This window comes from Rissa tridactyla, chromosome 1 (genome assembly GCF_028500815.1).
Source record: "Rissa tridactyla isolate bRisTri1 chromosome 1, bRisTri1.patW.cur.20221130, whole genome shotgun sequence".
Taxonomy (NCBI): domain Eukaryota; kingdom Metazoa; phylum Chordata; class Aves; order Charadriiformes; family Laridae; genus Rissa; species Rissa tridactyla.
The window spans coordinates 147,870,382-148,389,879 of record NC_071466.1 but is presented as its reverse complement, the minus strand read 5'-3'; the positions used below and the strand labels follow the sequence as shown (position 1 = coordinate 148,389,879).

Genomic DNA, 519,498 nt, shown 5'->3' with positions numbered 1-519,498 from the left:
CATTGGACTTAAAACATTTTTGATCAGATTGCTCTAAATACCTCTGAAACCAGAGTTACTATATATAAACTTACTATGCCTTGTGATACGAATTTATCCCACATTAAAATACTCCCATATTTAATCTAATTTGTTTATAAAAAGACATCACTTATGCAAATAAGGATAACTTCAGAAATAATATTTGATTTAACTTTTAACTGTTATTTATATTAAAAGAGTATTTAAATGCCTCGATCGTGCCAATGTCACTAAGAGTGAGTATCTGTTCCAAAAAGCTTCCAGACTGAGTATGATTTTTGTCACTATGACAATGCTTATTCAGAAATCTAGACAGAAGAAGGAAGATAAAGATTTATTACAGAAATGTTTATCCTGCTTATAACAGTATTGGATATTCTCACAAATTCCCAAGAAGAAACTGTACTTGTACCAGTACCATGCATCTTGGACCATGCATCCATCTTATGGGAAGCCACACCCTAACGAATTAATGTAATGATACAGAAATACTTGCAATTACATACACAGGCCTCTCAAATTAAAAATTAATAAGTGAAATACAATTTGGCTTCTTGAGCAAGGACACATAGCATCAGAAAAATAATTTTCCACCCGTGAGGGGAATAAAATTGTAACAAGTTATAATTTGGTCCTAGGTGGGAGAAGCAGTAAGCCCCTGGAGACAGAATGAAGTCTGCCCAGAGAGACGAGGTGGAGTTAATAGTAGAGCACTGGCGTCCAACAGAGAAGAGCTGCAAACTGAGGTACCGTCCTTATTCCGAGTAGGATCACATTTATCAAATGCACAGTGAGATCAATGAGTATACAGTTCCTGCCGATGCTCACGTTGCTCCTGAGAAAGGTTAGGGACAGTCATGGGGTACTTCTGCACGTGCTGTTCAGACAGGCCATTGCTGCCTTTCCTCATCCCAGTGCAGATGCTCCCACAAATCAGGCTGCAGGGGAATGAATGTCTGTGGTTACAGCCCGCTGCTCCCCAAGATAGGGATTTTTCCATAAGGCACATTCCACATTGTGTGGCCTGGACATGTGCTGTCACTTGACAGAGGAGGGAACATCTGACTCTCAGGAGAGATGGTGGCCAAAAGCAGGGTGCTGTTGTTAGACCAATTTAACTGGCCTCCCTGAAGGGTACTTGTAAAAGAGCACAGCCTCAAAAAAACATTAGGGTCACAGCTTCTCTGAACCCCTGTTCCAGTGTTGGACCAACCTCATGATAAAGCATTTTTTTGTTATATCAAGTCAGAATTTCTCATGTTCCAACTCATGCCCGTTTTCTCTTATCCTTCCACAGTGTACCTCTAGGACGCTTGAACCATCTTCAGTACATCCTCCCATTAGCTGGTTGTAGACAACAATTGTATATGTCCCCTTTGTCTTTTCTTTTTAGGGCTGAACAGCTCTCACCCTCTCCTCATACATCCTGTCCCATTAAACAACCTGGTGCCCCTTTGCTGGACTTGCCTCGGTATGTCAGTGTCTTTCTTGTACTGGGGAGCCCTTAACTGGAGATAGTACTAAAGGTACAGTCTCACAAGTGATGAACAGAGGGGAGGTCCTCAGATAGCCCATCATTACTGAGCAGATTGCTTCCAGGTTTATGAAGAATCTCCGTTGAAATTACATCTACATGCCACTGAAAGCAAACAGATAACCTCTCCTTTGTTTTCACTACTACTAGGATAGCAAGCCACACAGACTAGAGAAGAGGGAATTAACTGTATTACAATGCAGAGGGGTAAAAAGCTTGTGAAGGATAAAAGAGGGGTGACTAGGGACAAGAAGTTAAAAAAATGGGACTTGGAAAAGGGCTGAAGGCAAACAGATTCTGTAGCCAACAGACTTACCCAGGGCTCCCGAATATTATCCTGGTTTTTGCATGTAGCTCAACTCTGAATTTATTCTACTTTTGCATGTAGCTCTGAAATTCAGTGCCATGCTACAACCTCCTAGCTTATGGATAGCTCTCCATATGTCAATTTGCTATCACCTTTTGCTTTGTTTACTGAAGTGACAGACATTTGTACCGTGTAGCTAAATGATCCACTCTTGTGCATGAAAGAAAAAATTATGTCAGTTCAGATTTCAGAATACTTGGTTTTCTCAGTTTGCTCTTTGAAAATTATGTTTAAATTTTCTATTTAAAGAACAATATATTGAAAGCGAAGCACCAAGATGCTTACTTTTAAGTATTCATGCTTTCTGATACATTCTTTAACTGCCCAATCATACATTAGTTATTTTCAGCTTGGTTGTCTGGTGTGTTAGTTAGTTTTGCATAAGAGTTCTGTTTCATTCATTACCTTGTTTCATTCCCTAGAATAAATTTGGGGTACAATTTAAATTTTCTCCTTTTTTCACATAGAGCATGTTAAGATAAAAGAAGCCAAACTTTATTTTGAGGTGGGCTATTTTTAAAATAGATTAAACAGAGTGCTATTGCTGTATAGAATGCAAAACAGAATGGTACAATTTCGCAGCCCTGACTTCATCAGCAGACTATCAGCCCCAATTCACTAGACATAACTGTTCATCTTATGTCTTTGCAAAAGTACTTGAAAGGCCACTGCAAATCCTAATTTCTGTCATCAATTAATTGAAAAATTCTGGATGCAAAAGAAAGGCAGTTAAACCACTAGACTTTCAGTGACTTACAGTCTCAGCTTTTCAGTTACTGGATGTTTGTTCTCAGTCTCAAGAAGATGGACTATGTTTCAGGAAATCGATTCTGTTCTCATTTAAGCCGAAGTACCCTGCTTTTGCTTCATATCCTCCTCTTTCTTCAAAAAGATTTATTACAAAAGATGTAGAAATTCTAATGAGGTTCCCTGAAAATTTAGATTCCCTGAAGGCAAACTCTGCAGTGTAAAGCCTCACTCTTGCCATGTCTTATCACATGAATCCCTAAAAGCTGCTGCAGGTCTCCACTGGGATCTGTATTAGACCACACAGGATTGTGACCTAACCACAAAGAGAAATCTCTGCTGTACTGACTGCTGCTTTGGCTAAACCAGGAAAATCTATATTTCCTCTAGCGATTAAAATCAAAAGCATGTTAAAACTGAAACATCTAATCTACATTGTATTAAAATCTGACATAAACTTCATAGGTTGTTAGATCATGTACCAGAGCAGAGGAGCAATAACTTACCTCTTCTTCTCTTTTAAACAGATCAGCTAAGTAAAAGGAATTAATCACCACAATGCTCTTATTACTTCCAAATATCACAGAATCACAGAAAGGTAGGGGTTGGAAGGGTCCTCTGGAGATCATCTAGATCAACTCCCCTGCTAAAGCAGGTTCACCTAGAGCAGGTTGGACAGGAACACGTCCAGGTGGGTTTTGAATGTCTCCAGAGAAGGAGACTCCACACTATGGGCAGCCTGTTCCGGTGCTCCATCACCATCAAAGTAAAGAAATTTTTCCTTTTGTTTAGAGAGAACTCCTGTGTTCCAGTTTGTGGCCGTTGCCGCTTGTCCTGGCGCTCGGTGCCACTGCAAGGAGTCTGGCCCCATCCTCTTAAGACCCGCCCTTTAGATATTTATAAGCATGGATGAGATCCCCTGCTCAGTCTTCTCTTCTCCAGGCTAAACAGACCCACATCTCTCAGCCTTTCCTCATAAGAGAGGTGCTCCAGTCCCCTGATCGTCTTCGTAGCCCTCTGCTGGACTCTCTCCAGTAGTTCCGTTTCTTTCTTGAAATGGAGAGCCCACTAGGGGCTCTACCTCACTAGGGCAGAGTAGAGGCAGAGGATAACCTCCTTTTGACCTGCTGGCCACGCTCTTTTTAATGCGTCCCAGGATACCACTGGCCTTCTTGGCCATAAGGGCACATTGCTGCCTCATGGTCAACTTGTCTACCAAGTCTCCCAGGTCCTTCTCCACAGAGCTGCTTTCCACTTCACTGTCCACTCATCTAGCCATTCTTCCTAAGCTTACTTATGAGGATGTTATGGGAGACAGTGCAAAAAGCCTTGCTAAAGACAACATCCACTGCTCTCCCCTCATCTACCTATCCAGTCATACTATCATAGAAGGCTATCAGATTGGTCAAGCATGATTTCCCCTTGGTGCATCCATGTTGACCACTCCTGGTAATCTTGTTTTCCTCCACATGCTTAGAGATGGCATCCAGAATGAGCTGTTCCATCATCTTTCCAGTGATGGAGGAGACGCTGACTGACCTGTAGTTTCCTGGGTACATCGAGGGGTACAGATGGAAGGAAACAGAGATTAAATTGCACACTTTCCACAGCATAGCACCCTCTGGGCAAAAACTATCACAAAGAAACCCAGGGTACAGTCATTCACCAGGCCCTACTATCTGCACTGCTGTGAAACTCACTCCGAACTGATCAGTAAGCTGGATGCGTTCACTTTGGCGTACCACTCCTGCTTTGCCATCTCCTAAAAGGGGAAGAAAATGCATGAACTCTAACCTCTCTGCTGCTATTTCTCTGCTGAGAAAGCAAGCAGGGAATAGTGAGTGCTAACAGAACCTGTTGATGTGATTTGATGCTATACAGAAGGTACTGCTGAAAAGCCTCCACTTGTGTTTGGGGAAAGGCCAGTAGCAATCAGGGCTCAGAAGTTTTAAAGTAAGAATATATTAAAAGCAATTATTCTAATTGTAGATTACCTTCACAAACTGAAAACGTGACCTTTATTTCATCTGCTCTTTTGTGATTAAGGATTGCTTATGCTCCTGTTGTTTGTGCAAGCAGAAAGCCACCTTCCCTCAAAATCTTAAACAAGTGCTTGTAAGAAGTTGAATAACTGACATAATTAATTCTCGTTCTCCCTTGGGACTAGAATATTGCAATTTGAATTACTTTGGCCTTGTGAGCCAGAAAGTACAGGGCTGTGTGGGGAAATCCTTAGAAATCTCCAGAATGCCGTCTCAATTTTTTTTGCTTGTAGATAGCTGGGAAACAAGAGTTTTTGTCTTTAACACGACCTGAATAATTAAATCATGGTTTTGAACTAAAGGCTGAAATGTTGGTACCCATGCTTATTTTGGGATGAGCATTGGGAAGGAAGAAATTTAATCATTCCAACAGATGATACCCCAGAAGTCAATACTTTGTTATTGAATTTCAGCCAGTGACTAAACCTTTTGAACTACAGCCTTAAAAATATTGTATACTCACTTATTATGGACAGTCACGTATCAAATAATAACAAGAATAATTGATTTCCTGTCCTTAAGGTCACCAAAGGCCATCTAAAATTTATGAATGTCTTTCATCAACTTTTCAATTTGTCGATTCCCAGGGGTTCTTATCCGGAGTATTTTATCTAGCACTACTGTCAGTGGTGAATGAGTCTCCAGTATTCATAAGGCAGGTGACATCACGCTGTTTTGAAAACTGAACAGAACATTGAAACAGAGCCCTAATCTTAGTCATTTTTGTCTTCCCACCCCCTTTTACAGGATCTCTGTGTTCTGAATCACAGTAGGTTTAGCTTGCAGATCTTTGCTCACCAACAATAGTTCAAAATGCAGTTTCACTTTGAGATCTAAACACAGAGGAAATCCAAAATAAAGTTAATCGAAAAAACCAAAATTAGTTATATGAATTATCCCCTTTCGAGTTCAAACACTATTTATGGCCCAGCAATTGTTCACTCACATCTGGTTTTCTTGAAAAACTTGCCTTTATTCCAGTCTTTGTTGAGAGATCCCCAGATGTTTTGTAATGTTGTGATATATTTACCTGTTTGAAGTCTTGTTTGTTGTGATTAGTCATCAAGAACTCACTTGTTGAGAAACATGCTCTGTTTCCCCTATGTCCCTGCCTAGATGATCATAATTCATATGATCATAAGGATCATTTCTGCTTGAGAGAAGCTATCTCAATTTTTTTCTGATGTAAATCACATTTATGTTGAATTCAGACATCTTAGAAGTATTCTAGTTCTCTTCCCTGTGTCTTTCTGTCTCAGTCAGATTGTATCCTAGTAAATTTATTGTCTTTTCTAACTTCTTTATGGAGTCTCATATTTATTTAATATGGGGATCTCTCAGTTTTTCAGGGAAATAAGGCTGGATGTTTGTATGCATTGATTCTTTTGTACCATCAACCCTCACCATATAATACTGTACTAGATGCAATTGCTGTTCTGTATTCTCTCTTTCACTTCCCTAATTAATGGGAGATTGTACTAAAGTTTATAACTAATCATATTGTTCACTCAGTTTTACATCAGGAATGGTTTGTCTGCTGCCTTATATCACCAGACAGAAGTGCACGGGACTTCTAAAATAGACAGTCCAGGGATGCACTGCTGGCTGATTTCCCCAAGCAGGAAGAATAACACGTCTAACCCAGAACGCCCTCAGCCATCACTTTCATTTGGACAAACATTCGTCAACAAACCCCAAACAGTTCAACATCCAATGGCTACTTTGCTGTTACCCACAGACTCCTGCTAGAGTCTCCCAGGCCCCAATAGCTCTTCACCAATTCTACTACCACCATCTCTCCAGATGAAGCAGTTGACTTCATGGAATTGATTTCTTTGAATAAGTTCTGTCATCCTTAACAGAAATTGTATCCTATGATCTGATTGATCAGAAAACTCACCCACAGGGTCCAAGCTTCTGTTCTTAAAGCCATCTCAAAAAACGGCTGTTGCCAGGCAAGTTTTTGTCAGAAAGTTTAATATCTGTTTAACAGGGTGTTAAGGGTAACACACATTTTAATATTCCTATTTAATCCTATATAATATATGATATATAATATACATTACAATATATTATATAATACATAATCCTAAATTCTATTTACTGTAATCAATATTAATATTGAATATTCTGTTAATATTTAATATTTTAAATTCCAAGCTATTTTTTCATATTTTTGAGTCTTTAACATAGATGAAGCAGATCAATCTGATTGCTCTCTCATAGACAAATTCTATATAACATTGAGGGATGAAAAGCTATTCTATTTTTCTGTGTTACCTCAGCAAATTTATATAGAAATACTTTACATTTTTTAACAGAGATGATAGTATAAGAATTACAAATATTTTCCTGGAACTAAATTTACAGTGATAGCTTTCTGAGATACAAAGAAAATTAATGTAAGCTGATGGATACGATGGGATGTGGAACATTATGTGTTTTGCCTCATGGCTGCAGTCTCTAGGGCTGCTAGCAGTACTTCACTGACGAAAATAATATATATATATATTGAAAATTGTCTTTGGATAGACAGCTACAAGACAGCACTGCATCAGGAACTGTGAAACAAATGTTATGGGACTGATTTGGGATTGAAGAGTGCTGGCAAGCCAATTTGCAAACACAGATGTGTGGGCAGACATATTGTATGTATCCTGAACAGTTCTGCGATGCCATTCTGTACAGAATTATTCTGGGTATAAGTATTTGACAGAGCAGTAAAGCACCAGTGAAATTGATGCCTAAAATTAGGTAATATGATTCTTTTTTGAAGGTGGCTGGCAAAAAAAAAAATTGGTTTGCTGAATAGTTTGCCTCCAATTTGTTAGAAAGTGCTTGGCAATAGTTACCTGCATAATCAATATGTGTACTAAAATATGCTGTTCCCTTATATGCTATCCCCTTGTCAATACAGTTTAGGATTTTTTAACGACAGTATTTTGTTTGTGCTTTGTAACACCCTGAGACTTATTTTACAATGCTGCATACTCTCACAATCAAAGTAACCACAAATTCTGCCTCAAAACCATTCTAATTCAGCTGGCATTTCTGCTCAACAGACTCATTATTTATCACAATTCATGTAGGTTTACCTGCATATATGAAAAATGGCAAAAAGTAAGGAAACATGGTTTATATCCACCAAAAGTTTCTAATCAAATTTTTAGATATCAAAGTTTAAACCGCAATAGCTATTGTTGACTTCAGGTTGATTTGCACCACCACAGAAGGGTGAGAGGACACATTGTGCATCAGTTTAACAAACAGCAGATCAGATTAATTACAATGATGTCATCAGCATGAAAGAGACCAAAATTTAGTCTTATGTCTAATACACAAATTTGAACAGGTGACGATAAATCTACTATATTGTATTAGGAATTGGGACCTTATCTATCAGAAAAAAAAAAAGCTCCTCACTTTTCTGTTTTTTAACAAAAGGGCAATGTTTTCTGCAGCAATTTACCTAGTTATAAATCCACAGTAAGCACCAAAAACAGATCATAAAATTTTGCTAGCATTTGGTACATGTGGTGTTTCATCTTGTTTTGTTTATTAGTTGGTATATCTGTGTTGAACTTTGGAGACCCAAACCTTTTCACGTCCTATGGTAGCCAAGGAAATAAAAAAAAAGGACTCCATAAATTTCAGCTATGACACAAATCATTCCTTTTCAGAATAGCTGACTGCCAAGGTTATGGTAATATCTATCAGTTCAATCTCTTCTGAAAGGTACTGATGGAGAATGATTTAAATCTTGATTTTAAATCACATGCTGTCCCATAAATGCTGTATTTGTGTGGTGGGGAACTTACATGTCTATGGGACTTCTCTGCATAACACTGCATCCTATCAATCCTTGAATTTGATTGATGATGAGCATAGTCTGCTCTCAGGTAGTCATATAAAATCCCACTGACTTCCAAATTTGGCACAGAATGTACTGAAATTTTTGAAAAGACACATAAAATTAGTTTCCCATTATTTTTATGTCTGTGAATTAATGTGCATTGAGCAGACAAGTTCGTACTTTAAAGTGGACTCCATGGACAGCATAATAAATGGAGGATCTGGATTTGCAAATATTTCCTAAATTACTTGTTGATTTCTTTTTGATGTGTTCTGCTCCACGAGTTTTGTGCATGCATAGTTTGTAAAAAAAGCCATGTATTGATATTAGATTAGAAATCAGTACCTTTCTGTAATCCTTAAACATGAGTTACTATTTTAAATATGTGGTTATTCAGTTTGTTCCATGTGATACAGATAAATCTTGCTCCAATAACCAACATTTTTCCTTTTTTTCCACACCACACCTCCCATATAAGACCTAATGAGATCACAACTTTGCGTCCATGGAACCTGAGGGCAGAAGGGCAGAAGGCAGAGGGCAGCAACAAGCAATTTGTTCAGTACAAAAACTTGTTTCGTTCTTTATATGAAAATTAAGGTTAGCTAAAAAATATTGATGCAGTATTTAACATTGCATAAACCATTATTATGGGCATTCTGTATGTTTTGCAAAACATTAAAAAATTTCTTATTTAATCAACACTATCACGATGTATAAAACTAATCATGCTATATAAAATTGCAGAGCATCTTACAAATACTGTCATTTTGAGTAGATATTTGTGGAGAGTTTAGCAAGTGTAAACATGAGGTTTTTGTTTAAGTTTGACCTCTCCTCTGTTTTTCCTACGTCATGTGTTGGTTTTATACACTTTGTCTTTTATTGCTCTTAGCTGTGTTTCTGATGATAGCGTCAAATCTGAGGACTATTTAAGTTGTTTCAGCTTAAATGCATAAAGTAAATAATTCCCAGTTATGTAATTATTGTCACTCCGAATAGCTGTGTCTTTGTGATTTGCTTTATAACTACTGTCACTTTCCAGTGACTACCAGGCATTCAAATACCAGTAGTCTGGCTGAGAGCCATCATTAGCAAATCAAAGCAGATGTATTTGTATATTTTTTTCTTCTCAGTCCTCAGCATTCTCTGTACTGCTGCCACCTTAGCTTTTGACTCCTGACAAACTGTTAGTCTGCCTAGTAGCAGAAATTGTTTAGGCTCAACACTGAGTTTTCTTAGCAATTACTTTCCTCATATTAGAGGCAGAACAATGGTGTCCACAGTGGGCGCCTTCGAGAATGCCCAGTGTCAAAGCTGTGATTCAATGAATTTGTCTGAGCTACGTTCTGGAGAGGCTGCCCTCCTTCCTGTTCCCTGGGTTTCTCCCTGTGCCCAGGAGCCTTCCTCTCCCAGGTGCTGTCTCATCCTCAAGTGAGAAACCATAGAGGATTTGCCCTCACCAAATACCACTGTTTCCCACTAGAATATAGTTGCAGGCAGTTAGATTTCTTTGACTATTACAGGCAATTTTCTTAAAAAACCCTATTTTTAGCTTGTTTAGGAAGAATCTTCAACAAGGAAACACTATGATTAAGAGTCGTTGAAGTGAGATGTGTGAGATGTGATCTAAAAACTACTTCACCAGAGACTTGAGGAAATGACCCACATACCTTGGGCCACAGCTCTCTGTCTGATGCGTGAGGAAGGAACAGTCTCTTTCTTTTGCCCTTTTGTCAGCTGTGTAGACTGTAAGCCCCTTGAGATGCAGGTGGTGCTTTGCAAAGCATAGGTCCTCATTTCAATTGGAGAACCTTCGGGACTGAATTCATTACAAAGGTCAGGAAGAATAGGAATAAACATTAAGCAAATTAAACATTGCAGAAGTGTCAATCACTGAAAAGGTGAAAGATTTCTAATAGCCAAATCTCACTGAAGAAATGAGGGGAAGAGTATGTTTCTGTGCAATCGTACCTACTTATTAACTCAATAATAATCATATCTTCGGCTAGTGAACAAAAAACTCAAACACAATTTAGGGCATGATTTCACAGAAGATAAAAATGTGCAATAAAACCGTAGATTTCTTTTTGTTTAATTTTTTTTTCTAGTTCTGTTGTCCCCAGCTGCCCTCAACAAATAGTGTCCAAAATTGAAGTGTCTTATTCTGCAATATGGAATAAGATTCTATATAAAGTGAGACAGAGTGGAAGAATCTGGACCTTTAGTAATTGAGGTGGTACTTATTTGTTTAAAAAGGCCGAATAAACCAATTTCAGTATGCATTTTGGGAGAGGAAGGGAAAAGATGGTGATAAATAGGTAAAGAAAAAAAATAATCCGGTAGGAAGAAAGGAGATGAAAATAGGAAGGACCAAAAAAGTCAAGGTCAGAAAGGCAGTAAATAAGTGACTCTGCAGAATGACAACTTTTAATATGATTTGTTGTTTGGTTTGGCTACTTAAAGTCTCCGTTTTACACAACGCCTTGTGCACTGTATCCTGTCCTGTAAACCCAAGTAGAACAGGTAGCTCTGTTGTATTTAAAAGCTACCACATTCAAAATGGCTGTGAAGAGCCAAGATCTCTTGACCACAAATTTGTAGCCAAAATTTATAAACTTAAATAGCATACAATATTTATTGAATTTTGCCAGCACGGAAAATATTGTCTCAATCATATTTTAAAAGGCATTTAGAAAGCATTTATGAAAAGTTAATGCATTATATATACTTAGGTCTTTTAGCCATTAAATGTGCCATTTCACAATATAAATGCTTTGCTTCTGAGTCCCACAAAAATGCCTTTTCAAATGGACAATAAAATTGTAGATGAAATATTTTTATTAGAGATTTGAGTATTGTAAAATTAACTGCTACAACTACATTGGCAACTTAAGGGGTTTGGAAAGCACACTAAAACACTCTTAACCTGCACTAATTGCATGTCCTGTTTCTTCTACTATTCTACCCTAGCCTATCTTATCAGGGTATAAATTAAAACACTTAGCAATTATCTGTGGCGGCATACTACAACATTCTTTTGAGCAGAGTATAAAAGAGAGAAGACTAAAATAATAGTGTGTAACGCTTGATATCTAAGTAGTGCTGCGTAAATAATAACTCTTTCGAACAGCTTCCTGACACAGTATACATCTCAACTTCTTTTCCACATGTATGAGCAGCAGGCAAAGCTCAAAGCCAGTCATTTAAAACTTCAAGCTTTGAGGAAGGGCGACGCAATATCTGATGCAAGTGTTCAGTAAACAGAGATGCGCATTAGGACTCTGTGTTAGGAGCATCCCTGCCTCATGGAATACTTGAATGGGTGTTGAGGTATATCTCAGCTATTGTACCACCCACAACACTTGCTGTTCACGCTTTAGGGCTGGCAAAATTGAAACACTGAAACTTAAACTACTCAGTGTCTCCAGCGGATCAAGCCAAGGAGAAACACACCATGTCCTTGATGACTATGGTTTTGATCTTAGCGAGTCTTTAAATAACTGCTCTGAGAGGCTGAAGGAGGTGATCACTGTTGTTTTGTTTAGGGAAAAAAAATGTAGACAAAACCCAAAATATTATTCATATAGAAATGTTCTTGTTGATATTTGTCATTTGGTGTTTGGCTTTCTCAGCAAATTCTCCAGAAAAAAAATTGTGCGGTGCAATGTAATATGTATATACTCTGCCTATATAAAGCTATACACAAATCTAGGCATCTAGGTACGTAATTGATATTATGCAAAATACACCTTCCTTTCTCTCCAGTCTGCAACCACTTTGCCTGAGGTCAGTTCCAGTGTATTACTTAAACGCTGAATTATGAGTGATCGAGAGTGCTCCTGCAGACAGCATAATATTTCCCTAAGTGGTTTGTTGAAATTAACGTTGAAACTGGACTTTTGTAGCAGTGAATCAGACTTACAGAAAATGAATCCCTTGCTTTTAACAGGCATGTGATTACGATAAATACACATCACACAGTAGAAGTAACTGAGCAACTGTAACTGGTAGGCTGGGAGAATCCCATTTTCCGTTCATGACATTTGTAACTGAATTGAACTATTTTTATGTTTTGATAGATGAATATGATAGAAAGATTAACCTTGAAATTCAAAATAGGCAGGTCGAGTCATCCAATATTGTGTTTGTCTGTGGCAAGGAATACAAAGCGCACAGAACAGACCAGGCTCAGCAGAAAGAGCAGGAACTTAAATGATATGGTGTTGGGACTTTATTCTTTCAGCTGTGTAACAGGCTACAATGTAACAGTGATAGGATATCCTCCAGCTGTCCTGGAAAACAGGAATAGAGGAGTTTATTATATGGTGAGCGCATAATAGTGAATGTGTCATTCATGCTGCTATTGGTTTCCTCTGCTCACAGAACACTGTAACGTACTTCTGGATAGACTAACGATACAAATAACTTGCTCTCTGTTGTGAGCTACTAGGAAAGTAATGGCTACTGTGGATTCTTCATACAGATTTTACGCTCTAACAAAGCATGCATTATCTTTGTTTATAAGAAACGAGCACTGATAGCCACAATGAACATGCCTAATAACTTAGATGTATATTTCAAAATAGTACCCAAGTGCCCTATTCACTGCCTGATTGGGGGAAGCAAGAGGATTCCCAACTCATATCTAGTGTACTGCTTAAAAAATGATGCTTTGTTGTTTCGTATGCAGTTCATTTGAAGAAGAAGCAAGAAGAATGCTTACTTGGCAGAGATACAGCACATCCTAACTAAATTACCTCCATTATTATTGGCGTTATTAATAAAATGACATTTTTGCAGTTACCTCAGTATTTGCCCGGGAATATCATGCAATTACTACAATTTGCCACTGTGAACAAACTATATGCTGGTTAAATAGGTTCAGCAGACAGGAAATGGAGGTGTCTGTTAGAAAAGGCTGTTTTTTTGCCAGTAATCTCAGAGGTCAAAGTAAAGTAAAAAAAAAAAAAAATTATCATTACACAGTTCAGAAAGGGTATTAAGTTAAAGACAAGGAGGAAAGAGAGAAACTATAGCAACAGTCCTGTTGGAAATGAGTATGGCCTAGTAAAAAACCCATGGGAAATTAATAAACAAATGTTCCTGAGACAGAAAGTCCCATCTTGCCCCTGGCAAGTCCATTTTGTCTTTATAAATAGCATCCAAAGGATGTGGGTCATACATAGCAGTCTAGTTAAGCAGTCTCTAATTCCAGGCATCTAGAATTTGGTCACATCAGAGTGTGAATTAAGATTCATTGTAAGGATTTCAGTGACTCCGCTGGAGCAAGAGTACTGAAGAACAACAAGACAATAGTTCTCCCCTGTCAAATTTACTTGTGAGTGAAGAATAGACCTGGGTCTTTCTTGGGTTGTTGGCCATTCATTACTTTAAATATGCCTATTCAATAGAAATTCCAAAATTAAGTCTCCAAGGAAGACTAATGGGGGAGGGAACAGTACACTTTTATTTCCTGTCATAAATTGTGCAGAAGGGAGGCCACAGCCTGGGATTAAAAACGATCTTGAGATGTTGCTTTGAGTCACAAGAAGAAAAAAATACCAAATTAATGAAATTTACTTCAATTGTGATGTTCTCTGGAGTGTTCTTTCAGGTAGCTCAACAAGTAATTTTAGTATAGTCCTTACGTGAGCTGTGGAATGGTAGTAAAAAAATAACTGCTTCAGTAGAGTTCAAAGGAGCAAATAGGTACAACATTTTTCTCCATCAGACTTTGTTTTCTTCCAGAGATTGCTTTTAGAGAGATAAACAAAGTTATCATATTCTAAACCACTGCTGTCAAACGTTTTTTCCCCGAAAAAATACTTAATTAGATGTTTAGATAACAAAGCTTGGTAAATTCTCACAGTACTGTCAGCATTCATTTACAGGAATGTTAACTATGTCACATCATCTGCGGTCTTTATTTTGGAACAGCACTAATGCTGGAAATCAAGCTCCCTAGCGAGCAGCTCAAGAACACAAAAACTGTCTTTTAGAAGAGACAACAAACTTCCATCTGCTTTCAGATGATCAGTGAGCTCTCCCTAAAGGCAGAATGGCGAGTGAAGTGTTCCGAGATGGCCAGTGCATAAGCAGTGGCAGAAGAAATCAACCTCTCCAGGTCTTCAGACAAACGCCCTACAGTTTCCCATTTAAAGGACTAAGACATATTAGTGGCAGCCAACATAATTCAGAGGCAAGGAGATAGGTGAAAAGAGTGTCTGACAGTACTTTTGTGAGACTATGTGGCTTGAATAATGGAGCACAGGTTTTATAGTTCTTACAATGATAAGAGCTTGTCGCAACATTTTTTGTAGCAGAGTATCTTTTCATCACTCCACGCTTCGGCATACGCTGTTTTCTGTAGAGTGGGCTATACTAAAATTGTCAGTGTTAAGTGTAACTTATTCTGTGATTGTTCCTGACACTGCTGTACCAGTCTATTCTCTACTGGTCTAGCACCACAACTTTCAATGGGCTCTTACAACGTTCTCTTAACAGCCATCAACAAGAGCCAGTTGATAGATAGAAAGGCTGGGTAGAAAGCCAGTGAAATATCCGTTAGACTGGGTATGTGCTACATAACTGATGCTATGGTGATTTTCTTAAAGGTTTCCAGTAAGATGATAAACAGTATCTCAGATTCCAGCTAACAGAAAAGAACAGTATTTTGCCAATTTTATGTCATGCGTGATGGTTATATCCAGGCCTTTTTGTTGCTCGTTAATTAATCATGCTTTGCCTGTCCAAAACTTAAAAAAAAATAGAGTATTAACTGTCATACTTTTCATATAGAATAAACTAAACAGACAGTCTTGGTCTCTGCAGCTTTCTTTATCTTCTACTGTTTACCTGAAGTGGTGATCAGCATTCTAAGTCAGGCAAATCATTAATTTTCTCACAGAAAATATGGATCAGGCCTTTCGACGAGCAGATGAAACAAGCTGATTGTTGCCAGCCTTGATGAATTTTGCTTAATTGGACCTGGCAAATGCACAACAAACAACATTGTGATGTGGACTTAATATAGCACCTACTCTTTTAAAAGATTGTCTGTAGTGCAATTGGCATAGCATACAAAAAGTTCTGCTCTCTACGTTTAAAGAGCTGCAATCATTTATTCTTGAGATTCACAAAGAAATTCAATGGGTTTTTTTTCTGGGGGAAAAAAGAAAAACCACCACAACCAAACCAAAATCCACAACTCAAACTAAGTTTCTATTTACCCTTTTCAGTCTGTTAACAAGTACAGAGTCTCTGGGAACAATCTGTTCTGGAGTGATGACCCTGCGTATAACCTCAATTAACTATTAGAAACCAGAAGAGCCTTTTGGGGCCAACAGTTATTTAAGAACTCTAACACTTAGACGAAAGATGTAGATGATGTTGTTTGTTTCATTATAAAGTTACAGTACCGAGGTCCTATTCTACTGGTCCGTACCAACCCAACAGGATACGGCCTCTGTCTTATGATTTACCGTTTCAAAAAGACAAAATGACATGAGTGCTAGATTATGTGAGCCATACAAGCACTCGACCTGATGCCAAACCAGGAATTAATCTCCCAGTTTCTTCAGTCCTAGAGTCCTGTATTGACTCCAAGACCGCCCACTCTTTGCAGCATAACAAAATAGAGACCACAGAGAACCATAGGAAGGAACTGCTGGCAAAGACCTTTTAGATCATGTCAATTCTGTACAGGAATAATTATGTCTTCCTTTTTTTCTATTGTTTTTGTATTTATAAAGCTGTAATGTCTTTGAGCCTCTTGGATGATTGCAGTTAAAAGGGGCAAGCATTTCTGAACTGATAATATGCTTAGTATTTTCTTGTATCATACATTCAAAGATAAATGACATTTCAATATATTAAAACTTAAAAGTTCTCTGATTGTCAGATTGTGTGGTATTTTCAACTGATGCAGCTTCATTGACTTCTCTGAAATTTGGCCATTTTACACGAGCAGAACATTTGGTCCCACAACCACAGCACAACTATTCCAGGATAGGGTGAATACAGAGACCCTTATTTTGTGTTGGTGATGTCACACATCCCTTCTCTGAGTGATTCTGGAACTTCAGGCTTAAAGATTTAAAAACGTTGTCAGTTCCTTTGTCTTGCCCACTGTCACATCCTTGCACTACTATGTCCAAGTCCTAGATTATTTTCTGGTAATCTTTCCCCAAATAGTTGCTAACAACTGCAGATAACAACCAATAATAACACTAATCTACTTTGACCGGAAGCACACCTATTAAGTAATTTGCTGGAAATGAGAAGAAAACATCGTGGCCTAAGGAAGGCAGGTAGTCTCCCCCTGAAAATGCTAGAATCGCAGGTGCCCAATATGGTACTAACACTCCCTTCATACAAGCTTCGGGATAGGTAAGATGATTACAAGAGGCCAGACACAGAGAAATTTTATTTAAATATGTATTTTGAAATTTTTTTTAGCTCTTTCAAGAACTTCTGCTTGTAAAGTTGAAGAAAATATGGTCATCTTCATTAGGTTTGGGAAATCCTGGCCAATCTGGATGGATTCTGGGCTTCAGGATGAAGGAATTATGTGAACCAGATAGTTATAGCTACTGTTTTAGGTGAAAAATCCTTGGTAAAAGGACTTTGTAAGAGCTGATCTGTTTTTTTAGGGGATTTTTAAGGAAGAAAGCAAGGATTCCCTTGGTATTTTTGGTTGTTTTGTTGGGATTTTTTTGTGTTTGGGGTTTTTTTTCTGTTTGTTTGGTGGTTTTTTTTTGTGGGAGGGAGTCTGTGTTCTGCTCACCCCTTGTAAAAGAACTGGGATTCTGCATGGGTTTGCTGTGATCTGATTCACCAGCTCTGGTCAGAGCTTTGGGTAGATATGGTCTCCAGAGAGTAGATTAATGGGAATAGCTAATGGGAAACCAGATTCACAAGAAAAAGTGGTAGCAGACAGCACGTCCATCAAGATCAGCAGCCCAGAGCAGCAACTTCACTGGCACTTCCACTTTGTAGTGAATGCTGACCACTGGGGGTGGACAGCAGCATTCCCAAACCTGGATCCCTGCTACTCCCTGCCCTTTGGAGAACAGATTCTTCTGCTTATGAGTTGGTTTCACCCACAACTAGACACTAGTGAGTATGTAAGGTACTGCTGAGGATGGCTAGCGGTTGGTTATTTTGCCCTCTCTCATTCTATTCCGAGGAGTGATGTTCTTGCACTTTTTGGGTTGTTTGGTTTTCCAAGTTGTTCTTACTGAGTTTCCCTTTCATCACTTCTCCCTAATAATGTTCTGCTTCTGTAAACCAGTTTAACCCACGGCTTGCAAATGGAGATTCGCAAGCACTTGTTACTGAGAACACGGATGATATAATTCATATTCGTGAAGGACTGAAATGTGCTTTTATGTTTTGTTTCATATTGTTTTCAGTACTTTTCCAGTGAACCTGGCCATTGTTTTTGTTAGTCAGTGCCTGTCAAAAAGGTTACGGCAGTTTGCAAAAATCTGGCTACCACTTTACAGGATGTAGATAGCTGGATTAGTGAATGTGGGATTCGCTGTACAATAAGCACCTTTGTTTAGGGCTTTCGCAAAGTCTGGAAGCGCTGGCATTGTGCCTGGTCCAATGTAGCTGTTAGACTCTTTTCATTGACTTTAATTGGAGCTGGATTAGGGCCTAATCATTAAAAAAATCTTCATCCTGCAGCGAGCAATGGTCACATTTGACCTCAAAATTTCAACAAGAGGCATTGGTAGGGGAAAACTAGAACATAAAAGATAGAAAAATAATATTTTCCTGACAAACAATAAATGATAGATAACTATATGTAGTACAGTGACCATATGCCTCAAATTTGTCTTGAACTCCCCAAATTTTTTTCCTATGCAAGATCTGTCCATTTTTTATTTTTGGCAGCTACCAGGGCACAGTGGAAGAGAAGGCTGTTTGTCTGCCTTTAGCTGGTGTGGGATTTGCTGTTGGCAAGCACAGATGACAAACGCTTTGGTTCTGGGACCAAATGTCTTTGCCATTGTTTTTATTAGACTGTGGGATGTTTTGCCTGATATGAGGCAAGATATTTTTGACAACTTACTGCAGTGTAATAAATGAACAAAATATCAGAGAAAAACTTGTTTTATGTGTATGTGTGTATAGTTTTACATATAAAAGTATGATACATTAGTTTCTGAGTGTTTTTAGAAAATATTTTACAGTTCACAAAGACAATGCCGTGTCACTGTTATAGATCTGCAGTGACTGTCCATCTGTGTCTCTCACTCTTTGCCTTCAATTTCTTTATATTGTCTATGAGCTGCAGATGAGAGGTCCCATGCTTCATGCCCTGTGCAAGTCCAAATGGAGCATGTGAAGTGTAATGGAAGAGCAGCTGAATGGAGCCAGAAAGATGAGTGAAGCAGGAAACTCTAAATGCTGTAATAATAGTATTGTTATAATGAATTTCTGTATCTTTAGTATATTTTTATTTTTAGGGAAGAAATTTTTTGACAATACTGTTAGGGAGGTGTGTTTTGTTTTGCTTTTTGTAATGTATTATATGAGTTTTTACTTCTTGTTGCATTTGAAACATCTCCTATTTGGGAGGCACAAGAAAAATAATCTCTATTATTTCTATTATATCTACCGATGTGAGATATGAGATCAATGACATATGGTGAAAAGGTCATGTTAACTTACCAATGCCAGTAACCTGTAGTTACACATCTTATGAAATGAGCCTCTTTTTGCTGTGTTAAAAACCTAAATAATATTCTGATAACACTTTCATTAAAGAAAAAAGGTTTTTTATCAGCTTTTGATCATGTTTCTTCTCAAGCATTGAAGATTTTTATTGCTGGTATACAAATGCTGGTTGTTTTTTTTTTCCTCCTCTCACCATGAGAGCATTGTTATTTGCATGCAGTCAAATGTGGCAGACAATTGGAGAAACTTCAACGTGGGAACAATATTGTTCAGCCTGGCAACTTGTACGTAAAACAGTTCATTCAGTGTTCTGATAGCAAGAAGTGGAAGTTGTTTCAAAGAAAATCTCTCTCTCTCTCTTTTTTTGTTTTGTGTTTTCCTTCTCTCCAAGGCAAATAATTTCAAGCTAATCTCTTTGATTCACATGCTGATGGACAAACGTGTCAAAACTGCTGGAAGCGAATGCTGTAGGGCATGAGTTTTAAGAGGCTCTTGATACATTTATGTACTTATAAGTTTTCTATTTTTATTCATGGCGAGCATACTTCACCACCCCTGTCACACCACCTCCAGAGACTGAATTGAACTTTTCCCCTTTAATGGTTTTATCTTCTGAAATATCTGTAAAGCCTATTGGTTTGTTCTTTTTTTAAATCCCTACTGGATGCATAACTACACATTCAGTTTAATTCACTATGACTACAGCACGTCTTTGCCATCCTCAAAATTGTCTACTCTTGGTTATACCAGATAAAACTCCTTTGCTGTTTGAATAATGGAAACAAAATTTTGATGTCTGTGCTCCTCTGCCTTCTTCACTTTTGTTGGTTTTCTTTACTGTTGTGTTTAGTAGCAGTTAAACACATTCAAAACATGCCCTTGCTGTTTTCATGCTCTCGCTTCATGTGATTTTTATTTTATGTGCAATGAAACTACCTGGATGATAAAGACTTTGCAATTCAGGCCACATTTTAGATGCCAAAATAAAAAGTGAATGACTAAATCCCTTGTCCGTATTTGGGGGGTGGGTAGGTGAAGTGACCTGATTATCATATTTCTCTGAAGAGTATGTTAGAATATATAGGATTTATTTTAAGATTTGAGGTGACAAAAATTCCTGTAGGCTTCAAGGAAAGTTGGTCAAATACTAAGCATCTAAAGCTAGGAAAAGGTCGGGGGGGTGAAGAGTCCTTTAGGGGAAAGAAAATCATATACAACATTGTGGAAATGGGGAAGAAAGATTGTTTGAAGGAAACTTCAGGCAGTAAATAATAGAAAGAAAGGCTGTGGGACAAAAAAAGTCGAGAAAATCATAGCCATTTCTCACCTTAGAGCCTAGGTGTTTCTCTTAGCTAACAAAAAAGCCTTGGAGAAGGAAGGGATTAAACAGTTGGGCAAATGTTGTGCAGTAAAGTCTCAAGCCCTGCTCAGAGCTGGGCTTTTTTACAGAGCTCTCAAAGCCAAGAGTAGAAAAATTAAGAAAGTGAGTGCCAGGAATCATCAAGCTGTGGCAGACAGGGATGGAAAGCACAGCCCTACAGAAAATAGTTTTTCAGGGAATGGGGAACTTGTGGGCTACCGAGGGAAAAAAACAGTTCAGGCCCACAGAAGACATCCAAAAAAGAGACGAACAGAAGATCAGTCACAAGGAAATTAATTCACCTAAGTAAAAATGTCAGAAGAGAACATTGTTTTAATTATTTTGAGCAGAGAAGCAGAGTAACTGCAGGAATGTTCTAGGCTTTGAAGTGCTTTTGTACATTTTTCATAAAAGGACCTACAAATTCTGAATGGATGTTCATCCGAACTGTGAAGTGTGCCTCTGTCGCTTCCCTCTTGTTTTGGGAATACTTCAATGTTAACAGTTTCTGCTGTTCCTCCATCACCTCATTTCTTCGTAATCTGTTTGCCATGCAGATGCTAAGGACAGCAAACTGATTCCCAGGATTAATGGGACTTGATAGCAATGTAATAAATGCCAACGGGAAGCATCCCTCCTGTTTGCTGTACAGCTTTGACTTTCTGCTATGTACGTGGAAGGCCATACATTCTGATATAAGAGCAATTTCTTTATGGATCATTTAGTGCTATGTTCATAAAGGCATTGCTAGACCTTTAACTTTTAAAATCGGGGAAGACAGGGGAATTTAAGGTAATAAATCTGCCATGTACTATAATATGCATTACCCTTCCCACAGTTATATAACTTCCCTCCAAACATAAATTTTAGCCACTTATGCACCCATCAGGGTGTGGGCTGGATTGGTTTCTCCAAGCTAATATGAAGACCATCATATAATCAATTCCTCTTTTCCATTCACCATTCACAATGAAATTCAGATAGAGAACCCTTGTTCTGTTGATGTAATTATTTCATGTGACAGCAGAGGCTTCTTGCTTTGTTTGCTAACCAAAGTAAAATAAACAGATTTTCCATATGGAAATCTGCAGTATTAATCAAGTTTACTATAGAACTCTGTAAACACGTGCCTATTTCTTCTCTGAAAATGGCTGAGCCTATCATCTTGCTTCTAGTGCCTATTCGAAAGTCACGCCGACTTCAAAGAATTAGTACCATTGCCTCTTAAAAACTTTCACAGTGCAGAAAGCCAGTAGAAAATATATCCAACTATATTTTCAAAGGGGTATTTTGAAACCAGCCTCTAGTTTTGCATGCCTAGTGAGCTATGTGAATATCCCAAAATCTGCACGCACAAACAGGACAGGTGTCAGCAAACTGTGAAGCAAACTGCCACATCAGTGTACACAAAATAATGTCTTGAATGATGGAACCTGCTTTATTTTTCTCCTGTAGCTCCCTCTTACAGCCATTACGGTCATCTCTGAGCCCTTTGCAATCTTCCCAAAGCGAGCTTCAGGCTTCTTGATTTTTGCTTCATCGCAAGGCCGGGAGCTAGGGCTGGAGCTGCACTGCTGCTGCCACGGGAGGGAAAATAAGGTGAGGGGACAGTACAGAACTGAGATGAGGGGTACCCTGGGGCACCAGGCATCCTGCTGCTGGCTGCTGGGGCCACCTGCAGCCCTGGCCACAGCTGTGACCCTCAGCCTCCCCCGGCAGCAGCAGGAAGCAGCCTGGCGTGTGCTCTGATATAGCACCAAGCAGAGAGCAGGGCGATGACCTTCGGAGAGCCCCTGGCAGCCGTGTGCTGCACGCAGAGCCAGTGCCGCCGTCTTCCTCCAGCTGACAAATGGGACTGCGTGATTATTTGACATCCCTCGATGTCCAGTCGAGCAACAGCATCGCTAAGTCTTGCTGCTTAATAGGTAGCTTTTGGCAGGTCTTCAGTCCAGATGACAGTCACAGCAGTGAATTTTTCCAGTAACTGTATCCAGATGTTAGCTTTTTAAAGCTTTCTTAGTCTTCCTTTTTAATGTTTCTGTTCATTTCCACTGTTGGCTCTGCTGACAACCGCAGTGCTGCTGGCTTCCTAGCACAAGGACTGCAGTATTACTGTGGTAGTACTTTGTCTTTCTGAATGTCCTCCTGCTTTCAGTCATAGAGGATGAATGCGTGCTCTGTCTTGCTGAGGTCAAATTCATAAATTCTTCAGGAGCAGAAGAGTGTAAGACCCTTTCAGGGCTATCAAAGGGCAGTTACTGACACTCCCCCCTCCCCTCGATGCTTCTCCTGTAACTGATGTTTGTCATTACAATAAAAGGTAGAACACATTCCTGTAGCTATTCTAATTGCAAACCACAGTTTAAATATTGAGAAGTCGGTGACTTCAAGAAGTGTGCAGTGCAACAATTGCTTTCAGACTAGTATTTAGCTGCCCAGAAACATGTTATAATGCATCTTTTCTCTCAATCCACAGATTTTACTCGTCTGCTCTCCAGTTCTTCGCTAGCTGTCAATAACATATAATTTCCCCCTTCCTCTGCCACCTTGAATTTTTAGCTGCAGCCACCTCGAATTTTCAGTGGCTGCAAAGTTGTAAATGTAGAGGTGGGAGGTCATGTCAGGGAAGAATAAGCAGTGGTTCTTCAAACACTGTGGGAGGGTGAGAGGGACTACATAGAAAATACTAATTTTTCCCTTTTCCTTTTCAAAATGCCCAAGTTGTGGGTATGTAAATGTACAGTGTGGTGCTATTGTGAATTGTGTTGGAATAAGATGATTCAGCATGTCCTTTAGTACCCAGTTGCTATGGCTAAAAATAAGAGCCTTGTTTCTTTAAATTAGACTGTTCTATATTTGCTACAAGAGAAGTCCTCTAAAGGTGAGGAAGCTAGGAACCTGATAACTGCACGCGCTGTTATTGGATCCCACTGAGAAGCGATCAGGTGTTCCCTATAAAGAACTAAAAGAGACATTTCAGGGAAGGAATATTTTTTTTTTCTTTTTAGAAGATTCTGAAACTAGGGAACTAAATGCAAAGCATTTGTTCGAATAGGACAAACCGATGCGGATATATTACACAGCTGAGTTAAGGACTAGCAGGGGCAAGACAATGAACAAAATTTCTGTTTTGTTTTGCAGCACCTAGTTGGTATTTTTAGCATACATTTTGAGCACCATTTAAACTGCTGATCTATTACAATCATTTGCTGTGTGCAAAGTAAAAAAAATTTTAAGCTACTACATTCAATTCGCATATAAGTCATTTATATATGGCAGTGCTATCTCTCTAGCTGCTAGCTATAGGTAAGCATTATCTTTTTGACAGAAAATGTTGTGACAGAATGAGTCCTTGACTGATGTTCTGATTGCAGGCCACATCAGTAATAATAAATACACAAAACTCTCTTGCAGGTGTTTTCTCATGAGTGTTCAAATATCTTTAAGTGCTTTGATTCTTCCCATGTTTGGATTTTACATAGTTGATTTTTTGGGTTTCAGAAAAGTAAAAGTGCTTTTTAAAGTGTAAGGTCCTGCACCTGGGTCACAGCAATCCCAAGCACAAATACAGGTCAGGCAGAGAGTGGACTGAGAGCGGCCCTGAGGAGAAGGACTTCGGGGTGCTGGTGGATGAGAAACTCAATGTGAGCCGGCAATGTGTGCTCTCAGCCCAGAAAGCCAACCACATCATGGGCTGCATTAAAAGAAGTGTGGCCAGCAGGTCAAGGGAGGTGATTCTGCCCCTCTGCTCTACCCTGGTGAGATCCCACCTGGAGTACTGCATCCAGCTCTGGAGTCCTCAGCACAAGAAGGACATAGACCTGTTGGAATGGGTCCAGCGGAGGGCCACGAAGATAATCAGAGGGCTGGAGCACCTCTGCTATGAGGACAGGCTGAGAGAGTTGGGGTTGTTCAGCCTGGAGCAGAGGAGGCTCCGGGGAGACCTTATAGCAGCCTTCCAGTACCTGAAGGGGGCCTACAGGAAAGGTAGGGAGGGACTCTTTATCAGGGAGTGTAATGATAGGTAGCAGTTTTAAACTGAAAGAGGGGAGATTTAGATCAGATGTTAGGAAGAAATTCTTTCCTGTGAGGGTGGTGAGACACTGGAACAGGTTGCCCAGGGAAGTAGTGGATGCCCCATCCCTGGAAGTGTTCAAGGCCAGGCTGGATGGGGCTTTGAGCAGCCTGGTCTAGTGGGAGGTGTCCCTGCCCAAGGCAGAGGGGTTGGAACTAGATGGTCTTTAAGGTCCCTTCCAACCCGAACCATTCTGTGATTCTATGATTCTATAAAAAGATGTGTAATGTACAGTACTGTGTCTTGGTATTACTTAGGGAACTTCAAATTCCAGTTAGCAGTTAGCAAATGTGTATGGGTGATTTCTCTCAAACAGTGAAGGTTTTTGAGAACCAATGCTAAGTTCTGCTCGTGAATTCTGCTGGTTATAATATTTTGAAAAACACGAAATTACTAACCAAGGTTTGGGCAGAGAAAATTCTACGTGAAAATTTGAACTTTTGTGTAGGAAATGTATGAAACTCTGCCTAATCCTATTCCTTTTTTTCTGCCTGATTATTCTGTTTTATCAAAAAAAAAAAAAAGGATTTTCCAGTAGTTCATGCTTCCATCATCTAAAAACCGGACCCTGAAAACGTAATGGCAGAATCTATGCATTTCTCCTGTTTGCTGTGGTATTCTCGCATTCTATCACAGGCTAGAAAATGCTTTAATAAATGAGAGGCTTGATTGATTATACAGTCAGTATTCAATGACAAGGCAATAGCTAGAGGATAAAGCATCTTGCTGGTGAAGCTGATGGAGCTTTAAACTTTTACCTAAATTCACAAAGCCAACAGCTAATTGAAATGGTACAGTTCACTTACATAAATCTTTGATACACATGGTATATTTTATCACAAATCACAATAGAAATTCAGAATTGTATCATTCTGTGTAAATATAACAGTCTTGTGATCTCTGATAGAAAAGACTCTACAACAGCGTGCTGTAAAGTGAACAGCCATAGTGGGGGATATCAGATAGGCAGACTGTAATTACTAAAATTTTACCAACAACACATCACCTGTACTTTTATTAAAATAGTCTGTGAATCCTTTTGAAGGAACAAACAAACAGCTTCCCCTTCATCCTAAAAACATGATTAAGGATGTGGAGGTGGTAGCATTGGCAAGAAACAATATTTATTTTTGTTGGTAACTTCCAACATATCCTGGCAAACGGTTGACTAAGGATACTGTTTAATGGTTCAATGCTAAATCACAGAAAAAAATGCTGTGCTGCTGTGGCTTCTGGAAATGTAGTGGGTTCTGTATGTGGTGATCCAAGCACAGCCCTCAGAAGGGATGAGTTATGATGAAAAGAGCAGGATTGAAGTCAGGATTATGACTGGAAACAGAATGATGAGCCACCATAAATAACACACAATTAACAGAGTCTGACTCGCGGATGCTTTGGAGCAGGTTTTGTAAAATCTAATTACTTTAGCCTGTACCTCATCCTTATCTTTATTCCTAATACCAGATCATAGAACGTGATCCTCTCCTCCAGCAAAGGGAATTTCTGCCAGCAATGGCTTTCTCCCCAGTCTCATTGTTTATCTTGCGTATAACACTAAACATAGTTCCTAGATGGTACAGTCCTAACCCCTAACACCAATTTTAACCCTTATCATACTTCATAGCCCATGGATATTTACAGGGCCTATAACTAAACACTAAAGGTATTTAGTGCTGCTGCACTTAGCATTCTCTGCTGTACCTTCTCAAAAGCTACTCCTAGAAATCCTAGCCCTAGCCACGTCTCTGCACCAGGACCTCTCTAAACACTCCAGGAGCACTGCATTGCATTGCGATGGTTAGAGTCCTATAGTAATCTATTCCCCACTATAGCTAAGGAAAAGCCACTTGCCCTTACCCGCACAGGTTCTCACGCTTGCCTTACCTTCTTTGAACTCTGCACCACTTCAGTAACTCTTTCTCTGTAACCCTACAGGGTTCTCTTAATCGTGGATGAAGAATTATTCACTGTGATATGAATAAAACCGGAATTAGGGGTAGGTTTAGGAAATTGAGAGGCCGAAGACTTGTGACCATTTCTGAATGCAACTAAGTCCAACACCTCTTGCAGTAAGGAAACTGCAATTTCTTGTTGCCAGGAAGTCTTAAAGTTAATTCTGATAGGGTTCCTGTTGGTTTACGTTGGACTATTAGCACAAAGCTAAGTGAATCCTGTCAGTCAGGTGTACCTGAAATAAAGATTTTAAGACTGGGCCAGTTATGTGCTTAAGAAAATAGAGCCAGATTTCAATAGCTCTTCCCTTATGAGAAGGGAAGCTGATAGTTTCTACCTTATGCTCCATCAGTTTAGCTACAGAAGCACATGCTGATCATCACAATAGATACTCGCTTGTCTTCCCTCCAATTTCTTTCTCTATAGCAGGATAATGACAGAGGGAGATACGTTTGTAAATGTAGGAGATCAAAGCATTTGTTATATGATGAATTATTGTTACACCCAAGAGACAAATGAAGACATTTGTACCAGAAAGTAATTATAGCTCTATTGTAAGCACCTTAACTTCTAATATCTAGCCAGTTATATAAGTTTTTGGGTCCGCTGGAGAGGAACTTTGACAAAGACACTTAACCTCCAGTTCTCTCACCTCTCATGTAATTTCTAGTTCAACATAGAAATGGAAAAGGGTTGACACAGGGAGCAGCTCCTTATGTGATGGGCAAGAGGCTGCTTCCTGGGAGAGAGGGCACTGAACCTATCTGGTTGGAAAGGGTTGTCTTCTCCTGACTAATATTCTTTGGGCAATATGGCCTCATTCTTTCATTTCCGGTGGAGGAAGATGATGGCAGTTTAAATTCTGAATTGCTGTGGCACTCACTGAGCTGGCTGGCGTCAAGCCTGACCTAGCTACATGTGGGCATAGGCAAAGGAGATGTCTACCACCTCCTGTCAACAGCCTCCCAAAGCAACTGCCTATGTCTTGTGCCAGTTCTACTAACAGGTCATTTGTCTGTTTAAAAAAATAAAAAATAATAACAAACTCCACCCCCCCAACATTCTGTGAAGGACATGTTTGCATTTAAGTTATTTCTGTGGTACTCAGAGAGCTAGTTGGCTTGTGTGTAGTTAATATGAGTCATTTAATCCAAAAATAGGATTTGCACACACATTTAGTAGATCTGCTAACAGCCCACATTAGTTCTGCACTCAGTCGTGCTTGCAGCAATGCCTTCTGGGTGCATATCCCTGCTTTCTTGAAATCCATTTTGGTCTTTCCTATTTTCCACTTGTTCATATCTCATCTTTTTCTGTTCTGCTGATTAAAGAGATGTGTTCAGTCACAGACTTCAGCTTTCATATCAAGGTGGCAGGGAAAGGTCACTGTTTCTAGATTTTCTGATATATACCGATTGTTCTTCTGTGATACCTTTGTATTGTAACAGGGAAATTAAATTAAAGAACACCTATGAAATTCTACTTCCTTGGAGTACTAGAAAAATAGGATTTAATAGTCCAAAAGCTTCTTTGAAAAGCTGCAGGTAAGTGTACCTGTGATAAATCAGTCCAGATACAACAAGTCATGCAAAATATAATCACTTGGAAGACCAGAAACCCAACTGCACTTCTATATATTTCATAATCTTTAAACAGAACACAGGAGCTGTCCCCAAATAGTGTATTTTGAAACAGACAAGGTTTTGATGCCCTTGTATTGTTTTAGTAGATATAATTGATTCAAACCTAGTAGTCAGGAATCACAGCATATAAAATAGTATCTGAATCAAAAATGCTGAACTGCTGGTGATTTAAAATGTCATCTGGGTTTTTCTAGATGGGGACATCTTGTTTTCCAATTGATAGAGAAGTCTGGGGCAGTTAGGGATTTTTGCATCATTGCTTTTTTTAAAACAAAAACAAAAATGAAGAAACAACCCACCTGTTCTTGAAATGTTACATTTGTGGTGTTCTGTTGTCACAGCAATCAGAACTGTTCAGTTTCCAAATAAAAGGTGCACACTTGGGATCAGACCTATACAGATCAAGAAAGCAACAAACTGTGTTTGCTGTGTCGTAGGATACGGAGATCCTTTGGCTCACACAGAAAACTTGAGCCCTGATCCATTATTGGAAACCATTAGCATAAATACTCTGCCAGGTCATTGACATCTGCATTATCAAATCCCTTGGTGGGACTAGGTATTCAGCACTTAGATCATGCTATTAGTCTATCAGACAGTAACGAAATAATCAGCAAAAAATGCATGCCTAGGAATTCCTGAGTTGACATAGAAGGGAAAAAAAAAATCAAAACTGTACACAACTCTCTATAGTTCGGTAAATGTTGTATAGTGGATTGCTTTAATGTTCTAAGCACTAAGATTTGACTCACGTTCAGACTGATCCAAAGACTTAAGTGTGAGTAGAGCAGGTCCGGCTTAGCTCATAATGCTCTTTAAGTAGCTAAATTATGCACAGTAACTGCATAACAACAGTAGTTGCCAGAAACCAGCTTCCCTAATTCCATGCTCTAACTTTTGCTGAGTGGATTACATCTCATCTCAGCAAGATTTTTGTATGTTCCTGGATAAGGGCAGTTCTAAGCCATTCATTGAAATTTTCTGGGTTAAACGTACCTTTCTGAAAAGGAGACAGAGGTACAGGAGGCCAGAAATTCCTTAAGTCATCTCTGATGACAAAGAATTTGCCTGAGAAGAAAATTTAGTCAAAAACTCAGAGATAGAGGCTAATGTCTCTTAGGAAAGAGAACTGCAGGGGCAATTTAGACATCTTTAACCTTCGTTCTCTATAAATCTCAAATATTTTTGTTTTAATGCATTATCAGAAGACCATCTATATCATTAGGCCATTGTAGGAATTGTAATTTTTTCATGTGTAGGGAGTTAATCATGACTCCTGCAGGCTGTGAGTGTACGTATGCCTTAAATGATACAACTGCAACACCTAGACGTTGGGGAGGGGTGTTGGGGACGTGAATTTTCTTGTTCTTCTAGCCTGGTACAAATAAAGCCAGCCATAAACTGAGCAGCACATACATCTTGCCTTAAAATCATATTTCGCTACAACTATTTATGGTGTTTGGTCTGATATGTGCTATTGTAGAATGTTTCTGGGAATTAACTGGAGTAGGCATTTTAGTAGAATTAATCTTAACCTAAGTGCCCTAATTTGACAACTTAACAACTGTGGAGCAGGCGATAAGCTTTGCAACTGTCTTTATCCTACTAATTCAGGCCAGTGTTATTAATAAGGTGTGTGAGATTTACAGTAAGACCCTAGGAGATAGATTTAACAACCAGGAAAACTAAATTGTGTTTGCTCTAGGTTGAAGGCAGAGAATACTAGATTTTTTTGGTTTACTTTTCAGTAAGCTACTTTACAAATAACACCGTAAATTTTACACTATGGCTTCAATTACCCAAGGCTTTAGGCACCTGAATAGAATAAGAAATTTGCATGCAGATAAATACATGCAACATTCCTTCAAAACAAAGAAATAAAATGTCTTACAATAAATGAAAATCCAAGATCCTCCATGGGTAAAACGTGTGTCTCATACATATTGTGAGAAATATAAAAGATACAAGGAAAAGGAACAAACTCATAATTCTTACCCAGGAATAAGCATGCAACCATCAATAGCGTCTAACGGTTTTCAGTATTTATGATATTTATATAACACCTTTCCCTCTGCCATTTCAAAGCGCTTTCTTTGTATTAAGTTTCACAGAAGCCTTGTGCAATAATATTGTCCTCATCTAGATGACGGAAATTCAAAGGTAACAGTAACTGACACCTAAAGAGCGAGTGCCACGCTCAGAATACAACTGACTCCTACCTTCTTGCAGCAGCTCTTATATACACTCACTTCTGGAAGTGTGTGTTCAAACATGGGTTTTTTTCACTTTATTCTGAATTGTTTTAAATATATTCTGCTTCTGAAAAAAAAAAACCAACACCTATGATCACCAAGTTTTCTCTGTCAACTCCAGCATGCAGCAGTGTGTCTCTTCCACACCTATATTAGCACACTCTTAAATATACAGGAACATGGGTTTCTATTTGGCAAAGTATGCCAGATACCTGAATACATTTTTAATTTCTTTGGGTTTTGTAACACATGGCATGGTTTATGGCACAATAATTTGGGGTCTTCGTGATCTGTATAGAGATGTCACCACAAGCCCAGTATGAAAGTTGTGATATGATCATTTCCTCTTGGAAAATTCACAGCAAGGTGGAGATACTCAGCATATTGAAAGTATGGCTTTACGCAGTACTCACTGAAGAATGAGCATGCTCCTACAATCCCCTGTGGCATCTAAAATTTCCTTGGAAACCTCTCCGGAAGTTACTCTGAAGTGTTTGCCTAACATGACCCTGGTCTGTTTGCGAGATCGTAGCTCACAAATAAACAAGCTATTGTAGCTTTAGGCATTGATCCTATTACTCCAGTACTTTATAAGAAGGCACTATATAATTAGTCTTGAAATGCTGGGCTAAAGTGCTATTACTATTAATATACCCTACAATGCTGGAAGTAACTATAAAAAATGCTGAAAAATATTAGAGAGAGTACAGAGCACAATTTCACTTACGGATTGTTTTCATGCTTTCTATCAGTAGATCATCTAATTAGCAACTCGTGACATCACCAGACTTTAACCATTTTGGCTGACATTTTCTAGACTATTTGCCACAGGCAGATGTTGCTGTGGCTCACTTTTCCTTTGTAAATAGGAAGCCATAAGGCCATTTAGCTCACAAAAGTGTTAGGAACCAGTTTAATTAATGCTGGTTAGGCACTTAGGTATTGTAATGTAAGTAGAAAAGTCCATGTGGAAATGAAAAAATTTTGTTTTCAAAATGTGCTTTGAATCTCTGTGACGCCCGGGGCTGCACACCGAACCAAATGTTGAAAAATCCTCAGGCATCAAGCACCATCCATTCTGTGCATGACTGAGTCTGGAGTCTACAGAAAAAATTAATGTGTGATCATGTAATTAGACTGTAGAATAATTAATATACACAAGGGAAGGATAACTTCAAATACAGGTAATTTTAATTCCATTTTTTTCCCTGTAGTTAATGATGTGGCCTTTATTTTCTTTCACTGTAGGTTTTCTCTATGTGATACATGGTATAAAGGAAAGCAGAAGTACAGTACTATTAGCTGATTTTATTCCCCTTTATTAAATGTTAATGTAAAATCTGTGACAAAGAATGCAATTGTCCATTTACTATTCTACAACAGTTCAGCCATCTTTCAACCAAAGAGAACTTCTCGGTCACTTAAGCAAAAAAACCAAAAGTCAGAATCTTTCACCTTATCTGCCAGGCTTCTGACTCTCTTAAGTATATGCTTGAACTTTGAAATTCCTAACACTGTGTGCAGAAGTCATGAATTATTTCTAGTTCACCAGGAAGGAGACATCTCTGTGGCAAATACAGCTATGTTAGGTTATTGCCTGACGACACTGTTACACCTTAACTTGTTTTCAACAGAATTAAAATCTGTAGAGTGCTAGGAATTAGTTGTGTTGTGACTGGACTAGAGGATAATCTTTTAGATTCATTATCAGTTATATTAACCTCCCATCTGAAAGTTCCACCCAATCTCAGAACTTTATTTATGAGATGAGAGTGCAATTCAGCTTTCAAGTACCATTCATAGTTTACCTTTCCTAGGATATTACTGCAACATGCAGCTCATCCCACTGAGAAAGCAGAGCCATGAATATGCCTTTGCAGATACAATAAGCAAGCACACACATACAGGTATGTTCGCAGGGAAGTCTGTACCTATATTGATATCAAAAATTAGTACATTTACTTATCTTCTAGTGGGCTTTTGTTCAATGAAATTGCATTGTGAAATGCCCCAGAGGTATGCATTGAGTAAGCAACAAGTATTTGTTGCTTCTCAATCATTAACTCTCATTTTATGCCTCATTCTCAGGCAGTTTCATGCTTCCCTGTATTTCCTAGAGCTCTGATCCTGCTTTTCATGCCCATGCACAAGCCTTGTTAACATTTCTCTTCAAAGGCTGCTGGGACAAAGCATCTGTGCTGATACTATAGTGTAAATTCAACAAACAGGCTTGACAGTAAAAGTAAATGTTCCAGAATACTCAAAGTATTGTCATAATGTCAACAGAATATGTACCACTGTCCTGGGGAAATGGGGGCGGGGGACCCAATTCAACTGGCTCAGAAGTGAAATGCAGAGCATGTAAAAAGATGTTTGTTCATGTGTATAATTGTTACAGGCAAAGATAACTCAATAATTTTAATGATTCCTTTTTTTTTTTTTTCATGATGGCTTTAGATATAGAGAACAGTGATTATGGCTGCTCTCATTTTCCTCATCACCTTTTTCTCTTCTTACAGGACTGGAAATATGACTCCACTGAAGCTGTAATTTCAGCTTCCAGTCCTGGCTAGCTCAGCTCAGAAAAGAACAATTTGGGGTTTACTTTTCATTAAAGACATCAACACATCTCTCAGAAGTCAACAACAAATCTCTCATTGAATTCAGTTATGCAAGATCAGGTTCTAAACTGGAACATTCAGCAGATATACACCAGTAACTAAGAGAAGAATCAGATGACTTAGGCAGACCACTTTGAAGCTCTTATTTTGGTTCCTCTATAGTCAAAAGTAATCACTGTGGTAATTCATGTTTCTGGCTGAGAAAGCATTCATTTAATAGCCTCAAAAATTTTGAAAATGCCCTCTCATAAAAGGTGAAATTTAAGACCTAGAATTTAAGACCTAGTACTATTACAAAAAGAGCAAGTCTTAAAAATTTTGGAGGGATTTACTTTCTAACAAGTGAAAACTTTGATAAACACAATAGTTTTTAAAATTCTGTATCTTTGTTCAATAAATTAATATAATTTTTTTTTACTAAGATTTAACCTTTAACTATGTAGAATCCACAGTATATGGCTCAACCACAAAGTTAAATAAATGCCATACTGTTCTTTTGATATCACATTACAGTTGGACCTGAGAAAACAAATCAGGTTAGCTTCTTTGTCTAATTCCATGTTTTTCATATTAGAAATTGTATATGGCTGGCTAACTTTTTTCTTGAAAGTCAGTCATTTCACAGCAGTGTTTTGAAATATTTATTCTGAGTAGTTGCTAATATTTGAGCTATTTTGGCTGTTACTGTACATAAAGGTTACCTAGAATGATCCTCCTTCTGCTCCTTCTTCTCAATGTTGCATGAGCTTCCTGAACTACAAACTAAAGAATTGCCATAGCATGTCAAAAAGTGAAGTCATTCTTTAAGGATTAAGGTCAGGAAAGTATACGTGCACGTTCATGTTCTTAGTGCGTTTTGCCTCATGATCCTCATCATGTGCGTTATTTGCTTCAGCAGATCTTTACATTTGCGTTTTGCTGCAGACTATAACATCATCTTAAATAAGACCTACAGGATTCTCAAACATAGACATAATCATTGGGAAAATACAACTGATGAGAACTCTCGCAAAAAAAGTAAGATAAATATTGATAGAAAAAGAATTGTGGTATCTGCCAAGCTGTCGTCGTGCTGTTAAATCGGCATTCTGTAATGCCAACCCAATCAATCAGACAAATTTTTCTCTAAATGTAATGCAAGCTCTACACTTCACCCAAGCCTCCTTGAAAATTCTGGCTAAGCTTACGAAAATGAACATGGTTTTAATTTGGGGATTGTTGCAAAATGAACCCTAGTAAGATTCATATTGTTTAGGGATTTATAAGGAAAGAGTGGAACAGAACTGAACAGGATTCAATTTTTATCTAGAGTATGAAAGTAAAAAACTTGGACAATTTCACTTACAGTGGGTGAGATAATCTTTCTTGTGGATTGCTATGGAAGAATACCTCACCAAAAAAGAGACCAAGACTGTTCTCAGCCTCATTTAGAATTACAAATGTTTATTGCCATTATTTATTACCAGGAAATTACTGAAACATTATATGGCCACAGCCTGCGTTAGGACCACAATCTATGTTAGTCCCTGGTGCTGTTGTCCTAGATACATAGTAAGTAATGCATCTCGTCGGACACACTCAATTTTCTGCATCAGGCAGGTATTTAGTAGTTAGAAAGAAACACCAAATTCTTGCAATAAAGTGTCAGATTATTACTTCTTCATGTCACTGAGTCTTTTTTTAACAAAGGTTTATTCCTGTTCTCAGCCATATGACTGGATTTGCAATTAAGGTCTTTGTTTAATTTCCTTAAAACATCATTCCTGTTTATACATCTTCTGCAATTCCATTTTTAAATGTAATTGCTTCTAAATCTCAGAGGATACTAATAGCTGCCTGAACTGATATGTTTTAATACTAAGAACTGTGATTTAAACTACTAAAGCAAAAACTGAACAAAGCAAACTAGACACAATTCTAATCATGTTCTGGCAGATGATTCTTTCTATTTTCTATCTGTACCGCTTATTTTAGCGTCTGAGATTCAGCTGCAGGTTTACAGTTCCATAAGGCTACACTGCCTGTGTTTATAGGGATGATGTGAAAACTTAAACAAGCCATTCCTGCATGAGAAACCACCATTCCTTCACGTTTACTTAGGGTGAGGACACTTTTTGTTGACCCTTACCATTGGAAATCGGATTGCATATTCCTGGTCATGCTTTTCTGCAGTACTCTTCTGACTGGGAACACTATCACTGAGCTTGTAGCTCTGTTCAATCAGAATTTAAGCAATAAATATTTCAATGTCTGCTGTTAGAGTAAAGGACACCTCTGTTGTGCAGATACCCTAAAATGGCAGTGGAAGGCTCTTTCCTCCGTCACTGAGAAGTCCAATTTTCTGTTTTCCTCACAGGTAGAGGGTGGAAATGACAGTCTTTAACTTAAAGAATTCCTGTAATGTGTTTCAGAAGCTGATGGGAATGATTTCTTATTACAGAGAAATAGAGAAATTACATCCTCTCCAGATTTTTTTTTTTTTTTTGCCCATTTTCTTTCTGGCTGAATGAATGTCAGACAGGCGGGAATGAACCTCCTTGATTTAGTGTATGTGCTTATTGTCTCCAGCCACAACATTTCTATAGAGCACAGCTCCTGCTCTACCCATGACACCTATGATTCGTACGGACGTACCAGCATAATCTTCAGAGAATGAATCTTGATACAGGCAAAGATATATCATCAATGCTGCTTTAATAGCAGCATGATCCAACCAATCTTTTCCATACTCCAGCTACGGAAACTTCTAGATTATGAGGAGTTTTAGCAGTGCAATTCATTACATCCTCTGCGCAGTGCCTTGCAGCCAGTAAGCAGAAAATTCGGGGGTTTTATGTCTTATAGAGAGGCCTGATCTTTCTTGATTGTTTTTTTTAACTCCTTTTACTGTTCCATATAAAATACTGTTTGTCATTCTCATATAGATGTATGTGTGTGTATGACATATGATTGAAATTATTTTAATAGGTGTGTTCTTCAAAGTTTCTAATGAAGACATCTGATGCCAGTAACATTTTACCATACAGTAAGTAATTTCAAAAACATTTTGCAAATTGGTTCCACCTGTTCTACCATGAAAACCTTGCAGGTGTCTGAATGATTAGATGAGAAGGCATTTCTGTGGTTTTTACCTTAACCAAATTTCCCTAAACAGTAGTTCCATTTTTTCTCTTTCAAAGAGCATCTTATGCTTACTGAGGAACATAACTATGCCAAACACGAACTGTACATAGAGCAGCTCAAAAGAAAGTGGAGAGGTAGAAATAAACTGGCTGAACGCTCCCTGGTCACAGACTAGAGCAGTCTCAGTTACCCTAATTATGTGTAGTTGCCTATGGCTTGAATGAGTCAACCAGAGATCAGCACTGGAGTACTTCACCAGCTGCCCTTTCCATGAGAAAAATCCTCTTTTTCAGATTCCAAAAAAAAATAGTTTCATCATCTCTTCAGCAGCTGTGAGTTTAGGCAAAGAGTTTGTGCAACAGCTGAGTCACAAGTTCTACTCTTTCTTTCAATACCTTTTCTTTTCTTTACCATTCCTTCCCTTTCAGTCTACAGCTACTTTCAGTCTCATGTCTGTCCTGTCACTGTCTCTTCACTTGTCATCTGAGTTCTTTTCCATGGCATTGCATTTTAATGCTTCCTGCTCTTTCACAAACATATTCCATGCAGACTTTGAGAGAGCTGTCTCTTCCAGTTCCATCACAACAATCTGCTCGCTTCCTTTTTCCTTGAGTGATGCTTTTCTTCTGCATGGTCATTTTCTGATCTACTCTGCCTTGCTGCATCCTGACTGTGCTTTCAGAATACAAATGCGTTTTCCTTGTAGTACTCTTTCTTTTCTTGTTATATTTCCAGGTTGTTCATAGTTTTCCACGCTTGGTGACCTGACTCAGTGATTTACATCACATGCCTATTGTCCAGCAGTCCTTCTAATTATGCCACACTAGAAACTGTGTTATGAAGCCTAGACTAATTAACAACGTTTTGTAAGATGTGCCTACGTAGGCTAAGTGGAGCTGCTCCGGTGAATTGCACCGGTGAAAATTCCCAGGGTGGAGACACCTTCGCCTCCTCCGCATAAGAGCTCAAGCACAAAACTCCGTGACAAATGCTGTGATTCCCAGGTCAATAAGATCCTTCATTAGCCTCACAGGGATGCATTTAAGACATTCCTGGGTTTCCTTTTATTATGTCTACCCTGGAGATTTTGCCCAGGCCAGCTGTAGAGAAGTTAGTTCAACAAAAGAAACAGTCCAGCTGTGACAGAATGGAGTTACATTTAGACCGATTTTCCCACTTGTTAATCACAGCTGCATGGGGTATTTGCAACCAATGGTGTAAACACACCGCTTTCATTTCCAGGACTGATAATCAAGACAGTCATGTAAAATGTTCTAAATCCTGAGTGGGTATAATGACCCGGGTTATATACCCACCTCCCTTTTACATAGATCCATTATTCTCTCCACTGAATTTCACTGAGGTGTTCTAGCCAGTCTTACAGGTTGAGTTAGAAATATGAATTAACAACACTTGCATTAGCAGAGGCTTTGGAAAAGGGAAACAACTAAGAGACAAACAAAGTTTTGCAAAACTGGTGACATATTACACATAATTAGCATGTAACAATGATAACAGTTCTGAAAACCTGCACTAGCTTATGAAATAAGCAATCTAAATTTAGTCTAATTAGTTTACTAGTACTTACAGAGTTGATTTGGGGATTATGGTTGGTAAAGTCTTATTTTCCAGTATGAATAACATTCTGGGTGTAAGAGAAAAATATCTTAAAAAAAACCCCTTCTTTCTTCCTTTTATACTAGCAGAAATAATAAGTTTTTCTGTATGATTTATTTACACAAAAATTACCTTTGATAGGATCCAGTTTAACTTTACATTAAACACCCTTAATAGATCTCAGCATGATGACAGATGAAAATGAAATGAAGTGTGGGTAAAAAAGGGCAAATTAGTAAGTAGTCCATTGGTTTTGAACATCATTCTGAGTACAAGAAAGACATGAACATCTGAAATTCTGTGTTTCTGATGGCATTCATCAGTATCTTCTGTGGTTCATGAGTTGTTATATCTTGAATAGCCAGTGATCCTTTTGGTTTGGACAAAAAATACCCTGTGCATTTACCAGGAAAGCTAAGATACTCTCAGCAGTTTAGGTGTTTCTTCCTCTGCCTTTTTCCTTTTCTGCCTTCGCTTCCAACTCAGTTTTCAGTGTATCTTTTTTCTTACAGACTAGTGTAGAATTACTTGGAAAGTTTAGAAAGAAAACAATTCCTCAATTACCTTTTCTTCTGAGTAACATAGTGCTAGGAATGATGGCCAAAGCATCATTTACATATAGGATAGTTGACCAAAGTGTTGCAGGGTGGGGAAAAAACCCTAACTCAAAACACACAAAAAAAATTGTAACAAAGAAAGAAAAAGTCAGAGAAACAGAAAATATTACAAAAGCATATAGGTTACCTAAATAGTAAATACATCTTTGATGTATCATTTCACTTCAAACCAGTTATATTCTTTCCTTTTCTTAACGGTTTTCTTTTTTCTGTTTGGAAACTCTTCTTTGGTAAATAGACATTGCTATTTTCTGGGTCCCTTTCAGACAGAAAACACTCTCCAATCTTCAATCCGGCCCACTGCTAATTTATTCTGTGGAATACATCTTACTTCCTGTGTTCTAATTCAGCAAGTATACTTTCACAGCAAGTGAAAAAAAAAAAAAACAAAAACCAAATATTTTCATTCTCTCCAGCCTTCTAACTTGAGCTGGGGGTGTTCACAGAGTTGATTTAGCAGTAATTTAAGTGCATTTGAGGTCTTGAGAAAGGCTTCACATTTGTTACAATCTCAAGAGCTGAAGACTGTAAAATCCTTTTCTTTTCCTATAAGCCCATGACTTCAGTAGCAAATGTTGTTTCTTCCTGTACTATACAAATCTGCCTTGTTTGATCAAACCTTAGTCACTCTGTCCCATATCTACAGCCTCTCCCCAAAGCTATAATGCTGATACTTCTCCTTCCAATGACATTTTTCCTCCTGAGGCAGTTCCTTCTTCATGAGAGTGATCAGAGCACTAACATTAGCTTGGGACTTTTTTGAAAAAAAGTGTCATAGTTTCCAGGATAATTACCCCAGAGTGTACCGTATTTCATATGTGACTTAGCATCTGATATGGAGCGAAACTACTCATTTCCTCCACTCTCAGGCTGAGCCACGTGCAAAACACCGTGGGTACCAGAGGGATCATTTCTGTAATCCAAATCAGAACATTTGCTGGCCATACAAGAAGAGAGACACCCAAGGCTTCTGGAAATAGAAATCAGATAGAAATGGATGTTGCCATCAGAAAACTCATTTCATTCTGGTTCCATACCTGGCACCTGCCAGGTACCATGCCAGGTACCATCTTTCTGGGAACCACTTGTGCATGGGTGGAGACCAGCGTCATACATATATCCTGATACAATATGTGGGGAAGCACCAGGGCTGCTGCTCACATACAGCTGGACTGCCCTGTGGCCAGTTGGATCTCACGGGGAGGTAGGAGGAGGCCTAGCACATATCATGCTTCTCCAGCCTCTGCAGTAGCTTGAGCAGCCTAACCTGGAGGGCTGGGCATCGCTGATGCAGCGCATGAAAGGGTTACTGCACATCAGCTATAAATGTGCCACACAGAGGGAACCACTAGCAAATGTCCAACCAGACCAGGATACAACTGCCTTTAAAAAAATACATGGTATTTCAACAGCTGAAGAGCTGGGACATCAGCAACATGAAGGGATACTTGTCTCCATCAGCAGCTCAATCAGCTTTTAGAATTGGTTATTTCCATTTTTGCTTCCCTATTCTCCTCCTTTTCTGACCCATATACCCTTTAATTGTTTGTTATGGGATCATCTTTTGGCCACATGGCTTCTTGTTTGTTTTCCTTGCCTGACTTCCAGAGGGATCTGTCAGATAAGGATTCTTATCTTCAGCCCATAATCTCTTTAAAATCTTTCCTGGTTCATGGCACTATATTCAAAAGAACCTAATAGCTGTATTAGGTTAGTTGGCTTTATTATTTTTATATGGTTATTCATTAACTTCAGATGTGATTTTAAACAACACCATGGGAAAAAAAAAGAAAAGAAAAAAACCCTCATACAAAATTAGACACTTATTCTATTCTATGCAAGTCAAATTCTGCCCTATACCATATGTCTAGAATAATAAGTTTTAAGTACATATCAGACAAAGCCATGAATAGCTCTGTATTTCAGAGTTTGATTGTGATTTTCTGTTATTGCAAACTACTCTATCACTTTTGTTCTGGATAAGAACCAGAAAGACCTGAATATCTACCTGAATATCTACCTGAGTATCTACAGCCAGTTTAGATTCAATTTTATTTGAGATCATAAATCATAGAATCATGGAATCATAGAATTATTTAGGTTGGAAGAGCCCTTTAAGATCATCAAGTCCAACCATTAACCTAGCACTGACAAGTTACCACTAGACCGTGTCCCTCAGCACTACATCTACACATCTTTTATATAGCTCCAGGGATGGTGATTCCACCACTTCCCTGGCAGCCTGCGCCAATGCTTGATAATCCTTTCTGTGAAGAAATTTTGCCTAATATCCAATCTAAATCTCCCCTAGTGCAACTTGAGGCTGTTTCCTCTTGTCCTATCACTTGTTGCTTGGGAGAAGAGACTGACCCCCACCTCGCTACAATCTCCTTGCAGGTAGTTGTAGACAGTGATAAGGTCTCCCCTCAGCCTCCTATTCTCCAGGCTAAACAATACCAGTGCCCTCAGCCGCTCCTCATCAGACTTGTTCTCCAGACCCCTCATCAGCTTTGTTACCCTTCTGTGAACACACTCCAGCACCTTAATGTTTTTCTTGTAGTGAGGGGGCCAAAACCGAACAAGGCCTCACCAGTGTTGAGTACAGGGGGACAATCACTTCCCTGCTCCTGCTGACCACACTATTTGTGATACAAGCCAGGATGCCGTTGGCCTTCTTGTCCACCTGAGCACACTGCTGACTTATATTCAGCTGGCTGTTGACCAACACCCCCAGGTCCTTTTCTGCCAGGCAGCTCTCCAGCCACACTTGCCAAAGCCTGTAGAGTTGTATGGGATCGTTGTGACCCAAGTGCAGGACCCAGCACTTGGCCTTGTTGACCCTCATACCATTGGCCTCGGCCCATTGATCCAGCCTGTCCAGATCCCTCTTTAGAGCCTTTCTACCCTTAAGCAGATCAACACTCCCATCCAACTTGGTGGTGTCTGCAAATTACTGAGGGTGTACTTGATCCCCTCATCCAGATCTTTGATAAAGACATTAAAGAGAACAGGTCCCAGTACTGAGCCCTGGGGAACACCACTTGTGACTGGCCACCAAGTGGATTTCACTCCATTCACCATCACTCTTTAGGCCGGGACATCCGGCCAGTTTTTTACCCGGCAAAGCATATGCCTTTCCAAGCCATGAGCAGCCAGTTTCTCCAAGAGAATGCTGTGGGAAATGGTGTCAAAAGGTTTACTAAAGTCTGTGTAGACAACATCCACAGCCTTTCCCTTGTCCACTAAGCAGGTCACCTTGTCACAGAAGGAGATCAAGTTAGTCAAGCAGGACCTGCCTTTCATAAACCCGTGCTGACTGGGCCTGATCACCTGGTTGTCCTGTATGTGACACATGATGACACTCAATATGATCTGCTTCATAACCTCCCCCAGCACCGAGGTCAGACTGACAGCCCTGTAATTCCCTGAATCCTCCTTGCAGGCTTTCTTGTAGATGGGCATCACATTTGCTAGCCTCTAGTCAGCTTGGACCTCCCTGGTAAACCAGGACTGCTGATCAATCATGGAAAGTGGCTTGGTGAGCACCTCTACCAGCACCCTCAGTACTCTTGAGTGGATACCATCCAGTCCCATAGACTTGTGTGCATCTAAGTGATGTAGCAGGTTGCTAACCATTTCCTCTTGGGTTATGGGGGTTCATTCTGCTCCCTATCCCTGTCGTCCAGCTCAGGGGGCTACGTACCTCAAGAACAACTGGTCTTACTATGTGACTGAGTCAAATAAGGCATTAAGTACCTCAGCTTTTTCCTCATTCTTGGTTACTATGTTTCCCCCTGCATCCATTAAAGGATATAATGGAATAAATATATCTATAATATATAATATTTGTAAAATATATATAACATATTATATATACAATAATATAAAATATATATAATAAAGACATAATAATGACTTTTAGCTTTATGATGACTTGGAAATCACGTCAATATTTAAAAATTGGAGGGGAGGTTGTCCCCTGTGAGTGAGTTCTGCAATTATATGCTCTATCTGTGAGAGGTGGGTTACACTTCCATTTTTCAAGCCAATGTTCTTTCTTGGGAATATTTATGCCTAAATAAGTTAGGCTAAAGCTATAACAATCTTTGCCAATGCACTCCCCTTGCAAAGGGGAAAAAATCCACTCCTGGAAGGCAATAATTTCAGTGCTTTATCATGCCTGGACATAAGTATACAGAACAGTGAATAGTTCAACTTTGTTGCTGCATTAGGCTTGCAAAGATAAACCAAGAACAACAATAAAAATCAAATGTAGGTGTTAGTAGTGCTGTTATTGTCACTGTGCAGTTCAGTAAATCAGAAATATTCAATAGCTTATAAATAGAATTTCATTCTACTTCCACCACTAATAAATAAATAGCTGTTAGTTTGATCAGCAAACCCAATTGTGGGCAAAATACCATAATACAGAGATGCTTGCCAAATGCTGTTTGGACACTGACCATTGTTCATGCAATTGTTCTGACATTTTTTGTTCAATAAGGACTGACACATAGTTATTAAAAACAATCAAATATTTGCCAAGCAACAAACAGAATATACAACGTCAGCATTCCTCTTTGGCATCAGAGGACAGTCAAATATAGTCCTAAAAAACTTCATGTGTCTCTCAGACTGTACTGAAAAATGTGTATACTTTGTCACGTGCCCTTTTTTAGAACATTTTCACAGGCTTGTATCAATGGATGAGGGTACTAGAGAACATGTGATTGCTACTGAGCATCTTTTGAAGATGGGTTTCCAAATGAAACTTCCAAGAACTCCAGACACTCTTGTAGGGAAACAAAGCTAATGAATTAGCTTATTTTACCTTTTATTAACTATAAATTTTAAAAGATAACAGGAGCAACACACTGCCATGTAATGGTAATGATACATGTGCATATGGAGAGATACAGTAAGTTCAGCTTTATTGGGCTCATCACCTTTCCTTCCTTTAAGAATGGGTGATGAAAACGAGAAAAAAGGATTGGAGTAGCTTGATCCAGTGAAGTAATTCTCTACTGCATCAAACCATATTCATAAAAGCTTAAGAACCCTTACATCTCTTTAATAAATAAGCCAATGATGTATATAATGGTACAGTAATAAAAATGCTAATTATTTAATATTGGGAAATAACAGAACTGCTTGCAGTAGCCCCATGTTAATTAGTAGGCTTTTTTTTTTCCAATGCAGTTTTATTTCCATGAATAATACTATGCTGTTTCAACAGAGAACACTTCCAATTTTGGATTTCACAACTCTCTAGGGCACACTAGATAGTGAATCAGTTATGCTCGACATGCAAACATTAAGCAAACAGGAGAGTCATTGAAGTTATTTTGGTGCCTTCTTTTTGATTTATGTGGAGTAATTTCAGCAAAATATCCTATAGGAAGAGTGCAAAACTTTCCTACACATTATGTGCTAAATTAGACTTACTTAGGGAAAATATATATGCCGTGCTCAGTATTACTGTGGGTTATTGATTTGACTTGGGAAACTATGTAAAAGAGTTTATGACTAAAAATGTCTGAAGAAAAGAAAGGAAAATCATTACAGCAGTTGGTATATATTCTCTAAAGTTTTGATTGTGCTTTAATAAAGCTTTATAATACCTCTGTTATGTAGATATTTTTGCCAACACTCTACTACTCTTGAAGCTGTCTTTATTTCCCCTCCAGTAATCTCAGCAATAGGGTCCTTCATAGTGTAAACACAGACTCTAAATTCCTGCACACTTCTGGGAAACTCTCTCCTAAATTGTAAGAAATATTGAAAATTATCACCTCTAGATTAATATCCTGGATTGAGCACTAACATTTTTCTGGTTAATGGCTCAAAACATCAAGTGAAAATCCATCCACATTTAATTTCAGTACTAAATGCAGCATATATTTTTTAATTTTACATTCTGTCTTCACTTTTTTTCTCCGAGATGGTGAATAACAGTTGCAAACTGTTTTGGTCTACTAATATCTGTTTGAATGGAAAGGGGAGAGACAGAGAGAGGAGATCTTGATTGAAACAGAAGAACATTTAAGAAAGTAATGAAGATCTTTAAACAGAGCTATGGCATGCAGCTGTAATGTCTCTCAATGGTAGACCAAATTCACTTGTTTCACTGTAATCTCGCTGACCTTGAAAGACAAACTACGTGATCCAAAACTACATTGTGTAGATTCTGTCCCATTGTGTGATCTGAATAAAAGTAGCCTTTAAAAATGTAATGTTATGGTGCTGTTCTCAAATGATAAATCATAGTGTCAATTATAATTTACTCAGAGAGAGAAAAGATAATATAATTTCAAAAGAATATTACAGGAAAATCTTCCATAACAATCAAGGAATATATGTAGATTATGAGTGACTTCTGGTGGTATTATTATTATTAAAGTTATTATACTTATTATTAAGATTGCCAGACACTATCCGTTACAATACAGGGCTTTTTAATCTGGCAAACTTTTACTGAAAGGGCTAAAATTTGCCGTACTAGATTTCTGCCTCAGTCCAAATGTTAAGTACAGCCTGAGCCACATGATCCAACTGTATCAGTGAATAAGGATAATGAAAACTTTTTTTTTTTTCACATTATGCTCATTGGGAAAGTGAAATGTATTCACGTAACTGTCAGTGAAGGGTAGCTCTGCCATGAGGGAAGATTCACTGGAGGAAGAGGCTGAAAAGTGATGCAGGGAAAGGGAGCTGCAGTGTATTATCTTGACCTGATGTAGCATGGAATCCCAGAGAACATTTAACAGGGACAAGATAAAAGACTTAAGGCAGAGCATGAGGAAGGAAACTCCCCAGCAAGCCCTAAGAGAGGGTCTATGTAACTGGGAGCAGGGTAGTATGGAGTGCATGGGAACAAGGGAGAAACAAGCTGGACAAGAAGCTGGGGGCAATGGACTGGAGGTTGTCCGGGCAAGGAGCCCAGAAGAAGAGCTGGGAAAATGCTGGGCCCAGTTAGGGTTGTTTCTGAGTCTTCTCATTTTTCTGCCATCAGCAGATAAAATACAAAGACAAAGTGATGCATCCTTCTACAGAGCAGCTCTGTGGAAAGTGCTGGAGTGCATTACTGCTTGTTGACTGTGATGCCAGTATTCAGTTAAGCGGAATTCCCTTTTCCCAGGTTATTCAAATAGAAAAAGGGGAGGAGGGCAAATTTCATAGAGTTTCTTTCTCTTCCTTGATGCTCACTTAGGTAGTGCATCCTTCATTCACATATTATGGTCCTTTGTATTCTTGTTCTTCTATTCAGCATTCATGAACGCCGTGGCATCCACGGCTCTAAAACTGTGCTTCTTGTCAGTAAAGCAAACTAATTTCTCCCCAAAAATCTGATAATCTCCATGCATGAATAGAAGCAGAAATAAAGAAATTAGAGAATTAAGGTGGTAGGAAGTAGGTTGCCTAATATGAGGGGCAGAGAGGTTGGAGTCAGTGAGGGTCAGACAGGGACTCAGAGTGGCTCAAAACAGCAGAGAAATCACGAAGAAGTTGAAAGGCCAGAGTGTCAAAGGAAAAGCAAGTCAAAAAAATGGCCAGAGTTATGTGCATGAGTCATCAGAAATGGTATTTGACAGTCCATGCTCAGCATTGCCAGAAGGTGTATTACTATAAAAATGACATCATTGTGCTACTTTCTAAATCTGGTAACATGAAAATATAAACATCTCCTTATGTCCCATTAAAATCAATGGCATTAAAGAAAGATTAATTACATGAACGGAAGAGATTTACTAAGGTGCCCTGGTGGCTAGCTCATACTAAATAGGTGTTCTGCTGTGCTAGACAACTGAGTACCTTATCCTACATGCTCTGTTTCCAAAGCAGGGAGAATCAAGGGCAATCTACAGCCTTTGCAATGGATATTTTAATTGTATTTTCACATTTTCAAGCCCAAATGCCAATCATGCAAATATTTGTTGCATTTCAACTGACTAGATATTTTAAAATGAAATGATTTACACAACGGGAATGTGAATGATTTGCACAAAAGGCTTTGAACAGTTCTTTTCAAAACGTTATAGCCTATTGTACAGAAGTGTACCTTTTTCAAAATGAAATTTTAACACAATGGCTTTCAGCAGCTGCTCTCAAGCCTCTGTGGTGCATTGTATGAACTCTGCCTGCAGTACTTCATGCCTCATTTCCTCTAACTTGACACTGCGTATATTTGTAGAGTAATCAGTGAAAACATATCATCGTTAAAAATGTTTACTGTTCTATTCTAATGGGAATAACAATAAAAGTGTAAGGGCAAAAAGATGTCATTTTTCACAAAAAGCAGCACAACTGCACCCTTCAGAGAGGCCTCACAAGGAACTATGAAAATCATGCTGTTGAGAAACTATTTGGCTTCTTTCAGATTTTCTTACTGCTTCTTTCTTTTTTTCATGTGGTGGATGTTTGCATGAAAACAAGAGGTCAAGTTCTGCTCTCAAATCAGCATAAATTTGAAATTCAACAGAGTTACCGTAAACAAATAGCAGTGTAAGCAAGAGAAATCCCACACTGGCTTTCTGAGTGTGTTTTATGGCCAGTGACCTAGATGTTGGAATGAATTTTTACCCAAACTGCATTGCACTCAGACCTCTGGAATTATTCTGCTTCAGCCTGATTTTTAAAGCAAAACCTCTCATTTTTTTTCTTTTCCTTCCTTCCTTCCTTCCTTCCTTCCTTCCTTCCTTCCTTCCTTCCTTCCTTCCTTCCTTCCTTCCTTCCTTCCTTCCTTCCTTCCTTCTTTCTCTCTTTCTCTCTTTCTTTCTCTCTTTCTTTCTCTTTCTCTCTCTCTTTCTTTCTCTCTTTCTTTCTCTTTCTCTCTTTCTCTCTTCCTCTCTCTCTTTCTCTCTTCCTCTCTCTCTTCTTTTTTTTTCTGCTTAGGATCTAGAGGATGTCCCATTGCTTTGCTATGCCTGGAAGTGTAGAAAATGTGTGCTGCTGCCTCTTTTTGCCCATACATTCTGTCTGGCAGGGGACAAGTCAGATAACATATTTGTGCCTTAGTTTTCTCACCTCAGTAGGAACAACAGACAAGGTTTAACAAAAGCCTTGAGGACCACTTAGTGATATGTGAATAGTGCTTTTTTAGGAAGGGTCTATGGAACTGCAGAATATCATTAGCGGAGCAACAGCAGAATAGGTTCAGTCATTTTTTATCCAAACATCAGAGTAAACAATACAAGTTGGAACAATGCACTGTTTCCAGAATGTGGTTTTAAAGAATGTGTTATGAGATGATGATGTTGTTGCTATGGTTACAGATCCATCTAAAGAAGTGAATGCACTAAATACTATTATGAAAATTATGTAAATATTAAGCAACAATTTAAAAAACAGATGTGTAGGAGTCAATGTTTTTATTTTTGTCATTTTAATTACTCTTAATATTTGTGAAAGCAGCGGGCTACAAGAGCTATCCAGAAAAGGGTATGATGCCTGGTTAGTGCTTGGAAAGCAGATCTCTAGGGAGCATCTAGATGTTCATAGTCACTTTGCAGAGATCCAGTACTCCTCACCACTTCTCTCCATTTGCTGCTGAACTTATTTAATATGCAATGGAAAATCATGCTATAGCAAGAAACGTGAACACAATGTCCTTTGATAAGAATTACATTAAACCCAGGATCTTACACGGCAGGTTACAAAAAGCTTACTCTTTACAGCTTACAGATGAGGATAAGAAGCTCCGCGAGCTTGTATAATGCAAATTGTGGTGTGGGTGGTATTTAATTATCTATTTGACCGTGGTAGCACTTAGGGCCCTTAGTCAGTATAGCCAGACCACATGATATCTTAAGGGGCTTCTACACTGTTAAGTAAGCCAGGTCCCCAGCCTTGGCTGCCGGTTATTCACCGTGCAGGTATGCCAGGGCCTCTCCAGGCTCCTTTCTGACTGAGTAAACTTGTTTCCTCCAGGAGGAAACCAAGGCACAGTTGGCACAGCAGTTTGCTTCAGGGTTAACTCCAGGCAGAAAACACGAAATAGATGGTGCCAAAACAGGTTCCTTCAGCCTGGGACAGACTTCTGACATGATGCCAGCAGGCCATGGGCCGGCAAAGATAAGCACATACCCTCAGGACAGGCTGCAGGGCGAGCAACGCCTGCTTTTGGCTTTGTGCTCTGCAGGCACTGCTCTGGTAGGCCGCAGTGCAGATTTCACTCTTTTTTTTTTTTTTTTTTTTTTTTTTTTCCCCTCCTTCAGATTATCTCACTTTATTATCACTTTGAAAACACAAAATATTCTAGTTATGTCTCAGGGCCGCAGAGCCAGGAATTGCTTCCTGAGGCAGATGAGCTTGACTAACGTAGATGTAGACAGACATACTTTGCGCTTGTCTTGAACACCATGGTGAATGTATTCCCTCCTGTCTGAATACCAAAATTTCAGGAAAAGATGGAGCTATTGTTTATTAACGAACCTTGAATGTTTAGTACGAGCGTTCACTTTCTGTAATCATAAAAGGGACATGCAGCTTATAATGCATACATCAAATACATGACAGGTGGTTGTCTGTCAGAAACTTACATGTTCTCTAAGAGTTTGTACCTAAAAGAGTTGAGCTTTGGGAGAGACTCAGCATATGGTAGTTAAAGAAAAGCTGTTTTTAAAATTGTACTGCCACTATATCTAAATATAATCCTAAAAAGAGAGAGAAAAAAATATCAAAAACCAGAACTGTAATTATGCTTACCAACCTACTTCATTTATCAAAGCACATTATAAAATGAGCAAAGAATTCAACTCAGGGAACCCGTACCACTTTCAATTATCAGCCCTATAAATTACACAACCAGTGAAATGCAATGAGATCACGGACTCTGAACCACTTTATTTTCTTACACATGGGTGAGTGGCTACTGGGCACATCGATTACTCACCAGTGCTGAATAACTAGGGCAATATTGAACTCTATACATGTGGCACCGCTGACAATGGCAGAGAAATGAACCACTGGATACTCTGGAGGTCTGTTCAGCAACAGAAGGCTGGTGTACAGATAAGCAAATGTCTTATGAATATGATAATGAGTTTGCCTTCTAACCCCATCAGCTAAAAACACTGGGGCTAATTTACTTTTCTTTGTCTCTTTAGAAGAGGTGTCATCTCTATAAATTGATATGCAGTCTTTCGAGTGTATGAGGAACAATTTCAATTTCTAATCTATTAAAGGCATCCTCCAAAATTTAGATTGTACCAGTATTGGATGTCTTACATTATTTCAGTCTGTATTTCTTACAGGCTATTCAACTTCATGCTTTCATCATCTACCTAAACAGAGAGGGTAAATGATTTGGCAATATTTATTAAATGAATTTCATAGAAGTTTTAGGAGAAATTATAGAAAATACTGCCTTTAGTTATGCGGTTGATGCAAGCCTGTTAGTCTTCCTGTTTTCTTCCAATATCTTTTACTCTGGTCTTAATTGTACAGTTCTGCTTTGTGAAGTTGTTTTTTCACATACTTTTCTAAATAACTTCTACATTTACAGTGGGAAAGCAGGTAGGAGGAAGGGAAGGAGAAAAAAGGCCATGCAAAGGCCTTTTCTATCCTGTCACTCTGAAGTGTTTTGACTTTTTTTTTTTTTGCTGAACTGCTAAACAGTTTGTATTTCCAGCAATGGTGGCAGTGCTTCTTCCTATGCAGGAATGGAGATGGGCATTGTAGGGCGTATGGGCTCTGCACCAGCCAGCTCCACTGAGTCAGCGGTCAGGGCTTCAGCTGGTACCGACTCAGCAGACAAATCTTTCTCCTCCCCCCAGTAATAAGGACAGTAATTGAGAACTCACAAGTCCATCCTAGGCTTGTCACAACAACTGTGCATCATTCCTAATTTTATGGTGCGCTATAAACTGACAAGCTAGCCTTGTGTTTTTACCTCAAACTTAAAGCTTGTTTCTTTTTATGTACTTGCTTTTACACATAAAGATGGAGATTTTGCTAGTCACACAGCCCGTCTGTGTGAAAATCTGTGTGTGCCAAGCTAAGTTTTTACTAAGGAGAATTTTAAAGCAAAGAGTAGACAGGAAGAGGCAGTTCAATTTAATTAATGTCAGAGTTTGTACAATCCACTGAATGTGTAAAGGACTATCTAATTGCTAGGTATTACTACTAGTCTTGAGTGAGTAATTGATGTTGAATTATCTGTTTGCCAAATGTCATCTCTCTGTTTGTGAACTGTCATTGAAAGAGCGTGATTTTTTTTTCCTGGATTTGTTCAAAACTCCTCTCTGAATAGCTTCTGTCAGTAATTCTTAGCCTGCTGCTTATTCATGAGCAATTCGTTGTTAAGTGTCTGATAGTTGCAATTTGAGCTGTTTTGACTGCCTACTTAGGTATTTGATATACTTCCTTTCAGACATTTGATGACCGTAACTTTGAACTGTGTAGTGTACTCATCCAAGCCAGTATTAAATTTGCTTTCCATGAGTACTGGCTAATATCTGCCTTAATATGAAATGTGGCCCTGTTTTAACATTCATATTGTGGTAGCAACTAGAAGTCAATCAATTTGAGAATACATTATTTTGAGAATGATACAGATATTGAGTAAATGATAGTCCCTGTTCCAAATTATTTACTGTATAGAAGAAAGGAATGATCTGTCTAACGTTCTTGTCTGCAGGAGAATAAATAGACTCTCAGTAAGGTGATGTGAAATTGGAAATGAAAGTGAAATGTTTTTACAAGAAAGCATCCAGACCTATTTATCAAATAGCTACAGATTGCTATATTTCAGCAAAATATCTGTACATATAAAATACACCCTAGCACATTATGCTAACTGGACAAAAACACATGGAAATATATTTAACATTTTCTGAAATTAAGATGTAAATCTGGAATATTAAAGGGATGTGCACTAATTTCTAGAGCATTTGCCTAATCATATCTCAATGCTGCTCCGTGCTGAGAGCGCACCCATGGTTACATCAACTACTATTGTCTGCAAAGCAAAAGTAGTTGAAAATTGTGAACAAGTCTAATTTTAAAAAATATTTAAAAAAAAAATGTTTAAAAAAATTTAATCTCTGAAGTCCCTAAAAATCCAAAAGAAATATCCCTGTGAAGATCACACTTCTTATTAAAGGGTTTTCTTTAAGAAAATAAAACTGTGTAACTGTTTGCTCCTTGCTGATGTCTAAGCAGCTAACAGACAAGGATATTGTGAGAGATCCAAAAGAGCTGGATGCACTAGGTCCCCTTCACTCCAGTTAAACTACGGTTGTTGTAATTAAAAAAAAAAAAAACAGAAATTTTCTGCAGGAGAGGGATTCCTTTTCAAGGAAAAGAAACAATGTTAAAGTGAGGGTTAAAATGACTTTGTCAATGTACTATAGCATGCCTATGGAACAGAACAGTCCCATCAGTCTCAGAGTAGTTGGGGTTGTTTCCTCCTATTGTTTTTCAAAATAGTGCACATTCTTCATCCTTTTTAATTAATCATTCTCTTTTAATCGGAATAATTTCATTTTTCTGTTTCTTGAATTTGAAGTAACAGAGCATTTTGGAAAGTCAGTGTGCTTACCTGATATTGGAAAAGAATACCTTCTGCTCATGCAGAAGGTGCCAGGGAGGTGGAAAGAATAACCTGATATAATTCATCCCTGATGTTATCACGCATCACCTCTACAAAGTATACAAATAATCTGTTCACTGCAGTTCTTTGTACAAAAGAGGCACAGAAGGCAGAAAACCTCTTACTGTATATAACCATGAAAAAAACAGATGCTAGTATCATTGGGAACAAGGAAAAAGTGACTGCTTTAATTTTACTGAGAAAGATTATTTGCAAGGGCAGCCATTTGAATGGAAGAACCAGAAGGACTCTATGATGGCAGAACTTTCAGATTATGGAGGAACTCCACAATTGTGAGTACAGTTTACTCACAGGCAATGGAAATTAAAGATCTTTGGAGTATTTGTGCACGTAAAAATGAGATAAGAATTCTAGCTACTTGGACCTGATCTTGCGCTCTTGGAAATGAGTGGCAAAACACCTACAGACTTCAGCAGAAATAAAACCAGGAGCCGTTGAAAACACATATTGATTCATATTCTACCCTGCTGGATGGCTCATTTTATTCCTCTTGAATAAGAATGTAAAGAAGGCATTTATAAGTATTATGCCATCTGCTTGGAAGAATGAATAGATTTTTCATTTTAAAAATCCATGTCTCTTAAGTATCTGGAGTTTCAAGAAAGTGAAATAATATAAAATACCAAACTAAAAGAGTTCATGGCCTTATTCTGTCATGATTTATATCCAGTGCATGTTACTTGACTTTAGTGGGGTTGCCCAGACATATGTTAGGATAATTACGGGGGGAAGAATCTAATTGTAGTGTACAGTGCTGGTTTAAGCTGACAGATAACAGGTTGTTATGTATAAAACATGTGCGTACATAGAGTAACAACATGTTAAATATCTCATTACATCTTGATAGATAGATAGTGTTGGGAGGATGTAAATTAGAGTACCAATTATTCTGTTGCAGTCATAATGAAGCATTAGCGTCTTTATTCGCATGCATCTATATTTGTGTAGCTAACAATGACTCTCCTTAGGGAAGCAGAATGAATGGCTTGATGTTGACCTCCAAGCTATTGCTCCCGCTTTTAAAATTTTTTGTGTTAAAGATGTCTATGTGTGGGAGGGAGGACACCAGTGACAGTGTAAGAAAACAGAACAGAATGGTATAAGCGGTGTATTTTAGAGTGCTTTATTATATAAGAAAACTAGGGAAGAGGGGACTTCAGGTAAAGGAAAACAAGCTATGGGGAATGACATACAGAACAGTGTTTCAGACAGGAGAAATACCGTAGAGAGCCAGGAAATTGTCATTATATGTAATATCAGTTTCGAACACTGATTCACTGCTCTCTTTAAAAAGGTTTCCTTATGCATTTGCATTCCACAGTTATTTGTCAGTCTAACAAATACAAGAACAAAGATGAAATGTCAGCAAATATATCAAGCTCTTGCCTTCTTCTCTATGTTGTGCTTTCACAAACTGCCAATCCAATCTACCAGTTTTCCAGCTTGAAAGATGTAGCTTATTTCAGATCTTGTAGGAGCAGATATTGCCAGGAGCAGTGAAGGGCTTGTACCATGGCAAAAGCATGTTCAGGTTAGATAGAAGGACCAGATTCACTTTCTAAAATTTCCTTTGAAAGTTGGATGGCTGTTTTCCACAGATTTTAAGACCGTTTTTTTTACCTCTTATCTAAGTAATTATTAAGTCATGCTGATGAATCCCCCTTAATATTGTAACAAATAGCTCAGACAACATTTTGAAAGAGCAGAAAATACTTCATGTCCTCAGAGACATCAGGAGACACGGTCTCACGGGCAGTGACGCCTAGTAAAAGCTGGAAAGTATCTGCAGGAGTGCAATGGTCATCTGTTGGATTTACAACGTGAATGACAGGCCTAGAAGAGAGAAGAAGGGCACAAGAAGAAAGATGAGCAGAGGAATGTCAAGGACAAAAAGGAAACTTTTTCAACAAAATTAACTGAAACACTGGAGGAAGAGCATACACTGTCCACCTAGGTCAGGGTCCCAGACAGGCCGAGGAAGGGCCTGCCCAGAGCCCAGTGACACCCAGCAGGGCCGAGGGCAGAGCCCTGCCCCGGGGAGGACGATCCCCGGCAGCCACACAGGCCAGGGCCTGCCTGCCTGGGGGGCAGCTCTGCCGAAAGGCCCCGGGGCCTGGGGGACGGCAGCTGGGCACCAGCCAGCCCTGCCCCGGCAGCAGAGACGGCCAGCGGCTTCCCAGGCTGTACCAACGGGGACATGGCCAGTAGATCACGGGAACCCCCTCCACTCAGCACTTGTTAGATCATACTAAGATTGCCATGTCCATTTTCAGAACCCCCGTACAAGAAAGTCATTGACAAACTGCTGTGGGTTCAGTGGAGGGCCGCCATGGTGGGTCAGGGGCTGAAGCACCTGCCCTGCAGGGAGAGGCTGAGAGCCTGGAGAAGAGATGGCCTCAAGGGTTCTAACAGTATTGGCTGTGCTCTCTCCATCCTCAGGGGTAGTCAAAATGCAGCTGGACTCAAAACTCAACTCTGAGCAGCTGGTTTGATCCAAAAGCTGACCCTGCTTTGAGCAGGAGGTTGGACAAGATGACTTCCTGGGGTCCCTTCCAACACGAACTATCCTTTGATCCTTTGATTTATGCATCTCCCATTTGGCTAACATTTGAGAAATTCTTATTTTTAAGATTTTATAAACATCCCTACATAATTTGTCGTGCACCTAGAAAACTACAGCAGAGACAATGCAATTCTTCTGACTGAACTTATGCTACATATCTAACGTTTGGGTAGTATATGCTAATTGCTAGCACTCTTTTCTTATGCTGGGAACATTTCAGGGGATACCACATGCCAGAGACTATTCTGAACAGAATTTTGCATGAGATCATCCTGGTTTGGGCAGAAGAAAGCTTGGGCATGTCAGTGCAAATTGGCCACATCACCTGATGCGGGGCCAGGACTCTGGCCTCTGTTACAAACTAGAACAGACTTAGCCTGTTAGGGCCTCACAATGGGATGCCTAGAGGGTCTCCTTTAGTAAAATTTGCTTCTCTGTATTATATAGATATAGAATTCATACCTAAATTATACTAAGTTGCACAAATTCAAGGGCCTACAAATGACTTGCTGCAGCACCTCTGTTCTCTGAACAAGAGGAGAGATTAGGGAGGGTGATGAAATGTCCTCTGAATCCATGGAGTTTCTGGGGGAATCAATTTCCATTCCAGACAGACTTTGTGTGTCTCCTCTGAATCAGTTCCCTCTCAGCTTACCTGCTGCTTATAGAACATGAGGAGTCTAGCTTGGCCGTAATTCTGTGCAGGAAATAAAAACATTTCAGGTCCATCTGTAATACATGCTGAGGGCCTTTCTGAAGTGTCAAGTCTGATATGGTATTGTGGAACCAGTCGTCACATAGAACAGAGGTAGGAGACAATTCTGAAGTACGCGGTGATTTGTGACATTGATAAGGAAGCTAACATCTTGAAAGATTTTGTAGGATGTGCTGAGAATTTCAACAAAACTAAGGCAATAACAGGGATTTCAAGGAAAATAGGACATTCAAATTCCCACCTTGCTTTTTCATTTCTTTTTGAAGTCAGACCTAAAGAGTATATCAATCAAGTATTAAAGACATGAGCACTGGGAAAGGAGACATACATCCTGATGCACTGTTCTCTTTTTTTATTTAAATAACATTTTTTAAATAAAAATATTCGATGTTTAAAATATGTCCAGTGATATACGGAAATTACACTGTAAAATTATTATAATAAAATTTGACACCAATTGGTGTCTCAGAGTTCTTGTATGACATTCAAAGAGGGAGGGTTATAATAAACAGCAAGGTACAACAGAGTGTAATATTACAGATACATTGCACGTTTGCTCCCTTAAACTTGTTTCTTTAATATTCTTTAGTATCATTTTATCTATAATTATCAAGTGGGAGACTTCAAAGAGAGGAGTTTATTACAGTGGATTTGTCTGGTCTTCCTTGGTTATTAAAAGAAATAAAATAAAGGAAATCATAGACAGATCATTAAATACAATAACAAAACAATGGAAAAGATAAAGGGGAAGACATCTGTTTCATGCAGGATTTATATTTAGTGCTGAACAGTGGGGTTTTTTTCCTTGTAGTTCTGCAGATCAGGTCACTGGAAGAGGAAAGGATTACAGGAACATTTGCAGTGGGATACAGTATTATTTAGGTTTGAAACTGATGAATTGTGAAACATTGATGAAAATGAAGAGTGCTACAAATCACTGCTGTTGAACCCTTTTTGATCATGGTGCGAAGCTGACAACTGAAAAGAAACTAGCTACTTTCTAGAAATATATTGCTGCAGTTTGACTTGAAAGCTCTTTTTGTGAGACGCTCCATCTCTTCTGTAAATAGTCATTATTAGAATGGCTTGAGCCAACACTGTTGATTCTGACAATCCTGAAGTTTGTGAAAGTCCATATTTGAAATCAAAACTTCTCTGCCGCTTGGGATCATTTCAAATAATAAATATATAAAGATTTCTTCATGTGTTAATGTTTTACAAATTCAGCTTTAAATTAATGAAGTGCTAGTGTGATCTTATGAAATGCACAGAAATAAATCTACTGTGGAGTAAAACAAAACACTCAATAATATAAGTTTTATTTCAGAGCAGGTTACTCCAAAATAGTTCCATCACTGGTTAGGAATAAAATAGAAAAAAAATTCTTAAACATTTAATCCCTAATCAGTCAATCCCAGCAACAGCCTTCTCACAATCTGCATATTTTGGCATGGGCTACAAATGGAGAATATATTCATTTTAGATACCTCAATGCCTAGATTAAGATAAGGTCATGCAAAAAGAAATTTGTATTTCTGCTCAGAATCCCAACTGTAACAGAATGTAATCAGAAACAGGTCAGGCAGGAGAGGCAGAGAGACTATGCCAAGGATCTGCTTTTTACTCTCCAACTCAGGCCACTCCATCTCTCAGGAGCAGTTGCCATCTCCTTCAACAAAAATTAGTGAGGGTTGATTAGTTATTCTCCAGAATATATACAGTGTAGGGGCCTGCGTGGGTCTTCCATATACCCACAGCAACTCCAAGCTCTCCAGGAGAAACTGGAGACAGTGGTCTTGGTGCAAACATCCTCAAACCCTCCTTTGCTAGCCTCTATCTTCTTGACCAGCCTACAAGAGGGTCCAACTGTTTCTGCATCTCCTCCAGTGTGTCTGTGAAGGTAACATAGCAAAAAAGAAGGATTGGCCCTGAATATCTGAAAGTACTCATGTACGCTGAACTGTGGCCTGTAGTCATTCTTCCTATGGCCAAAGGTTACAGCTGTGTTTGGATGTTGTTTGCAACAATTCCCTTCTTTGCAGACCATATTGCAGGAAGACTGCTTCCAGGAGATCTGGACAGGAGGGGTTCTGTGTGGGCCCACAGGACGAAGGAGGGTGTTGGGCAGCGGGTGCATCTGTAGCCTTCTGTCAGTTGCCAGGGCCAGACTTCTTGACGGAGGTGTACCCATTGAGGCGCGTGTTTGCTATGATTATTCTGTACAGTGAGAGGGCAGTGTCCTCTCTGGGACATTAGCTGGTTCCTCTGCAGATAACATCCCCTGGTGCTGCTGTTTTCTTGCCTCAAGTTGCCATACGAGACTGTCAGCCAAGATAACAGGTCGCCCTTCCCCAAGGCAGAGAGGCTGGTATGAACACGAACAGTTAGGCAGCATGGTTATCACTGGATGTGGTGAAAATTATATGTGACCCAACTAGAAAAAGCAAGATGCAAGCAAGAAGTAATGCTCTTTACCATATGACCAGTACATTGAAGCTAATATATTTAAAAAGAAGTTTCTAAAACACCATCACTCTTCACCCATTATGTACATTAAAAGCTGGCATGTATTTTTAACTTTATTTTGATTAATGACTGAATATGTATCTGGTAAAGTTGTTTTTCATTTGCTCATTGACTACACAAATTTTGCAAGGAGCTTCTGGATCTACTACATCCACTAAAATCTTCTTCAGTAATGCAAACATCCAGCTTTTTGCAGTCATATCAGTGAATTAAATGCTTATAGGATTGATATGGGCAAAGAGCAAAGATATCAAAAAGAAAATATATGTGGACCTCAGAAGTGATCATGTCTATTTAAAATACCACATCTTCAATGGGATATTTGTACAAATTGGAAACGGTGATTAATCTGTTTACGTCTTAGTTTTCTAGTTTAGAAGAGCTTTTGAAATACCCTACATAATTACCCTAATGATTTATTAGTGGATAAGAACAAGGCTTAGAAGAGAAGGTCATACCCACACCCATATATAGCCGGATATGCCAGCTCTGAGGGACCCGATTTCTCATTCAGAAATCACTGATCGCAATCTAAGTACAGTTTGAGAACTGTTGCTATGAGTTAAAGTGACTATTAATCAGACTGGGACTTGAGTCTAACTTGCAAGAAAAAGGTGGTTGGAATATAAGGAGCAAGAGGAAATTTTAGAAAGGAACAGGTGAGAAGGTTGATAACTCCAGTAAATCAGAAGGATGAGCAGGTAATTGTTGCTGGTGAGACACAGAGGATTTAGCAGGAGGTGAGGACCATATGTGCCATCAGACTAATAATACTACAGAATCCATGGGTTTTGGACCAGGTACCTCTTCCTTTTTAGTAAATGAGATTTCCAAGATTACTCATTGATAGGTAATAATCGTGATCAACACAAATACTTTATATATCCTAATATCTTTGCTTTCATAGTATTTTCTATGATATCATACAGATAGAGATTAGAAGTAGAGATGAACAGACAGATACAGATATAGATAGACATGTAGTCTCTATCTATCTAGGTACAGCATATTATCTATGGTAGCCATGCTACATAAAAAAAAAAAAAAAAAAGCTTTGCCAGTGTGACATTTCAAAGGCTTTGATTTTCTTTTTGTAACTAAATTGCCTACAATTTATTTCTATAAGCTTCTACAAAAAAATACTCAGCTTTCTGTCTGACTAAACCTTCCCTTTGTCTGAGATGCTGCAGATCTTCAAACTTTATAAAACAACTGGTAAGCAAACCATTCTAACTTTCCAATTTTTTACAGTGATTTTCCTTGCAACTTCAAGTTTTTTCATCAAGTAGCAGAGACAATATCTAAACTGAGGTACTATAGAGGTACCTGCTGGACAGAAAATACTACAACTGCCTATTGTTAGAAATATTGCTAGAAAAAAGGAGAAGGAACCAGTTGTTTGAAGCCAGTAGTCACAAACAATGCATACTGGTCCATAAAAGCAAAGAGGGGAGTGACCTTAAGAACACAGTGACAGAAGAAAAGGTCACAGGGTCAATGGAGTTTGCCTCAGAGCATCGAGAGGTCCACTGCTCACGATTTGAAAGGGGCAATACATTTAGAATGTTTCCAAAAAAATGGTATATAATTCTGCCAACATCCAGACATGAATTTGGATTCTGCTTACTTTAATAAGGAAGCTCTTGAGTCATGGTGGTGGATACTAACAGAATAATCTGGAGGTATAAACTGTATATTTACCATTTCTGCACATCTTCTCTGGGCATCTGCTGTTAGCTGTGGTCCAGAAAGCACAGCCCCTTGCTGAGAACGGTTGTGGCTCTCCTTACCATCCTAGGTACTTGTCTGATTGATTTTTCAGGTTGAGTTGATAAGAGGAAGCAGATTTAGAGGGTGAGAGGTTAATAGGTGGACATGGGAATGGATTTTTTTAACCGAGAAAAGTACAGTGTTGGTTTCCAAATATTGTGACTCTTTGTATAGCTGTTAGGGAGCCCCCTGATTTATACAAGGTTTCTGACAGATGAAACAGCTACAGCCCTGTTAGTTCAGGACTTGCTGTGTTATGTGAACTGCATCACTGAATCACTTGCTAAGGATGTGAAGGAGCTGGTGTTATGCTAACTAGTATTATCAAGCAATCTAATATTAATTAAAATTGTTTGTTATTATTTCACAGTATTAAATTTTAATTAGAGTGCATAGATCTCTCTCTTGACTACTGTAAAGTTAAATAATTAAATAAATTGCAAATATTAGCTGCTATCTCACTGTATTTTCAGTAACTTCAGCAAGCTTTGAAGTACACCATAGAATGATACCAAAAAACCCTATAATTAAATATAAAGACAATAGTCTTTATGTTAGAGTGAATTCCTCTCCTACATTCTTCGCATTTTAAGCTCGCTTTTGTAATCTATCCTGTTCAATTATTTCTGAGTTCCTAATCAGAGTTACCTATCTCCTGTGATGTATTGAATCACCCAGGAAACTGTCCATTGTTTAACAATTAACCAAGTTCATTTCTACTTCTAGCAATAAACATTCTACTTCTAGCAATAAGCATTAGGATTTCTGAACTGATGTTTGCCTCAGAGCTTTTAAAAATGTAAATTTGTATAGCAAGTCCTATTTTAGCTAACAGAAAATTCAGATTTCTTGCAGATATCCAGACAAAAGAGAAGAAATCACTTCCTTTCACAGGTGTTTCAAAAAAACCCCCAGATATTGCTTAGCCTTAAGGGCTTGTCACTCTAAATCTACTTTAAAAATGAAATAATATTTTATTCAAAATGGAGGATTTATCAACAAACACATGGAAAATTACTGAAAGCTTCCAACTGTGGCAACTTGGCAAAGCAACACATTTTGGCATTTTATTCTCTCTGTACATATGTTTCACTCACTTAAATGTCATTGAGAATTAGGATGCACATTCATCAAGAGAGTCTACCACTTTAGGACCGGATTTGTCATCCTTTACCTAACAAGTAGTCCCATTGGCGGTAGTGGGTGTAATCCTGATTTTGAAACAGTTAAAAGGAGTCAGTAAGCACACATTTTCAATAAGGACTGTGGGTTTATACCACACACTGTATCCTAAGGAAAGAAAGAGTTTCAGTGTAGTAATCTGATGTTGTGGCTCCATCTTGATTTCTTGAGTTTATTTACCTAAATTCCTTTGGAGTTTCACTTGGACCGCCATGTATTTCTCTTTGCTGTTCCCTTAGCCCTAGTAGTTTATACCGTCACCTCTGAGAACCCACTGATTACTTGGGCTTATTTTCAATTATAAGGGGGGGGGGGGGAAGAGAACCACATGCTTTTTTTATCTGGTAAATTTATAGCACTTTAATTAACCCCAAACCAGAAATCTTGCAATTTGCAACTGATGTGCATGCTTTCTGCTGCTAAAAAGCAAAAATAATTTGTCTTTGGCATGATAATGAAAATACTAAAATAATAAACGAATTGATCTTCCCCAAAAAATAATTTTGCTGACTTTTTTCATGAATAGGAATACTTCAGCTCCCCATATTTGAATAGGCCAGCTTGTTCAAAGCCAGGCTCTGTCTGGCTGCTCAGTGCCTTCTCTGTTAGCAAACATTATGCATCAATGTACAGACTGCAACCAGCTACTAAAGACCGACCTACTGCTTAGCTCTGCAGCAGCAGACTGGTCCTTTAATCTATGTGAAATACCGATACGGTGTGAGAGTCTCACATTTAGGAACTGCTTAAATAAAAAATAGGATGCTTCTGACTTTCATTCTGACAGTGGTAAACAAAAATATGACTGCATATGACTTGTATAGACATTGGGCCATATTCTTAGCTGCTGACAATGAACGTGAGTGTAGCATGGTGTTTTAAACGCCCTCAGGAAAACTTAATAATCCAGCTGAAATGCATCAGTTTATATTTGTCAGTCTCCTTCACATCTTTATAATGAAAAGTACTTATGAATCTATGCTAGTACTGTTTATTATGGAAGATAACACAGCATGTGCAAAAACTGAGATTACATTTACAGGCACCCTTTTTTAATGCAAAGAAATATTCTAATTTTTTCAGTATCATCTATCCATCCATTTTAATACACCAAGTTAATAAATGCTTTGTTTTTCCCTCTTTTTTGCAAACAGGTAAATGTAAATAAGTCAGTATTTGCTATTGGATTATCAAGGAAAAAAAACTGAACAGCAACTACAAATGAAGTAATATTCCTTACTCTAGTCAATGCACTTGTACAGATCATTTCCAGTTTTACCTGTGAATGTTTTATCCATGGCCTAGTAAAAGTTTTTTGATGATACAATGGTGTGATGATCACCGGTGTGGTGATCTCTATTCAATGAAAACAACTCACATATAAACTTAGACTGAACTGCTATGCAGGCTAGTCATTATCCACACAGCATAATGTTTTCAGGTAAACAGTAAGTTTCATTGCTTCCATATTTTCGATTCCTCTCCTTCCACAGTGTAAAGCTGACCTAATTGCCAGAAAACACTGAGTGCCTTTCTTTATTTATGAAACTTCAAGGGTAGGTAGAACATCAGAAACAAAAATGTTAAGAACCCAGCAGATTTTGATATTGCAATGTACATGTGGTATGAAGGTAGCTTGAACGCTGTGATCTCAGTTCTGTTCTTTGGTAAACCCAGAGTGAAAAGGTCCTGTAAGAACCAAGAGGAGGGACTCCACATGGTAACACAATACCCAGGGGAACAGAGAACTTCACAAAAACACATATAAAAATATTCCCATAGGGTGATAAATTTGTACTTTCTGATTTCTAGAATTATAATATTGGTGAAACTTTTTCTGAATTGACAGAAACAACTCTGACTTTAAGCTCCTTCTCCTTCAGACGTTACTGTAAGGTAGTATGTGACCTTTTAGGATATTTATGATGTGAACTGAACTACCTTTAAAATTATAATCCTTCAACTGTCAGCACATCCTTGCAAAGTTCAATAGATTCATAAATAATGGAAGTTAATATTCCACTACAATACTTATGTAAATTATAAAGGCAGATATATATGGGCTGGAAATAAAAACACAATACTTTTTTCCATTAGTATTACTTCAGGTTCAGAACAGAAAAAATTGCAAGAGTCATATTCAGAACAAAATTTGTACTCCTGATGCTAGTAACTTATCTCTTTTTTTAGGAAAGTTCATTTGTGCATTTTCCAGTGCGATGATTTAGTCCTTTTGGCACTTACCCAACTTCAAACGTAAAATAAAGCTTTGATTCTGCAGTAACATTTCCAGCCTCCTCTTTATCTCCATTGTATTGCAAATATTTATCCTTTGCTCTCATGCAGCCTCCCACTCAGAACAGTCTGCCAATCTTTTTAAAAGCTTAGGTCAGGAGATTCTTCTCAGCACAGCAAAGCTTTCTTGGAAACATAGGAAAGGTCATACAACAATAAGAGTAGCATCAACATTTTGGCTACAGGCCTTCGTACCTAAACGGTTATGACTACTACCAGCATAATCATTGGTTCAGTAATAGATGCTTATGGTGAGGGCTGTAATTTAACCTTCCAAAACCAGTGGTGATTTTTCTAGGGGAGCTTTGTCTTGATTCAAAAAGGTATTTTTTGCATATATTAGTGAGCACATATTAACATGCTGGTTTTATCCTTTCTTTACAGAGTTGGGAACTGAGGGCCAGGAAGGCTAAGGGTCCCCATCAAATAAAGGATGTGGTTATACAGAAGTAAACATCAGTAACTTCTAAGCACCTGCCCCTCCCTAAACTGTGTTAGGCATACTGGTTGCCAGTATGTTGCAGAGAGAACATGAGGTGTTTGTTGGAACAACTAGTATGCAAAAAATCAGCAGCATGTCTCAAACCAGCACATTTAACAAGCCACAAGCTAGTGCCAAGCAGTAGGAAAACGGTAGTCATCAGTCTTGCCCCTTGGAGGTGCTGGGAAGTAATTTCTTTCTTTCCTTTCAAGAACTACCTTTTTTCTTTTTCTTTTCCTTTTTTTTCCTTTTCTTTTTTTTTTTTCTTCTGAAACATTGCCTGAAGAGAAAGAGGCAGTTTTGGTTCACTTTTCAGTTCATACTGTGGCTTTTCAAGGGAGGCTTTATCTCATAGCTGCTCATCTGCAGTCTTCCCGTAGTTCATGAAGAAGGAGAGAGGATAGAGAGGCAGTTGTCGCTGTCAGCAGATTCGTCCTCTTGCATGATAGAAGACTAAGACAGACAGAAAACATTGTCACCAGAGACGTCTGTTACAGCTGGTGCAGCAGAGAATATAAACCAAAGCTGAAAGAAGGTGTTTGCTGCGCCTGAGAAAAGGCTATACTCAGGTCTTTCCCAGTCAGAAGTGGACAAGCTGTGTTCATCCATACCCAGCCTTGCCCACAACATTTACTCCTCCATTCCTTTACTCAGGAGGGAGCAGTAGCTGGGATTTATCTGCCCCTGATGCAGATCAGGAAGCCAGTCGCTTGGAAGTCAGCAGAGGTTTGCTTAGGAAATACATATATGTCAAGATGGTTTCAGTCTTCACTTGTCACAACACAGTCCTGCTGCACTGCCAAAAATTGGAAGCCAGCAAGTCACACTGGCAAAATGACTTCTCCCTAAACTCTCAAATATGTTGTGAGAACTGTTCAGCTGTTTACAGTTGCCCCGGTATCTTAAATATTGGGCACTCATGTTTTCTTCTGTTGTTATTAAAAGAAGTTGGAAACTCAAGCAAAAGACAGAGAGGTCCAAAGGAAAATAAATGAACATAACTGGATGTAGATTGGAGTAGGTGGAGGAAATCATTTAGCTTTCGTGGCTGGTTTATCAGAGAACAGTATTCAGACTATTTCATCAATGGTTATAGTTAACCTTGGTCTGGGGATGGACTGGTAAGCTTTTAGGGTGTCCAAAATTTTCAGGAATCTTCCTTCAAGAACTAGCTAGACACATGGGGTTTTTAGCTTTTCATTTTAAAACACTCACCATGGATAGTTTTAACTAAGCTTAGAGTAGTCTCAGCATCACTCAGAAAAGCTTTTACACAATGACTTCATTGCTCAGTTACATTCTTGGGCATTGGCTATTTCAGACAAATTACATTTCAAAAAACCAGCCTTTTCCTATACTAGACTCAACTAAGTGCAATTTAAAACTTCTTTAGACTTTAAATATCCAATTTTATGCACAGTGAATATCTCTTCTCCTCTTGACCTTTCACACTATTCAGGCAGCAGCAAGATTCCCTGCTTGAAGATTTTCCAGGAATTGCCATACCTTTTCACCCCCAAGTTTAACTAGTGCCTGTTTACTGCATGTTAAAGAAATTTTCTGCGGTCTGAATTTACTCACCAATCTGGAGCCTGCTTCATGAGCACAACTATTTAAAAATCAAAGTTTTAACATTTGTAAAAAAACCAAGACTGGCAAAATGAAAAAAAAAACAAAAAACAAAAAACAAAAAATAGAACTGGATACATCTGTGTATTTGCCTTCCAAAGTGAATAATAAACCTGGTTAGCCCTGTAATATTTTACCACACAACACTAAAACGATCAGGTTTGTGCTTTTATGCAGGGGATATCCATCTCAGTCTCACAGCTCACATTTGAGAAGATTTACTATTCAAAGAGGTATAACAAAAAATCTGGAAGGTTAATTGTATGTTCATAAGGAACATAAGCAAAAAATGAGGAATACAAAATATCATAAGCCTTTAGTCCAAGTAGAATACAATGCTTTCCTTCCTTTTTGTTAGACTTTTCACTTCTTCATTTACACACTAGTCACTGCGTCAAGTTTGCTACAGGCAGCAAAACAGAAAACCTCTTTGGTGCAACCACAATTTTAAAAAGCTATTGGACTTCCATTAATGCTGAATTATTACCTGTATTTCTTATTACCACAATTTCTAAGAACTGCGCCAAAACAGAGCTTTCTATTTTCTATCTTTGATGTCTTCTAGCAATTTGGACATGAACATATATTTTCATTCTAATTTTTTGGGTGTTCATGACATAGTTTGTGCTCACTCCCTCTGAAAATCTAGTCTTATGGATACATCTGCAATGCTGCAGGTAATGTCCCAGGAATACTCTCAAAGACAAAATTGGCACCTAGCCACAGGAGATGAGATCTAGAGTACTCCCAGGGCCAGCTCTGGAGAGGACTTCCTATAATTATTAGGGAAAACCTTGACATATAGAGGTCATAAATATCCAAAATATCTTCAGCAATATCCAAAACATAAAGCAGTTGCATGCAGTGTGAAAGGGCTCTGGACCTCAAGCTGTCCCATCTACCCTCTGAACTCTGGTTTTCTTTGTAAAAGAGTGCTAATGGCACCTGCCACAAAGACAGATAAGATTCCTCAGTCCTGGGAAAGGCAAGTTTTTTAAGGCGAGCCTCCCAGAAGCACTTTGATGGGACTAGTATAGACACAGGGGGAGTGTCACGAGTTCAAACCATTCCACAATTTACCCAGTAAGTGCGTGCCACGATCTTTCTATACACTTTGTATAATACTGCCTGCCTCCATTGAATCTTGTGAGAGTTAATGATTGTAAGCTTTTTGGAGCTTTAGAAACTTAAAAGCTTCTTTTGGGGGCAGGAGAAGGTAACTTTTATTTCTCTTTGCAGAAGGGAAAACTTAAAATCTTCACTCACTTTTTGAAGGGTGCCTGGATGGATGCATCTCTTGAAGCAGATGTAGTGGAACTAATACATCCTGACTGACTGACATTCAACCCACGACCCTTCTGTGTTAGTTAGCCTAGATTGCCTAAGCCTTTGATTTCACCTAACTCTGGGGATAATTACATGAATTCTGTAAGCTTTTGTTTTACTTTTAACAATTGCTAATGATTTTTTTTTGTTGTTCTTCCAATGTGGCCACAGAGCGTTATATTTGCAGGTTCATTGTATGATAAAAAGATTTGTCAGTCTACCTCGCGCTTTCTTCTATAAGCTTCTGGATGCTTTTTTCTTATCAGCTTCACTGTTTTGTTAGTACCATAAATGTTCTCTCAGTCTCTCTTTCTCTGTCCCTTTGGTCCTTTCCTTCTTTTTTTTCCTTTCTTCTTTCTTTCTCTTTCCTTTCAAAGAAGTAATGCAAGGCATACCATACTGCTTGCTATAATTCATTGTATGTCTGTTATTAAGTACCACTTGCCATAGTTTGTTGTATGCCTGTTGCTAATTAACGCAATGAATACCTTACCGCTTGCCATAATTTGTTATATACCTAACTAATTATTGTGGACCTAGTTAAGACCTGGTTACTAACCTAATAAATGTTTTTATGCAGACCTTGAGATTTGACTCACCTTAGTCCATGCGACTGGGGATTTACAAATCTGAGTCACTTATCCCCCCCTCCTTTCTGAGTGGGACGTGACAGCACATTGTGCTCATTTTTCAAATCCAGACAGCATGAGCACTTTGTTAGGCTTTTCTTAGGTTTTGGTTAGAGTATCTTTAGGTATACAAGAAGGACAAAGAATAACCAAGAATAAAAAAAAAAAAAAAATCATTAAGCGTACACGGAAAGTTTTCCCAGTTTCTTCAACGCTTCTTTTCTCCCTTCCTCCTCTAAAGAAGGATCAGTCAGGAGCCCAATTTTGCTGACAGTTAAAACAAGGCAGAGTGTTCCCTTCCACTTGCTGCTGTGCTTTAGTACAAGAACTATTTCTTTTGTTCTTCTTTACATTCATTCCGCACCATTTTCAGATGCTGTTGAACTGCCATGAAGACTCCGATGCAAACAACAGAATTGCTGTCTCGAGGTGGGCGCTGAACACGTGCTACATAAAGCCTGCCCTGCATGGCCCTAATCACTCCACAATAATTGACTTGTGATTTATATTCTTCTATGAGCTAATTTGAGGGGACAAGTTTAATACGGTCACTGTCCAAAATATTACAGCTCCAGAATATGCATCTGTTCATAGACAGCAATTATAGTGACTTTGATGCACATCTTCAACTTCGCTATTTGTAATCCCACATGGTATATCAAAATCTCCTTTGCAAATGAAAAAACAGGTTCAAAAGTTGCTTTGATGTGAAGACAAAAGGCCTGATTCTTCTTTTGGACTAGTTTAAAGTAAGTCTGTTGGAGACTGCACTTGAATAAGATCAGTCTTAATTTCACACCCATTTTCCATCATTTACTTTTACTCGGTGTCACAATTTAAAATACATTCTTAGGCAAACAGTAGAAACAACAAAAGAAACAACTGCCACAGTTACTTCCCTCAAGAAATTACTTCTGTCTCGACACAACTTTATTAGTTTGCATTAATTTGCTACAATTATTTATTCTTAAGCCCACATATTTAAATATAATTATCTGCTGAGAACCTCACAGTACAATCAACATTAGTCACCAAGAGCTGCTTTTTTTTGGCAATGAATAAGTTACAGAAATTGGTATTTTAAGTGAAGGCAAAGATGACTAAATTAATTTAAACCATTTCATATTAGGAAGAAATTATTCATCCTGCCCAAGCTTATGTAAAAAAGATACTGTTTAGTTTCTCTGCAAATTGACAGATCTTCTGATAATATTTAGAGAAAAAAAGTTAGAAGTAGGGTCTATTCCTCCTGTACTATGGTCGACACAAGACCTCAGTGCTTAATGGGCAAAGTGCTTTCTAAACCAGTGCTATAACTTTGACATGCTTATTACTCCCCATTATTTAGTAACCCCTGAAATGACCTGAGAGTCTGCACTATGGCCACCATTTCACAGCTACAGTTCCCTGCTCGGGAACCTACAATGACTTTGTCCAGCACAAGCCCTGACCTAACACCTTTCCTTTAAAAAGTAAGACTTTTCTGTGCTTTCTGTGGAATCCTCCACCTCACACTTCCCTTACACTATGATTTCCCGGCTCATGACAACACTTCCCTTAAAGACCTGACCTACCACGTATGTCTCCTATCTAGAAGAAAATATATTTTTGTAATTAGAACGAAATAAAATTATAGTAAGGAAAGAAACAGGAAGAAGATCTAAGAAAATATAAGAGAAAAAGTAGAAACTTCCATTAGAGTGTAAGAACCACATATGCAAAGTAAATTGTTCAGCAAGTGAATCAACAGGCACCATCTGTGGATACTGACTTGCTAATCATCTGTAAATGAAAAGAGATAATTCTGCACAAGGACGTGAGAATACAGAATGGCGGGGCGGGGGGGGGGGGGGGGGGGGGGGGGGGTGGTGTCGGGAATTCTTGGTATGTTACCAATTCTTTTGGACCTTCCATAACACATTTGCCTCAGAAAGACGGAGGCCATTTAGGATACGCCTATGGAGTTCACGTGGAAGTCCCATAAAGCAGAGAACCTGCTCTACAAAATTAGGGGATTTTCCAACTGTGCTTCTTTAAGCAAAACCAAAAGAACAACAAAATTGACTTATTATAAAAACAAGCTACAAGCATATGCAAAACCAAACAAGCTGCCACAAAGCTTGAACACTGCCTTTCTTCTTTGCTTACCAAGGCTCACACACTTTCTGTGAAACACCTAGAGATTTTGAATGCCTGAAAACTACAGTCAAAGCAAACCTACCATTACAAAATCAGGTGACAGTCCTGTTTGGTGTGAGTTGGAAAATCCAAAGCTTCCTCTCAGGATGGCCATACATTTAGGCGAACAGAATGTTATTCTTGTCATCTCAAGTTAAAATTTGGGGTTGAGGTTTTTTTTTCCTTTCCAAAAAGAGACAGAACACATTTTTGTAAAATCAACAGCAAACCAGGACAGACTGTAAAAAAATTCCAGAGATTCTCTAGTTTCAGTAACTCAGTGTCATCCAGACTATGAAGTGAAAATATGTAACTGTTAAAACTGTTGCATAACACATCTTCAAACAAAGGAATGTTTTAGAGCAGCTGAAAATGCTAATTGTTTTTTTTTAGTTTAAGCAAAACAAAAAATAAGGAAATACAACTTTAATATTTCTAGCTGAAGTCACAAGGTGTATTTCCCATTCTGTTAAGAAACAAAAGCAAATCTGAGCATAAAATCACTGTTTTCTGTATACCCATACACTCTTAAAAACAAAGAAAATATGGCAAATAAAGGGAAAAAATCATGATAGCTGTAAGCAGCTCAAGTTTAAACCTCAGTGTATCACTGGAAGTGCTTAAATTGTGCAATAGTCTTACCTTGTTCAGCTTTTCTAATTTTGAAATTAGGATCTAGCATTTTAACACCAATCGTATCAGAATGTTTGACTCACGTATTTACAAGATACACTGCAAACAATGTTTAGAAACTGGAAGACAGATATTAGCGGATCACAGCATAATCTAATGCATTTCCTTTCTCTATATCATTATCAACGCAATCCTCCAAGAAGTCTACACATAGTAAAAATTCCTGTATGTCCACTGTGTGGAAATGACATTGCAGACTGTGAAATGCAAGTAAACATTTTTATGAATACCAGTGATGTTTCACACCGAGCGTCTGGTACATGTTAAGCAGCAACCTGTCTTAGGGAATAACCGATGTAAAAGATGGCTATGTAATTAGGGCTAAATTGAGATCAGGTGACTGCTACTTTTTCCCTTTTCTTTTTGCTGAGCTATGCAATAGCTTATAAATATTCAATGTTGATAAAATACCTGAATGAAAGAGATAATGAAGAGTGTGCTACCTCTTAGATAACAAAAAAGTCTTGTTATGACATGCCTGAATATTTTTTTTCGCTGTCAACCTTAGGGAATCTATTGCAAAATCCAGAGAGAACAGGAGCAAATTCTATTAATGCTTAAAATGAAATTAACTAAATTTTCTGTGTGTCTTACAAAACCAGTTATTGTCACTATCAAGCTGAGCAAGAGAGTGCATGTATAGCCTAGTTCCAGCGGCTGAGTAGCAAAATGCGTTTTTCTTTCACACAAGAGAAGGCTTGATTATTTTAAAGTTCTGTATTTCTCAGAAGATAAGTACCTGAATTACAGTCCAGCGGTGCTCTAGGAGTATAACAACACAGTTTCACAAACGAGCTTAACCTTCATTGACTAGCAATAGAGTAACACCAATAAGCAGCTGAGGTTGCCAAGACCGGTTAGGCTCATTATGTTGACGCAGCCTATCGCTTTCTGCTACAGGAAGCTCACTAATGCCAAGGACAGCCGAAACGATGCTTTAGCGTCTAGTGCCATCAGCTTGAAATGGCACTTGTTTACCGACCAGAAAAAATGACTGTATCTTTAATTCGAAAGGAAAAACAGTTTTGAGCTGCTTTGCAGTGTGGGGAGCTTTTACCACATTTGGGCAGGTTTTTAAAAAGGCATAAGAGTCACCAATACCTCGTGTTGGTACATCAGCTAACGTTGCTACCTCTGCCTTATGTTTGAGGCTTTGAGGGACGAGGAAGGACATGGCTGCGACTCACAAGTAGGAATATTTACAGTGATTAACTATTTTTTAAATAATGAATTGTCAGAATTCTGTCTACCCCTAACATTAATGTTACATTAGATGAAGTGCCTTAGTACCCCCATAATTTCACTACTGTATACAACTTGATTAGACAAGGCCCTACATTGAAAGATCTATGGTCTTGTGTTGTATCAAATTACTTCTGTCTGCAAAATTAGAGTACAGTTAGATTTCGGTATGGCTAGTGAAATGATCAGTTGTATTGTTTCTGGATACTAACTACAGCAGGTGTTACTAAAACTTCTTCTAAACTCTACTAAACAGGCTTGGCAGGCCATTTTTATTTTGCTTTCTGTAATGCCTAAGATGTTTGTAATACAGCCAGCCCTCAAGTTTGTAGCTTTGTAAACAGCAGACACAAAAAATGGTGAGGAACATGATGTGGGCAACTTGTTGATTCTAGAAAGAGCGAATGGGAAGAACAAGAGGAAAAATGTATTTAGAGTTAATTAAAAATCATTTACACTTCTAAGTCAAGAATTTGGAAGTCAATTCATCTGTCATTCATCTGCAAATCTTGGGGATTTTTTCCTTCTGAACTAGTAGATAGCATTTTGCTCCCAGAATAGCACCAGATGAAAAATAGAGACATTAAAGAGTAACCTGACAGAAATGAGTCAGTAGTTACGCAATTACATTTGGCCACTGATGGCAATGTGACAGAGGTAAAAAAAGACTGGAGAAGCAAAACACAATTTTTCAAAATGTCTGAAGATGTTAGAGGCTCTATATTATACAGGGCTTTGCACCCCTAAAGCTCATCCAGGGCTCCAGTCTTTCACAAGGATTCTTCATGTCACAAGCGTTTTCTTTGTAAAAAAATTTGCAGCGTAGCTGCAGTCTCACCCTTTGCAGTGAGTCCATGTAACCAGTGCCTGGTCTGCTCGCAGTGAGCACATCGATAAACCAGATAAAAGGCCCTACCTGGGTGGAGATGGGAGGCAGTCATGGGTTTAGCAAGCCGTTCAGCACCTGAGAGGGCTGGTAAACCCGCTCCAGAGGATTGTCAGAAATAGCCACATTTACACCTGAAATTCAAACTCCAAAGGTATTCCAGTAGGGCACTGAAAGCCTTTCAGATTGCATAGTCTCTGGATAGTGTTAGCAGATATCCTAATCCTCCAGTTTTAAAGGTTGGAGAGCCCCTTAGGTATTCAAGCTAACAGGTATCCAACTATCAAGCAAACCTGGGATTGCGCTTATGTTTGCTCTGCTTGTTTACGTTTTTTTAGTTGTCTGGCTGATATACTGGCATCAAATCTTGCTCAATAAAAGCAAACGTGTGTGTTTGTGTGACTGTGAGGGGGCAGTTATTCTAACTACTACTCTTGCCTAGTATGTTGAGTGCAAAGTGCAGTGAGGTGAAATAGGCAAACCCAGGTTACTCCACCTCTGTGAAGGTAGCACATCCAAATAAAGCCGTATATGTGGAGACTTTTGGAGGTTCTGTGTTTGCAGAAATATTACAGACATAAGCTGGTAGTATGTCTGCCAAGATGCTTAGGGCCAATGTGAGGTCTGGCACACACAAACGTTGGGTGTAAGGAGTATTTCCTCTCTGGCAACCGTAAGCTGGAGCAACAAGCAGAGGAGTTATTTACTCCTCCTGCTTTGAGCAAGTCCAAACAAAACTCCCAATTTGTTGAATAGAGTGCAGAAAGTGAAACTAAAATGGAGTTACATGCTTCTCCAGTGAAATACTTATTATTTTCACTGTATGTCCTTATACAAACATCACCCCTAGAAATCGAGCCAATGTAGAACAGAGCAACACTTGTGTCTTGGCCTTCAGTTCTCTGGCCAACATAAAGCAGAAAGTTTTGGTAGTTTTCCAGAATACAAAACGCAATGCAGTGCTCAATATTACGTGTGCTAATAGGCGAAAACTGAGTAGAAACTCAAGTAACCACATGCAGCAGTAACAGCTTTTCTGAGCTGTTTGCTGAGGGTCAGTGTGCCAGGTGCAAGTGTTGAACGTGAACAACTGGGTGAAAAGTCTGGTCTCCCTGGAAAGCAGGAGCACACTACATCTGCACTAACCCTAATTAAAAGACTCGGAGGTGCTACATGCCAGTGACAAAGCCGGACAGCCACACGTAGTTTTATATAATCAGACTGCCGCGCTCTATTTTGCACAAAATAGCCTTCTGTACCGTGGGCTACATGGGAAAGGGGCATGGGAAGACAAGACGGAAAAAACAAGGAGGCCCAGTTAAGGGGCACGGTTTGCTTTATTTTGTCAGTTGGTGGTATTTTACATTTCAGCATCAGGCACGAGCGGCCGAGTCACGCAAGGAGCTGTCAGAGCAATGCAACAGATCTTCAGCTCACTGGAAGCAGCCGTAGCAATTTTGCACTTGTGTGTGGTAAATGTTACTGGTGGATAAATGAAAAAAGGAGCACATTAGGAACCAATGGCAGTAGAAGGTTTTCAATACACTCATGTGTGTGAAACGGGTGTTATAATAGTTTTAGGTGGACAGTTAGGAGTTTGGGGGAAAGGCAAAAATACCCAAACGTGTGCACTTGAACTTTCAGTTTCAATGGGGATATTGTCTGTCTGCATACTGCAGGAGCAAGAATCCTTTGTCTTATTTATCAGCATGAAGTTTTCCTTTTTTTTTTGTGTTTGTTTTCCTATGCAGCGTGGAATGAGAGTCTTAAATTATGATATTAAACCTTTGAAATGGCCTTGAAATCCCAGGGATTCAGCAGTCTGCAGCAGGCAAAATGCATCTGCCAAACTTTCTATTTTTACCTCTTTTAAGCTATTTTAATACCACTTCACTTGGGAAGGAAAACAGAGTCCCTTTTACTGTTAATAATATATTATTCTGTTCTTTTGATCTGTATGTTTTGTTTTCTAATTACCTAAATGTCATGCAGGCCTAATAAAATGGATAAAGAGTATTGATTACACCTCTGTTTTTTGTAGTTAAACCATAGAGTCAAATTAATCTGCATTGTGTATTTAGGAAGATTATCAGTTATTAAAATTGAAAGGAGGCAGGCAATATTAAACTGAAGAGTATTTCAGCAAATGAGTCCATATCTAGTGTATATTCACAAGATTTTCATATGGTTGCCTTCCAAAATAGTAAGCCCTGGAAATTAACGGAAACCTTGAGGAGATGCTGGTTTCATGTTTTACCTGCCTTGCAAATCAGGCAAAAAAAAAGAAAAAAAAAAAAGGTTTATCAAGCTTTCCAGGGTTTTGCTGTTTATTTTAAAAAAAAGAAACAAAAATAAACAAATAAACCACAACAAAAAACCCCAACAACGACAACAAAAAAGCACAACACTCGCAACTGTGGATATATACATATATGCACTTAATTTTCTCAAATGCTGTCTGAGGTAGAATAAGGGAAGGGGAAGACATAGGCGGTCATAATCTTTTATTACTGCATTTCCTATCTAAACACCACCACACGGTTGTGATAATGTGCAAGCAGATGGGGTGAGTCTGGTTGAGGCGTCAGCACTGCTGCCGGTGTCACGGCTGCCCTAGCGCTGCCACGGCCAGGGCACTGTGCCCAAGGACGGAGCCAGAGCACCACAGCCAAGAGCTCCGTGGAGCTGGTGGGCTGGGGAGATCTGGGGTTGAAACACTTTGGTGTGTTGGGGGTGGGTCATGCAGAGGCTTCCCCTCTGGCAGCGGGGCTGGAAGCTCCGGGACACCCCCGGCACCCTGTGGGGACGGGGCAAAGGGAAGAGGGAAGGAATCTGCCTGCGGTGCTCCTCCAAGGGTGGAGTACCCCAACCGAGATAAGTATGTGAACGCTGTGTTAAATGAGGCTAATGCTTTCCTATCACAGGGGGGGAGAGGGAAGATAAACATATTATAGATGTTCACTTACCGCAGCGCTGGCGGCTATATAAGCCAACGATGGCTGCATAGATTAAATGCCAAAAAGCCCTTCAGCAATGATTAGTCTGTGGCTGCACCGACTGCTGCTTCAGCTGTGATCGTAATCACCTCCCTCCGACCGCGTACCACCCCTCGCCTGCTCTTCAGTTTTTTCTCATATTCTGCTTAGCTGTTGCTTTGGAAGAGTTTTACAATGAGCTCTTCAATGTGTTTGTACAGCACATACACAATAGGGCCCACTCCCTGATGGAGCCTCCAGGCGCAAGAAGAGTACAAATGGCAGTAGTAATTGCATACTCCTTGAGCATGCAAGTGTCTCACTGCAGAAAATGTGAGTGATGGCAGGCAAAGAATGACAAAGAATTCAGCTTGTTTTCTGCCTTTCGTTTAAACTTTTCTTTAGTAGTAACATATGCTTCTTTTCCAAGGAATATGACTACTAGTGCATCATTGTCTTCTTGTTTTTCCTTTCACTCTCGTGTTTTCTGATTCTCTAAAATAATCTGAAGGAACATGAAAGTCTTTAATCTTGACAAGAAAAATGTTATAATTCCAGATATAATATTAAATGTATATTTTCAGAGGCAAATAGCACTCTTAACTTTCAGCCTAAGACAGACAGTAGGACATACAACAAAATATTTGCATTGTTCTCATCTTTAATATATGCGATGGTTCTGAGGGAAATCTTCCTTCTGGTCTTAAGGATTTTTAAAATGATACAGGGTACTAGAAAAGGAATTTCTCTTCAGACAAGTTAAAAACTGTAATATTTTTTCTTCAGTTGAGGGACTGTGTCTAGAATCCTTTTAAATATTAGCAAATTCTACATGCTGGAAGGATTGCTTTTTCTAATTGAAAGCAAATGAAAAACAGCAGTAAAGGTCATTTTTTTTCTTCAGGTTTTATTTAAGCAAATAGATAAAAGGGAAAGGTGATTAGGAAACTGTGAAATTTTGTTTCAAACTTACTTTTCAGTTTCCTGACTCAAGCATAAAGACACATCCAGTTGTGCTCCCATTAATATGAAATGCTGCATAAGCGACTCCATTTCCCTTAGCAGACACTGAATCCAGACTCGGGGTACACACAGCAGCACCACTTCCACCGAGTAAACCCACTGAACAAGGCGTTGGAGGGGACCTCTGGAGGTCCCCTATTCCCACCTCCCACTCAAAGCAGGGTCAATTTTGAAAGTAAGTCATGTTGCTGGAGGCCTCGTGCAGCTGAATTTTGAAGGCCTCCAAGGATGGAGACTCCACAGCCTCACTGGGCCCCTGCTTCACTCCTGCATCGTCCTCCGTACACTGGACAATCTGAAACACTATTTTGTTACCTGGCATAAATATCATCAGCTAGCTGGTACACAGGTATGCAAAATCAGTATAACCAACAATTTGAGCAGATAAAGAAAGGTTTGTAGAAGATAACTACTCTCTTTTGTCATATCAATGCTGGGGTTTTTCTTCTGTAAGATTCTTTTTTGTGGTTGGACTATGTTAAACATGAAGAAAAGGGGGAAAAAACGGCCACATTCATGCAATTCATACTCTTTATCATTTATTTCTGAAATTAGTCTTTTCTAAGTAAGTCACCCAAAATAACTTGGTTTTAATCACTGTTGCAATCACATTTCCATTGTAAATATGAATGGGAGTGCTGAAAGGGTAAGAGTCAGGAAGGCCTGAAGGGTATCGCCTTGGGTTTAGGCATCAGAGCAGCTGTATCCTATTCCTGCCTCTTCTGCCTACTCTGTTTGTGAAGTACACCCAAGCTGTTTCATCTCCTCATGCTTTTCACCATTTCTTTTTTCTCTAGGCCCTGAGTCTGCAAAAAACACAGAGAAGAATTGCAAGATTGGTGACTTCTTTGAAAACTCTTTAGGAGGTATTCTCTCTCTCCACAGTTCTCCACAATGACTCTGACAGTACCAAGAATGTCGCTGAACTTCTGGACGTTCTCCCCTGAAACTAAAAATTAAAGATAAAATCACAGGGTTCAAAACTGGTACTTCAAAAAAATCAGATTCTATTCATTAATGCGCACTGCACCCCTCCTATTTCAATGACGATTTTTGTCACATATGTTAAAGTTCATTAATTATCATACTTTGGAATCTTGGCAGGCAGTTTGAAATTAATCACAGAGCCTTTGGAGCTTTGGTTTCAGAGGATTAGTTCATTATACTCCAAAACTGTTGTATAGCTATCATGCTTGTGTTGTTTGACAACAAAAAAAGAGGAGGGGGGGAACATTTAAACATGATTTGTTTTCTTCATTTTTTTTTTTAAACATATTTTCATTGTCAGTCTGCTGTGAAGCCAGGCAGTCAAACATCAAAACATTTCCAACTGCAAAATCCAGGTGTCATGGAAGCTTAACTAACCATATTAGTTGCTTCACGATATATACACATAGAATTAAAATCAAGATTCTGAAAGGTACTACTCTGTTGCTCACCTAATTGATGTGTTACAGATACTTAGAAAAAAAAGAAATCATGCTTCCTACACATGTAGGAATACTGTAAAAAAGTTGGAGGAAAAGAAAACATAGCGAATACTACACAAGATGAGTTTTCCTCTTGTGAGAATGAACTACAGAAAATCCCAGGCTGCCTCTAAAAAACACAGCTGACACTCTTGAAGCGGCTTTATTTAGTGGATTACATCTCCCATTAGCAGTCCAGCTGGATTCTGACATTATTAATTTCTATCTGTAGATTGCAGGTTATATGTTATAAAAAGAAAATCTAACAAAGGAAGTCATCATAGTTGGGGTTATGAAGAGAAGGAGGGAATCATACATAGGTAAAGCTAGTAGGTGAAAGAAAAACTGAGCTGCAAAACTGTATATTTTGTTGTTGCCTTTTGTCTGGTTTGGGGTTTTTAGTTTAAAAATGGAACACAAAGATCCCCCTGAGAACAGTTGTTGTTCTTCTGCTAGAATATCAGATACCTCTGTGCACCTCTTCTTCCTTCTCCCCATCAGCCCTTGTGATCTATGATTCATCCTCCAGGGGAGAAACAGTGGAAAGGGTACAGCAAGGCTTGGTAAATAGTATGGTCTATACCAGAAAAGAGATGCAACGTCAGCAATATATCCAGGAAAAAGACCCTTAGCTAACTCACATTAGCTCTAAAGGAAGTGTATGGCCAGAAGGTGGGAAAATACAGTAGATGCTCTGCCTTCCAGCAGGTCTGCAGGATACCCAGCAGGCAGAGGAGGAGGCCCTGGCTTTTCAGGGCTAGGCACTCAGTTCTGGCTTTGGCTTCTCTCTGCGAGGATTTAAGAGCACCTCTAAGAATTTTCTTTCACACTTTTTACCAAAAAAGCCACAATCCGGCCATTAAATCAAAATTTAAATCACACATTTCCTCCAATCAGGACTGTCCTGGCTTCTAAGCTGCCTTTATTCCTTTATAAACAAACAACAGTGTGATGAATGGAGATATTGTGGCATGGGAATAGAGAGAGGTTGGTATCTGTCCGATGTTAGGCAGATAGATAGAAAATCTAGTGTTCTTTCGGAAGTACCACCCTTGTTTACCTCACAGTGTTGACAGAGTCATCTGCGGGAGAAAGGGCTGCCCCGTTTATTTGAATGAGGCTTTGGAATGCAAAACTTCAGAAAGAAAAATTCCTGTAGACCAAGACAAACTCAATTATTATAAACTTAAGAAAAGTCACTTAGGATATCATAGGATGTCCTAGGAGCATATTTAACACTCAAATCCTTGTCTGGAACAGGTCTCAAGCCAATAGAAGTATGCTGAGTGTCTGGTTCGTGATATTACATTATATTACGTTTTTCATTCCAAAGAATTACAAATTACTTTACAAATTATATACACAGCCTGCCTAACCACTTAAAAGCAATTGCTGGTGGGGACAAGCTCAACTAGTGTCAAGAGCTGGCAGAGGAAACGTAGCTGGTGAAAAACTGAGGCTGTATCTTGAATGACCAAGGTTCAGTTTGCTGCTCTGTGTAGCACTGACAGGTTGACACCTAAAAAGCAGTTATCACTGCACGGTGTGATCCCATAAACAGTGTAGAGGTGACCAGAGAAAATGATGGTTATCATTTTTAAAGTTCCTTTTGTGTATACCTAAAAAAGGAGAAATCTTTACTCAAAATTACCACAGGGTGCATTACTTGGCTTTCAAGAGCTCATGCAAAAAGAAAACATGCCAAGTACCTTGTATGAAACTCAGTATCTGTATCTCAGAATAGTGAATGGCTCAGTGGATCTTGCAAGACTGAAAGTGTCTGGGTACTTTAAACGTGATGCTTAGACGGCTAAACTATCCCCTCTGGGAACTGAGTAAATATTTCAATTCCAATTCAGTTTAAAAATGTCTTACTGGCTTGACAAGCTAGAGGAATGTTGCCAGAGTCTAAGGAAGGTATTCCAAGTGTTTGTCAGGGGCGGATAATCCACTGCACTGCTGTTAACTTCATGTTTCAACATCACAAGGAAGTGCTCTCTTCCAAACCTACTCCTACACTCCCTGGAGCCCACAGGAACAGTCAGGCAGTTCCTCAGCTCTTGCTGTGTGACCAAGATGGACGTTATAAGATGGCTTTAAGGTGACTCTACAGTGAGATACAGGACTCCTGAAACTGAGAAAACTGGAAGATAAAGCAGAGGAGTTCAGTAAACAGGATATAGATTCTAGAGCTGTAAAAGACTATGAAGGAGAAACAGCCTTGGATAAAATCAGCTTCTAGTTTTCTAAAGGGGAGGAAACAATTGAGGGACTGAAATATTGGTGTAATAGTGGAGACTTCTTTCAAATCCATCTGTTGTTGCTCAGGGGAAAAATCAGAATGCTGCACTCTGCGAGAGAAGATCAAGTTGTTTTCTGAGAGAGGGAGGAAAAGGGGGGCTGTGTTTCAGATTTTTTTCTTACTGAACAAAATGTGCTACGGTCACTGTGTCCTGCCCACTCCTACAGGCCAAAAGGGCTCATTCCTCCAGGTGAAGAACTGGAACCTGGTTTTCGCTCTGGCAAAGCCTGCAGCAACTACCACATTTTCTGAAAATACTAATTACAAGCCTCTAGTTAAAATTAAAGATAATGCTAATTCGTCCTTTAAAAACTAGCAGCTTCACGCAAATTGAAAACAGACGTCTGCGTCTTCAGTCAATGCTAGTTTGTGCACTTCGCACAGCCTGTTTTGCCATCTCCCCACAGCCACAACCTCCTAAATCACAGCTCCGCTGCTGATCACAGGGCATGCAGCACAGTTCCCCTCATCACTAGTGCCTTAAACACACCTCTTCTGTGCTAGGGAGCTCTGTAGTTTGGCAGTGACCATTTCTGCCGCTTTATTATCATTTTCTTTAGTGGGGCGCCAACCTCTGATGACTTGAAATTCTGGGCCTGCAGCCAATCCTCTAGGCTTTTGGAAATTTGCTTGTCACCAGTACAAACCTCAGGCCACCACTGTGGACAGGTGACAAATTCTCCTTATTTAAGGTCATAACCAGCTCTCAGCGTATGTGTTTAGTACAGCGTATGCATGTAAATCAAACTGCTCTCACTGAGGATAAACACTGACACTGCTTGAAAATGTTTGATGGTGCGGGGTCAACGATGCAGACAGAACAAACCTTTTCTGAGTTACTTTGTCACTGAAAATCCACAACCCACGCTTTTTTGTTTTAATTATTTTTTGAAGTGCTACGTCGTGTTTAGGTAACGAATTTTAAATGGCTTTACAAAGATTCTTGCTTAACAATATCTGCGGTGCTGCTTCATTATTGTCCATAATACTCCAGTGAATCACAGTACCTGCAGAAAAATGACAACAATTCTGCCTTTGTAGAATATCTACTGCAGGGGAGAAAATAAGCTTAGTGGAAATATAAATAATAGATTCTCATAGTCACAGCTGATCATAAATAAGAAGATATATACAGACCAATATGGTCTAGGGAAACAGGCACATTTCTCTCTAAGACTGACTTGCTGGATGATTTTGAAGGAATCACTTTGTCACTTTTTGGCTTAGTTTCCAAATATGAAATATAAAGTGATAGGATTCTTACCACTCAATGTAAATAAAATTCTTCAAGAATATGAATAAAAATCAGTGCAGAAATACTAACGTATTATTTTGTAGCTACATCCACATTCTGCACATGCAACCAGAGAGTGAAGCTGGATTTTTGCTTTTTTGCACATCTGTGCCACTAGTGGAAGATTTGCAAGACAGATTAGGTCCTTGGGGACGTAAGTGCATTCCTACCGCTCGCGGTGTGTTTGTACAGTTGCAAAGTGGCTTGAACTACTAAGCAGTTCTGCTCATGGGTGTACAAAAAATAACAACCATTATCTTAGCCTCTTAGCTGCATTGGTTCTTCAGTGCTAAGCAAAAGAAAAATTGGACCCGTGATATGAGAAATTGGGAGATACGTGATTCATAAAACACAGAAGGAGTTTACAGCCTTATCAAGATGGGAAGAGACCAGTACTGCCTGAAGAAGCTATTGGCTTCTACCAGCAGAATATTTCTGCTAATTCTGCTTGTTAAGAAACTGTTCTTGAAATAGCAAGAGGCTTCACTTAATTAAATGTTAGCCAGTTCCTGCATAATTTATATTTCACTTTGGTCAAAAGTCATCTGAGAACCCCAAAATACTGTGGCAGAGCTGTGTGCTAAATTCTGCCTTCATTTATACGGCTGCAGATCCACTGAGGTCTACAGAATACTGTGTGATGATTAGGTCCTGTTAAATTCATTTTACATAGAAGATGAAATATTGGAAAGCTGAATAACTTGCCCAAGGTCAGTGACACAACGGGGAGCTGAATTACCAGGAAACAGTGAGTTCTGTTTCCTTGCTGAATTCACTAGACTCATTGAAAATTTAATTTCTGCTCTGCTGACTCATATGGAGGCACATAGGTGTGGCTTCAGTACAGGTCATAAAAGTCTTTCTAGGGACGCTGCTGAATCACATCTTCTTGTTTGGGCCTATTCTGTGTGTACATTCAAAAAGGATTGCCAGGTGTGGTCATGGCAATAGCAGCTGTTCAAACTGAAATATGATGCTGTTCCTGCTGCCATCAAGCACTACAGTTTTTCTATTAGTTAATAAACAGATATTCTCCTTGAAGGTTAACCACAACAACGTCTTTAACTTAAGAAACAATACTTTTCAGTAAAGACAGAAAAACAAAGTTAGAGGTGTATATTTACGCATGCTCTATTAAAACAAATAATTTGAAGGTTTTAATGCACTCTTTAATTTTGAAGTGTACAGCTTTTAAAATATTTTTAGAGCCTGTATGACTCAGGAGAATAGTAACAACGTCTATGTACTTCCTTTTTTTTTCCCCTAGCATCCCAATCCAGCCTGAGGTCATTCTCCTGCCAAGTGTTAGACAGCAAAGGACTTGGCATCAGCTCTCAGTAAGACTTTTACACATGCTTATGCCCAATGACTAGTCCTATCAAAGCTAACAGGAACACTCATATTGTAAAAACTTAAGCATATGTCAAATCCCTAACAGATCAGGGACTACATCAGCACTGGTTGCTGCTGACTAAATACAGGAAAAACGCATAAGTATTAGAAGCAATCTGACAATTTAAAAATAACTTTGCAAATAAAATCTGACTATGTTTTTGTAGTGTTGTAACCCCTTGTAAATAACTGATCCATATCTATAAAAATGAGTGAAATATGTTATTCACAAACAAATGACCTATTCTCAACCATGCTAATAAGAGATGTGTGACTAACTATAGGGTCTATAGGGTTTTCTATCCACACATTAACAATTCCTTTTTTTTTTTTTTTCATCGTGGCACTGAAATTGAATGTTTGAATTAGGAAGGAGAGCTTTAAGACCTTATCTTTTTTCATTAAAGAGAACAAAATTACTCCCGTCTGTAAAATCAGACTTCCACCTGAAAATCAAATGGCAGCTAAATATCCTAAAGGGGATCCTTTTGCTTACTCCAGAGGACAACAGAAATTACTCCCTTTAGAATACCTTACTCTTTTGGGTACTCTCTGAGCATGGTTGTCATCCTGTGCCCCCTTTCCCACATCCACTCTTGGAGTGCAGATGCTGAGTAGCAGCCAGGTTCTTTCCACTCATCATACTTTTCAGGAAGGGAACACATTGCAGAGGCTATGCCACCGGCTTAAAAGAAGTTGCCGGTGAAAGTCTTTGTACGTCTCTGAAGAAGCTGTGTGCATACCATGATTGAAAGCCCCCCGCTAGAGAACATTTTGGGGGAATAAAAGTAGGTTTAAGCAACCTTTCTTCATCCACATCTGGGATGGGCAAAGCTGTGACGTATCTCAGGTGAGGACCAAGAAGGAAGGCCTCGGCTTAGATGTAGCTCCTGCGCAAAGAAGGGAATCCCTCAGCCAGGTATCCCCCAGCTCTTATTCACCCAGCTCTTTGCCCAACAGTCTCACCCAAAGTCACCCCTGGCTTTGAACATGGGCAGCCAAAGCCCTCGGCTTGAGGAGAAGAGGTGACTGGGCCTCTGCACCTTGCTCAGGGACCTGATCGCAAACATGGCAACTTCTGCTTTGAAATTCCTATTCAATCTTATCAGCGTTTTGGATGGAGGTTTTCTCCAAAAGGTTTAGATTTTGGGGTAGCCAATGGCTTAATGAAATTGTACCTCCTTTGTGTTACAGGATGGTTTTGAACATGCTAGGATGAATCTGTGCCCCCTGGGGAACTTCTGTAATTTTCACTTTTGGATTTATACCTAGGAGGCATAGTGCAGATAAATTGATTGAAGTCTGTCATGAGGTTAAGTATAAAATGATGAGGCCAATATTGCAACCTATGTAAGCACGTGAGAGCATTTTGTTTTATACCACTACTCTAGTGTGCAATATGCCTTCATGAAAAGGAATAACTGGCATCCCAACAGTAGTTTTGACTAAGAGCGGGTAGCCACACTTTCTTCTAGACAGGCTGCAGAAAGCATCTGCTTATACTGTCTAGGAAAAAAGAAGTGTGCAACTGCTTTTAGGATTGCAGAGCAGCAGTCTTTGCTGCCTGAATCTCACTGCAGTTGAGAGCAAAATGGCATTTGCTACCAACCTGAAAACAACGTTGGTAAAGGTCATTCTGTGCAAAATTACATTCTTTATAAAGATGACCTATACGTGAAAAAAACACAAAACAGTTAATGAAATGGTAAGCATGCCAGCAAAAGCAAAATCTGAATATGTACTTAAACACATGCTTGGCAGTTGCCATTTTTTTAAATTTCTGTGGTTACTTAGTATTTTGGAGAAAAGGCTGTCATGAGATTAGAACATCCCTTCACAAAGTGTCAGAGTAAACACTGTTTGTAACTCCCAGAGAAAAATCGTCATACTACTAATATGCTTTCAAAATTCAACACTACCAGAAAAAAAAATAATCTTTAAGAACTTTCTACTTTTATATTTCATGAATCAGAAAGGTCACGAGCCCAATTTAAAAAAACATGCCTTGCAGGCATGAAGGGTAAAATGCTGAACATGAGATGTAGTTTATTAGAAAACATTGCTCATCACTTGTCATAGGGATGTATTCTTAACATAATAAAGCAAATCCAGGAGAGATTTGCCACCTGATTTTACCCTCTCTTACTTGACCATTAGATGCTTATTCTTCCATTTCTTATTGGACAATTTTAAAAGCATCTCCTTGTCACTGACATGCTATTCTCCTGACCTTCCCTGCTGAGCTGATCCATTTACTGAACTTGAAGAAGCAGAACTGCCTCCTCTAAGTTACTGAGTACATGTACCAGTGCCAGCAGGAGACAGGCAGGGAAGAACAGTAGGGTTTTAAAGAGGACGGGGAGGAAGTTTGAAGGTGGTAAAGGACAGAAAGGAGAATGTTTAACAAGCTTTTGACATCTAGCAAATTTAAGAGAATGTTATAAAAGTTAATAAAAGGGAAAAAAGAACATTTGGGGATAGAGAAGATAGAGAAGGTTGTTGGGGCCAAGTAGAAAAAGGAATTGGAGACAACAGGCATGACTGGAGATCTGAAGAGAGGTACAAAGAGTAGAGCTGAAGTATTAACAGCTGTGCATTAAAGGTCAAATCCTACAGACTGTATTTAGAGTTTAGTTCTTTCATTTATAATTGCTTAACGTTGATGTAACTATACTGACTTAACTATAGCAACCTTCAACATCTGACCTTTTTTTTTTTTTAATAGAGGCGGTGATTCCTGTTTCAAACCATCAGATCTACTGATACTCTGAATTGGATTTTAGCCATAAGCAGGAAGGCAGGAAGTACAAAAGAGCATTTCTTTTAACAAAAAAAAAACCAAACCAACAAAAAAACCAAAAACAAAACAAAAACAAAACAAAAAAAAACAAACAAAAACAAACACAAAAAAACCCCAAACAAACAAAAACAGAACAAACACAACCAAAAGACATTTAGGGCAAAAGGTATTGGACATCTGTTAATCTTGGTTGCTCTGACTACAGAGAGAGAGAGAGAGAGGGCTGAATCCCTTCATGTATTTCTATCCTGTTAGTTTCATACCATTTTCTCAACACTAGTGTGACAGGGATAGCTGCGCATAACCATTCTTATTCATAGGTGGCAGAGTCTGTAAACACTAATTCCCCCTTACAGACAATGACTAAACGCCACTTTCAGAGAAACTGGAGTAAAATTTCAATAGTTCTACTGGATCAAGGAGGTGATCTGATTCCAATTATTACAAAGGCAGCAGATTGTAGCCTATTGAATATAAAAAAGTAGAAAATTAGCAGCCTAATAAGTAACCAAGCAACAGGCGCAAGACGTTATTGCTATGAAAACCTTAGCTTTACTATTCACTGATTTTTACCCTACGTTTACAGAGCTAAGATGACACTATCCCAGGCTTTTGCCAAGAAAGGTCCTGTGTCACTATCACCTTTTGTGATTTTCACACCAGTCAGCAGCTTTCTCACCAGGACTCCACCAGAGCCCCTTAGTCTTTCCTTTCTTAGCTGCGTAACAGGGCTGAGCTCATTTAACATCTGTCACAGATACCACGCTTACGCTTCTTAGTGCAGTGTAAAGATACCCAAGTTAGCTTCTTTACAGAGCAAATTATTCTGTGCAGAGCACACCAGCAGATGCTGCTTCCAGCACCCTACCTCATCTGTTAGAAGTATCTTGAGCGTCTCAGCTTGGTACTGCACTGTGTCCTGGAGACATATTATGTCTTGCTTAACAACTTACATGAATGCCTTGGTTTCTACTTCCAGTACCTTAATACGGGGTTATTCTGCTTCCTTATGGGAGTGCTGTAGGGGTAAAGTCAGGCATACTACTGAAGTACTCAGAGGGCAAGGTGAAAGAAGCCACACTAACCTCCACTGGTGTCCTTCGGTGGGTGGTGCAAGCTGAGCTGGCCCCTCAGTGAACGCACGCATTCCTCCGGCCTCCTGATGCCCTGGGTGACTTCCTCCCTTTCTTCCAAGCGCAAGTCAAGCAGCGGATCAAACATGGAGAAACAAGAGAAAGAAGGATTTCTCCCTATTCCCAGTCAGATTAATGGCCATTCAAGCATTTTAGAAGAATATGTAAAGTAAGAAAAGAGAGAAATTACTAGGTTGTGAAAGGGCAAGAATGGAGAGTGGCTTAATTAAATTAACTGAGGGGATATTTACACTTCCCATTTCTGAGATTTGCAACTCTGTAGAATAATCTCCCAGAGGAAGTCATGAAAACCTCATCACCGAGCCATTTTAAATGAGTTGGAATAGCTTTACAGTGAGCAACAGTGTGGGGGTTGTGGACTGGCTTATGGTTCCTCTCTCCCTCTTTCTAATCAAGCACACTCCCCTTATATCTCTCTGGCATGAACTGTGGGATAATCCATGTCAAAACATTAATGTATTTGACTTTTAAAACCTGTATAGATACTTATCCCAAGTAAATTAATAAGATTACCAACAGGATTAATGTGCTGTTGTTTGTCATTCTTCTGTTTTCTGTGATCATACAATATGAATGTTAATTTAAAACTTTTGGCTCATTGTTGAAAGCATTTCACGATGTGGATTCCCCATGCACACTGTATCTGTTGAAAGCTGTCCCCATAACTTTGCGTAGTACTAAATATTTCTTCTCTTGTCTAATCCTAGGAAACTTTAGGTGAAAAAAGGCCTTTATGGGTCAAGATCCTTTGTATTCTCTTTGACATTTTTAAGTTAAAAACCTGAGTATTTCAGAGCATTTGACTTGGCAATGCACAGCCCTAGGGACAGAGCCCATCTTGGGTATACCCCAAAAGGGATCCTCTGCAGAAGTGATGAGAACATCTGCATCAGAGGTCACAATTTCCAGTACCTCATTTGGCATTTCTGTGTCTTTAGCAAATGTAGAGCCTTAAATTTGATAATCACATAAATTGTGCACTGTTGTTTTGCCTCTAATACCTGGTGCTGCAATTTTGGAGTAGCTTTTTCAAGCATTTGTTCTCCCATCTACAAACCAGCTGAGAGAAGTAACAAGGTCTAAATATGTAGGCTTTGCATAGTACACAAGTTTACTCACCTCAGACTAGCTAATTCTGTTGCTACTCTGCAGAATTAATTCCACTTTAGCTTACTATGACATTTGTTTACTTTAGTCATAAAAATCCTGATTCTTTAGCAGACAAATGATTAAAAACGAAATGAGAAAGAAGGCTGTAAATGATATTACTAGAAGGAAGACAGTAGTTACTGGACCCACTGAAGTTTTTCCTATTATTTCAATTAGAGACAATGTTATACTTCACTTTCTATTGGAAAATTATGTTTAAATTTTCCATGAAAAACATGTGCTGTATTCCACCCCAGCACTGGCAGTCATTCAGAGATAGATTAAATCATTCATTCCATATATGCTAGTAAATTTAGTCTCCCTTCTGCTAAAGCTGTTATTGACCATGGCTTATTGAAGGACTCATTTTGTAAAAGTCGATTTCTAACTTTTTCCAATGTGACTACTCCTTACAAGAAAATACTTTACTTTTATCTTTCTCTGTCATTTGCACCTTGAATGCAAAAGTTGCTTCCAGCCACACAATGCTGTGGAAAATCAGGCCATCAGCCTTTCCCAAACATAACTGAACATTTATTTTAATCTTGGCTTTTGATGATGATGCAGACGCTATTGTTCAGAGCTTTTTGTTTCATCACAAAGGTCTTATTATAACATGGGCAAAGGTAATCAGGATCCTAGCTGATTACTTTTTGCATTTTCTGTCTTGAACTACAAGAACAGCTCATTAGAACAAGGTTGCAATACAACAAGCGCCAGTCACTCCCCGAGCAGTGGGGCACATTTGTGCAGCTCACACAGCAGTAGCATTTTACATATTTGAACAGTCTGGATAAAAGTGATTTAGCTATTTTAAAATTAAATATTAATTTTGCAAGTGGGTTTCATTATTGCCTTTTCGCAATAAGATAAACTGAGTTTTAAAGATCACTGGCAAAGACAACACAGCTAAATGCCACCAGAAACAAAACTAGAAAAACCTGAGATCTGTGATTTCCTTCTTCTAGCCACCAGCAAAGGAATTTCAAGGGGAATTAGAGAAGTTAAGCACCTAAGTCTTAATGATATTGTCTAGACCATGGGGTAGTTCTGCTTCATGGCATGTTTTGCACTCCTGATGTGCCAGTTACCTCAAACTTTTCCAGAGCACTGCAGCTGTCTCCCAGCCCATCCATCCAGCTCTCATAGGTGCACACCCAGGTCTCATCCTGAAGAGGAATTTGGACATGATTGGATATGCACCTGGACCTGAAATATGGGGACCTTTCATGGAGCCACAGAACCAATACAGACTGTTTAAGTAAATGGGAGTTAAGGCAGTGCCTTAAAAGTTGGGGTTCGTGATTTTTGAATTCTCCTTCCATATTTCTGCATTCTGAATTATGGCTTAGCCAGAGTCAAAAAGTCAGTTTTTCTCATGGAAAAACTGGCGGCTCATGGCCTGGATAAGCATACGATCTGCTGGATCAAGCACTGGCTGGATGGGCAGCCCCAAAGAGTGGTTGTCAATGGACTTAAATCCAGCTGGCGGCCGGTCACAAGTGGTGTCCCTCAGGGCTCAGTGTTGGGACCATTTCTGTTCAACATCTTTATTGATGACCTTGATAAGGACATAGAGTGTATCATCAGCAAGTCTGCAGATGACGCGAAGCTAAGCAGGAGTGTTGATCTACATGAGGATAGGGAGGCTCTACAGAGATACTTGGATAGATTGGACCGATGGGCCAATGCTAACGGTATGAGCTTCAATAAGGCCAAGTGCCGGGTCCTGCACTTGGGCCACAACAACCCCATGCAGCGCTACAGGCTTGGGGAAGTGTGGCTGGAGAGCTGCCTGGCAGAAAAGGACCTGGGGGTTCTAATTCACAGGCGGCTGAACATGAGCCAGCAGTGTGCCCAGGTGGCCAAGAGGGCCAATGGCATCCTGGCTTGTATTAGAAATAGTGTGACCAGCAGAAGGAGGGAGGTGATTGTCCCCCTGTACTCAGCACTGGTGAGGCCACACCTTGAGTATTGTGTCCAGTTCTGGGCACCTCAATACGAGAGAGATATCGAGGTGCTGGAGCGAGTGCAGAGGAGGGCAACGAAGCTGGTGAAGGGCCCGGAGAATAAAACTTATGAGGAGCGATTGAAGGAGCTGGGACTGTTTAGTTTGAGGAAGAGGAGGCTGAGGGGAGACGTCATCATTCTCTACAACTACTTGAAAGGCCATTGTAGAGAGGTTGGTGCTGGTCTCTTCTCACAGGTAATTAGCGATAGAACAAGAGGGAATGGCTTCAAGCTGCAACAGGGTAGGTTTAGGCTGGGCACTAGGAAAAAATTCTTCACAGAAAGAGTGGCCAGACACTGGAATAGGCTGCCCAGGAAGGTGGTGGAGTCACCATCCCTGGATGTGTTTAAGACTCGTTTAGATGTGGTGTTAAGGGATATGGTGTAAGGGAGAACTTTGTAGAGTGGAGATGATGGTTGGACTCAATGATCCCAAGGGTCTTTTCCAACCTAAATGATTCTATGATTCTATGAAAAAGAAGATTTTCTAAAATATGGACAGAATTTTTAATGGTTTTCTTGTGTTCATCCTAATACTCAGCTTTAAACTTATTCCAAGTAGAGTTCAATATTCAAAAACACATTGAGTTCTTATACCAACAATAAATTGATCCTATTTTGTGTTTGACTGGATCAGGATGCATTTTGAATTTCCAAGACATACAGAAGTGTTTGAAAATGTTTACATGCATATTTGAGCCTTGTACAATAACTACCATTATTGCACAAAGACCTCTCTTCACTTTAGTGTGCGAAGAATCAGTTGCGGAACACCACATGGATTGTAAGTGGTAAATTATTACTATCTCCAGGCAAATTTTGCATCTGCCAATTTTTACACTGCAGAAATTGCCCCTTGTATGTAGTTTACAGTCCTCCTACTGGTACTTAAAGATTATTATGTTTGAGAAACTGAATGATTACTTCTTTCTCATGATAATTCATGTTAGTTTTATAGATTTTTATACAGAATATATATACTAATATGTAGGGCTGTAATTCTTCTGTTGCATCCAGTGCAAGCAGAGCACTGTGAAATAAAATGTATATTTACAACCTTTGTTACAATAAAATAAAAGTCTTAAGAAATAGGCTGTTTATACCCATCATGATTTAACAACTAGATTGTCAGTGAGGCCAAACAATACTTTTTTAAAACTAACAGCAGACTTCTTAAGAGCCATCAACAAATGTGTCTTATGAATGATGTCATGTATGAAGAGAAAGTAATGAGACTTGGATATGCTATGTATGTAAAAGGAACCTGAATGGAAAGTACAATCCTTATGCCTTTCTTTTGCTTCTAATGCAAACAGTAGCTGAGTAAATTTAAAAAAAAAAAAAAAAAAAAGTCTGATTAGAATGAAACCTCTGCAGCACACAGACTGAGGCTTTCAGTCACCAAAAAAATGAAAGTAATGAAAATCAGGACGTGAACACTCACTGTGTCAGGCTTTGGGGAAATAATAGCTGTCTTTCAAATTAGAAGGCTTCGCAAAGCCTGTTAGAGAGTGCACAGCAGCAACCCACATATCTCTGCCCTCATGTTAGGGAATCCAAACCACAATTCCACCAGCAGTGCTGCATGCAGGCTTCACAAATATTTGATTATATCTCCTCTAAGAGCCTAACAAAATCTAAATGAATATTTGGGAAGATGACTAATAGCTTTGCATAAATATTCCAAACAAGCCTTCCTAGGTATTTGTATATAGCCACTCAAATTAACCTGCTCTTTTGTGTGTGTCTGTACATCTAGATCAGTGCATTTTCGTTCCTTTTATTGGTTTCATAACATGCATATAGACCCCTGTGCTGGACAAACATGGATTAAACAAAATTACTTACTAAATAAGAATAAGTAATTAATTCATAGCACTGATATCCAGTGAAACATTATACTTTAACGAGTAATTTGTTCACTTTCAGATTTTTTTAATTAGCTGGTCCCTTTATCAAGCTTAGCCCATTACCCAGGGTACTCACTCTACCATTGGCTTAACTTTAAGCTCACATTTCTCATTAAGCATATGGTAGACAGTTTGAGGCCTTAGAACACGCCAGTCTTGGATATATCATTCTCTTCACCCCGTGACAGCAGAAATAGCTGAAAGATCACAAAACCAGCTCCAGTGGAAAAAGCTATTAAATTTTATTAACCAGGGCCCTGAACCAAGAATCATTACTATAACAATGCAAAGTGGAGGTAAAATATCACCTCATCAGTGTGATAGTATTTTACAACCACTTCATACTTATGCAAATGATTGCATATGTGAAAGGCAATAATGAATTAATGGACCAACCACATAGTAGCATCAAGGGTAAAAATACAAATTTATTTAGGATTCACTAGAGTGATAGAGCAAAATTTTAAACTACAGAGATGCTCTTTTTCCCAGAGAAGTTCTTCCTTACATTCACATCACACTTAACAGCTATCATCAAATTCTAATATGACTTCAGATGGATGTGAAAAATGTTATAATACACAAAATTTGTAATGACTACAGGATGTATTTGTTGCTGATGGGATAGGAAGGCAAGACTCCAATGAGTTGACAATCTTTCAAATAAAAGGTTAAATTTCCGTTCATTAGACTGTAGGAAAGGTAGGGTTTTGATGAGAATCTTTCCTGGATGACTGCTAATCTTTTTGTTCCGCACACAGATGCACTGTTGCCTATTGTCATGGTAACAGGCAGCTCTACTCCGCTCTGCTTCTGCCTTTTCTTAGGCTATGGACACCCATGCACTTCTCCCCAGGTATAATCCTGTCATTCTTCCAGTCTTATCCTGAAAGTTTTGCATTGACCCTTGCCTTTCACACTTAAGACACCCCTTCCCCAGGAAGGGACCTTTCTTTGTTCTCAGGGACAGGACACAGTGATGCGAGTTATTTTTTATTGTCCTGCCATGGAAGATACAGGCACCAGCTCATGTTCATGCTCTACCTCACTGTCTGCACAGGTGCAATTGGATCACACTGCTTGGCTCCCAAAACTCAAGCCGACGTTGGAGCACGTATAATATGACATAGGCATGCACGTACTGACTAACACATTACTATAATGAGCAATTTTTTTTTAGTAGCTGGAATAATGCACCAGAAGAAGAAAGATTCAAAATTAGCAGCCACGTTTCAAGCATGTTTAAGCTCATCCAGTCTTTCACTTGCCTCCAAACTCTTCTCGCCTGGCTTTCCGAGCAAAGTGGGGGGACGGACACGAGCACATGTCCCACTAACCAGCCTGCTGGCACCCGCCTGCTGTGGGTCCCTCCCCTGCATTCATTTTGCTATTTGCTCTGGCTCTGCACCTTAAAGACCTTTCTTATATTCAGATAAAAGGACAAATTGCTTCTGCCTAGGTGCGTAGTTCTGCTAAGTAGACAGACCTCTCAGAGGGAAATATTTATCCTGCTCATAATCCAAACACGCCACGCGAGTGACAGCCTTTTCCAAACTATTACAAATCACCCAGGATCACCCCCACGCTTGTCACATATACCTCTTCTCAAAATGGAACCACACACTGGCAGATTTTTCAGGCGGTTCAGTGAAGGGAAAGCGGCCGATAAGAAGCCCCGAGGGCTGTTCTAACCTACACCAACTGGCAACGCTCCCAGAGGGAAAGCGCACCAGCTGGGAAGAGGCGTCTGGGCTCCAGGGAGGAGCCTCAGCCCTCCCTCCTCTGGGAACCAAGACAGGGGACGGAGCAGGACACAGAGACGGGAATGCTCTGACTGCTGAAACCAGTTATCTACACGGAGAACCGCCACCTCGCCAGAACCAGCTACTTTTTTAGCCCCTTTGGATAACTTAAGCAGCATAAAGTCTGGAATAGACAGGAGTATCTGGCAAAATAATATTGACTGAAAACCTTTGCCCTCAGTTCCAGGCCTTTTATTATCATCATTTTTTTCAGTGGTCTGGCAGTGTAAAAAGAATCTGAATTTCTGATGTAAAAAGCGCAGCAGAAAAAGAAACAAAATAAAAGTTGTTTCAGACCCTCCTTACTTTTCATTAAGGAATAAAACAGGGTGAGGAGGATGCTATTTATTTTCCTTTTCTGGCCACCTTTGTAATGAAGAGGCCAACACAGCCAAGAAGCATCTCTTGACTCATTCAGCTAGCATTATTTGTAATTTTTGCTTACCTTGTTTTTTACCTAGGGCAAGCCCGAGTAAAACTTAGGTTAAAATCTGGATGGAGACCTCAGGCTCTGGCCCAGTATGTTTTCTGGTTGCAACTGGAATGAATGAATGTAAGAATGCATATTTAGTGCTACAGGCAATACTTGTCATATTTAATAATAATGTTGTGTCCTTACCTAACACTATTCATTTGAGGCTCTCAAAGCAGTTAATAATTGCAATACTCATATAGTATTGTTATTAATTATTCTTGTGTTTACAGGTACAAGTTGAGATAAGATATAACTGAACACCTTCTCAAAGCCATACATCACAATCTAAATCTGTGGATTCTCAAGAAAAAGATAAGCTTAGCAGTGACCTGGTTTTTACCTCTTCACGATCTAGACAGTTGGCCTTTCACTTGTTATGGCCCATATAATTTGTCCATAATTATTAATAGCAGTGGGAATTCAGAAAAGCTAGGGAGGCTCAAAGGACTTGTTGCCCATGTACAAAGCTAAAACCAATAGTGACGGCCACTGGTGCAGTGGAATGTCAAAGGGAAACTCTTTCTCAACATTGATAACCTTACAAAGCAATTGTAAGTGACATTGGGCTTTAGATGCTGAATAGATAATACGGTACTATAAAAATAATTCTATGAGTAGATTTCACTTTAGTTATATTTTCTACTGTAATCTTTCCTCCCCTGTCTGCCCATAGCCCTTATGTGCTTATACACAGAGCCTTTCTCCATACACAAGGATTCTATTAAATCTTATTTGGAGAAAGTAAACATGCATGAGAAAAGATGCTGGTATTATTCTGCACTATCTCACCCAGCTCTCTGAATGCAAGTACAAAATGCAAGCAGCAATGAATGACAGCTAAGGGCGGGTTTTCTATATAAGAGCGAGCCCATATTTACCCCAAAGCACTTGTATCTCCAGCACGGCACAGTTTCTATGTTAGTGCAGCAACTGGCTCATATATGAAAAGCCTGTAATGCGTGCTGTAGGTGCAGTGACAGCTAATGGCATCAGAAGCAGACAGACAGCAGAACTGTAAAATAAATGAACAATAGGAAAATAACTTAGGATGTCAAGAGTGAGGACTCCAGACTGCTGATGGTGTACATAAGGAAAAGAGAGGCGTATAGAGACAGAAAAAAAAAATATTAGTGTACTGGCCAAGACAGAGGCAGACCTTAGTGTGGAAACTGTTCAGCAAGATAAATAGAAAAAAGGGAAACTTCCCTCCTCTTAAATGCAGCTGTAGAGAAAAGAGCTGTATCCCATACACCCCTTTTATTTTTACTGGTGCTTCACAGAGAGTCACAAGCAGGCTACCCCGTTATATATGATCTTTAATAATCTCACTCACATAAACATGTGCACTAAACCAGAGGATTGATTATAACTTGTTCCCAGATAAAACATGAAGCATTTGGGCCCACAGACTGCAGTCAATTTCCAGACTCTGCAAAGGTGGAGAGAGACCTGAATATTTTTTCTCATTCCTAAATTATTACTGGCTCAAATGTCCTGAATACAGATTAGAAGAATTACCCGATTATATTAACCTAGGGAAAGAGTTGAATAAAAATCCATGATCGTATTTCAGGAAAATAGTCTCCATTAGAGAATAAAATCTCTCTCCCTCTCTCCCTCTCTCGAGTACTTATATCCAGCATGTAGTGTTTTTTATAACCCATTTTGGGGGTACTTGAATCCAACTGAATATTGTCTACTCTATTTGAAAGATTATGAAGTCACCTAGGACTCATCTCCTAGGACAGCAATAAACCAACCCTCCTGCCAGTCATAAACACATAACATGCCTGCATTTAATGTTTGCTCTGTTCCTTTTGAAATGTTAATCATCTCTATGTAAATTCAAGCATACTGAAACTCGGTTCATATTAACTTCGAGTTACCTGATTTAGATACAGTAGGGGACAACCATTTATCGGCCCGTTTTTTAAAGATCAAAGAAGCTTGTCCCTAAAATGCATCCCATAACATGCAAATGAATCTTAATGTCTCTAATTAGATTATAACTTGAGGGTGCTTTCTGCCGTTGAAGTGAAGTGTTACTGTATCACAGGCTTAATACACTCCAAGGATCTGATCTTCTCAGCAAGTCACAACCACACTTCCTACCCCCGTCTATGACTTGCCTACCCTCACTGGTTTTGCTACAAAAAAATTCAAATCTTTTTTCCGACACCTCCTCTTCAGCTCTAACACTGATGACATTGTGGAAACGCTCGGGGAGACAAGAATCCCTCATGATAGGTGTACAAGTTGCTGTGGCTCTGCTGTGCAACATGTTCAGCAACTGCATATGACAAGGTCTAGAGGCTCTACGTACTTGCTGATGAGTAAGAAATTAATTCGCACTTCAAGCTTATTCTCCACTGCTGTATCCTATACAGGGAGATACATATGTCACGGTGGTTATCTTGCTTTAAAATTCCAGTGCTGAAAAACCCTTATCCTTCCACTGAGAGGTAGCAAAGTGAGGTCAACACTACATCATATGCCTGTAAGTGACTCCACCTGCTATGTTTCACAGTAAAATAAGAATTTGCTGTCTCCACGAAGCTTTAAAGCAGGAAACAAAAATACAGGGTAGTCATCGTGTAGGAGAACATTTTGTTTAACTTGGGAAGAAAAGCCTTAGTCACCTAGTGCAAATATATGTATTTAAAAATAAAAAGGCGTGGTTGGCGGCTGGACTAGCACTTCCATTTCCAGAGGGAATACCGCAAACTCCCAAACAGAAGCTACTTGGTAAGCAGGAGGTGAGCACAGAAAACGGGCAGAGATGGCTGAATATTTGTTATAAATGCAGCCCTTCTTCGTGGTCATGAATCATTTCTTAACTGAATCTTATTTCTTCAAGTACACTTGTTGTTGATATGCTACAGGGTATATCTTTAAAGCAACACGGCTAAGAAGCAAATATCATTATGAGTTATGTGCACAGGAAATGGGAGATCTGACCCCGACCCATCTCTCTCTCCTGTCTTATTATATCAAAATATTACACTGTAAGGTTGCTGGGGTTTTTGTCTGTTTGTTTCTGTGTGTTTAGTGGTGGGGATTTACAATTTTTTTAATTGTCATCTCTTAAACTATTCCTCACTAAGTCCTGCTATTTTTATTTGGGCATCTCTAGATTAATATTAAAATCAATATAAATGTTTTCCAACTAATTCGTGGGAATTAAGTGTTTGGATTATCTGGAAACACTGAAGAATATACATAAGGTCACTCTTTTTTTTTTTTTTTTGCACAAACAATGGATGGCTCAAGATCAGAGAAAGAATTTGTATCTAGAAAAATCAGAAAATGGTGCTACTGAATAAGAATTGGGGGGAAAAAAATTAAAAACCTTAGGATGTGTGATTATTTTAAAGAATAGTCAACTCTTGCTCACAGATATTTGGACAAGAAATACTGGGGCTGCACAAATAGCAAAATAAACTCATGATTCCTACTTTTCAGGATGTTTAAAACTCATTAAAATAAAACAAGCTGGGATTCCAGGATCAGGTTTTAGACTCAAATGGGTTGTTTCATTGTGTATTTTTCCAAGTATGGTGGAATATTTGGTTTGCGTGTTCAGCATAGATTTCTAAGAAGAAAAAATGTGCAGAATGGATTTGAGGACTTTCAGCGGCAGTCTACAAGTTTCATGGTGAAATCTGTGATGTGCAAGTGCTACCATTCTTAACTTGAGTATTCAGATAAGCACTGGAGTATTAGTAAAACACAGACCCTTGGTGTAGGATTTGAACACAGATTTTTTTTTTTTAGTGGTTGGACAATATGACAATGGGCATTACAAATGTGATAAGCCTAAGGAGAAGGGTCTTCAGATGGGGCTCCGATGGATCCACTCAGTCCACGGGGACATGGACAAGGACTTGGGCACTGATGAGCTTTAAGAACACTGTCTGCGTTCTGAAGAAGCTAATGAAAGAGTGGCAGCAGAATCTCTAAATGAAATAAAAATTGTGAGTCTAGGAATTAGAGAGAGAAGCAGAAGGCTTTCTAGAGAAACTATGAGGCTCATTTCCTTCATGAGAAGGAGTTGGCAGAGAATTAGAGAGCTGAAGTCTTTGAACAAAGGTGCCCTAATATTTAAGCTGGAATGGTCAGAAGAGGCTGGCTCATAGAAGATCTAATGAAGTGGAGCTTCCCAAAAGGAAACCTTTTTTCCATATGAGTCATGTTTTTGCAAGAGCTGAGAACCTTACAGTGTCAACAGTGTGCAAGGAATGGGAGAGCAGACAGAGGAGACTATGCCTGATCCCTGCATACAGATATGAAAATGTAAAGAGAACCACCAACAAAAATCATAAGCTTATGGTAATAAAGAAATAGATTTACATGTAAAAATTCTAGGTCACTCTTCAACAGCAGCAAATCTCACTGAAGGAACCTTACATGCTCCTTCACCACTAATTTAAACCAAAAATAGAGTTGAGTCATGCCAGATACAGTCAGTATTACAAGATCTACAGGTCTAATCCACTTTCCTGTAATATGGGTTGAATAGCATTTAACCTGTATGCTGCAACTTAGTGTAGGCCCATTTGAGACTGAGCATTTTAACTTCTTGTCTTCCTAAAATCCATCACGCTTGTGTCAAGGTGAAAAATTATAGTGGAAGAGGAGAGCTAAGCTTAATACATAACAAAAATGGGATATAATGAGGAGAAATTTCTTTGCTCTTCTACCGAAACAGATTTACTATGTAATTTTCTCATGAATGACCTTCCATGACTCTACTTGATTAGGACGCAGTTTGCTTTAAAATGCTACGCATGCGCTTCTAACTCTACTTTAAAGCAATGTTGGATCAGAGGTAGCTGAAACAGGCAACAGTCTTTTTTTTCTAATATGTCAGAATAAACATAGAACACTAGGTTTATTATTCTGAGGTTAAACCGCCTTTTGGTTCTAGTGTGGTAAATATTACTGAGATTATTTTTATTCTGGTAGCATCCATAGCTTTTAGTGAGACTGGGCCCTCACTGACCTCATTATGGTTATAGCCTGTGTCCATTTATGTAACTGGTGATGTGTGATGAAGATGAAACATTTGGGTTTTGTCTTCTGGATGTTCACTCAGTCATTTCCAACTGGATTTCTTTGAACCAAACTGAAAAACTTCTCTTGCGGCAAACAGCCCTGAATTTATTACCACTTTTTTTCTCATTTATGCCTTGAAACAAGAAATGTTTGTAGTCACGGGAGCCTGAAGCTTTATTTGTGAATAAATTATTTGTAATATCCTGATTTATTGAGGTGTTTTGGGGCCATTTTCTTCTGCCTGAGTGACAGCGAGAAGGGTCATAGCATCTGCCCAAGGTAGTCTGATTTCACTTCTGGCAACTTGGAGCTATAAGAAGTAACAGGGAGCTCTGACAATATCAGACACTTTCTGAAGACAGACCTTTAATTTTAGGCTTGCATCAAGCATGAAACATTGCAGATAATGCATGAATATCAAAATGTTATGCACCCTTCCACAGAAAGCTGATCTAAATGAGTTTAACGTCTCTTAAACTATTTTGTGTTAGACATCTGGAAACAGCATTTGAAATTCGTTACATTATCCTGGATTAGAAGACATTTGGACATGTAAGTGATCCGGCACAGCTTTAGAAACCTGTCCTAAAATGTCAGGTGAAAACTCCACGCATTGGTCTCCAGTTTGTCTAATCTGGCCACCAACAAACGATTCTGCAATTAGTATCTTTCTCGATAGGGTCACAGACTGGAGACCTGGAACTGGAAAGCAAAAAGAAATAAAATATGTTCCAGTTGGCACTAAAGGCTAGGTTTCCTCTGTAATTTATCGCACTGGGGTTAGTCTGCTTTAGCTTTGATCTGCTGTGTAATTGTTCCTTCTCTATCACACGTGTGCTCCTGGGAGCTTCTGGTTCTTGGTAAGCTTGAAAATCAGGCAATTTATTTTGGTAACTAAGTATGGATATAGGGGTCCAGCTTCAGATACCTATTTTCCTTGCTGATAAATCACTACTGGGCAGCTTCCTGCCAGCAGCACGAATGCCATGAAGGGCTATACTGGAAATTAAGAGCTTTTAGCCAAATCAGGGCTTCACGAGTATCATGTATTGCAATATTGATTTCTATTTCTTTATGGATGAGATTCTCTAAGCATTATTGCCTGCTCTGTATATTTAGAGAAGGAAATAACTACAACATTTCCATTCCAGAAAAACAGCTTTGTGGCCTACTTGCTGCTGAAATCCATTAAGTGACTCTGCAGGGTGGGAAAAGAGGTTGTCTTTTTTCTCTTTAGGTTATATATTTTACAGTTGTGTGATAGAGTATGAGTCTGTGTGGTCAAGGCCATCCACCTGACGGCTGTATCTTTGTCCTACATTTGTTTATATCAGCATCCCTTGTGGATATCAGAAAGCACTTCTTTTCAAAGCACTGAAATTGTAAAAATATGCTATTCTTTCAGAAACACTTTGTCAGTGATAGGAAGGTCATTGCCAAGATGAGCGCGAATCTGGCAGAGGCTTGTTCCTTCGGCTCCACCCAGCTTTGCGCAAGTTTCCAGCAGGCTTTTTAACGGTGCATCTCTGACTGGTTCCAGTCAGCTGGCTGATGCTGAAATTGCTGTTGTTGTAAGGTCAGCAAGAGCCTCAGGTTTTGTTTGTTAGCTTTTTTTCCTTGGTTCTAAGCTCTTTCCTGTTGTGTTATTGTGTAACTGGAGCTCTTGACAAAACATGTATCCCTAAGACCGCACTCTCTGGGAAGTGCTCAGTTTGAGAAGAAAGTTGCCAAGTTGCAGTAACAGCATTTGTATTCTGGGCAAAAATTCGTTTAATGATTTTGGATTCAACCGTGCCACTAAAGGCTTAAAGAGGCACTTTTACAACAGAAACAAACCATACCAAATACTCGCTAAGCTCTTCAAATGTCTGTGTCATTACTAAGACTTTCATTTCCACTGGGACATAATGCTGGGTTGGGTTTGTTTGTATGTTTGCAATGCTTGAAATACGTGACAGGCTTCTGGTTTTCCTCTTCATTTGTTCCTACTTCTTAAACACAGCTGTTAAATGTTACAAAGACACACTGTTTTCTACAGTTGCTGAAGCACACAGTGAATGGACCTTTTTGGTGAGCAAATCAGACTCCATGCATTACCTTCACTTGAGATTCCCTACAGATTTTGGTACTTACAGAATCTATTACAACAAATTTTTAAAAAATTAAAAGTAATTCTTAGGATCCTGATTAAAAGTTATGTATATTAAGGCTTGAAACACTTCTCATTTCCTCTTCAGATTTTCTGGAGTTTTACGTTTTCTTCTATGCCAGACAAGATTGTCTTGTTAGACCTACATATGGCGTACATTTTGTTGAGTACTGTGTTCTCTGTCAACCTTACCAGTCAGACGTTATGTTAGTAATCTGGTCTTCATAAAGATGATTCTTTTTAACAGGCACTGAACTGCACTGAAGAAATGTTTAAGGGATGCGACTGTAAACACAGGGGCTCTAGTTAGCATTGATCCTTCCACAGGAAAGCATTTGCCAAAAACTTCTTGTGTCACTTATTTCTGATAGCATTTTGGCTTTGGTTATCCTAACAAACATCTCATGTGATGAATGAAGCAAGTATCATTCCAAAACCATACTTGTATTAAGTTCTGTGAAGCCTACAGAAGTAATTGGGTTTTTACTTAAAAAGTACTTATCCAATACTTCCTGTCTTGGAAATAACTATACTGCCTTGATACTGAAAAGCAATAAAGAACTATGACACCAAAGGAAATGGCAAATTATCTCAATCTTATTTTATTCCTTTCTTCTAATCCCGTGAAGACCTGTGAAATGCATTCATTTATAGATTCCTATCACCAGTGTAACCAAGCTCTCCTTCTACAGCTAACTCTTTCATTCCTGGCAATCACAGTGAAAGCAGCTGATAATTCCTCATATTTTTCTTGGAACATTTTCTTTCCTTTCTCTAGTTCCTTAGGAACTGGCTATAAACACCTTATATATATATATATATGCAGGACAGCAACATTGCACATGTCCAGAATTGAATCAGGTCTCTTTCAAGTCTGCAACTGAACAGGCTTGGGGGGTTGGTTTTTTCCCAGTGACAACTGCTCCAAAACCAATTTTATCTTTGTTCAACTTACATTCATTCTCCTGTGTTGTGGTTCTAGTGATTCCCTAGGAACTGTCAATCAACATCTAACACAGCTTTACTGGGTGAACATAGAATCTGTAATCTTCTCAGGTATGTGGCTGAAACACTTGTACTCTTTTGGCACAACTGGTCCTTGCACAACCATTGCAGAATCAGTTTGAATTCTCATCCATTTAGATGTATCTTTTGTGTAATATGGTGTTGTCTATCCCACTAGGATGTCCCCCATGGGAATGTGGAAGCGTCTTCTCTTTGGGTGGTTTCTGGTATTTTTAGTTATTTGCATGCCACTGCGATGTGGTTACATACTGTTGCCTTTTCTCCTTTTGTCACCTCTGCTGGATGCAGCCTACAACCATGGCCTCTTCTGCAGTTTATTGTTATTCTTCTCCTTAATGAAGGTGTTCTCGTGTGAGCATTTCCGTGGCACTAATATTATTATACTGGAAATCTGGCTTTCTCTTTTTTCTCTTTTTTTTTTTGTTTGACTTCCTAATGTTAATGGAAATGTTGTATATTCTGCTGGTGGCATAAACAGTGCTGCTGGTTTACATGATCTTTTTACTAGTGGTCAAAAAAATTTAAGCAATTGTTCCCTGGGATAGCTGAACTGGTAAAACATTTCTTTCATGATCATGTAAACAGCACTGAACAACTCATGTTGCTCTTTCTCTGCTTGTTTTTTGTTGCAACAGCCGATCTTTATAGGTGGTGCTAGAAAGAAAATCTGCCTGTCATCAAGCAGGAATCAAGAGGCATGTCCTTCCCCCTGCAAACTTTCTCCTTTCCTTTCAATATTATTAAAAGGACACACAGATGATAACAACTGCATTGTCCCATCTCCTACCACAAACATTAGGACATTTATCTGATACTGTTGTGGCTTCTTTGAATACAGTCTAATACACCCACTAGGGTTTACACAACTTCTCTAGCACGGTGGCCATGTGACAGGGAGCTCCACTGTTGCAGCTTGCTGTGAAACACCAAGAGTCTTCAGGGCCTCTGGCATACTGCTGCTTGCTTCTGTTTTCTATTGAGCAGGGTTGCTTCATTTTTCTGTGCTTTTGCAATCCCCTCTTCAGTTGTCTTTGTTACAGCATCTATTTAAACGCCCTTCCCCCTGCCCTGACTCAGGAATTCTGATTTTCTTTTTCTGTCATTTCCTAAGATTTGGGATTACTTAATTTCTTTCAGTTTCCCAAGAGTTCTCTCGTCTTTCTTTAAAGCTTTTCCCAGTAGCCTGATCTCACAGAGATTTTTTTTGTGTTCTTCCTAATTTGAGAATAGTATCCAATTTTTTCTCACGATGTTTTAGGAATAGTAATGCAGGGTGGCAAAGCTTCAAGAAGCTAATCTCTTCAATTTGCAAGTCTGACATGTACCTTCTTGCCCTCTTTAAAACTCGAAATATTAAAAAGTTACAGTAGAGTTTAAAGTTCTCAGTAGCTTGGTTGATGGAAGGAACGAGAGCATTCTTAAGTAGGATGAGGAAAGCAAAACAGCGTGCTTATCTGGAGAAATAAAGCAGCCGATCTAGACTTACAGAGGACCACAGATCTCAGCTACAGAAAAAGCAAAATGGAAAGCCAGAAGCCAGTTGTAATGGAAATCTTTTAGTACAGGAGTGAGAGAAGAATGGTGTCACATGGACATTAAACATAGAAAACAAGTGGGTAGGTAGAAAAAAGAAGTGATAGACAGAACAGACTGGAGGGAGGGAAGCCACATTCACAGCACCCATCAGGCTCCTCTGGGGACTAGCTGGAGGTGCAGAGTTTTGCGGAAATTATCACAAGAGAGGGCAGGTGCGTAACCAGCGTTGGAGAGGAGATGCAGCCTTCAGGGAAAACAAAGAGAAAAGGTCCTTCTGTCACAGCTTCTACCTGCTTCTGTGCTATGCTGGTCCTCTCTAGAAGGAGCAGAAGTGTAAATGGAGGGAAAGAGAGGTTGAGTTAAAGGGGAATACTGGGAGAGGCAAAGATGATGACGAGGAAGTAGAGTTCCAGGCAGAATGGGCATCAGCCATTTCAGAGGTAGAAAAAGGAAGTTGAAAAAGGGAGGAAAAATGAGAAAGTGAAGCTAGTGGGAGCAGCAGAGCAATGAGGCAGAAAGGAAATAAAGGGAAAGAAAATTGATGTGCTAGGGGAAAGCAGTATTTAAAATACTGAACACACAGAATACAGTGCTATTTTTCTGTAAGATTCTTCTGATGGTAAGGGAATTGACTGGTGAGGTAACCGAAATACAAAGTTTAGGGAACTTGATGCAGGAGACAACAGCAATTCTTAAGTCAAAAAAAACCCAGAAGCTTTAGGGTATTTAATGCCAAACAATTGGGGGACACACAAACACACACACCCACCACCAACAGGGACTGCAGGGATGCTAACTCTAAGTGAATAAATACTTCAAACAAGATATTTTAAATGCGCAAAAATCTGTAGAAAAACATTGAGATGGATATTTGCTCAATAAAGCAAATTTAATTTCAGAAAACTGAAAGCATAAGGATAAAAGGAAAATACTACAAATCAAGCTGGGTTAGCCTTTGGTACAAGCTGGGACAAATGGAAATAACTGGGGGAAAAAAGGAGATGTATTAACAGCAACATTTAACCAGGGAGCTACAGACTGTGCGTGATCCGTGAACTACCAAGTGTCTAATGAAAGATAACCCTGTTTTCAGTGCGTACAACCCTGCCACACAGGGCTGCTGCTTCACCTGGAAAAGAGCACTCCACAAATCAAAAAAAGGCTGAAAACCATTTGAATGACAATAGTATATGAGAATACACAGGGTATGACAGAACAACGCCACCATAAAACCTAATCTACAGACTAGCAACTGAGATTATGCAAGAACTGGCAAGACAAATAACAGTGGGTTTCTGGCTGTAACCGAGTGACCCATTGCCTTAAGAGTATGGAACGTTCTCCAATACAGCAACTATTGTCAGTGATACATGATGCCAGCAACTGGCTTACTGGAGCATTTTTAAATTCTCCTTCACAAATTACTTCCTCTCTATCCATGTTATCCTTTTTTTTTTATTATTAAAGATGCCTTTTTATCACTAATCTAGCATTTTCTTTAACGCAACTTAAAAGCCTTACATGTGAGCACTAGCAGAGGTAAAAACAAAAGATGGCACAGAGAAATAAAGGACTAGAAGAAGCGGTAAGTGGAGAACATTAAGAGGCAGAAACTAAAAAAGTTCAAAAGAGATTAAATTCTCCAGAAATGAAGGGTATGGTTGGAGAGATTCAAGCAAATAACACAATTTTTCTTAAAAAAGGAAGATGAATTAAGGTAACTCTCTTTCTGAGTACTGCAAGACCAGAAGCACCAGATTGCAAATGAGAAATCTTGTGCTACAGAGATTTGAGAAAATATTGCGCTCTTGGAAAGACTGAAATATTTGAGACACAGCAGTTGCATAACTGAAATCAGAAAGGAAAATTTTCAAGACCCTTATAGTGTTTGAAAGTACTGTCAATCGTGTAATTTTGAAAATCAGATCCGTGATCAGAAAACTATAGGGATCAAGAGACCCAAACCACAGAAAAAGCCTTCTAGAAGAACACAGTTTTAGCTTAGTAAAGACTGTGAGAATTAACTTGGCTGCAGAGCAGATCTAGATCTGATCACAAATTTTGAAAAGGAAGCCATCTGATGCTACAGAGCTACGTCACAAAATGAAGAAGCAGAACAAATCTGAAGATTCAGAGGTGAAGTCTAAAAAATGCAGTCACCCAGAGTGAATTTTTAAGAGATAATGGAAGAGACTGATTGGAAGAAAATGCACAGCTATATTGATAAGAAGCAAAAACATTTTGCAAAAGCTTCCCATCTGTAACTACAAGTGTCTTTAAAAGAAATATTCTATACGGGGGGCTCTGTGTGGGAACTGTTCAAATGATACTTATGTTTCAGATGGGATTTGTCTCCTCTGAACAAAACAGTTTACAATACAGGTCTCTACTTCTGCCTGGGGAAGAATCCCATTGTTGTTAGTGGAGCGCTACTCAATGTAGTTGGAACAGTTCAAGATGTGATTCAACTGAGTGGATGGGTATAGGTACCCACATCAGGATAAGAAGAAATGCACCACAGACTATATTGACTATAATGACTACATTGACTACATTGACTATATTGACTAGCCGACCGCTGCTGTAAAAGTGGCCTTGGGAGACACCTTCATTTTCTCAGAAAAATCCAATCCCAGTACCTGAAATACAATGAATATGAGTTGGATGCAATTTTGCAAGTGAAGTTTCAGTAACGTTTTTTTCAGTGATATACCTATCCAGCACAAGTAGGTAAAACTCATGTCATGCAGTGAACAAAATATTCTTACTGTGAGTAAAATATAAATCAGGTGTAAAGGAAACAAATGGGAAAGAACAAAACTCTGTCTTACCTCCTATTGGGAGAGCAGAAACTATGGAAGAACAGGAGTTCGTGAAGATAAAATGAAAAAGATGTGCATAGGAAAGCTGAAATACACGAAAATATAGCAAAATAAGAACAGAATTTCTAATAAACAGACTGGGCCAGAAAGAAAGTGCTAGGATGACAAAAGGTGAGTGGTGTTAACAACATAACAAATGTTGGAACAGATACTAGCTCATATCTAAATATACTCAAGGAAACTTTAGATCAACAAGTTAAGAGGTAGCCTGGAGTTGCCTATGATGCTGAGAAAATTACAGACTAAAAATAGATTACTTTTCTTGTTATTCTGCTGTAACACTATTAAAGAATATCACCGCTACACTGGTAATCTTATGTCTAGTCCATAAAGACTGACATACGTATTATACCAACTGTGGTAATTACAGAAAATGGATCATGATTGGATTATGATGTTAAATGCCTTGCAAAAATAGTATCACTTAGAGCACTTCACGGCCAAGGTATCCACAACATAATGGTTTTATGAAAAATGTCATCAAGATTGCAACAGGGGTGCCTACAAAAATCTCAAGGGTGAAACACGCTATTATTTTGCCTTACTCTGAAAGCAGACTAACAGTTGCTGAAAGTTTAACGGGCATAGCCTAAAGTTCATTATATAGTTGGTAGTATTAAATACAAAGATAGTGCAAATCCTTACTAGCCCCATTAAGGAAAAAAAAAAAAAGGGAAGAGGAGGGGGGAGGAATGCACATGAGAAAAGATCACATAAGTGAAAGCCCTTGCAGCCATAGGGCTCTGTGTTTTACATAATGCAAAACACAGGTGAAGCCCTTCCAGATATTCCACATGAAGTTTCTCCTCATTTGTTCAAGAATTACTGAACAAAGACAATTCTTAGGAGAAACACAGGTCATCTCCTGCTTCTTCCAGAACAGAGAAACCTTCTGCATCTCCTAGAATTTGAAACAGAGCAGGTTTTTGAGGAGCTGGACAGCAGCAATGTAGAGAACTGTGTGAAGAAAAGCACATGCTGAAGTCTACCAGATACTGAAGAGATCTGTGAAACAGAAGAGCCAGTTGAGAGAGAATTTATTTGTATTGTACTGTATATGATATTCTTCTGCATGAGTCAAATGAGAGGGTTATTTGAAAGATGAAATTTCCTAGCTTCAGCCAGCCGTGGCTAACAACTGCTAGTGGGAGAACAAGCAGGATATTGAGATCACTGTATTTTCCTCACAAATTCCTTCCTTTGTAATATTATTTTAAACTAATCCTGGTAATAAATGTGATTTAAAAGTGTAATTTGACTGTCGTGTGAAAAGTCACAGACAACCATTGTTACAGTAGGCTTGAGGGCTTCCTAAACAAGAAGGCTGTGAAATGGTGTGAAAAGGAAGAAAAGAAGGTTCCAGCAAAGCAGCTCTTGATCTTGAGGCCTCAATCTTTTTTGAGATATTGAATATTATACTATCAGTAAAAGAAACCTGAAGGTCCTGATTACGGTATCCATCATTTCAGGCTGGAAGCTCATCATGGTATACGTAACATAGACATGGGGGTTGGAACAAGATGATCTTCATGGTCCCTTCCAACCCAAACCATTCTACGATTCTATGATTCTATGACAGCAAGGTAAAAAAGTCTCTGAAAAGAGACTTGTTACAAAGACTGTTCTCAGTTCAGAATTGCACTGAATGGTCAATATGATTCTGGGAAGATGATGCTGATTCGGAGAGTAATAAGCCCTTTTGCTTTTCTGATGTTGCCTGCCAGGGAAAAGCAATCTCACTCTCTGGCTTTGGAGTTTGTTTTGTATTAGTCTGACAGGATCTTTAAAAGAAATCGGCCTCATATAAGGATTCACTGTCCCAAAGGTAACAAAATTTTCACACAACATAGCTATACCTGGATATCGTTAATTTCAGATTTAAGAAAAGCCTTTAAATGAGCAAAACTGTTCTTTATGTCAAGCACAGATTGCAAAATTTATTAAACTGTAAAACAAATGCTTTGTTTCCGCTGCCTGAGTAAGCGCAGGCTTTAGTTCTGTATCTCATAGCCTGTGAAAACAGTCTGCTAGGATATCTTGTGCTGATGACAGGGAGGCTAATGACCCAACGCTTGTTCAGTCAGACTGATGCTTTACACTAACCCAGAAGAGGACTACTGTGCCACTTGTACCAATGACCCCTAGAAAAACTTGCAGTCTTCAGAGCTACCAAGCAGGAGCCCTGAACTGTTATCAGGCTCTTTAATTAGAGCAAAGGAGAAGCTCCATTGTACCAACAGCGCTGTCTCCAGAGGCTGTGGCAGACAGATTTTTTTCCTCTTTCTTATTTCCTCTGACCTAGGCTAATTGTTTCTTTCATCTACACAGACATACCCAACTCCAGAGAACGTCAATCAGTGTATTTGTTGATTTCTCCCCTTCCTCTGCCATTAAGGAATGTAGCCTAAAAGGAATGGTTCTTCTCTTCCCACACCATATGTTGATCTAGTTATCAAGTGACCTCAGGACGAGTTGGATCAGCTTACTGATCTGATGGGAAATGAATTGAGAGGATTTGTGATTTATTTTCTACTAGATCAGCTCAATTGCTGAATGGGCTGTTGCAGGGCTAGGGACAACAAAAACTCACATTTAGGGATGGGTCAAAAAGGAACGCATCCTCCCGAAGCAGCTCCCTCATGAGAATGTGCAACATAAAACTGCACGCCCAGCAATGGTCTTTTCTTGCAATGTCACGTGTTACGTTGTCTTGCTAGTTAAATAGCATAAAAAATGTAAAGTCACAGACTCTATGACATAACCTCATGCAATTTGATTCATATTGACAGAACACACAGAATCAACTCTGACGAAGAGAATTCTGTGAGGAGGTTTTAGGTGGAGTGTCAGGACTCAGTCCATTCCCTGCTTCAGAGGCTATTGGCTTTGTCAGATGCTATGCTTAGATGTAGTCCCTTTTTCCTTCGCTCACCACATGTTCATTGTCACCTCCTACCTGTTGGGAGAGGTGTGGGTGGATTTCTCTGAGTCTTATTCAATGAATGTTCTCCCAATGCTGGCTTTTAATTAATCTCATTTAAAGGGATTCATTGTTTTGTGGGCAGGGCTCTTTTGCCTCAGGAATTTTAAATATTTTGATTATGAATACATTATTGAGCCAAATTTATTTTTGTTTAAACATCAATAAACTTACTGCTCCCTTAGTACTCCCTGACCCTGAGGGAGTTGCTAGGAAAGCTACTGTCACAGGGAGGTGAAAGAGGAAGGAAAAAAGGTGGAGTCGGAATGGAGAACCATGGGAAAAAGCCCAGCGGAGCCGGGTTTTTACTTTATCCCAAACTCCCGGTGATGGGTGGCTCTGTCTCACACACAGATTAACAACTTGCTCCGCATCCTCCATCCACCTCCCATCAGTGATGGGAGCAGCAGGTAGATCAGGCCATACATGCAGAAAGCAGAGAACAGTTGCATCCATGGCGGTCACCACTTCAACAGTTCGTCTTCAACTCTTCTGGGGAAAAAAAGCTTTGGCCAGATGGGAGCATCCTGACGGATTTCTCCGAGTCTCATAAACCAGATTCACCAGTTTCGCATTTGGAATCATTAGCTCATTTTTACAGCAAAAAAAAAATTATGTGAAAGGTATAATATGTAGTATCTTAAATTACGCATGAAGTTGTTACGGTGATATAAACTGCTTTTAAAAGATATTTTTACTCGCTTTGGTGGTATGGCTTTTTTTAAAAAAAATTATTCTCGAGTCTCTCTTCTAAAAGCACTCAAGCACTTATCTGACTGTAGAAAAGATGTACTCTTATTGAACTTTGTGAAAACTCGATGTGTGATTTGTTTTTATCAAACTTTTAGACTAACTTTGAAGCAAAAGTTTTAACTATGGAATCAATAGCAGCCTTCAGAAAGAAAAAAACTGCCGGCACCAGCCTGTGGAAATGGTGCAGGTGTGGTTTCCCTCACGCTGTCTGTAGTTCATGAGATGTATTCCACAAAATGGTAGAACTCTGGGCTCCCAGAAATCACCGCGAGTTCATGGTGCATGGCATCTTGCAGGATTAGTTCCTGTAAATACAGTCGTAATGTGCTTTCCATGCGTTCCATAACTAACACCGAATTTTATTTGATGACTGCTTAACATAAAATACATAAAAGTCCCTGAACAATGGAGTAGAACCAAGATGTTCCATCACTCCCGGGATGAGCTTCCTATTCATGAGATCAGCAAGTCATGTCACCACCCTATAGCCCAATAATTATCTCTGCAAAGTAATGTGACTTCAAAGGGGGAGGAGGAGCACCTTCTGTACACTCATAGAATAGTCTCAGCTCCAGACTAGCTTATAGCTTGGAGCAAAAGCGCTTTCCTGGGAAGCGAATGACACGGTTTTAAATGCCCTTCATCCTCCAGGCTGAAGAGGTTTTCGGTAGTGTTCCTGGTGGTGACTCTGCCACCAGCCTGTTTGCTGTGAGTTACACAGAAACTAATCTTCTAAGTCCTTCTGAGGTGTGGCCCAAATGCGGCTGATTTATCAGGCCTCTGCGGCACTCAGACGAATGTCTTGCCTGAGAATTCATCCAGGCTCTGACATACTTCAGGTACTGCACTCTTGGTTTTACCAAGATGGCAGGAATTCTAAACACACTGAAAGCAGAGAGAAGGCTGCAAGGTAAGGTACTGGCAAAATTCAGTTGCCTAAGGAGGGCATTTGGCAAAGCACATGCTGGGATTAGGCAGGATTTATGCACCTAAATCCTACCTAAATAACTAATTTATGGATCTGGGCCAATATAAGTCTAGCTGTGTTGCATGTCCTCCTCTGCTAGAGAAGAAAATGGATTCTGCATGGTGAAAGGCATTCGGTGGTCTGGAGATGAAGAACACTCACTCTCTGCTTTAGTCAGGTTGTGCAAGGAGGTATCAGGATACGACCACTGTCGCCTCAGGAGCCCAAAACGCATGCGATTTCCCCCACGCTGTTGCCAGGCAGCTTTCCACAGCCCTTCAGAGCAAGAACCATTATTCACTTTTACTCATCATCCAAGGGCTCTTGGTCTTAGGAGAGAAGAGAACTGTTTATAGAGTAACTTGCGTTTTCTCCAGCCTATCTTCTTTCTAGTAGACTATAAATCTCAGGTGCTGTCGGTGATGAGTGGAAATGCAGGCTATTGTTGAACAGGGAGGAATTCTTATCTTGCATCCAGTTACTTAAAGATAACTTAAGATCTGCCTGCAGGTTGACTGCTCTTCAGGTCTGGAATATCTTGTGTGGTGCAACTGGGTTCTAAGGTTTTGGCTGCATGTGGTGTGGTGGGGACCAAACCACACAGCAACTTGTTATGTCAAATTTTATTTTTCCCCAAGGTGTTCAGGACGGGAGAGAGGACAAAGCTGCTACGCGGAATACCGTCAGCTGTGAATTTCAAATGTTTTTGCGGACACAGGAACACCATCAGGCTTCCCAGCTTTACTCCTCATTCAGAGAGCGGTTTTGTCAGGCGAGATTCTCCTAGAAATATCATGGCCACAACACAGCTTTAGTAATTTACACTTCTCATTTATAACTTAAATAAAAGGTGTGCATAGCTACGTATAAATGCACACGCAAACAGATTATTCATGTGAATAAAAGTACAGACGCACACTTTCATTTTTGCAGACGTGGATTTTACCTGAATTACTACCACCTCCCTGAACACTGAAACCATGTATGCATGTCATACCCTAGATCTCTTTTGGAGGACAGCCACACACTTCAGACGGGGTTGTTTACATGAAGAAAAAAAAAAAATCTCTTTACTCTTGCTTCTGAAGACTACACCTTTATATAAGAAACTGAAAAAAAAAAAAAAAAAGCTTACAGTGGAGGGTATGAGAACAACGTTTACACCCCTGGAGGAAATTCGGCAAAAGTTTTAATTTCCTGCAGGAATGCGCGTCTTCACAGACCCGAAGAGCGACTCCCGGAGGCGGCGGTCGTTGGGGCCGCTGGGACTCGGGGTGCCCGCCGGCAGCCCCGGGCGGAACCCACCCTCTCGACACCCCCCACCCCCCGGCCAGAACCGCCGGACTCATCCCCCCCTGTCCCCTGCGGGATGAAACCGCCTCAGCCCCCCCCAGCTCCTCGGACCGTTACGGGACCGTTCCCGCCCGCGCCGTCCCGCCCAGGCCCCCTCCTTCCAACCGTTGCCCGCCGGGGCCTCCGCACTGCCGTCCCCGGCTGCAGCCCGCCCTTCCCCACCCGTCGGTGGGCCCCTCACCGCCCTTCGGGCAGCCCTCCGCCCCCGCCCAGGGCCGAGCTGTCCGGCGCCCCCCGCCCCCCAACGCCGCGCCCCCGGCCACCGGCGGGGGCTCCCTCCCCCGCCCGCCGGAACCCGCCCCCGCCCCGCCCCAACGGCCGCGCCGGGCGCGCCCCCGCGGGCGGCCACCCAGGGGCGCCGCGCGCGCCCCCGCGGCGGGAGGGGCGGGGCGGGCCCGCGCGGGGCGGGGCGGGGCGGGGCGCTGCGCCCCCTCCCCCTCGCGCTGCGCCCTCCCCCTCCCCAAGGTGTTGGCGGCGGCGGCGGCGGGGACGCGCTCGCTCGCGCCCGCGCCGTCCCCCCCTTCCCCCCCCCCCCTCCCTCCCCGCTCCCCTCGGCTCTCCCCGGCTGCGCTGGTAGCGGCGGCGGCTCGGCCATGGCGGCCCCGGCGGAGCTGAGCGCGGAGCGGCTGCGGGCGCTGCCCGGCAGCTGGAGTTACGGGATCAGCCAGGGCGGCCGCGTCTTCTTCATCAAGTGAGTGGGGGGCCGGCGAGGAGGGGAGCGGGGCTGGGCTGGGCGGGGGGCCGGGAGGGGCGGGCAGGGGGGGAAGGCGGCGGCGGCGGCGGGGCTGCGCCTGCCTGACTGACTCGGTCCGTGTGTCCGTCCCCGCAGCGAGGAGGCGAAGAGCACGACCTGGCTGCACCCGCTCACCGGAGAGGCCGTGATCACCGGGCACCGCCGCAGCGCAGGTAGGACCCCCGGACGAGGGGCGGTGGGGGCCCCCCCGGCCCTTCCCCGGCACGGCCGCCCCCGCCCGGCCAGCGCCGCCCTCCTCCGGCTCCCCGGGGTCTCGCCGAACCCGCCGCCCCCCGCCTGCCCCAGCCCCGGGGCGGGCTCAGCCCCGCCACCCCTTCCCGCTCCCACCGCTCCCCGCGGGCGAGGGCAGCGCCTCCGGCTTCGCCCCGCTGCCCCCGAGCCCCCCGGGCCTGGAAACCACCCGGGTGCCGCCGCCGCCCGAGAGAACTCCTCACGCCGCGCTTCCCGCGCCCCCCTCACTTCTCGCAGTTGCTCGCCCCCGGGGTGAGCAGGAATGACATTAGGGTGCAGCCTTTGCGCGTCCAGCTTGCCATCAGCGTGCTCCGCGTCTCCTTCTTAAGACGCTTTCCTTTGCACCCGTGCTCTCCCTCCGTGTCCGTGTAATTTCTCTTTTCCTCGCTTTCTTTCTGTTGCCTTGCATCACCCTTATAATATTGTACAGTTCCCATTAGAGAATGCCTTATTTCTCTCGTGCTTCTTGCAGGCTGCCCCGGTTATGCTCACCTGCATAGCATCCTTTCTCAGTTCAGCATTAAACCAACTGGTCTTATTTCTGTTTCCAGCAGTACCTAGATATAACCATGATAGGTATACTGGGAATGTAGAGGCTGGTTCCACTAAACGTAGTCACCTAGAAACCCTTTTCCTCCCTTTACTTCCATCTAGGCTGAGAGTGTGGGTGGTTTCTAAGTGACTGAAAGAGGTGGAATAGGTAGAAGGAAAAGGGACTGAAACATGAGGAATAACTTGCAGGGAGGAGGGTGGAATCGGTCGTCTTTGCTACCGCTGTTTGTTCCACTCTGGAGAAGTAGCAGCAGGAGGTGCTGGAGGAGGAGGAGGATTTACAGCAGACACTCTGGAGACCCGGAGCCAAACTCCGACTGCTGGAATTGCACACAGGCTGCATATGCCACTGGGAGGTGGTGGAGTATAGTAATAAGAGCAGTTGTTTTTATGTATGTAATCACTTGGATAATCGCAGGAAAATCTGCAAGTGAATTGGACTATATCAGATTATTTGCTTTTTATGTTTGGTTAATACTTACACATTAAGAAATCAGAAGCAGCCTTTTCGAAGACTGTGGGCAGCCTTTCTGGTTTTTTTTGTGGGTTTTTTTTGAGTTGGGAATAGTTTAAAAAGCACAGTTTTCTGGCTATTAAAACTCCAGCGGTTTGATCTGCAATGAAGGGCTGTTGTTTGTAAGAAGTCATTTAATGCCGGGAAATAGAACTACTGATTGCTATCAGGCTCCTCTTTTCCCTGCTTTCAGTACTCAGATTAATTGAGGAACTGGCCTTCATCTACAGCAGTATGCACGGGGGCTGATGTATGTGAAGTGCTTTGCTTGTTGGACACTAATATTAGCTGAGTATTAATTCCTTTTTTAAACTATCACCAGTGTCTCTGACTGATGGTGATTTCCCAGAAATTTGCGAAGTGTCTCATTTGTTTCTGCCGTTAAGTGCCTTCTAAAGGAAATGCAGTTTGCCTTTGAGTATCTGGAGTATTGTATGTAGTGTAGCAGAGTTGTTATCAGGTAAATTAAACTTGTTTCTGAACATAAGAGCGAGGCACAACCTTGGATATGCTGACCATGACTTGTCAATCAGATACTGAAGTGTCTGCAAAACAGACCTCTTTCTGTAGTTTTCCTCATTCATGTGTACGTTAATGAATCTCTTCGTACATAGATGTAATCAAAGAGATTAATTCTGGGTTTTATATCTTGTTTTTCCCTGACCATTGTTTTGGAACCTAGTCAAAATATGTTCAAAATATGTCTTCTCTTAAGAAACATTTTTTGAGCAAATATTATTCTAAAGCTCCTCATTAAATAATATGGTGAGATATTTACTAGAGAAAGCGGAAAGCTTTGCCTTCCATTAGGAATTGAAGTGCTTTTTATTCCTTGAGATATTCAGCACTGGAAAGGTATTTTTTGCAAAGTTCTTCTAGCAGCCATAAATACTTCTGCTAGAGAGACTTCCTGTTTTCTGTCCTTTGCCCTGTGCTGTTATCGAAAGACACCTTGGTTTTTCTTTTAGAGAAGACAGGAGTAAAGAAAAAAGCCAGCCAGAGCAAATAAGTAAACTGGGGGGAAAAAATAATCACATGATCTGGATATTTTTTTCTTTTAATTAGGAAATGCATTCTTGCTTTTAGAATTCAGTGAGCGTATCCTACATATCAGTTATTGTTTTTATTAACTGGGGCAAACTTTTAAAGGTAATGATGTATCTAGAGTTGCGTGGAGGTGCCCAGCATTTTCAGAGCTTCCATTACAACAGGAAGCTGTTATTGGTGAAAAAAAAAATTGACCATTAGTGGTGGGGTTTTTTTTATATGTGGACTCCTGACTCTCTTAAGAATGATAACAGAGAAGGAAAAGATGTACCCACTTCCTCCACTAGATTTGCATTGAAAATTATTTTCACGTAAAATCAAATAGAGTTGTAAACACTGCAGGAGGACTTGTTAGTCACAACAGTGGTGGAATTATGCTAATATAATGCTAATACTCTTGTGGTGTAGTTGATATCATGCATGTTAAGATACTTGTGACTTGCATGTAACGCAAACTCAGTAAGCTGATTTTTGTTTAGATTTTTTTCCTGTCAGGTAGTTTGATGCTATGGAAGCTCAAGGCAGAAAGATCTGGCAATGACCGTGAGTTCTAGGTCCTGGTCAAAGGAAGGAACATTTTTAAATAAGGGTACACTTAAACCCTTACTGTTATTATTTGAAAATGAGAAATCGAAATCAGATTTTCGTGCATGTAGCTTCACATTACAAATTTTAAACTGAGACAGTGTTGTGAGCCAGTTCTAAAATATTTATTTGTAGACTAAAGCTTTCAATCCGTGGAATGAGACACACAATAGTTTAACTACCTTAGTTTTAGGGAGTAGACCAGTATGGCTAGCATCGTTTCAAAAGTTAATTGGAATGTTTTGCTACTTGTTTTCCAGACTTACCCACAGGTTGGGAGGAAGCTTATACTTTTGAAGGTGCAAGATATTATGTAAAGTAAGTTGAATGTTTATCTGTCACAATACTATAATTTTCAATTAGTTTGTCTAAATGTTGCTGTAATCTTGAGTGTATTCCAAAATGAATTTAAATGTTATGCTGTAAATCTAAAAGGAGTATTCAAGCTTGTCATAGTGTATGTAGTCCTCTGTTTACTGAATTCTGCCCAGCTAAAACAATTTCTTGAGTTTTTGTGTTAATACTTTTAATTAAAGCTGCTTAAGGATTCAGATTCAAATGAAACTTCTGCTGTGACTGACAATCTAGCAACAAATGTCCTTTCAAGTTGAGAATACCTTGAGTTTGTCTGTTTGACACTTGTGTATATACACTGTCGTGCCAGAAATGCTTTCAGAGTGGCAAGATCTTACTTTGTCACTGGGAGAAGAGTCTTGATTCAGCCCTGTTCCCTAGTAATTATGTTGTTTAAAGCCACTTTGAACGTTTAGTGGGGCTGTTTTCTTTGCAGACCTCCTGTTTCTGCTCCTAGCATTGATCCTTGTTACTTTTTTTATTAGTGTTTTAGTATGTTTTGAGAAGCGTGTCCACTGTGGTAGACTTGCTGTATTGTCTCTTTTGAATGAGAGGCATGGAAATAGATCTCTTCTGTAGAAGTCCAGAGGTTGTGTAGATCAGATGTGTACAAACTTCTTATAAACTTTTCCTCTCCAGACAGTCAGACCGTCCTTATCTGAAAAATGTTAAAGTGGCACCTTTGTATATTTGTCCAGTTAATACGCTTGTTTTTCTGTGATTTAGCAATTTTAAGGTTTTTCTCGATTAATTTGGGAGTTTTTACTCACTGTGCTGTGTGTTTGGTTTACCATCTTTAAATGAATAGAGTCATCAGTGGTATAACTTGTATGAGTGAAGGTTACTAATAGTTACAGAGATCATAGGCTGCAGATAGGTTTTTTTGTGTCTTAGTGTTGAGCAAAAGGTAGCTGCTCTGTGTAAATTGCATTGTGGTTGTGAGATGGGTGTTACGTATCTGTTGCAGGGTTTATATTATATAGGAACATGTTTGATTTGATCCTAAGCAAAATAAAAAATATTTACTGAAGGGTAATGCTCTAAAAATCTGGTCAGACCTGGTGCTGGGCTCTCTAGAAAGGATATTCTTATTAATAGGTGACATGTTTGTTTTACTGTTCTATTCTGCCTTCTTGTCATTTATGTTATGCTAGTGTTGTATAGCAATTGACAAGAACTACACCAGACTGAGGACAGGAATGTACTAAGGATGTCACCTCCAGTGTTCTGTTCAGATTATTAAATGAAGATGAGTGAAAATTCAAGAAAGCTGGTTTTGTGTGTGCATATAATATTAAAAGAAATTCTTCTATGCTTTCAGATGGAACTTGTTCTCATAGAGTAAGCCTATAAACAAAGTGTTAGCTATAGTAACTGGAAAATAGCAACTGGAGTTTTCTTGGAATAAAAAAAAGCGTGTGGACAGGTAATGTAGAGTGACTGATGCGCTTATGCACAAACTTACCAAGTGGCAGGTTGTTTGTGTACTCTTGTGTTATAAGATCTTGTGTTCAAGGTGTTATCATAACTGTTAGAATGTACATTAAGCTGATTGTTTTGCTGATACTCAATGCTAAATAGCTCTGTTGATACTTAAAAGTTGTGCTGCATCTTTGAAAACATGTTGCACAAACAACACTTCTCTGTGACTTGATAGGTGTAGGAGGATAGCAGGGGTAGTGCTGTCAAGCCTGCTGAAAGGTTCATATGGTACAACCAGTTTGGCATCCTTAGTTAAATACTAAGTGTTTGTTGTGTAGCCTCTCAGGCTGAATTTAAACTTCTGCCCAATGACAGCTTCTCCTTTTAAAGCTGTCTCGCATTCAGCCCTACCAGTGCTAGAGGCGATGTGAGAGCTAACATAGGCAGGGTGACAACATTGTAATCGCTATCTTGTAATCCTCGGCAGTGTAACTCCGGATGATGTGTTGATTATAATAATTCTAGTTGTCTGACTCTAAACTTCTGTTTCCCACTTCATGAGTGGGAAACAGGCCAGGTTGTTGTGACCTTGTGCCATACAGGCACCCCCACACGTGGATTTTTAACTGCAACCTGCTTGTTTGAATGTTCCAATTCACCAAATATTAATGTCTATTATGTTCATTAGAGCATAACAAAACTATGTTAAAACTAAAAATGTTGAAAACTTGTTCGTGGACAGGTCTGAAATGTATGTTGTTTTTATGTTCTGGTGTGAGTTACAAGGGAGTGAATGTTAATGGCAGGCTATTGATGCATTCAGCCATGTGAAACTTGGCTGTTGGATTTCTGTAACGTGTCCAATAAGAGAGTTAGACAAGAAGGATAGTCAAGTTTCCTGATCGCATAAATTATTTCACCTCACTTCTGAGGCACAGCTTCAAATATGTGGGTTGAATAAAAATATTTAACAACCTTGCTTTATGGTAAGATCTTATGCTAGACTGTGTTTGAAAATAAAAACCTTTTGAAAATTATTCTTATGGTTCTTTAATAATAGGTCTTGGCTGTTCCAAGTGGGCGTGTCGCTGAATCTATTACTGTGCTTTTTCTGGCTTTGATGTAGTAAACACTGTATAATCAAATTGGGATAATGTCGAGGAGATAATCGTCAGCTAAATCTTAACATTCCTTGGACTGGCATTTCAAACTAATGACTCAGGATACAGACTGCATTGAAATGTGATTATTTTTAAAGGACACTATTTTTCTTGGGATGTTTACATTCGTTTTCAGAATAAGTAAATACCAAATGGTGACTATTTCACATACTCTTTTTTTTTTTTTTTTTTTTCTGATGACATTGGGTTTGTTCTAGCTTTAAGAAGATATTCTGAAACAGGGAAAGGTAAGGAGTTGTTTCCATTGCATAAGGTGGTTTTGGTTTTGTATAGGGTTGTGTTAGTAAGTTGATGCTAGCTAGGACTTGGACTCTTTTTTGTGGTTTTTGGATTAGTAGAATTCTGATACTCGTAATGACAGAATCCTTCCCCCACATCCTCCCCATCCCTTGTGAATGCAAATGACAAAAGGTGTTGTTTGTTATTTGGAGTAAAAAAATATGTAATGCCATAATGTATTGTATATGTTCCTATGAGACGTGGTTGGTTACATTGTTAAAGTGTTTCCTTTCTTTAGTAGGGAGAAAGTCTGATTTTGTTTACTTAATGTTGAAAATATGCACAGATAGCCCTTCCTCGTCACCTGATGGGAACTCTGTCAGTAGACTTTTCTGAAACAATGCTTGGTTTGGGTGTAGTATTTATTTATGCAATAACTAAACTTTACCTAGAATATAGGGCTGTATGTATAATCGATGCATTTAAATGTAACCTTTAATTAGTTCATTGTCAGTTAACTATTGAATCTTCTGTATTATGACGTAAAACAAGATATGGGAAAACTCCTCAGTTTGAAAATGCTGAAGAATTTGAGATTTTCTTTTGTTCTGCTTAGAATACTTCACTGGACTAGTTACTTACGCTTTGTGAGTTCATTGAGCTCTGGGAAGTTAAGGGCTTTATCCCCAAAACAGATTTAAGCTGGATAGTATATGGGAAGCTTAAGTTACCTACCTTATTTTTAAGTGCATGAGAAAATGGATCTGTGTGGCAATCTCAGTATGATACTGGGAGACATACTTGGTCATGGGCTTCAGACTCTTCACCTGTTCTAATCAATGAGAATTTTTGACTTGATGTTTTTGGTACTTTGTGATGACTACATAGTCATTTGGCACTAAGGTACTGGTTTTGAGTGCTATAAAATTACGTAAATATGTCTTTCTCCATGTGTGTCTATTTATTCATATGTCTATGCTTAAGAAACAGTTATTGCTGGTTAAAATCACCTGATTATCCCAGCACAGGCATTTGCTTACTTTTCTTGCCTTTTTTCCTTTTTCATTTCAGTAGTTCTGAACATACTTACAATTTTCTATTGATTTTTTTTTTAAAAGGTTTATATTATTTAGGTTATTCATTTACCAAATAAAGTTGTTTTAAAAATCAATCCAAGGATGGTATTTGAGCAATTTTGCGTCAGTCTAACTAGTTTGGCTTCTACAGAAGTACTCTTCAGTAAATAAGCTGTTTGGGTGTTAGAATTTGGTATGTCTTTAACTCTGCCGTAGGACTAATGCTTTTTGGGCAGCTGACTGAAAAAGTTCTTAAAAACTTAAAGTTTTATTTTTAGGGTTTTGTGTTGAAGTTTACCTCTTTCTATATTTATCAGAACAATTTTTGCCTATAGGCGTTGGCAAACCCAGGACAAAGGTGAGATGAATTCACTGTTACATCAAATAGAGGTTTTGTGTGCTTTTATAGAGACTTTTGTCAATACAGGTTTGCTTATTGTAGGCACGTAGCTTGAAAATTGGGAAGCTAAGAAAAACTTATTACATGATTAAAAGGGATAAGATCTTTTTCAGCTTCAAGTTTCTGTTGTTTACAAAAATAAACCTGTGCTCGTTGAGAATTCAGCTTTTGTTTGAACCTATGTCTTTTATGTGCATTCTAAAGATCCTCTCCCATTCAGCTGAGGCTTTCTCCAGAAAAATCAAAGAACAGCTAGTCATGTTTGCAGAGAAGCCTTTTCTTGAAAGGAAAAAATGGAATTTGAAAAAAATAAGAACGGATCAGGCTGTTTTCCTCCAACAGTAAGAATCACAGCATTCCTCCGAGAAATTTAGTTCTTTTCTTGTTACCTGTAACCTCTTATTTTACTAAAATTAAGGACAGAATGTAGTTTATTCTTGGCCTTCATTCGGGTTATTCTTACATGACAACGCCTCTAGGTTAAATAGTGGCATATGGCGAGATAGGTGAACTGGGACATAACGTTACAACAAACTAACCTGTGCTTTTTACCTTTGTAGCGAGCAAAGCTGTTCAGAAAAGAACTCTTTAGGAATGCTTGCAAATTTATTATCTATTTTAACACTTCTTTATTCCACTGAAATATTTCAAGAACAAAAAATACTGCAATGCTGATGCTCTGCGTGGAGGTGGAAGGATTCTAGACATGGGAAGAAACAGGTGTGGGTCAGAGGAGGAGTGGTGGGACTGCATCCAAAAAGCAGACTGGGGAGGGGGGATGCGAGGGGAAGAAGATGGAGGTGGTGGTACCCAAGGAGAAGGTTAAAAGGTGGGAGTAGTTACAGAATGGGGAGGAGTGGAGACTAAACCAGGCAGAAGGAGAGGTGGCAGTGGGAAGTCAGTAAAAGGAGTAGGGGCAGGAGCTGATTTCCTAGGAGTGAACTCGATGGAATTTCTCCCAGAGGGAAGGGTGGCAAAAGTTCACCTTGTGAAAACATGTTGTCTGACTCGTGTGCAGGTCTGGCAGGGCCTATTACCCCTGGCTTACGAACCTGTTTCAAAGTTAGTCTGGCAGGTAGAAGAATATCAAATGTGAATGTCAGGAATTGCTGTGCTTATAAAGTCTCTTTTTGCCTGTGACGTCTGTGGTTGATATTTTGAGCTGTCTCTTTCCTGAAGTGTGTTTCTAAATTGGGTAATACCTTGAATGCTTTAGTTTTACTAAGATAGACTTGAAACCATGAGGGAACTTACTGATTTTTTTCTTTTTTAAACCATTACCACGTTTTTAAACACTGTTAAGAATTAATGGATAATTATTTAAAAATTAAAAAAACCCAAACAACTGTATGTCAGTTATTATGTGAAATGTTGAAATCCATGAGAAAGACATTGAAGACACTCAAGCTTTCTGATGTCTGTTAACAAATTAGTAAGTTAACTTCCCCAGTTTTGGATCCTTGGTTTTGGAAGTGGTAATGTTTCTTCCCTAACTTTGGCCTTAGTTGATAATGGGGTGAATAGTAGCACCTAAAACTAATATATACTTTACGATGTTGTTACTATGAAGTGAATTGTTCTGTGGGCTTTCATTTTCAGTATCCACAATATGTGAAGGGTGGTGAAAAACAAAGAAATGATGATTGGTCATAACTTTTTATGTAGGTGGCTGCTTCATTATCTTATAAATATACTGGTGCATTTTTTTCCCAACCCCTCACCCCTTTGGAAGAAAAGACAACTGAACTGATGTGCACTCTTAAGAATTATTTTGGGACCTGTACTAGTAGTTCCTCTTCCTGTTGTGTCAGGGTGTTGCACGGGTGGTTCTTCTCTTCACTGTCTTTGTACCCTCGTCCTGCAGTACCTGCAACTGAGGGACACTTCTGAAAATGCCCGAACTGGCAGGCAGGTACCTTGTGACCTTTTCCAACAGAGAAGTCTACTTGGTGTAGCCACTATTTGATAGAACTTTTTACGGGTCCAAATTTTACCTGGTGCAAATCGTGTTTTGCTTTTGCGTAAAGGAATTGCACACACACTTTTTTTTCTGTGGTCTGCAAGTGTTTGGTTGTACTGGATCAAAACTAGCGTCTGTTGTGGTGCTACGCTAAGCCTGTTTTTCCGGCATATGTTTATGTTATGCTGGCTCTTATTATAATGAATTACACTTTCATTAAACCTGAGATACACTTTGGTTGGCAGTTGAGAGCGATCTTCAGTACGCTTCTGTATGCGCGTGAGAGAGGGAGAAAGCTCCTGTGAAGCTTGAGGCAAATGCTGGCTGGAAGCAAAGCTCTACAGCCCTGACTGCTGGGATTTCTGCCAACGTGGTGCCTGTATGTGTGTGTTTTTCTGTGTTTCAGTAAGTAAATGCCTGAATTTAAACACTTCCCCCTTTTCTCTCCTTCCCTGCCTTCTTTCTTTTGTATGTGGAAGACAGCTGTTTCTCTCTGTTTACTTCATTTGCTCTTGCATTTGGTTGAAGGGGAGTGATGTTGGCGGGGAAGAAGCTGCGTCAGTAGCCACCTTCAGAAGCAGAAGTTTGGGAATGGGAACTTGATAGCGCAGATACTCCAGTAAACCCTTTGGGAAAGATTCCTACTTCCCAGTACTGGTAGGGAGGTCTGCTTAAATAGTTGGTTGTGAAGTTGCATCTTTCTGCTCCAGATCTATAAAACTTGAGTTGAATACTTGTTTGAAATCTGTGAAGTGGGGAAAAAAAGGCTTTCAGACAGCATTTTGAATGCCTGTGTGGCCTGCGATGGTCACAGAGCTTTATATAAACAATTAGAAAACACTTGCATATTCAGGAGGCTTCAGAAACTTAGTTCTTCACGGCTTTCTCCACAGTTACTTAGTAAGAACAATTATTTGTTAGGAAAGGTACAGTGACAAACATCTTATCCTTTAAAATTAGCTTCCTGTTTTTTTTTCTTCCAGAATCTATTACAAATCATGTTTAGTAGAAACAAATACTTAAAGAACTAATTTTGTGCATTATTAACTGGAAACACTTCAGTGTGTCAGTCCAGGTAGGAGGTGTACTAGTAAGCAAAGGTGTTTGAAAGGAAAATACCCAGTGAAAGTTTGATTTTAAAATGCCATCTTTGCCATCTTTAATTACAGTATTTCATGGAAACTTGTATACTCTTTACTACTCACCAAGTAAGTAGGACTACTGAAACGGTATAAATCCTGCAAAAAATACAGCAGTTGATGCTTTTATTTGAGTGGTACTACTAGCAAAATTTTGTCATTTTATATTTTATTAATTCTCTAATTTTGTGTCAAATAATACAGATTAGGCAGCTGGTCACTGATGTCTAACATTTATCATTTTTGAGAATATCTTTTGGGATGCGTAAAAACAGGTGACGTATCTTTTGAAGTTTTTCAATGAACCTGGTTTTTAAGAAGGACGAAAAGCTTACTTCAAAATGAAATGTTGTAAGCAACAAGAGTAAACAAGTCGTGCTCCCAAGTACCTATGGTGAAGAAAAAAACCTTTTAACAGGTTGAAGAGGATAGCTTGGTTTCTTGATGCAGAGAATAAAGCTGGCCAAGACTGTTGGGCATTTGGTTGGTTGGTTGGTTTTCTATGTTGGCCACACCATTTTGTAAGGCTACTTTCTTTTGTATTTTTCCATGTACAAAAAAAAAAAATCCTCTGGATAAATTTAAAACTACTTGGTTGAACTCTTTGATAAAGTTTGATACAAAAGATTGAAAAAGAAAATTACAAAAATATGTGCTTGAGCAAACAATGTCATAACATCAAATATTTATTTTGACAATTAAATTTAATCAGAATAATGATGCAAGTTAATCCTCATTAGAAATTCATATAATCTGTTCTGATCTTAAATCTTTTATGGTACAATCTCTGTCTTCTATGCTTGATGTGGGTATCAGTTGCGTGCCTGATCTGAAACACTGACACATTTTCAGTTAATAAAGAACACAAATGTTACTAATTTTTTTTTCAGTTAATGAAATTTTAGCTTTTACTAAGTGATCCATCTCCTTTATTGTATCCGCAGAGTTAAAAGCATTTGACATTTGAACCAATACATTTTTAGTTGGCTGAATTGAACACCTAAGAAGAATATCTCTAATAAGTGAATTTTACGAGTGTAGGTCACTAAAGTTGTCTTTGATTGGGCAGAAGGTAGTTATTAAAACTGTTCTACAATGAATTTGAAGGGTTTGGGAGGCTAAATACTTACACTCATCACTGGGAGTCTTGGGCCATCTGTGTATATTTGGTGGTCAGGTAAAAATACTGACTTCAGGTTTCTCATCTCTTTATAGAAACATATCTAGGGACTATACCAGGCTGATGAATCTTGAGACACTGGTATGTTCTGATCTTTGCCATATAGTCTGTGTCCTACTTCTGTCCCTCCTTTTGCTCAACATCAGATAAAAATGAACTGACAATCAGCAAGGCCACTTAATAAACCTTGCTTTGAAATAGTGTGGAGATGAGAATAGAAGAAAGCAGAGTGCGAATTGTGGTAGCACTGCTGGAAAAGGTGCTTTGGCTTTTATATCATTTTGTACTGAGCCTTGTATTTCTTTTTCTGTAGCTCCTGTCTCTCTGATAATTCAGTTACTAAATTAAAGGATTTTTTTCCTGGAGATCAAATTAAAACTTTCCTTGCCACAAATACTGTCTAAGAAAAGTTTTGTTCTTAAAAGCCGATAAACTTTACAATGAAACCATTAAATCTCTGCAATTTTCTAGCTGAATGCAATGCGTAGTACATAATAAACAGCATAAAAGATGAAGTCTTGGAATTATGTAGATAAGTGTCTAATTATGGGTAAAGTGACTTCTGTTTAAATATAAATGAAATGAAGCAGTATCCTTTTGTCCCTCTCACTGCCAGTAGTGGGTTTTTATTTTTAAATATATATGTATGTGTATAATATATATGATACATTGTTCTTTATGCCTGTTTGAAGGACATCCTACTCCATATTTCTTACATGAAACACTTGCATTTTGCTTCACTTGCAAAATATAAAAAGATTTCTAGACATCAGGAAAAATCTGAACTTTTTCCTGAAGTGCTCTTCATTCTTGTATCCTAAGCTAAACACAAAAGAGATTTTGCAACGTGCTTCAGAATTGAGCTCACTATGTTGTGGTTTTTGTTCGGCTTCAGGTGAGAGTGCCAAACCTGTCTAACAAGAAATTCGGGATTTCTGTTGCCTCTGATTGCTCACTTTGTGGTTTAAAACAACAAAAAGTGCTATCGAATTCTGCATTCAATTCAAGCGCCAGTGCTTTATCCTCTTCATTATAATCTTTTGTTTGGGTGCCTGCTGCTTCAAAACATTTTTTGAGCTCAAATATGTAAGTTATGTGAAAATCTTGCAATTTTGTAGATGGAAAAGAACTATGTGAAGTGAAACATAAGTAGAAAAAAAAAATGTGTTGATGAAAGTGGTGATGTCCTATTAGTTTGCAAGTGGAGTTAGTTGTGTTTCACAGCTCTCATGATTGAGCTTGGGCTACCTGAGAGACTGCAGCAGGCTGAGGAGTTGGGATTATTAGCATTTTGGTTTTAAATAAGAGAGGGAGAGGGTCTTTTGCAGTCTTTGTTTAATAATTGAGTTGGTTTTCAATTTTCAGTGATGCTGTTCGTAAGTTGTTAAAGTAGGCAGAAGAGAACTCTAATCTTCTCAAACTTTTAACGAGGATTGAAGGTATTGTCATTTTAGGCAGGTATTGCAATCAACGTTAACTTGTACAAGAACTCATGCATTTCAGTTATTTTATTGCTTTGTTTAAAAGTTGCCTTGTACAATTGGAAAGAGACTTTTTAAAGAAATTATGATAATTTAAGGTTTTTGCTTAATATTTCAAGGAGGTGAAGAAATTAATGTGGAGTTGATTCAGAACTTCTGTCTCATGTACAATTTCACCAGGCCTGGTATATAGGAAATTATGTAGCTGGCAGAGTGAATCTGTAAAGAACAAATGTAATTTTTGACTTGTTTGGAGATTTGGAATAAGCACTTCTAGGAAAAATGGGAGTAGGGGTTTTGGTGACTGACTCTTGTATTCCCATCTAATTCCTTTGTGCGGTAGGTACTTAAATTGTAATGAATGGAGGTGAATACATTTTGGATTTTACTTAACTGCTGGATTCAACAGGGGTCTCTATTATAACTGTGGTGGGAATGGTTAAAAGCAGAGCTTACGGAGGAGTTTCATGGTTTTGTTTTTTTCTGTCCAAATTTGACATAGGTGTGGCAACCACAACAAGAAATCAAATGCAACACAGACAAAGCTGTAGTTGGTAGCTGTTAATTTGTTTCGAGCAGACACAAATATTTCAAGTCTTCTGATTAGTTTATTTTCCTTGAGTTGAAGTAGTTTATTTTTTACTAGTTGAAAAGGCTGTCTGCACTGCTGGTTTGAAAAAAAAAAATAAAATAGGGAGTTATTTATATCAGAAAAACAACTGTCTCCATCTCTTTATCTTTTCAATTCTTTTCTTCTGCTGTTTTGACCTTCTCTTTCTTTTCTTCCTTTTTATTTTATTTCTATATATGTGCCCTGATCACTCACCCTACTCTCTTCACTGTTATTCTGCTTGCTTCTAGCACTAGTAGCTCAAGTAGTGTTAGACATGATCTTCCCCAGTTGGACTGCATGCCAGATTTTCCTAAGGGGAATGTAAATACTCTGAGGTCAGTTCAGTATCAAATGCCTGCAGCCTGAAATGAACTCTGCAGGATCTTCTGCTGTTCAGTCAAAACTAGGACCTGCTTAGGATACCATACTAAATATTCAAGTCAAGGCTTTAAACTATATATTATACTTTACAGATTTTAATTTTTTTTTTTACTTTAAGATTACTTTTCCCCCCTAAACTAAAAGCAAGGGAGTGAGCACTAGGGACAACTCAATATAATCATGGTAATTAACAGATAAGTTTAAAAACCTCTCTCTATATAGCAGTGAATTACTTGATATATTTATTTAAGGTTGTAAGTCCGAGGAAGCAGTGTATGTGTCTGCATGCTCACCTGCGACATATCTGAAACGGCGATATTTAAGCATTGAACTTACGTGCTTTTAATAGCAAATAAAATCTTCAGCCTATCTATTCCATCATGTTTCCCCTCACCTCCTTCTCTCCTCCCTTTCTCCCTGAGAAAGAATGGTGGGAAGAGAGGACTGTGGTGAACGCGTGTGGCAGAGCAAAACCAAATTGCTTTTTGTTACTTTCCTCCTGTACTTCATACAAACCTGCTAGTCATTCTTTTGAGGGAGGAATGCTCAGTGTGTTTCCTTTAGATCAGCGATGCTTTTTAATTGGCCATATGGTAGTTTGAATTACTTGCATCCAAGTGCTGCTAAGGACTTGATGCAGCACTTCTCGTTTTATGTGGAGTGAAAGTATAGATTAACAGTTGAACTTGGGTTTTTCTGCTTTGTAGTACTGTCAGTAGATTGGCCTAGTTCAGGCATATTTGTCTTTCGAACTGTTGCCTATGAAAGATTGGCTCCAATTAGTTTTGCTGAAGGAATCTGTCTAATTGATGAAACACAGAAGAAAATCAACTCCGAATGTTAATGGAGAAGTGGGGGGTCGAATTGTTCTTTGGTGTATTCTGTTGGCCACACCGTGACAAGATCAATTAATTTTCGTTTTTTTCTCCAGGTCTTGAAGATGTCATGATAATGTCACTGTGAAATGACTTGTAGTTGGGGAATTTTTGCTTTCTTTTTATCAAAGCTGTTTTATTTTTGTGGGGAGATAAATAGTGTTGCTGTTATTAGTAGGTCCAAACTGCTTTACAGTGCTTTCGTAATGTTCTTGGTAAAGTTTTACTAACCCATCTGTGGTTTTGTGTGGGAGGCTTTCATGATACTCAGATGAAGAAATACTTTATTATTGAATGCTGTATTTTGATTTTCTTTGTGACTTAAAGTGGGTACTGAAATTAACTGTTAGAGGTATTGATGAAAAAGTACGGTGCTGAACTAAGAATAAAACAGATTTTAAAATGAAAAGCATTTGTAGCTGTCTTGTAAGTAAAGTAGTGGTAAATTCAAATTAACACATTATGAAATGGCTCATTCTGAAGTAAGGATAATTGTATTATGGAGTGTAAAGCCATCTTTGAGGGATGGTACTAAAATACATTTCTTGAACAGTTTTATTAGTACTTAGTTTTGTGCCATCTAAGAGCATTTTTTACTATACTTGAAATTATTTATTTGGGGATCAACTGTACATAGCGTTTCTCTCTAAAAATGAGAAGCATAAACACCTGTGTTCTGGTAGGACAATGCTTAAAATGTTCAAGTAAAACATCAGGTTAATGGCTGTGAAGTAGTAGGAACAGCTAATCTACGAGTTCTGTGATTTCTTTCAAAATAAAGTAAAAAGCTATTTTTGTTACTTAATCAAAAGAATGTGGGGTGGTTTTTTGATGATGTTGTTTATGAGAAGATACAATAGTAATTTCTAATTTCCATGTAATAGTCATTTCTGAGTTCCATTTGAAAATCTTGTGAATTTCATCATCAGGATTACAAGAAGTCTGGTATGTGACTAGTTGTGTAGGATTTGTGGGGTTTGTTTGGTTTTGTTGTTTTACAATGCTTTGCAACAGTGCTGTTGAATTTCTAGAGCCTTAAAGTCAGGGAATAAGGATGTTGTAAATACTAATATGTGCATAACTTCACCATATGGATTGACTCTGTTTTGGCTTCTGGAGCTGCCCGGGTGAATGACATGATGTCCGATCAATTCATCGTTGCATCAGTGCTTTTCTTGGTCTAATTCTGTAACCCCAGGATTTATTTTGGGAAAGATCCAATACTGTTGGCTGAGAAGCCTACAAGAGAATGTAGGCTTGGGTATTTTCTATAAAATAGAACATTGGTCTTTTTTAGAAGCTTCTTTTGAAGTATTTAATGAATCCTCCTGATGAGGTGTGATGATTAAACATAGTTCCCTGTGCATCATTAAAACTTGAAAAGAAAGTGCTGATATTTATTTTTCATTTCGGTAGGAAACGATGGAGGCCTGTTCTTCAAATTCGGTTGCAATCTTCTGTATTCTACAGCTACATTCCCATTAAAACACTGTTTCTTACTGTTGCTGAAGGAAAAATAACTATTCAAGGGCTCTAAGGACAACTGTAGTTTCTTCTGCACCTGACCTGTGTGTCCATTAAATGTACTCTGGGACTGACATTAGGCATTGGAGTGTAGCCTCTGTAGTGTTGTCTCTTGCAAACCACTGGCAGCTCTTATATCTGTATTTAAGTGATTTGGCTATGCCCTCTTCTATGTAGATTAAATATTACTCTTCCTAGTCAGTTCTTGGAATTCTGAAAATGAGTTCCATTGCAACATTGAGAAGCAGACAGCCACAATACCTGTACTCCAGGTGCACTTACAAGTTGCATCGGTTGGGTTTTGTCACTTTAAATAATTTAATCCAAAGCTAGAAGAATTCATTAGCATCCTTAAAAATATGTGGAACTTATTGGCAAATTCTCTTTCTTCGTACATGTTTTTTAATAACTAATGAGTAAAACTAACCTTTTTTTAAGTGGGAGGAAGGTTGAACTGAAAACAGCTAATTGTTTCAAATCCTGATCAGACTGTAGACAGTCAAATTTTGTATCTGAGCAACTACTTGAGTATCATCGTGTAAAAATTAAAGTTACAGGAAATTATATTGCTGTGGAAAAATTAGTTTGCTTTATTCCCAGAGGCACTAATTATTCATTGTTCTAAACTGAAACATGTACTTTTCTGCAAAGGAACCTTGTAAGGAAAACATAATCAAGAGCTACTAAACTTTCTGGTCTTATTTTTAGAGATAAATTGTGCTATTTCATTGGTTGCATTCCAAATTATGTATTGAAATGGTAAAACCAAAAAAAGTTGCTCGACTTAATTTCATATAGTGGTCCATACTTAGCACTCAGTACTCAAAAAAGCTGGGAAGGGAGAAGAATCTAATTTCATAATACGTTTCCATAACTTAGCAACGTGGGTTTCAACTATGTGTTTAAATATTTGATTTTTTTTTTTAATTTGCATCCAAACCCACTGTTCTTGTTGCCTCATTTTTTCAAAGAAGCTCAGCTTTTCATACTTTCAGACCATGTCTTGTACTGCACAAAATATCACAGTAATGCTTGTTATAGAGGTCTCTGGTGATACTGCTTTGGGCTATTTCTGTATATGTTCAGATCCTCGTTCTTTGGTGTTCTGACAGTTCTTTGGGCCACCAGAAATTATACGAGACCATATCTATTCTGTAGGCTGTACTTACATATTTAATAAATTAATATATATTTACTTGCTCAAGAAGTAATAAAGAAGAGTATATAAATATTGTGTGTGGAACAATCTTTGAAGCTGTGATTTTATTTTGGGTAATTAGCTGTACTCATCTTCCAGTGTTACTACTTTATGTTATTATGAATCACCTGGTAGGGTGGGAGTGCCCAGGGTAATAATTTGGGAAAAACTGACTCACAGAAAGCTGAGGAGATGTAAGTCCCAAAAAAAGATAATGGTATCAAGATACTAAGTTAATGTGCATCAGTAACTGTAAGTAACCTATTGAGTAGTAGAAATATTTTGTGAATTATACCAGTAAATAGGTAGGGAGCTAAGTGGGGAGAGGCAGCATGCTTCTGAATTTTCCTGAATTTTCTGAACACTTCTCCAGATAAAAACTTTTCATGGGGAAAAAAAAAAAATCTACAGGGAAGGTTGCTTTGTGCTTTTACAAGTACTTGGGAGTAGGATTGGCATATAGTCCCAGCAGCTGAAGAGAGAATGATTAATACTCTACCTGAAGTTAGGACAGGAGTTTACATAAATTACCATTCTCTTGAGCTTAAAGGAAACAGCTATGTTTTCAAGATATGACCTGTCTGGGCAGTAGATGAACTGAATAGTGTGAATTCATCAAAAGTTTATGTATCTTTATAACCTGTTTTGAGGCAGCTGAAGTGGTTCACGTTAAATATTTCACATGGCTCAGCTCTGCCTTTCGAAGAATCTGGTTTTTTATCTAACCAAAGTTAACTGTCTGCTTGTAGGAGATCTTTTTGCTACAAAGACAGATTAAAGGTTTTCATCATGGTACAAGATTAATAGGTGGAAGAATATGAAGTTAGAGGCCAATTAAAATATTTTCTTGCTTACTCTGTATAAGTAGTTCAGCATTTAAAAAAAATAATTATGATAAGGTCTGTAATCGCATTCTATAGAGAACTTATTTTAGTGAATGTTTTAATGTATTTTTCCTCTCTATATATTTGTTAATTATGACTACTTAGATGACTTTTTTTTTTTTGTATTTGCCTGGGGAGAGGGACTTTCCCGGTGTAAAATAATAACCAGAAAAAGCACATCTGTGTAGTGTTAATACTGGTTCAAGGGTTTTTTTAGATGACTTGTGGAGTTTGTTCTTTAGGTAGTGATTTCAAAATTGAAATTCCTTTCTTTGCAGATTCTACCACTAGTTTCTTTTAAAAAAAAAAAAAGGTAATAATCTGCTTCTTATTTAAGGTAACTAGGAAGAAAATTGCCCTCTCACTCTAAATTTGCCGTGTTGAATACTGAATTCAGCAATAACATGCAGTACAGAGGAGAGTATAAGCTCCATGTTCCTTCAGACTGTCTTTCAAAGATTTCCATGTTGTGAATAGTAGCACAGATTTTGCGAAGTGGGCACTAAAGTTAAGCTATAAGTCTTGTTTCCCAGAAGAAATTAAATAACAGCATTGTTTTGTTCCCTGAGGTGATTTGGACATCTACACAGGCAATCCACAGATGATAGATGCTATTTTATCACTTCAGTCTATGAAGCCACTGAGTCCTACAATTTTAGTGTTGTCTTTCTAAAGCTGTCTAAGTTTGGGGTTGTTTTTTCTTCTTTATTTTCTTCTTTTCTTTTTCTTCTTTTTCTTCTCTTCTCCTTTTGAGCCAATATCTTAATTGAATCTTTTATTTCCCCTTCGTTAAAATAAACTTAGAGCAAATGTCTGTTCATAGAATTAATATTCTTGCAGTTTTAGCAAGGGGGCTCTATATGTGTTTAAAACAAACTTTGCCTGCACCTATATTAATTTGTTGTCTTACTAGCATTCCCAGAAAGTGGTGGCGACTTATCATTAGATGATCAGCATTTCCACTGCAGTGGCAGCATGTATACATAACTAGCATTTTGTTGTTGTGAGCTGTATGACCAGTGCTGAGAGAATCCTAAGCCTTTCAGAAAAGCATTTGTTTAAATTATTTCATTTGGAATATAAAAAGGAGATACTTCTTTTTGATTCTTAGGTGTGCTTTTTTTTTGGTCATGATGCCACTGCTTTTGACTGACCTTTTCATGCAAGGATTTCTGGCTCTTTTTAACAAGATTTCCTGTTTGAAAGGCAGCACTGCCTTCTGAAATTTAATTGACATCTTCATGATGTTAGCCTTATGAATTGACAGAATAGTGTGCCCTCAGGAGATAAAAAATATCATCTATTGATATTCAGATTATATTTTATCACTTTCATTAAGGAAAAAAATGGAAGCTGTGGCGTTGATCCAATGTAGAGAAAACAGAGTTCTTAAAATCAGATTCCAGTTGAAAAAGTCACAGGACTGTAAGGCTTGACATCTGAAATAATATTGTTCCAGTTAAGCTTGTCTGGAAGTGCGCATAGTTTTATGCTAAAGTAGTACTGGTTTAACAGGAAAATGATATAATAGAACTGGAGAAGATACAGAGAAGGCTGACAAGGGTGATCAAAAGTGGAAGCTCTTCATTTGAGGAATGCCTGTGATACTTCACTGACAGCTGATGTGGAGAGTGTAAGTCTATAAAATTATAAATGGTAGAAAGGAGAGTAGAGACCACATTTGCTATATATTCCAATGAAAGAACAAGCAGGAGGAACTGCGAATCAAGAAGAGTTGACCCTCCTGGCTAACATTCAAAAGGTCTGAAAGAAATGCATATGTAATTAAGTGACTGAAAACATCTAGAAAGCATAGCTCAGGATGCTGTGAGCTGGAAGTCTGCATGCATGGAAGATGACTATGTGGTCACGTCTTTCATTAAATACCTCATCTCTGAGGCCTGGAATTGCCAAAGCAAGGTATCATTGTGTGTCTCTCCTGTTCTGATGGGCTCTCCAAGACATTTGCTACTAATCGTGGCTGGGAACACAGCACTGTGTTAGGTGGACTTTTGTTCTGACCTAGTTCAGCTGCTCTTAAGAACAACGCTAATCACCAAGTCATAAATATTCATTTACTAGTAGCAAATGAGAGGAATGTTGTTTTAATTATGGTTATGCAGATTCTTAGGAATGGTCTTGCAGATTATCTCTGACTGGTATCTTATCACTAGAGCTTTGATGGATGCTGTGTGTGCACAAAACATTACTGTATGGGAAGACTTAATACTTTCCCTATACTAATGTATTGGTCTTAACTTGTTTTGAACATAAACTATGTAAACACAGAAATGTTACTGATCTTCCTACTTAAGCTTTACTACATGCAGAGATTTAATGAGGAACATAAAACTGATGAAATCATGAGATACTGTCTGCTAGTTGAGTATTGATTTAGACTGATATAACTGACTTAACTTATTGCATGAAGGGGTTTGTGTGAGTGAGATGGTATCTGGCAAAGAGATTTTAAAGCTGAATCATTTTTCAGATTGTAAATGGAACGTGTTAAACTTATACCTGCTTTCAGAAATCCTGTGAGATCTTCTTAGAGATAGTTGAAGATTAATTTAGATGATACAAGCTTAGGGAGGGTAGAGTGAGATATTTTCAACAGTCTAAATGACAGGCTGATTACTTATTTGCAAAAAAAAAAGAGAAAGAATTATATTCTCTTTTCTCCCTTTCTTCCCAAAAGACATGGCTGTTCTATCATCTAAGCACATGGGCATTTGAAGAATGATTTTTCTTCAGCTCTAAATCAGTACTTGGATTATTAGGAAATAGCTATCCTTTCTATATTACTCTCTCAAGAAATAAATTCTTTGGAAAATACAACAAGTGGGATACAAATATAGTAAAGCTTTAATCATAATTTATACAACTTTTTTCTCTGAAGTTATAGATTTGATTTCTGTTTTTTTATTAGTGAAACTGTAGGAATTTATTTGAGCAATGAATATGTAAGCTTCCTTACATACAGATCTCAATGTTGGTCAACTGTGAAAATTAAAATTTGCTTTCCTGCATGCAGCCCATAATTGATGTCAGGATTCCGAGTTGCAAAGTAACAGGTGTACTCATAAAATCTAAAAGACAATGACTTACCCTACTGCTGCTAATACTAAATCACTGGAGGTTGTATACACAGAACTCCAAAAGGCTTTGGAGTACAAGAACTCTCTATTAGAAGGCTCTGTGAAAGTTTTAGTTTTTAGGAATCAGTATTATCTTGTGTTATGAAAGAAAAGAGAATGCCTGTGTTGGTGTTACTTTTCAGATATTTTGATGAGTGGAAATACAGACTTCCTGACAACTTCCTGACTGACACAAATTACATTTTTTTTGCTGTTAAACTACATCTCATAGAATCATAGAATAGTTTGCGTTGGAAGGGACCCTAAAAGGTCATCTATTCCAACCCCCCTGCAATAAGCAGTGACATCTTCAACTAGATCAGATTGTTCAGAGCCCTGTCCAACCTGATCTTGAATGTCTCCATGGATGGGACATCTGCTGCCTCTCTGGGCAACCTGTTCTAGTGTTTTACCACCCTCATTGTAAAAAACTTCTTCTTTATATCTAGTCTGAATCTGCCCTCTTAGTTTAAAGCCATTACCCCGTGTCCTACTGCAACAGGTCCTGCTAAAAAGTCTGTCCCCATCTTTCTTATAAGACCCCTTCAAGAACTGAAAGGCCACAGTCAGGTCTTCCCACAGCCAGCTCTTCTTCAGTCTGAACAATCCCAACTCTCTCAGCCTGTCCTCACAGGAGACGTGCTCCAGCCCTCTGATCATTTTTGTGGCCCTTCTCTGCACCACTCCCACAGATCCATGTCTTTCCTGGGCTGAGGACTCCAGAGATGGATGCAGTACTTCAGGTGGGGCCTCACCGGGGCGGAATCACCTCCCTTGACCTGCTGGCCACACTTCTTTTGATGCAGCCCAAGATGTGGTTGGCTTTATGGGTTGCAAGCACACATTGCTGGCCCATGTTGAGCTTCTCATCAACCAATACCCTCAAGTCCTTCTCAGTGCGGCCCTCAATCCCTTCATCCCCCAGGCTGTATTGATACTGGGGATTGCCCTGACCTGAATGCATAAAGTTCACATGGGCGCACTTCTTGAGCTTGTCTAGCTCCCTCTGGATGGCATCCGATCCCTCAGGCATGTCAACCGCACCACTCAGCTTGGTGTCATCCGCAAACTTGCTGAGCGTGCATTTGATCCCACCATCTATGACATTGATGAAGATATTAAACAGTACTGGTCCCAGTGTGGACTCCTCAGGGATACCACTTGTCACCGATCTCCATCTGGACATTAAGCCATTGACCACTACCCTCTGGTTGTGACCATCCACCTAATTCCTCATCCACCAAACAGTCCACCTATCAAATGCATATCTCTCTGATTTAGAGAGAAGGACGTTGTGGGGGACTGTGTCAAAGGCCTTACAGAAGTCCAAATAGGTGACATCTGTAGTTCTTCCCTTGTCCGCTGGTGTAGTCACTCTATCGGAGAAGTCCACGAGGTTGGTTAAGCAGAACTTGCCCTTGGTGAAGCCATGCTGGCTGTCTCAGATCATCTCCCTGTCTTCCATGTGCCTTATCATAGCTTTAAGGAGGATCTGTTCCATGATCTTCCCAGACACAGAGGTGAGGCTGACAGGTCGGTAGTTCCCAGGGTCCTCGTTTCTACCCTTTTTAAAACTGGGTGCGATGTTTCTCTTTTTCCAGTTGCCAGGGACTTCACCTGACTGCCATGACTTTTCAATGTTGTGGAGAGTGGCTTGGCAACTACACCAGCCAATTCCCTGAGGGCTCTGGGATGCATCTCGTCAGGTCCCATAGACTTCTGTATGTTCAGATTCCTTAGGTGGTCACAAACCTGATCTTCTCTTAGAGTGGGAGGGACTTTGTTCCCGCAGTCCCCGTCTTGTGATCCATCTACTTGAGAGGTGTGAGAAGAGAGATTGCCACTGAAGACTGTGGCAAAAAAGTTGAGTACCTCAGCTTTCTCCTCGTCCATTGTTACCAGCTTGCTAGTCTTGCTCATCAGGGGTTGGGGGTGTGCTTTCTTTGACCTTCCTTTTCTGTCTGACATACCTGCAGAAGCCCTAATTATTTTCTTTGCATCCCTCACCAAGTTCAGCTCCAGCTGTGCCTTGGCCTTCCTGACCCCATCCCTACACAACTGGGGAGAGTCCCTATACTCTTTCCAGAAGACCTGTCCCTGCCTCCGCTGCCTGTGCATTTCCTTCTTGCCCTTTAGCTCGGCCAGTAGGTCACAACTCAGTCGTGTTGGTGTCTTGCCTTCCGTTCCCAATTTCTTACAGGTGGGAATTGTCCTTAAAGATCTGCCAGCTTTGTGCTGCTCCCTTGTCCCTGAGGGCAATTTCCCAGGGGTCCTATTGACTAACTCTTTGAAGAGCTGGAAGCTTGCTTTCTTAAAATTCAGAGTCCTGACTTCAACATTTGCCAGACCCTCAGGACCGCAAGCTCCACCACAGCATGATCACTGCAGCCCAGGCTGCCTCCAGTCTTGACATCACTGATTAGCTCACTTGCGTTGGCGACCAACAGGTCAAGTGTCACATTCCCTCTGGTAGGGCTGTCTGTTACCTGGCTTAAGAAGTTATCCTAAATGCATTCTAGGAGTCTCCTGGATTGCCTGCAGTTCACAGTGCTACTTTTCCAGCAGATGTTGGGGTGGTTGAAGTCCGTTTGTGAGAATGGACATGTAAACTGTATCAATGGATAGGAATCAATTCCTAAGTTTACTGGATGTGCCTCTGGAATATCTTTATACAAAGAGAATGCTATAAAGAGAATTTAGCTGGTAAAAGCTGCTCAGTGTAACACCACCCGGATTCCTAATCTAGGATTCATTTGCATTTAATTATTTCTCATTTGGGTTGGGAAGAATGAGGTTAGGAATAAGTATATAATAATACTAGGAACCTGGGTTCTCATTTTATGTGGTAAACAAATAAAAGAGAATTGAGTAACAAGAATATTGGGAACTAGTAATCTATAAATCAAATTTGTTCATTTAAACTACTCATCACCAGGAATTAGGTTGTGAAGCATTCTACCAACACTGCCTAAATTTAATCCTACCAGGAATTCAGCCAAGCTTTTCAAAGGCATTTGATGACTTACCCATTTCTGAAGAGAGAGTGAGACAATAACAAAACTAAAGAATAACTGAGTGAGTTTCCAAATCTTGATAAAGATCTTGCCATGCTTTCTCAATTTTCAGGCTCTTCAATTTTGACTGTTTTGTGACTACTACTTTACCCAAGAAGATATGAGTTTAAATCCTGAAAAACAATAGAAGAATTGTTTCTCAGAGAAGTCAGCAACTAGTGTCTTGGCACTGTCTTCAGGTTTTTAAGCCAGGTTGCTGACAGCAAAAGCATTAACAGAACTTTGGGAAAAAAAAAAAAAAAATCTCCAGTCTTCCCAAAGTAAGTCTAAATGGAAAATGGTCTCCACTTGAGAGGGACTACATCTTTCTATGCAATTACTTCAAAATTTTTCTGTATAAAATAACACTTGAAAAATATTTTTACCTGAAAATAGGTTCTATTTTCTTTACAGGTTAATGTGCTCTTGTAATTATGCCTACGTTTTAATCCATGTAATGGCAATTCCACGTCAAAAATGATAAATTACTGGGGTGCAGCTACATTTGTTCCTAGTTTTCATACCCTACAAAAAACCTCTTAAGGCCTAATTCTTGCAAAACTCTTTGTAATAGATGAAGGAATTGGAATACAGGAAATAACAAGAGGAATTATCTTAGAATTTATGTTAAAGGCTTCCATGGTAGTATTTGCTCTCTGCTGCTGTGTGATGTATACTTTTTGAGCAGGCTTGGAGCAATGGTGAATTGAGGCTGCTCTAAGTGCTGACAATATAAAGTATGTAAACAAAAAAAAAACCCAGACAAGTTAGTTCTGTAACAGAAATCTCTGATTGTGCCTGGAATTGTCAGTGGAAGTTGCCATTTGTTAATCATAACCATTTTAAGAGAGTGGGAGTGCTGTGTGAAACAGTTACTTCATGCTTTGTACGTTCTCTCTGAAGCACCCATGAAAGCAGTCACTCTTTCATAACTGTGGTCAAAGAATTGTATAGTATTGATGTAGGTTTGCCAGGTCCAGAGTTAATGGCTCACTCCAAGGAGAAAGGATTTTTCTTTTCAGTGTACCTTGGAACGCTTTCCCAAGATGGGCTCATCTTAGCTTAAATTGATTTGAAACTGTCTAGAAAAGATCAGTTACGCAGATTCCTTTCCCTCTAGTCATGTAGTCCTTCCTCTCTTACGATGGTTTTTGCAATCATGCAGTCGTAGGGCAAGTGAAATCAAACTGAAAATTTGTCTATTGTAGGAATAGTTTTCAGTCATATTTGTGAGCTGACTTGAACCTGTATCGCTTTCAAGAAGTGCCTCTGCAAATACCAGTTCATCAGGCAGTATCTGCTATTTGGAGAAAAGACTTTTATGTTGGCATAGCTCCATCTGTCTTAAGAGGGTTTGTTAATGCTGAAATGATTCTCATGAAAGAGCGTGATACTGCGTGGTACTGCTATATGGGGAAAAATCCGCTATGTATGTTTGCTTATAGTTTTTATTCAGTGTTCTTATGTGCATACTTAAGTAATGCCGGCTCAGTGTTTCCCTACAACTCATTGGTGTTTCTATTTATACTTACAGTTTTCTTTGATTAGCTAAAACAGTAAGTGCTATTTCTAGCATAGAAGGCACATTGAAATAGAGATCTAAAAATATTCTTTGAAGTCGGCTTTTATGGGTGCCTCCAAAATCAGCAGAAGCTTTAGAATCCAGCAAAATTTTTAATACTCTCTATTCAATTGAATAACTTGCCTGTCTGTTCACAGAAACTTGAAAAAAGAATGCTGTAGTGTACAGCTGAAATAGTACATTAAATTAAAATCTAATTAAAATCTAACTGTACTATCAGGAATTGATTAGAATAGTAGAATTAACTGTTCTGGTCTAGCAGCATGTGCTGACATCTTCAGTAACTGTAAGTATTTGAGATGGGTTTAAAATAATAGCTAACAGGTACAAGGTGTTAGGTACGAGTCTTCACTTCTTTTGAACTTTTTAAAGTGACTTTGGGGACAGGGGACGGCTGCTTCCCCTTCGTGTTTTTTCCTGACTGTCGTGTATGTGCACGCGTGTGTATACATGTGAAGCAAGGCTTGAGACTTACATAGTTTTCTGCTAGTTTCTATGTTAAAAATTCAGGTCCTCTCTTAGATTTCTAGATGACAGCTAGAGGACTGTTTAAGTTGACATAAGAAAATGAATGCCAAGCTGATTGAGCAGGTAAAGATTGTTTTTTCAATCTCCAGGTTAATAATTTTATTTTAATCACCAATCCTTAATGAATAACTAGGAGAAAAGGTAGGGGTGTATTTAGATTAAATTATTCATGTTTGAGATCTCTAAAATTCCAGAAACCAGAAAAGAATTGACTTAACATTCCCAATGTTTCTGTGGTAAAGCAGGCAATGAAGGTAGAATATAGAGGAGGGAGGGAAGCACCAAATATAAAATAATGTCAAAAGGAATGTTTACTTTGGCTGCAAATTCCTGGAGGAATTCGAATCCTTAGGTTGTCTTTGTGCTCATTACTATAACTAATTTAAATAACAAAAACAACAAAAGAAGTTGACTTCAGAAGTGCAAGTTCATCACATTAATAAAATAAAGGAAAAGACAATTAATTTATCTGACTTGTTTGTAAACATTTTTTTTCTCCACAGTTTATTCTATGTGTCTATTGGTTTTAAAGGCAGATATTAGATGCCGTATTTGTTCCATCTATTATCACAGCATAGCATTAAAAACGTGGACCTATATGCCTGGAAATAAAAGAAGTATTTCTGACTGAATACCAGGAGTCTTGTCAGTTTTGGCAAGATGACTTCAGGAAATGGTTCTGCCCTGAAAAATATTCTCAGAAATAAGTTTTCAGTGCAGAAACTCTATTGTAGGGAATAGACAGCTGCTGCTGCTAACTTTTTTAGTGCTATTTAACGTAGCACTGACATTTTGTCAGCAATGGTAGGGGCTTTTGCCAGCTCTTTATGCTAAGAAAATGTAAATATCCTTGAGAAGTGCATAATCTGTGATTTACCCCATCTGAATTCTTGCCCAGAGAGGCCATAGGGTCTCTGTCTTTGAAGACTGTCAAAACTTGACTGCACAAGGCTCTAATTAACCTGAACTAGGTTTGAAGCTGGCCCTGCTTGGAGCAGGGGGTTGGGCTAAATGAGCTCCACAGGTACTTTCCAGCCTAAATCATTGGGTGATTTTCATGAATGAAACAGTGGATCTTCCATAAGAAGATAATATCATAGTGGCTTTTTCTCCATGGGCGTCAGCTTTTGGCTGAAATGTGGAAGGAGGAATACTAAGAAAAATGTAACTGCATACGAAGATTTGTTTTCTGAGAAGTGCTTGATACCAGGTTGAGTGGCGATTGGTCTTTTGCTGCTGCTTTTATGTTTACCAATACAGTTGTAATTTACAGAGAGTTGTAAATGTCTCTGAAATCACGCTTTGTTCAGTAACAATGCAAACTGGGTACCTTCGTGGATCCCAGTGCCGAGGAGAGGTGAATTTTCAGTTTGTTCCTCCTGAGCTAAAAAATCAAGACAGACTTTTGAATGCAGAAATTGAAAGTTTTGTCTGCATGTACCAGGCTTTTAGTAAAAGCTGTAGTTTGAGTTTGCAGTATTGCAGTTTTGTATGATGTTAAGAGAATACTTAGTATGTGTTTTGGGGTAGAAGACCTCTTTATATCTGAGTGGATATGATGAAAAGTCAATGAATAATAGTTGAAATATAGATTAATAGTTGAAATATAGATTAATAGTTGAAATATAGATTAATAGTTGATGAGATGGGTTAAGGCACCAATGTGGTTAGCTGAGGAGGAGAAATTTATGGTGCTTTTTTCTTTGTATAGTATTTTTATTGTTTTTACTATGCTCATAGATTTTTTGAAGGCAAGGATCATTTTGACTTTATGTTAGTTTGTATAGTTTGTCTGTAAGCTTTAAGTGCTACAGTAACTATTAATAAAAATCCTCTATACTAGATTGAATTTGGAATTTAGAACTTTTAAACTTGTTGAAAAAAAGTTTTAATAGTCAAGATTATCTCTTCTTATAGGACCCAGACCTGCCTAGGACAAGGCATTTTTCCTGGTCTTGTTGCTTTAACTTGACAACTCAGGAGCAAATTTAACAGCAAACGGAGCTTGATAGTGTTAGCAGCTTTAAATACATCGTTTAAAAACAATGACAGCCAAACAAAAAAATCCAACACTTTGCTTACCTTCTTGAGAGAGCTTTGTGGTACACTTCAAAATAGAGACACACAGAGAAGCTGCAGAGCAGTATTGGCAGTTAGAATCATAGAATGTGTTGGGTTGGAAGGGACCTTTAAAGGTCATCTAGTCCAACCCCCCTGCAGTAAGCAGGGACATCTTCAACTAGATCAGGTTGCTCAGAGTCTCATCAAGCCTGGCCTTGAATGTCTCCAGGAATGGGGCCTCCACCACCTCTCTGGGCAACCTGGCCCAGTGCCTCACCACCCTCATTGTAAAGAACTTCATCCTCATGTCTCATCTAAACCTACCCTGCTCTAGTTTAAAACCATTGCCCCTCCTCCTATCGCTACATGCCCTTGCAAACAGACCCTCCCCATCTTTCCTGTAGGCCCCCTTCAGATCCTGGAAGGCTGCTGTAAGGTCTCATTTCTGTTTTGGTCTCATGAACTGTTAATTGGTACAAGAGAGATGCGTGGGCAGGAAAATCCCTTTTGCTTTTTAAACATTTTCAATACCACAGATGATAATACAGTGTTTCTCAGTTTGGTTTATATTGTTGGTTTGTTGTATTTTTTTCATGTGAATGGATAGCAGAAGATCTCAAATGTTAAAATTTGTGATTTTATGCAAATTTTTTGTACTTAGTCTGTTTTCGTGCTTGTATTTGTGCATGCGTGTCCATGAAGCATTTGGTTCTAAATCATTTAAAATGGAATTGGAGAAGAATGGAGTGTGAGAGCATTTCTGGGTGTTACCAGACAAAATAAGGTTTCTTTTGTGGGGTGTGTGTTTTGTTTGTTGGTGTATTTTGTTTTATTTAGTTTAACAGTAGTTGAATATTTGCTTACAAGTATAAGCATAGATATTTCTGGTTTGCTAGGTGCTATGTATTCTCTAAAACATTGTTAGTCTATTACATAAACACAGAAGGCAGAGTTAAGGGATGATAAATTGTGCTGTATTTCTTTTTTTAACCTCGGTAGCTAATAATACAGCTGGGTTTGAGGATCTCAGCAGGATAATATACGTGAAATAAGTTGCATCAAACAATGCTAAATAAGAGTAGTGCTCCAAGTATGCGTTAACAGTGCAGATGTAAGCTACCATTATGTATTTATTATTTGACTATTTGTTGATACAATGCATTCATACAAATTGTATGTTATGAATTCTCAGGTGTGTATAGGTTTTTTAGGTACTAAACATCTCTCTCCATAACATTATTTTATTATATATATTTATTGATGTGTTTGCTCTTCAGAAACATTTTTTGAGACATTTGTACTGACCTGGATGTAGGCTGGAAAACAGTGCAATCTTATTTTGTGTTACCTTTAGCTTTTATTTATATAGTGTGGTTGGAAATATTACCTGTAAATATGGTAAAAAGAGTCATAACTTCATTAAATTTGGAGATCCTGTTGTTACTACTTGCACTATATGAATTTTTTTGGTGGTTTGAGTCTGTTGCAGTGCTCAGTTAAACCTAGTTTAATTTATATTTCAAATATTATTTAAAAATTGAACTGTTCCCTCTGTTATGTGGGAGTCTAAAGTGGGAAGAAAGGAACAGGGATTTCTGTAGAAAATGTGTGTATTGATGAACTCATCTTTATTTTCTTTGTGTGTTTTTTTTTTTTTTTTTTGTAGAGGATTTTTCATGGAAGTTAGATAACACATGCACTTATTTTGGGGAGTTTCATTTTTTCCATTTTGACAATTTTTTTGTAATTACTGCCTTTTCATGCCAAGAGATTAACTTCCTAATCTTATTTCATAGGTATGTTTTTCCTGAAGAAATGAACTGGGGGGACAAGGTCTGGAATTGTAACATGTAACTCAGTCGTGGCCACTTCTTGGAGTTGAGTGGGTTTTATGCTCTCCCTGTAGACTTCAATTAGTGTAACTTTCCTGTGGCAAATGCAGATCACTTCATAGAAAAATAGCTGTGCCTTTTTATATGGGAGAAAATTGAATAGTAGAGGTACAGCTACTCACTGACATGTTTGTTATCTCATTCTTCTCTCTCTGAGTCTTCCTCTCATGCATGGGGCCCCCTTTCTAATGTATATACACCCTTACTTTGTCTTATAGCTGTTGTCACTAGACAAGGCCATCTGTGTCAGCTTGAGTGAACAGTGAGACTGTTACTAAAGGACTGTTGACTTACATGTTGGTGTCCTTGTCTTCATTGTCAACCAAAGGGAAGCCAAGCTAAAAGATTATTAGGGGGCAGATGTGACCATGGAGAGATTAATTGATATACGCATCTAATGACACTTGAGTACGGTAAGTAATTTCAGGCATGCCCGGTGTGGGTTAGAGCTCAAAGGTGATTAATTCCTACAAAGTTTTTTGAAAATGCATAGAAGGATCTATTCTGTATGGGAAAAATATTATGGAGAGCCTCAAAAACTAATTCCTGGGTTAGATATTAAGAGAATCCACTACTTAATCAAGAAGTCCTTCCTGAGTGAGTTTTCTGGAGCCTAAAGACGACATGTTTGCGTGTTTATTTGTTTGGGTTTTGGTTTGTTTGTTTTTAATCTCTGGCATACTTCTGTACTGGTTCCAGACCAAAACTGCATTACTGCATAGTTCCATGCTGTGTGCTAGTATTTCCAGTTTGATCACTGCTAGAGATTTCCACTGCAGTTTCACATCTTTATGATGTCTTAATGTTCTTAACATTTGCTAGTAGAGCAGAGTGAAGGCTGTCTAATAGACATCTTCTGAAGTGTGGTGTTCACCAGCATTCAGAAAATAGAGCAAGCGTGAACTTCTGGGCACCTCCTAGAGAGAATCTGTGTTGGCAAGATCACTGCAGTTAACTTTAGTTTTTGCTTCTGGAAAAAATTTGGGTACAGAGATGAAAACGTGGTGCAATGAAGAAGAATAGGCAGGAGGAAATTCTAAGTTATTTTTCGGGTACATAGGGTAAAGTTTGACATTTTGGTGCACACAACCCCAGCTGCCTATACCATGGTGGCAGTAGCTGCTCTGAATAGTTAGTGTAGGGGGGAAATAAGTTAATTACCCCTTTCCGCCTCCCAGCCTCCAAAGAAAAAGAAGTTGGAATGATTCTTTTTGAATTGAATAGTTTCATATGGACAAGGCAAACTATTTATAAGAATAACAAAAATACTATAAGCAGCTCATTTACAGAGCAGGATGTTTAGAACCCCTTACCTGTTGAGTGTGCAACTTTTTCACCTGATCAGACGTGTTTCTTTCAGAATCTGAATGAATGTGAATCATGACTGCACTTCTGTCACATTATATGAAAGGCTTTGATCTTGTATCTAACTCATGCTGATTTCTTTGACAGTGGCTTTTGAAGTAAAATCAGTGTACATGTGTTGTGGGATTTGAGGGTGGGTGTTTTTTGCGGTGGGTTGTTTTTGAGTATTCAAATAGTGCTCTCCTATTAGAAATGTTGCTATTTAGGAAAAAACTGCAGGAGTTTAGCAGAGGGCAAGGAACTGCAAATACTACACTTAAAGGCTGCAAATTATACAGGGCTATTGTGGAGGCTTAATGGGCCCAGGATATTACTTCTAGGCAGAGCTTGTAAAATGAGATTATGCACGCCTGTACCTGGTGAGAGTGCTGACCCTGTTCTAAAGGAGCGTTCTAGTTCTAAATGTATTGTTTTGGGTTTGTTTACCTAGAAATTAATCTTATCTTTGCAGTTTGATTGCTTAAGAGGGTAATAACTGCCAGGTACTAGTTCAGAAGTCTGAGAAAGATTGCTTTGAGACCTAGATCGTTTTTTGACTAGTGGAAGCAGAAGAGAAACAGAACTTAAGCTTCTTATTGAAATGATCCAAATATTAAACTGTAGCTCTCACCTTTTCTTTCATAAGGCTCACATAAGTTAGGATGAAGTGCAGCAAACACTTGTATTTTAGACTAATAATATGCTTCAAAGCATAAAGCAAGACTTGCTGGTTTTCATCTGTGGGAGAAAGAGTCCTGTTGTTATGTCTGTTATGGCAATGTGTGAAAGTGTCTATTTTTTGAGCTTCAGAGAGCGATCTTGCAATATTTTCCTCTCTTTACTTTGATTTTAATAATTATATTATTTTTTTTTTGGCCTGAAAGGTGTCTGGAAGTTTAATGAGTGTTCCAAATTAAGAACGAATCCACCCAATGTTTTTCTTAGACATCTATCAAAAATTAACTATCCGGTGTCCAAAACTTCAGTATCTTTCTCATTGGACATCATGAAATAGCAAGTGCTTGTGAAACTTCTTCCATAGGTGCTTAGCATCCCTTTTGATGAGTATTTGATCAAATACAAAAACTTCATCTTTGGGAGTAAGAAAAGTAGTTGGTTTTGTGTGATTCACTTTACCTAAACTCAGCTGAACAATGGAGGACATTCATCAGCAATGTTAGATTTATTGCTTTAAGACCAATATTGTAGCTACTGTAAATTGCGAAATGAATCTGTGGTGAATGTAAGGTTTAGTGAGATTTGTTTGAAGATTATTAGTGTGTTGCACAACGCCATGTACATGTGACTGTAGCTTTCCTGGGCGGTGGTGCAGGTGATGAACTTCTAGTTTACAACAATTTACAACCAGTTTAGGACCTCGTCTTTCAGGTGTATAGCAATGTGTAGTTAAATAGGTAATAGCAATAAAATGCTAGCTTTGCTGTTTGTGTTGCTTTGATTCAAACACAGTGTCTCTTAAGCTTTTTGCTGGTTTGTTCCACTTCTCGCTTAAAACACATGAGTAATGCTGGGGTGGAGGAGTCTTGGCAATTAATTATCTTACCTCAATCTATAAATGGACAAGGACTTGCACAGAAGGAAAAAGTAAACATCCTTTTTGTATACCACTACTTAATTGGAGTGTGTTCTTCCTTGCTAAACTATGAACTTTATGGTTGGTGTGGTCAACAGGAAAAACTTGTTTTAGGCCTTAGGGCAAGTACCTGATGACTGCTATGAAGCTCTTGTGGGGTTTTCTTTTCTTTTTTCTTTTGGGATTATACAAACTTTAATGCTGGTGTTGACTTTTCTGCTTTCTTGAGAAATAATGCATTATGCCAGTGTGAAAGAAGGAATGAGTGAAAATTGTATGACTTAATAAACACGGCTTTATATAACTGGGTTTTATAACTTTTCAAACCAAAATATTTAAATAAATTTGGTTTAGTGGGATTAAAGTTTAATATTTTTGGAAGAAGATACAACAAGGAGATACAAGGAAAATCCCTCAAGGCAGGAAGTAGTTTCATGGAGGTAAGTGTGGTTTGATTTTTTTAACATGGAAAATGGTATATCGCATTGGTACCTACCAGAAAAATGAGGAAGGATAAATGTAATTTATAACGTTACAACTCATAAGTTAAAATAAATAAAACCAGCAACAACAAAATGTAAAACCAAACAACAACAAAAAAAGCAATTGCAGAAGGAATGTTTGACTCAATATAGTTCTTATCAAATTTGTTCAGCTCTAATGATTTTGAGATTTTGGATTCTTTGTCTGGGCGAGGGGGAAGGGTCAAGCATTTTCAAGTGGGAGTATGACTCTTAGAAGATGTGTATTTTGCATTGGCTTGCACTTTGTAGCTGGATGCTTATGTTAGTAATAATGTTGGTGATGCAATACTTTTTCTTCCAGCACATACCACAAAGGATAGTTTGTATGTATCAGTTTGCTTTAGCTCTCTAAAAGTCTAGATGTATGCATGTTAATTAGATCATTCCTAAAAACAAAACAAAACCAACAACAACAACAAAAAACCAAACCAAAACCCAGAAGACCCACCCAACCACCACCCCACCTAACCTATAAAACTGCAGTCTTTGTTTTATGTAGGAGGTTATTTGGGTTTTTTTCTGGTGGGGGAGGATATGGAGATAAAGGTAAAAATTTGCGAATTAAGAATTCAAAAACTATGTATAGCATCGTACATAAATATCAAACTGGTACAATTTTTCACCAATTTTAATGTTTGGGCTGGTGTCAGGCAGTCCTCTTTGTGTGAGGTCCACTGTCCCCATTTAATCGTTCTTAAGGTGTTTCACCTGAAGTGGTTATAATTCACCAGTATCAGTGAAATTAACATTTGAACCATGGCAGATGCAACCTGAAGCACTTCGTGGTTTTCTGAAGGAAGTCTCTAATCTGAATATGGCAGAAAATGAACTACACTAATATGTAACATAAGTAAGTATAAAGAATCAATGTAGGGGGAATAAAGATTGGAAACTTGCAAGATAAAGGAAGCTGAGTTGATCCCTTCATGAGGCTACCTTCAGGTGGACTTCAGCAATACATGGTGGTTTAAGGGGTTACCTCACTTAGTTGTTAAGTTTAAGAGGTTACCTCCCCACGCTTTTACCAAAGATTTTTTTGTGTCATCCTTTTAGGAAAACCAACACAGCAAGAGATGTGTCAGTTATTTATAGCACGACATAAAGAAACTCCATGGCTTACAGTGGTAGCAAGGGATAATTGAATTAAGTAAGAAAAAAATATACTATGAGGGTAATCACATATTGGGAAAGGTTGCCCAGAGAGATGCTGAATCTCCCACCAGGACTCAACAGGACAAGACGCTGAGCAACTTGATCCATGTTGGCCCCGCTCTGAGCGAGGAACTGGTCTAAATGATTTCCAGAGGTCCATTCCGGTCAAAATTATTCTGTGATTTCAAAGTCTGCCTCCTCTGCTGCAGGTGTGGAAACTCCTAGGATTGAGGTGGGGTGAGCAGCTGTTTTTTAACCTGTTTTTAGGTCTTGAATTGCCAGAGTGCATCTCTGAGCTGTCAGGTTATAAATTTCTAGGTATTCTTTGGGGGAGAGTGGGATGTATAGAAGTATATTTGGAAGTCTTCTCATAGCCTCAAGTAACCTAATGGAACTAATATTTCAACTTTTTCCAAGTGCTACTTAAAAAAATAAAAGACGACAGACATCAATTGGGCATATAACATGTGAGGGGATTTTGCTCATTTGTATTTTATCTGTCATAGATATCAACTGGCATCTTAACTAATTAGTTACAGATCCTTATCAACTCTTAATGGTAGTAGCTCTTACACGTGAAAATGCTGAAGCATCTCGCTTTTTCTTCTGGAAAGTGTTAGGGGTATAATTTTGTTTCCGCAGTAATTTCAAGCGTTAAAAATACATTTAAAATCCTGGCAATCTTAAGACTGTCTGGTAGCTGCAATATGCATGTATGTTATGGATATGACTAACAGCCACCTTCTTATCTTCCCATCTACATTAAAGAGAATGTCCTGGAAGTCTTCTGTCTTTCTGTCTGTCAAAAAGTAGTTTATAAATTAAGCCAAAATACGCTCAGAATCCGGCATCTGAGTTTTACTGCACCTTGGGGGCAAGGGGAAGAGCCCTTTTAATTTAAATCCACATCAAAGAGTTCTTTTCACACATTGTCTAGAGCCAGGATGGTCACTGCTTGACATTCATGCTTGAGCCAATGAGTGATTGTTCAAGATTGATTGATCAAGTGATCAAGTGAGTGATTGATCAAGATTTCTGATGGAGTTATAGAAAAAGATAAGATATAGTAGTCATCCTCCTTTGGATTTTTAGTGGCTTTTACACCAAGAAAAGATCTTCTAACATTAGTTGCTTCTGTTTTTTGTGTTGTTTTTTTTTTTTTTTCAGTCATGGTTACACCTTAAGAATCCCTTCTAATAAAGACTATGTTGTCACATCATTGGGAGCATGCATTAATTTGCAATGTTGCCTTCCCTGTCCACTGGGTGATAAAGCTGCCCCCTCTGATGGCTCATTATTGGCCTGTAAGCAGACCTACTGATTGGAAAAGATTACAGAATTGGAATTGTAGACCCTTTAAAACTTTCACTGACTTCTATAACATTTGTTTGCTGGAACAAAACACAACCCTCTGAAAGGCTGTTTGCGATGCTCAGTCCTAGAGCATGCTTTACTGGTTTGTAGGCAGAGAAGAGAAAGAGAGGATGTAGACAAAAAAGAACCATTGGAAGCGTGGTCATCATATTCAACTAAAATATCTCAAGCAAAGCTAAATATCCAGCCTCTTGCTTGCCTCAATCTTTTTGTAAAATAATGTGACGTTTCCCGGTTTTTAAATAGCCTGACTGCTGGTGTGTTTCAATTCAGCTTCCTACAAAAGTGTGAATAAGTTATTCTGTGTGGTTGGTTTACTTCTTAATTTTATTTTGAGAACAGTAAAACTGCCATGCAAGTTTGGCCAGCTCCCTCTGTTGGCAACTTGTGAGATTTCTGTTCTGTGATGGGCTGAGCATCTCTGTAAACTGGAGCACCCTTTCTATGGTGTGTTGCCTGCATGGATTGTTACCTGCAGGAAGTGTAGACCTTCAGCTCTACGCTTTGTCAGCCAGGATGGACCACTGAAGGAAGTCATTAGTGGCTTAAAATTTCCTTCTCCTGTTACTCAGTTTTAGGTGTTCAATCTATAGAACTGATCTGTAGCTGCTGTGAAATATCTGAAAACCAAACCAAACTGAAATGTGTAGTGTTCACAAGTCCGTGGCACCAAAGATTTTGCTTTAAAGATCTGTTCCTATTTGTTTCCTCTACGTGCTACTGTAGGCAGTTACCGTTAAAGGTGCATGTTTTTATATTTCACACAAGGTTTTAAAATATCGTTGTTCCTTACTTATCAGCAGGAAATATATAGTGATTGAAAGAAAATTATAAGTTTCTGATGTATTTCCCTGCTTATTTTCCCCTCTGTTCAAAAATTTGCTTGAATTGAGACTATTCAGGATTTTAAATGATTTGTGAAGTTATGTGCCTTTTTTTTAACTAGTGAATCTTTCCAATTTGGCACAACTTTCAGCTAATTTGGACTTCTTTCCTTTTACAAAAATCTGTTAATCTAACTTATTTCTTAGAAAATGTTGAGAGCCTTCCATTATGCCCTTTTTGTGATCCTTTGCTGCTGCTTTCTGTTCAGAAAATTCCTGGTTTGGAAATGTCAGTGCCAATTAAGGCAGAAAAATAGTAATTCTTAATTTGCTAAACATTTTAGCTTGTTGTCAGTTGAATTTTCATTAAGGCCTACTTTTTTTTTTTCTCTTCCCTAGTTTTGATTGGTGGATGCTACAGGCCTTTCCAGCAAAGATGTCTAGAAAGGATGTATTACAGTTACACAAGTATTATATTAAGCACAGACTATCCAAAATCTATAAATTCTCCGTGGTCTGTGACTGGATATTTTGTTTGAATACTTGATGTAGAAATTGAAAAGTAATCCATTATCTGAAATATATTTAAGTATGTAAAGACTGCTGATATTAGTTTTAACTACATCTTTTTTAGCAAAAGTAACTGTTGTAGCACACTTAGCTGCAAAAACACAGAACAAAAATATGAAATACTAGGAGTTTTCCTTGTGCCATTATAGGACAAAACACTGAAATGTGTAGTTTTTAAAATATGAACTGTTTTCACAAAACAATCTGAATTTTTGTAAAAGAACTTACTTCAAACAAAGGAGATGCACTTAAGTAGAGATACAAAAACAATTCCTGGCAACTCACTTCCTTAAAAGTTTATAATCTGAGCCTCAAAGTACTATGTACTAGCAGAAAGGGATAGCTGAATTATGGCCAAAGAAAAATAGGTCCCTTCAGGTATGAAATGGGCTCCTGGCTTAAGTTATAGCTGTCACACAGTTAAGTATTGATATGAATTTGCAATATCTACTTTATGCTGGATTAAGTAGAGTCACTGAGCTGAAATAAGTTTTAGACCCTGGACATGGACTCTTTGGCCAGTTACGTGTCACTGGGAGACTGTTACAAGCAAGAGGAATACGCAGTTACATCTTGCAGCAAACACATGAAATGTCTGTTTCACAGTAGAACATGTTTACTAATTAACTTGAGCCTTTCAGTTTTGTAAATGAGCAAGCAGTTCTGGTTTCGTTTTTCTCAACGCATAAATTGGACTGAAATAAATCCAGAAGGTAAGCTTCTATGTTATTAGCCCGCTGAAGTTAATCTTGTACTGTATACCTACCATTTTTTTTGTGTTTAAATTTTCCCTTTAAACATTTTGTTTCAGTAACTGTTCTGATATGAGAACAGTACAGTATTTCACGCTCATCAGAAGTCTAAAACATCTATGATAGCTTACAAATAAGCAGATGTGTTTAAAAAAAACCAAAACTGTTTTGCTAACAACTTATTCAGGTACATAATCACAAGAACTGAATCTAAGCTGTACTGTTAACTGGAGATATTTGTGGGGTTTTTTTGCACAGTAACTAGAGCAAATCTTAAACTGCTTAAATGTGAAGATTTTGTTAGGGTACGTACTCACTCATGCAGATCTCTTAAATAACTATTTCTTACTTAAAATATGCAAAATACTTTGAAAATACATCACTATGAATTCTACAAATGTACACTTGTCCTGAAAAAAAATGTTCCTTTAAAAAAAAAAAAAAACAAACCCAAAAGTTTTAGTTTCTACTTCTCTTCTGATCATACTTTTAACATGTACTACGCTCACCTTGTGCAGACTTTTAACATTTTATACTGGAAAATATTTGTAAACGGAGATGTAAAGACATTCTGCAACCAGTTGTAGAACACTTTTTTTTTTTTTTTTAAGTTTGGTTATTCCTGCTAGGTGTTCATTTGTACTCGATATCCTCAGTTATCCTACTATGTTATCCTGTCCTACTGGTTATCCCATTCATGTTCTAAGCTTTTCTGCCATTTCCTTTCTTCTGTGAGCACATTAGCTCCTCTGTGGCCCCCTATGTTTCCATCTGAAAAGGCTGGCAAGAATGTTAATAGTTGTTATGGCAATAAGCAATTCATGAAGGACACCCCCCACCACCACAACCCTCCCAATATTTATTCTTGCCCATAAAACAGAAACACAAGTCTCAACTTTTTGTTAATTTTTTTCTTGGTTTGATTGTTGATTGATGGAGAATCACACTTGAAAATGTCGTTGTTTGAAGGGCTGGACTATCAATGTGTTTAGGTGTTAAAGAAACAACTCTGGTTTGTTATAAATGGAAATTAAGAAGAAGTGGTAAACTTAAAATGCATAGCAACTTCTAGTCGCCATGGTGATTCAACTTGAAGTAATTTTCTTCGATATTAAAATACTTCTTGGGTGTCGTCTTTGCTTTCAAGTAGTCACTATTAAGAAGGAAATGGCTCTGGGGAGAAGTAATGAGAAACTATTTTGGAATATCTAATGTGACAACCAATGAAGAAGTGTCAAGAAAATTCTTTAGTTTTCAAGAATTGTTTGGGGCCTGTTTATTTTGGCAATATATGCTTTCATGACACAACTTCAAAACACTAAAGAATGGCATGTTACTGCAGGCCATGCCCCAGGCCTGTGTAATGAGTCAGTTCTTCAAGAAACAAATATGAAGTTGAGTTTGTCAAAACACTGCGTCAGTAAACTGGATCAGTCTCCACTGTATCCTTTCCCTGTGTGTCAGTCAGCTACTCTGGTTCATGCATGCTTGCTCTTCTCCCCGGTTCTGAGCTGGCAGTCCTTTTATCAGTTATGTTAATGCACCTGTAATTCTTACTTCTATGATAATCAAAAAGATTCTCTGTTTGACTGGACATACAACTTCAGAAAGACTTTAAACTTCTTCCAGAGCTTTTATATCTTGCCTCAATGATTTTCAGTGTCAGAGCTGTTAAGTGTTAGACTTGGGTCCCCCATGTGGAATTGAGCTGCACTACGGCTCCCTGCTTTCCCAGCCGAACTGCTGTTATTTACCTTTTTTTTTTTTTTGCTAACTTGCTCTTCTTGTTTCTAATGATCTCCTTCCATATGTTGTTCTTGAATAAAACCTTTTGATTTTTAACAAAAATAATAAAGAATTCTATCAGTTACTAAACATTGTATCTTGTTCTTGGAAATATTAAGTGCTTGCAAAAGCCTCTGAAGTGTTGCATGACTTTGATACATATAAGTAGTAGTAACCCCAAAATGGTAGTCTAGAAGTTGGCTGTAAATGAATTGGTATTGCATTTCATTTAAAAAGTTTTTAATACTGAGCATTTCTCTCTGACACTTCAGCTGCATGGCATATAAAAATTCTCAAAAAGCGTCTCAATAAATAACTTCAGGAAGTTGTTTTTTCATAAAATACTTTCTATTTTAAAGCAATAACATTTAATTTTGACAAACTTGAGTTAAAATCTACTCCTTTACTGTAGTCTCATGAAGATTGCAGCTGGTGCATTCATTCTGTACAGTGAACAGGCTAATTAACACAAGTTGCATAATATAAACTTCAAATTGCAGCACTGGCTTTTCTAAAGAGCTTGCATCATGTTTATTGAAATGATCAATACTGCGTGAACCAAACATGGTAGTTAACTCAAAATGACCAGGTTTAGATTTAATTTGTACCTCCCTATTTTGACTGCTACTATGTAGCTGCTGAAACTCAAGGTATCTTTGCAGAAAAAAATATTTCAGCTTGTAAGTTAAAGTCTTGCCCCTGTGTTCAGTTAGGGTTAGCGTTTAGTCTGATTATTAGTGAATTATCAGTAGACAAGTGAAATTACTAATACTTCTAGGAGTAAAAGTTGCCTCAGGTTTTTCTTTTTGGTCTTGGAAGCAACGGTGATCTTTCTTTTCTACTTAGTCACTAAAACCATAACCATCTACTACTTAAATATAGCACATAGATGTTTTGAATGCCATTATTTCAGGCTTCGGGCAAAGGCATAACAGGACAGTGATGATCTTAACACTAAAAGATGACCTTTTCAAAGCAGCGTCCCGCAAACTGCTTAGTTGCCTAATGGGCAAAGCTGAAATTAAGGTTACAGCTTTATCTCTGCTTCCAAGTACAATAGAGCAATGGGTGGTTATTTACTCTTGCTAGAAAGCTCTATGCATTCCAGCAAGGTTTTACACAATTTCCTCTCAAAAACTCCAGGAGACCACTCGCACAGCTGGAATGCTATGGGCTGTATACCACTGTCTGGGCGAATGTCTTTTATTAGGTGAAAACATGGCAATAAAAGTTTGCATATTTGACACCTCCATGTTGGGTTATTTGGCTGAGAAATTATTTGGGAAACAATCCGAAAAATAGTCATGAAAACTGCCGTTTAAAGAATGGTTTTTTGACCCTGTCACGTTGCTGCAGTTGGTTGTGATGAGAACCAGAATGTTTATGTTCTGGTTCTCAGTCTATTGCTCTACCAGCTCAGGAGCTCTGTCCTCATTGCAGAGCCAAGAATAAATCACTTCACCTCAGACAACAGGTGAGTTTTTGAAATGTGCCTACAGATTAGTCTTCGTGCCTGTCAGCAGTCAGTACAACTTAAGTTGCTTTTTACTCACTTAAGGTGACGCAACTGAGCAGTACGGTGGACGTAGCTGTTCGGTATGTTAAGCTTGAGATGGTTTGCCTGCCAGCAAATTCTGCTGGAACACTGAAGTTGTTATTGTAAATGGGATAGTGTTTTGAGTTAGAATTCCAAAGGGATTTAATCTTGTAGCTTCAGGCACCTCAAAAATTATTTCAAAAGGGATGCCTGTGCTGACACTTCCACTGTAGTGTAGAGATTTCTGGGCTGGCTTTTAAAGAGGTAGCTTACACACCAAAAGCAGTTAACATGTAGCAAAAGGTAGAACTTGACATGTTTTTTAAGCTTTCTTCACAGTGCCTCAACTCTGCTCACACCTTAAAAACTCCCTCTGCACAATCCCTCACTAGTGATTCCTATGTTTTCATAGTTTGCATAATTTCATCTGTGTTACTTCAAGTACCTTTTATTGTGCCAGCTTTCAGAAGACCGTACACGGCTCTTCTGTGCTGCTGCCGCTGTTGTGGTGAAGCTCATCATTTCAAGCACATTTGACCGCTCTTTCATTCCTTCATTAACAATTTGTCCTTATGTACTACTTCCTGCTCAATTTTAAGTGCTTCTGTATTTTTTTTAACAAGACTGCTCTGTGTTTTGCACTGTAGAACTGTAAATTAAATCATCTCATTCGTGTAGTTTCTTCCATTTAATACCGGATGCTTCCAAAAGGTGCTGTTACTCAAGGAGCTTCTTGTGATGAGAATTTCTCAGTTTGTCTCTTGTTCCTGCTCACCAGCAGGTATCAGTGATGAGAAGCATACCCTAAAACTGTAAGACTTCCAGTTGCTACCGGGGTGACAGCATCTTAGGCAGTAGATTTACTTAAAGAAACATCAGCTAGGATGTTAAATCCCTTGAGTTCACTATAGCAGCTGTCTAGAAACTGTAGATCTCAGTGTCTTAACAGCTGAGTGTGTAATATCCTCATTAGATTGAGTATTCCGTACTAAACTGATTTGCAGTGTTAAGTGCAGTGTGTGATTGTGTTGCTGCTTTAAAAATACACTGAACCTTTTCAGTTCAGGAGGTGAGGAATCTCTTCACATTAGCATCAGAATCGCCATCAGCTTCAGGCTTCTGGTTGCATCTGCTCTTTGGATCCCTGTGGCCCTCTGGTGTAACTTTGTTTAAACAAAAGCCTGTTTCTGCATTGCCTAAACGTGTTCAAACTGGCTGTTGAAGTAAAAATGATGCCTTGAGGAAGTTGCTACCAGTGCCTTTAGGCTGTCATCTTGGATTCGTCCCATATGAAGAAAGACCTTGTAACTGGCTTAAGGTTGGGTGTTGAATATTTTTTTTTTTGTTTTGAGGTCCCACAAAAAAAAAGATGCCAAAGCTTTCTTAATGTCAAAAAAGGGATGGGGGGATGGTGTTTATGAAGGGAATTAGAATTTATTTCTAAAGTTAGTAGTAATCATAATCTCAGAAGTAATTAATCTGTGTGAAATGAGGCAGTTTTGGATATGCTCCAAGAAAGAAGCTACCTTTAAAATGCAGGTTTTTGTTCTAATCTTTATTTTCCTTGCAAGAAATCTGTGGAGATTGTCTGGTTTCGTAGTTATTAATATTAGAGTGGTATCAAGGGGACTGACCCTGCTGTAAAAGGAAGTAAAGTAAGAAGAGACAAATCAATGCAAGAGGTTTCTGAGGCAGAAAGGGATGTCCTAACTTGGAGTAACAAGTTAATGCAGTTGTAGATGTGTGAAGTGGAAAGTAAAGTGAGAAGTCAGCATATGAGAGAGTGGAGAAAACCAGAAGGGAAACAGGAATACACATTCTTTTGTTGGCGTGGCTTTTACAGGACATGTATAATAAATATCTCATATCTAATGTAATATTGGAAGGGGAGACCTGGAAAAGGGAGTCTATAAGTCTGGGAAAGGTCTTTGAAGAATAAAATAGTTGGTTAGTTTGTCTGTAGTAGCCTGAAAGTGTTTCAATAGTCTACTATAGGCTGAACTAATTCGTAGTTTGATTTTTGTTCCAGAATTTCTATTTAGCTCTCTAACCTTGAGATAAAGGATCAACTACAGTGATTTGAGAGGAAGGCCTGGCATTGGCCAGATTTTCTTCTGCACCTGTATGGCTTGTTGAGGTTTCACCAGATTACGTTCGGTCTATTCCTTTATAAATATTGGATCATTTCTTACATGTCTTCATACTTGATGATTGCCTCCATTGATCTCTGTGCATTCTTGTTATGAGAGTTGATCCCTCAAATTGGAACTAATGGCAAAGGCAGGCTTGCCACTGGTACAATCTTGCACTCAACTCATTCTTCTCCCTTTCTATTAGTTTTATTGTCTTCTTTCTCTCACTCCATCACATCTTAGGCAGGAGAAGGGCAGTAAAGACTGCATATGCAGTGGATTGCTTTAATTTCAGTAGGGCCATGCTGTTGTCCTTTGGGGAGACTTTTGAGTCTGCTACCTTGCTGAAGCCACTCCTCTCTAATTCTTAGGAGTGTCCTGGAGATTGGCCTTTCTGGGCAACCTCAGTTACTGTAGAAGTTAATATCTAGTCAACTCATGCTCAAGTCCCATTAAAACCTGTCCTCTTTGAAGTGCTTTTGGAAGCAAAGGCTCTCTGAATGCTTCAGGCAGAGGTTGGTACTACCAGTAAGATTTTTCATGTCCACTTTCGTCCTATTTTCTGGAATGATGGAGCGCACTTACATAAAAATGCAAGCATACATAATTAACTCCTAAAATGTTATACGAAAGAGGAAATAAGCCTTCATTTAAGGAAATTACAATCTTTTGTTAATAGTAATTTGTATATTAATGTATAAATTGATCCCACATTAGCGCACTCTCCATGGGCAAACTATTCTCTTCCTTCTTGTTCCACAATATTTTTATTTTTTTTCTTTTGCAATGCCGATGTATTGGTAAAATGGACAAGTTAGATCAGTACTGATGTTGCTCCTTTGGAAAAATGTTGTACCTAAAAATTAAATCTTGAAAAAACTTGGTTCATTTAGTACTCATTAGAGTTACTTAGTCTGGGATTATCACTGGTTACAGGGGGGAAGTTATTTGCTATGTAAATAAAATATTTAATCAAAATAAGTTCTTACTAAGAAAATACACAGGATGAGTATAAAGATATATAAATTGTAAGATATTAGATCCAGTGATGTTTTGTGATGCCTGCAGTTATGAAGCAATACCTCTGTTTAGAAGTTAAAAGTATGTTTGTCTTTTGGCCATTCGCAACCCACCATTCCCACTAGCATCAAGGTGGTTTGTTTGCGGTTCTCCTACCACTGCTGGTTTCTTCATTCTCAGAAAGGAAGGAACCTCAAAAAAACCCTTCATTTGCCTCTTTCGAGCAAAAATCAGAGCAGTTAACTAAGTGGTGCAGATCAAGTAAATGTTTTGAATGTTCGTACAATAATTGTTACTTTGGAAAGAAACTCTGAAGCAGATTTTTGGGGTTTGTAGGACAGAGTAAGTATTTCTCCATAAAAGGGAAGTTTATTGACAAGTTGTATATATTTTAGTGACACGCTTCTTCGTTTAAAAAAACTGTTGGTGATATTCTAAGACCAACAGGAGATTATCCTGCTGTATACTGTCCAGTGAGCTTTGCTTGTTACAACATCACTTTCAAGCCTATCTGTAATTAATTGACTTCCAAAAGCATCTTGATGTCCTTGTCAGCAGTGCAATAGTTTTATAATAATAACTTGCTAATTCTTATGTCCTTGCTGGAGGACAATCTTGTTAGTATTCTTTCTTGCCAGGAATTGATCATACTGGATAGGGCTTGTAACTGGATCTTAGAGGTTGCTGAACAATTCATTTGTTGTATTGTGACAGTGCTGCATAGGTACATCTTCAGCTGTAGAGCCTTTTATTGGAGATGATGTAAAAATAGAGCAAACTTCCTTTGCATTTAGTAATGTGTGGTGGAAATTCCACTATAAGATTATTGGTTGAAGTATGTAGTAGGTCCTATGGTACATAGCTAATCCTGAGTGCTAGTCAGCTTCTCTTTCTAGAATTTATTGGATACCTGTGTTTATATGTGTATCTGTGATTATACATCACTTGTGTAATATCTGAGGGTCGTAACTGTTTAAACCTTTCCTGGCTTATAAAATCCTTTAAGATTTGTTTTTCTAAGTATGTTTGTAGCTGGGGGAAGGGGGGAGCGGGGGGAGGAGGAATGAAAAAAAAAAAACCAACACCCTAACATTAAAAGCATGGATTGTTCCTGTTGAGGATGAGATGTGCCAGTAATTTCATCACTGCTGGGAGTCTTGGATGGTGAAAGCCAGTTATCCCCAATCCGGTTTTCAGAGCGGCAGTCTGCGTAATGTGAGCAGGGTGAATTAGACCCTTGTTAAAGGCAGTAGTGCATTTCAGAGTATGCAAATTTCTACTTTCTTCACCAGTCATTTCAAATGTACTGTAGAAAGTAGTGAAATGATTGTAAGTTCATGTGTGTACTATATTTAAGCAAGAATAATCACGTGCACTTGTGAAATCACATCCAGTGAGTGCAGACTTTGAGATACCAAAACCAGTGCAAGTCAATTGGAGAGTCAGTTAGGGAACTGTTAGGGAGAGATTACTTAGCCTGCAGAAGAGAAAGCTGAAAGGGAACATAACTCCAGAAACACATTAACAGCTACACCAAAGTGGGAGTAATTGGTTTTCTATGTCTCTGGTAGTTAAGGCAAGTAATAATGGCCTTAAGCTGGCGCTGGGGAAAAACGGTCTAAAAGGAAGAATGTCCCTGTTAGTCTGTCCCATAAAGGCTTATGAAACTACAATGACAGTCTGTATTTGAATACATTCATGACGCTAACGTTACTGCAAATTGTTGTTTTGTTTGTGAAACATGTGATGAAAGCATTAAAATATCTAGCTATAGCCTAGATTTAGTGGCTAAGAATACACTGCACATGAGCATCATTGTTCCAACCGTCAAATTAATATGTCACTTTAGAGTTGTGTTAAACTTTCAAAATCGTTGTTGAGCTTGTTTTTGTTTTTAATGTTGCTCTCTGCATTTTGAAAGACTTTATGAATGCAAATTTCTTTCAGGAGGGATTGTTTCTTTTCTGTTGCATATTGTCTGCTTTTTTAGTCTGTCTTTCCTCATTTTATAGCTGAATATAATCTCTTTGAAGTAAGAGGTTTTATTCTGTGCTTATATGTAAGGTAAGGTACTAGTCCTTAACTAAGATCCTTTGTTTTCCTGTACCGTGTGTAGTGTACAACTCAAATACCACTTGGTTTCTGGGACAAGAAACAGGTCTTCAAAGTAAAAACTGTCATACAGTTGGTAGACTGCATATGTTTGTAATGATATCAGGGTATCAAAGCAGCTGTGTTATATGGTATCGATTCAGTGGTTATTAAAGACTGTAACTAGTATAAGGTAATTTACTGTCTGGCATATTTAGGAATCAGCTTTGCATTGCATGCTGGAGCAAGTGTTTTCAGCATTCTTTGGGGAGCTGAATTTCTGATTTTCCTTTGTTCATCTGGTTACAGAGTTTTTATATGTAAATGCTCCTTCTGCAGGGAAATTAATTTTTATCTTTTGGGAATTAATGCTGTTTTTCTTATAAAGTCATGTATAGTAATGGCTGAGTAGACTGTTCACGAAACAAGTAAAGAGCCTTTTAGTGCTCTTGCCTACCCAAATGTTGCTTTCTGTGATTGTTCTTGGCAAAATTCTTGATGGTGCGCACAGTCACTTCACCTGAATTACAGTATTAACCTTGCTGTGATGTAATGTAGGGATATAAGTCCATGCAGTTTTTTAGCATTATCTGTTATTAGGATGCATCACAGCTTTGCTTTCTTTGGAAGTTTGGTTTGAAGTCTGAAGTGCCGTTAGTAATTAAACTTTGTGCTAGGGTGTGGAAATATTCCTGTTCAGAACAATAGATTTCTCTTTTTTTGCTTGTTTGTTAGTAAACTAGTGAATTGGGAGTGCACGTTTAATGCTATGACATGAATATCAATTTAACATATTATTTTTTAATAGGTGAAGGGGAGAAAAGCCCCACAAGCATCAGTTTTCTCTCATAAGGAATTAGATACTACTTGCAAAATAATGCTAGTGTGTTCCCTAAATGCGTATTCAGGGCTAGGATTTTATTGTAATCTTAAATGTTCTATTTTATTATTACACTGATACCCATGTTCCTATGGTGGAAAAAACATTAAGGCTGCCTTAGGGACATTTGGTCGAAGTGGTGTTATTTTATAGCTCAATCTTAATTGTCCAGTAAGTGGAGGTTATTTTTTTTAATCAGTGGTCATCTAGAGTATAACTTCGAAATGGTTGTACTAGTCAGACCAAAGAGATCTGTATGTGATGAATATTCAGACCTTTAGGAAAAAAATATAATAAAAACAGGGTAACTATGAAGAGTGTGGGTACAGGTAAAAACTGCACCAAAGTGTGTTTTGGTATTTGGTAGTACTTTATTCTGCATACGCATGAGGGTTTTTTTTGCTCTACAGAATAGAATCATAGAACGGTTCAGGTTAGAAGGGACCTTAAAGATCATCTAGTTCCAACCCCCTTGCCATGGGCAGGGACACCTTCCACTTCCCTTACCTTCCAGGGATGGGGCATCCACAGCTTCTCTGGGCAGCCTGTTCAGTGCCTCACCACCCTCACACTTAGCGATAAGGAGATCCAGAATTTTTTTAAAAGTTCCATTTGTTTCTTTTGTTAAACAATCTTGCTTTTCAGTAAAGTTACTATGAACATTACCACTTCTTACATCTTGAGAACGAATGCTTCCTGTGTAGAAGTAATTTTCAGTATCACTTTTTGGTATCATTTCTGAATCCAGCTTTCTGGTTTCAGCTTTTTGGTTTATCTGCACCCCTCTTCATGTGTGTCTGCTCCCTGCTTTCTAAGCTCAAATCCTGCTCAGTTGAACCTCAGCTCGTTTAGACCATTCCATGTTTCTGATTGTCCCCCAACTCCCCTATGGAGTTTTACACATTCAGAGTTGGGGGACAAGACTAGATCTCCATGCCCCGTAGAGTTCAATGGTGATATGGTTGTTTACTGTTATCAGTTCCTCTAACAGGTTTGTCTTTCGACTCCCACTGAGCTGACGCTTTTTGAAACCAGCAGGTAGACCTCCAGACCTTTGCTGAGAGGCAGCACCTCATTCAAGCCTGATCTTTGTCTCTGTGCTTTTCTTTGCTGTAAGAATTGCTTTGCAAGTAACGTCCTCTGTTTCAATTGCTATCTTGTATCTCAGGTACAGGCTATTATGGGTTTTCTTGGCAACTCTCTTCAATTTAATTTTGCCTGTCCTGAATAATTTCGTATCAATTGCAAATTATTCCTATGCTATTCACTTGGTTTTTCAGATAGCTTATGAATATCTTGAGTATAATGGGTTCTTTTATTTTGCATCTTCCTATCCATACATGCAGAAGACTGTTTTGTTTCGTCGCAATTAGGCTTCTTTAAGAGGTCTGAATGAAGGACTTTGTAAAAATGGGATTTTTTTTTTTTTTTTTTTTTTTTTGGGATAAGCATATGGGTCTGATTAGTATGATTCCATTGCAGTGAATGTGCAAGGTGAGGCTTTTCCCTATGGTTGATGTTGACTGTTTCACAGTATACTGTGTATATTCAAATATCTGTTAATTATGTTCTTCATTATAATATCTGATAACTCACCCAATACAGAAGCTAAACTTGAAAAAAGTGGAACACTTTATAGCACGTAGGATCACCATTTGGCATCTTCATTCTTCCGATGAAAAAGTCAGTTTATATGAGAGGTACGCCATTATGTCATACTAATAAATTTTTTCTTATTTCCTTAGAAATATTAAATAAATACTAATTTGACCTGGTGGTGCAGTTCACTTATATCGGCTCTGTAAAATAAATCTCTTGTACTGATACTGCTTTGAGGCAGCTTAAAAATTCTCTTGCTATAAAGAAATACTGTGGCACTTTTAAGAGGAACTTATTTTCTCCAATGAGAAAAATATGACTGGCTCTTTTGCTGTGGTCTTGTCTGTATCGAGTGCTCCGTTCGCATCTTCAGATCAAATCAGTTCTTCAGATTTTGGAAGACTTCTGTCTGTTTGGAGAAAGTTTCTGTTCAATTTTTGTGCCATGTGCCAGAGGCAGTTTTTCTTGGCCTGCCAAATTGTGGCTTTACATTTTTACTTTCTGTACTTGGGCACGAGTTCGACTTTTTGAAAGGTCTTTTTTTCTTGTGGGTTTTTAGTGGCTTTTGTGTTTTAAAGATTGCAACTGGATAACAGTTAGGCTGCTGTGTTTACCCAGCAGCTCCTCCAGCTCCTCTTCCCACCTCCCCGCTTGCTTGCTGGCCAGCTGAAATGGAAAATTCTTGACTTTCTGGTAGATGGCAGTGTTTACTGCCTGTTCTCCTGCCTGCCCCAGTGCTCCACTGGAGGACCTGGATGGCCAGCTTCAGTTCGTACCTGCTCATACAAGAGTAACGCAGTGAAGCAACGGGGAAGAGGGAGGGGAAATTTTTGTCAGGTTTCTTTGGAACTCGGAGTGAGCAATGCCAAGGGCATGATACCGACTCTGGTGATGTGCCTTTCTCTTTTCGGAAGCATTAGCATTGCTTACTCTGAGCACCTTGGCTAGGAGTGTGATTTTCCTTTTACATATACTGATTTGTGTGGTAGCTCTTGGCAGGAGACTGAGTAGCTCAACCTCTGAGTAAGAGGTGACGCTAGTCTGTTGCACAAGTCTAAATACTGACTGCAGTATACATATACTGTAAATACAGTATATAGGAATACTGGCAGTATACATATACCGTAAATACAGTATATAGGAATACTGGATGTTTAATTAAACTCATGCAAAGCTTTGAATTTGAACATAGACTAGGATTCTTCTAGAAAGAACACTGTCATCAGTATTCCCTTGCTTTAATAGCAGACATTATCCAGACTGTTTAAAGTGGGTGGTGTTTTCAGTCTTCCTTTCAAGCTCTCAGAATTTCTTCCTCTTTGCAAACCTGTTACAAGAACACGGTCAATGTCCAGTCTGGTGGTTTATTTTGGCATAAGCTTAGAAGTGGACTGTGAGGACAAACTAGTAATGTGGGAGTGGGTTGTGGAGTAAAATTGAATGGGACACAAATGAGGATGGCCTGGCAAAAGTAGGTGTGTCAGGGGTGAAGAGAATTGCAATATTCTGTGTTTTGGTCCTTCCTGAGAAAATAAGCATGCTTGCCTTCATTGGGTAGCCATGCTTTAAACCAGTTAGTATATGCGAGGGGGAAGAAATGGCAAAATATTTTCAACTGTTGCTTTTTATGTCCTTGAAATAATTGCACGTTAGAGGAGGGAATGAAAATAGTTCATTGCATTTTGGAAGTGCTGACTTTTGTTTTCAAATGAAGTCAAGAAACATAATGAAAATGCAGTTAAAATATATTCATTATGTTCTTCCTGTTAACAAAAACATTTAGATATTTTTTGCCAATCATATTGAAGACACTTTAAAATCATCAGTACGTAGAGGGGAAAATCAGATGTTAAGTTGGCTCCTAAAATTACTGTTTTAATTAGCAGTGATCTGTCATTTTAGAAGTTGTGGACTTGTTTTCTTGATGACCTATCATTTAGTTTCATAGTTGCTTATTGCCAGTAAGTTTTCTGTTTGTGTTCTGTAGCATTATTTCTGGATAAATCATGCTGGGTTGAATTTTGGTGATAACTAAAGCACAGGATTCTTGTTATTCCTGTTTAACGTCTTTGAAATCATTTTCAACAAAATGGCATGAATAGGGTATATCCCCTTATTTCACATCTGAAAATTGCCAGAGACACAAACCAGAATACACCAGAGGGGAGAAGAAAAGTGGTGTGGGGTGTTTTGGTTTTTTGGGTTTGTTTTTTTTTTTTTTTTTAACTATCACCTGACAGATTTGGATAGTTTATTATGGCTCTAGACACAGTGTAAAACATTCAGAAGTAATTATTAAACTTTCTCTCTAAGAAGGTAAAATAGGACCAGCAGGAAGCATATGGTAATGGGCAACTTCATCACAGCTTTGTTAGTCTGGACAAATCACAGTATGTTACTTGGATTTGAATCGCCATGTTCCCATTTCTGTTGCAAAACAAAATTTGTGAACAAGAAACTTGGATTCTATTTTATAATTTATGGCTAATGACGGAACTTGTTTCAAATTGGCAGTGGCAGCAGCAATGTTTCTTACATAAGCTTCTTAAATGACATATGGAAAGCATTCCTAGCTTTTAATTCCTTTTCAAAAGCAGTGTTGAGGAATTAACTGAGATAGGTATTGATCTCTTATAAACGTGACGTGCATGATTAGACACTACTGTTAATTAGTTAAATTAAACAAGTATCTTCTTGCCAGAAGTGTTTTATTTCCTGACACACACATCCCCCAGATTTGTTGAGCTTTTTAGAAAGCTGCTTTTATTTGTTAGAGCAGTGTTTGACTATTTATAGTAGTGGACCCATATGTTGAGATTTGAGAAACCCAGAAATTAGGAATGACTAAATGCTTAGTGACTTTTTTTTTTGTGACAGAACTTAATTCTCTAATCTGGAAAGTTGATCTCAATCCTTAATGGCTCCATGGTATGTTATTTTGCATCATGTATGCAATTGCATTAATAGATGTAGGCAAGTTTTTAAGTATGTGGAAATGTGGACTGCAGTCTTACAACAGAAATTTTCATATTATTTTACTTATCTAAAAGGATAGGTCTAGAGAGTGTGTGAACAGGAATTGAAGTGATACCAAATGAGGGGCAGGGTAGGGCAGGGAGCTAGAATGGGAGCTTAAGCTCTGCAGCTTCTCCCTAAAATCTCCTCAAGAGAGTGAATTTGTAATTCACTGACTGGTAAAAGCATTAGCCTTTATGGAAGAACTTTATAATAGCTGTGCTGCAAATGTTAAATCATGTGTCGCTTTCCTAATGAACATCTTGTAACACGTTGCACTTCCTGTGGGCTATAAATCTACTGGAACTGACCAAATCCTTATGTGTCTTGAAGGCGAAGGTCACTGGTGGTTTAGGAGTATCTCAGTATGAATAAATCAAACCACTGATTCTGAAGGGGAAAGAGAGTGACTTTTGTAATGATAAAAGATTTGATATGTAAAGTAATTCTGTTATTGCTAGAAACAGAAATGTGTGACTCTGTTTAATCCATTCTTGCCCTCTCTTTCCTTCTCCCTCCTCTCTGTCTCACAAGCTTGAGTAGATAGTCCAGAGGAAAGAAAGAAGTATTTTTTCCCTGGAAACGTATCCTGGTTTTCCACACTCTAAAGGCAAACTCTGTTCTTTGTGTGAAAATTTATGTAAGTGTTTTTTCAGTATCTTTGAAACTTTAGATGAAGTCATGGACAAACAAATATAAGAACGTATTTTCTGAATAAATTTACCTTGTGTCCGTTCTACTACTTAAGATTCATGTGGTTACAGTAAGAACTACCTCTGTGGCAACCTTCCTGCTCTTGCTATTTAAGCCGAGAAGAACATATGAGGCTCATTTTAATAAGTGCAGACCATCTTATAATGTAAGCCTTGTCTTTTCAGGAAAAACTAAATGTTTGGATGGGATTTAGTTTTTTGTTTGGGGAGAGTGTTTCGTTTTGGTTTTTTTTAAGCTGCATTTGTATATGAATTTACACTGCAGATCAAGTTACTTGTTTGAGATACTTCTGTGAATGAGTTATGTATGTTCCACATTAAAATATTAATGGAGGATATATTTGACTCCTTGGCACAGGAATAAGATTTCTCAGGTGAAGTGACTTGAGGTTGCAAGAGCCATGCCAAGTACTGCAGTGCCAAAGAAAAGGACTAGCTTATGCGTAATTATTCTCAGATGTACTTCCTACAGTTAATTATTGCATCACACTTACCATCATGAATAAACTTGTGAACAGTCAGTTTTTTCCAGCTCTTAGGGTTATGCTTGTATGAATCACTTATATATCGATTGTTCCGGGATCCTGTAAAGGAGGTTAACACCCGAGTAGAATTACTTGATGTTTTCAAGAGTGAAGAGTAATTGGGAGGCGATTTTTTTAGGATGTTATTGGGACCTGTTGCCACAGTAACCTGCATTCATACGTGAACAGGCACAAATGATCTGTACGTGGTTTGAAAGCAGAAAGTTGCCAGGAGGGGACACCAGCGTAGTAGTCAATTCAGCTTTCCAAAGTTGCTTCTGAACTTTAAAACTTGGGTAAAATATTTGAGGGTTAATGCTCCTTTTGTGTTAATAAAATTGAAAGCTTTGGAGTAAATGCACATTACAGGCAAACATAAATGCCAACACTTCACTTTTAAGCGTCTCTGTTACCAAGGCTTAGAAGAGCAGAAATGCTGTATCTTGTCTTTAAAATAAATATCTATGTTTTAAAATTCATATCCAGAAGGAATAAATTTGATAATCATCAAAGGTAACTTCTGTCTTCAGACTCAACAGGAAATTCAAATACCTGTCAGTCAACTTTCACAAGTCACTTCTCAAGCACACAAAAATCTGAAACAGTTTGTCAAAAGAGATTAAAAAGAAATGGAAAAAAGTAATATGCCACAAAGTAACATTAAGGATTCAAAATGCCCCTGTATCAAAGAAAAACAAGTTTGGCTTGATGTTCTTTAGTATATCATGTTTGAAATGTGAAGTGGTGACAGTAATTTTGAACGATGCTACAATAATGGCACCAAAATGTATGTATTTATAACAAGTTTTTGATAGCATTTCTTTTTTCCATATGCACTCTATGGATGATTCTTATTTATATTGGTTGGCAGTGGAGTACTAGATTATTGCTTAGGGAGATTGGTTTTTACCTCCCATTATAAAACCTAAAGGAAATAGTAATTCTAAAATCTGGGGGCAGATGGGTGATGGATTTCTCTGAATATTAGCCTTAGAGAAAGCTATTAAAAAAAAAAAAAAAAACCACACTAAAAAACCACCCCCACAAACAAACTCTGCAGCTCCTGTGTTTTGTTAACAGCAAGTCTTTAGTATTAAAACAAATAGTAATACAGTAAATAATACTTACTGTAACACAAACTTACTTTCAAGAATTGGTAGTATGTATGTTTATCTTAAATACATTTATTTAAGAACAAATTTTTTAAAACTCATGGCAGAATCAAGTTTTTTAATACTGCTCATGTCATATTTTGATGTTTCGGTCTGATAGGAACCATGGGAGTGTCTGATATAGGCTAATGTAGATTTCTAAAAAACAACACAAGTCTGAACACACCTTGCCTCGGAGAGAGGGAGGGAGGGACAGGATTGCCAGCAAATAACAGGATTTTACTGCGTTAACACGTTATAATTGAAACTTACTTTTTGAAAAACACTTTTTTCTTTGTCTATCAAACTTCCAGTTCTAAACAAGTGACTGAATTTCAGACCCTGTTTTTTTGAGCGGAGAGCGTTTGGGTGTGCAAGGTTTTGAATTTGGGCTGTGTTTTGTGTGTTTGTTTTAACATTGAATGAATTATTCAAAATAGGGGAAAGATGACACTAACTCTTCTTTAGGCACTGCTGTGCAATCATGGGTATCCCAGAACTTCTTGTTGGGCTGCGGTGTGACTTCCAGTGAGATGGAAGCTGCAAGTATATGCCTCAGGAGCTGCCTTCCTGTAGGTGGAAAAGGTTAAAGGCTGTTTATACTTGATTAATAACCCCCAATTAATATTTGGGGTTTATTTCACACTACTGACTCGTTAGTCCTTATAGGTATTGCTGGAAGTAAACGCCTGTAATGCCCTTTGCTAAGGAAATATAACAAAGTCTGATTTTTCACTAGTGGCAGAATGCTGCCAACCTATTGCAGTGTGGCTGGCGTCGCTCTACAATTGAGAGCGCGGTAATGCGTTTTTTTGTAATACTGTAATATCTCAGCATTATAGTCTTAGCAGCTAAGGATTTACTAATAAAGAATATTAATCCATGATTAATGTTGTTTCATAATTATTGTAACAATACTACATTTTTATATATGGAGTAAATTAGATCATTGTTTCAAGGGTTTTCAAACATAATATGCTTGAAGTGCAGCATAGGATATTGTGTGGAAATCTCGTTCTGTGGAACTTGTTTTTAAAGCACTTCAGATCACCGAGGTTTTTTTAGATGGAGGCACTCATGTAATAAAAATGTTAGGCTTCTGTTTGTCTGCAGATGGGTTCCTGAGAGTTTTTTAGCTGGATGTGATGTAGGGTTGGTCTGGTTGGGTTTACTCTGTCAATGGTTGAGTTCTGCGTGTCTGAATGAGTTCTGAACGTTGTGAGTTTTGTCTACAAAATCACTTACTGTAAAACTGCATGTTGCAATGATAAGCTTCTTTTTGTATAATACGTTGTAGTAGAGCTGCTATTGGGAAGAGAAACTTGTAGACAAGTTGAAATAAACTCTCTTTCGTGTTTTCTCCGTTTATGTTGTTGGCACACTGATAGTGTGCCTGGACTCGCACTATACTGCACCAAAATTCTGATTTTCAAATATTGAATTACTACAAGTAATTCAGTCCTTTTTTTTTTATATTTTTCCTTTCTTCATTTTGAGTTAAGACCAACAACAGTTTACCACCTCTCTTTTTTAATTTTTTTTTTTTTATTTGAAGTTATGCAATTGTTTTAGCAGTTTGCTTTGAAATCTTGTCACAGGTGGCTTAAAAGGTGCAAAATCAGCAGCAGGCTTTAAACACAAGGAAATTTCTACTTGTTCTTCTCATCTCCTCAACAGTGGATTAAAGCAATAATGTTCTCATGTAATCAGTGGAGAATGAAGCATTTAACCTTCCTTCTGTTTTTCTGTTTTTCAAGTAGGACATCAGAAAAATTTTTTTCCGTTTTCATGTTCAATACCACTTTATGACTGTTTGCATATCTATGTGTATATATGTAATTTTCTAAGTAATACCTTAGCCTTAAAAAAAAAAACCTGTCAGAGGCTGCTTGAAAGAGAAGTTTAAGTGAAGCTGTGAATTAATTTCCTCTGGCTTGCATTGAAGCCACACGTGTTTGCTATCTTGCTTATTAATTTTGGTTTTTTTGCACTAATAGGGTTTTGGGAGTTTGGTTTCAGCACATAATATACCACACACTTTACCACTCAAATTTCCTGTGATTTTTTTTTTAAGTGTTTTGGATGAGAATGAGTCTTTTACCTATAGTAAGTCAAATCTCCAGTATTTATCTTCCTATTCTTAAAGATACTGTAAATGCCCATTATTCCCATGTCAGTGTGAGTACATCATAATTTTAAAGATGGGTATTTTAAGAAAATATGAATAGCTTGCAAAATATTCTTGACATTTATCTTAACTAAAATTTGACTTTAGGGTTCAAAATTGAAGAGATTTTTTAGTCATGTAAGTCAAATTTAATTCTTGATTTTCTTGTGTTTTGTTTTCTAGCTTATTTCCTGTGAATTGTGTTTGAATGGTATCCTGAGTACAAATTGTATACGTTTTGAAGGATTTGAAATATTGGAGTAATAATGAAACTTTATCCCTGGGCTGTTGGTCTGAAAACGAAAGTCAATTAAAAAAGCATTTGAAGTGTTGCTCCCTCTAGTTTTTATTGAAGCATGTAGGCTTTTTCATATTGAGGAATATAAAGCTCATTAGGTCGGTTAAATTGACTTTAACAAAAGGGAAAGCCATAATATGATGATTTTCATCTGTGCTGGTTTTATTTTAACTGTCACTTTGATTAGATTTGCTTTCAGCAGGTTTAAGGGGTTGGTATCTGACAGTAGGAGTTCTTGGTGAGGATAGCTCTGCTGAATTGGTGGCAGCTTGTACGGAAGGAAAGCCTGTGATACTAGCGGCTAATCCGGCGCTGTGCTGGATCTGGTGATTCGGTTGAGAATAAAATTAAACAGCAACACACTAGCGTGTGAATTTGTTGTCCAAGTATATAAAGTAGTATCCCGGTTTCAGGCATCTATCTGTGGGAACCCCCTAACAAGGACTCTTATATCAAGTATCTGATTGAAAATCATAATTACACATCTGTGTTGTGTAGTAAAGTTAAACTACAAATTAGCTATGGATCATTCAGAGTTTAATTATCCTGTTCACTGGTTTAATAATCTTTCAATGTCTGTGGCTTGAGAATTACTTTCCTCTCCCTTCCACAATCCATGGTACATTTATAGCAATTTCCAGGGAAATAGGGAACAGTCTGTAAGCTCTGGCCTGCTGGAGGAAGATGTTCATATTTGGCAAGCTAGTGTAATTTGAAATGAAAGTCAATTCCATGCCACAAGTTTGGTGGATCATTCCCCATCTTCTTGAAAAGGGTGTTGGAGAAACCAGGGGAATAGAAAAAAACTGTTTGAAGAAATGTGTAAGTTTGATAAAAAGACTAGATTTGTAATAAATTGATACTATAATGCCATTCCTACTGGGCTTTACAGTAGCTGAGAAAAGCAGCCAAATATAGGAGGAGTTATCTCTAGTAGTTTGATACATCCTGTCTTCAAGGTTTCTAACAGAATGTATTTGCAGTTTTTGCAGCACTTGCCAGAAACTGAGATCTGAGATAGCCAGGGGTGAGGATTTTTGGGGTGTTTTTGGGTTTGGTTTGTTGTTTGTTTGTTGGTTTTTTGTTTGGTTTTTTTTTTTTGAGAACCTACACAAGACTTCCCGGCCAACAGCTGTCTGTGACTCAGTGACTTCTAGAGGTAGAGGTGATATCTTTGTATGTAAATGCACGTGATGGGTTTCTGTATTCATTCCTGAACCCACGCAAACTCCCCATGAGTTGTTTTTAGAGGCTAAACGGAGCTCTGTGCTGCAACTGCATGTATGAAGGACTACCACCTTTTTAGTTCTGAATCGCTACCATCTAGTTTCATTTGGTGTGTCCTGCTTTTCGTGTGGGTGCAGTGGTGCATTGTTTGCCATAAAAGGATCTTTATCACGTCCCCAGTCTGAAGTTTATCAATCTATTTTTGTTCCTTACATGTGGAAAGTGCTCTACGCCCGTTAGTCATCCTTGTTGCCATTTTTTGGAACTTCTGTGTTTTTTTTTTTTGTTTTGTATGTGTGTAAGGATTAATCTACACACAAAACTTTCCGTGAATTCTGAGATGACCAGTCTATGAAAAGGTATCTAATACTAAGGTTTTGTTCTGTAGTAGAAATGATCAGCTCAGAGCCCACTACTGAATATGTAAAATACAGGGTTGGGTTTTTTTATTTGCCTTGTGTTGTTACCACTATTAAATATCACTTGCTGTTTTACCGCTTGTGTTCCTAATCTTATATAGTTTCTCTGTAATTCTTCAGTCGGACCCTTGTTGTTGTTATCCTGACTAGCATCTTTGGTATGAGATACTCTCTGGCAACGTTTTCCTTCTGTATTCGTCCCCTTTTTGAAATCAGGATGAAGAGCATATGTGAGCTCAAGCCCTTGCAGGTATTCGTATCCTTTCATTCTTTTGAACCAGTTACCATCTATGTGACAACCTTCCCTCTTACCCTCTGGCAGCCTAGTTTCTTTGGGTGGCTTTGATGAGTGACCTTATTGGATGCTTTTAGGAAAACCAGGGTCACTGTCAGCTGAAAAACCTACTTGTTTTTTATCTGTTGTTGGTTGTGGGGTTGTTGTTTTGGTTTTTTTGGGGGGCAGGGAGTTATTTGGTGTTGGTTTGTTTGATGTTGTTTTTTTTCCCCAAGTTTGTTTATTTACTACTACTAAGTCTGATAGATCTCTGAGGTATGGCTTTCCTTTTCAAATGTTGCGGTGACTCTCCCCCTGCGATAGATTTCACACCTGTTAATTCAGTTATTTAGAATAGTTCTTACTGCTTTGCCTGGTACAAACATGGAGCTTACCTGGTCTGTAGTCCTCTAGCTGACCCTGGAGGCTCTGTAAAACTTGACATAGACCATAGACAAAGACTTGACCATCTGGCTGCTTCACCCTATTGAACCAATACTTTAATTTATTGTACAATCTGCCTTGAGTCAATTAGGTGAACAAGGGTGCCATAAAGGCTTCCCTGACTGTGAAAACAAATAAAGAAAAATAATGTAGCTGAGCTTTCTGCAGTGACCTTACCTTCTATCAGCCCTCTTGGTATTTTCTTTTTATTTTTTTTTTTTAATTTCTTTTTTGGTTGAAAGGCTTCCCGATTCTGATGTTTGAAAGAGGAGCTATATTAGGCTTGAGATACAGGGTCTCTCTCCCCCTCTACACATTTGCAAGTAGTTCCTCAGAGCCTGCAATGTATTTATTTTTTGACTAGCCTGTTTGTGAGTTTTCATTGAACCTAGTATTCTTTTTTTATCCTCCTCTCTTCCACTGCATGTATGTCATTAACTTAATTTTTGCGTATTGAGACACTTGGGACATGAGGCAGAAATCTTAGTGCTTGTTCAGATTGGTTCAGCCAGTGCTTGTGTATGTAATTCTGTATCAGGTACACAGTCAGCGAGTTGTCAGAGCGGCATGTTTTTCTAAATAGTTAACTTAAAATTAATTAAATTATTGTATTTGTTTTAGAAATGTTAATTGATAACTCTACAAAAGCATATTTTTACTTTGGAATTCCTTCCACTAATATAAAGAAGCTTATGGGCACATGTGTGATTGTGATTCAGAATGACTTTAAGAACCTTGCAAAGAGCTTTGGCTGGCTAATAAGTTAGTTTGAGAGGAGAATTCAGATATTTTCCAGGTGGGATCTCAGCCTTTATCAGTTAACTCTGCCTTTATCAGTTAATAAAAGGGATTTGTATTATGTGACAGTTATTCAATAAGGATTTGAAAATTACTATAGGTCTTGTGGCACGAAAGGGCTGCTGAGCTTCAAGGTTTCTTACACAGAATCTTGTATTCGATGGGTTGTTTTATTTGTGTTCTGTATTGTATCCAAAACTGAAGAATATTTTGTGCTGCTTTTCTTGATGCTAAGTAGGGTTGATGCTAGAAGGATGTGTTATCAGCCAACCAGGCCTGTAATGATGTTGCCCTAAAAAAATTTCTTGGACTCTACAATTTTTGCACTATAAGAAATTTGCAGAAAAGTCAATTGCATGGAACGTTAAGAATAAGTATTCAGATTGGATTCCTGAGATTGTCAGCTTTGAGTAGAAGTAAACAAATTTTTATGTGGAATCACTTACTAGATTTTTTTAATGGCAATTCTTGGAATAGACATAAAATAAAAAAGGAGTGGCACTAATGGGTTGAATTTTAGAAACAGTCAAAAATTTGCCTTATCAAATACAGTTCTTTTGTCAGGCTGTTGTTCTTTTGCACATCTTGAATGTGTTTCTAAAGCTAATGACTATTTTTAAAATAAAAGCAAATTTGTGAAGAGAATAATGGATATGGGGGGATTCTGTCCACTCTGAGGATAGATTGTGGGTTGTCTGTGTAGCTAGAGCTTGTCATCAGGATAGGCACGTATGTAGCTTGTATTTATGAAAGGTCGTTGGTTCAGACCTGGTCTTGGTCTCAGACACCCTGTTATATAAATATATATTTATATATAAACTTGGAAAACAACACTACTGATCTGGGCAGCAGTGGCAGTTTTATATGTTCTGGCACATCGTCTGATATAATTTTCCAGATGAATCATCTATGGTCATATATTAAAGACCAACACATAGCCTGGTTTTATAAGCTGTGAACAGCAGATATAAACCTTATTTTTCCATTATACTTATTCAAGAGCACAAACTATTGTATCTGTAACAATTAGTATACCTATATTTAAGAAGGAAATTACAATATAAGTGGTAAAGCGCACACTCATGATTGACTATTCAATCTAATTGTGGGCATATGAAGAGTGAGAGGCTACAGAAGGAGAGGCTTACCAGGGGCTTGCAATAACTTAATAAGGAGTAGAGTACAGGTCTCTTCTCAGCTGATGTAGTAAATCTATTTTGTGGATCCTTTGATGTCTCCCTTGCCCTTTCATGCCCTGTCATGTAATTGTCAAGTCCTCCATCATGAAGCCTTCAAATAAAGAGATGAGATGAGGACGTTTTTTGAGTTAGTGATGCTAATACGCTTTTGGTGGATTGTGCAGGCCCTGCAAGGTACTGAAAACTATCTGATCATTTTAGGTTGTTTGCAGGTGCGCTGAGAGTACTAAACTCTGGTGGAATAAGACACTTGTTTCTCTGAATGTCTGGAGTTTAACTACTTGGATAAACTGTGAAGACATAGATGGTGACAGCAGTAAAACTAATACTGCAGATCATAAATGCCATCTTTCAATGGTGTTTGTATGTCCTAGTTCTGATTTTGGTATTGATCAGTTCCTGATCTCTTTATCCATGCGTGTGCATTAATAAAAATTCAGAAGACTTGTGTATTCCTTTTTCTCAACTATTTTTGTTCCTGATTGTTTGAAGTTACTATTCCTGAGTAATATTCAACATCTATTTAATTTGCTTTCAGTATGGAAGGCACCGAGAGATAGGTTAATAACAGGGAGAAAAGAGAAGTTGGAGAAGGCAAAAAGAATGGGATGGAGAGAAAAGCTGTAAACTGAGACAATATTTTCAAATGAGATGCAAGAATAGTCACAAAAGACCCAGAGAAATACTTACTAGTATAGGAAGACTTAAATAATGGCATATTGGAATAATGTAGCACAGGCAAAACTATGAATAGAAACAAGAATGCAAATGTTATTATGTAAATAAGAGAAAACTGACTCATATTTTGAACTTTAGATATGTAGGTTTTGTCTTGTGGTTGTCTAGACCCAGACAGACGCTTTTTCTTGGTTTTGTTTGAAAAATGTTCTTTCCACTTGAGTAGGTTAGCTGATAGTTAAGATGGAAAAACATAATGGCAAACAGATTTTGAATTGTTACATGTATCTGGAGAATGTAGCTTTATGTCGAAAAGGAATAAATTTTAGATATCTGTGATGGTCTGTGATTTGAAAGAGGCATTTTGAGGTATTATTTATAGTAAATCGAATTCAGGAAAGGTGCTTGTGTGATCATGCCATAACTGAGAAGAGAGCTGAAAGAGCTCGTGCATTAAGAGACATGATTGTGGAATTCTTTTTAGGATGTCAGAAAGTCTTGTGAAACTCAACTGTATACAATTTACTGAAGAATTTATCATATTTAGTTAGAAACGTCAGTTACTTAAGTCAAAGCTTATAATAAAATCCATATAAAGTCTAGTTATAAGACTAAAAGTGAATAATATTACTTTCTGAAATAGTGGTGAGTTTGATATTGAGATTTAAAATGAACCTAAACATTATGCAAAACACCAGTCTTATTAAAATGAGCTGCTTTGCTGGCAAGACAGGTGATCAAAGGTGTTCATGTGTGAACTGTTGCTAAGAAGCTGTTTGAAAGGAGCAAAGATGTCTTAAGTATTCACCACCTGATTTCTTGATAAATGTATCAAAAGAAAAAAACCAACCACCAACACCAGCACCGCCTCAGTCATCGAACACTTTCTGTCGTGTCTTCTAACTGTGTGCTGAGTTTACTGAAATGAATTTTATTCCTGTAGTACTCTCCTAGGGCTCATTAGCTCAGTCTTTATAGCAACATACAGAAGTTTGTGTGCTGTGTGATAACAAGGCTTTGGTTTGGATATCAATGGAGAAACTTTAGAAAAATGTTTCAGCTTCCAGGTCTGAAGTTTGATTTTAATCCAATACCAGCTTTGTCAGGTGCAGAAGAATAATTATTTTCTGGAAGTCCTATGCACAGGGTATATTTTCCTACTTGTGTATTAATTTATTTGTTTTTTTTCTTTCAAGAAATGTTTATTAGGTTGCAAATTGGCAAATTTATAGTCACTTACTATAAAACTTTCTTATGAAATGCAAAAATCTTAAAGATCAAATAGATATCATTTTAAAGGAACCCTTTCAAGTTCAGTGAGAGAATTCTTTGCAAGTAGCATTTTGCATTAGTTTTAGAATCTAAGTATTTTGGTTTTATGTACTATTCATAGCCCGTTTGATTTCATTATTGTAGCTACAATTCGCAGGTCATTAAAAGAATAAAATACAGACTCATCAAAAGAAGGAACAAAAACCGTCTTGAAACTTCCTTAAGCTCCTCTTAAGAAGTTGTGCAGATGTCAAAGATAAGCAGAGGGATTTTTTTCCATGAACATTTGTCTTTTGGGGGAGAATATACCCACAAAAATTTAACTTCAGAGCAGACATTTTGAACTTACAAATTGTTGTCTAGCTCGAAGAAAATTCTCATAATTTGTGCCCAGCTTAATGGGATTTTGGGAAGCAAAAATGAATAAACTTGAAACAAGAAAATGGTGTTTAGTTCAGTTTTAATGGATTTTATTAGCAACTTCTTTTTCCCTTTCATCATCTATATGTGGAAACTGCAAACTACTGATTAGGTAGATAGATATAAATTTCTACAATTAATCTTCAATGGCTATTTTTCTTATCTATTAAACCTGCCTGAATGAAAATGTTTCTCACTTGGGAGGCAACTCTTAATGTTAGCAACATCTTGCATTTCAAAAATGTGTTGTATTTCTCCAGTCTCAATCTCTGCAGAAGTTCAGAGAGCAATAACAGAGCAAATGATGAAAAGTTAGGTGATGAGAGAAGATAAGCTTAGATAAAAATGTGAAATATGATTTAATACTCACTTCCTTTTTCTTTAAAGAGTTCATTAGCTGGCAAGGAAATACTGAAATTTGTACTAAGCAGCAACCTTTTCATTGCCTAGTAGTAGACTCTAGAATTCATTTGAATTTTGCAACCTGGACAGATCTTGTAGCAAGGGTTGTTTTTTGGTATGTATTGGTGTAAGAAAACTTACTACCAAGGTATTATGTGATTAAAAATCAAATGAATGCAGTTAGCGTTACTTCTTTTTTATAGCAATGTAGTATTATGTCTGGAATATGAAATGGGATATTTCAGTTTGTTCACGCAAATCAGGTTTAACTGTGCCATAGCTCTATTGTGCATCTTGTCTTCTGGGTTTATGCCTGGAAGGAATTTCTGAAGTAAAAGTACTTCCTATCACATTGTGTGAGTTCAAAGGCAAAGGGCAAGGATGAATGTTAAAAAAATTATCTTAGCAAATATTTTGTGTTCATGCCAAGAGGATTTTCAAAGCCTAGCAGTGCAATGTGTGAGTCTTAGACTTCAAATCACTATGACTGAAGCTGCAGATTCTGATACTAAATACAAGCATTTTTGCATAAATACGAAAATCTCATTTTTAAGTTGGTTGTAGATATTAGTGAAGTTTAAGAATAATGTCTTGCTTCTCATTGTATTAACCTTTATCCACCGTACTAAAAGCAGAGGATTTGATATGTGCCTTCCAAATAGTAGAGTTTATTCCAAATTCAGTTAAGTATTTCTGCGCTTAGCTGTCGCAGAAACCAGGAGGTGGGCTGTCTTGGGTTTCATATAGCATCTTTTAAAATACAGCCTTTATAAAGTAGCCTGCCTAGTTTTGCTTTCAGCTTGAATAATAAGCAGGAAAGCATTTAAAAAAAAAAAAGAAAAAAAAAAAAAAAACAACAACCAAAAGTGCCTGGGGCGTAGTTTTTGTCTTCCCACAAGAGGGGAAGACGTATTGTATTCGCTTGAAAAAATGAATATACAATAAATATGGAAAGAGGCCTGTGAGACAGAGAAAATCAAAACATAGAAGACCTCTATACTACTCGTGTCTGTCTGTGGGTGAATTAAAAGATGTTAATCACTAAAGGGAAAGGGTTTGAATATCTGTGAGTTTTTTTACATAGGATTTTTGCATGTGAATAACCTGGCTTTTGATATTAAAATAAATTGTTTCATTAAGAAGCTAAACGGTTTCTTTACGTATAAAGAGATTTTTAAGTGGAGGTAGACTGCTTTGCAGCATAAATCACTTGTTAGACAGTTCTCTAGCCTTCCTTCTTGCCTCTCCCACCCCCAAAAAAAAAGCTGCCTAGAAATCACCAGGTAGGATAATTCTTAAATTGATTTGGAGAATGTTTAACAGATTTGTTGTCTTTGATTTGTGAATTGTGCTGCTTGGTGTTCAAATCATATGCTATCCTGAAAAGGTTTTCAGTCTATTACAGTGTCATCATGTAATTATGTTGAAGCATATGATGATAGTGTTTAATCCTTAGGATGCCTTGCCGGGAAGTAGTGCAAATAATTATCTGTGCATCAGTGCAGATTTAAAAAAACAAAACAAAACAAAGCCCACCCCCAAAAAATCAATACTGCTTGGTGCCTGTTTTGCGTATTCCAATTAATGATTTTGGATTTGACTTAAAGTTCTGAAATTGTTTGGAAGTAGGCCATCTCATGCTGAGTTGAAGCATCAGGCCATTTTAAATTAGATACCGAGCATGCTCACATCAAGTACCCACTCTTTTAGATTTTGCAGTGTGTGTCTCTGTTCCCCGTTAGTAGAGCTGTCATTCAGCTGAAGTAGAGGAGAGCACAGCATGCCCTTTTGTCATCTTTCTATCACTGCACGTATGATTTCTCTTGGAACTGGAAACTTGAGATGTGAGACAAGCCTTGCTGTTAGATCACCAGTGTTTTTGGTGAGTTGATATTCATCTCTTTCTAATGTCTTTAGATACCTCAGATAAAACTCAGCTTCATGCTTATCCCTTATTCTCTGATAATGGTATCTATTTGAAATGTCTCTGCCGTCACTCAATTCAGTAAAATTATTCTGGTATGTATGTATTAATTTCTTTACTGAAAAAGAATTGCTTTTTTAACAGGAATGCTAGGCTGTTTCGCTCAGAAGTCAAAAAAATGGGCATATATCTTTTTTTATTCTGACTTCAAATTAGCTAACTATTCTAAATATAGCAACAGTTCCTCGACCATCTCTTCTCAGTCATTTCTCATTTTCTTTATGTTCTTAGTAAATTGGTTTAAAACTAGGTTGTTTTATGTATCTAATATTTTAGAGGGAGCTTGAGTAGTCTTGCAAAAGAGATTTATGTAAGACAATGCTGAAAGATATTTGGTTTCAGTACAAATTGCTAAACGGTGTAATTTAACTGTTGTCATCTGTTAATTTTGCTGATCCTTGTATTTTCTTCTTTAAACAACTAAGAAACAGAAAAAGGCATCTCCTAGTTCTTTGTTGCAATTGAGATAGGTAGGATATAATAGGAATTTCTGAACACATTAATAGTTTTTGTAATAGCTACAGTGAATGTTTGATACGGCTTAACATTTAACTAACTTCTGATTAACTGTGGGGAGGCCGGACTTATGATTCAAAGTATTATCAAAGCTTAGTTCTTGCACTTGACTTAAAAAGCTTATTTTCCTCCAAGAGTATCTGCAAAATATAACTTTTAAATTCTTTAATGTAAACTATTTAATTTATAGCAAAAAGACAGTTAACAGTATATTTCTAAAACATCTAAACTTGGGTTGTAAGAAGCAGTGAGTGAATTGATAAACTCTGACACCACCCACCCCCCAAAAAAAGTTGGTTCCTAATTGCACTTTTCTCCCAGTGAATAAGGATGATTTAAGGTCATGATTTAACTTCATGTGCTTTTTTTAAGGTTTCAGTTGTGACATACTGGAGTTACTTCCTAAAATATAGTTCATCACTGGATTGAGGTTTGAGATCTTAATTATAAAACATTCACATATATTTTTGAGCTGGGGACGGTTGTTTGTTTTTATGAGCAGATACTCTTCATCCTATTGTGATTGTGCAGATATACTTTAAATAGTCTTCTGGATGAAAGATTTGGAGTACAATGGGATAAACTGCCTGTCAGTGAATTCACTGAGCCTAACAAAAGAGATTCTTGCTAAACATAACCCCTGTTATGATTCCGATTGACCTGATTCATAGGAGTAAAATCAATAAACCCGTAAGCTTCATCATTGTCTTGACAGTCCTGGTGTGAAGGAAGAGAGGACGGAGAGTGGTGTGCGTGAATCTTAAGTATTTGAAGATTGGTTTGCTTGACCCCCTGATACAGGGTTCTCAGAGAAATGATCCAAATGGGTGTAATAGTTAAGATTTTTTGTTAAAGCCCGAGGATAATGCATTTAATTGAGGCCTTGCTGTGGCAAAGGGCTGTCATAACCCATCAGAAAACCTGCACTTTGGCTGCCAAAACAGGATTCTAGTGTGCGGCTCTGATAAATGATGAGAGAGAGACAGCGAGGGGTAACTGCAAACCTCTGTTGTGCAAAATATATTACTATGCTGACTTGTTATCTTCAAAGCATGTTATTTCTAATACTAAGTTTTTGCTCTTACAACTAGAATATGTCGTTTGATAATGGTAGTGCCTTCAGGTGCCATGAGCTGTTTGTCTCAGAGATCTGGAAAATGCTACGAAGCCATACAGATTTGCCATAGGACAGTTTCCGGATGAACAGCAAACCTAGAAAACTTAAGACCTTATAGGAAGGGAACAAAGAGGTAGGTAAAGACTTATGTTAGTGGCTGCAGAGCAAGCAATGGGAATGGCAATGTAAGAGGAACAGTGTTATGAAAGGTAAACACGTGCAAAGTTGCATTTAGCTGTTTTGGCAGTGTTCCTTTATCACTATGAGCATTTCAAAATGTGGGATTTTTGGTTTAGGTTGCTGAAGAAGTTTGAACTTAGTTATTAACTAAGAGTAAAAGTATAAAAAGTCAAATTTTATAGATTTTGTAAGGGAACAATTGTTAAACTCGAGGAAAGCAGAAATTTGCAAGTGTTAAACATCTCAAGTTATTTTTATAACCTTGATCTTGTCTATTTTACTCTTCAAAATAATGTTTATCCTTTCCTTTGAAGTAAGTGCTGACTCTGGTTAGTTTTCCAAAACGAGGAATTCTTATAGTTATAAAGGTTAACTTAAGTTTTACAGGCAAGATACTATCTACTCTGCAGTGCTACTCTTGTCTATACCCATTTTATTATGCGTATAAGTCCACTTTTGGTCATGGGTACCATGCAGAAAAATGCGCCTTATGTTTATGATCTCAATGGTGATTGCACATAAATCAGTGAATTTGAGACCTTCGAGAACCTGACACCCTTCTATTACCTTTTGGTTTGCTGTAATTTTATTGTGTTAGTCTTGTTACTTCCTTTAAATATATGTGTGTGTGTGTATATACACACACAAAATATGCAGAGGTGAATTTGTATAAGGGCTGCTGGTTGTATAAGCTTATTCAGAATGTGCTTCAGTTGCACTGAATTGAGGAGTAAAATGCAAAACGATAGTTTTATTCCATTTCAAATAATGTTATGATTCAGTCATTTTACACATGCCAGTCATCAGCAGGATTTTATTTTATTGTGGATCAATATATTGTAAAGTGCAGTAAAATACCAGAATGTAAGGCTTAAGTTTTTATGACTCCACTATGTAGACCTGTCTTTCAGACTTTCAGAAACTGTAGGTCTCTGGAAGGATATTTGAGGTGCCCATTCATGTGACCCACAGTGCGAGGCATGTAATTCACCTTGTTCAGTTATTTTTTGAAGAGGATGAAAAAATGGATTCCGTTTTTCATGTGAATAAAAAGTTACTGACTTGTGTGGCGTTTCCATTAGGAGAGCAGTATACCCCTAAAATGTGGTAATGACTTCAGTCATTTTGAGGAAGCACCGCTGCTGAAATAATGTTTAAATAAAATTTGTGCTGCTTGATTTTTTTTTAAAATACAAAAGTTTATATGGAAATAAGGAAAAAAACATCAGAAAATGATGTGGAAGTTAGGGATGTGGGGTGAAGTGGAGCCTCTTGTATAGATATCATTTAAGCTTCCTACCAACTATTTTTTGAATTATTAAAATCTTCTGGACAGTGAAGGCTCAGTCTTTTTCCATTCACATTGTCTTCTAAATGAAAGATTTTACTACTGCTGACAATTCCGCATACTCAGTTCATGTGCCAGATGGAGAGCCTGTGACAATTTTAGGCTGAAGGTTGTATCTAAAAACCTTGTCAGCATTCTGCATCAAATCTTGACCCATTTTAGACAGTATGCTACAATCCAATACTTTCAAGAGAATAATGCCGTTTTTCAGGGTTTTTTTTTTTTTTAGAGTGGAGGGAGGAGTGGAACTATGTTTCACAAGCATGATCTAAATTTACTCTTCCAAATGAAAAAAAAAAAAACAAACAACCAACCCAACAACTGCACACCAGTACTCATTTAAAATAATTGGATGCAACATCAGCATTGGGTCTGAGATTTTGTGAAAGAAAGCATTATTATTTCTTTCTATATGTATGTAGTATAAGTTGAGAAACAGATTTATTTAAATGAAAACCTAAAATGTTTTAAATTGTTTTATTTTTAAAAAATCTTCAGCTTGTTTGTACCAAAAGAATGGAAATGGCAAGGAGTTGGCTAAGTCCTGGCTGAATGAGCTGAGAGTTGTCTCTACTTTTTCAGTACAATGAGGTTTAAAATAGGTATTAGATACAGTCCTGTGAATTTTGGCAGATTTTAGTCGTGAAATACCAAATCATTGCAATACAATACTGAATAGGTATTTAGTGGAAATGTCCATCAATAAAAATTTAGAAAAAGATTTTATATAAAGCAAGTGTTGAGAGCTTTACTTTTCCTAAAAGACAACCAAGCATAAAACATTCCCTTTTGTAGGTCAGAATTTCCATCCCCTCAAAAAAAAGCACAGGGAAGAGAAAAGGGGAAAAACAAAATGAAAAAAAAGTACAGGAATGTTTCTCAAAATAGTACATAAGTTTTAATTTTTTCCATGTGTTTTCAGCACAGTACAACATCACTTGCCTTATGTATGTACATGCATCCGTGTTTTTAAGAGAATCTGGAATACTATTTTATGCTCCAGAGAACATCAACATTTGAAATGTTTTTAGGATATTCGGTCTTACGCACTCTTCAGTACAGGAGGCAATAACTTAATATTGAAACATCTCAGTGGCTTTAAGAAAACTAGAATTGCATTATGCATTCTTAAAACTAATTGAATTTAGTGGGAGTATATGCCATACAGTAACTTAACTTGTTTGAAAGACAGTCACAAATTTATGCTCTTCCAAAGCACGACCATCGAGAAAAAAGAATGAAAAGTTTAATTTTTATGTACTTATGTATGCAGTTCATATCTTGTGATACATTCTTGTCCAAAAAACCTCAAACACCAAAACGTGTTCTACAGTTTCCCATTTATACAGAAATGATTAATTTAATCAGTATTTCAATATGTAAAGTTTATCCACAAATTTATCTGTCTGTGTTTGTATTTCAGGTGCTCCCTTTGCATCTTTTGCCTTTATATAGAATAATGTGTGCAGTTTTTTTCCAGTGAATTACATAGTCGACATAACCATGTTAGTAGATAATCTCTCATTTACATTAAAATTAACATATGGGAATTAAATAAAGACTTTTTAATCAGTGAAAACATGGTGTTTGATGACAAAACTAAGTAACACTCGTAGTGGAATAACCTTCAAGGTTTTAATAAAACAATATTTGCTATAGCATCTTTTTACAGAGTTCTCTTTTTCGTGTGTGTGTGTTTGGTTTTTTTTTTTTTTTTTTTTTATTAGGCCAAATCAAGTGTGACCTGTGATTAAGTTAAAAACAAAAAATGGCCGTATTGCACTATTTCAAATTGTGCCAATTCTTTATGACAAGGTGTGTTCAGCATATAATGAAGGGAAAAACGTTCTGACAAACAAGAAATGAGAAAAGGTTTTCAGAACAGTCATGAAGAAACAGGAGACCAGTACAATTTTGAACAATTTTACTAAACAGAAATCTGTCTGATATAAGTCATTGTATCTTACCTGGGAAACCTAAAATAGACTTTTTCTTTGTTTTTTACCGTTCTGATAAATAGTATAAAACTTTATTTTTCCTCCTGGAGAAAATAGCCTGAGATACCAAGGTTGGCATATCGTGGCGGAGAAAGAAAAGGCATGACTTAAACAATGCCATTTTCTGTAATGCCATCTGTTTCATCCCACACTGCCCAGTACATTTGTTTTCTCTGTGAGCAAAGAAAAGACAGATATCTTTAGTAGCCCTCACGTTGAGGCTGTCAAAATAAGTACTTTAGTGCTGCTTCTGAAAGTATCTCAAAGTACAGTGTGATTCTAAGTCATAATGTGTTTCCTGAAGAGGCAGCTCCGGTTACCTGTCTGGTAAAGTCTGGCTGCTCCTCAGTGGATCACAGCAAGGCCCATGCGAGGCAGGATCTGCACAGAGGATGAGGGAAAGAGAAGGTGGCATGAATCAAAGAAAATAATTGGGTCATGGGATTTTACCAGATTATTAAAATTATATCCTAAAGCGTATCTTACAGAAACATCTGTAAGATGTAGCTGGTTACACATCAAGAGGGAAAGGAAAACCAGCTACTGAACGGCTTGCTTGAGCCCTTTGGAGTACTCCTGATGCTAAGCAGTTCAGACTTTTCTTAACTGCTTTCTAGACCTAGTGAGTTTGATTTTTTAAAACTGGTACTTGATAGGTTTAGGCTGAATTTAATTTCTAACTGCTTCAATGATCGGAATAGGTTGAGAACATTCCCCACAACCTGCCGTTACAGCATTAGTATCTCACAGTTCAGTTGCATTTAGTTGCTTTAAAGATGGGGAGTATTTTATATCATGATAGTACAGATTGGAAATGGAAGGCTTACTTAACTAAGGTCACATAGAAAGTTCTAATGAAGCAGAAAGTGAAGCCAAAGGGCATATCCCTGATGCAATTAGCTTGATGTTGTGATCCCTGTATGACTGTCAGTGAAATACCTCAGGTACTGAAATACATGTCAGTGCAAATCTGCACCTGCCCCCATAGGAATAAAAGCCACATTGCTCCAGAGAAACTTTTTGCTCATGAGACTGGACTGGTTTTGAGATTTTTAGCTACCAGCTTTGTGTTATCCCATCTAGAAATTCCACATCACTCACAGCCTGTTCTAGTGTCTTAACATGGGACTGCTCTGTAACATGATAAATTTAAGGTCCTTCATCAACTGGGGATCCTGAGCACTAAGGTGGTATTCTCATTGTGTTCTGCAGTGGTTCTCATTTGCAGGATATATTCAGATTGATAATTTGATCCATTGGATGCGATTTTTTTTTATTTCATTAGCATGTCTGTGTTGAAATCAAGTAAGAACAGTTTCGATTTTGTTTTAACAGAGCTATTAAATATATTAATCAGTGTGGGACTTCAACAAAATTAGAGTTATTTAATTTCTTCATTATTTTGTTACGGTGACACATCTATTAGAGCAGCAATGTGTCATCTTCTGACAACCGTGTTGAAGTGATGTTGGGAGATTCTGACTGCAGTGCCCTCCTCCATTTTCATATAAAAATTTCTGCAAACTTCTACTGCAGCTGTGTAAATCTGGGAAAAAAGTCTGAGAACTATATATGAAAGAGTAATAACACAGCAGTCAAGGGAACAGAAGCTAAGAAATGTTGGAGTCACTGCAGTGTGAGTGCATGGGGGTGTGTACATATGTGTATAGATAAGCCTAGCCAGTACTTCACATTAACCACCACTGCCTTGTAGTTTCTCTAACACTTCTAGACTTTTCTATTCCAGAAAGCACTTTAGCTTCCCAGGCTGATTTTTTTTTTTAATTTGCTTGTTCCCTCTATAGTTTTATTTAAAAGGTTAAACAGAAACGGGAGAGCTGTTTTCTTGAAAGATATTAGAAGAAAAATATTCTTAGTAGTTTTAAAATGTTTTTCAGCTGGTTCGCTGCAAAGCTCTGATATCCCTGTAGCATTGAGGAAAAGTTTACAATTTAGAAGACTGGACCCTTTTTCAGTGAAAAACATTCAGTCTGTCTGCAAATAGTGTATACACTTTCTCTTTTTAACTTGTGGGACCTCTTGCACACATCAATAGCATGCTTACTGCTAAAAATCGAGGCATTGTGACTAGTGAATACACTTGCAATTGTCTACAGCTTTCTCTTATGGAATGAACACAGAAGTTTGAAGAATTACAATAACAAGTAATAATAATGAGTAAGACCCTGCTGCTGAATCTGCTGAAGACAGTAGATTCCTTTGCTGAGTCTGTTTACATCACAGCCCTTACTCTGGAGGCAGAAATTATAATTTACAGATGTTACGGTTTAAAGTTACGGACAAGTAACTCTAGCATGTCATCTGTGTTAGAAACAGAACCCAAATACATAGAATAAAGAAGCTTCTAGCTTTTAACTATATGGTCTTTCAAAGTGTGCCAAATTCTTTATGACTCTGGAGATGGTTGCTGGTAATTCTGTTTCTGTCACAATATTAAATTCAAGTTTTCTGACAGGCAGTATTAATTTGTGTAGCCAATAGATGTGGATCATCAGAATTTATTCTGCAAAGAACTGAACTGTTTGGAACATGAGTCTTCATATAATTATTAGAAAAAGGTGTCTTCTCAGTCTTGAGTATTGAATATTTGATATCCCAATTATTTTTGAGTTATCAAAATGACTGAACTAACAGTATTTTGTCTGATGCACCTCGGTGGAATGCACTCATGGAAACCATGCTGGTGAAGGTAAACAGCTGCTGTGCACTGGTATGAACACTTCAAAAATCATTAAAAGAGAGTGGGAGAAAAATTCTTACAAAGCTATTTCTTGCACTGTCATCCTAATCCTCAAGGAAAGGCTGCAGAGTGCATTTGAAAGACAAGCATAGGAATGAAATTCAGAAATGTATTAGATCTTAAAACTCATTAATTGTGTGGGTTTATACCACGTAATTTTCTTGTCCACTTCAGCTAATCCCATCCCATGTTAGCACCTTCTCCTTCAGGGGCAGAAAAAAGGAATTTAATAAAAATTAACAAATCTCACTCTTCTTTGCTGGACTGTAACGCCTTTTCTTCTCAAATAGTCTGATAAACATACCTAATCTCAGTTCAGCATGATGGTTTTCAGGTTGCCTGTATGGGTGGGCACTGCTGCCTTTATTTCAAGCTTAAACCAATAGCTTTTGCTTTGTAAGCTTGTGTTTCCAGCATTGTCAGTAGATGTAACAAAAGATGCTGATCCTTATGTAAACTTTGCCTTGCTGGCTTCAGTGCTGCTTGTAGTAATTCTAATACCAACATTTGACATGATTACTCCGTGCAGATAGCTGACAGAACATACTCTTTCAGTTCATTGGTTGGGTTGGTCAGTTCATTGTTTTGTTCCTCAGAAAAAATATAGGATGTCAAGGCTGGCTAAAACCACTTTATGACAGTTCAAGGGCTTTGACTTAATTGCACATAAGAACCTCCAAGTATGCAAAAATAATGAAGGTTGTTATTTCTTTGTGTTAAAAGTAAAGGGGCGGTCCAGGAATCCTTGGAAATAAGAGGAAAAATACCAACCTAGAAGTTCTTTAGATGCATTTTAAACCATAGAGATTGTAACATCCTTTGGGGCTACACTAACCTATTAGATAAATGTGTAATGTTCACACAAACTCAAAGCTAAGTATATTAAAAGAAGTGCAGCATGTATCTGTTTTTCAATACCTGTGTTGGAGAATTTTTGGATTGCTTAAAACCTCTGGTAAATTTAAGAATTAAGTTTTAAGATACCTTTCTTAAGCTGTACTTACCTGAAGTAGGTTGAATTTGGACCAGTGAGATTTGGTAATTGATTTTCTTCAATACACTGTTCAAAGTCTTGCGTTACTGTTTTAGACCTTCAAATGTGCGTTCAATACCTCACCTCATTCAGTGTGTGAAATAAAAAAGCCCAGGGGTTCTTTCTTGTCATTCCTTAAGGTTACTGAAGATGACTGGTAAGTAGTCACAGGATTTTTCATTTCGAAAGTGACGCAGGATGTCACTTGTCCAATCTCTGGCCCAAAGCAGGGTCAGCTCTCAGCTGCAACCAGGCTGCTGAGGGATTTATCCTGTATGGTCCTGAGAGCCCCCAAAGATGGAAACTCCGCAGAGTTTCCCTGTGTAGCCCCTCTGGGTAACCTGGCCCACCACCTGACTGTCCTGCACGAAGACGTTTTTCCTCATGTCTGCTGTGAACCTCTGTGGTTTCCATCCATGTCTGTTGTCTCTCAAGCTCTGGCCATGCTCCACCGTGAAGAGCTTGGCTTCATTCTCTTGATACTTTCCTTGTAGCTACAGTCAGGCGGCTGTTAGAGCCCCCAAAGCCATCTCTTCCTCAGGCTGAGCCAGCCCAGCTCCCTCAGCCTCTCCTCACCGGGTAGGTGCTCCAGCCCCTGGCCATCTTGGTGGCCCTCTGCTGAACTTGTGACACTTTATCAATCTCTTCTTTCTATTGGGAGCTACAAAACTGGACACAGTCTTCCAGGTATGGTCGAACAAGCGCTGAGCAGATCCCTCCCTTCCCGTGATCTACTGGCCGTGTCCCTGTGATGGCTGCTGGCCGTCTCTGCTGCCGGGGCAGGGCTGGCTGGTGCCCAGCTGCCGCCCCCCAGGCCCCGGGGCCTTTCGGCAGAGCTGCCCCCCAGGCAGGCAGGCCCTGGCCTGTGTGGCTGCCGGGGATCGTCCTCCCCGGGGCAGGGCTCTGCCCTCAGCCCTGCTGGGTGTCACTGGGCTCCGGGCGGCCCCTTCCTCAGCCTGTCTGGGTCCCTCTGGATGGCAGCCCCTGCCCCCAAGTGTATTCAACCATTTCCCCCCCAAACTGGTGTCATCTGCAAACTTGGTCTAATGAAGGCTCCTGTCCTTCTCTTTTCTGTTTCCCATTTGAACTTCAACTTCTACCTATTGCATACTTGAACCCATCTAGCCGACTTGGCCATCTCTTAGCATTAATCCAGCCAGATCATGGTCTCCAGTGAAATCTTTAGTCATCGCACTGGACATAAGCTTTGATGTCATTCCCTGAAATTTATCTGGGTTTGTGCCACCGGCTTGCTTGCTGCTGAGCCTTCCCTGGAGTATGTAGTTTGTAAATTGAAAACAAGTTCGTCAAAGGGTTGCCACAGCAGAGTACCTACAGCGTTGCTTATTAACAACAGCTAACATGCAAATGTTTGCTTAGTTAGAAAACAGTGCACACCACTCTTCATCAAGCTTTTCCTAATTTGTCGATATCCCTGATGGAAGTTTGGAAATGTTACTGTGTTAATGTTAGTGGACCATTCTTCTGTTACACAGTTGCTAAATTTTGTACTTCTATTAAAGGGTTACTACACACCCATTATGATGTTTCCATGGCTGTTGGCTTCCTCCTGTTGATTTCATATTTTTAAGACTCTTAGATTAGAAGTCACTTTTCATAAGTGGTATACAAATTTTACATAGAGGTCAGTTAGTTTTTCAATGAGGGTAAATTGCGTATTAGATGTCACTAATATAAGCCAAAAAGATTTGAAATAACATAATTTTGCAGTCAGTCTTTGAATGTAGAAGACTGCTACTTGTGTGTTTACTGTATCTAAGGTTTATCCTCAAAGCTACACTAAATGTCAGAATTTTTTTAAATGCTCATTGGTTCACCTTTCAGAAAATACTATTGTTCCTACGCTCACTTTTTAAAGAACTTTTTGAAGCTGATGAGAAGGGATGCATCAGAATGCTGATAAGAGCAGGCAAGTGATATCTGTGCGGCAGCAGCCTTCTGTGAGATTTTTTTTAACAGAAGATTGCTACTAATACTTCTATCAAAAGTATTTTTATTTCTAAAGATTTCTATCATAACTTGAGAAAATGGGTGTCAACTTTAGGGTTATACATCAATTTAAAATCTGTTTTCATTAACTACTTCATATTTATCAGTTCCTAAAACTTTTTTGCATAGATATGGGTTGAAGATGAATGTTGATTTAGACTGTTTGTTTATTTTTTGAAGAGAAAAAGTCATCTTTAAATACTAGAAATTATAGGTTCGGAGAACCTTCAAGAACAGTACCGTGATGCTGCTTTAATGTCTTCCTTCTGGATTAATTTCTTTTGCCACTGGAGGGAGCAGAAGATTGTCACAGGCTTCACTGAATGGAATAAGAGCATTTATCTTCTGTTTCAGAAGGTTCAGGTCTTCGTGCTGAGCTGTGAGAGACTGTGGGTCCTTCATGTCTGGCACATGCTTGAAAATCTGTTTTGCAGTGAATAAAATTCCTAGATAATTAGGCTTCATGGTTGCTTTTTTCTGAAGAGTTACACTCTGAATTTGGACTGGATTAAACATCAAGCATATTTTAGAAAAGGAAGGGAAGAAAATATCCTCTACATTATTAGTAGTATGAAGAGTAGATTGTGTCTGGCTTAAGTAGAGTGCTAAAATTCTTCTCCAAAACTTTTGTTGCAGCTGTGCCTGAACACAGGCTCTCTCTCCGCATAAGAGTGCAATCTAAATGACTACATCACTTGGATTGGGATGCAGTTTGCTTTAGTAGAAGATGCTGTAGCTGAGAAATGTATTATTTATTTTTTTTAATTAATAAGTGCATGGCTGTTGCTTTAACCAGACATTTGTCTTAGTCCTGGTCTTCCGGAAGTAAAGCTAAAAATACTCTTTCCTTCCTCTAAAAGCATTGGAAAGGAGGAAACAAATTCATTTTCATGGTTTCTTGCCACTTTAATTGCATAGAATCAAAGGCCATATGCATGTAGGGTACTATAAACATGTTATTCTACAAAGACTAGGAACTCTAAATGCTGACTGTTTATTCCCAAGCTTATTTAAGGTTCTCTGTCAGTGTTTATATGTCACTGTAATTGAGAAGAAGTGTCCCACGGGCTGTTGAGGTCTTGCGTTCCCTGCTAGGGTTGCCGGGCTGGTAATGTTCATGCTGCTTGCAGGTTCTTTTACGTACCTTTAACCTGTTTGATGTTTGGGCCAGAACAAGACGTTCCAGTTGCAAGCCAAGGTTGGGCTTTCCCTTTGGAAAAACTTGTTCCGTCTGTTCTGCCAACAGCAAGCAGTCAAAATTCCTGCTTCAAAAGTCATTAATGTTTTTGTTCGTGGTGCATACAGCTTCAACTAAGCAGAACAACCTTAAAGAAATGCTAGAGCAACACATCAGTGCTTTCAGTCACAGATTTATAGCAATTTTGTAGATACAGCAGAAATAGCAGAAGACAGCCAGTAAGTCCCGGAGCATACCAGCAACCTGGGTTTGGTTGCAGTCAGGACCAGTGATGTCTTTCCTATAGGGTCATTTGTTGTTCCACCTCTTCTTCCCTGTTATGTCAGATATAAGCTGCCTCAAGGCCCTTCCCCTGCACTTTTTTTTTTTTTTTCTTAGTAGGACATTCGGTTATAAGTTATTTTCTGACTGGTGTCTGAAACAGCTATGGATTCTTATTCTAGGAATATAACCACCTGAGGATGCTGACTGAGCTGGCAGATGTCACTGTGAGACTTTTTTATCAGCATGGATAAACATGATGACTTGAAAAAGGCAAACATTACTGTTTTCAAAACAGGAGCAAGAAAGATAATCCAGGGAACTAAATACTGGTCAGCTTCACCTTTTTCCCTGGGAATATTACAGAGCAAATTCTCACAGAAACTATATCTAGGCCTGTGAAGGACTGGAAGGTAACTGGAAACAGCCAGCATGTGTGTATCAAGGAGAAATCTTGCTTGACCAACCTGACTGCCTTCTACGGCGACTTCAAATGAGGGGGAAAACAGTAGAAGCCACTTAGGTTTTAGGAAGGTTTTTGATGTAGTTTTGTGTAGTATCCTTGTCTCCAAACAAGGGGGTATGGATTGGATGAGTGGACTACAAGGTGGGTGAAAAACTGATCGCACCATTGGGCTTAAGGAGTAGCAATAAATAATTTGAAGTTTTAAATGAGTGGCTGTTTACAAGAAGTCTTTCTTGTAGTTAATAATGGGGCTGAAACTCTTTCAACGCTCATCAGCAAGTTGGGCAGTGAGGCAGAATGCACCATCAGCAAGTTCCTGGATAACACCACCCTTGCTGCAGGGCAGGGTGGTCATTCACAGGGACCTCAGCAAACTGGAGGAGCGAGCAGATTGGAACATGCTGAAGTTCAGCAAAAGCAAATGTGCAGGTGGAGGAGCAGCATCCCAGAAAATGGCCTGTGGTTCCTGGTGGGCAGCAAGCTCTTAGTGTTATGCTGTAATGGTGATGAAGGCTAACCACATATTGACCTGCCTTAGCAAAAGCGGTGATTATTCCCCTTAATTCATCACTTTTTGAGACTGTATCGGGAATAATGTGTCCAGTTTTGGTCACATCAGCATGAGAGAGAGAAACCTGAGTGAGTCCAGCACTAGCATGGCTATGGGGCCAGGACGTGACCTACAGGAAGAAGCTGAAGGGGTGTGTTTAACTGGGAGAAGGCAAAAGAAGGGATGTAATTGCAGTCTTGCATTACCTATGTGGGCTTTATAGAGGTGATAGACTCTCCTCATAAGTGCGCAAAGAAAGGGCAAGAGGCAACGCCCATAAATTGCAATAAAGTGTGTTCTAAGAGGTTAATATAAAATTAAATAATAATAGTATTTAAAAAAAAAAGAAAAAAACAAACCACAAAGCTGTTGGGCACAGAGAGGCTATGGACTCATCATTCTTGAAGATTTCTGAAAATCAAGTGGACAAGGGCGTTTGCAACCTGATCTGGTATTGAATTTATCTCTGAGTGTGGGGTTGAACTTGATGACCACCAGGGGTCTTGTCCAACTTACATTTTTGTTGGAGTCTCATTTATATGGAAAATCTTTTTTACTTAAGGTTTTTATATAGCATAGCACTTATCCCGAGACTTTCCATAAGACAGCCTGTTGCATTCATCAGAAGCACATTTCCTAAACCAGATGTCTAAAGGCCTTAGTAATAACATGAATGTAAAGCCCTGTATTCTGGGGAAAATATAGGTAAGGTTGCCAAGTGGTCATCTGTACGTATGTACCCAGAGCAATTTTATTTTGCCCTGCTCCTTTGACCAGGTTATGTTGTTTTGTCTTTATATTGGCTTGACTGAAAAACAAAATAATTTTTCTTACTTGAAAATAGCAAACTAGGTTTACTGGAACAGTCCATAAGTCTCTAGGGGTTCCTATGCTTAACAGTGACAAATTATGACCAGTTTTCATGCTCCGATTTAGATTTTCAGGACCGATCTCGACTATCTTACATTTTTATGATACTAAACTATTTGTTTAAAATTATAGTGCTTCAGTACTGGATGCTATCTCAGTTTGCAGGCCATTCAGAAGTGGAGAGTTAGCTTTTTGCTGTGAAGTAACTATTTTCATTTTTCACTGAAATAAAAAAATGGGAAATAGCAGAAAGGTGGTGTAATTTAATACTAAGTTTTTCTCTCGTTCAAAATTAACCCTTACCTGATGATAAGCTACCATGTCTCGAACATGGTAGTTCTTCTTTCTTCCAGCTGCATTGGTCCTGCTTGTCTTTGCCTTCAAACATCATGTGCTAATGCTTTATCAAATCTTAACTCTGAAATCAGGGCTGGAGACTATTAAAGAATCTCAGATCCTTCTGGAAATAGCACAGCTCTTACAAAGAGAGGCATTAATGCCATGGAACTAACAGGAGATTAATTACTTCTATAAAGCTTATCGTGTGCTAACAAAAAAGGAGGAAAAGACTGCCAACTTAATTTCAAGTAGGGGATCAATTTTGTACGTGAAATGTGCAAGCAAGCGAGAAAGGGAAGCATAGTCTCTAGTATTGACCACTTAATATGTGACTGATGGTAAAACTCTTCAATTTTCCAGTGATTTCTGGATTGTTAATTTTCAGGGTCAACTCTGATACTCCATACCTTTCTGGAAGCACCTCTGCTCAGGTTTTGCACTCCGTACTTTTGCCTTTCTAAGTATGACAGGTAAAATTGTTTCAAAGTAGGTCACTTGCCTTAAGGGTTAGCACTGGTGGATTTTGAAGCCAACCTCTTTCTGACACAGAAAAGTTGTATGATCTCACCTAATTTTAAAACTCTTTATTTCCAATTTACATGCCTTGGAGAACTTTTATCTGTTTGTTCTAGCCTCGAGCATTACTTACCTTTCCTAGTGTTTTATCTGTCCAGATTAGAATCATTTTTATGTAGTGTAGTCCTGTCCTACTTCATACTGCTTGTCCAGGTGAGGCTTATTCCTGTAATCTTCTCTCATAGAGTGGATGGTCATATTGGGAAACCTTTATTTTCGTTCTGGTTTAAAGTAATAGGTATAATTAACTGACATAGGTATGCCACAATTATATTCTGATTCTGCTGTCTTTCAACCTTTCTCAGGTTATGGACTCATTAAAAAAGGGACAAAAAAAAGGTCAGTGGGAATTGCAGACTTCTCCATGTTTTACCATAGAGATAGCCGCAGGACACAGAGGTAGAGATCTCATGTTAGAACCATCTGCGTGCATACAGGATGCCGTTCACGTTCTTGTGTATTTTTTAACAGATATTTTGTTAGTTAAGGGTGCCACCTTATATTTGTACTCCTGAATTTTTTCCACCATTGTTGCTCCTTCCTCTTGGTTATCCATTTCTTTCTGTATGAAACTCATCTGTTTCTCATATTTTATCATATATAGCTCATACGTCTGGTGATGCCCCTCGGCTTTGTCACCAGCATACTTCATTGCATATGCCTTTCTTTTTAGTTTATAATGAAAACACTAATTTTAAGTTAGTTCTCTTAACAGGATTGGAATCTGGCAGTAGTTTTCTATGCATCAGTTGGTTCCTGATTTTGCACTTGGCTTCTTCCCTGCCCCAATGGCAGCCTGTTCCCATGCATTTATTTCTGTGAGTTCATTCTGCCTCCCAGCTCCCATGGTTGATACTGTTGACATTGAAAACCGAGGAAGAATATTACTCAGGTTTTGGTCCCCATCCCGGCTAACTCCCATTTTAAGCCCTTTTTGACTGCATACCAGTTTTGGGTTGTTTGTCATTTTTTTTTTTCTAGTCCTTGTTCTTTCTATCAGAAGAGTGGTTTTAGTGTCTAACTTGAGTCACCATTTCTTTACTTGAAGACCTGTGTGTTCTTTTTGGTTTGTTTTTTATTTATCCTTTCCTTTAAATTTCTCAACTTACTCATGCTGGATCGTTATTAAAAAGTTTTGATTTATTTTGTGAATTTTGAACTTTTTGCGGCAAGATTCTTCTCTTTATAGGTTACAGATAAATTTGCTAATTATAATGTCAAAAAATTTCAGGCCTCTTCTGTACTGGAAGGCTTGCACTGCCCTCGCTCTAGTTGACTGAAGGCAGTGCTTTCCCACACAGTGCCCCCGTTGATTACTAACCAACTCTAGATTACCATACTGTTGGTTCAGGGCTGTTGAAAATCTGTGGGCTGTCATATTTAAAAATGTGTGATGTTTATTTGAAAGTATTCATGAAGTAATCTTTGATGTTTATGACTTTAATAGGAAAGATCTCTGTCTGTACTCTGGTCTAAATTTTGGGATTTGTAGAAGACCCCAGCCATCCCTGCAACTGCAACTCTAGTTTTCACTTTTGCAAAAGTGAGTTTTCCATACCACATAATTTATTCGTGCTGATCATCTCCTTTTTGCTTTATACTTTTAAAGTAGAATGTTAGTCCATGTTTTTTTTCTTTCCTGTATAGGAATTTGCTTCAGTACCTGTGTTACGATCACTCTTTTCCTTTCTCTGGTGTTCTTCACAGTGTGTATAGCTTTGCATGCTGCACTAGTAGTTTTGTTGCATCCATTTCAGTATCAAAGTACCTGATCATAGCACACAAGGGCTATGTTTTTGCTGATTATTATTTTTTTTCTTTTCGTCCAGTTTCCTAGCTTTTTGTTTCCCAATGGAATTAGGCAAGTGCTTTCTGAGGATCTTTAAGAGTCCATTGTGCTTTCAAATACTCCCTGCAAACGGGTCAAGGCATCCAGGATAAGAGAAAGGATAGAGGGGCAAATGTTGGGGCAGAAGGGAGGTCAAGGGAGTGAGAAAGGTGGCCTGGCTGAGGGCCACCATGCAGAGTCAAGAACTTCTCGGCTGGATTAGCTGGAGCCTTGTAGAGAGGTGCCCAGTGCTGTGGTGGTCTGTGCTTGTCTTTGCTCTTCCCCTCCAACTTGGGAAGTGTTTTATGAATATTGCTGCAACAAGAAAAAACTTTGCATGTTGAAGGTAAATCAGAAAAGTGTATTTAGATAACATAGCCAGCATCTGTTCTTTTTCACTTTTTCTGACTGTAACGTTTTGTCTAACCCTGTGATACGCTCTTAAAAATCTTTACTATTAGCTCCTGTTGAAACTTAATCCTATTGTTAAATGTTTTGTCTTCCACCATCTAGAAGTAGAGATTTTATTGGTAGAAGAGAGTCGGTAGTTTGGAGCTGCAGTAGCATTTCAGAAGTATGTGACATCACTCCAGTATCAGCTTTCTCGGAGGCTAGCAATCCTGACAGCTAAGTTGCTTTTTCTCTGGGTCAGGGTTGTGCAGTACTCATTGGGGAACAGCTTCCAAGAGAAGAGGGTTGTACCTCACATCCTTCTGTGTTTTTTGTTGTTTGCCTGTCAAGCTTTTGGTAAAGAATGAATTTCCCCGGAGACGGGTGAGTAATTCTTATACATTTTAACAGCTGTTTTTCTTTAGACATAAACCATTTCCTCCTTCTTTAGAAAAACATTTTTTTCCCTTTTTTTAAATTCAGCATTCAATAATTCACAATATATGCAAAGTAACACACAACAGTTACAGCACTCAAGTTAAGATTTTAAATAGAAACCTAATTTTAGGTAGAAATTAAGTGTTTACTGTTTTAGTACTTATTGTAACTGTGTATAACTTCCAAGATTTTTATTCAGACATGCTTGTCTACTAGATCACATGTCTAAGAGATTGAATGTAGCAGGAATTTGAGCTTTTTTAATTAGCTTGCAACACTGGATGGGAAGTACTCTCCAAATAGACACTTGCAAGTTATGTTATTATAAGATACAGCTCATATGGCAATGTTAATAGATGACCATCTTTCAGATGTTATTTTGGGGGTTGTATATGTGTGTAGGGGGGGACCAAATGGAAAACCAGATGCATTTCTAGTCAGTGTATCTGTATGCGTGTCATCTGCCAAGCTGTATATTTATTTCTATATGAATGTCATATATTGAGCTGCATAAAAATTATTTAGAAAAAAAAATAACAAAACACCACAACCCACAAAACTGTGTCTGGTTGTAACTTAAGTTCAGTAAAATAACTGAAATACACTTTAGTTTCCACTTCATGGTATCTGTTTTCTCATTGCAGAAAAAATTATAAAATACACGCCTCCTTTTCTCCCCCGTAGCACTTAAAGGTCTAATTGTAAAAGTGCTGCAATACTATGACATTCGGAAATCTTGGCAGATTCCGATTTTGAAAGGGTTTTTATTTTAATATGCTGATAATCTTCCATATTAAAGCTAGAAAATTACAGCACACCTGTCTACACAGAGATAATTTGCAAGAGAAGCCCAGGGTTTTGCTGTGTCACTTTGGTTCTGGTTTCTTTTGGTGTTTTCTTTAAGGATTACAAGTCTTGATGGATGAATACATGCAAAAATATCTTATTCATCTGTTTGAAGATTCTGGGGAGTAGTGAAACTCATTTTAGTAAAAGTTAGATATTGATTTCCATCAGGAAATCATTTCCAGACTGAATTTAGATGGTCTGAGTCAGAGCTGTAGGTAGGTACATGGATGTAATACGTTAGCTTTCAGAAGCCTGTGCTTAAGATAATTTCATTAATGCATCGACTGACAATTTTTATGATACAGTAGTGTGGTGATGATATATTGCAGATACAGAATTGATATATTTATGATTTATGTCATTTGGCAGATTACTATTAGCATAAAAGTTCCTTTATATCTCTGACTCTTCATGTAGGTGGCTGGCTTCCAACCCAGAACTAAAAGCAATGAGCTGTGGGAAATGCTTTTTAAATTCTTTTGTCACGAATAGAACTATTTTATATGTCATTATAGTTTCCAAATAAATTTTAATGTTGAATTTAGATAAATTTTAATGTTTCGTTTTAGTGAGATGTTTATAATACCTACTTGGATTATTTTTTTTAAAGCTTGTTAAGTTAAATTTTATTACCAGTTTTATCACTGTTTTTTTTAGTGTAAATTGGGCTTAGCCAAAATAGGGTTTTATAGGCAATTATATCAGACTGTCTTCAAAGATGTTTGAAGTGTATTGTTCTTTTTGATATATGTAAACCCTATTGAATGTACTATTAAATGGAAAAGAATAGAGAAGTTATACACAAAAATGTGATGCTGGTGGCATTTTAGGTTAGGAGTTATGTTAGTTGAATGACACAAATAGCTATTTTCCTGTTCTGTTGACTGGAATTTAGGATTGTGCATAAACTTCTAATTCGCTGCTTTTCTTTACCAAACAAACCCCATGTAACTATACTTTTAAATTAATCAGGATAAGTTGCTTAAATCCTTGCCAGGCAAAAAAAAAGGGGGAGGGGGGGAGTGGAATGAGAGAGGCCGTTCTGAAATGTAGGTCTAAAGATACTTATTACATCAGTTAGCTTTATCACATAATTGTTAATATGAAACTTTCTGGGTTTGTTGGTTAACTGAATAGAGCCAGAATTAGTGTGAGTTTGTGTGGTGTTGGCTGGAATTTTCCAGTTAATTTTTCCTACCTATAGGAGGAACGGTCTTGCTCTTAAGTTTCCCATTCTCTTGCAGGATTAGGTTTTTTTAAAGGAGAAAAGGGTACAGTTTAAATATAAGCAAGTGTTTTTAAAACTTAAAGTATATCTTGATTGAAATGTGGCTACCTAATATAAACTAAAAGAGGAATATATTGATGTATTTAAAGGTATATGTCACCAAGCCAAGTGACTGAAAGAAAATTCTGGCTTTGCTTCTAAATTGAGCTAGTTGTATCAGTCTGCTTACTTTATTGGGAGAGAGGGGGGCAGGAAGGGGGGTTAAATATGTTTCTTCTAGTATTGAAACTCCTATTTAATCTAAATAATATGATCCCTAAAGGAACACAAACGGTGAACATTCAGTGTGATCTGTATTTTCCCTTATCTGTCATTAGAAAAAAATTTCCTTCGTGAATAGAGTGAAAGCTGTCATTTCTGCCAGAATTTTTCAAAAGCTTGAGGTGTGGTGTTTATTTTGGGGGGTGGAGAGAGGAAGGGGTGAATTTCTGATTTTACCTGAGGATTGAAATAGTTTAGAGCAATGATCATTGGACAAATTCTTTACCTCAAATATCTTCTGCCTAATGAGGAAAAGTATGAACAACATTCATCGCGAGGTATTACCACTTGTTCACACTTGCTTTTGGTGAAGCTGATGAATTTATTGCTTGGCCTAACATTTTATTTGATTTGCCTCCTACATTGGTCTGTTTTCATCTTCTTGAATGTTCCTTTTTTGCAAAATACTGAAAATGCTTATTTTGTGAAGACCGTGTTTGCTTCTATAAAACACGTACTATGGGATCAAACTTCTAACTTAGCATTAAATCATTAAAAACTTAGCTATGTAGCAATGCCAATCATTTTCAGGGTTGGAACTATCCAAGAAAAAGAGAAAATAAATTTTTTCTGAAGCTGATCTACCAATATTTAATTTGGCTTGTACATTTTCTGCTCCTTTAAAACGCATTAAGTAGGTTGAATTGTTTGGTCTGGATGTTTTTGCCTCAGTTATCCACCAGGCAAAGAGCATGAAGAGGGAGGAGACCATGGCAAGCTTTTTTGCTGACTTGTAGTTGGCAGAGCATTTTCAGACTCCCTGCCTGAGGCAGCCAGGGAACAGGAGCAAATTGAGTGTTAGCATAGCCTGTAGTCGACGAACATCTGGAAACTTCCCAGCCTAAGGCAATAACACGGCCCAGCTCCCTACACTCATGCACCACAGAAGAGTTATTCAAGTGGCATTTAGTTTTCAACATGCAAGAGTTAATTTTGTACCCATTTTTCATGTGGAATGAGCAATTGTTGGTGAATTGTCCTTCCCCCAACTTCCCCCCCACCCCCCCAACCTTACACTGTTAAAATTCCTGACCTTTGCTTTATGAGACTCAGATGGGATGGAAGGAGAATTAATATTCACAAATAGTAGTTGATTCTACTCAGTGAAGACCTGGGTTGTGGAGTTGCTGTCTTTAAAGTTGGTGTTGCTTTGTGATCTCTCAATTCTTATTGAATGGTCAGTCTTAAACATGATGCAGAAAGGTTTTCAAAAGTTGTGTCTTTAAGTGACATTTTTATTGCAATGTCCACCATTAATGAGTAACATTAGTGTACATACAGCTCTAGACAGTAGCCTGTTTGAGAGGTTTCATTGCTGTGTTGGTCAGAGCAGACTTACACAATAAAAGGAGTTAGAGCTGGTCTGTGGTGCCTGTTCTGTGATCTACGCTGTGCCTGAATCTTTAGTGTGTACCATGAATCTGGGTTTAAAGCAAACAAACAAGTGAACAATGCTCTCTTCTGCCAGGAGGAACAGGGGTCATTTTAGTGTAACATCTAGGGTTTTTTTTTTTTTTGTAACAATGGTAGTGTTCTGCTACTATAGACCTTGATGGCCCTAAATATATTTCAAAACTCTCACACTTCATAGCTAAGAGAGGGGGTACACCCATGTAGATGCTGGATACCCATAAAGAGTGCTAGGAAATTGTGGATACAGGAAGAAAATCATTCTGAAGCAATTTAATGTCAGAAGGTACGTTATATGTAGAACTGTATTGAGTAGCTGGCGATCTATAAAAATTCTGCATAGCATGGTTACTTTATAGGTCTGGAATATCTCTAAAATTTCTGATTCTGGAAATGTTGCATAAGGTGAGAGATACTGTAAAAATATCTTTTTTTACAAATACTATGTTTTATAGTCTTGAAATGTAGCCTAAAATCTGCTATTCTGATAGAATGTGTAATCCAGAAAGAAAAAAAAAAAAAAAAAAAAGAGGGAAGGAGTTTTCACTTCTGGGTTTCGTATGACAGTTCATTGCCTCACAAATCTCTTCCTTATGTTCGTGTTTTCTAGTGGTAAAAGGAGAAATGAGTAATACTCCATATGGTAAACTGCAGATAATTTATCTTCTTGGGTAGGATTTTACTAGTCCTTTAAAATTCTTTCTAAAGCTAGATTCAACATAAGAAAAAATTAAACAAGTTCCTAAAGAAGCTGATAGAAGATAGTGTTCCTACCCAATACAGAGGGTGGTATTGGATTTTCTTTGTCATTTAAAAATTCCACTGAAATGACTTTGACACTGAGTGTGATGTCTGCCATCCAGGTGTGTGTTTGTCCCTGACCTCTTGCTCTGACACAAATGAAAGAAACTGATTTGTCGTTTTTACATAAAGTGTTTCTTTATGAAATGAAGGATTTTTTTCATTACCATATAGTTACAGTCTTAGAAATATCTAGTGCAGATGAACTGCTCCAATATTAAAAGCATCACTTTTTCCAGCTTGAGGATGTAGTTACACCAATGCAAAGGTCAGCTGTTGTCAAAAAGGCCAGTTCCATCTCCCCTCGCTGTGCTGTGAGCCTGCAGGAAGGTTCTTGCCATGACAAATGATTAATTTTCAGTTGGGTGAACCGGATCACTAGGTGACTGCTTGAGCACTGGTGTGCAGGAGCAAAGGGTGGAGCGGACTTGTCATTTTAGAGCAGCTAGCCTTTTTCTCAAAGCCAGTTGTAAGAGGGTAGCCTCAAGCCCTGGCTTCAAGCAAAAGAAGTGGACCTGTACACAGAGCATGCCTCCGCAGACTACAGCTGTCTCAGTCTTTCGGGTGGGCCAGGCACATGCAGTTCCAATGCAGCAGCCACGTATGTACCTGCCTTACTGTGGCACTGAAGGCCGAAGGCGTGCTGCTTCTATCCCAGTTGCAGGTTGTGTGCTGTATTTTGTATGCAACATCAAAATACTTCAATGCTACAGCTGCCCCTGCCTTACATTAATTTCAGTGGTCTCTGGCGGGTGTGAGTCTGCATGCTTCACATCAGAAAATTCTAGCTGTTGGGATTAAAACTCAAGAAGTTGTCACCAATGCTCCTAGCATTTTGTTACTCAATATGTGAGAGAGCAGCCTACCAGAGTTGGCCAAAGATGGCTTGCATGTAGGCTTTGAATGGCATGTCACGGCTCCAGCAGCTTGGAGTCTCACAACAGCTTGAAAAAAACACCTGTGAAAGAAAACAGCTCCCAGCTTCTGGCTCTCACGGAGGTATGAATTTAATGTCAGAAAATGCTGGCAAGGTCATCGGAAGCATCACGTTTGTTCAAGAGGAGGTATCGTCCTGCAGTTTTTTCTGCTGCTGCGGTTAACCTATGGTTGTAATTGGAAGAGACAACCTGGTGTGTGTTTTTTCTGAAGGGGTACATGTTGCTGGGTCAGCAATAATTTTAAATAAAAATTAAGTGTTATTTCAGTTGTATGGTGGGATAAGGATATAGTTGTGAGGGTCAGGATGTAAGACTAAGAAGATAAATTATAATATTTTTTGCCGTGTATGTTTCCTGCGTAGCCATCAAATCTGCTGACAGTTCATTTTGTAAATAAACTGTAGTTGTTCTTTGCATTTATGAAAGAAATGGGTAATGCAGAACAATCTGTGTAGGTGTTGAAGCTGAAGATGTGAAAATACAAGGGGAAGCAGCCAAGAAATACTTTTGTCAAATGGATATTTCCGAACATCTAGAGCCAATGGTTTGATTATACGAGACCAACAGGCATCAAAGTGATTGACAGTCTGCAGATAAGCACTGGGTGGTGGATGTAAACTCTTGATCAGATGGGGTGCTAAAATTTCATCTGGCAAGTTGAATAATGATATAGCCTGTCTAAATGACCTTGTTCTTACGGTACTTATTTTGGCCAATTCATCTTTTAAAATACCTGACTGTATGCATTTAAACACATTCTAAAAAGTAATCTTTTTTTCAATATAGGGCAACCATTTCCTAAAAGAAAATACCTAAAATAATTCATTTGTATTTATCCATCAGAATTATTATTTTTTTTATTTAAAAGGGCTAAATTGCTTTAATCTATAGAGAAAGAATATTGTAGTTACTCTTAATGTATTCCACTTCCTTACCTAATAATGAGTAAGTGTTGCTGAAGTTGTCATAAATTGTTGCTAGTACTTCTGCAGTCTGTCTGAATTGTAGTGTTCACTTATTTTATATGCAAAACTTAGCATTGAGATGGGAAAAAGTAGCTAAAACGCTACATAAAGGAAATAGTACTTAATGTTGTGTTCGGGTTAACTTGCTTTTTTTTGCTATTTGTATGTATGGATTTTATCATTATGATTTTTAGCGTGAATAATCTTTATGTGGAATTATCCTTTTAACTGCTTTTTCTTTTTTGTATTCTTTTTTTAACTAAGTTGGCGGTTTTGAGATCATTTGGGGGAAGGTGTTGGAATGATGTAAAAGATTCTACACGGCTATGAATCTTGAGTATTAGATGACGACATTTGATAGCACTATCATAATGTTACTAACTTTTTCTGTGTGCATTCTGAACTAACAGAAAGATATTCCAGTATCTGGGGCTCCTGCCAGTTGTGATGATGCCTGTAATAACAGATCAAGATAAAGCAAGCCAAAACTGTAGATGACAGAGAGTTCATTTATTTTTTTTTCCTGCAGTTTTTGGTATGAACCTGACTAATCACCTGCTGTCTGACCTTGGACGTTTTCCTTTAGACCACTGCCTCTAAATGCTCCCCCCATTCCAGTCTGTGCCTGGTAACAGAGGGAGGGCGCCAGTCTCCAGTTCGTAGCCATAATTTGTCTCTGCCTGTTTCCATGACATATTTCTCAGCCCTTGTTGCATAAAACTGTGGGCTTCCATTGATGATTTTTTTTTTTTTTTTTTTTATCGTATGAATCAAAGCAAGGAATTAAGACTGTAGACTAATAGCATTAAACAGCATGGAAGATAGATTCAATGCTTCACAGGGCTGTTTTTGCGAATTGCTGACAGGTATTCTTAGCACCAACAATTAGGCGTAGACCGTCACTTAACTCTGACAATCGAGTTAACCTCGCCATAGGAGCATAAGAGCCATGGCGCGGCAGATCAGACAGTGGGTCCATCTGGCCTGGCTTTCTCTCCCTGGTAATGACTTGTGCCGATGTTTAAGAGGAAGGTGTGAGAGGAATTAACATATCGAAATGTGATACTTAAACCCTTCGGTATTTTTTTGTGGTTAATATTATTACGGCGTTTTTTCTGAAAAGCAGTATTTGCTGAAGTGCTGAGGCCTGGCTAAGTTTTAGAAATACTTGAAGCTAACAAGACAAAGAATAGTAGGGAATGATGAATTTAAAACCAGAGAAAAGAGAGGAAATGTGGCTTCTTTGCAGTTACGTCAGTTCTCCAGGGTTCCCACAAGCCTGACTGGCATTCACACCTCTAGATTAAAATGTGTTGTATCTTCTTCAGGATCTCTAATGTGAAATATGAGGAAACGAACATTAAGTTCAAACATGAACATTAAGTATGGATGTTAGAAGAAAACAATATAGATTTTTAAAGGATGGGTGCAGAGAAAATCCTGAGAGAATTTCTGATCCATTTGTGATTTCAGACAAATCCCAAACCAATTTTATTTGTTGCTAATGTTTCAGTATTTTAGAGCCTTCTAAAACAACTTGCTGCCGTTCTTCTAAGGCAAAAATATTGTTATTTTTCTGAAATGATCAGCTCCTGAAGCTGAACCCGAATGGACTCAAACAAGAGAGCTGCGCAGGGCTGAGCTGTGCCCTCGGACCTCGGAGGTGACAGCTGAGACGTTCAGCGTTCCAGTTCAGTGCCATGCTTTATGCCCCGTGTGTCTCTGTACTTGAACTTTACGTCATAAGCAATGAATATGTTTCATAGAGTTTGTACTCTTTTGTCTGAGATGAATGCAGGCCCACACACAGTGTAAGCTTCAATTAATTATCCTCTGGGGTCTGGTGCACATATTTGCATATGCTCTATCAGTGGACCACCAAGATTATTCAATTAAATCCTTACAATGGCTTTAAGAAGGCCAACGATTAAAGTGTTAGTGGTGACTGTTCATTTATAAAATAATTGTTTTTATAAATTTCAGTGTCTACCCTTATTTTCCTGCAAAATAGGATCTATTGTGAGAAAAGCCTGAAATACAGGATGTGTCTGAATTGGTACCATAATGAAAACTGATGCACAAGTGGATGCACCAGCATTTTGGCTGCTTTTTTCTGTCAAATTGTTTAAAGAAATACTTCTAAGCATTTCCCAGATGATAAAGCATTTACTCTGCAGAAGCTTGCCAGACCATCTTCCTCTCTCAGCAGACTGAGGAAATGTCTAGTTACGACCTAGTATATTCTAATACAAGAGCTTGATAAGCATGGCTTTCTTTTAAAAGTTCTACTGGGTTATTAATAGATTGTTATTTAATAAAAATGGCTGTTTACTAGAGGTGTGATTGTGGAAGTATGCCAACTCCTAAGGCATTGGGAAAGGGATCAAGAAATCATTGAAGTCATTTAGGTATCTGAAGTCAGTGTTATGTTGTTACACTTCAGTGTAACCTTGGCTAATATAAAAAAAAAGGGATTTGCTAATGCTGTGATTCATATAATCTTTAAAAAAACCCAAACAAACAAACAAAACTAAATCCAAAACAGACCAATCATAAATACTAGCAGATGGGATAAGGGAAAGATATCCCCAGAAATCTGGCAAAGGTAGAAAATTCTTAAGAGAAATAAGGTGTTTAACTACTACTGTTACTGCATATCAGATTTTGATCCTGATGTGCTTAGCTGGATTTTTGAAGCAATATAGTGTGGTTTCACCAAATGTCTCTTGAAAGTCCGCTGTTGAATTTGAGGTAATAATTTACTGAAATTATATTTTTAACATATATATTTTTATATATTATTGCATTTGTAACTCAATAAAATTAAGCAGCCTTACTTCTGTGCAGTTCTACAGCAGGAGTTTAATTGAACAATTGAATTTTGCTATAACTCCTTCAATTATTCTTTAAAGGATGTCACTGCGATAAGTACCTTGAGACTAAACTAAACAAGATTCTGAGTTATATGATACAGGAGTAAAAAAAAAACAAAAAAAAAAACCAAAAAAACAACGAAGCAAGTCATATCTTTTAACAAACCAGCAAGTAGTCTTGAGTGAAGATAATTGACAGGTGAGATCTAAGGAGACCAACAATCGAAGCAAAGTGAAATGTGAGTTTTGAGAGAATGAGAATCCACAAAATTGGGGTTATTTCAGTAATAGGTAATTGTGTGCTGTTATTCAGGAGTGGAAAGTAGGGAGAGGAAAAAAGCATGACAGTGAAAGCACTGGAATCATTGCACAAAAAGAGTGGAAAGTTGGGAGTTACGTGCACAGTCAATCATTTTGTGGCCCTCTGGTTTGTTAACTGGGAGAGAAGGAGAGGCAGAGACAAGGCTTTTGAGAACTAAATATTGAAAATGGAAGAGTCATGCAACAGATAATGAATGTATATTCATAAGTGTGCTCTTTTGTCTACACCTTAAGCAAAAAAAACCCTGCAACACCCAAACCCCACACAATATGGTGAAAATCTGGGGCAAAACAGATTATTAGTACGAGAACTATAAATAGGGCGTAACTATAGCAATTTACTAAATACCTAGATTTTGTGAAGGGGAATTGGCTGGCTGTTCTCAAGCACTTGTTCTGTATTTGAGAATGATCCAAACTGGTTGAAAAAACTGAGGTGAGTAAGTGCTTGTAGGATTTATTGTTCTTGTTAGCAAATGCACAGTTGCTTCCGAATGAAACACAAAGTTTTCTATTTTTTTCAATGTCCTCTGATGACGGAATCCTTTGAGCTCCCTTTTGAACTTGAAGTGGAGAGGGGGCTGGATTGAGTGACAGGACAGTCAAGGTTTTCGTTGCTTGAGAGGTGCAGAGAGGTGACAGTAATGCAGGCTCTTCAAGCCGAATGAAAATTTTGCAGCATGGCTTTCACTTTTTTCAGAGTATGCTAATTGAAGACGTCTTGTCGTCTTGAAACCAAGTGAGCTTGCAGAGAAGTCTGACCCAAGTCAGACTTCAGTTGGAGATGCTTTTAACAGCAAGATTATTTTTTTGCATAGGCCATATATTAACGTATTTAAATATATATATATACATATGTAGGTATTTAGCTGCTTAATTTGTCTGCATTCGCTTTTCTTGTAGTTACCTTTAGCAATTCTTTTTCAAAACATAATTATTCAAAACCATGTAAAAGTTGGTAAAAGGAACTGTTACTAGAGTATGTCTCTAGATTTCATACAATGAAATGGAAGCACAAGTCAAAATTGCCTTTTGAGTTCATACTTCTAACACTTGCTCAAGAGCACATTTCACTTACGCTTCTGACACTGTAATAAATTTACAAAGGCCAAGGCTTGCAGAAGTGAGCTTAGCGATACATGTTGGAGATAATTTTCTGTCTAGTGAGCTTTAAAAACATTTAAAGTTGTTATGCAGCTGTCAAAGCATTTGCTAAAAGTTCTTACTGAAATTGATGCTTAGCGTTGTGGAGGGTGACTAAGACAACTGAATTCTCTCTAATTTACTTGGTGTGATGAATTGCTCCAGGCAGTTTGGTGCAACTGTGATTGTGCTGTTACGCAGCCTTAAGTGCATTTGTTCCTTCTAAGTTCAAGTCAGGTTTGTTTCCGGTTCTGAAAACCTTTTAACATCGTATGTGTAAGAAAATATCAATTAATTGGTCCTAATTAACTCATTTTAGTGAAACTCAGCAAGTTCATTAGTCTGATAATCTGAGTGGTCTAGCTTCAGCAGCAGAGAGCTTGTTCTTATCAGAACAGCTGCTGACTGTGGCTTTTTGATGCCCACTTCACAAGTTAGTTTTTACTTTTTCCATCCTCTCTAGGAGAGGCTGCAGCATCCCTCCAGCGTCAGGGAAGCGAGCTTTTGGGCAGCAATCGCTGATCAGGCATCTGATGTCACTCTTCAATAGGAAGAGGCGGTAGCGGCCAGATTGGAGCATCCAGTGCTGCTTCTGTTCCACAAGCCACCTGGCTGAACCATGCTACTCCAAATCCCATTTTTCTTTAGGAAACAGATTGTGGGTTTTCACTTCAGAATTGTTACATTACTCTAGTTCTTGGAAGCTTTCCACGTAGTTAACCATTAAGGGATGAGGCTTGGATTTCAGCTGTGAAATACGAGGCTTACAGATTCAAACACCCACCTAACTATTTTCTCAAGCTTATCTCAAACAGCAAACAGTGTATTAGTCATTTCTACTACAGACTAATACTTACAGAATTGAAAAATTTCTTCATCTGCAGTGCTATTATCAAGGGACTATCAAGGGTCTATATTAGAAACTATGCCCAGGGATTAAAATGTATGTAGTGAAATGTTATATAAATTGATGACGCATGGCAAGTACATCTCACAAATTGCCGCGCTTCTGTTCAAAGGCGTGTGGCTTTTGTGGCCTTTACCAAGCCTCAGTGTCTTACAAATTCCCAAATATTTTATCTACAGAGTAAAAGACACCCTCCCACAAAGTTTTGGGAAAAATGAATACACTTTATTTTTCTGAAAAATGCAGTGCTTGATTGGAAAGAACAGTTACTTATTAAAAGCTTCTCAATCTGCAATACAGTATATGCTATTTTATGAAGTATTTAATCCTAGCATTTTGAAAGAGTTTTTAATATTTGCACCTAATTACATAAACTTGCAGTTTTACATTGCAAGTATGTCATGAGAACATGTTAATCATATCTGTTCAAGCGAGAAAATGCTTTGTTTTTACATAAATGTTTTCGTTGGAATATAAATCTGGTTTTAGAATGGTCCCACTGAAAGAAAGGTTTACAGTTTCAGGAGAGTATGTATTATCAATAATAAATGAAAAGCTGGAGTACAGTCAGTTGTATAGAAATTTCCAGGTGTTTTTCCATTACAGCAGCAGCAAGGATACCAAAACTCGCATAACTAACTAAAGAGGGCTTAAAAGGGAAGTCTACAGAATTGACATGTTGCCTGAAAAAATAGACTCATAGTAGACCCAAAAAATGATGTCTGCAGCAACTATAGTTTAGGTGTTGCATTGTCTGCCAAGAAAACCAGTAGAATTTTGTTACGCACCTTCCAAGCGTGTGCACACACAAAGGATTATAAACACTTCGCTCTTAGCAGCATGTGTGATGTTATACAGGTCTGTCAGCGCTTTGCTTTGAAACTTGCTGTCTCTTTACACCCTCTTTTGTTCAGACTCCCTGATGTTAAGTTGCCATACTCATATGTTTTCCAGTGGAGCCGTGCAGCCTGGTTTCCAAAGTTGTTGTTTAAAAAGCTTAATTGAAAAAAGGCTTGTAATTGTAGGGTATGATAGGGCTGACAAAAAAGTGCTTGCATGTGCTATTTTCCGTACAGTGTGCCATTGCAGATTTAGTAAAATAGAAGAGTTGGTATAGCCACAGACCACATCCTTGCTAACAGTTGTGTAGGGACTGCATTTACTTAAATTTTTTCCAAATTCAGACAACTTCTTGTTAGATAACTGTAAGTTACTGCATTTATTTCAATTAGAAATGAGACAGTCTTATGCTAGAAAACAAGCACACAAGGTAAAAAATGCTGATGTGATTTTTTTGTTTTATTTTTTTTTTCCCCTGGTTCAGGAATGAAATGCTTCACAGAAGCAGAGTAAATCTGGCCTAGACTTGCCTTATGTTTGTCTCTAGTTGAAACTTATCTATAAATGTCAGTGCAAAGATTTAACATTAATGTAGAGAATAAAACTTTATTGCTCTGGTAATTTTTGCCTTCTTACCTTATCTGTAATCTTTTAAAATATTTTTGTCATGAAGCATGTATGAAAAATGTATAAAACTGTTTCTTATGTGAAATATCCCTATGTACTCTGAGTAAACATGTGACACATAGGGATTGCATGTTTGCAGAGTAGAAATTAGATTGTCAGACTGTGAATCTTATCTAAGATGTAGAAAAAATGTTAGGAGGCAGATACTTGGTGTAGCATTCTTCTGAAATGTGTTCTTCAGTATTGACTTGTCAAAAGGAACAGTCTTTCTAAATTGAAGATAAAGAGGCGTGTTGAAAGTTGTGTCCTGGTTTATGATTTTGTTTGTATTCTTTCAGCGCAGTAGAACTCAGCCTTTGCTTTGATGGTCACGATGAGAATGAGCAAATGAGGCCTTAGCATTTGGGAACACATAAATAAAGTCTACAAAGAGAGGGCATGAGAGAAGCTTTGAAGTGGCATCTAGTTTTAATTTTAGTGGGAGCAAACCAGATGTGCCTTTGGGAGTTCTGGCCCGGCTCATTTTTTTTGGGAGGAAAGGGAACTCAACCAAATCATACAATGGAGAGACCCCAAACCAACTGTCCCCACCCTACTACTTTGATCTTCTGTGCCACTTCTGAGTAAACTGCTCTGTTCCAGAGGAAAGATGGTCAAACCCTTAATTTTTAATTGTGTGCATCCTCCTGTACAACTGGATTACATTTCTCTCTTTGTTTCCATTTCAACTGGTGTTATCTGAATTTATTCCCTATACAAAAAAAATCCTGGTACTGTTAAAGATTATAGCCATTTCAAAATGGCAAAACTTGATGGAATTTTGATTTTGCTAATTTTGCAGTGGTGTGTGTTAGAACAAAATACTGGTACACGGCACTTTGGGGTCAGCAGTCCTGTAAAACACAAGATAAAATTAAAATAAACAAACAATCCTGCTTATGCAGGACTTCTGTTGGCAAGTGCTGCTCCTGGAATTATGCATTCTGTTGCTATTTACAAATAGAATAATATGTTTGAACGACATATTTGAGGGCTTTTTTTTACTAGTCCTTGGATCATATTTGGCCATCAAAATGATTGCTGTTGACTGTACATTTAGTGAGTAGATTAAAACTACACAACAAGGCTTTTTGAACGTGTCTAGCATTGGTGAAAATAAGTAAAATAATCCTGTCTTCTAAAAAGATTAAGGGTCTCCGGGGATGGAAAGGAGAAAGAGAGAGGATAAGAAGGCAAATAACATGAGTCAGATTCAAGGTTGCTGTCAACTTCTAACCTGAACAGGATAAATCCTTTTGCTCTGAGGGCTTGTCCATGCTAAATGACGCCAAAGCTTGCAGTGTTCAGAGGAAAGGATTGGGAAGTTGTTTAAATATTCTGGAGTAATATGGTGCTGTTAAGTTGGTATCAGTTGTCTTGCACTGAGGTGGCTAAAAATGGAACTTGTCCCTGCGTGAACTGTTTTGGTGTGGTTAGGGTTTTGTTTTATGGGTTGTTTTTTTGTTGTTTATTTACTGCTGGCTTGTTTTGGTTTGGTTTTGATCCTTTTATAGCAGGACATTGTCCCAGGCCACTACTGGAATCAAGAACAGAATATTATCTTGATACTTGCAAGAACTATGTTTTATTTTGCATTGAAATGCTGCTCTCTCATGTCATCTTAGTCAGCTGTGCCTGTTTCTGGAGCTCAACACATCCCAGTGGCAAATATTAATGAGGAATAGTTCATACCACATACCGAATTTGGAGAGTATGCTCATGAATCCTAATAAAATACACAGGTATTTTTTTGCTCTTTGGCTCTAGTGTTTAGGATGCCATTTAATACAACCTAACTATGGATGCTAAAATAGTAAGGGTCAGTTATATCCTTCAGTGTAAGTGCAACAGTGTGTGCACAGTTACCCTGTGCTCTCAAAACATGTTGATATGAAAAATTGATTGGAGAGAGAAGGAAGAGTGTTGTTTCCATATGCCTCTTGGAGGCTGTATCTCTGTATAAGCAAAAAGTTAACACACTGGCTTCTAGCTGCCTGTGTCAGAGTGAATCACTTTTTACCACATAATAAAAGTACAGACACATAAATATGCAGAGTTGAAACTCTGAGTTACACACTGGAGTTTGTATAAAATTGAAATTAGAGTTCTCAGTAAAAAAAACCCTATTTTTGCTTTATTTCCCCTGAGATTTATTGATATGTATTATTCTAGTGTAATAACTGAAATGCTAAGCGTGTGTGTGGACCTGGAAATTCATGGATAACTGAACAACTGTCTAAATCAGATGTTGAAGATTGTGAATATCAAATGGTAGCTTGGTTTTAATGAAGCTGTCTGTAGTGTGCAAGATCGAGTTTAAAACAAATGCCTTAACCTGGTGTTATGTGGGAGGGTTGTGACAATAATTAATTAGCAAGCTACTCTACACCTTATGCAAGTATTTTGAGGAGTCTTGTCAAAATATCAGCTAAGTTAATGCCAAAAATGCAATAATTCAGATGAGTAATGAAAAAGTTTTCAGATGGAAGTATTTAAAATCTATTCATCCAGTTAGACATATTTGCAGTTGTCACACTTCTTGGTTGTAGAAGCTGAATTTCCAGTGTTCGCTCATAAGATTTCACTTGTGACTAAGCTGAAGAAAGAGAAAAGATCATTCTTCGTTTGCCTCGCCTTTTTAGAAGGAAGTGACTATAAAGGTCTCTCAAATGTTAATAAGAAAGTATTGTGTATCCCACAGGAGAGTGTTTCATGTCTACAATATGTTTTTGCCTTTTTTATGGAACGTCAGCTACACCTCTGTACATCTTAACATCAGTGTGAGTGGAAAGGAAAACTGTCCAAAACCATTTTTGATATTTTTGGAATACAGACTTGATGCATGACTCAAGCCTGAAACAAAATGTTCTTGAACAGGTTTGTGTCAGTGCTTCCTCTTCTCTTTCTCCTCTTCTCTTCCCTGTTCCTGCTTTCCCTCCTGGGTTTGCGTGACCGCCCCTTGACGATTGAGTGTGGCCACCTCCGCTGTCAGTGTGAGCCGGGTGCACTCACACAAAAAACATGGGATGCGTCTCCTCTGTAGCGGTCCTGAGTGTTGATGGTTCTTGAGAGGAAGTCCTGATCCATTTATTTCGACAATTCTGGATGTGAGCTGGTAGCCAGCTGTCAAGGTTTAACATGAACGAGATGGCAGCATTTTGGCAAAGCTTGCGGAGTGCCAGCTCATCTCCGTGATCTTTATTTTTTTTTTTCAGTTTGGCGTGAGAGTTTCTGAAATGTCGGTGGTAACAAAAAGAAAGTTTTTGGAAGCGAAGAAAAAGAGGAATCACAAAAACCCCCGCAGGGTGTTTCGACCTTTAATTCTCTTCGATCTGGGCCATTTTCACTTGAAAGGCATCGTAGGATTGTGGCAATTAGGAATGGCACAGGCTACTCAGGTTGTCTCTTTTCTATCCCCTCGTTGTAATGGATGCATTTCTGCAACAGAAGCTTCTTCAGAAGCTAAACTGAGAATTCTGCTGAATTTAGTGTGAAGATAACATACCAGCGTTTGCTAGCTCATGAGTTAAGCTCCATAACATGCCTACCCATTTAGGTATTAGTAGGTTTTTAGAAACCAAGTAATGAAAATGCAAAGAATTGTGCTGTCTTTCTAAACTCGTGCTTTGGGTTTATGCAGATTTATCGAGCTATCCATTGACCATGAAAATAGTGTAAATATTTTATTAGGCTTTTGTTTGGAGGTAACTTTTAATCAATAATGCATCATAATTGCAAAATGTTATGATCCAAAGGAATTTTCAAGAAACCTGGGGAACATTAAGAGAGTCTTGTTAAGTTACTCTTGTTTTAAGAAACGGGAGGGGTAGAGAGTATAACATTTGCAAGATGAACTGTGCTACACAGTTTTGAAAGCTAAGAAGGTTAAATAAATTGGCAATAAAAGAAGTAGGTGTTCAGTATAAAGTGCCATTCAAAACTTTTGTTGTTCTGCACCTCTTGCAACTTAAAGCGCATTTTTTTTGTGTGTCCAGGTTTGTTCTATGTCCAAGAGTATTTTTCAGGGCTGAACTTATGATAAGAAAGGCATAGTATTATATAAGATACCTTACATGAAAAAGATTGTCATCACATATTCTTTGCAAAAGTAAACACTATCAAATGGAATTATTTTCTTCATGATTTACAGTGCTGATTTCAGATACTGGGGTTTTTTTGCATTCTATACTTCTTTGGTTATAAATATTAAAGCGTTAAAAACAAGAGGTGAGTTTGTTTTGAAGCACGTGGCTTATATCCAAACAAAGCATCTCCATTATATACTCATTGCCTTTTCTTAGTCTTATTCCTGCTTGTGTGTTTTTTAATTGCTGAACCAGGTTTAAATTTCGTCAGTGCACCTTTCCGGCTCTCTTTCCTATGTGTCGGGGCCAGAGAGTTCAGAGGGGATGACTGCGCTTCAGCCACCCTCGCCTCTCGTGGTTGCACAGTCTTGCTGCTGTGCCAGCTCCACGCTTTTGGGTGTGAGACCCTGCTGCTTGCATGGAAGCTGGGGGTAGAGAAGCCCTGGTCTTGTGCAGGGACGAGATATAACCGTCAGCTGATGGACGTATCTGGTAGACAGTAAAGGCAACTCCACCTCTTCTCTTCCTTCCCCTCTAGGGCTGGAGGGCTCAAGTCAAACCATTTCCTTCTTGAGTGGCAGCAGCTGGTAGTTGTTGAATTTTGGCAATTTCTCATAAATTGTGGGAGCTGCTGTGATGTAGCAACACCTGCAGTTCAGGGAAACGAGATATTGCAAAGTGAGTGCTTTGCACTGATGAGGGTGAAGCCCTCAGCCGGCAGGCTCCCTGCTACTTGAAGGTATCCCAAGATCGCTGCAGGGGAGTAGCACTTGGAATTAAAAAAATCACCAGCAAAAGAAAGTGGAACTGCGATTGCAACAGTTTTCCAATCACTGAATATTTATCGATATTATCGGAAAATTTTAAACTAGTAACTTCATGTTCTGAGCTAGAAGACAATTGCTTTTACGGTAGTCTCCCCTTACAGAGTATTTGTGTTTAACTTGTCCCTGTCTAGCTGAAATCCTATTTCATATATAAAGACTTAGCTGAAGTGAATAATTGGTGATCATATATGGACTAGGAACACTCTTACTGCTCTCGTTTTTAAATTCAAAACTAGTACCAACCCAGTGCCAATGTTTCCATCTCTTTCCAGAGTATTAATGAAGATTCTTTAATACTTGCTTATCACCCTTTTTGTTAGGTTTTTATACATACATATATGTGTTTGTGTGTATACGCATACATTCTTATATGCTGTAATGAAATATTCGTAATTGTTTTCGCTAGGCTGATAGACTTGGTGTACTGGATTTATACACTTCAGTTGGAAAATAAATATATTGTTACCTAATAATTTTTCTATCTCTCTTCCGCAGTCATAATGAACGAAAAGTAACCTGCAAACATCCAGTAACAGGACAGCCATCACAGGACAACTGTATTTTTGTTGTGAATGAACAGTAAGTGGCATCTGTTTCAGTCCATAAAATACATGTTTTAAAACTTGTTAATATTGAAGTAAGATTCGGTGTTTGCTAATTGCAATACTTAATTTATTTTTTTCCAAATCAGACTAGCATGTATAAAGTTTTTCTTGTTTAACTTTTTTAAAGTCGTATGAAATATTTAATACTAAATACCTTTTAAGATTAAAAAGCATAGCCCAAATTAGTCATATGATAGAAATGCACTATGTTTATGCAGTGTGATTTCTACTTGTCACTTTACTTATTCTGCAGTGTTAGCAACCGACCTATATGTAAAATAATAATCCAATAAACTTCCAAAAAGGCATACATTTTTTAATCACTTGGGGACAATCGTGTGCCTTTCTCACATTTTGCCTGATAGTTTCTCCTCAATTGGTTATTTTCTTGGCCAGTTAGGCCACTTTCTCTGAATCATTGGATAACAACTTGGTTTTGCTGTCTTTGCATTGGTTTTGTAGAATACATGATAATATGATAAGCTATGCATGGAAGTCATATGTGACCTTAAGATACTATATGTGGCTGGGTATTTGGTGTCCTGCTCACCACCAGCAGAACTGCAACATGTGAAATGTCACAAATGTGCGTATTCTCACTGAAGTGGGATAAAGCCATGTGGGGTCTTTGGAGTGCAGTTCTTCCCATTTCCATCTCACGCTCATACCTGTCTTTTTCCCCTCCCACTGACACCTTACGCTAATAGAGAAATCCTATTTTAAAATGTCTTAAAATTCATCTATAATAGATTTAAGTTTTAAACACAGTGGAGGTAACTTTGCAATGAAGTGTGAATTGCTTTCAAATTGAAAAAGTAGGACGCAGGCCGTATTAGGATACATCTAGGGGTGCTTTTTAATAGCAGTCTGCACACACAGCATGTTCTTGTGCTATTATATATTCTATTTTCAGGACTGCTGCAGCAATGACATCTGAAGAAAAGAAGGAGCGACCAATAAGCATGATATGTGAAGCAACTAACTATAATCTGACATCAGATTATGCTGCTCATCCGATGAGCCCTGTGGGCAGAGTAAGTCTTTATGTAGAAATTAAATTAAAATTAAAATCATTCAGTTATTCCACAAGGTGCTAGACAGTGTGATATATTAGTATTCCATGGAAAAAGCGAAACAAAGCATATATATTTTTCAGGACACTTGGCTGCTTTCGTGTTTAATTTGGAAACTGAGGTGTCTGAAACAAATTGTCACCAAAGCTGTAATTTTTATCAGGTATCTCAGATCTTATAACTTGCACATACTTAAATTGTTTACAGAATCTGACCTTTCCGATCAGTGTGAATGAGCAAAATCTTGAGTGCCTGATCAGGCATCTGGGTAAGCATTGTTATGGAAATTGCTCAATTACAAACAATCGGCTATATTTCTCCAGGTAAAATACAGAGAATTTCATATAAGTAGTTACAAGAGAGATGTGAGGTGACCTTATGGTAAAATAAAAAGGCAGATGACATCATTTTCTGTCATTGGACCAGAAGTAGAAGTCCTGGTTTAGTAGGAAAAAAATCCTGGGAAAAGTCGTAGAGATTCCTAGCACACCTGAATTTGTGTCCCATTTTCTTCATTCACCCAACTTCTCAGAGGGTGAAAATAAGTGCCCAGGTGTTTATCGAGGTGAGGGATTGAATTATATCTACTTTAAGTTATTGGATACACCTGATGAGGCTGCTGCATGCATTTTTTCAATTGTTGGACAGTTTTTGTAAAAGCAAAGTACAGTTGCTACGAAATTAAGAATTTCCTTAAGTTTGCTAGGACACCAAAGTAACAACTTTGATCAGTGATGACAGACAAGAGCCCTGTAATCTTTTCTACCCAGCAATTAACATTTAAACAAGGAAAAAAGCCTCATACTTTTGCTGGTCACTGAAAACTTTAACCCTGAGAGGTGCTTTTCATCAGATTAATCCAGCCTGAAAGAGAAAAATAAACTTTGGAATGTGTTTTAACTGTGCAAATTCCTTAATTTCAGAAACTTGAATTAAAATAATTTAATTTCCATGTGTTAGTAAACATTGTAAGATTTATTTAAGTGTGTTTTGGAAACCTTTTTTTGTTGTTTTAAGTGTCTCATCAGGCTGGCAATATCCTTGACCTACATTAGAAAACTATTATTTAATGAGAAAAGTGCCTTAGTCTATCCATGTTGCTGGGGGTAAACAAAAAAAAAGTCACAGACAACTTATAAAGTATATGTATAAGTCCATACAGGAAAGTCAATTTAAAACAAAACAACAACAAAACCAAACAACCAAAACCAGCTAGGCCCTAAAACAACCAAGCAAACAAAAAACCCAAGATACCGTGTTGTTAGAGTTGTAATAGTGATGTAGATTGCAATAGTTACACAGAAAATGAACTAACTAGGAAGCACTCTCAGATTAAACATAGGAAAAAATGACAGTTTAGGAGCACGTGTTCTGCAATCATATTTTTTCACACTCTGCTTTCAAAAGAGAATTTTAAAATGCCCTTTAGCATGTTTATTTCATAGTGTTCTAGGTGGAAACTGGGAGTGCTATGGCCCGGTTATTGTAATTTTGTTACGTTCATTGATTAATGACACTTTAGCTTCATGTGGAAATAACTATATTTTGAAAAAATAGACTTTTGTTCTACTTCTCATTCCTTCTGTCTGTTCTAGTTATTAAAATGCTTTTAAAATATTAATATGATTACTATGACTGTATGTACAATTACTGTACATCAGTTTTCAACTATAAATTTGTCTGAATTACTGCAACGTTTTGTTTTCAGAAGATGAATGTTTGCAAAATAGAGCCACAGCTAATATTAGTCAGTGGTTTCTGGTGGTTATTTAAGGCTAATTAATTGAATGAGTTTTAAAGGTAACTATATAGAAATCACCCACAGGTTGTACCTGGATACAACAACTGATTTTCTTCTTAGTTTTTATTCCTGTCTCCCAACAGTAGAACCTGAAATCCTTAGCTGTCTTATCAAACTTTGAATATAATATGTAGGGGCTCTGTGTATTGCAGTACAGTAAGACAGAGGTAAAATATCGGTGAGGAGAGTAAATTACAGGGCAGAAGAATGCTTCATGTGGTTGCCACACCTATTTTTTAGGTCTTCCTGTTTTCAGAGATAATTCATGAACACACCTGATATTGGCACGTAATGAGGAATGGAAGAAAAGTTTGTGGTACCACTACAGTTTCAGACAGCTGAGGGGTATAGAAATAAGTTCTCCCTTTCATTAATGTTAATTGATCCCAAATAGATACGGAACATGGAAAAGTTTCAATTTTGTGGCAGAAGGACTCACTGGAGTCTAATGGTGCTGCTGCCTAGAGGCTAATACGTGGTGAGACAAAAATCAGTCTCTCCCCAATAAAAGTCTTATTTCTAATCCCACTGTGTATGTTATGCTGGCCAATTAACACACTACAGCTCTGTTAAGTGCTGCTTCTTCCCTGTTAGCTTGAAGTGCTTTTGTAAACTTGAAGCCACTAGCACAGACCTCTGACTGTGAAAAAGATCTACATAAACTTGAGATTGTTACAGAGGTATAAGTTTCCACCCCTCTTTTTAAAATTAAGAAGTTGGTTTCGTAGTTGTCTTCTTTTTTTATTTTTTTTTTCCCCTGCTGTTAAAATCACTACCTAGACAAATATGATTACGTGTCCTGAAATGCATTCAGGGAATCAGCCTTTTAGTGTGTAAAATCAGTCATATTACCAGTCACCCTCCACGGTTCCTCTCCTCTGCTCTTCATTGCTGTCCTGATTATCAGCAGAGTAAGGCTGACAATTTTCTCACAGTAAGTAGAATGGAGTGTTAGCCCAAGACAGCTGCTGCAGAGCTCCTCCTATCTCCATTACAGCTAGGATGTATCACATTTTTTATAGATATTTCATACAGTGCTTAAGCCAGTCCAGCTTTAAATGGCTAATTTAGGTATAGCCATACATGCCTTCTCAGCGTTCAGTTTAGCCAGAAATTTTGGAGTAATAGCCAGAAATTTTGGAGTAATAGTCATGAGATACATTAGCAACCAGCATGGTAAACAGAAGCAGTGTGAAGGGCAGTACTGGTGCTCAGGGCCAAACATCTGTACCATGTTTTCATGGTTTACATTCAGACTAGTCCAGTAGTGCTCCTTGTACATCTTACATTTTAGTCTTATCTGAAATAAATCTGGTTTGCTCTACTATGCAAACCAAAACACAGTGAGAGTGAATGGTTGGGAGATTTGTTTCCAGAGCAACCTCCTGGTCCAAGCTAAAATGGTGAGGCAGAAACCCACTCAGCTCATGGAAAACTGCAACATTGGAAGGCACTGAAATTGCCTATAAAATCTGGAAGGCAGCATCATGTTGGTTTGTGGTTTGGAAGGTAATGTAGGCCTTGAAGACTGGAAGCATATTTTTAAAGAGAAGTTGAAAGTAACAGAGATTTAGATTTCCTGTCTTTGAGTTCACATGGAGAAAATTTCCTTATCAGCAAGGTTCTCAACCCATGTCTTTCAAATATAGATGCAATACGTTTAGAATTAATTCGTTGCTTTTGTACTAGTTCTTAAACTGGGGAAGAAGCCTCACATAAATTCTGTGTCCCTTACCATCTAAGCAGAGAGAAGAGCAGCTTGCAGACTGATGAAGTGTGCAGCCCCAGCTACTGACTGGTCTGTTGGCCAGAGTTCAAAACCCTGCCAGTGTTTGTTTTCTTCAGGTTTGGGAAAGAGTGAATGTCACTGGTTGAACATCCTGGCTTCTTTCTCAGTACTGGAACTGTACAGGGTCCCTCCCGTAGGTTCTGGTTTTGGAGGCATCGCAGTTGCTGGGACCATTCCTTAGAACTGGTCAGATGGTACCAGATGTGACTATAAGCTTGCTGGCTCTATTACCTTCTACACCTTCCAGCAAGTCATTAGTAGTTGGACCCTTTGTTTACTATCCTCCTTTTCTTTTTGCCTGCTCCAGAATCTGGAGCTGTGCAATATGTCCTGTATTTTTAGTGCTGTGGAATAAAAGTATTTGAATCTTCAGTTCTTTTTTTTTTTTCTTCCCCCTTTGTTCCTGTTTCCCCAGTTTGAGATAATTAGATATGTGTGAGAGAGAACATGGGATGGCCAGGGATCCCAGACGTAACAAGAGGAGGAGGTGATCTAAAAAGTTTGAGAACTCATAATTAGTTCATATATACACCTACGGTATTTCAATATCCTAAAATACTCATTGTCTCGAGGCTCAGAATTTGTTGTGAAGAGTTATTCTCTTTATGCAGTGTGTGGTAAAATAATCACGAGTCATCTAAAGTGTTCTCTGTATTAACTGGAATTAGAAAGCACTTGTGATACTCTGTTTAATTAATGGAAGTTTGTATTCACAGTTGGTAAGATGTATAATTAACCCATTAGAACTTTGTGAAGTTGGAGTCAATATGGTTTATTATCGGACCTATCTAAAAGATATCTATGTATTTTATCTGAATTTGTTAGCAGACTTGGCATTAGTAGTACTTGTGGTTGGTTGTGTTTTCAGAAGCATCCTTAATGTGTTCAGTCATTGTACGAGCATAGGAAGTCTGGGAACACTCTTGAGAGGTTTCGAACCTTTAATACCTAATATTAGAGCAGGTATGAGTATTATAAATAACTTCTGATCAAAATCTTGGCACAGGTCTTGTGTGTGATATGCCAGTGTAGTAGCCATACACATTAACCGAGAGGGATGTAAATTTAATTTTATAATGTATTCTGGATTGTTATGGGTTCTCTGTATATTCTTTTTTTACAGCTGAATGTCCTAATTCTCTTGGCTTCTTACAAACTTTTGTCCATTTTGCACTGGTAGAATTTTTCAGATGAAAATATGAAAGGTTTTCTTCTCTTATTTGTAATTAGGTTTTCAATTGCTCGCTCTGTCTTCCTTTCCAAACAGAGTTGAGTCAAATTTCTGTATCTCCAAGGGAAATTAAAAGTACTCTGTTTCTATATTTCCTCCCGATTCTTTCAAAAAAGAAACACAAAACGACTTCATTTCCTTGTGTTATAGGCTCAAGACAAATACACATAGCTTTTGTAATGTTACTCTTTTTTGGCTAAGCTATGTTCTGTTCTTCAGTTAATGGCATCATTGGCAAAAGCTGCACATCATTTTAAATTGCAGTTTTCAGTTTATGATTTTTAACTTACTGTGGAATTCTCTCTGAAGCATGTATAAAACCCAACTCACTTCTCTTAATGCGTGTTGAGAGAATTTCCACAGAGAAACCCCATCCCTAATTTGCAAGAAAACCCAAGTGTTTGTTTAGCCTTCCTCCTTTAGGAACTTTGCATAGCCTTGTAATTAGTCTCAGTAGTAGAGATGGGGAGGCTGAAGCACGGGATTATGTTGTCTCAATTCAAATGGTGGATTTGGAGCAGATCCATGAACACAGCTTAAAAAACTTACTTGAACTTTACTTCATTTGCAGAGTGGGATGCTTTGCTGTATCGCATCGCATGGTCTCCGAGGCACTAATTCTTACGGAATGTAAAACACAAGTAAACGTTCAGCTCATTTAGTTGCAGAACAAACTGGCTAAATGTAGGCTGAAAAGAATGAAGTGTGAATTGGCAAAGCACTGCATGTTTCTTTAAGCCTTTTCCAATTTCTTTTGGTTATTCAAGTAGAAGGAGGATAAAATCTAGAATTGGCTATTTATCCTACTTCTCTTAATCATCTGTGTTCATTGCATCGCCATAAGCTTGTAAAAGGTATAAACAACAGCAGATATAAGCGCTGGAGTTTCAGGGCAAAAGATTCAAAGTAGGCCTTAGAGCAAGCAGGTAAAATAATGAATATTCAAACCAGCTAAGAGATCATGGAGTGGAAGGTTATTGAGAGGGAAGAAAGAATAAAAAAAATTTAGTATATGCTCGGAAAGGGCGAGTTATATTTTGTTGACAACTGAGCAAGTTTTCATGTATTAGGCACCAGTGTTGGAAGCAAGAATGTGTAGAATTTTCTTACCCAGGTGATGTAATTTCTCATAAGTAATAATAGTTCTGTTAGTTTTACTTCTCTTTCTACAGCTGTGTAGGTTAGGCTTTCTCCCTACCTTAGAAGAAGGTCACATATGCATTTGGTTGGTTTCTCTTGTTAAAAAAAAAAAAATCTTTAAGTATTTGTCTTGGGATTTGTCTTTAAATTCTCTGCAGAGGAAAAGAAAGAAATGCTGAATCCAGCAGAACCATCATAATAATTATTTATCTAAAAAAGGAATACAGTTTGTATTCTGCAGTCCCCCAAAGGAACATGTTTAAGAAAAAGATCTTAAAGAAAAGAAAATATGTTATGATTTTTCAACAGATGTTGATGTCATGTTTTCTTTAACCTGTTCAATTCAATTTAGACATCACGATCTTCAAAGAAGGTTCATAATTTCGGAAAGAGATCAAACTCAATAAAGAGAAATCCTAATGCACCAGTTGTCAGACGTGGCTGGCTCTACAAACAGGTACTCTCCTCCTCTTCACCCCCTTCTTTTGGTGGTTTTCCTTTTTTTTTTTTTTTGGTAAGGTGTATGATGTACAAAAGACAACCATTTGCATAAAATACAATGATAGCAATAGCAGAGTGAAGCTATAAACTGTGAGGAACTGACACATAGTATTTTAATTAAGAAGCTACTTATTGGTTAACATTCTGACATGAGTAAGGGAATCAGACAAGTATAGAACATATTTCTCTCTAAAATTACACAAAGGGCATGGGACAAGGATGCCAAGTGGGGAGAGACTTTTTTGGTTTGTTTTGGGGCTGCTAAACTTTTTAGCGTGGAAAAAAAGTCACTCTGTTCCTGAAGTAATTTTTTCTGGATTTTTTAATTAAAAGAGACAATCAATTAACTTGATTGAAATATGAAGTCTGAATTATAGCACAGGTGGTTGTGCACATAAGTATCTGTTACGTAAGTTTTTATTGCCATGCATGTAAATACAAAAATCTCCCCTTATAAGAAACACGTAAGTTTGATGATACTTTGCTGCCTACTTCTGAATAAGTTAGATTTAGGCTTTTCATTCTGAGGTCCTTTGTAGTGAGTTTTAATTGTATGAAAAGATGTGGTTATGTACCTGAACTAACTTACTGGAATGTTCTAAAGATTCTTGCTGGTTTATGTCTCTTGTTTCATGTCAAACCATGGATATTCAGCATATAAAGTAATACAAAGATGTTGCTTCCCTAAAAATTGCACTCTTAATTTGTATTGCCAAGTCCATTTTAGTGTAGAATTGTATTATTTTACTAAGGAAGAAACAGTAGCTATATTTTAAGAGAATCATGATGATTGGAAGGGACGTCTTGATCAGCCAGCACAGCCTCCCCTGCTCAAGCAGGTTCAGCTTAGAGCAGGTTGTCCAGGACTGTGTTCAGTCGGTTTTTGGATATCTTCACAGATGGAAACTGCACCACAACCTGTGCGGGCAGCCTGCGCCTGTGTTTGATTACTCTCACAATAAAAAAGTTTACCTCTGCTCAGGTAGAATTTCATGTTTCTTAATTTGTGCCCATTGCTTCTTGTCCTGTCACTGGGCACCACTGAGAAGAGTTTGGCTCCACCTTCTTTACACTTTTCCATCAGGTACCATCAGGTATTTATACACATTGATAAGATACTTCCTGAACTGCCCTTTCTTGAGACTGAACAGTCCCATCTCCCTCAGCCTCTCTTCATATGAAAGATGCTCCGATCCCTTAATCATCTTTGTGGCCCTTTGCTGGATTCACTCCCATATGTCCATGTCTCTTTTGTACCAGTGAGCTGAGCACTGAACCCAGCACTCCAGCTAGATCTCACTAATGCTGAGTAGAGAGGAAGGATGTCCTCCCTCCATCTGTTGGCAACACTGCTAATGCAGTCCAGGATGCTGTTGGCCGCCTTTGCCATGAGGGTGCATTGCTGGCCCATGATCACCTGCTTGTCCACCAGGACCCTCCAGGTCCTTTTCCACAGAGCTTCTTTTTAGCTCATCAGCCTTAGAGTGTGTTGGTACATGGGGTTGTTCCTCTCCAGATGAAGGACTGAGTATTTCCCTTTGTTGAACTTCACGAGATTCTTCTCTGCCCAATTTCCCAGCCTGTCCAAGTCCCTCTGAATGACAGCACAACAATCTGGTGTATCACTCCTCATAGTTTGTGTTATCTGCAAATTTGCTGAGGGTGCGCTCTGTCCCAGTGTGCAGGTCGTTAATGAAGATGTTAAATAGTCTTGGCCACAGTGTCAGCCCTTGGGATAGACCACTAGCAGCTGACTGCTAGTGGTGCCACTGATCACCACCCTCTGGGCCCGGTAGTTCAACCAGTTTTCAATCCACCTCACTGTCAAAATGCATACCCTTGGACAGGGTGTATGTATAAAATGATTTAAATGCTGTCATGTTTCTTGTAAGAAAAGAGGTTGCTGTATGTTTCCGTAGTAGTAGTAATTGAAAGCCAGTTTAGTCAAGAGTTTTAGCAACAGATCCTATCTTCAGAAATTTACAGTGAAAACTTGTGCAGGTTTCTTTTTGATAGTAAGATAACTTTCTTAATGTGTTTGTGTAATCACAGAGAATGGCAAGTTTTGTTTGACTCAGGGTGTGCTGTCTCATTGTATGTAATGCCGTTCTCTAATTTTTAAGTCCAGATTCAACTCTTTTTGGAAGGTGTTTACTGTGAACGTTCTGTTACCATATCATGACATAATCACAATCAAGAGGAGACAATAATTAGTAAATCCACTGATGTAGAGAGGATGTACTTTAAAGGATAAAAGAATTTAAAATATGAGAACCACAGAGTCATTTTGTGTGCCTCTGCTATGTCTGAAGAAGACCGAAAGATCATTGCTAGCGTGTCTCATTGCTGGTAGAATTTTACATGTGGCTGCGTAGAAGAGACCTGTTGGCGTTTTCGAGTGTTGGGGTAAATGTAACATTGTGTAATAGCCTCTTCAGAAAGTCATCTGAGAGTTTGGGATAATCCTTTGTACTGAAGAAGTTTGGGCATTTTCACAGCATATGTTTGATTTTTATGGCCAGTGTCTTTTGGGCCAAGGGTCCGGCATCCTAATCCGCTGCTGAGTCAGTGACCTTGTCAGTGGGGTGAGGAAGGCAGTCTCCTTTCCTTGTGTCTGCCTTGCCAGCTGTGACACAGGAGCTGACTGCTACGGGCAGTGCTTCCAGACTTCATTAGTGTTTGTGAAACCACTTTGAGGTCCTCAGAAGGAAGGCGCTATAGAAGTGTTTAGTTACTCTATTTATGAAAATGTCTGCGGCATAGGATTTTTTTTTAACTTTTTCTGAATAATATTTCCTAGTTAATGCTTGCTTTACTCTTTCTTCTTCCTCCTTCAGCTCATTTTTCCCACCCCAAAAAGAGCAGAGCTTGAAATATGAGGCTAAAAATTATGCTGACTTCTCTCAAAAAAACCCCAAAACTAAACCCACCCCACCCCACAGTTTTTCATTATAGAATCCCTCTTCTTGGTTGTCAGAAAACCTATTTACTACAAGAATATTGATAATTCACACGTACCTTTCTTCTTGGAACAGATTAACATATTTATTAAATCTGATTCTACTAGGATGTGCACGCTGCAGTGCTTTGGCTTATTTACACTGCAGTAGTGGTGGCAGTCTTTCATTCTGAGTTGTGCAGTGTAAATTGGTTATAAGCATAAAAGAAAATGAAATTGCTTTAGGAATAAACTTTATTTGGGGAAGAAATTTGCTCGAGATATATGAGGGTTAGTAGAAGATGAAGTTCAACAGAGAGTTTCTTCAGAAAACAAAGGAGGATGTATCCCAAATATTACTTTGCTCATATCCTTTTAAAAAAAAAAAGTATAAATTTTTTCATTTAACTGTAGCTTGTAGTCATCTAGCATGCTAAAGTAATGGTCTTTCGTGTATTCTTGAATCATGTTAACTTCAGGCTCCCTGGCTTATGGTCTTTGTTTGCAGTGTCAAGTCTGTGATGATACTTAAAATATCTTAGCCAAGAAAATGAACTATTAGCACACCACCACAGTTATGTAGTACACATTTTACTTTATGAATTATTACTATTAATGGTCTCAAAGTTCTTACTTGATCACTTTGATTAATACAGGATAGTACCGGAATGAAGTTGTGGAAGAAACGGTGGTTTGTGCTGTCAGATCTGTGTCTCTTCTATTACAGAGGTAAGTTCCACTCAGGAGAACTTCGTTTGCTGATTTTACTGTAAGCGGATACATTTTGACACACCACTCAAATGCAAGAAATAAGAAGCTGGTACTTAACTTAATGGATTCAAATAGTTGTATAGCTGTCAATATCCAGGCCTGCTACTTTTATTCTTCTTTTTTAATTTTTTTTTTCCCTTTCTTTCTTAATTACTAATTTCACGTAATTGCTTCCTGCCCGTCAGGTATGCTGAAAGGGCAAACCCATTCACAGCCAGCTCTTTTATTAAATTCTGGATTGTAGTATTCTCACTGCGTCTGTTGCTAGGAACTAAATATGCCAGCTTGAATCTGATTTTTTTTTTTTTTAATGCAAATTAAGTAACTGAAATGGGGATAGGAAAGGGATAGTGCAGGGGAGCTGAAATTCTGCCTTTGGAATGATGAAGAGGATATATATGCCTTTTGGGAATATAGTCAGTGTTTGTGAATACTTATAAAGTGAAATGTTGTCCAATTCCATGTAGGTCTTCATTGTATTTGGAACAAAGAAATCTGCTAGTACCCTTATGTAGCTACATAAGACTTATCTTACGTGGGAAAAAATTAGCTGCTTATAATTCTAGTCTGGAGATAGATAAGTTAGACAACTGATTCCTTCACCATTACAGATTATTGACTGTAGTGCTCCTGAGGGGATAAGCAAATGGGATTTGTGCGTATGGAAACATACTCAATCCTGAAATAAGGTGTACGACTGTAATAGTTTAAAGGAGACTAAACCGTAGCAAAATAGAGGAAAATAAACAGTTTGGGCCATCTGCAGCCTTAACTGCAGATGAAGGGTAAGAAAGAGCTTCAGTTTAGGATGAGACTTTAGAATCGGTAGAAGTGATGTTGATGTTGGTGATGCTGAAAGCAGTGACTGATGAATTTAAAATGCTGTTCTGTTAAAGTGCAGCATTGTTCTAATCTAACCAAGACAAGTCAAGTCATGAAACGTAAAGGTTCTGTCTTTGTAACTGTTTTAGTTAACAAATTCTGAATTATTGAAATATAATCATTAGGCTTTGTTTCATTACCCCAGGAAGTATACATAGTTGGATAAACCACTGCTGAGTCAAAATTAGGCTATAATTTCAGTCATGGAGGCATCAGTTGGGATACAATTGCACTGCATTTAGTTAAGCCTTAATTTCTTATTTTAAACAAGTCTTCAGGCTCTCTCTTCCAAAGGTTCTAAAGATAATGCTGCTTTGTAGCTGCCTTAAGAACAGATTAAATTGCGTTAAATCACTGCACGTGAAGCATTTCAAAAGAAAACAAAAAAGCAATAAGCAAAACCAACAACAAGTAAAATAGATCCAAACAGCTCTATAATCTTACTTTTTGATTTCTACATGTTAGTGTGCCAAATAAGCTGAAATACAAGCAGAGAGCTTTTAGCTATCACTTACTAGAAAGCAGTTAAAGCTGATAAACTGTAATTAAACAAATACAGCAATAGTCTTAAAGGTATTAGAAATGGCTACTAAAATATGCAAAACTTGCACTCTAAATGCTGTTCTTTTATGTTTTTCTTAATTCTGTCTCAGATATTGAAAAAATGTAAGGGAGGGGAAGCCATGCACTTGCTCCCAGATCGCAAACAATGTTTCTGGTTGCATGATTGTAGTTGGAGTTGTTTTGGTTTTGTTTTTTTGGTTTTCACAGTAAATCTTACCGAACTTTTACAATTGTGTTACAATGTTATCAGCGTAAATCTAATTTATATTCTGTTTCATGTGGGGATAAAAGACTGCCCGCTTTCATATTGGAAGGTTATTGTTGTAACAAATAAAAAGTCTTACAGCTGGACAGAAGATCTGCTATTTTTCTCTTGTATTATTCATACACAGCATGCAAGTAAAGATGGGTACGGGGCAGTGTAACGTGTAGATAAAAGCTAGTCTGATGGGAAACAGATTTTTAAAATCTGGAAATGGAATGTAGCAGTATGTCTTTAACAAAGACCGAAGTCCTGCAGACATGCAGCTGTTCAGTGGAACAAAAATGCTTAATGCTTTTTTATGGCACTAGTGGGTGCGACTTAGTAATAAGTCAAAGTATAATCTAGCAGAAGAAGGGAATTTTTCACCAAAACAGCAGTCCAAATAAAGTAAACCCCAACATTTGCCATGCATTCTGGAACAGGGCGGGGGAAAAAGGCAGATTGTTTTTCGTGTGTGTGTGGCTAGCAAGGAGTAAATATTTGAGAGGGGAAGGTGGGATGCTTTCAGGCGTACTTATGAGTACAGTTCAGTACTTGAAAGTAAATCCAATCCATTCATTTCTCTTCTAATCAGAATAATTTTATGCTCAGTTCCCTAATTAAATAACTATTCAAGACAGCATATTTTTTACATCTAAGATGTCATGTAATGTGAAAATGGCAGGCCAGAGTTTTCCCCATATGAATACCTTAAATGAAAGCAGTGGCTTTTCAGAATTTAGTGACTAAATGAGAACCAGGAAAAGATTTTTAAATCTGTGTATAAGACATAGTTCTTTTGTGCTGTTTACGTGTATTGTAATCATAACAGTATTACTATTCCATGCTTGAAACTTTGGAATATCTATGTTTTCATCTTAATTTCATAGATACATAGTCATTTGTTATGGGCAGTACCTTCAACCAAGAGAAGTGTTATGGGGAGCAGTCGCCTAAGATACTGGTTGTAAACAGAAGTTCTGTATCTGAACTACAATTAAGATTGCCTGTGTGAATTGCATTCAGTTATTCCTTTATTAAAATATAATTGGATTTAAGGGCTGGTTGGTCCTTCCAATTAAAATGTCAGTTTATTATTGTAACGAGTTGTTCTAAAATTTTACAAAAAAACCAACGTTCTTGAAAAAGGGTCTTTGGTTTGTGGAATTTTTATTTGTTTTCTACAAATGATCTGAAACATGTGTGTTCTTCAAATAGAATGTAATTGAGTATAAACTGTTCATGGGAATTATAACAATCTCATAGCTTAATATGCACAGTATCAGAAGAGGAATGTGCAAGTTTTCTCAAAGACTAACAACAATAAATGGTATTTTAAAATACTTCTGCTCTCATGGGTATTCGCAGTTTTTACTGAGCAGGCAGTAGATAGCAGGTGTATTATTCTTGTCACTGAATTAGAGGCTTGACTTCCATCTGCTTTTCAGCTTTAAAGTTGTACGCAGGTAAGCACCGATCCCCAGAAATACTCTAGGTGAAGCTATTTGTGGTGTTTTCCATAAGGTGGTAGATTCCATAAGGTAGCTCACATGATTTCGCTTACAGAGCTGGCACTCTCAGGAGGGTTTTTTATGCTTGTCCATCGTGGGAAAATGTTGAAGGTGGCCATATTCAAATGGTCTGGATTTCACAGTGCTTAGCAGGTTTTTGGGTGCGCGCACTTGTGGGATAGGCGTTCTGTGGCATGTGTTGGCAGAGACTGCACACTTCCTGAGGCTGTATACAGGCACCTACGTAACAAGTCAGTCTGGCTTTCCGATTCTCTAATGCATTTTCTTCCGGGGTAAACTTATTGTTAATGCTCTTGTGTCGTTAAGTAGTTTCACTGAATGGCCTAATACAAGTATTATGTGTCACAACACTTTGTTTCTCTAATCAAAGATTATACGTTCACAGATGAGAAAGAAGAAGGAATACTAGGTAGCATACTTCTACCTAGTTTTCAGATCTCTGTCCTTTCTCCTGAGGACCATATTAACCGCAAATATGCCTTTAAGGTAAGGGAATCAGTTTTTCAGTTTAATTTCATGTCTGAAAGCACAATAGCCTAGTGATCAGAACTCATTTTACTGAGTTGTCATGCAAACAAGGATTGACAAACAGCTTCTGAGACTGATTTTTGCATAATACAGTAGCAGAGGATCCAAGTGTTTAGCCTGGTGTAAATATAGACATAATTACTAGAATAAGAAAATGGATGAATATCACTTATTATTAGTCTTTGATTTTTAGTTCCTGGATCTTAAATACTTAACTACTTTGTGGTGTTTTAGAATTGTAAACTCCATCCCCAGTTAGACTTACCCCACTAGTGGAAAGTTCCTTAGTTATTTAGATACAAAGTATCTTTGCATATAAATAAAATTAAGGTTTTATTATCACTTAAATCGCAATATTACATGAATCATTGTTAGGAGTGTTTCACAGCTGATCTTTTTAATAAATATATAAATCACTCTACTAAATATTTTCTCTTGACTTTTTTTTTTGTTGTTTTATGAGCTCCTTTTGGCTCTTCTTTTGGCCTCCTAAGCAACACATCATTTATTTACTATGGTAAGTACAAATTACAACTTACTGTATCATTCAGACTGCCAACATCTTATTTATAATAATTATATTAATTGACATTATTGGATAGTCGAGATAGTTTTTAATAGATTGAAGAAACTTAAGGGCGTTTTGAGTGTATTAATGAAGAAGCAGCTATGATTGATTGAAAATTATAGGCAATTATTTTGAAAACATGAATGCAGTGTCAGAGAAATATTGGTGTATTCCTTCCGATGTTTTTTCTGATAATACTATTTGCAGAAATCTTATTATAGAAAACATTAGAGTGAGTATACAGTAACATCATTTGCCTCTTTTCTTTTACAGAATCTTATATTTTTATTGCAATGACCATGTCATTTCCAATCAGGCAGCTCATCCAAACATGAGGACCTATTATTTCTGCACAGATACAGGGAAGGAAATGGAGTTGTGGATGAAAGCCATGACAGATGCAGCACTTGTGCAGACAGAGCCTGTGAAAAGGTACTGTGGATTAACAAAACAGTGTCACAATGTATTTCTTTCCCATATTTAGTTTGATTTCTTTGAATGAAAGGGTATGCCTCAAAATAGAACGTAAATTGACTGAAGTAATTTCTCCTTATATCAAAGACCCCTTACTAATTTAACAACGTTGGTTCAAATTTTGAAGTAGTAAAAATAATCTAAGTTTTGTTCTGAATATGGATGCCTAGAGTGTAAGGGGCTAGAAGAAAGAAAACCTGACCGATTTCTTTAGACGATGGCATCAAAAGAAGTGCAATGACATACACCATGTGCAGGCATGTTTGACTTCCCCTGTCCTCCTGACTGAACACCAATAGCAGCTCCACAGGTGGTAGTCTTTGGCTTAAACCTGTCATAAGTCTCAAATTCACAACAGTAGTTTCTGGATAAATTAAGCAGTTATACCCATGGGCAACCTGTGGGGAGCCATTCTTGTTCATCATTAAGCTGTCATGAAATTTATACTTACCTGATCTGGAGCCTTATCCCTTTATGTATCCATGTGTTGACAATGAAAAGCAAGTGATTGCTGGAAGCCTCAGAAACGGAATATTGTCTGCTGCTGTCTATCCAGTAAGAATTGTTTTCTCTCTGAATGTGGTCCCGTGGGTCAGCTCCATGGCATCTATAATGGAAACCTCATCGGTTGAAAATGTAAAAGCCCCTCGTTATTGGTGGCACAGAAGTTATTGCTGATGGCTGCTGTCACTTGATCTGTTCTGCACTCTGTTAGTTCCTGCTACACTGGAGCTAGATGAATGGCAGCAATGCTGAGAAACTTTAAGTACAAAAAAATAAATAGTGAAAATCACATAGACACAGGTACCAAAGAAGGAAAAGGTACAATTTTTTCAGAAGAGTAAATACATTAAACTAGTAGTCAAAATGCAAGTAATCTTTACGCATTTTGCATTGCTCATGCAAGTCATTCCTGTTAACTTGTTCCTGACATTTCTGTATCCCATGTTCCAATATGGTGCGGGCAGAAGCATAAAATGGAATACAGAATGATTAGACACTTTTAGTGTTAATGTCTTAATGTTTTGTGAGCTTCTTAGTCAAACATAATGAAATTTTTACTTACAGCAATCTACAGGACATTCAGAAGAATGACAGTAAACTAGGAACACTTAAATTTGTACCCGTGCAACTTTTTAGTGACTAACCTTAAACAAAAGGTTGAAATCGAAGCTTCAAATAGATAGTACATGAAACATTTCATTCTCTGTATTGCACAGCATAGTGAAGTAGCTTAACAGAAAAAATCTCTTATTTTGAAAAAATAACATGTGTGCTTCAAGATCTTAGGTGTCGTGTGTTTTTCCCAAAATTACTGAAAATACCAGATTTCAGCTTATAGAAAGGAGGAGTGATAGGTCGAATTACCCCAATGAAATTTGATCTGCTATGTATGAGTTCATATTATATATGAAGACGTTATGTTCTTTGTCTCCTATAACCCTCCTCGTGTTCGGGAACAGTAGATGTTACAGGGAAGAGATGAGCAGAGTGAGATTGAACATAAGCAAGTAGATACTTAATATGGCATTTTCACCTTTCATCTTCTCTATTCAGAGCTTTTAAGAGATTGCTCTTAAAAGAATGATGTTACCTTGACAAAATAAAGTAGCTCATTTAGGTTAGTGAATAATTAATCTAAAAAATCAGTTTTAGTTTGCATTGTAAGTGTATTGCAGATAGCTGTGGTAGCTTACAGATAGAGAAATGATTAAATCAAATCAGGCCCACTTAACGTCAAACAAAAATTATGTATTGATTCTATAAGCACTTCGTAGGGGGGAATAATACTGAAGTGGGTCACTTTGAATCTTTCTTGAACCAGTGAAATGACCTTTGTTTGGTATTTGCAATACTGTGAAGGCTGAATGTTTGAAGAGGACATCTTGGTAGCAGAAAAAAAAATAATGTGAAAAAAGTACGTCTCCATCTAACAGAGCCTCCTTCACGTCGTCTTCATAAGTCTCTCCCGTAATAGTCAACGCTCTATAGAAGATACTTAGTAAACTTAATTATATTACTTGTGACATTTCTTTTAACATAAGAAGCAATCTAAAATGTTAATGTAAACATCCGCTCTTTCGTGTAGTTCATTAATAGAGCTGTACAGTCGTGTTTGCTGCCTCAGAGCCCAGCGAGACGTGTAGTGAGCTCACCCTGGCTCCCGGCGCAGCTTTGCAGGCTAGTCATCCTTCCAAACTGCAGCGCTATGGCTGCTCTAACAAGACAGATGTGCAGTCCACGCCTGTAAAGTGTGTTCCAGCCTCCCAAAATGTTTGGCCATGCACTCCTACCCTCTTCGTTCAGCTGCAGTGCCTGTTCCAGCACTGATGTCTGCCTTTTTCGGGTGTTTGTCAATGGATAGGCAAACAGTGGGGATTCCCAATACAGCTGAGCTTACCTAACACTTCTCATGCAGCTACACATGCTCCTGTAATCTGCCTTCCATTGCTTCGGGTGCTTATCTTGCTCCTGGGTGAATCAGTGTAGCACACTAAACGAGTAGAAAAAACACTCAGCAGCACCATCAGTAGTTTTCTGCCTGGATATCATGGGCAGAACAGGCTTCCCAACAGGCAAAACAAGTGTCAGAAAAGCATCAAGAAAAGCGATTTATGTAACATCATCTTGTTGTTTTAATTCAGGCAAGAAACCTTAGAACAAAACGGAAGTAAATGTGAAAAGTTTGTTAGTAGTCTTGAAATAATTACTTGAAAGAAAATACATTTCAGGCCTAGTGAAGGCTCAAAGATTTTCATGTCTGCTAGCTATAATAAGGAAGAAAATCCTTCAGACATCTGTTCCTAAAGAATCCATCTTTTGGCTATTAAACCAGTACTTAAAATGAACCGTGTAGCAGGATATGATCTTATCCAGAAGAAATACTGTTTCTTCCCTGTAAAAATCTGTTAAGTATTAAGTATTGTATTACCTCATCTCTAAGTAACCTAAAGTTTGGCATGTACGTAGCTCAAAGCATAAATGATTTTGGTTCAGTCAAATTCAGCCAGTGCCTTTGTTTCTCAATTCTGTTTTTTCTAGAAGTTCTAACATTGTACTGAATACAGTTTTCTAACAGACTAGATACTTATGATACAATAGCTAGGGTTATTAAGAACTTACTTCCTTAAATATTTATGCAAGCTGATGCTGAGCCACTCTTAAGTGCTTGTTAACATGAATTGCCTAATCATAAGTCAAGAGTTTTTTACAGTATAGTTCTTTAAATCTAGAAGTCAAGGTACTTCACTGCATATGGTACTCTGGAAGTCCAAACCCAGCAGTCCGTTAAATTGAATGTTTCAGCTTTAAATAATTTCAGAGCTACAATCTGTATCTTTATTTTTTCTGAGGATGTGGGTTCCTTGGAGAGAAAAAAGATAAAAGGAATATTTAAAACATTAAGTTTTGGTGGGTTTGGCTGGGTTTTCTGTAAAATATTCTTACTTTCAACATATAGTTAGCCATATAATACAGAAACGAGATACTGAGGTGAGAAAATTAAGATGTAACCGTTTATTTTAGAGCTGATTTGTAGTCACAACAGAAAAACTCCTTTCTGATGTATAACCGCAGGGAAGGACAAATATTATTTGGTCCTATTGACTTAACTCTAATTACTCCGTTCTAAATATTTTTGGTTTAATTTTACCTAGCTAGTAAATTCAATTTAATTATTTACTGAGAGACCTATCAAAATAATTAAACACAAATATGTCTGGTCAGTGAGGAACTGTTTGAGGTTATGACTCAAAATATGATCTCAAACGACCTCGCTGGATTAGCAAAACATCTTACTTGTTCCATGTTGCGTCACTGCAGACCACAGTTAAGCTGTATCTATGAGTACTGATTGCTTGCTTGTGTTTGTAGGTGCTGGTATCCACCAACATACTGATTTATAATTTTTACCCTAAATGCTGATTTCTGTGTTCTACCATGTTTAAGAGCATCATTGTTCTATTTGTTCACTGTCAGCTGGGTGTGCTACAGCCTTTGTTTCTTCTGAATGATGCAGCATGTACTAAGAAAAGATTGGCATTTTTTTTCCTCCTCCTAGTGCAGTTACTTTCCTCGAACAGCATAAGCTAAGCTGCCAAAAAAGCACTTGTTAGCATAGCGACATCCACAGTGGGGGTTTACTGACGTCACTGTGCTTGGAAAAGATGGGGTTTTGCTTTTCAGATGCCTCTGCCTGGCTTTGTTAAATCACAGTCCTTATGTCTGTCTGATGCTTAATTACATGCCCCACACCCAGCCCTCTCAGAATTATTTATTTATTTATATAAAACAGCAGAAAATAGTACTTCTCCTGCGTTACTGTCCCATACATATAATTCCTGTTTGGTTGTAAAAATCTATAAATTGCATTCAGTATATGCTGAAAGACGTGTTCAATGCTCGTTCTCTTTGTCTTCTCCCTCTCCCATCTTCAGAGTACCCTGCGAGTCCTGTTGAATATCTCTTTGAGAGCCAGATATAAATACAGAGCAAAATATAAATATGGATTTATATTTCTTACATTTACCTATTAGTTTCTGATAATTCTTTCCCATTTGGATCCTTTGCTATGGAAAGAGATCTCTTGCTTGCACCAAGTTGATTGATTTGATGCACAAAGTTAAAGGAGAGCCCAGAAGTCTGTTTTAATGTCAGTCATTCAGCCTCTACACCATCACAAAGGATGTCAAATATAATGCTTGGCTCTGCTGTGTATAACCATAGTAACAAGTGATACAGCATAGAGATTGCATGGGAAAACAGTTCTGTGATTTTGGGATTTGCTATTTTTTAATGAAGCTCTACAGTGGGAAAAGTAGTATGATAGTGTAAATTGGACACTGTGCCAAGTCTTGACTTTGCCACCTATCTGATGAAGGTCCTTAGAGATGCCGCTCTCCCTCTGCATCACAGATTTTCCATCTGTAAAATGGCAGCTGCTTCTCTGCGGTAAAGCACCTTGAGAAAGATTGATATAAACTGCTATATAAGGGGGTAGGTGGTACTATTAAGGCATGTTGCATATATTAATGCCTGTGTTTAGGATTATTTGCAAGGTAGTCCTTACATTTATTCTTAAACTCTTGAGTGTTGTCTGGTAATTGAAATTTTAACACCCTTTTTTGACTTGATAATTGGGAAAGATTGTGGTAGAACGCTGGGTAGTACATTTTTGAGGTGGGAGGGAGGAGGTGATCCCGTTTTTTTCCATAGCCTTGAGAAGGAACCTAGGGCAGGAATGTTTGGTCTTGGGAACCGTATAAAGTCTTGGGGAGGGGGGAAATAAAAAGAAAACACCTCACTTTTAAATTGCAGTAGGAGGTTAACGCAGCATTTCTTTGCTGATACTTGGGAATTATAGAAAAGATGACGTAGGTATAGCAGTTCCACCACGTGTCCTCCCACACAAAAGTCTACATAAAAACTGGTTCCAGATCAAGAATTTTTCTCTAGAAGTTATGATTGGCAGAAATATTACCGTCTCTTTTCTGCTAGCAGAAAACATCAGATGTATCCAACCTCTGCGTTTAATAGTGATGTATGAGAAAAAAACACCGTGTTTAAAAATAGTGCTGATGCACCTAGCCAGAGAGATGTTTATGTTAGATTATTGGTATGAATGTTTCAGTTTGCGATATGTTTGACGTGTGTGTACGCTTTCACGTTGGCAGCTCAGGAATAATCACTGACAGAAAAGGACTGTTTTGAGCTACTTATATTGATGGCGTGAATTTTGGAGGACTTTTATAAAGTTCTGAAGTATCAAGCCAGAGACTGGGATTGTCACAACTATGTCAGGAAGAGGCATGAGGAAAAAAAATCACACCTCTTGTTAACACGCAAAGTGCATGAGCATTTAATTTGAAGTCATGTGCAGTATGCAGAGGACACTGATGTCTTGCTGTTTCTGACTGATACGTTTGAAATGGTGTGCATGTCAAGGCAGGAGTCTCTTGAGTCCTTTCACGTCATGGAGAATTCATAGCAAGAGTAGGGTGGTAATGGGCGGTGCATTTAAAATTAAGTATCCAATATTATTAGCAGTGGGTAGTATTTTATACGGACCTTACAGTTTTCAGTCCTTTATGTGTTTGCTGGGATTCCGTCCCAGATAGTTGTTGCCCTGTTGGGAATTCATGGCTTAAATAACCTGTTGGGGAAGTGTAGACTTGTTGGACATTTAATCCTCAAGCAAAAATGATTACAGCGCTGTCTGCAGTTACTCAGAACTAGAGTATTTTTGGGGGGAGCGGTCATACTTGTGCTTTTGGTCAGTTGTGTATGCGATGGCTTTTTTACACACAGATTAGGCACTTGAACTGGACACAGTTACAAAGATGAATAAGGGCTTTGCAAAAAAGATGCAAAACAGCGTGAAAGGTTATTTTGCCGTCCTCTTAAAGCAAAGTTTTGTTCTTGGTTTGGTTTTATACAGAGATGTAATCTTAAAGAATTATCTCTCTTCCTCTTCTTTCCTCCCCACCAAAAAATGTTGATCGAAACATTTTATGGTTTGGGGTTTTTTTTCTAGTAAACTGAAAAAAAAATTATCGCTATCTGAGCTGGATGTTCAGTTCATTTCCCAGTATGGGAAAAGATACTGCTTCTTGACATTTTGAAATTTAAAAAAGATAGCTAATAGATCTGCGTATGTTGAGTACTTGTGTCAGTACTGTAAAGCAGTAACTGTTCTAAATATATCATTATTTTTGTGGTACAGTTCTCTAAGTCAGCAGCTATTTTCCCCCTTAAAATTAAGGAAGCCACAGTTATTTTCCACAAAATGTATCCAGCCAAAGTGATAACATATCAGAGAAACCTAATTGATGCCAGTGACCATGAAAAGTTGTTTGCTTTCTTTAAAGGAGCTCATTATATGTTAAATTCAGCAGTATTGTGAATCACGAGATGGTCAGCAATGTAATCTGCTGCCATTTTTAAAGATGGCTTTAAAAATCATCTGAATTTCAGGCTGTTGGCAGCTGGAAGCTGTAGTTCTTGGGGAGTCACTGAATATTTTTACTGTTTAAATGTCCAGTCCTCTGGGAACTGAACATCCACTTTTTCAGACTCTGGGAGGTAAATTGGAAGGTTGCTTAAAAAATTTACCTCATGTTATAAAAGCTTTTAAAATAGCAAAGAAATAGAGGAGCATGGAAGAAAAATCACTCACACTCCCCAAACAAAAAAAAACCCCAAACCAACCAACCAACCAAAAAAACAACAAAAAAATGCCAGACAAAACACCACCACCACCCCGGAAACAAAAACAAAGCAAACAAAAAACCAAAACAACAACAACAAAACCAATCTGTCCTTGATTACTGTGAAAATATGTCCTAGATTTTTCTCTCAAAGACAAGATAAAATATCTAAAATATCTGGGCAGGGATTCACCGAAATAACACCGATAAACAACAATATATTAACTTTTTGGGTTTTGTTATTATTTTTTTAATGAATGTTTTGTTACGATTATAGCTTATCATGTATTTCTTTCCAGAGTAGAGAAGTTAACCACTGAAAATACACCACCTCGAGAGGCAAATAATATTTCAAACCATCGGGTGCTAATTAAGCCAGAGGCACAAAATAACCAGAGAAACAAAGAAGTCAACAGAAATGAGGAGAAGAAAGCTTTGGAAGCTGAAAAATATGGATTCCAGAAAGTTGGGCAAGATAAACCATTAACGAAAATTAACAGCGTAAAGATAAATCCTTTGGGATCCGAATACAGGACTTTACCCATAACCTCGATTCAGGCTGGACACTTCAGACCAGTTCATTTAAATGGATCTGAGAATAAAGCTGTTGGTGTTGTCCTGGCAGATGCTGGAGATGGAGGTCAGCACAATGCGGTTCAGTCACACATGGAGTCTGAACGAGTTATGCAGAGAACTAATTCAATGCTGCAGTTGGAACAGTGGATTAAAATACAAAGAGGAAAAGGACAAGAAGAGGAAACGAGAGGGTAAATACTACATAATTCTTTTTATATTTTTTTTTTGCTAGGCATTCTAGCAAATAACACTTAGACTTGTATCCTGGTTAGATTCTTTAGGTTTTGGTCGATATTACATAAATATATAACTCATTGTGCTCTGTAAGAAGTGCCCAGATGACTGCTCAGAACAGATTTATTAAAGTTTCTCTTTTATTAACATTTGAGTGGTTATTAAGAAATTAAACTATATTTATAACTTCATAAATAAAAATGGCCAGAAACCCTTTTTAGGTGTTAGAAATTTCTGTATCCTAGTAGAGAGGTGTCATCAAACGTAACAATTCTTTCCCTCTTAAAATCTGTTTTTGAAATTGCCTTGTCTTCTGCATTTTTGTTCACAAATTCTTGTAATAATATTTTATTTAAAATTCTTCAAAAATATTCCAGAGAGCTTTTCAACTTTAAATAATCTTTATGAAGAGAGAAAGAAGTTTTCATAAGACTAAGACACAGAAACCTAACTTAATGCTTAAAGCTTCTCTTTTCATGAAATTAAACAACTCCCAGTTCTAATATTGAGCTCCAGTGCTTATTCATGAAGCTTTAAAATTGTGTGTGGATGATATTGAATCTTGTGCCAATAGCAATTTTTCTGTCTGACAGAAGTGTAGGGACATTGCTTCCAGGCTGGCTTACAGACAAGCAGCTCTAGCAGTAAAATACAAAAGTTTTTAATATTACATTAGATAGGAAGTAACGGAGCTGCCATCACAGGAGATATTTTGGAGAGTTGGAAATGAGGGAGTTTGCGTATAGATGGATGGCAGAACAGAGCTTGTGATAGAACCAAGTTCAGAAAATGCGTTTTCTGCAAATTTCAAAATATCGGGGTTGGGGGCGTTTCAGTTTTTGCAAAAACTTGAAAAATTTACATTAGTTTGACTTACACTTGCCAAAATTGGTTGAACATTTCCTCATTGCCCTTAGTCCTTCATGAAACAACACATTAACAATTCCTAATTATATTTAATGAAGTACTCAACATAAGTAGTTTGATCAAGTTTGAACTTGCAGTACAGAGAGCAACTTGCACGCTCTGACATTTATTTTATTACGTGTGCTTGCGTAATGAGGACTGAGAATGCTCTTTGGTGCAGTTAGATTTTTAAAATCGGACTGTAAAACTTGCAACCAAACAAGAGAAATGTGAGTATCTGTGCCACTTCTCAGTTGTGAACAACTGGATATAAACCCTAACACGGATTTCACTGTGGAAATCAGAGAGAGTGAATTACTGTGAACAATATGTTACTAATTAACAATATTTTATTCTTGACTATAGAGGCCACTTGTTGCTTACAATAAAGGTGGCACTGATAGCACAAACTTTGCTTTCAACTGCAGTTCTACATAAAGGTAGCAAACAGAAATAGAATTGGCCTTGAGATATCTTTTTGCTTTGTGTGGAAGTGACCTTGAATAGTGATCCAAATTTCTAATGTATAGTGATGTCTTTAGAATGTGGTTCCATTTAAATTTTTTATTTTATTTTTGTTCATATTGCCAGTTGCTGGCTGGAGGCAGAAATTTAAGTAGAATTGAAGTTGGTGAATGAGAATAGAAAGAAGCTCCAGTTTATGTTAAAGCTTAAGGTTGGGGTGAGTGGCTAGTAAGGCTGCTTTTAGTAAGATCTGTTCAACTCATAACTTGAATTTTTGACAAAAGTTGTCTTCACTTAATAGTGAAAGTTGCTGACTTCTAAGGCTTTCCATTGCATCTGTCTCTCTAATGTGTTAGAGAAATCATGGAGGACAAAACTGAGTATCTCTGGTGTGTCAGACTGAAAAAAAAAAAAAAATAGGACTTTAAGAATACTAAAATGTCAACAAACAGGTTCAATTAAATAACTATATATAAAATAGGAGCTGTTAGCTGTCCTCAGTATGAAATGACAAGGATTCACTGTAAAACTACTAATTTTTTAGAGGAACACACTGGCCCCTTAGTAGTTTGGTTTCCTGAGAAATTAATGAGAATGATGGCGATGCAGTTTTTAATTCTTGAAGCTGTTATGTTTACAATGAGGGTGGTGAGACACTGGAACAGGTTTCCCAGAGAGGTGGTGGAGGCCCCATCCCTGCAGACATTCAAGGCCAGGCTTGATGAGGCTCTGAGCAACCTGATCCAGTTGAAGATGTCCCTGCTTACTGCAGGAGGGTTGGACTAGACGACCTTTAAAGGTCCCAACCCAACCCAACCCAATGCCATTTCCACGCATCTAGACACCTAGTTTTGCAACAGTAATCCTAGAGACAGCCTCTAAAGGTGTCTATCAGGGAGAGTCTATAAACTCATATGTAAGCCTTTTTTTTTCATACGGAACGTTTGTAGGCAGCTATTTTTGATTTTTGATGACAGTTACAGAAATATTTTGCAACCTCACAGTGTGCCTGACTGCTTGACTGGCTGCAGCAATCTCCCCTTGTGTGCAAGGCAGCTCTCAGCTGCACTACTGTCTCAAGTTGTTTTTGGGATTTGATTAGAACGACGTTTTTAAGTATCAACAGGATATTGGCGAATCTGTTTTGATTTTATCAAATGATGTAAAACAAGGCTTAATATCGAGGCAGTTGGGCGTTTTACAGTTTTCATGGTTTACCAATAGAAGATGGATATGTTATCTTCCTAAACGTTCTAGAATATAAGTAATTGCATGCAGACTTTCAATTGCAGTCTTTACATATTAAGAACTTCAGGCAGCTGTTCTTCAAGTTGTCCAGTATATTTAAAGGAGCCAACAAGATTACAGTGCTCATTGAATTAGTAAAATGGGAGAGGACCTTCAGTGGGAGAGAGATGTATCTAGCTACTGGATATCTTCATGAAAATATCAGGCTTTGCCTTATCTATTTGTGAATAGCTAAAATAATATTTTGAAAGTTAAAAATTGAACCCAGAAGTGTCTTGGTTGTTTGGGCTTTTTAAATACAGAGGTAGAGAGGAGCCCTTATCGTTAATGATATGTTATACGAAGAAATTTAGAGATATTTAAGCAGATTTTTCAGCAACAGAATAGGATTTAGAATCCATTTCCCTCTTTTGTAATTTTTTCTTTATGAGAATGGAAAACTGCCCAATCTACAAAATGGGGATAATACTTCACTAATTCTTGGAAAGCTTGAGAAACTGCATCAGATTTTTAATGTAAAGCTGTTTTATAGCAGTTTTCATCTCCAGAATGTTACAGGTGATCATAAATACGCAGCTTAACTATTTTCAGTGAAAAATGGTTTTTACCGTCATCAATTTCCTTGATAGTTGTTTCATACATAATGTTGGTTTACCTTGCTATTTGCCCTACGTCATTTCTTTTTTTTTTTTGTTATGGCACTGAAGTAATTCAAAACCATCTTCAGATTCTGGTGGTGCAGCGTTTCATTTTGAATTAGTCTAACTGGGGTGGATCTAGAAGGTGCTGCCCTCTGATGGCTGAATCATGACCAATTTGAGATGAGTTTAGTGGTCTCTGGCAAGCATCTATCATAGATGTGATCAGTAACAAAAAGGCCTTAAGAGGTGCTCATCTGAATTTTAGATAAGGGTTGAATGAATCAATGTTTATGACCTAGATTTTGTCCTCTGAAAAAACAAGAAATGCTTTGTCATACTTGGGAATGCATTGATACTCACTATGGAAAATTTTGCATTTCAACTAATGCTGAAAGTTGCTAATTAACTGTAGCATTCCAGAATTTTAATGTGGCAACAAATTAAAGAATAAACCTTTGAATTCATGTCTGAGTTGAAAAGCAGTAAAATATTGTTAGCAAGCAAAGAAATATTTTTGCTATTTGTTTCACTTGAATAGCTGATATGGAATGGCTTATCATTGGCAACTGCAAAATATAATTTCATTAGACAATTATTGCTATTTTTCCATGGTCTGCTGTTAAAAATTCATAATTCTTTTAATGTCCTTAGTAATTGCTCAAGATTTTCTTAGGGGAAACAAGAGGAGATTTTTTTTCACTTTTGAAAAAGAGAATGGAATCTGTATAGAACTTGTAAGCTTTCAAAACTTTCACCTATGCAGCACATAGACGAGTTACAGGATTGGTTCTAAAATTGAAACATGGAATCTGTATAGAACTTCTAAGCTTTCAAAACCTTCACCTGTGCAGCACATAGATGAGTTACAAGATTTGTTCTAAAATTGAGACTACTAGACTGTTAAACTAGACTGTAAAAAGATGAAATATGAATTATATAATCAAGCAGTTAATCAGAGAGAGGATCCAGTTTCGGCTGCTACAGTGCATTCAATCAGTATTGTTGATTCTTTAATCATTGTCTTGATTTTCTTGCATATTTTTAAAATGACACTCGCGGTATTAAAAACACAAAAAAGTAGGAGTTAGTAAGGTTAGATGAACCTAACCAATATTGAAAAACTTCATGTTGCCATAATATTAACGCTCTTCACTAATGAAAAGAAAATTTTTGTTTCAGCGTTATCTCGTATCAGACATTACCAAGAAACATGCCAAGCCATCGACCTCAAGTTTTACCCAGGTACCCAGAAGGCTACAGAACGCTGCCGAGAAACAGCAAAGCCCGGCCAGAGAGCCTCTGCAGCGTAACGCCCTCGGCTTACGACAGAGCCATAGGACCAGTAACAGCCGAAGAAAAACGGAGGTCAATGCGCGATGACACAATGTGGCAGCTCTATGAATGGCAGCAACGTCAGTTTTACAATAAGCAGACGACTCTTAGTAGACACAGTACTTTAAGTAGCCCAAAAACTATGATTAATATTTCTGATCAGACGATGCATTCGATTCCCACCTCGCCTTCTCATGGTTCAATCGCTGGTTTCCAAGGATATTCCCCGCAGCGGACCTACAGATCAGAAGTGTCTTCACCAGTGCAAAGGGGAGATGTAACTATTGATCGTAGACACAGATCGCATCATACTAAGGTAAGATACTTATCTTAATAGTTAAAAATCTTATAAAAAGCATTTAAAAATCTGAAGGTTGTAAAAAGATATTTTTCTAATACACTAGGTGAAAACTTGTTGTCCTAATATTACTGTCCATGATACTAGGTTTCTCTAAAGGAAAGAAAAGGAGTCAATAGGCAAATTATTCAGATTGTTGTATGTACAGACTTCTTTCTCCCTTCTAGCCTTTTTAGCTGGAGCTTTAAGAGGGCTGAAAATCCCAGATTTCTGTCCACGTGATGTTTTTTCTGTTCTTTGTTCACAAGTTTGACTGCCTCGTGTTCCAGCAGAAAGCTGAGTGTAGTTGTTTCTTTTGATGCCTTTGAGTTAGTAGGGAGATCCCTAAAGATCAGGGTCTATTTGCACACAGCCTTCATGCCTGACTAATGTAACTTTGATAGTCTTCGTCAGTGAGAGACAAAGAATTACCTGGGTGCCATATGTGGCTTTGCTATATCCATTATGCTTGTGTTATGCAGATTTTTTAAATAGATTGGACATTACATAAAAATTATTCTTTTAAGTTGAATGTAAAAACTAGAGTTCTTATAATATGCTCCTAAACCTTTTTGCTAAATCTTTCTCTCGGGTGTCTTTATGTCTACTGACGCAGGAAAAAATACTTAACTGCGTCTTAAAGCAGTTTGTACTTAGTACACTTACAACTGTACTAAGTCTTCTTTTTGGAAAGCTCTTAGGTCCTTATCAACAAAGGAGTCATTTTGTTTTGACACACTTTGTCTCAGCTGCACTGGAGATTCAGTAATCAGTGTTTCTCACAAATCTGAGAAATACCACTAGGGCCGGTGCTGCAGAGCATGTGCTTGCTTGTCCTTTCAGCCATGTTTTGCTTTCTCATATTTTTTTTTCCTTATGGAACATTTTATACTAGTATTTCATTTCATATTTAGCATCTTTTAAGCAAGATTCTTATTTACCTTTGTTTTTTCATACTATTTGGTTTGTGGTTTTTTTAGTTACACAACCAGCTTTTTCCATTAACTTAGAAACATGAACTTGTTTTTAAGAGGTGGGTAATTAGAAGACTGTTTGAAATCACTAGGGTAAATTTGAAATTTAAACTCCATCTATATAGAGATCTTAGGTTTTTAAACAGCTTTCAGTGATGGATGAAAAACTCAAATTGTTGTTGTTTACATGGGTTATGGTTAGGGCAACAGCTGCGAGGGAGGACTGTTAATTAAATGAATGATGAAGGCTGGGTTATTTGTGGAAGTTGGAGATAGCCTACTCAAGTGTCCTAGATGGTGGATCAGCAGGGAGCATGACTGGCCAAAGCTGGCACAAATTATAGCAGATTTGTCATGAGCGTGAAGTTGGCTGGACTTATTTTTTTAGCATTTAATAGCTGTTAAGTCTATAGATAACTATGGACCATCCTGTGCTATTTTGTTTTTGTACAGCATGTCTTTGTGCCCGACAGAAGGTCAATGCCAGCAGGTCTGAGTTTACAGCCTGTTACTCCTCAGAGCCTCCAAGGCAAAACAGTGAGTTGGATTTTTGTTTGGTACATCAGTTCTTTCTTAAGAATAATTCTTTAAGTATGAAGAGGCAACACTGAAGTCTTACTTTCTCTATTCAAAGCTTGCATTAAGTGTAGCTTTTATTTTAATTATCAGGGATTTTTAAAGCAAATAAAATAGTACTGTGTGGTTACATTAAATTCTGAAAATACTGTGTAGCCGCTGACTCCAGATTTTTCTTTGAGAAAGACAGATACATTTTTTTTTTAATCATCTTTGATACGTTACAGAAACTCCTGGGAGAGGGTAGAATACATCACAGAACACTTATTTCTCCATAAGTATTTAGAAAATCATAGTAATAAAGTTTACATTTTTTTGAAAACTTAAGGATACTAGAACTGCATTTGGTAAAATGATATCTCCCATTTTTCTGTGATAGAGTTGAAGGTATTTCGTGAATTGAGGAATACTGTCCACCTTCCTAATTGAAACATGACTCAAAGAAAAGCTAAGAAATTGTCCTAAATTTGCTACACTTATTTACCAGTTTTTGTGTCCTTTCCATGATCTTTCTCTGTCCATCTGAAATTACTGTTTGAGACAGTTATGAATTGAGAGTACAGATTTCAAATCAGGCTGTGGACAACAGCTCCCCAGTCAGTCCTTTTACTGCCTCGACCCCTGTTTCTTGCACTTCCCAACATGAATCCCTGGCACCTTCAGCAACTTACGGGTTGGCCTTTGGCAGCTGGCACCTTTGTCTTCCGCGGATGTTTCTTTGGATTCATGGCCCCATCAGCTCTCCTGGGCTCTGCTGCTGGAGCTGGGCCCATGAGTGGGGTAGGGGGCAAGGAGGTCCAAGCTTCTGCCTGTAGAAACCAGAAGTCCTGCCCATGGGACATTCGTTGCAGGGACCAGAGGAGGAAACCTGTAGGTAGCTCTTTAAACAAAATTCTGTGTTGTGTTTGTTGCAAGAGTCCCAAGAGCTGTATTGAAAGCACAGCACTTACAGCAACGTCAAAAATGTTTGCAACGTTATGAATGTCTACAGAAAAGTAAGAATTACTGTTCGATGGGCTCCTCTACAGAAAAAAGTTTGCTTGCAAATGGTGGATTGAAGTACCATTAAACAATTTATTCCTAATGGACTAAAATTGGGCTTTTGCAGAACATACTTAGAAGAGTTTCGGTCCTGAAAAAGTGATTCACTCTTCCTTTTGTTTGAAGACTTTCAATTATCTTATTTCTAAAACTCAGTTTTCTTGTGCTTTGAAAGGATGTTAATTTTCAGACTGAAAGCATTGGCACTGATTTTTGGAGAGAACTTGAAAATGTCTTGTATAGAAGTCTAGGTTTTTGTGCTTACTTTCTGAAATTAAGTATTTTAAATCCAGGTATTGACAGAGTACTATAAGAGGAAGATCGGCCGTTAGACAATTCGGCTTTGGTGCTGGTTTTCCCTCAAAACAAATGGTTTTGACAACTGAAGCTATGTGGAAATGCCTTGCTCCCTCTTGTGGGCTACTTTGGTACGATCTCAAAAGGTGCCAGTGCCACCCTTATTCTCAGAGATTTTTCTTCTTTATTCTAAGAAACTAGTATTCATTTTTCAGTAATTTAATATTTGGTTCTCTGGAGCTTTTTTCTTTACTTCTTTGCTTTGGGAAAATTCTGTGACTGTGGGAGAGAGCAAGCGGGGATTTAGGGGTTTTCTTGTGTTTGGGTTTGGTGGGGTTTTTTAACTCTCAGAACTTGTGAGAAAAACAAAATTCTGGGTGAATATTTAACCTCTTATAACATTGACTTCTGGAGAAGTGTAAGAAACAGAAGAAAAGAAGAACATAAAAAAAAATACTTGTGATGTTAAGTGTTTTGTTTTCTTTGAAGTACTGCTAATAGAAGTGGTTCCCAGGAATTGTTCAGGTAGTTTCCCAAACTCACCTAAAGTGATCTGTGTTGAATTACCTGACAAACACCCATTTGAGTGTGACTGTATTTCCATTCTATATATAATCTTGGGTTTTGAATACTATTCTTCATCCCTTCCTAAAGGGATTTTACATCTTAGTCATAAGGTAAAGTAATAAATTAACTGGTAGCCTTAGGCCTGTGGAAGGTGGGACAGAAAATTATCTTTGTCATGCTTGTACAGTTTTATTTTGTGAAAGGTGATTGTTTCTGATGTAGGTCAGTTATCATGGGTTTTTTATTTACTCTGAATTTTGATGCATACATTTGAAGAATTATTTTAGAAACTAAATTCTCTGGAGTGCTTTTTTTGATTCTTTCACCAAGCTCAAATCGCTGTCCAAGTATAGATAATGATATCCTAAGGGCTGGAATTATCTTCCCCTTCGTTTAAGTCAGTATCATCAATTTGATATGCATATCAGAAAAAGTTTGGGGGCTCTAGACTTTTTCCTGCAATATCCTCACTTTTTTTGTCCTTTACACAGAATGTTACAATATTACGGTGTTTTGAGTAGTTAAACTTAACCCTTCATTCTGTATTTGAAAGTGGTCAATTTGGGGGAAAATGGTGAGACTGTTATTGTATCACTATAAAACGTTTTTATAAGAAAGATACTAAGAACCCTTATTTTAATTAAGTGTTGTTTAGGATACCAATTAACCTTTTTTCTACTCTTTGGCTTCTCACACCTCACTCCTTCAGCCAGAGGAGCTCACGCTGCTGCTAATAAAGCTGAGACGGCAGCAAGCTGAACTGAGTAGTATCCGGGAACACACACTAGCGCAGCTCATGCAACTAAAACTTGAGGCCAGCAGCCCAAAGGTCAGCTATAAAGCAATGTGTGTCATGTACCATTCTCACTAACCTGTGGTCATTCGTTAATCAAAGTTTACGTTGTACCGTTAGTGCAAAATTCTCTGACTACTGTGGGACTAGAGTAGAGTAACATTGGTTCTTTGTGTATGTGATGTTCTGCTATTAACCCTTTGAGGCTTTACTCATAGTTTTTTTTATATTAGCTGAGTCAAAATTACACAGGAATACTTTAAAATATATTGTAGTTAAGTATAAAGTTAAAGGTTTTTAACCTATTGGTGTTATAAACAAAATTAGTAGTGATAGATCATGAGATTAATTTATTGTTTATGCTGCCTTACATCAGATACAGTCTTATTTGTAATCTGTGTACAAAAATCAGGACATGTTTAAAACACGAATTTATCAAAGGGTTTATAGTTGTCTGTGTAGTAGACATTTACATGAGCTTACCATATTTTCTATGTAAAACCAAAATGTAATGTAGTTGTTTGTGGTCTGATTCATGGCAAACTTTCATCACTTCTGTTTCGGGATCAAAACTTGTTAATAGTTCACCAAAAAAAAGCAGATAAAAGTAGCATTATATTTCTATGTAAAACAGAAAGATCGCTGTCTGGTTTACTTCTTTTAAAGCTCTTTTCATGCATTCTGCACCTTCTGTCCCTTTCCTTTTTCCTCCTGACTGCTGCCTGCTAGACTGAGATTCTTTCACATCACCTTCAAAGGAATGCCATATATTTGGATCATCAGGTGGGATTTGCAATTTTCTTGTGTGTTTACATTTCTTAATGCTTTTTGCCTGCTCTTATCAAGCTGGAAATATTTGGGGAAAATGATTTTCAGTGCTTTTTATGAAGTTGTATATTTAATACACGACCTTTCTAAGTAGCATAGAAAATCCTAATCAGTTACAAATTAGACATGTAATGGAAAAAAAACCCACCTCAATTTAAAATTTGTCAGAATACATTAGCCACTCACCAATTAATTTTTCTGTTCTTCATTTCCTTCTTATAGTAACACTAACTGTAGCGTTTTACCATCTTTAACCAAAGCTGTAATGTATTTCCAAGCTCATATGACACACATGCAATTTATAGGAAATCAGTACTTCTGATAATTTTAGGTTTCCAAATTAAGAAGAATTAGATGTTTCTACAGGAAATTAAATGAAAGGGAGGTCAAACATGGAAAAATGTTTTAAATCATAGCTCGGCTCATTACTTTTTCTCCTTTCACTCAGTTATTTTTTTAAAGATTTCTATAACCGTAAGATTTTAATTCTTTACAGCTTCTGATAACTTATGGAGTGAGGGTACAATTCTGTCTTCACTAACATAATTGGTTGCCAAGTGAAGAACTGTGGTATTGCATACCTCTTTTGATGGCTTTGTTTTATGATCAAATGGGACTTCTATACAAATAGAGCATTTTTTAAAAAGGGAAATTTTTGCTAGCACTTATGAAAGACAGTGCGTAGAAGAAATATAAGCAACTAGGTGTCTGTTAGTTAAAAATACAAAAATCGTTAGAGCTTTTTCTAGTTTTCTTTTAATGAAATTTTTCAGCCTTACACTTGAAACCAACTGTTCTTAGAACTTATGTCCTTCATGTTCCTGTGATAGGATTTCAACGAGTTACTAAAAACTACACATGCTCACGGAAACATAGACACACGTGACATAAAGTGACCGGATGACTTTATTTTCTTATTATCTCGTGGAAACAAGGTGTGAATTGTGACAAATTCAGTTAGGTGGCAATGCATTTCTAAACATATCTGTCTTGTCTTAAGGGGCTGCAGGAGTTCCAAAACAGTAGGGAAAAACTGCTTCCTAAATTAGATGAAAATATTTCATCCAACTCAAATATTTCCAGTTTATAATGTTTTGGAATAAGGGAATAATTCTGTCTTCAACAATGTAATTCATTGCCAAGAAAGGACACCTGTCTATGTGAAGTGTAAAACTATGTACCATGCTGTTGCGTGATTAGCTGAGCTCGTCAGTATAATAGACAGGATTGAATGGAGAGAATTGCCTATGTATAACGTCCAAAGTGGTAAAAAGGATTTTCTTTTTACTTGCATCAGATAAAATTTAGAAATGTAACGCAATGGGATAAAGATTAATTTAGGGAAGTTTCTAAATCTTACAAATGTACCATAATTACCCCTACCAGAGATGCAAGAAATCACTGCACTTCTTACAGTAAGAAGTCATTATCAAGTCTAAAATACATTACCTTAATCATAAAATCCTGGAAGAGCAGGTTGGAATACTTGTCCCTGTTTCTGATCAGTTTTTTTCCCTTGTTTTAAGATAACACTGCCGCCTACCTGTGGTGGGATAAATCCCCCAGACAGTCTTTTTGCTTCAAGTACCGCTGCTTCTAGAGGTGGTGGCTCATTTGTATCTCTTTCTTTCTTTGTCCATTATCAGTTTTCCTTTAGTCTAATTGAGGCCTTACCTCCTCGTTATCCCCATCTGTAACCAGCTTGCATAATCACTTGCCCTCTTTGAAGTTTAAATGTCCAGTGTACTTAAATTAGGTATTTCTACTCATATTTAATCACTGAAAATAGTGTCAAAACCTGCTTTGCCTACAGCATGTGGTGGAACTCCAGTCCTGTTATCTTCAGCTCTCACCTTTTTGGTCACAAAGAATTCAGTACCGTACATAACAATAATTATTAAGTTTGTACTGAGATTGCACAGGTGAATTTTCAGGTAGACCAAAGTTCTTCTTTTGTTGCAGTAAGCTGTTTTCTACTGGTTAAGTGGCTTTCTTACCCAGACGCAAGAATATCCCATAGCATTTTTAAAGTCATGCTTCTTTTTTGTACTGCTGTTTCCTTTTGAGATGCTTAGAAATTCTTATGTTATGCTTTTTGATGTTTTTATAGTATACGTACAGAATTTTTGTTGTTGTTGTTGGAGTTCAGAGATAGAGGAGAAAAAAAGATTGAAGAGACTGATACCGATATATCCGGCCATATGATTTCTTTGATGTCTTATGGCCAAAAGAATGATTGACAGGCATTTTTTTTTTTTTTTTTTTTAAATGAGGTTGTGAACCAGAGACGCGTTTGCCTTTTAGGAAGTAGTTCTTTGGACATAGCTAGCAACCCTAGGCAATGATGATTTGTTTGCCAATATGGGACATGTTACGAGGGCACATAAAATCTCAGTCTTCTCCATTATCAAATTCTAATACGCTTATTGTGTATTACTAAATCCAACCCAGCAGTCTCCTTAATGTATTTGTACCCAGTAATTACAATAACAGTAAATAAAGTTGGAACATATGTGTTTTCTTCAAATAAAAGCTAGACGTGCTTTTTTTTCTCCCTTGTAAATAAAGCCAAGGCAGGACGTCCCATGTGAATCTTTCTGTTACTACAGAGAATTCCCCCAAACCAGTTTTTCATTACCTTTTAGTACGCTTTTTAATTTTATGTTGATAGTAAAACTTTTCTTTGGCTGAAAATGCCTTTTCTACTGAGCTCAAGCTATCTGTGTAGAACTCTCCATGTGTGTTGTCATATTGGTCTCAGCATATCCCAGGTTGGTCTGTCACAGTAGAAGCTCCACTAAATTTCATTTAGTCTTTTTTTTTTTTCCTGTTTTTTGAAATGGCTATTTATGTGAATAGTTTAGGTGTTAAGTTGTTCGTATCCTTCTGCTGGTACTTTCATTTTTAGTTTCTTTTAGTTTTCAAAGGGTCCATAAAAATAAACAGAACTTTAACAAGAAGTTGTCAAATAAAGGAGTGAAGGTCCCACAGCCAACATCCATGCTGTCTTGGTGTTTTGCTTCTGTTTTCTCCTCTTCACCACCCTCTTTCTGAGCTGCTGAAGATGGTTCTGGGAAAAGGTAGTAAATGAAAGGAGGCTGGAACAGTACAAGGGGGTTTAGATAGAGCTGAACGATATCCTGTGTTATATCTGATATCTTGTGTTCCAGCCTAAAATTCTATTTCCTGTATTAGCAACATACAGGATACTACTCTTACTTGTATTTTTCAGGTTATCTGGAAAAGGTAGAGTGAGCTGACCCAGCCACCACTGTTGTTCTTTCTGCTGATGATTTTTTTTCCCTTTTCCCTCCCCAGAGGAAGAAGGGAGACTCAAGGACAGGGGCTCTGTAGGGTGAAATAAAGACTGTCCTGGAGGCAGCATTGCTGTAAATAGAAGGCAGGAAGGAAAAGTGCTTTTTCCTTCTTTTTTTTTTTTTTTGGACAGAAGATTGAAGAGCAGGGGAAAGGTGGGAGAAAAGCTTGGTCAGGTCCTTTTGCCACTGCTTTTACCTTCAGGAAACTTGAGAGGAAATGGATAAAACTGACAATCTGAGCTCAGTCTTTTGTCACCTGTAAGATACAGTCTTATCTCATCAGTGAGGTCAGCTGCCCTGGTAGGGAGCTACTGTTCCAGCTGATCGCTGCCACCAGAACAGCACACACTGTAACGTCATCTGTGCAGGTGTTAGCAAACATGGAAGAGAATTTAGGAAAAGGAAGGAAGACAAAAATGTCAATAGCTTGGCTTTACAGTTTAAAACACAAAATACCCACTCAGATGCTCACTCATAAATAATGTAGCTGTTCGTATAGATCAGCTCTTATATCAAGGAGGTGTTTCTTTCATTGTTTTCAACTGGAAAATGCTTTTATATATTTCATCGATAAAGATAAAAGTGAAGATGAAGCATCACTTCTGGGGAGAAAGAGTTATTTACTAGAAGTAGAAATTGATAAAGCCAAGACTGCTGGATTTTATTTGGTTATACTGCTGTGTTGCTGTGTGGCATCAGGCAGTTCCCATGTCAGTTTGCTTATGAAAAATCTTCATTCTGATTTTTATGACTTCTTTAATTGGAGAGACTCTATGAGTATAATACTGTTAGTGTTACACATACGATCTAAAAGGTGTCCTTTACTGTACAAAATAATTTTTTTTCTGAAGTGAGAGAAAAGCAAGGCTTATTTACATTATGAACCAGAAAATATTTTTCCTTGAGCTATTTATTCCATGTGAATAGTGGCCAACTCCAATTTGGGAGTAGCCTCATGATAATGTTTTAAGAGCACAAAATAGATATCCTCTTCACGTTTTAGAGCGTGGGACATGCCGTTGTGTCCTGCATAGCTCTGGTTTACTTTGCCAGTTCTTCAGTACGCATTGCCTGGTGTGTGCACTACCTTTAGTTAACAGAAGGTTTGTGACAGATACATACTCCCTCAAGAACTTAACTTCTCAATAGTTAAATGTCTGTCAGTATTTTTTGGAAACATTGATTTCCTAAAGGGGGAAAAAAGCTTACTGTTTTCACTGCTACAAAGGCTTTTTGTTAGGCATTACTTTTTCAACAATCTGGTTTTTGATCTTTTTTCTATAAGGTCTTAAGGAACTGGAGCTTTTCTGGAAATAGCTGGCATTTGCAGACAGTATTAGAGAAACATGTTTAAGCATCAATGGTAGTAAAAATATTGGAGGAAGTCCTATAAATCAAAGTTGGAGCTGGCTAGAGGACAAAACATTGCTTCAGAACATCTTTTGAGCCAATCCACTTTGCTTCCTTTCTGATCTGTATGAAAACAATCTTTGAACAATTCCACAGAAATTAACTCCGGCGTTGTCTGTTATCAGTCAGAAAGGAAAAATTTGAAATACTGTAAAAAAGTATTAACCAAAGAGCCTGGAGGTGTTGAAATCCTCCTAATAAAAATGCATCCAAACCAGTATAGTCCTAATAAAATATTTCAGCCTCAGAGCAATTTTTCCTTTACAAATGTTTCAGCTGGCTGTAGATTGATTGCTTGGCTTTGGACCTTATTATTGGTCTTACCTATTGAGTATACTATTGAGACTCTATTTTGGTGTCACCCAGTGCACCCAATCCCTGCACAAAATTTTACGGTAAAGGGAGAACAACTTCTTGTGTCAGTTCTAGTTTTCTGTTTATATGCACTGTAGATGATGGAGCAAATGGGAGGGGTTGCTTGTTTGGGTTTTTTTCCTGCCTTGAACAAACAGTGTCATAAGCTTGCCCTTTTAAGATAAAGTGCTCTTTATTGGATGATTATTAGGTGATCAGAATTTACTATGTATAAAAAAACAACAACAACAACAAAAAGGTCCTCTATCTATAACAAGAAAAGCCTGTTTCCCATAAGGAGAGAAAAAAATACTACTCCAAACGTTACAAGTTAGGTTTTTTCCTAAATAATTACGGGCAAGAATTTGAAAAGGCATCAAAAACTCAGGCTTTCTGTTGCATTTCTGTCTGTGAAACAAAACCTTGCCATGCAAATTCATGGTGAGTGCATATATATATACATAAAGACAGAGTGAAAGATCATAAATATTCATAAACACACTTCCTTCCTGTGTAACCATACTTGAAACAGGTATTGCTGAAAAAGTCCTAAAGTTTCCAACAAAGATAGGAGGGACACTGTGAATCAAGTGACTTCTCAGTTTCTTTTGGAGAGGAAAACTATCTGTTTTCATAGTTTTTCCCTTATTGTTGAGAAAGTCTCCTTTGTAAAACCCAAAATCCCATACTATGGTCTGTGTTGCATACTTTTCTGAAATCCTAAATGTGTGCAATTCTCACTGTAATAATCAAAGTATCTAGTTTTGACTTTTACATGCAAATCATTAACTATTAATCATTGTAGAAAATGTCTAATCAGTTCTGAAATAGTTTCACACCCTTATATGGGGGTGGATAAACACAACAAATAGCGATTCAATGTTCCTAAGTATATAAATCACTGCAGTACATAAAGGCATTTCATGATACATGAACATAAGTCTAAATCTCGTTTCAGTATTCAGAGGCTGGGTATGCCTATATCTTTTTAACGTACATTGAGTTATTAAATCTATAATTTGAAAGGTTTTCTGATAAAGGCTGGAGTGTTCCTATTGCATAATCCGATAATACTTTTCATTTCAATATCGTGCAGAGCCAGGCTTATTTTAAGCATTTTTCTTTTTAAAAAGGGAGAGTGTTGGTGAATAAATATTACATTGGTTTTGAGCATTGATGTGTTTTTGCTACATTTGTTTGATATTATTAAACTTTTCAGAGGTTGATATTACTGAATGATGGAATATATAAAAAGCATGGGATAAAATGTAATCTACTGCATTATTAGAGAAAATTAAAGTAGAGGCTATATTTTACAGTGTCGTCTTTCAAATCTAGCCATGCTGTAAACTGATGTTTGCTGTATGCTCCTCCTGATTTGAAATAGATGAAAGAGAATGAACCTTTAATCACCATGGTTCACACTATGATTGAGAACTCGGCGCTAAGACCGCAACTGTACCAGCAAGTAAGGTCTTGGATAGTGAATGAAATTGCTTTATCATCTGCGAAAATTTTCCTTAGTGACAGTTTTGGTTGTTCCTCAGATTTATTCATAACATTGGTGTTTCTCTTATTTGCTTTGGAAAACCACAAGTCATCCATGCTTTATAAAATGCTGCAATATCGTTAGCATGGCTTTTGCTGCGTTTTTGTTGTTAAGTATTAAATGTACCCTTTTGAATAACTTTTTCTGTCTGGACGATTTAATTAGTTGATGTTTTATGCAGGTGTCCAGTAAATTCATGAAACTTTCAATAAGCTTCCAACATTTGTCTTAGCATGATTCTCTGCAATTAGTGTTCAACGGTGCTTCTTTCTTTTGACCACTACAAAAGCATGTGAGTGGTGTTTACCTGGTCATTTCTGGCAATTTTGTTTTGTTCTAGGAAGTGGATTTACAAGTTTTTTGTTTGCACCTACCAAGCCTTTAGCCACTGAAGAAAGGAAGGATCAAAATTACTTTGATCTGGGGACTGTAAATCCAAAAGGCAGTGTCTGTTCATAAAGTCACAGCAGACTTAACCGTGCACACTTTCAGAGTATCTAGTGATGGTTGTAAATGGTAAGATGGAAGAAGAATCAGAAATGTGAATGGAAATATTGTCTTGTGAGTTGAGACCTGCATTAACTTATGAGCATGGCCAATACGTATCTGTTGGCACTGCAGTGTCTTAGGGATACTGGGGCTTAAGTAAATAATAGCTCCTGTCACATCAGGGAACGTTTAAGAAGTTTCTAGCCTCAGCTGGAATAAAGATGATGTTCTTAACTTAAATGACTTACGATACTTTGCAGCAGATGAGGTGTGCAATTCTGGCTGCCAGTCAGAAGGGAATGTCTGACCAGTTCCCTTACACTGGCATTTATGCCTTTGTGAGCCAAAATGACATACAAAGGTTGCATAGTTTGAAGAAAAAGAGTCATTCTGCCATGTAAAACAGTCATTTATTAGTGATGAATGCTTTGCCGTGTTTCAAAAAAAATGCTGCAGCTTAATTTCATGTTTCATTTTTTTGGAAGTCAGCTCCACATTGTAGATTTGCTTGTGATCCAGAAAAGTTGCAAGAAAAATCTCCGCTTTCCAGAGGAAATTGGGTTGTGAGTGACTTTGATTTCGGGATCATCCAATTTGTGCTCCTGTGTGCAAAACAGGAGCTCTAACATGGAACCTGAAGGAACTATTTGGGAGACAAATGGGAGAATTATGGTGCCCTCGAGCCCTAAATGAAATTGGGTTTTGTTGTTTTGCTTGGTTGTTGGTTTTGTTTTTTTTTAAGAGGAGCCTAGCTGTTACTTTTTTTTTTTTTTAAAGCAAATCAATTTTCTGTAATAAGAGTATGTAAGACAAATAAGTCAACATACGTATAATGAACAGAGGTGCTTTGGATGTGTCAGAGTGCTCAGCTTCTAATACCGATATACACATATTCGAGGTATAGCCGTGCCTGGGCTAGGTGACCCACTTATTTAGGGATACCAATAAATTTCAGAGTGGTTTCTTGACAAGGCTGTGCTGTCAGCTAAGGTATCGCTACACAGCACTGCCGTCTCCTTGTAGACATACCTGCTGCTTCGTATTTGACACGGAATAAGCACCGGTTTTGACATTCTTGTCAAAGAAACAGTGAATCTAACGGGTCATGAAGATTGAATAACCTTTTGTCACTAGAGACGTGGTCTCTTCAGGTCAGTGTGTTTGCAACGCAGTGGCAGGCTTGTGCAGAAGAACCCATGCATAAGCTGGAGAATAGCAAGACCTTCTGCTATCACAGATGAAATTTCCTATACAAAATACTGCATTAACTGACTTCCAGGAAAGGATAAAAATGTACTCAAAAGTTCACTGCCTAAATAATCTTCTAAACTTTTGTAAAGCAAAACTAACCTGTTTAAAATTCTGGCCACTTATTTAACGTTTAAACAACATATAATTTTTTATTCAAACAAAAATAAATTGTTTTTTCAGTCATCTTTCCCACTGCTGTTTTAAAGGAATGTAAACAGTTGGGAGAAGCCTCTGTGTAAGCAACTGAAACCTGTTTTGTCGTTAAGATGATAAGCTAGTTTCTGATGACCATAACCATTTCTGCAGGTAGAGAAAAGGATCTTTCTTTACTTCAGTTCATTCAGTTCAGTTTTATGACTGAGCTCGTTTAGAGCTAAGCAAAGGAAAGCAAGAAAAGCTTGTATTTAATTAAAAATTAAGGTGTCTTGCATCCTGTTTGTTTGTAGTGATTAACAGTTCTCTAGTAAAAATAGCTAAAATAGATACTATTTCAAGTGTGTTATTTATAAGACTTTTTTGTTTGTGATTTGTTACATCTTCACAGTTATTTAAATCCCTTTGGCTTACATCAGTCTGCTGTTCAGACTGCACTGTAAATGTACAAGTATAAGCCAGGGCAATGATTCCATATCATTGGACAAGAGACAAGAGAAATAGAGGCTTTTTACAGCCTAGACCTATTTCTACCTTGTTTGGGTTTTTTTTGTTTCTTTTTAATACTAGGTGAGGAGTGTTAATCTTATTTTCTAAAGCAGTATATGCTGATTTCAAAAAGTAGAATTATCCTCAGTTCCTCTTATGTGTGCGAGTTCTCTAAAGGGGGAAAACCGAAAATCCAAGTGCAACAATCTAACATCCAGGTCTTTGCTTGGATAATTGTTCTTAATACATTAAAACTGTATAAAAATAGGTTTTGTCCCTATAAAGACAGGTAGATCTTGTTTATGGCATACTTCATCATCATTAGTAGTATTATTATACTTACAGCAGCTTCATACGTTTAAACCGTTATGAATGTTAGATTTTGAGATTTTGTAGGTAGAAATATTTTTCAGGTTTTGTTATGAACACAGGAGATGATTGTATTTGAGTGAAAAATCTTGTATTTCCAATTTGTATTTGAAATGTTACCTCCCGCATTATGCAAAACTAGAGGAGAATCTTGCTTACTGTGGTGTAAATGCCCATTTGCCCTGCTTCATGATAGTAAGAAGTACTTTAAGAAAGAAAAAGAAAAGAAAAAACCAAACCTCTTGGAAGTCTGACTTTAACCTTGTGCTCTCCACAAGATGTCCTGGATTGTCATTTTAATTTCCTAAGTGCAGTATCTTGCAGAGATTCTTAGTGTGCTCTTAAGTGTGTGAAACTTCCTGCCATGTGTTTATTGAATCAAAATGGCTAGCGGAATCTGAAAATAGCTTATAAGGTAATGAGATAATACTGTCACTTAAATGTTTTTAATATTGACTGCTTAAATAGGTTTAAGTTCTTATGCCTCAAGAGAGAGATTTGCCTCATCTGCATTTATTTGGGAAGAAATTCCCTTCTTGCATTGTGTCTGTTGTGGTGGATTTATCCACTTGTGTGATTCATGTGGTATTGGCATTTGATGTAGTTGGGGACTGTACAGTGGGGACTCTAAAGTAGATGATAAATTATTTCTAACGCAAGATGGAGGTTCAATTAAGGTCACTTTACCTTTTCACATGTAAGATACATGTTTGACCAAACTCTGCGTTTGCAGTTTGCCTTTCAAAAATGGTAAGTTCTGTTTGTAGGCATTCAGGGTGCTGCTCCTTAACGTTTGGGAGCTGTGTAGTGTATTTCACCATGTTAAGAGGAATGGACGTTTTTGTATTTGAGTAGGCAAATGTCGAGGAAAAGTGTCGAAGTCAGCAGCAAGTCATGTCAGTGGTTCAGTAGGTGGCACTCTTTCTCTGAAATTACTGTCCTGGTGAAGTGTTTGTAGGAACGGATTTGGTGAGAGAGACGTTTGTTGGATGCGACATAAAATACATTTCGATAACTTGATCGTTGGAGTTCTTAGAATGCATTTTCCAGGGTTATGAGGTTGTTAACCTTGCCTGTAATGTGTAATTGCATTTTGTCTGCTGCAGTTCCTCTCATAATGCCGGTAGGATGCGATAGCATTCTGCACTTTTTGCCTTAAGCTGATTTATAGCTGTGCTGTGGAAAGAGGAGGTGCTGTTTTGTCAGAGATGGATTAAGTGTTTCGTACTATTTTTAGAGGTTTTGCGTTACGCCTACGTAAAATGTTGCAGTAAAACTGTTGAAATGAAGTGGCTCTCCAGCAGCGCCTATTGTGGGAAGCTAGTACCGCTGACAAAAGCAAGAAGCTGGCAGCAATTTTAAATGTGTGACAGGATTTTAATAAGAAGAATTAGCACGTGTATAGTCATCTTTGAAAATGTGTTTTTGCTTTCTGAATACTTAAAATACATTACTTTTAGGAGTTAGGCAGGGATAAGGATGCTGAATTGGCAAGCTGTTTTCAACTTGGGTATAATTAAGGTTGAAATGCTGAAAAAATAAATATATCTTTTTTAAAAAATTAAAAAAAAAAAATGTAAAAAATACTGGCTTAAAAAAATGACATTTTTCCAGGCAAGCTATATAAAATGCTGAACAGTGTCTTAGGAAGTTGTATTTATTTAATAGGGGTTAATCTTTCTTTGGTAAAATCTTGCTGTTCTAAAATATAACTAGGTTTTCTCTGTAAGTTAGAGACATTTGGCCATGTTTATGAGTTTTTTTTTAAATATTTCCATTCCTCATTTTTCTCTCATTGTGATAAAATCAACAGTTAAAAAACACAACTCTACAATAGTAGGAGTTTAAATAGATACCTTAATTTTTGTGACATTCACAAGGTGCAAAAGTGCTGTGGCTTTTTTCATATTCCAACACTCATTTTCATAAAACGTCCATTTCAAAGAAAGTTACTGTGTGGTTTTAATACACTATACATACTTTTAAATTGTCACCAGGTGCATTTGCATGAGGTATGTGGACATAATGTCTTGAAATGAAACACTTAAGTGTGTTGAAGATTTAGTGTATGTTTGGAATGCTTGTCTGATTAACCCTTCCCTAGTCCTTTTATTTATAAGTGTCCTTTAACGTGGACTTGTGTTTTTATAGTCTTTCTTGCACTATTAAGTCACAACGACCCAATTATGACAGATACATGGAAGGAAAGCATCTGTGTTGGGACCCAGTGCACACACGTTTTTAAATAGAATATGAAGGTTGATAGCGTGATGCCAATACTTGCTGTATAGGACAGCAAGTAGTTACCGTATATGACAGTCCATTCTAAAATGGGGGGAGCTACCTTTTTTCATGTAAAATATTTTTAAATCTTGTTACTAGTCAGTTCAGAGACTGAAAGAGTGAAGAACTTAATGTGAGGAGCTGTATGAAAGTAGCTTGAGGGTACCTTACATGCTGATTGGCGTGGGGAGACAAGTTTGCCGAGGTTGAAAGATAAAATAGAAGGGCTTTCATTTATGGCATTTCTGGTAATACTCTGCTGGAGGGGAGGGAATCCATATGAAAAAGTAGGCAGAAGGGTATTTGGTGGCGCTTACTGGGCCTGTAACAAGATATTTTGCAGCTATGTTGTATACTTAGGTCATTCTGTTCTGATTTGAGGTTCACATCAGAATATCTTCCTTGTGAATGCACTTGACCTTAGTGGGCCCAGGATGGTTAATTGCAAGTAGAATGAGCCCCTGTATTTAGAAGGCACGTAAGAAAACGTACATAAAGAGGTATAACTGTATCTAGGTGTACTCTGGCAGTTTCATCTTCCTGCATAATCCATGTTTGATTTAGTTGTACATCTTTAAAAATCCAGTTTGCATTAGAAACATAGCCTGTTAAGTTAATGCAACTTTCTACTGACAGTCTGCTTGACATTCCATTTACTTATCTTCATTAATATATATTGGCTAGAAATATATTGTTTGATGTGGTGTGTCTGACTTACAAGCAAAAGCTGATTTCTGATTAAAACTCTTAAGCTGAACAGTAGTTTCACTTTCATGGTCCAATTAAGTTGTTTTATGGCAATATTATTCTTCCTTATAGTTAACACAAGAAGAATGTAGGGGTACACTATACAAATATAGAACTGAAGAGCTGGATATTGATGTAAGTCATTTGTATTTCTTCTTCCTTGGAATTTTTTGGTGTATGTCTCTATTTTGATAATAATTTCCCCCTTGACTTTTGGGTTTGAAAAGCACTTCATATTGGTGATTACCAACAGAAATTGCTTTGTGAAATTGAGAGGCATAAGATTCTTTTTGTAATAAGCTTCCAACTTGCAGGAAGTATTACATTTTAGGCTGAAATTTCAAGTATTATATCTGTTCAAAGGTGAATTGCTTCTAGAAAGGACTTAATTACTTCAGAAGGGAAAAGATCTGTAGTTGTTGTTCAGTTATAAGCATGAGAGATGTAACTTCTCAGGAAATAACGACCAATACTCCAAAACTGAAATTTGGCACGGGTAGTTACTGCTCAAAGTATTGGGTTGATAGTTACTACAGAAAAGGGGCTTGGTGTTTAAAGTCAGTTTTAAAATTGGTGGTGGAAAATACACACGTATAGTCATACTGTGTAGGCATACATACGCATGACTAGTCATTCTTGCACAATGCAACTAAGAGCAGAGATACTGATTTAAGAGACGTTATTTTAAGAGTAAAACGGAAAGCAGGCTTCCAGAGCAGCACAAAATGAACCAAAAAAGTTGTTCAAATAGAAAAGTAAACTGGTTCAAATTGGTTAGAGTGCACTGAAGAGTTACTTGCTCAAACTGGAGCTGGAGTGGAACAGTTTTAGTCATGGCCAAGCCTCGATTGGAGGTAAAACAGAGCAGAACCTGGAGAGTATTAGTAACTAAATATTAAAAACCTGAAATAAGCCATGGGAAAGACTGTGAATGTATGCAATATTCTTTATAATACTGAGGAATATGTAAATTAAAATGGTATTTAATACCTATTATTAAGTTGTAAAGATTTAGCTGTAGAATCATAAATTACATGTTTTGAGCCATGCTGTTTCAAGTTATAATAACACTTATTTCATAGTAACTTAAGAGGGTTTTTAAGGTTAATTTGAAAAAAAAAACCACTGATACCTTCGGGCTTTTGGAATTCATATTTGTGATAATAAAATTTTATAGATATTTTTGTAATGATTTGATCAAGTTATACTTTGATTGCTGAAGATGTTAAAAATTAAATCCTAATTGTGATCATTTTCTGTTATATATTAGGCTAAACTTAGCCGTTTATGTGAACAAGATAAAGTCGTACAAGCGCTGGAGGAGAAGCTTCAACAGCTACACAAGGAGAAAGTAGGACAATTGTATTTATTACCTAAAGTGGATGTTATTTTACATGCTTATTATCAGAACATTGGTAACTGAAATAAAATGAAAATCAGCCCAATGATGCAGAACATTAAAAATAATTCTTTTTATTATAATAGTACACGCTTGAGCAAGCTTTGCTATCAGCAAGTCAGGAGATAGAAATGAATGCAGATAATCCCGCAGCCATACAAAATGTAGTCTTACAGAGAGATGACTTGCAGAACGGACTACTTAGCACTTGTCGAGAAGTATCACGAGCTACTGCGGTAAGTAATATATTCGTGCCAGTAAAACTCAATGAAGCGTTAAACAGTTATCTTCATGTTCATATTCTTAATTGGGTTGTCTTTGGTTATTTTTCATGACATTCCAACAAAACCCAGTTGTCTTTTACCTGCTTGTATTTTTGTCAAAGGCAGTGGAAAAGTGATTTTTGTTTTTTTTTTTCTTCTTACTATATTCATTGAGTAGTCTTTCTTTAATTTTATTTTTGGCCAGGAATGAGTGCATACTGACTTCAGTCAGTGTGGTAATTTTCACCTTTATAATACGAAAAATTGATTACAGAAGAAGTAAATAATGCAAATATGCTATTTTATGTGATGGAAAAATAGTAGCAAGCACAAACTTTATCAGCTATTCAATCAGACTTACTTTAAGCAAAAGCAGCTGCAGGATGAAAAGAAGAAAAGATTATACTGTCATGGTCTCTCTTAATAATGGGCCATTAAATTTAAAAGATCTTTCAAGTTATGCACTTTCAAAAACCTTTAAAAAAAAGAAACACAAAGGAAAGGAAGGGAATTGCTATTTACTGTCCTTTTCCACTTCGTGATCATTTCTACATTGAAATGACAAAGGAAAGAAGCATTTTTGCCTATTACACATATGTGTGTGTATATATATCCAAAAAGGTATTTCAGTTTCAAATTCCAGTAGTCTGCTGTGGTGACATTGACGTGGAGTAGGCCCTGAAATAGTGGTTTTAGTCTGAACGTTAGACTATGTTATAAAAGGGATTGGTTGGACAAGGAAAAGGGAATCAGGGGAAAGGAAATCCTCAAGATATACTTTCCCTCATTGACTTTTTAATCTATGCAAAATTGAGTGAACTGCTTGATGTAGGCTTAAAAAGGGAGATGGTAGAGCCGACCTCAAAGAAGATTTTCTTTCTGCACCTTTTCCCTTCTGGCGGGTGTAGTTTCAGATATGTAAAATAATGGTGCGTGAGCAGGCCTGGGGCGTTCCCTGGTAACCTCACAGGCAGGGTTGGACGACTTACATTTGTCTTGCGTAATGCATTGCGTATACACGCACACGCTGGGCACTCACACATATGTATTCTGTGTGATAAAAGAGACAGGTTTGCATCCATTTTTGTGGGGTTTCTGCCTCAGCGGAAGGACAGCTTAAGACCCACGTGCCTGCTGACTACAAAGACATATTCTGAAGATTTTGCCCTTGCCTATCTTTTCAGTTTGCGAAAAGACAAAATGCTGTTTGTTTGAATCCCATTCAGTATCATTAGAAAGTCAAAAAGCTGTTTAAACATTGCATTCTCTAAAATACATATTTATTTATTGCTGATATCTATTTATGCATAACTTCCTGAAGTTTCATGCCACTGAATAAAGAAAACTAAATATACTTTCTGGGTTATTTTTACTTGAATGTGCATTTATAATTCTTTACTTTTGTTATATGCTCAGGAACTGGAAAGAGCTTGGAGAGAATATGATAAATTGGAGTATGATGTAACTGTAACAAGGAACCATATGCAGGAGCAACTCGATCGGCTTGGAGAAATTCAGGTGTGGCATAGGTCTTAAAGTACATTTAAGTCACCTTCATTTTCTATGATTTTGTTTAAAAACTACACAAATTAAAAAAGGGGGACACGTGGTGCATTAACTTACAAAGTATAAAAAGAAATTAAAAGTTCGTAAGTTCTGAGGAGGTCTTCAGCTTTTCCTATTTTTTATTTTTTTTTTTCAAGCTACAGCACTGGTTTTCCTATGTCTGGAAGCCTCCTCTTTCTGTTTCAGTGATGGTGTCCAAGATAGGGTAGTTTTCTCAGGCCTTAATTGCTATGACAGTCATATTAAATCTTCACACAAATCCTTCCATTTAACTGACTATTTTAAAATGTAATTAAATCATTCTTTCAAAAGAAATTACAATAAAAAACATTTAAAGCATTGCTTCAGGTCTTCCGTATGAAGAGTTTTGACGTGTATCTGATTAGCTCGCTGCGCTGTGGAGGACTGGGCAGTTAGTGTAAGTTCTGAATTTCTAAGGAGATCTTTCTGTGAGAGACGCGCACAGAGACGCACAGCCACATATCCGTACATTATCTGGACGAGGCAGATGGGTGTGGTCCATGCTGGGAGGCATTTAAAGGCTGTTTGCTCCAGGGATTGATTTTCTATGCGGCTATGAAAGGGAGATTACAAGGGAGCCCCAGAGCTGAGAAATTTGCGTTGCGCAATCCAAAAGCACGCATGGCTGTGAATGCAAATAGGCCCACAGTTTGTACGCTAGTATGGAAAACACCATGTTCATCTCCACCTGTTTTAAGGTTAGAACTGGTAATTCCTTTTCTCTTGTTGCATATATCTCCTGGGCAAAGTTTGCTTGGATTTTCTTTGGAGACGGTAGATGCAATTCTGTTCTTCAGTGAATAGAACTAGCAAACTGCTGTCAAATTAACTGACGTATTATGAAATTGCTTAATTTTACACTTTTTGTTTCTGGCAACATTTGAATGTTGCATTTTTATGGGAAAAGAGAGTTTCTGTCATTACTGCATTTTATTTTCCTTCACTGGGAAAGGCTATCCAGTGTAGTCTAAAGAGAAAAGGTTTTCTGGGGTTTTTTTTGTGCTTGCAGTGCATTCTAATTTATCGCCTATATGTGCTGTTTATTTACTGGCAGACTGAGTCAGCAGGGATACAGCGTGCTCAGATCCAGAAGGAACTGTGGAGAATTCAAGATGTCATGGAAGGTTTAAGTAAACATAAAGAGCAAAGAAGCTCTTCAGAGGCAGGTAAACTGATTGGGTTTATCTCATAGGAAGTGAGATGGGATCATATACATTTTTAAAGGATAAGCTCCATAGTTGCTTCTGTATGTTTGTAAAAATGGTACAATTGCTGAGAAAAGAAGAAAGCAATCATCTTTTTTTTTAAATTGATGGTTTGTGTAGTTGTGTGATAGCAACAGGTTATAGTTCATATTTTAAAAGCTATTAATTGAAAACAATTTTTCTCTTTCTTTCTGTGCCTTTCCACCTCCCCTCTAACAGGTATCATGGGATCAAGGACATTTTCAGCTATTAAATATAAAAATGAGGTATGGTTTTAGTATATTTACCATTTTAGCATCACTGAATTTCTAATATACATATGATAAAAATGAGCATTATTGTAAATTGTTTTAAGGATGTCTGAAGTAGGTATTCAGTATGTTTCTGAGAAAATATTGTTTATGAATTAGTTTTAAAGACTGAGATCTCCACTATTAATTCTAAGACTTTCATTTGTTCTGTGTCATTATATTCTCACCGGTATGTTTCTCTTTTCCATTTCTCACCTTTCCCTCTCCCTAGGCTCTTACCCTAGAAATATAAACCCTGATTTATGGATTTGTTTTCTCCCCACCACACTTTTCATGGGAAGAAATCATTGCTTTTTATGTCTATTCGCATATTGAGCCTGGTTCTCAGATGGCCAGAGCACCCACATGAACAGCTGAAACTGTGGGAGCTCCCAAATGTTCAGTTCCTCTGAAAATCTGGCTAGAAGTGACAGTTTTAAAGGGACATTGTCATGGTTGTCTAAAGCTTATGCAATATACATCTGGCTTACAGAACTTTCAAAAAAGTCTAATTTATATACAAATCTTTAAAAAGATATTGAATTTAATTTTTAAAAGCATGATTCAGAGAATTCATACGTGTCTAACAGAAGGTGCAGTTGTTAGAATTGAAAATCTTGATAAGCTGAATGATGAAACTATTGAAGTATCTCATCTTAGGTGGTAGTAATAAAATAAAAAGCAAACAAAAGAAGAAAGAAGCCCAAAGAAAATAAAGCTGTCTTGGCCTTTTTGGGTTATTTTTTTAGTGTGACATTGTCCCTTTAAGTCCAAAATCTATAGCTGGTGTAGCTATGGTAATATATTTTTTCTTTTGAAGTTATAAATAATTGTAACAGGTGTGCACATCTAAATAAGGTGACTATTCTACAATCTTTAGGAAGAGGAAGTAGTCCCACCTCGTCCTCCACTCCCTCGGTCCTATGACTTTACAGAGCATCCTCCCATAATCCCCCCTCTGCCCAGTGATAGCAGCTCCTTGCTCTGTTATAGCAGGGGCCCAGTACATCTGCCAGAAGAAAAGAAGATTCACCAAGTTCAAGGATATCAGAGAAATGGATCTTACTGTGTAAGTGGCTTAAACTGCCACATCCTTCTTGAAGCATCCCCCTGCCTTTGTGCAGTCACAATTTTTTTTTTTTTGGTCATCTGGCTACTTTTGTGTTATGTTTTTACTTTTGGCTACTTAGTTTTATTTATAGCTCCATCATTTGCTCTTCGCATTTGCCTGTCATACATTCTGTGCATATATAAAATGTCTTAAGACTTAAATGCCTGTATCTGAGTAAATTTCAGAAAATTAAATTCTTCTACTCACAAGTTCTTAAAAAACTCTAGGCTCAGAATCAGTTTTTCCTGAAGCCTTACACAATTTTTTTTCCTGAAGATCATTTAAAAGAAAAAAAAAAACCTCCACATTTTTATGGTAATTTTTTTCTGTAATTTCTGAAAGTCTGCACGTTTTTACTCAAATTAATTACAAAGAATACTGCTACAATAGCACGTGAACAATGAAACGTTGTCTTAAATTGAGAGCAGAGTCATCACAAAATAACTGTTTTGAGTCTTAAGACATAAATGCTTGTACAAAAATACCTGTTTATTTACCTCCTAACTTGTTGTTCCTCAGGGTCCTGATTATAGGCTTTATAAGAGTGAACCGGAGTTAACTACAGTAGCAGAAGTGGATGAGTCTAATGGCGAAGAAAAAACAGAACAAATTTCAGAATCAGAATCTACAGCTAAAGGTTTGTCCCCAGGCGTGGTGTTTACAACCTTTCAGCCTTTTTCACAGGGAATACAAAGCTCTAACTGTGTTATAGAAGCTGTCTCATCATTCATATTTTTGTAGCCTGCCCATTTTTTAATATGATGCAACAGCTTCCACGATAAAATAATGATTTAATTATATGACGAGAAAGATTTCAGTCAATTACACCGCAGAAAAATCAAACATTACACTCACCAACAACCCTGAAATCCTTATTGACACCATGTCTAATCACATCACTCACATTCCCCACACACCATTCCCTTGAACAATTACCCATTTTATGTTCTTGCCCTTGAACAATTATTCAGTTTTTGAATCAAGCTCCCGATGTTATGTCACTGGAACGTCCAAAAAGGCAGCACCACAGAATTTTCAGGCTCTCATAAGGCAGGGAAACAATGTCTTTTTCTTTTTTTAATCTTGTAATTGTTGAATTGCCTTCTGTCCTCTGATAGAATAGGAATAATGATCATGACCTTGGAGCGTACAGACAATAAAGGTCTTTGCAATTGCTAAATGCTTTAGATTCTTCTCTTCATCTAGCTTCCATAAAAGCTGCTAATTGCTTGGTAGAGTCTTTTACCAGGAAGTGCTTCTCAATTCTGTTTGTTAAAACACACAGAATAGTTTGTTAAAGGTGACTTCAGGAAAAGCAGTTTGAGCACCTCCCAAAAACCATATTAAGAGCTTTTAGAAAAATTAACTAAACTTATCCATTTTTCTACCATAATGGTTGGCGTTTCCAGTGCCAGCAAGATCACTGCCTTCTGTTCTGGTAGTTTGACTAAGGCGTACGTAGCAGGCTGGTGCAACAGTACCAGCATTCAACCAAGAACTATGATCGTATAAGAGTATTATTTTCATCAGAATGGTAATGGAGGTTTTTAAAACTAAGGTTAGCGTATAGTTCAGGTGTAAACAATGCGAATGGCCCTATGATAGATGATATAATTAACAGACCAGTAGTCAATTCAGATTCGCTATGGTATTTCCTGAGGTATAATGTTCATATACAGGTTTTATTGACCTTTGGTGTTCCAGATTGTTTATAGTAATCTGTGACAAGAGGGAAAACAATTGTCAGGACAATATAAGAAAGGCTGCACTGATTATATAAAGCAAACCCATACTTTTTGAGCACCCCAGTCTGCTTTCTGTCTTCTTCTGTAAAGACAGAAATAATTTTATTACGTCCATTTTGTTGAAAAAGCAGTCCTCAGTAAGGCAAAGCAATAATACAAATTCTTCTAATATAAATAATATTTGGGGTTGGGGTGGAGAATAGTTGCTGTGGTAGCAAGCAGCAAGAGGCTTTTTATCTTCCTGAACAGTGTGAAGTGAGTTTATCATAGCTGTGTTTTATCATGCGGTCCACGCTTTTGAGCATGTGAATTTTCTAACAGATATTTCTTGTTCTATGTATTCACTTGTAATAACAATTCCCATGCAGTAGGAAAAATATAACCATTCCTGTTTGTTTCTTATAGTGCATATGCCATTACAACTATATGCTGTTTCAACAAACATTTTTATGACATTCTATCTTAACAGTTTATACGCTGAAAAGGAAAGAAACTCAAAGGCAGCTCATCTCTGCAATTATTCTTTCTTGCCGTTTTAAGAAGTCATACTTAAATGACATTGTTTCCTATTAAGGGTGGTTCTAAAAATCTGTAAATTTGGGGGGAAATTTAAAAGTTGTTTTTCTAGTTCATTGTGCAGGTTACTGTACTAGATGCTTCTCATGTTTCTTCTGTCAGCCATTTCCCTCTTTTCAAATGTCAACAATCAAAGAGAAAAGTTTTAATAGGACTGTATTCGGTATCCCTTACAGCTGTCTGCAAGCAAAGGAATATTTATGGCCCGAGTGGTACATAAAGGTGACACAGAGGGAAAATGGACTTCTACTGTGTTTTATCCTTTTTACATCTAAAGGAGACCCAAACTGTTGCTTTATAGTTTTTGTTTTGAATGATGGATTTGGCATTCAAATACCTCCAGACTGTTTTGTCAGCCTATCAAACAATTTGGAGAAAGAGTTGAGCCTTCACCAAGTCAGTACATCCTCTGAAATCTGTGCAGCTTCAGGAAAAACAAGGAGAGAGAATTTGGCTATCAAAGAAGACGTTATATCTATTTTTAGGCAAAATCAGTGAGGAAACAATATTTGTAATAGTTTGATTTCCCGCGTGTATCAAGAAGCAAAAATGAAGCATGTGTTACTAAATAATATCTGTATGTTTTGGTAAGTTTTAACTTGCTTCACTTTTCTACCAGCTTAATTACATTTTGGCAGGGTTTCTCTAAGTAGAAAAACTAGTGGTGGATATTTTTACGAGTTCCCTGTCCCTAAAATGCAGTGAGCTGCAAGGCTGAGGACATGGTCCCACAAGCATAGGCACAGCTAACCACACCAGATGATGCCAACAGGTTTCAGACCAGTGCTGTTACAGGCACCGCACAAACAAGACCAGCGCTCACATGAAGGTGAAGCAACACAAATGGCATGATCCTGTTCTCACTCACCAGCTAAGCGAGCTCAAAGCTTGCTAACTGATCTCATACGCATACAGACATGAGCACACGTGTGTGCACACACAGATGAGTTCATCCAAGAACTTGACAGACCTGCGGTGTCTCCATCAGTCAACTCTCAGTACCTCTGGCCCCTCCAGTATCTGAATCCTAGACCTAAGGTCTCTTGGACAGCTGGCACCCGCACCTTGTGTTCTTCTTTCCATCTAGTCTTGTCTTAAGTTCGTTAGCATCTCACAGACAAAAGGTTCCCCCTGGTAGCAGGTCCAGACTTCTGGTCCCTCTGGTAGCCGACCCACAGACCTGCAGTCTTTCCCGTCTTTGACCCCCAGACCTATGTATGATCTTTCTGTAGTTGTCTGCTACTGGCAAGTGAACCTGGCTTGAAGATCACTAGCGTCTCTTACAGATGCAGAAGGGAAAGCGTACTCACATGGAAAATACTTAAGAACAAAGTTTAATAAGAAGATAGGACAGGCTGCAATGCTAAGGCACGGGGCTTGCTCAGACGAGCATACTGACAAACGTCTTGTTTATGCAAAGCTCGTCCCTCATATTCCCCCTCCTCTCTGTTATTCCATGCCTGTTCTTTCCCATCCGCCTTGCCCCATCACTTTCACGGCCTTTGTTTGCTCCTAAGTAAAAACCCACCCATAATTACTTTTTGTTCTTTGGTCCCACTTTTGCTAAATTTTGTATCTTCGAAGCATTACCTAGGTAAGCTTGGCCTTAAGTGGTAGCACTGATGCCTCAGCACTCTGCTGGCCGTGCAAACTCCATTCCGCAAAAAGTTCCCAGTACTGCCGTCCGATTGCCTGTGAAGTTTGGCCATCTTTCACGTAATTCTCCTTCAACCATCTGTGAAATCTAGCCATTCCACACGGTGCTATCTAACTTGTGTCTGTTTCTCACAGGCAAATTTTTTTATGTTTATATTTTTATGTCCAGCAATTTTTCGTGCTGTGTGCAGTAGTTTCCCATGCAGAAAGTCATCTGCCTGCGCACCTTAACAGAGGTGAATAATTAGGCATTAAGGTCTTTGCTGTCTTTTGAAGAATAGTTTTCGAGGCTGACGGTACGTATTTTCTAGAAAAAAAAAGTTTTGGCAATGTTTTGCATAGCACTTAGAATATCGCTTTACTGTGTCTCAGGTTCACATTTTCCTGTGGGAGTTGTACCACCCAGAACCAAATCGCCAACGCCAGAGTCTTCAACAATAGCATCTTACGTCACTTTGAGGAAGAATAAGAAGATAGATCTAAGAACGGTACTTTAAACAAAACTTAGAGCATTGATGGATAGCGATGTGTTCATTTCTAAGTTTAATTTCTGTAGTTGCTTCAAAAGTTGGAGTCATCTTTTTAATTTTCTTTACAAAAAAGTTCACTGTTATAAAAATAAAATATACTAAGTTAAAGGAGACAGCTGTAGAGAGAATGACAAAATTATAAAGGTGTTCGTTAAACTGCATAGAGGCACTCAAACTGGGCAAGAGCTAAATGGTAATGATAAATCTACTCAGCTGCTGAAGTTCAGGTTTGAGTTGAAAGGACATGAAGCATCTTGGGTTAAAACTTCGAAGGCCTTGTGTTTGGCTTCTGGGGAAGTTTAACAGCCATTGTATAACAAATACTGGCTTTTTTTTTTTTCATTACAACGATGATTTGGTAAATACCTAAAGCGGCCAGAAAATAAGGATACAGTAAGCAACATGTGGGTAATAAGCCTGGAATTTCAGTTTAGAATGTCCTGTAGTCTCTGGGTTGAAGACAGGTGTTTACGTGCAGTTCATGCAGAAGGGAGGAAAACTTTTGCCGTAGTTACAGGATGAATAGACGAGGAGAAGTTATAGGAGAAATGGGAGAGGAGAAAGTCTTGGGATGTTGGCTGGAAAAAGAATACCGCTTTTCAGAAGTGAAATCAGTTACTGTGAATGTACTGAATGCAGCTGATTAGCCCAAAGTAAAATTTTTTCTGTCATACAAAGTACAGATCTATCCGAAAATCAGTGAATGTCAAGAACAGCGTAGGTAAAGTGATGGTTGTTATTTTGGGAATAATATAATGCTTAGAATTACAGATTTTTTAAGTGGCGGTAAATTAACTTTGTCTCAGCCTGCACTTGGTGTTAAATGATGTCCAGTTGTAGTTTCTCTTGAAATAAAAAGACAGAAATCACTGTTAGATCAACAGGTATAAATGTCCTGGATCATTACATTTCGATTATGTTTCTGTCTCAGTCAAGTAACTTGTGTTTGCCTGTCATTTAACATCTGGTAAATTGTTTCAACTTGACAGCATGGCTTTAAGAGAGCGCCTACCCGTTCTGTTAATGTTTGTCATTGATGGTGGTAATGTCACTGTTCAAAAAAGCAAATTATTCTTTCCTTTTATTCCTTTTATTTTCAGTTTCAGTGTTCATTTATTAATAGTTTGTTCCTGTAGTTTCTTCACATATATGAGATCTTTACTTGCCCACTATTTTTCTGCTTTTTAGTGACTTATTAGGTGATTTTTTTCTGACAAGCTAAACAGTTCAGAATCTTGCTTTGTTAAAACAAATATATATATATATTGTTCCATTTAAGGAAAGACCAAGAAGTGCAGTGGAGCAGCTGTGTCTTGCAGAAAGCACACGGCCTCGAATGACTGTGGAGGAGCAGATGGAAAGAATAAAGAGACACCAACAAGCTTGCCTGAGAGAGAAGAGAAAAGGACTCAATATTATTGGCGTTTCAGACCAATCTCCTTCACAGACTCTGTCGCTTGTCAGAGATAATCCATTCAAATTGGCACAGGTGGGTCCCACGGTATTCAAAAACTTTACAGTGTCTAATTAAAAAAAAAAAAGTTACAAAATTGTTGGGTTTTTTTTTCCAAAATCACATGATACTGTAGGTGTCTATTTGAGACTGCTTGTATAGAGTGACAGTCACAATTCTCTGCCAGACACAATAGAAAGGGATAAGAAAATCTTCATGCTTATACCTAATCGTGGTAGAAGTCACTTTGTCTTTTTGGAAAATAAATGGTTCAAATCTACATATGTTTCATTATGCATTGTGATGTTTGTTGACAGGTTTTTTTTGTCAAATTGAGCAAACAGCATGAGATTGCAAGCTTTGTGACTAAAAGCAGTGTCAGGGAGAATCATGATTCCATCGATGTATAAATTATGACGATTTTTCTGCCATGTAATACATTCAAACATCTGTAACATTTTTAGGTAGGAGTGTGTATTTATGATGATAGCTCTTAACTGATGCTCTTCTGCTGTGGTTTTTGAGCCCATAAATACACACAAGTAGAACCCCCTCGCTTTTGTTTTCACTCAAACAGTTAAGGCAAAGAAGTGAGTTTTTTTAAATGGTTAAGGGTGGGAAGAGAGGAGGAAGGTGTAACTGCTTGTCATTAACCAGGAAATACTATCCTGAATATACATCTAAAAAAAAAAACCAAACCAAACAAACCAAAAAAAACCCCAAACAAACACAAAACCCAACTACCAAGCAAAAAATGTCACACCACTTCAGGAGAAAAAAAATCAAATAGATTCACAGTAGTGGATGTTAGACTGCCTACTACTTTCCAAATGCAAATAATTAGTTTTCTTTTTCAGTAGCTTCATGGGGTTTTATATTTTCTTTTAAATCTTCTGGCATACTTTTTTCCTCAGACCACGCTGGGTTTTGATTGTTTTTTGATTTTTTTTTTTTTTTTTTTTTACACCAATGTGGACCTGCCGCCTTTTATGTTTCTTACGCATTTTAACATGGGATTTTCCAAAACCACCTTAAATGTATTGCACTGTTAAGACATCATGTATTTCCAAAAAATTTTTAGGTGTTGTTTTCGTTGGGTTTTTTTTTGACTAAAAATGCTAAACTGCCTTCAGAGCTATACAAAAGTTACTTTACCTTCAACAACACTGGATCCCCAGAAGGCACTGAATTCAAGTTTTCCTTTGCATTAGAGCATCTGTATTTGGGATGACATCATGAATGCTATATATGAAGGTGGGGTTGTACAGATATTTTTGTGATTAACACCGCCTTTCTCAAGAAGAGGACGTGCAAAGCAAAGCTTTGCAGATGTTTCTTTTTGGAGTTTTTACAGGGGCGTTTGAGCTTTACCACTTTCCTATGGCATCGTTTCATACCTCAAGGTGAGGAATCTGCAGTCCATGTACGTGTCATTCCTGAGTAGCCAGCACATTGGGAGCAGAGAGGGGGAAGGGGCCAAATCCTCTGTGCCAGCACTTCTTGCTATACAGAACTCAAAGGAGTTTTGTTCACGTCAGCATGTTCTTCAGTCTCCTGTGTGAAATCAGTGCTACGTGGATGAGAGAAGAAATGTATAGAATAAGCGAGAATGTGTCTGAATTGAGTATTTAGCTAGTAGTCTATGCTAAAAAGTCATTTTTTCTATCACAACTTTAATCCTTCCAGAATGTGATTTGGCCAGAAAGCCCCAAGATGAGGTATTACACTGTAGCAATAGCTCTTATTTTTAAAAGCATAGTTTCTATGCCTGTTGATTTTTATACAGCAAAATGGTGCATTGGCATTAACCACTGGAAGTCTTTTCAACTGGAGTTTGTTTTTTTTTAAGAATTGGAGGAAAAAAGGGAATTTATAAACAGCCTGCTGTGTAATTTTTAAGTGATTACCAAAATAGAAGAGGAAGTTGCTTCACAATTATTATTGTTTGGGACAAGTGTATGATACGGGCACGCAGTTTAGTTAGGAAAGTAGAGAGGTTGATTTGTGAACTGGCTTACATGGAATTTCCTCTTCATAGAGTGCATGTGCTAAATCACAGGAATTCAGACACAGGATTTATTACTCGCATAGCTGTTGTTTCTCTCTGCTCTTGTACTTAGTTTGGGAAGACGTATATGAACCTCATTTCAGTTCAGTTTGCTACTTTGCCAACATAATGTTTGCAGTTCACAATCTTAAGTCATCTCTACCATCCTTTGTCGAAATTTTTATATCAAATTATTCTCTCTGCAATTGATTTATTCTTTTTCTTAAGGAATAAGTAATATCTTCTGCCATTATCAGATGCTATGTTGTCCTCTGTTAAACCAGTTAACAGTGTAGGCTTGGAAGATACCCAAGATAATTGGACAAAGTGTACGCAGGTGCACTGTGAATTTTGTACTGAAAGCAGATTTTTATCCATCTTTTTTTTTTTTAACCAGGAAAAGCTATATTTAAAAAAAAAACCATCAGTGGTTACGAATGCAAGTAAGAATGCTCTTAAGCCTATGTGTGACTGAGCTAAATGTGAATGGAATTTCAGAAGATAAAGTTGACTAATAAAAATGCTGGAGGTTTGGGGGAGGGGACGCAGAAGGTGCAATTATCTTACTGAGAAAAAAAAAACTATTAGAAAGGCTGAACTGTTTTGAAAGGTAAAAAAAATGAGAAAATTTTAAGTCCTTAACAGTTTCCATTTTCCTTATTGCAATGTGGTATGCTTAAGGTTTACCACAGTCAGAGGACAGCGCAAGACTCAGAACTGAAATTGTGATAACTTTCTTTAAGTCTACGGCTGTGTATAATTTTTTTTCCACAGAATCGAAAAAAGGATGATACCGTATCTAGTAACATGAAGGAATTAGAAAGCACCAGTACAGAAAATAATTTGAAACAAAATAATGGAAGTCCTGGAGAAGAAATAGTGCAACTAAAGCATGATGGAGAACAGGAACATAATTCAGGTTTTACTAAAGAGGTACTAAACTGTCCTTTATTGAGCTGTTCATCAGCCTGTCTTGCAGTAGAAAAATATTCTGAGCCACAGACAGCAGAGTATGGAAAATGGAGCCAGTTCCTTTTGCTTGGAAGATTAAGAGATCTTTTGCATATAACAAATATTCTACGGAGAAGCACATAATTGTATCAGATCTGTCTATCGCTGAGATATTGAATTTTCTTGTATATGGTCTTCTTAAATTTCATTTTACTTAACTTTATCTGTTACTATCCTGATTGATTGGAAAATTGCAAAATTATGGTCTTTACTTCTTTGGAAACAAAGCTGATACTAGTGCACCTTTAAATAATAATCATTGATCTGTTCATTGCTTAGGATATCCCAGTGTCACTTTTGACAATCACTTAATACACTTGACTTATTTGTTTGGTTTGCTTTAGTGCATCAAATAGTTTGTAGGAAGCAGAATAGAGCTGACATAACAATTTATACATGAAAACAGGTGGTAACTGTAGTCTGTGCTCTTTGGTCACGGGATTGATATCTGTCTTGAAATAGTCTCGAGCTGACTTGGCAGTGAGTTACTTTGGTGTTTCTGCTTCTAAAGTGCTCTCAACATTCCGCAAAAGCAGACTGACTGTGAAGAACAGATTACTGGAGTCATTTCTGCATAACCGTATCCTGCTATAGTATAATATTTTTTTAAATCTTGCGCAGAGTATTTTTTCTTTTCTGTCCATATTCTTCAATTAATCGTCCTTTGCCTTTCCTTTTCCACACCATTTTTCCTTTTGTTTTCCTATTTTATATTTAGCGTTTTTAAACCTATTTCTGATGGAGAACGCGATAAAATAAAATAATTAACTTCTATTGTTATTCTTTAAAAACACTTTATATTGAGAGTCTGTTGCTTTCTTAGGTATGCAAATCTTTTAAAGGAAAATTATGTAATACACTTATATTGGTTATATCGAATCAGATCTTTAAGAGCAGTGTCCAGGCTCATCAGCAATATATTCCAGTAGCTGAAATCTCTGTTGGCATTGTGAAAAGAGGGATAGCATGAGAAAATCGGCTGTAATCCAAAGAGTTCAGATAAGTTCTGGAAGTTATTAAGCCAGCCCCTGCCCCTTGGCTCTGCTATAAGTTCCAGGATAACTCTATTAACCTGAATGGTATTGATAAAAATTTCTTAAGTTATGTAATTCTGAGTTACTAAGTATACATGATGGCAAAATTTGTCTGTTAATAAAACTGTTTCCTGATACTGTATTTCTTATCTACCACTTAGTATGTGTTACAGCTTTTTGTTTCACTATTTCGATTTTTTTATAGCTGACAAAAACTGATGATCTTTTATCAGATGCACATGTTGTATCTGACTCAAAAGAAGTGAGTAATGAAGAGAAAGCAGAAAAGGAAAAGAAAAATAAATTGGAAGAAACACATGATGGTGATATAAGGTAAAAATAAAACAAGATGTTCAGAGGCTATTTTAAACTTGCACGTTGTATTTATTAGCTGAATGGACCAAGCAACTAATGAAATACTGTCGTAAATAAGGTGTATTTATATGTTTTTGAGGGGTTTAACATATAGAGAAATCTAGTGAGAAACCTAACCACTGGGTGGGTTCAGTAAGAGACGATGAGTTGGTGGGAGGAGCAGTGTTTAATTTCAAGTGTTGCCCCAGTTATAAACAGGATATGTTCATAATCCCTGCTTTGGGATACAAAATGTATTTAGTAATGTCAGTTTAAGCCTTGTATCGTTTTATTCTGGAAGCTTCAGCCAGGCTTCCGTAGCAAGCTCTTTACCTCTGATATTTAGGAAAACGTCGTATTCAGGAGCAGAATAAACAGCTTATTCTACATTTCCTGCTTTAACTTTTACTTCGCTATTTTGGAGTATTGCAGAATTAGAGGAATATTGTTTCTTGGATATTCCTATTTATGGATTCATAACTTTATTGTAAGTTGGACTGCAGCTCCTAAGTGAGTTCTTCCATCAGGCCATAGGTTTCTCACACAGTAGGAAATTGCATGAGTCTGTAGAGGAAAGGATTTCGGTTTCCAGAATTTTTTTTTTAAGTCTAACTTTACAAGGTAGAAGGGTGCCAGAATGCGCGCTTAATTTATATCACACAAACTTGCAAGTTGCAACTTTTTTTTTTTATTAAGAGAAGAAAATTAAATTGTAACTCTTATACTTAGTGGTTAACACCTGAAATGAAGTTAGAGTGAGTTCTGAACGCTGTGCTTTTTTAAGCAGCTCGCAGAGTGTGACCACAGTTACAAACCACAAACCCAAAACCAGCTCAGAAGAAAGTGAAGCAGTTAGTGTTCAAGAACAAGGAGGGATTATGTCTTCATTTGAATTAGCAGCACAGTCTTCAAAAGGAAATCAGGCAACAGCAGGTATGGAAAAGAGCTTGACTGAAGCACAACTTACACAATACATACGTAAAACTGTATTGCATTTTGATGCCATGAAACCCTTGTGAATTGAAAGTGCTGAACTAGTCTACATGTCGAGTGTATGATTTTATGACATAGAGAAGAATAGTTTCCCAGCAGACAACTACAGAAATTCCATTTTTCTGATGTTTTAATACAAATTTTATGGTTGCATTTAATTTGGGGAATTAAATAACTACTGCCAGAAATTGAGTCATACTATAGTTGCTGGTTGGAGCAAATCGTTCCCTATTCATTTTGTAGAACAGCATCTCAGTCCTGGATATGTATAATTTACCCTTACCTCTGTGCTAATGGATGGCCTCAGGGATGCCCAAGATTGAGGAATTCTTGAGAGTTTCCAATATATCTAGTAGATTTTGAACTAGCAAGTAAAAGACCCCAGTTTGGTCAAGTTTTCAGGAGTAAGAAAAGATGAAGAAACCGAAAACACTAGCTGACTGGTAAAACAACCGGTGGTGTTTTACTTTGCAAGAAGAGAAGGCTGGAGTAAAGCAAAATTGTTTGCAAGGAGAAAAAAAGGAAGAGAGTATTTAAGGAAGGAAGAAGATAGAATTTAAGACATTATTATAGGATATCTGGTGATGGGAACAGTTAAGTAAGCCAAATGGTTCAATTTATGGATATAAAAGGTGACCTGGACCTTTGTAGTACCGTCAGCAATCCGTTCTGTGACTTGATAATCGAAACCAGAACTTGTAAATACATTTTATAGTGCTCAGGAGAATAAAAAATGCTTAGTTAACCTGAGCTGGGATATAAAGGTGGGTGTGGGAGTATGCCGACTAGTTAAATTTTACTTTCTTTTTTTTTTCTGTCTCTTTTTGCAACATAAATAACACATCAGCATTCATGTGTCTGTTGTTTATTCCTTAGGTGTTCCACTAGTCGTTTATAGGCCTGAGTAACAATCTCTGTTGAGAACAGCTATGCTTTCCCCCGAACTTGTGCTCATTGTGCTGATCAGATTTTAAGTCTCTACTTATGTAACTTTCATTTGGTTCTGCTTATATTTATTATGGCTTGAAATCATGCCTTCTGTAACTTGTATTCTTATTTGTCTTGCTGTATGACTCGCAGTGAAAAGTTTGCCTTCTTCACCAGAATCGTCATTGTCACCAGCTCCATCTACACAGACACAGCTCACAGAAGGATCACATTTCATGTGTGTATAGTTACAGAGAAGTACGTCTTTTTTTCCCACCCCTCCTGCCATTTTCCTAATATTTTTCTAAGTATGTGTATTCTAGTTATTTTTCTGAGAATCATCTGTAGACAATACTTGGCAAGACAAAGTTATCTGCAATGTCGAATATAAACTAATCAGAAAACAAAACAAATACATGTACTGATTTGCTTGCAAGTAACATATTCTCTATCCAAATACAAAGAGAAAGGACTAATTCGCTTATCAAGCACATTCTCCACAAGAGGCAAGATAATAGCCCTTTGAATTACATGAGAGACCTAAGCTGTTACAAAACAGACACCCAGTGAAGGTACGAGCATCAGTGTTCAGGCACAAATGAATCTTGATGCTTCAGTCCCGGTAACAGCTACATCTCTTCGTGATGTGTAGGAGCAAATGGTCTAACGGCCCAAAGAGTTTATGGCTTAAGACATAGATGACTGAGGCATGACAAACAGGAAGGGAAAAAATGAGGGTGGAAGAAATGTAACATTACAAAACTTTTCTTTTTTTTTTACTTTTTTTTTTTCTTTCTTGCTATAGAGCGAGCCCCATGCAGCTTCTCTTCCCGTGTTCGTAGTAGGTGATTTTTTCTAGGAATCAAGTTAGAAAGCACGAGTTAGGCTAGATTTACATGTTGCTACCTGCACTGTTACCTACTTAATGAATGGAAATGGAAATATAAGTAAGCATATTTGTTTATGCAAGTGTTTAAAGAAATTAATAGGATACCAGTGTGAATGCTTCAGCAATTTACCAGCATTTAAATTAATCCACATTTCTTTGTTGTCAGGAAGTACCTGTTTAAATAAGCTGTCTACTAAAAGAATGAACTTTTGTTTCAACAGTAATGTTAAATGCCATACCTAATGTAACTCAAGAAAATTTTAAAATCAAGAAAACTTTAAAATTGAGATGTTTTCAGTCATTTAGCATGAGGAGATATGAAAATGCTTCCCCCCCACCCCCATTACTGTCCCAGTCAGTATTGCCAAGCTTTTGTCTTAGCAAAATTAGACTTATTCATCACAGACACCTTTCTTGTATGAACTGTGGCCAGGAAAATATTTATAGTGTTAAAAAAAAAAAAAAAAAGGAAATTATTTTCATCTTTTCCCATCTTTTTCTCCTTTTGAGAGAGTGGAAATGCACTCTTCACATTCAGTACTGGCATCTGTGTTGCTGGCTTAATGGTGGATGTGGTCTGTCATGGTGAGATTTAGCTTAGACTTTTGTACTTTTATTCAAAAATTTTGTTACAGAACTATTTAAAAAAGATAAGTGGGACTATTCAGTTTTTCTGGAAATACCGATTTGTGTTTTACAGTTTCATTGTAAAAATACACATGCATTTCTCATGCATCTTCTTTTTAAATAGGACAAACATCACCCCATCAACTCAGTTTCAGGTCAGTAGTGAAACTAAACTGAAACTGCGCTGCTGAATTCTGTCTACAGCCACAGCGCGCTTTTCTTGAAAGGGGAAGGAAACTATAATGTTATAATTTTTTACGGTATTATGACGGTATAATCTTTTACCAATTGCATTAAGTTGCTTTTGGCTCTTGTCATCGGCTCCAATGATTAGATCAGCAATTATTTTTTTTTTTTTTAAATATTTATGCTAAACATGAGATTAGCGAAAGTGAAGCGCTTATGTAGTCATCTGCTTTGTAAGTTAATGCCCAGGCCTCGACATCCCACAGCGTGGTGTATCCTCATAGGTAATACCGTCGCTGTAACATTTCCGTGCTAAGTACAATTCTACAAATAGGCCTTAATTGCTTATGGCAAAACGGAGCATCTGGGATGGCACTTGTAAAACTAACGCTCTGCTTACACATGCCTCGCTATAATGAAGCAAGGATTCCAGAACGTAAAATACAGCCCTTTTGGTTGTTTAGTATTTGAATTCAGTTGGGAAAAGTATTCAACTATGTGCATATACATTCCACCTTTCTTTGCTGCACTCGATGCCTCTGTTGGTTGTTTCCCGGGAGCTCCGAAACAAATCCGTGCCGGGAGCTGGGCCTAGTATAGGTAGGAGATGTATGCAGCATGGGCTGCTTGCCCGCAGGATTTATTGCCCCTTACTTTCTGGGGCTGCCGTTGACAGCATTCCAGTGTTTTGCGCTTTGTTGAAAGATCAGTCTTTTAAGGAGCGAGAACTCACTGTCTCTCGGACACAAGAAATCCGATGCGGCAGAGGGAACTTCAGAGCTGTGGGGCCAGCCCCGTTCATACGCAACCAAATTTTTCAGGCAGCATCTGGAAAATGTATGGTAGATTTCAGAGAATAATGAGGTAATACCTATATTTGGCTTTTACGGTCAATTAGTAAAATGATACTCTTGGCACGATGCCAGGGGAATTTGGCATAGGAAATTGGTGGCATAGGATATTGTAGGACTAAGGAAAAACCCATTAACGCAAAGCCATTTTCTTTGTCGCCGCTCTTGCTTTGCAGAGACAAATCTGGACGTGGTACCGCTAACATTGTTACGTTTTAAGCATTACATTTACACTGAGTAATGAAGGGATAATGAAATTATATGCAGCACCTGAATCCAAAGCTCAGCAACATTTTTACTAACGAACTGTTAGAAGCTATTTATAGAAGTCCTTTCAGCAGTAACTAAAATGCAGCAAGCTCTGGGTGGAGCACTTGAACTTCAGAACGCCTTACAGCTACTGCGTCCCTCTGCAAACCGTGCCTGTCGTTTGTAAGAGCAATTAGGGGTTTTGCTATTATTACCCGTTTTATACAAAGAACATTTGGAGATGGCCATGTACGACAGGATAAAACTCTCAGGATAAACAGGCTTTCATATGAAGTTGTACGAATCAGAAAAAACCTTGCTTTTGCTTCTTGCTGTCAAACTATCTTGTCAGCGGTATTATTCATCAGGAAAATTGATTTTTGGAAACAACCGATTTCTAAAATACTTTATTATGTTCTACACCATTGATAACTACTGCTAGGATGAGGTCAGAAATTCCTTGCTGTGCTTAATCCCAGGAGTTATTTTATACAATATTCTGTTGTTGCTAAAATAGAGTAACTTAATCTGTGTCTGTCTTTCAGCACTAATGGCTTCTGTTGAAACAATTCATGCCTGAGATGTATGGACCTGCCCTACGAAAATATGAGAAGATATTGTACAGTATATTTTAAATCTATGAAATTCATAGTTCTGATGCTTTTGGCCACAGAGCATCATTTTATCACTTCCTGGAAAATGTTTATTCCAAGAGAGCTTTAAATGGCCCACATGTACACTCAACAACCTTCAGATTGTTCTCCTGATACCAGCTTGCTGCTATGATTTCTGTGCACATAAAATAAAGGCTCTTTTTAATGTGCAGCCTACAGTCAGAACTTTATTTGATATTCTCCAGAATTTAACGTTCCTTTAATTATGGATCATATAAGTTTACTTTTCTGCTTCTTTTAGACGCATAATCCGGTTAATTTTACATATCACCACTAAACCTTGTTTTACACTTTTTAAACACTACAACTTATTGTTTTAACATTTTATTTGTAAAATTTTTATATATATATATATACATATAGATATATTTAAAATGTGCCATTTTTATTATTGCTTAGTAAAATATGTCAAGTTTCTGCTGTAATTATTTCTTGGTCAGGTTGCAATGTCAGCAGTTACTGCCACACTTCTGTCAACATATACATCAATGTTAGTGGTTACTTTTTCTTAAATAAAATGGAGTGTAGGTATTTTGAGGTACTGGGCTTTTCCTTCGTTGGGTTAGGGTGTGTACAGCAATAAGCAGGTTTTCAATCCCGTACTTAGTTTGTGTACAAATGTAATTATGTTCATTGTGTATATATTATACAATGAGCACATACGATGTAAGTATAAGAAGCCACTTATTATTGTTCAAATACGAATGTTCATAGCCCATTTCTTTTATATCGTATTAAATAAATGTTGATGTTCTTAAGGACTTGTATGGTTAGTATTTCTTCCAGCAACCAGCTGTCACACTGTGTTCCACCTTTGATGTGGGGGATGCAACAGTTCTTATCTCATTGGCGACATCACCTGTCAACCAGCGTAGCAGTGACAGACTCTTAAGAGATTCCAGTCTTCCTCTACGGGAAAGGATAAGGCTGCAACACAGGACAAAAAGACAGCCTGAGACTGAGACGCAAGAAATACAGGTTCAGCTCCTGACTCTCCCAGGCTTGTACCAGGATGTTGGAATAATCACTTAGTCATTCTGTGCCTCCATTCCCTGCCTGTTCACTTGAGAGGGAATAGCCTGTCTTACTGGGGTGTGGTGAGTAGTAATTCAATATTTGCAAATGTTGAACGCCGCTTTCAGTGGGGTTAAGGAGAGAAGTATGATGATTCCTTGAGGCTTTGACATCTGCAAAGCATCTTCCAGAAACTGAAAGAAAACCTGAAATAATTTGTCAAGTGTCATCGTACTACAGATGTTAGTAGCTTCATTTTTTCATCTCACGCAGCTGTCTCAATTTGCCTGAGACAAAAGAGGTTTAGAGAAGAACGATGAAAAATGAAGAGACTTAAGGGATAGCTTTTGAATGTAGGATGTAAAGCTAAGAAAACTTTTAAAGGTTCAAGCAACTGCTGTGTGCTTCGGTGCATGTGTGTGCCATCAGTAGTAAGGCAAGTTTCAGAAGAAGACTGCCAGCTCCTGTTGTGCTTTTTTATCATACAAATCGTATCCTGTTCAAGTTAATAGCGCTGTGTTAGAGACTATATAATTCATTGTGCTTTTCCATAGAGGAGCACCTGAGATTGACACGCAGTTTGAAATTAACTCTTTATCGTTGCCCCCCTAAGTAGGAGGTAGTTGCACTCTTCTGCCACTCCCAGCTCTGCTGCCAGCTCTTCTGGGGCTCCGCCACAAAGACACGGAGTATGCTGGCTGCCTACCTGTCATTTTGCCATTTTCTTTGAAAAGCGAAGAAATGGGAAGCAGTATTTAGCAGCAGAGCTTGGGGGGTCATAGTGAAAGAAATGGCTGAAGGAAAGAACATGAATCATGATGCAGGCAGACAGCATACAGCTGAAAGTTTGGCCAAAGAGCCTTTCTTCTTTTTTTGGAACAGTAGCCCCAAATTAGTGCATCTGTCCATCCAAAACATAGAGAAAGGAAGAGGAATGTGATTTTTTTTTTATTTAATTTTTTTTTTTATTGCTCAAGCAGCTGAGGTTTAAGTTCAGTGGCACCACTGGAGCACCTGGGGCAAAGCAAATAGGACACACCCTGTCTCTCCCTAACCCTTCTGGAGAGAGCTGTTCAGCTGTCAGGCTTTGCAATCTCTTTCTGTCCTCACTGCCAAGAAAAGAATCGCAACCAACCAAGGAAAGAATGACTAAGTGGTTTTTTGGGCATTTATAGAGCTTGTCTGTGTTTAAAGCCGTTGCCAGTTTGGTATATCTGTCAAGTATGTGCAGTTTATACTGAAGCTGGGGGAGGGTGGGAGAATTAGCAAGTTTTTGCTGGTATAACTGTTGGCAGCGACAGCAAACGTAAATGATGCAGGAATGTAGTAATGCTCATAGACTATAATTTCACTTCCTGTGGGCACTTGCAGCAAAGACTTGCGGTTTCATTGGGTGCTCTATTTTTTTTGTGTCTTATGGAAAAAATGTATGGCTTTGTGTTATCACAGAGCATCTACTGTCTCTTACCTCATCAGAGTAACACATCCCAGTGATCGTACTCCTGAGATAGAGAAATATCAGAATCCTGATATTGTCAGCCTTCAAACATCTATTTTAAGTTTGTATCAAGGATATTTTTATATTTCTGACTGATTGCTTTATTGGCTATTGCACTGACACTTGTATATATGGAACATGTGCTTTTTTTCAAAAGCAAGAGTCCTTAGGAATAATGCAACACATTCTCTACAGATGTTCATGCTTTTCAGAACCAATTACATCTATTTTTGTCTTTTGTTCACCATTTGCATTGTTCCAAGGCTACTAGAGAATGTGATTCTTTTAAGTCCCTTAATAAAGTGACATTACTCAAAAAGTTATAGTTGGTGTCTTGGCAGTTTTTGTATGTCGTGGACTGGCTCAAAGAGAAAGACCTCACCAGGCAGTCGAAACCCAAACCCTGTTTATATTATTACTGAGGGGGGAAAAGTAGTCTTCAGTTAATATTTCCTCATAAACATATCTGTCGTAAAATTAATCCAATAAGGTTCTGTTTTCAGGAAATCGGAAAAATTTTAAACGGTTCATTTCTACCTAAATCACTTTAATTGGACAGTCTGGGAAAGAATTATTACCCACCCTGTTGGATCCGTTAGATGTAGTAACCAGGAGTGCATACATGAAAAACAGTAATGGATTACACTGTTAGTAATAGATCTACTAAATTCTCTAGTTCTTGGACCGGTAGCGTAAGTTACATCCTGGTTGAGTAAAGCAGCAGAGTAGAAGATCTTTAATCAGTGGTGGTGCTGAGAAACTCTTACCCCAAACTTTTCATTATATTGGAACAATTAGGTGGGGTGTGTTTGTGTTGTTTTTTTTTCTTTTCTAATAAAATAAACCAGAAATAGTACTCATTCAGATCTCAGAAGTGGGTCATCATGTCTTTTCTGCACAATACTTTTTTGTCCCTGTGATCCTGGGTTTTGCTATACTTATTTTCTTAAGTTATTGAGGAGTAGTTTAATCTTATTTCAGTTTGAATCCGCAGTTAAAATGTTATTTTCCATCCTTTGGAAAGTTGACATTTAAATGGACAATGAACAAATTGCCTATACCTGGCATTAATAATGTATCCGAAACAACTTAGTTTAACTTTTTTAAGGATGCACATGAAGATAACAAAGCAACATCTGGCCTTCATTTCTTCTAAAGAACATTATATATACTTGCTGTTATATCCTTGGAAATGTTTAGCTTGTCCATATGGGAACACTGAAGAAGCTGCTACAAAATAAAATGGAATATACTGGTGGCTGAAAGCAAATGTCTGGCCCAAAATGAAGGCTAAAAGCAGCTGCTTTCTGAACTTGACACGCACAACTTGTTATCCAGCTGTTCCAGATGTGTCAGTATTCAAATGTTACTTGTGGAATGAAGTTTTTGTGTATTTTTTGGTGATGTTTCTTCATTCGGTCGTATGCCAAAGAAAATGTTTTTTAAGGTCTGTCTAAACATTATCTGGCTGTTGTTGTGAAACTGCAAGCAACTCTTAATTGTAGCTATGGGTAAGTAACATCACCACAGTGGTTGCTAATTGGCTTATGTGGCAGTTTTAGTGTGGATGTGTTTAAGAACACTTATTTAGGCTGGGTTAGGTTCTGTTAGGAATAAAAGAAAAAGCTGTAAGCAAATGGTGCTGTTTCCAGCAGACTGTTGTAGAGTACATCGGGACAAAAACAGATGTGATCTCATTAACTTCTTTATTGCTGAAACCAAACCTAAAATAAGGAATTAATTTTTTGTCAAATTCTATCCAGATCCCTGTTCTATGGAACAGGAATACTTCAAAGAATTTCAGACTAAAAATGGAAACACCCTCTTCCTCTTTTGAAGGTGAAATGAGTACTGTTTGTTTTTTTTTTAAAAAAAGAAAAAAAAAAAAAAAAGGCAGCAGACCCCTGCAGGTTTAACTTTATACGTAGAAGAAGCAAGATTTTCTTATGGCCTAGAGAATTGGTCAGGGAAAACTTTCAGAAAAATACCTGATCCTCATCTGTTGTCATCTGGTAGTTTTCCTGAGTCTCACAGTGAAGTGGCTGGCACCATCCAGGATTCTCTTCTGCATCTTTAAATCCACTCCAGCCCCAATGTGTAAAATATTCTGCATTCCTTGTATGGAGAAAAAAGTGCTTTATCCGCACAGCAGCTGTCTGTGCCTACATAAGCGGCTGAATCCAGGCCACCAGTTTCTTGCTTGAAATCCCTAAAAACCGCAGGTGCTTAGCATCTTGAAAGATCGAGCTCAAAGTATATTGCGTGAGGCACCCAGCATTTCAAAGTAACTTGCATATGAATCTCCCTTATTTTCAGCAATAGAGTCTTATTTAGAAGAAAAAAAATTAATTTTTTTCAAAGTACCAGTCATATTGTCAGGAATCAAATAATTAATAGGTACAAACGAATATATAATAATTTATTTGAGAAAATTGTCATTAATTGACAAGAGTATGTTTCAAAGCGATTGAAAAGCAGCTGTAAAATTCAGCAACTCTCAACTCATAAAAGTCACCTCTTCACAATATGAATTTCTGCTGAGTCTTGACACTGATTACAGGTGTATTCGACCGCTCTGTATTGTGCAACTTCCTTCTTGGTAAAATCCCAAGGCAGCAAGAACGTGGAGGCTGTTCCATATGTTTTAGCTTTAAAGATTAATGATTTTTTTTTTTTTTTAATATTTTCATGCTCATCCACCAGTCTTGGAAACAGACGATAATGGCAATTGCCTTTATGCTTTTTATACACTGAAATGCTCATATCTAGACAGATAGAAAGAAAAAAAAAAACAAAAACCACAACTTTCTGATTAATGTTTTCTCTTATTTGTGACTGCTGCTGTGTGTTTGATTTTGTGTTTGATTTCTGGCTGCCTGGAGACTGTCTGAGGGAGTTTACGCATGCAAGGGCTGGTACTGCAGAGAAGCCAACTTGTGTACGAGTGAGGATTAGCTGAAGGTGTCATTTCGTGAGCTGGGAGACTGCCTGGAAACCTGGGATTGTTTGATCTCAAGCACCTTTGAATAACATTTCTGGCTGTTTTCTAACCCTATGTCAACATACCTATAATACTTTGTATCTACTGTTTCTAGTATATTTTGCCTACAAATAATAAATATTTTTAATAAAGACAAAGTGCCTAGATAATGTGTGAGATCCTGATCACTATTTACGAGGTAGCAGTTACTAATTAAAAAACGAGCCTCTCAACCATTTAGGAGATTGTGTTAGTGAAGAGGAATTGGTTAATACTCAAAGGAATTGCAACATTGGGAAAACCATACTTGCTTATATCATCTGATTGTTTGGAATATGGGGGGATAACTACTCTAAACTCACTGCATTTTATTTTAAAACTTTTATTTCATTGTCTTAAAGCTATACCATTCTGTGTGATCAGCTAAATACAACCTAGCTAAGCTCCTCTTCATTTCTGTTATCCAGAATTTAGGACAAGGAGGAACAGAGGTTGTGACGTTTTGATCATTTTTGCCTCGTTAAAATCTTGTGGACCCCAAGGAGCACAGTTAGGTCATGTTTGTCAAAGGTAGGAGTCGAAAACTTTGCTTTGAGTCATGCCTGTTTCAGAGGAGTGCTCTGCACGAATTACCATACAGCTTTCCCTGTCTGTCTGGTTCCAGGCTAGAGCACTCCAGTTATTTCACCTTTGAACAGAATCCCAAACTTTCACAACATTTTCAGGCAATTAATCATAGGCAGTCTGTGAAGTCTAAGATCTCTTTACAGCTGAAGGCTCTAAACTATTAGGAGGATGACTGTCTACAGGAGTGAATCCCAGTTAAAGCCTAAGCACTCCAGACTTTCTAGGCAGTTTCCAAACCCTTGGATGCTGTAACTGCATCTTTGTCTGAATGCAGCAAACCGGATTGCTGTTCAGTTGGTCAGACGGCCTCCTCCAACTGTTGAGGAGCTGTTGATTTTAAGGATGCCCAGCAGGCTGGATTTGTGTTTCGAAAAGCGCTGCTAGCAATCGATACTACTGCAATAGGAGGCTTTCCCTCCCGCGACCCTCCCTTTTTCCTGCAGCTGTTGTGCAAGTAGGCACGGACAGACTGGTTTGCGCTGTAAAAACAGTGTTATTACCTATTGGCCTTGATGCAAAAGCAGCCAGTCTAATCTATCTTCCTGTATCTGCATGGGGAAGATAAGTTGTGTTAACAGAGGAAGCAGAAGATGAAGGGCACGTGCGTTATCAGTCCAAGTTCAAGTACTTCCCCGGAAGGACCCCAGAAGAACAAAGTTAGCCTTGCTGCAGCTGCTGCTGCTGCTGCCGCCACCGCTTTCCCACTTCAGCTTTCCTGCTTTTTCCTCTCTGCCTGTGCTTTTGTCCCCATGGCGTGGTTGCCATTGTATAGTAGTTTTAAGGGATGAAAGCAAATGATTGCTGATGGGTGACATGATAGCGCTTTAAATGGGAATGCAGATTGGTTCCAATACCAAGCAATATAGTAACACGGACAAAGCAAGTGGCGGCAGCACAATAGGCTTAGAATGATTGCCATAAGCATAAGTGACTGACAAAAGAATCTGTGATATACAAATACCAATATGTGTTTTAAAAAAAAAACAACGCTGATGTTAAAATGTCCAGAACTGTCCAAAAACTGTGTAACTTGCAAGCTGTCCAGATGCAGCACAGACTGCAGCTGACCTGTCATCTTAGTAATATTTAGTATCCCGTTCTCTTTTGACTTTCTGGGAATCTGGGTGCTGAGCACGCGCAGGAAATCGGGGATTACAAACTTGTCTGAACTTTTCACTGCCAGACATTAACATGCGGATGCAGCAGCCCGTATGTAAATGATGTTATCTGAGCTGTTTTATGTATGTGTTTCCAGGATAAGAAAGGAGATTACTTCATTGTGTGAACTAATTACCTGTGAAGAAAAAATTAGAGCCTTTTTAATGTTAATGCCAGGCTGTATTTTTATTAACCTTCATACTCAATGATCCAGTGTTGTGTGTTTATTGTGTATTTTCAAATATTAAAGACTTGATCCTTTAACCTAAATGAAAGAAGTTCTTGATGTGACTTTGCATAAACAGGTTTCTTTGCAAGGTTGGAGACACATCTCAGAGCCTTCTTTGCCCATAAAATGGGGTTGCTCCACCATCCATAAAGACAAAGTGACTTTTAAGTGTCATGCTTAATCATGCACAGCAACAGTTAAAGATACAAAGTGGGCAATTGTATTAAACGGGAACTACAGGACAAATTACTGCAGAACAGAGACAGTATGTTCTTGGCCTAATCTGGAGTTGCATACAACCAGGGCAACAGGGTTCATGTTCATACAGCAGACCTGAGCCCAGATGGGAACAGCCCATTTGGCTTCAGGTTGACAGCTTGTATGATTAAAAGTTAAACATGCTCATACTGCAAACGTTATGATACAAGAGAGAATTTGTGCAAGAGCCTGATCTCTTGTGGTTACTACATCTCAGCCGAAATTCAGCATGTTGCTTATTAATACTATAATTAGATAAGGGAGGAGGGGAGTACCTCTCAAATATTTCATGTTTTACTATTTGTATAGCTTTTAAACCAGCATTTATTTTGTCATACTTTTTAAAGCATGATATGAGTTGCTGAGGTTTGCGTGTGTATTTTACTATAGAGCATAAGCTGATGATAATATGTTGCATGTAGTGGAAATGAATATTCATGCAATATGCCAAAAGAAGTTATCACAGTACAGGTAGGTGGTGGACTGAGATCACCTAGTGCAATAAAAGACAGTCCAAAAATCTGACTGTATTAGTATGAAAAAGACCTCCAAAATGCAAGCTAGAATAACAAAAGTGAAAGACAAGCAGCCATTGGTCCAGCACTTAATTTACGTGAAAATAATCAAGGGTGGTGGAGGAAATTTTTTTTTTCCTGTAAAGTCCATTTTAAACTGGCTGCATTGCTACCTCTTTACACGGAGCTTGTGGTTGTGAAACTGGGAAGTGAACGTGGCTGATGAACATCTGCGTAAGATCAGGTCCTCAAGGTAGCAGGGAGCACAGAGACCATGGCCTGACGTGGTGCCAAAGGATCTTCCTGGAAGACACAAGGCAGAAGTAGGTCATCGCTCTCTACAGAGCTGATACCTTAACACGTGTCAGTGCCTGAGTTACACTTCTATAATACGTGCCTCTCTGTTGTACCTTTCATGCCACTAGCACAACTTAAATCAAACAGTTTTCTCAACTTAGAGTCACCAGTTTTATATGAAGACACGTAGGCATGAATTGTAAGATGCACCACATTTAAAATTAGATTTTTTTCACCTTGTTCCAAAGTGTTATAATAAAAATGTTTCCTGTATTTTCCAGGCTTTAAGTAGCTGAATCCACTTTTCACCAAGACGAAACAAATACTTAGCATTGCCAAACCCAGCTAGAAATTCAACCGTAAAGATGATGGTTCTGATAAATTACCTAGTTAAAGGTCATATAAAGCCAAACTGCTGCCATTTGTCCTGATAGTAGGCCTCTGTAGCAACAGCTTGCTAAGAATTTATAGTGCCATATTTTCCTACTACATTTTAAGTAGTATAGTAGGTTGTTTTGAGCTGCCTAGGAAAAGTACTGGACAGTATTTGTTTCTGGAATACGGTTTAACTGTGTCACTAGGCAAAAATTATTAAGCACGTAATAAATGTTCATCTTTACTGAAAAAAGAAAAGTAGTTTTAAAAGACTGAATAGAATCAAAAGTGTTATGTGATTAAAAACTAGGCCCATCTCTATTGAGAACACTGCATGTGTGTGTATAACAGCAGCTTTACCAAAAGGGTTCAATGACAGACAACTACACCTCAGAGCAATCCTGGGAAAGAGACTCAATTACGCACGTCCACATGGTTAAATTGCTGCATAAAAAAAATGATAAAATGGTTTGCCTGCTCTTATACAGCCAGTTGCTTTGGAGAATCTGTGAGCAACAGAGCTGGGAATAGACTTCAGGAGAAGAGAATCACTGCTTTGCCTATTAGAAGACGTGCAGCGTATCTGTAGGGCATGTCATTGGGGCATTAAGCTAATTTAGGATTTAGGTCTCCAAATTCTGCCATATAGCCTAGGCTTCCTGAGAGAGGGACCCTCTGAACTATTTAAATTCTGAGTTACGGAAGGGTCACGGTGCCACTCAGACTCTCCTGTGTGATACGTGCTGAGTCCCCACCTCCTAGCAGCCATCCTTCCATAGGCCAACAATATCAGGTTTTGCTATGAGTTCCTCAAAACTCCTTGGTTCCCTAGCTCCCGGGCTGAGTTTGACATTCTGGCCCCGCTGAGGTCAATGGGAATTTTGCAGTCAATACTGGAGAGGCCAAAGTTTCAGACAAGGCTTGTAGAGTTCATCTGAGTTCAGTGATCATCTCTGATCATTGAATTTGCAATAAAGGTGGCTGTGACGAGATTGAGTGTAACGCGCTCGATCTCAGTTTCCGTTCCATTAGTGGTAATCGGCAGGCGCATAATGCAAGTTTACAAATGTTCATGTTTATATTTCCCAGTGCTTCAAATAAACAGTACTGGAACTAAATCGACATGTGCATAGTCAAAACGACCTTACTTTCTCCTGCCTTGTTTACATTATGAGGTACTCATCCATGCAGCAACCATTTTCAGTCATTTAGGTAAAATAAAAGCTTCCCCGTGAATGGAATAGTCTCATAGGACCCCCAAAACTGGTGCTTGTGGTGATTACAGTGGGGCAGTTAGCATGGACAGCAGGTTGCCTAACTGCAGCATGAAAGACAATGCATTTCCTTGCAATGGAATGGCCAGAGTTGACCAGACTTGAAGAGTATGACCCCAAGCGGCTGATCCAGAAATCCTCTCATGCTCTTGCCCCAAAGATGCCATGCAAATAACAAAACAACACAGCACACAGACATGCTGGCCCATAACACCGAGATAACAGGAGTGGCAGCTTTTACATTGATGGGGTTGGGTTGCAGAACGTGCTGGTATTTGTACAGGTTTTCTACAGATTACTGCTGCCTTCTACATGACACTTTTGTTGCCAGCGTGGGGCAAAAGGGAGAACAGGAAGCCTAGGCGCTGCCCCTGATAAACCAGATAGATGAACAGAACGTGTGGGGGGTATTGAAGGGGCAGGAGGCGGGCAGGACGGTTTCCATTTTTGCCAGATTGCGACTATATTCCAGCTTCAGAGGGCAAGAGCGGGGAATTTTGCAGAGTAAAACCAGGGAGATTTGACAAGCAGGCATTCCCCTGGCGCTGTTGTCAGTATGCAGACAGGCAGCACAGTTCCTTTGGCACAGAATTGCCGCAGTGAGCTGATGAAGACCTTTTCAGTCCCGGGGCTTCCCAGTGCTGTCATGACAACAGCTACTTTCTCGGTCCTGCTGAAACCCCTTTTCACATTCAGTGAATGCCGTGCACAGAAAAGTAGGTTGTTCTCATCAATCTCCCTCTCTCTCTCAGATTTGGTTGATTGAGAATCGGGAGGGACACTGTGCTTCTATGAACTTGGCGTATTTTCCATGAACATAACGGATCCTTGATCTTGTAGGAAAGGTTTGAAGAGTTATGAATTGGAAACGTCATTTTAATAGCTCAGAAGACAAATACGCTATCTGTAATAAATATTTGTTGTTAGCGGCAAACAATGATAAAGTCATCCTGCTGGTTTTGTAATTGTTAAATTAGTTTTGATTACTTTGAGTATGACTTCTGCTGTTCAGTGAATACCATAATAATGGAAAGGCTAGTTTTTGCATACAAATCTGAACTTTTCTGAAACTCAGGTGTTTGCTCATGCTCAAGCCTACTAAATAATAATTTCTTTTTAAATACACGAATGCTGCATATCTCTAGCTATTTGATAAACATTCCATGATCTGAATTTTTCTTGTAACATAAGCAGAGCAGTGGGGGGAAAAGAGGAATCGTCCAGCTGTTAAGGTTTTGGGAAATCTGGACTTTGACACCTTTTCCGTGACAGTATCTTGTCCAAGGCTGACCAGACTGTGTGATAAATGCCTCTCTTAAGGATAACATGTGTCCCTTAACTCTCTAGCACACCAAGATCTCGCAGTCATGGAAAATATGTAATCTTAGTTGCTTGTCACTTTTAATCTCACGGGATTTAGCAGGACCCTAAATTTGTCATACACATGGGAATTCTGAATGTGGTCATTAGTCTTTCAGGCTGCATCTAAACCTGTCTGCAGGGACTCACTCACTTGGTCCCAGCCATGCAGCTCAGCTCAGCTTCTGTGGCTCCTGACTAGGCCTCCCTTCTCATCTTTAGAAATCATGGTAGAAGGCATGACTGGTGTGAACATGGTTTTCGTCCCCATGTGAAGCTGGGGCAAAGCCAGGGTATGAGGTTATATCTGAGAACTCAGAAAAATATTTAGTGTTTTTGGAGATTGGATGATGCCCATGTCTTTGTATAACATGGGAATAATATCTCAACTTTACAGAATCACAGAATAGATGACGTTGGAAGATACCTCTGAAGATCATCGGGTCCAACCTCCTGCTCAAAGCAGCGTCAGCTAGAACAGGCTGCTCAGGACCATGTCTGGGTGTGAATATCTTCAGGAACGGCAACGTCACAATCTCTCTGGGCAAACTCTTCCACTGCTTGACAGCCCTCATTGTGAAAAAGTTTTTTCTTATGTTTAAATAGAATGTTCTGTGTTTCAGTTTGTGGCCACTGCCTCTTGCCCTTCACCAGATACCACTGAGAAGAGTCTGGCTCCACCTTCTTTGCTTCCCCCCCTCAGTTATTTATACACGTCGATAAGATCTCCCCGAGCCTTCACTTCTCTGGGCTGAACAGTCCCAGCTCTCAGACACTCCTCATCTGACACGCTGCCCTCCCTTAATTATCTTCAGGGCCCCTTGCTGGGCCCACCACAGCATGTACTGGGAAGCTGAGAACTGTGGTTGGAAGGACATGTGCTCACAAGAGCTTGATCTTGGAAAGTCAAGAGATTCTTTCAAGAAAAAAAAAGAAGGGGAAAAAAAGGCACAAACATTATAACTAGATTTCTGCAAGGGAATTTTCATTTAAATTTTATGAAATATTAATTTTAAACCAATTAAGACTGTTTTATGAAAAACCTATATTCTAGTTATGACCACAAATCAAAGAAAGGGAGTTTTAAAGGAATCCTAGAAGAATGTGGAAAAGCTGCTGTAAACTTGTACTCCTTCCAAGCTGTGATTTGTATTTAATTAGCATTCAATTCATTGTGCATTTCTGTTTGGTTGTAATGGTTACGCACCGGTTTTGCAACATGCAAGATCTTGATTACTTTTATGGTTTTGAAAAGAAGCTCCATGTGTGCAAAGAAAGATTCTGCTCTTGACTTCACATCTCCGTTTTTAGAAAAAGAACTGCTGGAATTTACTGCCTAGTGTGCTTGTGCAGAATTGCCCCCTCCGTTGGGATGACCTCCCCTAGTTGTACTGTAATGCTCTGTAGCAACTGACTGGCAGAGAAGAAATGGCCATACTGGTGGCAACCCTGTATTTGTGGTCGGGCGCACACCTTCATTTAAAGCTGGAATCCAGCTCTGTTTTGCATAAGAATGTAGAAAACACACATTCCCCAAATTAATAGCATGTAAAGACTCTTTAATCTGGAAGCAAATATGTTAATCATCTCTGGTTAAAACTAATCTAAATTGCACCCTTTAAGAACGTTGATTCTTCTGAGACTGGAGAATTTTGGCTGCCTTTTATTGCAAAAGCGCAAACTGCCAAGTAAAAAATACACACAAGGAGATATAGAATACTTTGGGAGCAAAAGAAAATCTATCTGATAATTTATGTATTTTATTGAATTATAATATAAAAGTATTGACAGTATTCATGACAGAGAAAAGATGCTCTATTTGCTTGTGCAGTACTGCATATATTACCGTTTTCCCTGTTCATATGACGTATTGCATCAGCTATTTAAATTTTCCAATGTGGCATTTGGAAAACTTTATGAATAGTTTCAAAGAAAAGCACAACTCATTTTTAGCATATACTTATGCAAGTCCCTGAAGCTCACAAAAGTTTAGAGACATGGGATGCAGGATGAATATTCAGATAGGTACACCAATGCAGAAGTACTGCAAGTAGCTTTTGCTTTTGAAGCAAATTCTGAGTTAGTTCTCAGTGGTATCTATAATAACTAATAGCTTATCATAGACAAATAATATCTATTTGAAATTCTGTGCTTATGTTTCATTTTTTTGCAACAAGCTGTGAAGCACATAAATTAACCGTATTATGAGGCCCTCTAATGCCTTGAACTCAAAGCTTTATATCTTTCATTTAGGAGAAATCATGCTTTCTTGTTTTGCTTTTTGTGTTTTCCTTATCATTTGACAGCAAATTTAACATCAATTAGCATGCATTTTAAAGAAGAGGCTTTATGCACTTGTAAAATACCTGGTTCCTTTCAATTATATCAGAGCATCTATGGAACATGGGCTTTCTCTTACTGTTTGTGTTTATAGATGGCTTAACACAAAGATGCCCTCATCTCCACTGGGCTTGCAGGTTGTTACAGTAATACAACTGCAAATATAGTGAATGTTAGGAAGTGCTATTGGATATGCTCCAGAATGATAGAATGGGGTTTTCCGCTCCTGAACTAACTCCTGGTCCTTTGTGTCACCTTAATAATTTCTTAATTTTCCCGGTCCTTTTTTTTCCTGTCCCCAGAGTGGGCACAGTTACATTTAACTGAGCTGTCTGGAGTTTTCTGAAGTTTCACGACCTAACAGCCACAGAATGCCATTTATTTTTTTTTTTCCTCCTAGTTAACACTAAAAGCAGTTCCTTGGTCTAGCTCATGGCATGAATTTTGGAGACAGCTGTGCTGGCACAACAGAAGAGGCAGTGTGTCACCATGAGAGCCATAAAAAAGCATGGTCAGGGAAGAGGGGGAAGAAGGACCTGAGCAGTATCTAGAATTCATATTGCTGGGAAGTGTTTTGCAGAACCAGCGTATGGCCTCAGCAAGGTCTCACTGCCCAGCAGGGTGAGAAGAGGGACACCAGCCCAATGCGCATTCCCAGAAGCCTTCCTTTGGTTGACCCAACCTAAGTGAGGCTTGAAGTTTCCTATAGTCATGGTTTCTAAGTGAACAGTACAGGGAAAGATTAAAGGCAGCTTTAAAAAGCAAACAGCACAGAAGCCGAGTTTAAAGGGAGAATTAACTGGGTGCTGCAGGAGAGGGTGGGGTCAGAATTGCAGAAGGAGGCAGTTTCAGTCCGGTCTGAAGGGAAGGGTGAGAACCAAGTGCTGGATGCTTACTTGAAGCAATAGGAGATTGCAGCCTCTTCCTCCAGACCTTGAATTTGGATGGGGAAGGGTGGGGCAGAAAGAAGGGACGGGTGCAGCTTCCAGAGGGTGCTGAGCAGGCAGAATATTGTGAGCAAGGTGAGTCATCAGGTTCAGGCAGCAGGAATTTCCTGCAGTGCTTAAGACGTGCATGTGGAGGCAGGGGCAGGAGAAGGGAGTTCAGTGACCAAAGGTTTTGTTCCACAGAACTTCCCCTGGTATCCTAACAAGTGCAAGGCGGGATGTCACTTTTCCTGCATCTTAGGCCTATGGCATTTTTTTCTCCCTCTATAGGCCAGTATATGTCATAGTATTATGATGCTGACCGACATTAGGAAAAAAAGGTAAGAAAACCTGCCTTACATGTACAAAATCTTCTGATGATCTCACCTAACTGTCCTTCATAAAAAAACCACAAAAGAGCAAAATCTTTGTGACTCAAGAAAAGAAGAAACTACTTCTTTGGAGTGCGCTCACTATTGATTCTGCTGTCAGCGTGAATGCCCTGCACCCTGGTGTTCCTGAGGTAAGAGAATAAAATCTTAATTTCTTCTCCCTGCTCTGCTGTGTCTGCAATGTTGTTAGTTCTTGCACTAATGGAGAATGGTTCTGCTTGGACTCTTGGCCTGTGAACAAGCTTCTAGTTTATCTGCTGACGTATTTTTTTTTTATTTTGTACTTTGTTGAGAATGTCTTCCAAGTACCACAGAGTAGTGTGCCTCAACATAAGTATCTCAGCTTTAAAGCATTGTCCCTGTTGTAACCTGATCATACCAAGCCAGACTGAGCATACCAGAAACCCTTTGTGTGAAGGATAGAGTAACATCCACCCTCAAAGCCTAAGTGGATGTGTAAGTTCTTTTTTCCAAAGGATTTCCTAACAGCGTGTCTCCTGCTTTGAGCTTTTCTCAGACCATTCAAATGCAAGTGATTTAGATGCCTTTGCAAGTTCTAGACTCGCCTGTTCTCAGACAGATATCCTCCTTCAAGAGGTTTGAAAAGTCAAAAACCGTGGAGAAAAAGGACATTTACCTTTGGTAAGCTGGGTATTTTTCTACAGAGAAAGCTCAGTAACAAGAGGTTTAAGCAATCATTGCTGCTTGCACTTGATTAGGACTTTATTATAGCGCTCAAGGACCAAGCCCGGACGCAGAATTTTGTGGTTTTAAAAAACTGCGAGCCGGACACCAGGAGATTGTCACAAAGTATTTCTTTGATGACTTCCTGCTGCGGTAGTGACCCCTTTGGTGCTGATCTTTTGCTTAAATGCTAGTGATTTCCATTAGGCAGGTTGACACCGTCCTTCCTATTCATTTGTGTCCTGAGGTGTCCCTCCCTGACGCTCTTTGAATACACAAATTACCTAATGAGCTGGCGTCTCTACCGCTCTGTTAGGAAAGTGGAAAGTGGGAGGTCTGAATCACCCTGCTCGCTTTCGGTACACAAACACCGGGAGCCTTGCGCGCACACACGACCTCAAGAAACCCAGAGAGACCTGGGGGAAAAAAGTAACAGCAACGGGCTCGTCAACACACAGTGGAGCGGATTCGGACAATTTACATCAGGGCACATGGAGTTCTTTGAGATAACTTTTCCCCCTTTTTTTTCTCATATTCTTAGGTGTTGAAAGCTGTCTTTTACCTAAGTCTTTTATATATTTTTTGGTTTCTCATGACTTGATACCTCTGATTCTGTCCCTCGCTATGGCAGAGAACTCCAGAAGGGCATCCGTGGGTAGGAGAGACGTAGGAATTACTTCAGCTTCTGCCGTCTTCTGACTGAATCAAAGGGTGTCGTTTGTTTTTAAAACCTCACGCTTCGCGTTGCATAAGATTAGTGACAGCCACACCCACCGGGGGGTGCCACACCCTCTTAAGTGAAGAGTGAAGTACAGGGCACGCTGTTACCGGCAGGAGGAAAGGCAGCAGAGGATGTAGAAGCCCAGGGTTTGGTGAGTATTTTTGGTGGAGTTAGTAGACCAGAGACACACAGATTACACAGATGAAACACCATTACGGCTGCCCTTGTCTTTTTTTTTTTTTTTTTTGCGTACTTACCATTTCCACTTTCTAGCTGAGGCTGGTTTCTAGAAATCTGGGAAACTATCACCACTTTTTTTGCTGTTGTTGGTTTCCAAAGTTCGCATATGCTCCTCTGCGGGGTAAAGATGTCATTGGTTTGTTTTCAAAGATTAATCCAATGTCACGTCCCTTTGCTACAATACGGCGTTGCTGTTTCAGCACTGTGGCATTCTATTTTGATGCTGCTACACCACAGGCTGCTGGTGTTGCTGCTAACAACTGCATTTGTTGATGGGCTGGCAGCCACCTCCAGCTACGCTAATGCAGGCCTCAGGAGCACCCTTTCCAGATTTTAATCCTACGCGGTTAACTTCTCCTGGAATCCAGGATCTCTGTGGATATGCCAGATAGCCTGCTGTAACTTGAACTGGTGATGTTCTTCCTATTGCACAGAAGGCACAGTGTTTTTCTGACCTGAGTTGTGGTTCTGTATTTTGTAGTTTGTTTTTAAACTAAACTACTACCACTTCACAATTTTTTTTTTCTTTAAATGTGGCAAGCTCTGCAAGAGTTGGATAAAGACTGACAGATGTATATATGGCATTTAAAATTCATGTGGAATAGTATCTCATGTTTTCAATGACCCTCTTCATCCCTCCAATAATCTGTCAAACTACATGATTTCACCTCTGTGTTCAGATTCTACCCACCTTCCTGTTCTACTGCAAATCCCCATCCTATAAACTTCTGCTAATCACTTCCACATGACAATTTATCAAACACTTTCTTGATGTCCATGTAGACAAGACTCTTGTCAAAAAGCCTGTCAGGTTAGTCTGGCACAATCTACCTTTAGTAAATCTTATCCCGTTTTACCTTAATATTAAAATTAATTACTTTAATTTTCAAAATTTGTTCTGAAGTTTTGTACATGATTGACAGTCATTCTCTTCAGCTACCTTTCACCTTTCCCCTTCTACACATACACAGCTGTATTTTTGCAGACGGCACAATTCCCAACTCAACAAATTTTCTAAGCCCATGCCTCCAGAAGTGAATTTAGATTAATGAGGAAAAAAAATTAACCAATTTCCCCAGTTTTAGTACATTAAAGTCTTTGGTTTACTTTACTTTAAGTGCATTGATCTGTATTTTGCATTCCCCTTTAGTCATACAGCTTTTGCCTAGTAGCCAACATGCCTCTTTACTGCAAATGGAGGTTTAAAGCCACATCGACTTTATTCTCTTTACTTTCTCTCCTCACTGCATAGCGCGACTGCTTTTTCATTCCTTTTTGTCAGTACCGCTGAAAACCTTTTTCTGTCTCCTTTGTGTCTCAGCTGAGCTTGTCTTTTGGCAATTCTCACCGGGTAATGTCACACGGTGACCTGCACCCTGTAGCTCTCTTTGCTGAGGAGCCTCGTTTCTCCCTTTCTCGTAAACTCTGTATTTCGTTGTAGTTACTACGAGTCCAGTCAGCTCCGCAGTCCCTACAGCCCCCGCCCTGTTTTCCTCTCACGGATGCAAATGTCACGAAGTTTTCCTCAGCCACGACTCCCGCTCCCTTTGCGCACTCCCTCCGGCGGCCCCGTAGGCCTAAAGCTTCCCAGAGCCAACCAGCCAGGAGGCTGCCGAGGCTGAAAGGTGTGGGACGGGTTCCTCCCGGGGGGAGCGGCGGGGGCTGCTCGTCCTGGCCGGGAGCGCCTCGTTCCCCGTTCGCGGCTGGTCCCGCGGGACCCCCCTCCGCACTCCAAGCGTTCAGGCGCTCTTCCCCCTGCGGCGGGGAGTAACGCTGACGCGACTCAAGCCAGGCGTAGGGAAGGAGGGAGGGAGGGAGGGAGGCAGCCAGCGCCCCCGCCACCCAACCACCGCCCCGCCCCGCCCGGCCGTTAACGCCCCTCCCACGCACCGCCCCCCCTCCGCCAGCACCCCCACGCCGAGGGCTGCCGCTCGCGCTCTGCCCGCCCTTTTTGTCCCCGGGCGCGTTCCGTAGCGCGTGCGGCGGCGGCCCCAGCCCCGGCCCCTCCTCTCTGCGGCTCGCGCCGCCGCGCGATTGTGCGGGTGAGGAGGGCGAGGGGAGAGGGGGGGAAGGAGCGCGGGGCGGGAGCGAGCGCGGCCGCGCGCACGCCCCCGCCGTTGCCGCCGCCGCGCGCGCCTGGCCCCGCTCGGCTCCGCTCGCAGCGACTCGCAGGCGCCATGGCGGCCGCTCGCAGCGACATGGCGGAGCCGGAGGGGTTGCTTCCCGGCGAGGCGGCGGCCGCCGCCGGCGCCGCAGCGGCCGAGGAGGAGGAGGCCGGGGCTGGATCCTCGTCGTCGCCTTCCTCCGCGGCGGCGGCGGCCGCCGCGGAGACGGAGTCGCTGCTGCTGCTGAACGGCGAGGCGGAGAGCATGTCGGAACCGAGCCCGGAGAGCGCCAGCCAGGCCGGGGACGGGGAGGACGAGGATGAGGAAGAGGAGGAGGAAGAGGAGGAGGAGGAGGAGGGCGGCGAGGAGGAGGAGAGCAGCCTGGTGGGGAGCAGCAGCACGAGCAGCGGCTGCTGCAGCGACGAGACCCGCTCGCTGAGCCCCGGCGGCAGCAGCGAGGCCGACGCCAAGGAGGAGCCGAAGGGCCCCCGGGGCAGCCAGGAGGACGGGCTGGGCCGCGGCGGCGGCGGAGGAGGCGGCGGCGGCGGGGGGAGCAGCTCCAGCAGCGTGTCCAGCGGTGGCGACGAGGGCTACGGCACCGGCGGCGGCGGCGGCAGCAGCAGCGGCAGCAGCAGCTGCAGCGCCACGTCGGGGGGCCGGCGGGGCAGCCTGGAGATGTCCTCGGACGGGGAGCCCCTCAGCCGCATGGACTCGGAGGACAGGTCAGTGCGCGCCCCGTCACCCCGCCGGCGGCCGCCTTCCCGGGGAGTGGTGTGTGTGCGGGTCCCTCGGGTCCCGGGGCCGGCGGGCGCCATGTCCGGTCGCCTCCCCGCCTCACAGCGCCGGGGGGCTCGCCAGCCCGCCCGCCCGCCCCGCCGCAGCGGCCAAGGGGCCCGTCTTCCCCGGGTGCCCACCGCCCCTCGTCCCCCCCTTCCCGGCCGCGGGGGCTGTCAGGGCGGCGGCGGCTAGGGGCAGCCACAGGTTTCTCCGGCCAACTTGTGCCGGGCGGGGCGGCGGGCGGCCTGTGGCGGGCCCTCCGCCCCCGCCGCGGCCTCCGCTCCTCCAGGCCCCCTCCGAAAGCCTGCCCGCTGCTTTTGGGAGGAGGGGGCGCACCGCCCGCCGGCCCCGCACCGGGCGGCAGGCCGTGTGGGGGCTGCTGGAGCCGCAGCCATCACTGTTAGGCGTTTTACGGAGAGCCCCGGATCGGCCCCCGCTGCGGGCTGAGCACGGGGCGCTCGCTGCCCGTTCAGGTGGCCGTACTCGGTTGCCGCTTTCTTCAGAAGCTACTGATTATTTTTTTTTCAGACGGTGCTTTTAGGGTTCTTTAGGGTTATATCTTGCGCTGACGCACAGGCGGGGTGTACCAAAGGTTCAAGGATGGGAAATAATCTGTGGATGTGGTTTTACCTGCACCCGCACCAGGGTCTCTGCGCTAGAGGCAGAAAGCTGAGTGGTAACCTCTTAAAGCATAAGGAAGGGGGGAAAAAATACCCTAGCTTACTAAAATAAAAAGGAGACCAGCTTTTCTGTATTAAGTGTGCACGAGTAATAAGCTGTGCATGTTTATTATATTAAGCGAGGGTCAGTAATTTGAGGCTCAAAGTCATCTTTGGATGAGTTCTGTAATAGTAATGTAAAGATTGTTTCTTAGGGTTTTTTTGTATGTGCACATCTCATTTTACCAAGACTTTTGCTTGATTCTTGTGGAAAGGCACAACCAAATTCTCACACACGGTTGAATTCTACCTTTCAGGTCTGATTTAGCCTTCTAAGTCAAGCATTTCAAAGAACATGGCTTATGTAGTAGCTTTCTTGGATGTTGTGTGCAACAGTTTAATTGACAAACCGAAAATAGGACAAAAAATGGACATAAGAGCAATCTTAAAATGCTGTAGGTCCCTTTACTAGTTAGTGCTTTCAAATAGTTTTAAGAAACTTGTGCTATTTTTTTATTTCAGTTTAGCATTAAAAAGTATCAGACTTCCCTGTTAGAATTATAGTTAAATAACAATTATAATTTTGTTTGCACTTTCTTGAGATAGTTTCATTGTTAAGTGTGAAGAATTGTGTGGTTTGGTCCAGAAATGTATTTTGAATATATGTTAGATCAAATTCTGTGTAGCTATGCAAATACCCGTATTTCAGAAGTGGGGCATCACTAGATCTAACCTCAAGTTTTAAAACCAAACAAAACCCTTGTGAGTCAGTTCCCCAAAACCATGTAATTGGCCTAAAAGACCTAAGGTGAAATTCAGTTCTTTGGTTTTCACCTGACTTTTGAGGCTCATAGGAGTCACATTTTCTTTCTTCCGAACTTGTGCAAGATGGAAAGGGGGAGTGGGTTTTGGGGATTGTTTTGTTTTCTCAAAAGATGAGATTTTATGTGAAATTGCATAAATATGGGAGTAGCATTCTGGAAGAACAACAGGTACATAATGGAGTTTTAAGGTAGTTTGTTTTTCATTGAATTAAAATCTAAATCTAGGCCTGATGTTTTCTGAGTGCATGTCAGCTTGTGGGTTGAGAAGAATAACAGAAATAACTTGCAGGGGTTTTCTGGAAGTACAGTGTCACTGTGTCTTGCTTTTGCACTCCAGAACTAGTGTGCTACTTTCTCTGTCATTGTTCTCATGGTTCTCTTGCTGTAGTTGCACAGTTCAATCTGTGTATGTATTCGTTGTTGCTCCTTTCTACTGCCTTTGGTACAGACTCAGTTGCAGGAGTGAACTCTTTGTGTTTAGTGGTTTAAAAAAGGACTGTGCCTTGTTTTTAATCTTTGCAAAGTTTTATCTTGAACTGCCAGGCTGAAAACTTGGTGTGCTGAGAGGGTATTTTGTGCCGTAATTTCAAAGCCTGTTTGTTGAATTATGTAGGAAAAGACCAATGCTACCAAGAGTGCCATTTGTTATTCCTGGTGATAGAAAACTTCTATTTGTGCACTCCTTGCTGTAGCATGGTAGAATGCTTTATTATTTTTGCTGCGTATAGTCCAGCAAGTCACTTGCTTGCCCTAGCAATCCAAATGATTATTGCTGCTTGGAGGCCAGCCATAACATAATATTGTACCTTTTAAATGATCAGACAGACAAGCAGAGTGTTGCAAAAGGTAGAGGATGTGCTGAGGAGCTAAAAAGTTTGTGAGGTGGGATGGTGAAATACCGGGGAAGAGCTGGCAACAGTTAGACTTATTAGGTGGAGGTACAGGTTTATGATAATGTATTAAGATCCTTAAAGACTTAATCATTCATTGATTTGGTCACCTCTGCGTTAAAATGTAAGTTCTCTAACTATTAGAGAATGATATTCTATCTATTAAGTGATGTTTTATATGAATAGTGTGTTGTACAGTACTTCATGACCTTTGCTGACTACCTGTGTCTCTGAAGTCCTAAGGAACTTGGTGTCTCATCTCACAGTACGTTGTAGAGTAAGATTACCTGGGGAAGGGAAGACAGAGAAAATGAGAGAGAGAGATTGAACCAACATACTTGAATTTACAGTTGCTGGGTTAAGCAAGAGGAAGCTGGTAGAAGGGTATACCTGGTAAAGACTCCTGCTGTAGGCAGGTTTGGTAACATTCAGATCATGCCCTTAGGCTTGGGATTTTTTTTTCTTGTTTCCTCTGTAGAAAATTTGAATAAATAAGAGGGTGTGGTGAGAGGGCCTGAATTCCATGAGTGATCAAATTCCTGCTTCCCTCTGTACGGTTTTTATCATTCTCCACAATTATCAAAGTGTTGTCTCTTTGATTTTTGGTTTAGTGATAGCAAATATAAAATAAACTGCGAATAAAACAGCTGAACAGGAAAACCTTGCATATGATCAAAATATTACTACTTTTCAGCAACTTCAATTGCGAACATTTTGAATGTCTTTTGAGAGTATCTGCTAATAGAATAAATAATTTGGGGCATTACTGTAGGACGTTTGTAAGTATTCATAACAACACAAGAAACATATATAATGTTGAATATCGATGCCCTGAAACCTAGGGTGAATTTTAACCAACTATTTCCATGCACACAGACAAACTTTGTACTTTGCTAAAACATTTTTACACCACCCCACCCCCCCACCCCCCAAAACCAAAAAGCAAACCCCAAACTGATACCTAGGATAACCAGGTGGCATTTTCAGCTCTGTGGTATTAATAACGAGAGCTGAGTGCAATAACTCTAGGACTGGTAGGTATCTCGTTGATCTGTAATCATTCCAGGTTTTTCCTGGGAGTTGTACTGAGATCCCACTACTGTGCTGAAGTTTGTCTACGACTTCAGATCAAGCTTGGATCATCTGGCTCAATAATAATAGGCTGCATTCAAGTTATCCTCCAGATTTACAGTTAGAACAAAGACTATTGTCAGCATGTGAATGCTGGTAACTTTCTTGTGCCTTTCCCTAACTTCAGACATGTGTTGAAAGGATGGATGTGTTTCTCCAGAGTTCTCTGGAGCAGCTAGTCTTATTACAATGCTGAGAAACATTTGATATGACTTTAAAAGAAAAAATAATGGTTCAGTTAACTGTAAACACGGTAACTGAGTTTAGCACTGGGCCACAGGTACTGAAGCGAAGACCTAAGCAGATGCATGGATTTGGGTATAAATCAGCTGCTCTGAATGCAGTGAAGATGTGTCTGCAGCTCACTGATGTGTTACTGCTGAACTACAATATTTGCTTACAAACACTTAGTGTTAAATTACTGAAATAATTTAAATACTGTTTACTGGAAAATTTATTATGGAAGTATATTTAAATCTGAAGCAGTTTCATTATCAGATTTTGTTTGATTTGGAGTACAGTGGTAGATCTTGCAATTGTAATAAGATGTTTAGCAGAAACACAAGTAGTAAAGCTATATGTGAAGGGCTTTTTTGTTCACCCCTGTGAATTTGTCTTGCATCTTTGTACTCTCACCTAGAAGCTACTGTTGATCTTCTGTTCTCACATCATCTTTACCCTCCTTTAGCAGTTTATCCTTTGCTCCCTCCTCTTACTGACTGGGCAAGAAGCACTGAAAAAATATGTTTCAGCTGAAACTTATCAGCTGTTTTGCTGACTGGTACATAAGTGCTGATTGACTAGATGGTAGGCCAAATGTAACAGGTTGTTGTTGGACCTACATAGTAATCTTTCCCTCAGGCACAGCACTAATTAATGTCCGTCTTTTTCATGTAAGGTTTTTTTTCCTCTTTTTTTTTTTGAGCCTTTTCATGTTTACTGTTACTCGTCAACAGAATCTGTTATTGGGAGGGACTAACTTGAGGAATACTCAATAATACTCAAGGAAACTTTTAGCTATCTTAGCCATATTAGACTTGTAGAATGCTTCTAGGAATGTTATTATGCTGTCCAGTGTAATAGGAGAGCAGTTTTGAAAGCAGACATTTCAGAAAAGTTTTTCAATAATAAACCTTTTTATGCTTCAGATTGTCAGGCTTGTTCATTTCATAGAGTGAAATGAGGCAGTGTGAAACTAACAGGTTGAAAGACAGGAGATTTAGATGTGAAAATCCAGGATCTAGGCTGCGTTTTTTAAATCTGATTTAAAATGAAGTCCTTCTCAACCTTTAATATGTATGCTGATTTTAAAATATTAGTTATTTAAAGGTTTAAATATAGGCTTTATTTTATCTAGCTTTTAAACTCTTCAAAGTGAAGAATTTACAAGACTGACTAGGCAGTGATGTGAATTATACGAGTTATGTTTATGAAAGCAGAATGGTAGATTTGAAATATAATCAGGAAGGCATATGGAACTAATGGGTATGCTTCATGTATCCATGTGACCAGATTAAAAAGTGCTTCAGGCCTCTCCTTGCTGCATAGTCTCACTTGTTCCTATTCAGGAAGAGAAGAATCATTCATTAGCACTTATGGCAAGGTGGTTAAGTCATTAAATTTTTTTTCAGAGTGTGTGTAATATTGATGTGTCAGAGTGGACTATATAGAAGATTACCTGAGATTCCAAAATTCTTCTGAAAATTATATTTGCAGTGTTTCTGACTGCATTTGTTGTTGCTGTTGTTATTTGCTTTCAAATTGCAAAACAAAACCCCTGTTTCTGTAATGGTTATGTTCAAGCCTTTCTGGCACTGAAGAAAATAGCTTTTGATGGGAAAACAAAACAGCCCAGATATTTTGTATGGTGAGTATCTTTAGTAATAAAGCTGTTGGTTGGTATAATTGGGTGGTTAACATTGAGGTCTTTTTGTGAACTAGATGAAAGAGCTTGGTATAATGAGCTGTTATAGTTACTGTAGTAAGATGTAAATATACTTCATAGAATTTGAGAAAAATATTTTCCTATTCAGTGTAAGAGATAAATGGTATTGCTTTTATGTTGGATTTGTACATCCACACAGGTCTATGTGCTTTTTGTTTGCGTTTATGACATCATTAAGTTTGGTAACTTCTGAATATCAGGTTTGATTGGTGGGTTGTTTTAGGGAATTTCCTAGGCAGTAGTGGAAGGAACTGTGTTGGTCTTTTTTCTTCTCTTTCTCTCTCTTTCTTTTTTTTTTTTTTTTAACCCACTTTCCAGTTAAGTTAAACTCAGTGTTACGTGCAGCCTCAACATCCATTTGGCAAAGATGTGACATCATTCATTTCTGGAGTTGGTCACAAATAAAACTAACTTTTTTAGATGATGCAGTGGAAATGTTCTACCATAGCCACTCTTACTCAAATCTGCACAGCTTTCCATCAACTTTAAGATATTTACATTTTTTTTTTGAAAAACATTGTCCAGTTAGAGAATAATGGTGGGGTAATGGGCAGTACGCAGAGCTAGCATGGAAGACAGCAGTATGTAGAACCCATTGTGTTGGGGTAGTTGTAGAACAGTTTATTATTGGGTAGGAAAGTGGGGACATGGCATAGAAGGGAGCATATAGAACATTTGAGATGGCAATAGGGGTTTCTGGCAAGCCAGAGATGTGAGATACGCACAGAAAACTAGTAGTATGATAGGGAAGGAGATATGCCCGATAGCCTGAGGAAAAAGCAAGAGCTTAACCCAAAGAAAGTGAAAAATTGGTCCCTGCTATAAAGGAGCCAAGTAACTGTAGGGAATCCTTGAAACAGGTGGGAATGTAATCTCCAGTTAACTTGTGCAGGAGAAGGGAGCAGAAGAGAGTAAGGAACTGCTTGTATGAACAGTGAGTTTTATCCACTCTACCAGTTGCTATTAAAAAAATGTGGTTGTGTGACTTGCGGAAGAACAAAAGTGGTAGTTTTTGGGAGATTCTTCAAGGTAGAGGTTTCTTTGTTTTGTTGTCTATCTAACTGATTTGATTTTATAACTTTATATGTATTCTGTCTGGAGTTGTTCATGATTAGAATATGAATGTGTTCAAATAAATTTGTTTTAGAAAATGAAATATAAACATTCCATGTTATGCTTACTACTTATCATTGGTTTTGTGATGTGCTAAGATAGTGTTTACAATTCTCAGATTGTGATTTTCCAAAACTAAAAAAACAACAAATAATCGAGGAAAACATTTGAAGTCTCTCACTCAAGATACTGGTGTACTTCTTTCCCTTCATGATGGTAAAATACAATAAAAAAAAAAGACCTGGCATTTCTTTTCCCATATCTAATTTTCTTCTCTATACTAGAATTTAAGATCTTAAATAGCTTTTGCTAAACTTCAGTTGCTAACGTTTAATGTGTACTTTCTTTAATAGAGGATTACTTAAGGTATATACAAAAGTATTTGATAGTGATAGAATAGCAAAAGATTTGTTATGGTCTTGAAAGTCCTGTTTTCACCCTGATGCGCCGTAGGAGAGTGCTGTAATTCAGACAGCTTGTGTAGTGTCAAAGGGAGTAAAATGAACCTAAGTTGTTTGAATTGGGAGACTTGGAAAAGACAAGATTATTGACACATACAGTGGTACTATCATTTGTTAAATATACTTAACCTAGATAAGAATATAGCATAAAGAATCTCTACTTATTGTTAATCTTAATGTTGTTCCATGCAGCATCTTGTACAAATTACCAGTTCCCCTGTAAAATTGCACTAAAGTCCTTATTTTGATCATTAGGGTTTATTGTGCTGTAATCATACCTTAGATTCCAAATATAAAAAATCTTAAAGGTGCAAAGAAAGTATTTTCATTATATACACAGTAAAAAGAGATGTAAACTTTTTTTTCTTTTGAAATAAATCTACTTGTGGCATGTCTTTAAGTAGACATCCTTAAGTTAACCTGCATGCCATGTTGTAGCTTAGACAACTTGTACAAGTAGTAGTTAATTCAGTGTCCAGCAGAACAGGAATCAGACCTTAATTTATGACCTTCCTATTATGAATTGAGTCAATTAGTGGACTCTACTTTGCTGGTTTCTCTGCTTTTGGTGCCTGGTTAATACTTGAAGTAGCAACTATTCACTGAGGTATGAATAGGCAAAACTGCCACTTCATAGAATGCTATCCTATGTACGTATTGTTATTGCTAAGTTCAACCTAACATGATGGTAACTGAAACTGAAGGGGTTTTTTAGTCTTTTCTGGGAGTTTTGCACCTTTCTCTAGTCATTTTGTCTTCTGCTTGTTTTCAGAGTTTTGTATTCTGGGGGTGGGGGTGAGGGAAGGTATCCTGAGGATGGGAGAATGGGAGGGTAATAGTTGTAGCGGGTGGAATTTCCTTGACACCGTGCCTCAAGGCCGTTAACTTCCCGTGCTGATAAGACTACTTCATATTGATTACAGTTCTCAGAATGGAAAGCACAGTTAAAAAAATAAAAGTAATTCTGGTAGTTTTTTAATGGCTGAATGTGTTTCTTCTGTGCTTCTCTTAAACTGTGCTAGTAAACATACTGTTTGTAAAGATTGAAAATTATGAACCACTTGTTGCCATTCCCTAACTTTCCAAAGAGATTATCAAGTTGAAGATAATGTGGTTGTCAGAAATGGAAGTCAGTTTTATTTGTATCTTTAAGGCAGAACCACTTACAGTTTCTTGATTTGTGTAATGCTTTTGCATATGTAGTCTTTGTGCTGTCATATCACAAGGCATGCACGTTTAACCTGCTCTGTTCTCTCACTGCTCTTCTTGGCAGATAGTTTGGCATTCCAAGTTTCTCTTATTGTGTAATCTGTTCTTCTGTATGCTACAAATCTCCCAATAACCTGGGTTTGTGTCATGTAAATATTATGAGCCCAAATATTCTAGGACCAACCATCTAAATAATCAAAGTAAGTGATCCAGGAGAGTGGAAACAGCTCTAGAGAGGTGGTGATTCATAACACACTTTCTCAGTCTTGTTTTGTTTCCTGTGCATGTTTGTTATTTTAAGTTCCTTTGATTTCTCTATCTTGAAGAGCTTTTCTCTCTTCCCCTGGTTTTATATTATCAATCTGAAGTGTTTGCAGTGTTGTTCCCTTTTCTAGGTATTTATACGTAATATAGACAAAGCTTTACTCTAAAATAAGCTGCTGCTTCAAAAAGAATTTCAAAACAAGTTTTTTAATGTTGTCACTTGTCATGCTGTGTAAAATTCTCTCCCTTCACTGTTTTATTTTCTACTACATGGATTTCTTAGTCATATAACTATATAGATACTCAATAAGGAGTTTAGAAAACTTTTAAAAAAGGTTGACTTATGAATACTTTTTGAATCTTGTTAATTTTGAAAAGTTTTTGTTAGAATAACTTGATCTGTGTAAAGCATAGGTTTGACTTAAAAAAAAATATGTGTAAGTGATTCAGAAGCACATGTGCTTCCAGCTGGGTGGGTGCTTTCTTAAATCATGCATTCCTGGAAATCGTGGTCTTTTTCCTTTATGTATAAGTTGCCTTAATGTTGCTTTTACTTATTTAAAAAGATCAAGAATGTGAAGGTGCTTCTGCAAAATGCTATACCACCAAACTCCGCTATTTTCCTTTTCTGTCCCTCCTAACTTTTTAGTATTATATCTCTTGCTTGCTAGGTTAATTCTCCCTCATTTTCACAATAACTTTGCTGACGTATGCAATTTTTGCCTATCCCATTTTTTCTCCCTTGCCTCTGAAGAGCCATGGAGACAGTTGTGTTGTCTGATATTAGGGGACTGTGGATAGGAGCTGCAAGCGCAGATGTGAACAGAAGGTACTGCCTTTAAAACACAGCGGTGGACTTTCACTGCATGTAGTTCTGGCTTATTGTTTTGATCCAGGTATTCTGATTTCTTGTTGCCATGTAAATTATCTTTCTCTTTGGCAGCCGTTTAGTGTTCTGCAAACTGTTTTTTTGTTCTGTTTTTGGTTTTATGGTGTTTTATCTGTGTATGCTATTTTTTTTTTCTTACTGGTGGTAGATTTTCCTGAATTCAGAAACTGATCGTTATCAGTCATGAAATTTTTTTGGATACTTCCTATTTAAATTAAAGACAAATGGTTTTCTCAGAAAAATCATCAAAAAAACCCCTCAGAAGTGCTGGTAGCCAAAGTTATTTTCTGTCTGCTTTGAAGGTTCTCTTTGGATTACTTGCTGGTTAGATGAAAAGAAACTGTAGGAGCTCTAAAACATTATGGCATTTCCATGCCACAATCAAACTACATCCATTAAAATAAAGCAAAATGTTTTGCCTGTGGAACGTTTGCCTCCAAACATTTGGTTTGGAGAATTAAATTGAAAAATCACAGGAATTTAGTAGTAGGAGTATATCTGTTACCAATGTGGATGCATCATAAAATACTAAATTCACTAAAGATGGGGGGAAGAACAAAAAAGATCAGGCAAGTGTTAAACTTTTCTACTCTGTTGCTAGCTCATAGTGGTCACTCGTGTTTTGTGAACTCTCTGTTTTTCTTCATATCTGTTTTAATCTCACTTTTAAACTGGTGTGATCCTTTGGAGAACATAAAGCAAAGATTAATTTAAATCTGCTTGGACACCTGTGTATAGTCGTGTTGAGCACTGCATTTTATTGCATACTGGTACCCTGATGCAGATGTTCTGATAGTAACTTTGTAAAGAGGTTGGCATTAAGTTCTGCTTAATATTCATTGAAGGTCAGTGAAAATTAAATCTTAATACAAAAACATACAAATTTTTTCTTCTTCTGCTTTCATTTAGGAACCAGTGTAGCAAATTCTGTTATTAATCAGTTGTAGCAAGTTCAGCTGTACTATTGAAAGTGTTAGCTCTTAGAAACAACGTTTGTCCTACTTCAGTTTTTAACAGCCTTCATATTGTTGGGTGGGACATAAAAAAGTAAAAGTTTATCATGTGGTACTTCTTGGAGAAGAAACAATAGCTGCCATGTTTGAAGGGATGGAGATTTTATTAAAAAAGAATAAATAAAATTCCTAGGAGAGATGGAGGAACTCCTTATCAATGATGGGAGCTCAGGATTGATAATTTGCTCACTTTCATGCTCTGTGGATTTATCTTTGCTCGATCATTGATTGCATTAGGAAGTAGTGAGTGTAAATCACTTTGAATTTGATAGCATCAAAAAACTGTAAAACTGTTAGGTAGCCTGTTGTTTTTGTGGAACTAGTCCATTGGCCAGAGCCATACACCAGAGTTTTCCACCCCTTGTCTTGGAGAGGAATATAAAATTAAGTAATGGGGAAACTTGTGAAGTTTTTGTTTTCTCTCCTGACTTCTCCTAGTGAAACAAAAATAATGAGGTGCTGGGGTATGTCATTACGCATGTCACTTTTTTATTTTTTATTTTCCTTTCAATTTTTATTCTCTTTTGACTTGGTATTTGTAATTGACTGATTGCAGTTTATACTCTCTGTTTTCTTTTTGGGATTAGTAGCTAGTTGTGATTTGGTGTTCCATGTCCTAAAAGGTTTTCTGTTGTATTCTAGGTTTTAACCCTTGAAGTTGCTGTAAGAAACAACTGTAATTCACAGTGTTTCCATTATTCTGAGTTTGTTTTGTTTTAAGCTTCCCTCGTGGATTTGAACAATGTAGCTGAAGCTCCATGTGGAAATGACAGTGTATTTAATTTCATTTTAGTAAAAGCTAAAAAAACATAGCAGTGTATTTTTTTTATGCTTAAATATTCACCTACTTCCAGTGAGGTTCGTAGTATTTGGATTATCGAATGTTAATTATGCTTTTCATCTAGTCGGAGGCAATCTTCTGTGGATTTGATGCTTTATGACTGGATTATCACTGCGTACTTTCGAAGAAACTGTTTCTGAAGATTCCTCACTTGCATTAGTGTAGCGTGCAGCTTGATGGCCACTCGGTAGTGTTGGTTTTAGCAACCCTGCAACGTGTGTTCACTGAAATCTCTGCTAGTTTTTAATTTGGTGTGTTAGAAGATGAGGTTGTTTATTATAGGGTCTCTCACAGTCGTTTCCCTTGGTATTAGCTGAAATCAGCTGGGTCCCTTGCTTACCTAGTGAACATCTGGGGACTGGAAGCTAAGCATTCTCGGTGGAGCTACTGTAACTCTGAAATGAGCTCCTGTTGATCAGACTGAAGTAGTGCTTGTTGACCCTCAAGGGCATGGTATAAGGCCCATCTGTTAGGTCTGAAATTTGCCTGAGGGAAGGTTACTTCAGTTAAGGTCTAGAGGGAGTATGTTTAGCAGACATTAAAAGTATAATAGCAAATTGATTGGGCTTTTGTGTGTGTGTGTTTGGTCCGAGTCTCTACTACTGCTTCAAGTGGGCAATTGCTAATGTGGGCTCATGGAAAGTAAAAATGAAATTATGCTGTTCGTTTGTTTTTATTGATATTCCTTCTAAACTCCTACTGTTTGTTGTTTTGAAAGAATAACAAAAAAAGGGAAAGAAAAAATTTTGGGCATTCCATTTATTAAATTCAATGGAAAGGATTACTTGCAGTAGTGAGGAAATTGATCTCTTGGACAGCTAAGCATGTGTCAGGAATGATGTGCAATACACCATTTTCTTTAATGCCTTAAATTACAGGCTCGTTGTATTTTCAGTTGCATTTAACTGTACACAACAATTTCATGTCCAAATGTGCATGTGGTAAATTGTGGTTTGAAATTTGTGCATTTTAAACTGTGAATAATTTGGAGGTGTTTTTTTCCTTATAGAAAATATTCCTGTTTACATGACTCAAACAGTGGCTTAATTTTGCTCAGATCCTTAAAGGGAAAGAATAATCCAGGATTTAAAATGCTTGAAGAAGTCCCGCCCGCCCCCCCCCCCCCCCCCCCCCCGAGTGAAAATGACTTGCACCTTCTTGTAAGTTTTTGGCTAATATTTTTTATTTCAGTTTCAGGATTGTTTTTAAATACAGTTTTGACTGTATTTAACCAGCAAGACACATGGTTCACATGCATGTATAGTTTGTGCAGGTACTAACCTTTTAATATGAAAGTGATGCTAAAAAAATCTTAAATCATCTTGATTATGAAGACATATTATTTTTAGCTACAGGTAAAGTACGTACAGGTAAAAATAAGACCTAAAATAGTGCCTTTGAGGTAATGATTCTTCTACTTACCTTGCATTAATGTTGTTGCCTAATGAACACAGTTTAAATGTCAGTATCATTTCAAAGCTGTTGGTCTCTTGGTAGTGGGAAAAATTGTAGAAGGAGGGAAAAAGTTCTTGCTCTTCTTAGAAGATTCTGTGTTTTCAGTTCTACATTGCTGTGTTTGCCAATGTTTGTAGACTTGGTAAAATGAGGTGTGGTCTTCATAAGGTATTTTAGAAAGGCGTTCAGTTCTTGCCGCTAAAGTTGTGATTTTTTTTACTTCAGGTTGATTCTGGTGCTCGGATTAGGATGAAAGCAGGGATAACATAAGATCGAAGACTATGTTGTGCTTGCTGTAACAGTTTTAAATTTTAGTAATTAGTCAGTCTTTTGAATGGTGCTTCTTAAAAACAGCTATTGTGTATGCAGGCTCTCTCCAGCAGTGACTGTATTTGATGCACTATTGTTTGGGATGACCCCCGAGTTGAACTCTCTGAAACTCAAATGTCTAATGTTCTTCATCAGGCCATGGTCTATAGATCCATTACAATGGAGCTGGAGCCTGTTACAGCTTGGGAGCAAACCCAGACCTGTCTGTCACTAGCAATAGGGGAATGCCACAAGCGCTTAAGTTCTACTCGTGTCATTCTGCTTTGATAGTGGCAGCCAGGATTTAAACATATCTCCCGTCTGGGGAAAAGGGGCTTAGAAAAAGGCAGGAAAACTTGCTTTAACTTAATTAGCTAAAATTTGTTTCAGTGTTTTTGTTTTGTTACCAGTAGTTTGCCAGAACATTTGTTTTCCTTACTTTGTTCTGTTTCCTCCTCTTTGATACACATTATTACTTTCCCACTTAGAGGCTTTGTGGATTTCGGATGAGAAAGCAGAAGGAGGTAACTTCCATTACTACCTTCCCTTTGTTAAGGAACTTTTCCCTCTTTTTGATCATTCCAAGCAGATAAAAAGATTGGATTGAAAAGCCCCATTCATAGATTGAGAGATGCACAGACAGTATTTTAGTAGGCCAGCCCGTCTTGGGCTGAGTTGACGTGCTTTTGCTCATTTGGTCAGGAAAAGAGTCAACTAGATAAAATGGTGGAGTGTGTGCACACATCTTGCCTGCTTGTATGTCCTGCCCTCACACCCTTTATGAAATCCCAAGAAACAAAAAAAGTGGGTGTATCAGCAGGTCTAACAAAAACAGTGTTGCAGTTGAGTCTTTGCAGACTTAGCAACAGCCACAGCTCTGACTATAGAATTTATCATCCTCTTTCTGCTTCATCTTGAAATAGCAGGTCAAGGGCAAGAGACCTTCCAAGTCAGTGTCTTCTCTGATGCTATATATGTTACAGACTTTTCTCTGAAAAGATTCCTGATATTTTCTCAGTGTATGGAACACTGGAAAAAACATACACATGCTTCAGCTGTACAGGGCACTATGGCAGAGAGGAAAAATGTTGCTGGTCTTTCACAGATTGTCTTCACAGCCTTTACCTCTTTCCTAGGTGACCCAGAACTCAATAAGTGAGAAAGACACAAACTAATTCTAGCCTGTCAGTACTGTGAGGCACCTGATCACCTGAAATATGTTGGTTCTGGAGGCACAGAAGAGAAAACAAACAAACAAAAATCATTTTACGTGTTTATTTAATGGATTATTTCTAGAGAAAGAATGTGTCAGGGCAGCAAGTTTCTCTTGCATTTTGGTGGAGCCTATCAAGAGAACCATCAGAAAACAGTGATCTCTTGTGTGACTCCCAGCCGTTTTGTTTTATAAGCAGGTTGGCTATTTCTCCAGTAGGTTCTGATACAGAAATATTCATCTGTAATTCTTAATGTGTTACAGTACGTTCTTTAATGAGAGGAAGGGGAGGCATTCCCTGTTAAATAAAACACTGATCTGTTACCATTCACTTGGATTTGAGTTACATTTTTTTTCCCATTCTTACACTATATCTTTAATAGATTATAGAATCATAATGCAGTGTAGCACTTCATCCTCAGTTTCCAAGAAATTCTATATACTGCTACTTGGTTTAAGTGCTGTGGGCAACCTTTTTTTATTCCAGTTCCTCTGATACTAAATTTTGATATCGTGTATGCAATTCTAATCTGTTAGCCCTTAGCAAACACTTAGGCTATTAGGACCAAACCAAGCAAACATTTTACTATAACTAAATCAGCTTTCTAAGTGCTACTGGTTTCTCATGTCATTAATAACCCTACTTATCAGAAGATCTTTTGCTGGATCAGTATTACTAGTTGACTTTTACATATTTTTCTGCAAAAACAAGAGTAATTTTCTACAGGTAGGATAGCAAAAAAAAAAAAAAGCAAGCATTCCTTAGGCTGTAAGATTAGAGACCTGGGTTTTTGTGTCATAAGGTACTCATACTGCATTGCATCTGCAGTGTGAAATAAACTGTCATGCTACAGGTTCATCAATTTGAAGTTTTTTTCATCTCTGCTTAGAGAAATTAACCAGATTGCATGCCTGTGAAGCGGAGAAACCACACACATGTGCATGAGTGCACACTTCTCTTCCCCCCAATTCTTTCACAGAACTTGTTATGGGCTATGTTTTCTCATTGCATTCCCACTTAAGACCAGACTGTAAAACCAGGGAACCCTTGAGAGAACTATGCTAAATAGTCCTGTGTAGTCTGTCCTTGTGGTCACTAGCACCATACCTCTTAGTTGTAAATTTGTTTATGCCTGGTTTTGGTGTTTTTGAGAACAGTGCTAATGCTGACAGTGGATTAGAAACTCAGACTGATGGTAAATAGCTTGGAAGTTTGAGCTCTTACAGTAAGTACTGTACTTTGGTACCTTTCAAGTGTGAAAAGGTTAGAGTTACTTATCGACGTGAAATGGTCTGGGGCAGCTATTGCATGAGTATCTGCAGTGCTTTGCCATCCTTGATGAAGCACCTTCCTGTTGGAACCACTGATCTGTGTAACATTACTGTACACAACAGAAGTGGTCAGGCTATGTGCCATCTTGTATGCATTTGAACCTACTTCTTAGTACTGATTTTGAGAAAACTGTATTTGGATAACTCAAAGTAAGGTGTGTGTGGGGTCGCATTTATTTATTCAGTTTTCCTATCATTCTGTTGGTAAACTTTGCTTTCATAACACGGTTTTACAGATTTTACATTTGGGGATAACTTTTGGCTTAGGCATCATCTGACGAAGGAGGGGATGTCAGTCCCTTGGTTGCATCTATTGTGGACCCGGCATGGTGGAAAAATTGTAGTTGCTTGCAATGTATTTTGCACTTAAAGCTTCTGACAATTTCTTAGAGGGATCCTAGACTACTATTACCAGTAGTTAGTAATTGTTAACACTGTTGAGACCGGTAGCCTCAGCTCAGTGCTAGTTGCATTTTCTTGGAAGATTCTAGTGAATATAAAATAAACTTTTTGGGAAAGGCAGCAATATGTAACAGATTCAAACCCGTATCTATAGGCATCTGTAGGCCACCTTTTCTTTTTGTCATGAAAGGAACGGAGAATACTTTGCGGGGGCGGGGGGGGACGGGGATGGTGGTGGAGGTGGGGCGGTATCATGGAAAGCTGTGTGTGTATTCAAGGTGTAGAAAAGGGAAGAAAATAAAAGTAGTGGGCACATGGAAAAATGCTGTGTAGCAGCAAAGAGCCTGTATGATTTTTGTGGGTTGAAGTCATACCTTATAAACTGTTAGATTTTTTTTTTTTTAAAGTTGGGAGGTTTGTGGGGGCGGAAAGCGTGTGGCATTTGTGTAGCATTTAGGAAGTATGTATTTGATATACTTTAATAAAGCAAAAATACTTGAGAAGGTTGCTAAAACTTTCTTTCTTACTTGGAAAGCAAAGGCCTGAGAATAATGATCAGTTTTAATAATAGGAGACTAACGGGTTGGAAGAAGATTTTTAAGGAATCTGTGCTTGAGATGTGCTAGTCAGCATTTTCATAAATGCTACCGTGCTGGTATCTCTCAGATCAGAATTTGATCATGAAACCAAATTAGTTGGGCTAGTTAAAACTAAAGCTTAACTGGAAAGCATTGCTAAAGGGAATCTGTTATTTGATTAAGGCAAGATATTTCATATTCATAAATGCAGTGGAATCCAAATGGTGGGTGAGGGGTAGAAATCTAAAGAATGCAAAAATCTATGGTGATTTCAAAATCTATCACAGGAAAAAAACTGCTAGCGGAGTAGTGATTAAAAAAGATACAGGCAACATAAGAAATTACTCTTAAAGGCTGTCAGAGCAAAAGAGCAAACATACTAATGATATCTTCAGATTTTGAATAATGGTGTAGTTTTTGTTTCACCCTTCTCAAAATGTGTAATAGAACAATAATGGGTATGTAAACTGTGATGGTCAGAAATATGGAACCACACCTGTACTTTTAAAAGCAGAATGCTTTAGCATAGTAATTATGTGCAAGAGGTGGGGGAGAAAAGGGATATGATAAAAGTTAGAAAATTATAAATATTATGTAGAGATGAATAGGAAATTATTATTTTCTTTCTTTAAAGTAATGTAATTAGATACTTTTTCCTTTGCACTTTGCTTAGAAGAATATGTAAAGATACCTATGTAAAAGTTATTGCTGCATACTGGGCTGTATGAGCAAAAGTGTATCTATACAGTCAATGGAAGTGATTCTTCACCTCTACTGGGCACCATTAAGACTATATCTGGATTACTGTGTGCAGTTTGGGACTCAATGCAGATACTCACATACTGGAGAGGATCTGGTCTTCAAGATGGTTAGGAAGCTGAAGCAAATGCCATATATGGAGAGGCTGAGAGTTTGGGTTTCTTTAGTTTTAGGATAAGAAGGACAGGGTTATTCCTATTTTCATTGACCTGATAGGGAGGCCTAGCAAAGGAGGAGCCAGAGTCATCTAAACTCTACAGCTGCCAAGGATGAGAGGCAACAGGCAGAAGTTGCAACACTGGAGATTCTGATGAGGTGTTGGGAAATTTTCCCCTTCCCCCACAACAAGGTTAATCAGACATTGGGAAATTGTTCAGAAAGGTAGCAGAAACTCCAGCCTTTGAAAACACCCATTAATGACTTGGATGGACAAGACCACAAGCAATCTCATCTCACTTGCTCCTGTTTGAGCAGGAGATTTGACCACCTAATACTCTGAGATCCTCTCAAAGATGAGCTGTTCTGGGTAATGCCGTGGCTTTGTGGAAGGCAAAACCATACAGGTCCTAAAAGGCAGTGAGCAGGTTCACAAGGCAAAAAAAAGTACATTAGTAGCTATTTAATGTTTATCCAGGAAGAACATCCATCTGTCTCCATACCATTTGCTTATATATGGAAGGAGCACACTCTGCCATTTTTTTTTCTGGTCCAGTTGATACTTGGCTGTGTATCTGCCAAGATACAGAGAAGAATGTCTCATGAAAATCAGTCCTGCTGATCAGTCCTGGCCCTGCTGGTCACATATTCCCACTGCTGCTGTCTTCTTTAGAAAGTTTAAAAACAAACAAACAAAAAAACCCCCAAAACTAAAATGCATTAGTTTAGACCGTGCATGTGAGGGACACCCTGCTGGGGAAAGTGTGGGAGTACGTTAAACCTTGTGTAGAACTTCGCTGCTGTATTCTTTTTAAGGATCTAGTGTTAGTAGTGAATGCTGGGCTAGATACATCTCTGGTCTTGACCCAGCATGCCTTTTATTTATTTATTTTTCCTTTTTTCTTTTTCCTTTTCTTTTCTCTTGCAAAATAAAACTAATGAATGACTGTTTAATGTAGCTTAAAAATGACTGTGTTAATCACATGATAGTTAATTTTCTGACAAGTCAGTGAATGAGAGAGTTTTACATCCCTCCCTTTTGTTGCCAGTGTCCAGAAGAAGTTATACTATTGAGTAATAGCTACCATTTCCTGACTGTGTATTTGTTGTAGTTAAGGTGATGAACCACAATAAATAGTAAGTTTGTGCAAGATTTTATTTTCAGCCTGTCTAAATATATCTGAAACAAAACCCCAGAGAGCTATGATTTTTATTTGTTCTGTTAATGTGCAACAAATATGAATTTTCTCTTTTTTTGTCTTACAGCATAAGCAGCACTATTATGGACGTAGATAGCACAATTTCCAGCGGGCGTTCAACTCCAGTTATGATGAATGGACAAGGTGTTCCTGCCTCCTCCGCAAAAAGCATTGCTTATAACTGTTGTTGGGACCATTGCCATGCTTGCTTCAGCTCCAGCCCGGATTTGGCAGATCACATTCGCTCCATACATGTGGATGGTCAACGAGGAGGGGTTGGTGTTACTTTTTGTTTTCTCCCTGTTCTTAGTTGCCAAAATTTTGCTTTTTAATGACGGTAGGAAATTTCATGTTTTAAACTATCAGTTCTGTAGCTAGTGGCAACTAAGGCTGGACCTTCAGCAGTCTGGTATTAGGCATTCAGCTGTGTCTCTTGCAGAGTTCACTTAGTTTGGTATTCAGTATTTTTAATTGAATGCCTAACTTTAATAACGTAGTGAGTTCTTTTTAATCAGTGATTTGAAACTATCAGTTTTTTGATAGATGTGTGAATTTCTGAACATCTTGGAGCTGTTGGTATATCTTTAAGTGCTTATACTTGGTATTCATTTACTTAAAGCTATTAGTGTACATGTTACTGCATGTGAACTTGGGTGAGGTCATACTTTGATTATTTTTACGAATGGAGTCTCAGTAGAGGTAAAATATATACAGAATGTATAATAGGGAAGATGTAAAACTCACTGGTTTGAGAGTAGAAAGTCTTACCAAAACAGCTCTGTCTGTAGTGCTGATGGCAAGCATACCTTCAATATGACTGCATCTAGAATTTTTTTTTAAATTGAGGTATACACATAATCATGCGTATTTCGGTCTAATCCCTAGTCAAATGATGCAATTTCCGTTGGTCTCACAATTTTAATATTTCAAAACATCTTCCAGTAATGTAATTTTCAACTCTGTATTTAACTACTTGGCCCTCCCCAACCTCCCAAATTACCTTTGATGCCTGGAATATGTCATGTAAACTAACTTTACATCAAACACAAGTAATATGCCTGCCTTTGGCACTGTGTGTTGCAGCTCTTTAATTTCTTGGAGAGCTAACATCAAATCTTAACCTAGAATAATCAGTATCTTTTGAATTTGTCCCGTCACTTCTCCAGAATTAAAATGTTAGGCCATTAGACTTTATCTTGAGTGAATAAGAGACTTAAATAAAATGCTAATTTGCATTACTTTAAAGAATTTATTATGTAATTACATCAGTGAGACAGCTGTGACTCTGGTTGTATTTAGCTAACGTTTTTTGGTATGAATTAACTTTCAGCTTCATATTTGGTGACTGTTTTCGTTCCGAACTCTAAGCAGAATTATCCATTCAGTGAGCTGGCTTTTTAGGCACCCATGAGATGATTTCTGTAGTTCACTTCATAAGGTTATAAAAGTGTTATATGAATCCTGGATGAAACAATGAAATGGATGTGGTGTATCAGTATCCTGTGGGCTTTCACATAACTGCATCTCCGGGGATCTTTGTTATCTCATTCATGACCCTTTTTCACTTAAAAAGGGACTGGAAGATTTTTCAGGGTTGATTGTGGGTTGTTTTTTTTTTTATTTGTTTGTTTGTTTTTGTATTGTATTTCTGTTCACTTACATTCCATGTGACATGATTTGTAGATACTTTTATTTAGAAAATATTAGACTGTATTTGTCTTTCCAAAAGAGGAGCTTGTTGGAAGCACCAGGTGCCTAATAACTGTTGCATTCGGTTCACACTTTTTATCCCCCTACTGGAGTTGGTTTATTTTTTGAAAAGTTCTTCAACTTGATGCTACGGAAGGGGACTGATCCTGGCTGTTCTGTTTCAGGGATTTGTCTGCCACCTGCTGGCGAGGTGTTTAAGCAGTGTTAGAAATGATATTATGGTTTTGATTGGATTTCAGATATCACTCAAATACAATGACTGTACATCTGAAGAAAAGTGGGAGTAGTAACTGCTTATTGAAAACTTAAAAACAATGTGATAAGCATCCTTGTATGGTAAAATGGGTATTTTCAAGCTAAAACTGAGGTAATGGCTCCAAACCAAACCAGATAGATCCATGTAGAGCCCAGGAAAGTTTTGAAAAAAGAGTTCTACATCCCCACATTTTTTTTCAGAAATATTTTGGATTCATCCTTTTGACAAGGGTTCCCAAGAAGCCTTGCCTGGACTTCTGGTGGGGTGTTGTAAAACCAATTGTTTGTTTTTTGGAGGGATTGCATTTCCACAATATGCAACTTCACAGGAGTCGTCCTTTGCTGAGAGCCCTGCAGTCTGCAGTTGCTGATGAAAACATTGGGACAGTTATGGAGCAGTGACAGAGCCAGGAATCTCGGAAGTTCCAATTCTGTGGCTTCAGGGAGATCTCAAAACTGAGGAGAAGCAGACCAGAGGAGATCAGAGGTTTAGGGGGTTGTGTCAGTAAGTCTGGATCAGTCATACAGACATGCAGGGTTTTTCAGCTTTGTATTAGTAAGCTGGGTTATCTATATTTTATACAGCAAGTACACAGCACTCCTGTGGCTGCTCTTTTGTTTTGAAAATACAGTCTTTTGAATTTTGAGTTTCTTAATCTAGAAAAGAGAACAAGAAACTCAAATCCAATTAGTTTCCTGCAGTTCTGAAAACCTGTATTGTGGCAGTGCTATTCCTGGGGACTGTATTTTGCTGCTACAAATCAGGGCTATACCTCCCTTCACACACAGACCTGCTGAGGAAATTCTGATGAAAGGCAAGTTCATTGAGCTTTTTTATTCTCTCAGTTATAGATAGACACAATGAGAGGAGAGAGAAAAGCAGCATGAGTAAGTTCTGCTCCCCTTAATGCACTATTGTGCATGTGACTGATCTGTACTCTGGAATCACAAAAGACCCATAGACTTTGAATCCTGTGAGAAATTGTAACTTTCTTCATCAGGAATTGAATATAAGGCCCTAACTAGAGGTATCCGGTATTCCATAATATAGAACTCTGGTGTCTAAACAACTATATTGTAATTAAGAGGTTTTATTTTTGATGCTCAAAACATAAAATTATTACTTGCTTTTGAGAGTAAATGATTTTATTTCTATATCTACTACCCAGAGAATGTACACTTGTAACTTAAAAATGTTCTGGTTTAATATCTGGTGGGTACAGATATTGAGTGCAAATGCAAACTCTTTACAGTGGATGCTGTGGCTCTCAACTGTGTTTACCTGCAGGAGCTTCTGTTTTTTTATATTTTATTCCAGTGACCTGCTTTTTTGAATACTTGTGGTTGTAATTATTTTTTTTTCCTTGGTAAGATATGAGAAATGTGCTGCAAAATAAATGGTTATTGTTCAAAATTCTTTGAAGTACTTTGTATTGTGAAAACAGACTTCTCTGCTAATCTGATTTTTTTTTAACTGTTTTCTTTGACTTTTGTAAACTTACCACGTTTTTACTCTGTTAGGTGTTTGTTTGCTTGTGGAAAGGTTGCAAAGTATATAATACACCTTCAACAAGTCAAAGTTGGTTGCAGAGGCATATGCTGACACACAGTGGGGACAAACCTTTCAAGGTAAGGTTCATTGTAAGATACATAATCCTTTATTTTAAGACTGATCCTGTTTGTTTTTCCTGAAACATGTTTAATCGAAAAATGCCATCACAGAAGGATTTTTAAACAGTATCCACTGAGATGAGCCTTCGTCTTTGCAATAATTGTGCCCAAAGGTCCTGGTCTGTTATGAAAACAGATGAAGATACCATTATTCCTTCTCTATCCCTGTTTCTTTTAATCTATAAATGATAGGGGAGTCTCAGACTAAATACTGCTGAAATGTGTGGTTTTTTTGTGTGCATTTGCTAGTTGAGCTGCTTACACTGTAACAGTGAGATATTTTACCTTGTGCTTTACACTTCCACATTAAACTTTGGATCACGCCTGATGGTGCAAATTCTGTGCTTGAATAAGAGCTGGTCTGGTTAATGAAATTAAGTTGAAACACAGTCAGTGACTATTTATGGTTAACCTCTCTGAGAACAATAAGGAAATCAGGAATGCAGGACCATTGAGCTGACTGTATTTCCTGCAGAGTATTTTCTAACTTTCTCTTTCTTTCTCCCCCTAATCTGTACCTGCAATTCTAGGTATAGTAGTGTTTATCATTCCCATATCCACCAATCCGTTATTAATGAGTTGCTTCATCCTCTTATGGATACAGTTGGGGCAGTTCATAGCTGTCAGTCCTGGATCACTTGATGGTAAGTCCCACCCACACTACTTCAGACTGAAGTTCTCCTTCCATGTAGGATATGAAAATGAATTAGGGTTTTTTTTAAAGTCTAGGTAGCATTTTATGCCTTCTTCTTCCTCACGCCCCAACCCCACCAACTTTTAGTCACTATTTCTATACTTCCCTCCCCTCTCAGGGAATATCTTCTGCTTTTTTCTTTTTCTATTTTAAGGCAGCTTTATTACTAAAAAATACTCTTCTGTTAGTGATGTCTTCCAGAAGTTACTGCTTCTGCATAGCCTATAACAGTAGTTATGACAGAAAACAAAACTCAACTCAAAACCTAGAGAATAAAAATAGTACATTGCATGTGAGAGAGTTTTTTAATAAAGGTTAGACTCTTTTTCCATGCTGAACTGTGTAGTTTAGTCTGAAAACTTCTGAATGAGAGAGTGAATAACAACAGGAAACTTGCTCTTGAGGTTAGCTTACCCTTTGTTCAAAGGAATAAGATTAGTGTGCTCTTGGAAGCATAGCATAAGGATCACAGATCCCTGAAAGTTTGCAGATATGATTAGGTCGGTTGTTGGAACAAGCTTAAATACTAATCTCTGAATAAAATAAAAATACCCTAGTCATCAGAGGAGACTTCTACGTTAGGTCGTCTCATTTTGGAATTAAATATTTTATACGTCTTAAAGTATAATGGCAAGCTTTGGTCTTGACAGGAAAGTCTTTCAGTAGGGTAGTTTGTATACATATTTGGTCTAGATCAAAGAGACTCAATTTTAGAGACACTGGGTTTAAATGAGGTGGTCATAGCTCAGAAATACCAGTAGTACTTTTGAGTCTGTCAGAGTTACCTAGAAAAATCAGTAAAAGTTGGTATCCCAGCTTTTTGTCTTGACTAGTCACAGCTGGAGCCCTAAAACTTAAAACAATTAGTTCTGATAATAATCATCTTGTGTTAAATATGTGTTATTTCACCAGCTGATTTTCTGTACTTTCTGGTCATACTAAGGGAAAGAACAAAACACAGACTAGGATTGCAGTAGTCAATTATCGTGACTCAATGTGTGTCACTTCAGTTTTTTTTTCCTACTGTTGTCTTCAGTCCCTCTGTTTGTTTTAATCTCTGTATTTCTCAGTCTGTTCTTAGGGGCTGTGAATGGAGGATAATTGTGGTCTGAGTAGAATTTTGTAACATCTTTTGTTCCCCTGTCATTTATGCTGACTATAGACTTCAGGTCTCACATGAGGTAGCCAAGTATGTAAGTGTCTGTGGTAGCAACCTGTTAATTAACTGACCCCCTTTCCTTGCTTGCTTCTTTTGTTTTACAAGCTTTTGAAATCTGTTGTCTGATACAAAAACACTTAAAGTTTTGAATGTTAGTCTTGATTGGTCCAAGAACAGCCATTACTAATTGTTTTATGGCAGTCATTCAAAAATAGAGCAAATGTTTCTGTTTGTGCATTTAGCTGTTCTTACAGATCTTAATTGATCACCTTCTAGGAAAATCCAAATTTTTTCAAGTCACAGTTGGATTAAGGACTTCTTGTTCTTGATGATTATTGCAGACAAAATATCTCCCAAAACCTAAATTACAAAAGAAATTTCTGTTGCATCATGATAATACACTTGAGTCCTAGCATAAAAGGAAGGAAGCTGTCATTTTAGAGAACTTGCTGAAAATATCTAGTCATTCACTTAAAAAATAAATAAATGAATGTGAGGATTTTTGAGGAAAGCTATGGAAGGCAGTAATGGAAATAGTAGAGCTGTATGCTATACAGCTGTTGTCTGCTATCTGTTGTCTGAAGAATTGCTGTTCAGGATGTTTTTAAGAAAAGCAAAGAATGTTAGACAGGGAAGTGGCAATTAAAAGCATGAAAAATGTACTTTTGTAAAGATAGAAGAACACTACAATCATGTAGTGACCAGAGGAGAGTAATAAGTATATGGCAGGTCATTATATTCTTATATTTCTAGTCAAAATAAGAGACAAGTATTTTCTTAAATTGAAAGGCAGCTGGGGACTGTCTCAGGCATAAAGCTCTCCTTTGCGTTAGAACTACTCTGCTGGAGCATATGTCCCTGTCTTGTCACCCTTTTGTTTGCAAGTGGACTCATTTTATGTAGTTGCCTGTTTTGGGTTTAACTATCTTTTTTTTGAGATACACATGGTGTTGTCCTTTGATTAAAAGCTGTATCCTGCTGTAAATGACCTGCTGTGCTTTTGTATTAAAAGGTCTTTGTGGGTTTACCTGCGCTTTCCATACATTCATACAAACTATGTGACCATGTAATACCTTTGTCACAGAAATGAACCCACTTCTAAATTAAAGGCAAAATGTTTCATATTTTCATAGGTTTCTCCTGTTTTTCTGTTTGCGTGGTTTAGTGTATCGCCCTCAGCATTAATATTGCAATACCTGTGTCACAGAAGTTAAATTTCCTTATAAGTACCTATTTTTGAGGCCTTTGTTATGCTAGCTCCATTTTTATATGGGGCAATTTCCTGGTCGTGTATGTCCAGCTCATAAGGAGGAGACATTTTATATCTGAGTCATCTGCTGAGCTAAGGGAGGGGAAAAAAAAGATACCCTAGCTTTTTCAGCAGAATTTAGGACCCAGTTCCCCTTTAGAAATCGTATTCCTTTTCTGTTTATTCCCTCCCTCTTTTTGTAAGTTCTTAATACTGGTGCCCTTGGATTTCATGTGGAATACATGGATGGATTTTTTTGTGTGGTTTTTTTTTTTTTTGAGGCAATCATCACCAAGTTTTGTTATTGATAAAGTTCTTTTCCTAGGATACCCACCAATCCCTTCAACAAAGTGTCCATTAAACGAGACAGTTACCGTTGCAGCTAGCACTCAGTCCATAGTCAAATTCGAATATGATTTCTGCAAAGCAGCATGCTTTTTCAGTCCTACTTTTAGTAAGCATCATTTCTTAGACTTGTTTTTCTTATCAAGAGGATCAAACAAACTGGTGTTGTAGAACATGTTGCTGGTTGAGAATTTACCAGTCTTTGGCCCGCTGTTAGCTATTTTTGAAGTTATGCTGCTCCTCTTAATACCTGAAGTTCATAGCTTTTCTACTGCTGGAAGTTTTCTCTTTGCTTATTGCAGTCTGATTCTAGTCATCCTTTCATCTTTTTTTTTTTTTGTCATTGTAGACATTCATTTAATTATAGGAATTCTCAGAGCATGTAATTGTTTCTCTGAAGACATTTAGTGTGTTCATGTTCATGTATGATTGTACATTCAGAGTTGAGAGTGAAAAAACTAAACGTTATTCTTTTTTAGTTCTATTATTACATAATTTTTGCAGCTTTTTAGAAACTGGTGGCGTGTTGTGGAGTATCATCAACATGTAGTGGTGGTCCTGTTGAGGATTCAGCCACTTAAAAACTTCCAGAACACATAGACAGGTGGATCTAGAGGAATAATCTGCTGAGTTAGAAAAATGATGCTGGTAACTGTCTTTGGCAAGCTGAGAAAAAGTGAATGAAGAAATTCTATCTTACTTGTCCTAAACTTGTCTGTTAAAAATAATAAGTATTTGAATAGTTAATGTGCTGTGACAACCTATGTTTTCCAGCATGGTTTCTGGTACTCAAAAAAAAAAAAACAAAACCCAAAACCAACAACCAAAATACCCAAACCGAATTACTACTCACTGTGCTTTGTTGCTGTACAAGGCATTGAGATTTATTTGAAGACTTATCAAATGAACTCTTAAAATATAGTCTAGGTGACCAAATACAAGATGCTAGGCACAATGAAAGGACAAATGGTAGAGTGAGCATAAAACAGTTCTGGATTTTATGCAAAATTATTGCATATAGCAATCTTTTGTAAATACAAGACTGCATGTGGGTATGCTACCAACTGCTTTCACATACTGATTCCAGTGGGTATGCTCTTAATGTTTAAGATCAGTAATGCAAGATTTGCTCATGTCGGGTAAATGCTTTCAATAGCAACGAATGACAGTTCATTGGAGGCTTTCATTTTTTGTTTGAAAGGGAGGAAGTAAGTAATAAAAATGAAAGTTGCTGCTTGTTCTACCACCTGTAACTTCAAGAATTCATTAAGGGTTGACTGCATTTGGTATGTCTCTCAGTAGAGTAACACTTGTTGAAATCTAGAAAATACAGCCAAGCAGCTTCAGTCCTCATTTGGAATTTGTGTCTGTTACTCTCTTGGCAGAATATCTTCTATGCATTAGAGCCTTGCAGATGCAGATAGAAAATGTAAAGGCATTCTGCCCAAACCCTTAGGTGTTGAGACAATAAGAAGGTTAATCCAGATGTCTAAAATATTAGTGTTAGATTTATTGGAAAAATTACACATTGAATATTCTAAAAAGGACTTTTGGTTATTTTGAATTTAGAAAATAACCTGTATTGCTAGATACTTTTATATCCTGTTTGTTAAAGTCACTGGTTATTACTGCCCATTAATAATGGTGGGTATGGGTACACTGGAGAATTTAAACTTCTTACGTGTTGACTTATTTTCTCTTGAAGTAACATATCCACCAATCCGGACCCAATCTACCATATTTAAAATTGAATGCAAAATTTTGAGATTTAGGTTTTGGGGGAAAAATGAAAAGATTGGTTTAAAGTTGTGCATAATAGTTGAGTTTGATTTATTAGAAGCCCTCTAGATCTGTATAACTATCTGGTGGGAAGCTGATTTGGTGTGACTTACCGTCCAGAGATCCTGAAGTGACAGCCTGAACTGCTCTTTTATCTTTGGAGAGAAGATACTTTACCCATTAGTAACGGATTGCTGGATATATTATTTTAGAGAAAAAAAAAAAAAAGAAAAAGGTAAGACTTTTCTCCTCTTCTACTATTTCCTGTCTACTGCAAAGGCATTCTGTGTCATCTTTGATATATCGGCTGCTATTTGATGACATGATCAGGTAGTTTAAAACTACACAATGTCTGAATGTAATGATTTCTGCAAATATTTCATACTGTGGCTGCAGACTATAAATAGGCTTTCTGGAAAAAGATAATTTCTAGTTGCAAGAAAAGTAACTAGTAGCTTGTTTAGATAATTTATATAGAATATCTGTGATTGTTTTCTTTGTATATGGATAGACAAAAGTCAAGTTATGACATTGAGTCAAACTGCAATTTGTCATAAAACAATGTTTCCCATCTGACAAGCAATATAATTAAGTCTTATGAACTTGTGTGTTAAAATAATTTAGAAATTTGCTTGACACACAGTTTATGTGTTATTTTTCAGAAGGAATTGCCTTTAATATTATACTTTCATAAACTTTGAATATGGAAATGCATGCACTGTACCAAGACTTTAGGCTATTTTTGACCTCTAGCAGGCATTGGCAAGACTGAAATTTGAATTTCTCAGTGTGATTGAACTTCAGGCTATGGGGTGTTTTTTTCCATGCCTTTTTTTTTTTTTTCTGTCAGTGTTTGTAGGATCAGAAAGAGCTAGAAGATAAAGTTAGGAGCACCTTAATGAAAGCTAAACCAAAGTTTAGATATAGTTGCTTAGCTTAGTTTTATGAATCTGCTTTTATGGGCAAGACAGCTATTTCAAGGACTTAAAAAATGGAAAATGGAAAATTGCTTGAATGAATGCAGGTATGTAGTTTACCTGTATCTGATAGTGAGCTTGATCATCTAAATACAACTAAGTAGGTCAGGTTCAAGGTCAGGTTGGATGAGCTTTGAGCAACCTAAGCTAGTCGATGATGTCCCACAGTAAGGGGATTGATTTTTAAAGGTCCCTTCCAACCCAAACCATTCTGTGAATTCTATAAGTGTAAATTTTAGTCTTTAATATTAATTTGAAGTGATAAATATTGCTTTGAGGTTACCATAGTGTAAATGAGATCAGGATCTTAAGTGTTTTGAATTTCACAGGCATGCTGGGTTTTCTTATATTGGAAGTCACTACAGTAGAAGTATACAATATTATTGTTGGAACGTGGAAAATTATAGGGCAAGGTAAAAAGGCATATGTAGGTTTTTGGTATAAATCTTCACAATTCTTAAGATACTTATTAGTGCAGGAGACAGGGAGGAACAGATACGGTGTGAAGGATCCTACAGCTTTTTGTCAGGGAATTATGTGTTTGTAGGTAGCTCAGTATCTAGAAAAATTTCCCTAACTTCCTCTACGTTTTTCTTCCTTTTTTCTTTTTTTTTTTTTAAAAAGGCAAATAAAAATGTGACAAATGTCCTCCTATTTCTTGTCTTTTATTGTCTTGAAATATATATACATATTTTTAGTCCTATAGCAAGTATGAAGTCCTTGAGGATAACACAGGTTTTTCTCTTCATGGACACTATATTGTTTTATGATGATCGTGGAAACCCATTTGCTAGGTCTGAGGACTCTTCAATTCTGCAGCCACAGTTGTAAAACAACACAGTTGGGTTTTAGGGACAAAACAGTGGTGTTCTACTGCTGTTTTCTTGTCTTTCAATCAAATGCACAGGCTTGGGGCAGATTACTGTAAGAGCTTGCAAATTCATTGTTAGCCTTCAGAAAAAAATTAGCACTATGTACATAGTTGCAGCATTACTTATTTCCAAACTGCTGTTTGAGCTGCCTCATCAGTTTGCTGTGAAGGGAGGTGCTAGAGAAGAGAGGTACAAATGAAAGAGGGGAAGGAGCAGAAGAGATGTGGAAGACAGAGAACTTCCCAATGGTTTGGAGTGGTGATGGGTTTTTTTGCTACTGGCTGATCAAGTCATTTGCCCTACTACTATTCTCTGAATCAGAAGAAAAATTGATCATGTGGATACACAATTCATTGCAGCCAATGATGGAATGCGTATCTTAAAATTACTTTTCTGTTACCCTTGTAAGCTCAGAGCACAAGAGAAAAGGTTTGTGCCTACCTCCCCAATAGTATAATTTAAATACTTATTTTGCAAATAGAAATAATTGTAAATATAAACTAAATACTTATAAAAATACCAATAATTATTGTAGCCAGTACTAGCTTAGTTGCACGTATCTTGCCGTTTCTGTGTTTCTGGTTAATTATTGTTGAATCTTTTATTTTCTGTTTGAGAGAGACCATTTTCTTTAAATAAGAACTTTCTTAAATACTTCTGAAGTAATAGTAGCATCCCAAAATAAATTTAATTGTTAATACAACTTCCAAGTTACTGAAGTTAAAGTTTTAGACGGAACTGTAAGATACCTGTTTATTGACCTTGTATAGCATTTACAAAAAGTGTTAAACTGTGTCAAATTTAATGTGTGTAAGGATGTATTTTTTTTACTTCTGCCTTGTCACAAGAAAGGAGGATGTTAAGAGAATGTTACTGTTACCGAATGCAGAAGATTGGAGAGCTGTTGAGAAATACAGAACAACAGTGCAGTATTTTGAAAGACAAGGGGATGTTGGTCTGTGGAGGGGAAAGTTCTTCAGAAGCATTTATTTCTGTGGGAAGAGTTTCAGTGCACATTTGAGAAAGGTTTTATGCTATACAATGTTATGGAGTATAATATAGCATAGAAAAAAATTATTATACCATGGAATAATTATTGAGAGTTATAAAGTTCAGATATAAATTTATTTCAGATTATGTTTCTGTTTTTCTATTTAATGATTGCATGTCATTAAGAATTTGTCTTCTTTTTAGTGTGTTGGAGGTTGAGCCAGAAAAGTCAAACTGAAAGATCTATCAAACTCCTGTGAATGAGTACCACGTAGCATGCTGATACAGTTGTTGTGGGTTTTTTTTCTCATTAGTGTGTAGTTGGTGGGTGCAACGCCAGCTTTGCATCTCAGGGAGGACTTGCCCGTCATGTGCCCACACACTTCAGCCAGCAGAACTCTTCAAAAGTTGCCAGTCAGCCAAAGGCCAAAGAGGAATCTCCATCTAAAGCTGGAATGAATAAAAGAAGAAAGTTAAAGAACAAGAGACGACGATCATTACGTAAGTATTTACAGAATTAGTAGTTCTTGAAGGTTTTGTCTGAGGTAGGAAGCTCCTCTTCAATGTGGTGGTTTCTCTGCAGATGTAGGTCTGGTAGTGTTGGTGATCTTTAGCGTTACAGCACCGCAACATTACAGTAGTGTTGATGAACATTATTGACTTACACATTTCAAATCAGGGCTTCATAGTTAAAACTTCAAATTATCTGCTAAGGTGTTCTAGTTGTAATAAGAATTTACTGCTGAATTCTTGAATGAATCTGTGGCAAAAAATGTTAAAGACCAGACTGTAGTACTTGAATGGTCTGCTGTCTTGATCAAGTGTTGCGCAGGAAGAAAAATGACAGCTTCTTGAGCATTTTTTTATCTTCTTGCCTCTTGAGACAAATGCAATGCTGGCTGTAGAGTTTTGCCTTGCGGCAGAAATCATCTCTGAGTTGCGAACTGACTACTGTAATGTATTTCTCCAGAGGGTGTGTGACCCAGAAATGTATCCAAAGTTGATGGCATTTTCTGAAAATAATAAGAAGCTTTCCTTTAAAACTTTGTGTGGATTATTGTTGATTAGGTGAACTTGATAAAGGGTTGATAAAATTTTGCTTGTCTTTCTGTTTCTTAGCTTAGTTTTAGATAAAGAATGAAGTGTGCAAATTGGTATGTTTTGTCTTTACAAGAAGAATGGGGGAGGGCAAGGACCCTTATCTAAGAAACCAAAGTCATAAAACAACATTATTAAGTACTTTCAGTCTAGAGTATATAAAGCTAGGAACATAGATTTATATTTAGATATTTTGAAAGAGTCCAAAAGGAGAGGTGTTGAACGTATGTACCAGGTTCTCTGCAAGTTGGGTTACAAGAAGTTATGACAAGTGTGTGTAAAGCAAGATGCTATTTGATAGTGTACAGTCTGTTTAAATCACTCACAAATAATTGTTTGACAAAAAAATTACAGTTTTGCATCACAAAACAATTTTTCTCCCAAAAAAATCTTGCCAACGTATTCTTTCTGCCCCGTCATGGTTTGATTAGACCCTGGCTTTTTTTGCAAGGTGTAAGTGGCTTGCTAAATATTAATTGGCAACTGTTTACTAAGACTGGTGCTGTTGAAGCATCCTTGTGTATAAATTCTTAATAGTTTAAATACAGCAAATCAATAAATTTGCTTCCTCTCTGTTTTACATCTGAAGGTTAACACCCTTCGGAGAGACATTAATGCATAAATGAAAAAAGGAGACTTCACTGTGGCTTTATATGTGATAAGAATATGATCTTCGAACTTAGACTATAAAGAGAATTCTTCCTGTTACTTAGTTTTTTTTTCTTTCTTTTGTAACAGCTTGCCATTCTTAAACTGTTTTGCATTTCTTTTTTCCTGTCTGTAAACAGTATGTGTTGTTTTAAGTTTGTAAATCAGTACTTCTATGGTGAAAGCATGTTTTACCCTACACACCGTTATAGCTGGTTACATTAGTGGTGCTATAGAGACAGTCTCATTTGTCATATAAATTTTGAGGTTGCAGAATAATTCAGCATTGCAGTCAGTAGCTTTCGTTTCTGGATGGCCTTATACACATTTACTGCTCCACGTAGTCTGTCATTTAGAGGTACAGAGCCAAACACTGCAAATGCGTATCCCTAAAATAGGTCATAGTATTGCTATGCTGAAGCTACCACAAGGAATTTTTCAGAACCTGAGGTTATATTTACAGTGTTGTCACTTGCTTTTCCAATAGCAAAGATGACACTATAGTTACTAACAAGCATGATAATTGAGTTCAGTGGAGAAATGAGAGACAAGGAAACTTACTTTTAATGAAACTTTACTGTAAATAGGACTATGTTAGTCACATAAGACTTGGGGTTTCATTTAGTAGGCTGCTGGTATGAAGATTTTAATTCATTTGACTCTGAAAATAATTTTGAGGGAATAGATTTAAGATACAGCATTAACACTCTATAAGGATGAAATAAAACTATTCATATGCCTTTGACAAATGGTGCCCTTTCTTCTGCATCTGTTGAATATTATCCAATGGTAAATCATGAAGCAATGTGCTGTATGAAACCAAAAGCAAAAATTTGGGGTTGTCTTTTTCCTTTCCACCCTCCCTTCCTTCCTCCCTCATATTTATTTATAAAATATTTATATGCTTGCATCACTGACCACCTGCAGCATGAGCCTGCGGTTCTACATTACCACTTACAGCGAGAAAACATTTCAGTGTGGTGATTGCCTAATTGGCAGTATCCAACTGAGATAGAGTACGGACAGAACATAATGTACAGATGAATGCTTAACAACAGCTAGTCCCAGGAGTGTAGCAAATACTAGCTTTAAGTGGAATTTGTAGCTTGTTTTGAAGTAATGGATAGATAATCTTGGTGAAAAGGAATATCGAAGTTGTTTTAAATGAAGACAACAGAACTTCAAATTACTGTTATTGCAGATTACAGGATAATATATAGTTGATAATGTAATATCAACTATTCTTAGTTTTAATTTCAGTGTGTTGTACAGAGAATTACTGCTCTCAAGGCATTAAAAAAATGATTACTTTCATTCATACTTTATTGGTCATGTAATTTTACTGCTGTATTGTATATTTTTAAAATTTTTTGTGAAATATTTGTAACGGTATGCAAATATGTGCCTAGTAGCAATTATTTTTTAGTTAAAATACTTTTAGTGTAGAATTGATAGACCTTCCTTACACTCCAAATCAGAATTCAATAATTTTTTGTTATTCAAGAAGAACTTTGCTATAAAAGTCGTTTTCTAAAAGGAAAATCCTGCTGGTTTTAGACTACTTGTAACGTATCTGATGGATGTTAATTGCACTTATTATAAATTGAAGTGTAGTATGTGATGCAGTTGGTGCTTCTTATCTAGAAAATAATCTGTTTACTAATAATTAAAGAACATGGAATCACTATTTATACGCAGAAAGAAACGTGTCTAGCAGTCTGGATTTTTTCATGTGACTGTTCAGCATTATTGCTCCTTGGAGATCAAATATTTCTTGGCGAGCTAGTATTTTCTGTATGTTCACAATAATTCTTTATTAATCCTTTATTTGTGTTCCTCTGCAGTACCAAGCAGTTTTGTTTTCAGTGCCATTGTTGATCTCTTATCAGCATCCCAGTATTCACTGGAAATAGATGGGTTTTTTAGTGATTATAAATTAGATCTGAGCAGATTGTTTTTAACAAGGTTAAGAAATAAGGTACAGGTGTAATTCTGCTTTTAAGATGTTGATTGTATGCACTATCATGTGTTGAAATACTTTAATACTATTTTTTAAGAAGTCACAGCAGTAACATTGGAGCTATTGACTGTGCTCAAAGGGTGACTTGGACAGTTAAGTTCCCATAAACATCATAACCTTAACTGAGTTGGTTTTGCATTAAATTAGAACTCACATTTATTAATGAGTTATGGGTTTAGGTTTTTTGTACTGGGACTTTTTTTTTTTAAGATATGATAGCAATGGAAGTTCCCAGAGGTACTCAGTAAAATTAATGAATTCTTAATTTTGAATATTAAGAAAGAGTAGAATTCACTTGAAACTTAAGAAAAAAGTGTGAGTGTAATTCAGTTTGTCGAAATAGTTGTATTACCTAAAAGGAGTATGTTTTGACCAAATTTAAATCAATTGTGCCCCTCTTGAGTCATTTCTTCCTCTCAGTTAAAGCAGTGTTTACAGCTCTTTAATAAAGTAGTGCTACTGCCATAATAATAAACGATTTACTAATGACACTTCAGATTTACTTACATGCTTGAATGTGTTTGAATGGTTTCAATGTGTTGGACACTAAGGATCTCTCTTCCTTTTTTTTTTTCTAGCAAGACCTCATGACTTCTTTGACGCGCAAACACTGGATGCTATAAGACATCGAGCCATCTGCTTTAACCTCTCAGCACATATAGAAAGTTTAGGAAAAGGCCACAGTGTTGTATTTCATAGTACTGTAAGTATATACATATTTTGCAGTCTGTTTGTTTACCTACGCGTTTCAAAAATCTAATACTTTAGAAAGATTTCTGTGTTCCTCTTATTGCTATAGGCATTTAATCAGAAATAAGTATTCGTAGGTATTTTACATTGTTGATTTGTCCATTTCTATTAGTAAATTAACTTTTTAAAAGTAGTGTTAGCAGTTGTTCTAGCTCACAAACTGAATACCTTGCAACACTTCCTGTCTGATACACCTGGGGAGATATCTAATAGAAAGTATGTGTTGTAGAAAAATTTGGTTATATCTTCAAACTAAGAATGCAATTCAGATGCCATTTCCATAGTTGTGGGTGACAGTGCTAATTTATCACAAGGAATTTTGAGGGTAACTGTATAATTAAATATTTAGAGATGCTGATCTGAAATTTATGTTTATTCCTTTTTTTTTTTCAGTTTAAAAGATATAAAGCTGAAGAAATGTATTGTTGTCACCCTTTTTTTTTTTTTCTTTTAATAAATTTATCACCACAATGTCAGTGAATTGCTAGAAGGAAGCAAGTACCAGGTGGGGAACTGGCCTTTAGTCCTGTTTCCGTAGCCTATTTTGTTAATTTTGCTTCTGTTTGGATAGGATAGACATCAGTATTAATTTAGAAAAGGTCAAAAGTGGGGGGGAAAAAATACTGAATTGGGCTATAGGGATCAGAAGCTCAAATAGCTTTATATATAACCTCAGGTTTTCTTAACCAAATTGGGTGATATGGGCACATAAAAGGTAGAGTCTCAGCTGAAGAAAAGAATTAAGGGATGGGACAAAATGGGCAGACTGGTGCAAGATGAACTGCAGTCCAAGGGAGGAATGCCGACTGCAGTGTCTTCAGCTATGGCTTAACTTGAACATATGATTCAAACTATTGAACTGTCAGTCTCTTTCTGTAAATAAAAGATGATTTTCTATGCATGAAACTTATTTCATCCTGTTCTACAAGACTGATGGTTGTTATAAATATCTGTGGCCTGTATTAGAAGTTTTTCATAAATGGTTACTCCTGGACTTTATGTGCGTTGAGTACCAGCTGCAAGCGGAGTTTTGCAGGTGGCTTAGCTGTTACTGTATTTAAATCTTATTCTAGTTTTCATGGACAACATGGATTTTTACAATGCTGTGAGAAAAGCGGATTCTCTTCCAATTCACAGCTTGCTTTAATCTGAAAGGTTATCCAGACAGACTGCGCGGTTGTGGAAGCTCACCTCTGGCTAGTGGAATAATTCATAAGGAGATGGAATTAGAGGGAGGAATGTACTCTAAAACTGCTTGGAATTAACCTGGAGGAAGTGGTGAAAATCCTTTTAGCTTATCTGTGCACATGTCACTCGATGGTAGGGGGTTGATTAGATCTGAAATTGCTTAGACGTCAGTTGTGGGAGAGGTGGTACCAGTGGGAGAACTGCTCTAAGATTCCAGCCCTATGCTGCACTTTGCTACCCTGTTTTAGTGTGCTGCTACAGTTGTGTGGGCTTGTGCTGGACACCAGCTGTAGCGATGAGACTCTGCTTTAAAAAGAAAAGGTAGAATAGAAGCAGTCTCACGGACGTACGCTGTTATACTGAGCTAACATTCACCTCAGATGCAAACACATTTTTCATAACTTAGAAGCATTAGGACATTGATGTTGAATGGTGACTGGCTAAATTAGTGTAATATGGTTTGTGTGGTCCACCTTCGGATGAAGAAAAAAACGTGTAATTATCAGGGGCGTTAATTTGAAAGTTGAAAAATGTGAAGGTAAAATTGTCTTGCTATCTGAAAACTGACATAAATTATATAGATTTTTTTTTCTTATGCAGCATAAGAGTAATGTCAGCACAATGCAGTATTTTACAGGATGGATATCCTAGTGAAAAAACACTAATGTGAAGAATTTCTAAGCAGTCACTGTAGATACTTTCATCTCCTATGAAAAGGCACTCCTTCTGTTTTTATATATATATCTATATTTTTTTATATATACATATTAATTTAAACTCACCCTTTTCTTTATATTGAAAGCTGTAGAATCAATAAGGCCTTTTTGAAGAAAGGCTTTTGCTGTTCGGAGTTCACCTTTCATTTCTTCCTTAATTTTTTTTTTGGGCTTATTTGTTTTAATTGGAGTCAAATTCTTGGTACTTTGATTCTTTGAATTGTCAGATGGTAAAAGTCAGGCGTTTCCATTTAACCTAAAGAACAGATATCACACTGATAAAATGCAGCTTATAGGTTACCCTGTCATGTCCGTGTCCCGTCCCCCCACCCAGCTTTTTGAAATGGCTAGAATTAATTCTGTAAAATATTTGAATACTAAACTGTTCTTCACTGGTTTTAGCTTTTTTAGATATTTCAGATCATTGATCACATGTATTGATACTAGTTACATGTGTTTTGAAGTCTTAAAACTTTGGAACACAGTAACTGAATAAAGAAGTAAGATGCGTATCAATTTATAGGGTGAAATTTTTTTCTTTTTCCAGAAGAGGTCAGCAGAACTCCATTTCTGATTTGAGACAACTTTGATGGGTGTTTCCTTCACAGAGATAAATTCAAATTAAATTTCCCTTCTGCTTCTGGGACAGTGCATGAAATTTAGAGAATATAGTAAGAGTTTTTTCAAATAAAGCTGTATTGAGCATATGTCTATTGGATGAATTATATTTTTAAATCAAAAACTTAGATGGACTTAAGTTCTTTACAAAATATTTTTGAATCTTCAGAGCATTATTATTAGACATGCTAGATTTCTTCCATTTCATTTGTGACTTTTGCAGACTTGACCATAAAGCTCTGATTATTAGTGTTAAAATAGCAAATATTTTTTTAACTGCTCTTTTCCCCCATTTTGCATTTGTCTGCATCATGGCTTTATTTCTGACTCTAGCCTGGCTAGGGTATGTAAAATTTTCATTGCACTAACTGTGATACAAGTGGATATCTTTTTTTAACCTTTTATAAAAATTTCTTTAAATATGACAATTTCAAAATTTACCTGGGAAAAAACAATGGCAGCTATAGATTCCAGATTTCTGTTGTCTCCTAAAAAAAGGTAACGTACTACTTTTATATTAAACAAAAATAGGTGTGTTCCATAAATGGAGAGAGGATCTTTCATCCCGGTCAAAAGCAAATGAATTGCTCAGATTTTGAGTATTGATTACTTAGTAGGGACAAGAGAAGGCAATGATATGGGAGAAAAAGTGCAAAATTCACGTTGAATGCAAGTGTATCTCTCTATGCGAAAGCATCCTAGCTATAACTTTTTCATAGCTCTCATGTATTATATATGATTTGCTCTTTTGTTATGAAAAATTATTTAATTTTCTACTGCTAAAAGTTACTTTCTCCTCCTATTAAACTTCTTTGTGCATCTGAAAACTGGTTTAAGCCATTATTTTAGCACTGATTGCTTGAAGATGTTACTAGGGCTCTAGAATAAGAGAATGGTACTTGCAGTGGTATAATTAAGGCAATACTTGAAGTGCCCTAAATTTTTTTTTTACACATCAGTGTTTCATTTTTTGAGTTTTTACAAATGTCTCTCGTCAGTATGGGGATGGCAAGACAGCAGAGTCCTAAATTTTGTACTGCATATTTGTGAAAATAAGAAATTGTTATTGTTAGAGTTTGTACTTTTTTTTTTTCCCCTGTTGGAGAATACAGATGATGATACTGTCTGGTTCTCTCAGATCTACGGTTCTGGAGTCACCATGTATTATACTCTAAACCCCTGTAGAAGCGGTGCCATTTATTGTGTGATAGAGGGACGGCAACCTCAGCTTTAACTAATACTTAGACGTAACATGAGTCTGTGACTTGTGTATTTTGTATGGTTTCCTAGTTCATGTTCTTCAAGTTTTAGATAGGATGAAGAGCAGCTTGGGGAGAATAACATCGTCTTCTCATTTGTGTGTAGCTAGTTTACCGTGTCCATATGCCTAACGTTTTAAAAAAGTCACCTGTAAACTTTTCAGTATGTGGTATCCATGATACTTGCATTACATGAGAGAACATATGTGTCTCCTTAAAACTTGAGGGTTAATTTGAGAATGAACTGGACTGTAGAAGAAAAATATATGGTGTTCAATAGGAAAGATGAAGAGAAGTGAGCTTTAACTTATCTTTATTCGGTTCCAGGTTGAGGTGCTCCAGTCTACAGCAAAGAAACTGAGTTTGCAGAAGTAGCTGAGTTCTGGGCAAAGGCTAAAACTTGAAGTTGGAAGGGATTGGAGGAATGCTTTCTAAATCTTTACTTAAAAAGTCAGGGTTTTCATCCCTGCTCCAAACTTAGCGAAAGGAAGTATCCTGTTGTGGGTGTGGCTTAAGGCTTAAGAGGAAAGTTCTTAGTGTAGTATTCTTTGATACAAGAGTCAGTTAAACTTTGTCTAATTGGCAAAGATTACTTAAAAAAGTATTTTTACTGTCATTTATCTACAGTATCCCGCTATGACACCCTATTGCAGTTCTTACAGGGAGCATTCCTTCAATTTATTGTGAATTGCTGGATGTCAAAAGCAGATTTTTCTCACTCTGCCTTCCTATCCCATTTCCAGAAGAATTGTGAATATATATTAAATGAGACATCCTAAAACTGGGGCTAACTAATTGGAACCTTCTCCTTTTGGAAGAACTGTGCATTACTGTAGTTAATTTATTGCTTCTCTAAGGCCATTGGATGGCTTTTTCCATATCACATGACAACCTGGTTTAAAAGCTCTTAGTGTGAGGCTTCAGTATTTTTTTAGAAATTCAAAATCTCAAATACAAGATGGGTTGACCTTGGCTGGATGCCAGGTGCCCACCAAAGCTGCTCTATCACTCCTCTCCTCAGCTGGACAGGGAAGAGAAAAATACAATGAAAGGCTCCTGGGTTGAGATAAGGACAGGGAGAGATCACTCAGCAATTACTGTCACTGGCAAAACAGACTTGACTTGGGGAAATGAATTTAATTTATTGCCAATCAAATTAGAGTATGTAACGAGAAATAAAACCAAATCTTAAAACGCCTTTCCCCCACCCCTCTCTTCTTCCTGGGCTCAACTTCACTCCTGACTTCTCTACCTCCTTCCCCCTGAGCATTGCAAGGAGATATGGAATGGGGGTTGCGGTCAGTTCATCACACGTTGTCTCTGCTGCTCCTTCCTCTGCACACTGTTCCCCTGCTCCAGCGTGGGATCTGTCCCATGGGAGACAGTCCTTCATGAACTTCTCCAATGTGGGCCCTTCTCACGCGTTGCAGTTCTTCATGGACCGCTCCAGTGTGGGTCCCTTCCATGGGGTGTGGTCCGTCAGGAACAGAATGCTCGGGCATGGGTCTCCAATGGGGTCACAGCTTTCTTCAGGCACATCTACCTACTCTGGCATGTGGCCCTTCATGGGCTGCAGGTAGATTTCTGCTCCACCATTAACCTCCATGGGCTGCCTCACCATGGTCTCTACCACAGGCTACAGAAGAATCTCTCCTCCAGCACCTGGAGCACCTCTTCCCCCTCCTTCACTGACCTTGGTGTCTGCAGAATTGTTTCTCTTGCATATTCTCACTCAATTCCAGCTGCTGTTGTGCAGCAATTTTCCCCCTTCTTAGATATGTTATCCCAGAGGTGCTACCACCGTTACTGATGGGTTCGACCTTGGCCATCAGCAAGTCCTGGCGTTGGCTCTATCGGACATAGGGAAGCTTCTATGAGCTTCTCACAGAAGCCACCCCTGTAGCTCCTCACTATCAAAACCTTGCCACCCAAACCCAACATTCCAGTTCTCATCTACAAGCATATTGATAACTTCAGATATCTCAAATATAGCTGTATTAATAATCTGGATCTTAAATCTAAGGACACTTCTCTCTGCATTACTTTTGTGTAGAGGATCACTGCACAGTTGTAAGAATAAAACTTCAAACAAATTTGTGAATTCCTTGAAATGTCATGACTAAGTTTAATCTAGTATGATATTCAGTTGTGGGAAATTGCTTTGGTTGATGAAGATTATGGACTTCACCATATGCTACGTTTTAGCATATACTAAAAAAAAGCATAGACTAAAGTCTGTTTCATAAAGATCACTTGCCACCCTTCTGTATTTCTGTGCTTTAAAGGTTCTCTGGTAAACTTTTTGGAGTTCACAGTATCTGCAGTTGCTGTGTGTGGAATCTTTCAAAGATTTAATAAGCATTTTATGCTCAGAGGTGCAGAAGGTGGGAGAACTGGTGTTTGAAGCAAGTAGGAAAATCTGTATGAAGTATTGTGATGTGTAGTAAAGGAGAAGCTGAGAGTAAATCAGTAGAAGAGGAAGCAAACAGCTCTTCGATTTTTCTGGATACTGTAAATTTTTGGGATACCTTTTGAATGCTGGTTTTAAAGAATATATTTTACCTGAATGAACAGTTTTCTTTTTCATACTTTCTGTGTGCGTATTTCCAACTTTGTCTTGGCTGAAGGTGGGAGTCTAGCTTCAGGGTCCTGCACCTATAAAATGTTATTCTCTGTGAGAGCGTCCTGTGTGCTGGTCTACTGTGAGCTAGCATGAGAAACCATGAGAGAGGAATTGTCACTTCTTGTCTGGGACACGCACATATGTTCTGTTTAAACTCCATCAATTGTTGATAGGTTTTTGACACATCACTTGCTTTGTTATTCATATAACAATAGTAGCAAGTGTACTCTATACAGTGTTAAGGGTTCCCGTTATGTATGCATTAAACCTCTGTAAACCTGTGAGTTCTTCCAAGTAGCCTTTGCCGCATTCAGTGCTTGGCTTAAGTATTGAAAACGAATGAGTAAAGGTTACCTAGGAAGTTATACGTACAGTGTGTCCAGATGTCGAAGCATTTGTGAGAGAAGATTTTATTGTTATGCTGTGCTGTAATTTAACTATAAGCTACATCAGTTTTTTGCATCTTCTATTGTGGAACAACATGAGCAAATTTGTAGAGGAATGTATGTTCTTCAAAGTGTTAGGAGTAGCCACTTAAAAATTTGAACTATTTTAAAAGAAAGAAGACTTCTTACAGGATGCATTTTATTAATTTTTTTTTTCCTAGGGACCACTCAATAGGCAAATGTTAAAGGAAAACCTCGCCAAAAATGGCTTGAGTAGCGATACGTACATTCAGCCTATATATAGAATTAATAAAATTTTAAAAGAATAGAACAGTGTGCCTTTTATGAATGTCCAGTTGAACATGAAGAGCATTAGTTTTTGTGCAAAAAAATTTTAAAAATCTGGAGATTTGGTTTTAATTATAATTTATGTAATTATTATCAGGTAATAGCTAAAAGAAAAGAAGATTCTGGAAAAATAAAACTCTTGCTTCATTGGACACCAGAGGACATGTGAGTATATTGCTAGTGATATGATATAGGATTTAAATGCGGAAGGATTTACCATGGGGTTAATGAACTGTCACTAAAATATGTTGTGCCTTTGAACATTAAAGTTCATGTTTAAAAAAAATGCTTTGTAAAAAGTAATTTAGAAGTTTAAAAAATAAGTAATGCTTTAAATGATTTTTACGTTAACTTTCAAGTCTTTAGACTCTGATATACCAGTTCAGGTAAATTTGAAGATGTGTTTTTGATGCATTTTGTCACTATGGGTGTTAATAACAAGGTCCTCTAATTATTGAATGGGGAGTTCAGGTTGGTTTTGCCAGCCGTATACATAAGGAAATTTATTACTGAGACAACTTTGTTTTACCCACTGATTCATCATGATCCAAAAATACTTTCAGGTATTGAAAAATGTACAATCATCAGTGTAACTATGAGAACCTTTGTATAAGTGCCACAATTTAACAGTATAATAACGACACTTGGCCCTTTAAGGTATCCATCTCGTATTGCTGCTTCTTTGGATACTCTCACCAGAGCTTGGAATACTCCTCCAGCATGTTTGGCTCCTTTTTTCTCTTGTTTTTTCAAAGTTCTACCTTGTTCCAAACGAGTAGCCTCGTGTGTAATGCAGGACAAAGGTATTGCCCTCAGGTATGCATGGGACATACGAAGTAGTAAGTGTACTTTAGAAATAATTCATCTACTACTTTGAAAAAGCTGAGATCTCGTTTCTTTCTTCTGGCACAGAAAAGAATTTATGTGCAAATATTTTCATCTTAATTATATGTAAAAGTAGAATAAATGTTTGGTTTCCACTATGCTGTAGGAGAACAGTAGGCAGAGTAGTTTTAGGAGAGGCAGTAGCTGTATACTCCCTGTTTTCCACAAGTTTTAAGGTGAGTAATTACTTTTGCTTTTAAGGGTAAGAATAATTACAATAGAATTTACTTATTGGATCCATAGTCCAGGAAAACAGATGAAGCTACTGGGACATTTAGTGCACACTAAGATGCATAGTTTCACAATTAGGTAGGTCATGCAGGTTTAGAGGCCCTTTCTTAAAAGGAACTTCAGTTTTACCAGGAACATATCTCTAAATTGGTAGAATTCATTAGGTAAGGATACATGAGTTTCTGATGAAATAGTCATCGTTCATGCAATTAACTGTTAGAACAAGGAGATCTTTTAGATTCAGTGCTGCTTTTAAGTGATTGAGCGTGGTGGTGATGCAAGGGCTTAGCATAACAGAAATTTACCTTTGCTGTGATGAAGTGGTTTAAATTACTCAGTTTTGTAGCATCCCAAGTTAGTCATGTGCAGTAGTGTGAACTTGGCAGTGTGCTTCTATTATAACTTTTATTTGCAGAGGACTAGGGTTGCTGATAAGTTTTATCTGCAGCAATGTTTGTCATTTTGGTGCAATTTTAAAGTGTCTGTAGCTTCTGCTGCTCATTGCAGCCCCTGTGGGCCCTAAGTTTCAATTCAGCTTGCGAGAGAATCAGTAAAATATTGTAGTGAAAAGTGTAGGTTTTTTGCTCCTTTTAGGACAGCTGTTAATACTATACATAAGAGCATTCTGAAATTATTCTTATTAAAATATTACAGATAAAGACAGTTAATTGCATTTTAAGATAAAAAGCATTGAAAAAGCATGTAACACACTGGGAACATGAAAGTAAAAATTTTTTCTAATAAAGAGTTGAACGAGGCTTTTTTGCTTATGCAGATGAATACAATATTAGTATCCGTGCATTGGAGAAGACAAGTTATTCAGTGGTGTCAGACATCCCTGATAGAATGTAGATTTGATTGGTCAGGTCAAAGGAACAATGTGCTTTATTTTTGATATTTCTTGCATCTTGGTTGGGTTAGGTAGAGGGTATATTTCCTGCACTGAATTGGTGTAGTTTTGAATTATTGAGTATTTGGTAGATTCAATTTAATCTTGATTATTACAGTTAAGAACAGCAAATGCCATGGTATCGTGTCTCATGTCATCAGTCTTACACAGTGAATGTACTCACACTTTGGAAAAGTTGAATGCAGTCAGGATGATTATTTTCCGTTGCGCTGAGCTGTTTACCAGTCTTTCAGATGGAGCTAGTAATAACAGTTTAACTTTTTCTACTCTGAGTCATCTTGAGAAACTGTTAAACTGCTCCAGGTTATCTGTACATGAAGTATATTTTCAGGAAAAGTAAATGCTAGTCTTCAGCATCCTTCCTATGAAGAGGGAAATAAAGCTGGGATTTAGTCTATATGCCAGTACTTCTTAGCTTACTGAGTTGCTGTCTTTACGTATATTTCAAATAGTCTTTGTATGTGAAAAGTCTTATTTGCTGTTTGTATCATTTTACATCTTCTTTAGCAGAAGCATATAGCTTCTACTGAAAATGTCTACCGATTGTTGCTTGTCCAAATCGGATTTTAGCTTTATTTAAAAAAAAAAAAGCCTTATGATGTTTTTTCACCTTTCATGATCCGTATTAAACTTTAATAGATAATATGGATTTTGTTAGGGGTGATTGTGTGTCGTCCCCCCCCCCCCCCCCCCCTTTTTTAATTTTTTTTCTTCCACCTGCATCGGAAAAGGCAAAAGTATCATTGGAGAAACTCACTTTAATAATTTGCAAAAATCTAAAATTGTGTATAGCTTTGGTCAGAGAAAGAACTGCTTCATTTAGATAGTCTTAAATGTTGAGTTTCTCAATTTGACACTTGTTTCAAAATGTTAGAATTATTAATTACAAACTTCAGCTTTTTTCCCCAACCTGAAATTAATTTTTGTCTCCTAGGCCACGTTAAAAAAAAAAACAAAACACAAAAACACAACAAAGAAAACCAAACCAAACAAAAACACCCAAACAAACAAACCCCCCTCCCCAAACTTTGTGGGCTGAAAATAATTGCAAGGTGTTGGGGTTTGGTTCTGTGTTTTTCTTTTTGGGCCATTGTTCTTTAGTTCATTCTCCCCTCCGTGGTGGAAGCAAAATGGATCACTTGTTTGTTCGGCACAGCCTTGGTCAATGCTAACTTTTGGAAGGAGGCGGGAAAGTGGGTTTTCAGTAAGACACTGATGGACCTCTGCAAGCCCAGTGCATCTCTTAACAATGTGTTACCTGAAAAACTCAGCAGGGCCTTAAAGACGCAATGTACTTTAAGTAAAAGAAGCAATAATGCAATAAGCCACTCTGAAGTAGGCGTGTTTGGTTTTGAAGAATTAAAGTACAAAATGTAGATCGATTGTATATGTTATCTCCAGCCCACTTCCCCACCTTTCATGGCAAGTGGCACTGAAGCAACAATTCCCCTTAATCTGTAAAGACAAAGTTTTATTCTATCTCACAATGAGGACTGTTACAGAGCCAAAATATTGTGGTGATTGCCTGTTTTTTCTCAGAAGATAATCAAACCATTAAATTCAGCAAAGTTGGAGTGTTTTGCCATTGAAAGCTTTGAACTTGGAGCAAGCAAATTACTGTAACTCGAAGCTCAGGGCCTGCAGTGTTTTCTGGCCTGTAGTTACTTTTTTTGACAGCGTCAAAGAATTTTATGCCCAGTAAAATAAAGTATTTTCCAAGATCTGTTTTGTTTTTTTTTCCTGCTACCTGTTTTCACATTAAATTGTTAAAATGGAGAATGTAGTGCCATTATCATTTTATATTTGGTTTAGTGTTCTTCTGGAATAATCTAAATTCTATTCAGTATCTCTTTCACACTGAGAACATGAAAAGCTTCGAAGTATAATGTGTAAAGATTGGCTGTTTCCTCACACCAGTGAAATGTGAAGATTACTTAGAAAACTTCTTATGTACTAGTTTACCGCATAATTTTATGGTAAGAAAAACAGTTGATCTTTTTTGAATATTTTTATTTTATTTATTTATTCATAGTCTGCCTGATGTGTGGGTAAATGAAAGTGAACGACATCAGTTAAAAACTAAAGTAGTTCATTTATCAAAACTACCAAAAGATACTGCCTTGCTTCTGGACCCAAACATATACAGGTAACATCCTAATTTTGAAACTTTCTTTACTTAAGTATAGTCTTAAGCCTCACTTAACTTTTTGACGTTGGAAAATCGGGATTGCTAATGCATTATACACCAGACCAGGTAGCCTTGATCCTGTCAGCGTCCAGGAGTTAAGTTCTGAGGTCTTAAGTTGTTTCAGAATTACTTAACTTCTTGAACTGAACTCTAGTTACTGAGAAACGGGGAATGTGTGTATTTACCAAGTGTATTTTACTTTTTTGTGCTTGGTGTACAGAAATTCTAGTAAAGGAGGTACATACAGTGGAATCCTGAAAGATCACTTCTGTTAAGATCACATACTGGTTTGTATACCAATTTTTCTAAAGTCCAAATTTATCTTTACATATTTTATATTCAACTGTAATACATGCAGTATTACCTTGAAATCTGTACTTGTGTACAAGTACTGTTATTTTTTAATACAAGATTAGAGGGGGACAGAAGGGGACAGTACATGTTACTTGTCTTTAAGCTGCATTCACATTTGTGTTTTTAGGACTTCAGATTGGCTTCTAATCCATCTCGTTTCTAATAATAATTTCCTGATTTTTTTCCCCCCCTCTCTTTATTAGTGTGTTCACGTAATTGTCAGTACTCACAGTTCTCTGTGTGTACAGTTTTTAAAGGTAATCTGAAATGCTTAATTCACTGTTAAGCTCTTGAACATCCAAAAATGCTTATTTATGGGCTTATATTAAAAATTCATGAAAATGGGTCCAAAAAAAGTTTTTTTTTCCTGCCATAACAGAAGTTCAGTGTTCCTATGTTTCTTCCTTAACATCCAGCGACTTAGTGTCTAAAGAAGTAACTAGAACACTAATCTGAGGTCTTGATATGTGATAAGCTTTTCAGTTCACCTTTAATATTCAGTGTATTTCACTAATCAAATTAATGAAAACTTGGTTTACAATATGAAAATAAATCATCATACTATATCTGCTATCTCTGTAAATGTAAGTATTTAAAATACTTACTATAGTATATGAATTACTGATGTTAACAGTAAATCATGAAAATGTTCTGAGGAAATTGGGATTGTGTGTTTTAAAACTGCTTAACACAGTGACTGTTTTATAAGCTAATTTAGGTGTTAATCATCTTTATATTGATTACCTTTGCAGAATCTTGTATGTTCTTTTGATTTGAAAAGGAAAAAATAACATTTTAAAATAAAAATGTAATGATCTTTGGGATTAAGTCCTTGGAGAAAAATGAGCAACCCTTTCTACCTCTCCCAAATAAAATTAAGGTCCCCTCGCACAATGTTGTACTAGATTTTTAGCAGTATAGATCAGTGTATGATTAAAAAGAGCTGCAGGACCAGCTGTGGGAGAGGAAAGAAATAAATTTGAAGACTAAAACATTGCAAGGGAAAAAAGTAGTTAAGGGAATTCAGGGGCAACTATTAACGTCATGCTAAAATGATGACTCCGATAGAAAGTTTGAAATAATTATTTGAAATGTACACTAATACGGGATCATCTAAAATGACTTTCTGTTTTAATGATATTAAATGAAAGTAAATTTCATATACTCAAGATTTCATAGTATACTCTAGCTGACTCAAATCTACATCTCAGGGTCTTTATGTAATACTGTATTATCTTCTTTTACAGAACGATGCCCCAGAAGAGGTTGAAGAGGTAAAAACCAAGAAAGTGGGGACACCTGCAGTCTTAGTCACTGACAATGGATTTAGAAATAAAGTTGCACATTAGTCAAATCCCATCCTTTTTTTTTTTCTTAGATAAATATTTATGCTTAGTGTAAACATTCTGTGAATGAAGTTGATGCTTCCGTGGAATATATTAATATATTACTGTATATCCACATTTTCATGGAATGGTACAGTGGGAGACTGAGCGAACACTCTTCTGGCAACTTAGTGGAACAACTAAAAGGCTTTGCATGCTTGCTTCTTTAAGCTGCTTTTTTCTTTAGTGAATACAGTAGTTTATATTTGATGGAAAGAAAAAGTAACCATCACCGTTTACTCACAATTCCCAGGAGACCTGTTAACAAGCTATTAGACTTCTTGTCACTGTTAACTAAATATAACACATGACAGACAATAAAACAGCTACCAAGGGATTATTCTGTTGCCCTTTGAGTATGGTGGATAGTAATCATTCGTCATTTGTAATCTCGTGTCCTTTTGCAGATCCCTAAAATATGTTGGATTATAATGTTTAAACAAATGTTGATGGAATGCTTGTCTTTTCCAATCAACTATGAATACATATAGTACGGTTTAAAGATGTTAAGAGTGTTGCAGTATGTCTGACCCCCTTTTCAGGAGTAGTATAGTATGTTAATGAGATCTGCCTTTATGTGATCCGTATCAATGGACGGTTTTTGAAAAACCTCTACTTAAGCAGTTAGTGTTATTGGTGTTTTATTTTACTTTTTTGACCCTTTAGCGTCCCCATTCACTTGTAAAGTATACGTTTTTTTTTATTTGGCCTAATGTTTTCTAGATGTAAAGAAAATGGTATTTTTAAAAAAAATAATCTAGAAATTCAATCCTTTATGCACCAAAGTTGGCTTTGAAAAGGAAAGTAAAATCATTTTCTTGCTTAATAAGCAAGAAGCCATGGATTTTTTTAACTGACAAATAGAGATGTGTCTAACCTGTTAGTCTTTGTATGGAGACAAAAATGTTGCATATAGATAATAGGACATTGCTTGTAAATATTTCAGCAGATTTGTAATATATTTTTATATTATGAAATGTACTGTAGATGTTTTTCTAGAGGCATGAAAGTTAAAATGTATATATTACGGTAGAAATAATATTGAAGGATATTGTAATTCACTAGTGCTGCCAGAAGAATTGTTTAAAAAAAAAAAAAAGCACCTTCCTTAACAATAAAAAAACCTTCTTTTACATACCTAAGGGACTATATACTACTGTTAATATCTGTTGTAAGAACAAAAATACATTGAACATCCTTCCCAGAAATCTTAGAGGGATGAATAGTACCCATAATTAATTCATGGCGCTCCTTTCTAATAGTGAACATGAAATTAGTTTTTTCCTTACTATTGGAAGGAACTAATATGTAAAATTTGTATGGATATATGCAGTCAAACTGCAGAGTTAGTCCTCCTTATTGGGGAGGAATTTACTACAGTGAAACTAATAACCAGCAGTTTTTACACTAAATTTTTATTAAATAGAATAAAACTTAAAGTAACCCTTTGGTTGCAGAAGTGAGCATATCCTAATATAATACAAATGCATTCTGCATTGGTACTGACACGAGAGTCTTGCTTAGCTCCAATGGGTTAAAAATTTTACTTATATACACAAAAAAAAATCTTATCAAACGAAATGAAGTGCAGATTAAAAGCACCACTAATATAAGATGTTCTGGAATGGTTGTTTAATAAGGGTATTATTCATAAAATCTGTAGTGATGTGACTTTATTTTTGAAAAAATGCAGTGTTTTGGTTTGTTTTTTTTTTTTTGCTTGAGCACTTCACCTACTGCTTTTTCTGTACCTATAAAGTAATCCGTAATCTTTGTTTCTTTTTTTGGATTTGTTATAAAATTGCCAAATAGAAGTGTTTCAGATATAGTTTGTATTTGTATTTTTTTAATTTTATTGCTTCATGAGTTTCTTGTAAGTCATTTATAATTGACAGATGATTGTAGACCTTGCCTGAGTATTTTTTCTAATAAAACAAAGCAAACAAACCTAATTAGCTTCAAAATTGTAAGATTTCAATGAAGTTTTCAAAGATAAATATAAAAATGTCACTGTTTATTTGCCCTGTAAGTACTAACACAATACATTTACGAAATGAGGAATTCATGGATTCAAGTCAAGTTGCTTATGTGACTTTCTTGGGTTTGAGAAAAGTGTTATCTGATGTTTTTGTGGTGCAGCTTCTGCTGTGGAAGAAACAATCAGTTTAAATTCAAAACATCTGTGAACAAGTCGATACATTGGAATTAATTAAACTTTCCATAGTAGTCAAAAGGTAAGTGTACTTTTGGCTGTTTTTTACCTTGAAGTTATCAAAGTGAATTGCTAAAACTACTTATGCTTGAACGTTGTTTGTATTCTACAAATTATGTAATTACTCGGTGGTGTTTTATGTTTCAGGTGACAGTCAATGTCTCTCTAAATCTCTGCCTCGGTTTTTGTCTGTCTCCAAATGAATTTCAGTTTTGTTAGACTATCAGATACATGGAACTGGCACAGCATGCTCAGAGACATTGATCACTTTTTGTTCTGAAAAAAATCTTACTGCTCTTACTGTTATTCTTGAAAAGTGTTAATGAAATAATTGGCCCCTCCCCTTTTGACTAGCTCCATGTCCATTGTTTTGGGATGTAACATATAGAGGTTTCCTCCTGTCTTTCTCAAGACCATTTTTTTTTAATAGAGTTTCCAAATACCTTCATAATGCATTCCCTCCCAGATGGAGTGTTTATTTTCTTTGTAGAGAAATGTCACCAAGACAAACCTGTAGTTATTCTACCCTTTGCTGCAGTCTGTTTCCAGGCTGCCTTAATGAGTAACTGTATAAATCCCCTAAATTTATACTTTTTTGATTAGAGTTTCTGTATTAACACATTACAGAAGGTGAGCAAAAGAAAACAACCAATTTTACAGTTGAAGTTGAATCATGGCAAAATACGCTGGAGTGTGTACTCCACAAGAAGAGGCTGAGGGAGCTGGAGAAGTTCAGCTGGGAAGAGAGAAGGCTTTGGGGTAACCTAACAGCAGCCTTACCGGTACCTAAGAAGTTACCAAGAAGGTGGAGCCAAGCTCACTTAAAACTGCACAGGAGGAGGATGAGAGTCAGTGGTTATAAATTGAAATGGGAGGTAATTTTTCACTATGAGGATAGTTAAGCATTGGAACAGATTATTCCCAGAGATCCCAGAAATCTGTTGTTGACAGTTTTCAAGATCCAGACAAAGCCCTGAGCAACCTGGTGTAGATTCAGTGTTATTGTTGCACTGAGCAGGAGATTGGACCAGATGCTCCCTTGGAGGTCCTTCCCAACATGAATTACTCTGCTTCTGTGATTTGGAACTAAGTAGGCTTTCTCTTCCAGCCCGTATGCTCAGGAAGACATCTGCTATGTTTAGATCCTGTTTGCAGACTGTTCATATGTTCATAGATCATGGCTACAGTTGGAGCTGTTTGATTTGAAAACCGATCAGGTGTGGCAGTAACTTGGATCTGTGACTTTAGTCGCTATTTGCTCTGGCCTACTATATATGCTTGAACTGTGCTAGCACTATCACCTTAAGGTAGGTGATGATGCTTGAGGATGTGGGTCAGAAAAGGGCATGGGATGGAATGTTTACTCCTTTGCTGTTGGGTGACACCAGCAAGGGTTTTCAGAAGTCTCAAATGTATTTGTGGATGTCTTGGGTTATCTTGCCTCTGCGACACCTTTAAAGAGGAAGTGGCAAAACAAGCTCTTTGGAAGTCACACTTTTCAGGAGATGCAGTGCACCCAAATATCTGTGCCCAAAATCACTAGTCCTTTTTGGAATGCGTTGGCTTGAATTTTACAGTTTTCTAAAGCTGAATGTCAGGATTTTTGAATGAGGAGTGCTGTTTTGGCAATGAAGAACATCTCTGCCTTTTGCTTAAGTGGAAGGAAATTCTTGCCTGCAAGACTTCCTAGCATTTGGGCGTAGCATACAGCTGATTGATTGATACTAGATCTCATTCTGTCTACTAAAGCACTTTAATGGATGGAACAGAAACACATCAGTTCTTTTCTAATACTTATATTGCATAAAAGTTTCTCTGAGTTACTGTGATTTTTCAGATTTTGACTGAATTGCATAATATGCAACACTATATTTTTCTTCTGTTAGGTAATCAGTAGTTTCCAATTTAAATTGCATATTAAATCTGGAGCAGCTTCATTTGGGAACAAATAGGTTAATTGTATTTAAATCTGCATTGTTTTTAATAATAGAAATGTAAGTGTTTGATTTCTGTTCCTTTCAGCTTTTCAGTGCAGCGTGTGAATTGATTATCATAGAAAAGCAGTCTTATTTAACACTTCAGTCTGAAATTGATGATATATTCTTGTTTAATGCTTTCTTGCCTTCACACTTTAAACTTGCACGTGAACCTATCATGAGTATTTCTCTTGTCACCTTAGCGTATGACAACAGGAAAAAAAATAATCTCATCAGGAAGGCTGGCTTTTAAAAAAGCAGCTGAATCTATTGTTTCTTTCAGTCATTTTCTATAAGTTACTAAGTAGACATTCTGTCAATTGCTCCTATATGTATGTGGCTCTGAACAAGATGTTCTAAAGATAACATTCCATCAGCAGAAGATGGTCTTAACATCGCATGGATTTTCTTAGTGAAGTAAAGATGGCCTTAGATCTGTTAGTTATCCTGGTGTTGACTTATTCCAAGCAAAGAATAGTCTTTGGTAAACTATGCTGCTTCAACTTTTAATAAAGATTTCTGAATTACATTTTCTGAAGGGAAAAAAGCGCCACCTGCGCTACTGTTCTGAGCAATACTGATGGAAAACATATTTTTAAGATCAAGAATATGTTTGTTCGTGCCTTTTCAGTAAAGCCCTTTCTAAAATCCTATGTGCTTGAAATTACATAAACCAAATTGAGACTTAAAAGAATGAATGCTCATATTAATACAGCTGTAGTCTAGTTCTTAGAAGAATCAGGTAAAAATACCAGAGGTGAATCTCTCAAAATGTGTTTATGAGAAGAATTATTACAGTGTTGAAGGGCTTCACTATTGTAATCTCCATTATTTTTTTCTAATGTTGGATGAGCTAAAATCTAACCATCAATAAAACCCCATACTCCTGGAAGATTAAGATATTTTTTTTTAAACCATCTGTTCTATTATGTTTTTCTGCAGATAGCTGATAAACTAGAAAAAACAAATAGATTTAATTATGCTGTCAAATCTCAGGTTATTTTGCAGAGTGGTGGGGAAAAACCTGAGATTAATATTTTGTGTTTAAAGTAGAACATTGGAGACAGGAGCTGTGGATTTACTCTTTCCAGGTAAGAAACTGTGGCGATGAGTGGAGACCAGTGTTGCAACCTGCATTTTTGGGTTTTGACTGGAGAAGGCAATACTGAGAATTTGCTTTCCTACTGTATTACAGCACCTGTCTTTTACAGTGAAAAATTCTCCCCATAATATATGTCCATGTGTCTTAATTTTTATACTACAGTATACAGTACTTTGTACAGTAATCTACAGGATATGTATGTTGGAGTAGGCCCAGAGGAGGGCCACAAAGATGATGAGGGCTGGAGCGCGCTCTGCTATGAGGACAGGCTGAGAGAGTTGGGGTTGTTCAGCCTGGAGAAGAGAAGGCTCCGGGGAGACCTTATAGCAGCCTTCCAGTACCTGAAGGGGGCCTACAGGAAAGCTGGGGAGGGTCTGTTTGCAAGGGCATGTAGCGATAGGAGGAGGGGCAATGGTTTTAAACTAGAGCAGGGTAGGTTTAGATGAGACATGAGGATGAAGTTCTTTCCTGTGAGGGTGGTGAGGCACTGGCCCAGGTTGCCCAGAGAGGTGGTGGAGGCCCCATCCCTGGAGACATTCAAGGCCAGGCTTGATGAGGCTCTGAGCAACCTGATCTAGTTAAAGATGTCCCTGCTCATTGCAGGGGGGTTGGACTAGATGACCTTCAAAGGTCCCTTCCAACCCAACATGTTCTATGTTTGGGTTTTGATGTAGCTTTATCAAAATCTCAGTAATCACTGTTTTGCATTTTTCTTCATTTTAATGAAATACATAGTTGGAATACTGTTGTCTGCCTCTTAATGCTTTGTAATCCTTAAAAATTAACCAGTTTGCTTATGATCTGTCCAGTACTTTCCATGCTAATCCATTTACACTGTATTACAGCATGCACTAGTACAAGAGGTGGACCAAATTAAAGTTTGACATGCACCCATAATTCTTGCATGTCCTAACTTTTGAAAACTTGTCTTGTGGCTTCATCTTAAACTACTTCTATCTGTAATTTCTTAAGTGATTTTTAAAATGTATACCAATTCCAGTATGTAGCACCTTACCGTCATTTTCAGAGGTGAGAGCAGAATCGGGAGTTAAATGTTGATAGCCACAAGGCTCGCTTTGCCGAGCTGCCCTGTTGGAGCTAATAGAGTAACTCGGACCAGTACTGGATGTCATCTTTCATGTTGACCTGGACAAGAGGGGAAGAAGGAGATGCTACTTGTGAGTTTGGTAGTTGTTGAAGATCGAGAGTTAGTAATACTGTGCTCGGTTCTAGGCTGGAAGGAACTGTGATCTAGCTACCTCTTCTAATGCCCTATGCGTAATTATTTATTTTTTTTTTTTCCTTTCTACTTTCCAGTAGTTTAAGGCAAAAAAGAAAAGCAATGTTCTGGTCTAGCCTGTTGTGGTGATCCGGTGCTATTTTGCTGTCAGCTATACATCAAGTTTCTCATATTTATTTCCGCTTCTCACCCACATACCTACTTGCACTTCCATCTCTAATTGTTTTCTAGAGAAGAGTTAAAATCAAGATGTCTTTGATGTCACAATGTAACTTAGAGCAGAATAAGGAAATGTAGTTCATAGCATAAAGAGAATAAAATTGTGTTGATTGCATACTGAAGTGGGCTGTTTGCTGACAGCCTGCAAGGGGTAAATTCAATTCTTGCAGGTGTTTGTGAAGATTAATGTGCTGGGATTTATGCTACATTATTTGTTTTTACTAATTCTAGAAATAGCCCTTTTCACTTGTGTAAATCTTGGTAGTAGAGCAACAAATAATAAGTAATACGATAAATCTCTTTACTTGGTCCCAGATGAGAGATAGTTGCTGATCAGCATACCCTTGGGTTGGCTTACTTACAGAAACTTGAGTACTGTCTACTGGATGCTGTTCAAAAGTTCTGTCAAATTTCAATATCCCATTGTCTTAGTACTTTGCCCATGTTTGTAGTCTCAGTGGAGGATAGAAGATCTTCTCGTACATTTACGGTGAAGAGCAGCCTCTGATTTCAGACAGACAGTAGCCCTTTTGAATAATGAAGGGAAGCAAGAAAATTTAGTCAGTGATGGTTTGTGGCTGGGGTTTTGGGGGGTTTTTTTGTGTGTTTTGGTTTGTGGGTTGTTTTGTTTTAATTGAAAGCATATAGTTGCATTATATTTAAGGAGAATGTTTACTGTATTAGGGAGGTAGGTGAATCTAAATGGAAATGTTCCTCTTACTGTAATACTTGTGAGAAAAGCTGCTTTCAACAATATCAAGCAAAAGGCGTGAAAGATGTTTCACCCTAGGTTCCAAAGGGACTTATGAAATACTTGAGTACTAATAACATACAACAACTTGACAGTCAAAAGCTAATTACATAATAGCGCTTAGATGTTTAATGCCTCTGACCTAACCCAGAGATCTCCAAGATCTCCCATGTCTGAATGTTGTTGCTCAGTTCTGGTTTTTTGACTTCTCCCATCCATGTTATGTCTAAGCTCACATAGCTCAGGAGATTTGTATGGGCATATGGAGTCTGACCAATGCATTGTTGAGTGTAGAAGGACTTCGTCACGGATACTTGACTTGTCCACCTCAGTTCGAATCCTTTGTCTGAAACCCAAATTGTGAAATCGGGAGGGATGGAACATGATGTTGCTTATGATTCATTTAAGCCAAAATGCTCAACGTGAGCCACTTAAACGTGGCAAGGCACTGAAATATATGTTTGGATTTACATAACTTCAAGGCCAAAAAATTAGTAAATATGTTGTTTTGGGAGCAAAGCGTTGGAATGTGAGATTAAAGACTGCCCTTAAGTACTAAAGGCATTTTAAACAGTTTTAATTTTAAATACTTTGCAACTTCTACTTTCTAGTGAATATGAGGCAGGGGCTTGGACCCTGCTTGCTTTTTCTTTCTTCATGTCATAAACATTCTCTCCTAGAGCATGGAAAATATGTCAATTACACTTAAAACAGTGTTTATTGCACAGCAGATGTGTGCATACAGCAACTGTAGCTGAAAGCCGAAGTATTTAATTAGCAGTTGCCTGCAGCTGGATTCTTTCTTTTTAAACAAGTGGGGAGGTGGGGAAACATAAAAGGATGTCAAGAGACATTCTGCTGACAGTGAGCAAGTTCATGTGTAATTACTTATTAAAAATATTGCTCTGCCTCCATACTCAAAGAGCCATCACGTGATATTGCCGCCTTCTCATTGTGCTATGAATTTCATGTCCTCGCTGACCAGATACATGTGCTGCCTCGTTCAAATAAAATTTGATTGGCTTGCATAGTCTTTAAAAAGGAGAATAATAGATTTTTTTTTTTAATAACCTTGTGCTTATCTGTTAGTTTCATTGTAGCTGTTTCCTCTGCAGTTGCTGAGGGTTTGCCATTGATTTGAAGGCTGAGGATCAGATCTCGGAGTCTGGAAGTACTTTCCTTGTGGGTAAAACAGTCTGGGTTTACTTGCTCACGCATTACATACATAGACTCAAGTTGTAACATAGGCTGCATAGGGGAAATCTGTGGTGGCAGTAACTTTTTTGCATGTGTTACTTCTCACCGACTAGTTAGTAATAGCTTTTAAGTGAACAGATGAGGACAAATGTATGCTGTAAAAATTTCAAAGAGCTGGGCTTAGGGTGAAATGTGGCCTCTGTGTTAAAATAAACTCCGTAGTTCCTTTATATTGTTGTTCAGAAGTTAATTATTGCAGAGGAAAAGTGCAAAACAAAAGCTTTATCTTGGCTAATGCCTCATCTGGGTAATCTGCTACAAGCTGTACAAACTGCACATTGTAGTTTCTGAGGTACTTATCTCCTTGCAGTCCTCTTCCCTTTTATTCTTGGCTAATATATTTGTTAATTATAATCTTGGAAGGTATTTCATAATTTAGTAACTATTACGTGCGTTCCGGTGGGAGCCGTTTTCAGCAGTAGAAGGTGATGTGAAGATATTTTAAGCTGAAAGATGGTAAGTAGATGTCAAGACATGCAGCCACACCCCACGCACTTCATGGCAAGTATAAATGATGTTCCTGTCCCACCCCACTGTTCTCCGAGATGCCAGGATCCCACACGTCACAGTGCCTTTCCAATGTACGTGCATTTTAGGCACCAACATAATTTCGTAGCAATCTGTAACCAAAAGGTGGCAGCAATCTACCACACTATGACTGTGCATAAATGTAATATATCACTTGGTAGTGATATTACTCAAGGTGTTTACTTGCTTTTCTAAACCAGTCTCCTTATGTGCAATTTGTTGTCTTTGTTGATATAGAATGGAATTGTGTATTACTGTTTTAACAGCTCTCCAAACTGTCTTACTGGTTGGTCTATATCTCTCAGATGTCGCAGAGAAGAATAGAAACTGCTTTCTCTCTTAATAAAACTGACCAGTAAAAGTGAAAATAACTTAAAGAAAGGTTTTATTATATTACCCAAGTACTGAAAAGATTGAACGTTATCATATTCTGTAAAATGCGGCTGGGTAATTATTGTGCTTGGTCACTTCTCCAATTGCCTTTTATTTTTTAGTGATGCCTGAGATTGGACTTTTGACCACCTGGTAGTTTTCATAAAGGGTTGTGACAGGAAATATGTTTATTGAATTCTGTATTTATTGTCTAAGTAAATTGCATATCAGACTTTCCAAAAGTTTCTACCAATTGCAAAACCTTTCAGATTAGTATTCACTTAAGAGGTTAGATAAAAATGCTGCTAGAAATCAGGATCATGGGGGTTTTTTTTCTACTTGAGTAGTCCTTTCAGAGGGAAAATGAAATTTTTGTAAAATGAGTAGCCATATACAAGGCAGTATTAAAGCAAACTTCCTAAACTCAGAGCTGCAGCTGCCCTCAGAGTTGTCCAATAGCAGCATTGAAATGATGGCAGCAAGATGTACCAAACAGTCTTTTGTGCTGGTATTTATAGAACTTTTCTGAAGAAAGCCCTTTTTACAAAAGATGCTGTTAGTTGGTTTGCTTTCTACTGTGTTTCTTCAATGATGTGAGGTCTGTAATGGCTTTTGTTGTCCCAAAACTTGACTGTGCATCTACTGTTTTGCACTAATCACCTACTTAACCTTTGTCCTCTAGCAAATAAAAGATGATGCAACATAGTTCTGTTCCCAGTAAGAAAGGGAATTACTTTGTGTCTTTCCAAGAGTGGTGGAAGACAATGCAGTACACCCAGAGCTGTTGACATACAGTGTCTTTCTTGCCCATGCTTAAAGTCTGAAATTTTAAGCTGGCATCTCAGAAACTGTCTTGCCTGGGCAGATGTGGAAGAACAACATGGCTGTGGATGGGCTGCGCTCCACACCTAGCCCAAGAACTGTAGAACCTGAGCTTTGCCTCATAGCAAATCTTTTTGTTGCAGCCCACTCTCCTTCATTCAGCAGTTGTCTGGAAAGCGACCAGCTTCTCCTCACCTTCTCTAGCTTTCTACAGATTCCAATAATGTCATTGTCAAGTTTCTGGTGTGCCGTACTCATGGTTATATTTCTAAGTGGTTTGCAGTCTCAGGTAGAGATCAGTACGTTGTGTACACTTGGGTCATACTTTCCAGTTTCTAGTCACAATGATGAAGGCAAAAATTATGCAAGTAGATCAATGGCGGATAAGTCTGACACAAAGGCGATCCCTTGACCTAGGCTTAAATCTCACTATTGCTATGGCAATGATTTGCAAGGAGAAGATGGTGAGATGGCAGTTTCTTACACAGCCTCTTTTTTCTGTTAATGCAGATCCAGTTCTTTATTTAATGGTGAGTAAACATGAGTTTGCATTTTTTTGGCAAACATCTCAGCTATGTAAGAATTTGTTGAGCGAAATTCAATGTTGCAGTTCAACTCAGTAGTCATCCAAAATGGATGCAAAGTACTGCCAAAGCAGAAGTATAGAATTTCTGTACTTACTCTGCCATGATGTGAAAGGCAATGCATGATTAACTGAATGAAACTAGAAATAATAATGGGACAGTGGGAAATGAGTCACAGTTGAAAATTGGATTTGGATGCTTTAAGGGATTTTTTTTTTTCCAGTTATTTAAAGCTTTTTTTTTTCTTGGCCACATCTGTTTGTGCAAAGTTGTTTTCTAATGGTCCAGGTGGTTTTGAGTTCTTATTAGTGTTAGCGAGGTGCTCATCAGAAATTATGGAAGAAATCAGATTGTCTTTTTTTGGAATCCACGATGCAAGTTGTTCTTTCTATTTCTACAAGCTAGTCAGCATTCTTGCCAAAGCGTAAGGTGCATTTACTCTCTGCGTGGTTTCCCTCCTTGCCCTCAACAGTAGTGGCATCATCAAATAATCTTTAGGTTCTAAACCCCTAGTTTTATAACTCAGGTAGCTATTTATTGTTTATCCCTGAAGTACCTCCTGAATGGAAGTTCCACACTGAATAACCAAGTCATTACTTGCATGTGTATCACAAAGCCTAATGTCGTTTCATGTAAGTGGTGATTTGAGTCATAATTATGTGTGTTTCCATGGTCCTTAACTATGTGTTTTGTATGGTGTACTGTGGACTATATAGTGACATCTCTTTTGTCGTAGTTTACACAGCTAAAAGGAGCACAGCATTCCTATTATTTTATTTTCCTTTTAACAAACAAATCCAGTGGCTGATGTGTGATGTACACATGGCAATAATCTGGCAAGTGGTGGCGAGTATGTCACTAGATACTGCCTGCCTATTTAGGAAAGGTTCAAGCTTTCATGGAGCCTAGGAAACTGTCTTGAAGCTACAAATCAGTTATTGGTGTCTTTTTTGTGCATTGTCACCATTTGTTTTCAATTATGGATGACTTTTTCCAAAGCTGATTTCATTCCAAGCAGTGCCTAAGCACGAGGTCAGTGAGGAGAAATGATTGCTTGGGCAGGTTTTATCTTTCCAGTGGTTAATTTATCACTTCTGTAAATAAGACAGTCTGGGCTCTGCGTTCTTTTATATTCATTGTTAAACCCCTGCCATGCCAAAGAGTAGAGATGGGCAAGATATTTTGCAGTACTATATAGAACAAAACTACCAAGTCATCATCCCATTTTTATTCCAGATGGGTGAGGTGATCCATTTCGTATCCACCATCATTACAGTTTATGAAGCAGCCAACTCAATACACAAGCTGCCATCTGCACTTCATCCATTGATTTTATAATAAGGGACAAAGCTTTAGCTGTCAGTTGTACAGATTATGTGTGTTTTGAGTGATTGTATATTGTAAAAGTAAAAATCCAAAAGTCAACATGTCCTTCTGTTCTTGCATGCACTTTCTTCCTCTTTCCCCTTTGAAGATCAGTTGGCTTCAGTTTGGGGGCCTTTTTTTGCTGTCTTACCATGAAAGAAGCTGTGCTGTTTTTCAGAAAAGGGGCACCCACCGGAAAGGAACAAATGGTTTGCAGGTAAATAGTGTAAAAGGTGGCCTGACATTGCTGGTTTACTTCCATTCTGACCTTCCAAGCTGACCACCATTAGATTTCCAGTGCTAAAGCATCATCCCTGTCTGGAGGCTTTTCAGAACAAATCATGGGAAGGAACAGAGGGAAACAGAATAAAAATCACGAATATGCACCCTCCATTGGTTTCTTCATAGGATGTCGTGACTCACAACATCACTAGTCCAAATTCTTCCATGTGTTTCACTGCTGCTGCAGTACTCCACGTATCCTCAGGCCCCCATTCTCTTTGGCTGAGCTGTGCTGCGACTTCCCAAGACACCAGTGACAGTGAAGGATTTGGAGGCCGAAGACCTGGGTTCTGCTTCTGCTTGGTTTAGTAAACTTAAAAAATGGCAAAATGGGCAAAATAGAAAAAATGTTTACCCTTTCCTGTTTGGGCGATTATGGGGACAGCTCTCCTAAGCATGGCATGTTTGCCAAAGTTGATAGGATTTCTGTCCAAATGATGACTGAGCAAAAACATGAAGGTTTGGTCCCGAGATCATCATTGCAAAGTAAAAACGAGGGGAAGGGGGAAGAGTGAATGAATATGCTTCTTACAACCTTCTTTATGTCCATAACTGCTTGCAGCATTAATTCTGCTGATTAACAGTCAACATAAAAATGTTTTTTCAAGCATCCAAAGTTATTTTGCTGTTGTTCCATTCCAGCAAAAGTTTTATACTATAAAAATCAGAAGGGGTCTCTGCCACTTTTTAAAAGCGTTACCAAAAAGGAACCATGCTTAGAAGTGTTGAAATGCAACAGAAGTGGGATATAGTGAATGCTTGTGCAAGAAACTTCTTCAATGATGCCCGATTGACTTCAGAAATAAATTGAGACCAAACACTTTGATATTGTTCAGATGGTCTACATCTGGTAACTTATATCTTTATTGATTAGCCTATGAAGTTTTTCCCCCCCTAATTTTCTAAAATGTTTTAATGAAGGAAAACCCATTTAGTCTAAGCCTCCCACAAAGAGGGTAGGCTTTGTTTAGTTTCAAACCAGTTTTATCAAGGAGTGACTAGAGAAACTTCCATTCAAAGACAGAGGTGTAAAATGCTTGCTCTGTATTCCATGAGGTCAACTACCTTAACTGTTCAGGTTAACCTACCTGAAGAAAATTAGAGTATAATCACCTGAATAATTTGCAATAAATTGCTGGGATGGTAGTTTCCTAAGATGGAGCTCTTCTCCCGGTGCATCTGGATCTGGAAGAGTGAATTTGACCAAAACCTTGCACTTCCTTGTAGTCACTCTTCTGCAGTGACACCAGGGGTTTTCTTCAACTAGATGCGTGTTAGAAAGGACATCAAATGGAAAAGTGACTGGGATAAATACGCCTTTGTGCTTACATGGGTAGGTGAGTTTTGCCTGTATTGGTGTGTCGTACTGGTAAAACTTTTGTGCAGACAAGCTCTTGCTTTCTCACTGTAATGACAGCTTATAGTTCAAATGTATTAAATGATCCAATATTTGATGTCTGTGAGTCCAGATGCTGTAAGTTTTTCAAAAACAAAGGATGCTTTTAGAGTTAAGGGGGGAAACGAAAAAGGGCTAGAGCCTGAAATCTCCCCATCATCACTGAGGGGGAAAATGTGCCCACAAACCATATTAAAATGGCAACTTATTTTCCTACTAATGCCTCAATCTGCCTCTTATTTGCCCTACTAGTTAGGGGACTCTTGGTTACCTTTATATGAACTTTTGGGTTCTGGCATGAGCGGTCTTTTTGCTACATTCCTGGTCTGTTTTAATACTGTTAGATAAATGACCCCAAATGACCTCGTCCTTCTGGACCTGTTCACTATTATTAGCAAGATTCCATGAGAAATACAGAGGCTGATGCACTAAGCGAGTCTTTCAGTAAACACAAGTTATCGGAAAGTCCTGTTTTAGCAGCAGAGAGTACAACGTGTCTAGGACTGATGCTTGGGTTAGCTGTACTAGTATTTCTAAATTAACAAAGTATTCACTGCGTTAATGCTGTTTTATCGGGCAGCTGCCTCTGAGATGATTATGTGAAAGGAAAAACTTGTAAGCTTTCTTCAGTGCGGGCTCTGTTTTCCAGCCCTGAGATAGTGATAGATTAACTAGTCTTATTCTGAAGTGTGCGTTATGTGTGTGCATGCGAATGAACGACAGTAGGCTCTGACGCGTGAGTAAGGGCGCGTTTAGTAATGAGCGGCAGACTGATGATGGTTGTAACGTAGCGATAAAATATGAGACGTTACAAATTGCATCTGCCTGTGGTGTAAGGTCAAACCACGGGGTCAAATGAGGTTTGAAACCAGGTTCCAAAGGAGCTAGTACCGAACCTACGTTTAACCATACTGTTAGTTCTGTGATAAAGGTCTTTCCCTCTGAATGATACCTTGTCGTTTTGAGTGCACTGACAGCATATGTGCAAGCAGAGCACGTAACTTTCCCTGGTGCCTGGGTTCTTGAAAGGTGAGACAATGCTTAGTGCCCGGGCTGCAGATCAGAAGGCCCCAGGTTTCATTCTCTGTCTTTGTGTGAATTAGTTTGAATACCAAAATCAGTCTAGCTGTGCTGGCTGCTGCCTTCTGATTCTGGTCCTGGTGGGTCAGTGGTGCTAAGAGCCGCTTCTGAGACCTCAGCCGTCACCAGGGGTTTGGTGTCTTCGTTGGTGCTGGACCCTAAGTTCTGTTGGGTAAACTTTTTGGGTTTTTCCCCCTTTCAGGATTCACTGGTTTCCAAAATACAGCTTCAGTCTTCAGTGTAACCAGGAGTTTGGTGCTTAGCTGAACCTAATTAGTAACACGTTCTTCTGCTTACCTTGTCTGCATGCCAAATGGTGTAGTTGTATTCATGACGTATCAACCTGATCAGAGGGTTGGTACAGTGTGTCTGTTAGACTGTGTGTCCTTAATGGAAATGCCTTACAGAATATCATCAAACAATTTAACTTGCCCTGCCCTACCATTTGCTTCCCTATACCCTTTCCTTCAAATTCAGTTTCTTGTCCAGTGCACGTGTTTAAAAGATTTGAAATTTAAATTTAAAATTTAAATTTAAAAAATTATTGTCCCCTTCCAATTGCTTCTCTCGTTCGTTTAGTCTGAAAAAAAGAAATTTCTGCAGTAAGGGTAAGTGGGTTTTGAACACGTAGTCAAAATAATCGTGCCTACATACAATTCATACGCTAATTCATATTTTGTGCACCTGACCTTGTGACAAAAATCAAACTCTGTAACTGCTCATTTTATTGTAGACAAAATATAAAGACCTATGTACAGGATACTACACGAAACGGCTAAAATGTGAGACTGGCTGTAGTTAGACGTCACTTCAATCTCTTTGAAGTCTTGAGCTAAACCAAGGAGAGTGTTTTCAGGTAGATGGGTTTCATCATCCCCCAGTGAAATGACATTATGCATTATTAACATTGAATATCAGATGTGCTTTAGTATACTACTGGGATTTCCAAACAGCCATAAATCCTTAAAACTGCTAAAAAATAAAGCTGCTTATGAGTGTCTCCAGCTTTCTTTGGCCATGTAAGATAATTGATAGAATAGAGAACAGGATATTCTATACATTGTGTGTTTATTTACATATAATACCAAACTGAATGTATATACTGTGCTGTATATACCCAGAACATATATACTGTGTTTATTGGTGTCTATTCAGCATTTTGGTTGATAACAGTATGCTATGGATGTCATAATATGGGTACATTTTTAGGAAAACCGGTAAGAAGTTAAAAAATTCTAGTTAAAACTGCACACTGCAGGAGGGTCAGCTGTGCTGCAAAGGAAAAGCAAATCATGCATGTATTACTTTCATATTTCTCACTTACTTATTAGGGGTTTGGGGTTTTTTGTGAGTTTTATTTAAGACTGCAGTTTAGTGTAAACATCTTCTGTACTGCTGGTGCTATTAGGACATGTTTATTCCTAGAGTATGATGAAATTAAAGGTAACAGTGTGACATGGTGTTTTCAGAAATGGTAGTCAATGGCTGCCTAATTTGTTGTGAAGCCTCTGGCATGAAAAGCTCATTTGCTTAAGTTTCCCTTTCGTCTCTCTGCTTAGTTGCTTTAGTAGAGCTACAAGATGTAATTGTGTGTCAGGCTACTCAACCTCATCCTGGATATAACGCTTTCTGGTTAGAGTCCATCTTTTCCCTGATTTCTCTATTTCCAGTGCAAAAGTGTAAAGCTGCTGTTCTATGAGAAGGAGCAAGATCAATGCTTTCAAATTAAAGAGATGGCAAGATGTGGTATCTTGGTTAGAAAGTGCATATTTTGTCTGGTGAATTACAAAACGTCTGATTTTTATGATTTTGAGGGCGGATCCAACCCAAAGAACATGCTTTCTCATAGGCACCTGAGACCTGATCTGAAACAAGGTCTTTGGATAGACCTGTGTCTATGGAACATAAGAATCTTCAGAGGATTATGTGAGTGGGAAAGGCAGGGTAGTGCGCATGTGGAAGGGGAGGTGGAAGGTGTCTTCATCATCATTACCTTTCTGGTAGATAACAAGATTAAGCAGCTGAAAACAATCTTAATGACGAGGTTGCCTTCAGACTGGTGGTACAGGTGAAAATGTGTAATTGTCAGTCTCCTGGTATCTAGTCTCACATGCGTTCAATAAGAGGTAAATTGTATGCAACCCTGAGGGCTGCCGTTAAAAATCCCACTTACTTTGCAAAGTCAAGGTCTGAACATTAAATCTGTTGTTCCTGTTTTATCTGAATAAACTTGGTTCCTCTTGTGCTTTGCACTGAGGTTTGTGTTTGTTTTATGATGTTACAGACAATTTTTAGCCACATGCCCTGGTAGTGGAAGGCGAGCCTATAGCCCTACAGTGTTAAATGCGGTCGAGTTAAGCTTTGTAATTAGAACTAAAAGGATGTTACCAGTTTTGTTCCTAAAATGAAGCATGATTTTTTTTTAAAATCTATTTTCCTGGTTATAGGTGAAACATCAGTGGAGAACTGAGTGTTCAGGACTCTGGTTATGTTCTAGGCTTTGGGAACGGGGTGTGGTATACGTTCCAACAAGAATAGCATGTAACCATAGGCAAGCTCTTTAGGTGTGGATGTTTGTCCTGTATGTGTCTTGGGGATGCTTTGACTTTGTGCTGTCATATTGCAGCTGTAGGTTATTCTAGGGAGAATTACAAGCCCGTGTTCAAATAACAGTGATGGGGAAATGCAAAAGTGCTACCTGCAGCTTGAGGATAAGGTAGAAGAATGGGGTCACTGTAGCTTTTTGCACTTTCCCTCAGCAACAGCCATTTTTCTGGAAAGTGTGTGTCAGCAGGAGAAAGAAGGGGGTCTCATGAAACTTTATCTTGCTTTTACAGAGGATGCCAGGCGTTTGACACTTAGCAAATCTGGAATCATTCAGGTTCTATAGTGGGGGGCAGGAGGCCATCCCGGCCAATATTATTGTAGGCTTGGATGTTTCAAAAAATGGGGGGGAGGGGAAATTGCCAAAACGAATCAAAATGCCCTGGGGCATGGAGTGCCCAAAGCAAGTTTAATTTTAAATGGCTTCTTTCATTCAGCTCCCTCGTTCTTGAGCACTTAATTTGCTTTTGCTGATATTCTGTTTCTTTTTCCTATCTTTTTGGGAACTATATTCAGTTTTCACAAGCATGATTTAGTGTTTTCCACTGTCATGAAGGAGAGACTGGTTTACGAATTGGACCACCCAAGTGTGGACTACTATGTCAAATAGGATGGTGCGGGAGGTCTGGGCTTGCTGCTTTTATTTATTTATTTATAGCTTTGGAGGTGAGTATAGTTCCCAGGAGATTGCCGAAGCTCTGTGGAATGGGGAGTTTATTTCAATTCACCTCCAGCTAATGGATGCAAGCCCAAGAGCTTCAGTTGCTTTTGATCCAACTGTGACTCCAGTTGTTTTTCTTTCAGTCTAGGAATTTTTTTTAAAGCAGCTCTATGACAATGGTACCTCTGTTCCATTCTAACGGGACAGGCCAATAATTCCATTCTTCAGATGCACAAAAAAGGCTTTTCAAGAAAAATAGTTATCCAAGTAGAAGTCAGAGTGGATCTCTTGGTAGGTGTGCAGAAGCCCCAGCTGCCAGTGGTATTGTAATCTTCTGAATACTGACGTCCTTTGGAGTGCACGTGTCTCCCCGTGCTTCTGTTCAGGATCTTTGACCTTTATTGAGCTTGATCCTAGCACTCTAGACAACGAGATGGAAGCTGGAGTGTCTTTTGTCTGCTGCTTTTTGTTCCGTCCTCAAACTTCTTATGAATATTTTGGGGGTTTGTTTTTTCTAAACTTCAGGTGCTCAAAAAAACCCTAGAGGGGAGCAGTGAATGAGATACTGTATATACTAGTGACTGGTAGGATGGATTTACATCCACCCAACTTAAACTCTATTCATTGCGCAAAGGCTGTCATAACCTTCGTCAGAAAACATCCATGACAAGCGGTCAAGCTGGTTAGTTACTAAACTGCACTTGAAAATTGTGCTGTAAGGCTCAGAATAACACATCTGGTAGCAATCAAATTCCACCAAGACTCATGTAAGATCAGAAGAGAAGCTCAACCAAATCATTACATTCTCCCACATACCACTTCCAAGGCGAACCAGCAGTTTGTACACTAGTTCTCTGCTGGAAGAAAAGGGTCTTATTCCTGTTTGTGCTACTACAGTGTCTAGAGAAAAGGCAAATTATTTGTAAAAATGCTACAATGAACAATGACTCCAACCGTAGCTACAACAGCCACCTGGGGAGCAATCACGTACCGAAATACAGGCATTTGGTATGCTTTCTAAACTATAAGGTATTTGCACAGAGCTGGCAGAGATGATGCAGGTCCTATGGTAGACCTTTCTCCTTCTGTAGCAATAGCTGCAAACCAGGTAGGTCAAGCTGCGATGTCTAGAATTTCATGAGACCACATGAGTTTTGTCACCTAAAGTACTCCCCTGATAACATCTAGAGTTAAAAGGAAAAAAGACAGCTGAAAATGGAGGAGCAGTCTTCTAGGGACAGAGCTCTTACTAGTCTGATGAGTGAGATGTTTCCCTCGTTGAATAACTTGAGGGCAGTACTGAAAGCATTGCCTCAATGCTGGCAGGTATTGGTCCTCAAGAGGACACAGAATTAAGTATTTTACCTATCACTTCCCGAGTGAGGAACGGCCACTCATCCTTTATTTCTCTTCTCTCTGCTCCTTGTATACTAGTCTCTTTCTGAAGGCAGTAGGTTTAACGTGGGATGTTTGAGAAGCCCATCAAGGTCATGCCAGAGCTGATCTGGAACCATCACTGTTCTCCACCTGGTAAGAAGTTGTAGCCAGTTGTACTCAACTACCTTCTTTCTTCCATGCTCTGGAGGAGTCTGATTCTTTTCCCTCTGCTTTTTAAAGATGTTGCTCTCAAAAAGGGCTATTTTGCTTCATTTCAGAGAGAGATTCCATAGGAGGAGATTAAGTATATATGTGTTTGTATATAAATTTATACATGTATATATGTATGTATATGTGTATATATGACAGAAGATACATTTATAAAGGGAAAACTTTGTGTCTTCTATCCTCAGGACTGTTTTTTAACTCTCAGCTTTCAGAATTGCATACACTTTTACAACGACAGCTGAGACTTACCAGAAAGCAAAATTATTACAAAATATTTGTCTATCTGCATCTACATAGCAGGTAGGTAGCAGCATATTACAGTATGAAACTAAACAAGCCTCACCTCTGTTGAATTTGTGTTCTCAGCCTCTTTGTGTCTCAGGTGGTGTCTAAATTGAGAAGACAGCATTTCTCAAACTTGCTACAGTTTCTTCTTTGTTTATTCACCAGACGTCCTTTCAAAAAGAAACCAGTATGTGGGGAGGAGGAAGGGGAGGGGAAATAATGCATACTTGGACCTTTACTCTCCAAGAATCAGTAAGACTTGTGAATTTGCCCAGACCTGAGCAATAGGAACCACCCTGCTCAACCCATGGTTTAGAAACATCCTCAAGAATCTACAGTAAGCTAACGCTTGTCCTGTTGTGTGAGGGAATTGCACATTTTTTTTTTTTCCCCTCAAAATGGCAACAACAACAAAAAATTCAGCTGAGAATCATTTATTCCTATTACAGCCATTCTCTAAAGTAATACTATCAGATATTCTGGTCTTTTCAAATTTACTAGTCCATCTGCTTACCAGACTTCAGGATTTGTAAGCAGTAGAGCTCGGACTTAGTTTGGTCGTTCTTTTCCAAAGTGTCTCATTAATAAACTAGTATAAGAACAATCTGATGGTCCTTGTGGCACCAAATAATGCTGCTGAATGTGGCCCCTCAACACTGCTGATGTCTAAAATGATGTTGGCTTTTGTGACCATTATGTCATCCAGGACGTTATGGGGTACCCATTGGAAAGCTCGTTTACTGCTGAAAATGCTTTGGTCTTTTGTTTAGCTCGGCTGAAGTACGCGTACTCAGCAAGTTCTGGTATGCAGCTGCTGATACTGTGTCTACTGTCACTGGACACTCTCCAAACATTTCAGGAACTTAATGTTCTTGGTGACTTGTGAAACTCCCTCCGTCAGACTTGGACACTGTTCTTGGTGTCCTGTGAAGAGCTGATATGCTGAGCAGCTCTGTGGAGTTAGGCAATCTGTGCTGCTACATCAGACAATACATCTAGAATATTTCACCTCCCATCTGCATTTAACTATGCAGGGCTACCCTCATGCTGAGGGGCCTGTGACTTGCAGTGGGATCTGTGCTGACTTCTCGTTGAAGGAGGGATAAGTTACCTTGTAGTAAATTGTGATGGTTTGAGATGTTTCTGTTGTGGAACCTATAATCTGCCTCTGCTCTTGGACTTTTAGGTACCATGAAGTTCAACAAAAGGACTTCTGGAAGAGTCATGTTGCACCCTTGATGCCTCTCTCGTGGAAGGAGGAAACAGAGTGGGACATACGTTTGCCAAATGATGGACCAAAGCTTTCAACAGATTCTGAGATTCCCCTATGAGAAGGACAAACATTAATGGTGCGATCTATGCCAACTGGTCACTCAATATTATTACTGGTAAGCTAAGCGGCCTTTCTTTACTCTGCAAACACTTTGGGCATCATGCGTATTTTGATTTCAGAGTATTGGAGTTCAGAGACAATAGTGTCTTGTATGGGGTCCGTAGGATTTACTGACACTGTTGCAACTGGCTTGCAAATCTGCTGTTATCTTATTTCTCAGATATTTCTGGGATCACTGTCTTAGCTAGTGCCTGTGCTTAATGCTGAGTTAGAATTAGTAACACCTGAATACACAGAAGGCAGGAAAACGATGAAATGGAAGAAAATGTCGAGGGCCCAATCCTTCTTAGTCTAGGATGTAAGCCAGTTTCAATGGGGGTCTTGTTTGGTGAGTGAGGTGCTTGCAGGATCAAGTCCTAAGCTGTCCAAGAGCATGTGCAAAGCTTTGAGGAGGCGCTGTTTTAAGCCGTTTGGTTCCAAAGTAGCAACGTGTTGTGTGATTGTATTCCAGCCACTGATGCAAGGGTGTATTACAAGGGAAAAAACTGCCAACAGCACTCAGGGCGAGTACCTAGGTCTACAGCGTGTGAGGCAGAACAAACATCCCATTTCTCCAAGCAAAACATGTCAATCAATTTAAACCTTTTTTTTATAAACTATCCTTTTTCTTCAAATAATCTGCTACGCAAGGAGCTCAGAGCAGCAATATGAGCTGGAGGCATTATGGTTATACGGTGCACAAGCCATACCATAAAGCAATGTGTTCATTGCAGCTTGGGGAGCAACAGAGGGGGTAAATGGGAAAGCTCTGCGAAGACTTTGGAAGCCGTGCGACTGGCTGGCGGTCCTGCCACAGCACTGGTATCACCTGGTAGATGCTCTGGGCTGTGTGGTGCGATCGCCACCCCCTGCAGCTCCCCTTTGCTGACCTCAAGCTGCAGACCGAGGAGGTGCCCGCTGGCCATAACTCAGCCTCGACAGCACACTCCAGGTTTCAAATACTGGAGTTTGACCCAGATCAACATTACTTGTTTCAACTGTCTCTGTCTCCAGGGGTCCAAATACATAAACCCTTTAAGGGCTGATTTGTTGAGGTCCTAAGAGCTCTAGCCTAATTCTCCTCGGATCTTTTGGGAACTGTAGAGTAACTGGAAATTTTGGAGAAGAGCTGCTTTTCTCATGACAAACTGCTGTTCAGAAAGATTAGTTTTATCGGTGTTGTTAACTCCGTTTCCATGCATCTGAAAGGACAGCAGACAGATTCGTTTTGCATGTTAGTGAGTTCATCTCATCCTGTCAAGCTCAGGAATCACAAGTGCTCATGTCTTATTGGGATCAAGCCCTTGCTTTCTGACTTGTATTGAGGGGAAAAACAGAGATTCTCTTTAGACAAGTGAGGATTATAGTTGTTCACTATCCTGAGCTTGTTTTGAGTGGTCTCTCCGTTGACTTTAGCTCTGGATCAGACCCTCTTGGAGCCTGCATGAGATCACAGAATCATAGAATGGCTTGGGTTGGAAGGGACCTTAAAGATCATCTAGTTCCAACTCCCCTGCCATGGGCAGGGACACCTCCCGCTAGACCAGGTTACTCAAAGCCCCATCCAGCCTGGCCTTGAACACTTCCAGGGATGGGGCATCCACAGCTTCTCTGGGCAACCTGTTCCAGTGCCTCACCATCCTCACTGTAAAGAATTTCTTCCTAATATCCAATCTAAATCTACCCTCTTCCAGTTTGAAGCCATTACCTGCGCCAGGTGCATCTGCTATTTATGTAGGTGCTGGTAAGACTCTTTGGAGAGAAGTGAATTTCACCTTGGGTGAAACTCCATGATATGCGTGTTCTCTGGCAATAAAACCTCCAGTTAATCAGTCTTTTCCTCACCGTGTGGTTACAACGGGTGGATGTCTGGCAGCAGGCTGTGTTTTACACGCCCCTGAAGTTCAGCCCTGACCCTGTAAATTAATGGGAGCTACAGCACTTGGGATCAAGTTGTTATTGTCTAGCTGGACACATTGATTCGTTTTTCTTGGACTCTTAATCAACTGCAATGTTTGATGTGTAGATGACTTAAGTTTGCTTTAAAAAACTAGATGTTTTGAATTACCTATTATCTTGTACGAAGTGAAACTATTTGCCCAACCCCATGGTTGCCTTAGAGACCTGTTGCAAACAACAGATATAAGCATGAGCTTAATATGAGGAATGTCCAAAGGACAAATATGTGAGTGGTGAAAACAGAAAAATGCAACAACATCATTGCAACATCTGTTGAAGAGTAGGAGACTCTTTGCAATATTTCAATTTCATTGTATACTGGTTACAGGCCTCTGGAACCTTAGGCCAGCACCTGGCATTTGTATTTCTTCCTGAAGGCCATTAAGTGTTTCAGTTGACATTTAATCCATCTCTTTCCCTCTGAGGCCCCAGATTGCCTTTTTTGAAGGCAGGAAAAATCTGCTTGTTTCCAACAACATGGGAGAAGGTTCATTCTTAGCATTTGGGAAACAGAAGCCCAAACCCTGGAGTTCTGTCTTGAATTTTATCTGGGCTCACAGGCTCTGTAGAATTTGCCTGATGTAAAGGCTTCTGCATTTGTCTTAGTTTTAGTATTCAGATGTGAAAATTAAAGGTCACAGTTGTTGTTATGCTTTCACTGATAAAACAGTTCAGAGTGGCTATCTAGTATATTCTAGATGTTTATTAAAACATAGATAGTTCTTGTTATATAGGATTATAAGCCAGTCATTAAAACATCTGTGAATCATCTGATACTATGCATTGTGAATAGAATATTAATGCATACAACAATGTGTGGTCCACTTAGGTCCCAGTCCTTCGATAAACTTTGCCCAGCTGGAGCTTTTATGTTCATGCATTACCCTACTCGTACCTCTCAATTGCTTCTAGAGAGAAGTCCCAACAGAAGCTGGGATCTGCTGGCCTGAATCTATTTAAGTGGAGCCTTAGGTGTCTCATTCCTTTCTTCTGCATACGCCTCGATGCAGTTGAAAAGAACGGGTAGCCAGCAAGGTCTAAGTTTTCTCAAACGCTAAAATAAGAAATAAATAACGAGCTTCAATTTGTATGGAAGAAGATTATCTAGTAGCAACTAGGCAACAGAAATGATTGTAAACTTGAATTTAACTCTTAGATGGTTTTTTTTTTTTTTAAAAAAGGATTACTAGAGTACCAAAAAGGTGGTGGTGGTGGTTTCAGAGCTCTAGCACAGACACTACCTAACCTTTTGCTTTTTTGACTATGTATACATAGTCTATCTTTCTGCTGGCTTCCATGTTTAAAGCAGTTGTACCAGCTGTTTTTCTCCAGCTAATGAGATCCTTAAAGTTTTCAATCAAATTTAATTCCGCAGGCTTTGAGGAGGAAGAGGAACCCTATCTTCAGGCAGATCTGGAGGGTATTTTTGAAGCCCACCTAAAACCCTGTTGGGTCTAGCAACATAAGGGCTGCAGGGACACCATCAGTAAGTACAGGAGTAGCAGAATGCTCCTTCCAAGCACAGCTAAGGATAATTTAGGATTAAAAAAAAAAGCATATCACAGAGGGAAGGGTTTGGGCAAAACCTGTATAAGTGGCTTATCTAGCTGGAATTACTGTTACCCAGGAAAGGCACACAGTTGAAGCTGCAGAATTTCAGGATCATCACCTGATTGCAGTAAATCAGCTGCTTACATGCCACCCTGCCCCCGCTTGTGTCTCCACTGAATTTACCCATGAACAAACTGCTTGGTTCCCACCTGGCAGGCAGGGGATAGGAAAATCCTCCTCTTGGGCTAATCATGTGTCGTGGATGCTCTGTAGATGGCTGTGCAATTGGGAGCAGGGCAAGCCGTTAGTGTTAGCACTAAATGTTGCTGGTCCTCTGCTCGCCCAAAAGTCTCTAGTTTCTCTGAGTATTAGGATTAGGAGGGAGTGACTCTAATGTTATAGAAATGGGGGGTCAAGGATTTGGCGGCCAAATTTTATGTTTGTCTGACTTGTTTTCCTCTCTTTCATTCCGTTATAAGTGTAAGGTATGTTTCATTAATGTCATGACAAAAAGTTTCTGGGCTTCAGTGGGGGAGGAAGTCACTAGTTTGACATGTATCTCAAGACAACTAATTGATACCTCTGGAATAATTTCACAGATGCTGATGGATTTTCTGGTTTATGAGCTTAAAGGCTTTCCAGAAGTAATTCACGTGATAAATAATTGGTGCCAAACAACAGAAGCACAAATAGGATTTTCGTTCCAAATGATTTTATTTTTCTGATTTTTTTTTTTTTGTGTGTGTGTTAGGGGGAGTGATCTGGTTATTGTTATGTGACATGCTAAACCTTCAAAATGAAATAAAGGTTTGTTGTGTTGTCAAGGCATCCAGTCAGTAGCTAGGAAATGAGACCAAACAAAATCAAGTTCTAAAGAGAGAGGAAGTGATTTTTGGGGTTTTTTTTGTTGTTGGTTGTTTTTTTTTTTTTTTTTTTTTTGCTGCAGAGGCCTATATATCCTTAAGGATCTGTCCTGTCCAAAGCATAATTTTTTTTTTATTGCATCAGTGTTGCTGCAAAATTCTGAACTCCTACTGGCACACAAACTATTTGCGTTTTCAAAAGAAATTTTGTCTCCCCTCTGCAAATAATGGCTTTGCCCTTGCAGATAAGAACAGAGGAACTTTCTGAGAGATCTGACTTTGCCTAGCTCTCATCTGCTTGGTTTCAATATGGATTTTACACAGGATGGATGTCCTTCTTGTATAATCACCATCAGGGCTTGGCATTGCCACAATACAGAGAAAACATTTTAAAAAGCTTCTTAGGGCATATAGGGTCTAAGATAAGTAGAATTCTGTGGGGTTACTTCACTGCAAGTGGAATTTCAGCACAAATATTGCTGTGTGTGAAATACCACCAGCATTCTGATCGTGTGGTTATATAGCTCTCGTATAAGGTTTTAAATGTAGCTTTGTTCAGAATTGCTCAGTGGGATCACTGACAATTGTTTTTTTTAACTGCTCCAACATTAATGCTCCTGATCAATGCTTCCTCACTAAAGCATCTTTGAGGCAAGCTGCCCGGAGACATCACATCTGAACATCACGTAGACCTACAGTGTTATGTTTCGTGTGTAGGACTTGTGCATCTGTAGCCTGTTCTTTCACTAAAGCAATGGCACCTTACTATTTCTTCCCAGTCTCGCGCCAGAGCACCCTCAATTAGTATGTCAATTTGTAGTACACGATGCATGAGGTCTGGGAATGGCAGGTAAGATGGAGCGTGCTGCAGCAGTAGGATAGTCTGGGCTTCCTTTGTGGTATAATTCCATAGTAGAAGACTTCTATCCATCATGCGACTTGCTGGCAAAGAAACGGGCTCCAGTTTCACGTGGCTTAATGCGTGGAGCTCCTTTTCTTGCATCAAAAGGAACTCCCAAGTCCTGAACGTGATGAGCCTGCATGGTGTCTGAGGCACAGGTAAGGTTCAAAACAGTGGATCACTGGTTTTATGAATACCATCCCATTCAACCCTTCCCTGATAGCGAGTTAGAACTCAGTGAATTATTGTACAGAAGCAGAACTGTCATTTTGAGAATCAAAGAAATTTAGCCAAACGCATAACTGCTGCACTGGAAAAAAAACAAACAACAACAGACAGATGTCTGGTCTCTTCTGTTTCCTGCTGCTTCCCAGATGCAATGTATTCCTATAGGATATTCCTCTTGAAAATCTTTGGCATCTGCACACCTTCATTTTTTGCATAAGCAGTAAGCATGTTACATAATTACTTAAATAAAAAACAAAACAAAAACAAACCCAAAAAACTACTTTACTATAAATTATGTGAGACAAAATTTTGTATGCACGTGTGCCTTTTTTCTTGAGAGAGAGAGAAAATAAGGCCACCTGGTAAGCAGGCTTTTAAAAACATACTGAATTCAAGCATCTATGAATGTGTGTGGTCGTAGATAATACCCTTTAAATATTACAAAGGTCTTTGTATATATTTAAATAAGAAACAAAGTGACATTCAAGTTAGGAAAACTCCATAAATCCTACCATGGTGTTAATCTGTATACCACACTATGTTTTGTGATTATACACTTGAAACCATAAGCGAAATTATTCAGTGACAAGAAAAGAAATTGAAAGGTAGCACCACGCTGTTATGAATTCTTAAATTTGTCCATCCAACAATGATGATTTTTTGGTTTTAAATTGACTCACTCATTGAATTGCAGGATGTTCATAGATAAAAACCCACCGACCCACCACGAATCTCCAACCCATCTATTTCCTGAAGGGCAGCTGACGACACATGTCTAGCACAGAGAATCCCGGAATGAGAGGTGGGAACACACGCAACGCAACATGGCTGATACATGAGGCATAAGGTACCATAAGGTGTCATGCTCAAAACCATGGACTGAGGTTGTAGAACTAATTAGACTGGAGGAGAGATGGCTCTGTCTATGAGGCGGTACTTGTGAATGCAGGAGTTGTAGGTTGGCAGCCCCCAGGAAGCCCAATAATGGCTGGTTTTTCTGAAAGACTGCCCTGCCTCTGCATTCCTCAAAGAGACTTAAGGCCATCGCTCTTTCTGGCTCCCTGATGGATATATGTTTTCTATAAGCGTGTCTGTCTTTTCTGCAACCCCATGAATGCAGAATGTCTGAATGAATTGCAGTGAGCACTCATATACGGTACAAATTCCTAAATGGGACACCAGCTGATAAAAGAGAGGCAGAAGTATGAATGGATCAAATAGTTAAATACTGCATTAAGAAAAAAAATACAGAAGTTGATTCAGCCACAGGGAAGAAGGGAGCAATGAACTATGGATTTTTCACAGTTGTTTAGTTTGCCGTTCACAGAAAATTGCTCGGTTACCCAAGCAAATGCCACATCAGATGAATTATCTGTGATCTATGTGACATCTCCTTCAGTCAAGCACACGTGCACGTCCTGGTCACATGGGCTAGTTCTCACTCAGATGTGTTTATTGTTGGACTAGCTACAAGAAGCACAGAACTGATGCTTACCATCATGTGAGTTTAAAGCTGTACAACTGCCCCTTCCCCTCCCTCCAAACTTTTTTATGTATGAGGAGAATTACTCAGTCACTACATCCCATCTTCTTTCTCCTACTCCTGTCTATTTCTTTGCCTCTCTTTTCTCTAGTATCCATTCTCCCATAATTTTAGTTTGGCGAACAGATTATAAAATCCTTAGAGTGCTCAGATGCATCTATTAATACACAGTGACCTTTTCATTCATCCCTTGATCTCCCAAGTCACTCTGGCCTCTTGACGCCTTGCTTCGTAACGTGCTTTATTGCCCGTCAGGCATGGGGGATGGTATTATTCCTGCCCTTACAAAGATAATACTCTCCACTCCCAAATTTATTTAAGTCTATTTCTGCCTTCAGACATTGTATAGGATATATCTTGCCTATGAATGTTTCCTTCCAGTTTTTTGGTTTGCTGTTTTTTTGGTTGTGTTTTTTTTTTTTTTTGGTTGACTTTTCAAAAGCTTCTAGTTTATTTAGAGTGACTCATATTCCCCCAAGGTGGTGCTGGAGCTGTTGGGATCTCAGCTTGTTCCTGAGTGAAGTGTTACAGTGCACTTGCTATTGCTGGCTTCTCTTCCACCCTCCTCCTCCTCTCCTTACGGGGGTGGTGGTGGCACGTTTTCCCTCCCAACCTTGAGCCTCTGCAGGTACGAATATAAGCCTTTCCACAGGTGTCCATTCTTTTCCCAGGTGAGTAACCCCACTTCTCCAGGGACACTGCTTCTGCCCCTCCTCCCAGACTTTCAGATTACTGAAAGCCCAGCACTTTGAGATCTGTGTATGCAAATGAGCGTCCTGCAGTGAGCTCACATCCAGTGCTCAAAACTCAGGTATGAGTATGTATATGGTGGATGGTCCATTGGCTACTGGGAGTTTCTCGTTCGGTCGTAGGTAAAAGTCTGCAGCACAAGGGACACTGTGAAAAGGGTAGTGGAGGACTGCTGATGAGCTCTCATCATCCAGGCTGCATCCTGTGCAAAGAGGGTGGTAAGGCTTTGATTTCAGGCTTTATTCTGTACCTGCAACAATTAAAGCTTGAGTTCAAAGTGGAAAATAGTGATGTGAATTGGGGAGGGCACGCAGAAGAAAAATGTGTGGGAACATGGGATTACAGCGTTTGACTTTTCCTTGATGCACTTTAGTAAATGTTACCCGGACTGATTTATGGTTGTGGGATCACCAGAGTGAAAGTGGGATTTGATACTGTGGTCTTTGTGTCACCAAGACGCAACTTTCACCTGCCCCTTTTTTTTTCCCGTTGTAACAAAGGATCATGTTAAGTGAGCGCAATCTGAAACTGAGGAAGCAGAAGTTGTTCCTGACTTTCTTGCATCTTAAAGCAGACTGCAGTGGCTGTCCTGAAAAGAAGTACCAGCTGATTAAGCTGTGTTTAAAACAACGAAGTAGAGACAATATATTCCATCTCACAATTCAGTGTATCAACAGGAAAAGTAAGTAAAATATGTGCAGAGCTGTTATTTACTTTCCCATACTCACTTGGCATTTAAGGCGAAAATGCTAATAGAACTATGGACGTGGGGCGGGGTTTTTCCAGACAGTGATTTGACAGTATATTTTTTGATAGGTGTCTTAACTAGGTTTTGCCTGTAAAACTGTGTCTCAGATTTATTCCTCCAGACGTGAACTGCCAGCTCTGACGCATGTGAGCTGGAGCTACCTGACTCACTTCAAACCTAGATGGTCCTAAATCAATAGACATCTTACATCAGCAGTAGTCGTTAAGCGCTGCTAAGGGGCTATTTAAACTGCCAACTCATAAATCAAGTTATTTTTGGTACAGCTCCCTGGATGGTGTAGTTCCTAATTAAGTGAATTCAAGCAAATCCTTTATATTCTTCAGCTGAGAGAGTGGTGGTGACGCGCAGATTAGACATAGCAAGTCCAGGTTAGCAGTGGGCAGATGGTAAAACATGAATGCAGAATGAGAAATGGATAGAAGCCAGTATCACAGCGATAGATGAGGCTGTGCACTTCTGGGTAAAAAAAAAAATATACTTCTGCTCTTTCTGAATCAGTGTAAATACTCACCCTAAGATTCTAAATCAACGCATGAGGCAGGAGCAGTGATAATGCCAAACTGCCAGATGTCTCTGTAAAAAGGTGTAAAAGCAGACTGTCTTTGAGGGACCTCCTGCCACTTGTCTTGCTGGGATTAGACTGTACCAGCAATGGTGCTGACAAACCGCACCGAGAGTTTTGCGCCGCTGTGCAGCAGGACCTGGGTAACCTTCAGTCACCAATAAGCAATGGTGTGATCATGTAATAAGCAAGAATAACAAAATCTGGGCAGCCCAAGGATCAAAGACATGGCCACAAAATTGGAGCAGGAAGCAGAACGTAAGTCAACTGAGACAGCACAGGCTAAGTCACAAAGACCCTGATAAACCCTAATTTGTTATGAATCCCTTCATCTTTTTTTCCCTTTCTTTTATTTTTCCATTTCTTTTATTTCCCTCTCCTGGGCCGCCTAAGAGCAAAGAGGAGTGCTGTTCTTTCTTAGGTAAACTTTGGAAGCTATTCTAACCCGGTCCTGTTTACTGACGTTTAGTCACTATACCAATCTGCTGAAAATGAACCTATGCAATACCTTCCGCTCCCCCTTGCCTTCTCTTCCCCATCAATTTGAATGGGCACGGCGTGATTCACAGGCAGAGGCACTCCTGGGTGCTAACCATGTGTCTGGTCCTTTTCTTGGGCTGTGGATTCCAGAATCTGAAAACTACAGGTTCTGGAGCAAGAGCAATGCCGTTCCCATCTTTTCACCACAGAAAAATACCTGACTACGGGAGCTGACCGGATAAATCCTTAGGAGAAGACGCGTCTGGACAGCGAGACAGTAGGATTAGCAAAATGAATTTTTCAACTGTAGCCTGGAAAGCCCTAGAGATCCCAACAACCCTTTGGAAAACAACAAATGGACCTGAATACTCTGCCTCTGCCTGACCTCATCCCTCCTGAGCCCAGAGTCTTTGTTCGGCATCCTTGTGCCTGGCAGCTGGCCTGTCATGTGGGCTCTGCTGGTGGTCTGGGCTGGTGCTCTGGAAAGCAGTTCTTTTCTTGCAAATAAGCTTTGCCTCACCTCTGCCAATGTCTCACCTCTCCCTGACCCAGCCTTACCCAATTTCTCAGTAGAAAGTTATTCAAATCAACAGCAGTATTTTAATTGCCTGTAGGTCTAGCAAAGGAGGCTTGTTAAGTCTTGGCTTGGGTGATCCTCATATGGTTATCTTTCTTCCAAGCATGTGAAATGCACAACCATGATGTCGGAATTGACAGATGTTGTCAAACATCAATTGGTTTTCAACTGAAACTGGGTATGTCTGTTCACTGTGGCAGTTAAAATGCAGAGTGAAAGTTATAATTTCGGTGCCGTTCATAGAGCAACAGGCAATTACAATTTGCCACAGATAAAACCCTTGCCTGGCATGAGATAGTTATCACACGAGACTGTAAATGTGCCTAAGCTATGTAGGTGAATAAGAGCTGCTGTTTTAGCAGCCTCTGAACGCTCCAGACACTTCTGAAAACAGGGTTTAGCTTCCCATGTCACTCTTGTGCTCTGAAAGTCTTATGTGGTCCTGAAAAGAGCTTTTGGAAAAGGAGGAAAAGGCCCTAAGTCACACCTGGACATCGCACAAACTACCTGAAGATGCCAAAGCTCAAAAAGTTCTCTATCATCTCAAGTCAGCTATTCTGAGACAACAAAAAAAACCCAAACCCACCAGATGTGTTAATTTTGTCATGAGAGTTGCAAATTATGAAATGAATATGCCATAAAGATTAAAAAATTGATAGCTTGCCTATTTTGTTAATTAAAAAGTGTAAGTACATTATTTGCAGATATCTTAAAATTTTACAGTTAGATATCTAAGGCCAATGTATATAGTATATCTATATATTGTTTAGCTTTGCTTTGCAAATCACCTGTGGAAGAGAAATGAGTAGTTCTACCCCTTCAACTTCCATAAAAATAGTATTAGAAAAAAAATCTCTCCCCTCAACAGAAAAGAAAAATCTTGATGTTGGTTGGGCAGGGATCTTAGCGTGGATAAGAGAGGGGAGGGGGGAAAAAAATGCTCTCCTCTTGGAGAGGAGGTGGAAATTGCAAAAGGAAAATGGTAGGATTTGAGCTTTCTTTGAGTTAAAGTCAAATGGTTTCCAAGGGAATGATTTGGAGCGCAGGTACCTTCCTCTGTGTATAAGCTGTCTAAGCCTTCTAGGTGTCTACCTTCCCTGAGGGTATAAGGAGCAGAATTGTCTAATTACCCTGAGTTCTTTCTTACAAGCGGTTGCTGAGGCAAAGTCACTTGCTGGGTCCCTAGAGTGTTGTCCTGTTCCAGTAACATTGTTATGAGTTTGTACTGTTGTAAGAATTAAGTGTGAAAGAGGAGCTAGGAGAAAGAACATGAATAAAACAGCACCAGACCTGAAGGTGCTGGTGAAGACAGTGACAGGAAGACGCTGAAATACCTCAAGAAAAATCCTCCCTGCAAAGTCTGCGTGAGTTTGAATATTTGCTAAGGGTAAGCAGGAAAGGTTCCGATGCAGAGGAGGAGTGACAAGTAACGAGAAGCAATGCCTTCAGCTGGTGCTACATGTTTACTGCTTCTCCAGGACACTAACCAAAGATGTGGTAGAGTCTGTCATGAAAAGCGAATAACAGCTTAAAAAGTGCGAGAAAACTGTAGCTGAAGACCAGGTAACTGTAAAGAAGGACAGAAGCATATGAGGGCAAGATAAGTGTTAAAATTACTGACTTAAATGAAGCCAGGGACCAGGAAAAGTCCGAGGATAAATAGGCATTACCACCTACATACCGAAGAAAACTATGGCAAATACTGGTGCAACGTTATGCAACTTTCCTGAGAAGAATCTGCAAAACACCACATCAATGAAAGTTATGAAGGTGAAGTTAGTCTCAGCCTGGAAGTACAAAAATTGCCCAGATTTCCTCCATAAGAATCCCTGTACAAGCATCAAAGAGGCCATCAGATGGAAGGGAGAGGAAAGCCAAACACTTGCAGGTTTTATTTAGAAGCTTCCACCACAATCCACGGAGGAACGTTGTAAAGTGTGATGTGCCAAGAAAAATAGCTCAGAGATCTGATGCTGCTCTTAATTGTCAACTTGAACAATTGAGCCCTTGTAGGTGTTAAAGTCAAACTTGAATGCGCTCTCTCACCTCTAGTAAATAGCAGTTATTGACTTCATTATGAGAAAACTTGCAGATGTACACACAGAGTCACTACGTGCTTCGCTAAGAATATACTAGAAAAATTGCATGTAGATTATTTGGCTCTTTGATGTGACAGCTCGGTCAGGAACAAGTAAACACAAGAAAACCATCCAAAAAAACAGGGAGTTGGTCATCATTTTTGGAGGGGGGGGGGCAAAAAAAAAAAAAGCCCTACAAATAAATTTCACGAGAAATCGGAATCTGGACTCTAGTTTAGAAGACAAAGAAAGAAAAAAGTGACTCAATTTACATATTTTGGCAGTCATATCCTCATGAAAACGTCAGAAGCTGGCTGAGGCAGGGTTGCATTTGGCAGCTGAAGATTTGTTTTTGGGAAATCTGCAGTTTAAAGTGAATCACTGGATCTTCAGTGTTCCATTTTAATAAATGTATTTGAAAGTTGTAGGTCTAAAAGTGCAGAAGGAGATCTAAAAGCTTTAAAATGCTACAATAAATTTCTAAGAAATACAGGGATTCAGCAACTGTCAACAACCCCTTATGTTTGAAGAAGCTATTAAGAGCAGAGGTTGGAAAACTTTGGATGCTGTGTTGAGAAAGACTGTCTACTTAAATGCTTAAGCAACTGAGTAATTGACGAATTATGCAAAAGAGACCAAGGAACTGAGAATCCCTCCAGGGGTACTATTCAGAAAAGGGGAAAAATACTGCTACTCTCCAGGACACTAGAAGAACGGCTCAATATGGATAAAAATGGTGGATACTTCTTTATGGATGGTAATATCTAACACACTGGATTTTAAAGTCAGTGAATACATAGTTATCTAAATTTACAGTGATTCTTGGCGTACTTTAAAAAAAATACACTCAAAACTAAGAGAACTAAATTCTATTCCATGTATCTCTGGTATCCTAGGACCTGAAGACTAAATGTGTAAGTAGAAGCTTTCTCTCGGTGGTTAAAAACCCCATACGTTTCATGTATAGCACACAATGCTGCTCATCTGTGGACACTGTTAGTGCCTTGTCTGAGAGAGACGAGGATAAAACTTTGCTAGAAGATTTGGTGTGTTCTGAAGGGAAATCTTTTTTAATAACTTCAGTTTGCAGGTAGGTCTTTCTTTCTGTCAGTGAGGCCTCAGTCCTCTGATGTTATGGCTGGTAATAAGTGCAGGCAAATGAGGCTCCTCTCACATCTGTGTCAATGCCAGTTTGGGGTATAAAGGATCATGTCCTTTACAAGGGTTGGTTTTGCCAGTGTATGGAAAGAGACAGAAGGTTCATTGCAAGTATAGGCTTGTTTCTTGCTCTTTTTTAGGTTCTCCATGTTGATGTCCAAGACAGCACATATGGTGCCTTCCTTCATATGGTGCTTTCGTCTATAGTAAATCAATCTTAATACCAGTGCCAGTGCTCTGGGGTTATATTTGTTATTTGAATTGTCTGTCTCTGTGTCTATTTTTATATAACTAGAGTCATTTGAACTCAACCAGTTGCCTTAATGCTGAAACAATATATATTAATTCATGACTGCATTTGTGGTGGCATATCCAAGTTATCATTTCTGGAGAAACTTAGAAAAGCATAAATGACTGCTTTTTTTCAGAGGCAATGGACAGGACACGATCTTTTGCCAAGGTGTGGCCTCTTTTAAGAAATAAATGTTTGTAGAAGCTGCAGATAGGCTGGCAAAGGGGAAATCATAACTTTATTACAGAACATGATAGAGAAAAAACTCCCAAAGGTGTTTGGGAAACTGAGCCAGCTGTGAAGGCTGGATGTTACGTTACTCAGGAAATCTGCCACCAAACCTAGACCAAGAAGGATAAGGAATGTTGGATTAATATCTTGCACTTCATTTAAGTGTCTGGAAATGCCTAGTAAAAAAAAAAAAAAAGCAACGTAGTGCAGAATTGGGACACAAGGGCTTTTGAATAGTACTGTGTTGTTTGTTAGGGCCTCAAGAATTGACTTCAGGCTGGTGGTCCCAACGCATCACAAAAAGAGTTACTCCTCTCCTGCTTGTGGGTGGACCTTTCTGCTTTCCTTTTGCCAGATTCTTCTCTCTGTCCAGCTCAACTTCCAGAAAAGAGCCCAGAGGTTGCAATAAGGATTCCATGGGAACTTGTCCCATCTATTGTGTGTTCCCCCCATACAGTTAATTACGTTAATGGTCCTGACTGAGCTGCCATCTCCTCTCACTCCTCAGCTATACTGCCTACTGTTAGCCCACAAAGCCAGCATTGCCCATTGTTTCCAAAGCACAGCTCTTCAGTTTCAAAGGTTGCATTAAAATCTTCTAAACAACTCGGTTTCTCCAACACCAACTATCTGACAGAACAGAGAAAAACCTCAAACTCCCGCAGAACAACATCCAGTCCCAGCTGCAATATTCTCATCTTCTCCTGGCTTCTACAGACAAGTTTAAAATTTTCCAGGATTTAATGAAGTACATGGCAGAAGTCTTAGGCATTCTCTAGAAGGCTGTCCAAGAAAAACAAGAAACCTTTTGGAAATATTGCACTTGTCAACACAAGCACTGTAACCATGCCCATCTGGCATACACCTGTATAGACCTTGGCTATGTCCAAAAAAAGCAGACGGAAGACATCAAGCTCCTACAAAAGCTTTTCTAGCATGTTTTTTTGCTCCTGTGCCTGACTGCTGTGCTTGAGGGAGTCAAGTAGAAGATCCACCCTTTAATGCATTCTGTGGGCAAGAGACATTCTTGAAGCATTTTGTATGAAAGTGTTTATCCTGCATTTTTTTAAATGGTAGTGATGGATTATCTGATACCATTTTTGTTAGAAAGTCTACCTATATAACGCACTAAATATTGCTACACTAGCTACAGCTCCAAACAAGTAATCTCTCTGCTTTTATGTCTCTAGGTTACACTAAATGTAGCTGGCATTCCAACATAGGCAATGAATTGTATGGATGCCATCATGAGTTTAGCTTTCTGAAATCCTCTGAGTGATTCATGTAACAGTTGAGGACATCTGTCTGAGATTGTCTTCATCAATGGTGTATGTGATGCTTTCCACATCATAACATGCTCTCAGGCAAGTTTTGTGGGGCTTCCGTGTCATTATTCCTTAGAAAACCAAAACAAAACAACAGAAAACTTGTGACAAGAAGCATATTTTAGTGTGATGCTGTTCTGTCACCAGCCACTAAGATTCACAGATTTAACATGGTAGAACAAGAAAAGGCACCCCGTGCTTTGGATGAGGCTTCCCACAGGTAGTATTTTTGCTGACAACACCAGGAGAATTTTGCACTATTTTTCCATTCTACTGTCCTTGAGATCTGAGGAAGACTTCATCATGAAGTTCTGTCAGATCTATTGATCTTTGGTCTCATCAATATATTAGGTCAGATAAATCTACACAGCTTAGTAACCTTGCAATCCATTTGGCTGTTTTCTCTTTTTTTTTCTTTTTTTTTCTTTTTAAGAGTCTTTTCACAGAAGGATGCTAGTCATCATCTATGTTTGGACCTGCTGATGGAGGTGCTTTTAAAGTTCAGATGTTTGTCTTTTATTCCTGATGCTTTCAAAGCAGCAAAGGGACTGGAGACACATGCTTGATCTCTAGCATTTTACGCTATTTACTGTTTCAAATTTTGAATGATGATTTCAGCCATGTTTCCTACATTTCATTCTTGTTATGGTATATGAATCTGAGAGATGCAAGATGCCCACTTTACTGTTCTGATGCAATCAGTTAACCTTCTTCAGTGACTCGGGACTGTAGAGGGAAAACTTATCTGAATGATGGTCTAATTCAGGATCTCTGAACCACTTGGAAAGCTTGCTTTGTGCATAAATATATCTTAGAACCCTGAGCCCCATGGTGGTGTACAAGGTTTTCTTTTCCCTTCCTCATGGATTAATTAGTCATACAGGGGGGTAATAATGCAACTAATAAACAAGAGGTGGGAAGACAATCCCTCACTGTGTCAGGATCCCTTACTTCTTCATTCTGCCACAAGATATTTCCGTACGTATGCATGTTTTTGTTTTTTTTTTTTTTTTTTAATTAGGAGGAATTTTTCAGTCAGTCCTAAAGACTTAGTCAACAAAGATCTCTTGAACAAAGAGGATTCCCTGGAACAGAACCGCTTGAAATAGAAGAGTTGTGACTCCATGTGCTGTGTGGGAGATGGCTTCCTTTTCTTTTCTGCATCATGGCTGTTGTACTTAATTCTGAGAATCCTAAGTGAGGTTGAGATTTCTCTATCATGAGACAGATAGATAGTCCTGGTATTTTGTTCTGCTGGTGATTGCAAACTAATTGATGGCTTCACATACTTTACCAGATATTGTCTTTCAGAACAATGAGAAAACCCTGTACCTGGTCCCTTGATCTATTTGTATAGCAAATCAGTTTTTGCTTGACTGAAGGTTCAGTAAGAGACCTGTTCTGTTTCAGAGGTTCAGTGCAGTTTACTTGCAAAGCCAACTTCTTCTTTCTACCTGAGCACTTCAGAACTAGTCTTCTCTGCAGACCTTGATAGTAATAAGTTCTTTGCTCCTTCCGAAACAGGATGTGCTGCTTTTTTTTTTTTTACCATCTTCATCAAACTCCACTAGGCAGTAATATTATGCAAAATAACCTACTGTATTCTTAGCCTTCTTCCAGAGTTTCTTACTGTGGCCATACAAATCATGACACAGAAAAAAACATAGCATAAAGGTAAGAAATCCTTGTTTTCTTTCTTAACCTCATACTAACACAGGAAGAGAAGCTCTTACTTTGTGTGATGATATTTTTTTTTTTTCAAGAAATGCTTGGCTAGGGCTAGGTGGTAGCAATTAAATATCTACAAAGATGTTGTCAAGTACTTCAGAAATTCAATCAGAAACTGTCACTGTGTAGCTGGGAAAAAAAATCCTGACACGTTAGGAATTGGTCAGACTCTTTTCTATGACACATTTTTCTGTGATATTTTCTGTGTGGAGAATATAATACTTCAGATGGACTGAAATCCTCTTGAGTGACCTGGGAAGACACGTTCACATTTAACTGTAACTGTACATGTTACATTTAACTGTAACTGTACTGTAACTGAAGCATGGGCTTCTTGACAGTGTGCTGGTTTTGGGGGTGTTATCCATCAGTCTCTGTTCAGGTGTGACCCCTCATGCCTGTTCTGTAACATACAGAGGTTTGATCAACTGTTGACCGAGAGTGGAATCCGTGCAGGCAGACACTGGAAAGGTTTTATTTGCCTTACAGTAACTGTGAATATGTTTTCTGGATTGAATCTATAATCTGTTCTTCCTCCTCACATTATGGGACTTTTCCTGCTGGGACCCCATACTGACTCCGTATAAGCCGTGAAGGTTACTTCCAGTCTGTATGCTGTACTCTAGAAAGATGTGAGGATGATTTTATTCTATATGTAGCAGAATGGTACTGACATCAAAAGCCCCCAGTCTGAGAGTCCTGTTGTGGGGATGCACTGATGCATGTAGAACATCTCAAAACATCACAGTTTCTCCAGAATAGATAATAGTTCTTAAAGTTTTTGAAAGTGGTCTAGATTAGATTTATATCTACACATGTTTGGATGCAGAACATGTATAGTAGTGACTGCACATCACTTGTAGACTGCAGAAAAAGAGGAAAGAAGGTTTGTTTGGTTTTTTTTTTTTTTATAACGAGGAATGTGAAACAGTGAGAAAAAAAAACTGTATCAAAGCAATGGCACGCATGTAAGCCTGTGGTAGCCTACTGCTGTGGTAGCTACTGATTTTCTTTTATGTCAATTACAATTTGAAAAAAAAATCCAAAACAATAAAGATTTGGATATGCTCTGTTCCTTCTTGAGGATACCATGAAAGCATACACAATATAGTATCAATTGGCAGTCACTGAGAAGTATGAAATTAAGGATAATATCTGGGGAAAGATGAAAACCATTAGCAGTTAGATTTAAAAATGTTGAAGCAAGATAAATTTTAGCTGGCCAGAGGAGAAACTCGGGGAATTGTATGCTAAAGAGCAGGTAAAAGTTTTGGTTGAATATCTGATTTTTATCCTTGACTGATTAGGGAGACAGCATGTGTAGGGAGACAGACCAGAAGATAATAGTCAAATAATACTATAAATACTATACTGGACTGAGTTAAGAGTATTTGTGCTATCATTACTTGATTTCAATCTTTTGTATGCGTAAGATCAGTTGAATTCAAAGAAAAAAGGAGTATTTCTATTATCGGACAGACATTGGATGAAGAATTGCATTATGTTACATATTAACTATCAAGAAAGAAGAACTACAGTAAGATGGCTACATAGGTTTGAAAGGTTGCTACTAGATGCTTAATATGTTGAAAATACTTGTCCAGTGAAGTTGTAATTGGGGTTAATTTGGTGAAGGGTTTCTATTCTTCCCGAGGCACTCACTTTGATTGCTGTTACAAGTTACTGAGCTCAAGGGACCTCCAGTCACATTCTATTTAGCCACATGGTTTAGAGAAATTAATTTTATATATTTCCAAGAGGTGTTTGCAGAAAGGGGACAGAGGGCCTATATATGGTCAATCTACAAAAGGTACACTTCTTAACAAAAGTAAAACTATAGCGGAAGACAGACAAAAATTTGAGTATCTGAAAAGGATAAAATAAATGGGATTCATCAATGACAGAGATTAAACCCAAAGAAAAGATTGGGCAGGTTACTTTGACCTGGAAAATCTTTAGGACAGAGACTCTTTTTATTGTTCTTTACTGGGTCTGGCATAATGCGATCCTATTATAGCAGTTCTTCAGTGGTCCCATATTGCAAGTGAAATAAGAATAGTAGCTGCAGAAGAAAAGAGCTGTGGCAGACTGTCACTGCAGGTAAGAGCATGTAGGGATAATGTAATGACAGTGGAAATGTCAAATAGGTAAACATTAAAACAGATTTACTGTAAACAATGCAAGTGTGGCATTTGGGTTATGGAACTTGAAGACAGAGAGTTAAGTCCTCTGTGTTGGTGGGATGTGGGTGGGCTGGTTGATTTAGAGGATTGTTTTCACTGTCCTAGTGTTCAGGAGTAAACTGAAGGGGTTTAGGGCTTTGATGTGTTAGTAAAATGACTCTCTGGAACAATCCTACAGCTTCAATAGCTGCAAGATATCATGGAGGAAAATATACTTACCATCCTGTAGAAAAACACCTGTCTGCGTTGTTTTGATTGGGGTTTTTTTGTTTGGTTGGTTGGGGTTTTTTTTTCTTTCAGTCTTCTTGTACTTTGTGCCATTTTGTACATGACCAGTTCCCTCAGTACGTGTGCTGGTGCTGAAAGGCATAACTGCTCTATATGGCACACCCCTGTAAATGCAAAGTGGTTTTGCACCTCAAATATATTTGTGTTGCACATAAATCTGCTAACGTAGATGGTTTTAACATTCAGAAACAAGGAGACGGCAATTATGTTCATGTTTTGATGACTTCCTTCAAAAAACTGTGTCTTTGTGTTAGATCCATAAAACCTGGATCGGGGTGAATTTTTAAAGCTCTCATGCTGTGTGTGCTCAGCTTTGAAAAGTGAAAAATCAAAGCACTTGCTGGACATCCAGTGATGTTCTTTACGAGGTCCTCTGTGTATGTTTTACTCTTCAGTTCATTGGAGCATTTGATCTCAGTTTTGGTTTTTTTTTTTTTTTTTCATTAGCAGCCTTAGAAATAATCCTCTTACCTGTTGCTTCCCACAGTAGTCCTGGCTGCTAAGGACTGGGACTCTGACAAACAGCAATGCCAGCGTTTGAATGCTGAATAGCAGAAAAGCTGGTGAGATAAAGGAGCTCTTGGCAGAGACGATTTTTCTTTTCACTTTTACTGTCGTACACAGTCTTCAACTGAAGTTGTTTCTCAGTTTCAGCAAAGCTGACCACGCAGACTCCTTGGGGATAGCCCTGCTCACAGGCTCTGGACAGGAGTGATGTTTTCTGTAGAGAGTCTGAGGAGGTTGCCCATGATTTGGAGATGGGCGAAGAAACATCAGCAACAGGATGGTGGGTTGTGATGAGTGCTTTCTTTTCTTTTGCTCCTGCTGGACATAGTTAAGTTTTTAGTACTTTCTTCAGAGGAACAAGTCTCCTGTAAGGTCCCCTCTATGCCCCACTTTCAGGCCACAGCCCTGGCCTGGAATTAGTGGTTTGCCATCACGCTGCTTGCACTCTAGAGTTGTTACAGCTGTGAGCAATTGCAGTTGGCCCTGGTAGCCAGGGCAGTGCTATTCTTCACAGCTAAAAAGAACAGAGATCCTTTAAAAAAGCTTGAGATCGATCTCTGAGGTCAGCTCTGAGTAGTTGTTTGTCCTGACTGTGAAAATAACTTGATTGTAGGAAAACATTTATGACACTTTCAACTCTATCCGTCAGTATATGTTGTCAAGATTATTTTGAAAGATAGAGGATAGACCAGGGATAGAAACATGCTTATTTTTTAAACAAGCTGAGATTAGAGCAAACGTTTACAGTTTTGCAAATCAAAGAAGCCTGGGACTTGCGTCTTTGGAGACCCTAAAGGCCAGCTCTGTCAGCCAGAAATAAAACTTGCTAGATAAGACAGCATAGCTATATTCTGAATCCTTGTCCCATGGTGACGTGATCCTGCTGTGCTGAACTGTCTTAAGATCTGTGGCATCGATTGCTCCCCCTGGGGAGCAGCATGGCCTTCTGTGACCCACTGGTGCAGAGACCTCCTCCGACACCAGCATCTGCTGGTGGCTCCAGTGATGGAGCCGTTCGAACAGTCTGTTTACGATGGCATGTGGCGGTTCTGGCTGCCCTTCAGTGTCATTTTGGGGGTTTTATTTCGAAATGACTGCTTCGTCTTCTCCCTCATCCTTTTCTTCCTGCCTTTGGAGAATTGATTTACAATGTATTTCAGGCTTTGGCCGGTGTAGCCTTGACCAGTCCCTTTTTCTAGGGGAGGAAGGGAGAGGAGAAACCCCCACCCCCCAACAACTCTTGATTCTGGCTTTATTAGTGTAAATACCACTGTGCTGCAAAATGAAAAAATAAGCAGGCAGCTTAGGTATCTAACTTTGAAATGTGCGGTGGTAATTGAGTTTCTGTTTCTTTTTTCTTTTTCTTTTTTTTCCTTGTTTGTTTTCTCTTAATGTGATTTGATTAAAGATCCCTTTTGACCAAATTTGGAGAGATTTGGGTAAAGGCTTTTGAAGAATGCTTTTCTGTTCCAGCTCTCAGTGAAATTCATCCAAATATATGAAATGGAAAGGTTGTTGATATAGTTTCTTTGGAAGCTGTGTCGTATTTTCTCCACATTTTAGCCTGTTTCCTTGAAACTTGCTTTCTGCCTATTGCTCTTCTCACTAAACCTGAGTCCAAAACAACAAAAATTACAAAAAAAAAAAAAAGGGGGGGGGGGGAAGAAAAAAAAGAGGGAACTTCTGAGTCTGTTCTAAGTTCTCTTCTGTGGCTCCCAAAAAAGCACTCTGCCAAGACTTCCAATGAGTGTTGGATGCCTGGACAGCTGTAGTGGTAAGTTGAGGCAGGGGAATATTATTACAGAGCTGTACAGGAGCCTTTTGTGGGTTCAATAATTGTGGAAATGGATCCCGGTTTGACTGTGCCAAGCTCCATATCCCTCAACAAGCTGCAGGATTTCCTTCCAAGCTTAATATCAAATTTAAACAACCCTTCCTTAGGCTCTCCCTAAATTTTTGCTGCTTTGGCTCAAATGTTTGTCAGCTCCTTTTCATCTCATTGGTGGTAACACCATCCTGTTCTGTTACACCTCTTTCTGTCTTTTACGGAAAAATCCTTCAAGTACAATAAACTGGGCCTTTTTCCTTTCCTCTTGCTAGTCTCGTAAGCCTCTTCTGAGAAGTCTCAAGCATTAATGCTAAAAGTTTCTAATAAACGAGAACAATAGTGGCCTGCCTTCTGTGTTTCCCTCTTGCCAATTGGATTCAGGGTTGCCAAGATGAGTCTTTAAAGCCAGTCCTGAATCTTACTGATCTCTCCATCTGACATTTTGCTCCGTAGACAGTATGTTGTGTTTTGTTACTGTATATTGTGTGTATCCTTGACTTCATGAGTAACTGCATGTCATTATAAACACCATTACTAAAATAATTTTGACAGTCTTCCATAAGAATACTCTACTAGCTCTCCAGTATGCTTACCCATAACATAAGAAAAGGCATATTAGACAGAACTGATCTGCATGCTCTTTTTAAGAGTGTCCTAATTTGCTTTCTGCTGCTTCTTCAATTTTTTTTTTTTTTAATGATTTCAATTGTTTTAGAGATTGGCAATATTTAGACTCTGTAAAATTCCTTAATAGTAAAGGTTTCCCTCTGTCTTTATGGATCTGCTTTTGCTTTATCTTCTGCCTGGTCTGAATTTCTATTCCCTTTTTCTTCTTTTTTTTCAGTCCAGATTTGTCTGAAATTTGTTTTTTATTTTTTTTTTTACACTTACATCTGGTGGTTTGGGTTTTTTTTGGAGGATTGGGTTTTTTTTTTTGTTTTGCTTTGTTTTTGAGGAATTCAGTTCACCACACAGACTGGTAGAGGAGTTTTTCATGTTTTCCATTAACAAGTCTTTCTGGGCACTAGTATTCTCTCAGGTATTGTTATAAGTAGTCATGGCGTCATACCTGCAATTGACTTTGCCTGTTAATGTGCAGGTTCTGAAAGGTAGATCTCCACTGTCACTTCTGCTCGTTGGAGGTAAATTCATTAACATTTTCAACAGTTCCCAGTGTCTATTCTACTACGTCTCATGTTCTCTGCTGCCTTCTTGTGATGTGAGTTAACAGTAAGTCTTTTGAATGAAATGAATTCTGCAAATATGTGGCCATACCCTTCTTCCCATGCTTCTTGACTCTCAGCCATATTCTGCTCTATCAAAAGTATTGTCAATCTTCAAACATTTTGAAACACTTTCTCGTTTGCAGTGAATGGATTCTCCCCAGGCATGAGCTATATTCCCACGTGACGACACTGATATTATAGATGACCACTTTGGTAACCCAAGTGCCTCTGCTTAATTGTTTTTTTTAATCTTGTTTTCCTATTATTCCTCTCTACAGATTTGCCATTTTTAGGCAGCCAAGCCATTATCATTCTGACTGTTTGTTGTCTTCTTGAGAAGAAAGCTAGCAACAAGAAATAGAAAGATAACCACTGGCAAAATATCTGTTCCGCCAGTATGGTGAGTACAACTAGGCTTGACATAAGCCTTTGCAGGCTTGTTGATGACTGAAGCCAGTTTCGTCTTACAGTGTAACTTGTACAGCTATGTGTGTTCTACAAATCACACTTCTTATGCTTAACAAAATAATCCTTAATATTAATTACAGTTATTTAAATTCATAGTAGTATGATGCTTTTGCTTAAATATAGTTGTCAGATGCTGTTCCTCAACATGTGTTGCATGTGTGCTTCCTTTCAAAGATTTTAATAACACCTTTATGAGACCTGAAATGCATCATAATGATGCACATGTCATTTGTGATAATGAGTCACTGTCTAACAAAAACAGCATTCTGGATAGGGAACCTCTTTTAAGCATTCTTGGCTACTGCAGCAGTCTCCAGGGTAGGATTTAGAGGTGGCAGATAGATCAAGTTGCTTCCAATGTATTCCAGAATGGACTAGAGCAGCAAAACATGGATTTGTTTTCTGCCAACACTTTAAAATCTAAATCCGTATATTTTCCATCCATTCGTACTGAACAGAAGTTGTGAACAGCAAGGCAGTAGAGTTTGAAGAGCCGTTAGTAGAAGGCTAAAAAGCTTGTGTCTGAGCACAAATAGACCTAATAAACATACTCTAGGGGGCAGAAATGACTTTGTGCTTCTGTCACAAGCACAAAATCTGGCCAGCATCCCTGGGTCAGTCACAGACACAGTCTATTGCACTGAGAAAGTAACAGTTTCTTTGAGAGGTACCTAGATCCACTTTTAGGTGAATAAAAGATGGTGGATTTCCCAAAGTGGTAACTGCTGTTTCCATTGATCGTACTAGTGCCGAGATATGGATTATTGTGCCTAATCATCCATGTTTAAAGCTGCTAATCTTAATTGGTGGTCATATATGTTGCTTTTTTCACCTGTGATTATGTGTTCTTTCATCAAAACTGCCTCTCACTCAACTTCAGAGTGTAACTTGGGTGGGACAAAATCTGTGTCTTAGTGTGTATAGGTCACCCAACAGCCCTAACCTTTTTTGCCATTTCTAAACAGCTGTTACTTTATATATAATAGTAAAAATATGTTGTTTTTTTTTCAACCTGAGCATTTTCAGAATGCAACATCACAGAAGTCATAAGTATCACTACAGTTTTCTTTCAGACATTATTGTGATGTCATAAAATTATGTATTTTCTATAGCCACTGTGCATAAGAGAGTTACCTTGGGCTGGGTAACATTGAATTTCTTTTGAGTCAAGCTCAGCCTTGTCTGGTTGTGCCAAAAAACTTTAAATCTTACTATCCTTCCATACATGATTGGCAAAAAGCTGTTCTTCCACTCCATTTATTACTACCTGCCTCAATGGGAAGAGGTAGAAAACTAAAAAATGATGGTGGGATATCCATCTGCTGGGATAGAACTGCTGTTGGTTTATATCGGCAGAATATTTGTTGAGAATGAGCGGGAAAAGCTTTAGAGGTGGGGTAGCGTTTCTTACACATGTTGTTCAGCAGGGTGTGGCTTCTGTTTGCCAAGGCTATGTTCTCTACAGCACTTAGTTGTGTGAAAAGAAATGTATTTAGAGAAAAAGCTCTGCTGAAAAAACATGTGACTGCTTTGGATAAGTAAGAGTTGTGGAGCTGTCAGCAAGCTTGTTACTGCTCCTGGCATGACTGCTTGCTGTGATTCTTGACTGAAAAGCACAGTTTCTGGAATTTTAGGTGGCATCTGCAGAAAATGCCCAAAGGCATAATGGACAAGATGCCCAGAACTAATTATCTGTGAAATGGAGGGAAGTTTATAGTGCTTCTATTTTGAATGACTAATTCCGATTACTTGAGGACATTTTTAAAGCGCTGGCATATTTGATGGGCAGGAGGGAAACCCAAACACAGCTTGTCAATGGAATCTGTTGATCCTGGCATTTAGTGGTGTAGATATTAACAGTGGGATAATACTTGTAATTCATTTAGCCTGAAAAACAAAAGCGTCCAGTGGAAGGCCAAGGCTTACAATAAATGAGTCTCTAAAGATAGGGACCTCACTCAATATTTATTTACTTAATAAGGAAGATTGCTTTTTCAAAGTGTCAAGTACTCATCAACTGCTATTAATACCAGCAGAATCAGTAGCAAAGAAAATAACTAAGAACGGTGCCATAATCATTAAGTTGGTTTTGTGCTAGGTAATCTGTGCATGTGGCCGAAAGCAAGCCAAGTATTCAGTCTGCAGATTCTAGACCAAATAAGCCTACTCTCTGATGTAAAATAATATGAAAAACCGGAATTGTGTGTTACAGAGAGGAAGGTAACAAGGGTAGTAGAGGAAAGATCGTATCGTCAGCTCAGGGAGGTGCATATTTCTCCCGTGGATTTGACGTTGTGTTTTAACTGTCCTCGTTCTTACAGGCAACATGGAAAGCAAACATTGATGGAGAAGGTAGCTTGGCAGATGGGCTTGGACGGTGTGCCCTGAACAGAAGGGGCAGCATGGAAGGTGACATTGAGGCACCTGTATGTCTTTGAAGAAGGAGGCGGGAGATGCAGACAGATTGGAGTACACATGGCCAGTATGATGTGAGCTCAAAATGTAGGCCTACTGTGAAGGGGACCGAATTAGTTTCAGGTGACATCATACATAATTACTGATTATATTTAGAATATGTGGTAATACGGTCTGAGACCTTCCATATGTTAATTCTGCAAAGTTCAATATATAACTACAGGGAGCTTGTGAAATCAAAGCAAGTCTAGATAAGGAAAATGCTTTCTCTATGTGATCTTTAAACACAGTCTTGAAAAAAGGTAACATACTCTACAACCAAAGGTATTTTTTTACTACCCAAGTTGGTTGCCTTTAAGGTATGCAAGAATTGCATGCTTACATATTCAGGCTTAGTTCATATTTTGGGACAAGAAGGTATTTAGTTCATATTTATCAAATGTAGTGGTTTTGTTGAAAAGTAGAGAGTAAACATTTCTAATATATTACGCTATAACGTGAGTCTTAAGGCTCAAATACCTCTGAGGAATCTGTTAGCCAATGCTGAAAATACTGCCTCTGAAATATCTTAATAACTTACTATATATGAATGAGCTATTAAAAACCCCACAAACAACCCCCCTCCAAAAAACAAATAAACAAACCAAAACCCAAAAACCTCTTGTAGCCTTACTTTTTAAGTGTGAAATCTTTTACTGTGCTTCTGTCCATCCTTACAGTGATCTCAGAAGCATAATACTGAATACTTGAAATTATGAATGTTCATCCTGATGATAGCAATTTTGTGTAGGTAAGTAGCCCGGGCCCTTAAACTCAGGAACAGGGAGTATTAAATTAGTTAAAAGCACATTATTAACCTATGTTGAGCTGTGACTGAGGCAGACTACCTACAGAACATTCCTTTTACCTTTAAAAGTCTGAATCTATATTACTACCAGCAATGCATAGATTTCAGCTGAGCATCTGTGGGACAAACTAACCTGCAAATCCTCTTTTTTTTTTTTGCTCCTTTCTAATAGAAAGTCATTTTCTTTTATAGAAAGTCTAGTGAAAAAATGACTTTTCTGAGAAGACTGAAAAATTTTGAAATAGTTAGAAATTGTAGATGGGTTGTCTTATGTTCCCAATCTATAAGGTGACACTTTTTATGGGTAGATTTCATAATAGAAGTTGTAAAATTGTTGGGTAGTTAAATATAATCTGTTCGAGGAGCTCAGTTCAGACAGTGTGCAACATTAAGTTCCTGAGCTACAACATCTTATCAAAAGAGACTTCAAATCTGAGATGAAATAGATATTTTCTGTAGAAAGCTTACACTTCCCTCTTTCCTCCTTCTCTCCAAAGTTTATCAGAATGCCCAAATTTCATTTGAAAATGTTTTTAAACATAAAATATTTGACTGACCTACTTACAGCCTTCTGTTTGAGGAAAAATGTTTTACTCAAAACTGTTTAAAACCAGGTATTTGTTATGCAGGGAAGCTATGATTTAGCCCAGGTCACGTGGCAACTAGGTGTCAGGGATGAGAGATGTCTTTGAGTGGAATTTCCCTTCTCCCTTGGCTTTTGATCATATGTCTCTTCTCCCCCAGTTAATTGCTACTGCTATATGCAGGACTGAACTACCACTGTGGCTGTGCACAGAAGGTGCAAATGCTTCTCAGAATATTTTATTGAAATTGTTTTTGTAGTAAATTCCAATACGGGAGTGTCCCACCACTAGTGTTTGAAATGTGAACTCGCACCTTCACATTTCGCCCAACGCTGCCTTCTTTTCATTGAAGATTTCCAAATACATAACATTTATTTTACTGGCATAGTGATGTGAAAGCACTATGGCAGCACTTGCTGTCATTGGAAGAACTGGGACTGTTTGTTCTTCTGAGCTGACTAATGAAGAAATGAAAGAAACCAGTTTCATCAATCTCACATTTTTGTGCTCTGGTAGTTTTGAAACAGAGAACTATTTTTTTTTTTTTTTTTTTTTTCTCCCAGTGAATAAGGTGTCATAATAAACTTTTCCATAACTTTACTAAACCAGATCATGTAAAAGCTCTAGAATGGGCTCTTCCTATACTGGTCAAGCAGAAAGACGTATTTGCTGACTGGCCCTCATACTCCTCTCTATTGTGATTGTAGCTGATGTGAAGCAGTGGAAATGACCAAATGTGAACATCAGGGGGCTAAGTAACCAAATCAAGACATTTATGCTAGCAGTATGGGAAGTGAAATGGGCATCACAGGGACAATATAAACAATGTATAGCAACAGTCTTGATGGGAATAGATGTAAGGGATACTTGATCATCTGTCCAGGCGCGTGGTTTTACACCAGGTGTTAGTAATAAGATCTTCTCCCAAAATCACTTGGGAGAATACTGAAGTAACCTCTATTGGGCAAGTCTGTTCTAGACCATTGGGGCTGACTTAAAGGGAATAGAGATGCCTTTCTGCTGTTTGAAAGAGAGTGACAACTGGGAACTGTACTATTATGTGAAAGTTCAACTTCCCACATTAGAGGGAGAATGTTAAAGAGTCCAGCAAAAAAACAACAAAACTGATGCTATTTTAGGTTTAGTTTTGTTAAGCAGAGAAGGCATAGAAAATAACTAGATAATATGATTGAGCATGAGTGCAGGAATTTTTGTAAAACCCATTTACCTTCATTTTATTACCGCGTTGTTGTAGTGACTAGATTATTTTCTTCTCAGATATCACCGGACACTTCTTCACTGCCTGTTTTTGCCAGAGTTCCTCAAAAGCTGCTCAGCAGGAATTGCAAACTGCTTCCCAAGGAGTACAACATAATCTCTTGCTTTGGTTTACAAGTACCCAGAGAAGTTCATCTGCAGCATCACTTTGTTCAGGTTTGCTGTCTGTGTGGAAAATAATGTGCTTAGTGTTTTAGAGCTTTCTGTCCTTTTAACAGTCCTGCAGCTTTGGTGCAGGAGCTGAACGTTTCAAGATTCTGGAAGCTGATTCCTTGCCTTCTTGGGATGTCAGTCTTTGTGTTTCCTAAGAGACAGGTTGGGAAAGTCCATCTCCTACTACAGGCCCATCCTATGGATATAGGTGGGAATGGGGAGAATAATGAGAAAAGAGAGTTGTTATGCATGTGAAAAGCCATCTGAGTAATATCCTTTCCTAGTGTTAGGCTAATAGGATTACAGCCTGCCACTGCAACTGTCTTTAACAATTTGCTTGTCCAAATCAAGACACCTTGTCTCTTTGACATATAATGACCTCATATAATGCAATATATGTGTCGTGTTTAATAACGAAGTGAAACAGACTTTTAAAAGAAATACCTTTTCCTGTTACAGAAAGGAACAGAATTCCCATGATGTGTACGGTGCAGAGGGGAACTCAACACTCAATTAGTAGTTCACTGCATAACATTTTAAATCAGTATAATGATACCCAAATCAGCTATGGATTATAGCAGCAACGTTTTCTCTGCTTCAGAAATATTTTAAATATTCACAGCCAGGATCTTACTGAAAGGAAGCTCTGCAAAAGGTGAGGGTATTCCTTTGTCGCTGTTCTCTGGACAGCAAATTTCCCCAAGGGGGAAGGAACAGGATTTGGTGACATCCAGAAGAAGCCACAAAACCTCACTGCAACGCTCACCTATGGACAGACTCTCATCTAAGAGGAGAAGAGAATCACATGATGCAATCTATCAGCACCCGACTGTTACCTGCGATTGTTGTTAGATATTGTAAGGAGGAGAAATGACGGTTCAGTGAGTGAGTTCAGTTCAATTTCCTTCCCCCTTGTAGTGCTCAAGGATAGATTGTTGAGTTCTTTCTGCTTAACAGGACAACTACCTTGACTTATAAAGTCAAATGGTCTCACTCACTCCTTAGACACTGAAAATGAGTAGCTTGGTCTCTGCTTATTATGTAAATAATAGCACAGAGGTGTTCTGAAGTTTTGAAAAGCAGCGTGTAATACTTGGCTTGGATACAAGGGCAATGGAAGCAACAGAAGAGGCAGAACATAATGAATAGCCTATCTGATAAAGATGGAAAAACATCTATGACAAAGGTAACAGGAAAGACCTTCGGAGCTGCTACAGTTGTGTCCTGTCTTCTGACTGAATGAGGAAACTCCTGCAAGCACTGAAAAGTGTCCTTGTGGTAGTGCACTTGAAGTTAGGGACTTTTCCTGGAAATAGCTTAAGCGCTACTCCGCTCAGGTGATAAAATCTCTCCTCAGACCTTCACCCGAAGAACTGACTTAGCCCTGGTGTATTAAGACACTGGCTTAGTTAGCCAATGCTATCTTCCTATTCATTTCCCAGTGTACAGGAGTCAAAGAACTGAATAGGGTTAAAACACCCTTTGAACGTCCCTAAGACTTGTTTGGGTGCTTCTGACTGGAGGAGCTGCTCTCCTGTCATTCTCGTGTACAAGAGCTCTTTGTGTCCCTCTAATTGTGCATATAACCTATCGCACATCAACCGGATAGGATTGCCCCATGGCAGTGCTTGGCATTAGAAGAGTTTTGAGATCCTTGCTGTTCCACGTTTTAGAAAACTTGAAACTAACTCTCCGCTTCTCTTTGGACTCGATTCGTATTGCTTGCCCTTCATGTTCAGTTTCAAAAAGAGGTTCAAAATGAGACACTACATGACTGTGTGCATAGGTACAGATGGGCAGAGTTGGGCACTATCTGAGGCTTTCCCGAGTGTTTTTTCATGCCCTCCTCCAGTTCATGTATCCAGATGCTTCCTGAGAGAAATCTAGCACCAAACATAAGAGAAAGTATTCTGGCCTTTCAAGTTTGAATCACTAAATGTTACTGTCCCCCTTGCTTGAGGTCACTACAAGGTTTTCCCTGTTCTAAGCAGGATAGAAAATTGTCAGCATCTTTTTTTTTTTTTTTTTTTTTTCCATCTTCACAGGGTTTATACATGTGCTGTCACTGCTGATTGGGTTCTCCCTTTTCAGGCACCCAGCTGTGCTGCCTGAATGTTCACCCGGGCCTGCTTGCCGATTCTAAATGTTTTACACGGTCATCTTTTTATTCAAGCCAATCTGAATTACACATCGTATAAAATGTTCTACTTTGAAAAGAAAACACACATGCCCCCCCAAACCAAGCCACAAAACCCCAAAACCAACCCCCAGCCAACCCCAACTGATTAATTTTCTGGGATCTCCCACTGTAGAAGGACAAGTCTGTTATGACATGTCTGTCATGACAGGAGTTGCATCCAAGCAGGAGTAAGGTTGGCCCCTCTTGAGAATGTCAGTGGTTGGGTTTCACTGTTCCTCCTTGAATATCTAACCTTTTCAGCCATGGCAGAGCTCCTTCCTCAGTCGTCATCTTTGCAAGCTTAAGATGCCTCGTGCCGTGGCAATAAATCTCTTCCAGCCACCTTCTGCACGAGAGGAAAAAAAAAAAGTCTTGACATGTAATGAATGAAGTTTCATAATTCTTTTCCCATGTTGAATGCTCCATTATTTTGTACAGAAGCTCTTTTCTATATATGCTTTTTTTTTCTTCTTTGTTTTGAAAACTGAGCTACTTCCACGAGCCAACCCATTATGAGCTTGGGAGAATCAAAGCTGATTTTACAGCTGGAGGGGGAGACCTTGTGAAACTTAAAGGATCCTATGGGCTTTTGATTACAAACCAGAGAATGTGAAGCATTTTAGTCTTGAGTGCCACGGCTCAGATTGCTGTCAGAGACATCTCTCTCTCTTGTATGATTGTCTTCAAAGTATTTCTCCCCTTGATATGCTTGAATGATAGCATGCTATGTTTTGAATAGGTTGCTGAGGCTGCAAGATAACAAATGTATGTTTACATAAGTGGTCATTGCTATTTCTTTTTTTTGTGTGCCTTTATCAAAAGGGATGTGACATTTGTGTCAAAATTACTCTAACACTTCTCCAATGTTACTGGCATAACAGCCTTTGTTAAGGAGGATTTAGGGTTCTGCAAAACAAGCAAATCTTTGAAGAATAACACATGTAAGCTTTAATTCAAAAATCTAGTCGAAATAGTGGAAAACTGACAGAAAGTTGTAATGAAAATAACTAACATCTAGATACGGGTGAAAAAGGAATCTTTCATTCAGAGACCACAATAATTTGCAAAAGGATCTGTAGGTTTCTGAAATATTTTTTTCTACTCAGTTCTTATGGTAGGACTGCTTTTAACTTTCATAAAAGTATGTGTGGATTCACACACGTACACAAATGAGAAACATTGTGCTTTGTGCTGGGTGAATAAAAAATAGTTTTGGAAGACGCAATTGCTGAGAACCAGAGAGACAGACAAAGAGGACGATTGTATTGGCCTCTTGTGTTTGATTAAAGCTTTTTCATTTTTGATAAAATGTGTTGACTGAGCATAAGAGAGAAAAATGTGCATATAAAATACATGTATGGGCATGATGTGGAATAGAGAGACAATATCTGACAAGTCTGGCTGATCAGGAAATAAAATGGCAGTTGAAATAAAGAAGAAAGGAAGACAGGGTAGATATTCTTCTATTGAGTTTTTCTTGCTAACAGTTACTTAACGTTCCTAGGAAATATGCAGTGTGTGTCTAAATATGGATTTACACAGGAATTTTTTTATAATTCAGATTTTTAAAGTATCTAAACATTATTTTGGATGATGAAAAGTCTGTGTCATTTAGGTAGACTTTTTAAAATGTCACCTTCTCTATCTTTACAGAACTCTTTCAACTCAAATATTTAAGTGTTACAATAATCTTTGGAAAGTATAGAACTGACAGTTCTGCACAGAAGACTCACACTATGTTCTCAAAGTCCTGTTATACCCACTTCGAGAGATCTGAAATACAGAGTGACTTCAAATATAGAAAGACCAGTCAGATCTTGCAATTTTTTTTATGTTCTTCAGGTTCATAGGAAAAATATATCCATAGCAAATATTTGGGGTGGTTCAGCAAGACAAGTAGAATTTAGACCAATGTTCCAAGCCTGTTGGAACTTTCATAACTCTTAGCTAACATCACAGAAATTGCCCACAATACCCAGAACTTTATCTCTAGGGAGTGGACATACACAGACAGATGCCTGGGGAAGAGTGAGAAGAGGTCAAACATACATGCTATTGCCAGCCTAGTCTGACTGTGCTCACCTCAGAGAATTTCCTCAGCGTGCTTATGCCTAGTCTGCTTTGTGATCTACAATGTATCTTTACAAGCACCTGTTTGCTTCTAAACCTGCATGCACTGTGGCAAGGAGTTCCACAGGTCTACTTTACCCTCTGCATTGAGAACCACCCTCTTCATCGAGAACCACCCTCCTTAAATTTGTTTTGTACCAGTTTCATGACAGCTTCATAGGATAGACCTTACTTCACCTTGGAAGAAACAAGGAACAGTCAATCCCTATCTCTGCTTTCTCTGTCATTCAAGATTTCATAGACTTCAACAATATCCCCCCATGTCATCTTTCCCAGGCTGAAAAGTTCTCTTCCTTATAGAGAAGCCATTGTGTACTTTGACAAGCCTTTCTGCTCGTCTGAATCTTTCCCAGTTCTAACATACTCTTTTTGAGGTGATGGGACCAGAACAACATACATTATTCAAGGTATGAACAAACCATCAATACATACAATGGTACAGTTAGGGACCAGAATAGCATTTGACTGGATTAGGAGGATTACCTCAATTTCTGTAATAATCTCAGAAAACGGAAGCATGGCATTTCTTGGTTTGTTCATGACGTGTGTATGTAAATAATCTGTATTCCTATGTGCCTGCCATGCAACGGTTCTTTCCAAAACTGAGCACCATACAATAACAGGTTTCACTTAAAATTTTGTGGGAAACACTCCCCAGGTTGTCATCTTCATAGACCTGGGTGGGTCTTGGGTCTTTTGATGTGCTAGTGTGTATGGGTCATTTTGTTGTTGTTAGTATTTCTGTGAAGACTGGGCACCTAATTCCCCTTGTTCCCCCAATGCTAAGAAAGCTTAATAAAATACAAGAGGTAATAAGTACGACTTAAATTCAAGTTTTAGCTGAAAGAGCAGAAACATTCTGTGAAAAATGAATCAAATATATTTGTAATTCTGCTCTAGCTCAACACCTGAGTAGTTATCTAAATGCTAAAATATTCTTTCCGAAGGTACCGCAGGCATATTCTTGCTATTAGAGAAGGGGGCTTAAAATACATGGAGTTCAGTGAATTGCTGCTTTTGGATTCTGAGACAAAGTTGGAGAGATAACCTTATAGCTCAAAATCAGACTACTCTGTGCTGGCAAGCTCTTGGCAGAGCCTTTCCACTCTATCCTTCCTGACTTGGAGACCTAACAGCTTCAAGGTGTGGTTTCCATGGAGTTACTCATCCATTGGTATCTTCCTTCAGTCATAGGCAGTGACGACTTCTCACACTATTTTTAATTTTTTTTTTTCCCTAAACCTGTATTCCTATTCCAAATCTAATACAATCACATTTTTGAAGACTTGCATCACCTGCTGTTGTGATGTTTGGAATATAAATACAAATAAATTCACAGGTTTTTTTTTTTCTGGGTATAGGTGCCTTGGATGTTTGAGGGGCATTATTCCTGGTTTGGTTTCCTGCCTTCTGTATAAAGCAGAGTTTTTAAATGGTGCTGTGCTTCCTTGATCACTAATACTTAATCTTTCCAATGTGTAATCACTTACTGTCACATGCTTGATCTCAACTAGAAATCGTGAGGCAATAACCTTATATCTTAACCAGAATTCATGATGCAGAGTTTATGTTCACCTTCTGCTTTCATGTGAGTATTGTGAGGACAGGGAATATGTGACTCAGTAAAAAATCCCAATACAAGAGTAACAAATCTGAATTGGAAAAATGATTGCTCTTGATGTAGCAGTAGAGGCCCTAGAGACAGAGCTGATGAATAACGATGCAAACCCATAGATACCTGGTGAGAGCTGCTGTTGACTCATGCTAACAATTATATAGAAAAGTAGTGTATGTATTCTGTAAAACTCGAGGTTCATTCTACGTTATGAGTTTGCTGATGAAACTTCATGTTGAATAAGAATGACATATCTGGGCCAGATCCACATAGTCCCTTATCTCGTCTCTGATAGCGACAGTAGTGGCAATGTATTGCAGGATAGAAGAATAAGGCAAAGATATAGTTCCTGAGTCAAAAGTGGTTTAAAAGAGAGCAATGGGGATGGCAGGTTGACTAGTAAGCTCTTTATTCAGCCTGCCTCATCTGGGACTGGTGTGTGTGTGGGGGACAGACTCTGCTTACCCCTGTCTCCAGCGCCGCACTGGCGGTACTGTGCACGTGACCAAGGACTGCAATGTCTCAGACTGCAGTACTAATATCCTTCATCTGGACAGACGGTAAAACTCTGACCCAAAGAAGTCAAATGCAGTTGTTTATGTTTCTGAAGCTTGAATTGTGCTTTGTCTTGAAATGCTAAGGGGCTGCATTAAGCCTGTTGTAGAAATCATTCTTACAAAAGCTTAGTTGACTACTCTGCCATATTCTGTTGATACTAGGATGAAACTAGTGAAGGTTTAACAAGGATTTCAAGCAGGTAGCCTACCCTATTCATTTTACATGAATGGTTATATACTCATGTCTGTTTAGCTATTCATTACCTTGCCCTTTGGTACAATTGCTAACTAAAGACTAATTCATTCCCATTTTTATTAAAGCAAGTGTACTTGGTGCTGTAATGATGAGCAACAGACTAAATCCATGGTGGAAGAGAATTACAGCTGGAGTCAGAGGGGGTTTAGGAGATCAACATAACATTTTTTTGGTGGAAGAGAATGGTAGTTTAATAAAATATGAAACAGGATTAATGCTCTAGGTGACCTTAAAATACTGAATAGCAAAGAGCAGAGTGGCAATTATACATACGTGTATAGCAGTAACTGGCTGATGGTGAGTGCCCGTGTTTAAAAAAGACAATCAAAATGGTATAAAAGGCCTTAAATACTGTGTTCATATAGTTTAATGGGATGTTAGCTTGCCAGAGAAGCAAACAAAAATAACCTTGACTATTTTCTTCCATTCTGTGAAAACTTAAAGAAGCTGGTTTTGGAAAGAGACATTTATTAAAGGAAACTTCGCAGTATTTAACTATGGTGTTGTAACTGCCTGTCCAGGCTTGACATTCTCTCAGGTTGGCTTTCTGTTCTCACGCAAACTGTATCTCTTTCTGTTTCCAGGATCCCCATTGTGCACCAGGGGTGTCCATGTGGCAGGACGTGTTCTTCTGCTGGGAGCAGTCCTTATCCCGCTCTGCGTGCGTAGCGCTGCACTAAGCTCCCACAAACGGCAGGTGACTTCTTTGGTGATGTTTTCTTGGAGACTGTTAGGCATGGGCTGATGCTGGGGAACGCAGTCTGCCTCCAGCAGGTTCTCCCAGAACTTTGAGGGCAATAAATTGTATTTTTCCCCAAAACCTCACTCCTTATGTTTATAAGTGCTCATTTTTAAAAGTGAAATCCAGCAAGCATTTCTCATGTGTCTTAGTTCAACTGAGGTGTGTAATAGGTCCTTGCCTTAGCCTTTTGTAGTCACCTTTTCATTTAATTCACACCACCACCAAACAAAACTTAGAAGATAATGCTGAGATTTGCTTGCACCCAGTGTCAGAAATAGGGCATTGTAAGAATGATTTGTGACTGGATTATTGTTCACCTTCTGTTGTTATTGAGTTTTAGGCTAGGTACACTGAAATGGCACTTTAATGACTTTTTGCTAGTGTTTAAAAAACTATTTAATATATTTTTTAATAATATTGTGACATATTTTCCAAAGATGATGTATTAGACATGGATCCATTTTTATTATATGTTTTAACACTAGTAGTACCTAGACATATGGTAACAGATATTTCTTAACAGCTATGCTTTAGTTTTGAAAATGTTTACATTTGTAGCAGGCGTATCAAGTAATCATATGCCCACAGGTATTAAGGCCTTGTTCTGCTTTAATCATAAACTGTTTTCCCCAAGTGCCCTTTTTTTTGTGTGCTGAATTTGCAGTGTGAGAATAAAAATCCTTGGGACTTAGAGGGATGGTAAAATGAATGATTTCACAGAAACCTGGCAAACTTGCTGTGCCTTTACCCCAGTCCGGACAGTGCAAGCTCCCTGGGAGCGAACACCTTGGCTCTGACAGAAAGGTCTGGGTGGAACTTGCCCACAAGATATGCAGGAGCTACTCTGATCACCTGTATGCTCTAATAAGGTTGAGGTTTCAATATGGATATCCTTGAGCTTTTCTTTTGGAACATATCTGGCGTGAGGCAATTGCTGCGGGGAATGGAGTTGTATACATATAAAAGCGATATGGCTTCTTTCAATTCTGCTCAGTTATCTTGACTTCTGAGCATTTTCGGTATTAAATCCTGATTATGGACAATGCATGCTGACTCCAAGACAACAATTTTAATGTGGGCTGAACAGCCTGCTCGTGGAGCAGGGTGCTGCCTGCCCCCATGGCTTTTGCGACTTTCAGCCTCTAAGCGTGTCGCAGCCTGTAAAAAAAGGGATGCAGCTAATGTCTGTTACGTGTTGTTTAGTCTCTCAGCTTTTCCCCTGGAGGACAAATGTGCGTGCTGTTATTTGTACCATTTTGCATGGGTTTTGTTTCAAAACAACCCACAGCTGTATTCTTGTGGTAGAAAGAGAAAAGGGCAAGGTTAAAGAAGTGTGCTTTGCATACAGATTGGGATGTGGTAAGACTTGTCTTAGCTTCTGTGAGGATTTTTGGACTGTCCTTCAGGAAAACTCAGTATCCTGCACTGCTAAGCTTTGCCTTTACGTAAACAAAGTTGTACTGCGCTGGTGTGTCATCGCTGCTGACAATGTGATTTTCATCCTGCAGCTTTGGGAGAGGTCTTGAACATAAATCTACAGTCCCCAAAGGCTACTTGGTGATGAGCAGATAACAACCGTCACTTGGCATTAAGCTTTTTTCTGTGGGAAGCCATGACAGGAGAGCAGAGTAAGTCAGAGCTGTTCGTGATAGTTTGAATGGCAGAAGGGAGGTGTTGAAGCATCTTCATTTATCTAGGGTTTATTAGGAGTTGGTCATGCTCCGCTGCTGTAGTAGGTGTGGGTCAGTTAAGACTGTGGCACCTTCCACAGAAATGAGATAAACCCTTTAGCTGATTGGAGATGGTGACAACCAACCAAAAAGATATCACTTACAATTTCTCTGCGCAACCGAAAGCAGGACGCTAGCATTCAATGGGGACTTAAACAGGAAGCAATTTCCCATTTCTAGAAATTCATTACTACTATTTTACCCCATATAAAGTTCTACAGACCTTTATAAAAAAACTGGAGGTTTATGACCCAGTGCAGCAGCATACCTAAGTACTTTAGTTATGTACTTAAACTAAGTACTTATGTTTAAGCAGATAGACAGTGCTTTAGAAAGCTGAAGAGTAAACCCTGGCACCAGTGGAGTGAGTAGCAGACTCCCATTGACTTCAGTGAGCCAGGATTCAACCCAATTCCCTAATTAATTGATCCCGTTCTTCAGAAAAAGTATTAGAAAGATAAATGTTCAGTAATTGCTTCGTGTATTTTCAGTGAAATCTGTTTGCTTAGGATAAAGCTTTTCCACGATGGTGAAATAACTGCTTTTGTGATTTCAAACTGTGTAAGATACTAATTTGAAGGTGAGGTAGTACATTTGTGGACTATTCTCTCTAATTAGTGGTATTGGACTCCCTTGTTGTGGTGAATCAATTTCCTTCATTTGCTCACTTTTCCGTCTCAGACTGTTGAAATCAAAGATGGCAAAAGAAGTTTAAAATACTTCTGCAAAATCAACTCTTAAAATAACATTTTTAGGTTTTTACATTCAGACCTGAATACAATTATTTAGAAGACAAAAGCCTGGGGAAGGAGGACCTTTCTCTTGTTAACAATTTCCCTGTTATTCCTTCTGATCTAGATGACCTAAAGCAAAACTACTCTATATTTTCTATTAAGAGGAAGAAAAGAGATATTTTTTTTTCCTGGTTCAAGGAGAAAAAACATGATTTGGCAGCTGTTATTGAAATAAATAGTTGCATTTACTACTTTTGCATTGGAAAATTATTTTGCATTTGTAGAACTAGTTCTGAAGATATGACCAGGTTTTCTGAATGAGGTGACTTGCATATTAAAAAAAAAAAATAATAAAAATCTAAACCCAGAAGTTGCCTGAACAAGTCCCACTCCCACACAAGAAAGAAGATCACATTGTTACTGAAATGTGGGTCACAGCAGGATATGCTTCATATGTTTAATTGAATCTTTTTATGAATGGCACACTTTCATGCATTTCTTATTAAGGGAAACATAGTGTTTTCATTTATTAGGAGGTAGGAGCGAGACTTGTATTAAAGAGGTTATGGGGTATGATTTATTCATCACCAGCTGCCAGTGCTTCCGACCGGTGAGATGATACCTTATGAGAGGGCTTTCTAAGGGCAGGAGAGTCGGGATTTCAGCTGATGCCCCGGGGGAATATCACCTTCAAGGACATGCTCTCCTCCTCTGTAGATATCTTGACTCAAAGACCAGCTGGAGGGTGCGAATGCCATTTGAACACTATCACTGGTAATATGGCATTTGAAGGAAGGTTCTTTCTCCTTTTTCATGTCCGTAATGAGCAAGGGAGTACAGTATAGAGACAATGATTTAGCAACATCAGCTGAGGTGTTGAGCATTACATTTCCAAGCCGAGATGTAAACTGGGAGTCAGCCCTACGTCTCCTTCCTCTGTTAGCTCCTACAGAGGGCCATCTTACATGTCTTTGCCCTGCGCTCCATTGTCTTCCCATTTTGGACTCAGTTTGTCAGGGAGCCAGACACATGTCTTTATCCCAAATTATCCTAAAAATTGAAACTCTGATCCAGACAGAGCTTGCTAGTAGGTTAGTTGCAAAAAAATTTGTTCTCTTCCTAGGCAAGAACGATGCAAGGTTACGGTTCTCTTGGACTTGGAGAGAAGGCAAGGCCGTAGCAAGACTGGGAAAGATGCAAAACCAATGCACCTATCCTTTTTCCTACTGCAGCCATCCACAGGGGTGTGATAGGAAGATGATGCTGGGTCTTGTCTGTGTGGATGCATAACTGTGTGAGGTTGTTTTTATTTGACTGAGAAGTATTCCCTGTGATGGTAGGATAACTTGCTAAGAGGAAATAACATCTGATTTGGACAGTTGTCTCTCATTGTAAGGATAAGGTTTCAGGTGGTTAGTGACAGCAAAAATGGTCAGAATCAAAATATTTAGGCTGCCTCCCAAGTGTGTTCTAAATCAGGCTGAGCCCTCACTCAGAAACTTGAAATAAATAAGCACATCCTCCCTGGGGACTCTCGCACACACAGATACAAAACATTTTTATCAGAGGAAGGTAAAATGCATTTGTTAAAGCCAGAAACTGAATCCATACAAAAACAAAGACTGAAATGCGTGTATCCCTCCTCTGTAACATTAGCATGAGTCCACTTCACTATTTCCTTTCCAGTAACATCCAGAATTGAGCCACAGTTTCAGTCCTGTGGAACTCCTGATTTGGAGCAGTAACAATAATCACAGAGGAGTTTTAGAAAGTCTTTAGAAAGTCCCCCCTTTAGGAGGAGTAGAATCAACTCAGCCAGAGATTTAGATTTTAAGATCTCAGCTCTGCTGCTCTTTTGTTTTATCTTTCTCCACAAGGTCCTCATCTGGTGCAATTTCTTATTGTGGAGAAATCTGTTCCGTGTCTTTCAGGGGAAGCATAACCTTCATTGTCTCTGTTAGCCAAGTCAGCAGCAGGGAGAGAGAAGAATTTTTGGGACTCTTGAGCAGAATCATTGCTTGGATTTCCTGCTTCCTTGGGAGTGTTTTCTTCTCCCCAAACACCCACTCAAGGCAAGCGCTTTTCCTTGTCCAAGCCCAGGACTCCCTTTCAATACCAGATTCATATTAGCCAATGTTTATGCAACTTTCCAAACGTTACAGGAGAAGGAAGAAATTCTTTGCTAGCTATAATTTTGGGATGCGGGCATACATGATGGTAATAGCCCATCACATGAGCTAATTAGTAGATGATTACTTTAACAGGAAAGGAAAACATACTATAAAATCTTTCTTGTATTCCACTTCTCCTCATCAAGCACTAACCCTGACCTAAGCTACTTCGATCTCTTTTTCCCTTTTTGTTTTGATATTTTAGGAGCTTTTTTCCCTAGGGCTATGAAATCTGCTTTACTGCTTTTCCATATCTTATTTCAAAACATGACCTTACGCAGGATTCAGTTCATCAGTTAACAATTAACAAACAGGCTTGTTTCCAGTCATAAGTACTTAAGTTCTCTAAATGATGTTTGTTCTGATCTCTCTTAAAGGAGAATAATTTATGCAAACTCCTCTAACCTTGAAATGGAATTCAGATTGCCTGAAATTACCTGCAAATGTATGAATTAACACATCAGAAGCCTTTCCCACTTCACAAGCATTTTTCAAGTTCAGGGCCGCTCCTCAGCCCTATGTACCGAAGGATGATTTTGATTTTTTGTGTCCTACTTTCACATCCTATCTTACCAAAAGGACAAGCCTCACTGGCACTCCCGTTGCTCAGCTAGAGAGGATTTGTGTAGGCTGAAAGACAGGTCACTGCTGGTAATTGGCAACTGTCAAGTCCTGAGCGTGGAAATTGCCTGTGTCCTGTATGCCGTGCTGAGACTTTTCAGTTCTTTTATTGCCATGGTCGAAATATGACTTGCAACAGGTGGGAAATTTCCACAGTTATGGGGCTTCCACAGGAAAGGGTATCTTCTGCGTCCTCATCCACTGAAACCTCCCCAGACACCTGTGTCTGACAGAGTGAGGGGTTTGGTGTTTCTCTCTGCTGGAGTTGAGCAATCATGGACTTTTCCATTTCGATGAAAATTCAGAGGTTTTGAAACTGCACCTGCATTGCAGCTTAAGTTACCTGTCTTTTTTTGAAGGGTTCAGCCTGCAGCCAGCCTCTGATCTTTGGGGTAAAAAAAGCAAAGGAGGCAGCCATCGGAGAGACTATCCGATCTTGAGGACTCCCAGGCTCATAGCCATCTGCCAAGAAGCTGACAGAGCCTAGGTTGATCTGCAGCGAAGCCTGGGATCCCAGACCACTTTGAGAGGTGGCACTGGTGAAGCCAACCTACGGAAGAGCTGAAGGCTGATCTGTGGGTGCTTCCAGGCCTTTGAGCTCCCTGTCACGTGGCGAGGAAGACTTCTGGGATTAAGGGTAAGTAAGGAGTCAGCTTCCAAGCTGATCTTTCTCTGAACAAACTAATTCCAGTGGAACATTTTAGTGAGAGCTATTTCCCAGTGGAAAGTGTAGTGCTGGAACATCGTCTGTCCAGCTCTGGTTCCTGTTTTATTCGAGGCTTGAACACTCCGGTCCTAATTCTTCAGTTCCTTAAATTTCATCCAGGCATTTACACCTGTCGGATGTGGGTTTAATAGGCTTTGCGGTTCTGCTTTTATGCCTTTCTTTGTACTTTTCCAATGTAAATAATACTAGAACAGTAAAAACAACAGAATAAATGGCTAGGAGAGATGGGATGCAAAAGAAAACTAAGGCGCGTGTCATTTTCAAAAAAGTGACATATTTAATCCACTGCCTGTCTAGTTTCTAGGTACCGTTCACTTGATAAGGGAATAAGGTACATTGGAAAATTTTGGAAAATCAGTCCCTCAAAGGAAAAGCAAGGATCGTACCTGCTGACAGATGGTTTGGTTTGCAGGTACCTGTGGTTTGTGCCATGTGCCAAGACTTTTGCTGAGTTCGTTCAAAAGATTGAGATATCAGGAGGGAATGGCAGGATACCCCGAGTTCTGCAGTCCTTTGAACTCAGCTCATTAGGCTAATGCAATAGAGGAGTTATCTATCTGTCACTTTTGGACCGCAGATGCTCTGAAATTTAAGCAAGGTTTTCTGTCATGTTGGGAAGCATATGCTCTGATCCTCCACAGCGTAAAAATTGAGCAGAACACCGTAAGGTTAGAATAAAGTAGTGATTTCTTAGCAGTTCCTTGTGGCTCTTGATCTAACTGTTAGTGGAGGATATGTAGCTGGACCACCCCTGTGGCTGGTTGTTTATGGATTTCCAGAGCTGGCCCTGGGAGCTTGGGCAGCTGGCATACTCTTGAAACAAGGTCATTTGTGATAGGGGGTTGACTAGGCACCCGCTTCTCCTTCAGGTTCTCTAACACCCTCTGTGCAGCTGAAGGGATATAATTATCATTTTAAATAAAGACTGTGCTTCAAAGAAGTTATTTTATTGACGATGACCACGTGGAAGGGTTGCGGTGTATGTTTTATGCATTCATGACAGCCTGCCTCACCTGAAAGACTGCAGTCTGCAGTAGCTAAGGCTTCTGGTGGAGTTCAGGGAGCTCTTCAAACAGAAGGAGGTTATGTCAAGTCAGCTTTGAAATAATAAAAATTGAATAACTAGTGGCAAGGGTTGCCCTGCTCAGCAAAAGGGTGCACTCTCCAGGTCATCCTAAAGTAGCAGAAATAATTCAGTGCCGCAGTTGGCGCCCAGAAATATAGCAGCAATAATAAGGTACATCAAATCTCTGAACCAATGAACCACTGGGAGTGCTTAGTGTGCTGCTCTGTATGAAACACAGACCTCTAAAAGAACAAATAGTTTTTTTTTTTTCTTAGCTCTGCTTCCTAGAGCCTATGCCTGTGTTTGTCCAGGCCTACTGGAATACGCAGCAATGCCCCATCCCCGGCTGTGTGCTCGGAGGATGAAGTGCAGTTTGTTCCTGTCCTGACCAAAGCAGCTTCCTTCAGTTCAGGTGGTGTCACCTCCGTGTCAGAAAGGGCACCATGTGGACTGGAGAGAAATGTGTTTATGAAGTGGTGTAAGTGCCAGCAGAATGAGAGGAGGACTCAAAGGAAAAGGAAACAAGCAGAGAGTAATGGGGGGAAAAAAAAAAGATGATTCCCGCCCAAATTGAATCAATAGGTAAACCTTCTGTAAGTGAGTCTGTATGTTTGTAGCATGCATAGTAAGATGATACTGAGATAAAACTGCAACAAGTTAATCTAGCTCCTAGATCACGGAGTTGAATTTGGAGGAACTGATGCACATGTGCATTGCTTTGACAGAGAAAAGTGTAGGCCTCTAAGGCTATGGTGTATGTTTGTGGTCTTGGCATGTATCCCAAAAGGCTGGACATCTACAGAAAGGAGGGAGTTTATATAAACCTATACATATACACCACCTTCTTCTTGACACTAAAGCAAGTTAACTAGCCAGTTGAAAATTTTAAGGTGTCTGAACGTTCCAGTTGGTCATGAAATGAACGGCTGTTTAAGGGGACACATGAGACCTGTTTATGCCTAATTAGATTATTGCCAGCTGCATCTGTATGGCTTAGGTCTAGCGAGACCCAAGAACATCTGGTCCTCATAAAGACTATGAGCACGAAGAGGGATTTTGGTTGATGGGAAGAATGCATTGCTCATGTGACTGAGGCAGATGGCAAAAAGTGTGAGGGTAGAAAAGTTCCTCTGGGAGTCCCTGGTTAAGGGAAGCACGTAAGAGTCAGTTTCTAAACAGTGTAGGCCACGTTAGCTGGAGGAACCTTCTGCCTGATACATCGTTTCCTGGGGAAAACTGTATCTGAACAAAATAGATTTTTGATGTAGCTTGTTTTCTTCCTGCCTTGAGATAGCTGACACATATATCCACAGAAAGACTTCACAGCTCTTGTATTATTTTCTGCAAGGGATAATCTGTACTGAAACAGTGGTGCTGGAACAGGGAAAACCTAGCCTTTTCTACAACTTGTTTAAGAAAGTGGTTGTGATTAAAATAATGAATGAAGGGGGAAAAAAACCTGGACTTCCATTGTTAAAATGTTCTACTTTTCACCAAATTCTTTAATGTATTGAGCTTCAAATCCTGCTACTGGTAGGTTGCAAATGGAAGGACTTTTCACTAGCTGTAGGCAGTCCTGGGTCCCTGGAGCTTTGATAAGTGGAGAGAAAAGTCTAAAAGTTCAGCATCCGAGGAAAGAAACCCAGATTCTTTTTCCAGTAAAAAATAGCAATGCAGTAGTATTGTTCATGTGTTTGCATTAGGTCGTTGAAGTCACACAATATTCCCCTTGCGCAGCATCATTTTGCCTTTACATCCTCTCAACCTGACTATTGCAGCTCTCTGGCCCAAATCCCAGCTCTTCAGCAGGAGCAGAATGCTACAGCGTGCCCTCATATATATGTGTCAGGAAACATGAATGTCAACTTCATTTTCCAACAATTATGTTGGCTCCCATCTGCTTTAGAATCCAGCTCAAAGCACCCTGCATCTATTTAAAAGTCTGACAATCTGTATATCAGCACAAAGATACTGTTTAGCTTTTTCTTGAAAACACAATAGAAAGAAAGGAAAGAATTTTGTTGAAATGCATTAGTGGATATTAAAAGCTGGAGATTGTTTCAGCCACTGTGTTCTCTATGCATCTGGCAAAAACAGGGCCTGGCGTATCTATTGCAGAAAACTCCTGTGACCAAAATGTATTTCTGCTGCTGGAAACAGTTGGAATTTTCTTATCGCTCATTATTTACACCAGGGTAATGAATTCTTATTACTTTTTGTTAGGTACTTATTGTGATAGCTCAGCTTTCTAAAGGAAAGACGGGTCAAGAATCAGAGTTCATGGAAGGATTTGCTGTTTTGAGATGCTTTCCAAAGGTTTTCATTGCGCCTGGAATTTGTCAGACATATCCTCTTGGGCTGCACAGGGGGAGTATTATGTGTGAATTTTTGGAGCTAATGAGGGAGAATGCTCCAGGATTAGAGCCTTAAGCATCCCCACACGCTTTTCTTCCTGTTCTGTTTCCTCTTCTTCAGTCCCAACCCTGATCTGCATTTCTGTGGCAGAGATGAGACTTTGGGGATAGGCAATGGCAGGATTGTGTAGTTAAAATGTGTGTATCTTTTGACACAAAATTCACAGCCTTGCCCTGATCAGGTGAGATCAAAACTCTAAGCTCAACTGAACTTAAAAACATTTATGGGTCTCTCTTGTTGGTCCAAAGACCATTTTATCTATAAAGAGATGAGAGCTACTTCTTGTCTTTGGAATTAATTATTCTTAAAATTTCTGCTTAGGAACAAATTGTCAGTATTTGTTGATATTAATGCCTTTTTAATAATGGCATTTATACTGCACAGTAGTAAGAAATAAAACTTTGCAATCGTGTGTTATTTATTGAACAGATAAGCAGCAACTCTTCTAACATATTAAAATGAGTTTAAGTGAGCTTTTTCATTGTGATTTTTTTTTTTTTAATGGCATTTTGGCGTTTAAATCTTGGGCTGCTTGGAAAACAGAAGTCTGAGGCCTTATTTGGCATAGAACTCAAATGGGGGGGGGGAAAAACTGTCAGACTCTGGAGCTGGATAAAAAATTTTCCCAGATTTTATAGAGAGTTTGAGCTTGGGATTTTGATTTCATTCATTCTAAGGAAAGAAGCCAGGCAAGAAGTTATATGTATTAAAATATTTTGTATGTATTAAAATATTTGCGTGGCTCTCATCACTATTTTTTGAGTGAATGGGTTTGGATCTGAATTTCGGCAGCAGTCAAGAGTCTGGATCAAGGCTTTAATTTAGGGGCCATCTTTCATTCTAAATGGCTTCTGCGGGTTTTTGATCCTACTTGTTTTTTTTTTTTTTTGTTTGAAACTCAATACATTTTAGACGTTTTAGGCAGCATATTGATTTAAATTGGCAAAGTACAGCAGAGTTGTCTGCAGATAATGAACTTGTGGAGATCATGGATATCATGACATCTGTGATTGTCAACCTTGACCTCCAACCCTCTTTGCTTTATTTAATATCTTTCAGAAAAGCTTTGTCTATCACAGACCTCTGAGGAAAGGGCAAAACATAAGTATCCTCATCAAAAGATATTATCATTTGTAGTGACCCATTTCCAATGATGAAAAAAAAAAAAGGAAATAGATATATATACCAGCTCAAGCTTCAAGATAAATTGCTTAGGGATATGGGAAAATCTGAAAAAGCAAAAAGTTCTGTGTTGCTTCCTGACACTTGAACAAACAGGTTTTTGCAGCTGTGTGTAATTACAAGAAGTTAGAGGACTGTTTATTTAACAATGATATATTTATACATTTACTAGGAAATACAGCATTAGTCAGAGAGGCATTAAAATATCTGTTAAGCTATCTGTTATAGTATCTGCAAACTGAAGCCTTTAAGAAGTAGTATTCTTCCATTCAATCATTTTTCAGTTTCCTGTAAACACAGTAAGAAAGGCATAATCCAAGGGGGAAGTTCATGGAGGTTCACACAGAAACAGAAATGTGCCCCTTTTAAGTTTATTTCTCTCTCTGCTATAAATGTAACACCTGTTTACATCTCAGGATTTCAGATTTTTTTTTTTTGTATGTTTGTCTTTGTGTTGCTTTTGTTAAGTTAGGGAATTGTAATATCTCCATTCCTGATGGGGGAAACTGAGCTCTGGACTGATAAATGCAAAAGACTTTAGGACAGAGGGGAGATTTAGATGCCCAAATCCAAGACTAACCTCTCACCTGCACTGATAGCCCTACAGACACCTTTGCTAGTGAAGTTTTTGTTCACATGGGTAATGCATGTCCCAAACGGCTTATCTTATGGTAGAGCAATCTGCTGGACTTCTATGTGGAATTTTGGACTTCTGTGCAGAATTTGAACACTGGTCGTGCATTCTCTCCATGACCTGGCTCCTATCAGGATATCAGTCAGGGTATATCTTTTAGACTAGGCTCCACGTGGAGAGCAGCGGCAGCCTTGGCATTCATGAGAAAAACGTGTGGAGAAGGACCAAACAGTGACGGTACTCCAGTACACAACAGTCTCGTAGTTAGAGCATTTGATGGTGATATGATGCAGTCCCTTCCCTAGGGTATCTGGGATTATAGTCCGCGTGCTGTAGATGTGCTATTCTTGAAAAAGTGGCCTAACTATCAGAGGGTCGTTGATGTATTGAAGATCCTTGATTTTTCAATTCCTCCTTTAAACAATTTCTGTTAAGTTAAATAGCACAGGGAACTGAAGCCAGGTTTTCAAAGTCACAGGCTAGCATCCTACCCATTCATATTAAAACCAGAAGATGGAATTTAGTTTTAATATTTTTTCTTGGGTAATTTCTTTTCATTCTTCGTCGTCTTGAATTAATTTAGTGGTGCTGAAAAGTTCTGAAATTATTTCTTGGACTAGATTCATTATTTAAGACAATGGAGTTGTTTAGTTTACTTCACTGGGAATTAGAACGAGTAATTTATTAAAAGGTGAGATACAGCATGAGCAAGCAGTAAAGCCAACTATCCCTTCCCTTGTTCCTCCTACAGGGACACACAGGCACTCTCACATGTAATTTCAGCTTTGATGTCCAATTGTGAAAATAGGTTGTTCTCCAGGCTTTTTCATTTCTTGATGATTTGAAGAGAGGTTATTGGTGATGATGTGGGCAACTTCCTACTGCAAAATGTATTAATATCATGAATTCTTCTCACAGGGTTTATCAAATAAGTGCCAGAGCATAGCACGTAATATTCAGAATAGATTTTTTTTTCTGGTTTGAAGCAGTTACATGGTGTGAAGTTCATAATGTTTAAATGACTCCCTTACTGGCACATCTTCAGGGGTGGGGGGCAAAACGGAGACTGTGACTGAAGATGAGCAAACAACCAGTGGGATGGACTTGCTGTAATGCGGCGTCTCATTAATAGTACTGAAGTGCATATTGCCCCTTCACCAGCAGGCAGCGTAAGTCATTACTGGTGTGCTGTTATTACAGCTGCAAGAGCATTTGCTGATAGATCTGAAGTGCGCAAAGCTCCCCCACCAGCTAGCTGCTTTATGCATGCAAAGGGTGAATGTGAAAGCCTTTTTTTCTCTGCCGCAAAGAACATAAGTGCTTGCCTTCATTACTAATTACTACAGATCCTGCTCCTGTTCCCATTGAGGTCAGATCTTTGCATCTGATTTCAATGAGAATGCGATCAGGGCAATAGAGAAGAGGAAACCTTTTATAATAAACCTCAGTAACTATGAGGGAGGGATGTTATAGTTTTCTCTTCCCTGCAGAAAGCTGACTTCCAGTTTGGTATAAAAGGCAGACTATGCACTCTTAACCCATTCTAGGACTTCTTCCATAGACAGAAAACTAAGCAATCTCAGAAGTAAAAAATAAAAGATGACGTGAACCTGGGGAATAGCACCTGCAAAAACGCAACATTGTCAATCAGATGGGAGAAGGTCTAAGTAGTGGAGAGAGTATACCATAGTTTGTCTTACAGTGAAGAAACACATCAGTACTCTACCTGACATATTCTGTTGGGCCATGGTTAATAATACAGTATTTTTTTGATGCCACCAGTTGTGGTTAGAAAACCAGCTCTGAACAATACTATGACACTAGAGGGAGGGGAAAAAAAACCACTGACCTCTTCTTTTGCTCTTATGCTTTTAAGCTTTGCTAAGGAGGGATAGCACGGATTGGAATTAATTTTATGGAGAATCTTAAATAATATGCCTTAAGGCTTTCGCCTCTTTCTGCTGTTAACAATGCTATTGGAAGGCTTCATGTATTGCTCTGCTAGAACAATCATAACTACTCATCGATTTCAAGTTCCATTTTATTTACCTTAGTGACAGTGACTTGTGCAAGCATGATTGAATACGGACAAGGTGGTGTTATTTGCATGGCATGTTCTGCCTTAAAATTATTAATGTTTGCTTATTCTCCTTAATTTTAAATGTTATGATGCATCCTCCCCTTACCCTACGAATCAACCTGAATCTGGTTTTGAACACTCCAGTAATTTTAATAATACATTAATTTTCATAGTGTTAAGAATCTTTTAATGTCACTCTGCCCTAGGATATGATTTTCACAGGCACTTATCTAATCCTTCTCCCATTGAAGTTAGCAGTACAGCTCCCATTAAGTTCAATGGGAGGCAGAATTAGGCCAGTTTTAATCCTTTTCAAAACAGTACCTTGTTCATAGACCTGCTTGCTGCCTGAGCCCTCAAATAGGAAATTACAATTGAGGTTATTGTTTGATAATAAACCTCTTTGTCTACAGTAAACCAGATGACAGGCTGGATCCCAATCTTAACAGTAAGGGAAGTTTAGGTCCCTACTTGTCTGATGCTTAAATGATACATGAAACAAACAAAATAATTTGTCAGTTTTAAGAGCCAGAAGGCTGTCTTGTAACACTTTCTTCTGTTTATTGCTCCCATCTTTGCATTCAGTGCAGATAAAAACTCTTGTAAGTAAAGACTCCAGAAAACTTCTTTCCTTCATACTAGCCCTAAGTTGACACCTTATTAATTCTCTGTATTTTCCTGTCTGTATACAGGGATGGGAATGTACAATATATGGCTGATTGCTGTGAGGTGACGCTACTGGTAGCAATATTACTCTAAAGATATATTTCTACAGTATATTGTCTGACTCTGAACCCTTAATTCACGAGGAGGACATAATAAATTCTGACTCTTCCTGTAGATTCCAATAATCCTCAAAATCGCTCACAATCTTTAATACCCATGGGTCCTGTATCTGTACAGTCAACATTCTTGTTGCTTGATCTTGTTGCTTCTTTCTGACTATTTTAATTCTGCAATTAGTCATGTGTCCTCCTCAGAGCTGTGTAGAAACATAATCAACTTTTTTGTATGGACAGGGGATGAGTCTTCCAGTTGGCATGTTGTGAAGAGTCCATTTGGGACACTAATGAATATATTAAAAAGTTTGGGGGAGATGGGGACTGTTTTAGATTTATCCGAAAACAATCTTTGGAGCAATTCAGCAAAACAAAAAAAAATATGAAAAAAAATATTTTCAGCACTTCAATTGCGACATTGTTTGCTTCAAAATGAAATGCTTCAGTTTTAGGTGACTTAAACTTCAGTCCCAGTTGCAAAGGAAAACATCTTGGTTTAAGAAAGAATATTTTAGCAAAACTTTTAAATTATTTTGATTCACTGCTTCTTCTTTCTGCCTTTTCTTTTCCTGTGTCTGAAACTGCCAAAGTTGTGGCACTAGAGCTGTAGTCTGACCTTTAATGGTTGCCACCACATTTTTGCATAGTTCCAGTTGCATTGTCCTCACATCACACCGGAATGGAAGACGACAGAGCCTGGTCAGTCAGAGTTTCCTTGAGTGCCCTCACAGACCTTGTCACATTCGAGGCCACCTCTCTGGGCTTTGCTCATGTCATTTACAGAACAAATGGAATAAAGATAAAGGCTAGCAGAAACTGCATTCAAGAAAAATGTCTTGGAAGAGATTTAAAATTTCCTGGCTCAAGGGTGTAACCCTACTACTACTGTAACTGCCGGAGATGAAAGAGTTATAAAGTCTTCTGTGCTTTTCTTTCTGGTTTCTGATTCTGCTTCTGGAGCAACAGTGCTGGCCACTGGCCACTGCAAGGAGTAGGAACACTTAACTAGATGGAATACTAGTTCAGATTGGTACGGCCACTTCTAAAATCCTCCCTCTGTAGTGAGATGGTTATAATTAACTGTCCTTTCTGGTGTTTGTGGAGCTACTGAAATAGAAAAAAACAGTGCAGAAGAACAAAGTGATATCAGTCAGTAATGCTGATGAATGCAGTTATGGGTTCTCTGCAGTACAGAGTTTGACCAAGATTAATCTTGAAGTCCCAGCGCATTTGCAGGTGAAACATTCTGAAGTGAAATAAGAGGTTAATCATTAGAAGACAGCTGACTGCTCTAAGCAACAGCCTTTTTTCATCAATGCTCGTGATGCAAATAAAAAAAGCAAACCATCCTACAACTAAATATAACATAAAAGTCCTCAAAAGCCAGTCAATAAACAGTAATTATCTCTCACAGCTGGAAGCATGTTTTGCTCTGAGTGTAACCAACAAACTGTGCTTGACTGTGTGATGATTATTTCAATCACGTTGTAAAGGAGAATGTTATTTGGGAGCTGCTCTCTTGGAAGGTGTTCTTGTAAATGTGTGCGTATTTCCGAACTCTTCTCCTCCTTTCCAAACTGCTACAGACCTTAATAAAGCCTGGCTGATTTGAATGCAAAGTCGATTTGCGATTCAAATACTGCTGTTGGGCAGAGCTTCGTCAGATCTCTTCCCTGTGCTCCTTCTTGCTGCTCCTGTGCAATCAGTGGGCTCAAAATAGCAAAGCAGACATTCAGTATTTGATCGATCCTGCCAGGTCCCACGGATGAATGCCAATTGAGAGGTGGTGAATCACAGTATTTTCGGTGGGGGAAAAAGGAAGGGAAGAGACAAGAAGGCAGCTCTTGGAAGAGGAGTTAAAAAACAGGCCTGGTGTGTTTCATGGTCCCTGACACAGTTGGGTTGTTTTTTTTTTTTTTTTTTTTTTCAGATACCTCAGCAGTGCTGGGTAGTGGCCTAAACTATGAGAACTTGAGAAACATGATCCTCATGAATGGGCCTAATGCTGTCAAACCAAAGGACAAGTTTTAATTTCTTCTCAAAATTAACATGTCAACAACCAGATCAGGAAACTGGATTTTGTAATGCTCCTGTAATGCATCCTCCTTGTCCCAGGAAATGAAATTCTAAGTGTCCTACTACCAAACTATTCATAGAAATCCTGGGCTGGTATACATAATTCCCATTTCAATAAAAGCCACATTTTTTAGTATCGTATTGCAATTCGTGGGAGCTGTTTTAGAAACTGTGTGACCTTTGAGGTTTTCTTTTTCCATGCTAGGATGGTGGTTGTCTTTTGGAAAATAGCATCTATTCTGATGTTGAGTCTCCATTTCTGACACTATCTGCATATCTGACTTTTTTTTTTCTCAGTGCATACGTAAAATATTGCAAGGCCCTTGCAGGTCAATGCACAGTACATGTCGATACTCCAAATTGTTGGAGACCTTCCTGTTTGTATTGTGCTGGTTTTGAAGCAATTTCTACCTGAGATACAGCTGCAGCTTCAGATACTTCACATATTCTCATCTTCTTCCTTCCTAACAAGGTTGGTTGAAGTTTTCCCATTTGTCTTCATATTTTTGGTGTACTTGGGAAAGAAAAGAGGCTGCCAATCATTTTACTTATTAGTTAAGCTGATCTCTGTTTTGCTAGAATGACATGAGCAAGGAAGAAATTTTGAACTCCCATGAGGGATATTTTACGTTGTTTGGTTATTTTTTCAAACAATGGCCTCTTTTTCTTGGCAGACATTTACATTTTCATAACAAGCATTTTAGGATGCTGAATGTAACTTTTACTCCATTGTGCTGTTCAATTTGTATTTCATGACTTTAAAAGCATTTAGACTGTCATTAAAAGTTAGTTGAAAATAAAAGCTGTTTCCTTTCTAGGTCAGGTGCTGCTTTCTTCTTTTTTGATTTTGAATTATTTGTGCCGTAGGTTACGTATTAAATTATTTCAATTCACATGGGGAATATAAGGCTGAGAAGTTTTGTGGAACATCTCTAGACGCAGCATATTTTTTTTTTCTCCCTATCACAGCCAAAAGGGAAGGATCCCCACTGCAGTTCAAAACTGTGTTTTGTTTTTTTTCTCAGTACTGTATTCTGTCTTACCACGCCTGTTCTAGGGCTCTTTATAAACTAGTTCAGAACAGCAGTATCAGCAAGGATTTCAAAGACAGAAAGAAGTAGAATGGCAAAGCGAGTGAGTTGTTGATTGACTGGTAGAAGTTCCTGTTGCTTGCTAAAAGATGTTATGTGCCGTGCAACTGGATGGCAGTGGAGTCTTTTTGTTAGGAGTTTTTGCTAAACTAACCATTCTTCTAAACAGAATGTCGAGCAGGACACGTTCTGAGGGTTTTGCAGTGGTGCCATTTCCAGTGTGTGCCTGATCAATCCTTGAACCATAAAGCTTGCTCTAGTAGAGAGGTATTTTTTCTTTCTTTTTTTTTTTTAATCTTTTTCTTTTTTCGGTAAAGGCTCATATATGGAACGAGTCTCCCTTGATCAAACCTACTGAGGAATAGGATAGATGGAGTTGGGTGGTCATAGGTTTAGGTAGCCTTAAACATTGCAAAACTGTGATAGAATGAAAAAGTATGATACAGTGCAGAAATTCATCACAATCAAAAGAGGTTCTCCCAAGATTAGTGTAGAACAACGTATCTTGGTGTCTTTCAGATGTTGTCTCAGGGCTACGTTCTTGGCAGCTGTTCAGTTTGGCTGGTCTTTTTGTTTTTCCAACTGTATATGGACTTCTTTTGTTTCATATTAGTCCGTTGATTGGCTGCAGATGTACACTAAAACAAAGGACATTTTGGTGTACATTTTCAAGTGACTAATGATTAGCACTGGTTGGAAACTTTTCCGTTGAAATGATTTGACAGACTTTTGTGGTTACAGCAAAATTGGTATTTTCTGTGGAAATGCATCAGTTTTGCCAAGGGAAAAAAAAATAAACGTTTTTGTCAAGTCATTCCGAAATTCATGGTTTATTTTAGGTCAGCTTGTTAATGGCTCTAAGTTGTTGCATTGTTTCAGGGCACTATTTAAGACGTGGGTTTTTTTATGACCTCTTTTGTTGCTCGGGGCTCCATTAATCAATCTACTTTATACCTCCGTATCTCCTGTTGGAGATGGCATGATGGTAATTTGAGAATTGTAGGCTTCAGAGAGAGAAAATGCCTCAGAGAGGTGGTTGTGGATAAGACTTGCAACCCTTGTGGGGAAGGTGCAGCAGCACTAAGTTTGTCCTTGCAAGTTGGTAGGGCTGTGGATGCTTCCTGTGCAAAATGCAGTTGTGGAAAGCATTAAGCTTCCTCTTGAAAACACTTATATCAAGTCCTAATAGGATTAAAATTTTATTTATATGATGGCTCCTGTTAGCATCTGTAGTTTTAGCACTTTATTTCTTTTTGCAGAGATGCCTTCTTGCTCAGTTTTAAGGTTTAAACATTAAAACAACAACAATAATAAGCTCTTTTACTTCTTTTTATTTGCATTTTGAGGATATTTTTATAAAGCCTTTAAAATTCCCTTAAGCCCCATTTTCAAGCTCTTCTCCACAAGCACAAGGGCTTGAAACATAGCTTTCATTAAGAAAATAAAAGATTGTTAAGTAATCACTTGTTTTCAGGAACTGTGGCTCTAAGGGAAAAACAAAAATACATAAGACTTTCATTGATATCATGAGCGCTGGTAATTTGGGATAGCGCTGACTTTCCAAACATGTGTAAGAGCCATTGCGCAGGAGTAATTGTGATATTTGTTTTGGTGGTGATTGCGGTAGATTCCAGGCCTTTAGGGAAAAACGGAAGCAACTTTTCTGTTGTTATCTTTCTTCTTGCTCTATGGGTGAAGTAGTCTACACACGGGGCTCGTGTGTTGTGCGTCAATGTGTTTGCGATCCCAAGACTAGATCAGTCAAAAGAAAATCCTTCCTCCTTTCCTTCCCCAAGAAAAAAAAATGGATGGAGGGAGAGAAGAAAGGAAGGAAGGAAAAAGGTAATATGGAAAGAATGAGGAAATTAGTGGGGAAAAGGGTCGGGAGAAGGCTGCCAGACTCTCCCCTGGTGTAAACTGGTTTCACTGACCCCAGTGGAGCTAGGCTAACGTGTTTTCCACTGGGGAGACAATTGCTGGGAGAGCACTGGTTGGCAGGTAATGCGGCATTGGTTAGTAACTGGAAAAATGTAAGATAGAAATCCTTCTGGCAGTGTTCTTGCCCCATCCCGCCCCCCCAGTGGCCATTTCAGAAAGCTTAATGCATATCTGCAGTTCCCCAAGATGAAATCATCAAGATCACTTTTCAGCATCCTTTTGCCTTCTCCCACTAACACTTATTTCTGCTTGTAAACTACAGCTCAGGGCTGCTACGAGCTCAAGTTTGTCTTGACAGTGAGAACACACCGAATACAAATAGTTTTCCTTGAACTCAACAGTGGGGCAATGAAATTCCTCTGAAGCCCGCAGTGATATGCCTGGGATGACTTGAGTCCACCAAGTGTACCTTGGGCCAAATTGAGGTGGGAGATAAGCAGGTGAAGAAGCCAGATTTGTTGGAAAAATTTTAATCTCCAATATGTCAGTGTCCTGAGGCAAAAGATTTCTAGTGTTTATTAGTTTGAGTAGGAGCTAAGCTCATTTCTCATTTGTATAGCTCACAGGGAATTTTGTTACAGTGTGTGCAAGAGAGGGGAAGTCTTTTTTGTACTGAGAATTTACTTTATAATAAAATTGATAAGTTTATTTTTTATAAAAAGCTGTTTATTTTTTAAACAAAAAATGGATGCATTTTTCTCTTGATTCTTTTCTCATGCTCTTGCTAAAATGGCTGTCTCTAGCTCTGATTTTTTGCAGTGCCTCCCATCTATATGACCATGTCATTAAATGTTCACAAAAGTGAATAAGCTGCTTAATGTCCTATTCCTCTGTGCCTTGAGACTTTATAAAAAAAAAAAAAATCCCCTAATAAACATCCTCCCAATTACTTAAACATCTGTCCTAGTACCATGCAACTGGAGCACAGAGGAAACAGAAGGGACACACTAACCAAATGTAATTCTTGTAAAACGGGGACATAAGGAGATCAGATTGATAACTAAGCACATCAAGGATTTAACATTACCCAAATACTTAAAGTCCATGCTTATGCAGGTACTAATAACCTCAGACAGTATCTATGATATCCTTCATTTGAAGAGAGAATAGAAAAGCCCCCTCCTTTGTACACAGTAGTGTGCATGCGTAGGGGCTCTAACTTATTAAAATTAATTTAACAATTAGAGAACACACTGAATCTGTGAATTAGCATGCTAATGGCAGTAACAGATGTCACTTGCTGCTGAAGGAGCAACAGAAAATATCAGGAGTGTACCATGCAATGCTGTCTCATGCTTTCTGACAGCCAACTCCCTGAAGTCAGCCTGCTCTTTAAAAACCTTATCCTAATGTTTGTCTAGCCAGAGGCATATTGCAGTGGTGACAGAAGGCACACCCTCTGCAAGTCCTAACCCCCTCCATCCCCTTTCCTCAGTCTGTCAGAAACCCTGGGCAGAGTCTATTCAATCTACTCACTCCCCTTAGGGATGTGCCAAACAGAAAATCAAAGATCATTCTCCAGAGACCTCTCTTGGACCAAGCCACATACAGATCTAATCCAAACTATATAATTTTCTGTTGTCAAACATAATTTCACGGGGTCAAGATGTTACTCATATCTCATGAGAATGCATAGTATGCTTTGTTTTTTTTTTTAATGTTAGGTTAATTTAAGGCAGAGGTGTGGACTTTTGCTCCCACAGCCCTGTCATGCCACCAAAATAATAGGAAGTTTTTTAAAGGAAAGGTGGAAGGATTGAACAGATACTTTTTTTTTGTGATTACAAAGAGAAAAGTGAAAATATGATGACTAGAGTGCTAAAGGGTGAACAGTCTACAGGTTCCACTAGAGCAGACATTGCTGCTGCTTTGGTGATGAGAACCATCCTGTGACTTTTGTGTATTTGATTAATAAGCAAGATAGGGTTGGAAGGGTTGAAAAGTTAAGCGTAATCTAGGCATGCATAGCTGGCTGCATATTACTAAAAATGTGAAAAGGGATAATCGGTAGCTGGGGGTAAGCTGTAGGGTGTCCAAGAAGACCTGGTGGAAATATCAGCCATTCAGTAGTTCTTCAGCATCCTCCACACCACTGCAACTCTGTGGAACGCTGTTTTCTGGTTTTTTTTTCCCCCCTCCTCACGACTTCACAGCAGAAAAGGTATGGACAAATTACCTTTAAAAACAATGTGACAGTTTGATTCTAGGCAGTTCTTAATGGAGTGGTGTTATGGTAGAAGAGGGTCTAAGGCAGGGAGACCTCATTCCCGATGTGTTTATGCAATTCCATGAATCTGTCACGGACATGGATAGTCACGTAATCCAGATCTACTTTTTGTGGACAAGCCAGAGTCATGTTGCTTCCCACATGCCCTGAAAATGGAAGTAACAGGGTTTTGTCAGAGTACCCTTTGCAGCAGTATGACATGTGGTGTTAGGCACTTGAGGTTTGTTGGCCATACAGACCCTGTTCCCATTCTTGTTGTTTGGTTCGATGCAAGTGATTTTGGGAGGAAGTAATTAAATCAAATGAAAGCATTATGTTCTCCACAGAAACAGCAGAAAGCTAGCATAGTATTTACAAACTGTATACTCCTCTTGAGCCTCTAGCTTGTTCATGATGGCTTTTCTGCTCAAATTCTCTTGATTTGCTTTGGTGAGTCAAGCAATTGTGTGACTTAACAAGTGTTCCTATGGACACATACACACAAAGGCCTTGGATCGCGTGTGTTAAGACGCTGAGTTCTTGTGAAGCAATAGTATGGTTGAGATGGAAATGTGCCGATCCTATCTCCTGAAACATTGAGCTTAAAGCTCTGTGTTTTGCAGACATCACTAATAGTTGCCATGTCCTCATTTCTTATTTTGGAAAGCTCGGTTTCCTCTCCAGATCCTCAGTGCGGAATGGCTGGAAGGTGTCTTTCAATTCCAAGAGAGAATTGCAGGCATGATCTCTGGGATTTAGCCTGTCCAGCTTTAGGTTTTCTGCATGTTTGCAACCTGAATATGGGATCATTGCATCCTTGGGGCCCACTTGTTCTTATCACTGTTGCTGGAGGAAGTAAACATAACTTCTCCTGGTGGCACATGAGCATATTTGGTAAGCTCTGGTGGGCGACATAAGGAAAGCATTTTTTATGAGACCTATTTTTTAAAGACCTTTAGGATATGTAGTTAACAAGTTCTTGTATTTCGCTTGTAGTTTAAGTCAATTACCTTTTTTTTTTTTTATTTCCCCCCCTCAGCAGAGGAACCCCGGTACCAGGCGGGACCACCAGAGGGCACCCGGGACACGCCGCCGCCGCCAGTCGGGGCAGCGGCAGCTCCAGCAACATTCCCTATTTTTTTTTTTTTCATGGGTAACTTCAGCCAGAGCGACCGACCAACTTCAGCTGCTTTATCTCATCCTTCTACAGGTGAGGGATGAACCATATGCATGCACACCCATGTCTCCTCGTGCTAAAATCAGTGGGTTTTTTTCCCGTGAAAGCAGGTAGGACACCCAAACTGACTGGGCAATCCTATGTCAGCAGGCTGTTCTTGTACTTGTCAAAGCGTTAAGAGCAATAATTTTCCAGTAAAGCTCGGAAGCTCAGAGAAATATTCAAGCTTGCTAAAGCGAAAAATGAAATGAGACTGCATTGCTTTGAATTTCCAAGTTTAAATGAAGTTTATTCTCGTCTTCCTGGGCAAACTTTAATGATTTGCCCAAGGTACTGTCATACATGTCATTGGTTATGGCAATCATTCTCTAAATCCTAGTCTGGGTAATACATTTTCAAAAAATACATGTGGATCCAGGCATGTATCAAGAGAAGATGTAAATGAGATAATTCCATTCCTCTGCGCTTTTTTTTTTTGTCCTCTCCTATCTCCGGTTGAAAAGGGCTAATACTAGAACCAGAAAGAAGTTGTCAGACAGTTTAGCCAGATTAGGATATGCTTCTGCCATCTCTTCCCTTATGTCTCTGCCGTATGTTTCCCCTAATTCTTGGGAAGGGATTGATCAAACTTCAGGTTATCCGCCTACAAGCTACAATCCAAATAGATCATCAATCTGCGGTCAAACTGTCGCAGAAACAAACACCTATATAGCCATTCTTCCTGTCTATCTTGAAATCATCTTATACAATGGGAAGAGTTGTTCCTTGAATATTCTTACTTTTTTTTTTCCTTCTCCTGGGGATGATAGAAAAAGATTAGGGGCCTGATTTTTGATGGCTTAACTGGACAAGATGAATATGAAACAAGAGGACCATAACTGGCTAGCAATAGGTAGGTGAAGAGAATCAAAGATCCTTGATGTTTCCCCAGCATTGCTGACCTTGTCATCCCATACCTGGCAGGTAGCCTGTGAAAGCTCCATGAAGTGATATTAATTTGACCGATACTATTTTGTATTTAAACTCTGGGATGTAAACGCTCCTTAATGTAAACACAGTTTTCAGTTTCATTTCTATATAAGAGAATGGGTCTCAACAAAGGAACGAATCACACACCATGAAAAAGACACCTGCTGTTACTTTTTCTTTTTTTTTTTTTTCTTGTTTTGCTGGAAGTTTTGGAAAAAAATGTGACAGTGTTTTTAAAACTATGGGAGATTTTGTAACACCAGAAATAGGAAGCTAAACATTGCGGCTGTGCTGAGACTGCACAGCAGTTGAGAAGACAGTGAATATATTCCATGGCCTGAAGGCAGGACTGACGCTAAACCTTCTATACTTTTCTTTGACTGTGAGCTCCCTGGGCAAAGCCTGTCTCTTCCTTTGCGTGATATAAAGATTTGGAAAACATGAGCTGAAACCAAACAGGACTGGGACTTTTTGTGATCTTGCAATGAGGTTGATCAGTGGCAAACCACATAGATATCTGGTACACTCTGCAGTACAACAGTGTCATGGTTATCTTGTTCTGGGTTAGGCACAGAATAATTTTCATTAATATAGAGAGCTTTAGACATAAAAAAGGCCATGAATATACATAAATGTGCATATTTATAAAAATATGGCCGTGTTACAATTTTGTTTTCCTTCTGGAAGTTGGATATTTTCCGACAAATATTATCTAGCCTTTTATGATGTTTTCATAAAGTTTCTAAACGCAAGATTCAAGAGATCTGTGATCACGTTTTAATTCATCATAGCCTTTTTGTAGCTTTAAAGATGTTTTCTTTCTTTTTTTTTTTTTAACCTACTTTTTAGTTTAGTTTCTCCATTTGCAAAATGTAGATAACTCCATTTTTCCAGGGTGATGTGAGGGTGAAATCCATTAATGATTTTGAGACATTCATATTAAAGTTGTGAGGGCCATATAAGTACTGAGATGTCAAGAAATATTAAACAATCTGCTGCAAACGTCTCTGCACTTTTCTGTGTGGTTCATTAGTGTGCACTCAGAGATGACCTTAGTGTTTCTGGTGGCACCCTTTCAGATCCTGTTTAAAACAACTGTTGAATGACTCACTGTTTCAGGAATATGGAAAGTTTCCCAGAGTGCGTTTATGCTCTACTGTCTTAGGCTTCAGGAGATGGAGCTGATCAGGAAGGCTGTTAGAGGTGACTGAGTGTACTTACAATGGCTGGACTATTCTACCCAGCTCTGGAACATCTGCTGATGATTTTAAAAATAAATAAATTATATAAAAAAAAAAATCTGCTGGCTGTGCCTGGTAGGAACCAAATACAGGTTGTTTTTGTGTCGCTGCTGATGTATCTTCAGAGGATTACACATGCCAGTTGCTTGACTTCAAGGAAAATTTTCACAGTGGAGTGATGACACAGATGTAGTGTTGATCTAAAGTAATTTTTCTTTTTTTCCAGTACTTCTGTTCTCTCTTTGCTGCTTTAGGCACGCTACTTTATACACTAAGCCTTACAATTCAAATCTGAACTTAAAGATTCTTAAAATGTGAGTTAAGATGTAGGTTTTTCACATGGATTTTTTTTTTTCAAAATTGGCATCTCCTTCTTCCCCTGGCCAGGTTCTTCTGTTTGTTCCTTCAGTGAAATTTGTAAGGCCGTGTTTTTGCCATGGCATGCTGTCGCTGTGGAAATCAGTATGATGTCATAAACCTGACATTATGACTTCAGATTCAGAGGCAATAGGCTGCCAAGAAGCAAACAGAAGCTTGTTGAGTATACACTTGTGTTGGAAACAGATGAGTGAAACATGAACTGAGGATGCAGAATCTAAATTCTACTGGGAATTTTCCCAGAACTGGAAAGAAAGGAACTCAGGATGTGGTCTCCAGGTCTGTTTCTGACACAGTCCTGAGGGTGATGGATATGGCAGGCCATGTCACAGTCGTCTGTTGTCTACAAGTTTATTGAGAGGAAAAAAGAAAGTCAAACTGATATGCGTGGCATCAAATGATTTTCATTTGAAAACAAAAAATCATTTGAGATTAGTGCGATCTGATTTCTTACTTGAATTGCCATTTTGCTTTCTAGATTCTCCTTTTCACTTTTCTTCTCTTTTTCTTCCCTTACTGTGAAAGCCTTTAGTAATTTAGTTAAGCGAAAAACTTTGGAAAAAAAAAAAAAAAATGACAGAAGTGCTCACATATGCCTGCAGATGAAGGTAGTATCAATCAGTTGGCCTGGAAATGAAGAAATTATCTCATCTGGAATAAATGTAAATATCTGGTTTAAATGGCAATATTAATTATTTTACTGATGGTCAAAAAATTAAAGAAAGAAGAGTGAGATAATCAATGGAGGAAAGTTTTCACGAGTTCTTATGTTCATGCAACCAGTGAAAAATAGCTACAAGACTGAGCAGATAGCTTTTCTGAGTTTTGTCTTTGAGGGAGAAAAGGGAAAAAGAGAATGGATGAGTAGAGAATGGTGTATCCTTTGGACCAAGTGATTAGTAGATGATGTTATGAATCTGAAGACAGCATCCAAGCTCAACAGAGAAGCAAAACCCCTGATGCTCCTAAATTCTGCTAAGAATTAAGGGTGCTCATGGTGAATTATGTATGTTTATAGTTTAAACATCTGCTGAAAACTAACACTAACACCTTTCAGTTGAATTAGAATACAAAAATTCATACATTTAGCTGTAGCAACACCCTGATTGGATAGATTGAGGGAAAAGATGGTCTTTGCTGATAAAAAGTATCTTCAAAACTAGAAATTCAAGGTGTCTTGTGCTTTCTCTAAGATATTCCTATTACACGCAAGGTGGACAAGACACTGAAGTAAAAAGAATGGAGATGAGAAGATCACAGTGATGATTCATACTTTGCTTTACAATGACAGAATTAAGATACTTGTAGGTTGTGAAAAAGAAATGGCTTATTCTTGGTATGAGTGCTTGCATGGTGGGAAGATAATGACAGGTTCTTGAACTTAGAAGGCAAAGTTATCACAAAATTTTAAAGAAGAAAAAAAGCCCCTGAAATTGAATATGGAATGCATATGTTAAGAGCAAAGGTTATTTGAACACCAAATGAGTAGCGAAGATTCTTTATTTGGAAGTCTTAGTAGTATGCATTAGTGCAGTCAAAAGTATTGGACTTGATATAAGGGTTTCATCCAAGAAGTCTGAGGCCTGGGACACAAACTAGAGTTTCCGTGTTTCCCAGCCTTGCAATCCATGAATCTTGACTACATCGTGGGTTTTGACAGAGCAAAACCATGTTCATGTTGCAGGAGAGCTATTCCTATGATAAGACATGATAATAGACACACATTTCATACGTGAATATGATTTACCAATGTATCCTTGTACTTAGGAAATGAAGAGAGAAAAAGAAAATTAGTCTTTAATGTATCAGAGATACATGAGAAAATAAGTTCAGGTAATGATTTTGAATGCCCTTATTAGGCTATGTTGTTATGTTGCATCTCTTTACAATGGTTTTGATTGCATTCTAAGCCACTATTTTGTTAATAATAATTTTGTTAGGTTTTATTCTTTTTATTATTGTGGTTGGAAATCTTTGCAATATAACACAATAAAGACTAATGAGCTGTTGTGAATACGGTATCAAGGCTACTTGGTTTAAATAATGTTTGGAAGAATGAATTTGGCTCATGAGCTGCTGTGACCTGAGTTTTCACTAGATAGGGTTCATTTTAAGGTAGTGTGAGGCTACACGACTTGTTTAAACGTTAACAAGTTTTAACTTGTGAGAAGAACTTCACTACGCTTTCAGAGACATCTTTCTTATCTTTGATCAAGCGGTTTTATTTTTAAACGTTATATATATAATAACTATGTATGTTTATGTGCATTTAGAAGTTAAAATATTATTTCTATTGTAAAAAGTGTATTCGTGAAAAATGTTCCAATAGTCCAAAAATAAATAGTACCCTGCAAATAGCATCAAAGACACATCAAGGACATTTTCTTGGATGAACTTTTTCTGTGCTGCTCGTTGATCTTATGTTGCGAAATGTTCTGGCAATCTGTGAAGCAGTGAACAGATGAGTTTCCTGTGGTTCTAGGAGGTGTCATGGATATTGGACCACAGCATTTCTTCTAATTACAACTGAACGCATTTGTGCCTTGTGGTCAATGTGACTTAAAAAGGAGAAAATAGATATGCCAAGTCTTTGTGCATATTCATTAGACTGATATATTAAGAGAGAATTATTTATGAGAACATGCCATTTCACTGAAGTTATCAGAGGTCTTTAATTTGTGGGGTTTTTTTTTGTTTTGGTTTTTTTTTTAAACTTTGTTTTTTTCTAAAATGCTGCCAGAAAAAGAGATGTTCTGGTACACGGGTGATGAGGTCATTGCATCAAAGGTATTTCTTAAGTGCAAGTGGCTACAATAAAAATTGCCAAGAGTGGCAAATTATCTGGAACACACTTGCTTTTTAAAACAGCACCTTTTTCCACACACCCATATCGATCTAGTCCAGAAAACATGCTGTGGTCCCGCTGGTCTGTATTACAAAAATCCTGTCCTGAATTTCCTTTACTTTTGATCAGGATTGAAGAAATTGTTGCTGTTGCACAGACTGCAGTGTAAGGCATCTCCTCAATCATAACCCTGCCACAGCAACCCGAGGTGTTACAGTGGAAAAACTGTGGTTCCCATGGAGTAATTGGTACAGAAAAGATAATTTCATGGGTCCAGATCTGCAGGCTGATGCGTGCCGAGAAGCACAGTCAGGGTTTTGTCCATTTCCCACCTCCTGACGGCAAGGTTTTGGTGAAAGAGGGGCGCTTTTTACCCTGCCTAGGTTTTAAGTGCAGATAGGCTGCTCTTTATATCTTGTCTTGGATTCAGGGTGGACTACGGGTGGTCCTTTGAAATCAGCAAGAGAGCTGATGGAGGGATGTGCAACTCATCAGAATCTGGGGAGAGAGGGGGGAGAATCAGGTCAATTGCTGGCATTTTTAGCAGAGGCGCCTAAGGGCCTTTTGAGGTTGAATTCCTTTTTTGGTTCTGCAGCTGGCTTGGCTTCGTCTCAGTTGAAAAATACAGGGATGGATCTCATATTAGGGCTTGTCTTTGGAGAAAATAATTTTAAAAATAAATGAAGGTATGATCTCAGGTCAGAATCATTATTCTGCAATAACTTTTGCCTAGATGCTTGTCTTACATTTTTTAGCTCACACTAGTTTTGGATATAGATTAAATTAAATAGTGTGAAGGCAGGTTTATTGTGAAATAAGAACATCCATATGGTGAGCTAGTGCCAAGTTATTAGTTAGAGTCATTTCCTAATATTAGACAAGCTCTTACAGGTGTTTATACAACCCTTCTCCTGTGAATAATAAAGAATATGGATCAGTAGAGCTGTCAATCAGGCGCTTTTATTCTATTAATTTCTGGTGTTACTAAAAATGTTTTTTTTCTGTTATGGATTCAACGTGATGAGCTAAAAGCTATGATCAAACACGTGGTCTGAATCATCGAGCTTCTCAAACATCCGTTTTGGAAGAAGAGTTCCTCTTATTGCAACATACGTGTGTAACATACTGAAAATGGCACACTAGAATTTTAGGTAGATAAAGAAGTTGTTTATACAGTAGGTCTAAAATGTATGAGAAACTGAAGTTTATAATATAATCACAAATAACTCTGACTGGAAAAACATTTGCTCCTAAATGGCAGCCCAAAATATTTATTAAAGAAAATGATTGAGGATTTTTTCCCACCAGAAATATTGAAACATATCAAAAGAAACTTTTCATGTTGCTTCTAAACAGCCTTTCAAAGATGGTTTTGAAGAGTGTGCAAGAAATTGGATAGAGGAAATCTAATTTTTGGTTTCTTTTTATTCAAGGAAAAAAATGCATAAAGAAGAAGAAAAAGATTTTTTTTTTTCATCTTCTCCTTCACTACTAATTTCTATTTTGGGCTTTTTCTTTTTTTCAACTTTTCCTTTAAGAAAAGAAAGACAAATGAGTGGAGAGAAAGGAAGACAATATCATAAATGCCATGTGAAAAATTCTAACTTTTGCAGTTCTGCAAAATATGTTCAAGGAGCATTTTCAGAGGAAATGCAAAGGTATCACTTTCTTTTCACCTGAATCTCAACTGAAGTTGAAGTGTTGAATTATTTTTTTTTTTAATTATTTTTTGTTTGAAAACTGGAAGAAGTAATCAAAATTACTTTGCCTAATACAGTATCTAAAAGTTGCACATTTCATCCTGGCAATTTTTCAGTACTTCTTGCAACTTGTTATGTGAGGCTTTGTGTATATGAAATTTTCTTAACTGGTATGTGTTGGTCAAGTTTGGGGTTTTTGTGTGCTGTTTTGTGATTCCAGAAGTGCCAATTTTCGTGTGGTATATCAAACTGGGTTTCTTTTTGCTTGTAGCAATTGAAAATATCATGAGCTGATCCAGGGTAGGGGAATTATTTACCTTTCAGTCCTAGAAGCTGCCAACTGTGTGATCACCTACTATTTCCTATGGCACTCACCCTATTTCTTTAAGGGGTAGCATTTTTACTTATGAGCAGAGGCGGCAGGCTTTACAAAAGCGTATAGCTACCAATTTCACAAAGGTCTTTGATTCTTCTTTGCCATAACCTATTAGCTCAAGGTTTGATAAAAGCAAATTTTAACAGCAACGTGAATTTTGAAGTAGATACAGAAACTGTTGTCTGTAAGCACCGAATTCTTTGGACACAAATGGAACTTAGTTGCCCAGAAACCTTAGTAAACCTTAGTCTTTAGAGAACTGTAGTTCATATAAGTTCTACACATCCTTCTCTGTTTAAATCTGTAAAATACCTTGAGACCCTTTAGATCCTTAATAAATTGACCTGCTTATGGTAGAAAGACTGAGGATGGAGATAAAGGTATAAGAAGTATAATAAGCAGCCCTGATACTACGGTATGAGAGAAGAGATGAAATTTCTGGCCATATGAAAAAGGTGGGTCTTGATATGGGAGCTGAAGAATGTCATAGGGAGGCTGTCTTATATGCTGAGAATAGCAAGTAAAGACCTATATTTAGGGACCTGACACATTCCTGAAATGTAGCTCAGTAATTATTTTGTGTGTTATTGTACAGGTCAGACTCTTAAAAATGCATCTGATGTTGGATATTAAAAATGCCAGCTGTCATGCTGCAATAATAACTGTAATTTGTTGTTGGTAATAGTTAGCTGTATATACTGTTGTTTATCTACTGATCTCAGAGCAGTTCACGAAGATCATCAATATTACTGTCCCAACTGGGAAAGTCTTTTTTGTTTTTAAGGAAACCAGGTCTTGAATTCAAATTTTCCTGGTTCTTTGCTGTAGTTCTAAATGCGTACTGTCAGGACAGCTTTATTTCAGCTTTTTGCTCCAGCCTCAAAACTCTTTCTTTCCATCCCTCCTTACCCTCTTAGGAGTGACTTCAGTTCTTTTTGTCCCTTGGTGCCATTTTTCTCTGCCATTCGTCTCTGAGAGCAACCTACTTTTACCTCTTACAGTATCCAGACTTCAGTAATACAAATTCTAATGTCCACAGTCAAACAAACACTGTTTAGGCCTGGGTAAAACATCCTTGTACAGATCTGAGTGCCTGCTTAATTGATTTTTGAGAGGATGTAATTGGATAAAAAAAGGAAGATTGAGCAAAGTTAAGTGTGGAGCGTCATAAAATCTAAACTGCAAAATCCGCTACTGTTGTTATCAGCTGGTGAGCATTTAAAATAAAAAAGGGAATGATTATCTATAAAGTCTGAACCACCAGAACTGAAGCATGTACATGGGTCTGTGTAAAAAAAAAAAAAAAAAAAAAAAAATCACGCTGTTGTCTCTGCTTTTCCTTTTAGCTTGATATAATTTGCTCTTCTTACAGTTTTCTTGCTTTTATAATGAAGGTATTATAGAGTACTTTGTTGTCTGTACCATAAAAGTCAGCACTGTCTGATTTCACAGCGGTTTTTCTGACCATTAAATGTAATAATATGTAAGAGGATATTTTCCATCTGTGATTTCTCAGCCCAAGTGGCTACGTAAATGCCTCTGGAAGTGTTCAGAAGTATACCTGGCTGATCAATACAACTAATCTTTTTATTTATACTGATTGGCAACCAAAATAAGCCCCTCAGGAAAGGCTTTTCTTTGATTATGAAATGAACTCCTCCATAGCTATACCGTACATTGAGAAGGACTTGTGCTCATCATTTTATCTGTTGCTTTGGGTGTCTCTAACAGTGGTTATAACCACATCAGTGCCTACCTCTTTACTGTCCAGAATAACCTGCTGTTCCAGTTTACTTTCTGTACGTTGCAGAAGTCCAGGAGCCAGGCAAAAATGGATGCATATCCATTTTTGGAATGCAAAATCCATCACAATATTTTGATTCAAAACAGGTGCTGGATGGTAGCATGTGCTAGTAGCTCCAGCTCATCACGCACATCCCTTCATGCTGTTAGTTTACGCATATATTAAGGACGCAGACTATGTATAATTGCTGTCACAGCCTTTTCATTAATACTCTCTTGTTTTGCACCACCTGCTCTTTTGGTGTATTTAGTATTTCTGAAAGGTATTAGGTAAGTGGTGTACAGTCTTCCAGATGCTCCCAAACCATCCTGCCAATGTGTTTCAAAGCCTTTATTGCAGTATTTTCTTATTAAATGGCTTGTTTATAGGTAAGAGGTTTAGGAGCAGACATATTCAGATCTGGATATTCTCAGCTGAGACTCCTAGGCGGAGTCAAGTGAATTCTAATACAAAGAGTTATGGATATCATCTCCAACTGTTAAGAAGTGGTCTGAGAGAGTGATCTGTCTTCATGTAAACCATTGACTCTACCTACAAACATCAATAACTCTTGATCACTATGAACAGTGTGCAACAATTTAGGAAAATCTCAGTTTTGTACGGTGGAGTGATAAATAGTTCAGGAAACCAGCAAATCTTATGAGGTTGTCTAACACAATATATTGATCCAGCCTCAGAGGAATATGTACTGGCCAGAAAGCAACAGTCATTTCATCTGGGGAAAAAAATTTACCAAGATTAAGAGAATACGGAAATGGTGAAAAAAGCTGTACTTCTGGAACAAGATATTTGATTATATTTATTTAGTTTTCTTTAAAATTTTAGAGTAACTATCAAATTACTCCTCAAATTCAAATTGGAAAGCTTTTTTTCCCGGCACATGCACTGGAACAGGCTGCCCAGAGGAAGTGGTGGAGTATCCATCTCTGGAGATATTCAAAACCTGCCTGGACGCCTTCCTGTGCAACCTGCTCTGGGTGACCCTGCTCTGGCAGGGGGGTTGGAGTAGACGATATCCAGAGGTCCCTTCCAACCCTACCATTCTGTGATTCATGGACCAGTACAGTTTAGAAGCCATGACAGGTAGTGAAAGAGCATTTGTGATGAGAACCTAGTCTTTTCCCTAGTCCCTAGTAGCACTCTGGACACCTGAGCTTTTATATAAAACAGGTGAGATTTAATCATCTGTCTGCAGATGTAACTGTCAGGGTTTGATATTTTTAAATACCATTAATTTGGAGTAGTATAGAGCTGTCCCAAACTACTTTCTTTAAGCTTGTTTTGTCATAAAACATGTGACAGAGCCACTGGATTAAATTAATGCCATGTAGACTTGACTACAATGTTTGTTTATACTCATGGACTACAGGAAATGTCTTTGTAATAGTCGTTCTATTGTCAAGATGCTGGTACTTCGCTTACTGCAATTAAAAAGAGAAAAGTTGATTGTAGCTCCAATTTATTAGACGTTTCACAGCTGACTTCATGGAGGAAATGTTAAACTTCTGAAGGGATATTTTGGAGAAATATGATTTTTGAAATTTGGCTATTTTATGCATAAATCATTTTTATGATTTGAAGAAAGAAACTGCTTATATTTAACAAGGAAGTACAATACAGTTTTGAGATCTGTGCTGGATAAAAGCATTGCTTCCTTTGAAGTTCAAACTTTAGAATACTGTCCTCAGTGCATTTTTTTCTGTCACATTTAGAAATGGAAAAGCCCTTTGTTTTCATGGATCCTGTGTTGTGGTAACTGCTGTTAAAGTTGACTTTTGAGTAACAACTGTTGTATCTCTGATTTTATGAAGTTTGTGTTCTCATAGCTGGCAAACAAAGTTACTAGACTAGACTTTCATAGCTAGTAAATTTACTCCAGCTCTATCTGAGGTTTCTATTGAGTGAAAAAAGTCAAATATTCACTAAGTTTCCCTCACTCGCTTTGTAAGAAGAATTACAGGGATTGACTGCAATGGTGACTGAAAGGAACTAAAGAGAATATTTGTGGGAAGTAAATTTTAAGTTCATGATAATGACTTTTTGCTCTAGAAAACTGATTTCAGTCCTCATCTGAAAAAAATGGAACGTGTGACCTGTATGTTGGGGCAATGAAGGTGGTTTTGAAAAACCAAATGCTACAACAAACTAAAAACAGAAATCTTGTGCTGAATGTGCCTGAAAGGACCTAGTGTTTAGGCAAAACATCCCTTTCTTGTTTGTGCATATGACTTGTTGCTTTTGCTTTGTTTGAACCAAAGTATCAGGGGGAAATAAGGCATACACGTGATCGCAGGCTGATTTGAAAACTGTGGAACTCTTACTGAAGTCACTTATACTCTGTAGCCTCTACCTTTGATTCTCAGGAATTACTTTCCAGGAGACTAGTCCCAGATCATCTGCATTTGTGTGTGGAAATACTGGATTAGGTAGATCATAAATAACTTTATAAATTATGACAGCATATATATTAAGATCTATATTTTCAGTTTAAGTGCTGTCTACTAAAGAATGCTATTACATTCAATCCTATTGCAATATATGTAATGTTACAGTGACTAGAAGCTTCCAGTTATGAATGTGATTTTTCTGTATTAGGTGCTGTTGTAAAATTCAAATGAATATCCCTGCCAGAAACATTTTACAAACTTAACTTCCAACTTGAAGTTTTGTATTTTATTCAAATGTAGTCTCTTTGCTACTGAAATTTCTGCATCCTTCCACTAAGTTCTGCTTTGAGAATTTAAAGAAGCTTAACTGATACCTGGGCTTCATGCTTGTCTCTCACTGGCTTGGAAAAATACACTGGCTTGCTTACATTGATTGTAAATTCAATCAGTGCTTGCAAGACCCTGTTACAGCCCTCAATACTTCCTGTGACTGCCATGCAGTGATTGGATTTTGTTTTCCAGACGTGTACGCAAATTAATTTTAAGTACTTATGGGAAATTAAAGTTTGCAAAACTTGTATTTGCAAAGCTATCTGAACATTTGAAATTATTGGTCTGTTGAGAAAGATGCAGACCAACCGTTTAATTATGAAATGGTGACATTTGTTCTGTCCGAGAACATCTCAGGGATGCTTTGTATAAGCTGTTTACAGAACCTTCAGAGACTGTACCAGCATAAGAAAGGCTTTGTTTGGTTATACGTTTACAGAACATAACCTATACTGTCAAAGATTAGAGATTTTCCCAGGACTATAATCCTGTACCATAACTGGCAAATCTCCTAGGGTTCTTAAACTCTATGTACATGGAGATAAAATGTATGTGTGTAAACAAATATTGCGAATTGTATGAACAGCACCGTATTATCAAATGCCGTAAATTGGTACGGTAACCTCTCATTGTGATTACAGATAAAGCTGGGCTGATAGGTGGTGTTTTCTAATATCAATAGCATCGTAGAAAATGCCAGTTACTAAGGAAGCGTTTGTTTACCATAGGCCTAAAATTTAGAGGGATCCTTTAAAAGGAACATACCTTCTTCTATACCTAAATGCTTTCAGAATAGGATTTTTTCTTACTATCTGGCAAAGAGGAATGGTAAAACTGCATGGTTTTGCTTTTGTAATAATTAAAAATTTGAAAAGACCAAAGCTACAGAGCCCTACTATGCTCCATAGTGAATACCCCAGTGGTATGACTTGCCGTGAAAAATGTATCCATCCATCTGTCCACACATTATACGTAGACTTTATAAACATACCTGCAGCTGCGTACTTATGCCTTAAAAACAGGGCAGATTTTTCCCTTGTGTGTTGGTCGTGGCCTTGAATGCTCAGACAATGCCATTCCTTTCAAATCAGGACAATGCTGCTTGAGGCAGGCAGATACGGTTTTCCTGCAATGAAAGTTGTTGCTTTGCCTAAAGTATCAGTGTAATCCTCTGTAACTCCATGCTGGCTACCATGACAGTTTGAGTCATGGAGAAAGAGGGTCTAACAACATGCTTTGCCCCAAGTTTTCCACACACTGAGAAAATCAAGCATTTAGCCTACTTTGCTGTGGTGCGGTTAAATACCAGTATCCCTTCACTGCCTCTTAATACTAGGGCATACCTCCAGCATAGAGCAGATGAAAGTTTATTACTAAAATCTCTATATTCAGAGAGATTCAGACTGCTCTGGTGAGACAGGTATAGTGCTTCCATTGCTTCATCCACATGTTTTCCTCTCAGACTTGCATTCAGCAGGCTTTTTTCAATAGCTTTGCCAAACTTGCTGCAAACATCCCTGGTGCTTCGAGTCCCATCCTGACACCATTAAAACTGGTGAGAGGAACAGCAATCAGCTGTGGTGGTATAACCAAAAGGAGAGTGAAAATCCTCTTTCACCCCCTTGTACCTCTTAACTCTGTCCTTCTAGGGAGATTTCATCCCCAGTAGATGGGGTGAGATGGAAATGAAGAAGGACCAAACGTTGTTTCCTTTTCAGCATATTGGAAGAATTATGTACAGTCCCCATTCAGCCAGACCTCTTGCTATTAAAATCAGTAGTCAAGTTCTGTGAAGAAAAATCTGGTCCTTTTTAGTGCTCTAGAAAGTCTAATTAGATATGGTGCCCACGTTGCCACATGACAGTTTCTCATGCATCAGAGAAGTCTGATCTCACTCCCACTGAAACTGCCAGGAGACCTTCCATGAATTTCTGTGGCAACTAAATGAGAAACTGCTTTTAACAGGTACTTTGATACTTAAAATATTTAAGAATCTGCAGAGTGTTTGGAGACTTGGCATGACAGAAGAAAAAAAAAAAGAAATCTGTGCTCCGAAAAGTCTTGAAAAAATTGGTAAGTAGTGAGCAGTAATGGAAACATGAAAAGGCTCTGATCGTCAAAAACTTGAGATGTTTTACAATGCACTAGTAACGAAGAGCTGGTTTATAGACTACAAAATTTTAAGTTTTATAAAAAGTGGGATTCTTGGCACAATGCAGCAGTATGAAGTATGCTATTCCTTTCAATCTGCTCTCTCTGGGACTGGTTCTGCAACAAGATCAGTTATCTTTATAACTCCATGGTGTCCCTCAAAGTTAAATATACTCTGTAAAGGCTCAGGGGTGTGAATGAATGGATTTAGTTGCAAGGCTGACACCTATGCTTATAAAACTGAGGCCTCACCAGATGAAACAAGAATGAGTGCAATAGCCCTGACACACAGAGAGCAAATCATATAACTGAACTCTGAGCAGGCAAATATTCTTAAGACTGTTTACTAGCAGGCTCAAGGGTCAGTACTACCTACCACAAATTCGTTGTTCCCTTCTCTTTAAAAATCTTTTAACTGGGTGTTCCCATATCAACTCCTATACAACATGTATAGGATAATATCATCAGAGATGGTTCTCTACTGTAGTTTTGGTGATTGTAGCGTTATACATGTGATTATTCTATAACACACTAAACACCCTTCCTAGAAATACCTTTCCTAGTATTTCTCCAAGTCGTGTATATAGTAACACCTCTAAAAGCAATGCAGGAGATAATACTCAAATACTATTTTAAACTGCTTTTTTAAGCTTTTGGATTTGTTCATTCAAGAACAAATATATTCTTTCTGTAACTTGGTAACAAATAATGGAGAATGGGGAATGATTACAGAGATATTCTTAGAAACTGGTATCAGTTCAGCCAGTAAAGCTGATATGTAATGTCTGACACTGCAATGAAAGGACAGCAGTAATGCTTCCTTTTCAGTAAAGGGTATCTATGGTGGAAAATGAATCTCATTTAATCTAGCAGCTCTTACTTCCATACACCCAGTTTCAAAGCCTTTACATCTAATCCTAATAAGCTTGAACTGCACCCTAGTGAGTTACTGATGCTTTATTGAAAATGGTTTCTAGGCTCTTTTTTTTCCATGTTTCCAGTGTAGTTATTTTTCCTGTCAGATAAGGACGTATTGACTGACCATCTAATTATGAAATGTTGTTGATATAGGTAAGTCAAAAGAGGTGTGGGACTGATAGATATAGAATAATACTACTGATAACTTGCTCAAATATTGTATTTGTTTTACTTTGTCTTTGCTAGTTTGTATGTTTGAACATTACAAAAGGTTGAGTATGCGTGAGCAAACAAGCTTCTTTCTGTAATCTATGCTACTAATAGCCACTGTTTTAAATGTTTGCCTTCCGGTTTGCTAACACTGAATATATTTCAGTCCTCCAGTTCACAGCTTTCCCTTGCTCCTGGGGGATAGCACTTACCGTAAATGCAACTAAGATCCTTGCACCAGTTTCAGCAGCTGGAGCTTTGACAATTAACCAATTTTGTGAGATTCCACAGTGGCAGTGCTAGGTTAATGGTTGGACTTGATGATCTTAAAGGTCTCTTCCAACCAAAACAATTCTATGATTCTACTAACACGTAGGAATGTTTATCAACAGTTGTTCCTTTCTTTCTTTCAGAATATTTTGTGGGAACTTTGAGCTATGAAGTTGTGCAATCTTTGGAAGTCAGTGTGGATTATAATCAACATATTCTAGTTAATCAGGACCAGGAAATTAGTGAGATTCTTGCTGTGTCCCCCACGGATCACCATATCTACAGTGCCAGCATGGAACAAGTGAAGTCACCTGAACCTTTCACTCTGATGAAAGACTGGGAAAATGAGTACAAGGCCTCCATACTTTCCTAGAAGCAAAGAAGGCTGAGTGGCTGATTGCCAAGAGTACCATGCCAAGAGTTGCTGGGATCTCCAACACATTCCAGTGGGAATATTAACAGGTCTGCATATTGCTGGGTAAAACCTTCCAATCTTTCAAGAGTGCTGTGAATTTCTACTGTTTAATGTATGTATGGTTTGTGGTCCCTAGCTATCCGGAAACTCTCAAAACTCTGCAAATACCTTATGAAACTCTCACACCCAGACAGCTCTCCAAACATTCCTTCTCCCCTCTTTGAGCATATGTGGTCTCTGAATCCTAAAACCATCTGGAAGTGTACACTATAGGCTTCCAATCATCACCTTGTAATAGGATTAGCACCCCATCAAGCTTACAGATGCTGGGCATCTGCTGAAATAGCTGTAATACTTCGAAATAGAAAATATCATTAAAGGGGTGTGTGGAGCCTGATCCAAAGCTCACCAAAGTCAGTGAATTCTGCTACTCCATGTGTCTCAGTGGGATTTGGGTTAACCCCTGGTCACTGATGGCTTTGGATCCTCTGGGTCTTTATCCTACCTGAGTATACTCTGAAGCAGCTTATAAAGACCAACTGAGAGGTGTTTTGCCCCTTTATGCTATGTGAAAAGACTGAAATAATATCAGGTGGCTACCAAAAGTCTACTTCTGGACAAGGCAAAGTCACTCTATGGAGAACCTCTAAAAGAACCTTTTAAATCTACGGCTTTAGGAAGGTGAGGTAGGAGTATATCAGCTGTAGACAATGCTATTTAGTACTTGACTGACTCCTAGCAGCACTGTAGCCCACAACAGGGTAGACTCCAGAAAAGTTCTAACTTAGGTTTTGGGTTGTCTGAATTATGTTGCAGATAGAAGTCCAAAGGCCTAGAATCGGGATGTTTGAAAGCTTCCCTTGCTCTCTGTCCTGCTGCATTGCGGGTGCTGTGCTCTGCCTCCCAGAAGGGCAGTAAGGAAACCTGCCCCTAGGTTGCTTGGCACCTATTCAGATTAAATTTGCTCTGTAATTGTGTTGGAGTGGTAAGACACTTCAGTTCTAATGTTAAAAGAGAAGTTACCATTGAAGACATGCCCTTTGCTATTTTGTAGGCTGGACCTAAGCCCATAACCATCTTAAACGTCAAGGACATTTTTATCACTTACTTATAGCTTGTTTGTTCCATTTTGATAGATTTATTAGTTTGCAGTGCTTGTTTGTCTTTATTTCGTGTTCCTTCTTGGACACCCCATAAGAAAGTGTGACCTATGTTGACCAGCCAGTCCTTCCAGCAAATTATAAGCTGTTTGGAAAACATCTACAATAGTGCCACTTTTGGCCAGGAGATGACAATGGCTCTGTCTTCCAAGAGGCATAAAAAGGTTGTCAGGTACTGTTACTTGCCAGCTTGAAAAGCTGGCATGAGTTCAAGTACTTTGCTGGATCTAGAACATACTGATGAAATATACACCCACCACAGTAGGATGTTGTGGGGTTGTTTGGTGGGGTTTTTCTGAGCAATATGGAGTTTCTGCTGGAAAAGTGACATGTGAGTCAGGATCTAAACTTCTGCAAGAAACAGCAGACATCTGTTTTCTTGCTCAAATTCATGTTTTCATTTCACTTATCACGCGAAGGAGTCTAATGATGCATGTTTCCAGATCTGAGCATCATATGAGGACCTTTGAATCTCTGTCTTTCGTGTGGACCCATCTAATCTTTAAAGTAAGATCAAGAGAACAGTAAAGGACTGGAACTGAAAGCCATATTAGAAATTCTTCAAAAGGGAAGCCTTGCATTAGCTGGCAGTAAAGGAATTTTAAGAGGCAAGCACCATCTGCTACACTAATAGAAGAAAGACGGAACACATTTGACCTGGCAATTGTTTGGAGACTTTATTGTAGCAGAACAAAAGGAGAGCCTGAAAACACATGAACACTCTTATGATTGGGGGGTGGGGGGGGCAGCAGGGTGGAAAGAAGGGGAAAAGAATAAAGGAAAGTGCACGTGCCTTCAATTCTCATTTACAAGCTGGCCTGGTCCCAAATGAAAATTAAGATGCAAATTGTTTTGTCTTTTCTAATAGAGTGAAATACTTATAAAAGCAAACTCGTCTCAGTGTATTCATGTTAGGCTTAATTTTCTCACTGAGTTATGTTTTCCTGGAACAGTTGAAGTGGATAAATACTGCTTGAGCTGTCGCCTTCCCTACAAGGTTTTATGCCAAGGTGGGTGTCTTTAAATTGTAGCCGTAGGTTGCCCACAGAATGAATTGTGTCACTGCTTCCCCCTACACCACATCTGCCCACAACAGTTATTTGTCTGACACTCCTTCTTTGGGGTCAAACCGGGTAGCTGTGGGCCCCGAGAAAAGGCAGGTGATGGAGATGCCAGAAAAGCACAAACCTACATCCCTAGTTTCTGCCTCCTGAGTATTTGTGGCAAATATCACTAAGCTGAGCAGTGTCAGAATTTAAGATTAAGACTCTCCCTGAATGACAGAGAGATGTCTTGCAAAGCTTGGATCAGATTTCTGGCTTAAGTTTGCAGTTATTTGAATCTGAGATTTTGGTCTGCATTTCTGTGTAGTACGAATGAAGAAAAGTGATTTGAACAAAATCAGGAAGAACTCAGTGCTCACTCTCGAATTGAAACAGAATCTTTTGTTTGAAGTTGCTTTAACTTTATATTATTTAGAAAAAATAAATTAATACTTTTCATCATCTTTTTTCCCAGATTTGGCAATGAAAACTGGCTACCCTTGCAGAACGTCTCCTGCGCTGGTCTCATCACCAGGAAATGCGCAGTCTTGCAATTGGTAAATAATTGTTGCTTTGCTCACTTCTTATTTAGACTGGTCACTTGTTACTGCTATTACTCGTAATTAATTTAATAATTTGGCAACTTGAACAAATATAAAGCTATATATGAAAAATGAGAAAAAAAGCACAATTACCAGAATATGAAAACTTTGTGATGAAAGGTAACTTTGAGATTGAAAGGATGAAAAATGTTTAGAAACAGTGACATTTGAACAAACTAGTTTTGTAGTTAGAAAATATTTCAGTATGAATTATCACCACTGAGCTCTGAGAGACGTAATTTTTGCAGTTATTCAAATGTAACAGTGTTATGTGTAAAATATTGAACCGATGGATGATAAAGTCAGCCACTCAGTTTCAACTGATTGTGAATCAGGCCCTAAATGCCTGTAGACCTTTCCTAAAATTCTTTTGTACATCTTATACAGCAAAATGAACCTTTTCAAGGGTGGCTGCTACTAAGTTAAGACAAACAGTTTTTGAAATGTAAGAAGTTGTGAAAGGGCTGCCATTTTTTCTGGAATTTAAACAAAATCATGACTCTTCTGCTGGGTAAGATGATAATTATTTCTGTACAATAAGAAATGTGGAAAAATAAATGCAAGCTGAGTAAATATGGGACATCAAAAAAAGGATGCCATTAGCATCATTTAGGAATAACTTTGTTTCTGAAAGAAAGGGTGCTTTTTTTAAAGTGTATTAGGAATAGAAAAGCCACTTGTTTTATATATTCCAATGATATATTTATGAGACCAAATGTGTCTGGTAAACTGAAGAATTTTGTTTAACATGCAGTGATCACTGGAGTAATGTGAACCTCTTATTTATTTCTGTGGTGCAGCTCTTTTGCAACTCCAGCTTTTTTGTGACAGTAACACATTATGAGGGGCGTACTGGATACTAATTATATCGTACAGCTACACAAGCAAACTAAGACTTCATAGTGCTTCAAAGAAACTACAGTTTATGTTTTTCATTTGGTGTTTGTAGTTGCAATGATCATGTTACTTCTTCCATTCCGGGAGGGGCTGTTTCAAAGCCCAGTGAACCTGTTGAATGGAGTGGTCTTTGATGTCATAAAAATTTGCAAATATTACAGACAAAGTGGTTGTGTTAGATTCAGTCAAGTCATCCTATTTCTAATATCACAATAGGTTACGCTAGGTGATCAAGTTTGACCTCTCTGAATGCCAGAGGTGAACTTGAAATTGTCAGATTTTTCAGGTACTTGTGTTGATGAAACATATAGATCGTAATACGCAAGAAATTGGCTGAGGCTAGAAAGGCGAGGGTAGCTGGTGAACTCTGAAACTGGGCTGAGGTTCTGAAATAAAAAAGAAATCCCGCCTAATGAGGCCTGAAGTAAGATGAACTAGCAGAGACAGAGAGAAGAAATATTTGTGTATGCTTCCCACTGGCAAGCCAAAATACGTAATTTGTGATTTCACTGTGAAGTGGAGGGAAAATACAGTAACGGCAAAGAACTGACCTGGAGGAAAAGCATGCCATGGGCCCTCATGTAGTACTTAAAAAATATGTTTTTACTCAGTAATCACAAGAACTGTAGCTGGGTGATGGTGACCAAGGAAGTATGTAAAGCTGTTTTTGACCTTGGTTCACAACCCAACTGGGTTGTGGCTGTTACCTGGGGATAACATGCCAAGGCCCAGCCGTCTCGCTCTGTGGGGAGCACCAGATTTGCTGCCAAGGAGGGTTCAAACCATGTGGGTTCCCACCTCTCCACCTCTCATCTGGGGACTCTCCAGGGTTAGGGAGTTTCCATCAACCTCCGAGACTCAGTCCGGGAGCAGATGGCAACAATACCTGGGAGAGCAAAAGAAGTGTTTCTTGGCAAACGTAAACCCATGTACTTGTGATGAGCAGCAGGCAGCTTCTATAGCAAGAGTAACCCATCATACGAAAGTTAGTCCCAATTCCTGCAACTATTTCAAGCTAGCACCCATCCTCTGAATGATAATTTTGAACTGGCCAGTTAGACTGTTACCTCTTTTCCCTGTCTCCCCTTCCATCTATCCTATTTGCAGACTTGTGGTTTTGCCTTTTCTGTAGCAGCCCCCGTGTCTTGCACTTAAGTGGTTTTCTCATTGATTCTGTCCAGGGATGAAGGGCGAGAGGGAGGAACATGCCACGGACACTTCAGGAATAATAGAGCGTTCCTGGACTAAAATAATCAAGGATCAACGCATCGACCTTTTCTACAACTCTGTCTGGCAGTAATGGCTATCAGCTGCTTTGAAAGGAGCTCCAGTAAAACTAATGAAATGGCAGCCCCACTGCACCCAGCTATACTGCCTTAAGTAACTTGATCCAGCGATAATCTGCCTTACGTTGACTCTCTTTTCTGCTTCGTAGCCAGTTTTCAGTTGATGGAGAGACATAACTTCTTTCTCTCATCCCCACTGTTCAAGATGTTTGTTGCATCCGAAACATTAGTCTCCTGTGAAGTTTGTTAAATGGTTTTGGAGTATCTCAGGAAATGCTGTCTATGCTATCCCCCCGTATGTGTACCCTGGCCGACATCCCCTGTGAGAACTCCAGCCAGTTAGCAAGACGTGAACTCCTTTTCCTGAAGCCTGGCTGGCTATCATTAATCAAGCTGTTTAAATAGCTTGCTTTGTTTTAAAATCAGCCACAGCTAGTGTGTGCATAGTTCTCTGCTGCGTCCACAGGCTCTCTCGAAAACAGTGACATGATCTGGGACCTTTTCTGGTTGCCCAGGCTGCTGAGGGATCTCAAGTGTTATAAAAATCATCTCTAAGATGAGCAGCACTCTCTTCCTCAGCCCTTCATGAGTGGCATGCTGCAAGATCGTGATGCTTTTCCAAGAAGGGAAATAAAGTCGCTTGACTGCTGTGGGGATTCAGGGTACCCTGCTCATGCATGCGCTAGGGCCTCATGAGCAAAAACACTCTCGCTGTATGGTGCTGTGGGTCACTACCTGCCTCTGATGGCTCCGCGGCAAATTAGTGCTAACTCCTCTGAAGTGACTAATGGACTTTACATTAGGGTCGTTGATGGCAGAGTCTGTTTTCTGTTGCTCTTAGAGTTGCCTTAATTAATACCCCAACTGAGGGATGTGACAAGAAACAGTTAAAACATGGAGAAAAATTGATCCGCACCTTTGATGCGTCTATGAAATTAACCTTGGCAGGGAAGGGAGCCTAGGCTGGCAACAGTTACTCTCTCACCTTAACCTGGAGACAGAAGTAGGTAGTGTAGGGAGGACTCACCTCAGTTCCACCTTTTACCCACGAGGTTTCTGACCTTAATGATGCATCCTAGAGTTTTATGTGGTGGGTCATCCTGCCAGAGATATTCCACTTCAATATTGAATATTCACTGATACCTGCAATGGGAAGACAAATATACACAATTTGTGTATAAATATTTAATTATTTAAGCAAAAGAAAACAAACAAAAGTGTCCATGCAGTAGAACCCTATGGTTAGATGAGAATGTCAGAAGAAGCATTCACACCTGATTAGGAAAACAGGGAAGTGAACCTCATTCTTCAGTGTCTTGGACATGTCCTATAATTCCTCTGTTCTTGTGTGAAAGGGAAGCAAACATGAGAACTTCAAATGCAACTCTTTATTTGCTTTGTTTTTCTTGGTCCTAAAAGAAAAGGTTTCTTATTCAACTGTAGGGAATGTTTAATTTGACACAAAACAGATTTCTTCATTTCTTTCCCTTCCTCGCCCCAACACCCCCCTCCCCGCCCCCTGCCTCTCTCTTTTTCTCTCTTTTTCAGTAAGATATTTTAAGTGTTTTCTACAGTTTCACCATGAGAAGTTTTTTCAGGGAAGCATTTTTGATTCAAATCCTGAACCAAAAAGGATTTATGCAGCCCTGCTTAATACTTTCAAGATATTATTTTAGGTGAAATTGGCAATTTAAGAGCTTTTTTTAGTCAATGAACTGTTTTTGTAGCCTTTGGATGCTCTCTCTCTGTACATTCTACCATGCAATGCAATGTGTTATAATGCATTTTATTTAGTTCGTTATTAGTTCCCTTCCACTTATGATCTTCATAGTCTCCATGCTGCAAGCTAACACTAGTCCTAACATAGTGAACAGCTGTTGTGCCAATGATGACCAAATCAATCTCTTAAAAGAACTGTGAGATCATATTTGGAAAAAAAAAAAAATTATAAAGCGGGTTTGGTTTACAAGAGTTCCTATTATTTTCCTGCCTCTTTTTAAATTCCATTTTATTGCTGATAAAAGAATTAAAAGTGGCAAAGACGTGATACTGTTAGACAAGTAAGGCGGATCCTCTTCAAAACTCTCCATTTTTTTTGCAAGACGTGGCTTGGTGTTTTGCGTCAATAGAGATGTATCATAAAAGGAGCTTTTTTTCTGCAGGCAAAGAATTACCTGTGATTAACAGTAGAGGAGGCAAAGCTTGAAGTGGCATCAAGTAATTTTGAAGGTGGCAAAATGCTGTCAATCTTAAACTTTTGTCTTATAACAGGATTTACTTTTACACACTAAGCTTTTGTTTTTTAGAAAGGTCTTTTCAAAATATAAAGCTGTTCTTATATAGAGTTTTTAAAACTCGATTTCCTTTAAACATTTCACATTCTTCAAAAATCCCTTTTTTTCAGAAGGCTGTAAAATGCGTATCAGTCTTCTGCATCTTGTCCTGTTGCTTGTGAGGCAGCATTCAAAGAAAAGTAGATTAAATAATTATATGTATTTTATGTGACTGAATAAGTGTCAGAACTTTTATGGAGCATGGTGAGGGACATCGCTGCCATGATAAATGCCCATGTGAGTGAGGTCTTTTATGGTGAGAGGATGCATGATCAGCTTACGGACAGGGGCTCCAGGCAGGATCAGTTCAAGCCTTTGGCGAGGCAGCAGGTTGTCAAAACTCCCCAATTCCTGGGGAAGGCTGTGAGTGTGGTGGGAGGTTCTCTCTGAAGCTGCTGCCTTGTCCTGCCTTCCCAGCTGGCAAAAGCCGCTGCCAGCCTGACCCTCCGGAGACCTCCCTTTGGCTTGTTGCCCCTTCCCATGGCAGGAATGGCCTTGTCCAGGCAGTTGGCAAAATTTAATTCTGTCTGAGCTGGTAAGAAGCCTCGAGTTCACCCTGCCTGTGAAGAAAACTTTCACAGAGACACAAAGAGTGGAAAAAATGGAAGAGTGGCCCTTGCTGGGCCGAGGGTGCTGAGCTCTTGTCAGCATCGGCTGCAATGGGACGGGTTAGGTGACACCAGTGGGGACTAGGGCTGGTTTTGGTGGGCTGAGCAGCCTCCACAGGGGAGCCCAGCCTTCAGTCAGACCTTCACATGAGGAGGGGAAGGAGAGGCCAGCAGGGATGTGCAAGGAGCAGTTGGGAGAGGAGGGTGCAAGGCTCTAAGTCCCCACAACCACTCTGCTCTTAGGGAGCCTCTTCTTTGCTCTGGAGGTCTTTTTCTTTGTGTTTAAATGCTTATCAGCTCTGCAAATGCGCGGGTAGCTCTGTATGGAAACTACACAAGAGGCTTTGTTTACTAAACCAAATAGTAGTTAAATGTAATTTATCATAATTATTCACCAGCTGATCATTTAAAGAGCAAAAAACTTGGTACTATGTGCTTGGTGCCTTGAGGCTGTTCAGTTTAAACCTTTATTAATAATGTTCTCGTGGCTTTTTCTTTTAATTCTTATAATGGCCGGATACCATGCTGCACATCAAAGGAATTTTTGTTTTTAAAAGCAATGGTGAATGCTACGCACTGCATTCGCTCCCCTTTGATCGCCGTCCGCAGCACAAATAAATCTCATTAATCAATATTTTCTCTATTTCCTCCTTGCCTCTCTGTCAGTGCCAGAGATCTGTTTCCGATTTGCGATGCTTTGTTTTAAACGAGAGGAAGATTTCTATGGCTATCTTCTGTCTAAAAGGTAAATTTCTCATTACTTTAGGAATGAAACTGTATCTGTTGTAACTAGGGCTTGATCTAAGCCTCCTCAGCTTGAATGTCAAAGTGGGAATATTGAAGCAATTAGAACAGACATAAGCCTGTGAGCAATCCATTGGCCAGGATTCATTCACATAAAATATTTGGTGTACCCTTGCCAACTGGAGACAAATTAATAAAAGTCACAGTCTGTTCGCAGACAATTCTTGAGAAAAGTGATAAATTTGCTGAACAAATTGTGACTTGCTCATCCACTTCCAGTTGTGACTAGAAATTATTACGAGTAACTGGTGTACTTTCCACACAAGCCTCTGAGACACAGTCCTCTTTCATTTCCTCCTAAACTGCTTGATAGCGTTGTGGTGCGACTCCACACACTTGCTGCTGTGGTGTGAATGAATAACCTGGGAAACAATTTCAGTGGAGCTTGCCATGTAAATGCGAGAAGGAACTGGAGGGACCTTTGGATGAAAGGCTCTGTTGAAAAGTCCAGTCATTAACAGTCTGCGTCTCCACGTTACCCAGACCTGAACTTTCATCAAGCCAAGTATATAGGCCATATATGTCCCCTGTATATGGGATCATTGGGTGTCTGCCCTTGAGAACTGAGCATGACAGAGGGGAATCCAGTGGTAGTAAGGAGTCACATCTACAGAACAAATTTTAGGGACTTGGGAGTACATAGTGACTAAAATTCAATGTTTTTAAGGTGAGTTAAGTTGCTTCTCGCCTCAGAGGTGTCACATTCCTAACCTTTGATGTGTTATAGCTATGCTGTACTGACCATTTCTTCATTATTTCAAGTGGTTTATCTGTTTTAAGACTTCAGTGTAAAACACAAAAGGCAGCTTCACCTCTCTGTGTTACGCACGCTTGTGGTTTTTTTCTATGGTTTGGTTTTGGTTTTTTTTTTTCCTTTTCCCCCCCTGTATGTTTTCTATTTGTCTTCAGTGTCTCGGTGCCAGACATTTTGGTGCATCTGTTGCCACCAATGAATGGCTGTGCCGGGAAAATCCAACTCCTTGGGGGCGGAAAGGGAGAGAATGGATTATTATTTTTCCATTCTATTGAACAAAGCTGGCTTCTGTTGCCATTTTTAACACTCCAGTATTACTGGAATTAATTTGATGCATCTGTTCCTGAATTACCTCCCATAGTTCTAGTCCTTACTAGACTTCCAAATCAGTGTTGATTTAAGCCTGTTTGTTCCAATCCATATTGCATTCCCATAAAGTCTTTGCTATTTTAAAGCTGTTTAATTGCTTTTTAAATCCTTCAATATTAAAGTTATGATGAATTTCAAAATTCATTATGTTATTCAACGTACATCTCTAGATTCTCTCTAGTGCTGTATAAAGCCTGGCACATATCACCTTGTCCAAGTAAGTTGTGAATATTCAGGTTCCCGAGCCTGGTCAGGGACGATTTAATGGGAAATCCCCACTCTTTCTGTAGGGATTCTCCATATCCCAGCATAACCTGAACCCGTTACTATTGACTTAAACAGTGAGAAAGGATAAATGCCTGTTGGTCATAGATAACGTTTTCTCGCAATTAACCCTTTCAGGTAGCATGCTATTGACAAATAGTTGCTTCACCTTGAATTTAGTGTTTTGTACTTAGAGCTGTGGGGAGATAAAGATTCGTTTAATCAATATATATTTGAGCTGATCTTGTTGAACACACGTAATTTCATTTGGCTGGTGTCACTGTAACTCATCCTCTGTGATTTTTCAGAGTTGCATCTCCTCTTGGTTCTTATGCGTGGCTTAATTCAGAAGCGGGAGGAGCAAGGTGGGAGAGAAGTTTCTCGTAGAGAGGGATTAAATAGACAGCATTGAAACTCTGATTAAAAGCAAATTCATCCTATTAAAAAATTGGTCTTAAAACATGCTGCTGGGGAGATTCATATTTTCTGCCTTCTCTTGTTGAATCAATTTAACTCTCTAGTCAGTATTTCTCCCTTCCCTTTCCCCTGCCCCAGGAAACAGAGCTGAAAATGCAACGGGAGACCTAAAAACTTCCCCTAATCTTGGTCCAGTCTGGGACATAAATTTAGAACAGCGTTACATTACACTTCCTATGGCCCCGAGAGGCTGAGACAATGGCCAAGAATAGCTGAAATAGAGCAATGCTCTGGCCATGTTCCCTCAACCTCTCTCACACTGGGAACCGAAGAAGGAGAGGTACCGAGTTACTGCAAAGGTCCCACGCTGCCCGGGGAAGCCAGCTGCACTACGGGTGCCCTCCCGCCCTCCTGCGTGTACAGACGCAGATGATTTACACCACCAGCAAGGGTTAGCACGCGTGCGACACGCTGAGTAGCTCCTTTTAAACAGGCTGCCCATATCAGGAGTAAGAACAGTGAGGAGTCCAGAGGCAAAAGATTTATTTTAGGCTGGAAAGCGGTAAAAGAATGTGGTTTGATATGTACCTTTTTCTAGCATTTTCATTAATTCTAGCCAGAATTTCATGCTCTCCGCAGTTAGGCTAAAATCCATCAGAGATTCTGTTTCTTTCTTTTCTCCTCCCTAAAGCTGAAGGTAAAACTAACCACTTTACCCAGTCAAAAGCGTTTTGAATGTCAAGTGATTAGGCTTTTTAATAAAAGAAAGTTTGTGCCTTATTTAAAAAACAAATTGTGAAGCTAATAACTTTAGCCACTTACGTTCTAATACCTGATATTTTGAAATTAAGTAAAATACATACCTGTATTAAGGTACCTTGTTTTGGTTTTAGTTTATTTGTACTGCTTTTCCTTTGTATGCATGAAAGAACACTAGTTTCAGATAGGCCACTTATAAACAATTGTAACGAAAACACCCACTCCGCAAACGCATCAAGTCACTCCATTTAAGGGATAAACTCCTTGGACATTAAACATGACCTGAGGGTTAACCACTTGAGCAAGGGTGGAAGAAGAGCTGGTAGGGTTCCAGATAAACATTTCTGCTCTGTCCCACCCTTTAAAACCCTAAACTAGGCTAGACCTTTTCAGCATTGCACTGAGTTTTTGCAAAAATAGGTTCTATGGAGAAAGGGAATTACTTAATTTTATTCTTGTGAAAGAGGAATGCTGGAGCTAATTCTTCTGATTTTGTTGGGCGAAAGCAAAAGTAAAAAACTATTGGTGGTGATCTACCTGGTTTTTATTCTGTTTTTGACTAGTGCCATGAATGAATGAATGTTTCTTCAAGTATCTTTTATACTCCGTATTGCAGGAATACTGGGAGAGAAATTCTTCTTGGTCCTTTGCTTCAGAGCATAATCCAAGGTATGTTTGATCTGGAAATTGGACTTCATATGGAGAAAAACATATACTCAGGGTGATGTTCACCTATGCTTTTTGTGCACGTAAACCAATTTTTCTTTCACGTGCAAAATATTGCCATGCACCTTCCCTTTGAGGAGACAGTAATCTTCAAACCTACAGCAGAAGTTTCTGTCCCGTTCCTTAGAAACTTCAGAAATTTCCAAGTGTTGCTGTGCTCAACTGTGGTGGTTAGTTTTTTTTTTTTTTTTTTTTTAGTTCGCTCTCCTGACATGATATCTTTCGCATCCTCTTTCCCCCTCTCCAGCGGCAGAAGAGAGTTGTGTTGCCTGTGTGGGCGAGACAGTGCCATTCTGCATTTACTTCATGTAGCTGGAGTGACTCTGCACGGGCTGTGGCATCTCCTTTTAACAGAAGGCTTCAGGGATGCCCTTCATAGGTCTGTGCATTACGACGGCATGGTGTATGAGTGAGTTAAGTACACAAACTAGGGACTACATAAGGTGTGCATGTGTCTGTCCTTACATGAAGCAGAAAGGCCGTAAATGCTTCTGTGGGAAGAAAGGAAAAGTAAGCTCTGCTGCCAGACCCAGCTCTCAGCTCTGTTCTTTTCAAGCACTTTTAACCTGCCTTTGTGCCTGTGAATACTAGAGATCAGGGTGGTACTGGATAAAACAGGAAGATTTTAAACCTATTTTTCCTGGAAGTGAGTGACTGTGCTAGGTGCGGGAGAAGAAGTAGTCAAGTTAAGAAAACTAAGTTACCTTTTTTGTGTATTCTTGGTTTTTGGTAGCAGCTGATTCCTTTTGGCAGCAAGCAGAAAACTTGCATATTGTAAGATTTTTTTTTTTTTTTTTTTCTTCAGTGCCCAGGGGGCTTAGGAAAATGAGTCCCGTTAACTTTCAATGAACTTGTTCAGCTCAGCCCTAGAGATGTTTTGGATGTTTTTCCCTCCAAAAAGTTCCATATCATACTCAGTAAAAATGCTGTTCATGTTTTCTTTACTGTTTCTACAACTTGTGGAAATGATCTGGTGTGAAATTAAATCTGTTTCCTTCTGTGTCTCTGCCCTTGCCCTTGCCAGTTCTTCTTGCCATTTCTTCCTCGGCCAAAGCCTGTCTTACAACAAAAGCATGGCAGTCGTCTTGCAGCTGGAGGAAACAAAATATAGATTAACTTCAGTTCTGCGTTTTTGTAAAACCTCTTCTTGGCCTTATGGAGGAGATCGTAAATAACCTTTGGCTTCTGCTTCAGCCAATCATTTTACCTGGGAAGATCAATTGCATACCTCATTTCCCATACTCTATGGTTGTTACTCGTAGAAGAGAAGAACAAAACAGTAAACCCACTGGGACTACAAAAATGCTTGAGAGTACCAGGAACTGCAGGGAAGGCTACAGAGGGAAGTGTCCTCTCTAATTGTGATTTGTAGCTACTTCTCTTTGTGCATGACTGCATTACCGAAGAGGACTTGTCATGGAGAAACACCCTCTGGTCCAGACGTAGCGCAGTCCTGGGCAAGGGACACGGCACCATGCACTACCTCCCAGCCAGGGGTGTCTGTGTATCGTGCTGGCTCGCAAAGCCTTGCAGTCTGACTTGGCTCTCTCTTGACTGTTGTTATTTCTGGTTTACCTCTGTGTAAACTAAACCACAGAGATGTTAAGTTCATCCAGGCTGAGCAGTTCATTTGCTTTACATTAGCGTTAAGTCATATACAGAAAGTCCCTGATTCCAGACTCACACAGTAAATACAGAACTGCCTTATCTCTCACAGCTGATGATTGATGGGCCAGTATTGAGTGCTATGGTACCTACTCTGACTTTTGGATGACTAAGTGGGTTCGGGTACTCACAAAATTAAATTAAAACAACTGTGTGGAAGCTTAGCTAAGGAATTGGTCTCTTTTTCTTTATACTCCTTATATAGTCATAGGAGAGAGAGATAAGTTGTTCACGCTTTGCATGACTGTTTTAAGAAACAAACCATCAAATCCCATCAAATCAGAGTAGACTTCTGGCTTACGTATCCATATTTAGAGACTTAATATAGAAGGTGTGAGCGACTAAGGAGGAATTTGTCTATGCTTCTAAAATGCATGCCTATTTAGTGAAGTGCGTTTCGCTAACCAAGTTTGAAACTGGTAGCAGATGGGTGTTCAAACAAAGGGATGATATGAAGATTGCTTATAGTAGGAGCAAGTAGAATTTTGGTTTTCCAAGCAGAAAGATTAATGTGTCAACCTCTTGGAAGCTGAATTGTTTATTTTGTGGGTTTTTTTTCCAAAGTCTGCTGAAATAAGATGGTTATCTTCAGAATTCCACCCACTGAAATCTGTGGATTTCTGTAGTTATCTGGTCCTGTATCTTATATTTTTTTGTGAGCTGGAAAGAAGCAGAGTTTGGCTGGAAGGAAGCTTGTACTAAAGTTTCAGTGTCTTCTGCTGAGTTAGATTCATTATGGAAGTGATCCCCAACCTATCAACAACGTCGTACACTGTCAAACTTAAACTTATTTGGAAGAGTACTGATTTTTTTTATACACATAGTAGATTCTAAAGTGCTTTTTATATAGTTCAGTTCAAGTGGTTAAAGAGCGAAAACATGAGAAATGTAAACATTGTTGACATGAGCTGTTTTCTATTAATTAACTTAAGCATATCAAACAGAATGTTGTTGCCAACACTTTGCATGCTGTTCCCCTTCCCCAGAAGCTTGTTTGCCAAATACAACACAGGTTAGATGGTGGGAAAAATAATCAGGAGAATCAAGTCTTGAGCTAAACTTCTACTGCTATGTATGTGTCTGGCACTGGCACACCTGTGAAGACGTTTACAGGAGCAACTGGTTTTACTACGTAAACACAAGGAGCTAGACTGCTGAATTACCTCACTGAAACTTTCTACTGGGTGTGTTTGGAGGCTTTTGGGTAATAATGCTAAACAGAATCTCTACGCTGCTTTATGCCTTCTTGGATAACTGGTAATCAAAGACTATGCTGTTGGCCGAGTACTTGCAGCCTTGCTCCCTGGCATCCAGCCCTGGTATTCTTTTGTCTCGATTCTGCATAGCGGTTATCACACTGGCTCAGCACAGAGAAGGAGCAAAAACATTTTTAAAAAGTGCAAAGGAAGAAGTAAAATTAAGATAAACATTTACATAACTGGGGAAAATTACCCAGGAAGGACTGGAAATCTGATGACATTCTGTTTACCTAGTGCAGTATTAAAACAGTTTGAGAAAGATACAAAACAGAACACTTTGTATAAATCACTGTGAATGTAAGGACCTGTGAAGCGAGACAGTAAACACTGAAATTATCAAGCTGGCTCAGCGTAGTAGAACTCACTCAAGACAATGTTTTGCACAATACCTTTACTAAAGCTCTCTTGAGAAGGGGAGAGAACAAGATGGTACCCAGCTTCACGTTAAGAAAAGATATTATATACTCTATATGTAGCAGCTACAAACTTTGTTCTAACCAAATCTATGCCTTGCTGTTCTATAAATGCAGGTCTTTCTGAGGCTAGAAAATGTGCATTCTTGCTTCATTTTTGCTAGGATGCTGTTACTAACATTAGATGATCATAAGATGTGTTTGTCCTTTTCACCCATTTTAGCCAGTAGAGGTAAAGTTGTTCAGAAATCTAGGTTTCATACGACCAGTTTTATTGACCAGTTCACTTGTCTGCCTGATACAACCCGACTTTGGTGCCCCGGAAAAGTATTCACCCTTCTAAGAGATCGGACCGTATCGAAGAGATGCACCCTGTTTTGTTTTTTTTTTTTTTTTTTAGATGCAGAGGTTTCATTTGGAGAACTACAACAATATTTGGCTCCCTTTTCTGAAGCTAGCCTGAATTTTTCATGCCCTCAAGTTAGATTAGATGCATGTTTTCTCTCAAGATTTCGTTGTAATCCTAAACAGGATTTTTCAAGAGTTAGGGTTCAGTTGCAATGTTGGAGGAGGTGCTGGCAAGTGTGGAAATGGACGTTTCCTTTTTTTGGCTGGGCTAGTCTAGCAACCCTCTTGATTACAGTGTGTGGTGTGTGAAAGCAAGCGTCAAACCAATCAGATGGGCAAGGCTGGAGAGAGAAGTATCTAAAGAGGTCTGGGAAAAATCCACAATTGGGAGATCTGAGCAAAAAAGCAGTTGGAGAATTATTAATGTGCAGATGGATTAGAAATCCTTCTCCAATGGGAAAAGACCACAGTAACCACAAATTTCACATTTTCAAAATAAAATACAAAGATCCCTTCTTTAAGCAAAGCTTCTCAATAATAACGTAAGACAAGCATATTCATTAAAATAACGTAACCACCCTTCTCACTGCCTGGGAAGAGAGAGAGAAATAGTTTTGTGCACAATTTAAATTGTGTAATAAATACTGTGTAAGAACATAAGCTAGATAACATATGTCATGATAAATAGAGGCTAGTCTACCAGAAGGCATTTATTAATACAAACTACAGCGACAGCCAAAACAAACAGGCCTCCACAGAGCTCAAGTTTCTGCTTCATGTTCTTCATTTGCCAGTGGTGTCTACAGCTCTGCACACAGCAATGAGACATATAGTAGCTGAACGATAAGTCAGAAGATGGATACAAGCTACTCAGTTACACCCGTAGATACAGAGACACAGGAGAGTCTGGCACTGGATGAGATGAGAGAGCGGAGAAGAGAAGAGGAAAGTAAGGCTAATGAAGCACAGTGAACACAGAAGCGTGACAACTGTGAAAGGAGTCCTGGGAGGAGGAAGGATGAGCTGCTTGAGTGCTGGAGCTGATTTATTCACTTTTTGTGGGAATGAAAACTATCTGTAGATCCCAGTCCACTGTCAGTTACGAACATCTGGACAGATTCTGGACTTGCATCCAAACTCTGTGTTCCCCTTTCCTTCTCACAGTTTCTTGCCCTTCTCTTTGTCTGTCTTATGTGTCTCGGCTTGCTTTGGTGGCAGATGTATGCTCCTTGAGGATTTCCCCACGGGAAATGTTTCTGGACTTTCTCAGGTCAATGGGGAGCTGCTTCTTGGGCCAGTATCTGTGATCAACATGGCACAGTGCCCAGCCCTATTCGCTGGCAGTAAAACGTAAACGCGCCTTTCTCCATCCTATCTTTGTCAAAGCAGCAGTGTTCAGAACATCGGGAGAATGTCATGGGATTTGGGGTGCTCTAAGCGTGTTTATATTGTATCTTATTTTATTTAGTTTTATTTTTGTTTCATTTCTTTTAACCTTTGGAAGCAGGTTTTATTTTCTTCCGTTTGTAAGCAAACAACTGGTTCCAAGGCCAGTAAAAATGTAATCCCTTCGTAAGGCCTAAAGCTGAGCCTTTCCCAGTAATGCTATGGCAGGTCATTGTTCTGTCATAAGATTATAAATTTTTTTTGGTGTTAAGATATAAATAAATAAATAGGGAAGTTGTACGTGCCCCCAGGGCACTCGCTCAGCTATGAAAATACAAAGTACAAGTACATTTCTCATCACAGAAAGGAGAATGGGGATATGTTCGGAACAATAGTAGTCAATTTCAGAACTGCTGTGATTTATTAAGCGTGGCAGCTTCATATTTTTGAGGCATGCATAATATAATCTTTCCCCCCCTCCCTTTTCCCCAAACAGATAAAACTTTTGGTTGAATTAAGACATAATTCACATGATGCTATATGCTAGAGGAGCAGGGAAACATTAATTCATAAAAATTTGCTTTGCTCTTCTCCGAAACAGATTAATAATTAATTGTCTTACCAAATACTTGGTGTCCAGTTTAATAACATTTTTTTAAAGATATGGTTGATCACTTCTGCAGAGATTAAAAGCCACTCGCACACCGTGAAGAGCAAGATTAAAATTCTTCTCTCTCAGGCCAGCTGATATTCAGGTTCATGATAAAAATGTGAAATGTTTTATGCTTTTGTCTCTGTATTTTCTCTTTAAGACACAGAGTATCATAACTCAATTTATTTTCCGTTAGGATGGTGTTAAGTAGTTATTATCAATAATATAAATTGAGAGTACTTATATAAGAGTAATATAATTCTTCCATACAAGTGAGATTTGAAGAAATTTCTTCTCAGATAGGAAGGCTTCCTGATCCACAACTTCCAGGGATTCACTTTTCACATAAGAAACTCCCCATCTCAATACGCAGAGCTGAGTTTGCTGTTGGAGCCCTGACTTGCTGGTGTGTTAACAATTTTTGGCACTTGGAAGTAGAACATATAAAACTGATTGGTGTTGAAGCTTAGGTTAGGGGAAAAAAACAATTCATATCTGATCTTCTGCTCAGCTTTTGCACTTGGGAGGTCTCTGGCTTACGATAACAATCAGATAAAATTGGCTGCCAAAATCAAAAGTCATAACAATTTACTTGGAAAACTTGCCAGAATTGCTGGAAGATCTAATACTTGATTTTCGGACATCTGCCTTTACTCTCTCTGTTCCTCAGTAAAAGAATATTGTGTTCCTAGTTAGGCTTCCTTCTCCCCATACTCAGTGAGGTCATTTTTCTTGTCCTACCAGAGACTTTGTGGCCCTCCTTCGGTTGCTGTGGCTAAGAAAGATCCTTCTGACTCTTGTTCACTATGAAGCTGCCTCCACCAAAAACGATAGCCTAGACTTTTGGTTTCCATTTTCACATGAACCCCTTAGTTGCCACTAGCTCACTTCAAACCCTGCTTTGCCCCACCACAGCAGCTCTCTGGAAGCTTGCTGGCAGAAAAACGATTCTTATTCTTGACACCTATCAATCATCTTCACATTGACAACACCACCTTTTGGCCAAGGATTGTGATCTGCCACATCCACTCTGTTCTTTTTTGCTTGCTTCAGCATTGGGCAGGACCAGCGTGATACCAGCAGCCAGAAGGGTTGTTCTGGGACAATGGAAGCAGCAGATGTAGCCAGAAGCAGGCTATGACTCACTGCACAGAAGAGTCCTCATGCCGCGCTGGATGGGGGCCTGGCATGCTCCGCTCTGTGACTGGGAATGTCATGGCTGGCTTTGGCTAGATGCGCACAATAATTACCAAGTGGGTTAAGGAGGAAACAAAAAATAGCTGGAGCTTTGGCCTTAATGAAAGCAGGGCTATTTTGTTTCAGTGTAACTGCTTTCCCTGAAGCTAACTCATGTATGGCTTTTTGCAGTTGTAACATGACGCTCACCCTGTTTCACCCCAGAAAGCTGAATCTCCTTTTGACCATGCGACTTCATCATCTAATTGTTGGTTGTATGCATTATGTGAGACAGTGCTTCGGCGCAGCAGGCAGAACTGATCCCTGTTGCAAGTCCATTAACTCGGATGGAGCTACCTCCAGCGATTAATGTGTATAGAACTTTAGCGTTACTTTAATCAGAGTATTTCATATTCATGAGCCTGTGTGTAAAGAGAGCTGTGTAATTAAGATCATTCATAATGCTGCAAGGTATTCAAACTAAGATAAGAAAGGTAACTTGCTTTTTTAAGTTAATCGATCTCCTGCTGTGGTCAGGAAAGCTTCACCCAGTGCGTGTGTTCAGAGGAAGATTTAATGGTTGTGCTGCAGTTCTCTGTGTGCGTGCAACAAGAAGAATAACGTTTTCTGATAGGTGATGTGTTCATTTTGTTTGGTGTTGATGGCTGTAAACAAGGCTAAAGCTCAGTAACATGCATAAAAATTGCATTGAATCAACGCAGTTCTTGTCTACAGCCCCTTCCTGAATGCTGGGAAAGGACAAGATTTTAGGAGATAAACTGCTCTGCCTTTCCTTTCTCTCAAACTCCTTAGAATTCCTCAGCATGTGAAAATAGATGCCCCTTTTTCTGAAGGGGAAAAATCCACAGCAGGTGTAAGGCACATGCACAGTCTTATGCTTTTCTCCCTGTTTGCCTGGCTCATTCAGAGCCTAGGAAACTCTCCTCTACCTAAAATATGACCTGCTGTGGGAAAGCAGAGTTTTGTCCCTGTAAGTCTGCAAATGAGACTTATGGAAGAGGACTAAAAATGTTTCTTCAGTGTTTTCAACACATCATGCAATCAATAATCAGCTCTGTAATCCCTTCTGGTTTAAGTTATGAAGGAAGGAGTCATTCAGCAAGGCTCTCCTTGCTTTCCACAAATCTCACAGCAATTTGTCATGAAATTGTTCAGGAGAGAGGCCCAAGAGCTGACCGAGCTCTTGTTTTGCAGACCGAGCCCTCTACTTTTTGCAGTCTTTGGCACTTAAGAAAACTGATCTGAGAAACAGGCCATCAGGATAGGAACACACCACCTTGTCCATCTCTTGGTGAAGTGCAGATCCTATCTCCAGAGGGAGCAACAATTTTTCTCTCATTTCCTTGCATGCTGATTCTGAGACCCAAGAGACAAACCCTCCTTCTCCTATGGCAGCACCTCTTAACACATTATGGTATCAGTCTCTTCTCCCTTTAGTGTGGAAATCTCTAGGGCACATGTGTGTCCACAGCCTACACCAGGTCCCCTAATCCCTGACTCAGTCCCATGTAGTCACCAACTTTGTGAAAGTGGAAATGGTATTGTCAGATTAATCAACTGGGAAGCTCCGTAGTTGCATCTGAAGGGTTTGTTTGAGTTTTAGATTTACGCAAATGTCCCCACACTCATTTTTGTATCACTTTACAAAAAAATGGCTTCTTGAATTTGATTTTGGTGTACCATTCTTGTTTCCAGTCTACTATTTTTTTTGACCCCACAAATATTCATTTGCAGTTTCAGTGAATGCTCACTAGCAGTTTCTCTGATGCTGTAGGTTAGGAAATGTAACCTGATTTTTACCATATTCATTTCTATGGCTGGCACAAACACTCTTCCAAATGGCATTGTGAGACCTGAAAAGCTGATATAGTTTGATGTAGTAATGTTTATGTCTTTGCACAATAAGATGGGCAGAAAACCACTGCTCTAAAACTTTTGCGTGGATGAAAGAATGGGTTTCGGTTTAAGTGTAAGACAAATTTTTGTGCCTTAATATAAAGGTATCCGCAGGTGAGCTAGGACCTTGTGTTTCCATTTTAGCCAACACAGATCTAGTAAGTGCCATCAGGAGAGTCTAGAGAGCTAACAAGTTGACAAGTCACTAAAGCCTTGTTTCATACACAGGCACTCGGGCTGATGTGCACTCCCAGCAGTGCTACACCTGGCCTCTAGCTGTTCCTCCAGTAGAGCATGTTTCTCACGTTGCCCCTGTGACACATCTGCCAGCCCCATCTGGAACTCTCAGATGGCAGTAGGCATCTGTGCTTGGACAACTTAACTGGGCCCCAGATGTCTACTTTGTGAGGAGCTGAGATTAGTAACCTACTTGGTGAGAGCTCTCAAAGTTCAGCTGAACGATTTGCCTGGCTCTGCTCTAGGCTGTAGGTAGAGTTCAGCCTTATTTTACAGCCAAATCCCATCTTGAATGTCAGGAAAACTCCAAGGTGATTCACAAGAATAATCATGTTGTCTCTGGTGCTTCTGTCAAGTTCTAAACAAGATTATTCTTTATTTGCAAAATTTGCCAGATGCTGTTAAGTGGCTCTCACCCCTCATGGGTCATGAATTCAGTGGTGGGTGAACTGACCCAATGTTTAGCTCACAGAGCAGTAAGTCAGGTTTCTAAAGGAGTTTGAGATTCTCTAAAGAAAGAGACTGTTGAATATGAGATTATAGTGTTGAACAGAGCAAGGACAAATGAAAAGGAAGGACAAATGATGGTTGTAGTTTGCAATGTTTACAGAAATTCATATTTTAATAAAAATAAAATTCTGAACTTTTTTCTTGACATGTTAATCCAATAGCGGTTCAACTTCCAAATCAGTTCTCAGGCCTAGAGAAATATCTTTGCAATTTATCAGGGCCAGATACTTTGCAAATTATAAACTGGCAAATGAGAATGATTACATGTATGGCATTATGCAGAAGGGTTTGAGTGAAAGCTAAAAGATTTAGCCATAGAATTTTGTGTGAATTGTAATGGAGGATGCATGGTTAAACCACCCGTACTACAACCCTTATTCTCATTAGAAGTTCTACCACTACTTTCTTTCCCTGCACTGATATCTCTGTTGGCTTTTTATTTTTCTTTTTTTCTTTTCTTTTTTCTGCTCCAGAAAAATGCCACAGTGATGAATATGGCAGGATAACTTATAATGGAATTTCTATAGTTTTTCACTGTTTTTTCCCCTCTATACTTTACCCACTCTTATCTGATGATATTTACAAATAGATAACCAATAGCTGAAACAATTCTTTTTTCAGAGGGCTGCAAGCAAACCATTCTGGAGATTCTAGAAAGCTGAAATAATTTATTTCACAGCAACTCATATATTTATATCCCTGGGCATCTCCCAGTTCTGGAAAGAGGGAGGAACACCAAAGTACTGTGGCGCAGTCACTTTTTTATGACATTCCTGCTTTAACCTCAAGTGGGAGCACTTGCCATCTAGACAAATGTCCTAACCATATGGATCCATTCCAGTATGAGGTGCTCTAAGTTTCTATGAGAAGCTTTAAACTGTTGGGGTTTGTTCTGAAAAAATGCTTTAAAGTTTTTAACTTCCTAAGCCATTTCAGGACAAAGAAATGGCTTTTCAAACTCTTCAAGCCTTTCCTAATGTCAGATTTTATAGGTAGGTGGATCAGAACCTTTTTGTTTCTGAAAGCAATAACTGTTAAAATGCATTTCTAAGTAGTTTTCCAAACAGTAAACTTATTACTGGCAAACTAGTTCAACTGTAAGCAAATAATATCTAGCTAGCATTTTATATAATTTTGGTGAATATGGGATAGTGTACTAAGATTTTATCTGAAGAGCTGTGCTTTGGGAGGAGATCAAATAGAGTTTCTTTTCTGATTGCAATTTTATTTAGCTTCAGTGTTTTTCTCAGGAGGATCTGGATTACTATAACTGAATAGAAAAACATCTTTTCCCACTGATTTGAAAGCAAAATGTAAAACAAACTGGTGTTGTAATAAAACTTAGTCCATAAACACAGAAAAAGAAGAAGAAAGGAATACCCTCAAACCAAACAATCAAACAAAACCATTTTCTTTTTGGTTTGTTGGTGGTTTTTTTTTTGTTTTGGTGATGACATTCAGTGGTTGATTAATGTCACATCAGGCCATGTTTTGTTTAGCTACATAATATCTTTCTGCAAACTCTTTTCACGCCTTTCTGGATGGTGAGACGAGCTTGGATTTTCCTAGTGATGATTAGTGTCTTGGGGCTCTTCTCAGTGTGGTGAGTGTTGCTCTGATTGTCCATTCTCATCAGGCAACATTAGAAGCAAGTGCTTTCTATGGAATATTTCTAGTGCCAGAGGATGTGCATCACTACTCCAGCTCTTTGATTTCTCTCCTTCATTGCGATTTATTTGGATCTGCAGAGTTGTCCCTTGAAGATGAACATTCTTTGTGCAATTGGTTATCTCTCTTTCCCTTCTAATCTCTCTCTCTCTCCCTTAATACCATTTGTACAAGACATGCTGAGCATTCACAAAAAAGCATTCTCCTTTCTCCTATAGTTCAAACACTGAATCAGGCTAGATAGATTCTGCTAACGCTCCTGTCACTTCTTTTTTCGTGTGTTCTAGTGTAAGTGACCATTATTTCAATTGCCTTGTGTCTCAAATAAGGATAAAATGCATTCCTGCCTTCCCTCATTACTGCTAATTCTCAATCAGACCAGCCTATGAGTGAGGGAACCGCGTATTTCTCAGGGTGGAATCTCAGCGACCGTGACTGGGAATAAGGCGACAGTCTGAGTGAACCCAAAAAGGAAAAACAGAGAAGACATGTTTCGGTGTTCAGCCTCAGGTGCTGAGCTGGTGCTCCTGGACAGCCTGCCTCTATTCCTCATTGCACTCCTGTTCCTGCATTTAGCCTTTGCTGCGATGTCTCACCCGCAAGCCGTATAGGGCTGCCTGCCCACCTCCAGATCTACCGGCATTGGGACCTTCCTCACATGTTCGGTAGCAGTGTCTGTGAAGTGGCAAAACAGTCAAAGTCAGTATGTCTGCTCAGGTAGCACTGAGGCACTGAGTTAAAAGAATAGAGAATTATGTATCTGCAGTGTAATTTTTCAGAGGCCGACTAAAAAGAACTGTAGGAAGTGTATAGTATACTCTGAAGCAATTATTTTTTCATTTTTCATTATTTTATAGACCAGTCTCCAGAAATTGCATTCGAAAGTTTCTTGATTTGGTTCACTTTGAATTCTCTAGATGTTACTCGTCATTTTCATTGTGTGGTAGAAAGTCACACAAGTCTGCTTCAAAGATTGCTGCTGCTTCATTTCAGTAGTAAATATATTAATATCCTTTTTTTTATTTTTTAAAGAAACAGATTATTTTAGTACATCATTTCCTGCTTACTTTACTTGTACTGTTATCTCTTTTGCAGCATCTGTTGCAGTACCCTTGTAAATAGGGATTTAAAATTTGAAAAAAAAATTAAAGGTTTTGTTCCCACAACAGAATCACAGAATACAACATTCACAAAATCACAGAACAGTTGAGGTTGGAAGGCACCTCTGAAGATCATCCAGTCCACCCCCCGTGTTCGAGGTAGGGTCAGATACAACAGGTTACTCTGTGCTGTCTCCAGTTGAGTTTTGAGTATGTCCAAGGACAGGGACTCGACGACCTCTCTGGGCAACCTGTTCCAGTGTTTGATTGCCCTTACAGTAAAATTTTTTTCCTTATGTTTAATTGTATTTTCCTCTGTGAGAAGAGACTGCCTCTTGTCTTATTTACTATCTCCCATTGGTAAGATCCTTCCATATTGGTAAGATCCTCCTGAGCCGCCTTTTCTCTGGGCTGAACAGTTCCAGCTCTCTCAGTCTCTTCATCTGACAAACGTTCCAATTTGTTCAGCAACTCTATGGCCCTTTGATGGACTCAGTCCACTAAGACCATGTCTCTCTTGTACTGAGAGGCCCAGAACTGGACACAGCACTGCAGGTGTGGCCTCGTCAGTGCTCAGTAGAGGGGAAGGGTCACCTCTCTCATCCTTGCTGGTAATACTTTTCCTAATGTAATCTAGGATGTTGTTGTCTTTCTTTGCTGCAAGGGCACTTCACTGGCTTATGTTGAACTTGATGCTCACCAGGACCTCAAAGTAACTTCTATGCCAAGTAGCTTTGTAGTTGGTTGTTCTCCAATGTGTCCAGGTGCATGGCGTTATTCCTCCCTGGGGAAGGACTTGGCATTTTCTCCTGTTGAACTTCGTGAGGTTCCTCGCTGTTCAATTCCCTGCTATGTTTGGGTCCCTCTGAATGGCAGCGCAAGCACCTTGTGCATCACCCCATTCTCCCATTTTTTTTATCTCTGCAAATTTGCTGAGTGCACTCTGTCTGTCATCCAGGTCATTAAAGACAATGATTAATAGTAACAGCCCCCCAAAAAAATCCCTGATGTAAAACCCTAGTGACCAGCTTCCAGCTGGATTTTGTGCTACTGATTACAACCTTTTCAGCCCACTAACCCATCCAGGTTTAAATCCACCTCACTGTCCACTTATCTAGCCTGTACTACTTTAGTTTGTGTATGAGGGTATTACGGGAGACTGTGTCAAATGTGTTGTTAAGGTCAAGATAAACAACATTGACTGCTCTCCACTCATCCACAAAATCATTCAACCTATTGTAGGAGGCTATCGGGTTGATTAAGCATGATTTTTCCCTTCATAAATCCATACTGACTACTCCAAATCACCTTCTTGTCCTCCACAGGTTTGGAAAAGGTTTTCGTAGTTATTGGCTCCACCACCTTCCCATGGACCTAGGTAAGGCTGACTGGTCTGTAGTTCTCTAGATGCCCCTTCTTTAACATAGGGTTGTTTTTCTCTTTTTTTTTTTCTTTTTTCTTTTTTTTCCTTACTGTCCTCAGGAACCTCCCCTGATTGCCATGACCTTTTGAAGGTAAATGAGAGTGGCCTTGCAATGACTTTCAGCTAGCTCTGTCAATACTCATATGTGCACCCCATCAGGTCCCATGTACTTGTGTATGTCCAGTTTGTTTCAATGTTCTCTAACCTAATATTCATCCACTGAGGGTAAGTTTTTCTTGCTCCAGACTTTCCTGTGTGTCTTGGGGATTTCTGAAGCCAGGTCTTTCCAGCAAAGACTGAGGTAGAGAAGGCACTGAAGTCCTCAGTCTTTTCCATATTTCCTGTACCCAGGCCCCTGAACCGGTCTACAGCAGGCCTGTATTTTCCCTAGTCTTCCTTTTTCTGCTGATATACCTGTAGAAACCCATCTTTTCCCTTACCACAGTGAAATCCAGGTGGGGTTTGACTTTCCTCACCCCATCCCTGCACACTCAAACACCGTTTTTTTTTATTCTTCCTGAGTCACCTGTCCCTACTTCCACTTTTTGTACATTTCCTTTTCATGTTTGAGACAAGTCAGGAACTCCTTGTTTATCCATGCAGGCCTCCTGCCACCTATGCTTGATTTTTTTCTTGCCAGGAGAGAGTAAGCTTGAGTTTGGACACATTATCCCTGAATATCAACCAGCTCTCCCAGACCCCTCTTCTCTCCAGAACTGTCTCCCATGGAATTCCCTGAAGAAAATAGTAGGCTATTCTGAAATCTGGGGGTTGTGCTCCTGCTTTTTTCCTTGTTTTCTTCTTACAGGATCCTGAACTCCACCATCTTCTTTTCTATACAGCAAGGCTGCCCCTGACCTTCACATCCCTGACTAGTTCTTCTTTATTTGTAAGTATATGGTCCAATAGAGCATCTCCCCTTGCTGATTCCTTGATTGTGTGTGTCAGGAAGTTATCACCAATGTGCTCTAGAAACATCCTGTCTTGCTGTGTTGTGCCTCCAGAAGATGTCAAGGTGGTTCAAGTCCCCCATGAGGATCAAGGATTGTGAATGTGAGGCTTTTTCCAGTTGTCTGGAAAAGGTTTCTTCTTCCTGATCAAGCAGCCTTTAGTAGACATCCATTGCAACATTGTCCATGTTGTTGGTCTGCCCTCTAATACTCATGCACACACTCTCAGTTGGCTCATAATTCTTCCCAAGACACAGCTGCCTGCATTCCCCCTGCACTCTCATATAAAGGGAACTCCGCTCACCGTCATCCTAGTTTGTCCCTCCTAAAAAGCTTATATACATTTATTGCAGCACTATGGTCATGTGTGCTATCCCACCTCCTCTCTGTGGTCTCAATAAGTTTGCAGCTCTGCAACTGCGCACATAACTCAAATACTGTTTGTTCCCCACATTGTGTGTGTTGGTGTACAGGAATTTCAGAGAGGCGTCCTCTCATTTTGATTCCCCAGAAAAAGTGAGAGCTTTCTCCATAATGTTGTCCTCTCAGCAATTCTTTATTTTTGTGCATACATTTGGCACGAGCCTCCTTCTGCCCTGTTGGGGTGCTTCAACTTAGGAACACTCAAAAAATAAATGTTCATTGCTGATAGGCTTAAGTGTATATCATAAATTAATTTTCAATTGTAAGACCACCACTGGATATTCAGGAATGTTGACTGACTTGCAGTTGCCTATTGTGGCAATCATCTTTAATTTTTCTGACATCTCTGCATTTACTTTCACAACCCTATAGCTAAGCTGATTAGAACTAGCTGTAGTAAGAACTGGTCTGCTGGCTTGCTGCCCATAAATAGTATTCCATCATTTCCTGAGGGAAAAAAAGTCTTGTAGACTCATTGCCATTTGTCCTCACATCTATTTGCAGCTCCTTATTTCCCTTGAGAAGCGTCCAAGACCATTTGGAAGTTGTACTTTCCGATGTCCTCACTGATCTCCACCCCCTTCCCCCTCCGTTTCTTGGAAGGATCAGCTTATGAAGACAAATCTCCCACATTGTTTAATTCCATTATTCACTACTATGTGTCCATTTTATTTCTGTTCATCACATAGCATTCTTTGGCTTCTCCTTTTTCTGAATTTATTTGGAAATTAGCTGCCTGTAACACTTAAAGATGCATAAACATATAAAAAGTGAACACTTTATCATGTTATAGATCTTTTCTTATTTAACAGCAGATTCAGCTATCAGATTATTATTAGGTAATGCGCTGACATACACATCCCTGAGGGAGATGATTGTGAACTGCTGGAGGAAAAATGATCAAGATTAGTCTGCCAAATATATGGTAGGTATTAATCATCATCAAATGGAAGCTGAACCAGCGTTTTTGCTCAGAAAAGCAGCAAAGTACAATTCAGAGCTTGTCCCTTTGTCTGCAGAATTGCTCTAGCATGCAGCACTACATATGAAACCCATGCGAATGGAGTGTTTTTCACTGAATAAACTTTGACAGCATATTGATCTAATAATTTCACAGTTGCTTTCTAGCATTTCAGTGTTTTCTCTTCTCCTTAGAATTCCCCTTCAACACATAAACACACAGATTTTGATAAAATTGGACTGAATTCACATATAATTCTCATTATCTCCATTAAGAGATTTCAAATAAATTCTTTTCTCCCATTCACTGATATTTCCCATTATTAAAAATACCAAAACCTACTAGATCTTTTGAATACGTGCATACCTTCTTATGCTTGGAACAGAGCTTACTTAACATTGTACCTTTGCATTTTATATTCACTGCTGCATACATAGAATAAATATTAAGATGCTCGTATGAAGTACTTGAACTTAAGTGAGGACTTGATATGTTGAGCCTAGTGAGATTTAGATCCCAAAGCAATCAATGTTAGTAAACTGATACTCTACCAGCATAACATTAGACTCTTTGTAAAATAGTTTCTTCCCATCCCTCGGGAGACACTAGTGAAGTATTCTGAAATTCAAGTAGATATGGAGAGAAAAAAAGATGCAATAAAGAACTAAGATAGTTTTCATGTGATCATATTCAAGTTTTTCCCTAAGTAGATTGAACTAAATCTTGAATGCAGTAGATGACTTTATTTTCCACTTCTCATTATAACCATTTTGCCCTCACTACAGATATCACTCCGCCTTTCTTTAAAATAGATGCATCAAGTGTTACACATGGGGTCAAGGAGGGAGCTCTAGTCCTGCTGGTCACGCTCTAAGTAGCACGATGCAGATCACAGTGTAAATAGTGGCATCAATAGAATACAAAAGAAAAAAATGTTTTGTTGTTATCTACTGCCCTTAAATTTGCAACATCTTCAAATAAATATTTTCGTATTAATAGATTGTTTAAAACTGTGCTGTGGGCACCCCTCAAGACTGGGAACTGAGTGTTGTGAACAATTTGCCATTAAGATTTTGGCAGAAGTTACTAAATGGCACGATTAAGTTTGTCGTGTTCTTTCAAGGTCCATTTCCTTTCAAGGAAAGATCAGCTCTCAAATAGAACATGAACTGTTCTAGAGAAACAGGATAATCAATTAGTGACCAGTGGAGTACGACTAGCCAAATGATCTTATCCATTACTACAATATTTTTTTTGAGCACAGTTGAAGAAAGCTGTTTGATCTGAATAGTTAATGTTGTTAAACTTCAGAGCCCAGATGAATCTCTAGCTTCAGAGTGAGCACTGAACACTGAGCATAAAGCTAGCAATTCTGGGAGATTTGGCCAAGAGAGAAAGTCAATTTCTCCAGTAAAGGACTCTTTGAAGATAATATCTTTTCCTATGTAAAAACTGCGGAACTATTACTGTAATGCCATTGAAATTCTTTTAGTTCCTGCATATCAGTTCGCATAAAGATCTTATGTTATTTTGCTGACAGCATTGTCATAAATGATACTACACAGAAGTATGTTAAATACATTACTATTTCCATTTAGATTTGCAAGTACTTACATCTGAAGAGAGGAAGTGAGAGGATGGCTATTTAAAATGTTTTTTCCTTCCTCACGTCAAATACAGTAGGTGAATCCAACATTGAAACAGGTGAAAGTATTACTGTATTCTGGTCTTGAACACGGGGTACCACTAAGTACTGATTTTTATTTTTTTTTTTAAAATGTCACACGGGAGACTTCCTGAGAATGAATTAGGGAGTGTGTGATCAGATTAAAATAAAAGGATTTGTGTAGCAGTAGCTGGAAGCAGAAGTTGGTTTGTTATCCTGCCAAATGGATATATACTGACTTGCACTGGGCTTATTTATTACATGGGGACCAAATCATGTTTTTATTGAAACCAGTGACAGAACTCCCATTGACCCAAACAGGATCTGGAATTAATGCTCTGTTTCTCCGTAACTTATGCTTTCATATCATTTACAAGAGGGAACTTTTTCTTCTTGGTCAACATGGTAGGAACTTGTCAGAACGTCACAGAGATCTATGAAGTAACTGCAGATTAACACAACTGGAAATGAAAGGAGAGTTTGACCTGCTGTCTGTTGGAGAGGAAACTTGAAGTAATGGAACCAGAGTGCAAGGAGACCACTAGAACTGGAAGATGGGCTGCTATTTGGAAACAGGACGGTAAGGTTGTAATGGCAACTGCAGCTCCAGGATTGCTGTATGTGGTTTGGAAAGGGGGGAGTTTCTTATCCCTCATACTTTCTCTTAACTGCTTAACACAGCTCCTGAGAGACAAAGAGCTGGGCACATAAAATAGTCTGAAGCTAGAAAGTGTTTGGCTGTAATATTTCTTTCTAAAGTTCAGGCAGGAATTGTGACAAATAGGCACAACTAGTGGCTTTCCTCAGTAAATGGAGTGATACCTCAGCTGAGCTTTTCCTAGTTTCTCAGTTCCCTGGAAAATTATGTACATCATAACTTGTTCAGAGATTACATTGATGCCAGGTCACATAGCTACTGGCTGAGAAGCACTGATGTGCAGTCTGAGAATGGTTAATGCTTCTTTTTCATTGCATAGCCAAAATAAGACAGAGCTATACTACAGACTCTTTCCCACTTATACTCTGGGGATTCTGAAATATTTCACTTTTCCTGGTAGCTATATGCAGCAAAACAAAACATCAGGCAGTAGTTTACATTCTTGCTGCCTGCTTTATTTAGCACCAACCCTGAAGTGACTCTGGGCATTTATAAAAAGAGAACTCTCACAACACTGAGCCCATGTGAAAGATGGTGTTGGCTTTCCTCTGTGGAGATTAAAAACAGAGGGTGTGCTGTAGAGTGCCAAGCCTAACGTTATGGCTATGGTAAGCCAGGGAGCCTGTTTTTTGCCCCATCATTGACTATGTAATGCTCTCTGCAAAAGTGCATTGTGGGCTAATGGTATAACTTTTCCTGACAATCTTTCTTTCCATGTGAATTCACTGCTCTGAGGGTGTGACTGATGCTTAAAAATGAGCCCTGAATCTAGATCAAAGCAGGACAGTCCTCCCCAAGAGAAGGAAGTATGTATCACAAAATCGATTTGAATTGCCTTTGCCCAGAAACTCCTATTGCATTAGTAAAATTGGTACTAGGTTGGAACAGAAACATTTTAGATCTGTAAAAGTTAAGGGTTTCTCAGCGTTATCATAAGATGATATCGTTTTATAGAAAGTATAAGATATAACCTGTTTCCTTTCTATATTCCATGTCTTCATGCCAACAAAAGACAGTAAATTACGCATTAATGTTGGGAAAACACTCAGTCGTATTTTTTTTTTTTTAGATGTCTTGAGTGCTGTTTAACATCTAAAAACAAAGAGGAGAGACAGTCTAGTGGAAATTTTCCTCAGGTTGCTATTCAGCAACGGCCACAGTTCAGAACTTCTACAAAGAGCATCAACGTGCCTATGAACAATGTAAAACTGCCTGGTGGCACGCAGGAGAATTACATGATGGTAAAGGCTCTGAAGAAAGTGTGCTCCAACAGCATGTTTTGCTTATAGATGTAGGTGCTTAAAACAGGAATCTCTCTTTGAGAAGGGGACAGGGCAGAATACAAATAAATCAATACACCAGAAATGCTTGTGGGATAAAATATTTCAGTCTTTCAGGCAGCTGAAGTCCAGACATTCAGGGGAAGTAAGTTAAATAACTGGTGGTGCATTTGAATGAGAACATTCATCTTGTTTGTCAAAGTCCCACAGATATTCTTCAAAATGACAGAAGCGTCTGACCACATTTCCCCCCTTCCCTACCCTGAATGAACTTGTGAACTAGTTAGGCGCTGTCTGGGTTCCGGACATTTCAATAGTTTTGGCTCTATTCTAACATTCAGCCTGGAGGAATTCCTGTTAATTTTGTTTATGCTCTTTATTAAGCTTTTGTTTTGTTACTTCAGGTCTTTGCTGTGTGTTGAATGCACTAATGGGAAAACCATTTTATCTGATGAAATCTACATTTCCATAATTTTGAGCAATGGCTACTTTCTCTGAGAACATCCTACGCAAAGATCCAGAGTCCGAACATTCCTGAACTTTGTGTTGTTTGGGTTGTTTGCAAGATACACACAGATCTAGACTTCAGTTCTGCAAGTGACTTTTCTCTATGTATAATGGAGAGAACAAAAAGCTTAATGGTCTGCATCTGAATTTGTTACGGGTAGCTGTAAACCCCAAATAGTTTTAGGGCTTGTGCTACTTCCTTAGCAGTGGGCAATCAAGTAAGCAGACATTGGGGGTGTGCTGGGTATTATTATGTGGGAGCCTACAGTTAGCAGATCCAGAAACTTGTGTTTCAAGCATGTTCTCTTGGCAAAGGTTATAACATCAGGACAACCACATCGAGAAGCCTAGAAGACATCAAGGTTTCTTTTGCAAAGCATGGTGTAGAAATAGCCAGCCATCCTCATACCACAAGTGTTGCGCAACCTGCGCTGTCAAAAGGAACATTCTTTCAGCTGCCTTTCTGGATAAGCATCATAACGCAAATATCAAGATGAGATGATGCCAAATCCATCCATCTCATAGATCGTGGATTAGCCTGGCAGGTGCATATACTACCTAAAGTCATCCTATTTTATGTTTGTTTAATGCGGTGAGGCAATCCTTTTAAGCCTTCTGACTTACTAAGTTTGTGCTTGTACTGACCAATCCACTGAAACTGTTCATCAAATGCTTTTAATATAACTCAAGACATAACTACCATTTTGCCTGATGAAGCCTTTTAATATGCCCTGCCTTTTTTATTTTTATTTTTGGCATGTCAAGAAGTTTTGCAAAAATTTGTATTCGAACAGTTAAACTTGGCTTAGAGCCTATGGCCAGTTTTTTTTCCCCTGTATTTTCAAAGTCTATAAATATAGAGAGATTTAGAAGGTTGGATTTTGCTTGACGATCGCTCTTTTTCTGCCTTTGTTTTTATCTCCCAAAATGTAAGGCATAAAGCAACATAACCACCCTTGGACTATAAGGAAGATCTTGAAGGCAGTAAAAAAAATCTGTTTTGATACTCTTGAAATTAAAAACATGTGTAATTGTACGTGATCTCTCTATTCTCCCTGGTAGATAATGCTGAAGTATAAAGCATTAATGCGGACTGTGGAAGCTTTTTACTCTGGGTCTACTTGATTTACCTGGCTAAGATGTATATTTCTGAAGAAGAGAAACACAATAAAGTCTGCAAATCTTGATCCCTCATGAATGGTACAAGCTTTTTGAATGACATTTCAAAGGAGCTGAGCAGCAACTGAGTGAGTTGAAGTGAAAAGAGTCGGATGGTATTAGTCTGTTGTTTATGAGACTCGTGTATGTAGAAGCGAATTAATTATTTTCCTTAATGCATGTTAGCCTCCTGGCTGTGTTGACTCATCTTAATTTCAGAGAGTGGTGCGATGTGCAGCACCACCCAGCCAGCACTCACCTGAGCTGCTTGTGCAACGTCTGAGGGAAGGGCGTCACTCCCTTCTCTGCCCCCGCCGTGCCCTGTGCAAGAGGACAGAAAAAGCAATTTGACATCTGTGTCGATTTTCCAGGTACAGCGACTGGCACTTCTCTGAAGCTTTGAGAAATAACAGGGAGAAACAAATCTACTGCAAACAACAAAAAGAAACAGGAATTATCTTTCAGTTGATTAAAAAAACTATGTTTTCTCTCCGCTTCACCTCAGGTCATCAGGCGGATTATATGTCTGTTCTTCCCATAAAATAACTTGACAGTTCACTTTGGAAACTGTCTTCTAGGAAAGGTGAGACTGCGTCATAGCCTATGCGATGAGGCAGCACTCTGATCGGACGGGACCTAACAGATTAGCTTAATATATTACAAACCAAATTTATAAAGTTGGCTTTGACTTTACCAGGACAACAGGAGCCTTGTCCAAGCAGCTGTCACCAGGACTGGCACTAGTTATGAGACCGGACTTGCTCTTAGAGTTTTACTGGGGAAAGATTTAGCACCAAGAAGTTTCCATTTGCTTGCCTGCTTGTGTAATGGACGGTACGTCTCTTTCCCTGCTATTTCAGGTTTTTCCTGGCTCACACAGCAGCATCTTGTAATATCATAACATCCTTTATTTAGACCTTATGTGAGGAGCAGCTCACGTTGGTTGCTTATTTATGCTCGGAACTGGGTTACTTTCTGCGCAGCTTTCCTTCAGCATAGGGATGAAAAGGGACTGACTCATCTCAAAATAAGGCAAATTAAACACTGGCAAAACTAAGAGTAACTCTGATTTCACTGTCAGACTACCCTAAGTGATAACGTGGTCTGCTGATTATTTGAAAAATTATTTCAAGAAGAAAAAGTCTTGACTTGGTTTTGCTTTTAAAACTTGAACAGAACTGTGTATCAGACTTCTATCACAACAAACCTCAGTAAAAATTTCCTTCCTCTATTGTTTTTCCTGTGTCTCTGCATTTCCTGTATCTGACCTCAACTGAAACTAGCATAAATGTGTCTGCTTAGGAAGCTTGGATGTTAGGGTAGGTACTGGATAATCATCCTCACCTGGTGATGACATAGGTAACTATCATGAATTGAACCTCTTTCTAGTCTTAAGCCCATATCTTACCTTGTATGAGCAGCGTTCGCAGATGTGTGTTAATGCTAGACAGTCATGGTGAGACTGAGGAAAACTTCTGTAAGTGCTTCCTTTATTATATGAGCATCTCTGGTTGGATTGCTCAGAAAGAAAAATTCTGTGATAAAAACGATTGTGAACTAAGTGTTGCAGAGCTAAATGACAGAATTGGTGAAAATACAGAATAGCTCTGCTAAGTAATTTGAGTTTAGCAGCTTTAACTGTAAACGTTGTTAGTGTGTAACATGGTTGACACTTCTTTTTGTAACTTAGGATGTTTGTCTTCACTGACCCACAAGGATCTCACCATTTTCATGCTTGTTCTTTGAACTTTCTGGAAGGGCATCTGGCAATATGAAGCTGCCACTCTGGAACTTGATGGTAGGGCTTTCTCAGCTCTAGCTTTGTCCACAATTTGGTTTCTTCTGGGGCATGTGGAGACAGCATTGGAGTGGATCTCTTCTGTGAGGAAGCTGATGCCACGTTCAAGGCTTCTTTTCTGCCAGTAGCTCATGGCATTTCAGGAAACCGTGATGTGAAGGGTCTGCCTTGTTGCTCAAAGCTGTTATGCTGTCAGGCAGACACAGAAGTCTCTGTAACCTATTTATTCTTTGCCTTTTTTTTGTGGTAACTGCCAGAAAGTGTCCTAAACCATGTCAGTTAGGTCTCATCCTGCTCCCATTTAATCACAAGTGAGTCTTCAGTTGACTTAACTGGGGCAGAATCCAGCCCATTGTGCTTGTGTCTTTGTTTTCAAGAGCTCGACTGAGACCACTAATTCACTGCACCCAAGCCAGATGGTGGATTAAATTAACAGCTCTTTCAAAGAGAAAACTGGTCTGCGCAGGCTTTTTCCTGATGTTGTCTCATAGAAGGTTTGTTTTGTTGTTTCATTTTAAAACTGTTAGTTTTTAAGATAACTCTATTTGCTCTTTGTCACCTTCTATAAAGTATATGTATTTTAAAAAATTGTAAGCCTCCCTCCCTGGTGTCCCTGCCCAAGGCAGGGGGGTTGGAACTAGATGATCTTTAAGGTCCCTTCCAATCCAAACCATTCTATATGATTCTCCCCTAAAGTTAAAAGTCCCAGCTAAGAGTGTGCTGTAACCTTTCCAAAATTAGCAAATTGCTTTGTTCCCAGAACTGCTTTGAAAGATCCAGGACCTTCTTCCTGATACAACCCTGCAGAGGTACTGCTCCATACAGTGCTAATCACTAGATTGTGCCTCGGGAGCCTGAGCCGGCTCCCCTTGACAACAGAGGGAGCCTTTCCAGTGGCAGTGAGGGATGAAGCTCTAACGGCACATCTCACCCCCAACCATTAAGCAAACTCTTTGGACTGAATTTATGACCTCTTGACCCCTCTTACTCATCTTTGCAAAGTCAATATGAGTAGTCCCATGGAAGTTTATTAACTCTAGTATTGTCAAGGTGAGGTCTTGGACAAGAAGTGTGGTCTTTGATATCTTCGAATATAGCTATGCTGCATAATGATATAAGGTGTGATTAAATCCAAGATACTGTTAAACACTGTCAAACCTATGTTATGGTTTGTCAAAATATACTTTGTGATCTATTAAGAACATTTTTAGCTGAGTGCAACTGTTCCTTCTAGCCTTAAAATCAACACAGTACTATTTGTATGAAATATTTAAACACAGATTTCAAACAACTGCAAAGTTATTTTCATCCTGCCTAGTTAGAAAAGAATCACATAGCACCAAATGATTTTCCAGTTTTGCTACTACTAACAGACCTGAGTACGGTTATGAATATGTCATTAAGTTTTGCACCCTATGATGAATGCAGGGAGAACTAGGGATCATTAGGTAGTTTGTATTCCACAGCAGGACACATTCCATTGAAAAAGTCCAGCCATCAAGAAAAGGTGAATGTAGGAACCAACAAAAAAAAGGGGCACTTGAGCTATTTCATTTATCATTACGGGTTTAAGAGGCATACTTTGTCTTGTGAGTCAACTGGTATGTCCCAGGGCCAAAATTTATACCTGAAAATGTAGACTGGAATGCTACTGACAGGAAAAAAAAATAAAAATTATGCAAGATCTTCAGCTTGTATAAACTTTCATAGTGCTGCTCACCACCAGAACTGTACTGCTTAAGGACTGTTTATTAAGGTTAAAATACAATGATAAACTCAAAGGTCTTGATCCTTAAAACTAACATTTTCTTAAATAGTTTAACTCCCTGATCAGTTGCGCTTAATAGCTACATATATGAATTACACCTATAATTTTACTCAACAGGGAGATCCCATATTATTTCATTAATGAGATAGGAAACCATTGGGAATTAAAAACATGAATTGCTATAAAATAGGTTTAGAATCAGGGCTATGCTCAAAAAGCATCACTGCCACAGTAAATAGCCCCAGTTGAAGAAAATCTGCAATACCCTTTCATAAGATTTAAAGCATAGCTATGGCGACAACGTGCCGTCAGGAAAGATTCTGATGTGCAGTCTGCTTTGTTTTGTATAGTTTCACATTATGTTAATACCATAGCACCTTCCAGCATGCATAAACCAAATGATTAACATCTGTCTTAGGTGGTTGTTCTATATCAGCGTGTGCCCAAGAAGGAACATGCATGATATTAAAGCTGTAAGGTTTTTCTTTCTAAAATTTGTTCAAACAAATTCGCATGGAGAAGAAACTACAGACGTAGTAACATTTTACTCTCTGATAATAAGTACTGCTATTACATCCAATAATTCTAGTTTATTTTTAGCTTAGGATGTGTGCAAAAGGCTGAAAGACAGAAATCATCTTGGTAACTGAGCAAATTTCATCTTGAATTCCTTGACAGGGTATAAATGTGGAACTATATGATATTATTTTTAGAGTCATATTAAGAACGTAGTCACACTTTAAATCCAGATCAAATATGCATCCGAATATACAAATATTGGGGAAAATACCAGTAGATAGTTGAATGTCCACTGCTAAATTTTAATACATTTCCAAAAGACATGGCCCTTGGTGCCAAAAAATCAAGAAATACTTGAGATGTGATTTATTTCAGACTGCTATGAGAAATTCCAAGCCACGCCAGCTGAATCCAAGAGGACCAGAGACCTTGGGGTGAGTAGAAGTAGAACATAATTTTATAGTTTATGGTTCTAAATGCAACTTATTTGAGATATTACCAGTGAAAGCATGATGACATTTAAAGGGAATTTGTGTTTCATCTTGAAATTTCTTGGGTAGGTTATTTAGTACAAAAATCACAAATCTAAGATAACATGTATTTTTCTCTGTATTTTAAAATATCTATCTGTGCTCCAAATTTGGAACCTTGAGTACAGTAAATTAGTCCTAGAATATTACGTACTGCATTATATATGGAAAACATGCTTTATTTTTTATATTAACACCATCTTGTAAGCTAGGACAGGAGTCTACGATTACCAGTAATATGTGTCCATAGAACTCAATGACTGTCTCAAATCAAGGCAATTAACCCCTTTCTGTTAGAAACTTGATCCTGGGATGTAAAGTCTCGAGCACGTTGATGCTGTGTTGTATAAAAGTTTTTATTTGTAAGAAATAAGACCGTCTTAAAATTTTCCACAGAAATTTTCCACAGCTTTCTGAGTGGGTCAGTCAGTTGATGATGGTCTTTCCTCTGCCAAGTCACTCAGTGGATGATGCCCCTCTTGTGCAAAACCATTGGAATGGATAAGCAAGAGCTGATGGGCTAGAGAAGAGGTCTTCAGACGGTCTCAAAAACTAGAGAACACGGGGCAGCGTACAAATGCTCTTTCATAAGCTCCACTGAAAAAATGCTGTTTCCTAACTAATACAAAACTAATTGCTTGAAGGGAAAGCATGTAACCGAACTAAGGTTACATATGGTGAAAACAACCAGGAATTACACCAAGGACAAAGACCGCCTTCATAATAAATCTTTAAAATGTGAAATTGGAATTTCTACTTAATATTGGCTGCAGAAGTTACTAGAAGCTGGGAACATTATTATCTTCCTCTCTATGCAGGAGACTCAGAATGCACCTCTCAGTACGTATTGTTTCAGCTCTTGTGATAGCTGCATCTGAGTCCTCGTATCTGTCAGACTGCCCAGTCTGCCTGCTGACACTGGAAAGCCGTTAGGTGCAATAAAAGCAGAGAGCACGCTGAAGTAGATGGTGCTGATGCTGCACTATCAGCACTAGCTGTGCTTTAAGGGGAGGGATTGCTTTCAGTTGGATTTAGTCTGGTCTCCTGTAATAAAAGTCCCCGGGATCCATGTGGTTTGAAGTTGTCCACAGTGCCTATCTCCTCCAGGCCCTGTGTCTCTGGTAGGAGTTGGAGTACAGTTGGTGCACATCTGTAACAAAGTTCATTTTCGTCCTGAAGGAATTTAGTCCATGTGTAGTGAAAGCAATCTGGGAATCGGACTAATGCCCAGCAAGGGGATGACCGGGGAATTTAAATCAGAACTGCACCACTGCTCTGAATCAAAACATAAATGTAGGTGACGTCTCTCCTTTATTGAACTTTACATTGGTAAGTTGGTAAAGAAGATCTGTCTTCACTATCCAGATAAAACTAGGAATAAATGTTAGGGATTTTTTGCAGGTGATGTTGCAAGGCTGATTTGAAAACCAGGATTTAATTTCATTGACTCAAATGCTAGATAGCTGAATCATATCTAACTTTGAAGACAAGTAAGCGAGGTTTTCCCAGCTAAGTCCTATAACTGAGAAGCGTTAAAAAAGGAAAAGAAAACTTTTGCAATTAACCTTAAATGTGCATTCATATGTAAATAAAATCATGAGACCTGTCTAAATGTGAAGCCTTTATATCTATTAAAATGTGTTTGCTTTATTTTTCTTGAGGGAAATGATCATACAGGCAAAGAATTATTTTAATTGGCATAACTGCTATAATTTCTTTTGTTTAACTTCCTATAACTAACTTCATTTCACATTGCAATAAGTAGGGCTTTTTTCTCCTGACGTGGGTACAACTCAGCCTTTCGGAAATGACATACTATTTCTACAACATTGTCTGTCCCAATTTACAGAAAGTTTTGCTGCTGCCCAATAGTCTTGGAGGGGAAAAAAAATCTTTAGTGACTCACAGCGTGATTGTCATATTTTTACACATAAAAATGGATGGCATGTATCAGTACTGAGACCTAACCTTGAAAAAAAACCCTCAAAACACATATCTTTTTCATTTATTACCTTTTTAAAGTTACTTTCCCAAACCTTATCTATACCTGTAACAGTCCTTCACCCCTTCCCCTCCCCCTGTCCTGCAATATCTGGTTGAAAGAAATAAAAATATTTTTTACAAATTCATATAAATCACGGTGAACTGCTTTACTCAGAAAAATCTTCTGAATTATTTTGGGTTTAAATTTTACAAAAGTACGTCTTTAGTGTTCAAATGGTTTGAACACAGCTCCAAATATTGAACACACTACTGAGCACTTCAATACTACAGAAAATTAAACTCAAATAGTAAATTAGTTTGTACCCTCTTTTGAATGTCAAGCAAAGTAAAATGTGCTGTTTGTGTATCTCTTGATGTAAGCTCTCTTGCGTGCTTCCAGCAGATAATTTTTACAGAGTTCTTCATGTTGCTATGTGTGGCAACCTGTATGCAGTATGTAGGCAGCACGTATGTAGCATGGACGAGGCTAATCAGAGCTTGTTATCAGTTCTTAGTCGAGTACGGAAAGGAAGTGAGATGTCTGCAAAAAGTGTGAAGGACAAGGTCTGTGAAGAACCAAATGGGGAAAGTGTGGTGAGAAGTGGGATGGAAAAACATCTAAGCTCCTATCAGCCCCAAGGAGCCTGACAGTGCAGATCCAAGTGCTCTTGCAGCGTTTGGGTTTAGAAAGGAGATGGCAGGGAATGCTGACTTGCTTAATGGAAATCTTGACAAAATGTCTGGTCGACTCATTTCCCCGATAGTCATGGAGATTGCTTCTGTCTAGTTTTCCCGATGCAGAGGCATTCTTTCCCCTGCCTTACTAGGGCCCTGAGAAATAGAGAAGAAGATGTCATCTCAAGCTAATTCTATAAACACTGCTATCAGAAAAGACATTTTAAACTATCGTAAAAAGACCCATTGTGCAACTGGAGTCTTGGAACAAGAATGGGTTATAGCTCAACCATTGTTAAAGGTTAATGTTCCTATCATTGCATTCCTTTTTCTAATTCCCATAACCAGGCTGTAATGATAGATAAATATATGAGCTATTTCTTTGTGTTGGCAAAATCACAATTCAGAAAGACATAGTTTCCTAAGTTATTTTTAAACTAATATGCTGGTTTATAGCTAGATGAACAAAACCATCTTTTTTAAGAAAAAAAAAAAGGGAGAAAGATATTTTATGTTATGCTGCTCTTGCAGAAAGCAAACATTTTTGTCTATCACAACAGAGTAACAGCTTTCTGAAGTCAACTCATGAACTGAAAAGGAAACTAATTAAAACAATAACATTAATTTAATGTTGCCAAATGTTAACCAATCTGGTACTTTCCATAATTATTTTTACTGTTGTAAAATAATTCAAATGTCTTTGTCATTGTTTTGTATTGTTATGTTCCTGTAAGTACTGAATGCTGATTCCAAGGCAGAAATTCTATTTACTGTTAGCTGACTGAGCAACAGAGTCTGCACATCTCTCTTCCCAGCTCTTCCAATTTTCATACACGGAGCAAAGTAACGTCTCCTGTATTTTAGTGAGTTGCTCTGCTGCATGCTTAGTGTACAAAGAGTGCTTTCTATCAGTGAGGTGCTCTGATAAAAAATTATAACTTATAGGCAACTCTGTAGACCGAGGCGTAAAAGTTTTTTTAGGACATTGGAGAGGGAGAGGATCTTCTTAGCCCAGGCTTTCTTTAAAATTCAGGAGAGAGAAGATTCAGTCTTCAAGGTCTCACCAGATTTAGAAAAGCTTCTGAGTTTTTGTAAAATTCATCTTTCCCAACGCTACTAGTCTGCAAGATGGCAGGTACTTCTGAGCCGGTAGGTCCTAGTGATGGAGCTTGTGCATTGTTCGTTCTGTGTTTTTTGTGGTTTTGTGAGTTCTTAGCACAGCATAGCTATGCTATGCTCAGTGCCTCTTCAAAAAAGCTGAATGCCATATTACTATTACTGGTTGTAATTTTTCTGGTTCAGGGACAAACTGAGAGGAAGAAGCAGGCCAGCTGCAGCTACCTATTTTTGTAGTCCAGTCTACTGGAACTATATGTTTCTGAACTCAAAGTAACCCCAAATAATTATTTTTTTCCAGGAATGGAAAGCATTCTATTAACTCTTTCCTGGCTTGTGATGGATTTGAAGGGAAGTAAATAATTCCTCCTTTATCAATCCCAAGGAATATACCTGTGAAAGGTAAGTCAGATCAGACTTTCTGATATCATGGCTCCGCGGCAGTAGTATACCATAGTGAACAGAGAGACTCCAACTCGGGCGCCAGATGGTGTCTGAGTAGATGGCCCTTGTTCCCTGCAGAGATTCAATCTATCAGATTGTTCTTCAGTGTGTTGAACCATCCTTAAGCAAGAGATGGACGGTAATCCACCCACGGTGTTATGTAAAGTCTTATCAAAATATTCTTGAAAAAAAGGTGAACTTCCCATTTTTTTACACCGGAAGAAATAATGAAGGTCCTTCTGTAATTGCTTTCCATATATGAGTGGTATAGTTGCCAATCCTGTTTAGGTAACTTTTTATGGAAAATTTAGACTCTTTTTCAAAAAAAAAAACAAACCAACAAACCACCCCCAAGATAAAAACAAAAGCAAACAAAAAAACACCCAACCCAAAACACCAACCAAAGATAAAAGCACACATATATTAACCTTTCAGCAAAGGACAAGTACTGCCAGTGCAGGCCCATGAACTGTGAACTGCCCTTTAACCATTTTTTGAAGTTGTTAACTCTGAAGTCTGAAAAAACACTCAAAAATTGTGGGCATTAGCTCTTTGGTTCCTGCTATAGCGACACTGAATGCAAAAAACCAATAATGCACAATTGCCAACTTTTTTTTATCATTGAAGAAGCTTCCTGTGTTGGTTCTTTGTGCGGACGCGCTGTTCGTTGTTGTTTATACGGAGGAGCAGGTAGCGCTGTTCGAAAGCTCCGTGTGGGTACGAATGGAATTTATTCTGTGTTAGTACTGAAGTAGCAACTCTAATACGCTTCTTGGGTTTTAAAGTTCTGTGCAACTCTTCTGTTGTGTCTATCAGAAACATCAGAGAAAAGAATCTGTGGCATTTGAGGAGGAGGTTATGAGAGAGAGAGAGAGTGGCAGCAGTAGTGTGGGCTAAATATGTTTTAACTGATATAGTGATACACAACTGTTATTTCCATATCTTTTGCCTCTCTTTCAGTTTCTCATTTTATTCTCAGTTGTCAGGTTTACTCTTTTAAAAATGAACAAACATTACCTGGTAGTGTACTTTTATCTGCTGATGAACCAGATATCACTAAAGGATAAACACATGTCATATCTGTACAGCAGGAGACATACAGGGAGGAGACACCTGTGCTTTTAAAGTGCTTTGGTTACTAGTGCTTATGCGGAAAAACCACGTTAGCTCTGCTTTTCTCGTCAGACACCATGTACTCAGCTCTTTCCAAAACCTAGAAATGCAACATCACACATTAGTGTCTGGTTTGCCTTCACTGTGATGTTAATATGGCCTCAGATACTAGTTTGGATACAATCTCTTTAAAACCTAAGCAGCTATGCAAATTTTAAGCAATGAGATAGGCCTATAGATTTTGGCCTATGGTAAAAGGCAGACTATAATAATACAGCTAATAGTAACTGTAAAGTAGAAAAAAAAATACTGTATTTATTTAAATAGGATGATATATAGTATACACACTTTGGCTCATGACATATAATGTGAAAATTTGTGAGGTTATATAGTAAGTTATATGTAATTACCCTGCGCTCTCGGGGCTGTTCCCTGCAGTTTTACTAAAGGTGTTTTGAAAGCGTGCACAACTACCAAATTTCAGGAGACTTAATGTAAAATGACACCCATACTTATGCAACACAGTACATTCCTCCAATATTTACAGAATATAATCCCGAATACTGAGGTTTTAAAAAAATCAGCACGATTCAAGTTTTTGCTCATTTCTATTCAGAATAAAAATTAAGATAACTCAGAAGCATAGTTTTTATTAGGAACAGCAAAATTATAATGCATTTTTCCTAAATTGAAAGCTAGTATACGATTTGCTGGTTTCGGAGATACAGACAGTATTTTCTTAAATCCAATTTTAGTTTAGTTTTGCTTTAGGTTTTTAAGCTCACTTGTTATATTTCCATACAGAAAGTGAAATATTTTTCGATGTGATAGATTTTTACCTGGACTGGTAATGAAATTTAAAACTTCAGCATTGGCGATACAAATTTTAAAAGTTAAAAGTTTCACAAAAAGAGATATAATAGCTTTAGGAATTGTAAGAAAGGAGAGTGTTATTTTTTTCACTGTAGATATTCTAATCAGATTTTTGCAAACCCCAAAAATGTTTCTAAAAACAGGATTTGCAAACCATCCTTCTCCTTCTGAAAGGACAGTGCTTTAAATCAAAACTGTTCAATTTATCTTAAAAAAGTGAACACTCAAAATCTTGCAACAAAGGAAGTGTTGACGTATATTTTTCAATTACTACATCTGATTAGGCTATCATGTTAAAAATAAGCAATATGGTTTGTAAGGGGATATGAACATCTTCAGGTAGTTTTTTTTTAGTACATGACACATTTCCACACAAAAATGGAAACATATTTTACAGTAAGTAATTTTGATTTCATGTTATAAAAAAATAAAACCTTGATCCTCCATTACTATGTAGATATTATTAAGTATTAAATATTTTTGATATACATATAGTACTTCTTGATTTCAAAGGAGCTACCCCTGCCTTGGAATTAGTAGCAATATTAATTTTGAATTATTTGAAATATCTTAACTGTTTGGTGATTTAAGAAAACAAAAAAGTCTAATATTATTTCCAGAAGAGGACAGTGTTTGTTGTGATGTCCTTTGGTAGGAGAAATCATCTTCCATTAAATACAAAATGTTTTCCTATAAAAATTGAGTTCAGAGGCAGGAAAAGAGTTTAATTAAAACTGATTACCCACAGTTTCAATATATGTTAATTTTTTGGCAAGACTTTATGGCAGCTCCTGAAATTCATCTATCTTGCTCTTCTTTTTAAAACATGATTTGCACCCTACTCAATATAGATTATACCACAGAATTTTCATTGTCATAAGCTACATCATTTCAAAATAGACTTTTGCTTGGCACAAATAGTCAAGATGTCTTTCAATTCAGATGCACTGGGTAATTTGAAGTGAATATCCAGGATGACCACCATGCTTTCGTTGCAGCGCTCTCACTGGCGCAAGCTTCCCCACTGGCCCTATGTACCACTGAGGCAAATGCCCTACATCATCCGTCCCCTCTCCACAGCATGCTGCATCTTTCTCTCTGTCTTCTGTACACTGGAAAATTTTGTCAGTTCAATCATATTTGGGTCCTTCTGACTTTTGATTGTCACCTATGGCTACTGTGGAAAAAAGGTTGCTGTGCACATGCAGCTCTGTCTCATGGTGGAGTTTTGCAGATCTGCAAACTGATCTGAATGTGCACTCGGAGGCCTACCTTTTTACGTTTAGAAGGTTCTTACAGATTTAATGATCTTGACAACAACTTTAGTTCAGCAGTAAAATTGGCTAGCTCTTCCCGGCCTAGGAAAGAGAAGGCAAGGCCAGAGCTGATCCTCACTGGCAAGGGAGGCTGCAGCCCTACTGAAAGGTTTAAGACTTTTCCCTAGGTCTTAACTGGGACTTTGAGCTGGAAGCTGCAGTGCAATTGTAAAGAATGTTGCTCTGCAAGCTGAAAGAGGAAGATTGATTAGGCAAAGTACAGAAAAACAAAACAATCCTTCCCTTTCTCTCCCCTCTCTCCTCTTCCAGCCCTTCCCTTCAAAGAACCTCCTATGAAAAGATAAAACGTATTACTTAGAAGTGTGTGGCAAGTTCCGAGGAAGATTGCTGGACTTAATTTCCTTTCTGTTTTTCTTCATCTTCCTATATAACATTTAAAGTCATAGCTCAGAAGCTTGGGGGTTTTTTTATAACTAGTTGGCCAATGAAAGGTGCCTCTGTAGAATGTTGTAATGCTGTTGATGGTGCAGATCTTGTTTACATCATGAATTTCTTACAAATGATTTTGTTACACATGTAAAGTTACTTTTGTAGTAGACCACACAAAGGTGACTGGTTGATGAACAAGTCAGTCTCTTCTGTGCAAAACTGATTCAAGTAACAAGAAATGACTGCCTCAAAAGTGCAGTGAGTGCCATGTTAGCAGTCTTTGGGTGGTCACGTTTACAGTGCAATCCTCACAGCATCACCTTCATCCCAGTACGACGTCAATAGACATCAGCTCCTATCAAACATCGGAAATGGCAATGACTCGTGCTGAGAGATGTGTAGTTAATTATGGTTGCATTTTTGATACGGGTACTGCTGTTGGCTCTTTACATAAAAGAAATGGTAAAGAAGGAAAAGGGACGGCATTCTCCTTTCTGGTAGCTACATTATAAAGTATTTGTAGCTTTCAAAATAAATGACTGTTTTTTTCCAATTTTTTTGAAGGGGAAAAAATCCTCCTGAGATGCAATCTTAAGCAAAGTACAAGAAGTTCCCAAAGGATACTAAACATGAACAAAAACATTTCCAGCATTCTTATAATAATGCTGTGTTTACTTTGTCAATTAATGATTCATTACCCAAAACAGCTTGTGCGTTAGAAATGGCTCTGCATTGTATTTATGGAGCTGCAAATGGCAAAAGGCAAAAATGGCTTCACTTTTATTGCAACCATTTGTTTTTCTGAACACTGGAAAACAGAGTTGTAGAGAATGTGTAGTATATCATATGTTTATTTACTTAGCTGTCTAGTGACTTCGCTCTATGATGAGGAGCTCCTATCCTATAAAGTTTACTGCCATACGAACTACCAGATTCAGGTTATCTTTATTTTCATTTACAAAGTGCTACTGGGAATGTAGGCATGGTTAGCATACTTGGAAGCACAGTCTGGAGTTAGTCACCTAAGTCTGGGAGTATAAGACAGAGGGTGAGATGTGGTTTCTAGTCCTGTTCCTTTAGATCTAGAGAGCCTTAGCACAGTCTCTAGCACTGCTGTGGATGAACAGGGCCTTCTTTTGGGTCTGAGCAGAGACCTGGGCACCAAATAACATCTATTTCCCTTTCAAGAACACGTTGCCCCATTACCTGCATGAGCAGAGGGCAGAGAGGTAACAAGGTGACCCTGTTGTTGCAGTGTGCCTAGAAGCTAAAGGCACAAAGGCAATTGGTGCCCACGAGCCATTGCAAGTCGTCCATACAATTACTGCAAAACAGGAAAGACATCAGACCAAGTATTCAGTTGGTGTAAATCAGTCCATCTTGTCACTGATTTTAATGGAATTGGTTGATTTATATCAGTCAAGAATCTGACCTATCACACACAGAGATGGAAAATGTAGTGCAGTTGGCTTCAGTGGGAGTTGTGCTCCCCTGTCCAAGGCACAGTATAATCACATGTGTAATATAACTGAGTTCCTGCAGCTGTGGGAGATACAACTCAGATTTCCCCACTTTGGTGTTCTTAAAATTACAGCAAAGCTTTTCAGTCACATAACATTTTTATTTTATTTTATTAGCATTAAGCATCTGAGCTGGGCTAAACACATGATTATAACTTTGTTAGACTTTTTCTAAAATTAATCACAACCCTTTCACCCTTGATGGCTTCCACCTCAATAAATTACATCATAAATGGAGACAGGTGAAAGCTGGAATCTTCTAGTGTTAGTCTAAAATAACAGGTTTAATGGTTTTACTTTGCACATAATGGTTACAGAATTTGATCAGAAGCCCAACATGGAGAAACTCTCTTGTCTTCAAAAGCCCATACTAAACAGACATTGCCATTGCTGGTGCCAAAAGATTCAAGTTGTTTATTTGCAGCCTAATCTTCAGTACAACTTGTTTGACATTCAGACACAGGTCCACAGAGGGATATACTCAAAAAGCCTCAGACATCAAACTCTTCCAAGACCGTCCAAGGTGCACAGACTCTAACATCCAAAGGAAGAGTCAGTACTTCTGGATGAATTGAAAAGCACCCAGTGCATTATCTACCTGCATCGTGCAGGTAGAGAAGATGGAAGGCAACAAGTATCTTATGTCTGAAAAAGAGGGGAATGACACTTTGCACTGCATCACTAGACTTCTCCCTGATTGGATTTCGTGTAACGGAGCTCACTTGTGAGTTGTGAGAGAGAAGGGCTTTGGATTCCCTTACAGAAGGTATCATTGCTATAAAAATAAACCTGCCATTTCCTGACCCTGCAATATTTATACATTTGCCAAATACTGGTGCCGCTAGGATAGTATCAACACAGTGATATTAATTAATAACATCAGATAGTGTCTGCAAATCATCAACATTTTTCCCCTCACAATTATTTTTTATTCTTATTGTTACCAGTTTTTATGAGCATTATGTATCTTGTGAATGCTAGATAACAAGGGTGATATAAATCGTAGAGCTGTGAGAACTCAAAAGATACTTGCAAGCAATTATGCAATAACTGTATTAAAATAAAACAAACTGGGGCCAAAGTCTAGACATTTACATTTCAGTTATGTGATTCTTATCTCTGTCATTCAGTTTCTTCATGAAGGTTGTCAGTAAAGTCTCCCCACACAAGAAATGATAAAAGGTCAGCAGGAGAGTTGGCCAAACATTAGAGTGCAAAACTGGTATTGTATCATTTTTCCTTACTGAGTTGATTAAAAATATAAAGAAAAATTATACATTATTTTCTTTGATAAGCCTTCTGTATATTTCACTAGTAGTTATTCTGAAGTCCAAAGAGCCCAGGTCTGGATCTAATACCTTTTAGAAAACAGTAAAAGTGATGCTAGTTTCTAGCTGAGCAAAGGTAAGACTCAGCTATGGAAACTGAATAAGGACGCTACTCTGCAGCTTGGGATTCGAGTGAAGATTCAGGGTAACACAGGCAAGTCCAGGCTCTCCAGTTGGCGCCACACCATCCTTTGGCAGGGACTGCTTTCTTCAGGATTTCCAGAGACTTTCAGGCGTTTCACCAATATGCAGTTAGAGGAGGAAGAATTACTGTTCCTGGAAAGGACACATGAGGAGCTGGACGGAGGAAAGGCCATACAAAATTTAGATCTTCTTTTGAAAAGCTGCTCCTGTGAGTATGCTGGGTGTACTTGCACACTCTTGCTGGTAGCCTTTAATTTCTTCTGACCTTTTTCTGTAGAATTTGGCTTAGTGACTTGAATCAAGGGCTTTACATGAATTAACATGCAATGTAAGCAAAGAGTACCTGCAGGTACAGAAAAGACTGCTCAAGAAGCAATCTTATATAGAGTTAAAAGTATGCTATGGCTCGAGAGCATGTTCAGTTTTCTTACATTACCAGTCCTACAGAAGCCATTAGGTGTTGTCACATAAGTGAGGTTAGGAGAACTGGGAATCATAATTGGATTTTACAGCTCTAAAGCAATACACTGCGAAGTGCTTTGGATGCTGTAGAGGAGCTTCTGTTCTCAAAGCGTATAGTGGAGGAAAGACAGCAAAAATACTCAATCTTTTTGGGTAAATCAAAATCATGGGACAGAAAGTCTGATGGTGTTGGTACTGATTATAAGTTTGATGGGATCCAGGTGTCTGTTTTTCCTGAATACTTCTCTGTGTGTCCATGGTATTTTGGTTTATGAAGAACACTTGTCGAAGCTTCATTTTCTAGCAATGGAGGCCAGAGAGACTCAGAATACAACGGATCTATTGTTTCTTTAATGTCAGGCAAAGAGATAGAATGCTAGAAGAGTCCTGTGCTTTTATCTTTCTTTCCAAAATCTTCTTGCCTTATGCTACCAGAGGTACTAAGAAGAAAGATGAAAGATATACAGAAGGGCTCACAACAGGTTAGATGGCTAACTTAGCCACTTTTGTAGACCTGGACTAGTGCCTTCATCTGTAGGCTATCTAGGTAAGTTTGTACTGCATTCATTGTTGTCATGGTACTCCAGCCACATATTTTGATATTTTTTTTTCTTTTAATTTGAAAGCATATTCATAAAGTATATTATTTTTATTTAATGGTTTCTCCTTTTGAAAACCCTGGATAACCATTTAGGTGCAGGCACTACTGATGATTTTTTTTCTACCAAGTATTTACCAATCTCAATACTTGAGCTAGTTTGTTTAAAGCTAATTTGTTTGGAACAGGTTGCCCAGGGAAGCTGTGGATGCTCCATCCCTGGAGGTGTTCAAGGCCAGGCTGGATGGGGCTTTGAGCAGCCTGGTCTAGCGGGAGGTGTCCCTGCCTATGGTGAGGGGGTTGGAACTAGATGATCCTTAAGGTCCTTTCCAACCCAAACCATTCTATGAGTCTATGATTCTATAAAGCTACAGCAGTTTTATTTCCTTGAGCTGCAGACAGTTCTCTTGATCTTTTCTTTTTTGAGGTGGAATTGGACAACAATTCTTAAGAACAAATATTTTCATATGTAATAAGAAAGAGGACCATATGATGAAAGAATGTAGGGGAATCGCTCACAACATCTAACAAAGTTAGCTCAGAAGGCATTGCTTAGAAGGCAGGTAAATTTACACAATACTTTGAGGCAAAAGGGAAATGTTTTAAAATATGGTAGAAATATTGCCTGTTAGTATGTAAAATGGGAAGCTCTTGTTCTCAAGGGTTCTTATGAATTGGCAAGTTCTATAAAAACATATTTTCACTGTTTCCACAAATTTTGCTGTTTTGAGAACAGAAGAGATTTGAATGCGCTCAAGCAAAACCACTATGTGTTTTTACAATCAAGTTCATGATTCCTAGCTCAGTTTGCCCCCTGCTTTATCAATTCCCTCCCACTGTGATTTCTTGTCGCAAAGAAGATAGTCAAGACCTTTGAATAAATCACCTGCTGTCACATCAGACATATTATTTTGAGGCTGTTTTCTGGCTTATTTCCATGTTGAAGTCTCACAGTCATGTTTCTGTCTCGAGTCTCTAATATTATTGCTTTTCTGAGCATTGTTTCTTGAATTTCTTGAGACAGTTGGCAGAAAAACACTTACAGAAGAGCTCTACCAATACCACTCACAAGAATGTCAGAGCAAAAAAGACAGAGAATACTATCTTTATTGGTAGAAATATTTGAATCGCTAAGAATAGTCCTTGTATTGTAGAACCACGTGATTTCATCATAAATTGCTTGTTTAGCATTGAGTGAAATAATAATAGAAGTTATTTCGTCTTGGGTGATTCTTTTTTGCAATTAATTTAGGTGGTGATTGGGGTTGTTGTCATCTCTTGGGATGTTTCTCTCACTGTTACATCTCCATCCTCCATATTCCTCAGCTAGTGTTTTTATAATCACAATTAGTCTCCCACAAGGTTTTTATTATGGATGTCTTTTAAAAGAAAGTAATTCATGGGATTACCCTGATAAAGTCATGAAAATGTACTTTATTGCAAGAGAGACATGGTTCAGCCTCTCTCATAACCTAACTCGAAGTGTTAGAGCCAGTGACAATCTCTTCAGGGATTTTTATTCAGGGAAGTTTGTATGGGAGCTGTGTTCTGTCTAGTGTGTGAATACAATCAGAACAAGCGAGTGCCAGCCCAAACATTCTAAGCACCTTCTGACACAACCTCAAGAGAGGCAAATAATATTTCAAGTTCTGAACTATAGTAATTCAATAATGCACCACTGCTAAGATTGGTACTTGACAGCTCGCATCCACTCTGATACTAGCAGATGAAGGACTTGGCACATGAAACATTAAAAATCCTTCTCTTTGAAGTCCACAGTGTCAGTGCTATGCTTGGATATAAAATTTGTTTTAAATTTCATACCTGCCCTCCCAAATTTGTCCTGTTAGCGTCTGAGGCTTTGGGTTCAGCCTTATCGCTAGTGGATGCATTCGCTCCCTTTATGAACCCCATCGACTACTGCAATTAAACAACCTGAGCTGTTCTGGTGCTCTAAGACATTCCTCATCTCAGTTCTGGACTAAAAAAATGGACAAGTAGCATATTTCAAACCTACTAGAAAATAACTTTTGACATATGATAGTTAATGCTCAAGATAGTCCCTATCTCATCCCACTGTGTATTTATAATCCCTCTTGAATTCCAGCACATTTTGTTTTGACATTTTCTCAAGAGTTACTGAGACAAATAGGAGTTGTTTCAATCTACTCCAAAACTCTGATACAAAATAAAGGACACCAAAGACTTAAATTATATAAACAGCTATGTAGTGAAGACTTAACCGAGTCGTGACAGGAGAGCTCAGGGACTCAGTTTCAAAATGAAGTTTTCTTCTCCTTCAATATCTGTTATAATGCATGAAGTCAAACCATGAAACACAAAGTCCTGAATGCAAAAGACATCCTTAAAGACTTTATTTTAACAATTAAGAGACATATAACAGAGGATCAGGGGCTTTTTTTGATAGGCCACCCTCCTGCCAGGAGCTCTGCTAGCAGAGCAAGTGCCTTGGTGGCACAGCCACTTTCCTCTCTCCCCATGGCAGCCTGTGGGTGAGACCCCGCCACACTCAGCTCTGTTCAAACTTAAAACTGAAATCAGTCTCACCATGTTTAGACTGAGGAAGACCAGCAGCTGCTCTGGTAGTGAAAAGTTGTCTTAAATAACATGGTAATTTTGCAAGATGAACCAGTACCTTTTTCCCTTCCCCCTCCAGCCTTCTATGGTTGTTCTGTCTTTCAAAGCCCTTTCAGCAAAACATAGACTCACTACGTAGCCAACACAAGCAGCACTGCTTCCTGTTTGTTACTTACTGTATTCCCTGTCTTTGGTGGGGCTGGCACTTCAAATATGGCAGAGGGAAGAAGATGCTGCCCTAAAGTGTCTGTTGGAAAACTCCTGCTTTTTGACTCTTCGTCTCCTCCGATCAGTGAGTGCCAGGTATACCTTCCACGCGGTCTGAGACCCACGCATACTTTGCAGTGTTGCACTTCAGTGAGGTCTGCACCATATAGACTAAAAACATTGAATTGCACAAACCGTTCTGGGATAAAATCCCTGAGTTGTCTCATCCCCCTGGAGGTCTGTTCTTGTGGGAAGTCAGGGAGCTGTGCCCAGTTGTCCTGATGGACAGATTTGAAAGTATTTCAGGGGCAAGGCTGAATTGACACTTGCTGACAATCCTACTTAAATGCTTTTTAGCCTTGTGCAAAACAAAACACTTGTGTAAATGTCTTCAGATTTAAAGTGATGACTTCTTAGGAAGAATGCTTGGGCATTATGTTGGGAAGTGTTTACAGCCCTCTGCTTGGAACTTGTGCAGCCACATCTGAGGCACCATGTCTTGCTTAGGGCCCCACATGGAAAAGAGATATTGATAAACTGGAGCGAGTCTACAAGAAGACCACTGAGACGGTTAGGGAGCTGGCACATAAAGGGCAGCTCATATAACTGAGTTTATTCAGTCTGGAGAAGGTTAGGGGAATCTAGTTGCCCCTCTTCATCAACTGAAACATAGGAGACTGATAGAGAAGGTCATAGAATGGTTTGGGTTGGAAGGGATCTTAAAGATCATCTAATTCCAACCCCCCTGCCATGGCCACGGACACCTCCCACTAGCCCAGGTTGCTCAAAGCCCCATCCAGCCTGGCCTTGAACACTTCCAGAGAGGGGACATCCACAATTTCCCTGGGCAACCCGTTCCAGTGCCTGCCTTGTCACCGTCAGAGTAAAGAATTTCTTCTTAATATCTAATCTAAATCTCTCCTTTTTCTGTTTTAAACTGTTAACCCTCATCCTATCACTCCACTCCCTGATAGAGTCCCTCCCCATCTTTCCTGTAGGCCCACTTTAGGTACTGGAAGGCTGCTATAAACTCTCCCCAGAGCCTTCTCTTCTCCAGGCTGAACAACCCCAACTCTATCAGCCTGTCTTCGTAGGAGAGGTGCTCCAGCCCTCTGGTCACCTTTGTGGCCTTTCTCTGGACCTGTTCCAACAGGTCTATGTCTTTGCTGCGCTGAAGACTCCAGAGCTGGATGCAGTAGTGCAGGTGGGGTCTCACAAGAATGGAGCAAGAGGGGCAGAATCACCTCCCTTGACCTGCTGGCCACGATTCTTTTGATGCAGATGAGGATATGGTTGGCTTTCTGGGCTGCAAGTGCACATTGCTGGATCATGTTGAGCTTCTCATCAACCAACACCACCTTCTCCTCAGGGCTGCTCTCAATCCATTCTCTGCCCAGACTGTATTTTTGCTTGGGATTGCCTTGACCCAGGTGCAGGACCTTGCATTTGGCCTTGTTGAACTTCATGAAGTTGGCATGGGCCCACCTCTCAAGCCTATCCAGGTCCCACTGGATGGCATCCCTTCCCTCCAGCTTGTCAACCACGCCACACAGCTTGGTGTCATCGGCAGACTTGCTGAGGGTGCACACAATCCCACTGTCCGTGTTGCCGACAAAGATATTAAACTGTGCTGGTCCCAGTACTGACCTCTGAGGAACACCACTCGTCATTGGTCTCCACTTGGACATGGAGCTGTTGACAGCAACACTTTGAGTGCAACCATCCAGCCAATTCCTTATCAACCAAGTGCTTCATCTGTCAAATCCATGTCACTCTAATTTAGAGACAAGGATGTCATGTGGGATGGTGTCAAATGTGTTGCATAAATCCAGGTAGGTGATGTCAGTTGCTCTTCCCTTATCCACCAATACTGTAACCCCATTGTAGAAAGCCACCAAATTTGCCAGACACAGTTTGCCCTTAGTGAAGCCACGTTGGCTGTCACGGATCACCTCCTTATTTCCCATCTGCCTTTCCACAGTTTCCAGGAGGATTTGTTCCATGATCTTGCTGGGCACAGAGGTAAGACTGACTGGCCTGTAGTTCCCTGGGAACTTTTCACAGAGGTGTACAGGAAAAGCAGAAGTGGCAACTGTCCTGTTGCAGCAAGGGAAATTCTGACTTAATGGAAAAAAAAGAAGGAATTTGCAATGAGGGTGGTTAAGCTTTGAGCCAGGTTTCCCAGAGAGGTTATAAATCTCTGTTCCTGGAGTTATTCAAAAGTGGGCAAGGCCTTCAGGAACCAGACTTAACAGTGATATTAACCATGTTTTGAGCAGAATATTGGATCACACGACCTCCATAGGTCTCTTGATCTTAAATTATTCTATGATGTGTTTGTGTTGATCCTCTCAGTTTTATGTTACTGACACTCTCAATATGAGTGTCAGAGTATTCCTAAATTATGTTTAAATGTACAGAAAAAACAACAGCACATGGTTTATTGCTGCAGAAATTAGTACCTGAGAAAGGATTTAGGCATGTGGTTGCAAATGATCATACTCTTCACTGAAACAGAAGTCAGCAATAGAATAAGCTCTACTATTAGCTACATTCTTTATCTTGTGCTTCAATCACAGAAGTTTGTATACATACAAATTAAAGGGATGTTATAAGATGGAAGAATAGTTTCTTTTTTTAAGTCTCCAGTTGATCTATTATCCACATAAATTCTAAAATGTAGTCCAAGTTTCCCAAGTTATACCTTTGTCTTTTTCTTTTATTATTGAATTGAGGTGTTTAGATTGATATTTTTTAGTGTGATCTTGCAACAAGACCTGGCTATTGCTTTTTTGCTGTTTTTTTAAAGAACTTTGGAACTGTTGTGATTTTTTGGGGGTTAATTTTTGCATGAATTTACTTACCTCTATCTTGTAACGTTAGTGCTGTAGATAATGTGAGAAATTGCTGCCAAACCAGAATGAGTTTAAAAGGCTAATGCTTCTGTCAATGTTAGGTATTTTTTTCTATTTCTACAGAAATATAGGATATAAACGTCATTTGAAGTTGCACAATCCCTTCCCTTTAGGACAGATTATAACAGAAAGGGCTCTTCCAAAGGACTTATTATTGTTGTTTTTTATTTCCGTGAGTCATATGAGGCCGCAGTCAAAATCACAGCCATGTTATTGTAGGCATTAGTTTAATACGTAGAAGTAGTTCTTGCTCAGTTAACTCTCATTTAAGAGACAATACAAATAGATAAAAGTGAACAGCATGTATTATCCACTTTTTTTACAGGCAGCTTAAACTTCATCTTCACTGCAAAAATTGTTCCTGAATCAAGACTGTTAACTGAAATTAAAATTCTAGTGAATTGAAGGTGCAAAATTCATGGTTATCTCAAAGGACGTAGCTGCAATGGTGGTAAGCACAAAATATGCTGCCTAGAACTCTACTTTGACCAAAATTACTTGACCTAAAAATGTCATCCTCCTAATCCTCCCTACTGCCCACTGTTGTTAATACCTTAGCAAAGGGTTTCAGTGTTGCTTATGAGGCCTTTTGTAGTGAGTGAGAATGAACGTCTGTCTCTGGAATCGTGATTCAATGGTTTACTAACAAGATCACCCCTCTTTTTTAATTGAAAAAAAAAAAAAGCTTTTAGGGTGAATTCTGAGTTCTTACAACTTCACATTCATTTCATAATGCTGCAGTTAGTCCAGATACCAAACAGATACCAGAAACAAACTAAACGTAAATCATCATAAAAACAAGACAGATGAATCTTTGTTAAGGGCTTCTTTACCCCATGAAAAGATGGTTTTGGTCTATGTTTCTATGAAAATGATTATAAAAAGGGCGTTTGTATGAAAAATATTATTAAGAAGATCAGTTTCCCTGTCTGATTGATTTTAACCATATCTCCATGTATAATATGTCTAGTTAGTTGCTGTCTCCAAAGCTAAATATTGATTCTGATGTTAGCTGGCTAGATAAGAGAGGCTACCTTCCACAGAATCCTCGTGTTCAAAACTAACTTTCTCATGCAACAGAAACAAAACAAATTCATTATTCATATTTCAATTCTATTATAGGTCTTTATAATTTATTCTAATTCTGTTCCATCCTGTTATGGTTCCAATGGGGTGCTCTTCATTGCTATCGCTGACCCCTTTCCAATAGTGCATTAAGCTATGTCATTAACATCTGTCACATGTTGTTTGTTCTCTCATCTTCTCTCCAGGGATGTAAGTGTGTGCAATGAAGTGTCCTGTTAATTTGTTATTTTAAATATGCATGTTGCTATGTATTTATTAACGAAGACAAGGTCAGGGAAATGGGCATTACATTTGGACCAGACAATGAGTGAGTTTGTGATGCATTTTTCCCTCAGCCCTGATGTAAAATAATCATATTGTGAGTAAAATTAATGTAGAGATTTCATTTTATAGGAGCGATGTGATGTCACGTTCTTTTTACAGCTTCTGTCAGTGCTTTGTTTTACTACATTTGTTCTTACAGGAGTGCATGCCTACTTACAAGTGAATTATCCTGAGTCTAAAATGCTTTTTGCATCATATGTTCTCTTTTATCTGCAGTAGCAACACTGAAGATTTTCACAAATGTGTATATGTATGTTACTATCTGACAGTATTTTAATCTTAGAAGGACTGCCAGTGAAAAATAGGCCTTCATCAAGAAGTGATGGATACGGTTTTACCGCAGTTTAAATTTTTATCTTATTTCATCTGTGGTTTCTGAAGTGGTTCCTCATGAAACTGGTCTTTGCTTTCCTTATTCGTTTTTTGTCTATTTTATTTTTGGTCAGCTTGGCCTGCATAAAAGCTAGAAGCTGTGTGCCGTTACCTTTTAAAAATGTGAAAACTTGATTTTCTAGTTATTGGGCTGTTTCAGACTGAAGTGTTGGAAACAGCTGGGAGGCTAATCAGTAACTTTCTGAGAAATACTAATTAATGAAATATTTAGTGGTCTGGATTCCTTTTAGAAAAAGAGGCTCGTTCCTTGTCAGGTTTCTATATCTACTGGATGTTTGCTTTGTTACCCTGAGAGTGCTTTCTAAATGGAAAAAGGAAAGTTTGAAAAAGAATGCATAATAATAGAAAATGAGAATATTATAAATATGAACTCTGGCTCTCTTAGACTGAATGGCTCAACTTTAATTAACCTCACTAGGGCCAAGTTTTAATCCTGAAGGTTTCCGATAACATTTTTCAAGCCACAGAATGCAAGTGTGCAGAAATATTATTATCAAAGATACACAAAAGTGGAGTATGCCAAGAACTACAATGTATTTTATGAAATTCAGAAAGTTTTCTCCGTGTCTTTGTGCTGTCACCAGACTTCCACATGGGACTGATTTTCTTTGTCACACTCAACTCTTTGAAGCAATGAAAATTGCGAAATTTGGCATATCAGATTTCAGTACTGCCACTTATATTCCTCCTTCTCTCTTCATTTCCTGGTCTAATGTAATTGTTCATCTTGTTCTGGTTTTGGCCAGAATATCCCACAAACTACAAAAATATCCATTAGAGTTATCTAGGTTTTCAAAGCTTAGCAAGCTTCTTTAACAGTTCCAATTTTATGTCACGTTTTTCAACTAAAATGAGACCTCTGGCCAACTGTTGATCTAGCAAGGACAGCTAAGGTTACAGCTAGGAGAAGACCTGGATACAGGAGAGACTATTTGCCACGCAAAATCAATTTCATCATTTACCAAGCTAGACTGAGAAACTGTCATTCATTAAGCTGCTATAACAAGATACCTTTGGGTGACCACGTCCTCAGGCAGAGACACGAGATGAAACCATTCTGTCAGAAGTAAAGCTAGAAGACGACCTTAAAATTGGAGAAGAATTTTCAAAATCAGAGAGAAAAATCAGTTCCTGTTGTTAAGCTGAAAGGCTTTCAAAACTTCAAAAGCATACTTGAATTAATCTTTCTCTCCTGTAGCAGGCACTTAGGAATCCAGAATTAAAGTTCTATTCTGTGCTGTAGCCTCTCTTCAGTCTGCCTCTAAGATTCAGCTCCCTCTTCTGGATCCTCTAATGCTCTGCAGGGGTAGGAGATCATAGACGAAGAGTCTTTCACTTCCAAGAACTTAGTACCATGGACACCTGGGCTACCCAAAAACTCCTAAACCTTTGTAGTCTGGGTATTGGACCTTTGACCTTTGTGTCAGGTACTTAATCATTGAGCCAACAGGGACTTTGTGACTTCACGTAATACTGAGCATGAGTTACTGAGGATGCCATTTCTTCCTTTTGAATATTATTACAGGAATAATTTCTCATGTAGTTAATTATGCCTAATATCATATTAGAATTTGCCAGTGTTGATTATAATTGGTTGTGTTTTGCTGCACATGGAGATTCTTAACGATGTGTTGTTTAAATCACAGTTCTGGCGCAGCAGTTAAGAAAGGTTCTTCTTAGTGAAGAACTGACAACTGTGATTGTGCAATGGATTAATTGAAGCAGGTTAAGCAATTATGGAATTCTATTTATAGCCAGAAACCATTAGTCACTCTTCTTCCCATTGTCCATATGTGTTAACTTATGTACAAGAGAAAGAAATAGCATAGTTTATGTTCCCACAATCTTAACCAGAAATGATGACTGTTTCGCATAAAGGTAGACTCAGTGGGCAGTGTTGAGATCTGGATTAGACATAGGTCAGAATTTGGGTTTGATGGCCAAGTCAGGGCCAAGGCTCATGTTCTGATTTATATGAGTCAAAGAACTTGGCAAACTTCTTGATGAGATTTCTCATCAGAATGGGAGTGCCACCACTTACGCTCATCTTCTGGGGCAGTCCTCATCTTGAGCAATGTGGGTCAGCTGCTCCTTTGTGAAAGTTTCGACACTCATCTCAGTCTCAGGAAAGTGACAGAATGTTCCTTAAAGATTTTGGCAATAGCTGAACCTCACTGGAAGAGGGGCCTTCACATTGTTTGCATAGGAGCCAGGGCCAAAACCACGAATGTGGTTTATGGTTCAGGGACTGGAGTCTGAATAATCTGGAGGAATTTGAATTTGGAGTTCTGGTTTTGGCTACTTTCTTGTTTTTATTTCTTATATATTGATGAGGTGTTTGAGCAGTATAATTCCCGATGAATCAAGAAATATATGACCCAGCCTGGGACAAGGAACATGGAGGTTTGTTTTGTCCTCTGACTGCTACCTATCCCTTGGCCCCTGTTTCATGATTCTGGGAAGATGGTCCATGTTTCATGGGAGGGGAGATGATTATCCCTAATGCAGAAAAGGATAAGAGGTTGTAGTGAAAGAGCTAAGGTCGTAGTCCATGGCAAACAAGTGAAATAAAATTTTAGCTGCCGTAAAACTTGTAACTCTTTAGCAGTCAGGAATTAGTTCTTATGAGTTGTACTTTAGTCTGACATTGCTGTTTTGTGTCAGAGCAGGGTGCGTATCAATGAAAATCACTGTGATCTCTCATGCCCCATTTATTTTGCTTATTTTAATTGTCGTTCTAAATGATATCAGGGGTCTTCTCTTGGATTGCTCTTCATGTCAGAGATAATATAATTCATTTGCTGGATCATTTCTAGATCTTGGTGTTTTCATTTAAAGGTAAAAATGACTCTTCTTATTGTGGCAACCAATTCCGGTGCATTTTGTTTCATATTGCAATTAAAGTTCTTTTCATTTGAAAGACTTTTTAAGGACTGAGATGCTAGTAGGACTTGAAGATTGTTCATTGTTAACTCAGTTTTACTTCAGTAATAGATTAGCATGAGTTTTCAAACACTTATATCCCTTTTTAAGTTAAGTTCTTAAGTTTTAAATTGAAATGTTAAGCACAGTAAGCATTACGGTCAATTGCCAGCAGTCCAGATAAGATCCAGCTTTACCTTCTTGCTGTTTCCAAAATGTCATGAAAATAGTCCTTCCTACTCCTCTAAAATTCTAAAAAAATAAGCAAAAACTTTTAGGTATTTCTATTTGTCTAGACATAAACCCAAGTATTTCTGTTTTTACACTAAAAACTTCTGCTGTTACTATTATGCTAGCATTTAGAGATTAAACAAAGACAGGACCCCAGAGATGGTTTCTGTCCCATCTATCTTACTGTTAAAGATGGCAGAAAGCAATCTGGCAAGTCATTTTCTCACCGTAGTCTCCCATTTTGACAAACCTTCATGAGGAAGGCTGATTTCTGGTTTTAGACCTTTGTCTACCAAGTGGCTTTGGTTTCTAGGCTGTGTGGCCCTAAGCGTTCCACCAACTCCTGCATCAGACGGGTTTCTGGGCTTTGTCGATGAGTTGCCACAAACCCAGGGTCATTAAGTTTTGACCCAAAATAACATTTTCCTCTTCTGGAGATATTTTTTTTCTGCTTTGTAGAACAATTACTTATTTTTGTTGGTTTCCACTTCAGTGAGATAGGCATGAAACAGAAGTATTGCTGTTCCTGCGAGAAGCCCCGCTAGCTTATAGCCTCAATGAAGAAGAGCCAAAGGTTTGAGGACCCTTCAGTGTGCAGAAGAGGGTACCCTGGCCTGTGTGCTGGGTGGGCTTGCTGGGGAGGCAGCCCTGTGCCTCCAGGATGCTGTACCTCACTCTGGGGAGAGAGTAAATCAGACCCAGGTCTCTCTGCATGGCAGCAGCAGTTGTGGAGTTACAGTAGGGTCCTGTGTCTGTGCTGTTTGTCACATTGCTGGTGATAAGACAGTTAGGCTCATTTGCTGCTAGCTGCACATACTCGATACTGGGTTTCCAGGTCATGGGGAGTGTGTGGATGAGCTCTAGAAATAGGAGACCATTGCCTTGACTACAGCTGGTGAGGTTTCTGGGAAAAAGCCTTTATAGGGGATCTGAATGTCAGTTCATCTAGAACTTGATATGGCACTGGTGGGGACATGCTGAGGAGTGTGACTTAAGTCAGCCACTATTGTGGGAATCTTAATCATGAGGACACTCATGTTATCTTGGAGCAAACAAGACAAGCAACCCCAGACAAAAATAGCTGTATAGCCAGGATATTTGCCATTATACTGTCACTATGGGCTTCTTGTGATTAAGACCGAAATTATCGTGTTGATGAAGGCTACTTTATTGCCTACACCATTTTTCATTGTCCAGAGATTTCAATTTCACAAATGAAAATTAAGAAGCATCATTTTCTTTATCGCTGAGCTGTGCTTTGTTGCTAAAAGTATTAGCTTATGTATTTTGAGGCTAAGATCAAGACAAAGCATTTCAGTGTCATCTCTTTGCTAGATCAATCTGTGGTGTTGATGATTGTAGACATAAGAGCCTAACCACTGAGAATGGATGTGTATTAAGATGACTTATACTGAAGAAACATGAATGCTGCTTTTCAAAACAGGAAACACGATCTTCATCTGCCAACTTACCAGAACATTATGAGCTTATCAATATTGTGGTATAGAACACACAAGACAAGATGACCATTATCATTCCTTAAATTGATTTAAAGATGCCGACTTCTATATCCGAAAAAAAAAAACCCAAACATAAAAACCCCCAACCTATAAGACAAGTCTGCCTGTCAGATTGACAAGCAAATGCCAACAGATAGAAGCAAAAGGACCATGGCAAAAACTCTTGTCTGCAGGTAGCCAGACAACAGCTATTTCCCTTGACAATTAAGTGAAGAATCTTTAGAACATTGAGAATACCCAGAGACAGGGATTGGAGGCTCTGAAATGTTTGAACTGGTGGGTGTTTTTACATGGAAGCAAACAGAAGATAATGCTCTGGCATCTTCACTTTTGTCAATGAAGATGCATTCCGCCACTGCCCTCCTATGGCATTATGTTGGTTACATAGTCTTGGACACTACAGTAGTTAGGTTATTCACACTGTAACCAGTCATGAAAGGAAAGTTTTGACAGTACCTTCTATGAGAAGTTGTCTTTCATTATTTCAGTCATTTAATGCAAAAGCCTGTGGGTAGGAATTTGTGCATGCTTTTGGGAATCAAAGTCCAAGGCATTCATCAGCAATCTTTCCAAGGTTTTCCATGTTACCAAATCCCTGAAACATTTTCTGGACAACTGTGAGACTACCAGGGACTGTCAGCATTATTCCACCAGTATATGACACCTGTAAAGGCTAGCAGTACCCCATCTCTATATCTGAAGAAAGGTGAAGACCTTGAGACTCTTGCTGAACAGGGAGTTCTTTAACTGGTCACACACAAAGAACTCTCTACATTGACAGCAACATTTAATAAGCTCAATGGCAGTATGGGGATTTGTGGAGGTCTCAAGTGATGTGCGAACAAAGTATTTGAACTATTCCAATTTGCTGAAGGAAAAATCTTTCTATAACTGCTCCACCTTGCCTAGTGTACTAGTGGGTGATAATTGACATCAGTGATGCCAGATGACTACCAATTTTTGAAGAGCTTCCCAAGTCAGGTATCTCCAAATTGGCATTTGTACCATACCAAGAGCTTCAGGAACTGCTTGCTAGAATTATAAGCATCATAGAATACTTCAACAGTGTGCTGATTGTAGTTGCAGCTGAGCCTAAACTTGCTAACTCAAAAAGTTCTAGGTGAATTTGAGAAATCAGGTGTTCTGAGTTAAGAAGGAAGAATATGAAACTAGATAACCAATGTTTTCTTGTGCTGTGGTAACAAAATAAATGTCAATGATGCATCTGAAGATAAGTTCAACAAAGGCAAATGTAAGTCCTTCATCTAGATGGGAAAGCTCCGTGCAACTGTACAGGTTGGAGGCCAAGTGGCTGGAATGCAGCTTTTCAAAGAAAAGACCTTTGGGTCCTGGTAGACAGCAAACTGGACATGAATCAGCAGTGTACTCTTACAAGAAAGAAGGTCAAACACATACTGGGTTGTATTGGTGAGAGTGGAAGCAGGTAGAGGGAAGTGAGCCTTCCCCTCTATTGCTCTAATCACCACTACAACAACTTCGTTTCATAAAAGTCAACAATCATTAAAATGCCTTGCTGCTTGTTAGCAAGGGAGATCCTTAGAGAGGGATCTGCCAGCATATAGAGGCATTCAAAAATAACAAGCAACTGCTGTCCAGCTCCACACTCATCCAGTACAATGAACAGATGCTGTTGCTGATTACTAGCTACGCATCTTTTTGTGGTTTTGGAGCCATTCTCAGCCATTCATTAAGAGATGGAATTGAAGCACCTTCTTCTTTCTATTGAGGAATGCTGACACCAGCTGAACAACGTACAAATTGATCGTATTGAGTGGCTTGCCACTTCTAAGGATTTACTTCAAACCAACAGCTTCAGTCATATTGCTGTGCATGCAGTGATAGAGTTGCTTGTATGCAGTAATTGAGTGTTACACTAAGTGCTTATGATCACTCGACTTTTTGTGAGCCAGAAAAATATATTATAGATGCCAATGTGTGGAGATAACTGCCATTGCATATGCCAGATTGTGCTCTTCCACCTGCAGCTGGATTCTCAGTGCTGGAATTGCTCCCATGTCTTTTCAAGCCAACCGTGTCATGAAAATGGCTGCCAATGATCTATCCAGAGCTTGGCATGAGTCCTTGGCAGGGTAGGGAGGAAGAGGTTGGCCAACAGTGTAACTGAATGGAGTTGAAATAATTTTTAACCCAGTAATGTGATCTGTCTGCTTATGAAGAAAACCTTTGCTGTTCCTACAGGAAATCACCAGATTTTTTGTTTTAGCTACATTATCTGTAGCAAATTCAGATATAGTGCATCTAAAAACATTGATCAGAAGTTGCAGATCATGCTCTGGAATCAGTGCTATGATGGTCACAGCTGAATGTGTCAGCCACCAATAATGACAGGGATTCCTTGGGTTATGGTCAAGAATCAAATTCACTGGTGTCTTCTTTTGAGAGTTTCCTGAGTGTTATAGATTTCTATGCAAAATAGCTTGAACAGATTTTCAGTGTCACTGTGAACATTTATTTCAACAGCTTCTGCTGTTTCTCAACTATTTGCAAATCACAGTTACTGACTATGCTGTATTTGACATCAGAACTGCCTTAATTTTGGTAAGTTCAAGGGCTTTCTCAAAAGCAACCTGATTTGAACTATTACTACTGCATCATGCCTTTTCCAGGGAAACAGTCTTATCAACTGACTCAGTCAGAGATATTTAAAAAGGATTATAAAAGGCTAACTCCTCATTAGTCAGCATAGTTACTCTTGTCCACTACTGGAGCCAGCCCAGATGAGCTAAACTTGAGACAGGTCAAGCCAAACTACAGTGCTCTCAAAGCTGCTCTTTTTGAAAATTGTGATACAGGTAAAAAAAAAGCTGTAAAAAAAAAAAAAAACACCTCTGTCATTTTACTTCATTTGTATTTGCAGAGTAAACCAACTCAGAATTGCAAGAGTGTGTGAAGCTGGACCAAATTAAGTTCCTATAACACTTATTGATGCAACCTTGTCCAAGCTCATTGGAGTCTTTACTTAGATGGAAGGAATACTTCCAAAGAGTCAAGAAATATATAGACAGATCACAGCAGAAGTGAGTGCACAGACAGATGACTATATTATCTGTAGTGGAAAGCTGCTCAGTATTTGCAGTGAGGGACATCATAGACAAGAGGCCATTTGTGATGCTCTGTTGGTATGCACGGGAGTGTTTTCTCTTAATGCAGAAGAAGTTAATGAACTACTGAATGTTGTTTTTTCCTCTCTCTACTGCTACAGCAGCAACCTGAGATACAGAAGGGCCTCATTCATGTTGTGTTTTTTTTAAATATATATTATGCTAGCGATACTCCAAAGGTCATATTCACTTGCTGTTGACTGCCTCAGTTTGTCATGCTTCTCAAGCACAATAGCGAAAGAGACAGAACGTTATAACAAGTGCAGTAATGAGGTGAAAACATTGCATTATTCAATTATTCCTTAATTTATCATTTATTGCCTTCAGTGGGTTTTACAGAGGATCGGATCAACAGAAAGAGAAAAGTATTGAGAAAGATATCTGTAAGAAGAAATAGGAGGTTGTCAGGGCAGCCAGAACCCAGGTGACAAGGAAGCGTGAAAAGCATGTAACATGAGACTAAGATGACAGACTTTTTATCTTTTGCTGTTAAGCTAACAATTGACCAAAAAAAAAAAAAAAAAGCAGGAATTACACAGGCATTCTAGGATCCAGTTAGTAGTATAGACACATTGCTGCTTTGCTGGGACTGACACTAGCTCCTTTGCTGGTATATGTTTGTTGGCCGGGTATACTTGAGTCCTTAGGTTCAGTCTCCTGCTAGAAGCTGGGGGAGGGAGGAAGGGTGAACTGCAATATTTCTGGGGTCTGGGCTAGTAAGAACAAGATTTTGGTGGTTCTGAGAATCTCACGTGAATTGTCATTGGCCCTGTACTGACTTCTGTGGCTTCCTAAGCGTTAACCTCAGTTCCTAGCATGAACTAACCTTTCGTCTTCCTCTGAACTTAGCTTGCTAAATTAGTTTTGACATAGAGTATTTAAAGTACAAACAGTCTATAAAATGTTAATGAAAAATGGTCTATTTCCCCTGACATAAGATTAACAAACCCAGGCAAAACTGCCAAATGCTGTGCAGCTGTATCTAAGCTGAATAACATGAGCTCTTACAACAAACTTCAGTGCATAAATGAAATGAAATTTCTCTAAGAGTTTATTGATGTTTCCCGTTATGACACAGTGCATATGATTCAATTCATTCAATAAAGTTTTATATAAAAAGAAAATTAACCTATAATTCTGCCAGTAACTGCCAACAATTAATATTACCTCTGCAGAAGGAAAGTTCCCTCGGTTTCATTCTTGACAATTCAGCCCCAGAAATCAGTAATTTATCTTTATTGCATCAGTGCACCTTAATCAAAAACAGAGAAAGCAACTACTTAAAACGATTCCTAATTTAATTATGTGCTTTTAAAAAAAAGGATATTTCATATTAGTGATTTCTTATGATGGGAAAAAAAAAAATCACTCTGTAGCCTTTCAGCAAACACAGTATACAGATAACAGACAATCTCTTAATCATATTTTTCTTTTCACAAAACTTCATCTATGAAGTGTTTTGAGAGTTAATACGTAATCTGTTCATCTGAGTAATGCTATAGTGGGAGTCTGTTATATGTAGCCTCACCATAACATGCCTATGAGTCCTCAGAAAACATGAGAAGATCCCTACTGCCTTTGCAAACGTGGGGCCAAGCTATTAATATTTTTGCTTCTAATTATAAATTAGTGGGTTTTCTTCTTTAACGACTGTAGAATTTGGATCATATGAAAGTAAGAAAGGAATAATAAAGTCAGAAAGTTCACCAAGAGACAACCCCCCTGAAAACCTTTTTTCTTTATAGAAGAAAATGAAATTAGATTCACAACTAGCTTTTTACCATTTTTCATTTTGATGCTTGTGATATAAGGTTTCCTACAATGAAGGATATTTCTATGACAACTTTTTTTTTGTCCACAGTAAAATATGTATGCTACAACTGTCTTGCTAATAGTCTGTAATGCAATATTTTTTCTCCTCTTTGTTTTATTTCCAGTAAATACTTGCATTAGCTGGTAAAGAAAATGATATGAAAAATCATAAAGCATAGAAAACATAAAAATAATCCCCCCAAATAGGTAAGTCTATGTGTGCCTCAGGTGACTTTTGCATAAGAAAGATTCAAAGAATGCATGCACATTTTTGTCACTGACTCATGGATGTAATAAGAAGAGTAAGAGTTCAGAAACATCACTCTAAATGCCAAAGCTGCCATCCATCCGATGTATTACACCAGGTTGGCCATATATCCTCACTGAAGCTCAGGAGTGCTTCATGGCATGCCCTGGGGTCCTGATGCAGTGATCATTCAGAGATGGCTGGAGCATGCTGTACATCCGTTCTGTTCCTCTCTTCTTTCCCCAAGAGTAAAGGTGTTGCAAAGTAGCTGGTGTGCATCTGGATTTTATCATAATATGGGCCACTATGTTCAATGTTTTTTTTTTTTGAAGCACTTCCAGAACCAACTATTTATATCTACCTGGTTACAGATTGACTTTGATAAGATAAAATGAATTATTCTCATGGTATATGATATATTCCAGTGCCATAATGCTGGAAAATAGCCCTAACCAATGAGCCCTAGGAATGCAGTTTCCTTCAGTCAGCCCAATGCTGTCAGATCCAAACCCGTGCTTGAAGGAGGCTGTGTAAGAAAACCATTTTGTCGCACTGCCCAGTTTAGTGAGTAGCATCAAAGGGGGTGGGGGAAAAATCTCATTCAGACCTCACCCCGCCACCCCTGCTACTCATAGTTCGGATACTCCTATTAGGTATTATAAAATCATAAAAGCAGAGGGATCTAAATGACCTGATGGACTGAAAGAGATTGTCTCATCCATCTGTTTTTCTCATGTCTTCTCAAGATTATCTAACCTGTTCTTTATAGGCCTCCAAAGATGGAAACTCCCCAAATAATGTTATATGCTATATTTCCCAATATTTTTTTTTTCTTTTCTCACTGTCATTCAAACCCATTAACCAAAGCCACGAAAAAAGTAATACTCTTCCTTTTTACAGCTTTTTCGATAACTGAAGATTTTTGTAATGTCTACCCTCAGGTTTTTTTTTATTTTCTTTTTCTATTTTATTTGGAGCAGCCCCATTTTCTTCAGCCCTCTCTCCTGTGCTGTATTTTCTTCGCCTGTATTTGGTGTTCTGTCCAGAGCCTCTTCACTTGCCCTACTTCTTCTTGAAGTGTGGTGCCCAGCATTGGACAACTACTGCTGTACCTAAATAACTTGGAAAGAGAGATTGTCATTGTGCTTTTTCTCTGATTGCACATCTTGTTACATTGCATGCCTTTTTCAAAGAAGTGCGGCCCTGTTGACATGGTGCTTGAATGGCAAGGACAACCTCTGTGTCTTCTCTGCAGAACTCAGACAGTGTTTCCTCCTTGCTGTTCACATTTTCAACACAAGATGAGAGTCACGTAGTTGCCCCTGTGAAATATTGCCCTGTTTTCTCATACCTTCAGTTCTCCAGTTTGTCATTCTGAAATGTCCTCTCCACCATATTGGCAGAAGTTCTCAAGATAACCTGTTCTGGAAATATTTTTTTACTCCTTCATTCTACATCTACATCATCCATGATGATGGTGATGATGAAGGTGTCCCTTTTTTGAGCTTCATTCAAAATTTTGAAAATGGGAATGGAACCGTTTTTTGGAATTCACTCCTTATTTTCTTTTTATTACAGCAACTGAAAATAATCCTGTACTTCCTAGAAGTCAGGTAGGTGTTCGGCTGAGCCTTTTTGGGGTTTGATATTGCAAATCACTACATCTTGGCAAGCAACCTCCTCTGGAAGGTGTTAGCATGTGACTTGTTCTGGGTTTTGGTGATGGAGAGAGAACTCTTAAGTAAGAGACCTGATATTGTCATAGTTGTGTAAGATACTGTCTGAATTTAGTGGCATCTACCTAGACAGTGAAGCCTCCAGTGCTAATTCTGAGAACTAGGCTTGTGGGAAGCTTTACTGACACTATGACTACCTCAGGTTAGATGCCTAAAATTAGATGTTGTCATATTTTTTCCTATGTGCCCCAATGACCTGTGTATGTTACTAATTTCATCTAGATATCATCTGCTTAGGAGATAGATGTCTAAAATCATGCTGTAGCCAGGGGACCCTCCAGAGGATCATTCATCCCTTCTCAGCCATTGATCTCACTTTTGAATGAATTCTTCTTTGGACAAACTTATGCTTTTCTTGGGCATTGAAGGGGCCTAGATGCCTAAGAGTGAGACTGTTAACATTAGGTAGGATTAACATAGGCTTACATTTGAGGTTATTCATATGTAAAGCTAGAAAATTATGCTTTGTGAGGACATTTAAAGCCTAAAATGGTATTACTGAGTGGACTCAGTTCATATTGTATTTCAGAAGTGTGAAGTTAAATCATAAAAGAAGGCAGGTATGAATCTTGCACATTTAAGCACACAAAGACTTTTTGTCTGGCTTTTGGAAATGGTCCATGGAATGGCAATGAACAGA

General features: G+C 38.6%; 2 protein-coding genes and 1 long non-coding RNA gene across 23 annotated transcripts; all 3 read left to right on the top strand.

Annotated features, from left to right (window-relative positions):
• The first annotated feature begins 113,236 nt into the window (after positions 1–113,236).
• PLEKHA5 (pleckstrin homology domain containing A5) lies at positions 113,237–291,844 on the top strand. Of its 13 annotated transcripts, XM_054217231.1 has the most exons (30): positions 113,237–113,388; positions 113,527–113,603; positions 116,641–116,698; positions 217,231–217,314; positions 218,254–218,374; positions 224,727–224,831; positions 228,470–228,542; positions 232,192–232,292; positions 233,219–233,334; positions 240,881–241,348; positions 245,831–246,299; positions 247,748–247,831; positions 250,485–250,604; positions 251,298–251,351; positions 257,865–257,945; positions 263,880–263,942; positions 265,078–265,158; positions 265,293–265,442; positions 266,886–266,987; positions 268,111–268,222; positions 268,481–268,527; positions 269,432–269,620; positions 270,182–270,299; positions 274,012–274,127; positions 275,449–275,658; positions 278,444–278,602; positions 279,920–280,047; positions 280,856–281,001; positions 282,142–282,226; positions 285,336–291,844. In XM_054217231.1, the coding sequence occupies exons 1-30, from the start codon at positions 113,291–113,293 to the stop codon at positions 285,352–285,354; spliced, it is 3,834 nt and encodes a 1,277-aa protein (XP_054073206.1). In that variant the 5' UTR covers positions 113,237–113,290; the 3' UTR covers positions 285,355–291,844. The 13 variants fall into 13 exon arrangements, with proteins under 13 accessions (XP_054073206.1, XP_054073115.1, XP_054073135.1 ...); XM_054217140.1 differs by lacking the exon at positions 269,432–269,620 and having other exon boundaries at positions 280,853–281,001; positions 285,336–291,843; XM_054217160.1 differs by lacking the exon at positions 269,432–269,620 and having other exon boundaries at positions 280,853–281,001; positions 282,142–282,246; positions 285,336–291,843.
• Positions 291,845–304,296: 12,452 nt separating this feature from the next.
• AEBP2 (AE binding protein 2) lies at positions 304,297–355,416 on the top strand. 9 transcript variants are annotated; one of them, XM_054217266.1, is made up of 10 exons: positions 304,297–305,178; positions 323,943–324,150; positions 327,362–327,469; positions 335,891–336,077; positions 339,921–340,045; positions 347,328–347,395; positions 347,888–348,046; positions 351,289–351,402; positions 351,665–351,731; positions 353,046–355,416. In XM_054217266.1, the coding sequence occupies exons 1-9, from the start codon at positions 304,529–304,531 to the stop codon at positions 351,717–351,719; spliced, it is 1,674 nt and encodes a 557-aa protein (XP_054073241.1). In that variant the 5' UTR covers positions 304,297–304,528; the 3' UTR covers positions 351,720–351,731; positions 353,046–355,416. The 9 variants fall into 9 exon arrangements, 8 of the variants coding, with proteins under 8 accessions (XP_054073241.1, XP_054073259.1, XP_054073251.1 ...); XM_054217284.1 differs by lacking the exon at positions 351,289–351,402 and having other exon boundaries at positions 304,298–305,178; XM_054217276.1 differs by lacking the exon at positions 351,665–351,731 and having other exon boundaries at positions 304,298–305,178.
• Positions 355,417–374,539: 19,123 nt separating this feature from the next.
• LOC128918923 (uncharacterized) lies at positions 374,540–381,768 on the top strand. The gene is made up of 3 exons (XR_008469775.1): positions 374,540–374,912; positions 378,231–378,341; positions 381,093–381,768. It is a non-coding gene; the product is annotated as an uncharacterized LOC128918923 (long non-coding RNA).
• Positions 381,769–519,498: the final 137,730 nt, after the last annotated feature.

What these genes read in the sequence shown, in the direction of transcription:
- PLEKHA5 (XM_054217231.1), top strand. Translation starts at nt 113,291, where the DNA reads ATGGCGGCCCCGGCGGAGCTGAGCGCGGAGCGGCTGCGGGCGCTGCCC. An exon ending in ATTTTTGTTGTGAATGAACA is followed by an intron (nt 217,315 to 218,253) that starts GTAAGTGGCATC and finishes TTCTATTTTCAG; the next exon opens with GACTGCTGCAGCAATGACAT. An exon ending in CCATATATTTGGATCATCAG is followed by an intron (nt 251,352 to 257,864) that starts GTGGGATTTGCA and finishes GATTTGAAATAG; the next exon opens with ATGAAAGAGAATGAACCTTT.
- AEBP2 (XM_054217266.1), top strand. Translation starts at nt 304,529, where the DNA reads ATGGCGGCCGCTCGCAGCGACATGGCGGAGCCGGAGGGGTTGCTTCCC. An exon ending in CGCATGGACTCGGAGGACAG is followed by an intron (nt 305,179 to 323,942) that starts GTCAGTGCGCGC and finishes TTTGTCTTACAG; the next exon opens with CATAAGCAGCACTATTATGG. An exon ending in CAAGAGACGACGATCATTAC is followed by an intron (nt 336,078 to 339,920) that starts GTAAGTATTTAC and finishes TTTTTTTTCTAG; the next exon opens with CAAGACCTCATGACTTCTTT.